We start from the raw sequence: 554,637 nt of genomic DNA, 5'->3' as shown, positions 1-554,637 counted from the left end.
CACCATGTGATGAACTGACCGTAACCCCCATTCCCCGTCCCCCTGTGCCGCTGAAGGGGGGAAGGTTGAAGCCGGGAGTGAAGTTGAGCCCGGGAAGATGGGAGGGGTGGGGGGAAGTGTTTTAAGAGTTGATTTTATTTTCTCATTCCTCTACTCTGTTTTGCCTAGTAATAAATTAGATGAATTCCCTCTCTAAGTTCGGTCTGTTTTGCTCGTGATGATAATTAGTGAGTGATCTCTCCCTGTCCTTATCTCGCCCCACAAGCACTTCGTTATGCCTTTTCTCCCCTGTTTGGTGAATGAGGGGAGTGAGAGAGCGGCTCTGGTGGGCACCTGGCCTCCAGCCAGGGTCAACCCACCACACAGGCTTAAACTCCCTTGAGAATAATCTACAGTTCCACTGGAAACATTTCAGAAATCTACAAATCTAAACCAACAGAAGTCCAGGCTGTCGGGCCAGATGCTTGTGCGTTAAAATAAGAACCCTACAGAATGGATCTTCAATAGGAGTGAAAAAAAAGGAAGCAGACGTAGTGAAGACAGAGGACTGAACAGGGACAGATCAGAAAGGATGGGCTAAGAAATCACATTTAAAGAAGACTAGAGCCCATGACCCTATACTGCAATTCCCTCCAAAACCTAAAAGGGAACAACAAATTCCCAAGTCTCCCCATTCCTCTGCTGTCAACAGCAGTATTGGTTGTATCCTGGTGTTGCACAGGATAGAGTAATTTGCTTCTTCAGGCTGAACTCAAGTGGAGCTAAAAGTTCAACCTGCCAGTGATTTTTCTAACGCTATATGCAAGTTGGTTGGGGTACTTTTGTGTGTGTGACTTGTTTTTTTAAACCTAGGAAACAACATATACCCACAAAAATCACTTAGCTGTACAAAGTTCAGATGCTGAGCAGTTAGCAGCTGCCAGCGTGAAGGTTACTACTCTCAGTAGTAAGGGGCAATACAAGGGCTGTTGTGGCCCGTCCCACTGACATCACATTTTGCACCAGGTGCATGGAGACTCCATGTCCTGGTCATGCTTTCTCCAGAATGCAAATGAAGGAAATATAATCTGAAAACTAAGAATGGTGGGATCTGGAAACAGGTGACACTTGCCAAGAGTCTCTCCAAACACATGTTTCACTTTAGGCACTGCACCCACTGCACAGCAGGTAAAGAATCATGAAGAACCTGATTTTGTGAGGAAACTTCCCTGAAATCATCCGCAAGGAAAAGATGTTCAAACCTTAACGCTGATAAGGAGGTCTCTGAGTGACTAACTTGATTGTGTCAGCTTTTACCTCATTAAAAATAAAGAGAAAATCCAATAACTGTCCATCATAGTTGATCTTCTTCATCAGCTTTATATATTGCAATCTCAGAAAAGGGGGGGGGCGGTATATTCTTAACGGATGAGGATTCATAGGTAAGTAATCATTTGTTCATAGAAGTTATCACTGCCTACGCTGGGAGCTGACTTTAGATGGGATAAGAAACGGAACACTAAAACTTGCTCTACCACGAACCTTTTCAGTGTTTTGCTTTCCCATTGTTGTGGATTGCCAGGGAATCGGTGAGCAAACAGAAGCTCTCACCCGCAGCCCTGCGGGCTCTCCCTGGACTGCACCACTCCGTCAAAGCCACGCGAAGCCTCCCCTCTCACCAGGCAACAAAGTAGTTCCTCGGTAAATATGGCCAAAGAGGTCAAAACCACTCCGTGTGAGGTAGAAATACCTTCGCGCAGAGCACCTCGGCAGCGGGCAGGAGCAAACAAGGAAGCGCAGTACAGGCTGACGGTTGTCTTGTGAAGTGTTTGTGGGGATTCTCCATTTCAGCAGATTTTCTTTAATTTAAAAACCATTATAAAGATGAACGTGTTTTATCCCAGTTAGTTTCCTAATAAATATAAGACAAAACAAATATGTAAAATACCTTGCACTTTCACAGAGCCTTCCACACACGTAATTTTGAAGCACTTGACGTGTTAACTGCATGCATAAAGTCAGTATGCGTATTCATTCATGACCTGATCTTTAAAACCACTAAATCCTCACAGATCCCCCTGAAAACAAGTAGAAATCTAAGTGAAAGCCCTGACAGTTTTAATAAGGCCCCCAAAAATAGCATTAGGGAGGTAACCACTCAGGCCTGCGGACCTCGGCACCAGCCCCACGGTACCCAGGGAATCCCTCTTCCCGTGGCACTGTCCGAAAGGCTTTGGGGAGGACAATTTTCCTAAACCCTAGAGCAGTTCCCCACGGTGTCTCCCGACTGGAGATAGCAATGAGAAGTTGTTATTATATGTAAATTTTCCTTTTGCTTTTTAAAATTGTATTATTAAAAGCAGAGCAACAGACGTAAACTTGATGCATATAGATAAATAGAACAAGGAGACATAAATCAGTGGTGATAATTCTCTTTTAAGCAGCACAGAATTTAAAATATTCAACAAGCATTGAAGTGCTGGACTTAGCCTGCACTCACTGCATTCTCCAAAATCCGACGAATTTTTTATCATTCTACATCTGCACTGCTCTGATACCTAACAATCCCAGGCGCAGATCTTGATCCTTCTCTGCTGGGAATGGTACAACCTCATAACAAAATGACACTTTATTTTATAAACTGCTTATGCAAATAAGTATGCAGCTGCTTCATGGGTTATATTTGGCTTCCGTAAAGATGAACAGACAATATAAAAAACAACAATAACATAAAAAAAGATTAAGTTTGACCATTAATTCCCATTGACTTCTGTATGCTTTGGCACATGCCTAAACTAATGCAATGAAAAATATCATAAATCAACACAAAAATCCATTAATTTTTTTTCTTTTAAAAGTACTGAATAATTTCCATAAATACTTAGCTAGCCAAGGAATTTTATAGGGGAAAACAAAGCCATCAGTAATACCAGAGCAATACCTGACTCTTCACATCTCAAATGATTCAAGAGAAAAGCAAGACTGGTATCAAGCTAAACAAAATGGAGTTTCCAGATAGTTTGCATTGGTATTTAGGATTTAATTATAATCTTCGAGTCTTTTGCTGTGAGACATGTGCTGAGAAGTACATTTAGAAGGTGTATTGGGTAATCATAATTTTTTAAGTTATTAATGTGTTTGTGATATGTCTATATTAGCCTATCTTTCATTATACTTTGAGATTTATTCTTCTTATGCAATATGCAATTGTTTAATGATGTAACAGGAAATCATACATTTATCTAAGGTGAGGAACATAGTTATTTATTTGTATTTAGTTGTTACTTGTTCCACATGACCACGATGGCTGCTGATTTGAAAGCTACTATTTGACGACTGCTAAAACTCATTAGTGTGATCACAGACATCAAAGAGTGGCAAACTATTTCTTATCTATGGCCAGTTCCACACACCTTATCTCAATTTTTGCTACTGGAGCATCGTTCATGCCACCGACGCCAAGGGGAGCAGCGCTGAAGCCCTTCCTGTGCAGTGGAGGGACACTGCTCCTCACCCCGAGCAGCTCAGCTGAACCCCAGCCTGTCGCCTCTGCTGCAGCAATATTTCTCTGCGAGGTCTGTGTGCCTGAGCACTGGCATTTCTAGCATTTTCCCTTCTTTCTCCCAGTGGATGCCAGGTCTCCTCCCACCAAGATGCTGCCAGCTGCCTCGCTAGCAAGCTGGAGTCTTTTAAAGCAGCCAAAAAGTAGAGCATAGACTCATTTTTCTGGTTTTATTTTTTTAAGTCTCTCCTTTTCGCTCAGGTTCTGGCAGCACAGGCAGCTGCCTGCCCCAAGCAGCCTGCGCTGCAGCGTGGAAGCACGTAGCAGTAATGCAACTTCCATACTCAGCTTTTTTGGTACTTGCTCCTATTTCTTTTTTATTTTGTGGGGGGTGGATAAGCAGTTTCAGACCAAGCTCATGACTTCCCCCAGGACCTAGCTGCAACAGCATAAGGGCTTGCTCTTCCTGAATCAGTAACTTGTTAGTGTGATTTGTTTACTAGTTTTGAGTGTACACTACTAGCAACTTAGTAACAGTATCCACAATTCAGTATAATCATCTAGTTGACATGAGTTACTCGCATTTAAGCACAGCTCATTTACTATCTACCATTTAGAATGCTTCGGGGTGCTTGAGTTGCGTGTAATTTATCTTGGCCTCTGTAAAGAAGCCCCAGGAGAGATTTCTGTTACCTTGCATATTGCTCATTCAGCTTTCACTACAGCAGAATTATTGTCACAGTTGAAAACTTCTGAATCAATTTCGGTTTGGAGTTTCTTTTCTTTCTCATTTGTACACCGTGCCATATAGCCAAACACCTCTATTAAATGTAGGATGGTTTAGCCACCTGTTAAAATTAAATACGATCAACGTTCTGAAAATGCAACTCAAAGGCATCTCAATAACTCTTTTCTCCCTCTTTTTTTCTTTAGATGCCCCGGGATATTAAACAGATGGTTGGATTTACACCGCAGCAGCTCTGCGAGGCTGCACATGAAGCAACAGGCTAGAAAGGGCCACCAGTGCCATGTGGCCAGCAGCTCTTCCAGCCACACCAAAGTGGCAACCCCTGCTTCCCTGCTCGCTGCTCCTCCTGGAGCATCTGCGGCAAGAAGAGGGAATGGGAGGTAAATCAGATGAGGAAAGATAGAAGACAGAAGCAGATGGAGCAGAGTACAAGTCACTGAAGAAAGAACACCCATTTAGCGGTTGGGTCCCTTTACTAGATTCCTAGATTCCTAGGTTTCTTCTGCCTACTGCAAGACCAACTCGGGTGGCACTACAGAGATGCAAAATAAGAAACAAATAGCGCTGCAAGCAAATGGAAAGGATGAACAAACTAAAGAGGGGTGGGGGGGGGGAAGCAAAATGTCAGAGAAGAGACCTGTGACTGGCTGGGGAACAGATATTGCTTAGACCCAGTTCTCTCCCTTAAATTAAGAGTTTGGGAGAAAGGGATGAGGTTGCATTTTCTGTTTCATCAACTACAGCTAGAATCCTATATGCAGTAAAATAAATCAACATAGTTCCAGAAAGAACTGTGTTTCCAATATGGAAACTTTAATTTTTAAGCGGCAGTCTTTTTTTCCGAGTTTCTTTCTGTGTACTCCCCTCTTCCTCTACCTCCTCATACCTATCTGCACTTTACTGTTTTTTGCCCTTCCTGTTGATTTGTTCTCAGTCACACTGAAAAAAGCACTTGAAAAAATACACCTATACGCAGCAGAAGCTGAACCAAAGAGAAATCCTATAGATAATATATAAATACATGTATACAAACATACATAAATACACTTCTTGGTTACACAGAGTTTATGAGAGAGCTATCAGAACCATGTACAACTAAATCTGGAGAGAAAGCTCTGCATACAAAGACATTTGCCTCTGCAAGGGACTGCCACAAGGTCAGTGCAATCCGTTTCAATAGTCCTGCTTAATCCCTGGCAATAAAGGGTATGTGGAATTTTCAGGGTGGAACTGGGATCAATTTACCTTTTGGCGAGTGCAGCAAAAACAGTGCCTCCCTAAGAGAAAACAAGCAGGCATGGACAATTCACTATAATTTAACCCCCAAATAGAATAGTAATCAAAAGCAGCTTGAGAATGGATGTCGAACTTCCTCTCCTGTTGTTCATGTCTATAAAGTAATCCCTAGAGAGAAGAGGAATTCACCACACAGCTCCCAGCAAGGGAGCCTGACATTCTGAATGGGGCATGTGATGTTTTGCCCCTTGTATTATCTGTTGTTGTGTCTCAGAAGAAGAGAAGTTTGCAGGCAGAGTAAAAAAGGGCCAGAGTTTTTAACTCTCTGCAGACATTGGTATCTGCCATGAAGCAGAAACAGGTTTCTATTAACTGGAGATTCCCCCCGCCCCCAAGAGAGAAAGTTCAAGTAGCTGATAGCTGTACTGCTATAAACGGGTACGCGTTCGCCATTACACAACGACAAATCGAGCCCACAACCATGAGAAAAGGTTTGCCTTTGGGGGGAAAAAAAGTAAACTGCGTGACTGCAGCGTGCTCTGTAATATGTCTCTGCTCATTCAGGCTGCAAAGAAGCTTTGATTACATCTACAAAGTAATAACATGTATTTAAGGTCTGACATTCCTGTGCATCCTTTGCGAGGTAAAAATGACAAAAATCTAGAGAGTACAGATACTGCGTTACGCTTTCAGACAATTTGTACGTGTTTTAACCACTAGAGGGAAACCTTACACTATGCTGAGTGAGCAAACAAACTAAAGCTGAGCACACAGGTGATTTTTAAAAATGTAACGACCAAAATAATTTTATACCTAAAAGAAACACATGCTCTCTGAAGTAATCTTAAGAGACTCGCTGGATAATATCAGTGCCTCATAACATGTCATGATATAAAATGTGAAATTTCAAAAATTCATAATCCATGAGCAGTGGCATTGTTTTGTACCTTACTGGCTACTAAACTCAGACTGATAAAAAGCCCAAACGGTTTCTAAATACACCCAAGTCTCCACACTCGGGTCAAGAAGATAGTAACAATAATTTTCAGACAGTTTTTAAGTTGGAGCACTGCCATATTTCTGTACTAGTCGATACCACACAATCGGCTCAGTGTGTTTATACCGCAATATCCACTTTTCCAGCTGGAATTATCAGGCCACCTTGAACCAAGGACACAAGAGGAGGACTTTGCCAATGGAGCTACACTGGCTATAACAGACCGTAACAGCAATAATGTGAATGCAGCTTACACCAACAAAACTGACTTTCTGCCAGTTACTAACTAACCCCTATTTCCTTGGCAAGACATTCTTCCACGCGCAGTATTTCGACAGCCGGGCTTTTGGCTCTTCATTGATAAAGGGTGTTTTAAAATCTCACTGTAAGTTCATTTTGTGCACAATTCTTCCAGATGCATCTGATAGTGGCGGTCACAACCTGGGAATCTGGGAGCATAAACCTCTCTGCAACCAGAACCCTGTAAATATGAGTGTGTCTCAGCTGATGTCAGATACCGTAACAGCTGATGCTTCCTTTTAGCATTTCCCTCAGGAGATTTTTCTGATACCTGGTTCTATGGGATATTAAGGTCCATGGGAAGAGTCGTATCGGAACATATGCTAAAAACATTACCCCGTATGTCTGTAGCTGTCAGACCCCATATCCTGCACCGTCATCTGGTAGCTTTGTTTATCCTTTCAGTCCACTCAGATGCTTTGGCTCCTATCCTGAGGCAAGAGGGATATGAACTAGTCCATGTCTAACAAGATTCCTGTATGCTCCAGTTATCTGCTGGACTTCATCAGGCACTCTGGAGTATCCACGTTTGCCCATGTCTTAGGCATGTTAGCTGCCTTTGTAAGAGGAAGCAGATTTTGAGGAATATTCATTTCCGATAACTGCATTCCCAAAAGTTCTTTTGTAGGGTAAAGCCATCAGATAAGCTGGAGTCAAGAACGTTTCCTAAAAACCTGAGTTTATAGCCCTAACAATAAACACAGTTTTTTTCTCAGGTGATCAAAGGCAGTGACACAAAGCTCACAGACCGTTTACAACCACAGTGTCCAGGCAGAACCCTTCAAAGAACCCTCTTGGGTTTGCACTTTGCTGTGAGGGCCTTTACAAAGGTCTAAGAATGTCTGTAACTTGGATTTTGTGCTTCAGTCCAGATTTGGCCCTTCATTTGCCTTTATTTTACTTCTTTCTCCCTTTTTCCTTAAAACTAGTTAATTTAGCTTTTGTTATGAATGCATAAAATTTGCATAAAACTCCTGTGAACATTTCTGCAGTGAAGCAGTATTTGGGAGCAATTTTTTCACAAAATTTTTTATTTTAATTAAAGACCAAACAAAAACCCCGCCACCTTAATTCACTGCATTCACCACCAGATATCCATTACCTTATCAGAGATCACACATTATATAGCAGAGCAGTAAAATGCAGAATGTTTTTATATTCTCTGCCAATAATTTCATTCTACCTGTTCCATATTAAAATTTGGTCTTCACTTAAATCTCTTGAGCATTTTCATTCTTAGTGAATATTACAAATTGCTTTGGCTGCCAGACTCTGAAATGCATAAAATGAAATTGTCCTTCAATATTCTCCTATAATACAATCAACTGGGAAGCCAGAGGGAGAAGTTTCAGACAAGAGAAATGCAGTTCCTGTGGCCCTATACATGCTTATTTTCCCTTCTTGTGGAACTATACTGTATCATTAAATCATACAACTTTGTGAATTGAAAATATACAGATATAGACCAGAAATCAGCATTTACAAACTGAGCAGGGTTTGAATTTAGCGGACAACGCCCCTTTGATTTCAGTAATCTTCTAAGTGAGGTAGCAACAAAGTGCAAACCAGTACCTATGACAATCTGTTGATACAATTTTTCAGAATTGTAACAGTATAAAACTAGTATAATGCAGAGAAGAATTGTCTAAATGCGTAGTTACACACAGTAAAACCAGCAGGCATTCAGATGCTAACACACCACCAGCCATTAGAAATACACACTATCTTCAAAAGGATCTGACTTAGCAAGAGAAATCTGATGCCTGGTTAACATAAAGACGGTTGGTGTTCTCCACGTCACGGTTTTCCAAATAGAAGACAGCTACGCAACCCGCTTATTTCAGTCAGTAGAGTCAAAGAACAGATGGTTAGGTTTGATCGTTGAGACCTCTGGAGATTGTCTAGTCCAGCCCTCTCCTCCAGGAAGGGTAAATGTGTGCCATAATGTATGTTGCATTATCTGTTGAAACATCTAAGTCATACACAGCTTTCATCTCCAAATATATCAAATAGATACCTTTATAATAAATAATACAGTGCTATTTTTCAAAGATCTGTTTGCATGTGCAACTGGGGATTTCTTATTTTATTTCTGTTTTTTCTCTCCTTATTGTGTTAGCTCTAATAAAATAGCATTTTACATGATACCTTACAGAGTCTGAGTACCTTTCTTACTGTGATGATAACAAACCAGCACCTCTTGCTGCAAAGCAATAACGCACTGCTACCACTGAGTTTTGAAAATCCGACAAAAAATCATTCAACTAGTTTTCTACCGAACTTAAAGATGGGGTGCAGAACTGAGAAGAAACTTCAGGATTTATTCCAGTTGTTTACATTCTTCTTTTCCTACATTTTGCACCATTTTCTGGCATTATTTTGGGGCATAGCTTGGTATTTGCTAAGGTTGAAAAAGTTACCTCCCTTTGGGAGGCCACTGGTGCCCCTCAGCTGAGTCACGGTGACTTTCAATAGGTTGAAAGCCCAGGTCATACATGTGGATAAAACACTGCTAAAGGTGTGAGCAGAGCTCATAGTCAGGTACAAAGTCTTACTTGAGAACGTGAGACTTGTAAGAAGACATTCAGGGCAGGAAGTTTCTTACACGGATGTTTTGTCAGGAAATATTTGCCCAGAACTTGATGCCTTTGTAATGGAAAAAACCCCAGAAATGATAAAATGAAATCCCATATTTTTAAAAAATCCGGAAGACTAACATATTGTCGAGTGTTTTGCAAGCAAAACCAGCAAAAATACTTGTTGTTGGAATTGCACAATAAACACACAGCCTAGCCCTTCATAATTATTGAGAGCTCCATGAGGCACACCTGCACCTGATTCCGCACAAGAGCAGCTCTTGCCCCTCCAGGCATCGCAGTCCCTGTCGCCAGTGAACAGTTCGCAGTAAAGTAAAAGCTTCCCATTATCAAACCTGTGAAGATCAGATAAAAGAACACTTAAAAATTGAAAGGAGGAAAACTACACTATTTTCAGAGAAATGTTCAGCCATTTTTTCTTATGGAAAGAGGTGAGTGTTCTCTATTTCCCCTAATCCTCAGTGAATTACAAGCTTATAAATAAATTCCAGTTACTACAGATTAAATATATATCATTACATTAATTTGTATTAACTAAAATAAATGTCTGGGAATGAGAAAACTATACTAAAACTGGAAAAGACCTTTAAAAAGTTTTGATAGAAGAATGTTAAATTCCATTGATTTAACTCTGCTACATATAGATCAAATTGATAATGCAGTAATTCACTATGTATTTCTAATAAAAAGGCAATGAAAACAAATGGAAGATGATGATTTCATCAAAAACATGAGTGGTGCATCAGGATATGCACTTAGGTTACATAATACCATCAATCCAAAGAGAACTGACTATGAATGTCAGCTAGAAAATTGTACAACCAACAGGTTGTTCAGTTTTTAGGGAAAGGGGTCCTGACTTGGCGGATAAGAACTTTCACCATCAAAATAGCTTTTTAATGAATAGGTTTTGGGTTTTTGACTAAAATAAAACCCAGACACTTTTCAACTCAGGTTGGATAATGGAGTTCATTCAACCAAAAAAGGAGAATTCATTTTAAGGAACTTAACTATGCTCAAAGCTGCCCAGAGAACAGCTCTTTGCTTAGTGGTCATGTCATTACCAGGTCATTTGCCCACAGTAGAGAAGATGTCATTTAGTTCCCTCTTCAGCCTGAAGAATCTGCAACTACACCACCCAGAACAGAATTAAGAGCTATCGCTGTAGTACAATGTAAGGGCGAAACATCTTCCTGTTTTTTTGTTTTTGGAGTTTATTTTGCACAGACTGCTTCAAAGAGGGTATGAGCTCCTAACCCATAGGTGGTGGTAGGAGGGAATACCGTGATTGCTCAGCAGCAGCCTAAAAAAACAGATCATGAGCCTCTTTCAGTGGTTTTGTGAAATCATTTCCTTGGCTTTTATTACAGTATGCCTGCGGGTTGGAGCTGCACTTCTACCTGCTCAGCAGCCCCTCGGCAGCCTGTCCTACCCTTCACCCCCGTTTCTCTCAGAGGCAGGATGATCATTCATGGTGATCAAGATTTTGGCTGCACCTCAAGTAGGATTTTTCACAAGACCCTGACATCGGCACAATTCATACCGCAAGCACCATTTTGGTCTCAAACATGCACCACGTTCCCCTTCCCTCTGTGACACTTCTCACCGATGAGAACCATGGCTACACTTTCTGCTTCTCAGTGTCATTTCCAGTGGGCGTTTTTTCCCTCCCACAAGACAGCAGCCGGGAGGCTGTGTTGCCCCCACGTGAGGCAGATGTCCCACCACTGCCGGTTCCAACTCGTCAGGGCCCCTCACGGTTACCAGGGGCTTCACGACGCCTATGCGCATGCGTCTGTCAGCCACCCCCTCCGGCGGGACGGTGACGGTGACAGTGACAGGGTCAGCGACTGCCCCTTGGCTGCCGTCTCACCCCCCAACACCACCCCGGTGGCCATCGGGACAACATTTGGGTTGTTCAGTGGCTGAAGACCAACACAGGCATGGCAGCAGGGCCGGCAGGAGGGTGGGGGGGTGCTTTCGAGCCTCGTGGGGCTCTGCCCAAGAGCCACCGTAGTGCTCGGTGGGCTTCAGTCACGGACATCCCGCCCTAGGGCAGGCTCCCTCATGCAGCCTCTGAGGGAGAGACGCTGCGTTGTTCAGATATGGGAGATTTTGCACTGAATAAGAGAATGTTCTGAGGCAATACATGTAGCAAGAAACTCTTAGATCTAAGGGGATTTTTTCCTTTTCAGTTACATTTTTTATTTGTTGAATTCTCATCCAGAAAATCGTCAGTGCTATATACAGCAAATGCATGCATCTGCATTTACATAATTTTGTATCATATTCTTGCATAAGTTGCTATTCAGTCACGATAAATACATGCCATCTTTATCACACCTGACATTGATATTTAAAAACCTCACACTGCAAAGATGACTGTCTCTTCAGTCATGAACTTAAAAAAAACCCAAAAACAACCAAGGTAAACAGCAAGCCGCAAATTGAATGAATTTACACAGCCATAGGAGTGTAATGTCCCACACAACAGCAAATCCAGACACCATCATGGCTCATGGTCCCATTGCAGCAGAACTGCAGAGGACTGGTAGGTACTTCAGCAGACTGCGAACAGTGGTGCTCCTCTTCTCTCCTCCATCCTGCCCCCGTGCCCTCCAGCTCCTGCTCTTCTCTACCTCGCCATCCCGCTATGACTGCTACAGTGTGGTGAAGCTCGTTCGAGGAGCAGAAGATCCACCTGGGATTTGCTGAAAAGTCATGGCTGGGTGAAATTAATCGCATTATAAATATTCCTATATTCATAGTGAGTCAAATACTGACTCAGTAAAAATTCTGGCTGAGTTAAGCCAGATTCTGGTCTTATTTTTAGATACAGTCCTTAATAATTTCTGAAGCTAATAAAGTAAATTTCATACATACATATTTGTGCTAGTAAATCCATTCCTAAGGAAACTTTGGTAATGGTAGCTAAATACCAAGAAATGCATCATGTTTTGTCACTGATCACGTTCCAACAAATAGTGTTGGAATAACTGCAGTTCTATACAGTTTGTCACCTTCTAAAGAGTGGAGTGTAGATTCCATCCAGAAAGAAAAACTTTGCACAAAGAGACATTCACCAGATGTTCAGCTTTGATGGATTCCAGCACCTGAATCCTGTGCCAAACGAAAAGAAGAATCTTTTAAGCAAAGCTCCGTTCTCTGTTCAGATGATAATCTCAGGAGATGTCAGAAAACCTTTCTGTGGATATTTCAGTGTTCTCATTAATGAATAATTTTCTTTCTTTTTCTTTTTTTTTTTTTTTTTAATATTCTCTTTAGTAGTAGATGTGTCACTGTTGGCTTTGACCAGCCTCAGCCTTGGTGTAAGCAACTCCCGACGACCACGTGGAATGTAGAACCAGGCAAAGATTTATGAGACCTAACACCTAAGCCCAGCTATGTCAGCAGCCTTGAGCCTGTTTATTCATTTCTCTGTTTGCTTTCCTTGCTGTGCTTTGCTCAAAATGCCATCTCCTTTAGGTTAGCATTGTCACAGCGTGACCTGTCTGCAAAAAAAGCACAGTGGAGACCTACACTTAAATAGGATTTCCAGGTAGAAGTAATTAACAGAAACAACATAAATATAAGTGGAATGAGCCTGGACATAACCTGATTCATTTACTTAGTGCTTTTGGGATATTTCAGTGATGTAGGACAGATGAGATGATACATTTTTTTCTGTAGAAAACAAGGAGTGTAAACTTCACTTTCCTGATAATTCTAAGAGAGTGCGTTTTAGAAGAGTGTGAATGTTAAGAGAGGTGAATAAGATTTTCATTTTCCACAAGACGGTGTTATTCTCCTATCTTAATTCTTTTTCCTGAAAGGAGTTGTAGATTGTGGGAGCTCCCTTAAAGGTGCAGGGAAGCCCAAATGACTTGCTGTCACAGACACCGTGACACTGGGTTGGGTTGCTCGGTGGGAAGAGTCCTTCAGTAATAATGTTGTTCAAATTGTATTACAGAGTAAAAGAAGATGCATTGTCAGTCAGAATTTCACTAGTTTGTCTTGAATGATAAATATCAGAATTTGTCTTTGAACTACGTTTATTGTATTTCTTGTATCTCATGCACCACAGGTCCTTCATTATCTTCACAAAATGACTTCTGAACTTCACTCCAATAAATGCATAGAGCACAGGGTTCACACAACAGTGTAAAAATGCTATGGCTTCAGTGGTGTATTTTGCATAGGCCATTATCTTGTCATTGTCACAAGATTTGTCTATCTTGCCCATATTTACAGCTGTTACAAGAAGAACAATGTTATAAGGTACCTGGCAAACTAGGAAAATAGCTACAATTAATATGATCACACGGATTGCTTTGTTTCTTTTGGAATTCTGAGCTTGTTGTAAGGATTTGACAATGAATGCATAGCAAAAAATCATGAATATGAAAGGTATAAAAAATCCAAATCCAACTTGTATACACAGCAGCAGTGATTTCAGCATCGTGCTATCAGAGATTCTGTCAAATCTTTGATCACAAATTTCTTTGGTTTCATTGGTGGAGAAGCTGTAACTTTCACTGTATAGAAAAGAGGAACTAGAGATTAAAATCGATGATACCCACACGACCAAACAAATGACTTTACTATATGCGAGCGTTCTTGCCCTGAGTTTAAATGACTTTGTTGCTTGCACGATAGCAATGTACCGGTCCACGCTGATAAAGGCCAAAAGCAGCATGCCGCAGCTGAAGTTGATTGCATAGATACCTCTGGTCATTTTGCAAATGAAATCACCGAAAATCCATTTGTCAGCAGCATAATTCACTGCCCACAGTGGGAGAGTCAGAACGAACAGTATGTCTGCTATCGCCATGTTGAGGAGGTACACATCCGTCATGGACTTGGTTCTTTCATATAAAGTAAAGGTCATCACTACAAAGATGTTGCCAACTAGGCCGATGATACAAATCAATGAATACGCAACCGGCAGAAATGCTTTTGTGAAGTTCCTGACTTCCAACTTAGAACAAGGTTGCATGATTAGAGAAGCATAGTCTGAATAATATGGATAATCTATGGTACGAGGCTCTGTCTGTAAAAAAGAAGATCACCAGTTAACACATAGGTGTTAATCTCTGATTTCTATATAGTAGAAAGATGATAGATAACAAAAAGTCATACAAATACAAGGTACTTTGGAAATCTTTCAAAAATTAGCATGCAAGTATTATATGGCTTGCTGAGTTGAAATGGAAGTGACATTTCCCTTATGATAACTGTAATACTTCAGTCCTTCCCATGGCTCAGCTTCAAGTCTGTATCAAATTCATCTCAAGATAGTCCACAGCACTGATGTTTCCTCCAACACTACATGTTTTACACCGCTTCCACCCACCACACACCCCAATTACAAATGTATTTAACACTGCAGGGGAGGCTTGTAAGAACTAACTAGAGAATTTCATAAAATCTTAATTAAAATATGAACATGGAGATAGTCTTTTTGAATGGCCCAAAGGTTTCCATCTTTAAATACATTATGCAGAAAGGATTAGTTTGTCATCACAGAAGACTCTACAGTGGATAAATCTGAATTTGAAGAAGGGGTCTAGACTTCCTTTACCGTCAAAGGAGGGGAACAGGCTTTTGTAGCATGTTATACATTTCATGCTGACACAGGCAATCCAGGATGGCTAGTCGGAGACACAGTTACCTGCACCACAGACACCAAACCTATAGTTACATTAGGAGAGTCCAAACCCAATAAACAGTGTGCTTTGACAGTGAACTCTGCTGACAGAAACATCTCTTCAGCTAATCACTCCTGAGATTAGGGCACTTGGACCAGCAGCCCCAAAGATCTGGGACTTCCAGATTCATTGCTTTATTGATGTACTAATACAGCCTATCAATTAGGTACTTACAAAATTCATTTTGGCAGTACACTTCTGAGAAAGAAAAATATGTTGAAAAGATCTTCAAAATGTTTTCCCAAGGACTTCTGAAAAGAAAATAAAGTAGATTTGATTGGGAAAACAGCACAAGAAATGTGAACGAGTAGAAAACACAATTGGAAATAAAACATTTATGCAAAGAAGAATCTCTTCAACTATATTTCCAACAATACACAGCAGCATCTCAACAAATCACACATCTCTGCAGTTGTGGGAAATGGATGGTTTGTACCAGTATCATTAAGAACACAATCTTACATATGGAATGTTTATTCATAGAGCTAATAAATGATATATGAGAATAAGTAACTCACACTTCACATTGACTTTGCACCACAAGAAAGTAGAGTAAATTAAATTTTACTTTTAAAATTCTGTATGACAATGACAATCAGTGTATTGAGGGAAATATGGAACAAATAAACAACACTACCTTAGACTACTCCATAACAGTAATGCGGCACTTTAACTTTTTTTTTTTTTTTTTTAAAATCCGGCGTTTTATCAGTGTGTCTCAGCACTTTTACCATCACATTAGTTGACCTTTTTTACTACACTAGTGAGGTAAATTAAGAGTCCCAGGATAATTGCTTCTTATAGTGCAAAAGATAGTATACAACATATGCACAGATTGAGCACTAGTGTTGTTTTGTCTTTGTTCAGTGCGCAGATCTTTTTGTAATGACTGCACTCTATGAAAATGATTTATTTTCTTTATCACTGTGATACCTAAGTATTTTACAAATGGCAATTAATTAATTTGCACAACACCCTGTGGTGAGGAGGTATTATTATCTTTATTTTACAGGGAAGGAACCTGAGCACTGAGTCATTACAGTAAGTACCACTTGAGATGTTCCGTTTGAGACATCTGTGTGTCCCCCCCCAACATCACTTTTAAGAGTGCTTAGCATTGTGAAGGACTTCAGTTATGTAAATGATTAAATCCATTGACTCTGGTTGCAGTGAGGCTCAGACTTCTGCAAATCAGACCACAGAGTCCAAAGTCACAGATAGATAAAATGGGGAACGTGCCACTGGTGGTCACATGTGCAAAGCTGAGCTTAAATGACTTGTTCAACCTCACACAGGAACCCACGGGCAGGAGATTGAGTTCCTCAGCATTCCCCTGCACAAGTTCCATCCTCCGCTGCTTTCCACCAGCTGCCCTGTGAGAACAGCACATACCAGCAATGCAGCAACTGCAGGGACTGGACAGCACGCGGTTCCATATTTGCTAAGGCTGTGAATGGCAATTTTGTCTAGAGTTTCTCTGCTTTTTGCTAGTTGTGCTGCTAATTAGGAAGTGCTCATGGGTTAACTTTAAGTCTAGATAAACAAATCCTTCCTGTTCGGGAATTACCTGAACTTTGAAAGAGAGAGAGAGAGATAATCTGTAAAAGTGGGGCAGATGCAGTCCAGATATAACTGGGAAGTTGGGGGAGGGAAAGGACTGAAGGCTCTCCAAAAGTCTAATGAGGATGAGACTCGCTATGACTCATGGGGGGAGGCTGGCTCATAACAGAGGGCTGCAGATGCATAGAGACCCGTACTGTATGATGTTGCTTAAGCAACACCATCTCTGGCTTTCCTGCCCTTTAAATCTTTAACCATCTCTCGGCTTCCTCTGCTGGCTTTCAAATATGACTTTTAGAAGCTGCAGAAATATGACAGCCTTACAGTGCTTGAACACCTTGTGAAGCAAGCTTTAAACAATTTGAAGTGTCTCTCAGAAGTCCAAAGATGTAGAAGGCAAGCAGGTGAGTTGTGCAGCTCACCTGGGGCTGTGGTCCCTGGCTCATCTTTGAGCGAGTTTAGTTTCCATCTGTTGCTTTACCTCCTCTGACCCCGTCCAGCCAGACACTCATGCCCTTCCTTGCTGGTTCTGTTACCCTTTGCACTTGGCTGCAGCTACAGTAAATCTTCAGTTAGACAGCACTAAGGGTGTACCCGTCTAGGTTATTATTTTAGAAAATCTTATTTTATTGTTGCAATAAAAATACCTTTCTAGGTATCTGTCATTCATATAACCATATGCGTGGTTAAAATATACAAGGAGAGCCTGACAGCATCTGTTCTCCATAAAACAGTCACTCTTCATTCCACTTAGCCAAAGCCACTCCCAAACATTAGTATAACATGTAGAAGGAAGAAGACAGGGTGATTCCTACAGCCTGCAAGGAGGGCTAAGAAAGGAGATCTCTTCAGATTAGCGCTGAAGAAGGGCTCTCTAGTCCTCAGAAGAGCTCAGCAGAATGCCTGTAGGAAACAGCTACTCATCACGGGAGAGCTGCGTACTCTCCCTGACGCTACAGGAATTCACAAGGGCACCACCAGTCACAGATTTATTCACCAAAGGAATTCCACTGTCCAGCAAAAGCTTCTTGAGGATTGTTGGTACGAGACCAGTAGAGAAGGACTCAAACTGAAACCAGAACTGCAGAGATCAGATTTAGGGTCTGATTTTAATCTCTTGAGCTGATTTCCTTTTCTGAATCTGAAACAGCGTTCACCGAAGTTATTAAGAAGATGCACTGGCTGCAAAGGAAGTTGAATCAGAACTCCTACAAACACAATGGTCTTTTCAATTTAAATCATTCTAACAGTCTTTCGATAGGCACTTTTATAATTTATAATCTGCGTATTTATGGCTTTATTTAGTGTTAATGTATTAGGTAATTATAAAAAATAAATTTCCATATATATAAGGGTGTGGGTGTGTGTTCTAACATTGTTTATATACTACCTATGGGCACTTGTCTATGCCTGTGCACACAAACATACTTATGTTCAATTTTTAGCTTAATATCTTTCCATTTCATCCACATTATCATTTCTTTCCACTATGAAAGCAATATGTGAATACACAAAGGTAAGACTAAATTACAATCTTAAATACGAATACATTATTTGATTTATACAAACAAAAAGTAATAGATAAAGAAAGATTTCAAGGAAAAGACAGGTTTCTATAAGGAAAAACATTCTTGGTACTTGGAGGGAATCCATAAGTATTTTTTAAGCATTGCCCACCATTTTAAGTACATTCTTACTTATGTGTGCAGTTTAATACATTCATCACACATACATATATTATAGATTACTTATTTTATTTTAGTACTTACCAGATTTGAAAATTGTCTGAAGATCAGGTGAAAGGATGTGTGATTCTGTTACATTCTTTTGTGGCTGCCTCAAACACATTTACCATCAGCCTCAACAGGACTACACTTCGATTCACAAAAACAAGAAATAACAGCATTCGTTAAAGGTACAGAGTTAAATTGAAATAATCACCACTTCCTCCTGACAAGCAATAACAATAACCTGCTTCTTCACGTAAAGGGAAATATTTGACTTTATCTGTGCTGGAAACATATAAGCTGGAGGCAAGTCATTTACTACTTAGGCTACCTATGTAATGAAATTATTTTTTAAATAATCAGGGTCTCATTAGAATCACAAAAAGTAGGGTGCTAATTGTCACTGTGCTCAGAACACATCTTGAATGGCAGCTTATTTTTGCAAAGGGTGCACTTAATGTCCTGCAGATGAGCACTTCAATCATTAAACTCAACAAGATCACCTATGGTAGAACTGCAAAACTGAGACAAGTGTTAATTACTGAATTGAACAATAGCTGGTTTATGAAGAAAAAATAATAATCTGGTATATGTCAAGGTGCACATTATCCAAGTGTTTTGCCTGAACTGCTAACACAAAATAGGCAAATGCCCACGTAAAGAAGGAAAATGCAATTGCATTTGCCTGTTTAGCACAAACATTTCTGTTTGTGCGCATGCTGTTCACATCTGTTGTTAAAGTTAGTGGGAACTAGAAATGAAAATATTTCGTTTTAAAAAACCTGAATTTTAAAAGCTATAAATGTTTCTTTTCCAGACCTTGGTTTCTGATGGCAACTTAGATGTTTGCATTAGCAGAAAAAAACCCCCAAAAATAGTAAAAAACCCCTTCAAACATTTATTTTAGACATTGTGTGTGTGAACATTCAGTAGCATTCTGTGATCTCATTCGAGACACCAGATGGCATTAATACAGGCAGCCTTGTAAGATATGACTAAATTAATAGAACACTGGACCTAAAGAAATGCAGGATGATAGAGATGTCACGCTCTTCTTGTTTTGAAAACTGAGCATATCACGATTTTAATGACTCCCTTGCAGCTTAAGTATGGTGCTGCTTTCCGCTAACCACACCAGTGAATGAAACAAAAATGCTGCATAGTGTCAAAATGTGACTTGGTAGATTTAAGGTATCATGTCATAATGGTTCATAATCATTTAAGCTGGCACATTTCATTTTCTTGATGGCTGATTTTCATAGTATTCAAGACCTTGACTTCAGCTATGACAAAATCCCAACATAATTGCGTAGAACAACACAGAGATACTTAAACACCCTCATTTTTTCCTATACGTGTGTGTGTGTGTGTGGACATAGTGCACGTATGGTTTAATTGTTACTGCTGAAAAGCAATCTTAACTGTTTGATGCACACAAAGCAAAAAAAGTGTGAAATCTATCTGGATTGTGACTCAAATAACTTCAGTGTGCTCACTGTAAGATTAGTTTGGCCTCCTTATTGCTGTTTGGACTAAACCATTCCCTGTCATCACAGATCTGGGGAACGTTATGATTAAATCCATAAAGTACTTGAGCATTTGAAATACGGTTTGGTAAAGTCCAGTCACATGGAGGAAAGAAGATGTGTGAGTTTCAGTGCAGAGAAGAGGTAAAGATAGAAGGCGAAGAGAAACAATTGTAGCAGACTAAGATTATCTCCATTTTAAATGTCTATTGATAAATCGAACTAGCAGCTGCAGTCAGAGGATAAGGGTGCAGCAATGGTCAAAAGTCGGATTCCTGAAAGCTGCAAGGATATCAAAAGACAAGTCATGAGGCAGATGTTCTTCTCCCCAGGTGTCTGCATCTGGCCATCTGCAGAAGTAGGCCATGGCACTGAATGGACCTTTGGGCTGTGGGACAGTTCTTGTATTCTTAGCAGCCGCCGTGCTCAGCAATGTATCTTAACGGCCTGATGCAGACCAGGTGGAGTGACTTGCAGCAGTGGCAGAGGGACACCTATGTTTTAATTGGCCTGTGAAGGTGAGCAAGGAGAGCTGAGCTGTTGGTCAATGTGAGAGGTCAGCACAGAGTCAAGGGTGCGCGAGGGAAGGGTGCATGAGCAATGATGCGGTGGAAGGTGCTAAACAACTGCACTGTATTTTGGGTTTCTACATTAGAATGATTGGCAGGGTGCCCAGACCTTGTGAATGTTTTGAGACATCCTTAATCACAATTGTGAAGTACTTTTCACTGTATTATTTATTTCATAATTCATAAGAATTTCCAGTGTTAAAACTTAGTTTTCAGGCCACTCTTTTAACCTTTGCTAAGAGGGGCTTTTACTTTTTTTTAACGACTTTTTTTGTACTGTTTCACTAACTTGTTGTTATTTACATGTCAAAATGTAGTAATGGAAATCATCTAATTAACTTGATTTGGGCCCCAGATGAGGCTTATAAGGTATTTTCTGGAGTTTCTTGGAAAGAAAACACAAGCTTCATTTTTAAATCGCCTGTCTCTCAAGTGCTGCAAGGAATAGTACATTTACTCTTGATAAGCTGAGGTGCATATACTTTTTGTAATAACAGCTATATATGAAAGCCTAGATCCTGTTTACAGAGAACTCGCTTTCTGTCTTAATGATGTCTGAAGCAAATCACTGATTCCTCCTCACAGTGGCTGACATTTTGAAACACAGGCTCAAACCTGTTAAAAACCAGCAAATTCAGAGTAGGAGCACATTCTATGTCAGTAAAGGGATTTACTGATATTTCATTGTGGCCCTTTTAAGTGCTTCTTTCTCATAACTCTGGGATTGAAGATATAGATCTGCATCTTGCAAAGCAAACTTCATTACACAAAGACAAACCTAGCCCATGGCAGTCATGTAAGCAGCAAATAATCAGTAATAGAAGTAGAAATTCCCTCTGTGTTACGAAAATGGATGTGACTTCAAATCACCAACCAAGCCCATGATGACTGTAGTCCATATTCAAACAAGCTCTTCTGCTGCTAGTAACAGCTTCCAGCATCTGTCTCAAACGACCTACTTTTGGAATACTAACAGATTAACCTGTGAAGCAGCGGAATATTATCAACACTATTTCATGGAATGAGAGTCATTAAAAGGTTAATCAGAATACTAATGGTTAACTAAAAGATAAATCAGAATTTTAACTTGTCCATTACAAAAACTATTGCTCATTGTGTTGCATATTAAGGTGTTTTCTAATTTAAATGTATCTTGTGCTTTTAGCCTGCAACATATTCAATATTCAGCATCAATAAAAGTCTTCCAGAAGGTGAAAAATTCACCATGTAGGTGAATGCCAAAATTAATACAAGGTAACTAGTCCGACTTACCTTCTCAGCAGATTTTCTTTTGACCCAGTTACAAAGCCCAGACAGTCTTCCTTGCAGACACTTTGTGCTTCACCTTCACGCTGTGGCAAGTGGAAAGGGTTTTTTTCTTTTTTAAGACGACTATTTGAAAATCGGCATGTTATGCAAATGAAGCCCTCACAAGTAGTTAGTTTTTGTTCATATGTTAGAGCTCTGAAAGGAAACCTACTCTCGTTTAGCTAATATGGTTATTGTGGTTTGCCAAATCTCACCACAAGTTAGTTTTCTGCCACCACTAATTAAGGAAAGAAAATATTGAAAGATAAGGAAAACAAAACCACCATCTGAGTTATTCCAGAATCCACATGTTTCTTCTGGAATGGCTCAGAATGTTGAGGTTTTTTAATTCTAAAAGACAGGCAGCACACCACTCCCCAGCCCCCCACCCCATGCTGTTCCATCCTGCTTTAATGTTCATTCATTCAGTTAAATTTACATCAGTCTAATCTGATTCAAAAATCCAGCCATCAGCTGAGGTTCTGGTGTGTCCATCATTCTTTCAGACTACAAAATGTAAACTATATATTTAAATTCAAGTTGTTTACATTACCTACTTAATTTTTATTTTTTTAACATTACCTTCCTATATTGTCAATATATTTTTCTCATTAATTCTTTCAGACTTTCCTTCTTTTGTTTGCATCTGGCTTTTCATTCCCTGTCAAACATACTTTTTCTGGTTTGTGGTATTTCTGTATTTAGTTTTTTGTTCTCCCTATTTCTTCCTCTTTCTTTGTTCAGCTTTTCTAGATTTTTCTTACTTCCATCTCTTGTTGTCTTCATAATTTCTCTCCAGCACTACATTTTGCAGCACCACTCACTTCCTTCCCCTTTGATCTTTGTTGCTTGCATTTTCAGCCTCACTCCCACCTGATACTGCCTACCCCCTCGTGTCAGACGCAGCCCTCCTCATGCATGATGAGGTGTCAGGGATTCAAATAACATGACCCCAACACTGACATCCATCCCACATTGACTGGCATCCATCAATGTTTTAACTGATCACCTCTGTCAAACCAGTTAGAGAAGACAGAGCCTTCCTAAAGGCCTTCTACAGGATTTTTGCCACGGGAGCAAATAGGGCTCGGGAGATTAAATGTGTAAGGGTTGTAAACAGAGCACTTGGGAAGGAGAGGAACTGTATAATCAGTGTTTAGGTCTTGCCCCTAGCCCAAGACATGATTGCACTTGTAAAACCTCACAATCCACCAGTTTTCTTCCACCAATGCACTTGCTATTTAATTTGAAAATGGAGGGAGTCTAAAAACTGAAACAGTTTGCTGGTCATGTGAAAATGGTAAAGATTCAGAAGTGATTTCTTCTCAGACTGAACATGGAATTTCTGAAGGAGGAGCACAGTCATACTCAGAGCACTCCTCTGCTTCACTGCAGCATCACTTTCTAGAATCAGTCTAGCTCCTAGCTGGCCTGGCTTCCAGAAAGAAGCATAAAGAGCAGTAAGTGTGTCCTCCTATTGATAATCACTGGCTTCAGAAAAGCAGGTTAAAAATATTTTATTTTCCTGGAGAAAATATTGATGAAAACAAAGTTTTAAGGAAAAAAAGTCAGATTTTTGATGGAACTTTGTGTAGCAAAAATTTCAGTTTAGAAAAAGCACCTAGATGCACAGGTGAGTTATTATACGGTTGTTCATGCTTTTATTCGCTTTTGTAGTTTGAGTTTACCAATCAGATTATGTTTCCTATCTTTGGATAGAGAAAGTAGGCAATGAGTACTGTCATTCCGTGGTCTAAGGTCTCATAGAAGCCTAGACAGGAAAAGGATTGGGAACAACAACTCCCCTGAGACATAAGAGCAGCATTTTCCAATCAACATATTTCAATTTTTCATCAACATATTTCTGGGATAGCTAAAGGCATTCTGAAGGAAAAATGGTTTATTGAAATCGTGCTTTTTTCCATTAAGAAACAACTTGAGCAGAGAATTTCTTATCATTTTTACTCCTTTAATTTAAGAACTTTTACCTGAAATATGTTGTGTTGTTCTATTTCCTACTATTGCCCTTCATGTGCTTATTTTAAAGAGGTTTAAGAACCATTTTTGGTGAAAGCATCTCCCAAGGTTACACCAGAGGTAAGGAACCTGTACAGTGATGAACAAAATGATACAATCCTTGTATTGCCAAGGAGCAACTGAATGAAGATGCCAGGCACTTGTAATCTCACTTATCTACCTTCTCTGCCCACAAGAAACTATTCTATGAACCAGAAAATACATGTTTGTTCCTGAAATCCCAAGAAAGAGAGTCCCAGTCCCTTATTCTTCACGGCCTGTGGAATGTTTTGCATACAGCTGTGCATCACCCAGACGTTTTCTCTTCCTCAGTGGGAAGAGACTGCTTTCATTATAAACGTCCTTTCTGAGGTCGTGGAGGGGGAAAGCGGCTTCATTCCTGTGTTGTGTCATCCCGTCCTGTCCCTGTCCCCTGCAAACCCTTCCCCCCTGCCCAGTGCAGATTTACATATGAGAAGTACCTATTACAACATCCTTTGATCCCATCTGAGTCAACAAATCCATGAAACTAAGCCCATGTTACTGTAACACTTACACAATATGTCATTGTGATACCAAGCTTAACATAGCAGCTACTCTGAAAGGCTTAAAACCAGATTATTGCTAAAGTATATCTGATTTTTTTTTTAAATGAAATGTATTGCTATAAAGAAGACAAAATATTGCAAAATGTTTCCATGTAACTGCTGCTTTTTGAAGTAAATTGTGCCCTGCAAGAAAGTTCTGCTGAATTGCCTGCCAATGTATCACCAACTTACATTAGCCTGTAAAGGGCAAGTGAGTTTCCATATCAGAAATGCTGCAAACATGAGGCAAAGAGACAAGCAGAGTTAAATATGCCATCGCTGACATAATTTCTATGTTTTTGGTGCTTTAGTCAGACCATACCCGTTGTGGTAACGTTTTTTTTCTTGCTTGCTCAGTTGCTCACTCTCTGTTTCATGTCTCATTGAAATAACTACCAAAGTAGTTTCTCAAAGCCTGTCATCAGTCTATACTCCCAAGAACTGACATTTCAACCTGAGTATGTTGAATTCATTGACCTGATTTCTTTTTAGAGTTGTACTTTCTTTATATGACTGTTTTTACAAGAGACCCACGCCGTGGAATGCCCCAGTCACCTCTCTTTCCACAGCAGTAGCCTTCACGGCCTGAGTAAGAGCTAAAACAGAGTTTAAAAGGTGCTTATATACCTAATGATGCAATTGGTTGTTTAGTATGGAAATTTTAAGGCATCTGGGAACCTGGCTCCCACCTAAACCCACAAATGCTGAAATGGAAGAACGGAATTTGAAATTGTGCCTGCATGATATGCAGTCCCTGGGTTGGTTGGGTACAACTCAAAGATTTCTTTCAGCCTGTGTGGACCAAGATGCCACATGTGCTTTTCAGCTCAGGGACTGTGATTTTCCCAATCGTAAAGACAAATTGGAGGGGTAGGCTGGCCACTTCAGTGAGACAATGACTCCCTCATTTTACTTCTACACCATAGAGCAGGGTGTAACCACTAACCACACCAATGATCTGAGGCAACACAGAGAAAAACTCCCACAAGACATTGCTCTACAAGGAGGAAAATCTCCTTCCAGGTCTTCTGCACAGCAGGAATTACTGTTCCTAAAGTCACCACTGAGATGCCACTTGTGCAGACTGGTGTAGGAAGGAGGTTGTGTCCTAATCACAAATCCTCCCTATGGTCAGATGTGGATCAGTGAAATAATCAAGCACATATTTAAATCGTTCTGCTTTTAATAAGCTTTAAATGTACTGGGCACTTAACTCCTACTGCAGTCAACAGAAACTGGGTACCCTGGTCCTTTTAGAGACTCGAGCATACCCATGGATTTCCATGTGCATTAGGAGGGAATGTAAATGCACATTGGGGTGCTGTGCCAACCAGATCTCAGGGAGAGCAGCTCCTGATACAGGATCCTCTGCTGTGAACAGCTAACATAGCTCTCTGAATTCATATTGCAGCAGATAGTTCACTTTTCACTTCCCTTCTAAGAGTGGGCAACTGATGTTATCATTTGATCTCTAGGTCTTCATGCATGCAGTCACTTACTAGTGGTTAGTGCTTTGATAAAATTGATTTTTCCACTGTGATTATAGAGGTGGTAAAAAAAAATAAAAAGAAAAGAAACCAAAAAAGTAACAGGAGGCACATTGCTTCCTTGCAGGAGCAGCAAGTTGGCAACTGGTGTTGATTAATTCTGTGCTGCACAAAGAATGCAAGCGTGGTCCTTACATCCCATTCCTGAGAGACGATGTGTTTGTTTCCATAAATATAATCTAGCCTGCAGTAAAACAGACACCTGGTAATGCTATGGGGCAGGTATGTTGGAGAACCATGCAGCATAGTTAAATCTACTGAAATGATACTATAGAGTAACAGGCTGGATAGTGAAGAACAGTAGATGATTAGTCCAGATATCCAGGTACAACCTTTCTGCCAGGTGGCCCCTGTAGCACAAAAGAGCTAGATTCAGTTATGTAGGTATTCTGGCACTAGTTTGAATTTAGAGCTAGTAAACCGGAAAGTTGGTTAGGGCTCTTGGCCTTGGCAAGGCAATTTCTCCATCTGCAGCAAATCCAAGACTTTTTAACAGGTCTCTCAGTATATCTTCCTTACCCAGTGCAAAGCTATGCCAGATAGCTCAGGTGCCAGATGCAGTACAGCCCCCAAAGGATCCATTTCTCTTGCTCCAAGTCAGACTGTTTTTGATACCTGCCCAGGCACCTTACTCATCTCTTCATGGTATTGTGTTGTGCAGCACAGACATGTTCTTTACTGAAGGGAAAAAGCACGGGTGTCTCTGAGGACACACTTGAGAAAGCTAGCAACGGATAGCTGCCCATGCTCCCTCCTCCCCAGGAAGTTTTGCTTGCCTCCACCATTGAGATTTGGGAAAGTGTGCTAATATTAACCACTTCCTGCTTCACTGCAGCTTCCTCCCACTTTGTTGACCAGGGTTGGCAGACATCTAACTTTGCACTCATCCCCAGTGGGCTCTCACTACCCTAAAGCTTTAGCATCTATCCCAGGAATCACCATCTAGACATTAGCATGGATGCCTGTGGTGGTGCAGCCCCCCACCCCCCCACACACCCTTGGGACACTCTGAGGTCTCAGGATAAGCACCATGGTGCTGCTATCTTGGATAGAAGCGCAGTGACTTGGGTGTCAGGCACTCTGGCCACACCTGGGCCATCTTGCTGCCGGAATGGAATGGTACATCAGGACGGGCCCCGTTGTGCTATTATCTTGGTGGCAAGTGGCAACGGTGTGGCCAGGCACCCCCTGGCCACACCTGGGCCATCTGCTTGTTTGAAATGTCTACCAGAATGACTCAGCACCAACTGTGGCCAGAATGGAGAACACTGACCAAAGCCAATCATCTTGAGATCCTATACATAGCCATCCAAAAGTGAAACCCTTTGAGCTCTCTGTGACCGCAGCGGGCTGTGGCCCAGGATCTCCCCTGAGCTGGGACGCTGCTCGGCGTAGATTTCACCAGGATTCAAAGATCGTCCGTCGACAATTTCACAAGGACTCAAAGGCCTGGTTTCGCGAGGTTCACGACTGTCTGTTGATGAATACTGGCACATAAAAGTGAGTAATTCATGAAACTCACAAAAAGGGAAATTTTAATCATAGGTTAACCTCTGTATGTGTGTGTATTCAATTGTTTCAGAACTATTTGCCTGTCTGTCTGTCTGTGTCTGTAATTTGATCCAGGACTATTTGTCTGCCTGTCTGTAGGTGTGATTTGATTTAACCCCCATCTGTGTGTGCAACCCTGCTGTAAGTTTTGGGTGACCCTTGCCTTTTTCAAATCTTTAACTAAGTTGCTATTTTGACTGTAACAAATTCCATTGAATCATTCTGTTAAACTGGCTGATGATTAAGTGCCGTTAATAATTATACAACCTAATATTGTGATCTATCTCAAAATATTAATAAATCCTAAATTGCTGCTAAAGCAAAGCCTTGTTACAAAATCTCATTTCGTGACAATGCCCTTACCAGGATCTGCAGCTGCTCCGCAGGGCTGTTCTCTGTGGCCTCACGCAAAGCAGTCTTGGCTCTGTCTGCTTCCTCTTAGAAAGAGGGACAAGAAGGAACCGATCTTAATGTGCCCTATCAAAGTCACTCTCTTCAGAGATGGACATGTGAAACATACGTTTCTTTCTGTCACCCTCAAAGGATTCTTTCTGTCCACGTTCAACTAGTCTCACCAGTCTGTGTTTGGAGTCAGGATCACGCCTCAGCTGGGAGACCACTCTTGTTTTGTCATTATTTCACAAGCATGATATTCCCTTTCCTATTTCAAAGCTCATTTTCTCCCACAATACCTCTGACCATCACTAGCTGAAATGCTGAAGTGAGACCTGGCCCAGTCAGCCATTTCCTTCTACCTGCTAGCAGCGATGCTGCTCCTCTGCACTTTTTGTCCATTCGTCTCAAACGTATCCGCTCCCTGTTCAGTCCCCAGTGCCAGGACTAAGTGCTGTAACTCTCAAGGCACACATCAAAAGAACCATTTTAATATCAAATATATAAACCCACAATCCAAAACTGTAAGTGGTTTCTCAAAGCAATGTCGGTTACATGAAGTTTGTGTAATCTGTTCCTTGAGTTCTCGACGTTAGTGAAGGCACAGGGTCGACGTGCCCACTGCTCACCACTGCATTTCATTTAACATTGTAGCGCTGGCTCTTCAGCCCCTTCCGAATCAGGGAATGCCTCAGTCTAGCGAGGTGTTTAGACATCGACTTCTTCTAAATATGTGAAGAGTCCCAAAAGTGGTTTTTCAGTCAGGTTACAAGAGATAGTTGAGCCAAAGCATAAGCTACCACAAGCTGTGGTCCCTTACCTTCTCCTGGGGTCTGGCACCTGCTTTTCTCTCTAGACAGCTGGCTAAGTTTGCCAAAACAACAGAAAACTGTTATACCTCTTCCTTTGTTGGCTTGTGTGTTTTGGGTTGTTTTTTTTTTGTTTGGTTTGGGTTTTTTTCCTCAAGTGAGGAATTTCCTCTTTATTTAGCAAACAGAACTGATTCCTTCAGGGGTCAGGCAAAAGCCAGCAGGAAGATCCCAGACCTTGATCCTAAATGAGCTGGGTCTTCCCAACTGGAAGGGTTCTTGGCAGGAATTGTCCTTCCCACCTGCAACCGAGAGGGAAGATCTCACCTACACAGGTGATGTTTGACCACACCAACCCACAGTGATGCATGAAGTCTGGAAAGCATCCCCTAAGCCTCACCCTGGCCTGGTTCTGGAGGAACAATGACATTTTCCTGGCAGGACACAATGTGTTGTGTGTGCCGGTCATGCCTGGGCCGCCGTGCTGCAGCGCGCACACAGAGCCTCCCGTCCTTCAGGAGCTCCCTTCTGCCTGTCCAACACAAAGAGGTTTCTCTTACATTGACATCCACAGCAAATGCAGGCAGCAGGACTTAAGAGGGGTTTGTTCCCCTTCAGATGTTTCCAGACCTGTCCGACCAGCCTGACCTGTACCACCTCTGGCATAGGCTGGCTTGTAACCTTGTCAAAGAATCTTTGCTGTTAACACCTCAGTGGTGCTGAAACAGGCAAGCAGCTTCCACTAAACAGGATTTTTGCTGCAATTTTCCCAGTAATTTTATGTGATAAACACCGTGCCTCAGCTGTGCTGGAGAAAGGGATGGACTCCTACCAGCTGAGCTCAGCCAGAAGGTTCCTGGAAGTCCTGAAGCCACTTCAAAACTTTAATCCAAGCAAATACAACAACAGAGCTTGCACTGTGATGTCTCACTTAATGGTATTACTGAAGAGTAACTATGAAAGGACTTACACCGTAATTACTAGATTTGTGTCTTGTGCTACTGAGATACTACTGCCTGATAACCGTGAGCTACACCTCAGAATTCAGAAGTTCCCCTGGCTCTATAGTAGTGGAACCAATGGCAGAATTAATGACTCAAAAAATACATTCTCGTTACAGTATGGTATTGTAATAGCAATTTATCTCCTTGTGGGTTCCTCATCCTCTGAATCAGCTGCGAGGATTCGATACTTAGGTAAACACTTCTCTGTGAAAGACGGTGGTAGGTAAGGGAAAGGCTGAACTTCAGAAACTACCCCTCTGCTCAGACGTGCCTCCCTGCCTGCGAAGGGTGAGGGGGAGCCCATGCCAATAGCTGGAGAGAAGCCCTCAAGCATGTAATGTAGATCCCACCTGGTTAAGTGTGAGGCCATTTCAGTCTGTGACAAAAGGGGTGTGTGAAAAGCCAGTATTTTTGCAGTTCTCCCTGAAGGTTTTCTTAGGACTTTGAAGTAACTTTTGCTTGCACTAATTTTCCTTTTCCGTCACAGCTGAGTGCAACAAAAACTGTAAGAGGCAAGACTGAAAAGATTAGACTGAAAGATTTTTAGAAGCAACAGGAGATTTGTGGTTAAAAGTTATTTTGAGTTCCTACTGTGGAAGATGCCCCCTCACTGAGGGCAGCACAAGATTTTATTCTTAAAAGCTCTCCTCTGATCATATGTTGAATAAAAAGCTGCTATTTGAATAAAGAAAAAAGAAGGTTTGAGAAGGTTCAATTTGCTATAAGCTGAGTACTAAGGGTGCTTTGTTTTGGAGAGGGCTTCAGATGATTTTTGATGAAGTTGAAATCTCATCATTCTAATAATTGGAAAAGATTAGAATCAAACTTGTTTCTTTTAATAGTCATAAATGCAGAGATTGCTCACTGCCTCCAACTTTATCTTGTAATATCTGAGATGGTAACATCCTATGTTAAATGTCTTTCGTGTTCTCTGTTTCTGCTGTCCTGCAAGGCCCAGAGAGGCTTTCAGTCTGTGTTAGAGTACCTTAGCATCCAACTCATGTCAAGGCTTTGAAGCTCTTGTAGACAGCAGCTTCTTCATGCGATAGTTGCCAGCCTGCTCTCCTAAGGTGGAGGTCTTCTGTCCCTATCCCACTCAAATGCTTTGAACTTCAGACTAGAGTCTGAAGCACTTCCCCTGCACTAGAACTTCTAAGCACGTCTCTGGGGTGCCCAATTCTGCCTAGCAGCCCCTCCTGAAAGTTTTGCCTCTCAGTCTGCCTGGTTTCTGCATCTCCTCCCACCCCACAACAGCTTCAATGTACCACTAAAAGTGCAGGCCTCCACTGTTGAACTCTTCAAGAACTACATAGTGTTCTTAGGAGGAAATCAAATCTGCTTTAGTTGAAGGCAATTTAAGGGCTTTCTTCCAGAACGCTGAGAAGACCAGTAGATAGATTAGTCAGGCCTCTTACCCACATACAGAAGTATGTTGAACTGTCTTTACTCCCATCTACAGCCTGTTGTCTCTCACTTTCTTCTCTCCAAATTGCTCTTAAGGCTGGCTGGGATCATCACCAGGGTGGGGTTTGTTTCCTTCTGAGCAATAATGTTGCTGTCTCCTCAGACCTATGCCAGACTGAAACAGTGAGCAAGCTGCAAACTGTGGCATCTTTCAGCAGAGACTTGTGGAGTTGTAATGACAGGCCATTGTCCCTGGATGGAGAGGAAGAGGGTGACTAGACCAGCATGGGAGGAAATCCATGGGGGCACCAGCGGGTGCTCAGGGATGTAACGAACTTCACGAGCTGACAAACTGCCAGCTTGCAGCAGGTCTATGCAGCCACATTTTACAGTTGAGGACTTGTCACACAGAAACATTAAGCAGCTTAGCCAGAGTCAGCTGTGAAACCTGTGGCAGACCTGTGAGCATAGCTTGGGAGATGCAGGTCAGTGCCATAAGGGCTAGATGGCCCTTCCTCAGACCGTGTTTGGACAAAAGTAATTTACCCCGGTGCTGGGACCAGAGGTGGCTGGTGGGAGCACAGCTGTGTCAGGTTCGTGGTGTCACTCTGCAGAAACCAGCTGCAACTGAGGAGAACATGGGATGAGCAGGGGCAATGCAGGGACAACAGAGGGAGAGGAATCCAGTAGGAGACACAGGGGAATAAAGGCAACAAAGGAGGCAAGGAAAGTCAGAAAGGAAACCAAAGAGGAAACAGGCTATACACAAAGGGAAGGAGCTTGAAACAATCAGTCCAGGGACTTTTTAAGCCACCATCTTGTGGCTACCTATGGTGTGCTTAGCGTGGCTGAGTTCCCAGCCTGGCAGGCCTCAGGACTAATGAATGCAGAGGGCATTTCTGAGAACAGCGGGTTTTACCTTTTTGCAAGCCATCAAACAGGAAGGAAGAATACCCCAACTTCTTGCTAACACCGCTGTACAAATGTGAGAGCGAGGAAGGCTCTGCACCCCATGGCCCAAGCGCGACTCGCCATGCTCCACCAGGACCGCAGCACTGACCCCACACTGCCTCACCACTGACCGTTCAGGCTCCAAATATACAGCAGACGATCCTCCACTCCTCCACTGTCCTTCATCCCTCTTTTCTGTGCCTGAGACTAGATACAAATTTGTGCTTGTGTAGTTTTATCTAAATGTGCAGTTTTCTGCAGATAGAGGTTAACACAAGGCCGTAAGAGACATCAGTGTCCCTGCACTTATTCACTTAGGTTTAAAATCACACTATTAAATTTTCCTCCGCTGGAGCAACCTTGTGCAGCACACAGGCACTGCCCCTTCCCAGCCAGAAGGCACGGTGGGGACGGTCCTCAGCATCTCGTGCTGATGGGCAGTACCTTGACTGGTGAAACTTCTGGTTTCCTCAAAGCCCTGGCAAATTCTTCACCACATGAGATTTTTTCTGCACTGCCACAGCTCTGAGCTGGAGCATTAAATTCTATGAAATATCATATTTGTTAAAATAATGACCACAGTTCAGTAACAATCATTCCAAATAACTGTGTGCCCCAGGCTGGTAGCGAGCAACAGACTACTGCAGTTTTAGGTTAAACCCTCAGGTTAAGAACAAAAGCCGGGGGAGGATAGGGGCAGCCATACTAAAGAAAGCAGCCTATCTTTAGCTATGTGGTCAGCTCCTCACAGCTCACCGTCTGGACTCCTACACTCTTCAAAGCAAAGAGGGAGAAAATAAGCTCTGACTGCTTAGGTTTGCTTGATCTGGACGATCTCTACCATGTTCCTACCTGTTGAAAGTTTGTTTTAATTCACTTCCTCGACCCCTTGAGGCAGCACAGAGAGGATCAAGTAACAGTAAAATATTTCATTAGCAGAATTTGGCTCTACTGTGCAGAAAAAAAGCAGTCAACCTGAGCAAAAGCACAGTAGCAACAACAAAATGTATAGATGCTATTTATTGCAAAAGACCACGCAACTGGACAGTCTTCAATTTGCTTCCCATGACCAATATATCCTTGGTGATCAGTAAGAACATTGTTGTACAACAGCATGAGTCAGGATGCATCCTTTTATTTTTTAAATTCAAAGACCACAAGAACAAACCACACTGGGAGATGAGCAAACAAAAAAGAAAAAGGCTGTTCTGCAAGATTTCCTGTTCCGTGATGCATGGGCAATTGGCCTATATTTGTGACCCTATTTTTCTTTCAGGTTTGTAGCTGTACTGCAGAGGTTCGATCCTTTGGGACAAAGCCTGTGCTGTTGAGGGGGTGGCAATGGTCAATGCTGGGTACAGAGCGCGGACTGAATGAGGCACGTGGCTCTCTGACTTGTATGCTTTCTCACTTCCACACGGCCCTAAGCCTGAACCAAACCTTAAATGCTGTTCTTCAGCAAAGGGGTAAAGGAAGACATAAAAAGAGACAAACAGCCTCCGCTTTTTCAGGCACCTCTTTCTGCATTGCACCCAAACCTGAGCTGCTCAGAAGAGCCAAAGCCCGAGGTGGGGTGGGGCTGGCTGTCGCTGGCTGTGGTGGTGAACTTGCTGCAGTGCACAGCCCCTGCAACACCAGGCCGCAGCCAAAAACAAAGCCCACCTTCTAAATTTTTGCTTACAAATGTGATTCTCACTTTCTGCTTCAGAACCACAGTCCTCCCCACAGTTAATCTCTAACGTGTTGCTGTTATTTATTCAGATTTTTTAATTTTTTAACTCAAATTAATCCCTGCATCTGCTGCTCCCTGCTCTAAATTACCTGAGTCGATATCTGCTTTGCTATCAAGAAGATGGCCACAGAGCCCAGGGAAGGGAGCACAGCTTCAGCCGTCCCTTCGGCAATGCAAAGGGAGTTTCCCGCACCAAGCCACTGCCCTCCTGCTGGCTGGAGGCTCTCTTACTGTTTCAATCAGCTTTACGTAACTTGCTCTCTGCTACCACCCATTGCCTTCCCAGCTTCACTGTTCTTTGGGCTAGTCTCAATTCACGGATATGTGCTTGATTTCTTTTTCTTCGTATAAATTGGATTAACTTGGGTTCTTTCAAAGTGGTAGTCGGCATTCATTTCTGCCCACATTTTTAGTACCTCTCTGGACTCCTTTGCATCTTTCCACAGCTTCGCTTAATTCATTTTGATATTTAATGCAAAATGAGCATGCATGCAAGGAATTGGTGCAGAAGAGCTACTGTGCATTAAAATCACACTGGTTTATTCTACCTTAGCTTCTCAGGTTAGATGCGACCTATGGACTTAGGGCATTCATTTTTTTGACTGGTACTTTCAACTCCTTAAAATTAAGTACCATAAGATTAGCACAAATGTATTAGAAATAGAAACTAGGGGAAGAGAAGGTATTAATGAATTTTAATTTCTCTTTCATGGAAGAAGTTCACAATAATTTGTCTTATTTCTCTCCAGGAACCTCAGATTTCTAATGTCAGCACCTTCCCATATCTGTAATTACACCTCAAAGGGACCTGCAGTGCAAAAACCTGCTCAAAATTCAGACTTTCTCATAGTTTTAAAAGTTTCTGATTCAGGTACCTAATTTAAAATTTCACTTAAGGCTTAATTAATTTAGGCTACTGACTGAGTGTAACTGGGCAACACCAGTTTTGCAGTGCTACACTTTTACAATAGCTGGGGCAGGGGGCAAGGCTTGCTTTTGCTTTGTTATGGCAACATCTCTAACTTAAATCTACAGTTTCTTCCTTAAAGATTTTTTCTAAATTCTTTAATTCCCATTAATGTGTGTTAAATGATGAAGTTTAAGCGTACATAATTCTAATCTCCAGGATTCCTTTAGTATCTGAAAAATAGGACTAACATTTTGTAATCCCCTCTTGGTTTGCTCAGAATTTTTCGATCTACTTATCTTTCAATTTTATCGGTTTCCTTTTAATGATCAGAGCACAGTCCTCCTACTTTGCAGTTGAAAAGAGATAAAGAAAGCATCATTCAACATGTCAGCCACTCATTTGAGCCGCTCCACGCTATAAAGGTGCCTTTTCTCACAAAGGTTGCCAGAATACTTTTGTAAAATCCAGCCTCTAAAATATTTCTTAGGTAGGAAATACCACACTGATTTCAAGGAAATGTATGCTTCAAGGTTTTGCCCAAGTTCATCTCTAATTCATCCACAAACCAGAATTATTTAGACAGTTTTAAGTATCTTTATTCGTGCTTAGAAAGGGTTGGAAACGGTGCTCAGGGAGGAGACAGGGCAGACGGTGCTGGGCAGGGACAGGCACGGCCGGACAAGCTGCTGCCCAGCAGCCTGTTTGCACACAAGCGGCCCCTTTTATCCTCCCTCTGTTTGCCCACACTTGTTCCCCCAAACCACTGTGATCCTTCTCTTTTCCGTTTTTAGGTCCTTGCCCTAAACATCCCAAAACAGGACTTGTGCGCTCCCCAGATGGTCCTCCCCAGCATGGTCAGCCCATGCCTCTGTAGGTCCCTCAGCCTGTGAGGTGACCTGAGGGCTTGCCTGTGGGACCTTGGGCTGGTGCCTCTCCTGGGACAGCCCTGGGAAGAGACAGGGCAGGGGGGCTTCAGGGGCTCCCGATTGGTATTCCCCCCCCCCCCCGCCCCTTGTTCCTCTCTGCTCATAAGACTTGAGCCTTCATCCCATAACCTACCATTTACCTACATCAAAGTTTCACCTCCCGGGCAGGCTGTGCTCCTCGAGCAGACTTGGTGCTGCTGCAGGGTACTTTCTGAGGGGCTTGTCTGTCTGCGTGGCTGCGGCGTGCTGAGCCTCACAGCCCCACGCCTCAGGATGGCAGCTGCAGGGTCATAGTCGTCCCCGGTAGCGGCAGCTGGACCTACAGGAGTTACCTTGTTCCTCTGTCCTCCTTGCCATCTCTGGAAATGAGCTTTTAATCACATAACCTAACAAAACCCACCAGAATTACATACCTAAAACATAACGTGAACATCAGTTTAAAAGCGATTTTGCCACGATCACCTAAGTGAAAAATGTAACTGGGAACACTGCTCTGCCACACACCATCCCTTTTCCAATAGTGGCCCTTGCAGCATGCCCTGAAGGACACCTGTCAGCCAAAACAGACCATGTTGTGAGCACAAGGTAGAAGTTTTTCCATTTCGGAACAAAAAAAGCTGAAGCACCTTTCTTGCTATGAAGATGCATGTGATACTTTTACAGGGGAACTGTGAGAATGACCTGATTTTACCACCTTGTATCTGTTGTGGTTTCCCCACAGCATAGAGCAATTGAAACAAAACAATTAAAGCTGCTAAGAAACTGAAAAACAACTTTTAGAAACTTTATGGCTTCTTTTTAAACATAGATAGATCCAAGCGTAAGGATCAGCTGCAGTTGCTCACACAGTGCACTATCCAATTATGTTCTAAGTTCACAATTTCTGAGAGATTCCTTCAAGGATGTAAGGTTTAAAACCTTATAGTAGAGTTGATGTTAAACTACTATATTTGCAAATGCTGGCCTTTCTCCATAGGACAGTTTTCACGTACATAAACACTTGCATTGATAAACTGTAGTAAAACTGTTTCTACGTCCAAACAAGGTAGTTTGCATGCACAGAGGCAGCCAGATGGAGTCTGTCTATCCCCAAAATAACTCATCATCTATATAATGGTCCATTTTGGTAGAATCACAGAATAATTTAGGTCGAAAGGGCTCTCTGGAGGTCCAGCCTCCTGCTTAAAGCAAACCTAACTTCAAAGCTACCAGGTTACTCTAGGTCTGTCCATTTGAGATTTGGAAATTTCCAGTGATGGAAAATTCACAGCCTCTCTGGGAACCTGCAATAGTCCTGGATCATTCTCATGGTGATTTTTAAAATTTTATTTCATGTATGCAGTTGGAATTTCTCCTGATGCAATTTGACTGTTGTCCTTTCACTGGACACCTCTAGGAAGAGTCCAGGTCTGGTTCCCATACAGCTCTCCATAAGCATGGAAGGCCACAGCTTAACCACCCTTTACCTTCTCCTCTACAGGCAGAGCAGCCCCAGCTCTTCATAGGTTACATGCGCCAGTCCCATCACCATCCTCTGGCTCCCCCACTGGACTTTATTTTCTTGGTATCTCTTGTACCAGCAGAGCCCAAGCAGAACACAATACTCCAGGTATAGTCTCACAAGGAAAGGGATACACAGGAAACAACCGCTTCCCTCAGCCTGCCGGCTACTCAAGCATAGCCAGCAGGCTGGCTCACTCTTCCAGACTTTCACTCTTCACAGCTGCCCCCAGGCCCTTCTCTGCAAAGCTGCCTTTTACCCAGCCCATGTTTGCAATTTGGCTACATAGATGCTTTGGGAGACTGGCCAAAACCAAAGAAAATTACATCCATTATTGCCCTCAGAACCATGATAGAAGGTGATCACATTGGTCAGGCACAATTTGCCCTTCATAGACCCTTGCTTGCTGTTCTCAATCACCTTATTTTCTTTCACATACTTAGAAATGGCTGACACGAGGACTTGCATCAAATTTCCCAGGGACTGAGGTGAGGCTGACTGGTCTGTAGCTTGCTGGATCCCTCTTTCTCACCTTTTTAAAAGGTAGACATAACATTTTCCTTTTTCAAGTCATCAGGAATATCCCTTGATCACCATGACCTTTCAAAGAAGCCTGAGAGCAGACCTTGCCGTAAAGACAGACATGAATAAACAGTACCTCAATCTTTTTTTCTGTACCTTCACCACTAGGTCACCCAGTCCATTCAGCAGCAGGCCCACATTTTTCTTTCATCTTTCTTTTACTGATGTCCCGCTTGCAGAAACCCTTCTTGCTGCCTTCACACCCCTTGCTAGTTTCAGCTCCAGCCAAGCTTTGACATACCTTGTACTGTTCTGTGTGCCTGTGCAGTTCCATAGTCACCCCTCGTAGCCCACCCTCACTCCTGCCTTCCATACAATTTTTTTTCATTTGAGCTCAGCCAGGAGCTTCTCAATCAGCCAGTCTGTCCTGCTGCAATGCCTACGCCTCCTTGTGCATAGTGGAAGGAATCCTCTTGAAAGGTAACCAGCTCTGGCCCCCATACCCCTCAGGGCAGCCTCCCACGGGCTCCTGTCAAACAGAACCCTGAGCAAGAGAGAGTTCACTTCCCTGAAGTCCAAGACTATTACCCTGCTACTTGTCTTCCTCTCTGCTCTCAGGATTTTTAACTCGGCCATCTCATGGTCACGGTAGCCAAGGTTGCCATTGACTATGGCATCCAAGCACTTCTTCCTTATTCCTGGATAGCAGATCTAGAGGATCCCCCTCATCCTGTCCAGCACCCAAGTGAAAGATAGTCCCTGACATACTCTAAGTCTCCTGGCTTTTTTGGGTTCTGCCACGTTGCTCTCCCTGCAAATTGGAGGTAGTTAAAAATCCCCATGAAAACCACAGCATGCAATCAGGAGACTTTTTCAAATTGTTTAAAGGCTCCATTCTCTTCCTTTTCTTGATCGAGTGGTCTGTTGCAGGTGCCTACCACAATAGCCCCTTTGTTGGCCTCCCATTTAACCATGACAACAAACTTAGCAGGCCTGTCATCATGGCTTTTTCTATTCCATTTATGCTCTGCACATTCAGATTACTCCTCTGTGGACCTTCCCCCCTCCATTTTCTTCCCCCACCTGCTTGTTAAAGCTTGTGTCCATCCATTGCAGCACTCCAGTTGCGCAACCTATTTCACCATGCTCCTGTCATCCCAGTGATGTCACAGCATTGTGACTGCACAGACTTCCTCTTTCTCTTCTTTATTCTGTTGCACATTTGTTTGTGGAAGAGAACCTCAGATGATCCCAGTCACCCTGATTTCTTGCAGTGAGGGATACCCCTCCCTCAGACTCTCCTGTGTGCACTCCCTTCAACTCCCACATACCACAGGCTTTGGTCTCCACACCCAATGAACCCAGTTTAAACTCTTCACAAGGTTAGCAATCCTATCAGCAAAGAAAATCATCTTCATCAGGTGCATCCCACCTTTTCCTAGCAAAGGAAAGAGGGTCCCACAGCCATAAAAAACCCCAAAGCCCTATCCATGACACCAGCAACATACTAAAGGTAAGCTCAGGCAACGAGCAAACGGGTCTGATGGGCAGAGAGGCTGCCCTTTACAGAAGGAAGTCACTTTCAGCCTCACTGGCTCCAACAGCACAGCTAGATGCATCGCCCAACAAAAGTCACCCCCTCTCTTATTGTCAGGGCTCTACAGTTCTCGTGGTAAACATCTGCAGCTGGAGAAAGAGCTGTCTTTTTTTTTTTTCCTCCCTGGGAATCCCAGCCCTCCCTGGTGAAACATTGCCTCTGGCCTTGCCCTCCTTCCATGCAACGGGGGTTGGGGGTCTCACTTTGCCCTCCTGTTGGCATTCCCAATGCCATTCAGCCCGCTTCACCTGGCACCTCAGTGACCTGAGCAGAGCACGGCCCCTGCAGATGAGGCACCCCTCACCTCCGAGGAGCTCCAGGTACTAGCTGCAGCCTGCATCTGCACTGCCAAATCCTCCCCAGGTTCCGTGTGGGGTGTGGGTCCAGTATGCCATGGCAGTTGCTCTGGCTAGTGCTAAGGACCCTGGCTTGTCATTAGGGCTTTTTTTCTCTCTTCTCATTTTTATCAGGAGAATTTGGTACTGACACAAAGGAACTGGCACTTTTTGATGTTCATTGCAGTTCTGTCAGAGGTTCAATCTTTGGGTAACTCAAATGACCTTGAATAGCCTAGTGCCTTTTTTTTGGTAGAAATCAAGGCAGTCATGTGCTGCAAGTCAGGTTTTTGCAATACTGCGTTCATTATAGCTAGTCTGTAGAGGATTTAGCCTCAAGATGAGTGAGATCACTTACAAATTTACCAAAACTGCATCTCTTACACTTCAGTTCAACTTCTCCCTTGGCTCTCCCTTACAAGGAAAACATCAAACCGAGAAGACCTACCAAAAAAGATCCATCTGGCGTTTCGTGAAATGAATACGAAGTGCTGCAGTCATCTTGCCGAGATTTAATTTCTGCTGCCTGGACAATGCTAAAACTAGAAGTTTGCTAGTTTTTATCTACAACTAAACTGAAATATCCACAGATACATTCTTTTGTGAAGAGAAGGGCTGGGCTTTGTAGACCATATTTCATCAGTAAAAATTACTACACTGAAAAGCCAAAGAAGTAGTTAACCCCTTTTTTTACCATCATCACACAATCACTCTGTCAGTTACAGAAACATTTAAGTTGTCTCAAGAGCTCGATACATTGTATAAACAAGGACTATATTGTCACAAGAGTCTAAAGCTGAGAGTAGTTTTGTTACAGCTGGGGAAAAACATAACTTACAAGGAAATATTTTCTCACATCAGCTGTGTCATGGTTTCTCACTTTGCTTAAAAAAAAAAAAAAACAAAAAGGGTAGAATACAGGAGCTTCACTACAAAAACCAGTGAGACAGGTATCATTTTTATAATCCATCCTCATTACCACAGCCATATTAATGGTATGAAACTGTCAGTCATAGCTTAGTCTGTAATTTTTTACTTCTGGAAATCACAAGATTTGTTAAATTACAGAGTGTGAGGGTTTAACTAAAAAGCTTGTTTCTAACCTGACCTAGTTGGTAGAGAACTGCACAGACCAGTCATAAGTGTCCCTCTCAGACACTTCTCTCTTCACAGAGATCCCTGTGAAATGGCAGAACCAATACAGAACAACACTTAAGAACTTTCCCACCTTTTATGACAGGGCTCCAGTTAATTCTGACAGATGAGGTTGGGCATTCAACTGCATCAGGTCCTTTAGGGAGAAGTCTATGTAAAATATCAAACAATATGGTTTGAAATGTACAGCAAAACAAGCATTCAAGAGAGCTGACCTTGTCAGTCATGTTTACGGTAAACAAGACTAATACGGTAAACAAGACAAAGTTTTGCCAATCAAGATTGGATTTTTTTTCCTTCGTCTGTTGACTCATAAACCATCTGACAACTCAGACTGATATGCTGTAACCCAATTCAGTCTGGTCTTAACCAGACTTTAGAATTCACCATCAGGAATTGCAAGATCCTTTGGGCTTAGAAGAAACCTGAGCATGCACACATTCTCAAGTACAAACCAGACTAACTCTGAAAAAAAAAATTTCAGGAAAACTCCCCAAAACCCACAGGGCTTCCTGAATTTCCTAAATGTTAAGATTTTTGGTTCAAGAAGACTCAAATATACAATTTAGCCAGCACAATAGCTTTATTTTGCAATTTGAATTATTATACACAATTCAGTAAAAGCCCATGGGAGGAACTTGGAGCATGGAGACTTACCACTTTTTGGCATTTCTTTAAATTAGAGCCAAAGTGCAATGTCTCCAATTAACTCCCAAGGTACCAGAACAACACTTTGTTGTTAACGAAAGTCATGTTAACACTTAAAATATCTAATTAGCTCTTTAAAAGGCAACATCTTCAAATGCAATTAGAAATAGTTTAATGAAATTTTTGTTTCTTTTGGTATGATAAATTGCCACATATTCTACAGCTAAGAAGTAACAGAATGTCATGTTTTCCCAAGACATGTAAAAAAACCCAAACAACACTGCCTCTACATTATTCCATACATCTTAAAAATGAATGCCAGAAATCAATTGTTCCCAGGTGTGAGTGGAATTTTTATTTCCTTCAGATATGCGGTTGCTGCTCTTAAAAAAAAGAAACCAAAAAAGCCCAAAACAAACTTGTCATACATAGTATCTTGAAGGACAGGTTCCCCCATATGTAAAGGATTTTTTTTCCCCCCCACAGGGTATAGCATATGTTGCAACATTGTTGCTATTTGAAGTCTATGGCACATTGATTTTTTTGGGGATGAAAAAATTCGCCTCTGTGTTCAGCTGCTACAGTATGGCACAAGGTTAGAAGTTAACATCATGACTAAATACTCTGATGCTTTTTTGCTGGCTATTTTGGGGTGCACATATATAAAAGGCACACTTTTCGTCTCTCGTCTCAAATCATTTATGTACTGTACAAGCCTAACTTCTCAACACTGCTCCATGCCTGCTGGCCCACTGCAGAAAGAGGTTGAAGTTGGCATCCAATGCTCATAGCAGCTCTATATGCTTAACCAATGGCTTTAGTTTAGCATGCTACTTCCACTGTGATGACCGTTTATGAGAGGCCAGCTGTGTTCCTGAAAAAAAATTACAAAGCCTAAAAAAAATTAAGTTATTTATATTCACTTACATGTATATTTTCCAAATGTGTTCACAATGTTCAGAAAGTGCACATTTTGAAGTCATTTCAGTATTACAAATGTCCATGACCTATATATTATAGCAGCGCCATGTACAACAGTATCGTTAAGGAACTGTCAATGTTTCCATTACTGACCCTGTTTTGCAAAACTATAATGAAAATACAAGAATTTGCTCTTAGCTAGAACTTAGTGTCCATAATGTCTTCGGTAAAATATTTTTAAATATTTGGATTTAATTCTGTACAGTAGTCAGATTCTGAAAAACAGAAGGTTAGCGGTTTCACTTTTTGGCGCTCATTTTTACGTAACAAGGATTTTCAAGAATGAAAGTGAGCTTACAGCACATGAAGATTCCTCAATAATAAAAGCTCCACAAACCATTACCGCACTGTTAAAAACTTAACAAAAAGCAATAAGATTTAGTTAATGATTTGTGGATCTTTACAAAATTACTTCATGATTACAGATAACATCGATGAAATTATCATATATAAAACCAGCTTAGGTCCTAACATCAATGGTCTGACAAATGTATTTAAACAAGAATATTCAGAGTTAAGACTAGTGCTAAATTTAGCTTCTAAATTTAGCTAAATTTAGATTTGAGAGTTTAGATACTCTCAACTTGATATGCCTTTAAAAAAAAAATAAAGTCCAACTTTCAGAAGAGTCTGAAAAACAGCAGTTTCAAGTAAGTCTGGAGCAATTAGGTATTGTGGCTAGAGTTACCATAAATATGTACTACATACTGATTTGACAAAATTGCGTTAAAAGAAGTGTGAGTTGAACCACTACCTCTGAAAGTTCTTGCTTTGGTTATCTTTAAAAAAAAAAAAAAGCAGACTGTTACAATAACAGTGCAAGTTCATTATAAAGCCACATGACTCTCTGTAGATGTTCTCTTATCAATTGGTTTTTATTATGCCCACTGCCAGCAATGGACATTCTGCTTGGAAAATCCACCTCCTGCTGTAAAAGGTTTGGCTAAACCAAACGAAGAAAATAATTCTGATATCAGACTCAAACGGGAACTCACTATTTCATTTAGTTCTTGTTAAGAATATTTAAAAGCCTTCTCCACCTACAGTCTTTTTGAAACACAAGGCACAAATAGGGAGTGGACGTTCCAGCAAAAAGTGATTGTCTGAATTTAACAGTCCACAGCAGTCTTCTAGTCCGGCACAATGAAACATTTTTTGCTGTTCAATTCTATGCCACATCTTCTAGATAATCTGCAACATCGCTTAAGTGAGAAATGGTAAGGTCTTGCGTGATGCCTTCAAGCTAGAAAATAAATGAAATTACACACTCAGCAATCATAGAAACAGTAAGTATTATTTCTTGTAGTCCTTCATATAGCATACCATCCTTTTGGCCTCAAGCTCTTTCAGTGAAATTTCATACTCCTAAAGCAGTTACTCAGATCTTGAGATCTATGAATAAGACATTCCTATGCTGGATGCTAAACCAGTCTCAAATATATCTTACATGCCCAGAAACAGGCAGTGAATTGTGCTACCAAACAATTGTTGTGGGGTTTTTATTTTGGTTTTTAATCAGTATAGTACCTAACTTAGCAGGAAAACTAGGTGTAAAAATACAGAACATAAATAATACAAGCTTAAAACGTATCCTAGGAACCCATGGTAATAGCACATTCCTTCACGGAAGGTTAAAAAGAGACAAGTTTAGAAGAATGTCAGGAAGAGCAATTTCAAAAGAATCATACTTTATCACTGGCATTTGACTCTTCTGTTTCCACAGAAATTTCATCAATTTCTTCACCAATACTGATATCACTTTTTTCTGAGCGATGACTAGTACTAAAAAGAAAAAGAAATCCATAAACATAGAAATAAGACTTTCTTTTCAAACATGCAGATATTACATTCACTTTGATTTTATACCTGACATTTGATTGGGATTTCACCTCCTAGCAAGTTAATTATGAAGTTACTTAAAAATTCTTCAGAACTAAAACCTTTCTACCTAGATGAAGCTATGATAAATACTGATAAATACTTAGGCCTCAATCCTGCAGTTTACAACACCAGTACCTTCACGTCATAAGGATGAAGCTGTTAAATATTTATTACTAACTACTCACGATGCTTTATTTTTAAGTGGAATATTTCAGCATACACCATATTCATTGTCTAATAGCATTAAAGTGTGAAAATATTGTTAAGTGCATGGTTCAGGAAAAAAAAAAAAACCCCAAACATAACCAAACACCTTCCACAAAAAAGCAACAACTTCTCATGATCTTGAAGTTAGCACCAGGTTTTTAAGGAACTCATTATCCCCTAGCCAAAAGGGATCTGTTGTGGGGTGGGTTTTATTGGTGGTTTGTTTTGGGTTTTGTTTTTTTTTTTAAATTTGTAACTATATGTATTAAAATAGCAAACTGAAGTTTAAAGGAGTTCAGAGATACTGACAGACTCCAGCAATAGTGACTAGCTGAATTGTGAAATAACTCAAATATGCCAGTGGATATGCTTATAACGCATAAAATACTATGCTACCACAGTATCATCCTTCTCTTACCTGTTAAAGTCATCAGCATACTCATCATCATCTCCAGTTCCTAAATAATTTTTAAAAGGTATTAATTAAACAAGTTTTCTCTTCAGGAAATGCAAAAGAAGAATCTATTACTGCACCAAAATACATGGTTTGATGGCCACCAAAAGTGGGAGTAGATTAAATTACTTATGCAGATTAGGAAGAGAAACTGAGTTTATGTTTGTCATTAATAACAATCTCATTTATACAAACTGTTTTGAAATTGAACATACATTTTCAGGACATTGACTACATTGCTGAAGACAAAATTTAAATACTTGGCAGCTCTATTTTGAGAGTGCACTGATACTCCTTGTATCACATCATCTTCATATTGCTCCTAAAGCTTACAAAGCAACTTTGAAAGGTGTGGAAGGCAAGTAAATATACCATTGAAAAACAGTGAAAACTTGCCCAGCTACCTTTTTCTACAAATATAAAACCTCTCTTTTCTTAGGAACCTAGACAATAAAATTTATCACTTGATATTAGCAAACGTATGCACAGAATGAATCCACATACAAGACACCAGTTTTCACTTTTCTGTATTCCTTTAGATCAGATCTTGCTCTTAACTCCACTAAGTTTCACAACAGTGTTAGACTGACTGAAGTAAAACCTGAAGATTTTAGTTCAATATGTGTATTTCAGTTTCTCTAATACCTCTAAGAAGCCAGGCCAGAACTTAGAGTTAAAAATATCAGAGCTTCCTCGCGTTTAGCAGTTACTTGCCTAATTCTAGTGATCCCAGTTTTGCATTCACCAACCGCAGGTCTTTCAAAACAGAGTTTCTATTCAAGTCTAACAAAACAAAAGCATTTATATTAGAAATTTGACTTGTAACTGTAAAAAGATCCCACTTAAACATACCCATCAACCATTTATAAGAGGTGTTCTTTTATAATAACCTTATATAATTTTATGGTATAGAATGGTAATTTTATATCCAATTTTCAGGTATTAACCTCTTAACATTCAAAAACACGAGCAGCAAACAGGGACAATTGAGGATCAGGTTTTACAACATGAAAGCAAATATCCCTTAAGAACTTGTGCAAATAATGTAAGAGAACTTACTCCTTTGTATTGTTAACTTCAGTAAAAAACTGAGCAGTAGAGTGTTATACTTCTGAAAAGTGCTTTATACACACACAAAAAAGGAGCGTAGATAAGTATTTCATGCTCCGAAACATAAGATGCCCCAATGGTAGCATAATACATCACAACCAGTATGTGATTGATCACTCAGTGAAAGTATTACTATGAAGCACATTACAACCAGAAGGGGGCCACAGACAGGTTTCTTAATCACACTTGCATCTGAATGTGTAGATCATTCATTACCTTACAGGAAATAATCTCCTATATTCATCAAAACATAAAAACATGTGAAAACTTACTATCAGGCTCCTTTAGCGAAGGTGCACCAGTCAGGGAGCTTAACTCACTTTTTAGAGGCGGTGCATCAGAAAGGGATGCTAGACCTCCTGCTTTATTAGCTTCTGTTTTCCTAAAACAAACCAAATAAAAAAGTAGTCCACAGAGCTGAAAAATGTGCACAGTGACTTTATTATTTACTAAATTATCATAAAACTAGAAGAGCAATTTACAGCAAAAAGAGCAAGGGGAAAGCACTATTCATTCTACAATCTTAAAAAGAGTAGGCTGTTTACTGGCACAAATGTCCAGCAAGACATTTGGTGAGAAAGTGGCTTTCTCACCTATGCAAAGACTTCAGCCTGCCTTCTTTCACAGACAGAACTCCTGCACCTTCATCAACATCAATATTGTTATCAAGGGGCCTTTCATTACCCCCACATGTAAATGCAGCCAGAAGATTCAGATATAAATCAATATTTAAATTAGTCTCACAACTAAAAGAGATTATGTCTGACAAGCTATTAATCCTAAGAGCAGTCCGTTCACAGAATGAAAACCTCTCAAATTATAGCAAGATAGATCTCATCATTGCTTGTTAAAGTTCACTTGGCTATTACCTATTCCATTCATATATTTAAAGTGTTGAGTTCAAATACCGCTTGCAAGTAAAGGATGAAGAAACACTATCAAAAAGACATCAAGATTTTCATATTATTACCAGAACTGTTTGTTACTGTGATTCCATTCCTATTAGTAACAGACATTTGAATCATTCATTACATCTGTATCACCAAAAGATCATGTATACCATGTCATACTAAAACACTTCAAAATTTTGAACAATGGGTCAGAGACCTAGGGACAACGAGAGCTTGGATCATCTCTTACTCTGTCTTTAGTGACCGCTTGCTCCCTTCTTCTGTGATGCAGCCTTCCTACAGGAATGGGCAAACCTCCCACAAGGAATTTATTTTTTTGCAAACCAAGCAATGCTGATGCCTCTCCTACTTACTCATCCCTTGGGACTCAGGCACACCAGCACAACATACCACAAAGGTATTTCACCTGAAGAGTACGTTCTTTTTTCTGCTCTAGGGGAGCTGCCAGGAGGGTAGAAGCAAAAGACTCAGCAGAGACAGCTCAGTTACAATTAGCTGCTAGATCATTTATTATTAACATAGTCAGTAAACCTTATTATGGAACATTACTATTATATCTACATCACAATATTATGACATAAAGTACTACTTGGTGGACGGTGACACTACTACACACACATTATTTGGAAATAATGTTTTCTGTAAGGGGTTTCTCTACTAGGAAAAAGATCCTTATTTTACTGAATAATGAAGAATCTTTCTTGGATGGTCTTTTTAAAGAAATCCAGTTTCAAAGAATCATAGAATGGTTTGGGTTGGGAGGGACCCTAAAGACCATCTAGTTCCAACCCCCCTGCCATGGGCAGGGACACCCTCCACTAGACCACATTGCCCAAAGCCCCATCCAGCCTGGCCTTGAACACTGCCAGGGATGGGGCAGCCACAGCCTCTCTGGGCAACCTGTGCCAGTGCCTCACCACCCTCACATGGAAGAATTTCTTCCTAACATCTAATCTAAATCTACCGCCCTTCAGCTTGAACCCATTACCCCTTATCTTACCACTCCATGCCCTTGTAAACAGTCCCTCTCCAGCTTTCCTGTAGGCCCCTTCAGGTACTGGAAGGCTGCTGTAAGGTCTCCCCAGAGCCTTCTCTCCTCCAGGCTGAACAACCCCAGCTCCCTCAGCCTGTCTTCACAGGAGAGGTGCTCCAGCCCTCTGACCATCTTCGTGGCCTTCCTCTGGACTCGCTCCAACAGCTCCATGTCCTTCTTATGTTTATCTACTTTCAAAATTAACTTCCTTTCTTGTCATATGAAAATGCTTGAACAATAAGAAATTAGTAAGTGTTATTATTTTTCAGAAGTTTTTCAGCCTTTTCTACTTTTCCCAACATCATTTAAACCTATTTTATGGCAACACAACTACCTGCTATGATGGTTAGATTTTGGTTAAATGCTAAAATGAGTTCTTGAGCAAGGAGGAGTAAATGTGCTCAGACACAGTTTTACTCTTGATATTTCCAATACGATAAAAGAAATACCATAGTAGGATTATTTGTATCAATATTTTCCAGGGAAAAAATCATTGCTCTGAGGAAAAAAAATTCTGCTCTTTATATACATCCAACTAAAGCTGTATTATAAATAATCTTTCTCAAAGAGTCCATTAATTTACTAGAAAGAGATCTAGTTTACCTGGCTGACTGCTTTGTGCTGTACCAGAATGATCCCATTCCAAGAGTAAGCATGTACTCCAGTGATAATACAAAAGTTTATACTGTTCTGCCCACTACTGACATAGTTGGGGGCAGCTACTGTCAAACCAACTTGGAAATGCTTTTGCAACCTCTTCTGGTAACCTTAACTAAGCCAGAACAATTCTTTGATTACTCGAGCACAGCAAAAAAACACCATGAAACAGTCTCGCAACATTTCTCAATAGAGATATCTAAACTAAGCTTCAAGATAACGTGACATGGTAATATAAAACTGAAAAAACTCTTTGTAGCAAAGCTGTTGTATAGTTCAGTCACTAGTTCTTGTTTCAAATGGTATTTTTCAGTCAGACTCCATTGATGAACAATACAAAATGCCCTTCAGAAGCATCTGCAAAACTGACATATGCAGAAGTAACAATACTTCACTGAAAACATAGAACTGCACACAAAAGGTGCTGCAATATGAAGAGGAAACCCTCAGCTGTGAGAAAACTTTCCTTATTCTCATAGTTTATGAAGCCAGTTTACACATTCACCAGATACACACTCACTGGATTTTCATACTCCTTACAAAGCCATACAGATATCTAAAGCACTATCCCTGTCATTGTCCACTTCCTTTAGTGCTGATCACTGCAGCTCTGCTGCAAGAAGAAATACTGATGCCTCTGTCTCATACGTGCTCATTCCACCAAAGAAATAGGCTGGGGACACTATATAGTGTAACTGATGCATCTTAAAGTGATATAGGTTTTTCCACTCGTGATGAATCCAAGAGCTCCCAGATGTCACTGTGCAAAGAATAGAATCATACAATCATAGAAATGCACATTTCAGAAACAAAATGCTCTAGAACAGATCTAAACACTCCCAAAAGTGTGTAATCAAACATCAGCTAGCTCTCGAAGGTCTGCAAGCATACCAAGGACGAATGAAACCTGTATAAAGTAGAACATCCATGTTACTTACCAACCATAAGTTCTTTCTGGCTTGGGTATAGGATCATCAAAAAAAGAATCTCCCTCTACATCATCTTCATCCACACCTGGATCACTTTTTTCTTTGGTATTTAAGTCTTTGTTTTCTAGTTGAGGATCTAGTTTTATTTCATTAGGCAGAAAATGAATGCTTCTTTTGCTTGTTTCCCCTGACGAGACACTTGTATCGCTTTGAGTGGTTTCAGCAGTCTTGAAAGACAAAGAAAAAAGCCCTTACTGAAAGGAATAAGTATTTGTCTTATAATACTGTAAGTGGTAATAGAGACACACAATATATAATATACACCTACCACCACTTTTTAAAAAGTTAACTCAAATTTATTAGGACTTCTCGGGAATTTGTTAGTACCATATGGAATCACACAACAGAAAAAAGTTGTTTTATCACTTCAGAAAGGAAGTGTTCTTTATTGTTGCTGCCATTAAAACATTTTGTCCAATCTTCTCTGCTGCATTGCTATCTAAATCACCTCTATCATAAAAGCAACCAATTTTAAAAGGTGTTGGTCATCAAATAAAGAAATCTACGGATAGACTAATTCTTACCTCCTAGCTTTGAACATAGGGGAGTTCATTTGTTTTACGGCCTGAAAGTTACATGATGCTTTATTACCGTTATTTTGCAACCCATCTATAAACAAATGTTGTTAGTTACAGCCATTGTCTTCAAAAGAAATCAATTTAAGCCCACGTAAAGTCCTCTAACTTCCATATTAAATGGTAATCTCTGCAATATATTATGTTTTAAAGCAGCAAGCGTAAGACGACTGCAGTTAATGACACTTTCTCCCTCCAAATACTGAAAACAAAAATGATACAAACAAAATACTTTAGAAGTACAGAACTTTCAGTCTTTGTATCATGCTTGTGGCTCAGTCCTACAGATACTCAAGCTAACTTTAAGATCAAGTAATACAGCTCAAGTCATATCTTTGCAAAAGTTCATGGCCCAAAGAACAACATTCAAATTTACCTTGACAATCAAGCTGTTGTGAAAAAGCTGGATTTTTATTTTTAAACAATAGTATCTCACTACCTAGCAATAAGTACTGTAAATTTTATTTTCCCCTAGACTTATTAAAATTAAGCCAGTGAAAAGACCTATTTATTACACTAACTTCCTTCCTGCACACGAAAAACAGCAACAGTTTTGAAACAAAACAAACAGTATCATTTAATCCAGGTAACCAGTAAGTAGGTTGCACCGTCCCAAGTATGTCTTTATCAGTCATTAACTTTCATTCAGAAGGCTGAAGTAAAATTTTCAAACTGTAGGCCACAGAAATTGAAAAAGTCCTACCAAGGTCATTTTATCTCAGTCACAGAACCACATTCAATTGCTGGCAGCAGCTCAGATCTTGTAGGGTAAGAAAAAGTACTCATACCTGTAAGAGGTAGTAACTACAATATTTTAATTTCCCATCCTAGAGGAACAGAATTGTTATTGAAAATTAAGAGCTTAGTGATACTCTGACTGGAGTAAAAGGGAAGTCAAGCTATTTTTCTGTTCTGGGCCCTGAGGGAGTAAGCTGCTGCTATCTTGTCTGAGAAACTAAAAGTACAACAGTTGGCCTTTGCTTGAATTCATATATCAAAGTTTTGCTAAAGTGAAATAACTACTTTCGAACTGTAGTGATAGGTTAACCATGGCTAAGGGTTCAAAGAGCAACATGCCTACCTTGGGTTTCAGACTAATGGTGTTAATACGATAAGTTGGAGTGCGGTTTCACACTTGCACTTAAACAAATATAATTCTTTGCCGCTGCCAAGAGCTGTGGTCTTGGTCTGTCCTAGCATACTCCCATCTACATTACGTGTATTGGTTGCCAAATCACAGTCAGAACCAGTTCAGCTTATAGGTTTGCTGAAAAACCACCAGAGAATCTCTAGTTTCAATCAGGAAGTCTAGACTGTTCAGGTAACTTCCATCTTGCTCCAGCTGGGACTGGCTAACATTTCCTCCTCCTCAGTTATTTTTACTCCATGTATGTTGCACAGGCAGAATATTTTCCCATCCTGCCTTTGCCAAGGAGAGAGAGAACCAGGAAAAAAAATAAAAAAAATATTTAAGAACTGTAAAGCCATTAAGATATCCACTACTTATTCTTAGAGGACAATGTAGTACAACCAACAGCTGTTGCTGTTTTTTCCTGTGAGGAAACATCCATATAGAAACCAATTTTCTCTCATTTCCAAGATAAATATATTGCTGAATCCTCCATGAAAATACATTATAAGACACATTTCCAGAACATGTTCATCTATCTGTCACTGCAATGGGATTATGATTTCCTTGCCATAGAAGATGGATATAAAGAATATAAAAAGCCTGATCATTCCAACTTGTTGTAAATTATATTCTACTTGCAATCTCATGAGATCAGAAAGAGCATGTAAATGAAAGGGTTCTTATCACCACTTTGGCTGCTGCTGCACGCCATAGGAATTCAACTCTTAACCGTGGTGTTCTGACAATGCACAAAACTCCTTAAAAAAAGGAAACATAGTTCAGTGAATGATCTTTTACCACACCTGAATACTTCTTGCTCAGAATTAAATACCCTTATCTGGTAGTTTCTCTAAAACTTAGATCTGAGAATCAGCGTCTTGTGTCCATACTTTGGGATTAAGTAAACGCACATTAAAAAAATGCCACTATCAACTGGACCAGTCACAATCACTATCATTATGCTGAAGTCAGCCACCAGCAGAAGCTTTTGCATCTACGGACTAGAACATCTAAATAGTAGATAGCAGCCTGAAAAAGAATTCTGACAAGCTCAGAGAAGAATACAAACTGCAATACAGTATCACATCTGGAAAACAGCACTAATCTTTGGAAATCATTCAGATGTGGTTTATATCTATTTTCTACCCAATCTGGACAGCACTATTTGACCTGGGTACAGGAGTTCATTGTGTACAGGCCCAAACAATTTGATAAAAGAACAAAGTTTGTCATTTATTCCTGTTATAATTTTAACCAGGAATGACTGTTGCTACTCCATGATACCTCCTCTAAAAGCAGAGTTTCCAGGCATAACTTAAAACTCATTCTTATCCACCTAGTTTCCTCATGAAAAAAGTCTTAAGATATACTTCTCTGTGCATGTGTCTGTCTTCCCCCAACTAATATATTTTGGACTAGCTCGCTACATTCAACCTCTGCAAAAAGGGTAGAAGTTTCCAAAAAAAACCCCTGCGTAACTGCATTGCAAAAATTTTTGTCAAGAAGAGACATAAAGGAATCGGATTGATACCAGCCAGATTCATACCAGCCAGGATAAGATTCACACCAGAGGTTGGACCAGCCTTGAGACACACGTATGCACATCCAGAAGAAAACCCATATGAAACCTAGTTCAATTTACAACCTACTGAAACTACTTTTTTCCTCCTGTAGACAAGTATTCTTTTCCTGAGGAAAAGCCATATAACAAACACTTAGCTCTTCTTTCTGACCTAAGTATTTCAAATAAAGTGATTTAAACCTGAAGATGAAAGGTGGTATATGCAAGGGAGAACGGAATATTTATGACTTCTAACTCATCATGAGTAGTTCTTCTTAGCTGATCTAGAACCACTCTAAGACAGAAGTAGGGGCTCTGGTATGAAGCAGCAGTATTTGTAAACAGTGATATTTAATCAGCATTCAATCTTTCTAGAGGATTTGTTTTGTTTTAAAAGCTGGTGCCAAGAATTATCTTCTCTTAAAGCAGGTCTGAAATTATTAAAATTTCCATTCAAAGGTCAGTTACAGAAATACTAGCTTTTAAGATACTATCAACAAGCACAGCAATTAATAAAGTAACTTAATCTTGAAATGAATCTTGCTTTTCAAATTGTATAGTTTTCTGGTTTTGCATGGCAAAAAATAAAGAACTGGAATGAAATGAAACAGATCCAAACTGAGCTGTCATTTTATTTTTTTATCCTTAATCACTCCCTCTCCCAAATGAATAAACTAACAATAAAATCCATGCAATGGCATGTTTTTCAGCTTTCATTAGCGAGTTGGAAAGCTTCTAAGTTATTTCCAGTAATCTTGACAAAAGCTGTTAAAACTTTTTATGTGATCAGATTATATCAATAATCTAAACAAACTTTAGTACTTGAATCAAGGTTTATTTGCTTTGTTTGAGGGTGGGGTTTGGGGGTTTTTTTTTGGGTGGTGGTGGTGTGTGTGTTTATCCACCCCTTAATTCTATACCATCTACGTCATGCCCAGATTATTTCACAGATATCATTCCCTTACTCTATGGGCCATCGCTCTAAAGTGTCCGTTGAATTCATTTAGTCCATGGCTTTGGGTTCCATCTGTCATTACAGTCTCTCAGGGCAGGAGCAATGGTGCATGCTGCTGGATTGTTGCACGCTGCATCCGGAGTTTTCATGGCCAGTGTATCTGGTATGGTCCATGCTCGCAGTCTGGATGTCAAAGACGTGATTTTCAATGAAGTTCCTGAGTACCAGTTGAAGTCAGTTCTAGTTCCATCATCACGGCACTTCGCTCAAAGTCCATCCTTCATTAGTTCTGGGTGATTCTTATGGTCATACCATTGATACAGTATATAGCTATTAACATCATACAATTTAATTTACTGGCTATTTTCACCCAAAATCAAATCCTCTTGGGGTGCACACCAGACTTCCACATCCTCTCTCAACACCCACCAACTGCACCCTGGTCCCTGAGCCAAAGCAATCCCGCAGATGGGCTTGCCTTTGCCTGAAGCAGGAATACGCCAAACCGTCTTTCCCAACATATTTTTCATGTGCACTACAGGAACTTTATCTCTTTCTACTGGGCATGGAAATTGTGTTTGGGCAGGGCCAGCTCGATTGGCAGATCCCCTAGTGTTAACTAACCAGGTGGCTTTTGCTAAATGTGCGTCCCAGTGTTTGAGGGTCCCACCACCCATTGCTCTCAGGGTAGTTTTTAGCAGTCCATTGTACCTTTCAATCTTCCCAGAGGCTGGTGCATGGTAGGGGATGTGATACACCCACTCAGTACCATGCTCTTTTGCCCAGGTGTGTATGAGGTTGTTCCAAAAGTGAATCCCGTTGTCTGACTGAATTCTCTCTGGGGTGCCATGTCGCCACAGGACTTGCTTTTCAAGACCCAGAATAGTGTTCCGGGCAGTGGCACGGGGCACAGGATATGTTTCCAGCCATCCAGTGGTTGCTTCCACCATTGTAAGAACACAATGCTTGCCTTGGCGGGTTTGTGGGAGCATGATGTAGTCGATTTGCCATGCTTCCCCATATTTATATTTCAACCATCATCCACCATACCAGAGAGGCTTTACCCACTTGGCTTGCTTGATTGCGGCGCATGTTTCACATTGATGGATGACCTGTGAGATAGCATCCATGCTCAAGTCCACCCCTTGATCACAGGCCCATCTATATGTTGCATCTCTTCCTTGATGGCCTGAGGTGTTATGGGCCCACCGAGCTACAAATAATTCACCCCTTATGCTGCCAATCCAAATCCACCTGAGCCACTTCAATGTTGGCAGCCTGATCCACCTGCTGGTTGTTCTGATGTTCCTCTGTGGCCCCACTCTTGGGTACATGGGCATCTACACGACGTACCTTTACAACTAGCTTCTCTAGCCGGGCAGCAATATATTGCCACAATGGGGCAGCCCAGATGGGTTTGCCTCTGCATTGCCAGTTGCTCTGCTTCCACTGCTGTAACCACCCCCACAGGGCACTGGCCACCATCCACGAGTTGGTACAGAGGTACAGTGTTGGCCACTTTTCTCCTTCAGCAATATCTAAAGCCAGCTGGATGGCTTTCACCTCTGCAAACTGGCTCAATTCACCTTGTCCTTCAGCAGCTTCTGCAACTCGCTGTTTAGGACTCCATACAGCAGCCTTTTACCTCCGATGCTTTCCCACAATGTGACAGGACCCATCAGTGAAAAGGGGGTATGGTTTCTCATCCTCTGTTAGTTTATTATACGGTGGGACTTCTTCAGCACGTGTCACCTCCTCCTCTGGCAATATTCTGAAATCTTTCCCTTCTGGCCAGTCTGTGATCACTTCCAGAATTCCTGGACAATTGGGGCTTCCTATTCGAGCCCACTGTGTAATCAGTGCAACACGCTTACTCCACGTAGCATCAGTTGCATGATGTGTAGAAGAGCCCTCTCTTTGAACATCCAGCCCAGCACTGGCAGTCGGGGTGCCAGGAGGAGCTGTGCTTCAGCACCAATCACCTCTGAAGCAGCTCGAACCCCTTCATATGCCACCAATATCTCCTTTTCCGTTGGAGTGTAGCAGGCCTCGGATTCTCTGTATCCCCAACTCCAAAACCCCAGGGGTCAGCCTCAAGTCTCCCCTGGTGCTTTCTGCCAGAGACTCCAGGTAGGGCCGTTCCCCCCAGCTGCAGTGTACAGCACATTTTTTACATCTGGTCCTGCCCGGACTGGCCCAAGAGCTACGGCATGAACTATTTCTTGTTCAATTTATTCAAAAGCTTGTCGTTGCTCAGGGTCCCATTTGAAATCATTCTTCTTCCAGGTCACATAGTAGAGAGGGCTTACTATCAGACTGTAATTCTGAATGCGCATTCGCTAGAAACCCACAACACCTAAGAAGGCCTGTGTCTCCTTTTTGTTGGTTGGTGGAGACATGGCTGCTATTTTGTTGATAATATCCATTGGGATCTGACGCTGCCCATCATGCCATCTTAATCCTAAAAACTGGATTTCCTGCACAGGCCCCTTTGCCATAAAACAAAGTAAGGTCAAGCCAACCTGCAGCAGGATTTGGATTATTTTCTTCCCTTTCTCAGAAACTTCCTCTGCTGAGCTGCCCCATACAATGATGTCATCAATGTATTGCAGGTGCTCTGGGGCTTCACCCTTTTCCAGTGCAGTCTGGATCAGTCCATGGCAAATGGTGGGGCTGTGTTTCCACCCCTGGGGCAGTCAATTCCAGGTATACTGGACGCCCCTCCAAGTGAAGGCAAACTGTGGCCTGCACTCTGCTGCCAAAGGGATTGAGAAAAATGCATTAGCTATATCAATTGTGGCATACCATTTGGCTGCCTTTGACTCCAGTTCATATTAAAGCTCCAGCATGTCTGGCACAGCAGCACTCATCGGCGGTGTGACTTCATTCAGGCCACGATAGTCTACTGTCAGCCTCCACTCTCCATTGGACTTCCGCACTGGCCATATGGGACTGTTAAAGGGTGAGCGGGTTCTGCTGATCACTCCCTGACCCTCCAGTTGACGAATTAGCTTATGGATGGGAACCAGGGAGTCTCTGTTGGTGCGGTATTGCTGCCAGTGTACAGTTGTGGTAGCAATCGGCACCTGTTGCTCTTCAACCCTCAGCAACCCCACAACAGAAGGGTCCTGAGAGACCAGGCAGACTAGACAACGGTTCAATTTCCTCTACTTCCAAAGCAGCTATTCCAAAAGCCCACCAGTAGCCTTTTGGGTCTTTGAAATACCCTCTCCAGAGGTAGTCTACACCCAGGATGCATGGAGCCTCTGGCCCAGTCACAATGGGGTGCTTTTGCCACTCGTTCCCAGTTAGACTTACTTCAGCCTCCAACAGAGTTAACTGTTGTGATCCCCCCGTCTCACCAGAAATGCAGATGGGTTCCGCCCCTTCATAGCTGGATGGCATTAAAGTACACTGTGCACTGGTGTCCACCAGGGCCTTGTACTCCTGCGGGTCCGATGTGCCAGGCCATTGGATCCACACAGTCCAATGTACCCTATTGTCCCTTTCCTCCACCTGGCTGGAGGCAGGGCCCCTCTAATCCTGCTCATCATAGTCACTACTCACCCCTTGCAAAAAGGACTTAGAAGTCCCTTCAAAGAGGATAAGCGTGATCATAAGTGCCCAGTGGAAACTGGAGCAGCATTCTTCCTGGAAGAGTCCCTTTTTACAACTGTCTTGCCTTGCAGCTCACATACTCATGCCTGTAGGGCTGAGGTAGGCTTCCCATCCCATTTCCTCATGTCTTCTCCATGATCGTGCAGATAAAACCACAGGATACCTCGTGGTGTGTACGCTCTATATCCCCTCTCCAGAGCAGAGGAACACTTACTCCTAACAGCTGAAATACAGGTCTGTGCAGGTGGGGAGTAAGATATATCCTCTTTGAGTTGCCAGACGTCCTGGGACAGTTTCTCCACAGCCAAGACGAGGGAGGAAGAAAGGCTCTCTTCATATTGCCAGAGTCAGCCAGCCACTTCATCCACTGTGGGTGCCTCTTCACTTTTCCAGTCGATTACTGTCAGTGAGTTGGCGTACGATGATGGTGTGCTCCGTACAAATTTTCACCACATGGGTCAGGTACCTTGGACTTCATCGGGGTCTGTGGGCAACTGCATGTTGTCTGGATCATAATAAACCATCTCCTGCACAGCTAATTCCCTCAGATATTGGATACCTCTCTCCATGGTGGTCCACTTGCCTGGCCGACATATGAAATCTTTGCTGAAGGGATACCTTTCCCTTGACAGGAGTCGCCTCCAGAGGCTGAGGGCCTGTGCCTTCTTCCCAATTGCCTTGTCAGTGCCCCCTTCCCTAGCCAGGTATCCCAGCTGCTTGGCCTCCCTGCCCTCCAGTTCCAGGCTACTGGCCCCGTTATCCCAGCAGCAGAGCAGCCAGGTAATAAAGTGCTCCCCTGGAAGGTGGCTGGAATCTTTCTGCATATCTCACAGCTCACTCAGGGACAGGGATCGGGTGATCGGTTCTGGCTCTTCTTCTTGTTCTCATGATGGTCCTGGTTCATCATCATCTTTCACTAAGCGAACCAATTTCCTTGTGTATTTCTTCTTGCGTATAGGGGCAACTGATACTGGTATGGGTTGATCTTTTGGCTCAGCTACAGTGCCTGTTGCAGGGGTTTGGGTAGCTACAGTGCCTGTGGGTCTGTTCTCTCTCTCTCCTCCCTGATGGTGCTGTCTACTATCAAGCAGTGTTTGATAGATTGTGGCCAGGGCCCAGCACAGTGCAGTAAGTTGTGTCTCCTTAGAATACCCACAGCATTTTTCTTTCAAATATTCTACCATTTTATCAGGGTCTTGCAGTTGTTCAGAAGTGAAGCTCCAAACCATTGGGGGTGACAAGGTCTCTAGATACCCGCCCATATTCTCCCACATGCCATGCCAGCCCTGACTATTCAGCCCTGGGGAAGATCCTTGGGTGGTATTCTTAAAACAATTTTTGCTAAGCCTGAACAGGACTTGAAAAAACATTCAAGAGACCTCGCAATAGGAATATACTGGCGTGAACATTCCAAGGGTATTCAAAATTCTCAAAAATTGTTGTAACCAACCAAAAGGGAAAAGGGGAGGTGAAAGAGTGGGAGAAGGTATCCTCCCTGTCTTCCTCATAGATTGGGTGCAATTATTGATCAATTCTGAGAGATGTTGACCAAGGTAGAGGCATAACAGAAATGCTGCATACAAGTACCAGCTCAGACTCATGACCATCGATGATATCTTATAATAAGTCGTCATCACACAATACAACAATATGAGAACATGAGCCTCTCTCCCAGAGGTGATACACAGCACCGCAGGGATTACATAGAGTAAACACGGGTTTACAAACCAGAGACATGTGACCAAACAGAACATCATTATGACCAGCGACTGTTTCAATAACATTATAAATGCTTATAACAACTTTGTTTTAACACAGGTCAGACTTGTTATCACAACCCCTTGAGCCCCACATTGGGTGCCAAAAAGGACCGACATGGTTTAGCCCCAGCCGGCAGCTGAGCACCATGCCACACTCGCTCACCCCTCCCCTGGTGGGATGGGGAGGAGAATGGAAAAACAACGGCAAAGCCTCGTGGGTTGGGATAAGGACACTTTACTGGGACAGCAAGGAAGAGGGAAACAATCAACAACAGTACGGATAACAGATATTCACAATGGGTGATAACAGAAAGCAATTTACCTATCAAACGACCTACCCACCTGATGCTCAGCCCATCCCAGAGCCACAGAGAACCCGCCCCTCCCTGACTGGCCCCCTTTTATGGTGAGCATGACATCACATGGTATGGAATAGCCCCCGGCCAGCTTGGCTCACCAGAACCAGGACAGGTTGGTTTCCCCCCTACAGTGAGTGTAGGGAGTAGCTGGTTTCTTGTGGAAAAAAGGCTCAAGTGATCATGCCCCTTTCCATGCCCTACACTTTCCCCTAATTCACAACCTGTTGATCAGTTCCAGTGAAATGTAAAGGACTATGAGAGGCCTAGAAAATGTTAGTTAATACAGATTTTGTGCTAAGATGAAGCAACAAAGCAAGCTACAGGCCTCAACACAAAGACAGTTGTATCCTAACACCTTATCAATCCCATGCAGCAATCAGCCAGCTGCTCAATAAACAGACAAGTTAGCTCCAACCTGTGTCTCACAGAAACTGTGTATGCACTGTCAGCTACCCAGTTGGAAAGGTACAGGACTTTGCAGATCATTTAAATGAATGCCATCATACCCACAGTTTCATAGGAGTTCTCTCTTTAATTTATGTCATGTATGTTATGCAGCTTTTTCATTATATATAAATAATCTTACCTTATTTGGTATAGGGTGCATACTTGATCTTCCATCAGATGATTTTGATGTAGGGCAGAGGCTATCACTTAGAACTGGAGCCACCTAAAGAGTTTCACATAAACGCTTATTAAAAATATATTGAATTTTGTCATAATACCTTCCAACAGGAAATAAGGCTACCATCCTCACTCACACAGTACACGAACTGTGACACCGTGATGCTATGTTAAGAAGTCTATGACAACTACTTCTGAATTTAAGCTTTCGTTGGGGTACTGAATGCATCTTGGGTGTAGAGAATTTTCTTCTGAGCCACAATCACGACAGACTAATCAAATACTATTAGTTGGATTTCATTCATTTAATGATTTAATTATGCATTCTATTAAAGTATTGCTGGCATTGCCTTCAAGTAGGTCAATACTTTCATATATTTAGTTTTAAATACATAGTTTCAGAACAACTTCAAAGCTTTTAACAAAACCATTTCTAGGCTTTTCAGGTCATATTAAAATTAGAAGTATGCCAAAGAAAATAGGTACAGCTAAAAGTGTTATCAAGCCACACTAGAAATTAGAAAATAAGTAACACAGTGGTTTGTGTCATTTATCTGGGTCGATTCTGTGTTACTATGTTGTAGAAGAATATTAGTAAAGAGTACTAGGGCAGCATTAAAAGTAATACAATATTCACAATCTTTATCTTTTAGCATTGTTTTCTGAGAAGTTATGTTGAAGGCATTATGTAATAAAGACAGTATAATATACAACAATAGCGAAGTGTTCTTAGTTTCAGTTCATTTTTCATCATTGAAATTAAAATTAATAAAGAATTAAGAAGAAATAAATTACATGTTAACACTACTTACTTCTCCACTGCCTGAAGTCTTTTTCTGTTGACATTTTTTAACAACCTCCAACAACAGGGGACCACTCACAGTGCCTTCTGCTTCTATAATTCCCAAATCTCGAGCTAAGTTTTCTCGACCATCAAGGCCATTTAGCTGAGGGGAAAAAACCGCCAACCATTAAAAAAAAATAATCACAGCACAGAAATAACTGTCAGAAGACACAATACGTATTTTGTAACATAACTCCTAAAGCTTTTTGGTCTTATTTAACACAGCAATATTTTGACTAGACAGTGATTATTTAGACTTCCTGTTGCATGTGGACTAAAGTAATGGTAGTCCATTGCATCATTTACTTCTGATCTGTACCTGAACTTATCACAGACCTTCCTAAGTTGTTTTAAATACGCAAGTATTCATCATATGTGTGCTTCAGGATTTAAGGAATTATATGGTCAAGTTACTTTAGCCTATCACATCTGAAAGTGAATCCTAGGCCAACTATCCAGTGGTTCTAGCAGATTCATATATTATAGAGAGTCCCCATTCCTGTGCATATAGAAGTACATCAGCATAGGTCAACACTTACTTTCAGTCTCTGTTTCACTTTAAAAAAAACATGGGTTTGGACAGAAACACAGATGAAAGTAATTCAATATCAGCCAAAAAAGACTGACAGGAAAAAAATAAAGAAATACACTTCTAAAAACTGAACTTCACATTATAGCAGAAGCAGAATGCTGCAGCAAACCCAGGTTGGCTGGCATAACCTCAGAATAGCAATACTGCAAATGGCACCAGTTCATCTTGAAATCTTACGATTATTTAGTGACATTTCCCTTCAAAACACCGGCCAAGCAAATACTGAAGCAAGCCACCACTAGTCAAGCACATAGAAACATGGAGGATAAAGAGACAATACAACAGACCGCTCAGAGGCAGGGGCTAGCAGAGGAAGACTAAAATCTTTCAGCGCTATACACAGCAGTCTTGGCCAACTTGCTTAATTTTGGCCAAATTTCATAAATTCACTGCAATAGGTGAAAAAGAAGCTTTTACTGGAAAAAAAGGAGGCATTTCAGAGAGCATGACATGCCTTTACAATGCGAACGAAGCACTGCTCCCAAGAATGAGTGGTAACGTGACAGGAAGCATGACTGTTTCTGTTTGATAGTATGAACATGAATCTTTGTACAGACGTGTTCTAGTGCAATAAATGTAGCTAAGGATATTTGGCAAAGGACAAGGGTCTATGGGGTTTTTCTTTGATTAAGCCCCTAAAAAGAAACATGAACTTCTGAGAAACAGAAGTCAATTAATTGATTTAACAAAGTTGGATTTTCAATAAATTAACTATTTCAACTGACATTAAGAATAAAAATTATTATTTGAGATGTAAAGATAAATTCTGCAGTTAAATGGAACTGTTTCAAACCTAAATTTATCATCAAAACCTTTATACCATAAAAAGAGAGAAAGGGACAAACATGATGAAAACCCTCTACCTCAATATCAAGAGCCAAAAAGCAATCAGTTGGGCTACATTACCATTGTAGGTCCCTTCCAACTGAACTATTCTATTTAATCACTTTGTCATGTGCATTTGCAGAGTCCTTTGTTTCGCTGAAATTGCTCTCAGACTACTGACATTAATTTTCATGTAACAATACTAACTTACTATCATAACACAGTAAAATTAATGGCAAAAATGTTGCAGGAGTATTCTGTTGAAAATGCTGTTATATGATTTCACAAAAAGTATTAATTGGTTAATTCAAAATTAACACATTATAAAGCATTGGGTTTTTTATAAAGGGAATACTCATTCCTATTAGCACACTTTCCTGCAATATGTGTCTTTATGGTAATAAGTACCTTTTACAGACTAAATATAAAAAAATATTTAGAATAAACACAAGCAAGTGGCTTAAATCTACTATAGCTTCTGTATTCATTGCCACACACTCCAAACAATCAGCATAGCATACAAATAAAATCAGTATATCTTACCGTGCTTGATTCAGGCTGAAAAACAGCCAACGTAAAATCAAGATTGAAAAACCGTAGAAATTCTGCAACAAGACCTGCTACCAAGCGACCTAAAAAGGAAATGAGAAGAGTAAAACTACACCAGACAGAAATAATTCTTACTTCAGAGATTTAACTTTAACATAGCTTCAGTATGAACATCTATATTGATTCAACACTCCTACAAACATCATTTAGACATTCAGCAAACTACCACCACATGGCTAATTTGTATACCAATTCCCTAATTCCTAACTCAGCCATCATATCAAAATTATTTATGTCAGCAATATTGCAGAAGCATAAATAGAGATTGCTTACAAAACTCAGATGTAAGATTAATTTTTAAAACTATCCAGCTGTTTTAAAGATATCATTCTGGCATTTCTCCTATGTGTGCATTCACCACCATACTTCTACAGGCACTTTTCACTGGCTACTATTTCTATTGATCTAGAATGGCTCTGAGTTAACATAATCATAACTCATCATGAAATATTAATTTAAATGCATTAGTCACCTCAGTTAAAGATACAACTTCAATTAATATTAACTTAAAAATTATAGATTGAATTCTACTCTGAATTAATAGTAATTATGACATTTGACAGGAATAAAAGCATACTTTATATCATGAAGATACTGTTAATAAAACACTGTTAATAAAAGATTCAGAGACTTAATCCTTTGTTTCCTATTTTTATTATTTTGGGAAGTATACTAAACAAAGAACTTACCATCTTTTGTACCTAAAAAACTTTTCAAGCTTTCATTTACCAGAGGTGTTTTGTTCTGTCAAAAAGCAAAAACCAAACAGTAATTAACATCATACTCACTGAAAACCATGCAAGTTGGTGTTTTGGTGCATATTCCACAATGATGCCTGGCACATATAATGCACTACTTCAAAATCTACCTTTGTATTAATTCTACTACCTACAAGTAAAAGCTGCAGAGCCATACATTTACTCAGGCAAATTAAAATTGTCTCAGTAGCTACAGAGCTAGAGTAATTTCACCAAAATTCTTAACAGCATACTGAGTCTTATTTACTTAATGATTAAAAAGGTAAGTTAAGCAGTTAACTTCCCAAATTGCTCCTCTAATATAGTGCCAAGTTTAAGGAAATTCAGTCCCGCTTCTTAAAAAAATGGGAATTTACAAGTCATCTAGACAAAGCACGGACCACGCTAATTAGTGGTTCACAAATCAATACTAATCTTCTACTAATTAAGAGACCTTCAAAGATATTTGGAAAGTGTTTTTTCTCCCTTGTTAGATTTGCCCTCTTCAATTTTGATTTTTAAACGGAGATAAATCAGTGTGCTATATTTGGCTTTGTGTCAAAATTGTTCAGGAATTTTTCAAACCAAATTCTAAATGCCATTCCTAACCTATCAAAATATCCTAGGTGAGAAACTAACAAAAGAAAAGGATCTGTTATAGATATTTATCACTATAGTCATAAATGCTAACACACACACGAAAGCCCTACGTGAAACAATAAATATATCAATATTTAGAAATTCAGGGTAGTGATAAGTATTAATACATTTTCAGTGTCTCTACAGTGCAAAATTAAAACATCATGATTCATTTAAGCCTTTTGAAAAAAGAGTGAGCCAAGATCAAGCGTAGCAAATCTCTCTTCAGCCGTATTAGTCTCCAGACTGGGAGGTTGTTCTCTGGGTACTCCATAATATGCTGAAGCTTCCCATAAGAGATGGCACTGGTTTGTTCTATCTCTCTTCAGCAATCTTATGTTAGATTTCTGGAATACGGAATCTCATACCACCAAATAACTACTTCCCCTCCTTACTAATGTCACAGCGATGCCTGTTTCAGTTGTGCAACTTTCCAGAAAGAGCACAACCACCTAACCAATAGAGGAATAGCAGTTTTCTACTCCTCTCTTTTGAAAGAGAGAGCCAGGACATAGAGCACCCTCTCCTCCCCAGTTCTAGAAAATATAAAGACACAGGAAACAAGGCAATGCCAGCAGTAGAAGGGGTGACAAAACTAGCCTCTGCGTACCACAGTAGTACTGTTACTTAATCATGCTAGTATCAAACAAGGTAGCAGTACCTAGTCCATCGCTTAATTCAGAATTCTTACTAAAATATAAGCAAATTATCCTGAAGTAAGCCTACAACATCCTTATGAGAAATGCCAAAAGCATTAACATACTTGGCAAGTTACTGCATAAAATCGCTTTCACGATACACTTGTCAAAAAAACCCACTATAATATTTTAAATTTCAAAAGACATTATTACAACTTGATAAAATCTTAAAAAAATTAATCTAGTTGACTTATCAAGTATTTGATAGAAAAGATATTTGGTTATTCTGGTCAATTGGACAGAAACAATATAAAACCAGTAGAGATAGTTACTTAAAGCCACAGTTTTAAAAGGCTATGTAACAATTCCTACTTCTAAACATAAGGAAACATCCTGGTAGTCCTGTTTTGTGTTCTTTAAGCATTATGCTCTTATGCAGTTAATACATAATTTTCTCTGTTACATTTCACAAATAGAAAGTATTAAAGCTGTTATATTTAATTCTACACAAAGAACTGTCAGGATGCTATTTTTTTTTTTAAAATGTATTTTTTAAGGTTCTCTTACCTCTACTTTCTCTTGTTCTTCCAATGCCAAAAAAACAGCTGCTCGCAACTCTGCCTGCCAAATAAAAAAAAACCCACAAACAAAACCCAGCATTTCTACAAGCACTGTTTTCCCTATGCAAATAGAATGCTAAGCATCAACAAGTAGCTTAACTACTATTTTTTTCTCCTCAAGCAACTTGGCATGATTGTAAACCACATCAGTGCAATTAAAACATTTAAGGTAACAGGCAATGTGACTTGAGGCTGAGAAAGAAGTTTTCAGTATGAGAACAAGGAGGGGGGGGGGATTTGATACAAGACATCCTAAATTATTTCTTCATACACAAAAAGATTCAAAATTACCTACATTATCTCCTATTAGTTTCTTCTGAGAGTTAACAATCCAGCTGTTTCAGGCAGCTTTGAAACACCTACTTTTCATTTAGACTTTGTCCAGGAAACATGAACCTTTGAAGCTTGTGCTAATACATTTTAAAAACTTAAAATATACAGATTCCTATGATTCTTGACAGATCACTCAAATAAATGAAATTTCTCAAAGAAAAGAGTATGATTCCAGTCATTCAAATATTCTTGTAGTGAGGTTTTACCTAACTGATTTTGATTATCTCGATATCAAGGATCAGAATTCTTCTGAGGACTATTTTGAATATCTAAGGTTAAGCCTTGCATACTTTTTAAACTTTTTTTAAACACTGCAGTCTCTCTGCTTCTTTCATTGAGCATATCAAATGCACAACATACATTTGATGAAGTAGTGTGCCACTAATCAACTCTTAAGCTGACATTTTGAAGCAGCCAGTAACACTGCAGTAATAAACTGTAAGACAGCACTACTCTGCATGCCAGTTTTCTCAAGAGCAAAGAAGAAAAACTTTTAAAGAAAGACTGATTTCCATAACTAAGAACAACATGAAGAGTGTCTGGATTTTCTCATGTATATTACAAAAGGTAAATAAACATGGGTTATCCTGTAACTGTTCCCTCCCACAAAAAAAATCCTTTCACAGGAAAAATAAAATAAACACTTCCTTTTTATGCATAACCCTCTTTGGACACCTTTTTAAAGGACAAAAAGTAATGCAAAAAAGTTAAAAAGATTTCCCAGCAAGAGAACTGTAAAATGCTTACCACAACTGTATGCGATGGTCACACTGACACTGCAGTTACATTTTTCAGGTGGTGGGATACAGCATTCAATCAACAAATCCTCTTACAACCCATTAATTTAAGTATTATTCTTAGAAAATCAGTTTACATTTAACTTTCCAACCAAACAGCTAACAACTTATTTAATCTTATGTCACTATGAAAAACTTCAAGTGGTTGCACTGCTGACTTTCTTTTCCACCAATTCCACAGAAACCAAGTGTACTTACATAAAAGGACAATAACAAAGCATTTGTGAAACAGACTGGCTATTACAACTGTTCAAAATAAAAGACACCAGCCATTACACAGGGGTAAGGGTAAACCCCCATAAGGGTCTAGATCATGAGCCTGTAGAACAAAGTTGTCTGAAAGTAGTTGCCATTACATCGGCTGATCCAGAGTCTGACATATTTGAGGTTTTGGAACAATATCACAACTGTCATTCCTTTTCACATAACTGATTGATTACCTACTCCACTCCTCTAGGTCAAACCCAGTGGCTTTTAAATACGGACTGAGGTGCTTTTCTTCCTCTTCTCGTTTATTTAATGACAGAGTGTGAATTTCTGCCTCATGTTGCCATTCCTCATTAACAGCAGGTTCACCTTGATTTCCATTAATGCCCAATTAATACCCTTAAGGTCAGGACCTCATCACTAGAAGATAATGCCACTGGTATTTACTACATCTCCCCTTGTCTCACCTGCATCATCTAGAATACCACCCTACAGCCTTTCCACAGATAAGCAGCCCTCCAATTGGTCCTTCAATCCTGCAAGCATTATGATAAGTTTGATGTTAAGCACTCCTGTGCTATCTCCACAAGGAAGGTTTACACCATTCCAACACACTGACCTTCATCCTTTGAGGTGGGTACTGCTCAGATCATAGCAAGGTATTCTCAAAATACCATCTCAATGAATTTAGACATGGAACCATACACTTGAATCTGTGTGAGGTTAAAGCAGTAATTCTCAAGTTCATGAGGAAGAAATTAAAAAGCAACAATAAAAGCTGAGGCCAAAGGAAAAATCACCTAATACAAGAAGGTGTCCATCCTACTGTGTAGTATGAGTCAATGTCATATAAACTTTTCAGGACCCAAGACAAGTCACACAGACTGAAACCACATTCATGAGGTATGGTCACTGCAGTTTGCTCCCACCAGCAGATAGAGAGGCTTATATAACTGCACAGATGAATCCATTTACATAGTGCTCTCCCCACCTCCTTTTTTTTCCTCCTCAAAGAAGTGTGAGCAGTTTGCACCTGTCTTTGCCCTAGTACCTTTAGGCACCAGCCCAATCTGTGTTCCATACGTTGTTACAATCTGCTCTTGCATCCCTCTATTCCACATTGCCTCATTCTGCTAACAGTTTTCAACATAATCCAAATACATTTTGAAGAATTTTATTCACAGTCTAGTGAATAAAATAGCTTGATATTCAACTTCCCCACCCATATCCTTCCTAAGTCTTCAATAAGACAGGGTTACACCAATAAACCCAGATGTTGACAAGTAATGCGACACAGTGTCTATCACTCTTGCATCCCCCAAACTCACAGGCTTCTTTCTCACCCTATGGAAGGTGCTCATTCCCTTCTATCCCTAAGAAATTTTACCAGGCAAGAGCTCATACCAATGAGACAGCAATTTGATTTCACTGAACTTCATTAAAACTGGCTAACACTGTATATGACGACAGCTGTCCATACTCAGTGGGTAAGCGTATGGGTCAGAATTTTGAAACAAAAGTATATCCTGTTCCAAATACAGAGCTGTTAGCGTACTGTACGGGAAAACGGCTCCCTCAGTCTGCAGTTCTCTGGGAAAGGGGAAAACAGTTCTTACTATCTCAAGAGCTCCCCAAACACGTTTCAGGTGGCATCTCAAAAACACTAATCTGATTTGGGAATATATTCTTACTAGTAAAAAAAAAATCATGATACCTCTTGACTCCAAGAAATTAATTCTTTATGATATGAATTGCTTTAAAAACTCCAAACAAACAAACCCCATGATGCCCAAAAAACAGGAGATTACACTGTAGTGTACAGCATGCTCATCATGACAGTTAATAACTCAAAGACATTTAAAAGCATTGTTCATTATAATACGTGGAATGAAGATGAAAAAGCAAATAGGACAATTTTAACTGACTTATGCACATGCAGTTAACAGTCCATTTTAAAAAATAGTAATTTTATTCTATTTAACAACATATTATTTGCCAGTACCTCAGCTGTCTAGGTTTTGAACCAAATTAGCAAGAAATTAGCAACAGTGTCAGCTGGCCAAAAGCATTACTAGTCATATGATATTGGTGACACTAATCTCCCTCCTATTTGTACTGAGAGCAGGTTCCAGAGAAGATGCAAAATTCAGGTGGCACAAACTTATTTTTTCCAGAAAGAGATGAAAAAATACAAACCAAAACAAAATAAGATAACAAAGAAACACAGTAAGAAGCATAATGGCTCTTCTTGCTCTGATGACAGCTTCTCTAGGAGAAAGATCACATTCTCTTCAAGAAAGAACAAGATCTCTATTTGTACAGCATGCATCACACACTATCAGCACTAAAGTACAAATATCGACAATTATATTCTGTATGTTTACAGAAGTCATTAAGAAGCAGCCTTATCCATCAGATTAATTCCAATGATTAACAAGTATCTATATATACACACACTGCAGCTTAGAGAAGACAGGAAATTCTCAACTGCAAGTGGCAAATATGTTTACACATCTTCCAGTTTTCACAATATGACTTCATTCAATACTCCAGTGCTCAAAGTCTAAGGTAAATAAAAAAAAAAATCATGAACAGATTTTTAAAAGGTCATACAAGTAACTTTTTTCAGCTGAATAACTTACATCAACGCCAATGTGCCAAAGAAATTAACCTCAAAATAACAAACTGCAACTCATTATAAAAATGTTCTATTAGATAACAAAGGCATCACCATAAGTTTCTTTCCAAAAATTATTCAGTCATTATGTTACAAAATATATTAGCCGACAGCCTTTTACATTCTATCCACTGATTCCCCTTGCATTCTAATCCTTCCAGAGCTGTCTTTTATCGATAGTGCTTCATACCAATTCAGCTATATATTGACCATATATATTTTCTCTTTAATATACCTACTTCAGTAGGTCTCAAATATATTATCGTTAGCTTTCTAGCGTCATCCATCTTGAAAAAATGGTCAGTACTCATTCTGAAATATAAACTGTTTTGATAATGTAAATGTTCAGTTTAACACATAATAAAAAAAACTACTGACACAACAGATAGTTGAAAACAACAGTGTTTCTTTATGTTTAATTTACTTTAATGAAAGGATGATGGCAATTTTTTTTAATGCATGGTATAATCTAATTTCAATTAAAAGTTTATGATTTAAGAAGACTTGTTCAACCTTAATTCTTCTGGAAGATAATGGGCTTTTTGTCAGGTACTAGCAGAACAAACTCTGTAAGTCATTAACGCTATCAATGAACAGACAGTCAAACTCATATGCCAATTAAGGTTTACAGCTAAGAAGAAACACCATGATTCCTCAAACGAACAGCCTTAGCCATAAGCATACCAATGATTAAAACAGTAACTCCTAGTATTAGAGAGAGACATCACCTGGTAAGCAGGATGCAGTTTGTATTTTTCTAAGTTATTTGTTAGTTTGCCTTAAGGATACCTCACGCCATATTGGATACTACACAGCATTACAGAATAGTGAAGACTACGATAAATATATTTACACAAAACTCAAACTGGAAACCACAGTACAAAAACACAAAGGCAGGACTTAAGAAACTACAGCTTACATGTTCAGTATGACCTAACTGGCTTGTGATATTTAATTATTATTTTATTACCACCATACTTTTATTGGTTAACACTATAAGAGAGATTAACAAGTGGCCCAAAAGGCCTATTTGACAGCTAGAAAAAGGTCTCCCTACTCAAAACACAGTTACATGAGCTAGAATCTTCATTTACTTACGTAGTTTAAATAAGGATCATCCATTTGAAATGGAAGAACACTACATTTTTAATAACAGCATTTTTTGAAAAGTATGACAACTTGCCCAAAATCTGGTGGACTTCAAAGTACACAAAGATGGTCTCACTTCCATTTAACCACTTCAGTTGTTGAACTGTTCCTGAAATATCAGCAAGGATCATCCACCTCTTGACAGCTTAAAATAGAACACTGTGGATAAATGCCACCACCCTTTCTCTGAAATCCAAACTTCATTTCTCCTTTAGCTTGGAAGGGAATCTAGCAGTTGTGATGCTTCCGTATTTGTATGGCTCTTTGCTATACACAATAATTACCACCGAAAGCTTCTAACATGAACAAGAATCCAATGAACCAATTTTCGTATCCTTTCTGACACAAGCCCAGGGTACACAACAGGCTTAGAAGTAGCGTATGCTCCACTACAACACTATTTTCCAGATATTTTCTTAGCATAGCATTATTTGTTCTCCCTAGACAGGCAGCATCCCCATAGAGTTTCCAGGTTTAGCAAGCCTTCAAGACACAGCTCAAGCAACCCACGCTCAAGAAGAATAATGTTTAAATAGCGACTCTCAAAAACTCGTTTGCAATTTTCAATAGGGGCTTTTTGTATCGAAGCAGAGAGAAACTATCCACCTTGCCCCACACCTCCCGGCGGCTGAACGTTTCCAGCGGGTTTGGCAACAGCAAGAGAGCTCTTGCGGCCGCACGGTACCTACAAGGGAGAAACCTCACAGCCGCACTCCCTGCGGCGGCCGGGAGCTCCCCCCGGTCGCCCCGCCTGGGCGATCTTACCACTCCTGCGGCCGCCGGGCAGACCTCATGCGCCGGTCAGGCCTCGGGCCCTCAGCTCCGCGTCGAGCGCGTACCAGCTCTACCACGCACAGCAGGCGCCGGACCCGGCTCCTCGCCAAGCCCCAGACCCAGCGGCCGGGAGCAGCACGGAGAAATCAGGCGCCACCACCAGGCTGTGAGGCCGAAAGAGAGCCCCAGCCGGGAACACCGGCTGGAAGCGGCAGTGAGGGGGGACGAAGCCCGTGAAGCCTCAGCAACCCCTCCTTCCCTTCCTTTCCCTCCTTCCCCCTCCCCCCCCGCCGCGGAGCTGTTAACGGCCGCCGGCGCCAGCCAGCGCTCCCCCCTCCCCGCTACGCGAGGCGTTGGAGGACGAGAGGCTCTCCTTCCCCCCACCTTAATCTTATTGAGCACCCCGCTGCTCTCCAACGTCTGCACCAGCAGGTCCCGCAGCTCTGTATCCTCCTCCGTCGCTGCGGCCGCCATCTTGTTTCTCCCTGACAACCGCCCAAACTGCGCTAGCAGTAGGACAAGTCCGGCAGATTCGCCTCCGCCGTCGGGGAAGGTACCAACCCAGCGGCGGACCCGAGGAAACGAGGCCCGGCGGGCCAGTGGCTGTACTTAGTGCGGGTCTGAAAGGGAACGCAGAGAGGCCACAGCCACCCAGCGCCTCTACCGTCCGCAGCACCTGGAAACTGCGGCGGCGAATAGACAGGACAGGACAGCCGCGAGTGGCGGGCGGGAAGTTTAAAGGGCGGGGGGGAGCATCAACGGCTGAACTGCGCGGCCGTTCGGCTTTGCCGGCACTGCGACCTGTTCGCCCCCGTAAGCTGCTGCTGCTCCTCTGCCTTCTTCCCTTCCTCCCGCTTGGTGCTTCCCGCCACGCTCGAACCGAACGAATACTGAGCCGACCCATGCTCTCCCACACCCGCAGCTGTTCTGTATTTGTGCTCTCACCCTAAAACGGGAGGGGAGTAACACTGAAATGGGTTTAAGGAGCGAACAGTGGCCTCTCCTGAGCTCGCTCCAGCGGTGAGGGGGAGGTAGCCCCTGGCTTCCGAGGGGCCAGGTAGGCAGCTAGTGGCGGCGGGCCCCAGGCAAGGTCTCTGCTGCTGAGCCCACCTGCTCTGCCGTGCACAAGAGCACCTGGCGTCAAAGAGTATTAAAAGGGCTTCTAGACTCCTTGTTTTATAATAAGCACGTTCATTATGCTAAAAGCATAGGGCGGTGTCGTAGGTGTGTGAGGGTCCAACGTTATTGTGTCTTAAAAAAAAATAAAGCTTTGTAAGTTGTAATGCTTAATTTACAGCACTAAGTGTTGCTTTCAGGCCTTTTATTTTTTTTTTTCCCCAGCTGAACTTCCTATGATTTTTCTTGAAGAAAACTCAAATACATGATACTTTCAGAAGCTACGAATATTCCACGTGAGCACGTATACCTCCCGGGTGGGGTAAGGCGTTGCTGGAAGTTGATTTCCAAAGGCATGCAGCAGGTGGCACTGATTCTTCAGTGATGCCCTGAAGACTCAGTGAAGCCCGGGAGGCAGGTGTCTGTCGTTCATACCGCCCTGCTTCTACTGAACCCGCGGGAGGTACTGCTGGATGCCTCAGCCCGTTTCTACAGCCGCTCAAAAAACTATAGCACTGCATTTTGAAGTCCTGAAGTTTGGAAATATTAGCAGTCTAAATAAACCCAAATACTGCACTTCTTAAGCAAGTCAGTAATTGTTTCCACCTAATTTTTCAAAACCCTATCAGAAACAAATCACAAATGCAGAAACTTAATGTCTGGCATTACAGTTACCATTTTTATTTGTCTACTAAATCTCCAAACTTAAAGACAAAACACACTTGACAAAATACTTGATAAAGATTGCAAAGCAATGGAAAAAAAATCAGTAGACTTAGAAGATAGTTTATAATTTGTAAAATTAATTTCAGCACTTCAGTAACACTGGCTTCCTGCTCTCAAATACATGTAGAATATTTTGAAACCAGCCTACAGATAACCCTTTTTGAGCTCTGCAAAATACCAGAATATTAATTAGCTAAATATTTATCACCTAGAGGGCAGCAAAGCATTCTAATGGTCCGACTTCCTATCAAGCACACAATGTAGCGTCTCAAACTGTCTCATGTTTGAAGTAAATATTGCCATTTTGAATGTATGCAATTCCTGAGTCTACTGTTATGGAAACCATAGAAACTCATTGCGAAAGATAAAATTATTTTTCCTGTTTGTACAGCAATGTAAATGTGACTAACATTACCACAGAAAGAAGAAAAAGTGGTTTTCATGGGAAATCCAGAATAGCTTTAAAAATATTCTGTAAAATTAACACTGCATTATTAAAATGCAGTGGTGGTATTGCTACAGGCTCTGAACACAATTTAAATCAAATTTAAGCTTTCAAAATCATGCATTGACCAAGTCTATTGACTTAAAATTAGGACATGGGAATATACATACATTGCAAAATCTCTGCATCTGCTCAAGAGTATTTTAAATGTCTTATTAACACACAATTAAGAATAAAGTATAGCTAGATTTATTTGTTCTCTTTGTGCAATGGATATAAAGCAAAACAACACATTGTGTTAGGGAGAAAATTGGAAAATCTCTATCTTGACTCTTAAGTCCCAATCTGAATGTAAACTGCTGGAAGCTGGAAAAATTTATTCCTCTGAAGTGTTTTATATAAAATCTTTAAAGAAAATGAATCATGCCAATGTCATTTTGGGTTGGGTTTTTTCAGGCAGTTCAGATTTTTTTGAGGAAAATGTTATTTTCATGAAAATTTTAAAAGAAAATTTTCAAATGTTTTGACATTCCCTTGGTTTTCCACCAATTTATAGTCATAGTATCGTGAGTGTTAATTGGGAGAGATCAGGAGAGAAAAGTCAATATTGAAATAGAAGATCATAGTAATTTTAATGAGAAATTCCCCAAATGAGGTCTATTATTTTTCACTACAATGCTTCTTGGATTTAGGAGACCAACCTGTTCTCAGAATTAATTATATAGAGTATTAAAAATCCAGTTTAACTCAGCTGGTGATTGAGGCTGTAGTTCAGGAAAGCACATCAGTACTTTTTAGTTTTATCCCAACGTAGAAGAGTATTCCAAGCTTGTTGGTATGTGCTCGTGTCCTAGCGTTTTAGAGTGTGTAAATCTGTGGAGCCACATCCCCATAGTGCAGGACAGGAATATGGGTCAGGAGCTGAGTTTCAAATTGGACAGCCAGTCTATTGACTGGGGGAATGGCTGGAGCAGATCACCTATCTGCGTGACGATGTTGCCACACTTCAGGAAAAGTCAAAAGTCCCAACAGCTTCCATGGCCTCTATGCAGATATTCATGAGTACTAATTTCTTATCCTTTCATTGTGACTGAGGTAGTAAATTCTTTCTGCCTTACTCCTAATCAACAGTCTCTTATGCTGTGCGTAATGCCACCAAAGTCAACAGAGGCTGCCAGTGGCATAAAGTACAGCTGAAACTGACTGAAGCCCCTAAATCTTTCTTTCAATATAACCAGTTGCAGAACCTAGGAGAAATACTAAATTCCAGGCAGTAATTACTAAATGGTCTTGGCACCACTTTACATCTTATAAAGCTGAATATTTACATATGCCTGTCAACAATCCCCAATTTTCAGAGTTGTATTGAGATGGCCTATCTGCCAACTATGGATGAATGTATTTTTGTTTCACAAATGATTGTTTGAGAAAGCAGTCTTATTACGATTGTTTTTTTCCTTCAAACAGGTTGCAACAACAGCTGTTCACATTACTGAAGTAATGAACTACTTAAGAGTGGAACATTTCCTAATATTAGTATAAAAGGGTTTGTAAACACTGAAAGTAGAACTTGGCTTTCTTTCTCATTATAGGTGTTGGCATCTCTCTGATAAAATGTTTGATTTTAAATTATTGATTTAATAGCAATTTTCTTGTTTCCAATACATAGATAAATATTAAATGGAATGTCTTAAGGAGATAGGTATCCAAAGTAGCTCTCCATTGTCTACCTTTCTCATGTTCCTCAAAAACATTCTCTTTAATAAGAGCCTCCATTAACATGCACTATTTTGTAATGATATCATGACATAAAAATATGGCTTCCTTGTCCTAATACCTTAAGCGCCTACGTTATTTTAGAGGAGCTTTGGATCTCTCTTTAAAACCATCTTAATGGGAAACTTGTCTTTGGGCTTAGTTTTCACAAAGTGCTAAGCGTTAATTTGCCAGCCTCTGAGCATAAATCCCTGTTGCACCTCAAAACAGGACTAACATTGGAGCACAGGGCCTTGCAAGCTCTACTACATGTGCAGTACAGCCAACTCTTTTCATCCCTAGTCTGCAGACAAAGATAAAATCCAAAGCTGAGGGAATAACTCTATGTCTGTGTTTACTGACTCCTCACGGGCAGTAGCAAAGACTTCAGTGCCAGATGGAGCAGTGATGCCCTCAGCAGTAGGAGGAGGAGGAGCAGTGCTGAATACAAGGATCTGGAGAACTTCACTATTTTTGTCTTCAACAAAATCTCTGAAACTTTTGATACCTCTCAGACACTGTCTGAGACAACAGCAGATGGATCACTCGTTCCATCCAGCACGACATTTTCATGTTTCCACAGAAAGGTGGGCAAAGAGATTAGTTTTGTCTCATCCTCCTTCTTACCATGTAAATCTATAAACATAACTAAAAAAATCTTGCCAGTGAATAATACTGTAACTTTGAACAAAGACCTTATTACACAGACGGTAATTAATCTGTTCAAAACAAATGTTGTTTTGCTTGTGGAAGTAGATCTGCCCACATATTTCTCAAGTGCGTTAAAGGAGGATGGTTGTGACATATCCCCCCGGTTCAAAACTATACAGTAGTAACTAGTAATCACACTTTGTATTTGTGATTCATGCATCAGCAGAGAAAGAGGGGTTGGAATGTTTCAAGGTTTACCATAGCGCTGAGGACACGTGAACCAAGTCCTGCCTGGTATACTTGTGACTCATTCCTTTGGGCTGTTTCTTCCTCAGAAACTTCCTATTGTTTCCAAATATGAGTGTTACCATTTCAAACTTCCCACATTATTTTGGAGAAGTACGCCACAGATGCATGCGTCAGCATTCCTCTGTTCCTCTTACTGGGCTTGCTTTAGTCAATAATCTCCTATTTGCTATTTGAGTAGTTTACTTAAAAAATGAGTGTCCTTATTACACTCCTGAAGACCTCTGTGCTGCACAATCTTTCAGTGGAAAATCCGATTATTTAAAACATAGAATATGCTAAAGAAGAACCAACCAAAACATTAGGATGAGCAAAGCCACGCACATAAATGGTTTCCTCGGCGGCCACACGGTGTTTCTGCCTTGCCGCGCACACGCGGGCCTGCTCCCCGGGGCGCCCGGCTCCAGCGGCGCCTGCCTGCAAGGAAGCCGAGGAGCACCATCCCCCCCCCGCGCCCCTGGGCCAGGGGGTCCGGGGCAGCGGCCACGCACCGAACAGCTGCTGACGGCAGGAAACAGAGCCCGCCCCGTGTGGCCTTACGGAGGGGCCAGGGAGGGCGGGCCTACCCCGGGGGGTGGTGGCTGGGTCACGACTGCTCCCGCCCGCCCGCCGCCTTCTCCGAGGCGGGGGTTGTCTGTGGTCAGCCCTACCGGCAGTGTGTCGGTGCGTGGTGCTGTGCTCGGCCCTCGAGAGAGGCCCGGGCTGTGGGGGAGCTCCTGCGGGACAGGGCCGGAGGTGCGGGCGGAAGGTAAGGCGGGACGGCACGTTCCGGGCAGGGCCAAGCAGCGGCGGGCTGAGGTGAGGTGAAGTGAGGTGGGGGCTGGTTTCGGCTCGGAGGTGGCGGAGGTCGGGTTTGAAGGCCTCTGGTCCGGCGTCCCTGCTGCTCCCTCTTCCCACCTCCTGCCCCGCGTGTGGCCGCGCTGCGGTGGCAGCGGCTGCGTAGGGGGAAGGTAGCGCTCGGCCTGCCCGAGATGTCTCTGTGTAAGCTCTTTTGCCTGCTGCCTCCAGTGAGGTTACTGACTTGCACGGAGTTAGGTGGGATGTGCAGGACTCGTAAGGTCTCAAATCGTATCAGGTTTCGTTTCTTATGCCTTAAATTCCCCGTGAAGCAAATCGAAAGTCAGCCAAAGAAATTGCAGCATTTCCCAGAGTTGGAAAAACTGTCTTTCTAGTTTTCCTTTGTACACTTGTCATCAACTTCGGCATCCTCCTGTCACTTGCAGGCGTCCTGCTTTGAGTTCTCTGCTCTCTTGCATGCTTTACGATTTGTAAAAATACCTTTGTAATAAAACGTGATGATTGTTTATCTGGAGCAAGCGCTTTATGGTGTCAGGAAGTTAAATCTTACAACACTGTGCTAAAAGTAGAGCGGTGTGTTAGTTTGTGCGTGAAGAAAGCAAGGCGCAGCCTTGCACAAGACTTCCTCGGGAACCCAGCGCAGGGAAGGACAGCTCGGGGCACAGCACCGAGCTCCTGCCAGGCTAACTCTAAAACCACAAAGTTCTGCTTTGAATTGTACTTTGTGAGAGAAGTAGTGAGAAAGTTCTGCTAAAAAACCTTGCTGTGGCAGTAGACCGTGAGTATTGCATCTGAAAATCTTTAAGGTGTAGCTGAGACAGCACTCAGGCTTGGGAAGAATGGTTAGCTGGGACTGGGCTGTGGAGGTAAAGGTTGCTGGAGCTAACAGTGTTCTTATAAATTAAATTAATGCTTCCGGCACACAGCTTTGTAACTTGGCTGTCTGACTCGTGGCAGAAGTAGTGTGTACTGCTGCCTCTGAGGTGGCACCAAAACCTTAGGTGTTCATTTTTGTGCTTTTAATTCTCATCTCTGGCTGTTGTTGCCGACACTTAGCCACGTGTGTGCAATGCTGTAAGCTGTGGGAGTCCTCTCACTAATGCTTGAGTGCTCTTCTGCAGCCTCTTCTCTGTTCTCTGAGTCTATATGCTTGAACTAAAGTGTAAACCAGGAAATTCTATATAAGTGTGGGGCTTATTAGTCGAGCTAATTGTTAAAAGAAAAAAAAAAAAGGGGCATATTATATAGGTAACTAGATGCTAGTGTCCAAAAGAAGCATATGCTATGTCAGCAGCCCCCCTCAAGATGGTATATTAGAATTCAAACAATAGTAAATGTTTTAAAGGAAGATTTCATCACTATTTATTACAAAGTCTCTGTAGTCCTTGATAAGCCTGGGCAGGTAGTTTTAATACCAGCATTGAACAATGCTGATATAGCTGAAAGTAACCTTGTCCGGACGTGGTTACTAACACACACACATGTTGTGCATTCGTATCCAGGTGTTGTGAACCAAGAGTCATTCCACAGCTATTGTTATTCTTTGGAATTTTATCTGTAGTGAAAATGAGTTGATAGCCTAGTTTCAAATAATGATTTTATGTATCTTTGAATATTTAATTTTGAAGTTTTAAGTTTTCTTCATTATGAAGTCTTCTGGAACATTATGACATTTTTTTATAACTAATTCTCATGATACGAAATCCTTGTTTATTCTTACTATAATAGAATTGGTGTAAGTTTTGTTAATATCTTCTTTCTTGTATTTGTGGAATTCGTTTTTAATTTGGATGTGTATTCCCTTTAATGTGCACCCATTTGGGTTCTTTTCAGGTGAGATTGATGCACTTTTCACCTCCCACCATCAATGTCACAGACAAATAAGTAAATCAGTCTGTCATGATAGTGTCATGATAGCTGCAATATTGTCTTCTGAGCTAAAACCTTAGTTTATCAGTGGAAAAATAAATAATTTGTTATGTAAAAGTCAGCAGTTGGGGGCTTTCAGATCTGCTGACTGTCTCTGTTATCTCTATGTTCCAGTTTCAGGGGGCAGAGCAACATGCAGAATAAATTGGTACATTCCACTGTTCTGATAGCAGTGTTTTTTTGAAGCACCTCTCTGTTTCTGGTCATTATTTGACCAAATGTAAGGGAGATAAAGCCTTTATGCTTTTTTGCAACTTAGTCAATGGAAAAAAAAGATATTTCTTCATGCGTGCCATCTTATACCAGTTGGCTGAATCAGCAATGTCTTTACTGGTGCCAGAACAGGCTTTATTTGACTGTTACAAGAAAGGATTAATTTAAAAACCTTCACAAAAAAAAGGCTGTTTATAGCATACTTGTATAGTGTGTATACTTGTATAGTGAGCGATCTTAGAAGGGGCACGTAAGTTATACGCAGCGTCTTGTGCTTTTTTTAGGCTTCTCAAAATGAGAAAGTGGGAAAGTAGGTTTGGTGAAGTGTTAATAATCGCATGTAAATACATGCGTGTACATCTATTTCTGGCATCTAGGAGGTAGCATTTGAAATGCTGTGAAATGGCTGGCGGATAGAGGAGGCAGCTGGGGTTTTTTTGACCTGTGCTAAGTGAAGGATGTCCTGTTGGTGAAAGTGAAGTTGATTTGTTTGAGGTTGTGGGGGTTTTTTGTTGTTTGTTTTTATTTTTTGTTTTTCCCTGATTTCTAGGGTTCACGAGGTAGTAGGCAGATAGTGCATAGTTTCCTAGAGGCTGTCTCAGGTTTATAACAAGAGTAGAAACTAATCTGGTTTTAGCAGCATTTTTGTTAACATCGGTTTAGCAGTTGACTGGCATTTAAAGAGAATTTCATCCTTGAACATCATACTTTACTTCCAGTGGGTTTCTAACATCAGCCTTGGTCAATCCAACATGCATCTTCAATGTTAAGTTCAAAGTTTCTTTGGGAGTTCGAGCTGACCACAAGTAGAGTCTAACATTATGTGAAGTATGGTTGCACAGAATATTTAGGTATCTCTGTTTATTGGAAAGTGGCTCTATTGGGACTGTATGCAAGTAAAGAAAAAAAAAAAGGAAACCATGATCTCATCCTTGATGCCATCAGTTTATGAAAATTAGCATAATAAGTTATGGAATCAGGTACAGCCTTGAAAGAGAGCTTTATTTTACCCGTGATTGTACATCTAGTCTAGAGTTGATATTACCTGCTGTTGCTGTGATAGTTTTGCTTTTCTGCGTTTTAACACTTGCAATTTAGTGCATTGGATAAGTAACAGATTTCTTCTTTTAACACGTTTTTACAGCGATTTGATTAACAAAATGAAGCCTGCAAAGCTGCGCTGTTGGATTCTGGGTTGGTTTTCTATGACATTATGTTGTTGGTGTACTTCAGATAAAATCATTCAAAGGTAAGTTATGCTTTAAAAAGGAATCTCTGACAGTTCTTTCTGCAGAATAGTTTAACTTCTAATGAGAGTAAATTTTCTTATTTTATGATGTGCTATTTTTGATGTGTTATTCTTCCCTTAGGTGACTGGTAAAATGAGGCATCTACATTAACTGGAGGAGTGGGGGTCATGCCTAAGAAAAGCTTTACATTTATTAATGTGTCAGCATGAAAAAAGAGGGAAAACCAGATTACATACATTGCACTTAAAAACCTTGCAGTCTTACTTTAAATGAATCATTTAGACTTGTGATGTTGTAATGACAAAAATCAGAAATAATTTTGGAACCTGTAACAAAAAACTGGAATCATCCCTATGGCATGAATTGCACCAACTGTTACGCTGTATACTTTTTAATCTTTTTTTTTCATTGCTATTTTCTCAGTTCCAATAACTTTAAATTCCTTTTCGTACAGCATCCCAACTGGGGCTGTATCAGTGCCGCACAGCCTTTTGGTGCTTGTTGCACTTGGCAAATCCTGAGCTTGAATACCAATGGGCCATGGGGGAACCCATGCCCCGGATCACCCCCTTCTGTGGTAACAGCTCAAATTCCTGTTGCATTATATTAGGAGATAAACTGAAGCTGGATAGGTATTGACAATGACTTTCCTTGGATTCCAGTTCTGACCTTAAGTTTCTAAATCTTGCTCTATTTAATAAACAAATTTTTCTGACCTATCCTTAGCCAAAAAGCATGTTCTAGGAGAACTTGTTTTGGCAGATTTGTCATTGCAGAAGTTCAGCTGCTATTTCAAATACAGATGAAAGATGGTGTTTTTCTAAGCAAGGATTTTTTTAAAGCAAGGAAACTAACTAATAGAATTCTTCTATTCAAGTTTCCACAGCAGCAGTAAAGACCAGTTAGAAGTGTTAATAGTTTTCATTGTGGCTATGCCTGAATTGTTCCAGAGCTATTCTGCTAAATTATTTAAAAACCACAGATACGTGTGAATGCTTAAGAGAAAATGTGGCCATTGCAAAATAGCCAAATTAGAGGAAAAAATTGAGAAGTGATGTAACATGGGAGAATACCTGTTTCCTCAGGTTGCGAATAGTTAGCTTTCTTGCATATTTTTTTTTTTAATATGACCTGTGACAAGCACTAACGAAGGACGTGGCTATTAGCTTCTGGAGAATAGCAGTTTATTTTGACAGTACCGCACATAGTGCTGTCAGTTTGAACAATTTACAGTTCTGTTTTTGTTGATTTTCCCACTTGGTGTTCTATTTAATCACTTAGTGTGGTTGCTTAATAGCTAAATATGTCTGCCGTAGTGTCTGAAGCAACAGGTTTTTTATCTACTTCTAATTTATCCAGAACTGGTCTGCTCCAAACTGTTGGGAAGTGCCTCTGTAGAAGCAGTAAAGACATCATATAGGCTTCCAACACTTTTTGTACGAAATTTTTAAGCTCCCCACCCCCGGCATAGGAGCAAGATAGTATTGGTGCCTCTGTGAGTTACAGATCTCTTTATTCTAAGACGCTTTGAAACACAAGTGCATTTGTAAAATAGGATATTCCCTCTTCAGTTTTTCCTTAGGTAACCTTAAAACTGTGTTACAATTTGATTATTTATTAAATGTTTAAAGATTACTTAATTTATAGTAAGCATTTTTGAAATGTAGTGTTTGAATTAAATGTCTATAAAATGATAAAGTCAGCATTTTTGAGGTTTATGTTTTTTACTTTACTTTTTATTCTGAATTTTTATCTAAAAGGTTGGAGACACTTGTAAGATCAAATTGCATCTCCTGCAGTGTCAACTATATTGCCTGTGTTTGTAGTCTGTCTTCTTTAGAAGAGTAGTTGCAGTTCTAAGAATGTTGTATGCCTTCTTTTCAGCTAATATACTCATCAAGAAGAATTAGAAGATTCTTAACATACTAAACAAAGATCTTTTTTTTTTTTTTTAATTATTGTTGTAAAAACTTGCCAGTAAGCACTCTCCTAAATATAAATCAGAACAGCATGTTTCTTCCATATTTAAGAAATGGCAAGCATATGGAGATAGGATGCCAGGAGTGGAATTTGTTTAACAATGGGGGATATTAGCAGGTTTCTGAATATGTTGTCTCTATATGATTTGTTAGTTTGGTCCTGCTGCGTTTGGAGTTCTCAAATATTGCGGTGGAAGCTGTAAACAACCACCAGCTCTAAAACCAATGCGTTATACTAGTAAGCATTGTGCTGCTGGCTGAAGGTGTTGCTCTTTTTAAAATGCTTGAGGAAAAACAGATTTATCTGTCTTTCTCCAGTGAGAACCACCCTCATACCTGGAAAAAGCTGTATCTTGCTCATCATTGGCCAGTGACTGTATGTAAGGTGAGATTTTTGTGTTTTGTTCTGTTTTATCCTGACAAAGGTAGCCTCGGGCAATAAATCTTTAAAAACAGAATCAATGAAGCCCATCGTGCATTTGATCTTGCTTATGCCCTTGTATCTTTATAACGGTTTTGCTGATCTTGATGCAACTTTTGCTATTTCCCCTGCACTCCAGAGTAGCAGTAAACAAAACAGGATTGTTTCAGATATAGTAGTCAATGTAGGACGTACTATACACTAGGCCTTAATTGCTTGTTGCATATTTTGTGATGTCTTGTTAGTTGTAAACTTAATCCCAGACTTTCACCAGACTGTGTAAGGAGATTTGCCTGCCTTGTCTGACTGAAGACAGCAGATTAGTACTTGAATTGTCTGCTGCACAGCAAGTTTTAGCTTTTTAATGTTGGTTCCAGCGTTTTAATGATGTCATCAAATACGGATTCAGTTGGTAAAAAGAGAACTATAAAGCTGTTATGGCAGGTGTCTCTGAGCATTTCTGTATTTGAGGGGTGGGAACCAAAAATGAACCCAACCTTCCAACATATGTCTGTCAAAAGCACACCTAAGAGGTGTACTACTTATGTCCCTTTTGCTATTAAATACCTACTACCATCTGATAAGTAGAACATTTTTCCTGTGCTGGAAGTACTCGAAGGCTTCTTCTCATACAGCCAAGTTAAAAATATGCTGTACTTCAAAATGGAAGATGTGACCAGATTTACTGACACAAGGATGAAGAACCCTGTGCATATTAGAGAAGTTTCAGCTTCAGTTTGGCTCTGGAGCCAAAAAGGTCACAATTCTGGGAGACTTAGGTTTATTTGTTACAATATTACAGTCTTATTTTTTTTGTGCTTTAGGTACTTTTTTGTTTTCATTCCTCTTTCTGGAAATACATATAAAAGCAGTAGCAGCAAAAGTTACATACTGCCTAAATATCTGAGGAAAAGTAGATGTACTTTACGTTAGTTAAATGTGGAGGGGAAGTACCAATAACAAAACTCCGATGTGCATGACTAGCTGAGAAGTAGCCACTGTTCTGTGGTTTTGTTTGTTTGCCTGTTTCTGAAGGGTAGTAAGGGCAGATTTGATGCAATTTGTGTCTGATTTTCTGTTGAGTAAACACCACTGTTACTGACTTCAAGCAGAGATGTTGGTGTCCTAGGAGTTTGTAGTGCCTGGCACAAGTGGGTGTTCAGAGTCAGTAGCAGTGCAAGCCCTTGCTTACATGAATGAGATGCAAACAATTAAAAATTAAAAAAATCCAATCAAACATAAAACCCCCCACAAACCAACCAAACAAAAAACCCCTGCCAACGTGTTTTCCCACTGTATATTCATGCTGGCTACTACTCTTAATTCCAAGGTAGTACTAAATTGACAAATAACCTTTATAAAATTACAGTGAAATTGTAATGAATAATTGAAGATATTAAGCATCAGAAAATGTAAGCTTTCTTACACTTTGTTGATTTCTTATGATCTTCTGTAGTAAGAGGTGGACAGAAGCATTCCAAAGGAGTGGGGAAAAAAAAAAGGTGAAATTAAAATCATATTAAGTGACTTTTTGCCCAGTTTCACATCACTGAGTCATATGAAGAAGCAGAATCTCAACTGTAGTCCCATAACAGCTTTCTTTTTGTTAGTGTAAGAGGAGTTCCCAAATTCAGCATGCCAGAAATTTGAGAATACCTATCTCCCAGCTCTTCCTGTGCTTTAAACTGTATGTGTTCAGCTGGTGCTTTTTAATACTGTGCTCAGCACAATTAAACTGGAAAGTAAGTGTTTTGTAATCATATCTTCTAAATTAACCTTTTAAAATAAAACAGTGAGCATTGTGGAAGCAATATTAACCCCAGGACTTAACTAGTGACTGCTGCAGTGAAAAGGTGAAGGAGGAAGAGAGATATTCTTCCACATCATGTGATTAGAAATTCCAGTATCATGTAATTGACCTAAAGTGACTATGTCTTCTACAAAGATGTCCAAACTAAACTCAGAAACTTCAAGTGATTATGAATTTAGTGTTCCCTTAATAAATTGTACCTGTGATGCAATTTATTGAACTTCATGTGGCTAATTCATGTCGTATTTAAACTTTCTGGTCACAAATTAATGTGAATCCCGTTAGGTGGAAATAGGAGCAACTCAATGGCAAGAAGACAGACTTTCCCCCTTCCCTTTTATGGAGTTATGAAGATCTTTAATTCAAGAACTTAAAAAGAGAAATATTACTGCAGCTTTTGCATCTTGGAGATTGCAAAAAGAGAAAATCTTTTGTGGGTGTTTCCTTGTGAAATGGGGAAAACCCGATGCAAGTTTGTAGGCTATTCAGTTCCTCCTCTGTTGAGAATGAGAAGGATGATAAAGAAATAGGTACTAAACCCTGCCATGATCTGCCTTTTACTGCACATATGTGCTGATCAAATGAAAGAGTCGAAGAAAGGACAACACAATAGGCTGGTGAACAGAACAGCCTGAATTCAAGTTTGAATGTAGTGTTAAGCAGCAGGTGAAATATTTTTATTTATTTATTTAAATATGAGACAAAAAGGTTTTCCTAATTTCAGGCTTTGGTAATAATTTTATAGCAAAGGCTTAAAGGAAGAATAGAAACACTATTTTTTCAGGTTTTTTTGGTAAAAGTAGAAGTAGTTACATAATATAGAAAGAATTAAAGTGACTAAGGTGAGGGCAGTACACTATTGTGATCTAGCATTAGATCAAAAAGTTTCTTAGATAAAAGGGATACTTTTATTTCTTTGTATGTTAAGCCAAGTGTGTCAAGGTGAGTCCAGCTCTTGACATATGCTGTTTCGGAACAAAAGAAATTTTTTCCTAAACGTCCATGTAACTCATAAAATAACTTTAATCTATGCCTCCAACTTCTCTGTGAGTAAGGTCCAGTTCAGATGTTTATCTTCTGTAAGGATAAACACATGAAAGGTTTTAGCTTACCAGCTCATGCTAGAGAGGTGTTCAACAAGAAGTAAATTTCTTTTATTTCCCTCCTCCCAAATTTTTTCAGCAACCTCATTTATTGATTGGTTTTACCCCAGGGGATGGGTGTAAGGAGGAAGGGGAATAATTACAGCCTGTTTGGGGGAGAGAAATGGAAGAGATGAACTCTCTCCACAGTTTCAAAAGCAAGGATTTTTCACAGCAGTTACGATGTTTCATTACAAAATAGCACTTAAAATTGATCTTAATTAAACCAGTGGCCTTCTTAAACAGGGTGGTTGAAAGGGAGAGCAGGATTAAATATTTCACTTTCCAGAAGCTGACTTTTTATTTAAACTTGGGGTGTCTGTATGTGATCCGGTAGCACTACCCTCTCCTATGTACAAGCTGTTATACCAAGGGATTTGTAACTTGTGCAGCTCTACTGGTAACACTTCTGTGCAAGTTTGATGGTGTTCTGCTTTTCAGCATGTCAGAGGTGAAAGGAGCTCCCATGCTTCTAGCAGCTGCTGTTTGTGCCATGTCTTGCTATTACAAATAGGCTAATCTCTCTGCTGCGGCATTCTCTCTCAGCATGGTGGGTGCTGTAAAGGCTCTCTGGTGCTTTTCTCCATGTTACAGATCATGTATGGTTAATTTGGATTGGTTTGATTATCAGATTGCTTTAAAACAGGAGAAAACAATGTTCTTTTTTCAAATTAATCTAGATACAGAAGGCTTTCTGGGGTCCAATGCCTACTTGAAAATACATGTTTGTTACTCTGTTTCAAGTCAACAATTGCTTGAGGTTGAATTAATCCTTCAGCAATCAATACATGATAAACAGGAAGGTTGACAAGAAGTGTTTTTGCAGAAGCAACAGGGGTAACCAGCTTCTCAGAATAGCGTTTGCTCATTTTATGATATTGATTTAAAATGAACATTGGAAAAATACTATGGCTAGAATTAAAAAGGAGGGTGAATGAAGCTGGCCAAAGTGTGAACTAATGCGTTGTAGGTTACATTGGCCAACAGCATCCTGGCTTGCGTCAGGAATAGTGTGGCCAGCAGGACTAGGGAAGTGATTGTCCCCCTGTACTGAGCTCTGGTGAGGCCGCACCTCAAGTACTGTGTTCAGTTTTGGGCCCCTCGCTACAAGAAAGACATTGAGGTGCTGGAGCGTGTCCAGAGAAGGGCAACAAAGCTGGTGAAGGGTCTGGAGCACAAGTCGTACGAGGAATGACTGAGGCTGAGGGAACTGGGTTTGTTTAGTCTGGAGAAGAGAAGGCTGAGGGGAGACCTTGTTGCTCTCTACAACTACCTGAAAGGAGGGTGTAGCCAGGTGGGTGTTGGTCTCTTCTCCCAAGCAACAAGTGATAGGACAAGAGAAAATGGCCTCAAATTGCTCCAGGGGAGGTTTAGGTTGGATATTAGGAAAAATTTCTTCTCTGAAAGGGTGGTCAGACATTGGAACAGGCTCCCCAGAGAGGTGGTGGAGTCACCGTCCCTGGAGGTGCTCAAAAAGCATGTAGACATGCTTCAGGACATGGTCTAGTAGACATGGTGGTGTTGGGTTGATGGTTGGACTTGATAATCCTAGAGGTCTTTTCCAACCTTAAAGATTCTATGATTGACCTCCCAGTTCTGCCAGCACACAGTGTAGCCCGAGCAGCCTGATGAAATGTGTAGAAGAAACTGCTAATAAGGTTAGTGCCACAATAGGGAAGAACTGATTCAAAATTTAAAATACTCTGAGCTTTCCTTTAGCATGTTTGAGAACTGCAGTTGAAGATTGGATAAGGAGCACAATTGCACTGTTCTCGTTACCACCCTTGGCTGAGCAGCCTAGTTAGCTGTGAGGTTGTTTCCCAGGGAATGATGCATTAGCTGCTGGCTATCAGTTTGCTGTATTTTGTGCTGGATAGCTGAACTCTTTCAGCTCCACAAAGCTTGTGTCATGACAGGAGCAATATTGTTTAGGCATTTGCAGTGTGTGTGTTTGTTGAAAATATTCCTTTCAGGAAAAAAGCTGTTGCTGGGTTTAATTGCTTTTATTATCGGTGGCCAGAGAAGAGAGGAAGGAAATGGGCACAGAACAAGCAAGTCTTACAGAGCTTGCAGTTTTGCTGCCACTGGCCTGTGGCATGTGGAAGGCAATTAGGGAGATTACAGGCCTCGCTCTGCTCTGCTCTTGCTCTGTCATCATATAAAAGGCATTGTGGCATAATTAAGACAAGATGCAGAGCTGAAAAGGAAAGCTATTATTATAGGAAAATAAAATCTGAGGAGGTTGTTATTTAATGGCAAAAAGTGTTTGGTAAAAAGAGCCATAATTACTAAGTAGAATAATCTGGGAAAATACAGTAATTGTATTCTGTGATGTGTGAACATGGATATGTTTTGTTTTGTTCAGGAAGACATACTCTGCTTTAAACAATAATTGATATGTAGGCTGTTTCTCCTGCATTATCAAAAGTTTTGACTGGGGGCTTTTTTTTGGTAGGAATGCATATAGTCTTTCTTCTTCTTTCCATTCCCTTGTCGCTCAAGTCAAAATACTTAAAAATACATTCCGATCATTTTACTTGGAATAAGCAACCTATTTCATCCCTTCTTTGTATCTGTCTTTTAATACAACAACAAAACTACTCCTGGATGCTCAAAGATGGTTGTTTGATTGTCTAATATTATAGTTTATTTTGATGTTTTTTAATAGCTCTGCACTCCTTGAAAAGATCTGATGATGAGAAAAATACAGAGAGCTGCCACCTGGAATATGATAAATGCAGAGTTAGCTCCATTCATTTAACATGGATCAGGCTACTTTCTATTACCTGAGAACCTGTCCTTTGTCTTTTTATGTTGCCTGTTCAGGATGCCCCCTGATTCTCCTTCAAAATTTTAATGTCAGTTGGTTTCTGCTAGGTGGCACATGATCCAGGATGGCTTCAAGTAACTGGAGTTCACCAGTTCCTGACTGGGGCAAGCAAAAGTTTTCTCACTAGAGCCTGAGACCCACCAGTGAATGAGCTTTCATTTTTTGCCTCTGAACCATTATCCCAGAACACATATAACAAATATTCTGTATTTTTGTTTTCCACAGATGAGCGCTAATGATTGTCAAGACCCTCCAGAGTACTGGACAATCCATGGACTGTGGTATGATCATAGAGTGTTTTTATTTCAGCCTGGAAAGGAAAAATCAAGTTTTGTACCAGGATGTTTAGTGGTTTTTTTGAGGGATCAATCTATCTGGTTTTGATTCCTTGAAACAAAAGTGTTCAGTTTGTTGGAAATCAAAACCCTATGGTTTGATATAAAACTGACAGACACTTCTGTATCTCATGACTTACTGAGGTCCTGAAATCCTCTTGCCACATGAGCATTTTATTTATACATCTCCTTATAAGATCAGTAATGTTCTCAAACAGAAAGAAAAATATAGTTTCCCCTCTTTTTTTTTTTCCCCTCCTCTCCTTGAGTACACAGAATTTGTTAATGTCTCATGACTGCTTGTGGCTTTAAGTGTCTTAACTCAGCACAAACATTGCACAAGTACAGGAAAAAGTAATTTGCTTCAGAGGAATCAACTGACTGGAATTGGTGCCAATAGCAGCAATTCAAAGGTTTTCCTGACAAATACAGGGAAAAAATCAGTACGGGAGTTTAAGCTGTGTGTCCTGGAAAGGTGAATAGCATTATGTTTAGATTTCCAATGACTGTCTTCGGGGTACTTGCAGAATCATCACTTGGTGCAGTGGTTAAGGACATCAGTGTCATTAGTGACATCATGTGCAAGACCCTTCCATATCATTTACTCCCACCTGTATATCTTTTACACAGAGTAAGAGGGACTGGAGGGCCTAACAAAGAGCCTCTGCATGGGAAATGTTTTGGCTGTAATTAATGTATTGAATTTTTATTTCTAAAACACTGTAGCTGGTGATGGGTTACTTGCATTTTTAAATAAAATCTCAAGCTATAATCTTGCCTATTTAAAATTTAGGCTAATGATATAGTATAGAATGCTGTTGGTTACCATTAGTGATTTAGGAGACATCTTTTTTCATTTTTATTTTGCTTCCCTAGGCCTGACAAAACTGAAGAGTGTAATAGAACGTGGCATTTCAATGTCACCGAGATTAAGGTATGTATTTAAAACAAAAAAACAGTTGTACCAAGCAGACCTGAGTGCAATTACTTTTGCAAATCCTATATGCAAAATCTGTAGCTTATAATGTATCATTCTTAATGTTTGCTGAGAGGTATGTTCTTTTAAGGACTCCAAGTTCATTAGATGCTTCTACTGCTACTTGAAACTGCAGTGCTTGTGATCATTAGTAGCTGTTTCTACTTGATTTTGTAGACATGTGGTTTGACTCATTCAGCCACATCCTCCTTAAAAAAATCTAGAGAATATAGGTGGTCATCTGCAGTGGCAAAAAGTACCTGTGAAAGAGGTTACAGTCAGTCCGCGTTCTCTCTTCCTTTTTCTACTGCAAAGCCAGAACACAGAAGAGTACATTTTTCTGTGTGTTTTTCTCCCAGGGTGTTGGTCCATTTTTATTCTTTTTTTTTTAATTAAAAAAAAAAATCCATATTTCATTCAAATGTGTTGTAAACGGGGATAGGAGGCTTGAGCTGACAAATGCAACAAGCTGCATGATTGAACAACTTCTGCAGGAACAGTTGAAGGAAAATCTTAACTTTGAGGCAGTATGTTGGTATTGGTACATTCAGGTCTTTACATTCTTGTACCTTCATCAACAGCATCTTTAGAATATTGGGGGAAAGGACCTTTTCTTTTTCTGTGACTGAATGTTTCAATTGGGGATGTTGAAAGTGAGGCTTTTGTTCTAGAAAATGTGTCAATCTATGTAGATTGTGTAAGAAATAGCTTTTCAACACTGTAAGTGCATTTATTAGTTGTTATATTTTTAGGATCTTATGTCAGACATGAGACGCTATTGGCCTGATGTGCTTCATTCATCTCTAAATCGCACCCAGTTTTGGTGAGTACAATAAAAACCCTGAAAAGTATTTTGGATATTATTTTATTAAAAAAAAAATCTGAGTTAGACTTCTTCAGTTGAGGAAATGTGCATGAGAAGCAGGAGGCCACTGAAAGTGTGTATTGTCAGTCATTTACACAATAAATCTGTTTTCTCGTTAGAGCACCTGTAAAATGCAGCTTTTGAAGAGGGCTATGCTGAGGTTTTGGAGAAATGAAACTTAGACAGAGGATGTGTTTCCTCCCTTTTCCCCCGGGGAGGAGAAGCAGCTGCTGTTGACACATTAAATCTGAACAGCAGTAGCACTCCTGGGATGTCACAGTTAGCTGCAAGAGCAGCTTCCAGGCCTCTTTACCTAGCTAGCTTTGCAGTGCTGCTGGCCTTGAGAGACTTTTCGTTTTGGGCTTCCTCACAGAGGAGGAAATGGAAAAATAGGATGCGTTGGATCATCTTAGCCACTTCTCTACAGAATTCTCTCTTTTTACTTACTTTCCTGGCAGCCTAAATTCAGAGCTGAGAATTTATTTAGAGATTGACCTACTTGGCTCACGGGAAGGGAGAAGGAGGTTTTGATCTCCCCTGACACCAGTACTCTTTTCCTCCTTTTCCATGTTTCTCTGCTTCTGAATAATCAGATACTTGGGCCAAAGACTGGTGTGGGTGGTATTTGAGTTTGCACAGGCTTCAGCTAGAGTGCATTATTTAAACCAAAATTGGTGGCCATTCAAGTTATTTGCTGAGCTATGAGCTGCATCAGCCAAAGTATGGATATGCAATTTGTTCTTCTAGACCTACAGTGAAAGCAGTAACATCAGATAAAAAGCAGAGCACATAGCTAGAGGCAGTAGCATTTAAGGCCATCTCAACTATAAGTACCCATAAGTTTTCCTTTGGCTTGGATGACTGTTTCCTCCTTGTGTCACTAGGGAAAAGCTTTGAAGGGACCATACATCTCTCTCAGTCTTGTCCTTGCTCTACAGAAGATACTTGTCCTCAGAATCTTAAACTGGCTCCACAAGTGTCTTACGGCAACCTAAACTTGTAAATTTCAAAAGTGGTGGTCTCATTTTTTTCCTCCCTTCACTCCTCTGTTCTTGCACTGTGCTGGGGAGAGCATGACTACTGCTTTCTGTGGTAGTACGAGTTTATGCCACCTTAAACTATTTGTGGAATTAGAATAAGAAAAATGTGTTGTCAATCTAGCACCTCCCATGCCTTGACCACCTACCTGTTCATAAAAATAGGTGCATACTAGTCCTTATTTTGCTAACAGAGATATTCTGTTAGGCAGCAGGTATGAACAGATACAATCAAAACCTTTTCCCTTCCAGTTCAAGCCTAGCAAATAGCACTTATTTCAATACCTGGAAATAGAATCAGAAATACCATAAAAGCAATACCAAAGTCAGGTTATAACACTGTAACTGATATTTTGATTGACAGAGTAATTCACTCCCTTTCAGGAAGGTGACAAGTGCATTGTAATTGGCAGCTCTAACTGCCGATTTTGTAAATGTTGAGCTTTTAAGCCAACTGAGAGCCAGTAAGATCCTGTTGTACATCTTTCTTCAGTTAAAATACTGTATTTACTTAATTAAAAAAAATTCTCTATAGTTTAAAAATCCCAATAAAGCAGAAATAAGAATCTGAAAGCAAACCTGACTATTCAGTTTTCATTGTTGTAGACTAAAGGCATCTTAATTGGGTAAAGAGCATGAGCAGTGACAAGCAAAATGGATATTCAATATCTGAGCATATCTCATTGGTGTTTTTCCAAGATTGCTATAATTGTGTAGTATGTTTCTTTCTGGCTTTACCTCTAACTGTACCCTTGGCTTAAAAGGGGAAGTAAGGAGTCTTCCTGGTGATTTTAGGATGACTGAGGGTGCTTCTGTAAAGGTAATTGCACATCTCTGTTCACCTTGTTAACTTACGAACTGCAATAGTTGCCACCCAAGAGTTGGAACTGGACAGGACAGAATACCTTAATACAGGACAAAGCGTTATGTGTGCTTTGTATCTCAAAATTTATTAACTGAAACCATCCCTTTTATAGTAGTGGGGGTTTTTTTGTTTGGTTGACCAAGAGAATTCCCTTCAGGATTAATTTATACATACAATACAGAAGAACGAATCAGTGTTTAGCCTATAGGACGCCTGGGTGTCCCTAATCTTCTGCATTTTGTGGGCAGCATTTGCAGATGTGTTTTACAGATTTTCTTTTTTTCTACCTTAATAATGAGCCAGTCTTTGAGTTGGGTGGCTTCTGTAATCCTTGGACCCAGCTGATATGCTCCTGACTTTCTTTCACATCTGTGTGACTTTGTGCTTGGGGGAGCTCTGTCCTTGCTGTACGTATCAGGAAGCAAAATCTCTTTTGAGGTTCCTTTGCACACTGCTGAGTTGTATCAATTTCATTCCTTTGCATTTCTGCAGCCACCTAAGACTTCATTTGTGGGACTTTGCTTTGAGGTATGCAAGTGTAACATTTATCCTTAGCAGTACCATAGAGAAAATGGTAGAGAAGGACAAATTATGTAGTGGAACCCAATCTAGTGCTGTAAGCCCCACTCCTGTGTGCCTGCCAAAGTGCTTGTGTCCTACAAGGAGGAAAAAATGTTCAGCCAAGTTCTTGACAGCTAGTGTATGTGCTGTGCGCTACTGCCTAGCTCATGAGTACGAGAGGTACGGAAGGATAGGTGACCTTCATGAGTACAGGCAGCTATGTTCTGTATCCACATGCTACCCAGCTGCGAGCTGAGGCTCAAGTAGAATTACCTTGTCTTATTGTGGTCTAGGTGAAGGATAATGTGTCTCATTGAATAACATTGAGCCATTAATTCTTTGGATTTCTAAACAGATTATTTTATGTTATTCCCTGGTACCTGCAGCTTCTTTATTTCCTAACTGCTTCAGTTTGTGTTTAAATGGAAGAGGTGAAGGTGAAATTTCACATGCTTCTGCTGAATGGTCAGAATTAGCTGTATCTGCATTAGTTTTTTTTTTTTTCTTTCATATGACTGTGCTGCAAAACAAAGTAAACCCCATCAAGAGTGTCATCTTAAAGTTTCAGTCATTGTTTGTTAGTGAGTCTACAGTAGCTCTCTATTCTGGAAGCTCACAGAACTGATTAAAAAAACTCGAGCTTGGTGTATTCTTGGCTTACTGAATCTGATGATGCATACGCACTGTCTGTGGGTAGCTCTGTGTATCTTTGCTTGGGATCCCCACAGCCGCATTGCCTGGGCCCTGTGATCAGTGCGAACTGGACCAAACCACTCCAGTAGCAGTTCCATGTTAGCAATAGTATGGTTTTTGATCACCATCAGATCTTTGGCCCTTTTTCTGCCTCCTTTCTGGAAACACCAGGACACTTACAAGTACTACTGAAAACCTTCAAAAGACAGGCACAACACTTTACCATTAGTTTTACGCACATGCATGCGTATATTCTCTGAGGAACAATTGTCATCCTACATGCAAAGCCTTGCCTCCAGCTTACTGCTGTTCCAGTAGCCCTTTGGATTTGACTGTTGTCTACTTCTGGTTCAAACTAACTGCTCAATATCGCTTGCTAAATTTACCCCGAAAAGAGCTTCCATTTTCTTTAAAACTGTGGTCTCTTTTTTTATCAGTAATTTTAAATCTCATGCCAGGAAATCTGCTTTTTGGCCCATGTAAAGTAGATTCCTCCAGGCAGTAAACAATTCACTTGACATGCAGTTGAGTTGAGTGTTACAGCCAAGATGAGAACTCTCTACAAGGCTAAATTTGGGAACATATAGTGAAAATCTTCTAGTAACACATTTTCTCCCCTGCCTCAAATCTCTTAATGCCACAGTTGCTTTATTCATTCTCTGTTCAGAAGTAGTGTAAAAGTTTCTCTAGGTACAAACATAACTTCTTTTAAAGTGTTTTCATTCCTTAAGAAAAATCTGAAGGTTTTCATATGAATGGACAATTCAAAGGCAGGCTTTCAAGTGAATAACAGTTGTCCTTGTGCGTCTCTGCTTTTCCGTGAAGTACTTAAGGCATCATAAGGTCAGGGAATGCTGTGGTAGTGGCAGGAATTTATGATTAGATAACTTCTTGTGTACGTCCACTGAATTGATACCTATTTAATAGAAGTGGCTTGTGAAAATTTGAAAAGAAAGAAGAAAAACAAAAAAAAAGACACCCCCCAAATCCACAGGTGATCTTATTAAAGTTTATACTGTTTAGTCTTTCACTAGACTTTAGAATTGATAGAAATATATTTTGAGTTTTGCCTTATTTTGTGTTATATTTGAGTTTGTCTGCCATAAAATTGCAAGAATTACTTTATTTTGCACTCTGTTCCTTGGTATTGGAAGACTTGATGGTGGAATAGAAGCGAGACTTGAAAGTAGGCCTATAAAAATGCTACTGCAGGCCAAAGTAATAGTTGAGGCAACAGTCTTGTCTTAGCAACTTGTGCAGTTTCACTGTTCCACCCAAAGTAACAGTTAGTCCCTTCAGTTTTGAAAAATTTTTAGTGCTTTGAAAGTACGTTTAACATAAGACTCCACTAAAACTTATACAAAGCTTAGAAATATTTGTTTTCTAGGCAAATGCTTATGTTTCTGACCTCCAAACATCTCTTTGTAATACATTGAGAGACCTTTGTATCATAAGAGCATGATACATATTTACTTCATAACTTCCTTCATTTAATTATTTCAAAAACAAGCTGATACAAAGGAGACAGCTAACCCCCCCCCCCCCCCGCAAACACCCAAATAGTTTGGCCTAACAATCTAAAGAACTACCTGAACAGCGCTTTTGGCTTGATAAAGTTTTGTCACACTCTGTGACACAAAAGTTCTCTTAGTCAGCTTTGGAAGGAAGTAATGGTTTATTCCACATTGGTGTCTATCTTATCTCCTCACCTTGCGATGTTCAGTCTTAAAAAGATAGCTGATTGTGGCAGTGGGAGTGGAAAAGAGTGTTATCCCTTTGGTGGGATAATAGGTGATGGGATGAACTATAAATGACTTTTGTACAAATTCATATATATATAATTTATAGGAAAACAATACTGATTCTGAATGTCTCAGGTCTATAATAATATCCAAAACATTAGACCATCCTCTCCTTTATGTTCTACAGCTCTTACATGAATTTCAAAAGTCTCTTTTGCAGCTGCTAATGTTCATGCCAATTAATTCCTATATTTTAACACAACTTATTGTCTGAAAGAATTTTTTCTTAGTCTGATGTTACAAATCATAATGAGGGACTTCTTGAGCTTTTCCCTTACTCTCCTTATAGGTCCAAAATTTCTTGGTAAATGATTCTACTGGAAAAATATATAGATGTTGCTGTAATTGAAATGGCGGGAGTGATCTTTCTTAGTTTTGCTTTTTGCATGTGCAGTATTTTTTGAGTACAGTGTCCTACTTCGCACAGGTGGCCTTTCAGACACTTGATTTAAGTATATTGGGTATCTTGTGCAGCACATCTGCAGAGAATGTCTTCTAAAACCTAAATTTTGCTTTCCTTCTATAGGAAGCATGAGTGGGATAAACACGGCACTTGCGCAGCCACGCTTCAGGTCCTTAATTCTCAGAAGAAATACTTCGGTAAAGCCTTAGAACTCTACCAGCATGTTGATCTTAACAGGTGCGTAAATGAACTTGGTGGTCTGGCTTTTATTTCAAACAGTTTCTAAAAGTTTTAAATCTAGCCTAAAAAAAAAAAAAAAAAAAGAAATCTGATGGCAGAGGAAAAAAGAGCATAAATTATTTTTAGTACTGGTATTCAGAGGAAGGGTTGTCTACTCTGAGAAACATGTCTCTGGTCACTTTAGAGTGGTAAGCCAGCAGCGTTCTTTGCAGCATCATTTTAGACAATATGAGCCAGTAAATTTTGAGAAGCTGTTCAGCTGTATCTCACTACCAAAAGCTATGGTGGTACCTGTAAACTTCTAAATCAACTGACAAAAACCCCCGAACTTCTGAGTCATACGGAGGCCCAAACACTTGTTCATAGAAAAGACAGTGCTCTGCTCAGAGGAAGGGCCAAGCTGCAGGCAAAATCATGCAGAACATCCTGGGAAAGGGCCCAGAGGTAACAGCAAGAGAGGATGTCCGGAAGGGCCATGTTCAGTGCTGCGGACAGCCCTATGCTGTCCTTTTCAGATAACTCCCAACATGACACTCTTGCTTTGTCCTAGGGGTGATTCTTCCTCATGGTCCCAAAGCACTGGCCATTCCAGATAGAAAATCTTGATGGGAATGTTGTGGCTAGTCCAAGCACTGTATGTACTCATTCTGGCTGTAGGTGAATGCCAGAAAACCAGAGTCCTTTCCTGATCAGTGCTTGTTATGGGTGGGAGAATGTTTGACTCAAATTTGTTGACTGTGAATTGTCTCTGTATAAGATGACAGTATCTGAGAGAGGAAATAAGTTCTTTTGTATCTAGAAACAGATCTTGAAAAAAAAATAAAATTAAAAATCCTGTCTGTGTTCTGTCTGTCTTGTCCAAGCAATCTTCTAACAAAGTCTTAATTCGCTTTGCACAAAGGAAATATGTCTTTCTCCCACCCCTCCTCCTATTTTGTAGGTGTCTGAGAAAACTCTGACTAAGTTTTATAGACGCAGTGCTTAAGAGCATGTCATATGTAGTGTTAAAATTAATAATTTCTAATAAGTCAATTACCTAAGTAGCTGTGATGGTGTGACTAAAACATTTTACAGATGGCACAGTGACCAATTATGTGCCTCTGTATCAGCAGGTGTAACATCGAAAAAGAATAGAGAGTGAAACATGTTGAAATTAATTGCTCAGAACATATTCTCCATTGTAAGAATGAACATAATTAAATTAATCTTTACTGAAAAGAATAAAGACTGCTAATGTTCTCATTGTATTTCATTTATACTTGAATGAGAAAAAGTAGTGTTAGTGATTAGAAGATTGTTTCCAAAAAGGAAATTATTATAAAGAGGACATCATGCAGGCTTCTGTAAGAATGGAAGAACGTCATCTGGTTTTGGCTTCCTTATATCCCGCGTCAAATAACTATGACAAACAGCAAGACTTTTAGTCAACTGAGTTAAATCTCCCCTGTGCAGAACCTGACCTTGGAAATGTCAAGCATTATCGGCACTCATGGATTAAATCCCGCGAGATGCAGAATGTTCGCACTCCTTATGGAAGAAACCGGGACTTAGAGACTTGGCACCTATTTGGGTCCTGAGTCTTGTTGTCAGTTTGAAAGTGTGGACTTGCCTCAGAACTGAATCTAAAGGAAGGGGTATATAGGCTAGAAGTTCTTGAGATTTACCTTGTTTCTCTTACATGAACAACCTTTCCTCTTCAAAAACATATTCACTAGGAAACGTTTCTGCCTTGATGTTGATCCAGACCCACACACCACGTCCCTCTCCCAGTGTGCTGTGCGTCTCCCACCCCAGCAAGCCCACCCTGTGTTAGAAAGTGAGGGTGCCTAGAGCAGCCTCACAAGCCAGCCTCCCTCCCCTCCAGGGGTATGGCTCAAGGCAGGGGAAAGGAGGCACTTAAACTGCATGCCCCACCTGGCACTCAGAGGAGCATTCTGAAGATCCAGCAAATAACAGTAAATTTGTCCTTTCCCCTAACTGTGCCTGAAGACCTGACTCTCCCAACGCCTCAGATTAAGGTGGGGGAGGGGGTTCTTCCTGGCCCTGCCAAGTTGGATGGGAAGTGGCCTTTCAGAAAAGGGGAATCTTTCCTGGGCCTGGCAGAGTATGGAAGACAAGTTTCCCTTGCTTCCCGTCATTGTAGTGCTTGCCAAGGTCTCACTAAGATCTGTTTACCTATGATTATGAAGTTATGTTTGCATATGGGAACCATGGAAAAATGTTTTATCTTTCTTTCAGTTGTCTCCTGAAAGCTGGGATAAAGCCAAGCAGCTCATATTACCAGGTAAGAGGCAATCTTTTATAAAACAAAATCATGTGTGTGTACTTTTTTTTTCAGCAGGAGTCAAGTAATTTCTAGAGAATAAATGATCTTTTTTAATTGTATAGTTCTTTAAGGTTGTGCTTTATCTAAAAGTTTTCATGAGCTTAACAAGCGTGGGAGCTGTTGGAAGATGTTCTAGTGACTTATTAATTTATATAAGCTTTTTAATTTTTCAGATGACTGCCATAAAGGAAGCTCTTACAAGATTTTATGGTGTAACGCCAAAGATCCAATGTCTTCCTCCAGAAGAGGTAAAAACCCCAAACACAGACACATGCACACACACGCTCTCCCCAAACCCCTCAAAACAGAAAAACAAACAAAACAACAACAACTTTTTTTTTAAAGAGCACTTTTTATCAAAAAACAAAAGCAAAATTAGAGTGAAAAATCTTCAGCAAGGTGAAACTTAGGTCTGGGCGTTCCTTGTGTATACAGCTCTCTGCAGATTAGATATTGCTCCATTCTTGGAACTGAGTTCATAAAAACACTGCTTACAAACTGGCAGCGCTGAGTTCAGCTTGTGTTACTGTTGCCACAGCCTTTTCCTAATGCAGAAATAGTGTTAGTGGAGGAAGCGTCCATTCTTTACCTAGTAACTTTGCCATTAGCATACTTACCCAGAAAGTGGGAGACTGAGTTTTAAAGGTCTCTCTGTCTTAAAAGAGTTGAACCTGCATCTCCTGCATGAGTGCTGTAACTGCCACACTAGAGGTATTGCTGTAGCTGAGTACTTTCCACTCCTGCTAAAGCTTAAGTGCCATGCAGCAAATTACTAGAACCAACAGGAGTGAGCTGAATGGAGCCAGTGACTGTTGGACTTGACGAGGGTACTGCCTCTCAACAGCAGTCTTCCCCTCACTGGGCATGGCTCATGTATTCTGCATTAAGAAGTTACTCAATAGACAGAATCCTTCAGAAATAAAGCAGTTCAGAAGCTTGTCTCTGAGGTTGTTCTCAAAACCCCCTACCTAAAGCAGTACAAAATTTTGAGCATCACTGTTCAGGATGACTGTAGTCTTTTCTTTTGAGCCAATGGTGTCTAAAATTTCCATTTCTTTCTACTTTTCCTTGCCAATGATTGGTACTGTGAATCATGATGCAGTAGACAATGTGGTACACAGAGACAGTGTGTTATAGCATAAAATACAGGTCATGATGTCTGAACCATAAATACCTTTGAAGGAACAAAATAGTATTCTGAACAATTACATGGGTAGGCTGCATAGTTGTTTCTTTCCTTTTTCAGCTAGCTTGCTTTGCTTTTATTCAAAAAGAAAGCAAAAAAACGAGCCCACAAGATAGCTTTCCCTGTTACAAGTGGTTCGTTACTATCTCAGCTTGATAGAAGTGGTTTACTACAAATCACTTGACAGGAGTTATTGCCCATACACAGATGACAATTTTATGAAAACTTGCCAAGATATAGTTGCTGTTGGAGTTTAATAGCTTGCGTGTTGAAGCTCATTTGCTTTAGTAGTGCTCTGAGGTTTTTATACTCAGATGTTTCTTCACATGAAAAAGAATCCTAGGTTACAATTATTTTTAAAACGTATTTTTATGTTACTTTAAGCGACAGAGGAATAGGAGTTGAATGTGGATTGCACATTCACTCATCTCTTGATGTTGAAGAAATGCAGAGCTAACACAAACCCCAGTTGCCAGCTCTGTTCACTGTAGTTCTGCCATTGCTTTTGGTACAATTGGGATACTGCTCAAATTATGTGAAAGTAATTTACAGCTTGAATCTCCTGTGCTTAATAGCTGAAACTAATGGGTAATAGAAAGGAAAAAGTATACCCCAGTTATTTAAAAATAGCCCTTTTCGGAGTTCCAGCCTTGTCGATGCCTGAAGTACATTATGGGGGTCCTTTGCTCAAAATGTATTACACACTTGCTGTATTATTAGGTTTCTTTAAAAACAAACAAAAACAGCAGCAGCAAACCCCAAAAAATACAAAAAACAAAACCAAAAGACCCAGCACCCACCACAGTTATTTTTGTCTTGTACACATATTTTTGTTCTGCTTAGTGGTTTCAAAACCATTTTTCCACATGCACTTTGTCACACCTGAGCATTTTGGGGGATTTTCTATAATCTTCTTCCTCACATGAAAGGATTCTATGCCTGCCTGCCTTATGGTCAATATTATTCTTCCTAGTCTGTCCTGTAGTCAAAAAATGACATTTCTGCTACTTTTGACAGCTTGTTCCTATATTCTTTTCAGTAAAAGCTATAATAAAGTTCTTTTCTCCTTTTTGGAGAATTTTCTTTGCCCCAGTTCCTGTCCTGCTACAAAAGAGTTGGTGAAATGTGGCTTTCAAGACACACATGCCCTTCAATATACAGAGAGTTCAGTGAGAACTCATCGTTAAGGTGAACAGCTTCTTTGTATTGTGCAGTTGAGATAAATGCGAAGATAATCTGTGTCACAGTATTTCATAATGAGACTAGTTAGGCAGATTTCCCAAATTGTTACTGAATTATGTTGTTGGAATGCATTTCCTTTTCTGCTTGCTCCTTAAAGACAAGTATGTACTATAAGCTGTTCAGAGTGGATGCTTCTGGTACTCATGTCCTTCACATTGTTCAGGTGGCAAATACACAAATAAGCACTACCGTATTCTATAGATAAGGCAATATATCTGAAAAATTTATTTATTCTCCTTATCAAGCTGATCTCATCCCTCATTTTTCTAGGGTGAAAAAGCACAAACAATTGGTCAGATTGAATTCTGTTTCACCAAAGAACTGCAGCTGAGAAACTGCACAGCGCTGAAGGGTGAATCCGACCTGACGCAAGCTGACTGGAAGCTTGGAACTGAGGAGCTGTCTGTCTGCAGTGATACTCTACCAACCTATTATCCTTCACAGGTCCAAGATAACAAATGAAGCCATAAAAGTTTGAAAAACTTTAAACAGCAACAAAACCCAAACCCTTAAGCATTATACTTTGGAAAGCAGTCTTGGCTTAGCAATATTACAAAGCCCTGTCCATATCACAGGTGTGCTGTGAAGATTTCTGCTGGAAAACACACTTTTGCCATTAAAGGAGAATGATCCACATTGTAATATCAGTTGCACACGCTGAAGTATGGAATTGTGGCTCCGATACTGATGGGATCAGAATCTGGTTTACAGCTTTACCTGGACTTTTTGGCTTGCTTGTAGTTTGAATCAATGTTCAAAAGAGAACTGTGACTTCTTAGTTTCACTTGCAGTTAAGTCTGCCACTTTAGCCGGTTTTGGTTTTTGCTAGTGAGTCAGGGAAATTAAGTCATTCTTTGTTTTGAAAGGATGCTTGTCTCTCTGAGATGACAATTTCTTGAGAAGAAAATGTGGTAAACAAAAGAGCTTCGAGACCTGTCTGGAGATCCTTTTCCAGACATAATACCCACTGCCTTTCCTAAACTTGCTCTCCACAAGTGCCACGTCCTCTGAGGCATTAAACCTTTCCTCACTCAGAGATCACGGCAGACCAAAGATGACAACTTTTGTGTAACTTCTTAGTGAATGAAGCAATGTTCACCAGGTTTTGGCACTTCTGCCTAAATGACCCCAGCAAGACTGTATTTTCTAGCCTTACCTATTCTTTGATTTTTCTGCAGTAGCTCCATACAGTCTTGAAGAACAACCAATCTTAAAACTTACTTGCTAGTAAAGGAAAATGTTAGGCCCTAGAAATACGTTGTTACTAATTTTTTGTTGTGTTTGAACATTTAGCATTACCACACAAGTGTCAGTGCCTGCACTTTTATTTAAAAATGAGATTGTCAGATAATCACTTTATTCCAAAAAACAGGTTTTTATAGGTGAAACAGTAAATACTACAGGATTTTCAGTGAAAAGTACTAATGTTAGCAATAGTGCATGTCTATCCCATAATAATTAATAACATGCCACAAAGTTGGATGTTTCCAAAGGGGACCAAATTTGGATGACATCCTCTACACAGTGCTGTGTTGATACATCTCAAATTGTCTTTCTTTGAAAGACAATTGTGGTTCAAGGAACCATCTGTTAGAAGAATATTAGTGTGAAAACATGAAATGTGGTATTAGGAACACATTTGATATGTCTGTTGGGGTTTAGAAACCATTCACACTTACTCTTGTTTTTGACTGTCCCTGTTTCTCTACCACCTTTCATTTAAGGTTCTGTTACATTGCTTTTCCAGAATGCTGTCAGTTTTTTAGTCCTTTCTTCAGAAACTTGGATATTTATTTATTTTAACAGCTAAGAAATTAGTATGATCTTTCAGTAGAGCAAGGGCTTCTCTTTCAAAATTTGTATTCCTTTCTGAGAGGAGGAATATACTAAGGTATGCTAATGCTATATTAGTATACTAATGGTAATCAGATCTAGTGTTTTTATGGTAGCCATGGCATGTTCAGTTCATGTTGAACATGACCAGAAGAATCACAATTCTTCATTCTCCCATTTCTGCCATTTTCTAAGCAAGAAAAAGTAGGGAGACTGAAATAAAATGCTTGAAAAGACTAGAATGTACTTGGTTTTGTGGAATCTTTTTTGAGATCACAAATATTTTTTTTCCTTCTAATTACACAAATTGTCTTAGCCTAAAGAAAACAAACACTTGTTGGGGAAAAATGCATTTCCCTGCAAAGGAGCAGCTCAAGCCTCATGTACTTTTTTTAAACTCTCTAACTCTTTCAAATAGTACTTAGATGGTGCATAGGTTTTAAGTGGACTACATAGAATGCAAGCAACTTAGAATGAACATTAATTAACAATTTCCATCATAAGTTTGTATTTTTTTTTAAAGAAGCAAGACTCACCTTTTCCTCAAAATTGTGCTATTTTTTTAACGGTTTGGACTTTTTTTGTTGTTTGGTGAAGTCCCTTGTTCTCCTTTTCCTTTCAAAGTTCTCCAAGTGCAGTGCCATGTCCTTGCCCGTTAAGCTAGTCAGCAGTGAGGGAAGTGGAAACGGAGGTTGGTAACTACCAGCAGACCATCTCATGAAGAACTTGCTCAGTGCATTTCAGTCACCACTTTGGTTATGAACGCAATCCTTAATTAGAACAACAGGCTTCTCAAATCTCATCATAAATATTGCTACCTTGGATGAGCAGGTGCAGTATAAAAAATTCCATGAAATCTACAGCAACGTGCTGTACTGTCAAATGAGTGATTGTTGGGTTTGCCTGTTTTTCTGCAATTGTTTTAATTCCTTGGTCCTCTTCACAGTTAGAAGAAAAGTTCAAACTTGGAAGCAATGGTAGCATTGGTTCTTGCACAGACATATGCTTAATGGAAGCTCAAATCAATAGTCTGATTAATTTTTTTTAATTGCAGTATAAATTATATTTTCTTTCATAAAGCCAAATAATGCTTAGGGAGACAAAATACACAGTATGAGTTCTCTGCAGTTCAAGTGTAATGCATTAACTTAAAGCAAACAACTGCAACTACGTAGCTTACAAGGCAGTGACACAGACACTAATGACCGTCACAGCGTGAGGCTCAAAGGTAAAGGTGACTCTTGCCAAGTAGAGTCAGTAGGTACAGACAAGTCAGAAATGACCAACCTCTGCAGTAGAGTAGGTCGTGTGGCTTCCATGTGTTTTTCAGCCTCATCTTCAAATGCAAGAAATGTGAGAGAGATAAGTTTAAAAACTTTGAGGCGAAACTAGCATAATCTCAGAGAGAGAGGAAGGGAGGGAGGCAGCAAAGTCAGCAGCATGTAAAACAACAACCTGCAACTGCGTAAAAAATGACTGATGAATGCTAAGTCAAGCTTGGCTAAAAATAACCTCACAGACTCTGAAGTCCTGTTTAAAGGGACGTACCTGAGGTATGGCATTTGCCTTAACCAAAACACACCCTCATTCTTTTTATTGTAACAGCATTATTACACATTAAATATTTTAATTTGCTATGATTAATTTAGTATAGTAGCAATAAAACATTATGTATGACTACCGTTGCTTGGTTTTTGACAATCCCACGTGCCTAACTTCCAGGAGGATACAAATGTCTTTCAAAAGCTACAGACTGATGTTTATGCAGAGAAGTACCAAGACACAATAAAGCCAAGACACTATAAAGTTTTAATTGACACATTTAAGGGATGCTTTAAGGGCTATGACTGGATGTGGGCAACCAGGAGAGCAGATGAATGGTAGCACCAGTTTAGACCAAAGATCATGTCCGGGTCTTTATGTTCTCTCTAGCAACGGCTCGCAGCCAGTTACCAGCCTTGGCAATTGCTTTCCATCAGAACGTATATAATTTCAAGAGTTGGATTAACACAATTTAAATATGAGATGTAAACAAAGGTATGTTGGGAGCCTTAAAAATCGCTTCAGTTCTGAAGTGTCACTCACTCCCTTAAGCAAAATAAAATTGATCAGCCTTGAAGAATCAGTGCAGCCTGGGGAAGATGGGGGCTATATTCTTTCCTGCATCATTACATAAATTAACTAAATCCCAGCAGGGGGGTTGTTTGTGCAGTCTTGGTGCTTTAAAACACTAGTCAACTCCACAAAGAGACTTTGCTTGTTTGTACCCTTTGTCCGTGTGCTCTCACGCGAAATGCATAAGCATCCCTTGGCATGTAGGTTAGAGCACGGGTTGTCTGTCCCCTTCCCAAGGACAGCCCGTCTTCCTAGACCCTGGGCAGGTTCTTGTCTCGCTCTCTTGTTCTCTCGCTCTCTCCTTGGCCTGTGCTGAGCCTTTCTCAGCTGCACAGGAGCCCAGCTTCAGCCAAGTTTACAGCAGAGTGGAAATACAAGATTGGAAAAAGCAGCTTCTGTTCAGTTTGTTTAGGCAGCTACCCATGTGTGTGTACTGCGCTTAAGGCCACGTCTGTCTCTCCCCACCAGCAGCCAGCTGAGCTGCCACTGCCAGCAGGAACAGGAGATGGGAGAAGCAGAGAGGACCTGTCCCCATCGCTCCTGTTCTTGGTGGGGCAGCCACCGGTTGCCGTTGCCCAGCTGATGGGCAAAGCTGCCTCTGCAGGCTGAAGTGGAGGTGGCACAGGCCTCTGTTGTGTCCCCACCCGGCACCCTCAGCGGCTGGCAAGTGCTGGTCTGTGCCACTGGCCCCAGCCGCTGCCCGTCGGAAGGAAAAAAGTGGTGGCGGGCTTGCAGTGCCTGCGCAGGGTGGCAATACAGTGCAAATCAAGTCCCAGAAACGTGGACAGCCTAGGTATCTGCAGCAGCAAAGCAGCAGGTGCTGGCTTCTACATTGGGGAAGGGGGATTTTCACAGGGATGGGTTCTTCAATTTGGGCACCTCAATTCTGTTGTGGTTGTGCTTCAGGCGGCTGTGCTCTGTTTGAATCTGGCTCTGAGCACCATTAAGCCAAGGCCATAGAAGGTTAACAGGACTGCTAACAATATTATTGCTGCCTGATGGTGGTACCGACGATGCAAAGGGAAAACGTCAGGACTTTGCAAGTCACTTTCCCAGGAACAGAGCAATCGATGATGAGGAATGTTGTATTTATTCTAAATTCAGACTGTCTTGCTGTACAGGCAGCTTCCTTCACGGGGCTCACTGCACGCCATCCCTTCCTGTGCGTAAACATGCCCTGCTCCACAAACTGCAGATCACCCAGAGTTGATAAAATTCATTTTAGAAGGGATTTTAATTTCTTGTGCTCTGGAGAATAAGAGCTTTAGTATACAGGTGAGGTGAGACCTGATGTGGGAGATGGGCAGATTCTTTTATGTTTATGTGCTGTGACCTTCATTATGCCTTACCCCAAAGTACACTGGAGCATCACAGCTTGGGCGAGGATTAGATAGACCTCAAGAGCAGCCAAGCCCAACCATGCCCACAGATTGGTGGTATGTATCCTATCAAGATATTCAGCATGAAAATCACAGTGCTGACATTCAGACACGGTACTCAGTTTGAAAAACTGATGTTTCAGTAATCTTTTATAAAAAAGAAGCTAAAATGACCATATTTGATGAGAAAATTCTCAAGCAAGCTGAAGAATACCATGATGCTCTCTGTAAGAAATACTTCTGAGTACAGCCTCACTTACCAAAACAAGGCTGTTCACTTAAGATTTTTCTATAGCTCACACAACTGTTTGCCATAGAGACCCATGCTCTGCCTGTAAATCAGAGAAGATGAGCCAAAACAAAACTAGCAAGAACTAAAAGCACAGCAGTTGCCCTTTAATAATTACAATCTCTATAAACAAGCGTGATGCATCCCAGCAGGTACCTGCCATTAGATCATTTACTTCTGCTCAGTATTGCTGAGTAAAACTTGCTGCTGTCAGCTTTGGAGAGAGGTTTCTGTCTTTCCAGAGTGCTCAGCTGAAGGTGGAGAAGCTGCGCGTACGTCCAGCAGAGGCCGGAAGAGCTGTCGCGTCACCGAGTGCTGTCGGTTTAGCCCATCAGCCTTCCAGAGATCCACCTCCCTTACCAAGATTGCATAGGTTGGGTTATGTTCGCGAAGGCTATACGTGTCCAGCTGACTTGCACATTCAGTTCCCAGTGCCAGCTGTTGAGGGTTGTGTTCAAAAGAATATTGTGCAAGGACTGTCCCTCCTCGTAAACCCTGTTCTGCAGGTATTTGCCAAATGCCTGGGGCATGCGTTTGTCAAGGATTTATTAGCCAGGAGGCTGGCTGGCTGATGGGTGAAGTGGGAACCGCTTTCTTGTCCCCGGTCTCTCAGATGTTTGGGGCTTATGATGCTGGTATCCTACTGAGGTAGTCATTTTATTCACAGCAGCTGGCCCTGCCTTATTTATGCTCCTGCCCCTGGATATCTGAAGAGATTTCAGTTTCCCAGCTTCTGTGGCATTCAGCGAGCAGCTTGTCATTTGTGAAGCCTGCTGCAGGATGATCACTGTAACAAAATAGCTCTGGGACACAAACTACCCTCTCATTTCCAGTCCCTCATGTTTTCTCTTCAATTCCCTTTATTATCCTCAGCGACCTGAGGGATGAACGGACCGTGCGCGTTGATCTCGCTGTTTAACCAAACCGTTCATGAAAGCATGGATATGGTAGCAGAGAAAAATCTCTTAAATCTCAGGGACAAAATACACTCAAAATAAACACCATGTTTTCCCCTTTCTTTCCCCCCCTCTACTATTGTTTTGAGAGATTCTGACTGCAAGGGTCACTGGAGGCCTGGAGGAAGGTAGGCATACCGATAGATAGCTTTTAATCCTTTATTGGTTATCCTTTTGGCACCTGTTTTTTGGCATATCTGACTGATAACAGGCTTGCAGTCACACTCACACCTGACCAAGAACAATGTCTGAAAAACTAATTAAAAAAGATGGCAAAAATGGATATTCAATCAGCCAGTTAACAGCCGGGGGCCTCCATTACGACTGAAGCAGAAATATGGCGCGGATAGCCTGGTCTGTCGGGCAGGTGGGAGAACAGGGAAATCGGAGTGTCTCTGCCACTACCCCCTGCGACTGAAATTCAACTTGAAATCTGATGACAATTTTAAGTCCCACACAAATTAAGTTAAGACTTCCATGCACTTGCTGTCTGCAGAGGGGTATTTCGTCCTCCCTAGCCCAGGACAAGTAATTAAAGTCTAAATGCTTAAAAATATCATGGCTTTTGGAGGCAATTAGAACGTCTGGTCCCTACAGTGGAATTGAAACCCTGGTTTAAGCAGCTGAGCTGGCATGGTGGGACCTACGTGGGATGACTAATGCAATAGTTAGACTGAGTCTTAAATCCAGCTCCTTCCCAGGGTGGCAAGGGGACATGCCCAGCTGCACAGGGGCAGCCCTCACTAAGCCTTTTGGGATAAACCGGATGCGGCATGCCTGGCAGGAGCCCAGATAGCACAGGTTAGTGTAAATACACGTTGCTGGGTCGTGTGGCACAGTCACAGTCCTCCAGTCCTGGCCAGGAGGGAGTGCATTGGGTGCCGAACTCCTCCTCCTCACCCGCATGGGCCATCCTCAGCAGCACATCGCCAAGTGCCTGGGGAACGTCGGAATAAAATGGTGAGAGTGAGGACCTCACAGGAGTAGGTGCCAGGTGAACCAGAGTTTCCCAAGATCAGATTTTGATTTGCATGCCTAAATTCCCCCATATCTCACAAGAAGCACACAGGCTTTTTTTCCTCAGCCTCTTAAAATTTGACAAGCAGTGTTTCTGCGCATTTCACCTTCTCCAGCTGAATACTGCTAGAAGCCACCAGTGGTCAGTGGTGGAAATTTTAATTACTGGAAGTTTATTTTATAAGCCACAGAGAGCCAGGAGGAGCCAATTCCATAATCCTGAAATATAAATAATGTATTATTTAATACAGATTCTGTAGTCCCTTCAGGCTTGCAAATCAGCCAGTTAATAGCTTTTCGTTTTAGACGTACTGAACACTGTAATAACCTGATGTCATTTGGAACATGGTGATTAAGTATTCAGTTTACAAGACAAATTGAGACTCATTACAGTCAATCAGGGAGGAATTACATGAACCTAAATTGCAGGTATTTATCACAGATTCTCAAAAGAATATTATACTAGCTATTTTGAAAGAAAAAGCTGCTGCTTTGTTATTCTGTAAAAGTACTGCCTTCTTTATAAAGAACTTCTAATGAGATCTTTTTTAAATCCTAATGTTTTATGGTAATCCGACTGCACTATGTCATCATAGGTCATTGTGAAATTAGATAGTGAGTGTGACAAATATATCTTATACTGGCAATTTCTTAGCAATCTATTTGAAATTTTTGCCTTTGTGATGACTAGAAAGAGAGAAAGCTTTACTTTAGATAGTTCAATAGGAACTGATTCAGCAGCCAGTGACTTCCAGTACACTGACAAGGAAAAAAGAAAAAAAAAACCAAAAACCAAACCCCAACAGCAAGATAAAGTAATATTTGACATGCTTAGTTTGTCATGTTTGCTTAACTTGGAAAATGTTGGGAATCTTCCAGTAATTTAGAGCTCAGTGACATAAGTAATACAAAGTACATTTAGTTAAATACACACAGATTCAATTTTTTATGATTGTAATTTTTAATTATTTCAATTCCACCCATCTCTGTAAGTTTTGTACTATATTTATCTTTTTTATGAGATTGCCTAAGCTGTAATAAGGCTGCCAAAAGCCAATTACCAATATTGGGGTAATACTAATACATTGTAGCGGAGGAATTGGAATAAAATGATTTCCATTTAGCCAAGGATTTCAGAGTGAAATATTAAGTAGCACCATGACTAGATTTAGAGAAAGAAAACCAGGCTGAGGCTGCTTTTCAGAGACTTGCTTAACATTTTTTTCCCCTGAAATTCTTTACAGCACAGGAGCCCAATGCTCTTGGCTCCAGCTATAGCACTAGGGGTTCCTATCGCTTTAAGATAGTTTTATTATTGAACAAATCACAGTCAGACTCTGCTAATCAATAACATTTGCATCACAAACGACTTACAGTAAAGCTCCTGGTTTAACTCCCTGCTTTCAGTAACAGCATGTTTCTATTCTTTGTGATTTGGCATTATTCATATTTAGACTGAGAGGTTGTGTTTCGTACTCACTCTGTGTGAAGATACAATTTACATGAGCATTCCCTGAAATGTCACGGTCAACTTCATTTTCATTAAGAGACGTTGGTATTCCAAGACAACTGGAATTTGTATTCAAATAACAGAGCAGAAAGGTTTGCAGCGAAAAGCATGTTAGTTAAGTAGTTTTGCCTTAGAAAACAAGGTACATTTCCGTAGGAAGAAAGGAGTAGTTTTGTCTTCATTTTCTTTATTCCACAGAGAGAATTAGACATAAGGGCTCTGAGACAGTGAGCATGCCTTGATGCAGCCTGTCTCTGCCAGACAGTTTATTACCAAATTTTATTCTGGACTTTATATATTTACTGGAATTAACTGCCATGTGACCTGCTCTCGGAAGCATTTCAGGGTAGTTTATAAAATAGAGAAAATTGTACAGTTGGTGTCATTATGTGAGACAATAAGCAGTTCCAGATTCTGCAAGTTGTGATTTTTTTGGAAACAGTTTAGTTTTGAGAAACCTTTTCCAGTCTGTCAGGTGGAAAGTGGGATTTGGTCAGAAGAGGAGACCATCAAAACAGCTGACATGCCAACTGTGTCCAGGTTGGACAAACAGCTGATTTGTTCCAGGACTCCTCCAGAATATTTCTGAATGTTGCTCACACTGTAGTCATTGGCTACATTTTCATTTCTGTCCTGGAAGAACAACTTCCCAAGCCAACAATTTTCTGCAAGTCAGAATTTTATTTCCTAGTGCGCCTTTTCTAGACTTCAGGAACCACCAGAAAGCATTCCTAATGCAGCCAAGATATTTGCAGTTCGAAGAGTATCACGATGCAGAGCTGTGCTTTATTCTGTAGCTGGATCAAAGCATCAGCATTTCAGGCAATTCAGTTCTGAAATTCTGGGACTACTTGTACTTCTGATCTGAACTTCTGCCCCATTTCCAGTACCCTTCTTGTTCCAGTACCCTTCTTATTCCGATTTGTACAGAAGAGGGGAAGAAACAGAAGGACCAAGTGACTTGTTGCAGCTTACACAGAGAAGTAAAACCAGCCACAACCAGAATCTCATTTAGTGCTGTACATATTAGGTAAAATTAGATTTGCAGCATTAGTTGCTCTGGTTTGTTGCATAGTATTATAAGGGATTTGGCAGAAGGTTGGTTTATGTGACAGAGAGCTGAATTATAAATAATAATGTTTTGTTCCTACAGGTGCTGCTTTACAAATTAAATAACTGCAGGAGAAATACAGTCTGAAAATAAAGCGCCACATATCTGAGCTCAAAATGTGTTAATTTATAACATTAAGGCAAGTCAGCATGCATTTTGAAACGCTTCTTAGAAGACTTTCATTTCCCCTAGGCAATGTGCATTGCCCATGTGGAGATGAATTTTTCTGCTGGCCTTGAAAACCTTGTAAACTGGAGCTGATGGAAAGCTGTGCTGTCAGTCACCCCAAAGAGCGTGTTTCTCTGAAGTACCCACCAGCTAAGAACACTGGCCCCTCAGAAAACTTTCCTAAGCTTCACAAAGGGTGCTGCCCTGTGGGAGACACTGCTGCAAATTTCTGTTCTGCTTGATTTGGGTTATTCAGGAGTGAAAAGCTTTCCTTCTTAGCAAGCAGAATAAGCTCTTGTGTGAGGCTCTCCCAAAAACTAAGATGTTACCTAGAGGCTGCAAAGCCTGATGCACGTGGGCCGTTTTCCCCTAGGGCTTTGCAAGAGGTTGGAGGTTTGCTTTGGAATAAATTCTGCACCTTGATTGCTGTTGTGAGAGTGCTTTGCAACTGGGAGGGACTGGTCAGAAAGTGCGGGTCTTCCTGGTGAGTATTTTACTTCTGATTCTAGGTCTTTGAGTGTCAGAAGTTTGACAACAGGTAGCAGATTCATAGGGATTAATCCCGTCAGATCCCAAGAGAAAGAAGTAAATGAACTGAAGACCTTTTTGATAGCTATTTGCTTGTTTTGTGAAATAAGCATGAGGGTGATGACTAGCCTGGGCCAAACCTAAAGTAGTTACTGACCTCCACTGGTGATCTATGGTGGAGTTTGTACCTTGTGTTCAGGAATAGATTTCTCTGGCTGGAAGCAAGCAGAGCAGGACCCAAAGTAGGAAAATTGTCTCTGTTAAAACTGTTGGGAGGGAGCTGTCTGAGAGGTCTAGTAATTAGATATACATCTAAGTCAGGGCCCCTGCTTGCCTGGGTTTTTTTTTCCTGCTACGTGACTTTTGGCTACTTGGTCATGTTGCACTGCAAGATAATACAGTCACGGAAATGGTTTATATTGCATTATGTAAGAAACTTCGAGTCAACCGTGTCACAGTAATGTCTCAAGGCAAATTGCAGCAAAACTTGTACAAGTGTTTTGCAAATGATTTAGGATGTCATAAACAACATTTGTCTGGGTTTAGTGATACTGAGATATCATAATTATTCAGGTAAGCCTTTGCCTCCCCAGTTCTAACAGACAGGTGATTAAGGCACTGTTTGAAAATAATACTATGTCTCATATGCCTTCTTCTCCTATGCTACTCAACAAGGATAATATTTTTTTCTTTCAACAGGCTATGGTGAGGCTTTATTATAGTTTATAATGAGGTTGGTGATATTAGAGTGGAAATTGTACCAGTAATTACTCAAGTCAGAATATCCTGACATGAGAAAATAACATTTTCCAAGCCCCAATTAACTGAATGAAGATTCAGAGATACAGGACTTATTACTGGTGACCTATAGAAATGATAGGTGTGTAATTATCTCTAGAACATTTAAGCCAGTGGTTACTTTAGCCATTTAAGCAGTGCAAGCACATTTAGGAATACTTTTGGTAGAAGCAGTGTTTTAAAGATTTTCTTTTACCATGTCTTAAATGTGAGATAGGAACCTAAGGGTTTGGAAAACAGTGATTTCTAAGATAAATTGTTCATGAATAGGAGTTTTAAAAGCTGAAATTATGAAAATTCACTATTCAAATAGCTACAGCAAATATAACTTCTTCCACATTAGACAATCCAAAGGTCAGCCATCATTACAGTGTTAAAGTCAGAGGATAAATTAGAGATACTTAATAACCACATATCTATCAACTTTATTGAACAAGGTACCTAAGAACATGTATCCAAATATTAAGCATTGCAGAATTGTTGTGGAAACCATTGCAAAATAACATCTGCATATCAACCATAATTAACTGTAGGTCAGTTGTCAAAATAGCAATCATAAAGGAGGAAATGCGAGGAGAGGAGACAGAAAGATAGGAATACCCAGCACAAAGTATGTTCCAGACTTCTGCTGGCTGTGGGTAATACTGAACTCCTTTTAATTCTCATTCTTTGCCTAGTTCCCATCCACCTATATCCCAGACAACGATCCCCAATCAAAGTAAAAAAACAAACCAAACCAAAACATTGAGTAGAATACTTTTTAAGGAGCTCTGGGGAAATGAGAGAAAAAAACAGTTTCTGAAAAACTAGTTATACCCTTAGTTGGAAAAGGAAAAGGGCGGGATTTCACTCTCCATTGTATCTATGCAATTACAGTAGAACAGAATGTGTCCAGTAATTTTATAATTGGGTTTATGTCATCAGCAAAGTAATTCTGGTCCCTCAGATATTGTCTTATCCTATAGGTTTATGGGCTAGAAATTATGTATGTAGCAGATATTAGTTGCTAGCATGAAGTATTTCTCAATGTAATTCCAGATTTGTTTTTATAGAAGTGCATGAACTGCTAAAACATTATTTCTTTGACCAGTCCTGTTCAGCTGCAAAGCTACAATTCTTTGTTCACTATACAAGATGGGTTTACTAAAGAGCTTTGACTTCTCTTTCTCCCCTCTTAAATGTGAGGACTGAAAGTAGCTCAGATGGTCCAAGCTGTACAGGTGACCCCTGAGGTCACTTGTATTCATCATGAGGCCATCATAAGAAGGTTACCCTAAAGGGCTAATCATTATCTTGGTAAAAGTGTCGTGAAGCATCTCAGCAAGGAGACAGGGCTTCCTACTTTTTTAATGGTTGGCACAAAATATCAGGTACAACAGGAAGGAAGGAAAACATGAGTTTCTCATTGCATTTAGTCGCGCTTCTTTTTCAACCCAAAATTTAATTATCAAAAACGATCTTTAAGACAATATGAATCTGTACCTAAATTTATTTCTAGAAGTAATGATTCATACATCAGAACAGTCCCTGCAGCACGTACATGAGTCTTTGTTCCTATTTTAAAAACTTCTAGAATGTAGAAAGACTTTCTAACAAATCTGATTTTTTTTCTGTATTGATACAAAGTATTTATATTAATATATTGCAGCATTTGAGGGTATCTATGCAAGATATGGACTTGCTTACAGAGAAAAAAAATTATAAATAGTTTGCTAATTGCAGTAATGTTAGGGTCTGCATGAAGTCAATCAAGTCATTAAAACAAACTGCGTTTTCCTTGCCGTATTTCTGGCTGACACTGAAAATGCTAAATAATCTGATAAAGAAACTTCTGACCCTCAATTTCAAGTCCTGTTTGTAGAATCCTCAGGCAAGTAATTAAATTTAAAATTTTTTGAGGATCTCTAAGCATCATTTTCCTTTGTTGTATCTTAATGCTACTAGGAAAGGTCTAGGAAAGGTTGTGTGTGTGTAAAACCAGCCCACATCCTAAGAACATTGACACTGATTGTTCAAGTTGAACAAAGATGACTTACATAGCAATTTCACTTGATTGGCATTGAATGGTGGATTTAAGAGTCCTGTTTACCTTCTGTGCAGTTAACCTCATTCTGCAACTTTCTACTTGCAACATGCTCTGATCCCATGATCTTACCTGGTCTTAAAGCTCATTTTCAAGGCCAAGATAGGTAGGATCTAATCCTGCTTTTGCCATAGAGTAATATTATGTGACACTGCTGCCTGAAGACTACCTGGGAAAATTAAACAAAGGCTTCAACTGGCACAAGTTTGGTAGGAAATCTGAGGGTGCGTGAGACAGAGCAACACCTCTGATGCGGAGAGGTGGAAAAATACTTCAGTTAATGCCAAGTGGAAGCATGAGGTCCCAATGACTTTGGAAAGTAAAAAAACCCTTATAAAAATGGATATAAGGAAATGATACATAAAAAAGCAACACATATACCAAGAAATCCCCTACAAGGTGACACTTTGCTTTAGTTAAGGGGCTAAACACTCGCTCGGGATGTAGGGATCCTTCCTTTAGCTCCCTGTTTTGCCCAAGAGGATCCACATTTCTCACCACTCGTGAGAGTCCCTCACCTGGCAGAGCAGCCTGGCTTGGATGGCATCAACTGTGTTGATGTTCCCCTTTGCACAAGATCAACAGTCTTTGCTGACAGGCCTGGGCCTCAGGACTCCTATCCATCTGCTGAACGTCTGAGACACTAAATACAGCCATGAATTGCCTCTTCTCTACTTCTCAGTGAATTTTCGGATGTTTTATGAAAGGTTAGGCAGCTTTTTCAGCAAAACTGAGGTGTTTCTTCCCCCCCAGAGAGTAACAATTAAGGACACTCACCAGGGTGCGGACATTAGGAAGTGCAGGATCTGTCTCCAGGGCAAAGAAGCAGCAGCAGACCCGCAGTGCTGCAAAGGGAAGGCAAATCCTGTCACATACTTCTTTTTGTTTGCTTCTTAGAAGACATTTTCATATAAATGAATGAGGTATGGGGTAAAAAGTGCTGGGACTAAGCACTGCAGATACAGTAAGAGGAACATTTCAACTAATCTAGAGACTCATTATTTCATAATTATTTTTTTATAGGTGAACATTATTTTTCTGTCTTCCTGTGCTTTTTTTTCCCCCTTAAATATTACAAAGGATGTCATTCTGCAATGCAAATAATTTAGAATCCAGTTCCTCTTCACTGAACTTGATAATTGCCCCCAGAAAACTTAAAAATGCTTTATAGTTGGAAGGATAGGAAGAGACTCAACATGTCTTACTGAAAAACATCACAGCAATAGGCTCCATGGCCTTGGGATTGCGTACCTGTTACAGGAGGTATCAGACAGCCCATGCCTGGCAGCCGCCTAGGAAGCATGGAGGCGAGAGCAGGTTCACGTGGTGTCCTTCAAGATGCCAGTTCAATGTGCCTAGCCTGTAGGGGTGGAAAGTAGGAGCTCAGTCTAGTCAAAGGCTGTATGCAAAGGGGATGAAGGCAGCCTGCTGCTGGAGAAGGCCAAGGGGACGTTCCTTGCAGAGAAGAGTTGATTGAATATGATAAGGTGCACAGGACTTCTATCAGCATTATAAAGGCCCTAAAGTCCTTACCAGTGGCATTCGTATGGATGGTCCAGGTGAGCTGAATGTCTGAACACTTAGGGTTAATTCCCAACTTTAGCCTCAAAAAATCAGCTGAAGGCAATCATTCTGTGTAGGAGTTGATTAAACCATGAAGACCCAGAGAGGCGTAATGAAGCTAGAGTAGGGAAATGCTAGATCTTTGAAAGAATGAACATGAGTGTGGATATATTAAATCAAGCTGGAGAATGAGGGAGGAATTATCCCTTCCATTTTGCTTTACTGCTTTTTGAGGATAGATGGAAACGCTGTGAGGGACTTTTACCAAACTGTTCCAGATTTGAACTGACTGAGAGCCTGTGCAATCCGCCTAAACTCGAACCTTTCATTTTTATTCTTTCTCCTATGACATTGGTTTTATACAAGCTTGCTAAAGCTTGAAAAGCAAATTGCAAGTCTAGTGGATAACAGCAGCTCAGAGCCTGCAACATACCCCGTGTGTCTGTCCGAATGGCTCTAATGAGGCCAAGGGAGCTTTGTTTTGAAATCTAGAAGCACGACTACTCTTGCAGAATTCTGCTCTTTGCAAGGAAAATCGTGCCTTATTTGCTCAAAGCTAAGACCTTTGGTTTGTCTCTGGTCACCATCGCCCTGCATCCTCCGTTTGAGTACTGCTATGGAAGTGCTACAACTCTGGTCTAATTTTTGTCTCTTTTTGTTAAGCCTTTGGCCAGCCGATGGTCAGGGTCATTGGGTCACCTGTGCGTAAGGCCTTGAAGTTTTTTTTAAAATGGCCTTAAAATTAATTTATGATAATAAATTCTGCTATTCTTACAGAACAACTGTGTTTCTTTTCTAATACCAGTAAGCTTTTATTGATTAGTACTCATACACTGGTAGGCTTTTGCTTTTCATGCCTTGCTTCACAAATTGTGCTTTGAATTTTTTTTTGGGAAATACAAAAGCATGGTAGTGACATATAATGGTTGTTGAAACAGAATGTGTAGATCATAATTTATAAGGGAACATCAAACATAAGCCAAATATAAAATTCTGCTGCAGGCTTAATTTTATTTACAGTCCAGAAAAACAGATGAATATTGAAATAAATTTATTAACCTATACTTGTTCCAGAGCTTTTCAAACTCTATAGATAGCAAGATAGCAAATGGATGACAAAATAAACCCCAGGAAATCAGTAACTCAGAACACCAGACTGCTTTACTAGCTGGGATTTATTCTATTACACACTCTTTCACTCAATTATTGTTAGCAACAGAACACCGCTAGAAGTTACTATTACTATAATTTAACTCTCATCTGAATCAAAATAGCAGTGAGCTAATGTACATCTGACTGACACCCCCACAGGCCAGATTTGAGACTACACAGGTGCCTGCGCTCTGTTGTCTCTTCCCCTACAAGTGCTCTCTGCCCTTGCTCGGGGGGAGGACGTGCGGCCGACCCGCAGCAAGCGGGACCGCGAGAGGTCGAGCGCCGCTGACGCAGCAGGGAAGCAACTGCCCCAACCTTCCCAGGAAACTTTGTTCCTGGAAGACTCCAGCCCAAAAAGCACTCCCAGTACTAACACCAGCAGTACTTTCCTTTCCCTCTGGAGCCTAGGAGCAGGTGGCCCTCGTCTAGGTGGTCCTCACCCAGGTGGCCCTTGCTACTCTAATGAGGAGCTATAAATTAGAGCAGGGAGGAAGCATCTCTGGCTGTGGTCTTTTCTGTAGCTTGTGCTGCTCCTGTGTGTGGAGGCAGTACTCTGGGGCAGCAATGTTGCCTGTACAGTGGGTAGTGAAGGGCACCATCAGTGTGGGTTCCTGGAGCTGCTGTACTGCTGCGCCTTGGCCTGTGAAGGTGAGGAAGTGGCTTTGGGCAGCCCTGTTTCCTTGCCCCTTCTCAAGTGGGGGAAGAAGGGTGCCTGGAGGTAGGAAGATATGTGCTGCCAGCCTGGCTTATTCATCTTGAAAAAGGGGTAACTGGTGTGGAAAACATATGCCCTGTGTGAGCAGGCTTGCTGCTTCTGTCTGGTTGTTGTGCTGTGGGGATGGGGACTGGCTGTGTGGCATGAGTGGCTCACCTGTGGGCACCCCTGTCCTAGCCATGTGTGTTCCTGTCCTGCTGGTAGGTAGGCATTCTGCTTTGAGTGTGTAACTCTCTCCAGTGATGTTACTGTGGGAAGTGTTTGATTCTCTTTTGGAAAGACTCACTATATTACAGCTGGTGTCTGTTTCTGCTAGTGGGCAGTGCAAATGATAAATGGTTTGGTCCCTTGTGCAGCATGGTTTGAACTTGCCTGTGAAGAAGCTGCTCCTTTTTTGCCTTTTTTTTATTTCCCAAAGGAAATATGAAATGTGAGTTAAGTGGGGGTGGTACACAGCTGTACCATGTAGCCTGGCTTTCTGTTAATGACAGGGTTGTAGGTCTGGTGTGTGTGTGGCTTTCTGTCCCCTGGTCTTGCTTCGGCTAATAGCAACTGTGGTGATGAGGAGGCATCCTTCCCAGAATTGCACCATTGATAGGTGCAGGTTGGGCTGCAATCTAAAAAGCCTTCAGTCATCATCCATAATATACTTCATTTCTTGAGCTCAGATATTGAAGGCTGTACCTCAGTCTCATATAATTTGTAAAAAAACAGCTACTGTGGTGTTCATTTGGAAAAAGTAATTAAAATACAGCATGTGACACACTTAAACCCACAAAAACTGTTGCTTCTGTGTGGTTAAAATTGAAAACACTGAAGAAATTCACTAAAAAAAAAAGGCTGTGCTTAGTAGGGGGGTTTGATTTGTATTTGGTTTTTTCCAGATTTGGATACATAACACCTGCAATGTTAAGTAACTCTATTTTGCTTTCTCATTTTCTAGCTAAGGTAACTTTTAAAAAGACAAAAATACTAACTGGCTGAAGGGGAAGAAATCATACTGCATATTCATTTTTGGGTTAAAAATTCTTGAAATTCTTGATTTCTTACTTTGTGTGTGTGCTTTCTGCAGTCTTTATTGATTTGAATGTCACATGTTCTGTTTGAGAAGTAATAATTCCCTTTAAAACTAAGGACACTTGATGTTGCAAACTTCTGTAACAGAGGTTTTGTGCTGTTTGCTTTGAATAGACTTTATTAGTTTCCTGACTGGAGATTAGATCCCTCCAAGAGGAATTTGCAAAGCTGAAGCATGTCACTATGACTTGGTGCTGCATTTGCTCCTGTTCAGAGTGGGTGAGATCATGATTTACTGAGTGAAAACCAACCAGCATGCACAAGCCTCCAAAGCAAACTGAGAACGAAACCCTCTATGTCCTGGTCCTTCCCCCCACTCAAGGGAGTGGCTTCCTCAACTCTGCCAAAGCCAGAAGGGCTCTGTGTGAATCCTCTGAATGGGTGTGTTTTTGCCTCTCTACTGTTCCTGTAAATATCATTGCAGTTGCTGAAAAGCTTGTGTGTCTGTTAAAGGTTGGAAGAGTTTGTTTTGTCTGAGTAGATGTACTAAAAGGAAAGTGGGCAGTTGGCGAATATAACATGCTCTATTTAAATGTCATTTAGAAAGTCCTTTCTCATGACACTTTGCTACTTCCACTAATGTTGATTGAAAAATGGATCCTTTTTTTCGGAATACTATATTCTGTGGTTATTTTATCTTGATGTGTTTAAGCAGAGTGTATATTTAGCAGCATCCAAGTGTGTCCAACAGTGAACTGGTACCCTTGTCCTCAGTCATCTAAAATGTCTGTGTTGCAGTTATTGGGTAAATTACTGTGTGGATTTCTGACTCAGTGTATAATCTTCTGTCACACCAATGTTATCCTTGTTGATTTATGCTTGAGAAGTATTGCTTGCAGTGTCTTGCTATATCTTTATCTATTTCTAGGCAATCTTACCTTCTCTGCTATCACAATGTTTCCTTGGCTACTTCCTCAATTTTCTTTCTGTAATGGAAGTTTTTAGTTGTCAATTCAATTTCTTTGCCTTTTGAAAGTTTACATGGAAAATTTAGTTCCAGAGCACTGTCACCAGAATAATTTTGTTCTGTATCTGAAATAACTTCATTATGTAATTAAGTTGAAGAAAAGCATCTTGATTTGCTTGTACTTCTAAATGTAGCTGCTGACAGAAACAATGACCTGTGTGAGAGTAGTCTGTTCCATCAGTGAAGGTTAACAAAGACCTAAACTTATTTCTGGGGCTCAATTCCCTCTGTGTGCTGGAGTAGGACAGATGCTCTTACCCTGTTTGAGCACAGCCATATCTGTGCTGGTGAGATAAAGACTTGTTGTCTTAACTTGTTGGTGTTTCTGCCTAAAACTAATCTCCGCTTCCTTTCTGCATGGTCTTACTGAGCTAGCAAAGCTGTTTCTGCCCCTTTTGGTAAGGGAGAGTTCAAGTGGTTGGAGGGGGTAGGTTGCAGCTACCATCTCTTTCCCTTGTGCTGTGTTGGCCTTGCAATGTGCCCCACTGGCATGGAGGGGACAGGGCTGAGGCTTCCCTTGGTCCTTGGTAGGAAGGAGGGTGTTCTGGGGTGGTGGTGTCTCTGGATGCAGCAAGGGTGGAAGGCAGGGTAAGTGAAGAGAGCCCCTGGCTCAAACGTTCTCCCACTACCACCTGAATTGCTCTATTGCCTCTAAATCAGTCTTCCTGACCCAAAATGGAGGGCACTGCAACTGTCCTCCTTTTCCCTTCCCATCCCCTCATTTTGGCTGCAGTGAATGTTCAAGCTGTGCTGCAGCTGCTGGGAAGCCTTCATCCAGCCTGACTTGAGCTCTCCTACCTCTGACAAAAGTGGCTGCGTGTGGCAAGCAAACAGGAGCGCCTTTGCTCAGCCGAGGTGTTGCTGCTGCAATAGTAACTGGGCAGAGATAGGTGTGTGTCCCCGGTGTCGCTGCCCTGCTGCGCAGTTATGCAATGTATACTGAGGAAAACGTAATCTCTCCTGTGCCTGTGAGGTAAAACCACAAAGAAGTCACAAAACTTACTGTAGCAGCCTGGTGCAGCAGGAAGGCTTTCACTATAGCTAATTCTTACTGAACCTGTAACTGGTATTTTTAGTGTAATGGGGAATTACTACTTTAATGGGGAACATCCTAGAAGTTTGCGCAGGGGATTGCTGTGTAAGGTTGCTTCACTGAAGGCTTCTGAAAGGTGGCATCTCTGCCACAAGAGCCCCTTTATTTCAGGAGTCCCTTTATTTCTTATCAGCTGTTGGAGGTAGCAGGTAAGACTAGCCTGTGTTTGGCAGCTCAGCTCTGCAAGTGGTTAAGCCTCTCATGGCAAGGAGGCTAACAAGCTTTGGGTGTTGGGCAAACTGGCAACAAATCAGCTCAAGCTTTCCAGCTGTTCAGGCCCACCAGTTCAAGCATGATGCAGATATCCAAACTGCTTGTAGAGAAACCAGTCACTGCCTGGTTTAGTGTAGGTAGCACTCAAGTGGGGTGTGCAGCTGAGACAGACCCTGGCTGATGCTGTGTGATGCCACTCAGTGCTGCTTTCAGTCTTCTGCGCTGGCTCACGAGCCCCAGGGTGCGCAGACTGAGGCCATGCCCAGCATTGTACCTCAGCTAAACCGATGGCGTGGTGCAGGGATGCAGTGGGGCTCCTGCAGGGCTAACCGGCTAGCACTACTGGGGACATCAGCTAAGGCACGTCAGTGCTGAAGGAGGCTGGTCTACTCCAGGTATCTAACCTAGGTTTTCTGTTCTCCAAGGCAATTCCTCCAGTATCTAACTCTTCAGTAATATTAAGAACTGATTCATGTAGGATGTGTCAAGTACTGCAGCCTTAATGCAGATAATTAATGAGGATTAATGTGAAGTGTTCCTTTTTCTACAGCTCCTAGTAGCCTTCATCCCTGCTCTGCAGGACTGGTTGATAGTACCACTCCGTTGCACCCTTTAAACTGAAGGAGCCTGACTACTGTTGTTGCTCTCTAAGCATTGATTTTAATTTCAGTCTAGACTTTATTGTTAAATACAGATGGGGAAGCCAGAGCATTGCACAAGTTAAGAATTAAGCTGACCTCTCTGGTGCTGAGCATTTTATATTTCAGGACACACAGCGAACATGATTTTAATTTGAAAATGTTAACCTATGAGCTTCACAGGGGACAAATGCATGCAGCTTCGATACTCAATGTTTTTTTATCTGCCACTGTTTCCTTTTGTGTTTCTTGGGGATGAACAGGCATGTACTTCACAACTAAATAGGAAATTTTTTTAGCAGCACTAGGGATGCCTCTTATATTGGAGTAAGCAATATTTCCCCATCTTGTGTGCTTAACAATGCATAGGTGGTGTTTTGTGCTTATCTCCATGTTCTGCACAGGTGATGAACATCCAAGTGCTAAACTTGAAGTAGTTAATGCTGAGGCACTGAACAAAGACAGCTTATGTTGAGGAAATGTAGTCATCTTGTTTTAGTAATGAGCTTAAAGCATTTCAATATCTGCTCTTAGGGAGGAAAAAGTAGCGTGGGGGTTTTTGTTTGTTTGCTTTCAGTCAGGAAGGGTAGCTTTTGATGACTTTGGTATAAAACCAAAAAAGCATAGGCAACTGAGACTTCCCTCCATCAAAGAATGATGCATGGTTCCTCTGCAGTTTAAAACTTGCCCTACTTCTGCTAGTTTGATTCCTGTATTCCATCCACTACAGACTTCATCCATCTAATACAGGCTTGATTGCACAGATTATAGAAAACTAGTCATGCACAGCTTGTTTCTTCCATAGTTGGGATGGGGTAGTGACAGATTTAAGCTAATTGGGACTATGGTCTTGCTTCCCTGCTAGAAAGCTGCATTTTGTAGTAAACTAGAGGCTGTTGATGGATCCACATGTGATAGTGGGCTGTGTGAATCTAACACAATCACTGGGATGTGCTCAGACATCTCCACTTGCTGTTGAGATTCTGCTTGTGTATGCATTGCCTTCTGCCGCTATGTGCTGCCAGCAGCATTGCATTCATCCCAGGGGGTGACCAATCTTTAGCTGCAGGGACTTCATCAGCAGGTCATCTATGATGTTTTTCTCTAGTTTATGCCAACTATTTACTGTCAACTGATGTATTTCAACGTGTGCCTTGGTCTTTCTGTGTTTCTCCCAAATCTGTGCTGGTATGTTGGAGATGACAATACACATGCATATTCCATAGGTACAAATATCTTGCAGAATAAGGAAGCTAAAAGTTGGCTGCTTGCTTGAAATCTGTGTGTGTATGTGCTGCAGGGCACAGTTCTTCCTGCCCCAGGAGGCTTATCCTTTTTGGCTGCAGTATGTAGCAGGGATCATTGGAAAGGACCAAAGAAACTTTTTCATGCCTCAGGAGACTGAAGTAATCTGCAGGAGATGTTGCTAATGACCTGCTCCTATTTTCTTCTTTTCCCAAGCAATCTTTGGGGAAACTTCAGCACACATTTCACTGTGCAGTCTTATATTGCTTTGGAGATTAAGATGGTGATTAGTGGTTGAGCCTCTTGCAGTTGATCATTCAAGGCTTTCCAGGAGCCTGTTGGCAGCCCAAAATAGTCAGAGGATACACTCAAAAGGCAAGATGGTCTCTAGTGCAACATCTGAAAGGGACAGGAGAGCGTTACTACTTTGCCCCTAGCAATTTTTTTCTCCTTCATTCTACAATGTTATTGATACTTCAGAGACCTGACCTTTTCTCAGTGCTGGCACTTGGGGTAATCCATCACTCAAGAAAATGTTCCCTGTAGCTGTTGTATGCCTGGGAGATACTGAACATGAAGTTTAAGTTTTGCTGGCATGGTGCTGCAGCTGAACAGAGAGGTAAGTGTCAGACTTGACCCAAAAAGCGATGTGCACAAAAGGAGGCTTCACTTGAGTGAAGACTTGATTGAAATTTTTAAAAATAAGGAAAAAACCCCATTCAACAAGTTAGGCAGATGATGCTAGTGTGGCCATCCTCACAGTAGGTGATGTTTACGCTGTAAGAAGCAGGAAGAGATATTTATATGCAGAGGGGGACCTTGGGAATGCCCTTGAAGGAGGAAGAGTTTTTTGCTGGCTTCTATGCCAGCAGGACATGTTTTGGCCATGTTCTAGGTACAGATAGGCTGGCAGAAAAGGTTTCCTAGATCAAGCTAGGGGGGTGTGTGTGTGCAGATGAATGTATGAGTTTTGGCACAAGGTGGTTACATGAAACTTAACACTGAAGTCATGAACCTAGAAGTGTGTTGAGCTACTGACAGAAGATAATAATTCTGTGCACCAAATGGGAAATAGTACTTTACTTTTTCACAAAGCAGTGGAGGTGTAACTTATTAGTGTGAAGTGTCTCAATACAATTTGTAGACAATGCTCTTAAGAAATTTTCTTCTGTACGTATGTATCTCCTGACAGTGTAGGAGTTACTATAACACAGCAGAATACTGATGTGGCTAATCCCCCACTCTGCATCTGGCAGCAGCCATTAGCTAGTACTCGGGAGACAGGTAAAAATAGATTAAAAATCACCATGTAAGTAGCCCAGTGCTTTGTTACACAGGAGATAAAAATGCTTTTATACTCTTGAAGCAAGCTGAACTAATCTTCTTGTAATTTTTGGCCTAGTTAGCATATCTACAAATATTACTTCTGCTAAACTGTGAATGTGGTTAACTAATCTTTCCTTGGGGGGGGGGGGGGGAATCCATAACTACGACTTGTTCTGAGCAGATTTCTTGTGTGTCCTCAGACCATTTGCTTTGAACTTCTGTCTGCTCCCTTGCATGTTTTCTGCCTCTGCTGTGTTCCATGTATGCCATCCCTCCATTCCCTTCTGTTTCTTTATCCCACACCTAATGTGGTATTTTTGGAAGTGGGCTATTCAATTTTCTGATTTTTCAGACCCATGTCTTTGTTAGTGGATCATAGGGAGATTTGGGGAGGGAAGCAGGGATTTTTCTGCTACTCTACTCATAAAAGAATGTCAGTCTTGGTTGTTCGTTAAACGTTACTGTAATGAAAATGACTGATCACTTTGTAGTGATACAATTATTTCTAGCACTACATGATTGATTTTTTGTTTCAAAGTTGTAATTGCATCAAATATGCTCATTTATAATATGGGAGAAATTCGTTTGAATACTTAGGAAACTGAAGCTTGTGGACATCTAAAGATGCTTTATTGATGAATAAAGATTCTAGCAGAACACTTAAATCACTAAGAGAAAAACCACAGTATCCTTATTAATGAAGGAGACACTGTTCTTGCAAAACCTCTAGTCAAAAATTTTCAGAGTCCAGTGGGATTACTGTGAGTAAATGCAGCAAAACAAAGGGAAAGAAATTATTGGAAACCACATTATTTGGATTTATTTTTAGCTGAGATTTGTAAAATTCTGTTTTCCTTTATGTAGGGATAAGGTATGGAGTATGAAATGCATGCTTTGGTTAGTCCAATAAACTTGAACACCTAATTTAGGTCCAGTTCATATCTTGGTGCTTAAAGAGCGCAGTGAGTCTCCTGCAGAACACATGCATTATGCTTATAACAAAAGTATATTCACTAAAGCAATAAGAAGAGCTCATAACTTGTTTTTTTTTCTTTGTTTCTATCTTCTGCATGCTTAGACTGACCAAACAGATCTGGAAATATATTGGGGTTTTTGATATCCCAGTTTGGTAGTAGATTAATACTTAAGCATGTAACCACATGTCTAAAGAATTAAATGAAGTTCTTAGATCTAAAAATATTAGATCTGCATGCACATGTGTTTACCTTGACTGCAGATGCAATGATCCCAAATTATTACCTTGACTTGCCTCCCCTAGGATTACCTGGTTATGTCCCACTTCCTCAGTTTCCTGCTGTTACATATATGTCATTCTCGCCCTGTGACATCCAAGCTTTGTGTACCAAAGGCTAAAATATAATCCTGTAAATTGGAGCTAAACAGTTTATAAGGAGGCCTGCAGGAAAGCTGGAGAGGGACTGTTTACAAGGGCATGGAGTGATAGCACAAGGGGTAATGGGTTTAAGCTGAAGGAGGGTAGATTTAGGTTAGATGTTAGAAAGAAATTCTTTACTGTGGGGGTGGTGAGGCACTGGAACAGGTTGCCCAGAGAGGTTGTGGATGCCCCCTCCCTGGCAGTGTCCAAGGCCAGGTTGGATGGGGCTTTGGGCAACCTGGTCTAGTGGAGGGTGTCCCTGCCCAAGGCAGGGGCTTGGAACTAGATGGTCTTTAGGGTCCCTTCCAACCCAAACCATTCTATGAAAATCAAGATGATGCATAAAGATTGTGCATGATTATATCTTCTCTGGAAACATGTGTCTGATTAGTGTCTCTGGGTTTTGTAAAACAGGTGTGGTTTGTGGTCTGAATTTGTTACACTAGACCTTGGCTATGGCCTCACAGCTGTTAGCACCACAAGGCTGTTTGGGAGAGCCTGTATGGCAAGTTAAAGGTAGTAAGTATGTCTGCCTCCGCCATGTGTTGCTGGGCAGAACATGGAGCCAAGGAGTGTGTAGCAGCCAGATAGTGTAGCTTCTGACTTCAGGTACATGTCTGTTATGTGATTGACATCACTCCCACTACACTTTTTTGTGAGCAGTGAGTAAAGCTAGTAATCTAGACATTTAATTACTCAATCTGCAGAGCAGATGAAGCTGCATAATTGATGTTACAAGTTGTTAGTTCAGTGTTGGCACAGATGTAAAGAAAAGTGTTCATATTCTACCACAGAAGTAAAAGACTGAGTTCTTTCAGCAGTATCTGAATGCATGGTTCTATTTGTGGCTTTGGTTGAGGTCTGATTTTTAATTTTTTTTCTTTATTATGGTCAGTGAATTTTACTCTCTCTTAACTCTCCTTGGCATTTAGACTTACAGGACAGCTTATGTTAAGTAGAATTTAAGGGAGCTGAGATAGGACCAGAAGAGGAACACTACTTGAATGTTGCTTTGTAAACTGGGAGAAGAGGGTGTTTTGTTCATTAAAACTTGCTCTGAATTTGTATAAAACTGCTGCTATGGAAATAAACTGTGGCTTTTGAACATGGAATAGAAGAAAAATGCACTTTGCACACTATTTGTTCTGAAATGATTCTTTGAAGACCAGTGACTTATTTAGCAGTAATGCCCTTCAAAACATGATAATCAAGTTGCCTGAACGAGGTAATGTGCTTGTGTTTTACCCTCAGTTTGAGGAGAATACAAATACCTAGCTGCAGAGACCATGATTTATGCAGGTGTCTTTTGGGTGCAATGTGTCAATGCCTGTTATAGTAAGGTTGTAATAGGCTGTGAGAGCTAAAGGAGGAGGAAATGGCATCTGAACAGATAGGCTTTAGCAAGTGATAAGAAATCTCTTTAAGACTGGGATAATATTGGGCTGCACTCCCTATCAAGATACCAAAGCTTTGAATTAAGGAAAAAAATCGCCAGTTTAATTTTTTTTATTTCCTCCTCTGCCCCAGCCGTGCCCCCTCCTCCCTTCCCGGGCACACAGCGGGGTTCCTCGGTTCGGCCGGGCGGGGCGCAGCCGCCCCCTCCCCGGTGGTGCCAGTGCCGGGCGGCGGGAGGGCGCCCCGGCGGGGGGGGGGACGGACCGCGCTGCCGTTGCCATAGCAGCGCCCGCCGCCGCAGCATCCTCGGCATCAACTTTCGCCCCTCGCTTAAAAGCGAGCCGAGGCGGCGGCGGCCGGGAGGGACGGGACGGAGCTGCGGAGCGCCCGCTGTCGCCTTGCCCTGCCTCCGCGCCTGCGGAGCGGCTGTGCCCCGCCTGCGGGATCCCCCGGGGCGCGGCGGCCGCGGACAGGCGGGGAGCCATATTGCGGAGCGGGCGGAGGGTCCCGGGCCGGGCTCCGACCGGGGTCCCAGAGCAGGCTGACACCTTCCCCTTCCTCTCCCGCTTTCCTCGGCGGCCGCCGCGCTTTCCTTCAGCTTGATCCCGGTTTCTGGGTAGCATCGCCCAGCATGCCGATCGCCCACTTACTGGAGCTATGGAAAGGGATAGAGGTGGAGCCCATGGAGACGGAGGTGAGCGGCGGCGAGGGATGCGGGCGGCCGCAGCGGTGTTGCCAGCCCCGCTTTCCTGCCGGGGGAACCACCTCGGTGCTACCCCAAACCTCGCGAAACGGGGTGTGATGAGGATCCTTCGCCTTCTCCGCTGGGTAGTAAGAGCGGGGAGAGAGGCGAGGCTGGGAAACCTGTTGCCCCACACCCCGAGCAGTTTGGAGGGGAGCGGGGGTGTCCGGAGCCCCGCGCCTGTGCCGCAGCGAAGCGGCGGCTGCGGAGCCTGGCTGGGTGCGGCGGCTGGTGCGGGCTGGCCTCCTGCACCCCGTCCTCCGGGATTTGGGGCGGCTGTAAGGGAAGGAATGTGTAAAAACAGACGGAAACCTGCAAAGCAGGCTGAGTAGAACTTAGGCTCACATTTAAACATGAACTACATGATGTCTAATTTGAGGCTAGGATAGGTCCGTGGTCCTTGCTTCTGTTTTGATTTCTGAGCTTCCTTGTGTTTTAGCATCAGCACAAAATTAAAGACCCTCACTCGTTACCTCTAAGCACAAGAATGCACTTTCAGGATCATACTGGAAACACAACGCTGTGGTAACTAGCTGGCTGCTGTGTTAATATGCTCATGATTTGTCTTGTAGAGTTTTCATTACCTGCAATTTAAGATTATCTTGTGGCAAGAAAGGTATCACTCTTTTGTGGAGTAATGGATTCTTGAGTATTTCTGGGGCTCTTGAGTAGTGCAATAAAACCAAAGTATTTCTGGTCAACAGTTTCCAGTGCAGGATACATATTTATAACAGGTGATAAAAACAGATGAGTGAAACCTGGGAGGTGTGAGGGCTTTGTGTTTATTTTGTAACACTTCCCCTGCCCTCTCTGACTCTCTGATCAGAGTACTGAGGGGGTCAGGGGGGAGTGTAACTTAACTAGCCAGGTTACAGGGAACACAAACTACTTCCCTCAAAAGAGGGGTTGCTGAACTGTGGAGAAGGCTTCCCACAGTGTTAGTTTATAGATTTAAACAATATGGCAGAAGTGATACTGCAGTGTATTATACTAGCATAGCTTGTTCTGGAGTCCCTAAGTTAAGAAGGAGTTTGGGGGACTTGCAGAGCTTTGTATCATGTAATTCACTTCTGAGTGCTGCCACTTGCTCCCCTTTGTGTGATGCAAGGAATCTGAGTGCTAACAAACAGGTTATATCTGGGAAACAGAGTACTGTTCCTGATTTTGTTTAAGAAGTCAGCTGACACCTTGTTGAGTCACTTTCCCAATGGGAAGACTTGTATAAGTATACTTATGGTGAACAGTTTTCTGATGAACATCATAGAAATGATGCTTTTCTTCCCCCAAGTGTGCCTTTCTGTTAACCACAGTATTCAAAGAACATGTACATGCTTGTTCTCTATTTTCTTTCTTCCCTTCCTCCTAAAATCAGTTTTTGTGTGTCCAGTATTTTTCTTTCTGCCCAAAAAAACCCCACTTCAGTTATTGCTTAGATGGCTTTTTCTGCCATAAACTTCTGGGAAAAACTTCCCTAGGTCATTGGGCCTTAGTGCAGGAGCTTACCCTATGTCTGTTGCTTGGGACAAGAGCTTTCTACTGTCACCTCTTTTGTTGGTAGAGGACTGTTTGGATCTTTCTTCCAGAAGAAACCATGTAGGTCTCCTTACCAAGTGTAACTGGCCAGTTACAATGCTAGTTAATCAGATGTTGAGTTTTGTGGGGGTTTTGTGGTGTGTTTTTTTTCTTGCATTTCCTGCTTTAAAGAATACCATAGCTATGAGCTACACTGTTCTATCACTCTTGCTGAGATTTTGCTTACAAACGGTTTACTAGAGGGTTAAGGAATTACAGGTATAAACTTCTGCAGTTTAGATGAGAACAACAGATAAAGCACCATTTATTTGCTCTCTTTATTGCTATCTCAAAGCATGTTACAGATATGCTATAGCTTTTAACCCTTTTAAATTGTGCTGTAGATGGAATTCCTTAAGTACTGCTTGCTCAAATCTAGTTAAGATACGTAGAAATTAATTTTATCTCTTGTGGGCTATTGACCATGAAGACCAGTTGTCTTTTCAAACAGCAGTGACATTTACTCTTTAATGAGCTGAATGCAGCTTAAACACTAGTGATTGGACTGATTTGAGGGAGCTGTCATGGGCTCTGAATCTGTGTGGGATAAAATGTTTTCATGATTGTCTGCAAGTTGTTCTTTTTCACAGAAGCTTTTCAGTTAGACAAGGAGTGTGACAGTTATATTCTTTTGTGCATTGGACCTCTTTCTCCTCCCCTTCCTTAATGCCAAAAAACCTTTTAAAATATAGGCATTTATGAGTGCCTGTGCATGACTCAGGTGAATGACTTGCAGATATTAAAGGCAGCATTTATAGTAAATCAATTGCTTGATAAGGAAGAGTGCATTGAGGGCATGTTTTACATTATGTTTGTATAAAGGAAGATTGGAGCAAAATCCTGCTTCTTTAACCTGTTGACTCAGGAGGTCATTAATTGTGTCTGACAAATAAGCAAGAAAATTGGGATATTTGCTGGGTCTAGAATTTCTTTGAGTAGGCAAAGTTATTGATTCCCTCTCAAAATGGATGGATGAGGTAGTAGTGAATTACAGCCTTGGGAATATTTTCCCAAGGAAGAGCTGAGTGATGAAGCTCTATGTAATCTTTCTACCTATTTTTCCAAAGGGTTAATCACTTAGTAGATTTCAGTTGAGTCTCTGTTAAATGACAATATTTAAATGGGAGTGTTTAGAAAACTGGGTCCTATGTATACATATATTCTCTCTTCTCAGCAAGAAACACTGTTCCAATTCTCTAGCTTATTAATGAATAATGTTGCACAGTTCTTCATTCAGTCCTGTGCAATTTCTATGGCAAACTTGGTTTTGACTATGCATCAGCCATTCTCATAATGCCAGTGTGCTCCTGCTTTCTCCTGTACCTCTTAGCATTTTATATATCTTGGAGAAAGCAGGTTCTTGTGGATTCAAAGGTTAACTTACCTGTGTTAAGTGTGAAGAATTGAACGTACCTACTACAGTAGTATAAATTTGGACTTAAGTTTTAGCACAAAATACAGTCAGTTAACTTAGAATTGTCCTAATAATGTATATTTATGAGACTTTTTTCCTGTCTTTTTCCCTCTCTGTTCACTAGCCTGTGGTGGAAGATGCTGCCCTGGATGAGGAACCTGTAAAAGAGGTAAATCTGTTTATTCATGGATCCCACAAATGTTAGGAAATTATAATAGTCATCTACCTTCGGAAACAAAACATCTCTGGTGCTTTTCCACATGCTTTTAGCCCTGAAGATGCAAAACCAACCCATTTTTTTAGTCTCTATTACAAGGTCAAGTGAAAAAAGAATAGACTTGTTCAACTAGAGGTTAGGGAACTTTATTTTACAGATGTTATTCTTGTGCTTTCCAAGAAAGAGCACAAAACTTCTTGAGGTGTATGGATTTCCTGCAGAGAAGACTTTTGTAATGACCTCAAAGAGTAGCTGTCATCATAACGATGCTTGTGAATTGTGCCTGATGAATTAATGCCAAATACTTTAAACTCTGAATACATTCGTCTTTGTCCGCTAGGCTGGCTCCTCATCCAGAACAAGACTGAGCTAACACTTTTCTTAATTTGTTTGTATTATTGTAGTATTGTACTATTGTGCTAACTAAAAAAAAACAAACACCAAAACCCTAAACCTACAGGAAGACACAAGTCTTGCCTCAAAGTGTTTAAATGCCAAATAGGAGAGAGAGAAGGTCATATGAAGACACAATGCAGGTGAGAACAAACCAACACTCACTATTATGAGCTGAAGGCAAAGCTTGACTCTAAAACTGGCTGCTGCTGGTCCCAGGTGTCAGTACAAGTTGCTGCTGGTTTGTGTAGAGAAAACCAAGGTGTGCTCCAAAGATTGCCAGGCATCTCCTGATCTCAAAGTGAAGGAGACTGAATCCCTTCAGGAATAAAGGGAGGCTGCAAAGACTCTTGTCTAAACAACCACCTTCAAACATGCTAAGCTTCCCACTATCTCTTACTCCTTGGAATATCAGACTTGCCTTTGTGATGTTTAGTTTTCAGTGCAAGGGTAAGGTGGTTTTTTGTTACTTTCTGCTATGTTAAAGGAATAGTTTTAACCCTCCTAATAATAGAAAGGAGGAAGAAGTTTTAGTTTTGAGCTCTGTGAAATGGATACCACTTCCAAATGTAACTTTTCCCCTCCTTTACCATTGCTTAAAAAGACAGCACTAAAGTACTCTTCAAAAAGCTTGGGGCTGAAATTAAGTGCAGGTAACTGGGATTATCACGTTATCTTTGAGGATATTGCTGAAGATTAAATTTTTGCTTTGTGGGTTTGGTTTTTAGGATTTTTTTGTTTGTGTGTGAAGATAGCCTTCACTTCCTAAATGAATTTAAGCCTAGTTAATTTTCATTAGGAATGTATCTTAGAATTCTTTAGTTTTAAATTTTGCAGAAAAAAATAGCATGTAATGACTACTTATATAGAAACCTCAGTCCTGTGTTCTCTCACCTTCTGATGTGTTTACTCCTGTAAGTATTACAACTTGCAATTTGGTATCCATAATTGCGTTTAGCTTTCTGTGTGCCTGCTCCTGCCTCAGCAGGGCAACTGCGGTGTCTGTATGTGAAGTAGGAAGATGTACTTATGGCTGAAGAAACCTGCTGCACTTCTGCATTATGAAACACGTACACGATGATCATTGACAGTGAAATATCTCTGTCCAATGTAGAAGTACTCTCACGCTTCACTTAACTTTCTACGTGCGCCTTCGTTATGCGGTAATACAGAAAAATACAGTAAGAAAAACTGATTTTCACCCTTACTCTGCTGCTATCGTGTTATTTCACCCCTTTACTGGCTTAGTCTGTAAGCCTGTTCTGTTTCTATGAAGCTTGCATTTCACTGTAGTGGTATTGTAGGAAAGAACAGTCTACTGTTCTGGTGACTTTTCTTAATGACAGCTGTATTGTGACCAAGCCCAAAGCCATTTTTCAGGAAACATTAAAGTATGACTTAAAGGGTGAATTTAAGTCATATAATGCAATGGATAACATTTGCTTGAAGGCTGTTCTTGTAAATAACCTGCTTTTAGGCTATGTTGGCTGCATGCTGTTTCTCCTGTCTACAGTATGGACAAATGAGATAGCAAAATGCATTATAAAAACTGCACTTCTCTTTTTTCTGAGATTTAATCTTGTTGTTGATGGACAAGTTCTTTAAAAGTCTTGGGGGTTATAAATTAACAGGATTGTTGTATACAGTGAGTGTTTGAGGCATATCTTAGTCCTAGAGCAGTGTGTGTCAGTTCTGCTCTAGAATTGTTTCACCTAGATTACTTGGAGTTGCTATCATCAGGGTGTTCCTCTAGGAGGTCCTCCCAAAGCCATGGACCCTGTTTGTCCTGCCACAAAGGTAAGTGGTTCAGCTGATGAGAATTTCCTTGAGAACTTCAAATGCCTGCAGCACTCCTTGCTTAAATTTGTGGGATGCAGTTTTCTGTAAAGTGATTCTTTTTGTCAAATGGCCTATTTTGATAAGGAATGAGAAGTTTGACATGTGACTATTAGAGGCCCAAGCATACTTAAACAATGGCTATGTGCCTTTGTGGTCTGGTCTAGGTCCAAGCTAAGCATTGACATTCTATCTAAATCCTCCTTGAAGCTGCAGTTGGCAGCAAAATTCTTTGTCACATCTTTCTAAAATAGTGAGCATATGTGCAATACAGCTCACAGCATATTGAAATTACAGCACTCAGAAGCTAGACTGTAACACTGCTTTGTGCTGTTTCACTCTTTCAAGGGAATTCGTATGCTCTAATTGAAAGTTTGCACAGCTCTCTCAGGAAAATAGAGATGTAGTAGAAGTGTTGATATCCAACCAGGAGCAGAACAAGATAAATACTCTTAAGTGTTGCTCTATAAAAATTGCATGGCAAAATTGAAAATGGCAGGACCTAGGCTTACTGTCAACTCCTATGCAAAGTTTCTAAAGACAAATGTAACTTCTGCTGATACTGTGTACTCTTGTGCAAAAGTCAATAATAAAATTGGAGGGAGCAAAGGTGCAGGCTGTCAGGACCCCCAGATCCTTTTTTGCAAAGATGACTTCCAGCTGTTTGGCCCCAAGCCTGTAGCAGTGCATAGGGTTATTCTTCCCTAGGTGCAGGACCTTGCATTTCCCTCTGCTGAACTTAAGGATAATCCTGTCAGCCAATTTCTCCAGTCAGCAAAGGTCCCTCTGCACAGCAGCACATCATCTATGAACTTGCAGAGTGTGTACTCTGTCTAATCATCCAAGTCATTAATGAAGATGTTAAACTTAACACTGGACCCAGTATTGACCCCTGGGGTATGCCACTAGTGACTAGTCTCCAGGTGAACTTTATGCTGATCATAACCCTTTGAGTGTGGCACTTCAGTTTTTGATCCATCTCTCTGTCCACTTATCTAGTTAATACTTCATCAATTTGATGATATGGGACACAATGTCAGAAGCCTTAAGATAATAAAAGTCACTCACTGCTCTGCCTTCATTCACCAAACCAGCCATCTCTTCATGGAAGGCTGCCAGGTTGTTTAAGCGCAGTTTTCCTCTTCAGAAATCTATGCTGACTACTCCAGATCATCTTTGTCAATCATACCTTTGGGAATTCTTTCTAGAAGAATTTGCTTCATCACCTTTCCAAGGATCAAGGTGAGGCTGACTGACTTGCATTCCCTGGATCCTCCTGCTTGAAGGTAGGAGTTAGTTTGCTTTCTTCCAGCTCTCTAGAACCTTACCTAATTGCCATGAGTCTTCAGAGTATTGAGGGGCCTCAAATGACGCTAGCCAGCTCCCTCAGCACTCATGAATATATCTCACTAGGTCCCATAGATTTTTTTTTGTACATCCAGTTTGTTTAAATGTTCCCTTACCTGACCCTCTGCCACCAAGGACAAGTCTTTCTTTCCAACCTGTCTCAGGGGCTTGGGATTCCCCAAGGCCTAGTATTACCAGTAAAGATCAAGGCACAAAAGGCATGGGGTACCTTGGCCTTTTTGTATCCTTTGTCACCATTTCCCCTTCCCTACTCAGCAGCAAGACCAAAGGTATTCCTTTGGCAGCCCTTCTTGTTGCTTTCCATGTTCCTCACTAGCTTCAACTACAGATGGGATTTGGCTTTTCTGACATCATCACTACATGCTTAGATAGTCTCTGTATTCCTTCTGGTCAATTCTCTGTGGTTCCTCCTCTCATACTTTAATATCTGAGTTTTGTCAGAGGCTCCTTATTCACTCATACAGGCCTCCTCATGCCTTTGCATGGATTCCTGTTGGTCAGGGTGGCCAAATCTTGAGCTTGGAGGTGATCCTTGAAAATTAACTCTCCTGGGACCCCTCTTTCTCACAGAGTTATCTTCCATGGGATTTGTCCAAGCAAGTGCCTGAAGAGGACAAAGTCTGTACTGCTGAAGTCTAGGCTTGTGATCCCGCTTTTTGCTTTGTTCTTCTCTCTCAGGACCTTGAGCTCCTCATTCTCATGGTAACTGCAACCAAGATTGCCCTTGAACTTGACATTCCTGACCAATTCTTCCTTGTTTGTAAGGATCAGGTTCAGCAGAACAGTTTTCCTCATCAGGTCCTTGATCACCTGTGTCAGGAAGTGCATTCATCAATGCAGAAGCTTCTTGGATTGCTTGTGCATTTTCAGAAGATACCAGGGTGGATAAAGCAGATCCTTTGAGGATCTGGGCTTGCACATATAAAGCTTCTTCCAGTTGTCTGAAGAAGGCCTCTACTTCTTGGTCAGGTTCACTGTAGTAAGTACCTACTACAGCATCAAGGCACATAGTGCTAGTGTAATGCTGAACTGCCAGTAACAGCCTCTCAAAGGTGCAGGAGTAGTATTCAACTACACAGACAATGTAGAATGTTTCCAGGCTGCTTGTTGTGATCATCACTAGGATTATCTTAAAACAGCTTAACCAGTGTAAAAATGGCTTAACCAGTGTACGCAAGTATTAGAATTGCTGATATATCACTTCATTTCTCTGACCAAAAGAAAAAAAAAGCAGTTAACATAAGCTTGGTCAGAATATTCTGGTTTGCCATTCAAAAAGTTGCCTTTACAAAATTGGAGAGGTGGTGGTTGGGTTATTTTAGTAATATCTGGTGAACTTACTCTCATGTCTCCCACTTCCATTGATCAAAGGTCTCTATACCTTGTATGGACTGCTCAATCCACCATGAAAACTAAATGTAAGTTGTGGATTTTTAATAGTGATCATAATGGCTGCTTAGCAAAGTAAAAAAACAAACAACCCCCCCCAAAAACCCAAACAAACCAAACACATGTTCGAGTGCTTGAGCTTGCAGGTCACAGGTTAATATGCATATTGAGGATCTACAGAACAGAATAATTGTGTAAATTTCTTTGCTGCTTCATGAGTTGTGTGTTTTGGTTGTCAGGAATGATCATAGAATATAAACTTTTCTTGGTTAACTTCCTGCCCCAGGACACTTCAGTCATTCTCTTAATATTTGTATTGGTATATGGTTTTTATATATGCCCTCTTTGAAAGAGAATTTTGTTTCTTCCAATTATTTATAACTTGACTTATTGTTGTCACTGTCCTCAACTGAATCAGGACAGACATAGGGGAGATATCAGGTTTTCTTCTTTTTATACTGACTTTTTTACTTTGATCTTTTTCCTTCCCTCCCTCGTACAATTCATACAGTAAATAGAGACATAAACTTCAATGGTTTTGGGCAAAGTAGTGTGTAGAAAAACTTATCTCAAACTGAAAGAATTGTGACATTTGAATGGGATATCATTAAACTTAATGTTTAAGTTAATGTTAAACTTTGGTTTCTAGCTATTTTTACTGCAGTCTCTGCTACTTTTTTGAATTGCTCTTAGTGCTTTCAGACAGTGTGCTGTTGTGGCTCAGATGCATCAGAAACAGGATAATAGCATTTTAAAAACTTCTAAAAAATTCTGTGAACTTTGTTTAGAGTTTTTCAACCCCTCTGGCTTTCTGCAGCCATTGATAAGATGCTGATGACCTATGGTGAGTGGCAACCTGCATTGAAACTATTCTCTCCATGACCAAAGGGTGACAGATCCTGTTTCTCAAACTCAGGTCTTTAAGAATGACAAATGAACTTGGGTTCAATATCTATTGAGACCCAAGATGAGGATGTGATGGGTTTTCAGCTGGTGAAGGTAGCTGATAATTATAACTGGTGGCAGAGCTTTTTTTACCTGAGCTAACAGCTGATGCTTGCTCCCACTGAAGTGACTTACATGTGTTGGCCATGATTTTGTTGAGTGTTTATTGAATCAGGACTTTGCTGTGGTTGTGTTCTTGTCACTGTTACTGATACTCCAAGAAGTGCTGATGCAGTGGGGTGGTGCAACCCACAGTTCAGCGACAATGCCTGAGGGCAGTGCATGTGTTTTGTTGGGGGGTGTTGGATTTGTAAGTTTGCAATGTTTAGATATAGAACAAGCAGCTAACGAACCAAATTTTTTTCTGAAGTGGACACCAAAATGGCCAACTCTGATTTACTTAGTCAGGCATGCACCTGGATGCATAGCAATACATGTGTTCAGAAGCTTTTAAAATAAACTTTGTGGACTGGACTGTAGCAGTCACTACCGAGCAAATGTCATGCTGAATGGGGAAAAGTAGTTCTGACAAAGTGTATGCAAGATGTAAAATACTTCACAGAATTAGGCTGCTTGATTTTGAACAAGGGTTGTTACTTAAGACAAATGAAAGTTTATCTGTGGAAAACTGCTCTCTTATGAAAATGAACTTGTTCCACAATGGCAGTTGGTGCCCAAGAGAAGGTGCTGGCTATGAGTGATTTGGGTCATCAGGAGAGATGAGTCACTTGGCAAACCCTAGAGTCAAGGATAAATTGTTTCTGTGATGAGTATGTCCCTCCTAGACAGCTGTATTATTTTATAGTGGAAACAAACAGCAATTTACATATAGACGGTTACAATGCTAGGGTGAGAAAATCCTCTTTTTCATCACAATGAGCTAAAAGTCAATTGTTTTCCTTTTTTCCCCTGTAGTTTATTCTAGTTTTCTTGCTCACTCTATGGTTTGTTCTCTCATGAGAACATAGTGTTTTGTGTTGAAATAAGAATTTTTCTTTTGAATCCTCTTTTCTCCTTTCCCACTACTTCCAAGGCTTATAAATAACTTTCTCCAAAGAAAAAGTGATGTGGCAAAGCAAGATAAGTGCTGCTGCTGCCACCTTTGATGGCTTTATTCCAAAGATTTGATGGGAAAAATCAGAAGGTAGCTCTACCAGCTGTGACAAAGAATCTCAAATGGACATGGTTAAACACAGAAGAACTATCATCTTGTCATTGTAGATGTCAAGAATTAAGCCTCTTTTTCTAAGTAGTTATGTGCCTCAGGGTACAATTTATGTTTTCCAAGACCTGACTAGTTTTCCCTGTTGACTAGAAAGGGAGCTTTGGGTAACAAATTAGTCTGGCTGGATTTGTTCAAATGAGTCAAACCCAGAACTGCAAGTTTATAGGACATCTGATCAGTATGTGTGCATGTTTATTACACTCAGGGTTTAACAAAATTATGTTGAAACTTACAATGGTGTGTGAAATATGTAGTGTGTTTTTTCTCTTGCTGCTCTAAATATGTTTTGGAAGTTAAGGGGGAAGGCTAATTACCTCTTCTTAAGCACCTGGATGCTTAAAAACCAGTAGATATTTTGTCTTATTTGGCCAGTTATTTCTGATGTGTGTTCAGGAAATTATGTTGTATAAATATGTCTGTGGAAGACAGAGGGTTGCAACCAACACCAGAGAAGTGTGGGGCTGAATATAAAAAGCTGATGTCTAGGGTTGCAGGTGGGTATTTGTACAGTATTGCCTATGTGAAGCTAACAGCAAGTTCCCAGCTGTTCAAAGCTTTGATCCAGCATCTATATAGAATTTCTTGCATATTTAAGTTGCTTGAAGTGTAGGTATCATGATCAAATGACCTCTTTGTAATTATATGAAGTTAAAACATTGTCTTATAAACATTTTTATTCTGGATGTGAGTGAGGAGCTTAGTAAATGACAAATTCTGACCCTGTTTAGACCATTCTCATCCAAAATGGGCTTGGATTTCCTGATTGCTATTTTTGTCTTTATTTTGTAGCTCTCTTCTCTTTAATTGTATGTTTGTGTGAAGTCAGTAATTAGTGACTACTATTTTCTTTTAGTCTAGTCTAGGTCAGAGCTCCATCCCAGCAGGGCTGGGTGCTAGGTAGTTTTGATTCACTAAGAGGTGTGCTTGGCTGTTCTTTCTCAAGCAGTTGTCCAGGTTCTCCACAGAGAATGATCTCTTGCACACTGTGAGCATCCAAATACTTGGAGAAGATAATGCCAAAGCTGAATACGTTAGCCTGATTTGTATAAAGCTGTTAATTTTTAGGAGAAAACTGAAGGAGTACCCATTTTCTTTAAATTTGGTAGTGTTGCTGTAGACTTGCAGTAGATGCATAGAGCATGTCTGACCCCGTGAATGGAGTCAGAAGATCTGTCAGGACAGGAGAATGTGGTGTGTGTCTAGGTTTATGTCTATATTTAATTACTTTATCCTCTTGAATTTTCTGGTGTCAGTTTTCCTAGCCTGGCATATGGTTTTGTTGCACTAATGGGAGGGGGAAGGTGACTGAAAATCCACAGTATGCCTCTCTTCACAGGGAGAGATTTCATCTTCTGGAGATGATGTATGAGAAGCAATCTTGTTGCAGATATTGACATGTTCCTGTGGGTGACGGTCTTAAGTGCATAGGAGTTGACCATGGATTAGAGATCTGAATAGTGCTTGTCAGTTTGCAGTGTGTAGTTGGCTGTTTACAGAAGCAAACCAAGATAGTGAACAAATCTTTTAAACATCTGAATCCAGTAGCCAACAAATACTTAAGCAGTAAAGCACAATGCCAAATAAATATGACTTGATATCCAGGCCTGATGCATATCTCATGCAAGGTTTTATTGTGGACATAAAGGTGAATGAGAAGGTCTGATAAGGTGACAGCCTCTCTTATTTAATGGTTTGAATCAAGCTTCTTTTAAGGTTGCATGAAAGGTTTTGCTATCTGGTAACTCAATGCCAATAGCTGTGCTGAAGAGTTTGACATTGCTCAGATTTGGGAAGGTCTGAAGGACTACTCTCTTCTACAGAGCAGGTGTGGCTGCAGCTTGACGTTCATTTGTGGGACAGGTCTTGAAAGTAATTTATAGCCTCTGTCACAAATGTCTCTGAATCACATGTTTAATGCTAGTGCTCTTGGACTAGGGATGACAGTAACTGCATCTGCCAGGACATTTCATAATGGCTTTAAATTGTTAAAAGAAGCAGATCAGGATGATGATGATAAATATAGCACTGCAAACACAGGGAATTTATTTCACTGAACTACTTTAGACACTTCAAACTGTGAGAGAGCAAAGGACAATGACTGTACTTCTGTTTCCTTGCAACAAACTAGTGGTGCATATATATGTGTGTTTTAACTTACTAGTGTTCTCAAACTTTCTGGGGCATGATAAGTGGTTTATAGGTTAGCATGTTACAGATGTTCTGTGGATCCTTAAACTAAACATCTGTTGAACATTTTTCTGTGGTCTTGTGGGACCTCAGATGTTAGATGTCTTCTCTGTATTCTTATTTACTTTAGCTGATTGTTGCCAGCAGTGGGAATGGGTGACCCATGAACAACAGTATAATGTACATATTTACATACTATTTTTTATTTTAGCACCAGGACTATGTTGTGCAAGTTTGATTTCTTTTACTGGTTATTTAGCTTAGTATTGCCTCTTAAGATATGTTCTTGTTAAAGAAGCTTGGGATACTGCAGTGTCTTATAGTATGTAAAAGAGAGTCACAAATAACGAGTATGGTAACTGCTAAGTAAATAGTGATGTGCACAATGATGACACAAAACTTTGTGCAAATGACATTACCACTATCTCTTCCTGGTAGTCTTTGGCCTTGATGTGCCATTCCTTCTTGGAGGTAGCTTTGCAGAAGACGCTAAAGGGAGAGCAGTAGACAAGTGTTGCATTGTCAGCTCACAACATTGAGGATTAGAAGAGAGCTTGATGGCAATGCCTCAGCTAGCACTGGTTAGTGCAGCATCTGTGCTTCAAGTTGTGGTGCTTTTCCTTCCTTGCTTCCTATCCACAGGATACTTTCCTATGAAGCAGGATGTTTCCTCCTGGATTCCTGCTGTAGTAAGGAATTGTTCAGCTCCAGGAGTAAGCAGTTAAGTTTTTGCGTTGCTTTGAGTTGCTCCTGTGATCTAGCTACCATGATTCATACTCCTGCTTGCCAACTGGAGTTAGTGTAAGGCTTAATTAAATGTGTAAAACATTTTGAACTTACTGAGTCATTTTCCTGAAATATGGTTTGTCATGCTGTGTGTAGCTGGCAGACTTGCACACCTTTTTGGGTCTCAGAGCTGGCTTTGAATAAATAATTGGCTTTGGGGAAGGGGGTGGATGGGATTTTTGGTGTACATACTGTCAGCATTGAAGTAACTGTGTAAAAGGAATATTTAAATAATTTTAAAATGCCAAAGCCTGCTGGGTGTGTTCTTAGTGTGCAAATTAAAAATGTGTTCTTTTGTTGGCTTTGTGTTTGTTATGGGATTTTCAAATCCCGGAGGCTTTGATGTCTAGGTGGAGCTTATACAAACCTACTGATGAAGCAGCTAGACAGAATCCAGCTCCCATCCTTGGAACAATGCAAATTCCCTAGACTTGAAACAAACTTTAAAAATATCTTCCTTTCAGATAGTTAGTCAGGAGTTCTTGTGCAGATCAGGAGATTAGCTGCGAGTCTCTATATCTAACATCATGACTCCTGGATCCTTACTTTGACCTCTGTAACTCTTTAGTTCTGCAACAAACTTTTTTGTAGCTTTAAGAACCTGAATATTTCTATCTGTGGAAAAGAATAGGAAAATTAGGTAGAATATGGGGGGGGGGGGAATTTTAAGTTCAGCTTCTATATAGAATAACTGCTTATCTCTTAACCAGCTGATGATTCACTGTTGTGACTGATTAGATCAGTAGGAAGCTGCTCTTCTTTATTCTTGTTCTTACAGGCTGTATCAGGTTCTCCTAATCTTTCTTTTAACGGTTTTCTTACAGCTGTCTAATTTTCTACATGATCTTTGAGAGAAAATTTGACCAAGTTTCTTTGAAAAACCTGAAATACACATTTAGTTCCAAATTTTGTGGACTGGCAACATACTGCAGGGATGTGACTGTTTCATCTCTAACTTTTCTGGTAGTATAGGTGCTAATTGAGCAATTGTAGACTGGGGTCTGATTACAGGTGCAGAGTAGGTTGGCATGGCATTGCTTCTCTTGCCCATGAAATGTTTTATCTTTGCACCCACGTTCACTTTTGGGAACATCTAGAGCTATGGAAAGCTTCCTCCATATTTGAAATGGCGGCTTCATTGGTTTGCCAGGTTTGGTGTTGGGACTGTGGTGGTTCTTGCAAGGTGGTGTAAGGGCACAGGATGTCTTCTTGGGAGCCATCTGACCCTTAACTCCCACCTACTGTAACTAGAGTTGAAGATCTGGCTATTACAGAATGAGTTAAAATAGGCAGAAAACCCAGAAATGCCTTCCATATTTCTTCTATGCTATTGGGTTTTTTGTAGTGGCCTAATGTGGTACCTGTTCTCTAAACACTCCTACATAATTGTCTTTGTGTTGCCTTGAAAGCATTGCAACTAATTCATTGTATTTACATTAGTATCTTGGCAGCCTTTAAAAGTGCATTGTAAGCATATTTATGGGCAATAATGAATGTTACTGTCTGACTTAAACAACTGTGTGTATCAGTGAACACTTCTGAGACTTCTTTCCAACTGGCTTTGCTTATGACTCAGTTATGAACATGAGGTAAAGGTGCTTCTGGACTTGCCAAGTTAACTTTTTGACCTTATTTGTGTCAGACTGTCCAGCAAGAAATACATGTGTGCAGACTAAATATTTCCAGTGTGCTTGTGCAGGCTAATTTGAGCAGAGTTCTGATCCTTCCCATTGAACAGAGGTACAGGATCTCAGCTGGGATGAGATCAGTCCCAGGCCCTGGGAGAGAAATGGACCATTAAAATACTGCTTTGCCTAGTTTGCTGCTCTTGCCTCTTTTTTTGTTCTTTAATGTAGATGCACCCTGTGTGAACAGTTGGAAGAGCTTCCTTCTATGAGATGCAGCAGCTCCATGTCCCTGGCTGACAGCTGGGAGAAGCATTTAATGACACCATAAGCACTAGACAAGGCAGATGCTGATTGCAGGAGAAGCAGCGTAGGGCTAGCTATATGAATATAATGGCTTGCACCATTTCGAAGAGGAGATTTTACTTGGATAAGGGTGTTCTTTCACAGTGATAAAAGACCTTCTGCAGTGTGGGGAGCACCTGCAGATCCTGTTCACTTGGTTGCAGCAGAGAATACAGGTGCTGGATACCTCCCCTGTGGCTGCTGCAGGGTGATTAATGTCTGAATTTCAGTCTGCAGCTGACAGAGGGAACTCAGTCTTCATCTTTGTCAGAGTGAAGTGGACAGAAACCTTATAAAATTCTGCTCTACCATTGATTTGCTGCTAGATTATCTGGAGATATCTTGGAAAAATTGTGATAGCTCTTGCTGAACTATTTCTGTTGGCTCCTATTTCTTCTGCAGTTACACTTGGGTATTGTGCAATGTCCAAATGTATTGTTCTTGGTTGCTTGATTTTTAGGGTCACTAACTTGCATTTTTAATAACTGTGTGTCATCTCTGTAAAAGTAAAGGAAAAGTAGTATCATGTAATGAATACCTTGTTTTTTTTCTGCTGGGCTTTTTACAGCCAAACCAAATGTTTTCAGAAGATATAATAAAAACTGGAGTTTCACCTGATTGCATGACTCCAGGAGTTAGAGCTTTAAAGAAGATATGAAACAGTGGAAGACTTGCTTATGGGGGCCAGGAGTACAGCTTTTTTTACAGAAGAGGTCTCCTTACTTATGGTCTTTTCAGCAACTAAACTATTTAGCCTTTCGGTATCTGGCCTAGGGACTGTTTCAGGGCCTTAAATAACTGATTTTCTTATGAAGCTTGTGGCTGAAGCCTGTATGTATGCTGCAGCTTAGTATGGGAGAGAAATTGCTGTCCTCTGTATGAAGAAGAGGCCTGCCTCAAGGGCCTAAGGTTTTGCCTGTAGACTTGAAGAACAATAAGTTTTCTGATCTGGTGGGAATAGGATTGTGCTTATGAGGCTAGGAAAAAGTTGAGTTTGGCACACTGTTTATAGAGAGGCAGATAATTGCTGATCTGGGTGCCCAAATCTATCTGTATGTTGCATATGACAAGTTATTGTAACAAAGAATATCTTCAAGACTGAAATGAATAATTTTATTGTTTCCCCTTATTTCTGAAACATTTTGACTTGTATATGGCAAAATAAATAGTAGACTGAATTTGTTAAAGTAGAAGCAAAATAGTTTACTATGTGACTTCTCCAAGGCTCACAAAGCAGATATGGGAGACTAGGATCAGCTTTCCTCACTGCTTTAAGACATGGAAAGGGCATAACTTGCTCCCCAGGTGAGTGTCTTGCAGGGTGCTGAGTGCTATTTGCTGCTGGGACACAGTTCAGCCTGTGTGAATTAGCAGAAATATTCAGTGACTGAAGATGGTACCAGCTGTATACAAAGGTGTTCTGATGCATCCACTTGGGTTTTTCCCCTCTTATCTTGTGACTAATTTGAAGAATAAGGCCGAGGTATCTTAAATGTAATAGCAGCTGAAAATCCAGAGGTTTGGGTGCTCATGGGAGAAATTTGATTAAAACAATTTTCATCCTGTACTGCTGTGGCACAGCATAGAATTTCACAGGGCTGCCAGACTTAGTGTTGTGATGGGTAGATGGTGACTTATGCATAAGCAAAGCAGAGATTTAATTTAGGTTTTTGAATGTTAGCCTGATGAGATGGATTCAGACATGTTCTTACTCAGACCAATGAGCATTTTAGCATAGCAGGATACCTGGAAACATTCATAGGCAAAAAGGACAACTGGAATAAAGTCTAGGTACCTCCATCTGTGGATGGGAAGTGTTGCCTCTTCTGTTCTGTGTCTGTAGTGGTCACAAACATCTTAAGTGACTAGTGTTTTGGGGGCTCTTCTTTAGGAGGGGGAGGAGGGGCATGACACAAGGTATACCTTGTGTCTTTTAATTAAACACATTACACTCTTGTACAATGCTCACTGAAATAATTTCAGATAACATGATGTACACTTCCTACCAGGCATAGCTCTGTAGCTGCCCGTGGTCTTTCTGCAGCTGTGGGATAGAAGGGTTCAGTGTTGGGAGTAGCTAAGGGATGGCAGCATGAGCTTTAGCTCATGAGTGTGTGCTCAGTGTCTGAAGACCCTAACTCATACTACTTTGTATGTATTATTATATTTTCTTGATCTAGCTAGACTGAAGCTAGCAAATGCAGTATGGACATACCCGTAGTCTGTTGTCATGGGGACAAAAATACATCTCATTTAAAGAATTGTACTGAAAACTCCCATACTCAGACCTGTAAGCAAGCAATTATGCAGCAGTTTGTTGAAGGATGCCAAGGTTTATAGACTCTGAATTTACTCTGTGCTAATTATCATTTGATTAGATGTTTCCCTAGGAACAGGCTAAAAACCATTTGTGATTGCACTGATAGTACATTCCCAACAGTAATTTTTCACTACTATATGACCAGCTTGTCGGACTTGAAAGAGGTGTAGGCACCCGAGACAAACTTTTGAGAATAGTGGAAGTCGTTAGGTGAGCAGAGATGACAGACTCAAAACAGTGCCTGACGAAGGGAGGAAAAAGCAGAACTACACTTGGCTGGTACGTACTACTTAACGCATTAGTATACAGGTTTCCCAGTCTGCTTCTGTCCCTGTCCAAAAAAAGGCAAGCTGAAGAAAGGAGCCTGAGGGATGATAGCCATGCATTGATTGAGAAACAGGCTCTGTTAGTTCTGCTTCTTGCAGAACAGCTTTGACTTACCTTTCTTTCCCAAAAATAGGTGCAGAACTCTGCCAGCTTTTTGTTTCTCTACAGAAACCAGACTGCGCTTTTTGCAGCTATGTGACCTGTTTGTTTTTAACCTTGCTTTGATCTAGTTACAAGACCAGCTCAGCTTTGAGAGAGAATACTTTTTCTTAGACAAAGTATGTTTCTTCTCAGCATTTTACCCGTGAGAAGAAAAAAAAGCAGATTTTATTCGTGTTAATCGAGTGCTATGCAAATGTGCACCTGCTTTGTTTAGAGGGCAGCAGCGTGCAGCGCTTCAGAAATGCGGTTTTTGAGCGTGTGCCTGGGCGGGGGAGCCCCGCTGTGCGGCAGGCAACGCTGACATCTAGTGCGGGTTCCGTAAAACTGAGCAGGCGGCTCTTGAAGCGCTGGCAAAGTTCAGTAAAACTTCCTTTAAATTTAGGATGTCCTAGAGCTCTCGATATTTGACAAGCTGTTAATATCAGACACCAGATAGCTCACTTGTACGTCTCTCACTTGTGTGGTCCCTTGTTACCTGTGGTGACTTCTTTCCCCAGCTAGCTGAGTTTAAGCCACCAAAGACTTATTTCCATGTTATACAAGGCAGACATCCATCCTCCTAATGCTTTCTACAGATGAAACTTCCTTGGTCGTGATACTGTCTACAATGCTTGTGCTAGAATGCAATACTGTGCTTTTAATTAGCAGTCACCCTTGAGTTGCCTTTTCCTCTTGAAGGGAAGAGATCACGGAGAGTTGAAATAAACATCAAAAGCAGGGTGAAACTGAACCACTGAACTAAGTAATTCTGATCTTGAAGTTAAGCTATTGTGTGGATTTTTAGCAGACCTTACAGATAAATTTTGTATGCCTATGTTTTAAACTACTTTGTGGTATGTCTTATATCCTTACACACTGATTAAATTGGATGTGGTGTAAGTCTATTGCAGATAATAACACTGAGGTGCTTCTTGGAAAGTAAGTACGATAAGTCTAATTATTTACTTTATTGTAGCAAGATTTTTATCTTGACTGGGGTATGGTTGTTCAGAGACTCAAGCTTTAAACCAAACTCTCCCCTGCCTCTATCCTGCCCCTTAAAACAAACTGCAAACCATGATCATCCCATTTCTCCTGCACACTAGCCAATCTAGCTTGGGAGTAGCTTCTGCTTTGAGCATGAGGTTGATCTAGATGACATTTAGAAGTCACTTCTAGCTTAAATGATTCTAAGAATCAGGATTTTTAGCCTCTGTTTTCCCCCTGTTCTGGCATAGGAGTGAGGAAAAACACATTTTGTGTTTCCTTTTAAATCATAGTCTGTCACTCAAACAGAAGGGGCAAGAGAAGTGCTGGTAGTTTCTTAACCAAATAACTGCATATCACTTTGCACCATGGTGGGAACGTTGTCATAGATTACAGCAATGTTGCAGACCACAGTAACTTGTGCAGTGTAGGGATCTGACAGGGAGACTGGCACAAGTAACCTGGGTACAGGTGCCAGTCTAACTTTGGCAGGACTGGAATGCTATTTGGAATGCTGTACCTGACTGGGTGCCATGTGTTAGTCCTAGTGTCACAGAGCTCAGTTCAGGTCAATCTAAAGCAGAGCTCCAATGAGGCATTTTGGTATTTTGTGGTATATGCATTTATCTTACTCCGTCCAAATTTCATAAGAGACTTTCAGCTAGTCTATCTTTTAAGCCTGTTGCTCAGCTCTACAGCACCTTATTTTAAACAGCAACAGCAGTGCCACAAAGAGCAGCTCATCATGATGTTCTGAGCATGTTTGGGAAGAAAAGCATTAGCAAGGAGGGGCACCTCACCTCACTCCTTGTGCGTGGCTACCTCTGCCATCAAGTCACCTCAAAGGTATTGTGCTACTATGCTGCGATGAAAGCCTTGAGTTGCAGTGTATAGCTATAACCAATAACTAGAGCAATGAAATTATTCTAGGGTAATGGCTAAGCTTGCAGTAACTTTCTCTAACGGTAGAGGTCTGTCTTGTTTGGAAAAAGGATTTTTATCAGTTAAGAATGAATCATTATGGGAGAACTTTAATAGCTCTTCAGTCACTTTTAGGGTGGGGTTTTCCTTTTGTTTGAATACCAATTTAAACTTTTTTGATTTTTTTAATAAGAGCTGGTCTGAGCATGCTGCATGCAGTTTGGTGAATCACATTTGCTGGTAGTTTGGAAATGCTGCTGGTCATAAAGCTGGTGTGAGAAGCCTGTACCTCCTCCCCAGCCCTAATAGCTGAGGCCAAAGCTAGAAACCACTGCCAGATTTTTAGGAGTGTGGATGAATAATCACTGGGACAAACCACAGCTGGAAGTGGTAGCTGGTCCTTCTCTTGGAGCTTTCAATTCAGAACTGAATTCCTTTCCAGAAAATAAGCTTTAGCCAAATTCCAGCTTTTTGGCTTTAGATAGGCCCAAGTGGATGAAAGTACATGGCTAGTGTTTGACAGGACTTGTTATAGTGGATGGTTGTAGCTGTTTCTTCTAATGTTACAAAATTACAAAACTGCCAGAATTTTTTTCAGCTCAAATCACCCCTAAGTATTCCCCATGTTTTCTGTTATTCAGTTATCTATGGATGGAGGGACTCTACAATTTAGAAATTGTTTCTCAAGCCCCTAAAGCACAGGACTCCAGTGTGAATTTTTTTTGTCACAACTCAAACCTTTTCTAGTTCTGGCTTCGCTATCTGTAGAAGTACATGATCTTCCCTTCTTTAACTCCTTGGTTATACTGTCCTGGTGTAGTGGGTTGACCCTGGCTGGAGGCCAGGTGCCCACCAGAGCTGCTCTCTCACTCCCCTCATTCACCAAACAGGGGAGAAAAGGCATAACGAAATGCTTGTAGGTCGAGATAAGGACAGGGAGAGATCACTCACTAATTATCATCACGAGCAAAACAGACCAAACTTAGAGAGGGAATTCATCTAATTTATTACTAGGCAAAACAGAGTAGAGGAATGAGAAAATAAAATCAACTCTTAAAACACCTCCCCCCACCCCTCCCATCTTCCCGGGCTCAACTTCACTCCCGGCTTCAAACTTCCCTCCCCTCAGCGGCACAGGGGGACGGGGAGTGGGGGTTATGGTCGGTTCATCTCACGGTGTTTCTGCTGCTGCTTCATCCTCGGGGGAAGGACTCCTCTCGTTGTTCCCCTGCTCCAGCATGGAGTCCCTCCCATGGGAGACAGTCCTTCATGAACTTCTCCAATGTGAGTCCTTCCCACAGGCTACAGTCCTTCACGAACTGCTCCAGCATGGGTCTCTCCCATGGGGTGCAGACCTTCAGGAGCAAACTGCTCCAGCGTGGGTCCCCCACGGGGTCACAAGTCCTGCCAGCAAACCTGCCCTGGCATGGGCTCCCCTCTTCACGGGTCCACCGGTCCGGCCTGGAACTTGCTCCAGTGTGGGCTTCCCACGGGCCACAGCCTCCTTCAGGTGCCTCCACCTGCTCCGGCATGGGGTCCTCCACGGGCTGCAGGTGGAATTGCTACACCCCCTCATCCTTCCTCCATGGGCTGCAGGGGGACAGCCTGCTTCACCATGGCCTTCACCATGGCCTTCACCACGGGCTGCAGGGGGATCTCTGCTCTGGTGCCTGGAGCTCCTCCTCCCCCTCCATCTGCACTGACCTTGGTGTCTGCAGAGTTTCTTACATCTTCTCACTCCTCTCTCTGGCTGCAAAAGCTCTCTCTCTCTAAGTGTTTTTCTACTTCTTAAATATGTTATCACAGAGGCGCTGATTGGCTTGGCCTTGGCCAGCGGTGGGTCTGTCTTGGAGCCGGCTGGCATTGGCTCTATCAGACACAGGGGGAGCTTCTAGCAGCTTCTCACAGAAGCCACCCCTGTAACCCCCCTGCCACCAAAACCTTGCCACACAAACCCAACACACCTGGCATGATGATTTCCCTTTAAGGTGTGATGTTGCATTGCACTGAGCTATTGGAAGCTTATTTTTGGTTCTGTTGAAGTTAAGTGACCTCAGCCCAAACACAGAATCTGCCATTTATGAGTCAAAACTATGATAGTTCCTGCTAATCATCTTGCAAGCAAAGCATCCTACAACTTGGCTAACTACACAATGTACAGATGGTTCTCTTGTTCCCTCTATCCAAACTTAATGAATATTTGCTATTAATCAGTATAGATTTCAAAATCTTGTTTCCAAATCCCTTCTTAATTTTGCTGATAAGCATTTAAGAGGCAAAATTTCTTCTGTAATGTCACAGCCCACAGATGAACTGGACTCTCACATTCAGGCCTAAACTTGCTCTGTAATGGTACTTGTTTGGGTACTTGTCTATTCAGAAATTTTGAAAGGTAAACAGTGCAAAATTCTGTTTAATTGGATACCTGAAAATATATCAAACTTAGCTGAAGGCTGCTGTGTTTTTGCTCTTCAGTGCAAATCCTCAATAAAACAGATCTTGCAGTTGCCTAAATAAAACTGTAGCTTATTTTGTTGCTCTCTTCCTGATTTTGGTTTAACTGTATATTGTAAGTATAACTTCAGAATCATGCAGTGTTGACAGTGTTTCTGCTGCCTTGTTGCTCTTAAAATTCCACATGCCCTGCTACTCTGGAAAGATAAATTCACCAGCTTCCCCTAGGTGTTTCTCTAAGTATTAATGAATATTGTTTTCAAGTAATTTTTTGTTTATTTGATAGGGCTTGTTTTACTGTATGTTATGATCCAGTATTGGAATTATAATAGAGTATAATTGCACTACTATACATGAGATAACAAAGGCAATGGGAAGGTTTTTTAATCTATGAGCAAAGAACTTGTGTGTTGTCATTGTACATGGATGTACCAAAAATATGAATGCAGTATATGCTAATGTCACAATAAAAGAATGGCGTCTTTAATCAGGAGATGAAAAAGCACTGAAGGTGAATAGAAAAAGCTTTAAAAATCTGTAGCGTAGCTATCTCGAAGTCTTTCAAAATAACAGTATGCAGGTACAGCCTTGTGCCAACTATTGTGCTGCTGTGTGTAACTGTGGGAAGTGCGAAATACAGGCTTTGGAGCATCAACCCCCTTTCTGCTTGTGAATCGTACTGGAGGTACTGTAGGCAGGAGGAAGCAAATAGGCTGGAATAGCAGAGCTGTGCCGCTGCTAATTTTTTTCTCATTTGGAAGCCTGTGTTCAATTTGAGTCATTTCACCTTTGGAAAAGCATAGTGAAACTTGGTTATTGAAACAAAGTAGTTGGTGGGAAATGATAGAGGAATGGAGAGAAATTTATATGAGGAGGTGGGAAGAATATTAAATGTCTTCAGTTAAAGGTGAAACAAGAGATGGTTCTTTTGGGGGGTGTGGGTTTTTGGTTTGATTTTTTTGTAGAGAAGTGAAGATCAACCACTATGAGGGAATTTCAACTTTTTCTTTCCTGTATGTATATCTAAAATGTGGAAGAATCACAAGTAAAATGAAAATACAGGTAGATTCAAGTGAATGCTAATAAACAAAGAGAGTAGAACTAAATATGCATTTTATCGTAAAGAATATGTAAAAGACACTTTCATTTAGAGGTCCTGTGTTTCCCCTGAAGTCTCTGGCTGAAGCCATGTTTCTATATCCTGCATAGCTATGAGCAAGGCATAAAGGTCAGTCATATAATAAATTGTTGTAAGTTTGAAAATGTATGCTTTCAGATAATCTGTAATCTTAGAATAATTACTGTCCAAAAAAAAAAAAGCCCAGGAGAGACATGCTTGTTAGAGCGCTCCAAATATATGCTGAGATGTAAGTTTGAACCTGAAGCATTCACTTTGGGCAATAGGCTTTCCTGGTTCACTGTGCTAAGGAATTACCCACAGTGTGAATTCATCTTTATAAAGATTATTGGTAACAAGAACAGTATATGGTATAAAAGTTTATTCATTCTCATGCCAACTTAACCACTTGGATTATTCACCTGGATCTACTCTGCCTATTGTAAAGGTCAGGAGAAATTAAGAACCTGTGTTCAAAGTCTGACCTTCTGCAGCTGTTGCAAGTGTTAGTTTGTAGAACAATAATTTACAGACACGAAATATTTCCAGTATATCTAAGTTATGTATCTACCACAAAGACATGAAAAAACAGCCCAAAGCATTGAAACCCTGTGCAATTCCAGGTCACAGCCAGAGCTGAATGATCAGTTGCTGCTCCTTCAGCAGTTTTGCATATTTTTTTTTTTGCAGTGACTTTGTGTTTGGAAAGACACCTTTGTGTGCTTCTTTTTTCACCCTCCCTCCCTCCTCTGCCCATCCCTTCAGGACACCCTAAAATTTATGCCTACAACTTGAATGTGAAAGGAGAAGCATTTGTGCCAAGCACAGTGTCTCCTTAGAGTCCTGCTTTCACTGGATGCCTGTACATGCATCTGCCTCTACGAGATCAGAACCAGCATACTGGTGGGAAGGTGGTGGTTTGACCTTGTACTTCTGAGATCCTTTTTTTTTGCATGTTTAACACAGGTCTCACTTTAGGTTTTGGAATTACTGTCTTTTTATTAAAAAATAAGTAATTTTAAAAAATGAGAGCTGAACCCTATCCCTGAGTGAAAGAAAAGCAAAAGTCAAAACTCCAGTAGAATCTACAAATTAGGTTCTTGTTTTCCAGGCAGTCCTAGCAGTCAGCCGCAATTGCAATGAAAACAGTAGCTCATAAGAAAAGTACATGGTGTTTAAAGCTCAAGTCCAAAAAAAAAAAATCAATTTAAGTAGTCCTTGCTCACAAGTGGTGTTATTGAAAGCTATCTCTGTGATCAGAGCTTAAGCATACGATTTCATGTCTCCTTTGACATTTACCTGTTGGCATGTTTTCCTGTCTATCATAATGGTAGTGGTTGATGTCTGTCTTGCAAAAATACTGGATTTGACTTAGTTTTTATTGCTGGAAAACTAGCTTTTTCTGTAAGATTATGATGTAAATTACTTACTAAGGTTCCTTAAATTATAATGTAATTATATTAAGTTTGTGGATAAAAATAAATGCTTGAAATTGGTGTTGGAGTTGAAGAATTACAACTTTCATTGTCCTTCAAAAAAACCTTAATCTCTCAATGTCTCTCTTTTTAGATAATATCATACTCTGAATACTGATCTTAATATTAAACCAAGAAAAATAAAGGTGAGAGTAACTTCCTAGAAAACCCCACACTCCAAAAAAACCAACCAAACCAAAACCTCTTGTCAAGGGATTGTTGTCTTTTGCATTTTAGTTGACTAACTGGGATCTGACACTTATCCAGTAAACTTGGTGCATCACAGCATTGATGCTAAAACAGTAATTTCAGAACCATGCTGTTGTGGTAACTCAGAGCTGGGTCATCAGGGAGCGAAGCCCATCAAAGATGGATCTGAGGCTCAGATCTGGCAGGTTCCTTTGGTATTTCTGTCTGGATTCTTCAGAGCTCAGCAATCTGCATGCAGCCTTGTCTGGAAAGTCCAGCTGTTTATTTTGGTGCCCCTGTGGCAGCTGAGCCTTTGTTACAGTCCCTTCATTGTGGGTGAGGAGTGAAACTCCTTTCAAGTGTTGGTTGCTTCTATGATGTGCTTTGTGTATGTGGAAAGATTCAGTGTCTTTGGGTCTTATTTCTGTTCAGAGACTGTTATTTAAATTTCAGGGTCCTAGGTGCAAGTATTTGCAAAGTATGTACTTCTCCGAAATTAAACTTTGAAAATTTCAGGCATGTGATCCTGTCCATGAGTGACTTCCCTAAGGGTCCTTCTCGGGAGCACTGTCCCCTGACTTGTGCAGGACCTCTACAAAGAAGCCCTGATTTCAGTTTCAGGATTGAAAGGTCGAGGTACAGTCATGACTGAGCTGTCACTGCATGGCTGGCAATGTCCTGCTGCCTGAATAGCACGGGAGCTTCTCACCTATGTTGTGGTTGTACTTTTTGATAAAACTTCCTTTGGTTTTGGGATACTTGAAAGCATAGAATTTCATTATAGGAACAAATATCAGACTCTGGTTATTCTACAAGAGGATTCTTTAATGAGAGCAACATTTATTTGGGGCACTGAATCAGGTTTCCAAGTGTAAAAAAACTTCCACTCTGGTGTACAGTGTTACAAACCTTATTGAATGAGTAGTTTGATCACTACAGAACATGTAGTGGCATTTGTGAAATAAGCTAATTACAAATCTGACAGTATTCTCAGTATATTCTAATGTAGCAGTTTCCTTTTTGTTTTCACCAATGAATGCAGTAGAAAGTGCAGAGTAAAATGAGATTCAGAATCATCTTGTGATGAGTTTCAAACATGGGTCTGTGGCTTTTGGTGATCAGATAAACTGTGCAGGTGTGTATAGTGGTAAGGACACTTATAGCCTGCAAACTTTTGTTGTTCTGTTGGTCTGTTAACTTCTATTCCTTTCCCCTGCCTCCTGCAAAGAACGTTTCTGGTTGTATATATGTGAAGTTATACAGAGATATGAGAAATGGCCAGAGCTGCATGTGATAAGACAGGGAGAAGTTATGGATGTGGGTATTCCTGCCCCTTGCACTCCTTAGCTTTGTCACGTTGGCATGTATGCAGAGATGCCCCTCTCTGCTGTCTCCCAAACTTAAATATAGACCTTCACTATACTGGAAATAAGCTTGGGTCATCTTGTGTTTTAATAATGTGAGTTTTGCAACAAGTGTAACTGGAGTGAATAAAACTTTAAAATATTAGTTCATCATTGCTAACGCTGGCTTAAGCATGATGTAAAGTCCTAAGTAACCCAAGCTTAGTTAAAAGCAGGCTGAAATTTCAGCAGGAGCTTGAATAGTAATGCATCTGTTGAGGATAATCTAATTCTTGTATTTGGGAGGTGTGTGTATGTGGAAGTATGAGTAGAAATTGTTACAAGTTTGTATGAAATGTCCTGAAAGAGCTGCAGGTGGTTGTTTGAAAGAAGATGCTTAGTTTAGCTATTTGAAAATCTTTCCATATCTGCTGTGTACTGATATTGTTTAAAAGACTTGTAAATAGAAACCAACTCAAAAGTGGCAAAGAAATGGTTTGCATGTATAATACAAATTCAGAGAAACTACATGGAGCTGTTATAACCATCACAAAACTGTGTAAGTAGAGGAAAGAAAAGTCTGCATCAAACCTTGATCATAGTGCCTGAATTCACAACAGAACATGAAGTGAATCCCTTAAAACCTTGACCAGAAGATTCCTTAAGCCCAGGGTTATAAAAAGTTTCAAGAAATAAAACAGGCTTCTCTTTTTCTTAAGGTTGTTTTTACTTCCCTTTACAGTGCTTCACATTTGGAGAACTTCTAGATGTAGATGTAGCCATGTTTCTTTTCCTTTTCTAAATTGCAGCATTATATATTATATTTCTGGTATAAAGGTGATGCAGTCATTTCTTGATTGAGGTGTCTCAAAGGGTAACTCGGGGGTCCTCAGGGCAGCAGGGAAGACAAAGCAAGTTCTGTGAAGAAGCTAACTTACTGCTTTTACTGCAGTAGTCCTTGCTATCAGTCCCCCAGGAAACTGCATTTGTGTTGTATATTTGGGAAGGTATGAGGGGAGGGGGGGGCTATGAGAGTTTTAAAAGTTTGAGCAGGATCTGCCAGGCAGAGATGTTTGTTAATTAGAATGGGAGGGGGAAAAATCACATGCAAATGCTGCTGCCTGTAATTGGCACTTCCAAGCCCAAACTGCTGTGGATTTCAGCATTAGATATTTTGGAAGGGAGGGTGGGGTTCTGCTTTCAAAGGTCAACGCTTTTGATTTGCTACGCTCTGTTTGGTGCTATCCAGACAGTGAGCAGTATCCCCTGAGTTCTGCTTCCTCATTTCTCCCTCAAGGTGGCTCTTGAGGAGCTGGAATTGGTGTATCAGGACAGAACAGGAAAAGATGTCTCATACTTTCAGACTTCTTAAGTGGATTGCATAAACTTTTTTCTCCCAAACTTCCAGATAAAATATACTCTACTTTGCATCTCTTTCTATATGCCTGTTCCAAGAAATAGCCTCAAAACAGATAGTCATTCTGGCATCTTTCTTGCTGTAAGTCATTAATGATCTGTAAGAAAACTTTATCAGTTCCTTTGCTCCATAGCCCCCGTTATCTGGAATAGATTTGTACTAGCCAGTTATCTGGAGTGTAAGAGAAATCCTTTTAGCACTGTAAAGGAAAGGTCATCCATCTGTGCATTGACTTCAAGTACTTGAGGAGGAAAGCTTGATTTAAAAACTTCACTTTTGATTTTTTTGAGTATGCAAATCAATAGCACCATGAGCAAAGACTCTGGACCCCAATGGCAGCATGTGTGTTGGTAGCTGCCGTGCTGCCCTTGCTATAGGTTTGCTGGTAAGGCTGTAAGAAATGGAACTTGAGTCCTAAAGCAGCAATTCTTGTTGCTGCTGTCACAGCTTGGTCCAGTGGCCAGATGTTGGGGAAAATTTCTCTTCTTGCTCATAAGGGTCTCATTGGGAACTGGGCTTTTGCACATTTGATGAGAAGCTTATGACTGACAGCGGAGCTGGTGGCCCTTCTCTGTGTGAACTGGGGCCTGAACATGCGTTCCCATTATAGATGTGTGGTGTTACGGTTACCAGGAGTTGCACGTAAGAAGCTGCAGCTCTTAAAGGTAACAGCATTTAGGATGTCCAGGTTACTGAGAAATTATTTCAGAGTTCCATTCCTAAGCACAAACAAATATTGCTGGAATTGATCCATTATTTATTCATTTGTTGCCTGATTTTTGCAAGGGATCAGCTAACCAGGAAAGAAACTGGTTTGTATTAAGTGATTCTTGTAGCATTTTGTATGTTTGAATTTCTAAGTCAAAACAGGAGGTAAAATGGAGAACTGTTAGCTATAGGGACTGACATGTGGCTAGAATTACTGATAAACTATTTCATTGTTTTTCAATTTGTACCTAATCTTACACTTCCTTTTTACCCACATGAGTTAAAGTACGAAGATGTTTTATCTTTTCAGATTTGAGTTTCTAAGGAAAGTAGAAAGGTAACTTAAACAGGTGTAGAAAAGGATATCTGTAATACCATGTACCTTTGTATACAACTGTGTAATACTGGTTCCAGTGAAAGTAACACTAAAAAAAATCTGAGCTATAGTTCATTTTTTCTATTAAATCCTGTAATAGATGAAATCCCATAATAGATGCTGTCTATGCAATACTAAATACAACCACAGAATACTTTATTCCTTCAGTTTCAAAAAACTGTTGTTACGGCTAGCTTGGCTGCTTTCATAATAATAGAATTATAGAATAATTTTGTTTGGAAAAGACCTTTAAGATCATCAAGTCTGACTGTAAATTTGGCACTGCCAAGTCCACCACTATACCATGTCCCTAAGCACCGCATCTATATGTCTTTGAAATACCTCCAGGGATGGTGACTCAACACCTTCCCTGGGCAGCCTGTTCCAGTGCTTGACAACCCTTTGGGTGAAGAAATCTTTGCTAACATCAATCTAATCCTCCCCTGGCACAACTTGAGGCCATTTCCTCTTGTCCTACTGCTTGTTACCTGGGAAGAGACACCAACACCCACCTGGCTACACCCTCCTTTCAGGTAGTCGTAGAGAGCAATAAGGTCTCCCCTCAGCCTCCTTTTCTCCAGGCTAAACAACCCCAGTTCCCTCAGCCACTCCTCATAAGACTTGTGCTCTAGACCCCTCACTAACCTCATTGTTGCTCTTTGAACATGCTCTGGCACCTCAATGTCTGTCTTGCAGCGAGAGGCCCAAAACTGAACACAGTACTTGAGGTGATGCCTCACCAGTGCTGAGTACAGGGGGACAATCACTTCCCTAGTCCTGCTGGCCACACTATTCCTGATGCAAGCCAGGATGCTGTTGGCCTTCTTGGCCACCTGGGCACACTGCTGGCTCATGTTCAGCCAGCTGTTGACCAACATCCCCAGGTCCTTTTCTGCCAGGCAGCTTTCCAGCCACTCTTCCCCAAGCCTGTAGCACTGCATGGGGTTGTTGTGAGCCCAGTGCAGGACCTGGCACTTGGCCTTGTTGAACCTCATACAGTTGGCCTTGGCCCATTGATCCAGCCTGTTCAGATCCCTCTGTAGAGCCTTCCTAGCCTTAATCAGGTCAACACTCCCACTCAATTTTGTGTCATCTGCAAACTGACTGAGGGTGCACTTGATCCCCTTGTCCACATTAATGTCCAAGCCATGAGCAGCCAGTTTCTCCATGAGAATGCTGTTGGAAACAGTGTCAATGGCTTTACTAAAGGCTAGGTATGCAACATGCACAGCCTTTCCCTCATCCACTAAGTGGGTCACCTTGTCATAGGAGATCAGGTTAGTCAAACAGGACTTCTCTTTCATAAACCCATGCTGACTGAGCCCAATTGCCTTGTCCTGTACATGCTGTGTGATAGCACTCAAGATGATCTGCTCCATAATGTTTCCCGGCACTGAGGTCAGACTGACAGGCCTGTAGTTCCCTGATGCTTGGGAATAGCGTCTTGGGATGCTAATACAATCTTTACCGTAAGAGTTAGAATTAGATGCAAGCAGGTCTCTAAAGAACAGTGTAGTTCATGAAAAAAGTGGGTTTCTTAAATTTTTTTTTTTATTGGTTAAATCAGGAAGATGAGGGAAGTATTCATCAATGAATGAAGAAACTTCTTTCCCTCTCAAGAGAATCTTTCATTTGAACTGCCCAAGCAAAGCCTGTATAGCATAAAACAGCACACAGACTTGAAAGGGCAAGGAACAGTGCCTGGATGTAAAGTTGCACATGGGGTTTGGAGGATGTTTGTTGATTAAATGGTGTATTTAGCTGAAAGGATTGTGAATAAGCAGACTGTATACATTAGCTCTGACTGTCACACTTAAAACCAATTATCTACCATAGTAACGTGACAATTCAGAACATATTCAGACATACACAAATATCTAAAATTAATGCTAAGATATACCTTCGATCATCAACATGTTTTTCTTGATTAAAAAAGCTAGAAATTTGGAATTATAGATGAGAATCTACTTGTTCTGTAATACAGTTGTCTTCCAAAAACTGGTTAGGTATTAGAAGGAGCAAAAGAATGCCTTTATAGTACTTTCAGCTTAAATCTAATTGTTTAGCTTGGGCTAAACGTTAAAGAACTTCGTGATTCTAGAGGCTGGGATGATAAGTTATATCAAAGGAAGGAAGCATTTTGAATTTTTTTTAGTCTCTTCAAAGTATTTTAATTTACCTATATTGAGAAAAACTTTGCATCCTTTATGGATGTGAATGCAGAAATAAAAATGCAGCCAAATAATTACAGTATGAAGAATTGGAATTCTAAGTCAGTAAGGTAGAAGTTGAGACACTAAGAATTGATGCAAACCCTGGAGAGCTGGAATAAGAGTTGTATGAGTTTAATTTAAAAGTGATATGTTTCTTGGTAATAAATACCTGACAATTGCAAGGTGTTTTAACTGTGTTAACTTGAAGGTCTCCAAGGCTCAAAATCAAGCTGTCCCTCTTCTATGAGAAACTAGAGAATAGGACAGCAAGAGGGCAGAGGATCAACTTGTGGTAAGGGAATGATGCAGATGGTAGAAACATAATGCAGGTAGGACATGGACTGTTACAGATTTGAGGGGTTTTTATAAGCTGCAGTTTGTGTGAAATATTTATAGTATAACAAGAGCTAGAGATTTGGGAGTGACTGACACTGTTTTGAAGAAATTCCCCTCATAATACATTTATGTGTATCCTCACACACTCTGATTCTTCAAGCACTATGGTACTGGTCAAGGAGGTAGCTTGATTGTTAAATAATTTTCAACTCATGCAACTAGCTGTTTCAGTGTGTGCTTCATTCTTAAATATAGGTATTATCCCATTGGCATAATTGGGAGTGCACACTGTTTCAGATCAGGTTGTCCTACAGCACCTTGCTGGTTTAGGACATCAGTGGCCCAGGAGATGCAGCACCCCTGTGCTGCTGAGACTTGTCCTTCCAAATCTGGAGCTGAACTTTGCTTGCAGATTCCCAAAGGGAAGGCAGCAATGCCCATGATCTCCGGTTCCTACGGCAGTGAATCAAACTCAGCATTGGTACACTCTATAAATATCTCTGTGTGTATCTGTATATAACATCTTTGTGTGTAATCTCTTTCTTCATACAGATTTTTCTGAAAACTATTGAAAGGAAATAAGTCTCCAAGTGATCTAAAGAAAACATAAATGACAGGCTCTTTCTTGTGCTTGGCTGAGTCACATACAACACGCACAATTAACAGGTGCGCGGTGGCAAACTGCACTCAGCAGGCGATGCTGGGTAGCTTTCAGAGTCCTGAACACTGAATGAGTTTCTTATGTGGCACGAGGTTTGAAAGGATCAGCAAGATACTGAGCATCTCAGTACCTCTTTCATTAGCCTCTAAATGCTTGCTTCTGGATAAGCACCTTTTTTAACTTTGCAGGTTTTCTAGGGAGAGATGCAGACCTCATACCTGTTCTCTTCCTCCTTGTGCTGACAACACAGCTATAGGCTCCAGCTGGAGCATCTGTATATAGCTTCCTTGTTTGAGTCAAAGATGAGATCCAGTCTAGCTCTTGCTTTTTAATCTGTTGCTGGGCTGGGCTGGCATCTGGTGACGTGTTGAGCTAAGCTGGCTGCAGCGAGTTAATAGAGAAGACGAAAGGTGTCAAACCCCTGCAGAATGGCTCAAGTACTTGTGCTGTCTGACCCATATCCTGAATGCTGAAAAAAAGATGATAAAGCTGCCTCACAAGAAATTACAGAAGTTTTTCCTTAAAAAGGTAAAGTGCTTTTTTGCTTGCTGTTTTGCTTGCCTTAATTAGGTTGATGACAAAGTTTAACAATTGCATTGTCTTTGTGCAGTCAGCCTTGTGATTTCTTTGCACTGAGATGCCTCAAACTGTTCTCTCAATGTAATGTTACTCTTGGCTTGTGGTTTGGGACACGATGAAAATCATCAAAACCGTACTTGAGCAGCATGTTATGTGGGTTAGTTTGATTGCAGCTGCAGTTTATGGGTTCTGTCACTCTGTTATGTTGCCTTTTAATCTGGCTCCTTGACTCAGTGGCACAGTATATTGTGACTCTGTCAAACAATTTCAGTGCTTTCTAAGTTTTTTGCGGTGTGCGAGAGACAATGCTATTCATCAACTGGTGCTCATTTTAAAAAAGTTGATATTAAAAGATGATGTGCATATATTTTACATGTAGGCTGTATGCACTCTGTTTTCAAATATACCTACATAACTCAGGAGAGATATGGTGATATCTAATAGAAAATATATTATACTTTCAGGTAGAACTATGTTTAAAACTACCTGGGATTTAATGTAAAACTGCCCCTAGATGATATTTTTCCTTTAAGCACTATACCTAGCTAGGTATTGAGTGCTGTGGTAATTAGTTATCTGAAATAGCATTCTTTAGTGTCTGCATTATCTATGGATCCTGTTTTGGCAACATATAAATGTTTACCCTGTAGGTTATGAAAAAATATATATGCTGGGTTTTTTCCTCCCCCTCCTTCTCATCTTGGCTGCTCATACACACAGTTTCAGTGGTTGATCAGAAGTGCAGTCTGTTTATTCTGTAGAGCATCTCAGTTGTAGTGCAGGGCTCTGCTGTAGTCAATTGGAGTTTGTATTTTCACTATGCAGTATAATTTCACGTGTGTGGAATTTCATACTGAAATCTGTAATATGGTGCTTCAAAATAAAATATTCAAATTAGTTGTATTCTAACTAAAACAATTTTAAAGGGGTACAAGGGAAGACAGTCGTGTTTCAGTGCAAGTTAGAATCTGGCACATAGTTCACTGATTTTTTTTTTTCTGGCACCTTCACAGATGCAGATGGTTGGTTGTACCTCTTAGTAGTAAATTTCCAGCATTTAAACACTGACATCACAGTTATGCTGTTGAACTGTCCTTTTGGAGTTTCTTATGCTGACTGAAAAGAATTTTCTCATTTGCTAGGGTATATATTCCTCACTGTCAGCTATATCTGATCAAATGTTCATAATTCCAATGGGATATAACAACTGTGAATTTTCTGTTATATTCTTGCACATATGACTGAAAGCACCCAATTGATGTGGGTTAAAGGGCAAGAGAAAGATGAATTATGCTAGATTTGTTTTTAATGTACTTGCTGAAAATGTATCTAATTGAGCTACTGGTTTGAAGATGATGATAAAGTGAAGGTGGGTGCAACCAATAAGGTGATGAGCATAATTTAACATGCCAGTAGCAGGAGGGCATTGATAGTCTTGGGAGTCCTATAGCAAACCGCTCTCTCAAAAAGATGTGCTTGTATGGTGCCACACAACAGGGATATCAAATAGGATTTGCCTGCATTGTTGGTTCATGTTGTTTCTCTGGAGATGGATGGAGTATTTTCAACAAACTATGTTTTTATTTGTGGTAATATATGAAACAAGTTGGTGAAAACATCTGCAATTCTAAGTTATATGCAGGGTCGGTTTACAGAGGCCTCTTTCTAAATGCTAGGAAAGGGAGGCATGACAAAACAAGTGGCTAGATGCCGCTCTCCGACGCGTGCATACCTTGGGCTCAAGTGAGTGCGTAAACATATTGGGGCAGAAACTTGACTCAGACTGGTCTTGTGCTTTGATTTAAGTCACAGGAATCAATAGCTTACGTGACCCCTGTGGTGGGTTGACCCTGGCTGGGGCCCAGATGCCCACCAGAGCTGCTCTATCACTCCCCTCATTCACTAGACGGGTTGAGATAAGGACAGGGAGAGATCACTCACTAATTATTGTCATGAGCAAAACAGACTGAACTTAGAGAGGGAATTCATCTAACTTATTACCAAGCAAAACAGAGTAGAGGAATGAGAAATAAAATCAAATGTTAAAATACCTCCCCCCACCCCTCCCATCTTCCCGGGCTCAACTTCACTCCTGGTCTCAACCTCCACCCCCCTCAGCGGCACAGGGGGACGGGGAATGGGGGTTACGGTCAGTTCATCTCACGGTGTTTCTGCTGCTGCTTCATCCTCAGGGGGAGGACTCCTCTCATTGTTCCCCTGCTCCAGCATGGAGTCCCTCCCATGGGAGACAGTCCTTCACAAACTTCTCCAATGTGAGTCCTTCCCACAGGCTACAGTCCTTTACGAACTGCTCCAGCGTGGGTCTCTCCCATGGGGTGCAGACCTTCAGGAGCAAACTGCTCCAGCGTGGGTCCCCCACGGGGTCACAAGTCCTGCCAGCAAACCTGCCCTGGCGTGGGCTCCTCTCTCCACGAGTCCACCAGTCCGGCCAGGAGCTTGCTCCAGTGTGGGCTTCCCACAGGGCCACAGCCTCCTTCAGGTGCCTCCACCTCCTCCAGCATGGGGTCCTCCATGGGCTGCAGGTGGATTCTCTACACCCCCTCATCCTTCCTCCATGGGCTGCAGGGGGACAGCCTGCTTCACCATGGTCTTCACCACGGGCTGCAGGGGGATCTCTGCTCCGGCGCCTGGAGCTCCTCCTCCCCCTCCATCTGCACTGACCTTGGTGTCTGCAGAGTTTCTTACATCTTCTCACTCCTCTCTCCGGCTGCAAAAGCTCTCTCTAAGTGTTTTGTTTTCCTTCTTAAATATGTTATCACAGAGGCGCTGATTGGCTTGGCCTTGGCCAGCGGTGGGTCTGTCTTGGAGCTGGCTGGCATTGGCTCTATCAGACACAGGAGGAGCTTCTAGCAGCTTCTCACAGAAGCCACCCATGTAGCACCGCGCCCCCCCCCCCGACCTGCTACCAAAACCTTGCTGTGCAAACCCAACACACCCTGATTATACCATAGCTAGTTAGTGTTGAGAATTCTGTTTCCTTTCCTCCTTAAGGAAGGAATGAATGAGAGCAGAGAGTGTCGTGCTTGAAAAAAGAAGAGTGGGAAAGTTATCCCCAATAATTGGAGGATGATTTAGGTGAACTATGTCTTTGGGAAGAATTAATGGGCATTTTCTAGGTTTTTTTCTCTGCTAGTCAGACATGGAGTTCAGTTAATGATTTCTTCCTTTACTTGTGGGCACTGTCACAGCAATATCTTCTTGAAGCAAGTTTTGAAAAGAACTCCTAGCTCCCTTCTTTTGTGAAAACAGTTTTACAATGGTCTACCTGATGTTTAGCCTATCTGAATATTGTTCAGATGTTGGTGCAATTAAGTGGCTAAAAGAACATGCTTGTAATTTTGCATATGAAAGAATGGCCCAAATTGACAAGATCCTTAAAATAAGTAGATCAGACCTTAGAATGGTCCTGTATTTTCTGGGAAAAAGCATCTACTGAAGAATGACATTGAATTTTATTATTGCACTGAACATCTCCTTCAGAGCTTATTCTTCAATATTATGTACTGAAGCAGCAGCCAAACATTTTATCAGATGTTTCTCAGCTTGCTGCTGGTGCCTATACAAATAGCTCTTAGACAAGTGAATGATTCTTTTTATGCATGTGGGGGGTGGTTTTGGAGTTAAACCTTTAATGGCTGTGTTGAAAACAGACTTTGCCCTGGAGAGTGACTGAAGACTGGCATGTTGTGTTTCAGGCTCACAATATTACTCAGTGGCTCCTAAAAGAACTTTTTTCAGGACTAGAAAAACTTAGTTGGTAACAGTACATTTAACAACCTTGTTGCCTACTGAACTTCGGAAGAACTGTGTTGTCTTTCCAAAGAAGGGATGGCCGCTTAACGTGTGTGAGTGTCTTTCAATGTAAACTTCTGTGCAACTCAATTTCTTCTGAAAGCTTTGTCTGAAACTATCATGCAAAAGCAGAGAGGTGTTCCTCCTATAGTGTAGTAACATTGAATTAGGATGCTTTTATGAAATCAGTATGCATAGAAAATTCAACATTACATAAGCTGTTTGATTTAAGGAATGGATATGAAAATCATTGCTTGTAGTAAACTATAATTCAGTAATTGAGTCAGCAGGAAAATAAGCTAGTGAAAAACATTTTGATTTGAATGGCATTCTGGCAGAGAAAAATCTATTTTATTAAAAATGGGTAATTCAGAGTTTCACTGCTTAAGATGTAATCTCTGCTAATAGGAGAGAAGCACTTAAGCAAAGCAAATTAAGACTTCAGCTGATGTACTCTTATAGGGATCTGGTGCTGTAAATGCTGATTGCATGATTTATGGAAATGCATATGTTCTTTGTAGCATTAAAAGGGGAGGATCTTTAATTTTTTTCAGTGTTGTGAAAAACACTGTGGTAATGGCTGCAGTATTGGCAGACTATTGCTCTGTTATAGCTTGAGAGAAATGTCTCTGCCTTTTCCCCATCACCACCAATAGACGTTTCTGTCCTTAGGGAACATATGACTGAATCACTGATAGAAAGGAGAGCAGAATGAAAAGATACATAGCACCAAAGGAATCTGACAGTGCAGACCTCTTAGATGTCTTTCTGTACATTCACGCATATGAGAGTCACACATGGGCAAGGTATTTTGTGATCTTTATGATGTTTCTGGTGTTTCTTCATATTTTATATAAAGCAATATATTTCATACACGTTTGTAAGACCAGCTTGCTTTGTCATATGCATGCCTGTTGTCTGTTGTGTTCCGAGGGACCTGGGCAGCTTGTGGAGTTGAAGGACTGCTATATCTCGGTGATGCTGCCTGTCCAGTTTGAGTGTGGGGCTGGAACCCTTCAGAATGGAAAGGTCTTCAAGGCATTTTCCCCCACCTGCACACACCTGTGATATTCAGTGTCACAGTGCCTGTCCTCAGTGAGTCAGTCGTTGAGAGGGTGGGGAATTCTAGTGGTGGTGAATTGACTTGTATACTACTGTGTGACTATTGCAGGGCCTGTGTGTTAAGGTATCGAAATGTGCCTCATCTGACAAATAGTCTGCTTCTGTCATGACTGGGATGCTCCTAGAGAAAAATGGGGATAGTCCTCTCCAAATATCACAAGGTAGAAAAGGCACATGTAGACATGGTGCTGAAGCCAGGTATGGGAAAGGAGTTTTTCTGTTGTTCTGAGCCAATGCTGCCTCAGGCTGTTTACCTGCCCAAAGCTGCTGTTGTCTGGAGCCAGCAAAGCCGCTGACCAGGTATGCAGATGATGGGACTCTAGGTACAAAGACCTGGGCTTGTCAAGCCAGCCATCTTCCCCACTTGGCAAGGGGATGAGAATAGGTTGGAGCTGGGATACCAGGCTGGGGCAGAGCTCTGGAAAGCCTTGTGTTACGGCTGCGGCTGCTGGGGGGCTCAAGGGATGGATGGGGCAGGCTGGAGAGCGCTCTGTCACTTCTACATATGTGGGGCCAGCTGCTGCCCTGTGATCCCTACCCTGCATCTTGCAGCAAGATACATCCACCTCTTTCTAGGGCTGTGGTGTAGGCAAGATTGGGGTGGGAGGGAGGGGAGACTGTTTTGCCACACACATCAGTCTGTTTCTCTAGGTAACCACCTGCTTTGCTTATGCCTGGAGCTGACCCCAATACTAGGTCATCTTCCAGCTGTAAATTGGTGTTAAGGAATAACTGTAGTCTTGTGAACATGCAGCATTAACTGCAAGTCCGTAGATGTCTTTAAAAGGAACCTTGCTGAAAATTGTACTCTAGAAAGTATGTAATTATTTCTAATAATCTAGATCCCTGAAGTGCAGAACAAGTAATGGCTAGGCATGCCCCTTTCAGCAAGTGATTGCATACAGAGAAACCACTGTCAAACTAACTCTTGAAGCAGAGGTTTTCTGAGGAGAGGAAAGCAGAAACAACTGAATATTATTTCTGGCTGAGTTCTCACTCTTGGTCATTCCTGGTCATTTAAAAATGCTTATCTACTGCAGTTTCAGAAGGGAAGTCTTGGACCTGCCTGCATGACCCTGGCAGGGATTAGGGCTCTGAGCTTTTGGCTCCCACGTTGTTACTGCACTGAGTGGCAAAGGATGCAACTGTGTGTTTTGTTGGTAATCTATTTTGAAAGATTGCAGGGGAAGCTCTCTACAGCATGCAAGTTTCCTAAACTTCATGAGACATTAACAAGACAAGCAGACTTTTGAATGTGTGTTTCCTGTAGCTTAAGTACTGTGTTCGTTTCTTGGTAAGTGTCAACATAGACTGCTCACAAAAAGAGGGAACTTTCCTTCAGGTGAAGGCAAAGACTTTTAAAAGGAGAGCAATAAACTGAATTTAGCAATGGTTACAGTTGTATATTATACATATGTATATACAACTAATATAAAGACATATATATATGTATATACTGGCCTTTAATCATGTATAAAACACTAAACACTTTTGCATGTTACAACCAAAAAGTTGTATCCCCATATAAAAGGAGTATTAAGGTTGAATATAAAGCACTCTTGAACTTAAATTGCTTGATGATCACTTTCAAAATTATACAGAGCTAATCGTTAGACTTAAAAGATTATGTTTTGTTCTTTCCCTATGCAATGAAACTTGTAAATATTTCTGCTCTCTGTATTGGTGTCAGGGTTGCAAAGGAGTGTTTTATTTGGGGGAAGTTGGGAAGAGTTTGGTTTTGAGCAAAATATATTTTTTCTTCTCACCTTATTCTTAGAAATAGCTGAACCAGTCAAGCTTGAAGGCTTGCAAAAGACTTGAGCCTGAGGCAGTCTTCTGGCATGGAAAACTTCAGTCTAAATAGACATGATTTGGCAGAAATAGGAGCAACTGAAGCATAATTCTGTGATGGGGATGTGTCAGCAAATTCAACAGAGGTGGTGCAGGACCCACAACAGGGAAAACACAAGTCAGCTGTTGGGGGACTGTCTCCACCCCTTGCTCCCCCCAAAAAACCCCAAACCTGCAAACTTGACTGTCTTGAACAATGCCATGCTCAATTCTTCAAGCACAACTCAAAAATACCTACTTACACAGACCTCTACTATGTCAGTGGGACAGCTACTGCTATCCAGGGGTTGTGTAACTGGATTGCAGGTGTGATGCAAATGAAGATTAAATCCAATATGAGAATGTTATAAGTGGTGAATGTGTGTCAGTGCAGCCTTGGTGGAGTTGTGTTGGCATGTCATTTGCCATGTGTGATATGGCAATCATTTCAAGGTCCAGAAACAATAGGAATGCATATGGACAAGAAACTTCTTATTTCTGCATTTGAAGTAGAGGAAAAAAGGGTTGCTTTTAAACTGTCACAATGCCCCTAATGAGAGATTTTGATGGAATAGTAGTAGTTGTGTAACAGATTCATATGTAATGTGAAAACTCCCTGAATTTCTAATATGAATTAAGGCAGTGAAATAGCAGCCGTATCCTTCTGAGCCCAAATGCTGGATGGGGCTAATCCAGGGCTCTTTACTGGCAGTTGACTGGTGGGCTTCCTTCTTCCCTCTGTTTAAAAAAACAGAGAAAGAAGTTACAAACAAACCAAACCCCCAAACAACCACACATCCAAACCCTGACAGTGATGCAGGAGGACCTGTGGAAGTGGCAGCAAATTCCCACCTCCTAGTTGTACCTGTTGACCTATAAAATTGCTTATGTTGAGCCTAATACTGTCTTAACACTTCAATAAGCTGTTGATCAAGCATGAGACAGACCCTGGTAGTGCTGTGAGAAAAGTTGTATCGTTTTGGCCAAGAAAACACCCTGGGGACTGTAACTGCTATGAGGAGATCTCTGCTTCCAGCCTGTTGCCAGCCCCTCAGTGTTCCTTGCAGCATGGCTCAGGCTGTGCTGGTGGCCCATTGCCTGCCTTGCCCTGCTCCATGAGGCATCTCCTCTCCTGGCCATCACCCACCATCGCCCTCCTGGGAGAGTGGGGGGGATGCTGGGGAGAGCAGGACCTTGCTGTGCAGGAGTGTGGGTAAAGATGGGGGGGGAAAAAGCACTGACAGGGGCTGAAGACAGTGGGTATTTTGACACTAACCTTTGTAAAATTGATGTGAATCTCCTTGCTCTTGCTAGCCTAGCTTGTCTATTAAGTATGTCTGGTAATTTATTATCTTGTTTAAAGAATTGGCAGGTAAAGAGGAAGACTACCTGAAACATCCTTGTAAGATTAAACAAAAGAAAATGAAAAAAATTGTGTGGTGTCACACACTTACATATGCCAACCTTTGTCTTATGTAGATGGGTGTTAGAATGGTATGAAACATTCTCCCCACATCCTTCTTGCACAGTGTGACATCTTCCCTGGAGCGCAGGACAGTAGTAAGATCTTTGAAGACTAGTTGCTATAACAACTACTGCCTGAGGACCTGGTGCTGAGTGTGCAGAAAATGCAAGGCTTCACTCTGCGCGAGGCTTTCTAGTATTGTGCAGATCTTTGTACTGTACAGTGATTTCCTGAAGCATGCAGTCAAACAAAAATTAAAATTCAGAGGAAGAGAGAGGTATGGTATATCACAGCTTTCTCTCCTCCTTTTCTGACACTTCTTTATTAACACATTGCTTGACATTGTGCAGTGTCTCTTAAAGAGATCGTATGACTAATCCCGTTAGTTCATGAAAGTCCTCACCCAAAATATCTTTTTTTTTTTGGCTTGAGGCAACTGCTGGTGCTTAGTTCTCCAGGATTTGCCATTGGCATTTGGGAAATACCTTAGGGCTTCAAATGTGTCCCTGTACTGTGTGTTGGGGCAACTGCTAGAGTTGTAAAGCCTTTAAATAACAAATCTCTTCGGAGTTTTGGCAAGGAGCTCCCTGAGCTGCTGACTCCTGGCCATACTCTACTGCCTGCCACGTGCCCCCAAGGGCAGCAACAAGTTAACCTTTACTAGCAAAGGTGCAGGAAGATGGGTGTGTATTTGCTTTTTAAAGCAAAATCTATGCTGTTTGAGGCAACTGCTATGAATATGCTTTGACTCTCAAATAAGAGAAACATGTAAGAGCTGAGGAATTAAGCAGTCTGAAAGGGGCTAATGTGCTCTGTCTTCTCAACTGCTTGGTCAGAGGAAATTATCCCGGAGTCTGTGGTGGGCATGTAACTGTCTTCTGAAAGGATCTTTTAAATACCCGTGTGTGATATCACATGAAAGTACAGGGCTCAGGAAACTATTGCATAAGTAGTGTGTTTTCTCCCCAGTTTACTCAGTTTTGGTATATTAAAACAATGGGAAAATGTGATTTCTTAGTGCCTGTGACACAGCGTGCTTGTCAAGTGTAACTCGACTGTAGTTGCTGGATGTATCTCTGGAAAACAGCTGACACTGCTTTCATATCAAGTCTACTTTCTCCATGCCTTTCTATAGTTGTTGGAGTTTTCTCGTGAGAGGATATGTGGCTTTCTGTAACGAGAAGCTTTATTGTTTTGTTCCTGTTAACAACTCAACTGTGGTGATCTTCAAGTCCAGTTATTGCAGCTTTTGCACCGCCCTACTAATGTGGTATGTAATGCTGGAGACCTGATTTGTTGCAGAGGATGCTGCACAGAATTCAGCGTAGCAGATATCTTTTGTCTCCAGTGCACTGGGCCTAATTTGCACCTATTGTAGCACTTTTAGAATAGCCCTACGGCATAAAGGGCTATCCCTCTCTGTAGCTTCCATGGATACCAAGGCCAGAGGTAATAGCAACCCATATGCTGTTAGGAATTGCTGTTCCTGCTGCTTGGCTGTGCACACCCTAGCTTTTGATGAACGCTTGCATTCTCGCTGCTGAGCAGTCCCACGCTGTCTGCTCCATAACACTTCCCTGGGAGCTAGTGGGGACTCGTGATGAGGCGGCAGTTAAAGGAGCATGGTGAAGGAGCAGAACTTTGCACTGGAAATGCTCAGGCTTGGTATTCAGGAAATCGAGTCAGACTGAAGTTGTCCCCATATTCTGTGGGGCTTCTGTGCTTGCTGTGGAAACATGCCGTGGGAGTTTGTCTGCAAGGAGTTAGTAGCTCAGCAGCCCTTGTGGGGACAAAGCCAGGGCAAAATAATTCATGTACATACTTCCCACTTATCTTGCACTTAATTTTTTTCTGTAGCCTGTTTTTTGAGCTTAATGTGCATACTACATTTGTACCACCTGTCAAAAAACCTAAAGGTATTACAGCTTGGAAACTCTTAGTAGAAAAGTCATCTTTGAATGATTGGAAATCCGCAGCCTTGGCAGGGGAGTCTGAGGCAGAAAGCAATGTTTGTGTGGAAGATGCCTGAAATATATAATCTTCTCTCTAAAGCTGTAACTTTGAACCCAAAATCTATATTTCCTTAAAAGATAATAATGGGCTTTCTAAGGTTTGTAGCTTTCTGATTCATTGAGTGATTTTTCTTGAGACAGTTTTTTTGCCTAGTTGTGATTATGCCTTCAAGGGAGTGCATATTTCTTCATGAGTTTCGGAAGCACTCTGTCTTCATAGTGTTGGCTTTAGTCAGTTCTTATTTCCTGCACAGGTAGTATTCTAGATCCTTTGTTTTAACTAGATCTTGTGATGATAAATATGAGTTTCTTGTTCTGAAAATCAGAGCTTTGTCCCAAATGACTTGATGCTCAGTGGTTCCAAACAGGTACTTTTCCCTGTATGGAACTCTGTCTGTCAGGGAATGTACCTGTAAGTACTTTGTGAGCTTTTGGAACTCAGATTATCCTTTACTGAACTGCAAAGATCATGATGCATTTTAGAGGGGAGAATGAGTTATCAGCTTCAGAAACAATTTATGAGTATCTTCTGTGAGCAGGTTGATTTCCTTCCAGAACCACCACTTCCTTTGCAAGTACCTTGAACAGCAGTTAGTAATGTGCTGGTTTTTCTTTAATTTATTGCTGTTCCATTTCCTGGCTGACTTTCTGACACACTTCTATAAAAGCTTTGGTCTGTTATACTCCATCTCTTTCTTTGTCCTGATATTATTTAGCAAATAATATTCAGTTTTACAAAGCAATAAACTAATAGCATAGTTCAGTGAATTATGAATTCACATGAAAATACTTATAGGTTTATTAATGCCAGGACAGTATAAATATTCTCACTTGTCTTTAAGCACTTTTACTTGTGTTGTCATCTCTGCTAATTTTCTTTAAAAAAAAAAAAAAGAAAAACAACTTTAGGATTGCAGTCTTTATTCCAATTCAATGGTGGTTGGGTATGATGAGTTTTATGATGTTAAAGCTTCAGACCTGCAATACCTGACTTGTCACTGGCTGTGAGTTAACAGGCCAGATGATTTCCTGATCCTTTTACTGGGAAAGTCCTTCATGAATTTGATGGTACTTGATATAATGTTTGGGAGCATTTAAATACTTTAGCCTCCTAATGTTGCACCGGAGAAGAGTAGACTGTACAAGCCACAGAACTATTCTTAAAGGCTTCAACTTTTTTCTTTGTATCCTTCATATTCATGTATTTCTTTAGCTATCTCTTAGGTTATACCTAGTTCTGTACATCCACCAGAAATGGACCTAAATTTGTATGGTAATCTATACTGATATTCACAGGACTTGTTGGATAAACTGGAGCAGACTGGGGAGGGAAGGAGAGAAGGAACTTCAACTACTGCAATGCATTTACGCATAGTCATCTTGCACATCTGCACTTAAAATTTAAGTATATGAGTTCCTAGATGTAAGCTAAACAAAATTTGCAGAAGAGGAATGTGAACATACAGAAATTCAAAAAATAAACCATGCAGGTTTTTATTATATACAGTATCTTTTGAGTAATGTCCCTAACTGTGGTGCATCAGGACAGCTACTTCGACCAAATTGCAAGTCCAGTGTAACTACTGTAAAATTTTAACAGTAACTGTCTACTCAGAGTAGTTGGCAACATGCCTGAAGGCTCAGAGCCTTAAATACCATTGATGCCCTTGTGCTTACCCAGAAATCTCAGGATGTACAAACAGTAGAGTAGTTGCTGGTCTTGCAGTAAAGCAATGTTAAGTGCATCTATTTTGTATAAGGTTTGTGGAAACCCAAATGAGAGGCAAGAGTTAAGATAGCAGGCTGCAAGCAAGAATATTTGGATGTTGTTGCTAGTTTTGTTGTGTTATTTTGGTTGAACGTTTCTGCATCCTGGGCCACAACATCCCTAACTTTTAGCTTGTGGTGGTTGTACTTTTCTGAAATGAGATTTATGGGTAAAACTGTGAAAGAATAGTAGTTCTTGTTTTAAAGTTTTCCCTTTTCAACTCCCTATTTACTTTGTCTCTTCCTGAGGTGAAATTTGGGAAAACAATGTAAACAGCAACCTCCAAAATGCATTCAAAGTCAGGTCTTCTGAATGTTGTAGGGTTTAGTCTTGCTGTGTGTTGCTGAATAGTTACTCTTTTGGTGTGTGGTGAACAGAGATGTTATAGGGTTCCTGCTTTGACAAAATGTTTGTCAAAGTCGAAACAGCTTTATCTTGCCATCATTCAGTACTAAAGCCTTTCTACAAAAATATGTGAAACTTGACTCTTTAACTAACCTTTTGCTTGTCTTAAGATGTAGACTATTTTGGAAAAATAGGGCTTTGCTTTAGGGAGAAACTTCACTTCCCTGCTGAATCTAAGGCATTTTAACTACCATATTTTTCAGGTGTTTCCCCTCAAGGAAAAGCCAGTGGCTGAGCATGGAGATTTTTCTGTCAAGCCTATTGTGCCTTCTCCTTGCCTTACATCCAAAGGATGCAGTTTTGAAAAATGGAACTCCTTTTTCTTCACCAAAATGACTTTAACCTCTTTCTTTGCTAAATACTCAAGTTGTCTTCTTTCCTCTGGTATTGTCCCTGCACTCCTTGCCTTGTTTTCAAATTATTCCCCATTTGTTTTGTCTGTATCCAAGATTCAGCACCATAGCTAACAGCAAAGCACGCATGCTGTGCACCTTCTGCCGCGGGCACAAATCATTCTTCCTGTTGGTAGTTGCTCCAGTATTCTGAATGTCATTCAGGCCAAGCTAATTTTTCTCCCTCTTCTGCCAATGTGATCTCTGTCTTTGCCTTTTGACTTCAATTCATGTCATCTTTAATTTCCTTAATTTCATCCCCTTGAAATATGGGTATCAAGTATGTCTGTCACAGGTAATCCCACATATATTTCTGTATAGGCAGCTGTATTTTTTTGCTTGCCATACTGAGTCCAGTAGGTATTACCACAGACACACAGGTCATCTTTCTTTGTAGTTTTCCAGGGTGATGCAGCATTTTCTGAAGGTCAGCAGTGACTGCTGGAAGAAATTATTTTTCAAAGGGAGAAAGATGCAAGTATTCAGTTTTAAAACTCGCAGGAAGTAAAAACTGCAAGCTTGGCACAAATCTTCTCTCAATGACTTCTGGTGCTACTATATAAAGGAAGGTCTGAGTCATGCGAAGAAGGCACCTTCCTGTACATTTCCAGATATCATGCAGGCATAACTCTCTTCCTTTGCTTGGGGTTTTACTAATCTGTTTTAAGCTTGATGCAGGCTACCAAACTGGGTGAGTCATGTATATAAGCATATACACCAAGTTTTCCTGAGAATAATAAATCTAATCTCTAGTTGCGTAGGTGTAGAGATACCTTACGTATTTATTAGCAATTGTATTGGCTCAGCACTACCTAATTTAACCTGAAAAAGTAGCTCAGATATATATATTCATTTTCAGCTCCCCGATGGACGTGTCTGTATTTCATTGCTAACTGATTTCTTGTACCAAGCAGAGATGATATTCCATCAAAAACACTAGAAATAGTTACTGATGGTGCATTTGTAACCTAGCATATAAACTAGGATTTAATACTTTCTTGGAAAGTATTGTGTGCTTTATTTCTAAGACTGGATTAGTTTCTAAAAGATACCCTCGGAGGTGAGGAATGGTAAGATGTGGCTGTGAGGTCCACATTAGATCTCAAATGATGCTCTGTGTGGAAGTGATGGGATCGTTCTTTAGCCCAAATGCAAACAGTAAATTCCTTACAAAGACCCATGTCAGACAAACAGTACCCAAAGAGCAAGGCTGGGGTGGAGGATGTAAAAGAAATAAAAGAAATATAAGATTTTTATTGTACTAGCTCTAATCCAGGATGCACCCTTTCTCATCTGAATTCCTGGTGATAGTTAAATGAGATTTGCAGCACAGACCATATATTTTGTTTAATCTGATTCCACACCACCAACCCCCAAACAAATGTTGGTTTTAATTACATTGTTTCAGCCTTTGATGAGAGTGAAGTCAGCCCACCATGACATCCTTAAAAGAAAACCAGTTTTTCTGGCCAATTTGAAACTGAATCCTTTTCCACAGGAGATTATTTCCCTTCAGCTCAGCTCACAGGTTGGTGAGAGTGGTACCTCTCCCAGAGGAAACAGTGAAGCACCTTTCATGTAGGTATCAGTTCATGCTCAACAAGGTCTCCAAAAAGTCTGTGGGCTGGGGTGCATGTTAGGATTAGGTGACAGAAGGTTACAAGTGTCTTTATTTTTTTCATTATTGTATTGAAATCAAGAATGTTTAAGTTTTAAAGATTGCATAAAGGGAAGTAGGCAATGTTGAAGGAAAATCAATATATATTTTTAATGGCAATCTCACAAGGAAGTGAGTTGTAAAATGGATTGCCAGTGCTCTTCTACATTGCAATACTAGAATGCAACTGACGTGGAAACATTAGCAAAGAAATACAATGCATGTCTCTAGCTTGAACTGTAGTTAGCTTTCTCTTTTACCATAAAATTTTACATTGAAGTTTCTTGCTATGCTCACAGTTTTTGGCGTTCAGGTATTCCTCAGGTCTGCTTTCAGACAAGTAAACTGTAGCAGGAATCATATGATTGTATGATATGATTCCCCCCCTCCCCATTTTTCTGACTTGTAGTTAATAATAAAGGAACAATGAGTTAACCTTATTGTGGCTTTTTACTTATCTCTCTCGTTAGAATTTGGACTTGCCTTGGTGTTTTTTTTCTTTGCTAGATTATTTATTCCCCCTCCATTATGCTGTACTACACTTCTTACTTGTGAAACTGCCACACTAAACCTACAGATATCTTAACATATATTTCTAAGTGATCATTTTTCTGCTCTCCTCAATCCATTGCTTGATGTTGTTTGAAATGAATTTCTACAAGCCAAGTGATAGACTTATATTAAAAGTTATTCTTATCCCAAACTGGTTTAAAATTCTGTTGGATATTCTCTACATTATAACTATATAAATATATTGTGAGTCATTCAAGCCACAGAAATAGGATGTGAATCTTGATTTTTTTTTTTTTAAAAAAGCTCTTGTATGAGCTTACTACTTTGGTGTAGTTATTAAACATTAGCTGCATGGTGTTGGTACTGTATTTCTGTGAAGGCTGATGCAGCAAGCAAATCATTGTTTCTTTGACAGGATCTTATTATCTTATTTGCTTTTATACTCCCCTTCCATTCTGCCTTGATATTCATACTATTTTTGTCCTTCCTTAAGGATAAAGTCCTGTTTTTAAAAAAAGTCTTCTCAGCAAGCAACCTGTAAGTCTGGAAGATAAAAGGTGCATTTACAGAGACTGAAATGGCCAAGGCAACTGCTACAGACAGTCTGGCTTTTCCTTAAGCGTTTTAATAAAAAGGAAAATTAATGCTTGCTTAAATGTCATCTCAAGGGGATTATCTCTGGAGGCTTTAACAGAATGCATTGTTCAGCTCTGAAAATCAAGGGTATCTTACAGCCTTGGGATCCTGTTTTGTTGCCTCGTCCCCAAAGAACAGCTAGTTAACATGGGAAGGCATCCACTGCGTCTCATTTCCCGAGTCTGGTGGGAGGTAGGCTAATCTTAGTACAAGGTTAACAACTATTGTAATCAGAAGGAAAACTGACTGGAAATGTCTAAAAATAATTTTTGACACTTGCTGCTTGAGGGAATAGCAGTTGGTTTTGTTTTCTTTCCAATATTCTGTGCTCAGCATACAAAACTTAAAGCTTGTACTCACAATACTAATCAAAATTTTGCATGATCATGAAACGTAGGACATGTCAATCGGATACTAGAGAAATAAAAAGTGAGAAAAGATGTCAAAACTGTTGAATGTTAGTGTTTTCAGAAAATTGTTGTAAACATTCAATTTTTATGCTGTCAACATCTTTTGGCAGGTGAACGTATTGCCACATCCAGTGTAGTAATAAAATCTTAACTTGGGCTATCGTGAAGGGAAAAAAAGAAACCAAATGTATAGTCACTCTCTCATAGAATCTCTACAAAAGCTCCTTATATGACCTGTTAGCAACTTCTTGTGAGTATTTTACCAGCTCTCCCATTAGATTTCACCATGCTGGTGTCTGCTTCTGATCAGGGTAGATGCTGTTCTTGGGTCTGAAGCAGCACACTGTTTCTGGTATGCTGGGGGGAAAAAGTCATCTCTTGTTTACCTCTTAACATCTGACCAAGCTGCTTATTCAATATTAGCAACAATGAATAGTAGTTAGTTAGTATGCTGTGTATGTGAATATAAAAGCTGCTCTGCAGTTCGGTGCCTATTGCTAGGAGAGAGGTTGAAAGAGCATAACAGATGTTCCCCTCAAACAGCTCTGGAGCTAGCAAGGTTGCATTAGCAACCAGCCTCATGGGCAGAAAAGGTGCAAAACGCAAACAGCCTGCTGAATAAAATATGCTCAAGTCCTGGTTTTGGCCATCGTTTCCATGACAGCATGGGGCACCATGGCCTGATGCAGCTGAGCAAACTGGCCTCCTTGAACTTGGCTAATGACTTTCTTGTATGCTTGCCAAGGGAGTGAGAGAGAGAAGCCTCCCCACCCAGGCTCACCGCACAGCACTGCCTCTTACCGAAACAGCTAGAGTTTACAGAAATTAATGCAAAGGCTGTCAGAGAGAAGTAGGAGAAGACAGCGAGAACAGGGCAGAAGAGCCATTGGAGATATGGGTGCCTGACACTAAGTGTCCATTCAAAAAGACACAGGAGTGGGAGGAAAAGGTGGAAAGGAGAGATCTCAGCAATGGGTTTCAGAGGACTGAGCTGGAAAAAGCAAGCAGGGTCACTTGAGAGGAGATGGATGTCTGTATTGGGGAAAGTGAAAAGGCAGGCAGGAGGGAGTATCTGTAAGCTGTTGTAAGGAGCTGGCTCAGGTGGTGGCCAGTCATGAAGCCTTCTGACTGAGCCCTGCTTTCTCAGGGGCAGATGCCCAGACGCCCAGACAGGATGCAAACAGAGAAAGGAGGCTAATGCTCTTGCTTGCTATTGCTTTACAAGCCCTCCCAACCTGCGTCACTCTGGAAGGATCTATATATGTATATTTTTTAATTAAGAAGTTTAGTCTGGAATCCTACAAGCCGATTTGAGAACCAGTATTTACAGATGAGTGACTTTTTAAATTTTCCTCTTATGTTCTCAGTGAAAGGCTTGTGAAGGGAGGAAAAAAAATACCCTGTCTTGTAACTCTAGATACGGTAGTGTTATAAATGTGGGGAAAATGCTTGTGATGAAGTTTATAGTCTTCAAGGTTGAAGACTTAGATTGAAACTAGCATAATTTGAAATGCCACATAATTTTGGCATGAAGTTTACTTTGTGTAAACTGTATTATAGTAACTTAATGTATGGTAAGATAAAATAACTGTGTCTGCCTGTTTAAGAAGACTCTCCAAATGAAGCAGATTTAGACCTTTTATTACTAGTGAAAAACACCTGAATCTTATTCAGTTTGCATTTTAGTTATTTGCAAAGGTGTAAGTGACCCATAGCTGTAGACAGTTAGTTGGAGGTCAGCAATGGGATAACATTTCACATTAACTGAATTGGACGAAGGATAAGTACAAAAACATATAAAATCCGTTAATTCCTTTTAAGCCCTTGTTAATCTATGTGATTGTGGATAATCCTTTGGGATGGCACCAACAATTGGTATGTGGAGTGTAGCCATAAGCATGATGTTCAGCCTTACAGTGCTGCTTGTAGCCCACAGGTGCTTTTCAAAAACTGCATTGCACAAAATTTTCTGCTCTTTGACCAAAATATGAGTGTCTTCAAATTTCAAAGTGCCCTCATCATCCTCTTCCTTCTTGTCCCCTGCCTTAGGTTTCCTCAAGAAACTTACATTGGATGGTAAAAAGACCACAAACCTGTTTTTTCAAATGATCTAAAGACACAGGTTTTAAGTTGTGTTTAGTCAAGAATGGAGACATTGAAAACAGGAAAGTTCCTGACTTGCTGGGAAAAAACAAATTAACACCATGTTCGTCTCTCTCTATAGGTCATGTGCTGAGGCTGTTGGCTTCAGGCTTAATGTTCTTTACCAAAACTACCAGAGATTAAAAATGCTCTGCCTACTCAAAGGATCATTTTAACCTGTCATGGTTTCCTCTCATTCCTTTCCTTTTCCACCCTTGGCACTTAGAAGTATTTCTCAAGACAGACAAGCTGAAAAATCGAAACCCTCAGCTTAGAGTAAGGAACTAAAAGATGTCTCAGTTATAATAGTGAGTTTTCTTTTCAAAAGATGGAGATGTACTTTAATGCAGCCTTGAGTCTGTGACACTAGATAATGAAGGAATGTAGATATGGGGAAGTGTCCTTACAGTTGAAATATTACATGTTTAATTAGGAATACAATTTAATTGAAAATCATTTTTGTTTACAGTTTCGCTTCATGAACTTTTCTTTAGTCTTTGCAGTGTTGGTTTCTGTGCAAATAGCTGCTCCTAAGCTTTAGCAGCATTGCCATCACAACTTGTTCAGACAGACAGATGGTGTGCCTATTAAATCCACCTGAGTGCCTCACCAACAGTGAGAGCAGGCATGAATGGTTTAGCTGGTTTTGGGGGGGAGGGGGAACCCAGCATTAATCCCGAAACAAATCGATGCAGCATTGTTCATGACAGCCCTGACAAGTGGTAATGGGAACTCCTGAAAGCCTTGCCTAGATATTTTTCTTAATTAGATTGTTCTTTTCTTCACTGTTCTTATTGTCTCATTCTGGCCTTTTGATTGTTTGAGCTTTAATATATTGCACTAGATGAAAATAAACCTTGTATGTAAAGATAATTAAAGGTGCTTATTCAATTGGAAGGAACTGCCGAAATATGATATCAATTCTAATAAGATGTCTTACTGAGAAAGTTAAGAGCAATTAAAGAAAAAGCATTGGTCTTGTATGTATGAAAAATTTGCAATGGTTCATGTAGGTTGTTCAATCACTTAACTTGAGGACTTTGTTTCTGGTAACAGCTATCTATGGCTATTCATCACTGCCCTTTCTAGACTTGTCAAGAGAGTTTAAAGGAAACATATAAGTGAAGAAGGCAAAATAACCAGTCCCCCAAAGTATTAGTCTATTTAGTTTTATCAAAAGTGTAAAATTAACTTTGGGTCTTGCTTAGTTAATGATTGTCCTGGTTTAACCCCAGTTGGCAACTAGGCACCATGCAGCTCCTTGCTCACTATCTGCTGGTGGGATGGGGGAGACAATTGGAAGGGTAAAAGTGAGAAAACACATGAGTTGAGATAAAGACGGTTTAACAGGTAAAGCAAAAGCTGCACATGCAAGCAAAGCCAAACGAGGAATTCACTCACCACTTCCCATGGGCACGCAGGTGTTCAGCCATCTTGAGGAAAGCAGGGCTCCATTGCATGGAACCCTTACTTTGGAAGACAAATGCCATTGCTCCAAGTGTCCTCCCACAGCCCCTTATATGCTGAGCATGATGTCATACCCCTTTGGTCGGTTGAGGTCGGCTGTCCTGGCTGTGTCCCCTCCCAACTCCTTGTGCACCCCCAGCCTGCTCACTGGTGGGGTGGTGTGAGAAGCAGAAAAGGCCTTGGCTCTGTGTAGCACTGCTCAGCAGCACCTAAAACATCCCTGAGTTATCAACACTGTTTCCAGCACAAATCCAAAACACAGCCTCATATTAGCTGCTATGAAGAAAATTAACTCCATTCCAGCCAAACCCAGCACAATCAGTTTCTCCTTCTGTGTGTGGTTGTTGGTATTTTCCTGGGAAGCAACCAGCCCTGCTACAGGTTTTGTTAGCAGTGGTGAGGGGTTTTTGTTTGGGTTCTGTTTTGTGTGTTGTACTGGAGTTCAGTAGAATGGGGAGAAATGATTGCACAGTATACACTTTTGACAGAATTTGCTTGTGTTTTTCTGTGGAACTATTGACTTAGGATCTCTTTTTCTGTTAACTGATCACTGATGCCTGCTAAATCAGTGGAAGTACATAGAGCAGTCTTGACCCAAGCCAAACTCAGGACACCAAGTTGTGCAGACTTACAGGATTTAATATCAAATGCAGAGGATCTCTTAAGTCTGTGTTGTTTCATTCTTTCAAAACCTAAGAATGAATGTGCTTCTTGTATCTACATGTGGATCAGGTATTTTGGTCTGTTTGCTCTCAAAACTGCTTTTTTCTTTTATTTATTACAGATGATACATATTTTTTTCTTGTTTGTAGAAGACTTGAGTTTCATGATTCATTTGGAGCCCAGCCATTTTTGGGGACCTATTGATGTATGGCAATGTATGAAAAGGAGAAAAAGATCAAAAGCAAGTGGCATGATATGGGAGAAAGAGACAGTGGAACGTGCTTACCTGAAGCACTTACCTTTTCTTACTTTGTTTTATAAAATGAATAAGCCTCTCACTTTTCATGGAAAAATTCCTACCACTTTTCCCATGATCACTTAATACCTTAAATGGGGAAGTGGGGTGGAAGACTTCGATCATCCAATTTTTAAACAGTGCCATATGAAAAAGTACAGGAGGGCATTACAGACATGATACAGGATATGAGGCCCAAAAGCAGAAAAATTATGACCAGTTATTTCTATGAATTTGGAAATTCATGTTCTAAGTAATAGCTGCAGGTAAAATAAGAGGTTCAGACTATGTCTCCAAACACACATGATTGCAAGCATTTTCAATCCATGCCCAAGATTACTTCTCCACCCAGTTACTTGTACCTCTGGCTCACTTATTTTGTTTTATTATTGAGGTTCACACATATAAAATGGTTTTTTATAGATCTTGGCAAGATATTTCTGATGCACTTAAATGGCTTCTGTGACTCTCCTTTAGTCTGCTTCACCTTTAATTTCATTTATTAGAACTCTAGCTCCCTCCATCACTCTCTATTACTATACTTTTCTCTAAATTGCATGGTTGAGAATGCTGATAATACATGTTATTAACTCCCTGACCCTGGGCTTGTGATGTATAGAGAAGTTAAGGGTTTGAGGTATTAATGATCAGAGCTGATGGCAAGCTTTCCAAGCATGTTGCTGACCTGATGTACAAGGTTAATGTAACTGATCTATTTGATGATGACCAATAACTTTAAATATTTGCTGAGTAAACTTCCAAGAATCTAATTGGCTATTACAAATAGCACATAAAATGAGTGCAAGGAGGCCTAATTCATATTGGTTTAAGAGAATGGCTATGAAAAATGGTCTTGTAGACGTTGCACTACTTAACAGCTCTTACTTTTGGACTTAATGTCAGAGACCATTGTAAGACACTCTGTCCTCCTACCTGATTAATATTTCTAGACACTTTCTCAGATAGTATTAATAATAGATTATTACAGCTAAATCTTTGGAAGAAACTGTAATCAAAATTTTGCAGTGGTGGCTCTTTTGGTTTTATATCCCTTTTTATGCAGTTCAAGACAAGTATCAAAGGAAATCAGTAGTTTGTTTCATCTGTAGGACCAGACACTTGTTCAAATTTTTATGTTCCCCTTTGGGATCGAAATATGTTTTGTATATGGCTGGAGAAGGGATTGCAGTTTAGCTTCTGCTGAAGGAATACAGGATACATACACCAAAATTGCTAGGTGATCCAAACCAATGTGAATTAGTGTGGAGATGGGAGGATTTGCTTCATAATCCCATTACTGCTCTTAAAACAGTACTGCAGGCATATCAATGGGAGCAGATTAATCAGTGTTTTCTAATTTCAGGGAATTAATATTATGTTGTAATTACTACTCCTACCTTTCTTAGCAATAAGATGATAATTTGTTTTCCACAGGCTACCCTGAGCAGGACTGTCCCCTCATAACTTGTATACCTTGGTCTCTTTTTCTTAGCAGCTAATTTGCATTGTGGAAAACTAAGTGTGTAGATGCTTGTTCATGCACATAATGATGTGGATTGACTTGTTTATTCCCTGAATTCTTTTATGGACTCATTTTGATGTACGCTTTTTCAGTGTGCTGATCTGAGTAGTTCAGGAGATGGCTGAACACTGTGCAATTTTCTACTTCAGAAATGGCAGTGCAGCAGCTGGAGTGAAAATGTTCACAAACATTACAATCTTCAGTTTGTGTAAATCAAAAGGGTGATGCTGATGTATGGTGGCTGGGGATCTAGGCCATCAGAGAGATAATGTACAGTGAATAAAATTTGATTGAAGTGTATAAGATTACCTTGTGTAAAATGTTATTTATGGAAAAAATACATAATACTACAACTACACAGAGCTGGAAGTATTGGTAGACTTTTCTAAACAGAGTTAGTAGCTAGCCAGTGGAAAGTGTAAGTTGTGGGGGTTTTGCTTCTAACATAAAAGAAAACATTCTATCTTGAGATGCTTTTTCCAATTCCCATAGCAAAGCCAAGCCCTGCAAGGTGATGAGAGAAGTCCCAGCAAAACAGTTTCTCTTCCTAGTTTTATCGGACTGAGTACTAGCTGAGAACTCTGCATGGTTTTCCCTTTTTTCACCCTAGTTTTCTTCATTTGTGCAGTGAGCTCTTATTTCTGAAGTAGCTGTACTCTTCTCTTGCAAGGAACAAGTGCTTTGGAGCCTGGTGCACTGTTGTTGGGAAAGGACAGCCTCGATGTCTGACTTTCATGTTTGTTTTCCATGCTCTTCTTCCAAGAGTTCATCGATCTCTGTCAGCAGAGAATGTGGTGAGACTTTCACTTTTATGTCCCTACTTAGGATGCACCTAGAATAAAGCTATGGTGCTTTTGTTATTTTGAAAGCACTTTCTTAGGGAACAATGTTCTCAAAGTTTTATGCTATCAGAGTGGTGAGTAAACACTAAGGAATATGATATTTGGCAAACATAGGTATTTCAGCTAAGAGAAAGTGAATTTGAAGTGCCAACAGTAGAGAGATTCTAGGAAAAAAGGTAAATATTTCTTGTTTTTCAGATTTGTGCTACTGGAATAAGCAAGCATGATAATGAACATCTATACATTTATTTTAAATAAACCCAACACCCTATACACAGACTTTTTTCTGCTATGATTTCCTCTTTTATCTTTATTTCAGCCTAATGCTCTGTGCTAACTAAACTTTTCAAATACTATGAAGAGACAAAATATAAATGATGAAATTCTCTTCTACCTTATCCTTTTGAAACATGCTGAATCAGTTCACTCGACTGTTCAGCTGGCAGGAGAAGCAGCTTTTATCCGAGTCAAAAAAGTTCTTTACTAAAAAGTGCAAAGATGTTGTTGATTCATTTATGGATGGGTTGAACTAACTCTCTTATTACCATAGATGCTTAGAATGTAGTAGACTTATTAACCGTTAACACACTTTTCAGAGCTTTTCTTCCACATTTTTTAATCATTTAAAATAGCAAATAAGAATTGCTATTCTATCATCCTAGAATGATTTTTTTTGTGATACAGCTGTTAAAATAGGGACTGTGTGATGTCACAGAACTACTTTATGTTTTTACTTCATTGACAAGCAAAAGAGAGAAAACAGAAAACTGCGGTCGGGTTGTGTTTATGTGCCCTCCTTTCTCCTTTGAAACTTACCTCAATTTGAAAGTCACAGGTTTTTTTGTAAGAGTAACTCTTGGATATCTTTTAAACACTGTTGTGAACTGTATGGATACTCTGCTTTTTTTGATATTTCCTTGACAGAGTGTAATATTTGTTTGAGGATGTGTCCTTTGAGCTTGCATTACAATGCAAAATGTACTGATGTTTCTGAGGTGCCAACAGCATATTTAATACAATTAACAGGTTCTTTGGACCTCAGCATTTCACTGTTTTGTCATCCTTTTTTTCAATTACACTACATCCACTTTAGTGCTTCATAAACAAACTAGGACTTTTTTCTCTTTATACAGCCATTCTGAGGAATTTCATTTTGACTACAGACTTTCTTAATCACAAACCTTCACCTAAATCTTTTTTCTATAAGCCAAACCAATATTTTTTTAGGCAAGTTGCCTGTATCACGTGCTTATAATTAACATACATCTATTGAAGACATCAGCAAATTTGTAAGAGGGGAACTCAATAAGAGGATGGAGTGTTGTAATAACCTGGTAAATGACTTGTGTGGCAATGCTTTTTGAATGATTTCACAGAACACTTTATTCAAGTACTTCAAAATTTTTTGAGGAAAACTTCGTTGAACAAAGCTGTCTTATTATTCCAAGACACTTACACAGTGAGCTGTTAAAATGTTCCTTTTGTGTGCTTCAACTAGTCAAGTAACGGACTTTTTCATAGCTTTATTCTAATGTCTTTTTGTCAGAAAGAAGGTGTATAAAGAGTACAATAATTTGTATGTTGTCAGAGGGATTTTCATTCAATAATATCCACAATCATGAGACTGTTCTGGGAAACCTAGAAAGGACCTATGTGTTCCAGAGGGCATGATCAGATAAAGATCCTTGCTAGCTATGCGGTCCTGCAGAGAGTTTTGAATGCATACTGTGCATAACAACTTGCATTTGTGCATCTGCTTTCATCCAGAGGACAAGATAATTCTTCAAATATAGGAAGCAAAGATGATTACAGGCCAGGTTCTGCTCTGCCTTGTCCCTCTTGGAGCTGACAGCCTCAGTGCAGGTCAGTATTTTCTGACTGGGCTGTAGTTTGAGCCCACTTGGCTGGGGTAAGAGACTCTTCAGACAAAACTGAGGGGCATGTCCCTGTTTCTCTTGTGTAGATCGTCACACATGGGATGAGTAGAGGCTCATCTGATAGCCTCAGTCAGCATTGGGATTTTGCATTACCAAATGTTACAGGCATTCAAGAAAAGACTGTCTTCTCCACAGGCTTGATGACCTGAAACAAATGTCTGACAACTGAATGTGGACTAAAAAAGCCAAAGTGAGTTTCCAAAAAAAAAAAAAAAGGAAGAAATGTATTGCTTTATTTCACCTTCCTCTTCGCTTACCAGGTCAAAGGAGCTGCCCCAGAAATGGAGTGTATTAAAACTTTACAACCTGCATGAAACTAATTGGTTCTCAGCTGTTGCTCCTCCTGCAGATATGGGGTGGAATAATCTTAGACAATCTTTATTTCCTCTGGGCCAAATAAGATTTTTGAATAGAAATTATCAAAATAAAAAGACTGAGGAATTTGAGCGGAATTAATGGGAGGAAGCCTGGTGCTGGGTGGGGTGGGAATGCAGATGGTCTCCTGTAGAACTGAATGCTGGGGAACTGCTACAGTACCCTGGTATAGTTTCACTTACGTAACTTTGGCATGAAAATCCTGAACACTGTATTTTTTTAGTAGGAAAGCAGCACTTTTCAATGTTTTGGATGAACTATATTTTATTTTCGTCATTTATAGTGGTTATGCCAAGAATCAGTGTTATACCAAGAATCAGTAATAGTTTCCCCTCGGTAATACTTTGCTTCATACTCTTAATATATTGGTATGATCTGCTGCTCAACATCATGTGCTTTCACTAAAAGTGGGACTGTCTTATCCAGGAACATTTTATACCATCCAAAAGTTACAGCTTGAAATGTTTTTTAAACAATTTTTATTTTTTTAACCAAACAAGAACAACAAACATAAAACAACCATGAAGTGTGTGTGGGAAAAGTGTTTGCCCTTCCCTCCTGTATTGTGCTCCGTAGGAGGCTTAAATGTAGCTTGTAAATTTGGAAAAAAAAAAGCTTCCTTTCACTATATTTGAACAGTATACAAAGAAAGGTCTTGGCTACAATGGGAACCTAAATCTCTGTTACGGATGTTGCTGTATAGCTTTCAGAGAGATTTGATATAACTTCCAAATCAATTGTCAGCGATCATTTCTTTTCATGCTGTCTTAAAGTACAGAGAAATTTGGATATTATACCGCTGATAGCACTGTGGAAAACCAGAAGTGAAACAGAATAAAACATTATTAATAATGTCCTTGTTTGCAGATAATCTTTGGTTATTTGTTTTTCCAAGTTAAACTTCCTGTTTAAAACCCAGTTTAGCTCAATATTTTTCTTGGTGAGTTTTTTCTCAGACTTCTCAAATCATAACTGTGAGTCAGAACTATCAAAAATTTATGACAAATACTCACTACAATAATTTTGTATTAGCTGATGTACCTGACAAGCTAAAGAGTGTCTATGGTAACTGTTGAGGATGAGGCATCTCTTCTCTTGTTTTTTAAGTTTTGTGGTATGGCTATTTATTTTGGTGTAATAGGTATTTCTCACTTGCTAGTGGTTTTTATTTGAAACTTATGAAATGCAAAGCTGATAGTGTTGAACTTTTAGATCCATCTTCATGCTGGTGGTGATATGTGGTTTTGAACTATGCCTGGCAGTAGTGATACACACCTATCATGATAAACAGTCTTTTATGAATGTGAGGTTCTTAAAGGTAGAGCTGCAGTGACTGCCAAACACATACTAAAGTTCATGACATGGTTGACAGCTCTTGGATGCTGTGGTATCTAGTCTCATTGGTGCTTTTTATATCCTCCCTCTTCGCAAGCCTCTCACTTTTGACATCAGCATGCACACTGGGTGTTGAAAGATTTCAAGTTTCGCTAAATTCTCCACCAGGAGAGCTGCATATACATTTTGTGACATGGGACGTTCTGAAAGGACCTAAAATGAATGTACCCAAGTCTGTCTATAAGAAGGCTTAGCAGTACCCTCAGTACATTAGTGTATGCCAAAGCTGCTGCTGGTTTGGGCAATCAATTAACTGCTTGTTATTAGAAGCTGGGAAGTTCTGCAGAGGCTGGGCAGAGACAGGCAGACAGAAATCTTGACGTACTTGTCCTGCTCGCTGTGCTGCTTCCCCTCAGCACCTCTGAGGCAGATGCTGGCCTAGCTGGTCTGACCCAGGATGTCGTCTTGCTTGTATGCCTCCATCATATTTGATAATCACATGAGGCTCTCCTCACTCACTGGGGTAATTTTAAATACGAGCCTGAGGGAGACATAACTAATGCAGCCTTTCTGAATAGCTTTTCATTAAGGTTGCTGCTGTTGCGGTTTAAGTTCATTGCTGTTAGGTACGGCTTCTGTTCGATGAGTACTGTAGTGATCTGTTGCTTCAGAGCTGACTCTACCCCTGAAGGGCAGAAAAGCTTTCTCCACACCCACTCCCCTCCATTTCTCCTCAGCTTGATGTGGCTTTGTTCTGATTCAAAATGACATGAGACTTCTGCTTCTGTGGCAGAAATGCACCCACACAAGAGGATTACATCCCCTATTTTCAAAAGTAACCATTATGCAGACTCTTTTTACGTTAATATTTTTGCTCTAACAGCTGTATTTGAAACCATAGCTATCTGTATCCCACAGTCCTTGAGGAGGAGTTTTTATTCTATTAGTTGTAAAACCATATTCATTATGAATTTTGGTTTAGTATTATCCACTCTAAGATAATTAGAAATTAATCCCTTCTCACTACTACTGTAATCCTTCCATTTGCTCTGTAATAGCTGCCTTTCAGACTAGTATTGATCCACATATTAAGACTGGCAGCATTTGCAAGTTTGAATCAGAAGTAATTGACATTTATGCCATATGCTGTTTGATACTTTGAGGCAAGCTATTTTATAAAGCATATCTGCCTGAGGATGCCATAGAAAGAAAGAAAAAGGTCAGCTTTCATCACGTGTTCTCTTTGCTTATTGTGAATCTGTGGCATTGGTCAATGGGCTTTCTGTACCAGAAATTTTTCAAATTGTTTTGCATGTTACCATCTGAATTGTTCAGGCAAAGTTAAGCAATCTATCAACACATGCAAGGAGTTTCCTTCAGAAAACAAAATATAAACCTTTCTGCCCTATTACCGCTGCAATTTCATACAACATTTGACAGTAGAAGTCACACTCCTATTTCACTGTTTTGACTTAAAACGTAAGTTCAGGTTCCATGTTCAGCAGCAGAAAGCGCTTGCTCTGAGAAGCTTCTTAGCTGTGTCCTTGCTGCACCCACCAAAGTGCTTGTGGGACCGCTGGCATGTTCCAGAATATCACCTGCAAGCCCCTCAGCCACCCAGGCAGCGTGCCCTCAGCCCATGCTGAGATCACCCCTACATCCACCTGTCCTCGTAGCAGTGCCTTGGTCCTCCTGGGAAGCCTCCTGCCAATGGTCTGTGTCTCTGGGGCGCTGGCTGCCCGAGCGCTGTGGTCCTCCCTGTTCAGTGGTCTGTAGGGAGGTGGGGCTGCCTGTGGCTGGTGTTTTCCCTGATGAATACCTCATCCAGCTCTGAGGGAGGCAGGTGTGACATAAGTGGGGACACTGCTTGAGGCTTTGCAGGTATGGTAATTTAATGTAGCTTTGATATCTGTATGTTTAGGACCTGGGTCAAAGAGCCTTTTTTTTTTTTTTGGAAGCAGTTTATCTTATGTTAAACCTACCTTGCAGGTACCCAAGAACTGTTTATTCTGGATGAAGGTCTTGTGAGGAGTGGGGTCAGATGACCTTAAATTCACGTATCAGTTGTTTACACAATAAGCATCCAAACTTCTACCTGTATGCTGAACTGTAACTGGTGAACGAGCTGTTCAGTCTGTAGCTGTTGTGTAAAAAAAAAAAAAAAAAAAAAAAAACAAACCCCAAACTGGCTTGAGTTTCTTTTTAAATCAGCTCAAGCTTTCCTCCAGCCTTGTTTTTCATACCTTTTGGTACGAGGGGCAATGTGGCAGCCTCATACAGAGCACCTTTGGCTGGAGGAAGGAAAATGGATAACAAAGCTCTATCATTATTTCCCACTATAGTCAATTTGCCTGTCTCATTCTTCTGTCAATCATTAAAACTCTGTAGTGAAGCATGTCAGTAGTTGCCTGATTTGTTTGGGTCCCTGGGAAATCAAATACGTGAGCTGATATTTCCAGACTTCTGCAGGATGACATGCAGCTGACTTGCATTGCGATTCGCGTATTGCCAAGCGTGTGGCTGTGTGCGGCGGGAGCAGGCTCTCTGCAGTGTGAGCAGGTGACAGTACGAGGAGTGGGAAGGGATGGGATGACTGGAAGTTCATAATACATGTGTCTAAACAGGCAGTTAAGCAGCTGGTGTTTATTGAGCATCTCTTAGGTAAACATATGCCAATGTTGACTGCTTGTGAAATGGAGAGAGGTGCAATTTTAAAAACTCCATAGAGCTTTGAAGGGTGATCAGACAAGAATTTTCCATTAAAAAAATAACCCTTGAAACCAATAGTACCATATTACAAATATTTAAATACACTGATTACAACCTCATGTGCTAATTCTACACTTGAAACAATTGAAATGAACAGAGAAGAATGATTTGTAAGTTTTAGGAACAAATGGAAATTAGTGCCTGCCTGTGTACCTGAGGCTATAGAGTTTATCTGAGCAATTCTATGCAAGAACCAAACACTTTTGATTGAACCAGAGCATAGTTCTTTAGAAATGAGGCTTATTCTCAACTTAGTCTTTAAAGATCGGATATTCTTGCACACATGCATTTTTCTACCTTTGGCTTATGTGCAGCTTCATTTTCCAGCTAATATGTGCATCCAGTTTGATGTATTGTTTCTCAGCTTTTAAACTTTCTCCAGCTTTCTTAGGTCCTCTCTGTAATTCAAGAGACACTGACTTCTTCAAAAGTTACCTTTTAATTCATAAACCCACTGTCCTGCACCATCAGATCTGTCACTGTCAGGTTCAAGCTTTGTTCCTGGTACAACTTGGCACTTACTTGAATCTAGCACGGTTCCTCTGCATGTCTCTAGAGCTGGCTACCTAGATCTTTGAGGTTTGGCCCCACTGGCAACCCAATAGTTTTACTTCAGAGGAACTTTTCTGCTCTTGTGCTTACAAATGACCCTTCTGCAAAATCTGTGTGCTTATCTGGCACCCATTTGGTGCCTTTCAAATACTGATTAAAACACTGCTATTATGACTTCGTATTTTTCCACTATTTTTTCAGTGAACTAGAAAAAGAAAGTAAAGTTGGCTTAAGACTTGAAATAAAGGGAAAAAAAGTCCTGTTTCTTACCTACTTCTCTAGCTTTTCCTTTTACTGTAAATCATGTTTTTGCCTGATTACACCACAGCAACAATAAGAGGAAGAAGATAGTCACAGCTGGAGGGAAGTTTCAGTTCCTAACAGGAGACTGAATTTGGCCCATTAAAACTAAAGGGCTTGAGAGATGTGGAGACCATTTCAGGATTGGTCTAATATCTTTCTTGAGTTCATGGAGCTATTGTGTCATTTGCAAGTCAGGCTTTCTTAGGAAGGAGACTGATTACATTTCCCCCCCCACACACAGTCAGTCTGGGTAGCTGCCAGAGAGATGGAGGTTGCCTCATTCCTCACTGCCCTGTCAGAGTGTTCCCATAATCTTTTTAGTGTTGGTATTTTACAAGTTTCGGTACTTGCCAGGCCTCTGGGAGGACTGATTCAGGATGCTAAAACAGAAAAATTTTTTTACAAAAGGAAAATTAACAGTTTTATTCCAGTTTATCTCCCTGAAAGGATTCTGTATGCCTGCACGCACACAAGCAGTCTATATTGAGTAAGACTGTTGTATATGCACACAGGCAAACTTAGAAATGTAGCATATGATCTGCCAGTGCTTATTTTGTATTAACAATCAAAACCCATCTGTTCTTCCTCAGTCTACACACCTGCAGAATTAGATCTCTTCAAGGTACAATAGTCAGGAGAATTGGGTCTTGTTTCATTTGTCTGGTCATCAGTGCTCTCATGGGTTCATTATTTGCAGTCGCCAACACTTTGTCTAATGTACATGCTGAAGCCAGTATGAGTCTAGATAAGGTGCATCTGGGTTTCTGAAATCTCTCAACAGAGTTTAAAACAAAACCAAATCACCTTGTGCCTGTTCTCTATGTGAATTAGTATATTTTCTCCCTACATTGTTTCTTCCCTCTCTAGCCTTTTGCTTGTGGCTTTCGTATTACAAGCTGTCTAGGGACTGAGTTAGTTATCTTTAATGAAGTGGTGTTCCTGTCGGATAAGTGTTTAGCAGTTATGGTGTTTGTAACAGGGCAATTTTAGGTGGAGTGATGCTTGCTTATTAGGGCTAGGAACCATTATTCTGAATCTTACCTTACCCAGGTTTGCCAGGCAGATGTCCAGAGCTCACACTCACTTGTACCGTTCTGCTTCCAAAGATGCTGGAGGAAGAAGATTTACAGTTTTGATTCAGAAACAGAGGCATTTAGCCCTTTATGGTTCATTGTGATGTTTTCTACCATTATCTTTAAAGCCTTAGCTGCTAGAACTGTGCTAATCCATTAGAAATGTGGCTTTAACATAGGGTTTTTTTAAAGCAAAATGTCTGCTTGCCCTTCTAGAAGAAGCCTTGAAAGTGTGAATCAGGTGCAGCGTAGTCTGAAAAGCTGGAAGGCAAATAAAGAGCTTAATAGCAATTGATTACAGAAGACCTCATTGGTTTTAGCGAGCCCCGTGATTTCTGGGAGCCAAGCCTCTGCTTTTTGAACTTTTTGCATCGAGCACCTGAGCAGGCTGAAGTTTATTAGTATTATCCACTCTAAGATACTTAAGACCCAGGGAGGGCCGGGCGGACCTGGACGGGGCTTTCCCGTGTCCCTGCGAGGCGCAGGGGCTTGGCGCAAGCAGCGGGTCAGCCGCCTCCCGCCCTCCAGCGCCGCAAGGGCCTGGCCCGGTGCTCCGGCACCCGGGCATCACGGCTCGCCGCCGGGCGGCATCCGCGCCCCGAGCTGCTGGGCCGGGCGGGGGGAGCAGGGCGGCTCCCGGGAGCGGTCCTGCCCCCCGCCGCGGCAGCAGCCTGCATCCTCCTGCCGCATCCTCTGCGGGAGCCCGGGGAGCCGCAGCCGCGTCCCTGCTGCTCAGCCCCGGCGAGCGGCGGAGAGCAAGGAGGGGGGTCTAACGAAATTCAAAAAGGAATCGTCAATCAATCCTCCCCACACCCCCCGATTTTAAGGGCAATCTGTTGAGAATATAAATCATGGCATACACATAATGAATAACATGATATGAATGTTGCTTTAAAGACACATAACCAAAACTGCTTTACGAACTTAACAGAATCTTAATGCTAGCGTTCCTACAAGCTGTTGAGAAATCCTAAACGGTGGTCAGCTCGTTATGGATGAGTCTGCCCTAAGCCTCTGGTGTTAAATTGCAAGGTGGGAATTTTTGTATGTCTACAAGCTGAATGCTAGGTAGAGGTGGTTTCGGGAGAGACCTCTTTCTCGGATTCATTCGCTAATATGAAGTGGCATTATTGTAAATAAGGTAGCTTTCATAATCATAAAATCTCTGGAACAACAGAATACTTGTCCAGGACTGGGGCTGGCAGCCTATGCTGTTCTAAGGCTATTGATAACAAATTTTTATTTTGCAACATTTGAACAAATGTGTATCTTTATTTGTGGGAGAGATGATATTAGTTCTTCTAAAATGTTTTTGCTAACTTCAGTGTATTGCTAAACAAAATCTCATGTTAAAAACAGAATTTTTTTTTTTAGTCCTTTGTTGTGCTTACACTTCATAGCTTTCACTATGCTGTGTCGGACATTGTTACATTTTTCAGTGTGTTTAAAAAACATTGAGTTGCAGTATAGTATTTGGCCACTGAATGTCTCTGAAAACCATATAAAATTCCGTGAGCAGCAAGTATGTCACGAATAAAGAGTAGAAAAACCACAGAACTGTACTGAATTCCCTGCTTGTCACTGGTGACAGTCACTCAGCAAATTATCCCAAATTATATCTCCTGTGATTTAGCATATTGTGAGAATTGGCCCTTTTCTCCAAGTTATTCTGCTTTTTCCTACTTTATGTATTCACAGAGTGTAAACCCAGAATGAGGTCCTGCACTATGATATTGTGCTGGCCATCTGGTTATCCCTGAGGTTATCCTGCACAGAGCCTGCAATTTGTACTTGCAAGAGGTCATCCAGAATGCAGCCAGGCTTCACTGAAAGACTTCAGGGGACAGATACATTCCTCACATCTCTTAGCAGCTTGTTCCTGTGTCTAGTAACTCTTGCTAGAAAACTCTCTTGCCTTACTGAAGACATGCAAGTGGTAGGCTGTGGCTTCTGCTATTGTTTCTTGATGTATCCTCCTCAGCTCAGGTTAAAGTGCATTGGGGGATCCATTATGTCCTATAGTCATGACACCTCCTTGAAGAGCTCATTCTAGGGAGATTATTAAAAAGGGAAAGAATATGTCTGTTAGTTCTCTAGTTGTTTCATACTCCCTGTGACTTCTCTGACTGTTCTACATTCTCCTAAAGATGTGGACATCAGACCTGAACCAGCCCCATTTGATGAGGTAAAATTGTCACTGCAAAGCAGTAGCAGGAACAAGAATATTAGTTTCCAAATTTCCCGTCTGAATCTTCTGAGTCATGCCACTTCTCTATGCAGTGGTGACTATTTTCATGTAATCTGTTTCCCGTATTACCCTCTATCCACTTGATTTTTGTACCACCCATTCTCTAAATTTCCTCATAAACTTCTCCACAGAAGACCCAGAGCTTCTTGTTTCCTGCCTGAGATGTATTTGTAGCAACTTGAGTCTAGTTTTTATCTAACAGTTATTAAGCACCTTGAAAGTTTTTATTATTAACAATTAATCCTAAACTGATCAGCTCCCAGTTTTTATTTAAATACCTAATCAAAGGTAATCTGCTTGTTTCAAGTCTGAAAGCCCTACATCATGAACAGATGATTTTTCAGCAGGGCACAGTAGGGAAATAGGGGCCAGGACTTTGGTTTGGAGGGTAATATTGATTTTACTTATGGATCTGGGCTCTTTGTTGTCTTAAGGCTTCCGCTTATTTATAAGCACATGCATATCGGCTTCAGAAAGGTATTGAGATATTTTAGACAATGGTTTTATAGGTCTTTGAAATCTTGAGTGACTCCTGTATATGTTTATTTCCAACAATAACAGATTAGAAATAATTCTTTTCCATTATTTGAACTTCAGATGTTATATATAATTCTATGTTGATTATTTTGTTGTTTGAAGAACAACCTATGAAGTAAAGAAGAAACAAAGGAAAAAATCATTCTCAACAAATAAATTCTAAATAAAATTTACATGTTGATAAAAGGCATGACTCACAGTGCTTAAAATATGTTTGACATTTATTATTGAGTTTTAGAATAACAATTTTTAGTGGAGTTGAGTTTGTTAGTAAAGTTCCATCTCCTCGTGCTTGGTGGCAGGGGGCGGGGGGAATATCTCTATTTTGGTTGGTTTCAGTGAAAAATGTTGACTCCTCAGAACCAAACTTTTCACACAAATGTTTTCTGAAGATAAAGCTTTCCTCGGGTCGAGGTAAGGAAGTGGTTCTGAGGGGGGCAGATGACAGCAGGTGCATACGGTGACACCCAGACCAGGGCCCTGGCAGAGAGGGAAGGGCTGTACGCGTGCTTGCAGCCGTCGCCTGTCCCCTTCCGTGAGGGTGAGCCGGGAGGCTGGGGAAGGAGCTGTGGAGAGATTCGGGAGTATTGCAGGGGGCAGGGCCGGCGTGGGGTGAGGGAACTTCCTTGGTTAAAGCTGTGTTGAGTGGGAGCTGCAGGGGAAAGGTTGTAGCAATATAAGATATGCATCGGTAGAATGGACTTCAGTTCCCCGCGCGCACAACAGGCTTCCGAATTGCCCCAATAGCTGGGCAAAGCGTTACATGTGTCATAGTTTTCTGAGCTGTCTAACAAATTTTAGGGGAAAGTTTATGATGCCTAATAATGTGTCATTTCTATGTGAAGACTGTCTTGGGTTGCTGCAGATGGATGTTGCTGAGAAGCAGTGTGTGTAGTACGTACGTTTGCAATGGTTTCCAGACACAGCAGCGTGCCTGACCATATTTCATGGCAAAGTAACTGCAGTTTATATGCTACCCTGTTTTTCCTATATGTGCAGTTCTTTCTGTAAAAGATCTGAATTGTTGGTTTGAAGAATAACAATAAGTGCTAATGCTGCTAGCAAAACATTTATCCTTAAATCAAGTTTTTCTTTTTTAAATAAATCACAACTGAATTTGACCTTAGTCCCTGGGTAGCAGTGGTAAAATTTTCATGGCCGCATAAGTGTAAAATATGTGGAAGTGATCATGTGTGTAAATGCATAGGAGGGTACTTGGGCAGGTTCAACTGCTGGGCAAGATTTTCTGTCACTGCAGTTTAAGGCTTTCATTTTTCTAATCCATCTAGGTTGCAATAATTTAAAAATACAGATTGAGGAGTAACTACCACAACACGATGGTTATTGATATCTGTCCACAGTGCTCGAGGTACAGAATTTGGCCTAGGATGTGTTTGTTTATCATCAAATGAAAAGATAATATTTCTCTAAAAGTTAATTTTTTATATATATTTGCCCTTTACGTTCACAACAAGGCCACAACTTTCTTGCTCCCTGCCTCTGCAACAGAACCTGCAGTAGGTGTTTCCTGGGGAGCAAATGTTATGTTGCAGTAATTAAAATGAAATAAATTAATCTAGCAAAGCATTGTACTGTGGCAATGCCCAAAGGCTTCCATCAGAGCCATGGAGGCATTGTGTTAGGCACCAAAGAAGTGTGGAGAAAGACTACTGTGGGAAGAAGATTCCTGAGGGAGTTAACCAGCAGTCTAGCACCTGCGTTAATTACAGTCAAGGGATTTCTTTGAACAGGCTTAAATCGTGTAAGGAGCTAGGACCTCTGGTGGCCTCCAGCAGACAACAGGTTGGAGACCCGGGCTATGATCCCACAGAGGTAGAACCAAGTGTCCACTTGTAGGGCATGGGCTTTGGAGGATGGTAATTATTTTATACGATACTGGAGGGATTTATGAAGTATGCTTATTACCTACAGACAGATGGGTAATTTACCAGAGAAACTGGAAGGTGGTGTTTACAGTCAAGGATCTGCAGGAATTAGAGATTGAGCGGGAAATAAAACTCTTACCCTGCTCTGGGTTAAGTCTTCCAAACGTATAATCCCCATACACAAGTCCAGTGAGGGAAAAGGATGGAGAGCTATTGCTGACCTAGAGCAGTTTTTTGTTTTGTCTTGATTTCTTCTTTTAAGAAGGAAAAAGAAAAGAAAAAAATAGGAAGAAAAATGTGGCCTAATCTCATTTGTCCCAACACTGGATGAGCATTTGTGAGCTGAAGTACTACATAGCTCTTTTGAAGCTGTCACTGGCAAACACAGCTTGGTGTTTTCTTGATAAATTGTTTCTGTGCACCCACTGTTGGTAAAAAGCATCTGTTTTTGAAAATCTGTCCCTAGAAATAATGTGCTCTCCCACTGCAGGGCATCGCAGTCTTTAGAAAACACTCCCTCGGGTCTGAAAGAGCCAGAGAAAGAAAAGAAAAATTATAAAGAACAGAAGGTGGCATTTGAATTTCTACACTTTTTAAAATGAGCCTTTTTCTTAAAAAAAAAAAAGTAAAAGCTAACAAGCTGCTAAGGTGTGTGTGAATCCCACAAGCATCTTGGAGAACTCGTGAGGGTGTATGTGCAGGGGCCACTTCCCTGCTTGCCCCATTTCAGCAAACCCTAAATGCAGAGAGACTGCCTCTGCTACCTGCTGCTGCTGAGCTGGCAGAAGCATCAGCAGTTAGGTAATTTCTTTCTTTTGGATGATTTATACAACAGCTGGTATTTATCTACCCCACTCATTACGCAGGAGACTTTGGACAGAATATGCTGTTTAGAACCATTGCCAAAGTAAGAATTGTACAGAGTATTTAGTACTCGGTGTTGCATGAGTAATAGCACTGAGCTAGAGATGTGTAGAGTAATGCTCCCTGTAGCTCCTCTGATCCATTACAAATTATTTACAATTCTCTAATAAGACATATTTGCATGCATTTCTAATTTGGTAATTTATGGAGCAAATCATAACTCTGACACAAGTTAAGATTGTAACAAGCCTAACTTTGACACCTTGTCTTTCACAGTCCTTACAATAAGCAGCTCACTGGCAAAAATCACGTACCTCAGTTTGCTAAGAGATACATTTTTGTAGTTTGGAGAAAGGCATTTTAGATGTGAACTTGAGGTAGAAAAAAAGACACTTCATTCACTGTAAAGTTTCTAGCTTTACCTATGATAAGTTTCAAATTTATCAAAAGAATAAAGTAATGAAGGCTTCAGGGAATAGCTTCAGCTAAAATTAAGTATTTTGCCTGTCATGTTGAAATATTTTCCTCTTCCCCTCCAAACATTTCCAAAAATATTTTTATTTAGAAAGTACAGAAAATGACTTCATAAAATGGTTTCTTTATTGGCTGTGATAATCATGGAATTAGGCTACAAACATAATGGGGCTCCCATCCCCCATTATTCAGGCAGTTATACACCCTTTTGGGGTAAGGGTGGGATGTTACCCTAGTTTTCCAGACCAGTGTAAGGCAGAGGCAAATGGTGGTTTGTCAGTGTTGCACAGGGAGTTGGTGGCTGGGAGGGAATTGAATCCAGGTTTCTCAAAGACTGAGCTAAGAGAGAGAGTCCTCAGCAAATTTAATATCTCCTGCCAGGACTAGAGAGACAGAGTTGTTCTATTTATATAAAGTTCAGAGTGGTAGAGAACATCAGGGTTCAGTCCTTCTCTAGTGCTGGGCATTTTATTGTGAAATCTTTCAGAGTCGTGGCTCTTGGTGGCATTTCTGTTGCTGGGCAGAGCTGAGTCTTTTCCAGGCATGTTGGGAAAAGTTGGGTGATATTTCTGTAGCCTCTTTTCCTTTGTTCTTTCCTTAAGAATATTTGAGATAAATCTACTGTTGCAGAACAAAGAGTGAGGATTTGGAAGAGTTTGGAGACTGTTAACATGTAGAATTCCTATTGCTTTTCCTTCAGGCGTGATATTTTTCTAAGCACAAAAAGCTTTGCAGATACTGGTTTTAAACGCATGAAAAAATTCAGAAATTTGGGACTTGGCACAGGTACAGAGATCCCTATTGGTTTAGAAATCTTAATCTTTGTCCTAACAAAAAATTAGATTTTGCTTTCATTCACACTGGTGTAAATTATAAGCCCGCTGAAAGCTGTTGATTTACTCCAGACTTAATGCTTGCATGACTGAGAGCTGAAGTTGTTTCGTTAGTTTTGTCCAAGAGCAAAGGCTAGAGTACCCAGGTAACTGAGTGGTTGTACTTGAAGTGAATTATTTCCTGTATCGTATTCTCCGTCCACCAAAAAAAAATTTGTAAGAGGTTGGGGATTTTTTGTTTTTTGAGATGTGTAAGGATTTGTAGAGAGCCTTGCCCGCCTGTAGCCAGCCTCTCTGCGTGAGCTCTGTGCCATTGCCTGTGGCTTGTGCTGTGGAACTGATGCCCAAGTGGGTGATTCAGATGTCTAGACTTTGGCCCAGCTCCCTTTTTGTTCTGGCTGTCACTTTTTCCCTTTCCTTATGCCAAGATTATCCTCCGCGTTGGATATTGCCTCTCGTGTCTCTAGGAAGGGTCACCCTGAGGCACCTCCTCGCAAGCTGGTACCGCGCGTGGTGCTTGCCAACTACTGGAAGAAGCCACAGAGAGATTTGGGTGCAAGGAACCAAGCAAGCCTGCGGCTGCTCTGCCCCTTCCTACCAGTCTGATCACTTACAAGTTTGTAAGACCAGAGCCTGACTTATTTTGTGCTTTAAGTTTGGATTTATCCTTGTGTATATAAATAAAGGCAGTTATTTACTGAGGGAAGTGAATTCTTGCAATATGTTCCTATTGCCTTTTTATAATAGCTCTTCTTGGCACTTTCCTGGCTCTTGTCACCCAAGAATTTTTGAATGGCTTATGTGTATAAATGTATTTAAGCATCAGTGCACTGCTAGGATACTTGGAGGCCAGACTGAGAAATGCAGTTACACTGCACTACTACCTGTCTGTCTAGGTTTGGAAAATCACGCCGTTCTCACCTTCCAAAAGACAACATAGCTGGAAGAGTGTTGGTAGCTTGACCAATATCATATGCTGTATCACAGGAAAAAAACAGGAAAAGTTTCATTGGCTGCTTTTTTTTTCCTTTTAGTAATGACCGAATGAGTAGGAGCATTCCTTCCCCCGTTTAGGACTGAAATGAGTGGGCTAGGTGCAGGGGGAGGGGGTCAGCATTTTATCGCTAGCTGTGTCACTAAGGTCCTTTTGCTGATCCAGTCCTCAAGAAGAAAATAGTGTCCTCCTTTAGCAGAGAACTCTGCTTGCTGAGAAAAGGAAGTGCTTTGCAGGCTGAAGATACCTGTCTAACTGGTTAGAAATAATTCAGGAGGAAGATACAGAGAATATCTCCCCTTTTCCCTGCTTGTAAGGTACAAAGTTTTTAATATTATAAGGTATTAAATGTGCTTGTCAAAGACTTATCAAAAGATTTCATGATACCGTGGTTAAATTGTGCATATAAAGTGCAACAGGTTTACCATTGGATGAAATTTGGATGTATAGCCAACTGTGCAATGCAGACAGGAACAAATCTAACAATCTCTTTGCAGGAACTATGGGATGTTTCTATTTAGATGGATTTAGTTAGCTTATCAACGTGACTTGAGGGGCTTCTAGAGCATCTGTTACAATAGTATATTGTGCTAATTCCTACTAAAAGTTTGTCTTTAAAGATCAAAACACTTTGAAGAATCACAGGCAAACTATTTGTCCTGGAAAACTTCCAGGGTGATCGGTTCTGTGTTCATGATCACACATACATCTCAGGAACAGATGAGTGTCCTTTCTTCAGACTTACTGTAGATTTATGAGGACTAGAGGGAAATAAAACACCTACACACAAAATCCTTGTCTTCACTGTTTTCCATTTTATGTAATGAAATCTCTGTACCAAGAAAGTAATAAGCTTTTTCTTTCCTTGATTCTTCCTGTTAAATATACTGTAGTCTGAGCGATACTGAAATTAGTAGAAAAATAATCCACTCAGGGGATTATTTCAGTTTTCCTACCTGTTCCCAATATTAGCTGCGGCCTGATGTCTCAACTTATTTATATATTTATTCATGATACATTAACCTTTGAATGCAATAAATGAAATTATTCAATGCTTTATTATTATTAAAAAGTATTGATGCATTAACCATATATGTTTATAGGCATTACTCTAGGCAGTGGTTTCCCTCCTAATTCTAGAACAATCTGATTGTTTTTTTCAAACTTTTATTAGTTCTTACTTAAACTCCCTTAAATTAACCTCCTTAATAACTAATTATAGAGGTAATATTTGCATACCTAAAAAAGTGAGACACTTGTCAGGCTTCTTTCTGGCACCTGTGAAAGATAGGAGGTGCTGCTTAGGTTTTCCAAGGAAGGAAAATGCAAATGAAATTAAGCTAAGAAAATTTGAAAATAAACATTGCCAGTTCTGTAACAGTGGTGCCTGTAAACTTATGCAGTTATCTCCCAAGAAAAGTGCTATAGGTCATGCTATTTGTTTCTTTTCAAAACAAGCAACAGGGAAGACAGATCTTCCTGCTAGGAAACAAACTGCGGTTTAACTGTGTGGTTTCTTCCATTCATTGTTTTCTTTTAAGTCCTGACAGCGTACCTGGTGCTGTGCATGATACAGCACGAATCTGATGGCAGAAAGAGAAGACAGGCTTTAGAAAAACTAGTATTTTTTTCCAACCCCTAAAGGGTTTTTATGTCCTTCAGGGGAATAACTTGTTTCCTTCAGTATACTTCTTATATCTTTGACGCTTCTGTTCCTCTTGCCTTTGATGTACTTTTACAAGTTATAACATATAATGATTGCCGAGTGCCACGGCTAGATGCCGCGGCAGCTGGATGTGGATGGTGGCAAGGAGAGGCAGTCTGCGTGGGCAGCTGCTGTCTTGCTCTTCAGCCTGCTGTGCACAGGCCGTGGAGTGCTAATGGCAAGGAGATCTCTCTGCCTGATAAACCCTTACCCCCAGTTCTGTTGGGATGGAGGGGTTGGTGTCATGTCTCTCACTTTCCACAATAAGAAGCTTATTAAAATTGTAGCTTATGCTAGAAATCACTGAAGGAACCTATTTGGCTGGAGGGGGTATCCTGAACAATTCCTATTTACCAGGACAAGTAGGGGGACTCCTTTTTCAAGTAAAAGAGGGAGTGCTTGTGAAATAATATTTTCATTTCTGAGAGTTCAGGCTCTCTTCCCTCTGTGGGCTCTTCTAAGGGCTGCTAAAGGAGCCCTTACCTGACAAGACTGAGCAAATATATTTACATCACGTTTCTGGTATGCGGGAGAGAAAATGAGGGTAGCTACTGAAAAATCAGTGCTGAGCAGCGTACAAGTCAGTTGTGGCTGCGATGAGTAAGAGCTAGGTAGCTGGCTGAAGTGCTTTTCAGGAAAATGCTGGAAAGAAAATGCTTTTCCCTATAAATAAGAGAAGGAAGATAGCTGTATCTAAAGATGTATTAATCTTACATCTCCTATTGTATCTTGGAGGAATTCAGCCACAGATTATCTTAACATGTAGTTGTCGTATTGAAAAGATATCTATGGGAAAATATTGGGGTTTTTAGTTTTGTACTGTTTTTCTGATTATGGCCATTTACCATTATACTGTACTGTAAGTGAATAATTAAAAAGTATGGAAATAGGTATATCTTGTGGGTTTAAGTGAGGACTTTTGCAACATTCTGATTACGATTTAATCGAAGTGGTTGTACAAGCTGAAGTGTAACTCGGTGCATCTTATATTGAGAAAATATACTGAACTGTTTCACAGCTTGGATAGCTGAAGGAAGTGAAGTTTTTCAAAGTCCTGAATGAACGTCTGTCCTGAGTATGCAAGTATTTGATGAAGCAAAGCTGCATGAGATGCAGATGACAATGCCTCATTAGCTATTGTTTGTTTCGGTTCAGGATTCTCATTGCAGTCTGTTTCAGTTCACAAATTAGCATGCCATTAGCCTTTTACCACATCGATTTCATTTTTTTCAGGGAGCAACAGCTGACTGACTGGGGGGGAGTGTGTGTGTGTCTCATCTGAGATGGCAAGAAACTTGGAGCCTAATTCTGATCTTGCTTACATGAGGAGAAACAAGAAATAGTGGTGCTTACATCAGTGAAATTTAATGTAGAATAAAATTATTTCAGAGGGATCAGAATGAAATCCATGGTGTTTTCCCCACAGTAAGACTTTCAAATGCATTCAGTTTGAATTACATTCAAATTTATTTTAAATTTCTGAGCAATCTCAACCTTTGAATGCTTCAATATTCTGGGCCAAATCTGCCCTCAGTGCAGCTCCATTGAGGTTGGTAGACTTAGACTTGGAAATCAATTGGTTCCTAAATTTTAATTTGTTTTAATTTTTCTAGCACAATGTAAAACAAATTCTCACAGATCTGATAAGTCATATGTATTTGTATTTTCTTTTAAAATGAACCTGAGTTGTAATGTGATCTGGATTTTAAGTGTATTGGTTTTGTCTTCTGGTTTTTGTTCTATTCCTTTGTATAGTGGTATTTGTCCTAATGATGGTTATGCTTTATGTGATTTCTCTGAAGGCACAAAGAGCTTCAGTCATAAACTATGCAGCATCCTTATGAATCAGGCAAGTGTCATCATAAGCTTTTGAGTGACCAATATATCTGGTCAAAGCAAAGATGGATTTTTTTTCTCCCCCTTGGATTTTAAGATCTGGGAGCTTTAATCATTATCTCAAAGTGGTAGATGCTGTTCCAGATATGAATTAAGAGGATCTTCAATTAAAGATATGCAGTAAAAATACTTTCTACGGATTATTTTTGCAACATTTTAGTATATTTTCTTCCTTTTAAGTGTGTAAATTAGTAAGAGGTTAGCCAGTTAATTGTGTTTCCAGCATCTTGAGGTTGATTACCATGAAGTGTACAGTAGCTGTGGTGAGGAAAGCTCACATAATGTCTCAGTGTTGTTTCAGGTGCCTGGCCATAGAGACAGGCAGAATTTGTGTACCCCACCTGAGTTACAGCCAGTGCAGCACATCTGGATAATGTCATTTTTTTGTGAATGCTCAGTAAATCCCGCATGTCAGGGAGAATGTTGTTGTCTGGTTGTTCAGAAGAGTACAGGAAAAAAGGCAGATGAGAGTTTTCATCCTGCTGAGTAGCTTTCCCCCTGAACCCCTCTCTTGAAGAGCTTGAACTTACCCTATAAGGTTTTTTTTTGTTTTAGTAGGTAAGACAACTGTCTGGCAAATAACCTTGCTGTTTGAGTGACTTGGAAGATCACGGATATGTTATGTTGACACCGAGTCAGCAGTCTTGCTGTACATGTCAGAATGACTGAGGCTTCGGCAGGCAGCCAAACGCCATTTGTAGCATATTTCTTTGCAGAACTCTGCCCTAGCGAGGAAGGAGTTGGTAGACTTTGACTGCCAGGCTCCCAGGTTGTGACATAAGTCTTCAGTATCTTTTAATTATGGCCTTTCATAGTAATTTTTGTTCAGCCTCGTCTACAAAATTCAATTATTTGTGATTTAATTAAATGATAAAGGGATAAAGCAACATTGAGAGACTTTGTGAGAACAAGGCTACTGAAGCCTTTTGAGTATGTCTGCCGATGTAATTTGCAGTGCGTAAAGAGAGCTTGTGCGTGCCACAGCCACATCTGTGTTAGGACACCTGGCAGTACTCTGGGAGTGCAGGCAGAGACAGGGTTTTGCAGCAGGTCTCACCAGAAAACAAGTATTTTGCTCATGCATGCAGGCAGGTTTTAACATTTTGTTTTGACCTGTGCTGGAAAGAGGCAGACACATATAGAAATGTTCATCAAAAGCACTTGGATGGAGAAGCCCTTGATGGCAAGCAAGCACAAAGCAAGAACCTGGCTCCTCTCACAGTCCAGGTAAGAGTCGTGGCCTTCGACCTATTCTGGAAGAATTTGCTTTACAAAATAGTAGTAGGGAAAATTGCCCCCAAAATGAAATGGTCCCAGCAAATCGTGCTTAGAAGACTGAAGATATTCTGTCCCTGCTTTCAAACCGTAGAATGAGATTAACTTCAAATTAACTCAGAAATAATACAATTTAATATGTTGTCAAATTCCATTTGAATTACAAAAAGAGACCAGAGGGAAGTCCTTTGGCTTAGAACAATAGAATGACTCAAAAGGTTAGTGTTAAAAAGACAAACCTGTGATTTTTTGAATACTTGTGACTGTGGTCTGATGCTGCATTTAATTACACAGTCACATAAATGCTTTTTTGGAAAGTGCCTCATTCATTGAACAGGATTGAGAGTGTTTAGTTAATGTATGTTGACTTTTCTTTTATCCTTTTTCAACACATAGTTGAAGGATTGAACTTACTACATGTTACCGTTGCTGCTCTGAAGACCATGTTCATTTCCTTCAGGTGCTCTTGTACACTGTCTGCTCTTAGAATCTGGGGTGCTTTAGCAAAAATACTGTTATGAGATAAATGGGACTGTTTTGCAGCTTGAAGATGGAGAAACTATGGCATAGCTATGAAAATGAAAGTATTCTGGAAAAAAAAATCATAAATGAGCTGAAATGTTTTAATTGAAACTTCCCTGCGAAAGTCCAGTAGTGGGAAAGTGACTGTTTGGAGGGAAACTTACCACGGCAGTGTTTGTTAAAGCTAAAAGTGGCTGAAAATATGGTCGCATAAAGGAAGCATCATTCTTAATATTAAACCCTGCTGTAGCCCTGCCTCGTAGCAGCAGCAGGCCTGCTTGTTGGTGCTTTAACATACACCCAGCATTTTCTACTGTAACATTTTTATCTGTGTATTTTGTCTGAGAAACAATTCCTATGTCAGTCTAACTTCTATCTAAGGAAAAAACCCACACCAATGCAGGGGGGTATGGCAGACACGACTCATGAATCATATGTCCACTGACGTAACACACAGCGAAGAGGAGACACTTTCAGGCCCTCTTCAATAGGGTGTCTTTACGGTGTGAGTCTGGTGAGTGAACAGAGTTGTATGCTGTGCTGTACTAAGCTTTTAACGTGAAGATGGGACATAAGCTGATTTCATGGTTATGCTTTGCTGCTTGCAATATCTGTTGTATCTTGTCTCAAATTACATCAGACCTGTTGCCATGATGCTTTTTACGCTGTTTCAGCTTTGAAGACCGGGGATACCAAAAATCTATTGATTTTGTTGGCTGAATTAAACATGTAATATGCACAAAAGCTAAACTAGTCCTAGTAACTACATCAAAACCTTTAACTTTCCTAGTCTTTTATGCTGGTGAGATGAACATGGTAAAGGGTCTAAGAAGATACCACTTGGTCTGTGATCTCACCACTTAAACTCTGATAAATCCTTCCCAAGAAATGCCAGAGGGGTGGTATGGAATGAGGTATCTTAATGTTGTCCCATGTCCCAGAATGCTTTTAGATATTGCTGGAGGTGTTATACTGACAAAGGTGTTTGCACAGCTGAGCTCAAGAATAAATGCTTCAGCTCTCCCCAGAAGAATAGGGGCTGTTTGCAGTGGTGCCACAGCCAAGCCCTCTTTGGGCAAATCTTTGGGACTGCAGATGATTTTCTCCTGATTTACAAAGACTTGCAGTGGTTTGTTTTGTTAGGATCTGTGGGGAGAAGAATGTAAGCTGTTGGAATTAGCCCACATAGGCATGCCCAAGGGACTTCCTGATGGTTTACAAGGGAGCCCATGGCAGAGCAGTGAGTTGAACTTGGGCTTTCTGAGAAATAGGCTAGAGTCCTGTCTATAGAAACAGTCTGGTTTTCCTCAGACTAATCTGTAGAGCTGGAGGAGACTTCCTTCTAGGTATTTATTTTTGATTGCCAGTAGCAAAGAAATGCTAGAAATTAGAGCACACCCCCCAACAGAACCTCTTCAAGCATTCTATGGCTCTATGGCATGTGCTGCTTCTGACTCACCGGCATCATTAGGAAAATGCATTATCAAAAAGTATTCCAGTCTCTTTCCTGAGCAGCTGAATAAACTGTTTTCTTGAGGCAAATATTGTTGTACTGTAGATGGAACTCTTTATCGCCGTTTAGTCTGGGGCTAAAAGATATTTCTTGCCTTCCTTTCCTCTTCCCCTCACCCCATCTGCTCCTATTCAGCCTCCTACTAAAAGGCTTTGCTTCAGTATAACAAAAGACACGAGATAAGTTGTCCTTGGAAGCCACAGCGTGTATGAGAGCAAAGGCAATTTGCTGTCGGTCAGCATGTAGCAGACCACGTCTGCAAATCATTGATGAAAGGACAAGGCATTTCAAACCCCTTGAAAATCTGGTTCCTATCCATAACCTAATTTTCCTCTATTTAAAGAAGGTACTAGTTTATGGTCATTCTTCCTTTTTGGCACAAGTATTGTTTCTTCATGAGCCTTTCTATGGATTTGATGAGAGAGTAGAAAGGAATATGGGAGAGCATCGTTTAGCAGCTGTTAGTACAAGAGGATACAGGATAGCTGGAAATGCTGGGGAAGCATTAAGCAGGAGGATCAACTATCTTTGGCAGCCCTTCACTCCCGGTGTGTTCCGAATACACCATTTAGCCTGGCTCTAGCCAGCTTATCTGTCTCAACCACTTACCCTGACAACCAAAGCCTCCTTCCAGCGCATGTCATGGCTCTGTAGAAGCTGTAGAAGTGGACAAAACAAGCAGCCTACTAGATTTGGTGCTGTCTTTTGCTCGCAGTGAACTTCAGTTTCACCAGTTTTGCTCCCCTGAGGTTGAAGATGGGCCTGGGTCTTCAGAGTTGGAAATGAATATCAACTTGCTTTCCTGGAACAGTTGGAACTTCATTCAATAGTATGTCTCTCATTTCTCCAGAGACCCATATGCCTGAGAGCTCTATCTTCTCAATTAAACCACAGCCCCTCTCTTTTTCAATTTCCTGTGACTGCTGAAAGGTGATTTTTCTTGTACTTGTTACCATTTCTTTAGGGTTTTTTCTTTCTTCCTTTCTTTGTCATTATCTGTATTCCTAGAGGAATTTGTGTTAACTTGTTTGCGCGTATCTGGATAAGGATTTTCCAGGGCTGGAAGGGTGGTTGTTTTTAAATCATTGCAAATTACCTGTGTTCCAGTTCATTCAATGACTGAGATTGCAATGGAGAGGAAAGAAAAGAAAAAAAAAAAAAAGAAGAGAATGCAATAGCACAGAAGGTGGGGAAGATTCCCGCACCTGTTTTCTTAGTTAGCACCAAAGTTACCCCTGTGATCTCCTGGATTTCCTCTACTTGGAAAAGGGAGAGTACAAATTTGTCAGCAAAAGAGGCTCCAGGCCAGGAACTGTGCTTAGCCAAAATCCTTTCTGCAAGGAAGATATTTTTGTCTCCTGTTTTGGTATCACATCTCAGCAATCTTCAATAGTGCAGTGTGGGTTTGTGTTCTTTTCACTGTTCTTGTTAGGCTTTTTCCATTCTACAGAAAATACTGATCTATTGCTCATATTTTGGTTTTGTCTTATCAATTGATCTTTAATTTAGCAAATTTTGACTAGATTAGGTTGCTTTTTTTGAGCATGTCACAATTCTTTAGCCAAAATAATGGACATAGTGTGGATTCTCTGTTCATCACCCACCGCAATCCAAGCTCTTCAAGGTGGGTAGTGTCTGCTCATCTTGTTCAAAAGTCAGTCTTAGAGCCCTCCTCTGAACTCACCCACTTGTCTGCATCTCTGTGCCAGGCAGTAGAAGTTTTAATTGCTAGACTGTATTTGAGGGTTTTCCTTGCAGAGATCTTTACAGCTCCCTCCCCTGAAGAGTCTTTTGCAAAGGTGCTGCTGATGCTCAAGCAAAGCCGTTTGCCTTGTGGTCCTTCACGGGGATGTAGGAGTGAGTGCCGAGGAGCTAAGCAGAACTAGTTTGATTGCAAATGACAGCAAATCTGTGACAACGGAGGAGCAGAGGCAGGAATGGGAATTACCCTGTGACTGCTGAGAGGACTTGGGAGAAAGGAGGAACCTGATAAAAGTCTGAGAACTGCTTACCACAGTTTCAATATTGCAGGAACCCAAATAATATTGGTTGTTTCTTTTACTTGCTCTGGGAGAAATATGGACACCTATGGCTCCAGCTGCAGAATGAGGAGCTACTCGGACAAATAATAAAAAATGCACACCAGATAAAAGCAATTCAAAACAGATACCTTCCCTTCTGAGGAATTCTGTAATGAGACTCTTAACTTGTCCAGGATTACTTGCAGGTAGCACAGGATAGCAAAACTTGATGAATTTGCTTGCTTGGTGTGCTATTAGAAAAGGGAGGGTGGAGAACCAGACACTAAATGGAAGAAGAACATAAAATTCTACAATATATAATTTTTATTTATTCAAATAGCATTTGAAAAACCATTAGAGGAATGGGCAAAGCTTTCAGCTGTTGAAAGGATCAGACAAGTATTTTCTGAATGAGTATTATGGCGATCAGATCCAGAAAAGTCATGACCACATCAGATAATTCATAAAAGTTTGTAGACCAAGTAACGGAAATACTCTTTATTATTATATTTAAAGAGCTTCAGTGAAGATAAGATGTTGATCATCTGTAAATATCAAATCCATGTTATTTGAATCCTGTTAATTTCATGTCTTTAGTTAAGAGCCAGAATACCAGTATTCCTTTTATTGAGAAAGGAGATAAGTGAAAGTGAAAACAGGTTCCAGCCAGGTAGATCAGTTTTGGGGTGGGAACATGCTGTGCTGAATTGCCCACACAGTGCTGCCAACGTATATGAGTCACGATTACCAATGCCACTGCCATTTATAGATTCCTTAGGAACAGAGGCAGCAATACATGCCATTGAATGGCAATTTTTTTTTTAAGAAGGTTTGGGCTGAAAACAGAACTGATTAAATCAACACAAGGTGTCCAGAGTAATTCCCCTTTGACACATTGCTGAAGTGGTTGCCAAATGCAACTCCTGTCCTCTGGGGAAGTTCCAAAGCTTTGATAATTTCTTTTGTCCCCAGAACAGTCAAGCCATCAGAAATGTTCATGTAAGACATTAAAAATGAAATATTATGCTTTAGAAGAATATCAATATTTTTAAGTACAAACTTCGTGAAACAAAATAATTTAATCTTATTTTCCTAAGGTAAAAATCCAAAATATTAAGAGCAAATTGAATCAGATTCACATCCTGAAAATTTCCAGGCTAAAATGTTGCTCAGTTTTATTTCATCTGTAAGGCACACAAACTGGTCATAGATTGAAAGACTAAGGTACCTTGAACTGTCTGTATGTACCATACATGGAGTGAGCCATATAAGCCGTGATTAACATATATTGTAACACATAGTGTAACAGACTTTAACAGGCTGACAACACCATATATAGAGTGCATATACTAATTTATTACCCACATGCATACTTTATACATGTATGTGCATATATATTAGGTAAATTACATCTCCACACACCAAGTATTAATTGAGAAACTAAGATTCTGAAGGAATAGGAGTTCCAGGCTCCTCTTCCAATATCTTATAGAAAGGTCTTCATGGCCTACGTAATTCAAGTTGCAAAATATCCACTGTAGACAAGGCCTTTGTACTTGCAATTATCATCAGGCACTCTACTGGGATATTTGTTTCTATTGTTTCTGTCTAAAAGAATATTTTTCTTACTTTTTATTCCATGCTAAAAAAGAATGTAGGAATGTTACCATTCAGATGTGTATACACACATGTGTGCATATATATGTATATTTTTATAGTTATAGCTACATCTAGGACAGTCTCTCAACATTAAAATTTCTCACTCCTCAACAGAGGAAGTTTCTGGCGTCCAGATGGGAGCACCTACCCGGCAGAGCAGACACATAATGTCACATATTTAAGTCCTGTGAATGTAGTTCAGGTTGAGAGCTTGAAATTGTCACTCGTGTCCTATATGAATGTCTTAACCTTGAGGCAATTTTTGGGGTGTTATGATTTCAGCCTCTCTTGTGGAAACAGTTCTGCCTTATGTAAGTAATTAAAATACTAATTGAATCTGGATCTTTCACAACTTGAGATGAGTCCCATAGCCAGTGGGCCTAGAAAAACAGCCTTGTTAGCCTTGTGAATGTGTAATTAGTTATACAAGATGAGGTTACTCCAGTAGAATAATTGAGAGCAGCTCACCTGAGAGTAGCAGAGAGGCTGGTAATTAGTGCACTCACCTAGGCTGCAGGAGATCCCCTCATTCCTGATATGACTTAGCCTGAGCTGGGATTTGAAATATGGCATCTTGGACCTCCAGTGAGGTTGTGGCTGGTTGGATTGTTTCAGAGAAAGCCTGTCTAGATTTTCTTAGGAATTTTTAGGTGGCTTGAGGTTTCTCTGAATGAACAAGAGGAAAAGAAACCCTTAAATTTTCTTGTAGCAGATTTTTCTCTCACACAGCTCTCTTAAGGAAACTGCACAAGAAATTCAAGAACTTAAAAAAAAAAAGGCTCCTGAGTTCATTAATTTAATATTATGATTTACAATAATACATAATAGAAGTCACTCCTGTTGCTGATAGGAAAAGTAGACAATGGGAAACATCATGTTTGCATTGGTCTGTACTTGTGTCTTGATTTCTCCAAGTGTTTACACATTTTTCTTTCTCTTGACATCAGAGTTATGGAAAAGCCTTAGCACTGTGTTTATAATAGATTCTGCATACTTAACAGCAGTTCCTTTGGGAAAACAAAACTCAAATATCTAGGAAATGTTGCAACCTATCTGCCTTTCATAGGATATGACAAGCTTCCTCCTCGCACAGCACATGGTGTCTGCTTGCACGCCTGCTGGCACTCTCTGCAGACAGGTCCCAGACACTTCTGATACGGGCCGTTCCCTTCCAGATGTTCTCTACCCACCAGGCCGGATCGGTGAAGAATATTGGCGAGACATTGCGGAGCAGCTTGTGCTGCCCAAATTCTTGACTGTATTTGTTCCTTGGAATGAATGGAGAGCTCCTCTCCAAAATAGGCTGGGACTGCGTACAGCACACTCAGTAACAACCTGAGCTCCAAAATATATTAACCCCTTACAGTACTTTGAGCCGAATGCAGCTTCACAGAAAATGTTTTTGCTCTCTCTATAGGCACACTATTTGCATATGACCAAATAATCTGTGCCATGCCTTAGAAAATAAGAGGGGAAGTGCTCCTGCAGTAATTGCTGCCTTTGGCGTTTAGTAGATTATATAACCCTACTCGTGCAAAATTGTGCTTTAGCAGTTCAATACTTACTTTAAATTGCTGAATCTGTTCCGTTACCTGCTTTGGTTGTCTGTGAGTTGTTTTGCTCCGTAATTTGTACAAGGGAACGGGCACACTGAGGACAAGTTAAGTTTCTGTCATAATGTATTGCATAGTGATTCTGCAAATCAAAATTGTTGTTGTCCTTAACTGCAAACTGTCTTGGCTCCGCAGCCTCCGTTTTTTTAATGACAATTCCATTGTGGTGCCTGATGCCAGGGAATCATCCTAAAATGCTTCTCTCACCTAGACAAGCCTGTGATACTGTGCCAGACTTGACTGGAGCAGTGCTCTGACTGCAATTGAGAAATAGTAGATGGCTCCTTCTGCAGCAGCCCCTTTTTATTCTTTTTGACAGTTCTTTTTGGCATTCAGAGGCAGATGTTACTGAAGAAGCCTTGTTCAGCTTAACTGCTCTATCTGATGTTCAGTAATTGGAAGCACTAAAGTGAAGCCTAGATCCACTGCCATGGGTAGATTGATATTCAGTGGTGAGGTAAATTATTCTCTTATTTTTATTCTAACTCTGAGCTGTCTGGTGCCCTGTGTGTCAACATCCTCGTTTGGGATGTTTTGAAGTTTTGGATGGGAGTTGTTTCTACTCCTGCACCTTTGCACCAGTCAGGGGACAAAACGGTTTTTCTAATGTCATGGTCCCATAGTTTTCTCTTCATATCAATTAACTGGAGAGGTACCTCTCATTCAGGGTTACTATTCTAGCTCTCCTTTTTGCTTTCATTCAGTCCTCAGGTTATCACTCGATATTAGTCACATCAGCAGTATTTTTAAAGCATGTGCTAGCATCATCTGTCATTTTCTCCTTCTTAGGCTTTAATATTTTATGTCCACGTGCTCAGCCTACAATACCTGACACTGTATTTCTGTCCAAGAGATTTTGGAGTTCTCCCAAGAGGTTTTTTAAAGGGGCTGATCTCTTTTATCAAATGCTGCTGTGGAGTTCTGTGACTCTGCTCTGGGCAAGGAGAACAGACCTAATAACACAACTGAAAAATTTGTGTTTAGTATCAATTTTGATTCATGCTTCTTTTTTATCCCCCTCCCTGAACTTTTACAAGTTTATAAAAGCAACTTCCTGCCTGGGTTTTCATTGCTTGAATTGTAGGAGATATATTCTCCTACATATATATACAGAATATAGTCACATATTCTACTTCCTAAAAAGGTAAAATGATACAAATTTATTGATATTCCTCTATTTGCTGTGGGGTTGGCTTGGAATAATTAATAGCCATGGGTTTTGTCTTCCCTGTCAATAAAGTGACCAATATGTTTTGCTATGTCTGCTAATAACTGGTCTGTTTCTTCCACTTAGGAAGTGAAATAAAAATCATCCAAATGTATCATTTGTTCATGGAACTTCTCAGTTGCTCACTGCAGCTAATTTTGTTGCCCCCCAGTCATTACCAGTATTAACAATAATGGGAATATTATACATTCTGGTCTTATTCCAGTTATGACCACAAACAGCTGGACTTTCTGACAGCACAATTGCTATCAAAAGCTTTTTGGAACTCTCTAATATTTTTCATGAATGCTGCTTGTCACCTCACATTAGACCTATAAAATGAGAACAGGCACTTGACACTGATGGTTTAAAATCTGCTTGGCATTTTCTGGTGCGGAAACCTACTTGCTTCTTGATAGGTCACAGAAGGAAATTGCTCTTGATTTTTATTGCCTTCCTTCCCCGGTGTTGAAAATAATACAGGTTTTTGCTAGACATTGAGGCTGACAATGCTACCATCATCTGAAATGCCTGTTCTGAGTCTTTCTTTGGTTGCATGGGTGTCTTTTGTACTTCACGTGTTCTTTTGAAGAGCATGAGAGATGGCTAATGGAATATTTGCCACTTGTTTAACAAATGCTTTCTAACCAATTTTGTATTTACTGATTTCTGTTATTTCTGACACTTTGAAACTTTTAAATCAATGTCAGACTGTCAGAAGATCTTTGTCACCAAATCTTGTCCATCTTTTAGGCCTGATCTGTTTAAGACAATGTAGGCACATCTTGAACATTGCTTTTTCTTTGTACTCGTTCTTTACTGAGAATCTTTCTGCTTCTATGTGGGGCAGGAGTGCTGATACTGCTTTGGCTGTTTAGTCTCTTTTGGACTCATTTTGGCTGTTCAATCTGTATATCTCTCTAGACTTTTTGTCACTTGTTTTTTCTCCTGGCTTCTTATCATCCAGTCTTTTGTTTTCTTTTTCTTGCTACTACTAAAGTAACATCAGAAATTCATTCCTTCCTTTTTCATTTAATTCTGTTTGGAAAAGTCTTTCTACTTCTCTAGCTGTACTATGGAATAATTGTAGTTATTACAAGACGCCTAAGTCTTCAAGGTAGTTTTCTACCTTTGTGCACTTTCAGTTATGAACTATTAACTTGAAGCTGTTGTTTGAGATTCTCATCTTTGATTTTCACTTTAGCCATAGAAGTTATCATTGTTTCTTTTATTTTCTTATTTATGTGTGTAAGTATTTGCTGAAGAATTGCAAAAGTTGCTTTATGTATAAAGTTGCACATAAATTATGATATTACTTTCTATTTTCCTGCAAGAAAATAGGGATAGACTTGTGGAAACCACATAGTTTTCTGTGAGAAAAATATTCTTATAATCAAATTAAAGGCAGTCTGAACTTAGAATATCTGTACCACCTCAGAGTTACCAGCTCTGTTGTTATGAGGTAAATAGACTTCACATATTGGTCATGGTTAAATGCATTTCAACTATTTTGTAAAGTGAATTCCTTAAATATTCCACTGATAAGCATTTGGAAACAAAATCTGTTGCTTCAGTGGCGTGCTGGAAAGATTTTGTTCATGTCACGTAACTGAATGTTAGTTTAAACTGTTATGCCAGGGTGTGTGTTCATGCTGCAGTTCTGGTATGTCATTGAAAAATTCAGTTAGTTCTTTGCTTTTCCTGGCAACATTAACAGTGAGTTAAGACGCTTAATATCACATTAAAGCAACTGACTTCTGTGCCTCCCTGATACCCAGTATCCAATTTCTCTGCAAAGGATTTGCAAGGATAGACATTCCCGTTTTGGCGGCACGGCAAGGTCAGAGCATTCTTATGTTCTGGCACCCATTAAAGTCCGTGCAAGGATGCTTACTTGTGTTAGACACCCTTATTTTGGAAATGAATTAACTGCTGTCACCTCAGCTCACCAACCTGCCAATGCTCACCCTAGTTCATGCCTGAGAGAAAAATAGTAGAAACGAACACTGTCTCTCTACTGGAAAATGTAGTAGTTTGTCCCTTTCATACATGCCTCTCCACCACCTCTGAGCCTTGCCTACGTTACCTTTTTTTTTCCATATACAGAAGGTGTACCACTGTCACTAGCAGTTCACCTGCAGTGACGGTGGGATGCTGAACGTGCGCGGCCCTCAAGTTCCTGCACCTACTTGCAGTGATAGATCAGGCGAAGCCAGCTTGGAGCAATTCACTGGTTTTTGAAAACAGCTGCCAGAGCCGACGAGCCTCGACTGCTGCTCCTGGCAGTCTGGATACACATAGTGCCGAGCTGCCGTTAGCTGCAATGAGGATGCCTTCGTATAGATAAGGCTGTATGTGGGTCAGTTTTGAATACTCGAAATCCAATTAAGACGGAGGGCTTTAAATTTGCCCTTCAGCTACTTTGAGGGCAAAATCTCATTTTTGCAAAGAAAACTGTCATTAAAAATGTTTGTCTTGTCATTTTCTGTGAAAGAGATTTTTCAGTACAGAAGCAAACGGTACCTTCCTCTATCCTGCTCACAAGCAAAAATCTATGTCAGTGCAACACTGTGGTGCTTGCATAGTGTTTACAGACAACATGCTTACTTAGTGGCATTTTGAGCAAAAAGAACCCCAACCCAACAAAAACAACCCCAACCAAACAAACCCCAGAAAATTTGATGGTAAACATTTTGATATGGATTTTATCTATTCAAATTGCTTGGGTGGTCACAACACAGATTTAGTACACTTATAGAAGGAAGCCAGTTCAAAAACTTGCATATTCACTGTCTTACTGTATGTTTTATTATTACTAGCCCTAAACACATCACCCTTAGCCCGTTTAACTTTTTTGTATTTTCCCATTACATATGCATCCACAGTGTGGTGAATGCGAATGCTTCGCAAATGGCCACAGTAATACAGTGTACTCCAGCAGTAATGTCCCTTTTGGCCTTTTGAATCCTCCTGATACCATTGGTACTCGTGTTACAGGAATTTCTCCATCAGAGACAAACTGGAGCAGCCAAGTGACACAAAAGCTTTCCCCTTATATGTGGGTGAAGGTTGTTATAATCCAGGAAGGTTAAGATTCAGGTTTTTTTCACATAAAAAAGGCACTTAAGGATTTCTCCAGTTTGCTGCTATTAGAATTGTTCATAACTGGATTTAGAAACCTGATTTATCTAAAAGCTCATTATAGAAGGGAGGAGTTAGATTTCCGTTTCGTCTGTAAAAACTGCCTAATATGTCCTGTGTGCCAGCTACCGTGGCTGATTGAAATGTCCTGGGCTTTAATTCAATAAAAGGTATGACAGTATTCGTATCTGCAGTGTTTCCTACACTTCACGTTAGGTGAATGGCAAATGTTACAGTAACATGTCTGAGTTCTCCAAGCCAAAGCTCTCTGTTTGACTACAAGTGTTTATTTCCAGAGAGGCAGTGTTTCTTAGGTGGCTCGTATCTCTGGTGCCTCTCCCCAAGCGCAATGTCATCTTAAGTTTCTCCAGTCGAGCACGCGTGCTGTTGGTATTGCTCTGATTTCACACGCTCAGGTCCAGGCAGTGTGAAATTTGGGGAGATCTTGGCCTAATTTAGACCAACAAAGCTGGTTCTCTTGTGCTCTACAGCAGACAGCATATAGTAAAATCTTGGTCTGTGGTTAGGACTCCCAGGTCCTAACTGTTTGTATTACAAAGAATATACCAGTTTCAGGCAAGGTTAAATCCCAAGTGTACATATAACAGCTTTCCACTCTGGAAGTTAATGCTAATCCAGTTCAACTGGTGATTAGTTGATGGATAAAAAGAGGAAACATGTCTGTTGAAACAAGATATTGGGAACAACTGAGCAATTATATAGACTGCTGATTCTAAGATACATTTGTTCATTTTTTTTCTGCAGTTACCAGGGTTATTTTTTTCCCCCTCCTTTAATAGAATGAACTTAATATATGAAGATAATGCAATTACCCCTTCAAGGATAAATGATGTGAAAATCTTGGAAGTCACTCTTAGTGCTTCAGATATGATATGAGTAGAGGTTGTCCCTTGGGAGGGTAATGGTTTAAAGTTGTGTGTTTGGAAATTCTGGAGTGGAAGAATCTTATTTGGGTTAGCGTATGGATAAGAGAAGAGCTACGAACAGTTCTTAGGACTTAGGAATTGATTGTTATAGCCTGAAATCTGGGAGACCTGTATGATGTCTGTCAGAGGCTCCTAAGAAAGCTAAATAGCCATAGTAATAAGATCCTCTCATTGAGGAAGAAATGTTTGGAAAATGAGGAAAAGCAGTGAATTAAATGGTAAGCTTTCTCAGTATAGGGAAGTTACTACTGGGACCTGTTCCATTTATAAATAATATGGAAAGAGAGGCAAGGGAAACAATGAGTTTAGTGGTACTGTGTCAGTCAGCATAGGTAAAGAGAAGAGCTGATTATGAAGAAATAGTAGGACCTTGCAACACTGCACGTGAAATAAAAGGACAGATGATATTCAGTACAGATAAATGTAAGCCAATGTATGTGGGTGTCATGGTTTAACCCAGCCAGCAGCTAAAACAACCTCACAGCTGATTGCTCCCTCCCTGTCCCTACCCATCCTCCCCCCAGGGATGGGGGAGATGGGAGAGAATCAAAAAGGACAAAACCCCTAAGACTTGTGAACCGAGATAAAGACAGCTTAATAGGACAGAAAAGGAAGATTAATAATAATAAATACAAAACAAATGATGAGCAGCACAATTTCCTACCACCTGAAGCCAATGCTCAGCTAGTTCTCAACTACCTCCCAGCCAAGCCCTAGTGATGTACAGAGCATGTCGTCATATGGTACGGAATATCCCTTTGGCCAGTTTGGGGCAGCTGTCCTGGCTGTGTCCCCTCCCAGCTTCTTGGGCACCCCCCAGCCTTCTTGTTGTCAGAGCAGTATGAGAAGCTGAAAAGTCCTTGACTGCTTGACAACAACTGAAACTATCCATGTGTTATCAACATTATTCTCATCCTAATTCCAAAACACAGCACTATACCAGCTGCTAGGAAGAAAATTAACTGTCCCAGCTGAAATCAGGACAGTGGGGAAAAAAATAATCCCAGTTTTATATACATAATGATTTTTCCTGGGTTAACTATTGCCATTCGGGGGGAAAAAAATGCTGGGGTTATTACAGTTCCACGAAAATGTCAGCACAGTGCTCAATAGCTATGTAAAACACAAGCGATTACTATAAATTATTAGAGAAAAGCAGAGAACAAAATTACTGTCTTTATACCATTGTAGAATTGTATGTTGCAGCCATGTCTTGAATACTGTGTGCACCTCTGGTCCTCCTGCTTTTCGGAAAAGGATGGTGCAGAAATGAAGACAGTACAAAGAACAACAACTAAGGTAATCAAAGATGTGGAAGAGTTTCTCTCTGCGGAACAACTAAATAAGCAAGTACTCTTAGCTCAAAAAGGAGACAGCTGAGGGAAATGTGGTAGAAACCTACAGAATCATGGCACTTGGAGAAGGTGAGCAGAGGCTGGCCAACTTCTCTCCTAATGCAAGAGCATGGGGCTACCGGATGAAACTAGTGAGGGGCCGCCTTTTAAAGCAGTGAAATGAGCTACTGCTTTATGGTCTGTGTACCTAAGAACTCCTTGCTACCGGATGCTAACAGTGTAAATGGGTTCAAATGGGGCTGGCCGAACTATGGCATAAAAAACTGTAAGTGGCTACTGAGTATGAAGACTACTTTTGGCTCAGAAATTCCCTGACCCGCAGCCCAGTGATGGGAGGATATTTGGGAAATATCAGTATGTTCATGCCATGTTGTTCTCTTCCTTTTTGGGCAACTGCACAGGCTGCTGTTGGAAAGAAAATACTCGTCTCTGTGGGCCTTTGGTCTGAGACAGCGTGCTTTGTTCCAAGGCTGATAAATCCTTGTTTCCACCTTGTGTCCCTTGCTCCAGATGTAGCAGACCTCTCCAAGACTTCTGATTGATTTCTAGACCTATACCTTTACCAGGGACATTTAATACCTGGCATCATAGGACAGATTACCAAGGGCTCCTATTCTGGCTGCAGCAAAAGCTTAGCAAACCTAAGATGTTCCTGAGAAACTATTAGGAGCCAACAAATGGATGTCTTCTGCCAAAACTTCAGTTCATCAGGAAATGTTCAGCCAGCTGTAGTCTCCGGGAATTTGGGTTGCTCAGTAATTTGCGTACTAATAAAGGGCAGGAAAGTAAACTGGGTAGTAACACTGCCACCTGTGCCTGTTGGCTATCCCGGAGCTGAAGCGGAGCAGCCGTGCCATGGAGCTAGTAGTTCTGTTCTCTGCCCTGGTGGGTGAACACCTGCATCGGCGCTTTGTTACGTGAGTGGATGGTATCATATCTGTCCTGGTTCTGGCAAGGACAGAGTTAATTTCACAAGGAGCCAGGACAGGTGAGCCAAGCTGGCCGGGGGCTATTCCATACCCTGTGACGACACGCTCACCATAAAAGGGGGCCAGTCGGGCAGGGGCGGGTTTGGTGTGGCTCTGGGACAGGCTGAGTGTCCGGTCGGTCATCGGATCGGTAAATTGTTCTTTGTTATCACCCATTGTGAATATCTGTTATCCGTACTGTTGTTGATTGTTTCCCTCTCCCTTGCTGTCCCAGTAAACTGTCCTTATCCCAACCCACGAGGCTTTGCCGTTGTTTTTTCCATTCTCCTCCCCAACCTGCCGGGGGAGGGGTGAGTGAGTGGTGCGTGGCACCCAGCTGCCGGCTGGGGCTAAACCATGTCAATATCTTAGGCAGTTTATCTTCGTAACGATGCCCTTTAGTACAGCTGTAGAAAATCCCTGAAGGAGTAAATCTGCCTGTTCTGTACTGTTCAGAGCTACTCTACAGTAAATATTCTATCTACTGTTTCTTTTCACTGTAAAAATCTGAGCATAATACTTGAAGCATAGACTAGGTGGGAAGTTTACTCAAAAGAGAAAAACAGAGTTTACAGGTCAAGGAGGGAAAGAACATTTTTCTAGTTCACTAATTCTGGCCCGTCTAATTTTCCACAGTTCTGCAACATGTAGTCAAGTTATTGGCACATACTGTACCTGCAGCTGAAAGCCCTGACTGGGAGTACATGATCCATTGCACAACCATCCAGGTGGTTCTCTCTAGAGACTGATGGCATATTTCTTGTGACAGGCAATACCTGAAGCAGCTGTCTGCAGCCAGTTAATGTTACTACTAAAAATCCATTGGTATCGATTAAAGCAATGGATTTGGTATTTTGCAGCTCCCCTCTGAAAACAGTGGTTATTTTACAGCGTGTAAGAGCTGTAAAAATGCAATCTGAGGCAGTTAATCATCTTTCTTTAGTGCATTCATGATCATTCTTCTTAGCTGACAATGGACCTTCTTGAGCAAATTTTACAAGGTTGTCTTTGGTGGAGTTACTCCTGATTTGCAAGAAGGAGAATAGAATCATGGCCAAAATATTTACTTTTGTTTATGTAGAAACTTCACAGAGCTTTTCCCTGGAAAACTTTTCCCCATCTTACTCACCTACAACCAGTCTCAAAACTGTAAACACTTTACAACACACCTCTGTGGTGTAATACTGTTCCTTTTTTTTCCCCTTCCTTCCTTTTTGTACCGCTGTCAGTTTTGCTCAGGGTTATTTCTAAGCCTGATCAGGCAGAGTGCAGTTGGGGTAGAAAATGACTTAAAATAATGTGCTGGTCTTTATTCTTTCCCCAATCTATGCTTCACCAATGACCTGCTGCATTGCTGCTGAATCCCCTGGTTTTTGCATGCAAATATATTAACTCAACATCTGACCCATTTGTTTCTGCAAAAGTAAAGCTGTGTTCACTCAATATTTTGGCCAAATTTCAGCCTGGGTAATTACATGCTTGTCTACATAAGTTTCCCTCAGACTTTCAGTTCAATAGAAGACTGTATTCTGCCTGTTGCATTTCAGGTCCTCCTACCTTCTGTTTTATTGTTCAGTTTTCCCGTGTTACCTGAAAGTACCTCTATTTTTAATTGTGTGGCAATCCATTAAAATATTCTCTCTTGACACACAGTGCATATTGAAACCTTCAGGGATGAAATATACTTCTATGTGTCACTGTATTATTAGCTCAATTACTATTATGTAAGAGAAAATATGGGCATATTTTTAAGTTAAAATCAAGGTGAAACAGTGGAGGACAAACACCAAGAACAACAAAATGTTTTAATAAAAAAATACAAGACTATAAGTTAACCACTGAAGTTTAAATCTTTTCAGAATCTTATACACGAAAGAGTAAAAGAATTGCAGTAGCAGCTTATCAGATACAAAATTTAATTTGCATTCATTTTTTTATTTTTTTGACACTATTCTGCTCTCATCCTTGTACTCCTGGCCCTGAGGAGAAGAGTAGGTTCCACAGAGATTTTTGCTAATTGCCAATTAGTTAATTTCCTTTTTTTCATAAAGTCATATATTTGCTTCAGTTTGTACAATTACAAGAATGGGAAAGGGCCCTTACTTCCAAAACCCTTGTTATTGCTCTTCATTAAACTTGTAATTTGTCTGCTTCCAAAGTGGATCCACTTTATACCATGCGATGGTCACCATGGCAAGTGTGCAGTCTGCTATACTCAAGGGCTGATAGGTGGAATTTAATGACACTTACCTCTGACATTTTTACAGCTGCAGCATTTTTAGCAGCTTTTGTTGTTTCCGTAACAAAATGTCTTTCTACATTACCATGTGTATATATAAAAATACATAAGTATAAAGATTAGTAAGTGACAATGTGAAATCAGTTTTTATTTTTACCTATTCTTTAATCACCAGTCTAGGATATCGAACTGTACCTCCACTTTGACTAAAGCTATTGTATTTCTCCACTTTGTTCTCCTCTGCTGTTGACATATATGGCATTTCCCTACTTCTGCAATTTGTTCTGGTCTTATATTGTTTCATTCATGCCACTTAGATGCTGATGGACTGGACCTTTTTCTTTCATGGTGTTTGTAAGGGATAAACTTTTATTCCAAGCAGTAGAAGCTGATAGTGATCTGTTTTTGGGGCAAACTCTGTTTCACTCTTCTGCAAAGACTTTTGAGTTATTTGTCTCCTCACATCTGGAGCTTTTCAGATACAGGCAGTTACTCTTCCACCTCTCAAGAGATGCCCTTTTTAAGTCTAGGTAAGATGGGTCAGCATTCACTTGTGAATATTTCATATTCACTTAAAATACTGTGCAGTGGCAGTAACGAGGTCTTTATTGCTACAAAATATGATACTGAGAAGGAAATGCTGGCATCTGAGTCTTAGTAGTCTGCAGAGGCAGATTTTGTGATTTAGAGCAATGAGCACAGAAGGTGCATGGGGAGCATCCAGTACCTGACAGGGGAAGAGAATAAATGTGATTTCTTTGTGCCATGCAGCATTTGTGATAACCCATGACCCATGTACTTCTCCATTGATGAGCTGCCTTAAACAAGTCACTGTTAACATGACCTTCAAGCTTTAGCACCTTGTGCTGATATGCTTCAGGCTGTTTTCTAGAAGCCCTGAGTGTATCAATGCTGACCCTTAACCTTAGCTTTCTGCCAAATGTAGTAGGGGGAGCACTCAATCTGCCACAAGCCAGTTCGGTTAGCTTTGTATGGTTCCCCTTGGGAACTGTCGACTATATAGAAGAAAAGAGTAAGGCAATCATTAACATTCCTTTTGGCAGGTTAATATATATGAAGTGAACATTGGATGGTACCTTTTGGGCACGTTTTACGTGACTTGCTGGTAAATTACATTCACTGTTTTGAGGCACTCATCATGACCTAGTATAAGCAAAGATGTTTGACTCAAGGAATGTGTTGGCTGCCATCTGTCCTGGCTGGTGCACTCTTTCAGATGTGCCCCCTAAGGCTAAGCAAAAGAATAAATCAACCGGGAAGATTTTGCCCAGTTTTAAAATGCTTTCCTTTTGTTTAGGCATGACTTAATCTTTTAACTATTAATTTATTATGCAAATACAATCAAATATCTGTGCTTAAAGTTTAGGGGAATTCATATGTTGTCTATAAACTTGTTTAAAATAGAACTGCCTTAGCCCTAAGTTACAGTTCTTGGTAACTTTCTGTGCAGAAGAAATTGCCCAATCTAATTCATTTCAAGTTGCATGCGTGTTAGGTGATCTGTATAATTTTGTCACTAGGCTCTTGAAGCAAACCATCTGTTAGCACGCTTTCCATCAGAAAGCAACTTCCCCTCTGAACGGGCCATGCAGCGAGAGAACAACTCCATGACTTCAGTGAGCTTTGGACTGTGTTTCAGCATTTGACAATAGCTCACAGAAAAACTGTATTGTATGTAACTCTGCACCCCTGTTGTTTACCAGAACATTTTTCATAGTTCACAGTGACTTCCACTGCCTTTCTTCCATTTACCCACAACACTATGTACTCAGCCTGTAGAAAATTTGAAGACAAAGAAGAAATGTAGTATATACACTGGATCATGTGTAAGCTGAGCTCCTCAGCCTTCAAGGGAGACAAAGAGTTATGTTATAGTTATTTGTCAGCTTTGAGACTTATGCATCACTGACAGTTACAGTCTGAGGTACCAAATCACTTCTGATTTCCTATAAAAGGGAGCAAGCGTACAAATCTGTATGATACCACTTTGTGAATGCTGACATTTTATGGCAATTACTATCTGCTCTGTAAAACTGATTTAGACTGTTTATTTTCCTTTTCTCTGGGAGTGAAGTATAAATTTCCCTCCATTGTAGTTATTAATCCATAGCTGAGACATTGCCATTTGGTACTAACAAGACCAGTTAAGTGCAAAAACACTTTTGGGTCACTGCACTCACATGGTTTCCTCCCTCATAGACAATTTTCCCCCCTGATTGTGAAGGGAAAAAGGAGCCTGTTTGAGGACGTGTAAAAAGGGACTTCATGAGCCTTAGGTTACTGCAGATCTGATTCTCTCTGTGCCTTGGTCTTCCCATTTCTCCTCGCTAACCACTCTGTACAGTGAATAATCCGTGTTACAGCAGAATTGGGTGTGGTTAAATATGATGTTCATCTTTATATTTAGGACAGTGCTATCTAGGCTTGAAAATTATGTAGACAGTCCATGCTTTCAGGTGCTTAAGTGAAATTCTGAACTGTCTCCAGGGTTGTTGTTAAAATATTCTCTGCTGCTCTTGTTTGAATGGACATCCAGACATCAGTGAGGGCTGCTTCTGTTTCAGTGCTCTTCTTCAGGTGGCTTTTTCTCACTATTGAGTATCTTTTTTTTTATTTTCTTTTCCCCCACATAACAGGCATTTCATCTGCTTCCACGTGTTACGTATGCAGGCTCTAAGGCAGTGCAAGAAAAATGTTTTGCAAGGGAAAAATTTAACTGTTACTTGTTTTGAGCTGTAACAATGTATTCATGACGTTAAGTACTCTATTTCTAGGTTTTACATAAAGTCTTCAACTTACAAACCATTTGTATAAATATGGATGACTTCCCCAACATATTTTTTATTCTGATTTAAGTCTTCCTATTCCTGAATACTGGAGATAGTGGAATGACAGAATTAACTACAGGAAGAGCCATAAACAAATACTGCAGTCCATGAATATTGCATTGACTATGAGATGCAAATTTAGAGCGTCCCTTAAGATATTATTTTAGAAACAGTGTTAGTGTAAAGCAGGTGGTTTAGGAAATGACTACTGTTCCTTAATGGCTTTCCAGCAACATTAAGTGCTGCCCCACCCAGAAGAACAAATGCATAGACACTGGAAATTAAAAATTACTCTTATTTCCATAATTTCTATCTTTGTCAAAGCAGGATTTTCTAAACATTTTCAAGCAGGTATATTTTGATGTAAAATATTTCAAACCCATGTTATTAACATAATTTTAAAAGATTTTGCCAAAGTCTCATTGTTGAAAAGTTTGTTCTGATATGCAGCCTAAACATTCCCTGCTAATTTTATCATATTGCCTCTAGTTCTGATACACACAATCCTCCTTGATATTCCCTTATTACTATGTCAATTAGTTTCTCCTTGCTTTTGTACATTTTAATTAATTCCTCTTTTAGGTATTTCTTAGTTCTCTACCAGTAAATAGAAAAGTAGAATAAAATTGCTTTAATCTCATTTGATTCTGTGCGCTGCCCTTTGCTCTTGGACTAGCAGGTGGGTGAGAGCGGTCCCGGCCTGGAGAGAAGGTGCATGCATCCTCTCACTGCCCTACGCGTTTCCCTGGGGCTTCTTGGCAGCAGCAAGGCTGGGGAGACACCACCTCTGCTGCCTTGAATGCTGCGGCAGCTTTGGTGGGTAACAGCAGTCAGATGATGGTCAGAATTTGGAAAGTTTATAGCATCTCCCCAAGAATTTAACCCGCAGCAGCTCGTGCTTCAGTTAGAGATGCTCTTCTTGTCAGGTGTTGCCTAGTGGCTGCTCAGCTGTGTTTCCACTAACGCGGAGCTGCTCTTGGAGAGGTGATGATCCAGCCCTCCTTAGATTGCACAATCTTATTATGTTGCCACGCATCATAACAACGTTGCAGAAAATACACTGAAATAAATAGTGCTGTTTATTCGGGCCTGGATATTTTTTTAAACAGCTTTGTTAGCATAAGCATAGAATAATAATTGCAGTTGAAAGACAAAAAAGCACTATAGATACTCCATGCTGAGACTATGCCACAGACTTTGCTAGCTATGTCTGGGTCTCCATCCCTGTGTAAAACTTCATTAGTCATTTTGCTTCTGAGGAAGCAATAAGCAGGAGATAGTACGTAAAGAACCAGCTATCTGTGATGCAATTCTAACTGCAGGAACCTCCCTTATTAAAAAAAAAGTATTTAAAAATGCGTATTAGCTAGATAGCTGGTAAGTATGCATATCTGTGTTTAGGTACCTAGCGCTTCTTTTAAAGAAAGCAGCAGCAACAGAATGATTTTTGTCTTGTTAACAGCTGAAATTCCTGCTGCATCTTGTGTGATAGCTGTGACTTTGCACACCAAAAGAAGCAATCTGCTGCTCCTGCTAATCCTTTCAGCCTCTCCCGAGTATTTCTGAGGCTATGTAGCCTGAGTTCATCAATGTTAACAGGGAATCAAATAAATATTTTTCAGAGAGTATTAAAAATGTTGTTTATAATAAAAGTTCTGTAATTCCTATCTTAGCCTGTTTTGAGCGTGCTGGCAGATGGAAGGCTTTCCGCGCAGGCTGCGCTGGGAGAACACCATCTGCTTAGCTGGGCCACCATCTCGGTGCCTCTCTTGCCGGTGTGGTTCTGAAGCATGGCCTGAAACCACTTACCTTTGCTCCCTTTTGTGGGTGCTCTTCAGACTGTTATGTTTGGGTCTTTCCCTCCTGCACCTCTGTGATTCAGCTCCTCCTGCTGCCTCTCTACAGACGGCAGCTCTCTCTGCTCTTGGTGTCTTATGCCCCCAGCAGTGATGGCAGCCTTGACTCCCCAGCAGTTTTCAGGATATTCTTTCCCAGGACACATAGTACTCCTTGGGTAGAGCAATAGAGTTTTGAGGCTTTTCAAGCTAGTGTAGTCTATAGAAAGTTGAAAAATTATTCTGTACCTAGTCAGGCCATTTGCTTTTCTAACCTGAGAAAGCAAAGGAGTTAAAGAGTTGATAGCAGCAAAAGCTGAAGTGTGAATGCAAACAATTTGCTATTTTATTTCTAAAATGTAAAAATATAAACTGAATGGCATGTTGCCCCACCAGTGGCATAACAAAACATCATAATGGATGCTTGCTTAGAAGAATGCTACATTTTAAAGGCACCGTGCCATGTCATAAGAAAATCTTTAGAGATACATTAGGTTTCTGTCTTAATCTACCAAATGGGACTTGAATGTTAGTTTAATTTTCCAAGAAGTCCATTAAACAGCATAAATATTCAAATATATCAGCAAATTAAGTCATCCTGCTACACTCTTAGCATTGCATGTTTTTGCTTCCCTGCTCCAGAGTAAAGCAGGGCAGTGGCACAAGCTGCTGAGTTTCAATTTCTGGCAAATGACCTTGCAGGGATGCATACTCATTAATCTGCCAGGACTGTGACCCAGATCCCTGTTCCTCCTGTGTCGATAGGGTTCACCTAATTACATCAGCTGTCATCTGATTCCTGGTGACATCACAGGTTCTCCTGACCTAAGCCCTGTGCTTGAAGCAGGTGATTAAGACCGTTCTGTTTCTGTCTTCTTTCAGGAACGTAGTTTCAGAATTATGATGGAAGGGAGACTGCTCTGTGCTTTTTGCTTGGGCTTTTTTGCAGACTGGTCATAAAGAAAAGTTGTCTTAACGATTTAAGAAAGCCAACAAGAAAACAATATCCACCTTGTGCTATTCAAATGGTCTTGTACATACATGGGTGTCCACTGCCTCCGCCTCCTTCCCAGGGTGCCTGTCTGGCTTTCCTCAATACCACCAGACGTGGTGTAGGAGATTGGCAGTGGCCTTTGCTTGTAGCTAGATGGTCTAGGTGGCCTCCTGATGGCCTGGAGACTTCCATCATGTGTGTTCTTGTTGCTTTTCCCCAGGTGCAAGGAGAGTTGCATGGGGTCTGCTGGGGGAGGCTGCAGCCTCAGGAAATGAGAAGACCTGTACTTACTTTCTCAGATGTGTGCCAGGGGTTAGATTAGAAAATTATCATATTAGTTATGTGAAAAGGCAGCTTGAACCTTCAGAAGTAGTCAAGGGAGTTTGTAATTTTGACCTCAATTCAAATGTATTGTTCTCTTCTGCACAGCGCAGACAAGCTCCCAGACAAGTTTTTTCCTTTCTGTGAAAAGTATGGAAAATGTTTCAAGCATTCAACGCTGTTTCAGCCAGTCCTGGTCCTTTTTCTGCTCATCTTTGCTGGAGAAGAATAGCAACAGCCACCCTGAGCTGCTCTCTCCCTTGCATTGACCCAGCCTGTGAGAAGCACATGCCAGAGAATAAGGGGGCACCTGGAGAGCTCCGTTTCCTTCTCTGGCAGTTTAAGGGCAGGACAATCCAACAAGTTGGTATTTGCAGTGTATGAATTTCCATTTGCCATTCTTAGAGGCTTCCTTCCTTGCTCAGAAACAAACGACCATTGAACGAAGCATAAACATTCCTATTGGAATAAAGTTTTTAGCCACAAATGTGCATTTACTCAAGCAAAATTCTACCTGAAATAAATGATGGCTTGTCCATAATTTAAAAGCCTTACATTGATCTAGGAAATTGATTGGTTTTCAGTTCCATAACTCTCTAGTTGGCATCTTTTGTACTTAAATGAATAGTAGAAGTTTTAATTATTGCGCTTGCTAGAGTTATCTATTTTAATTATTTTTTTAGTGGAAATATGCATAAATGAATAGCAAATATTCCAGTAGGAAAATACATGTTTTGATGGGGTAGAGAGACTCCAAGTAATCAAAAGTATGCTGGTTTGGGATGGGACTTTTTGTATTATCTTTGTTTCTTTTGAAGAAAAATCTTGTCCCCTGAAAATTGTCGAAATTTCTGCCCCCCTCCCGCCCCTACTAAAATTTGTGAACCTTAGTTAACTGGAGAATGGGAGCTTGACTGTCTTTATAATCTGCCTTTTCTTTATGAATGTCTTAGTCTTTAGTGCTGAAAACTATGACTCTTGTTCTCATGTATCAATTTAGAATATAAATTCTTGAAAATCAGTTTTCCACATAAACTCAGGAAGAACTGTGTAACATATTGTATTTAATCTGCACAATGGATTTATAAACTGATTTTGTGTATGTACATCAGGGTTAGTGGGATGACAGCAAAATGTGTGTATGTTGCAGCCCAGTGTACGTCTAAATTACCAGATATGCGAGACCCATTTTGCACTCTTTAAAATTATAAAGCAACTTTCAGAAAATATTTCATTTAATCTTGATTAGTCTGAAAAAACAATCATTGTTCAGTGGCAAAAATTTTAAAAGCGCTCTTGTCAAAGTCACTTTTTAGCTCTTTTGGACCACATTTTTAAAGGTAAGTCTTAATTCTACTCTGAATGCCAGTACTTCCATAAATAACTCAAATCTAGTAGTGTGTTCACTGTATAAGCGCTTGTCTTTTTACAGTTTCATGAATAAAGTGGTTGGCAGAGGGAGAGATCTGTATTGATAATGCAGGCACCGCTTTTTCTTTTGTATTTAGTATCAAGCTGCAGCACTGTGTATTTACTTCTAAGCTCCATAAATTGTTCTGGGACTCTGCCAGTCGATTGCAATGCGTTGGACCAGTCAGCCCTCGTTACTCTCAGCTGGGTCGGCTGCTTCCATTAGTGCTTGTTCTAATGCACACTGTGCAGTCATCTGCGGGGCGCTATGGATAGGGCGATTGCTGTGAACCGCTGCATGACCCAGATAGAAAATTATTCTTCCCAAGAAGCAAATCCTCGTTTTGACTGCAATGCACAATCTTGTTCACAACCAGAGCCCTCTAGACTGACTTTTTATATTTTTTTAATTTGACTCTGTGTTAGAAGAAGTAAATGCATGGAGAAATCACTGCTTGCCATAATGCACAATGTGGAAGTCGCTTGAAACTCTCCAGGCAGATGATTTTAAAATGCTTTTTCAGTGTGTATTTAATGGGACTTAAGAGTTGTTTCCTTCATTGTTTGATTTCTTTGAAGAAGAGATCAGAGTCCTTGAGGCAATTTTTGGTTTAAGCTATTATTTTCATCATATTAGAAACAATAAGGAGTAGACAGGCCTAATATTGTCAAATTGTAGCTTGTCCTCAAATTTCCTCTTGCTGTGGAGAGGAGCTGGTTTGATTATGCCTCAGAATGAAATGTAAAGATGTCAAATGCTGTCTGCTAACATCATACTTTTTCCATTTTGACCAGCTAAAAAGATTTTATTCTAGGTCCTGGCTGTGTATTACATTTTAGCATAGCACACACTGCATTTTAGTATAGGTTCTGGTTATGTGTTACACTGTCTACTCTTGCTTTGTACTCTTTGGCCCTTGAACTGCTCCATACAGATTGAAAATATTTCTAACAACAGTGTAAGGTTAACTGGCCAGCACTGGGGCTGTTCTGGGTTTGCTGAGCAAGCTGAATCCCATGCAGGATTGACCTAAAATAAGTAATGTCAAAAGCTCTGATTCCCTGAGATGCGTTACACACTGTAGCTAGTCTTATCTCGAGTTGAGGTTGTGGAGTCCCAAGAAACCCAACATCTCTGTCCTGTAAAATATTCCTGGAGCTCTGCCAGGTATGTAATAGGTGCTCTCTGGACTTTGGCTGTCTGAAGATTTCTTGTACAAGCTATTAGGTCTTATCTATTGCCTGACCCAGCCAAGTTCTGGAATAACAGTTTCTTTTCAGTAGAAACTTTTATGTTTTAAAGGTAGGAGGACATTATTCTCTTTAAGTTGCATTGAAGAGAAAAGGCAACAGCAAGCAAACTGAAGCAGTTTCTGCAGCTTCAGGTCCTATTGGTTTTAAACTGAAAGAGCATAGATTTAGGTTAGATGTTAGAAAGAAATTCTTCCCTGTGAGGGTGGTGAGGCACTGGAACAGGTTGCCCAGAGAGGTTGTGGATGCCCCATCCTTGGCAGTGTTCAAGGCCAGGTTGGATGGGGCTTTGGGCAGCCTGGTCTAGTGGAGGGTGTCCCTGCCCGTAGCAGGGGGGTTGGACTAACTGGTCTTTGAGGTCCCTTCCAACCCAAACCATTCTATGATTCTATACCTCCTCATTTGCAGAGAGGGTCACTGCTGTCATTCTCATGAGGTCATGAGTGCTTCCAACCAGTGCTGGCATTTGGGCAAACTTATTTTCACCTCTAAGCATCGTTACTGTATGGTGCAACGTAATCTCCTTCCTCCTCCTCAATCAGTGGCTCTGCACTGCTGCCACTGCCAATTTAATTCACTGCTTCATTTCTTTCTCTGTCAAAATATCCAAACTGCTGTACTTTTCATTAGCTGACTAGTACTAAAAGACCATGACTGAGTTGGGGTACAAATGACAAATTTGAAGTTAGCATATTGTATACTGCATGTTGATGGATGTTAACGAGCTCCCTGTTCTCCCAGCCATGTCACCTCTGATTGAGTCATTAAATGACAAGGCTCCAAATAATAAAATATATCTGGAGTACCAGAAATTTATTTCCTGCCATCAGAGAAGATTAATCTGTATCCATCTTTGGGAGAAAATCAACTCAGATTAAATTTTGCTTTAGCTTTATGTGGTACCAAATTACAGCATGTGGTGGTATTTTCAGGGTAAGGAGGGGCAGATCCTCCTGCCTGGAGCTCACAGCTGGGAACAGAGTTACGTGGGACCTGGTGCTGTGGGGGGGGGCCATGGCCACTGCGGTACTTTCCCCTTGACCTGTGTATTTGCTGCTCCCTGTCCTTGTAGCTCTTCAGAAGGGGGACTAGGCTGTGTGGCATGCTCTTCAATGAGGTTGAGGTGATGCACCTGTGTTGTGGTAATGGCAGAAGTATGGTCCAAGCCTTTTTTCTGTGTTTCATGTACTCTGGGGCTGTCTCTGCTTTGACTCTGGAGTTTAGTGTCACCAAAAACAGGACCTGGAAGTAGAGGCAGGGGGGGTTTGTCAGGAGCCTGGGCAGCTGTGAGCAGGGTTTAAAAACAGAGAAGCAGCTTCTGTGTCTTGGTACCTCTGCTGGGGTCTGGCCTTTACATCTCATCATCTGCAACTCAGCAAGGTAGGCGAGCACGCATAGAGCCAAATGCAGACATCGTTCCACCAAACTTTTCTTCTCCAGTCACTGTTGACCTTGTGCCAAAGGCTTTGGTGAGGCCACAGCTTTCTGTGCTTTGCCTTAGCCCGAAACTCACTGTCTCAGGAAAGTCTGACCTCAGTCTAACTGCCGCACAGCTGGTTAAAGTATTCTTTTTCTCTCTTTGGTTTGGTTTTGCCTGTGAGCCTGTTTGAATACGATGCACATTGTTAACAGCTCATATTAACACCATTTGTAACTAATATATTATGTAAGATGAAGATAAATGATCATGCATTCCCTACACAAATTATAATACAACTGTATTACATTATTTTGTTGTTTTAACAGTTTACTATGAAACAATGATGATGTCATACTACTATGAATAAAACCCAGTAATGCACAAAATAAGTTATACTAATTTTATATCACTTGGATAGATACTGGGCACAATGTAGAGCATAGTCCAAAGTGACAAATCTCATCCAGTGGTGGGAGTTTAATTTCACGTAATTTTTTCAAGGTCACTCTGTCATTTGGGGTTTAAAAAGAAGGGCAAGGGTCAGCTAGTAAAATTATAATGAATTCATATATACAGATTTTTAAGTATATGTTGGATGAATATATAAAGTAATCGTAGCGGTTTAGAGATGCTATTGGTCTTTACCAGTATTCATTATCCGAATAGGGAATATCTCCAAACTGTTATGTTCAAAATCAAAATGCAGCCTTTAGAGTGTGCCTGCTTTAGATTTGTATCTATTGATCCATAGTACCCACACATCTCTTTATTCTTTTAAATGTCTGCAATTAATCAATAACTTGAATTTTGGCTCTGTTGCATTTTTTTATACCTCCCCTTTCTTTGATATGGTGAAACTTTTGAGAAGCACATTATGCAGTCTCTCGCACTCCTCAGAGATGATCCTCCATTACATTTCTGAATAATTAGGGAAGATATTAAAATTAAGAAATTTTTCAAAGAGACAAATTGTCTTTTAAAATTGTAACCCCTTGCTGTTGGTATTAACCAGTTGTTGCATTTCAAAACAGTTTGTGCCCATATGCATACATACAAGAGTATCTGGGATAAAGAGACTGCATGGCATTTTCAGAGGCACAGATGGCAGCTAAGCAGTTCAATCTTTCTTGGCCCAACACAGGACCAAATGTTCTGTCGCAGCTGTGGGAATTAGTAATGTAGCAGGAAAACTGGTCAAATGTTATAAATGGGTCAGTTTTCATTTCCAGGAGTCAAGTAGAAAAGGGAAATGTCTTTATGTAAGTGCTGGGACTACATCTACTTGCATCGTGGCTCTTTTCCTTCCTTCTGGTGATACGGAGGAGGAGGGTACAAGCTGGTGCAAACTTATAGTTTCATCCGCTTTTAGGTCTCTCTCTGCTGACAGGGCAAGTCAAGGGAGGTTGTAGTTAAATGATAATGATTTTATTAATTATAAAGTTCTGCCCTATGTTATTTTAATGAGGAGAGACTTCAGATGGGAGTGTGAATTTGCTCAGCTGTAGGTGATGTCATCTGTTACCCTTCCTTGAAGAATAACCATGGCTAATACTTGTAAAGCAGTTTTGATTAGGGAAGGGGATAAACTTGGGGAGGTGCTAAAAAGCATTCTGTGATGGATGTGGCATGTGAGTTTTATGAAGGCACTTACAGATCAACTTCCCTGAACATCACACAGCTCATTGCCTTTGCATGCAAATTCCTTCTGCGTGAAAATTGAGGTGCAAGGGGAATAAGTGCAATTCAGGATCATTGCCTAAATCTGCAAGCAGGGAAGCAAGTAAATCTGTGCAATCTGATGATAGGGGACTGACTACTAACCCCACTTTGATTCTGAATGTCTCTATAATAGAATGAGCTGTCATTTCAGATGACGTGTGTATAATTCTGCTATGTCATCTGCGTACTGTTTTAGAGAATTAGAAATAAATTACAGCATTACAGGACTCAGTCCTGCAAAGATTTATGTGGAACATTTTGCTCTTTTTCATAAGTGTTACGAGGTTGTCTGTGTCATTCTGTAGGAACAAAATTTACATTTGTTTTCCTTAATAGGAAATTATTGCAGGAACAATAGTAAAGAGTATGATAAGATACTTAGTAACCAGTTCTCAGGTTTTGTTTCAAAAAAAGGACAGGATAAAGTATTATATTCTGACATTCTGTGTAAACCTTTGTATTCATAAATCTTTTTTTAATTTCTGTTTTAGTCTGTTTTTAAAATGAAAATTAAAATCTGCAGTTTCATTCTGGAGCAGAAATCAGTGGCACAAATTTTAATAACCCCGAAGTTACATGCCCATCCGGTTAATTCTTCCTCTCTTTGCAACATTTCCTACTCTCACTGTTCTCCTCTTCCCTCCCTGAGATGCCTGAAGCAAAACAGGAAAATAAAATCAATAATGAAAATAAAAAACTGCAATGCTTTATCAATGGCTAATACAAAATCTGCTATCCTGAATGCTTCTCTAGCAGCAAGTCCAAGTGACTGAACTGCTGAGTAGCTCCTGAAAGCTGTGGCGTTGAGAAGAAATCAGGTTGACCTACTGAGTGGGTGCTAATCCCCGTTGGGATTAGCAATCTAATAAAATGAGACTGATAAATATTTGAGGATGGCTGAATTACTTAGAATTACCCTGTTGAGGAGAAGTATGTAAATCACGGAGGAAAACCTTATGCTATTTGCTTTCTGTGATCTGTTTTGATGATTTCATTTTTTTTCATGGAAACACTTAAAAATGCAAGGAAGCTAGACCCTTTGCACAGAGACTTGCTGGCTGCATTGGCTTCCAGGAGGACTCTCGCTTCTGAGCGCAAGTGTAACTTACCCTGCACCCCAAAGCTCTTCTGTCCCTGCAAGCTTGTGACCTGTTTTCTGAGCTGGGAATATGTTAAAGCCTTCCCTCATGGTCATTTGTCAAGGCTAAGTCCAGTAACTAACATATGTCAAACTTCTCTGGTTCGTAGGGGAGGGGGGGAAAGTGCTCCAAATACAAATTGTCATTCTGGAGGAGGGAATTTTTAGAGGAGACTGCTGTTGGCACAGAATTAGAGCATTGCTTTAACTGAAAGTCTGATTTAATTTGAGAACAATGAAAACCTGAAACAGAAGTCACATTGCTTTAACTCAAATTCTGGATGTGGCAGACCTTTTCAGATTGCAGGGGAAAGAGGTGTATTGTGCATGGCTTTCCACGTAGTGGCAATAACATTAAATTAACATAAATGTGTTGATCGTTCAGAAAGAAAACGAGTAGCATTACTGATCCCCTGCTCCCCTTACCGCTGTGCTGATTCATGCTCGGTGAGCGGCCCTCCGCTGCACTAGCCAAGCTGGATTTCGGGTGGACTGTTCACAAAGTTTATCTACTTAGCATCACTCTGCCTGGCTCGCAGCGTACTCGGAGCCCAGAGTATAGATCTAATTCTGGTTGTGCACGCTTCTGATTTATTCAGCCTCACAGATTTCGGTAGCATTCTGATTTCTTTATAGCGCCAATTAGCGTTAGTGAAAAATGAAAGCAGTAGCACTTAGGAATTTATCTTTGAAAAATTGTTGATATTGTGCCCACACTCTAACAGTATCACCCAAACGGCCAGTGGGGCAGCTGTATGCTGGTCTAATTAAGTTTTCAGACCAGGTATGTAAAAAGAAAACACCAAAAGCACACACATTTTAATGAGTAAATCTTCCTTTAATTATGTGCTTATCAGTCATCTGGTCTGAAATTAAAAAGTAACCTTTCTTTATTTCTGGATTCTGCTTGATTCCCTCCTTGTTTAATTTGGACATGTCTGTTTTACACATTCAGCTGTTGCTGTTGGACCACACGTGGCTGCACATACTCAGCGTTTGCCATTTCTACATCACTGGGCAGAAATTCCTGCTAAAGGAGGAGTCTTTAATGTCATGGATCCTTTACAACAAAACAGAGACTTCTGTGGAGACAATAGCAGTAAGGTTCTTCAGATGATAGAGAACGAAGGTCCCACTGAAATCCAGCTTTCCCTTTAGAAAAGCACAATTAAGCACGGGGAAAGGACGGTGCTGATGGGTTGCAAAAATTTGTGCTTAGAAGCATAGAAAGTAATGAGTTGTTGTAGATGTGTGTCATGTTGTTTTATGATTGCTGTGGGAAGACTCGTTACACAGTACGTGAGCAGCATCCTGCCTAGATCTGGGAAAGATTATGGAACAGATAATATGGATAAAAAGATATGGCTTTCTCAAAAAGGAATTTTAAACAAAATGCTAATCAAAATAAGCTTTAAAATTAAGTGTTACCATTCCATCTCATTCTCCAGACGTGACAGATACTATGTATAACTTACAAAAAGCAAGACAAAAGCCTTTGACATTTTTCAAACTTAAACCTTTCTGAGTGCTCGACCTTTGTGGCCTGGATTGTTAAGAAAGTTCCCTCGGGACTGTCCCAAGCTGTATGCTGGGATGGCATGAGGCTGGCGTGTAAGCTAGAGTGACGCTGCGTCTTCTCAGGTCAAATGGAGGTCAGGTCCATGTATGTGCTATATGAGCAAGTCATTACATGCTAAAAATACAAGCCCAGCAAAAAATAATTCTTTCAGGAATTTATACCGGACTGTCTTCAGTGTGCCCTGACAAACCTGTGTGAGCTGACAGAAGTAACGACATAGGAAATCGAAATCCTAAGTACCATATCAGACAACAGAAGTATTTATGCATAATAAACCTCTTATGGTAGAGTTATTGTTATTCTTTTTTTTTTTGTTACATAAAGAGATTTGTGGAGAAAAAGTAACATTTTGGAACTTCATTTCTACTTTACTCAAGGTTTTTATAGGCTTATAATGTGAGGGGGCTTATTGCTACTTACTTATTTTCTAATGTGCAAGCTTATTGCATCTAAAACAATTTGAGTGCTTTTGGAGGAAGGTTCGTATTGAAGCTGAATTGTCAGTTGCGTTTTAGATGAAAAACTTCTTTGTGGAAGCATCTATTGGAAAAATGCTTTTTAAAGGATGGCGCATAAAGACATAGTGATTTGTGGGGCTTGAGTTTTTTTTTTTTTGGCCACCTGAACTTTTCCCTGAAAAAGGAAAGTCTTCTATTGAAAGTATAATAAAACTTTTCCTTGATAAATGCAAAATACGGTGATGATTTTGCTGGTTTTTGAGCATCAGGTGTGCATAAGGTGTGCTTGAAAATTGAATACAGCTTATATTCAAACCAGCATGCTTTCATTATCCTAGACTTTCCTGAATTATAGGCAGTTAGCTGTAAACTTATGTTAGAGAGAGATTTTCTTTAGTTTGGCATCTGGTAAAACTCAGATCAATGAATAAGACAAAAAAGCATTTGAAAACATAATCAACAGCTATTCTAGTGAGTGGGGAAAAAAAAGATAAGTTCATGCTGTTATATTTAACATCATATTATTAGATATGCAATGAAGCCAGCTATATGAAATGCAAATTATTGGAGCATGTAGTTATTAAATAATCTGTTACTGTTTTCCTATATTCGAAGTAATTAAAGGTTCTGATTTCTTTATCTGTGCATTTCTACATTGTCTCTGATTAGCCATTTCTATATTTTACAAAATGTTTTAGTTCCTCAAATTAAGATACAGTAATTATTGATTTTTGCACTGTTATTTTTGTATTAGTCAAGCACCTAATATGTGCTTAATGCTTATATAGGGAACTTGCGTCTTCGCTGAAGAGCTGACTGTAAAAAAAGGTCTTGATCCTGAGAACACTGAATGATGCAGGTAGCTTTTTGCAGATGAGTAATCCCTTCCTGACCAAAATACTGCTTGCGTATATTACCCTCTATTGAATTAAATGGGAATGTGCTTGAATAGACTTGCTGTGAGTCCTAAATGAGAAGTAAAAAGGCTAAATATTTGCATTTGTCTTATATGTACTCTCTTTTCTTTGTGCTTAATTTAATTGGAGATGTAAATTTGCAAGTGGTTTTTTTTTTTTTTTTTCTTCATACTCTCTCTACTGGATGTGGAGACTGAGAGCGATTTGGTTTGGAGATTTCTTTGTTTGGGTTTTCTATCAATCTATATTACAGTATAACTCTTTTCCTAATAATTCATAATATTGAATCCTGCAAATCTATTTAATGGCAAGAAATCTTAGGGAATTTTATGGTGAACTTCCAGAAGGTATAGTGCCATTGTTGGATGCAGGTTGTCCTCCTTCATCCTCTCGTTTCAAAATGAGGGGAGAAGGTGTTGTGTCATTGCCTGTATCAATTAGTAAATTAATAGCTTCTCATCAAGTGTTTTGAATGCAGTAATTAACGTCACTTCGTGTCATGTTTCAAAGCTTGGCAACCCTGGAGTTCAGAAATGCTTTGAAACTTCCCAGGCTCATGGGTAAAGAGACACGGTGACAGAATGGATAAGAGAGTTTGTTGTTGGTCCTAGTCTGCGTGTGTGTGTGTTCAAGCCTTGCTCTGGACCTCCACCCTGCGTAAGCACAGCGCACCCACAGTGAATTGTCCAAGCAATTTAAGCTCCAGGATGCACACACTGTACGTAGGCGCACGTATGTATTTACCGTGGGCACTCCCAGACAGAAGCGTGGTAGCCCCAGCCTTCCTGCTGTGACTCTGCGCTGGGATCATCAGGGCCACTGACAGCTAACCGCGTTAGCCACGTGGCTCCCCTGCGTGCTGCTGGCTGCGCAAGCTGGCTTGGCTTGCCCATGGAAAACTCGGGATAGACCTTTGACAGCTCTAAAACAAAGTGCTATGTCCTCATCAGTGATCAGAGCAATTATTCTCAATTCAGCTTAAAGAGGGGACCTGGCTGCAGGTAAAATATATGTTAAATAAAAAAAAAAGTGAATGACACAAAGCTAAAGGCAGCTCAAGGTATGGAGACTCAGTGCCAGGAAGGGTCGTGTTTGGCATTGCAGCTAAGCCCACCTCATGGCCAGCTGACCTGGAAGGGTGCAGACCTCCTCCTGTGTGCTCCCATCGTCTCCCTTTGCTCAGCTACTGAAATTCATGCAAGCCCTCAGAGACCAGCCAGTTCAGGAGCTAAACCAGCAGAAAATCTGTGTGTGTGTAGGGTACCTCCTCTGCTCCTTGGATCAATCCACTGCAGGCTACTTAGCAAAAGGCAAGAAAAAGTGTTAAGGGAGAGGAAGATGGAAGGTGACAGAGGATGGGAACCTCTCTCTCTCGGTAGCAATGGGATGTTACAACGTCGAACTACCACTGTAATGATTATGAACTAAAACAGTGGATGCCCATAACATGAAGCAGATGGTGTTATGTAATGAGGTGTGGAGTTGTAAGAGCATCACCCTGTCTTTAAAATGGACCCAGTTCTGTTCTTAACTCTGTCGCAGATGTGCTGAGAGGCCTTGAACAAACAGTTTCCCACCTCGTTGCCTGTTTCTCTATTTAAAGCAGCAATAGTACTGCTTTCTCATCGACAGTTGTTATTCAAGTGCTTAGATGTCCTCTGGTAGGGAATGTTATGAAAGCAAAACCATAAAGTGCTGAACTCTAAATATGGAAAATTAGTAAAAGACATGCTAATTTTCTGTACTTCAGTGCTGCTTGGACCTACAGGCTTAAAAAAAAAAAAAAAAAAGAGGAGTTTCCTTTTAATTAAAGTTAAAGCTTTTTTTACTCCTGAGTAGATAAGAGCTCAATATGAAAATATCATTGCTATTCAGAACTACCAGAATCTATTGCAAGTCATCTGTGAATCATCTCTAATTAACAAGGTGTTCTATTACAGGGCTGTCTGAACAATGACAGGCTATTCTTTGCAACCCTCTAAGCTAAAGTCTATTAGCTTTTCATTATCTCAATTATTTTTAATATTCTGGAAAAGCTGTTTTTGGGTTTTGCCTGCTGAAGAACTCCAAAAAGCAAAGTTGCCGTTGGAAAATAAAGGCATGGTGTTTGCCTCCAAACTCCCCAAGAAGGATATGCAGATTCCCTGAAATGTCTGGAAAGGTCCTGCACATGGATCTGGGCAATCCCAAGCACAACTACAGGCTGGGTGGAGAATGAATTGAGAGCAGCCCTGAGAAGAAGAACTTGAGGGTGTTGATTGATGGGAAGCTTGACATGAGCTGGCAATGTGCGCTTGCAGCCCGGAAAGCCAACCGTGTCCTGGGCTGCATCAAAAGAGGTGTGACCAGCAGGTCGAGGGAGGTGATCCTGCCCCTCTACTCCACTCTCGTGAGACCCCACCTGGAGTACTGCATCCAGCCTTTGGAGCCCCCAACATAAGAAGGACATGGAGCTGTTGGAGCGAGGGCCACGAAGATGGTCAGAGGGCTGGAGCACCTCTCCTATGAGGACAGGCTGAGGGAGTTGGGTTGTTCAGCCTGGAGAAAAGAAGGCTCTGGGGACACCTTATAGCAGCCTTCCAGTACCTGAAGGGGCCTACAGGAAAGCTGGAGAGGGACTGTTTACAAGGGTATGGAGTGATAGGACAAGGGGTAATGGGTTCAAGCTGAAGGAGGGTCGATTTAGGTTAGATGTTAGGAAGAAATTCTTCCCTGTGAGGGTGGTGAGGCACTGGAACAGGTTGCCCAGAGAGGTTGTGGCTGCCCCCTCCCTGGCAGTGTTCAAGGCCAGGTTGGATGGGGCTTTGGGCAACCTGGTCTAGTGGAGGGTGTCCCTGCCTGGGGGGGGGTGGGGGGTGGGGTGGAACTAGATAGTCTTTAGGGTCCCTTCCAACCCAAACTATTCTATGATTCTATAACATGATTCTATGAAATCAGGGCTGACATGGAGTTTCTGTGTAATCTGCTTGTATGAGTTTTAGACCTCTCTTAATTTTCAACCAAGGTACCAGGCTGCTGGGTTTGAGAGGCAAGTAAAAGCAATGGAGAAGGCCGAATCACCTATGTTTAAGTTGAGAACAATGATTTGCAACATGCCGATGATTGGAAGACGTTCAATGTGGCTTCATGGTCTCCCTAAAAGACAAGTTAATGATTCTGGTGATAGATGGAGAAAAGAAAAATAAATATGTATTCTCTACACTTAGAAATTGCAAATAGTAAATTTGAGATACTAATAGCAAGTTGTCTACATTGCCAGCGTGTATTAGCTTCATCACCCAACTATCTCAGAGTGTTTGAAGAATTCAAACCCAGCTGGATATGAATTCAAGAATCAGTATTTAATACGTATGAGAACAATGTATTGTGTGATTTAGAGATAATACAGTGGATACTTATGGAAGCGTTGTTGAGGAATGCCGTTCCCATTAAGCATAAAGGGTCTGACCTGGTTAGGCAACGACCCTTTGGTCACTGAAGGCTTAGGGCAGCTGCATACCCAAGTGTGACCTGTTTGGTGGCTGCCAGCGTCAGGTATGTGTACGTATGTTGCTCTTGTATTTTCCAACCTGTATTTGCTAAATGTCTATGCTGTAGTTCACAAGTGTTTCTTCTTTCTGGGGACACGTGAATTTTTCAGGTACCTTTTCTTTCTTTTCTCTCCTTGTGCCTCTTAAAGGGATTATTGTTTGCTGGTATCTTTCCATGGATACAAAAGAGAAGTCAGGCTGGGAGGACAGTGAAGATGAGGCTGATCTTGTTTTCACTGGAAAGGGTGGGCAGTACGATTAGCAGAAGTTATTAGCATTACTGAAACTTGAGAGACTAAGTGCCAGTACTTTAGAAAATGTGTTTTGGGTTGTGGAAGGTAATTAGAACAACGCTAATGTGGTGCCGTAATTCAAAACAAACAAAAAAGAATGTTTACGAACAATAAAAGTGAAATAAGAGCATTCCATAAATTTCATATTCTCCTATTAATGGTTTGACACGTCATTTTGCTGATGGGAGGCCTGGCATGTGAGAATAGGAACAGAAAAACTGAGTGACACAGTAGCTGTGCCTGCACTGTGCACACCAGTAGTTGAAAAGGTAGGGTGTTTGGGAAGGGGTTGTAGAAGGATGATCACACAGTAGTGCCCCTGCAGTATGAGAAGTGCCTAATATTCCATGCACGTTATCTGAAAACTTAATCACAGAGGAAATAAGAAAAGTCCAGAAAAGTCATGCAAATGTCTAGAGACATGCCCCGATTTAGTTAAGAGATTGGCTTTGCCTAGCTTGGACAATAGCGTCTTCAAAATCACAACACAGAAAACAACTGTCTTACCGTATCATTTGTACAATCACATAACTGTAGGGAAATTCTCATTGAAGGACACTAAATTGAGATCTAATCCAAGGAAACACAGTAAGCTTGCTGTCAGAAGAGGTTGGCAGCAAGTGCCCATTGTGTTGAGAAATTACTGGGGGAAGGGCAATTTATTTCAGAACTTTTCAAGTTGCACAACCAAAACAAAGGTAATCCTGTATTATCCCTCAGGATATGTGTGAATGCACACAAGTTTCAAGAATATATGCCATCATGTCCAGGGGCTGTTATGTAAGTGGCTGGGTGAATCGTGTTTGTCTTTTTCTTTGTTTTTTCTTTTCTAAAATATTAATCATTAGTCAACAAAAGATACTTTTTACTGAGTTGTAGGGAACTTTAATCTCATCAGTATAAGAAATCCCATGTATCCTTGATGACTACTTTAAATAATGCAGGTAGTGCATTAAGGTTAGCAACAACAATTTCTGGTTCAGGAGCAATTGCTTTATGTCTGTTTTGATGCAGCAATTTGCATGGAGAAGGCAATGCTGCTCTTGCTGGTAGTCATAGGTAGTGTATGTTTGAGTTCTGATGCTGAGGTGCTTGGAGATAAGAAAGATTTGGGCTGCTTCACTTCTACAAGAATTAAGCAATCAGGTGAAAAGCGCATATTCAAATGAAAGTAATAGATACAACTAGTTAAATGCCTTTGTAAAATAAATGGGCTTATATACTTTTAAGAGAGAAATCTGAACTTTTTAACTTCAATTTTGATTGACAGTTCTTGAAGAGAAAAAAGTGCAATTATTTCATTTTGAAATTTTGAAATTAAAATTATTTAAACTCTTCAGGTTTGCATATATTAAAGCAATTCTCATTAAAATGTAAATAATGACATTTTATTATTTCATGATACTAGTCACAACACATGCATCCCTGCTACTGACAAGTGTGGTGATTTTTTTTGATTTAAAAAGAACTGTGGGTCACAGTTGCTTCTTACTAATAAAAGTATCTGCCAAGTTGAGCATATTTTAAAATGAAGTTTTAACCATCTCCAAATCCAGAGTGCTCTACTAAGCCACAGGTTTTAAAACTTCAAAGTTTTAAAAGTGATTTAAGAACAGTATATTTATCTAAGAAATATTAGATGGTAATATTTATGCTGTGATTGCTTAGCTTCATACTTTTTCAAATAAAAAAGCCTCAAGAAGTATCCAAACAAAACTCAAATCAAGGTTAGGGTAAAATTCAGATTATGTATTAGTGGTTCTGAGGGGGAAATTTCTCACAAGTGATGTTGAAGTTGTCATCAAAACAAGTATTAATAAATTCGAAGTTAATGGTATGCTTAAAAGAAATGCTTATTTATCAAGGAAAGAAATGAATCGTTAAGGCATATGACCAAGGTTAATTTTGACCACTGTTGATTCCAAGAGGCAGAAAAAAGATGAAAAAGACCATTAAACCCCCCCTCCCCAAATACAAATAACAAACAAAAAACCAAAACCCAAACAACCAAAACATTCCTTAATGCTCCATGGAATTCAAGACCTGATAGAAGAATTCAGTTGTCCTGAAAAGGTCAGAATATTCAGCTGGTGTGGTAATACAGCTAAGTAACGACTTCAGTGCAGGATTATAAAGTGGGTTCCTATCCTGGGGGAGCCATGAAGGAAGAAAAGAGACATTTTATCTGCTGCAGTGCTTGCTTTCTGAATTTGAGTGAGTCTCCCATTTCTGTCTTTTTTTTTTTTTTTTTAAAAATTCATTTCCTCCCTGTCCCTTGAAAACCCCTCCCTTACTAACGCACTCTTCAGAAGATCCGTGGCTAGATAAAATTGGGCTAATGCTCTGTGGTTAGGGCAATTGACTCCACAGCTCCACGGAACAACAACTAGCATTATCAAGCAACCTCATTTTTCTGAATGTGCTTTCCAAATCGGCAGCATAAGAAACTTTTCTTTGCCCTCCACTACCTCTTATCTCCCGTGTGTCTGAGAATGTAGGTTATTATTTGGAACTCTCTCATAAAGGGAATTGGGAGAGAGAAGCATGTGAAAAGTCTATAGACAAAAAGGTTGATGTGTGTCTGACTTATTCTGTCAATCTTTTTTCCAAAAGTTCATCTCATCCTCCTACCTCTTATTTTCTAACTACTGCTTGACATTTTGCCCATTGAATGAGCATTTAAAAAAAAAAGTGTGTTCACACTGTGTACTTAAAGTAGCCTGAGAAATAAATATGCCTTTGTCCCAAGTCAGGTCAGTGTATGAAGTAATTCATAGGAAGAAACGTTGCTTTAGAGTTGTAAAAAGTCTTCATAGGTCCAGTTGAACCACTTCCCAGCCTGCATGAAGTGAAGGAAGGAGACTTATGTCCAATTACAAGTTAGATTTATGCCATTAATGTTGCAAATAATTAATAACACTTTGGTGATAGTGGTATTTCTAGGTCCAAGTGTATTAAAGGTTTTGTCAAAAGCCAAATGTCTTAGGACTGTCTTTTAAAATAATACTATTTTAAAAGTTAGATTTTGGGTGACTTTTAAATACTTTTCAACTGTTATTGAGTATGGCGTGGAATCTTCAGCCTTCCCATTCCCCCCCCCCCAGCTGAAAGAATGTAAATTTTGTGAAATGGGGAAAAAAACATACACTGCACAAAGAAACATCTTCAGAATCAGAAAGACATTGCTGTCAGAGGTCTCAAAGGAGCTATCTTAAGACTTGTTTGGTTTAATATTTTTATAAATAGCATCAAAACCAAAGCTAAGAAAAAGATGAAATTTGCTGATAGCATAAAATTAGGAAGTGCCAACAATACAGAGAACTGCATCATTGTATTGGAAAAGTGGTTGATGCTTGTTTCTGTAGTACTAAATGTAGAATGAAAGTTTGTAAACCACTGGGCCAAATCAGGCACTGATGGAAGGAATTTGTCTCACATCTCGCTGCACTCTAGTTAGGCATCTAATCAAAGATAATTGTCTAGACCCCTTTTGCAGTCAATGTAAAGGCATTCCAGAAGATAAAAAATTCCTCTTACCCTGTGCACCTCAGAGGATCCAAAGAGAGGATCCCGGAGCTTTTTCTGTCTCTCCATTGAGTGCACCACAGGTATAGAAACTTTGGTTAGAGTACACCACTGAGGAAGACTGGCTTTATCTCCTGCTCAGCTACAGGGCAACAGTGAACCAAAATCTGAAATGGTCATGGAAAAACTGAGGAAAACCCTGAAGTACTACTTGTAATGAAGAAGTTCTAATCAATGCTACTACTGAGACTCAGATAAAACCTCTTGTGTTCATGGCATCTACAAGGAAGATGAATATAGACATGAATAAATTTAGGACAAGGATGTCTATTAGGACACAAGCATGGAGAGATCATTGAGTGAGGGGAGGCTAAAAAAGCCCACTCTCATTTAGCACAGACAAATCAAGACCGGGAGGAGATGTGGATTACCCTTTAAAAACCAAAATCTACTTACAGGTAGGGAAAAGAAACACTAAGTTAAAGGTGCTGGCATAGGAGCAAAGGTTTTAAAATTGGCTATGGTACATCTAGGCCAGACACTACAGCAAGTAGGAAAGTGAGTTTCTAGACAGCCTCCCAAGGGGAGTAGCAAGTACTGGAAACTTAACTAACTGTATGATGACTTTGTGATGGCATTAAACCAAGTTTATAAGAGTTTGAGCAATTTGTATGTTGATTGACTGCCTGTGGTTACATCCATGTTGCATTTGATAGTGGTTCTCAAATTCACTGAGCAATGTGCATCAAACACATCCAAACTGTAGAGCTCAGGTTATGCCATTTGCATTCTCACTGATGTCTCAGACCTGTAGCATTTAACCTGTACTCAGGTTCTCCATGTACTAATATAAATGCTAGTTACATACAGAGATTTGTAAGAGGTGGGTGTTTGTGCGTGCAGTTACACGGATGTCACAGAACATGCAATAGACTGACAAGGAAAGTATTAGCAGTCACAGAAGATCAGATCAGACAAATGCCATAAAAATATTGTTCAGAAAACCAATTAGTGTGGAAGCAGTTAACACCTCTGCAACCTGCAGTTTTAGTTGTGCACTACAGTCCCAGTGTTTGAGCTTCTGCACTAATGGGGAGCCTAGTAATTTCCAGTAGGGTTCTTTGCTTTCCCACTAGGTGGACTTGGCACTGCAGCTATAGGTTACTCTCACTCTTTGGGATCTTTTTTCCTTTTAAACAAGCTGAGAGTCATTTATAGATCCAATGTTTTGGAAAGCATATAATGGCAACGCATGATTCCAGTTCTTGTCTGTTTTTAGCCAATTCACTTCTGCTGGTTTTATAAGAGAGAGAAATACTTCAGGACATTTTAAAATGCTTTTTCCATGCCAGAGCTATTCTCTTAACCTTCACTGTGATCTAAAGGATAGTTTGATATGGCTATCTCAGTGTTTCCAGTTCTCCTGGGCCAGGCAGCAGCAGCAGCGTGCCACTTTGGTATCTGGGAAGCAGGCAGTTTATGTTGGCATAACCCAACCCTGCCAGTGAAGGGGGCAGAGCTACCTCGTAAGCACGTGTTCCTGCACGCGTTCCTGCTCCCATCACAGGAAAAAATGCTGAGTTGGCAGAGATATTTGTATAGCCACACAGTGAATCAGATCACGGAAGTGAAGTGGTTTTAAATTAACGTTCTGCGGTGGCTTTGGGCCAAATTTTAACTGGGACTAGTTCTCCAGTTTGGTTCATCCTGTGGCTGTGTGAATACTTGTGCCAACGGACAGGAAGAAGGAAATGGTGGCCTGGAGATGGCAGAGTGAGGCCACAAGTGATGGCTTATGCCAGGACTAATGATATCCCTCTTACAAGCCAAGATCTCTTTGTCTAAGAGACAACAAACCTCCATGCAGCCTCCAAACCTGCTACTAGCCTTGTGAGAAACAGGTGGCTTCACTGCTCCTTCCCACAAAGAACTTGTTTCAGTTCCTGTTTTCCAGCATCTCTTACAGCTGCACCCATCTTGCAGCAGCTTAACTGGGCCAGGGCAACCAATTGTAATTTTTTCTTCAGTGAAATCTGGTGTTTCTTATGTATTGCCATGACTCCAGAAGCCAAGAGTTTTTCAAGTCAGGTGTGCTAGGAGGTGCCAAAGAATACTGCAAAAATCAGTCATGCTGTTAGAAGGATTTCTCTCTGTCTTTGTTACCAGCCTAAGTGTTGCTACATGACAGATATAGTCCCCTGAATGTCCTTTTCTGATTCCTTCTTGCTCATGTTTCTTCTTGTATGTTTTTGGACCTTCTGAATTCTAGAGATGTGCCATAAAATAGTCCCTAAAAAATCAAGTATCAGAAAGCAGTCCTTCCTGCAAGCTCAAGTTTGGATTTTGTCTTTAACTGTTATTTCAGCTTTCTTGAGTTAAGAGGGATGTAGGTAAGAAGTGAGTCACACGTTTGAAGAGAAGAGGAATAGGAAGTGAGAGAGGAGATGAGGAGAGAACTCAGGAGTGAAGGGAGGGAGAAAAGAAGATATTGTAAATGTTAAGAACATAATAAAATCATGGTGATAAATAAAGCAGTTTTCAATCTCCAAGGTGTACAGCAGCAAGGCTCTGCTGTGCTGTTTGAAATGCTCCTTGATGGCCTTGCTTGCATGTGTTTTCTAGGCTAGCCCAACCAGAGCAAGCTGCCCTTGAAAAACTCTTTGGAAGATGTAAAAAATCTCTATTGTCTGTGATAGAGGGAGAAGGAACCTTGTTACAAGTTTGTGTAGTAATTGCATTGTTTGTTCCTCATATCTGAGGTATACATCTATTTTTTCTCATTTAGGAGTTGAAGCAAAAGAACAACGTCAGCCTTTGCCAGTGTCCTAATGGGTAGATGTTCTGTCCCACATCACTTTGATAAGATTGCATATCAGACATCAAAGGATGTATTGGAATACAAAACCAGATCCCAGTAGCGTGTTAGGACAAAGGTGTCATGTTTCAGTGAATGTATAGCATACTGTGTGCTGTATGCTTTATGAATTTGAGAGGGCTACTTTGTGACGTTAACGTAAGTTTACTGTTCCGAGATTTTTCATTGGCTCAAAAAAAAATGTTGGTGTCAAACATCAAATTGCTGGTGAAAGAATGAATTTAAGATTTGTGTTGTGTGTTAAAGCATGGTTCATTTTGTTTGAATAGCAATCACTGTATTTAGGTAGATGGTTTCACGAAAGAGTTTTATAACATCTTGGCCAAAAGTGTGCGTTGTGCCCCATAGCGTACTAAGGAGGACAGCAGAAGTTCTATAGGATTTTAATATATCTAAGTGTATGAATAAGCAATTGACCTTCTATTAAATAGCGTGGCTTACTTTATGATAGAATTATTTGTTCATTTTAATCCCTTGTTGATGAAAAACAGACAAAACAAACTGTCAATTTGGCATTGCACAGGAAATAGATTCTTGTTTCATACGTGTTTGTTATATGTAGTCAGTGTTGCTTATTTCTATCTGTATCTCATGTTGAATTTTAAGGTTATTTCAAGATTTGAAAGGATATGCTAAAAGATGTCAAAGACTTTAATTGACTTAATATGATGAGTTGGCTTTTTTTTGTCCACTAGGTTGTCATTAGATTAATCAAACATTTGGATGTTATATATTCTGCATGTGCTCTTTATAACAAATTTCACACACTTGTTGGATGAGTAGGAAGACATATATAAGATGCTGAAATTTCTTCCAGATATTTGCTGAAGCATCAGTTAGGAAGATTCACCTCCAGCGTGGGCAAGCTCAGTTTTGCAGAAAGAGTATGATGTACTGCTTGCTGCCTGGTGGCTTAGGTGAGAGAAGTGGTTAAGAGAAGGCGACGCTTTATGTAGCTGAATTCAAATAAAGAAAAGGTTATCTAACGTATTGAAAATATCCAAATTATAGTGGACTCCAGCCTCGTAACAGCAATCAGTCCTAAACCAGAGACATTTGTGCGACTTGTCTTTCTTCCCTTTACCTAGGATGCTTTCACTGAACCGCAGTGCCTGTCTCTGGTCCCACGTAGTCCTTGTGGTAAGCGGAGCCCTGTTGTTCATCCCTGTGTCTTTGGACAGCTACTGCGTGGAGGCCGCTTTGCTTTGATCCCAAGCAAGCTGCCTACACGTACACCTCTACAGTCAAGCGCTTCTGTGAGGTTACACATGTGCAGCCCAGGGCCTGTGGATATTTTCAAAGTAGCTCTAAAAACTTATGTTTTATTGCTTCATGATGTCATAAATCTTAGAGTAGATGCTAACATAGTAATTTTGCTAGTACTATTCCCACATCCTTCTCAGTTTCTAGTGTTATGAAATCCTGATGCCAATTTCCTTAGCTTTACTACATAAAGAGGATGGAAGATGAGTTTAATACTGGTTTTAGTTTGTTAGAAGTAAAATGGGACCTTGGGCTATATTGTTCTAGGTGAATTAAGAAATCATCACGTGGGTTTGTAAATATCAGGTGGAATCTAACTAACTTTTTGAAGGTTAAAATGATTTTGCATGATTTTTTTTTCAATTTCACACTTCCTATGTTAGCTGTATTAGAGACAGAAAGAGGGGGTGTATCACAACACTTCAGACCTTTTTTTTTTCCTGCCTGTTTCTTCAGCTTCTATTTCAAAAATAGGCAGGGAAAGCTGTGCCTGTAATCTGGAGTTAAGTATTGCTATTACAGTAATTTAAAGCGGGCCTTCAAAATTTGCCCAAAAAGTCCAACAAGGAGGAAGCCAATGCTAAACATTTCAAGAGTACATACTGGGTTTTTTATTTATTTATGAATCTCATTTTTTGTGGTGTCTAACATAAGATAGGTGTTCATAAAACCTTAAGCTTGATTTTCAGTTGGTGTTAGGTGTGTGATACATTTTAAAAATATCCTATATGTCATTTGCCTGCTAGATATAATGGCTACCAAGGTAAATTTGCATGTCCCATAAGTTTTTTCTTTTTTTTACATTACAGTTAATCTGTTTCTGTAAACAAAACTAGCAAACGTGCCAGGCTTAAACTGAAATGTTGGCTGTGAGCACGTTATAAAGATCATTGTCTTTGGTCTGAAAGGACTCTTGCGTGGTGGTGGAGTGCTCCTGTCTCATTTTATAGAAGCAGATTTGAAACAGACACATGACTAAACTGCAGTGCAGGTGGAAACCTTTAGGGTCCTGAGTTTATACACCCACTTGTCAAAATCAGGAACCTTGCCGGAGCACACTCTGGCTTCTTTTGGGCTAAAAATACTTGGATTTTCTTTGCTGGAGACTTGAGGTACCAGTAGGAAAGAATAAGAGAAAAACAGTGCAATCCGTGCCCCCGTTTTAACAGAGGATCCAGGATGTGGCTGAGTTTTGTACATGCCCTGGAGCTAGACATAGCCAGAGAGTTTAAGGTTCTCCAAGGTCATCCAAAATAGTTTCAGATATAGAAGGGAGGATATTAATTCAGGTCACTCAGCTCAACTAAATATGATGCTTTTTGTCTACCTAGTTTACTTTTGTGCCTTGGCATGTAGTTTTATTAGCTAATTGAAGGGAAAAAAATTATGTAAAATTGATACTTTCCTGAATAAAAGTTTCCAAGCCCCATTCTACACTTGTGTGTGTCTCAGGATTTCAATGGCAAACTGTGGTCTGGCTTTTCTGCTTACTGCAGTGTCAGTTTGGTCTGTCAATGATTACTAAAAGTAAAATCAGGAGTTTCAGTAAATGTTCCATGCACTATTTCTCCTGTTAGGTGTACGATATCTTTCAGAGCCTATCAAGGTAAATTTGCCTATTAGCAGATTTCTAATGAATGCATTCCTTTTCAGTATTGTTCATGGCTAGTCTGAATAAACAGTAAACATATGCTGTGCATAATGAAATTCTTTCATCCCATTTTCTATTGTATAATGTTCACTCAAAGTGGATATTCATAAATATTCACAAGATAAGACTGTTCATACTTCAGTTACCATATAGCAGCTTTCTTTCTAGAAAACTTCTAGCCCATTACAGGAGGACAGTATAATTTTCTGCTTATTATCCAAAGGCAAGAAAGCAGAATTGTATCTTCAGCAATCTCCTTCAACCATGTTGGAGTAGAAGCTTATTTAATACAAAGGAGATTGGGGTTTGGGGTTCTTTATCTTGTACTTCTATCTAAGCCACCAAAACCCAACAAGACCAGTATACAGTATCAGTCAAGAAAGTAAAATTCTCAGTGACATCACTAAAAAGAAAATTGAAGCTGGCACTCTTCCTGGCCTGTTTTCAACCCAGATTGCTAAACAACCTCATCTAGAAGTAGTCTACAGCCAACTGGCACGTATGTGGCCAGTGAGTGATGCTGTTGCACGTTTGTGTGAGTCCGTAAGTAGCAAAGCACGTAAGGGAGCAGTCAATACAGCAGTTGTGATACTAGCCAATCTGATGTTCAAGCATTAACACGAGATGCTTTTGTGAGAGTTAAAATGTCTGTCATCTGCTGAAAACTCAGTCAAATCTTGTTATCTTGTCCTGGAGCGATTATTCCTGCAGTAGTTCCAGTTCTCCTTGCACAAATGAGAGCAAGCCATATGTCCTCACAGTGCTCCCCATTTGATATCTCTGAAAGTAACACTACTCATCGTCATGTGACTAGTGGATGTTTAGGAGGGATGGAGGAAGTAGATTTTTAGGCAACTGCAGGAAGGAGATCTCTTCTGCACCAGCATGACACGTACAGAGATGATTTGCCCTCTCAGTGCCACTAAGTCAATTTTGTTAATCTCATCTGCTGAAGTAGTCTATTAGAGATAAAAGTACAGAAGACTTTCTCTCTAAGCTACTTGCATCCCTGCAAAACAGTGGTTTCAAATCTACCAAGAACTTATTTTGATGACCAGTTTCAAGAATATTTGAAGATTTTGAATGGAATCCACTAATCAGAATATCACCATACTGAGCAAAACTGGTCTTTTCAAAGCAAAGTCATTCTCTCTTGTGATTGCTGCACTTGTATTTATACTAATGTGTTGGATAATGCTTTTAGTAATGAAGGAATTACATATATGTAGGTATAAGAGGTACGCTGCCTCTGCCCAGACTCCCGAGGCCTTGAGACTACAATTGAAGGACTAAACAGGTAGTGTAGGCCTGTTACGTTGCTCTTTGGAGTAGAGGACTGCGACTGAGGAGTCTGCATCCTGCCAGTTCATCGGCCACAGTTAAACAAGATATATGACTTTGCTTTCTTCTTCCTTCTGAGCAGTGATTTTAATTTGTAAAATGGCTGAAGGGACCTGCACCTCCACTGGAAACTTCTTGTAGTTCATGTACGGAAAAGGTTGAAAATTACTGGTTTGTGATACACAGGTAGGAGCAAGAGGATGTGAGAGAAGGGAGGAATTTCTTTCCTCCCTATTCCCTTATATCCCCATCCAGCCAACAATGCTGATCGCTTATCACTGCTGGTGAGAAGAACATCTGAGATGGCCAGTTGCTGCCTGTATTCCACAGTGCTGGCAGGGCAGCATAACTTTTTTTTGAGAGAAAACTCCAGTCAAGTAAGCGGCATGCTAAACTGGACAAGGTATTTAACTAGGTACAGCAGCTGGAAAGGCAGGGATCCACAGTGGTACGCTTGTCTAAGGAGATCAAAGCCCAAGCATTTCTTTGGGCAAAGTCCATCACGTTTTTTTTAAAGAAACATCAATAAGAAAAATAACCACCTCATTTGTTCATAGGGGAAACAAAAGCCATACGGAAGTTTGTCCAGCATTCCAGATCAGGAAGCAGCAATCACTGAGAGTGTCATGTACCGTCTAATCACCTGGGGTAAAGCGTTGTTCCTTATTCTGCTCATAGATGTCTCTTGGAAACATCTTCTCTTGTTCCTGACTTTCTTTAATGAAAGCATAAATGGTACTGTGTAATTCACCCTTCCTCTGTAGCATTGTCTCTCGGGCCTCTGTTGTGGGAGTCTCATTTTCCCTTTGTCTGCATGCCATGTTCTGCTAATCTGTCTATGGTGTCTGTGCCTCTGAGGCTTTCTTGCTTTTCTCTGTTTTTTTGTTTTCTTTTTCTTTCTGGTTTTCTGATGAACTGATTGAGGAAGGATAGGTAATACTGGTTGCATTTGCAAGGAAGATACTATCAACTCCTATGTTTTTACTTTTACAGTGATTGCTAAATTTGCTCAAGTAGCAGAGTCATTCTGGGTTTGCTCATAAATTGTTATTTCACCTAAAAAAATCAGAAGGTCCATTTTTGAAATAGGACCTGATGTGCTGTGTAATTTAGTAACACAAAATTTCTCAGTAATTTTATCATCCAGCCTGTGGTTTGTGGTAGATGTCTTGGACTTGCGTGCTCTTTCATTCAAACAATTAGCTCAAGTTATTTTGTTTCTTTAGAAATTGATGATTCATCTGGCATCCTTCTTGCTTGGGCTCTGTGCAGGCTGCTCTGCTCCCCCATATGAATTTCCTAAGCGTGAGTCCTTCAGTCTGTTACTATTCTTGGTATGGTTGATCTGTACACGTGAGGAAAGGACTTTTGGCTTTCATTGGATGTTAATTGGGAATTCTCCATTTATCTTTTAAAAATTGGAACCTGAGCTGTGTAATATCTAATTTCAAGCGGTTTCTGTTGGAGAGTTTGTCTTGAATCCTGGTTTTAGGTTGGTTTTGTTTTTTAAGCTCTTATCCAGCTGAAGTAAACTTTATTTTGCTATTAAGTTTACTGGGAGGAGGAGCAGCCATGGTCTTGTATTGATTTATTTTGTGTTACAGAAAATATGATTCTAGGTTTAAAATGTATATTTCAGAATACAGAGTATTACTGGTTGATGCCAATGTGTCATACGCCCCCTCTACCAGTTTTGTTTATTCTTGTCATAAACAGAGAGAAGGTGGATTTCTTTTTCCATTGAGTTCCTCAGAAGGTAAAATTGCTCAGAGGGGAGCTGATAAATCATTTGCAGCCATGAATTTCTAATTGCAATGAATTTTTCACATTGTAGGTTGATCTGACAGTTGTATGTTTTTAAATATAATTATGAATATTCCAATTTATTTTTTTGGCTTGCACCTTTTTATTAGAGTCATTGGGAAAAGTGGATATTGTCTGACTAGCTGAAAGTCTGAGTTAATGTTTTTGAAGCCTCTTCTCATTTGTTTTTCTGAAGCAAAGCTAAGTTCCATGTCTTGAAGCATATCACATGAATGGAAGTGTAGTAGAATTTGCTCTTCAGATATCTATCCTTATGCTTTAGTTTTACATGCTTATGTATTTTGTTTTATTTCTGTATTTGTACTGTTTTTTATGTGCATTTTTGCAACTCGGTTGCTTTTGCTTTTGATAGTTGGAAGATACACTCTGCAATATCTCTGCTGCTCTGCTGCCCGATAGGTGAAAAGCAATGTCCTGGCACTGATGGTTGGTTGTCCTTCTGTATTTAATCCCTAATCACCTCGTTAAAAGGGAAGGAAGAAAGCAAGGACATCATGTCTATTTCCATGCCCGGGTCTTGGCGGGGATGTAAGATACCCCCTAGCCTGGGCATGCTGTTCAGGTTACAGTCTAACCTTTAGCATCAAAGGCTAGCTTTTGCTCTCATGTTCACAATGAATCACCAATATGTTGTAATTTTTTTTTTTTTTGTGGTAAAGAACAAAATTCTGGATGTAATAAGTGTACCCGATAGGTATTAAGTCATAGTTTGTGTAATCTTCTTGGAAATTTATTACAGAGCAGGTACGTTTAATGGTGACTGCACGTCCTTGTATGTGAAAGCACTATACGCATAATGGGATGGGAAGGCTGTGATAAATCTACTAGTATAAGTAATAACAGGCACTCATATACTGCTTGTTATTACACAGAGTGGGACGTATACCCGCTGTGTATTCAAGGCTGGGAAATTACCACCTCCTCTGCATTAATAAAGATGTCAGTGTCCAGGTCGGATTTTGTTGTATCTGTGATGGGAAGGGTTCAGGGAGCTACCCTGAAGATGTCAGATTGCTATTTAAAGCTCAAGTGGCTTACGCAGGTAGGAACATGCCAGGCTGCCAACAGCCTTTGCCAGGAGGAAGCCTAGCCTAACTCCTGTCAGGACACCTCTTTGCCAGACGGAGGGCAGGGCACAGGAAAAAGAAGCAGAAGCAAAATCTGTGCGGTGTAGCAGGGCAGGTGAGGGCTGGGAGGGCCAGGTAATCAGGTGAGTGCCCGGGGCCTTTGTGCCACTGAGGATTTTACTGCTGAAAGGTCGTGAGGAGACACAAAAACTTGACCAGATAGGCTGCATCAGCAAATAATTTTGATGTTGACAGTTATACCAGCAGAATTGGTTTTTTACCTGTTGTTGTTTTGTGGGAAGTGTTTTGGTGTACCTATAGATGCCTTAGTTTTTACTGGGATGGTTGCCTCTGCTCCAGGATCTTTAGCCAGGAACCAACACAAGTGCAGTGGCAAAGGGCTCCTAGGCTTGACATGGCTTACACCGGGGCAGCACCTTGAAAGCAACCCCAAAAGATATACTTTTGTTGCAAACCAAGAGAATTAGAAAAGCAATCAGAAGGAGACGCTGAGAAGAGAAAGGGTTAAAGCAGACTGCCACTGTGCTACAGTTATCTTAAGCTGGGGGAGACAGCAGTGGTCCAGGCATAGAAGAGTCAGAGGCTGTAGGAGATTATGGAGCCCAGCACTAATGGTAGCCTTTCCAATCTGATCTCCTTTTTAATGAAACCATAAATGCCAAAATATTCTTTTCTTTTTCTTCTTTTTTTTTTTTTTTGCTTTTTTGTTTTTCCAGGTACATACAGGCTGTGGTGAGCTTTAGACAGAAGAGAGGGACAGAGAACCTGCAAACAAAGCAGGTAGTGACAGGCGTGACCACCCAACATAGCTCATGGCAGAGTCCAGACGTGCAATTAAAGCAAAATTCGTCTCTCTCTTTTAGAACAGATTGACTGGAGTAGTATTGTCATTGAACCTCCAAGAGTCTTCTCAGGCTGTAGCAGTGTCAGCTCTCCCTGGGCTTATTTATTTGAGTCATTAATAAGTCATCAGAGCCATTCACTTTCCATATGAGGTTATGGGAGAAAGGAATGTCTGGGTGCTCCTTGGTAGTCAGAAAGGAAAGGCTGCCAAGGACAAGGAGCCCAAGCTGTGTGAGGCAGGCAGAGAAAGCTCTTCGATCTCTGGATCACACTGAGATTCATTAGTTTTTGAAGAAAAGATAGAAAATGTGATTATGCAGGGGGGGTGGGGGTGCAGCTGGAAGTCTGCCTGCTTGCAGTATAGTGAGCAGCTCAAAATTATAGCCTGTAAATACACGTACATATTTAACCTCTTAGAAGGGCTGTAGCTCCCCGCTGTAGTACAATCAGAATAGTAATACTTACCATCTAGATTGTGCTTTCTATTCTCAGAGCTTTGCCAGTGCTAGGTATTTTAATGTAAAGCGGGTGTGTAATCTGTGAACAGCATTTTAAGATTTTTGATTTCAGGGGGCACACATGATGTTATTTTGCACACTTCACAGAATAAAAGGAGGTTCAGACCCTTCTGCTCCGCCAGCGGGTTCATGGCGTCTTTAAGCCTTCTCCCAGGAGAGACTCTGGTGCAGGAGCTGATTTCTTCTCGGATCTGACCACCGTAGCCCTCAGTAATTATAGCAGCGTTGAAATTCCGAGCTAAAAACAGAAGTGCAGCATGTGCCTGTTCCCCATGTGATTCGGAAACCAGGAAATTGAAAGAGCCTGACTGAGAGGAGAGGGAGTGCAAAGCAATAGACACATCTAATATTTATCTCAAACCTGCTACGCCTGGGACGCAGGAGCTGTCATCTGCCGGAGCTGATTATGCATGCAGCCAAAGCAGAGCCTGATTGGGTGTAGTAGGACCTAAGGCGAGGGGGAGAGGGAGCGGAAAGAGAGTTCGGCTCGCCACACCGAAATGTAAACACTGCAAAGCGAGAGGGAGTATAACGCCTTTACGCTCCCAGCTGCAAGCGGCGGGCTCCTATGGCTCCGGCAGCGTACCTCTTGCGGGTTTAGCTGTGCCCGGCTTGATGAACAGAAGCAGAGACTTCGGAGGATCTCCTGCCTGTGGATATAAATAGGGGGCAATTGGGATGCGCTAGCTTTCTCCGGCGGCGCCGCAGCTCCTTCGTGCTCCGCGCCGCAGCTGGGACGGGGCAATGGACATGAACATGAAGAAGTTCACAGTGCGTCGGTTCTTCTCGGTCTATCTCCGCAAGAAATCTCGGTCAAAGAGCTCGAGCCTAAGTAGATTTGAGGTAAAATTCACCTTAACTTTGTTAAACGTAGCAAATACCGTTAGGTGCTGGTAACGGAAATATAAGAGAATGCCTGTGCTCACTGACGTGATAAATAGTTTAAGGTGATCCTTCCCTGGAGGTGGTGATGTTTGCACCTAATGTTCTTTGTTCCAGTGTAATTTAGTGCTTTTTCTCGGTAGTATTCAATACATTGCATAATATATTTAGTGTGTTGCTAAGGATCCTTTTATCAGCCTGGCAGGGGAGGAGGAGGAAGCTGGTTCAGGACATCGTGAAGTTGTGGGGAAATAATTACGGATCCACTTAAATTAGCACAAATGGCACCATACTTTGCAGTAGCCTCATATTTTAGTCTTCCTCCCCTGCGCACACACCATTCTTTCTCAGTGCCAGATTTCCAAATAATTAATCAATTTGCTAGTGCCTTTTATATATATGTTAGATAGGGGTTTTCTTGCTTGTTTGTAAGGTTCTCATACTTGCACAGATTTTTGCATTTATCTTCTCTCCTATGTATCCTGGTATTTTAATTTTTTTTTGTTGTTGTAAGGAGAAATTGGTCTTCAGGAGCAGGGGGACAATGTCACATTAAACCTACAATGATTTAGCAGTGTGGGGAGATGAAGGCAGTTCAAGTCAGAGGTATTAGCAGATAGGAATGTGTAAATGGGATAGAACCAGGATTTCTGCCTCCCTTCCTCGAACCATTGTTCTTCAGCCCTATATTTGGAGCTGTGAATAGTCGGCAGGATGTGAGATCAATTGAATAGATGTCAGTTATATTTATGTTGTTCACTTTATCATTGCAGATGATCTGCAACCTCTGCATTAAAATAGAGGTAGCTGGGGCCTGATTCCTTTCTGCCTCACATTTGTTTTATGCTGGTGTACTTCAATTGACCTCCGAGGAGTTACTCTGATTTGCACCGGTATTCCCAGGAAGAGGATTAATCTCATGCTGTGTGAATACATTTTAATATGTTATTTCCTTAGTGTCCTATTTAAAGTACCAGGTAATTGTTCAGACATAAAGTTCTTCATGTGTCATTGCTTAAACAGGACATGCAGAAAACCAGAGGGTTTGCCCAGGGTTTTTTGTTGTTTTGTTTTTTTTTCTTAACTTTAAAATCAGTTTTCTTGAAAAAATGATCACGTAAGGTACCTAATTTTATTTCACTCGCCAAATAGTCATGCTATGCGTTTAAAACAAACTAATAAATGAAAGTTGTTAAAGCTCCCTTCCTTGCACCAGCCCTGTCCCTCTAGGACTGAGGGGAGATGGGAGGAACCCTTCTCCTCCCGGTTGTGAATCCAGAATTGCAAAGGCTAATCTGAAAGGGATGTTCCTTGTAACGCACTGTAAATTCACCAGAGCCAACAGAAAGTAGACCTGGAGTCGCTGAGTTCCATGAAGGAGTTCTGAGACAGACGAGTGTCTTCGCAAGCTGCCAGCGTCGGGGTGCGATGGCAGGAGGGGAGGTGATGTTGGGACAGCAGGGCTCCGCCAGACCTCGTAACTTGTCGCGTGACAGTGCCATAGCTGGGGAGAGACTGATTCCACCACACTCATTATTTAACTTACTGGGTAATCTGGTGTGAATGACCAGTACGACTCAGCATTTGTAACAGGCCAGACTCTCGCTTCATTTAGAAAAAATCCAAAAAACAAAACAAAAGGCACAAACCCGCCCACCTTTACAATCCCTTTGATCATCAGTATTATGTTAGATTTACTGGAGTTTTTCCAATATCTATGAAATAGTTTTCCCTTACGTGGGTTGTCTTGTAATGATTTTTATTTTCTGATTTTAAATAATTTGCTTCAAGAAGCAGCCTGATATGTATCCTATCGCACATATACATTCAGAGCATTTTGTCCACTTTGCTCCTCTCTCCCTTGACTCGGCAGTAATGACCAACTTTATGCAAAGTGACTCGGTATTATAATGCAACAGGGAATAGGGGTTGTTCCATCCAGGAAGAAAAAATGATTCATAAAATCTGTTCTGCTATTTAAGTGTGAAAATCATCAGAGATGTTCCTGCTTAGAGGGGAAAAACCAAACATATGAACATCAGGCCCCCTCTGTGATTTCCATCCCCGAGTACTTCTGTGTATAAATTTGTAATTGCAGGCTAATGAGCGCTTGTCAGCCAAACAGAAAGCGCAAGGAAGCCTGTCGGTAGTTGGATTTTTAAAAATCAGGATATTCTTCATCCTAATGGGTAGATATTTTTAAAGAGGCAGTAAAAGCCACAGGTTATTACATCATGGAATGAGTAAAAGTAAAAGAAAAGGGGGGGGGGGGGGGGGGGGGGGGGGGAGAAATTTGGAGAAAACACATGTGGCATTACTCTGCTTAGCGTGCATTAGCTAATGTACCTGGCAGAAGTTACGTGTTGCTAGATGTCATCTGAAATATGAAAGGGGATTGTTGTTCCTAGATTGTGTGGGATTTTTGTTGTGCTCTTTTGGCCCAGGCACGAAAGAGAGTTGAAGGGTTTAAGATAGATACTCCTGGATTCAAGCCTTTGATATCTTTAAAATACCACCATTAGAATAGATTCAAAATAATATTCTATTAGTTATTAACATCATATGATTCATTACTTTTTCTACTGTGGTACTCTTCTACATTTCAAATTCACTTGCAATGAGCTTCATAACTTACAAAGCCAGGGATATAGATGCAGAAAATTACTTAGCAAATCACAGCTTGTAACTTGACCTTTACTTAATCATTTCATATGCCAATATCATTGCTATATCTGAGACAACAAGATCATTGCCTTATGTAGATGGCTAGGTTTCACAATTTGTCCTGCTAAAGGATGCAGAGCACACTCTGTAAATGAGATATTACAGGGGTTTTGTTTCATCTTGCCTAAAATGTGTGCCCTTCTTATTATTCTGGGAAAACCTGGCTGAAATTTGAACTTATTTGACTACACTTTTGATTTTTCAGTTTATATTATTTTTCAGTATGGCCTGCATTGCCCTTCATTTATAAGGTATCTAGTGATGTAATTTTATTAAATGTGCAGAGCCAAGTTTTGCCCTTCTGCATGCACACTGAGTTCTTATTGAAGTCAGCTGAAAATCCAGCAAAGTCAATGGGAACTGCATGTGTGCATCTGAGACAAGGGCTTTGTTTATGGTTCTTGCTGAGTGTTGATGAACATGAATGTGAAACCATCAGGAGCAAGTACACACAGTGTGGATCTGCTAAAGACTTTGAGCCCCAGTGGAATGCATCTTATAGCAGTGAGCAATATCCCTTGATTTATAACTCAAAAGTTAAATATGCCATTCGAATAAGCTAGGAAAGACCTAAGCATGCAAAGAATTTGATTATATTTATTCCTGTGACGCAGAAGCCTGCCTTTTTTTTTTTTTTTTTTTTTGAAAATGACCAATCAAAACATTGCCCTTGATTCTTTTGGGACATATTTCCGACTTTTGCATTCATGATGTATTTTTATTTCATTATTCTTATTCTTTAATTCTTTTAATTCTTGTTTTGTCTTACTGGTAGCAGCGACTCAAAATTCTGTTTGGACTATGTATGGGGCTTAGAGCCCACCACAGTTCTTGCAAATTTATTAAAAATTAATTTGCAGTCTGGTGTGTCTCGGCATAGTTGTGAGAGACAGGACCTCCTTAGGTTCCAGCACTGGCATGTAGGCAATGGAAACAAGCCTATGCCATCTGGTAAGGAATAGTGCAGAAGGACTGGCACTGGCTTTATAATACTTTGTTATGAGAGATTTTCGGTTCTAATCTTCGGCACTGATTTCCTACAGGCTTAAGTTGCAGCAGCTTTAGGAAAGTGGCCAGCAAATGCTGAGCTAGACTGCTCCTTTTGTACAGTGGACTGGGGCAATGTTTCACTTGCAAACACAAGTCCTTTATTCTGTCTTCTCTTTTTATGTTTATAGATAATCATTTTCTAGAAGATTGTATTCTTTATGTCATAGGTTGGATAGAAGGAGGCAAGTTAAAGAATGGAGATGGGGATTAGCAGCCCAAGATCAGCTCTGCAAGGTGCAAGTCCTGAGGCAGCTTTAAGGTTTTTTGGGTTTTTTTGCCTTGGTAATGCACATCTTTGTCATGTATGTTCTTGTTACAGCAGAAGTTACCAACACTACTGTAGTCTGACTTCCCCCAGCTGCAGGCAAGGGAAGGCATTTATGAGGAAATGCTGCAATTCTTGTAGTCTTGCATGGCTTGCTGGGCGGAAGGGAGGTAGGGCAGGCAAGGGAGAGCAGGAGGAGCGTGTAGTCCATCAGATAGGTCACTTGAGGAGCCAGGAAATCCAATTTTCAGGTTCATTTTTATAACCTGCTGTGTCATTACAGATGGTTTAGACCTGTGTGCCCTGCCTTCCCCATTTGTAAAATTAAAATGATGATGATTTTTTTCAAGTTCTTTGACACAATTCTACCTGTTTACATTGGTTTTGCTGTGAAGAGAGCTTACTCACATGTGTACACATTCATAATAAAGAAATTGCTCCCCAGGTCCCCAAATACTTCTGACTTTATCCCAAACAGTCTCTTGTGCCTCAGGCCTGCTATGTGCTCTTTCCCACAAGCCTCAAATTAACTGCTGAGCTACAAAAAGGAAAATTAAGCAGGTAGATGTAGGCATAACTTGTCCACAGAAAAATCATAGAAAAATAAGGCTGGGAGGGGTCTAAAATGCCTTAATCTAGACTCCCCCTCCTCCTCCTCAGGCAGCATCAGCTGTGTCTAAACTATTCTACCAAACACAGATGTTTTTCTAACCTCTTCTTAAAGACCTCCAACAGTAAATGCCTATAACCTCCTTAGGAGGTATATTTTACAACATTATCTTTAGTGTCTGAGAGCTTTTCTAATGTCTAACGCAAGTTTTTCTTACGGCAATTTAAGCCTGTGTCATCTTGTCCTGCCCATTGTAACTGTGAAAACCAGATTGTTTCCTTTTCTTTGCCACAGGATTTTTATGCACTTGAGAGCTTTTCAGGTCCCCATTCTTGGTCTTTGCTATAGGGTGGGAAAAATGGTTCTCATCCTCCCTGAAAGTTAGGGACTCGGGAGCATGACCCTGTGCCAGTCACAGCAACATTGAGAGGGAAGAAGGTCAACCTTTCTTTTGGATGCTTAATGGTCCCTTGCAAAAATCACTTATTTCAAAGGACCTTACCCTGTCAGAGAGCAATCAAAATTGTCATTTTATGCTCCATTTCCACCATCTAAATGCCTGCATAATGTCTTGATCCGATGGTATTTGGCATCCGGTTCACAGCTCACGGACCCTATCCACGGGCTCTGATGTCAGATCAATTCTGACACACATCACACGATTAAACACAGACTCTGGCCACGTATCCAGGGTACATGCGTGTTTGGGCATAGAGCAGGGGCCTGATATCCTCATGTAACAGGAGGGATCTTCATTTGGTTGTGGGATGGGTCCTGTCCGATCAACTGATAGGGCACGCACATGCATACCTTAAGCAACTGGTATGGTGAGCAGGTGTTTGGTCACGATCACGAACAAATGATGAAATGAATGAAACGGAGAGGTGTCTGTGGGCCAAGTAACGGCCTGGTTCCCTGAGCCTGGAGTATCTGTGTGTGGGACAGCTGAACCTGGTGGACTGGTTTGAAACTGTGGGCAGCTGAGCTCCTGCCTAGCAGTAATTTGGAGTAACTTGGTTTTATACAAGTGGAAAATCTGCAATTTTATTCTAGGTTTTAGCTTATAACGTTATGGCCTGTCTGACCCTGTGGCACAAAAAAGTCTGTTCTCAGAGGGCTGAGCTCTCCTGCACCTATTTTTACCAGCAGCATTCAATTCATCCATTTTTCTGCTAGTCTTAGGAGAGGACTCCTTTTGTGTGTGCTTTTTGCACTTCTGTCCTCACAGGTAGCTGGAAATATTTCTAAAGTAAGATAGAAATCAGAACAAAAAAACCTCCCCATGTTTATTTACCAGTTATTCAAGTAGAAATACTTTTCATCTAAATATTTGCTAGTTGGTTTCCTTTTGTTCACTTAAGACTTTCAAGTCCCAGTTCTGCAATGTTTCTGTAAAAGTATTTGCTGTTAAGAAAGACTCAAAGTACTGCAGGGAAGCAGCAGTTAGTTCTGCACTCAGGACACGCTCTCTCTCTCTATGTGTGTGTGTAAGAGTCATCAGCTCTTACAGGGCACAGTTTTTCTTCCTGGAGAACAAAGTCTCAGGAAATGGAAAAGAATGAGTAGATCACTGAATCTGCCTTGAAAATAGCTTCCTGACTGCGGATGTGTAAGGAAGCAAGCAATACATCTATTCAAGGTCCTCACAGCACAGCTACCGCTCGCACAGAAGGAAGTGCCTTCCAGGCAAAGAGTTTGGGATGCAGGTTCCCTCAGTGGGTGCGGGCATGGTCGCAGTGTGGCCACAGCATGGCTTTGAAGACTTTGCAGGGAGCAGCCATCCTTTAGCCGTGCAATCTCTTACTCCTCTGAAATGTGCCACCGGTATCAGTATTTCAGCAGAGCTGCTTTTACTGTGGCATGTGGGGCACCCTCTTCTAGCTGAGCGCCAGTTCAAGGATACTGGAAGTGCAAACCATTGAGACCACAGAAGACAAAACTGTGATGTTTCCAATGAGGAAAACCTTTTTCTCAGATTGAAGTCATAGTGTTAGGCATTGTGTAGAAGTACACGGGAGAGAAGGGGAGATACAGGCTGCTAGCATGCTTTCAGATGATAAGTAATAATAGTAATCTGCTAAATGCCAGATATCTTATCAAACCTAAATAAATGAGCTCGTATAAACTCCAGGTGTAATTAAAGGGTGTCATGCCTCTTTACTGCAGGGCCAGATTTGGACTTATGCACGACTGGCACAAGGCAGTAAATGGTTCTGTTCAAGAGCCATTAGGATTAAAATGAAGGCTTTATAAGGGGAGGAGGAAACTGAGTGCGTGGTTCTGTCTATAAAATTCACCTTTACCTGTTGTCACACAACAGAGGGTACGCACTCCTACTTCTTCTCAGAGGTACCACCCTCCAGACAAGTTTGTGGTACCCTCTTGCGATGTCCAGCAGGACAATGTCAGCTCAGTGCTGCAACATGGGGCTTTTTTAGGGATATCTGAGTGCTGGGTGGTTACAGTGTTGGTTCCTGCTATACGTTATGAATAAAGAGTCGTGGTGAGCTGAGAGTGACGGTAAGCAGGAAAAGAGATTTTTTTCTTTTCTCATTTTGTGTAAACATGTGGAATATGTTTTATGCTCGTGTATATATGTTCAAGGTCTGGAATTTTATGTTGTGCTTTTTTTCTGAAGTTCTGTAGAATTCAACAAGGAGAAAACTGGTATGATTAGACATTTTTTAAAGTTTATATGGAAATTTAGTTTAAAAAGTACAGAATTCAATAAAGGCTTTTTTTACTACAAATAATGAAATAATATGTAAAACATAATAAAAATGACATTTCTGTTTCAGAGAAATATTAGATGTTGGCCTTAAAAACTACAAAGAAAACACTCTGTGCTGAGTTTGAGTCTCTTCTATCATTTTTAACAAGACTGAGCCTTAGACATCTCCATATACAAATTAATGCAAAGATGTATTCCAGACTCAAAGCTTTACCACGTCCCTAGTTTGTTAGGGTTTTTACCTCTCTCTTTCATTTTTGGTGTAACAATAACAAGAATCTGTCTTTCCTTTTGGGAGAGAAGGAATCCAGTAATTATTCCAGCCAGCAATATGGCACAGGCTGCTGTATGCCATAAAGAGTAAATGAACTAGGTGATGGCGAGAACTGTTGAAAAATACTCAAAAATGTTTGAAAAAGCACAAGCCTAACAGTCTCAATGATCTGTGTATTGTAGAATGTGCTTTGGGACTGAGCCTTTTTTTGGGGTGGTAACACTCTGGAGAATTAGGGTGTGTTCTTGGCATTTTTCAAGCCTGACCATCTCACAGGTCTGTGCTTTGGTCCCATGTTTGGACGGAGGACTAACTGTGCTATGTAATTTATATGCGAAGTGGCAAGCACTGATAAATTGTACGAAAGAAAACCTCCATAATATATGCTTATACAGGTAATTGTCCTGACAAATAAGTAAAAGGTTTGGGTGGACATTTGGTTTTTTGGTCAGGGGAGAGTTTTTTCTTTTAGTGAAAATTTCTGTTGTTTTGCTAATGAGTAACAAAGAAAATCCTGCAGCAGTTCAGCTTTGTCTTCTCCACTTCCACGTTGAGGGCAACTAGTGGACAGATCCTGTGATTCTTGCAGATATCTTTAACTTCTGCATCAGCACATCTCCATGCCGGTTTTTCCTGTATGAGACAATCTCCGTCTGTGACTGGAAAATGCCTGGGACAGCAATTAAATGTTGTAATTGCATACGTTTTGAAGTCATCTGTCTAAATAGCTTAAACCCTGCTGGATCTGCTGCTAGTCTGCACAGTATCTTCTTTATTCCTGTATGATTATGCGTTCCAATTATTACTGAACTATAATCTGAAAGCAAAGCTTTATATTAGATTATTTGCATGACACAGCTCAAGACCATTTCATATCACTGAATTTGAATTTTTGATTACTAAATGTGTGCAGATGTTAAGTAGTAGAGACTTCAAAAGTTTTTCAATAACATTTCACTATGTCAAAAAGACCTGAAGCTTTTTCCTGGCAAGTAAAATCGCTACTTTTTCTTCCGAAATGAACTCCTTAACATTTCATTAAATCAGTAGCATCAAGATAGCTAAACCACGACATTTTCAAAACGTGAACAGTTTTCGTGTAATGGCAATACAAAGGAATTGTAAAGCGTTGGCGTTTTATGGCTGACTTCAAACACGTTGCAGAGCCTTAATTTGAAAGAATACATGCCTCTCTGGAGAAGATGGTATATCTGCCCTTGTTTTCCAGATTCTCGTACCCTTGGGAGTTACCTTCTCCTTCGCATGTGGCCAACCAGTGAAACAGGCACAAAAGGAGGAAAGGAAAGTGTGGTAGTTAATCCTAGCTCTTACTTCTACATTCTGTCAACTTCTCTTCAGCTTCTCCTTCCAGCATGTTTAGGCTCACTTGAGAAGTGGGTGGAAGTGTGTGATGTGAATCCACACAGAAAAAGCGCTGTGTGGTGTAAAGGCAGGAAAGCCCCTACTGAAGCAAGCATCAGCTAATCCCTCTCAGTCTCTCCAGCATTGCAAGGTTGTCTGGGTTTATGATGCCTGCCAGTCTGAGGTAATAAAACTGCTTTATTGAAGCTTCCTTTGTTCATGGAGATGTTTCAGCAATTGTAAAGCAGAAAATACATAAAGCTACCAAAGCAGAAGTTGGGCTGAACCAAGCTGAGGGGAGAGTGGGGAGAGACTCTGCTTTCTCCTTTAAAAACTTTTAATGTCCATTAGCCTTAGTTTGGTGGCTAACTCAAGCCTTTATGTCATAAGGATGAGCACTTTTTGGGCTTTAGCTCAGGTCTGAAACAAAGACAGTTGTGTGTACCATGTTAACTGCAAACTGATATGAGAAAAAAAAAAAAAATCACCAGTGTTCCCAGAGCTGGAGGGAACCCACAGTTTCCTATGATCTGTAACTGAAAATTCTTTTTTCCACGTGGTTTCAATTCTTTTTGCATTTGCAGAATTGAAGAATCCTTACTCTAAAAGCATAATTCAAACACACCTGCATTTTGTTTTTTTCCACATTTTTGTGAAAAAGTTACTGTCACTTCACAATATATCGAGCAGCAGTGCTGGTAAGGATGGTGGGCAGCAGAACTTACTATGCCTGCAGAGTAAGCGTGGATAATATTTACTCATCTACTGCCCTCTTGTTCCACCAGTGCAAATATGGCAGCATCCAGATGTTCTCTCTTCCCTTGCTATGGCTGTTAACGCCATCGATGCTATAGCATCCCTTCTTGCACAGCAGAGAAATTCAATCTGTATTTACTTTTCTCTGAAAGGCCGTGTGCTGAAAAAACTTGTCTAATGGCATCTTTTGCCTGATGGTATGAAATGAATTTCTAAAAGCCTTCTCAAGAACAGGGATTTTGTAATCTAGCAAACAAATTTATCTTTTTTCCCAGACAGGAAAACCCATCTGGGACCTTAGAAGGAATACCATTAACATTTCTGAGGACTGTCACTTCCAAAGCATGTATTAACTATACAGATTATCTGCCAAAAGATACCCATTTTATCCCAACTACCTTTTTTGAAAATATTCTCTCCAAACATCGGGATAAAGTTTACATGCCAATTTACTTTTGAAATTTCATGTACCTCTATGAAAGGGTGTAAGTTACCTATAAACATATTGTTTGCTTAGGAAAAGGTAATCATGCGAATGGTGTCAACTGCCTGTTCTTCCTCTGCTTGGTTTAAAAGTGTTTTCTCCTTCTGTAGAAGGCTTATAAAAGAAGCCATAAAATCCATTTGAGTAATGTTTGTATCGAAAGAAGTGGTGTAACAGGCAGACGTTTGTGATGTTATAGGAGGAGTTGTTCTTGGACATCTTTCTCTGTATGGAAGTTTTTCCCTAGAGTTGTAAGGAAAGTCTTTATGTTTTTAATTTAATATTTTCATCTTTCTCATAATGCATGTCAAATGAGTGGATTAAAAATGTAATCTTTTCTAATGCAGACAATCTGGGTCATTTCAAAACCAGAGCTTTTTGAAGAGTCTTATTTATGAAAAATAGATTAGTCCTTTGCTTCCTCTCTTGACCACTTGTTCTTTTATTGATTGGTTAGGTTTTTTCTCTGCCTCTTCTTTTGTGCTCATCTGCTCCTCCTCGTTGTTTTCCACATGCACGGCCGTGGTGATTATAAGCCATCCCTGGGGAAGTGGGGACTTACAAACCATTTAACATACTGCACACACCACAGCCACGAGAAAGTTTGCACTTTCCCCCTTGCTTTTTAAATCCGTTTGCTGGTGTGACATTTATGGGACTGAGACAGAAATAAGGATAGAGCTCTCTCCATGGAGTACGACTACGGTCTGCAAGCACTCATTTATCTTTCCGGTGATCAGAGAGGTGTTGCTGTCCGGGATTTTGTATCATCTCTTCAGGGAGGCACATCAACTCCCCATTTTCCAGGTAATGAGGAGAAGAAATTAAGTTGTTCTGCCCTCCTGGGATATGATTCTTTACTTTTGTCTTCAGGTTTTTCTTCCCTCTCATAAATAAAGATTGAGGATTTGAATGTGCTGTGTGCTGGCATGTAAACTCCCAAGGCTGGACCACAGAAATGCTGAGCTCTGCACACATGGAAACTGTGCCCCTGAGACCAGGCTCTTGGGTCCTGTTGTCTACCAAAACCCTCTCTTTGCTTTCTCAGATGTTTCCCTTGTAAGATAACAGCTCTGCTTTTTCCTTCTCCCTCACCCTTTCATTCATCTGATTCAGCTTTTTTAATTCATGCTTTAGACTCAGACAATGGGAATCACATGTTTCTGCTTTTCTTGTACTGCCTCTGTTTTGGTACTTTCCATCGTCAGCTCACTGAGGTAACTCAAGAGTCATCAGTAAAAACAAAGCTTTGTGTGAGGAAGTGCTGATTCAGAGGAGACACTCTGCTCCAAGACCAGACAGTGGTCAGATAGCTCCAAAGCAAATCCCAAATACAGAGCTTACTATGTATCTCAGAAATGTCACCCTCATATACCGTAGTCCTCACCTATTTCTCCTCAAATGGCTCTGCGTTCTGGCTTTCCATAGTTCAACTGTCTCGTGATTGTTTCTCTTTCAGGGAGAGCAGAAGGAAAAACTCCTAGAGAGTCCCCTTGCATCACAGGCTCCTGAATGTATTGTTGAGATTTTCATACCTATGACTCAACTCTGCTTCTAGCTGAGCACGAACGTCTGTCTGGGATTTTAGCTCTGTATAGTACCATTTTCACAGCACTGTACTCTGTTTTTAAAGCATAGTTACTATGACATCTACAGTATCTTGGAAAATAGTGAAGTAAAGCTACCTGTGTTACCAGTTTGCTTTGCATGACAACTTTTGTTCTTGTTTTGCCTCTGGGTTTTCACCCACCGGGTTTTCTTTTGAACTTCGAACAAAAAAACCTCAAAGTGAAAATAGCTGCCAACTTTGGTCCATTGTCATTTCAGATACATGAAGTCACGCAAAGCCCGATGGCTTTGCACGGCTTCTACTTGGTCATCATCCATTTCAACTTGCTGAAAGAAGTAAATTTGTATAGTTGTTCATCTTGGGATTTTCGTGACAAATTTTAAACTAGCCTGCATTAATTTAGGCATTTATGATAAAAAGCTCTTCTATCCATAGCACCTTATCTTGGTAGTTAAGGGCTGCTTCTCCTTTTAAATTTACAATGCTATAAAGCTGAAACCAGTGCAAACTTACACAATTCAAAGCAAATCAAATTTCTCTTCATCCCCCCCACCCCGGAATTGTAATCAGATCTGAGTCAGAAGAAAACTTGTATTGCTTTTGTTGTGACACGTAACACATTACCAGACTGGCATTGTTGTCGTTGATACAGCAGTATTCCTTCCTCCCTGCCAAAACACGAGATGTAACGGAATGCATTAATAACCTACTCTAGGTAAACCTCCTTGGCTTCTGTCTGTCTCCTGGTTGATGGCCTCAAGTTGCCAACAAGCACTACACCAAACAAATGTTGCCTTCTTTTTAAGTGCATCTTAAATTATTACCAACTTCTGGGCTAGCACAAAACTGGTGTCCTCATAACTGGATGTGTAAAGGAGAGCTATCGTCTGGCCAAGCCTGTGAACCTGTCAGGCTAAATTTGCTCGAGCAGGAGGTTAAAGTGTAGGATGGGAACACATCTGGATCTGAAATCTCAGTATACATTTGGCCTCTAAAATTATATTTAGCTTGTTAAATCTGGATCTCCCTTTTTCTCAGTGTAATTCTAACTGTTGCCTAACTGGATCTTAGCGAATGTTTTGTTCTTTCCTCCTAAATTGAAAATTCTTCAAGGCATAGGAGAGAGAAACAATCAAGTTGTAGGTGGCAGGCACTTTGATATATGTGTGTGCACCAAGAGTGTTGTATTCATGGAAAAATTTTCTCTATCAATCTATTTTCATTAAATAAAACCCAACTAAGCGAATTTTGAGCTGCTGAGTTCCCAACCAGCAGTGGATGGATGAGGTGTTCTGTTACCCCAGCAGAGGCCAAGTACCCTTGTATGCAAACCCAAATGTCAGGGTCTTGCATTGTTTTGCATTTACTTTTCTGAAATGGTGATCTGTCAGTGTGCCGCGTGTCTGTAGCGCAGTCATCTGAAGGGGATTGTGTGTGAACACAGGAAATTACTGAAAAAATGAATTGTTGATTTGGATTCAGTTTTAGCCTAGTTTCCTAAAGAAATAAGGCTTTATGCATCCCCTTACCCCCCGCCCCATTTTTTGGCCATTTGCTTTGAAACCATTGTCAAATTCAACAGAGATAGAAGAATAGCAATATTAAAGACATAATATTCATGTAAAACTCTTGAAAATAGGGGACTAGAGACAGAGACTTTGCTAGTACCCCAAAATGAACAGGGAGAGCAAGAGTGGAAGCATACTCCTTAGCCACTAAAGAAGCCAAGCAGAGGGAGATGGCAAGAGAGGGAGAATTTGATCAGAAACTGGGATTGATCGCTGCACTGTTTGCAGAACAGCTTCTGTACTTCAACACCAGGATGCAAGCTAGGATTTTTTTGTGAGGAGCGTATTTGGATTTGCTGCAGAAACAAGTGGATCGGTCTATTTACCTGTATATTTGGGCTTTGAGATACTATAGTCCCCAATAATGAGATTATTTATCATAATAGTGTGGTCTTTTACTAATATTTTCCCCGTGCTTTGAAATAAGCTAGCTCTTTTGTTTAAGCAATTCCTATTTCTAATCTAATGGGCGAGGCAGAAGAAGTAACTAGTATAGCAGTATTTTGTCAAGGTTACCAAGATGCTTTGGATATAAGGGGAGGCAACATAGCATGATGCTGGCTGTTTTTCTCTTTGGAATCCAGTGATTGTCTTTGTGTTGAAATATATTAAAGACGTTTGTTTGAAACTACTTACAATATGGTGTACTGAGGGGGAAAAAAACAGGCACTGTACTATAATTTATGGAGAAAAAACTCACAGAACTTAACATCAAATGACTGATGTATCAGTAGAATTATTTTAACAATCCTATAGATATTAATAGAAGGTGTAGGCTGCCAAAGTAAGAATTCATCAGAAAAATTATCATAGTGCAATAACTCACAAGGTTTTAGAATGCTCGTTACAGAATTATAATAGAGCATCAGCGTTTGCTTGAAACATCCTGTGCAGCTAGCTGATATTGGCTTTGCTGACATGAATAATTAATTTCTCTGGATAAAAGTGGATATTTAGACTGTCTAGTAAGAATGGCTTTGGAGTGTGCAATAAGGAGTCCTCAGGCAAGAATGTTTGGAGCAAGCAAGTCTGGGAAGAATTTTGGTTTTTACTTGTGCTTTCATTGGAATAATGCATTATAATAATTACTACAAAATTCTATTGGATAGGACTATATTTATATGCTATCAGATTACTTAGTTCGATGTCTTATATTTGCATGCTGAACGGTCAAGTGTGTCAATATACAAAATGTTGACATATTTTGATGATTGTGGGATGTGTAAATAGCAAAGCAAGCTTTCTGCATGGTGACACTGGAGCTGCTAAATTTCTTAGCTAAGCTCTGGCTATGCACCTGTGCCCCACAACCTGGAATTAAAACTGACCTGTGTTGTACAGCCTCCTTATACTTTGCCTCTGAATTACATGAGACGTTAATGCATACAGGAGAGAAGAGGACTTACGTGGGCGCATATGACAAATGTTTTACGCTAACCAGATTATACACGTCTCTTTGTCAGACAGTCTGTTCTGTTGTTTGCAATGAAGGGAACGTAAGCAAATAATGCCTAGTGGTATTTTGCTCCTTTTTAGGACAGTTTCTGAACAGGATTCAGATTATACAACATATAAGGAATATGTTGTAATTACAGCCATATTTTGTGTGTGTGTGTGTATAGCATTTATATGAATAATGCATGTAACAGTGTAAATACATATAGTATGGCAGTTTTAGTATGGAAAAAGCTACTAAGAAGATTAGAGTTTGATCTCATAACACCATACACGCAACCTCTCATTGACTCAGAGTGAAGGTTTATTTAGTTCTGCTGGACACCAAACAGATTAGCAGCTCAGGTTTTTGCTGCTGACATTCCTTTTGGACTGAAAATTACTACAAAGTTCACTCTTTTTATTCATGGAAACGTCTCCCCAAAAATGCTATTGTGTAACTTATTTTAAAAATTGATTCTCCCTTTCAGGATCCTCATTTCTCTTAAAGTGATTTTCAGGGTATGACTGAACAATTTCTGACCTTGTTCCTTCCCTTTTGTTCTCATGATCGAGTCGTTTTTCTAGATCATCTCCTGTCCCCCCAGGTGTAGGCTTTTCCCTTTTGGTCTTTAAGAGGCTCTTCCTGCCCCTGACAAGTGCTGCTAAAGAAATCATCTTTTTCCCAGTTGCTTCAGATGCATCTTCTGTTCCAAAGCTGAAGCCCGTCTTGTAGACTAAGCCACTTCCCTCCCCTTGTTTAAATATCTTACAAACACCCATTGTCGCCACTAACTGAAGCAAACAAGCTCAGCAGAGCGTGTCATGCTGCAAGTGTCCTTTCCTTGAAACTCCTGTCATCCTTCTGTTGCCTTCACTTCCGCTCTGTAGCCTTTCCCTTTGTGCTCCCGTCTGGCGTCGCAGCAAAGGCCGTTGGACCCCTTTGGCCAGGGAATGCCTGCTAGTCATTAAGGGCAGACCCCCGTTCATATTGGAGTCCGAAGTAGTGAGCTGTGCTAACCATTGCGCAGGCATTTTTCTAGTCCATGCTATGCACTATCTACTAGTGATGTACACAGGTTTTCACCCAGCAAAATGAAATGTGAAATCACTAATTGCATACCTTTCTGGAGTTTTCCAACTATCTGTGATGTTTTACGAGGTCCTCCAGCTCTTGCTTTCATAGTTAGTGATATCGGGGAAACAAATGACTTGCACCCAACGCTCCCCCTTAGCTGTCAATGCATTTACTAGCATAATGTTAGGCTGTCAGAGTTATTGATTCTGTGAGATAATCAAAACTGTTTGCATGATTATAATCATAAAACTCCAAAGCAGAATTCCAGACGTTTCTTTTGATCCAAATCACAGATTTCTGGAGTACTGAAGGGCTCCATTTCATGATGATAAATAGTTCCTTCTTACGGAGGATACCTGCGCTATCAAGCTTCCCTGGTATTAGTGCATGTGTGTTGTATTTCACGACCAATCCCTACCTCCATGCCGCCCGTTCACAAGCTACTTGTTATTGTAAGAAACTCGAAGATGGGAAACGCTCTGTTTACTTGCTGTGCAAGTGTCCTTCAGACCAGACGCACTCCCCGTGGCGTGGACACTGGATTGCTGTTCTTTACTGTCTCACCGTGGTGGGCCCATGCATACTCATCTCTCCTGATTTCAGTTGTGCTGCGGCCAACTTCTTGAGACCCAGCTGTCTGCTTACTACTCCTACGCTAAAGACACTTCAAGTGTCTCTGGACCAACCAACACAGAACTCCCAGTAGTCTGTAAGTACGCTTTTCCCAGAGCTTTCATCATGTACGCGCTCTGGATTCACGTTCAGGGGCTCCCGGTAGCTTGAGCAAAGAGACACAGGTATTGTAAGGTTTCGAAACCCAATTTGTTTTATCTTACTTATGGGGAGGGGAAAAAAAAAAAAGGAAGTGTCAAAAAAAAGAAAAAAGTTTGCATATGTTTCATTGCCTTTGTTTCTTCCCCTACTTAGGTGTTCTTTGGCTTTGATCAGGCTGCTCTAAGGGGTTTTATGGATTTATATTCAGATCTCTGTTTCTGATTAATCTTAGGAAAAAGTTTTCTACTGTACCCAATCCTCTACAGCTTCTCATCCCAATTACTCTTCTGAAAGGATTTGTGCTCTAACTGCATTGTTTCTTTTCCTGACTAGTCACATTCAACAATACCCCTCTCTGGAGGGGTGTATAAACAGGAAAACAACTAAATATAGATCACAGACAGAGAAGGAATAGAATGCAACAGTGTGCATAAAGAGGAGGAGTGCTTCGACAGATGGTGTAGGGCCTAGAGGAAATCTGGAGGGAGAGGGAAAGAGGCTTGAGAATGAACAGAAGAGGTGAAAAAAAGAAAAAAAAATAGATTTACCCACGGCGTAACTGGTCTATGGGAGAAAGGAGGTGGACAGAACATCCCTCTGTTCCCTGGAGCAGCCTGCAATGAACTGGGTTAGCATGACTAGAGAACAGGGGCCAAACCAGACTTGAAATCTTGTTTACTTTGCGAGCATCTGCCGCCTTGATCACAAGCTGGTCAGCAGAACAGTCCTGGGTACCGCAGCCGCCACCCCCCGGGCAGTCTGCTTTGGCGGAGCAGAGGGCAGGAGAGGTTAGTCTTTGTATTAAACAGAATATAGGCGTTATTTAATGGAAAGGCAAACCACGAGAAATTTATTGAGGTGCTATTACAGACATCTTCCTGCCTCGGTCTCTTACTGGTTTTAGTTTTATTCTCTTCTGTATTAACACAAGTTGCTGACCTAGAGCAATCTAACAGGCTCCAGTCAGCAGACTGGCTTAGAGGAGAAGAGGGGCCTTACATCTCTCCTCCTCCTCACTGCAGCCCTTACCCAGCTCCTGCCCAAGCCAGGTAGGACGCGACTGTGGTGCGTTACTGCGTGCTTGCACCCACCAAGACCCGGCTGTATTTCAAGCTACCGCTCACTGCAACTCTCAGCAGGCATGCGTTGCTATAAGTGACTCTAAATTGGGAAGATTTACCGCTCCTGCGGTGGGTTATCTGCCTTGCAGCAATGGCAGCAGAAGGGAACGGGTGGCCACGCTTCGGCAGCCTGCAGACGACTGCTTGGTGTGTTAGCTCAAATCACGGATGGAGCAGGGCTGGCACTAACGCACCAGCCTGCGAACTAGGGCAGCAATGGGCTGACGTACGATCTCTTTGCTGCCTCCGACACAGGGGCAGTATTCTCCAAGGGAGATGGAGCAAATGGTGGGGAAGCAAAACCATCTTTGATTGCCATTGCTAAATCTGCTGAACCCTGATGGTCAGAGCCTCAGGTCATCCGTGGAAGGACACCCAGGGATCTGTGCAAATTAGGGCTGGATTCAGAACCTTCTGCTGCTTCTTTCCGGGCTCAAGTGGCTTCTCTACAAGTGCATGCTGTCCTTCTTTTCCTCAGCATCCTTCCAACAGATCTGCACAGACTAAACTCTTAGTTGCTGATGATCTCTTTCTGGAACGGTGATGATTACATGGGGCTTTTTATATTGCCAAGCAATTTTACACTGTTTCGCTTTCTCTTCTATTTTTAAGTCTGCAATTACTCATATTTCTTGTTTAGAAACACATTTGGAAAAAATGTAGTGACAACAAATAGCCATCCTATGTCCCATTTAATGTTTAGAAACACTCTTCATCCTATATTTTATTTTTGAAGTGAGACATGTTCATTTCAGGGAAATTTTTGTTGTTTGAGCAAGCATGAAGAAAAATAAGATCATTATAGAAGAAGCTATAAGAGGCTTAGTTTTCTGGAAATTAGGCAAGTAGCACAGGTGATAGAATTTTATAATGTTCTAAAATGAGGAATAATTCAGTTTAGGTTTTTTTTTAAATTTCACTAACTTGTTTAGAAGAATATTATGTTACAGTTGATTTATTTTTTACAAACCAAATATGTCTGTATGAGTATTGTTGGGTTTAAAGCACCAGAGACCTAAGTCTGATATTCATCTGATTGTGCAAAGGCATGTCATCTTTGATGAGACTATATCTTATATGCACAAGTCTTTGCAGGATTGAAGCAAGGGTCTTTGTACTTTTTCACTGTTTCACCCAAGTACCTCAAGGTTCAGTTTTTTCAGAAAGTGATCATAAGGAACTTATTAATTTTGATATTTTGTGAGTTTTCGGTCTTAGAATATTTTAATATTGCCACAACCCATACAGAAGGACACAGAAGTTGGTAAAAATAAATTCTCTGATAGGAGAAACATTTGTAAAGATCATTTTTAATATAGCCTGAAGTCTAAAACATTCTCTTGCACTTGTAATTACTCAAGCTTTGAAATCAAAGATATGTGTAGTCAGATATTTTGGAATGAGTTTACTTTTTTTGATCTTACTGTGCAAAAATACAACTTACTGTTGAGGAAGAACCAGTAATTGCATTTATATTACAGTAGAAAATTACGGGGAGCAAAGGCAACGTACACCGTTTGTTCAGTAGTCTTCAAAATACCGCAGACTGGCTCCGCTCCATATTGTCCTCAGTGGTAAAATCTATGGCTGTAGCTGGAAGGTTTTGGTTTTATTTCCTGATTTCAGACTGTCAGAGCAGGTACTTTACTGTTTGAAAAGATTAGACTTATCAGAGCACAATAATAAAAGACCACAAATCTTACTACTTCTGTCCCCAGTAACACGAAGGTGCCCCTGGCAGGAGGACCAGTGCAGGGAAGGCTGCAGAGTGCTGTACCCATCCAGGGCCAAATAGAAATACACTACTGGTCCTTTAGAGCCGGGGGCCTACTGCAAACTCCAAGTTATTCCAAGACTTTTTTTTTTTTACCAAGGAGGTTATCTAAGAATTTGGATTATTTTCTAACGTGGTATTAATTGGCATTACTTCTGATGTTGAAAGTCTTTACTGGCAATATTTGTTTACATGTGTCTAATCTGTGTTAGACAAGTAACCATGAATTAACAAGAAAGTAAATGGTCAAGAATCTGGTTTCTATATACTAAATAAAGCTTATAGTCATATATTGGTAATGGAACTCTGCATTTTTGGAGCTCTACATATTAGCTCTTATTCTAAAAGTATATAATATCTTATGCAAATTCAAATGTTAAATATTTATGTGAGATGGTAATTCAAACGGACAATCAGGTAGCGATGAGTTGAAGCCTTCAGTTTCTTTACCCAACACACACACATACAGCACTGCAGATTTTCCATGGGCCCTGCCTGCTTTCCCCAGTTCTGGCTCCTGATGCCATCAGCAGCCTTGCTGCAGTCCCTGGATGCGCACAGGCGCGTGCACACAAATTCATGCACGCGTGCATACACGCGCCTGCCTCTCCAACCTTGTCCGTGCTCCGGACAGCCCACTTCACAGACTTTCGAGCCTGTCCCCACCTGGGCACCTGCAGCCACCACAGCCTGACTCCTTTGGTGCGTGCCCTGAGCCTTGGGCGTGCCTGAGAAGAGGCTGCGATGTGATGGGGGAATGAGGGATTACAAATACTTTGCTTTTTAAGATGTTTTGCCACACCAGAGATGTAAGAGGAGCGGTGAGCTTTCAATTCAGTTGAGGAGCCATTATTATGACTCGGGCTGTTCTGTGTTGGTGCCCAGCAGCTAAGTAAGAACAGGACGTGGCTGTGCTAGGTGCTTTGATTGCGAAGACAGAAAATGCCCTGAGGACTTTGTAAGTAGGGGATGTGATGGGGGGCTGGCAATAAGGGGCTGTAGCAGAGAGAGGAAGTTCAGCAAAACTCAGACTGATGTGAAGATGCAGTGCTTCTGGAAGGGAGGAAGGCTCACCTAAAACTAAATCTAAAATGAGAGGAGAAGGGAGGAGAGAGGAACATGGCAGAGAAGAGGAGAGGAGGCACAGCGAAGTAAAAGGCAGAGAAACAAGGGTGCAGAGAGGGTTGGAGTGAACAAGCAATCAACACAAGGCTGAGAAGCTCTAGTCAAAAGTATACAGAGTGCTGGATGTCTGGAAGAAAAACCTGTTTTGACTGTTTCAGCAGCTGTTCTGCCAGCTGGTTTTGTACTCTGCAAATCTTACCCGTCCGCCCTCCCCAAAGCACACTGTGGTGAATCACAACTGGTAACTCCTCCTGCCATAGATGCAGAGTTTGAGCTGAGGAAAGCTAATATCCTCTGGTGTTTCCAGTTTTTGACTGGAAATCCTGTGAGTGATAGATAATCTACAGGCTCGCACTTTTTCTAGTGTAAGAAAGTCCAGCAAAGAACATGCAGCTTGCACCCGCAGTATTACAGGGGAATGCAATAAAACATCTCCCTGAAAGATGGAAGCAAACCCAACAGAAGGACTGTAGCTGGTCAAAGTTACATCTGTGTACCAGGCAACAGTTCTTTTTCATGTTCACAAATAACAAAGCTAGGCCAGCAAAAGCTTGATGTTGTAGATCAAACCTAAAACACTGGTAACATAAGCCCAGCAAACTTCATTTCCCATTTGCAATAACATCTTTTCCAAGTTAGATTTTGCTGGTTTGTAGCTCATTCAGTAGAGCATTGCTGGCAATCTGCCAATTAAGATTTTGTTTAAGCACTTTACTAAAAGTAGAACCTGCCCTTTGCAATATCCACTGCATGTGCATGGGGCTACAGTCATGATCCAGAAAATATCACTACCCTGATGCTACTAAGTTATTATCCATATGTTTTTTCTAGATCATGTTTTTATTATTCTGTAATACAGAAATGCTAATAATTCTAAAATCTTACTTGCACTTTACTTTTTACATGATTCATGTACTTTGCATTCTCCTAAGCTTGGACAATGAATCTAAGCCAACAGATTTGTGGGGTTTTTGTCTTTACAGTCAGAGTCCACTGTGTTAATTTTATTGGAAAAAAATGGGCCCACAGACCTAAATGCTCATTTGTCAAGGTCATTAGCTATTGAGAATATACGGCCCATGCCAGTTTTTTAAAAAATGCTGTGTTTATTTCTGTAGAGTATATGGGACTAGAGAGAAAAACATTTGTGTGGCTGTATCGCTACAAAGTGTTAGACGTGTGCAAAAAATATATTTTTTTAATATCACTTCACTTGATGATATGTTTAAGCAAGGACTTCAACATAAAATTTAGGTCTTGAATATAAAATTATAACATACGTTTTTGAGCACCTAAGCCAACGTTACTTGCTGAGACAAGGTTCAATTTAACATGGAATATAAGAGTAGTACTTTAGAGTACAATGAAAGCTAAAGCTCAAGGCTTAACTATTATAAATTCACTCTGAGGCCTTGACTGAGGCTTGGACTGATGTGATGGCCTCTTAGATCAAGTTTTCATCCGAAGGGAACTTTTTTCTTGCACTGTGTGTGTAGTACTGCAAACTGTATAAAACAGCAATAGCAACCTACAAATGCATGCTCCCAGCCCTGTGCTTATCGTGAGTGTGCATTTCCAGCTGGATGCAAGTCAATAAGCATCTGATAGTAAATTGGACTGTGATACCGAGTAACATTTCCAACTATAAGTCAGAAGAAAGAGTTATTTTCTATGAGCACAAGGTGCACGCAGACAACCAATTTTCTGTTGGCATTGCACGTTATGGTGCAGTCATTCACTGGGCTGCCTGGGCAAGTGATTCAGGGCTGCCGGCATCTGAGCTCGCTGCCATAAGCAACACGGGCTGGGTTTTTTCTAAACCTTCCTCAGTACTTCTAGTACTTCTTATGATCCTCTTCCTTTGAGGTCTGTCTGTAAGATCATGGGCTCTATAGTGTCATGTGAACTAAGCATTAATGTGGAAAAACAAATCAGTAATACACAGCACGCTTGCATCACCAAGTGAAGGTCCAGCTCTTAGGCTATCTTGGGCACTAGTTTTCCCACCAGTTAATGTAAAAGCCTAACGCATCCTCTTCCTGGAAGTTTTGTCCCCTTACAGGGGACAGGATGTAGTAAAAATAACCTCTAGCCTATAGATATCTAAACAATGAAACTACCGATACAACTTTGGGAGAGGGGTGTTGCCCCTGAGCTATTTATTAACACTGGGCAGCAGCAGGAGGCAAAACTAGTTTCAGTAGATTTAGCTTAGTAAAAACCTCTCCTGAGGGTAGAATATAATTTCTTCCTCATTTTGTTTTCAGCGAATAGTTGAGATAGGGTAGAAATATACTTTCCCTTTGAGGAGCAGAGCAGTTTGTTTTAAATTTCCACGGTAATCTGCACACAGCTCAGACATTTATCTAGCAAACCTGAAGGATAACTGAGCTCCAGCATGCAGAAATTAATGGAATTATGCTTGGGACAAATATTGCTGTTTCCAGTTATGGTGCCTGATTAAAAGGCTCTAAGTCTTAATGGGTATCTTATCTTAGAAATAGGTGAGTTGGTCCTGGTTCATCTAAAATGGAGTGAAGTAGAGATGAATATCTGCGTTGATCTCAAGCCAGAGTGTGAGATTCTGCCACCTTAAATATGTTTCATGTACTGGTCTCTGTTGAAGCAATTCATGCTAATTCCACTTGTATTTTTAGTCCTTACACGGAGCATGGTTGAGGCTCACGACCTCTATGCCAGCGTCTCCAACAAAGGGCTACAACTGAGGTCTTCACCCTTTTCCCACCACCGCAGGTCCCTGGGTGTGTTGTGACAGGCTGTTATTAAGGAGTGTACAAGTGAAACTCTTTGCTCTGGGGGGCACACGGGAGCTGAAGCTCAGTTCCCCCAGTCCCTGCTGGAGGGATTCCAGGAGTCCAGGCAGGGCAGTGAAGGGGTGGAACTGTGGCCAAATGCAACTCATATTGAGCAGTTTATGAGAAAGGCAAAACAGTTTCTTTCTCCATCATATTATGGTATTTGATATAGCCTATGTTGGGATGTATCATCTGAACTGTATTTGTGCGCTTTGGTGGGCGGGTGGGAGATAAAAAATATGTTTTACCATGAAAAGCAACATGTGACCTTGTAGTCCTATTTACGTGCTTATTATCAATGGTATAGCCTATTGCATACCAGGAAAAGAATGCAGATGTTACACCGCTGCATTTATCATACAAATCACAATCACTAGGCAAGTCCAGGCAAAGACTGCTAAAATGCTTATGAATAATACAGCACTATGTGTTTTAGTTGTGACTGGCTCTTTGTAAAATTGTTGACTACTTCAGGAAAGTGAATGAGCTTCCTCTTAAATAACGCTTGCTGGCTCTCAGGAGGAAAAAGATTATTGGTCTGCACATCCTGTGGTGTTTCTCACCACTACCCACTACTTCAGCCTGGTTTATTTGGTTGACCTCAGGCTGTCTTCTCTGCTTTAACTCCTTCCCCCGCTACCTTCTGCATGATCCTCTGTGCATTCACCACTGATGATTTCTCTCTTTCTGTTAGGTCCCCCTTGCATGGAGGCACACAATGTTAAGCCAGGAAGGTTGCCTATGTGACGTGCAAGCTTCTTATCATCCATACTATGACTGCCAGTGAGGTGGGGCAATGGAGGATAAAAGACATTTCAGAAGTTGTTGTAGGGACACAAGCAGATGGCAAGACAACAGCCTCCCCATACCAATTCTACTCCCACAGTCATTTATGTCGTGAGGCTGAAGAGATACAGTGCACCACCTGTCTCTCTGCACCGAAGCTTACCCCTAGACATGACTATGCACAGATTGGTATCATGTCATACAACTAAGGGATGACAGATGACAGGAAATTTCCGGAACTCTCCTTGATCAATGCATCCCAGGTTTCACCAGGCACACAGACTGGCCTTAAACCTCCTGAGATTTCTTTTTGGGCAAGGTAGTAGAAAACTAGAGCTGAAGAGTTTATTTTGGCAATAAAACAGTAATCTGAATGTAAATGAAGTTGAATTTTGGAAGCAGCTAAAAAAAGGAAGATTGACAGCAGGGATTTACATCTTGATGTCAGATTCCAATGTTCTTTCTCTCCTCCTCCTCTAGACGATCCAGGGGTTTCCTGCAGCATGTCAAAAGTGTGCCTCTAAGCACTTGGCTGGTGAACTATGCCTTCGTGATGAATTGTGCCTGGAGCCTTCCACTCTTCTGCTATCCTTATGTAGGGAGGCATTTCTGGGGAGCGGGTACAAATTGTGATGAAAAAACTGCCTTAGAGATGGTCTCATTCCACTTGACCTCATCCCTCTGGCAATGTCTTTTACAGCTCGGGCTTTTCACCCTGGAATACTTTACCTCTGGTTCTCATGTGCTTTATTGTGATCTCTGCATTGACGTGCAACGATAGAGTTCCCATAGGCGATCACGAGGAAGAAATGCAACTCATGGGCTACTTCATGCCTTCCACCCTAAGGAAAAATAGTCAATTCCTAGATCAAGTGGCAAAGATTGCAAGGAAAACAATGACAGTAATTCCTATTGACAGGTTCCTTTACTAGGTAAAATGATTCTCTGCTTACCTTAAAGATGTATGTATTAAAAATCAGATGAACTAATTTTAAAAAATATCTTTGGTAACATCTGAGTTCTGAAATGGTCAGATACTACCTGCAAGCCTCTACTTTCTTCTGTGTCTTACTAGAAACACATCTTTCCTCAGTAATAATTGTCATGAGTAACTGAATACAGGGATTTGCTTGGCAAAGATGTATTTATAGTCTTTTCATCAATAATAAGGCCCATTGTTTTCTGCTGGGTGTTCTTTTTTCTTGTTTCCTCCTGTCCTTTTTTGAAGAGTTGCAAGCAAGAAGAAACATTTTTTATTGAATTTTCTGAGTGACGTGTCACATCTGACTGCCTCCCAGCATGCTGGTTCCCATAGATATATGAGTAGTAGCCCAGTCCAAAACTGCCATGACAGAACAGCATATTTTAATACATCACTTAGTAAACGTGAAAAGGGCAGCAGTCTGTGGAGCAGACAATCAAAGAACTTTGGTTTTCAAAGAAAGAATAACCTTTAGGCAACCATGCCTATTGTTCTTAGAAGGAGTGCGGTGGGAATGTAGCTATTAGAATATGTTGGAAAGCGCAGGAGATTCCTACTCTCACAATTTCCTTTCTGTTCTTCATCCCTTTCTTGGCGTATTCTCTCACTCCCATCTTTGTAATGCCTTTTACAGCTGGAGTTGCCATCTGTTTGTTTAAAAAAAAAAACACAACCCAAAAACAGTGATCTCAGACAAACAGTTGCTGCGTGTGCAGATATTGCACAAAAGCAGCATCTTCGGTGAATCCAAGGTACAGGAGACGTAGTACAAATGTACAAACTGACTTGCATGTGCCCATGTTAGCAGGCTGATTCTTGACTGATAACTGAAAAACCAGCGTCGCCAAGTGAAAAATGGAGAGGAGGCGGCCTGCCTTGCCCACAAGTCAACGGATTACTTGCACAGGAGCTGTTCTAATGCACGGGTGTACATGCAGTTTAGAAAACAAGCTTTTTGTGTTGGAGGCTTTTTCTCTGCCTTGCAAAATGTCTGGCACGCAAAGGGCACTGAAGAACTGTGCCAGCTGCAGCGGTGAGGTGGAACTGCCATTTGAGCTGTCCCAAATTCTGGAAGTGATGGGTGAAGGTCAGGATGGTTTGAATTGACCTGAGTGTCCAGCAGAGGAGGAGGAGGAGGATGTTCCAGCTGCTGCAAGTTGCCTTAGCTCACATCAGCTGTTCCCAGTGGTTTCGCCAAACCTTATCAACAGTGACCATTTCCTTCAATTCTTACAGGAATTTAGTGCAGGGAGGAAAACTGATGGGTTCACAGCTTTGGAAACCAACAAGTCTTTTTGTTTATGAGCAGCAGAATCAAGCATCCCTTTGCTACTTTACCAATTCACTTCAGCTCTAATAGAAATAAGATAAGATAGTAATTCAGTTTTTATACCCAGTTGTACTCCTGCCAAACATATGTTGTGGTTTAACACGCATGTTTATGAGGAATTCATTGCAGAGTATAAAAATCATTTACACAACTTAGTTTGCTTCTGATAACCACAACCTGGCAGTATTTTAGTGAATGACAAAATTAATATCTCACCAGTCAATTTGACCTCTTTGGGTAGCAGTCTTGCTTTTCACCAGAAATGCCACCATTTCTGTATTCAGAAAGGTGGATTTTGTGTTGATCCTCGCAAATAGTCTGCAGCTGCAGCAGAAAACAAAAAAATCTCTTGCAAGCATTAAGACTGTTTCAGAGTTGTTTTCTCAATTTCTCATTTTCTTCTGTTTTTCTTGTATGTTGTTACTCTCCCCGCTCACCATGGTCTGGTGAAAAAACAGCTGCTTATGGTAAGCTGTGTGAAAACTACCAACAGAATGCTTCACACCTTGAGGCAGCTGCCCATAAACATCTGGGGGGTTTCTTTTTTTTTAATTTTTTTTTTTTTAGCCTTCCCAAGAGCTTGAAGGTACTGCAATTTTATTTCAGAGAGTTCAGGATAGATAGCATCTCATTAACAGTCCTCTTCTGAAAGCATGTCATATGCTGATGGTGACCTCTGTCATAACACTTTTGTTCTTTGTGACCGCTGTCTGGGCTTGCAAATGAAATAAAGCCTTCGAAGGTTTATACTGCATTGCTAGCAGTGCATCTAAGGTGGCAGCAATTGCTCACAATCACAGAGCAATGGTAGGCAGAGCGCAAAATCTGGAGTTGTTTTTCATCCTTTGTTAGTGGCTCTTTAATGAAATGGGCAAGAGAGCTTCCAGACAATGAATAAGATTATCTTCAGCATCAGAAGACAAATTATTTAAAAAAAAAAAAAAAGTGGAAATACAGATCTTTCATGTGGGTAAGAGCAGTAAGATGAAACAACAAAAGCCAACTGTGAACCACTGGACAAACATATTCATAAAACTGGAGAGACAAGTGGCTTTGATTTCCTCTTACGTCACTGGAATTTCTTTATCTGCTTCACGGCACTGAAAAATAGTAAAAGGTCATTCAGAAAAAGTATCTCAGCTCTCTGCTGGCCTGTTCCATAGATGAGAGTGATTAATGGGAGGTGCCCCTTCGGAACTGATGACAGAATTTGACTCATTGTATTTATTTAATCTTTTTAAATGTTGGGTTTAGTAGTGATTTTTAGCAGTTTACATAGAGGGACTAGGGATAGTCTTTGTCAGAATTGCTGAGCTGTGCCTCGCCCACTCGGTCCTCATGAGATTTTTGTGTGCTGAACATTTCTGGTTCTCAAATATACAAAATTAAGCAGAATAGCGAAACTGTTTTTCCAGTACGTTTTCTTTCCATTTATCAAATTTGTATTTTAGAATCTTGTTTCAAGACTGTACCTACCATTTCCTTTTATGGGAAAATATACTATCATACTCTTTTCCACCATTTGATTTGCAATTGATTGCTTTCTTCAGTGAGGCTGGAAAATTAACTTGGATATACATGAAAATAACATTTAAAAGATAACATATTTTTGCTTCAGTGGAAGAGAAAAAAGGCTTTTGGTGAAATAGCACAGGGTACCTCTGAACACATCTTTTATTAAATCCAAGGGCTTTGTTTTGTTGCACCAAAGGTGCAAATGTCACAATTTTTTGCTCTCTTGTTAAGGCTGTGGATGAGGAGTTGGGAGTTAGGCATTTTATTGCAAGACTGTGATAAATATTTTCAGGCATGTATCGAAGACAGCACAGTGTGTTGCTATGTTCATATACTAGCTGGAGTCTCAAGAACGCTATAAATCATCAGCACAGGGCTGTGCAATCCTGTATAGAGACAGGATTAATGACTCTGGCAAAGTGTTTGCAGTAACGTGGTTCATGCTTTTCAGGTCCCAAGCTGGAGTCTCTGTTTAGCTCCATGTTACGTGAGGTACTTATGCCCCTAATCATCATATAATTGTTCACAGAGCGACTTGGAAGCGTGGTGTGCTGCGAGTGACTGGAGTTATTTACTTTTGTTCCAAAGTATGGATTGGAAATATGAGTGAATTGAAAGGAAACTGGGACTTAGGCCCATATTCTGCAGACGCTTATGCAGATGTAGCCGATGAGTAGGCATGCTTATATTTAATCATGTGCATAAATGTTTACATGAATAGTGCTTCAGTTTCCATTTTTAAAGGGAGGAGGAACTTTTCAATTATTGCCTTTTGTCAATTCACTTCACATATTACAAAATTTTAATAGTTTTTCTTTATAGCTCCTTGAAAAATCTGCTTGTAGTGCAAAAAGTCTGTTCAGATTTGTTACAGTAGCCAGGGAACTAGAATAGAGCAATGAACATTGGATAGTTCTAAATAAGTAGTGGTGTGGATACCAGAATTATCCAGTGAAATAATTTTGGTCAAATCAAAGTCAGAATTCAGATGCATTTCAAGTAAACAGTACAGAGCATACACTTTCTGACTTTTAAAATGAAAGTCCTCAATACCTGCAAACACTTCAGACACACGAGAAACTTTATGCAGATGAGCTGTCCCCTTGAATTTCAAATGATTGCAAATTGCTTCAAAATGTTCAATTTGGAACATCTCAAATATGTGAAATTGTACAGTACAGGTAGATGTTAGCAGTTTCTTACCAAACTGCTCAGCCAGGGACATATGAGGACTCAGTCTCCCAAAGACCCAATCTCCAGTGTGCAAGTGCTTAGTCAACTGTAATGCAAGACAGAATGACTTTATTGCCCCTTCCCCAGGTAAGTAAATTGCAGCTGTTCCTCCAGAATTCATAGGGTTAACCCCTCTAACTGAAACAAACACCACCTTACCTCAAAAAAGCAAATTTTCATTGAAACACGTTATGATCTCAGGAATGCAGAAATTGCAGTTCATTCTTAGTACGTGAGCAAAATTTGGCAGGTGATTTGGGGCTTTGGCTGAGGGTTTGTGTCAGCCTTCAGTTGGCCTTAACTTTTCAGAGTATCTCAAAATGCAAACTGGAAATGTAGTGGTGCCTGATGCCATGTGGCAGCGGAGCCACACCGTGAAGACTTCAAGTGTATGCTTAGTGAAGGCTTGGGTCAGATCTTGCTGAGACTGGTTTAACACTTAGTATTCATTTAGGGTAAAGGCAAGCGAAGAAGGTCCTTCACAGAGCTCATCGGTAAATCAGTAAGGACCACTAACATAACTACAGGCTACATGGAAAGCAAAGCGGTCTGAGATGGTTTGCCTAAAGTCAGGGGAATGAATAAAGCTTAATGAAACTATGTGTGAGAAGAGGCGAACGGCAAGGAAGCCCACAGAGGAGACGCCTCAGAAGCTGCATTGCACTTTCTGCATGGCCTTGGGGGAATGTCTTGGTAGAGAGTACTTGCTGGCCAGGGTCTTGCGCCTGGGATCAAAGGCACAGTTTCTCCTCTTCTGTGGCTGCCCTTGCTTTGTAGGCAGGATTGCATAAAGTAGCTAATTCTATCAATTCCCTTCTTCCAGTGAAAGTGGTCATAAATATTAGCCATTCCTTGGATGAAAGAGGACAACAGGTATATTATTAAACAAACCTACCAGTTTTTCATCATACTGCATTAAATTGAGGAAATTAATGTAGTTTAAGCTTTTACATCGGAACCGATTATGGGGATTCGCTTACTCTAGTGGTTTGAATCAAATATGTATGTGTAAAATGCTCTCTAAATTTCATCTGTGGGTTGATGGACAGGCAAATATTTGTAAAATATATTTGGTTTTAGTTATTAGGTTTTCAATAGAGGAAGTTGATAGCATGGTTTATTTTCCTACAAAGCATTTTTCAAAGATATGAAAGATAATGGAAACCAGCAGAACTGAAGCAGTAAAAGTATGAGTTACAATAAGTAGACATGTTGCCTGGAATTTACAGAGGACCCAGAGGACTTAGCTAACTCTACTGAAAAGCCTGGCCATTGTATTTATATAAGCTATTGTACTCTATACCTGATTTTTTTTTTTTTCCCCAATGTCTTCTGTGACTCATCTTTCTTAAAATAGTTCATCTGGTAATTCAGCAAAGACAATACATCGCATACACTTTTTCCTACAGGATTGCACGGTAATAATGACAATGTGGGGTTGTGTTGGGGGGAAGGATGCAAAATAAACAGATCTGTCTTCAGAAGAGAGCAGAGCTGAGGCTGGCTGCAGGGAACAGTAGAAGTTATGTCTTCTGGATAAAAACATGTAGGAAAAAAGTCTGGTTTAATATTTCAAAAAATAAAATTGAATTATTTAACCAATGGGAGAGTGGCAGGCAAATGAATCAATATTTACTTCTGGTATTAGTCCATCTAAAGGAAGAATATGAGGCCAGGAAAAAGAAAGAGGACTTGGGCTGGTTTCTGATTTACATTTATCAAAATACTGCTGAAGAACGTGCCCAAATTCTGCTGCACTCTAATGCACTTTGGAAGACAGCAGAAGCAGTAGGAGAGAGAAAGAGGAAGCCAACAAGGGCAGAGAAGTAAGTTACAGGAATGAAAACTATTTCCAGTATCAGTCCAGTATCAACGGGAAAACTATTTCCAGAATCAAATATCCAGGGAATGATTTCTACTCATACAGGGGATAAGGGAAAACAAAAGGATAAAATAACTTTTTTTTTTGGTCCTATTACATGCTAGCAACTTTTAAATATCCTTCACAGTATCATCTTAAAACTAGTATTTACTATTCACCTCCTCTTAGATAGAAATAAATATTTTCAATAATTATCAGAATAGACAATGCAGGATATTTTTTTTCTTTTTTTGGTAGAGTGTTGGTGAGGTCTGTAGCAGAATGCAGGCCAGTAAAATTAGCCTTGTAGCAATGCAGCTAAAATGGTCCAGCTTTCCTGAGGAGGGTTACAACTACAGAGACTGCTTGGTGGGTGTCATCGCCAGGACACCCGTCCTCGTGCTGTTGGAGGGGAGCTCAGCCATGAGGGACACTGAGCATGCAGTGTATTGTGCGGTCAGAAAGAGCCATGAAAAATGGCTGATGCAGTTAATGCTCAGTTGTTCAAATCGGACCGGGGGAAAACTATTGTCCTTCAGCAGGGGAGGCATAGGTAAAAATCACTATAGGCTCTAACTCTATTCAAATCCTGAAGGTTTTAAAGCATGCAATATAACATATATATCAGCATGTTTTATTTTCATGTTCTGACTTTACTTGGAAGTACTTTCAGGAATTTTTTTTAATGAAATCTTTATGGAGAAGGAAAATCCAGATTAGAAATTAGTATCGGCTAAATGAGGGGAGTTAAGCAGATGACCATCTGCTGCATAAAGCTTAGAGAAAACTACCTAGTATGCAAACTTGGAGTTGGGGGCGTGGTCTTTTGTTTGTCTTCAAGTTTAAAAGCTCAAGAGGAGTTTAATTAAAGTTACCTACTGTTACTTAAAATAGTTCTATTCATGCTGTGAAATGACTTTCAAAGGCTATCTTTCCAACATTGAATTAAAATGGCTGCAGTCTTTAAGACCAAAAGTCTTAAAATATATTAAATCCCATAATTGCCATTCTTTCCCCCCTTTCCCTAAGATGTAGAATCTGTCAACAAATCTCTGCTTTGAACTCAAATGCATGTCTATATTTAAAGTATATGCCATAGTTTCCTATGTTTTTTTTTTAAACGGCATTATTTCTGTTGGATTAAAGTATGTAGAGCCTTCTGAAAATCTTCAGTGCAGCAGAAATCTAGGTATTAGTCAGTCACTTTCAACATCACCTCTGACACCACATTTCCAAAATCTTCCCCCTGCCTTTTTTTTTTTTTTTTTTTTTTTTTTTTACTTTTCCAGTTGCAGGTTTCCATCCGGCCACATTTTGAGATACAACAAGTAATTTCAACATAAAAGAAGGCGCATGTTATTTAAAAACAGTTGAAGTGTGGAAGTCATGAAATTCAAGGCTTAAATTGTGTCCTAGTCTACAGTGTCTGTTGAACCTACTGACAAAGACTATGAGAATGTGTTTGTGTGTCATCCGTACTGTGAGGCTTTCATGTGCCTTGCATCTCTCCTGAGAACAACGCTGGTGCAGTGAGCAGATATGTGTTAAGGACCAGTTTATAGTGGTGTGTTGTAATTCGGTGAAATGTGCCTGCTGCTATTTCTTCTGTATGAGCTTAAGTGCTCCTAGAAAGTAATAACAGAGCAAGTCCTATGGACTTCAGCAAGTGTTTGAAACAGACTCTAAATCCCTGATTTAGGCACATGTTTAAAGATAGATTTGACAGTAGCAGCAGTATCTCCATGTAGTTAGTTGTCAAATGTATTTTATATTTGCTTGGCTACAAGTTCTGCATTGCACAACATATTGCTTCGTCTTTCCCCACCTCCCCAAACTCATGAAAAGTGGTGAGCTAAGTTATCTATGAGACTGTGAACTCGTATGACATTTCTGTGAAAAGATTTTGCTCACAGGATGAAGCTTCTACTTCAGAAAATGAAGTCTTTGAGATCTTTATCATCAAAATCATTTTATGGATTGACTTGCCAAATGTGTTTGCGAGTACGCGTACCTCGTTAATAATTCAAATAGCTTGCTGATGTTACCCTACTTGCCTTTGCTTCCTAGTGCATGGAGCAGGAAGTGTATGTATATCCTTGCTGAGGAACTGTTAGGTCTGGATAATGTTGTTGTCTTTGACTCTGTAGAAATGTGTTTGTGGATACTATACGCCTATGTAGTTCATTCACTCTACATTAATGTTATTTTTGCAGCTACAGTGTGTAAATGAAAATTGCCTGACAGCATTGTAGGAGGCACAATTTCCCAGTCCAAGGTGGAGGCCTGGAACCAAGTCAGCGTTGACTGTTGGAGCTCCATATGACCTTCCGATAGAGATGAGGTTTTGTTTGTATACTTTGTGAATGCTTTACAATAGAGGACTCAGGCAGAATTTAACAGATCAGCAGCATGTGTCTTCCATGGAAGCTAAAAGGAGCATGCGTTGGAGACATCCAATGTCTTCAAGATTGTGAGGGGGTTTTTTTTGCTTACTGTGAAATGTAGTGCTTTACTTGGGTGCTAGTTCTTAAATGTCATAGGACTTGTTTGGCTTTCAGATCCAAGTACGATATTAGTGCCTTTTTATACATGCAAAATGGTTTGTGTATTAACTTCTTTATCATCATTTGGCAGTGAAAATAAGACTAATGTTTCATCAACTGATTGTGCTTGCTCTTGGATTACCTTGGAGAAATGTGAAGCGCTGATGTGTAAGTATATTTATCTGCAATTGTGGAGGAGGATCTAGAAGCTAACAGATGCAGTGTGCAATATCAAAAGTTTGGGAGTGTTTTGCGTGTGGCATTTGAATTGCTTAGATGGATTCAAGGAGTACCTAGTGAAGTACCTTGGTTAAGCTGTATGGTCAAAGCGGATAAAAATGCCAAATACAGTCTACCTTTTTTAATATCTTTCAGGTGAAGATCGGCTCATCAGCAAGAACAGTAGAAGGTTAAGGACTATTCTAAGTTTTGCTAAATTTTAGTTTGCAGTGTTTTAGCCTCTGAAAACTACTTTCACCTTTAAAATATAGCTAGAGGATAAAATCCTATTAAAGGGGATGTGGAATGACAGTTTTTCTATTCAGATATTGAAGTTTTGTCCTATTAAATCAAGACCAAAAGCAACACTTGCATCTTGATTTAAGTTTGTATGTGGGATTGGGAGAAAACAAACAACAACATTAAAAAATTATATTTAAGTATTATGAAGTTTGATGAAGGCCATTTGGGTTTTGGACTATGAGATTTTTATTTGGGCAAGCGGATGTGTAGGGTTGCGGGAGGAGGAAGAAATGGTAGTTGACCCAGGAATGACCAAAAATAAGCTTGATGGTGTCAGGTTGACTAAGTATATTAGGAACAGCTGCTTTTCAGGTATACCAAACAGGATCCCTGACTATCAGCTATCAACTTTTCTAACAGGCATCTGGAGTTCCAAACATGATACACAGTGGCCCATTACTATTTTGAACAGGACCTCATGTTTCTTCTTCTTCTGATATAAGAGAAACTGCAATTGTGGTGACCTCTAAGAGACCTGTACGACTTAAGCACCCAGGATCTCATTTCTTCCTTGATAATTGTTTTTCTGCTCCATATCTCCCTTGAAAATTGAAGGTATTAGCCTGTTTCAATCATGTGTGACAGTGGTACTCTCTACGCTCTGCATTAGAAATCAGTGATGTGGAGCCAGCCTGGCCTGTCACACAGGAGGAGGTACTGGAGGATGGAAAGAGGAGGGGTCTTTGCTCTGAGTCCCTCACTGATAATCCCAGTTAGTAATCAGGAACTTGCTGAAATTTGTGTATAAATTAGCGAATTTTTTTGGCATGGAGTATTTATATCAGAGTTATATCAGAAAACAAAACAAAAAAAAAAAAGTAATTTAGAGCAGCCACTTGTATAAATACCTTCCCTGTTCTGTGCCACACTAATGAGAGAAGATGGAGGAGTTGCACCTAACAGGGAAATGCGAGTAGCTTTCCAGCGGTTGTCCCCATGGAGGCATTCAGCAAGCTCCCTTCTTGGGCCCAGACCCTACTCAGAAAAGAAAAGAAAACTTAAGTTGACTTTGGCACAGACATGTGTCTGTAGCTCTGGGAATAACTCTTCCCTTACTGAGTGGCATAGAGGGTTTGCATTCAATTTTTATGAACCCTCATAAGGCCATTGTTCTCCAATTTCTGATTGATTGTCTTTATGTAATGAGGATAACTAATATAGACTTGTCAGAGTGACTGAGGAAGGTCAGCTGTGACTGCTTCAGTTTAACATAAGCTGCTAAGGTTGCAGGATGAATTATGTTTTGTTGCATGCAGTGAAAAGCACATTATTGAAGTGTGGGGTTTAACTGATGCCTGAAGAATGTGTTTTCTCCCTCTAAATCTTATTCTATCGTACAATAGTCCTAATCGCAATTTAGCTCAGGTTGATTGATATCCTCTGGCCACAGTCCCTCTGTCAGTTTTGGAAGGTTGATGTGGAGTAAATGCTTTCAAAAGTCCCTGATTAGGGGTGCTCTTGAGGAGGGGAGTCAATTTTCAGAGCAGGTAATCAGTCACAACTCAGACTGAACAGGACCCGTAAGTATTCAGCATCTCAGAAAGTCAAGCCCAGGTGTTTTGGTGCACGCACCTGGGATTATTTATTACTTGTGCTGCTGTAGAGTAGGAAGGTGAGAGACGCAGACTCTGCAATAAAATCTTCTTAAGGCCTGCAACTTAGCTTTGTACAATCCCCAGCTCAGCTGCGTTGTATTCATTACAGGGTAATGATGTGGGCATGACAGTGGTGTCTGAATCACCTGTCTGGACTTCTGCAATAAAAACATTCCTCACTTCTGCCAGACAGCCTCACTCACAGACCCAAAGCCCTTTGCATCAGCCCTCCACGGAACCGAAACACAAAGAGGACAGTTCTGCAGAGAAATAAAGCAGTCCTGGGTGCACCCTGCCCCCAAGCTGGAATAGCAGAAGGAGGTGCTGGCTGCAGTTAAGCTCGGATGAGATTCCCAAATGTCTTTTCCTGGAGTCCTTTATATCCCTCCCCCCGCTCAGCCCCCATACACAGTTCAGAGGTCCCCAGAACAGCCCCAGAGTTTCCCAACACCTGCATCCATTCTGGAGTTCCCCATTGATCCTAGCACAAGCCTATTAATAGTTCTTACTCTGCCCCAAATACCCTTCCACTTGAGCCACGCACACCACCAACCTCATCCGTTGTGGATCCCTTTCAGGTATTTCTACTTCTTATTTTCTCTCCCAGTCCCAAATCCCTGCCCACCTGCACCATCCTCCCGTTGCCAAGCTTCCTCTTGGCATTCCCCTCCAACCTTATCTCTAGATCCCTAGGGTCCTACACTAATCCTACCCCCCTGTTTCTTTGCTGCTGCTCCTTTCTTTTTGGTGGCCACTGTTGCTTCCCTGTATGTCAGACCTGACCCCACTGTGAAGTCTCGTGAGGCTACCTCCATTCTGCGCTCCCCTTTCAGAAGAAAACTCTTGTATTCTGCTGTGAGTCTGTAAACAGCCCAAGTAACATCTTCACCCACCAAAATCATACAAGACAGAAGACTCAGAGGTTTGCTTCTCTTTCCATTTGCTCTGCTCCCTGTTCATTGTCCACCTCAGAGAAGCTTGTCTGGTGGGCTGTTTGTCACCCTGAAAGAGGTGGTTCAATTCTTGAGGCTGTACAGCCATTCCAGGTTTAGTTTGTCTTTATTTTGCTGCTGGATACTGGGATCCTGCACCTGAGCTGCTGGTCCTCATGGCATGTTTCCTCTTAGTCCACTAGTTATATTGGTTGCTCAACGTTGTCTCACGTAGGGCTCTCCACTTTGTGGGTGTTCTTTATAGCCTGAGCTCCTCTATTTCAGCTGTAGTTTGCCTGTCCACCAGGCAAAACCACCCCTGGGACAGGATAAGAGCCACACAGTCTTCTTGTCTTAAAGGGCAGGGAGTCCTCCTCACCAGAGGGCTTTTTCTTTCCCTTGAGAAAAGGACTCTTGGAGCCAACTTTGCCTAGCAGTTCTTCACACCAGTAGTGAAAACAGCAGTTGTTCAGCACTGGAGCACAGACACAGAAGGGTTTGCCTTTTCTGAGTATTACTATAAATATCATAGTTTTCTGGGCTTTGCCGCTCAGCTGGTTTTTGCAGAAAATGCCCCCAAATGTGGCAAAAAATACCGCTCCACTGCAAGCAGTTCCTGTTCTCCAACAGTGGCCAAATCAATTTGCCTCTGCCAGTGCATAGGAATGGATTGCATTGCTTTCTGCAGTGTCAGGCTGCTAGGCTCACAAAAATCATAATAGCTCTGTCTCTACACACTTATATATATAGTTCTGAGGGTATTTTTGGTGATTTGACTGTCTTTCCAACCCTCGAGGCAGAGAAACTGGAAAACCATTCATGGAAGTCTTGTCAGGGGAAGAGGTTTTCCTAAGTGGATGAAGAGAGAGTTCCTAATGAGAGATGTGTTATCACCTCATTTTTATAGCTGGACAGATTTTAATTCTGTGGTAGTGTGAATTACTATTATAATCTGAGAAGCAGCTACCTTGGCATATTTGCAAGTACATTAGTACTGGTTGTATATTTTTCTACATGCTACGCTATTAAAATCAATGGCCAGAAATGGTATGGTGAGAAATGCTATGAAATTTGATCAAACATTTTCCTGGTTATAAATTCTGATGGCCAAGTAGTGCTGTAAAAGCCTTGCTACCAATCTCCACAAACATGCTGAAAATATTTTCTGTAACTGAGGCTTTTACACCCAGACCGTGGCACTTCAGTGTGGTGAGATTCACTAATTACAGCTCTTTGGTCTGACTTTTGTGTGCTGCGTGGCCGGGGACATGCCCTCAAATGGGGGCAGAGCTTCAGTAAAGGTTCAGGTTTCCCCAACACGCTGTTTGTGGGATAGGTGGGTGATAGGGTGGGTATTTTGTAGAAAGGTGGCACTCAAACTGGCTTTGTCTTTTGGTCTGTTGCCAGATGGATTTAGCTTTATTGCTGTGTTGAACAGTAACTGGTGCCCCAGGGTTTGGTGGAAAAAGATTCTGGGGACCTTTCTGGACTCTGCCTGGACAGCATGATTGCATCTTCTTGTCACACCCCGTGACCACGGCATTTCCATCTGAACTATTTCTCTGTCGTTATAGAAAGTTTTGGTGGCAGACCTTTACATTTAGGTGAAATAAAAATATAAAGTTTAGCTGTATAAAACATGAAATAAGTATTGACTGTGAATTAAACTTCTGTTAAAATAATATCATTGATAAATCCACGGATTGCTGCTTGCGAACACAGCTCTGAAAAAAATCTGCCTGGATTTAAGTACTGTTGCATAATCCACGGGAGTGTTGTGTTAAATTTAGGATGAGAGGTGATGTTTTTATGCTGTGCTCCTATACTCTGTAAATAATGTATGAAATCGTGAAGATAGATTTTAAGAACAAAACACTCTTACCAATAGGTAAGAGATTACTGTAGGGAAATTGGTGTAGTTTAGACGGTGGGTCTTGACTCCTGCATTTGTTGCTGTTACAGTTTGAAGGAACCCATACTGAGAATATATGTAATAAATTCCTGCTACGAGACCTTTTTACATTTCCAGAGTGACGTGAAGGCAACAGTGGAATAGTATTAACTGTGAAATAAAAACATCCTTGTAGACCTTGATTTTCATTTATACTCAGATCCCCAAGAAAAAAAAAACAACCAAAGTACCATCAAAAATAGCATTGAATGTAGTAGAGGAGTTGAGCAGCTGACACTGGGAAAGGGACAGCAGAATTTATGAAAAAATCCCCTTGCCTACAGCACTGCCCTCGACATCATCTCCGTTCCAGTCTGCAACCCTGTCTGGCCTCAGAGCTGGCTTCAGTGGAAACACTATATTTTAAGCAATATTCCACACCAGGCAGCTTTTTCTTTTGTCTTATTTTATGCTGCTTCTGCCTAACAGCAAATTTAGTCATAAATCTGTATAAGAAATTTATTTTTAAGTTGTCTTTAAAAATGAATGTTCCTATTTGGTATCGTTGCATTTCTCCGTTCTGCCATCTGTAGCTTTTCAGTGGTGGCAGAAGAGAGGCTAGCTAGAAAATCTGATTTAGGATTAGGGTCAGTCTCTAGCTACATTTGACCTGGATGGCACCAAACACTTAAGGATTCATTGCTAATGAATAATTTTATCAATCATCTTCACCGTATAGGAATGAACATTGTCCATTATAGGATTAATTTATTTTTTCAGCTAAAGAATCTTGTAATGCAAACTTTGAAACAAAAATTAAAGTGTGTTTATGCATCACATATTTCTACAGAAATTTAAGAATTTTGCTGATGAAAACAACAGTTATATCATTCACAAAGAAAAAAGATTAACTAGTGACAAGTTTGATACGAAGTGTGATTAGGTATGCAAAGCTATAAAAATATCTATAAGGAGATTTTAAAATATTTGACTAATTTAGTAGATTTAGCAAATGAATAAGAACTTTTTTGTTGAAAAAGGTGCCTATAATTCATTTGGGCATTCGGTACGTCGCTGAATTGGTTTCTTAATTTTCAGTGCTACTGTTAAAGGTATATGAATATAATTTTATTCAGTCTTGCATCTAGCTTTCAATAATAGTTACCTTAAATATCTCTATTTCTCTTTCTTTTTAGAAGCCAAATTTGATAGCATCGAATTTGGTTTTCCTGCAGAAGTTTTGCAGGCAGTTTTCTCTGTCTTCTCTTAAAGGTCAGGCATTTTCTTTCTTTCATTTCTGCATTTGAAAGCCAGAAATTCCAGTCCCTGTGAAAGACTTGAGACTCGTTCGCCACAGAGCCGGGTGCATGGGTCTCAGCAGACGGGTGGGATGTGGGAAGTGGCGGTGAGCATTGCGCCTGTGCTCAAGGGCAGCGACGGGTCTGCAGCCTTCCCTGCCACGCCTCTGGGGCTGAAATCCGGTATCTGTAACGCGTGGCTACGCCGGGAGACGCAGTTTGTGGCAAGTGAGTGCCCTGAGCTGCTGCCATACCAGGTGCTCACTGCCAAACAGCAATTACTTGCACCCCGTGTTACAGGTGCATCCTTGGAATGAGGAGATGTTTCACATTCAGCTGTTTAGAAACCCTTTCCAGGCAAGGCACATCAAGTACCCTCTCTAATATTGTCTTGTCTCATCACATAAAATCCATGCATTTCAGACAAGTGCTTTGCCATGTGATGTGACTGTTTTGTGGCAAGAAACACAGTTTCTGCAGCATAGGGTCTCTTCTGCACGCCTGACTGTGTTGTGTTTGTAGCTGCATGTGCTGTTCTCAGTCTTACCTCTAATAGAGTTAAGTGCCTTTGAAGCACAAGAGGAGTTTTTTAATGAGATTTAATCTCATTATATGCTTTTATCTGATCCTATCATTGCTTGTTCCCTACATCGTAGGAAGACAAAAGCTCCCTGAAATCTTGTTCCAAAGTGTGGAATTGGTGTGAAATCTATTTTTCTTTTTAACAGGAGGCTGGCTGGGAGGGAAGGGGGTGGATCACAGATCAAAAGCAGAGTGCACCAATGAAGTGTTTTAGACAACATTTGGCTTTGCTTTGGGGTTTATTTGTTTGCTTTTCCCAAAGATGTATTGTTAGAGGATTTCAATGATTTCTCTCCTTCACTTTGTTATAATTCTCACTAATTATATTGCCAATCACTGCACTGTAAATTAAAGCTCTGGTTCCTTTGAAGTCATGACCCTCTTTTTGATTTATCCATAGTTCTTGTTAAGCATCTAATGGTTTTTGTGTTAGTACTTTCTCTAGTTGTGCTCAAGCCTACAGTGGAACAGAGGTATTACTCAGCAAATGTCTGTGGCAACAGTGGGTTGTAATTGCTAATTAGGCAAATGTATAGTAATTTAGCATGTGAGATATTTTAGCCGTCCTTGATTTAATTATGTGCTGTATGGGTTTGAATAGCACATGAAGAACTAGAGAGGGAAAATGCATCACAAATTGGTCAGATTGCTTCATTAAACAGAGTTTGGATTTTCCTTGGGATACAGCTTTAATAAGCCAGTTTAAGTAGACTGTTTCCTTTAGGAATTCAGGCATAAGTCACTGCCTGAAAAAATGTTATTAATTATTCACAGCAGGTCTCAGCTATTGCTGTGGTTTGGTCCCGGCTTCAGAGGGGAAGGTTACCTCCTGTCCAAGTGTTTATATTGCTAAAATTCATGCAGGTTTTCTATAGGCGTGGAGCACTGCAGATTTGCTGAAATGATATATTATTATTTCCTCCTTACATGCATAATCTGTGAAATACTTAGAATCTGCTCAAGTAGTGGGTGTATTCTTTTCTTCCAATATATATTCATGGTGTGTGGGGGGACAGGAGGAGGAAGGAGCAGAGTGAAGTGGCATGATCCATTTTCAATTTACCAACACTTTTAAATATAGTGGGCTGGATACTCCACTCCAGCAAGTTTCTTTGCTTGATACAACATGGTATGTAATGAATGTGGAAGACAAGTGGAAATCCTCATGGAGAACTCTTCCTTATTGGGGTCATTTCCATCTACGTAGTGGTCTCTTCTACAGAATATCCCCTTCTTTCCCCCTTCTGGAATAGAAGAAATGAGGCAGAGCATGCGGTGGAAGGGGTGGATATTGCTCTGCTGGTGCTGTTCTCATTTCTTCCAAAAATGGTGCTTACAGCTCAGGAAGCCGCAGACAAACCTTTCTGCATCTGAATCTGCTGCTTGCTATGTTGGAGTACAGCTTGGGCAAAGGAGAACTGAGTGCGTTGTTACCCACCAGATATTTTAAAAGGGTTGAGTGTTTTCTAGCTGTAAGGCAGCATGCAGAGATGATGGAGCTGCACCTGCCAACACAGCTGCATTAGGGCTTCCCACATCACAGTGATATCCTCCTACTCTCCCAGCAGTGTAGCGTTGCTACCTCGATCGAGCGTATAAAACAGATGACACTCTTATCTTTGTCACTTCTGTGGGCAAGAAGGAAGTCAAAGCAGAATTGAGATGGAGCCATGCCTCTTTCTCAGCACAATGCCCAACACTTAAGATGTCCTTTAGGAAGGTCCAAAGAGATGGGGTACCCATGGAGTCTGAGCTCCGGGCAGGAAAGAGGGAATTGAGAACAACTTTTTGATCATAAGTTGCCATAAGGTAACGATATGCTGCTAGTTTTATGTTCTATAAAATGTATGTCCTGTAATAATTTGTTATAAATTATTTATTACTGAAACCAGTTTTTCCAGAGTTATATTCCCTTCCCCTTTCAGAGAGTATCCATCCTTCTCTGCCTGACATTTCATCCTTATTCATGAGCAGCAATAATGCAGCAGGTGTATAATGTAATTCTATTTGCACAAGAAATATCTGACTATAGTATCCACAGTTCATTCCAGTGAGAAAGAAGCATTGAGGTAGACTGCTGAAAATGAAACCTGTTCTCTCTGCTTCTGGAAGCTGTAAATATGTTCAAATATTAAACAGAAGAACCTGACTTCTCCAGGTTGTAGCAGTAAATAGTGGCAGCAATCAACCCTAAGAAGCAATTAATTTACACAATAATTAGCAATCAGTTGCCTTTATATGGAAATGAAAGCTTGGCGGCCTTTCTCAAGCACCGAATGATCTGAAACTTGGTTCCAAAGCCAACTGTGTCTTCCATGTCCCAGCTTCAGCCAGGTAAAATTTGCTGTAGTGGGTTTGCTGCCAGACACTGAGGTTAAGCGACAGAGCTTTATTAGCAGCAAGGCTGCAGATCTGCATCTTCTCTTTCACGGTGTTTTCAATCATATTTTTGTTTATGCTTCAACTTTGTGTAGTCTGTTTATTACTGCCTGCCAGCATTTGTTTGCCTTTCTGGCAGATCACAGGTAGATGGTTGGGATGAGTTCAGCGCCTATACCAGGCCACATTAGCGATACAACTTCAGGATTTTGAAAGGCATTTCAGTACTGGGAACTGAACTTTTCCAAATATCAATGCACACATGTGAAATAAGCCACATTAAAATTCTGTTTAATGATTCATAATTGCCAGGAGGCTGTGATATTAATATGTAGACAGTTATATATTGTTTAAATGTGTGCAGTCTGGGATAGGAAAAAAAAAAAGTGAGGTGCCTTGTAACAAGGCTTCATCTAACCTGTTCTGGATAAAGTCAGGTCATATTTATTTTAGATTGACTTCCAGAATGATGTCTCTTGGAGTGTTTCCAAAAGATAATCGATATATATGGTGTGATAAACAGACTATTTTTAAAATGTGCATGACCATTTTCCAGTTTTAGATCGGTCATAACAGGCAGATTATCAGCTCCCAGTGAACTCCTAAGCGAGCTAAATCATTCAGCACAATGATGGGGTCAAATTCCTATGATCAAGGACCTGGCAAAACACCAATGTGTTACCCAGGACATTTGATGGGAATAAACAAGAAGTTCTGCAACCTCCCAGGTTCCTCGTAGGGACCTTCTCCCTTCCCGTTCCCCTCAGCTGCACTCTGATGGGCAGCACTGTGGACTTAGGGCAGGATTTTGCCTAGGGACAGAAAATGAGTATCAACACAAAAGACTAATAGTCACTAGTTACATCAAACGCGAGTGGAATTTTCCAGCCTTGTTATGTGCTTATTGTACGTATCACGGAAATGAACAGCATCTCTGTCTGGAGCTGTGGTCCTCCACTCTGGTGCTCCGCAGGGGACAGAAGATGACCCTGCGCAGGGATCTTGCCAGGCACATGCAAAATGGTGGAAAACAAAACAATGGCAGACAGGGGAGTACAAGGGAACGATGAGATAAAACTGAGCAAACTAAAAAGCAACATGCTCAGCAGCCAGTAATCCTAACGATGGACAGTTTTGTTTTCCTTTCCTTTTTTATTTCCCCATAAAGTAGGTGTTTGATATACTCCTTATTTTTCACTAGTGAAATGTTAATCCCGTCAGTAATTCATCCTCTATGTCAGTTCCTCCTAACTAAATCTTGACCCTTTTCCAGAACACAATGCACATGACACAAAAATGAAAATGGTAGACCGGATGTGGGGAAAACATGCATACTTGACCTTAAGAGAATGAATAAGAAGATGAAAACCTCAGTAAAAAAAGGACATCTGGCATGTTTGGGTAGTTTTCTCAGGAAAGGGTAGATGGTCAAAAATAGGGAAGCGGATGTTTTCATTTGCACCCTCTGCATCCTAACACCGTTCTCATCAGTGGCTTGCTTGAATATTGCTCGACTGTTAAGGCTACGTGTGATGCTATTGGGGGCTGCCACAGTTGCAGAAGAGCTTGAGGACTGTTCTGCTTTGCAAGTGATGTTCTTTCAGTCTTGGCAACTTTTGAAAGTCACCCAGCATTTATGACAGCATGTAAGGAACGTCAGTAGTAAATATTAAGGACAAACTTTGGAGATATTTGAGGAATTTCTTCTGGGAAGGGTAGCTGCCTGCTGTGGAATGTTTTATGCCAACATTTGTGGGTGAAAAATGAGGCCAAGGATTGTAAATGGTTAAGAGGCATTGTGCAGGTCTAAAAAGCAAAGAGTTCCCTTCCTCTTAAATTTATCCACGATAAAAACTATAGGTTCAAATGTTAACATTTTTATTCTTATTCTAATCTAATAGATTTTCTGATTTCTTTAATATATTCCTGGAATGCGCAGTGGAAATTTTCAGCAGTGAATTTCATTTTATGTTAGAAATGATAGTCAGCCATATGAATGATCCCCAACACTATGGATTTTATATGTCAGATTCCATTCTGGAAATTTCAGTTGTAATTAGAAATTCTTATTCAATATATATTTGAGATTGGGTGTAATTTTAAATAAAAACATACTTTACAAAATCTTAAAGGCACTTAGTATTGAACTAATAGATACCGTTGGGAAAATCGTAGCCCTGGTTCTAAAGTCTGAGGGAGCAATCCGAAAAGATTTTTGTCTTCTAAAAATGAGAAAGAAAACTTGCTCATAGCTTTCAGCTTCTAACACTGATGGGTACTCAATGTGTAGGTGTGATTAGCAGCATAATAAAGGTCCATTTTCTCTGTAAGAGGAAAAAGAAAGTTACTTTGCCCTCGATGATAACACTGGTAGACGTGAGTAATCTTTAGGGCTTTATTGAATTTATGAGCAATCATCTGAAGTAACTCAAAGAACATTTAAAACTCAGTAGAAGTTTTTTAATTAGCTTTTTTCTTTTTGTCTTAAATTTGATTCCCTATAGAGAGAGCTAGTGTGAAATTAGCATTTGTGTGTTATTTAAATGTTACCTTATTGAAAAGTTACCAAAATCTTTAATTCTGCTAGGAGTAAAGATGGATCAGTTTGCTAGTGATTGACTACAACTGATAAAACCAAAGTATTACAGCATTGTGAACTTTGTATAACTATACTTGTAGCAAAATGTAGAAAATAATATTCTTCAGATGTGTTATGCATTGCTATCTGCTTGCGTATTATTTTCTGCACATTGTATTACCCATAGGAAAAATAAAAAGCTTAATTAATACTTCAGGGGCTCTACTGCATAGAAACCAGGGTTGGGCCAGATTCCTTTCTACACTAAAGCTGCCTAACTTCTCCCTTTTCTTAGAGGGATCTGAACCACATGTTGACTGTGACTGAGAGTTGAAGACTTGCACTGGGGAATGTACCATAGGTACACTTGGTCCTGACCTTGATGTCAGTTTTGGAAGATGTACTTTTCCCTGGGAAAGCCATTGTGGGTTGTTCTGAAAATGGCAGTATTTCCACTAATGAGCTCTGCTGATTGACAGCTTAGTTATCTGGAACTGGAGCTATTGTGTTTCGAGGGAGAGGGGAAATGAAAACGCTTTGGGAGTAGAAAGCTCTTCTTCATGGCAAACTCTAACAGGACAGGAGGTTTGGTTGCTGATAGGGATGGTACCAAGGCATCAGCACTGGCTAAAGTAGGCTGGACCACAAGCTCCCCTGCTGTGAGGACAGACTGCCATAACAGTAACAGAGGCTGCACATGGCCAGCTGGCTTACTTGAAGGGGAAACCTAAACAAGAATAAGGAAAAAAAAGATTAAAGTAGTATTTTAGGAGTAATTTGCTTCAGTGGGTTTCAAGGCTTGGTGAATTCTGTGAATTACTCTTTGTATTCAACATGGTAAGGGCAGTCGCTGGATTTTGTGGTAGGCATAAATGGCAGAACATCCACTTGCCATCTCCTCCATCTTCAGGATTGTTTGTAAAACACTGGATCTGTGAAACAGAATAGAATAGACTATTTCAGTTGGAAGGGATCTACAATGATCATTTAGTCCAATTGGCTGACCAATGCAGGACTGACCAAAAGGTAAAACATGTTATTAAGGGCATTGTCCAAATGCCTCTGAAACATTGACAGGCTTGGGGCATCAACCACCTCTCTGGGAAGTCTGTTCCAGTGTTTGATCACCCTGTTGGTAAAGAAATGCTTCCTGATGTCCAGTCTAAACCTCCCCTGGCACAGCTTTGAACCTTTCCTATGTGTAATGAATGAATGTGTTCATCTTTGGTTTCTGTAGTCCTTAAGTCAGGGACAGTGCAGGTTTACCTCCAGTTGAGGAACCAGAAGAAGGTGGGTGATGATCAGAGAGACAGAGATTTTAACCCCTGAAAAGAGTGCTACCATGGTCTGACTGAAAATGCATTGAAGTCCTTGATTGACTTCAGGTGGCTTCACTTCAGGCCTCAATTCCCTGGCAGTGCTGGACTTTTCTTACTGTGGTGAGCCTATGCTGTGAGCTGGACCATGAAGGACCTGCCTCCTGAGACCTGGTGAGAGGCCCTAGGAGGTGGGAGGTCCACATGTGTCCCGGGCATGACCTGCACCTCCTGGGGCTCCTGTGGCCGAGGAAGCCCCTGCTCATCTCCCACCCATCCCAGTTCCCCACAACAATGACAAGGAGCTCAGGGGTTTTGCCCAGCAGCACAAGCTTTGTCTGGCTCACGTTGCTGTCAAAATGCAAGTCCTGCTTTTATTTGTCTTGGGCCTAATGCAAGGCATTGCGTAACCTTAGTTTTGTTCTGTTTGCAGTGCTCAGCCAGCAGCACCTCAGGCTAGGAGAAGAGGTGCCCTTAACTGCCTTTATGCAGGGGGTTTATGGCACTGGTTTATATAAGCTACTGAATGTTTTTTTTTCTTAAGTCACTGCATCAAGTTCCTTACATCGTTGCCAGATGGCACCCCTTGTACGTATTTGCCCTTTACGGCTCACTTAGCTTTTCTTGATCAGCGCTCTGCTTCTCTGCTGCGCTAGCAGGGCTTGCCCCTGCCCAAGAGGGACCAAACAGCTCAGAACGGGATGTTCTGCTTGACCGAAGCCAAGCATGGTCCCACCATCCCCGGCAGTTATCCCATGGCTCCGACCAGCTTGTTCAGCTGAGGCCAAGGAGGCTCTGAATCTGCTCCATGCTCTCACGTTCAGTCCTGGGGAGAAAGGAGAGCCCCTGTACTTTCTGCAACAGCTATCGACCCCACATCGGTTCTGTGGGAAAATCCCTGTATACAAGTCTGTGAGTGCGGCGACTTTTGAAAGAAGTGTGTCACGTTGTGGTCAGTGTATTTAATTTATTTTAAATAGGTGCATTGGCACGTCCAGGTTCCTGCCACAAAATTTTCCAAGAATTTGAAATTTGCTGAGGTCTTTAAGATTTCCCATGTTAAAGTCCATTCAAGGTAGCTGTCTCCCTGCCTGTATGACTTTCCTCAGCTGGTAAGTGGCTGCATACAGGGTTGCACACTGAACTCCCTCTTTCCCAGGACAGGCGTTCAGCCACTGGCGCGATCCAGATGACATCATGAGACCTCAGGTGTCTCCAGCAGCATGACCAGTCTGGTCTCTGACAGGGCAAGTGGTTTGGTCCAGGCTTATTTTTCTAATTCGGGAATGAATTGGTCTGTCCTGTGCTGTTCCCCATGTAGAGAGAGGTGCTATGTAATGATGTCATTTGAGGTAAAACAGGCCCGGCAGATTTTGTGTGTATGTGTGCGTGTGTGCCTTCCATCTCAGCCTTACCCATGTCTCCTCCTGTTACTCTGGTGTGTTTACTGCTACAATACCTAATTAAAATTACAGATACCTAACTAACATAATTTTCCATGCAGACATTTGTTATTTAACTAAGGGGTTTTTTTAAAGTCACCAAGTCATAATGCTTATAATAGTTTTCAAAAGTTGCTTTAATTTTATAAACACTTCCCAATAATTTTTGCTTGAAAACTGAATCATACTTTTTGTATATAATTTTTCAATTTTTGTCTTGGGATGTTCTTGAAAAGCAACATCTTAATTTTTTTAAACTTACCTTCAAATTAAGATGAAAATAGAATTTTAAAAAATGAGGCAAAATGAGTTTTTACAGCATCTTTTAAAGATGTATTATAAAACCCCAGCTCAAAAACTGTTTTCAAACATGCTTGATTAAAAAAAAGTCTAATTCTAGGATTATATATATATGGATCTCAAGTGAACTTTGTAACAAAATCCAGGATAGTGAAATAAAATTTCCAACAGGTTCTTAGTTGAGTACAATATTCTTGCCAATAAGTAGATTCTTCAAATTAAAAATTAAACAAGATTAAGTCTATTAGAGGTTAAAAGTGTTCTTATGTTACAGTTGAGCTGAAGTTCTTCAAGAAAGCATGTCTTTATTTTCACATTATCCAAGTACTGGGATAACTGGATGCCTCTGGCTCTGATATCAAACACATGTGTATGCATTTGCACATGCAAGTAGTCCCAGAAGTTCATGAGGAGGTGATTGTAAGTGAGAGCTGAAGCTGTTACTGGCTAAATGTTTTTGGGTTTCTTACCCTCATGCTAAGGAGTCACTTATTCTAGAATTGATCGATCACTGGAAGCGTGACACAATCAACATTTAGTGATGTTGCAGGCACTGTTTTCACTATTTCCTGAAATACTGGAATTGCACATTTTTGGAAATAGAGAAAACTATTTCTGTGTGGGTTCTGCTTATAAGATTAAAATACTCTTTCTATGCAAATACTGCCTACCTCTAGAATTACTCTAATTGATGGCTCCGTCGGCTTTGTAGAGATGGCTATTTTCAGAATGTCTGCAGGTAATGACTGTTCTCTGACTTGTTAATCTCTTCTCCTCTAATTATCCGAGCAGATGTTGCTTAACCCATGAAATGGCTAGGACCAGTAAGATCTGAAAGACCAATAAAGCATGCACGTCAGGGGAAAAATTTTAATAAAAAGGTGGGGAAGGGACAGTTAGCAGGAGAGATGAAGGCACGATGAAGACAGTGAAGCTAAAAATAAATTTTGAAATTGTATTTTGCATGTGCAAAATTTTCTGGAATGGCAGACTTTGGTTTTGAGTGAGTACAGGTGGTAGTTTCTGGACACAAAGGATTGTCCACCTGTATGGTGGTCTGAAACACGTGTGCTTCTCCATGCTGCTTCTGTGACCTGTGCAAATGATGAATTTCCAAAGGTTGGGTACCTGCAGCTCATCTTCACTGTCCACATCGGAGGCTCTCGGGACCTCTGAAATATGAGAATTTGGGGTTCCTCCAGAAAGACATTTTGGGCACAGACTTGTATCAGCAGAAATGGGGAACAGGCAGTTGAATCCTGTAACGGTTCCTCTAACGAGATGCTGTTTGGTCTTTTGGAAACCAGAATATCCTTTGAGTGCCGGGTAGGTTACCCCCCGCCAACACACGTCTGGTACGTATCCCACCTAGTGAGCGTGCGCTGAAGTTCTATAAAATCTAATGGGACTGACCTCTCATTGCGGCGTTTCAAGGGAGCTGTGCCCCCGAGGGCAGGGCAGAGGTTACACCTGCCTTACGTAAAGAGGAGCTGTATGGAAACATCCCGGGCAGCCCTCTGCGAGCTGATCCACGCACCGCATTGCCAGCTCTGATGACATCGGGTAATCACGCCCGGGAGCTGCGCACCTAGCGTTTCCGTACGGTTCTGTAAGCGCTAGCGTGCTCTAAACAGCATGGTGTTTTGAGATGGGCCATTTCATTTCCATTAAACTAAAAACAGCTTTTAGTGTACTGTGTACTTTTGAACCTGAAGTAAAACATTAATACCTGCTGCTACAAGCTCTGGAGATTTAGAAATACAAGTTGTACAGACCGTTAAATTAAAACTTAGCGATTACATCAGTGTTGTCTTGTGATAGGGCTGGGGAATCAGGAAATTTGGGCTTTATTCCTGGTCCTGTCAAATCCACTGTGTGACCATAGGCAAGCAGCTTAACCTCACAGCGTCTGAGATTGATACTTACCCAACTTGCAGGGTTTTCTGAGACTAGATTAATGTGTCTGTTGTTACTTTGACATCCTGCAACAGATGATGTTCACAGTGCCTATGCTGTTGATAATAACAATACAAAAAAAATGAAATATAGATTACTGTCTTTTAATTTGTTATAGATGTGAAAAAACGCACAAGTTACAGCCTGTGCGTTTTAACATTTTCAAGAACGCTACATGCTATTTGATAGAAATAGTTACAGATAAGCAAGCAAGTAAATTTATGTAACAATGATTTTTTTTTTTGTTTGTTTATAGACATGTGATTAATCCTAGGTTTTTGATGACCCAAATTAGGTCAGCATTGCTGTCACTTTAGCAATGCAGGAATACAGAAACTCTTCAATGGAAAATTATAGCAATGGATTCCCTGAGGAAACAAATGTATAAAGCAGCCCTTTCTATGGCAGTCAAAAGGAAACCATCAGTTTTTCATTGCTTTATAGATGCAGCTACAAATTGCAAAACTCATCTTTTTTTCAAAGTAAGTGGTTTAGGGGCCTTTGGCATTAGTGGTCAGCGGAGTAAATCATGTATTTGGATTGTTGAAATGTTTTTTCAATGGCAGTGGAAACTCTGAAGAGAATTTCATTTCCCCCTCACAGAGAAGGAAAGCAAAAATGAAGGGACGATGCAGTACTAATGCAATGCTGGGCTGTACCTCAGGGGGTTATAAGTGAAGGTTGTGTATTCACCTTCTGTAGTCAAGTAGTTTTGTTTGGCAAATAATTTTAACTGGGTTACTAAAGGTTTTGAGTCTTTCGTAAACCAGGTGAACTGTGCAGCTTCTCATTTGGTTTTCAGTTGAATTAGTTTTGAATTACTGGATTTGATAAAGTTTTATGTTATAGAAAGATTTTTGTAGAGACTGCAATGTCTGTTGGCATCCTATGCAAGAAGCTTTCAAATCTGGACGAAAACCTAGATTTTTGTAGCCATTTTCGCTCTATATGGGGTTTTTCTGTTTAATTGATCACATGTTCAGACCTGTATCACTTTAGGAAAAGTTTCCTTAAATACCTAGGCCACTTCCAGGGATTATTTTTAATCCAGTTTGCTTATGGTTGCTCTTTGTGTAGCATTATATTCTGGAACTGAGCTCTTTCACACTGAGGAGTGCTAAAATATAAATGGGTACAGTTCAGGAGCTCTTCTGGCTGGGATGGTGTATCAGGAGCACTGAGAATTCTCCCCTGCAGATGTTCACATCAGGTTTACATGGTCCAGGTGCCACCTTCTGAATACAACAAGAGTCGGTGGCATTTATATTTTTCAGAGAAGACTTGCATTCTGAAGGGAGATAAGCTGGTGGAAATCTCGACTTTCTGTCTACTCCCTTTGACAGCAAGAGGGGAAATAATACAACATTATCTGGTTGTTGTCTAGACTGATGCAGCCAAGCAGCAAGTAAAATAAAGACCTAATTCTTCAAACCTTTATACCTTCATCAATATAGTGTATTCACACTGTTGGAAAGCTACAATCAGGATCTAATAATTTATTCTTTTCTCAAATAACTTTTAAAAGCCCTAGTGATGAATCTGTTCTTCATCCTTTGACTTTCCTTCACGGAGTGATGCTATTTATGTATTTTAATCTTGATCTATGGTCTGTAGAAAGTCCTTTGATGGTCTTTGAATTGAGCCAGTAATTTGTTAACAGGGTGTTTCCATCTTCTTTTACTGCTTCAAACTTACCAAAAACAAATTTAGAAACTCTCCCTTTACAAAGGAAGATGGCAGTGCTAGTTGATTAAAAGGGGCACAATTTGTTGCCCCACTTATCTCATTTTGTTGATTAGCTGCAACAGACGGTGATGCCCAATTCAGTTTTTAAATGAGTAAAATTGGCACATATGCATGACAGTTCCTCCTCTTCTTGTACCGTCATCAGCAGGCTCTATCTAACTGGCATTCTGCCACCGTGGAAAGTGAGAGTTGTTTTCACTCAGTGTGCATCTTGTGTTCACCATCTGTATCCACCGTTTTTAGGGCCTGATCCTGCAAAACTATTACAAGAGCAATTTTTTCTCAAACATCCACTTACATTGCCAGTAGTGGAGCTGAAAGTATAAATCAGAATTATGCCTGTTGGTAAAGTGAGGGGGGGGTTTAGAATATCTGCTATAAATCTTGTAATAGCCACTGTTTCTTGATAGTATTTATTGTTTTTACAGACATGTGCATACACTGTGGGCGAAAAAAGACTGTAATATCAGATAGGATAAAAGAAAAAAGATGCAGTTGAAGGGAGGCAGGATGCAAGGTGGTTACATGTTAAGTGGCATCTGTTCTGGTGTTTCTCTGCCCGTGCCAGGGAAGGATTCTCCTGATATCTAACCCAAATCTTTCATGTTGTGGTTAGGTTTATTGCTCCTGACTTTATTCATAATATAATTTAGGTTTGGTGCATGTCTCCAGTCTCACGTAATCAGCTAATTAGTGTACGCAGACATTATAACAGGCTTGGGTTAGGGACAGCAGTTTCCAGGCAGAGATTAGAAGGTGGGAACGGCCCCAGTTTAGACCAGCAGTGTTACTGGCTTTCCCTAGGTCCCAGAGTGGGCTGGGAGGTGGTTGAGACACCAGGTCTGAGAGTTCCCCTGGTACCTGTCTGCAGCGTTCACACGGGTTGCAAACCTGTTTGTTGCCTTTGCTCAGGATTTCTGTGGTATTTACAATAGCCAGGGGATTACCCTGCAGTGTTGAAGAGCTGTGCGGCTGTGGCAGCTGGGAGATTATGTCAGCTTTGTTTAGCGTGACTCTTCACAACCCAAACCCTTCCATCATCGTTTCAAGGCCCACGCTGCTGGAACGTGCCCCGTGTGTTTTGCCTTACGTCTCTCCCGGTGCTCTGCAATTACAACGCGCCCTGGCTCCTTTCATTAACGCTGCTTCTCCAGGGTGGTACATTATGGGAGCTGCAACCTCACTTTCCTGCAGCTCAGTTTGAAGTTGGGATTTAAGAGACTGGTTACAACTTCCCAAGTGCAGAGCAGCTGGACACCTATTTGAAGTGATGGCTTTCCAGGGCCGGGGAGCTGCTGATGGGCCGAGGGGTGGCTGTTCTGCTCATCTCCCCATCGTGCCCTTCGTGATGCCAGCGTGGCTCCCAGGGACCTGCAGCTGCATCCCACCCAGGCTCCCACCCAGCCCAGACCTGATACTCGCTCTCGACACTCTCCCAGACTCAGTTTAACACCCAAATTTTGCAGATGGGATGACTGGAAGGAAGGCAGAAGGTTTTCATGTAGGGTGGGGGGGAACCTGGTTTGCTTGTTTGTTGGTGAAGAAAATACTGCAGGGGATTATGTGCCTTTCATTGGTAACTACTGAGGGAGAGGTGTTCGGTAGCTAACTTGGCTGAGGTACTGTTTAGTATGTGATGGACTCCTTAGGTCTTTAGATGAACTTTTATAAAAAATAAAAATAATTTTCTTCTGATTTTGTTCCAGATAAAACCCAGTATATAAATGTATACATACATCATATATTTTTTCTTGTTAATAATTGGAAATAATGTTATGCGTTTTGTATAATACTTATTGTGTTTCGTATACGTCGCCCCAGATCAACTTGCAGCCTGTGTACAAAAGGCTGGCTGTATTTTCAGTACCCTTAACTGTGAGAAAAATAGCTTAGATTGCTCTTCTGCTCTTTGCAGTTCCAGGAATCTTAGTTGTAAATGCACCTCATCAACCTGCAGTGTCCTTAAAACAGACAGTTACAGCTTGTTGTCATAAAAGCAGTTACAGAAATGAGAAGCTGATGTGAATTTTTACTTCTCTTTACTCTTACCTCCAAATAAAGACTATTTACACAACAGTGTTACATGTCACCCAGCTTTAGATACTACTTCATATAACTGAAAATTTAGGTATTGCAACTGTGCAGGGCTGTGATTCTTATGTTACTTTGCTTTTCAGATGGATCCAGTAACATACCTTAATGCAAACTCACTGATGATATCCATGTGTATCTTCACAAGCATAAGGAGTTTTATGAGGACTAAAGATTTTGATATTGCCTTGTACAAAAAGTTTCAGTTATAAGGTCTGGATAAGGTTCAAGAATAGCAGATGTCAATTTACTCAGCCTTTGTGGGTAAAGAAGCATTTCAAACATTGAAAACCAATCAGAAAAAATACAGTCCAAAAATAATGTTTTTGAGAAACAAAGCAAACTGGAACTCTGCTTTGGCACAGTGGGACCCTGCTGTGTAGTCAGCAATGAAAAACAACAGTTTTCAATGTAAATAACTTTAAGAATACAAACAATGCAAAATTTGTGGCAAATTGGTACTCAGCTTTTCACCATGTTTTACGTTAAAGATTTTTTCCTTACAGTATTGGCTTATATTACAGAAACTTTACCTCCTATGTCTTCTTGGAAAAGCTGTGATATTGCTCATTGTTTGTAACACAGCAAATGGGGAAAAGAAATGAGCACTGGACTTGCGTGTTTGATTAAACACTTTGAAGTAAAACTTTTGTGTGGTTTCGGCTTTCCTCTTTGGTTTTCACTGGCCATCTTCTGATTGTATTTTCTAGTTTTCCTTTGTCCATAATATTGATTTAAGCTTCCTGTTGTTACAGACTGATTGAATTACTTCACTTACCATTCAGTTGTCTTTATGCTATTATTTATAAAACATTAATATAGTAACAAGTGGTGCAGATATGGTTAGTTGTCTAGAGTTATAAAATAAGACTCAGTATAAAGGCTATAATCTACTGCAGACATAATTGCCTAGGATTCACTGAGGAGCACAATAAACGCTTTATCTGTAAAGGAATGGGAGTAGCTGTTGCTTGGTGTCCTGTGTTTCAAACAGGTTTCCTGAGTTCAAGTGAGCTTCTGATTTTTCATGTGGCAAAAAAAAGCTCCATGATTATACTGTTGCATCGGTTTCTTCTTCAGAATTTTGTTTCCCAGCTGCATTAAGGACCGCAGCCTTTAACTCCTCCAGCTCGTTGGGGATGCACTTACGGGAGAGGTCATGAAGTCGCACTATGCACCTTTCTGTTGATGGCTCAAAGATAATACAGATCTTTATCTGTGCTCTGGTCTTTTTGTGGGTGTAGTTCTGTAATCACTTATGAGCAAATCTGTCTGTTTGGTAGGACAGTAGATATGGATTGGTCTTCTGTCTCCACCTTGTCCATTTACAGTGTGCAGCAAAGGGGACCACAGAGTCCAGTTATCCTTTGGGATTGGATTGCTTTAGTGGGCCAGAAGGACACTGTCCCACGTATCTGATGAGGCTGGCCGACCTGAACAGGTCAGGGCTCTGGGTTTGCTGCTTACAACATGGAACCATTGAGTTTCACAATAAATCTCTTTGTGTCATGATTTCACCCTGAAGATGTGCCATGAGGAAAATGTGTATGAGTCTAGGCCAGTCATAATTTTCAGTAAAGCCATTTGAGTCATCTTTTATTGTTTAAAAAAACCCCTCTACCTGTTAAGAGGCCATGTGGATTTGTTATACCAGTTTTCAGCCAGAACAGGAAAATGTTGAAATAGCCACAGGTCAATGAAAAATACCTGGCAGGAACATAGTAATCTCAGTTTGACCTTCTGCATGTTTGCGTATATGTTAAAAAAAAATACTTGTAGAATGGAGGCTAGAGCAGCGAATTTGCTCTAGAGTAGTGAATTTTCTCTAAAACTGATGTCCTCAATACTTTAAAACCCTGGAGGCTTCTGCACAGAAATGGATTGAACAACAAGACATCCTTTCCACTGCCTGCCTTCGTCATCACGTACCTTTGCTTTCGATAAGGCTTTTGTGAATAAAGTGGATGAAGATGAGAACCAAAAGCACTTGATGTAAACGTCCCTTTACATGGCTGTGACAAAGTGAAAAAGCTGCAGGGCAGCTGAAAGGCACGTCTTGCAGTCTGCAGGCATTTGGTGGTCAGCACTACGATTGGGCTCAGTTTTAAGTTGTCTTGGCAGTCTTCTAATTGATGTCAGGGGATCTAATGGGCCAAATACTTCAAGGATTGTACTAAAGAGTAAAATGCATTTTGAATTAAGAGACTGAAGAAACTGGTGTTTTCTTATATTTGTTGAAGCTTCCTCCAGCATGAAAGTTTGGCTTGATGTCTGACGTAGCATTGTGGTTTTGCTTCCAGTTTCATGTCCAAGAAGAGCCTTCATTTCTCTGATTCATGGTGGTAGGTCATGGCAGTAGCCAGGCAGGGTAAGAATGTCCCTGCAGAAGGATGTTGCAATAATTGGTGCAAGTATACATCAGGCCAGAAAGATGAAACAATGGGAGCATCTCATATTGTCTTTTGGAGACTGTAGAAAATCCATAGTGTTAAAGGTGGGTTGATCAAAGGCTGGCCTGGAAATATCCAGTATAATGCAGCATGCATCTTTTGAAAAGCACACGTGCCTCATCTGATGCTAAAGAAGTCATTGAGGAACGTGAGGAGGGAAAATTAATCTGTATCTAAATTCATCAGCGTAGCCTTCCTTTACAGGCAGCAGAGAGAAAGGGGCGTATTTACCAAGTCCTGTTTTAGAGGCTTGCTTTTGTCTGATACAAATCAAAGCCTAAAAGCACCCATTTCTCTGTCAGCTGTGCAGAAGTTTAGAGAGCTACCTCAGACAGAGACATATGTCTGGATGAATCCTACTCTGGAAATCCTTCCAGACTTTGGTAGAATGTGGATCAGCTTTGGCTGAACTGTTGTCGATTCATTTCTGGTTTTGAGCATACTCATTTAATGGCTCTTTTCCATACTTTTATATATATATATAGTTGTTTTATAAATAATAATTAACATTTAAAAAATTAGTCTGGTGGTATTTAGGAATTTGGCATTACAATGTCATAGGCAAAGCTTTTGATTTTTGCAGCTGTTAAGCTGTAATGATAAGCTCATCAAGATCCCAATCAGCTGAGAACCATCAAACTTACCACACACACACTTTTGTTATATGGAAACAAATTATATGTTGGAAATCGCTGCAAAAGGGCAAGACTGGTGCAGCCGTTTGACCTCTTTGAAATGAGGGAGTCTTCCCAACAAGGATGTTCCTTCGCATCTAGAGGGATTTTCTACATTTTGTTTATTCTCGTTCCTAAAACACACATCTATTCAGTGTGGTGTATATACATAATATATGCTTCTGTTTAGTACTGTGGAACATTGTAATTGTAAACAATTTTTGCCTTCACAGAAAAGAGGATGTGCGATAATCAATTAGCAGCTCGTTCCTTGGAGATCCACTGTGTGAATCTTGGAGGGACATGAACTAAACTAGAGGCTTCTTAGCAGTTCACAAAATCTAATGGGTCTTTTCCTGGGCCAGATTTCCAGTAGACTGCTGAAAATCTGTTTAGACAGGTACTTATGTGTGGTAACAATCCTTCGGCACTGAAATACGTACTTCTGCAAATAATGACCTGGGTCTCAGCCATGGACGTAATAAAAGTACACAGCTGAAGAGATAAATATGCAGTTCTAGTATCCCTTGTTAAATATTTGTCCGTGAAACTGGAGCCCAGCATGAGATGATGTATTGTCAGGTATTTTGTGTAATTTTTTTTTTAATTTTAGTTGTGCAGTTTTTGTATAAATTAAAGAATTAAAGCTGGATTCTACATAAGTAAGCAGAGCCTGGATCCACAGCATTTGTTAGTCTTTTGGTGGCCCAGCTGAGTCACTGGGTAAGGCTGGATCCTCAGGGCCCTTAGCTAGCTATGCAGCAAAGCATGGGCCCCATCGTACTCTCACCCCTTCTTTTGGGAGCAGTTCTGAGCGTATCAGGGCTGCTTACCAGATTCCCCATCAGATCGCGCCACTACGTACGTGCATGCCTGCGCTCTCTCTCCTCAGCCCAGCTGGGCGGCTAGGTATTTAAATGGGATTATGCTGCTGCATAAAAGGGAAAAAAGTTGCATTTCAAGTTGTTTAATATTACAGTTACGATAGTTTGCAAAGTCAAAACAATTTTCTCCCAGTCTTCTCTCAGTTTACTTCTCTGTTGGCAAAGGCGCAAAGCACAGTTGCCCTTGTCCTCTAAGTCCGATGTCCTTTTTGATACCCTCTTTTCTCTCTGCTCTCCGCATCTTATTTCTCTGTCCACGTTGTTGCTAAATCTTGTCATATTTTCTCTGTAGAATTTCCCTTTTGGCATCTTGTCTCTGCCTGATTCAGGTCCATCACCCTCTCTCCTTCGGCACCTTCGCTGATGCTCCAAGCTGTGAACGGTAGCATTAAAACTAATTTGTATTCACATTCATTCCATAATGACCTCACATTAGTCCATTTCCCTATTAATACTCTGCCTGTAAAATGCCACTGAGATAACAAACCTCATTACAACATGTTTTTTCCTAACATAATAGCAACAGTAGTCCAGTTTGTGAAATACAAGCTGGTTGAACTCTTAGCTGATGCTTAATTTAATTAATGGGAGGAGACAAAATGTGCTAGCAGGCTAGTATTCCTCTCAGAGAGAAAATGATAATTACCAAACCTTCCAAGTGATTTTTAAACAACAGACTGGTATTTTTCCTAAACTGACTAATCCAACACTTTAGTAATGTGATTAGCTCTTATTACAGCCTTTTGTCCACACCGCCTCACAGTTCAAGATGAAATCTGGTATTTTTCCTTTAATATGCATATTAAAGATGATTCAGTTCTTTAAGATCACCATGCAAATGCATGTAGAGCTTTGTTACAGTATTTTCTACTTACTGTGCTGTGGTGCCATTTACACTGCTATGGTGAGCAGTGTTTTATTTGGATCACTTGAGAAACAGTGAGGAAATAGTTGCAAATGTGTTTTGTTTAAGCAGTTTATCTTCCTAGTGCAGCTGGAGTTTTTATTTCACACTCAAATGCACTAGTAAAACATCAGGCACTTTTTATTTTTTCTAGTCTGTGAAGCAGCTGAGTACAGCAATAAGGGAACTGGAGCCGTTTAGTAAGCATTTATAGTTCTTGAATAGTATCCCGAGCAGATAGACCTTTTTGTCTGCCTTTTTTCTTATCTGAGCCTAATATCAGAGTATCTGAGCATTTTGTAGGCTTGCCAGTGCCCTTATCCTCCAGTAACCCCATGAAAAAGGAAGATGGCCTTACCCATAGTTTGCAGATGGAAAGCCGGGACACAGGGATGTGGGGGCTACCTGTACCCTGTCGTGGAAGCGCGTGAACGATGGGCTGCCATCACACTAGGACTGTCACCTTAGGGCTTTCCCCCGAGGGCTGGCGCGCTGCAGCAGCAGCCAGGCAGCTCTGGTGGGTGGGCTGCCGTGGTGGGAGGCGGTGGCACCCTGGGAGGGTCTCTGGTGGGAGCCACCCGAGCCACGCGCAGAGACCTCGCCAGCGGTTCAGACCAGAGCACGTGGGGCGCGTTCCTGACCTGGGGGCAGGACGTGAGCTATAGTGGAGGGTAAAATACGAAAGCCTTCTGTATAAAGTGAATGTTGGGGGTTTTTTAAATATGGTGATGTATACTGTCTCCTACTATTGCAAGTAGTCTTCATAACCCTGTTTAGTGGTGACGTAGCATCATCCTAAGGAAATAAAAATATTTATCCTTCTAGGAGTAATAACAATTTGTTCTAGGCACTGGACCCAGACACTTGCAGTTAGTTCGTTGGTGAGTGAGCAGCAAGTGTTCCTCTTTTGCCTGTTCACCAGCAGGAACAATCAGTAGTGGACCTTATAGCTCTTCTGAGCTGTGTAAAGGCCAAAGGCACACCTGTAAACCATGCCAAGGAGGATGTTGATGAAAACGTTCCTGCTCTTATTTATTGTAGCTTAGAGCAATATAGCTGAGTTCATTGTCCTTTAATGGTGTGACTCATTTTGAGACTGTTTCTGTTAAAGTTCACAAATGTATTTGAATATTTGTAGAGTGCTGCTGTATGAGTAAGGCTGGCCAACTGTTTGTATTTTTTTGTGGCCAGATGGTTCTGCTTTTGTTCTGCTTTTTTTAACCCCTTGCTTCAAAAGTTTTTTTATGAGTTCTTTCTAATCACCACTCTACATAAACTATTGCAGTTTGCACCAGAATTAACATAAAAATTAGGGTTACCTTGGCTAATGATTTGAGTCTAGAGTTGAAAGTTAGATCAAGAATTGCCATCTCCCTTTACTTCATGTATATCTGCACTTTGAATAGGAAGATGGTTCTCCTCGTGCATCTTCACAGGCATTGTGTTGTATATATTTGTCCTAGTCAGGAACTGAGTCTGTAAAGACACTATAGTCATCAGATAAAGAGCACCAGTCTTCAAAACCAAGGGTTCTCAGTCTGAGCTAAAGGAGAATCCAGTTGTAGGCCACCTGTTATCACTTATTACTGGATACATTTCAGATGCTTTGTCTATCCATTACTGCAGTATGAGATAATTTCACTTCTTTTTTCCTGTGTTAATTCTCACAGTATTCCCACGAGATAGCAAAAAGCAACTATGCTTATTTTTCAAGTTGGGGAGGAAGAAGAAATAATGCCTAATTTACCAGAGCTGCAAAATACCGATAACTGAATTAGTCCCAACACCTCAGAGTATTTTTTAAGAGCCTTAATGTTTCAAGTATCTAAGTTCTTTTGAAAAATACTTAATTTCAATAGAAGGTCTGTTAAAATTTCCATGGCGTCTATCTGTGAAGATCACTCTTGCAATGCCATTAAAAGTCTGGCCACAATACTACTCTATTTAAGTGTTTTTCAAAATTTTACAGTAAACATGACTTCATCTCATGCAACTGCAGAAGCCCCCATTTCAGCGAGTTATCTTAAGCTTTCTTCATACTCAGCAGAGAGAAATACGCACTTTTAGGATGGGACTTTGTCTGATCTCTTTTAATCATGAAGTGCCTGCTTCTCTCTATTGACTGCAAAGTAAGGCTAGACAATTAGTTCAAAACATTGTCTCCTGCACTATAAATACTTGCATTTATTTAACTGAATCCAACCCTAAGTGATTCATCAAAGATACACAGGAAGCCTGGTAGGACAAAAGATTGAACTCAAAACTCCCAAATACTTAAACCTCCAACTCACAGACTTCACCAGTCTATCCAGCAGATTGTATTCACTGCCTTTGCTCTCTGTGATTCTTCACATTTAGTTTCTTTGACTTCAGCTGAACCTCACCTGTAGAGACACTCATTGGGGAGAAGAAAGAAAGAAAAAATTTAGGAGAAAACGTTAGAGCTGGACAAAGTGCTGAAGAGAGTGTAGTAGATATTCTCTTTGGAAAAAAGGTCTGCAGAATTTAACTGGGACTGATAATGTTGCACTCCACAGAAACTGCTCTAAGGTTTTTGTTTTCCACTAAGTTTTGACCTGCTTGGTGGAATTCTGTATGCAAGATAACGCTTTCTGTTCACGGTTGTGAAAGATCTGGGAAAGAAATCCCAACCTTTCTAAAAATTATTGTGTATTATTTAACTCTATATGACCTTTTGAGAAGGCAGGTGACCTTATGCTTGAAAGCCAAATACAGACCTGGCACAATGTCCAGTGAATTCACTGTGAGTTCCACATGCTTCTCTAAGGGCTCAATAAGTCCAATTCATTGTTGCTAAAGCAAATGTTAATTTGACAGTAGAGGACAAAACAACAGACCCATTTACGGTATTATTGCTTGGTTTACATCTTTCCGGACCACAACAGAAGTCAGAACTTGGATTGCAAACCATTTAAAACTGAAGATTTCTTTTTCAAATTTTCCTCCAGCTGCTGGAGACTGGCTTGGGAAGAGGCTAATGAAAATGCTCCTATATATTTTTTTTAATGTGAATACTTGTCCTCAAAGAACTGAACACAGGCCAGCAATTCATTTCCTGCACTAGGCAGCATTTGAATAGCCTATTATGTCTTGACAAAAATTACTCTCCTATGGGTTGAGCCAGATTAGAACCTGTGAAACAGAGATGGAAACCTGGCCTCATCTTTATCGGACATATCCTGTCCTAACTATTCCCATATCAGAGTTTTAAACATGCTTTCCTAATGAAACATATTATTTTGGAATGCTGTGTTGCCTGTGATACTTGGAAGTTAAGTGTTTGGGTTTATATTAGGCAGTAACTTGCCAGACTGGTAACAAAGTAAAGTCTGTATCTTGAGCGTATTCTATAGACGATTAATGATTCTCTCAAACAAAAATAAATTCTCTTTATAGTTACCATTATTTCTTATTTCCTCTTGCCACATTTTCATTCATTTCTTCATTGACCTCAGGCCCTAAAGCATGCAAGCCCAACAGATCTGAAGACTGCAGAACTTGCACATCAAAACTGTACATATTTTTATCGGAAAATGAAGCTTACTCTTTATGGCCATACCTGCGTGGCAGTCTTGATCCTGTGCAACTGGGGAGATGGCCAGGCAAGGAATCAAAATCAGAATCCTGTCTTACTGATTTTGCAAAACAATAATCATCTTACATTAGTACCATAACTCTTTTCCTATGTGATGTGGCTACATAAAATTGTCCGTAGCTAAAAGTAGCTGGTTCTGGAATGATACTCACTCCAGATATTTCAGACCATTTCAGGAAGTCTTGGTGAAGAAAGTTTTTGCATGGGAGGAGCCAGGCAAGACTCCAAAAGGGGTTAAACCTTTCAGTTTTCAAGGAGGTATTCTTTCCATAATGTTCGCTGAAAAGATGTGGAGTAGGCAAGACAAGAGGCTGTACAGCTGAAGAGAAAAGAGCTACTTTCCAGGAAGGCCTGCCCTTTTGCATGATTTTTTGTACCCCATTCCCAGGTCTATACCCTTACGCTTCCCAGTCCTACTCAGGCGTGTGACAGTGAGTCGGGAAGTATTGCTGCGGTTGGAAGAGTTTTCTGTGGTTTCTTTCCAGCAGCCACCGAGCATTAGTGCCTCTCTTTCTCCAAGATCTGCATGCGGAAATCTTGGAAGTGAGCTGAGATCAGTGCTACAGGGAGCAGCTGCCTCCAGGAAGCACCAAAACAGATACGTCTGTGCCATCCACAGTCACAGGGCAAGAATAGAGGCTCTCTTCTCCTATGTCCTGAAGAAAAGGAGATCAAAATGGCCTTTCCATTCAAATACTGTGTTACTTGTGTGTCCAGAACTTCTGCTGGCTTGGAGGGAAGCCTCTAAGTGAATAACACAATATAGAATCAGGCCCTGAATAGGTCTGTCTTGTGTTAGCACAGAGAAGCGCTCTCCGTTCCTTTTTCATCATGTATTCCAGTTTATTGCCCTCCCTCCCCTAGTCTGTGCTGCTTGACCATGTGCTTTCTTCAAGCTGCCAAGAACATCCATCTCACTTTTGTCACAGGATGATGTTTTTTGTGCAAACATAAATATTTAGAGAAGTTTACAAAAGATTAAGCTTCATCAAGTCAAGCATTCCTGCTAATGCAGTGTCGGGACAAGTCAGCAGGGAGCAAGAGCCTGGGCTGCTGTGCACAGCTGTTGCAAGACCAAACTGTGGAACATTCATTTCTGATTCCACCAACTTCACTGATCAAAACCATTTTGGAATTTGGCTCATGGCTTTTTCCAGAGTGAAATCCTCTCCATCGAAAAAGCTTCTTCAATGTGCAGACTTTGTCTGTATTGTCAATCTCTTGCCTCAGTTTTATTGTTGTTATGCAAATTCCTAATGGACATACGTTGCACTTGCTGGACCAGTGAAAAAAATCCATGTTAGAGAAGTCTCTAAGATGCGACTCAGAGCAAAGATAGTTGGGAGATCTGCCCACAATGCTTGTGCTTTGATAGTTTGGGTTTCACTCTGATCATCAGTGCCCAAGAAAAATTATGCCACATTCCATATTAGTTTAATACAGGGAGACATCAAAAGATATAAACAACAGGAGAAAATGCCAAATAAGTAAGAATATTAAAAGGGAACTGTAAAGCTGTTGGGTTTATTTGTTGTTGGTTTTTTTTTCCTAGTAAGGTAAAGCAAACAAATGGAAGTCATTCCAGAATTCATGCAGCAAAATAAGTAATAAGAATATAGAAATATATGCAAGGCAAATGGATGCATGTGTGCAAACACATCAGCATATATTTCCTTTAAGGGGCTGTGTCCATCTTTAGTCTCAAGTACTGACAGTTTGGCTTTTTGCTCCAGTTGGAAGTGGGTTTGTCATACCAGCTAAAATACTATCGACCTCTTGGACAGCTCGCAAGTAAGGCCACTCACAAGTGACAGCTGGTGAAAGAAGAGCTGCCTGGCATGCTTTCCTTCCGTGCTGCTTTGCTGCCCCTTTCTAGCGAGGAGACCACAGGAAATCCACAGGAAATCCTGCCTTCCTAGAAAAATATCCTGCTTCCTCCTAAGGACCCATGGAGCAGGCGGCTTGAGGTGTCTGTGGGCATTTCTGAGCTGGGCAAATAGAAGGAGAATAGTCTTTCACAGGGAGTGGCTCAAGCCTTGTTGTTTGAGACACTGAGAACCACAGTGGACAAAAACCAGCTGCTCTGACTGAGTGTTTGTGACCTTTTGGGCAGGAGTGTTGGACTAGATGACCCCCCCAGAAGCCCCTTCTAACCAACGTTTTTATATTTCTATGAAGTCACATAATCTAACAGGTTTTTTTCCATCTTTAAAATCTGTGCTTCTCTGATAAACACTGCTAGGCCTTTTCTTTGGTCCCATTCTTTTTAAATAATCTTTTTCTGATATTTTAATTAAAGATGCATGTAATTAAAGTGTTGTTTTTATTGCAAGTTATGAATTAATTATGCTGTTCTCTGGGAATGCTAGAATTTTTAAGCATTCTTCCAGCAAGCTGAATTATCATCACTTTAATACTTTCAATATATTCCTGTAACTGAACACATTTTATGAACCTAAAGAGGCTATATAAAATTTAATAATACGCTGAGAAATATGCTTAAGATTGTAGGCTTGTGACTTTGATAACTAATATGAATGGATGAATTGAAACTCACTCATCAATTAAACTTTCAAATGTAGCTGAAGTGACTCTGTGGTTCAGGCCGAAATACAATCTAACTGAATTAAAAAGGGTTTTTCTGTTTGTGGTAGACCTCATCCACAGTTTTTGAGATCAAGGTGTCAGCTTAAAGGAGAAGTAAATCTGAGGAAGATATCTGGTGCACGTAACATTGGGGTTAGTTTCTTATTTTGCAGAGCTTTGTCTCCTGAATACATTTCAAAATTTGGATCCACATCCTGCTTTGCTTGGTTGCAGCGGATGGTCCTTGCCGTGCTTTGGTGCAAAACAAGAGATGGGCAAAATCATGAACCGGTGACTAGGTGCCCTCGAGCCGCACTGACGTAAGAAAACGTCATGCAGTTTTTTCATCATACGGTAGTTGTCAGGGGGGTGTCCACACACGGAGACTGGCCTGCAGAAGCCAGTGCCCCCAAACTCTGCCTGTGCTCAGCGGAGAGCAAACCCCCAAGCGTACGAGGTCTGGTGCAGAGATGATTCAGGAGCCCGACTCTGTGGGGAGTAATTTTCAGCCTTTGTGAGTAACTGCTGAACGAGACGGGTGGTGAGCCCTGCAGTCCAGTTGCTTTACGTAAGCTGCGGTGCGGCGGGGTGGACGAAACTCGAGATAATGTTCTTACCAGCGTGCAAGTCTCTCGACTGCGGGCAGTTTACCTAAAGATGCATGTCTCTCAATATGAAAGTGCATCACTTCAGAACTTGGTGGAGCCTTTGATAACAGCATGTAGGTAATTCCTGGTTTCCTTAGGAAAGCTAATGCAGCCTATCGAATTTGTATCAGTTTACTATTGTTTCTTTCACCTAGAAAAAGTTGAAAAAATGAATATTTTTAATATCAGATACCCTGTCTCCCACAGCAGTTAAAGCCAGAAAAACGAGAGGAGAGATCCTGGCAGTTATGTACTTAGAAAACCTTTAAATCTCTCTGTGAAAACTGGTCATTGGTTTCAAGCATTTCCTTTAAGGCAAACTTTAAACTAGAGCAATTAGGATCAGAAAAACGAGTTTCTGTCAGATGATGACTATTTTCCATGATTCTGATAGCATGCACAAAGTAGAGGAAGCTTTCCAAACCAAGAGGATATAGTCCTTGTTCCAAAGCATGTGAGCGTAAAGAGGCAGAGTAGGGAAGAGGAGGGATGAAGCTACAGTATGGAAAGCAATCCAGGTAATGCTAACCATGTGTCAGATGAACTATGGCTGGTAGAAAGTGATAGCAATTTTTCTGGAGCAGAAGGGAATCAAATTTATTCTTTTTTAGTAAATGAATATGTTTTGGCAAAATGTTTTTGTGAATGCATTTTAATTTTAGGCTGTTATGTCTATTTTCTCCACATTAATTTTTAAGAATGGGAAATAAATGTTATATTTCCAGGTTTTATCAAGATATTTTCTTGGGGGAAAAGGACAATTGCAGGAAAGTTCCATGGAAAAATAATGTTTATGAGATTCCAATTATTTCTGCTGGGTGCAGTAATTTTCAAACCTGTTCCTAAATGAGTAATCTCCTTTGACCTGGGAGATGAAGCAAAAAGGTTTTGTACTCAAAGTCCACCTTCTAGTTGTAGAGAAGTGAGAACAAGTGGTTTGACTAGGAAAAAACCTCAAATGTAGGTGTACAAAACACTACAGAAATGAAAAGGTATGTAAATATTATCTTTCTCACCACTGTGTCCTTAAAGAGCAGGTTCTTTCTTTCAGGTTTCTTTTCAGCTCAGTGACTTTCTGGGTTGCTGCAAACTCTGTGTAGTCCCTCTGGGTCTCGCATGACCCAGTTGCTCTCTTTTTTAGAGGAACATGCATAAACAAAACATAAACATAATAAATATAAATAAAAATAACATAAAACAAACAACTAAAACAAATGCCATATGTCATAGCTTGCGAGATAAAAGTCCTAGTTCAACTGGTGTCTTTGAGGAATGTGTACCTATTGACAGCGGAAATATTTTAACAAAAGAACCTGGAAAATCCAAAGCATTTAAAGCTAATTCCTGCAAGTAGGAAAGTGTGTGTCATTCTTCCTCCCACCACCACCACCCCACTTTCACATCTAAATCATTAATTTATTTTCTATTTAGAAGGTTACCGGTAGCAACTTTCCGTTCTTTGAGGTAAATAGGGACAGACGCTTTTAGCAATGCCTTTCTTTATTGCCTACTCATAAGAAGAATTGCTGCTTAAGACTAAGGGAGCTTTTTAAGATGGATTTAAATGATGCTTTGGGGGAGAATGAGAAAGTACGTGGAGAGAAGAGTGCTGGAGCCTCTGTAGCAGGAATTTGAGTACGTGCCACTCTGGTAGCAAGGTCTGTGATGGGCACATCAAGCTCTGCAATGTATTTTTGTGTTTCAGCTTGCATATTCTATCTTTACCTAGTCATATGGACCTGAATGTCCTGACGTTACGCTCTCCAGCCAGTAACAAGCACGTGGAATATTTGGACAAACATTTGTTTCTGTTTTCAAAATTTTGTACGTGATTGTCACATCACAGAAGATGAGAATTTAATAAACAGTATGTTTCCTTAGGATAACAGCTCTGATTTGGGGATTTTCGTTTTTCTGCTGTTTCATTTGCAGGAAGAAGGTATCGTGAAGGAAATAGACATCAGTCATCATGTGAAGGAAGGTTTTGAAAAAGCAGACCCTTCTCAGTTTGAGCTGCTGAAAGTATTAGGACAAGGTTCATATGGAAAGGTAATTTTAATGCAATCTAATCACCTAGAGCTACATTGAAAATGTCATGTCCTTTCTCCGAGTTTATTTACACTGGTAACTTTGTCCATATATAAATGATATTGTAAAGGTAGATAAGCAAGCCCAAACCCCTTCTATCTTCATTTTAATAACACTTTTGTCTTTTAGCTGGATTCCTGTATATAAAACAGTTTAGGAAATAGCGCTTATGGCTGTGGACCTGGATGAGTGAGCACAAGTGAACATTAGTGAGCATCACTGTTTGTAAAATTAGACCTCACCTCCCTCTTTGTGACCGGGGGAGGTGAGTGTGCCACTGCTGCTTAGTTGCAGGATGTAAATAGGAACATTCAAAGGCTTAAAGAAGTTAGCTGCCCAATTCCCACTGAGGGCAAATGAGATCTCAAGTACATTCCAAAGTCCCAGGCTGCTTTTTAGCTCACACTTAGAGGCCCGTACGCTTTGCTGAGATCCTGGAGTCAAACCTCAGTGCGGTGAGAGCATGGGGGGAAAAATCCTACCTGTATGACCACAAGCTAATTGGTGGAGAAACATCATTTTTGTCTTAAGTCCGAGGCTTTTCTTAATCCCAAAGACAATTCTTCTTCAGCAGGATGTGTCAGCTGGAAAGAGAATAGGAACGAAAGATGGAGAGAAAGACGGAGGAGTCAATTCAGTCTTAAACTCTTTTCATAGTTTAAATAAATAAGACTTTGAAACCTGCAGAACAGTAAGCCTAATTTAAACCAGGCATGGAAGTCTTTATAATTTTAAGTATAATATTTAGTGGAATTTTAAAAAAAAATATTTCCCAGCCTTCAGTTCAATGGTGGATCATTCTGGCTAACTTCAAGAACTGACTTATACCTAGAAGTTGCTGAGGTACACAGCACAGTGCTGAGCACCATGACAATTAATCAGGGCCTTTAGTTTTATTCCTAAAAGAAGCTATATTGAGAGTATTTATCAACTTCCTGACTATTCTATAATTATGTTGATAAGCATGACTGTTAGAAACTCCCTAAGATGACAGATATCAGGAAAGTTAGCATTCACTACCAAATTTTTATCTAGAGAATTTCTTGAGAGCACAGCAATGATATTTGAGTTTTAAGTAATAAAGAAATGCAAAAAATCAAACAACTCAAAATTAGATTTACTGTATAACTCATATGCAAGAAGCAGAAGAACAAGAGAAGAAAATCTCTTTTGCAAAAGTAATAGAGGCAGAATGGCTAGTTTTCAGATTCGGGCAGTAAAGAGTTTAGAAATGGTTCACTGGAGATTGTAATGGCGTATTTCATTATTAACTGTCCAAGCTGGCCGCCTAGCTTTAGGCATTTTATAAGGAAAATGACTAGTCTCTGCCACCGCTTCCCAAAAGGAGATCTGATTTCTGGGCTGTGCTCCACCCAATTCACTGGGGGATCAGAGTGTGGACGTCACACCTGTTTGGAGCTGTGTGTGATTACAAATCACTTTCCATATCTTATGTGAAACAGGTCAGTAAACTCTCCAGAGCAGCAAAAACACAGGGGAGGGAAGTCTGCTCTGTGTTTGTTATGCAGTCTGCAGTCCCCAACCAGGTAAATTTTCATCACCTTGGTATGTGAGCTAATGGTTCAAATCCATAAGTTTTTGGGGATGCAAACCAGTTGGTTTTCAAGTTGTTCACCTGAGGCCTAGATAATTTCTTGCAGGATTAGAGAAAGATGCCTTTGGTGCCAGAGGGAGTGCTCTCAATACTCTTGAAAGTCAAAGCACTTGCTTAGGGATTTGGGTGATACACCCATTGCTCCAGTAAGGGAGTTTTGCTAGTTCAGGTATTAATAACCTGAGGTGTTTGCATGCATATCAAACTAGAAAATTGAAAGTCATGCTCAGCCACATGCCTGTGCTATTCTGGCAAACTAGTATAGTATAGCTAATATAACCAGTCAAGTAAGCACTCCAGGACCACTTGGTGGTTTCAAGAACAATGTAAATTTACTTTTAAGAATAATCAGAAGACACATCATTTTGCAGTACAATGGATTTTCATTTGTTCTGTTTCCTTTTTGGTTTGATGATTATTTTGATGTCCTCTGAAACAGCACACAGTGTTCTTGACTCATCTGTTTTGGAGGGAATGCAGACAAGTGCCCTATCCCATGCTACAGAGAACAGCTGACTAGTGACTAGTAAAGTAAATCGAGAATTTTGCTTATTACAGCATTATGGGTATTGCAAGCTTTGCAGATAAGATATTTCTAGAACCACAGGCTAATATTTCTGCAGATGCAGCATGCTGTGCTTTTCTGTGTACAGTACAGCTTAAAACCATTATCTTAAGGGTTTGGGGGTTTGGTTTTTTGGATAAAAATTCCATAATCATTTTTACAGAATAATAATACAGCTGAAAATACAGTGTTTGGGCAAGCTTGCTTTTGACTTTCTCCTCCATTTCAATGTAATGCAAAAAAAGAAATCTTTTTCTTGGTCTGGATAGAAAAATATCCCAACATTTCTCTGTCCAGCCAAACTTCTAAATGAATTGACTTCCTGTTAATGCTGGAGCAGCTGAGCTTAATTTATCATGAATGTTAATGAAAAACACTTCAGAAAGTCTTATGTGTTCCTGTTGCATCCAGATTTCGTCATTTTTTCCTGCAGTTGTGAGCACTGGGCATATTTGTATGTTCATCGAACTAGGAAACAGGAGATGGGAACAAGCAACATGTGCCCAAGCTCAGCTAGTTAGGGCAGCTCAGCTGAGGAACGGCGCGTATCTCATATGCACAGGAAACATCTTGAGAAGGAAAGTCTCACCAAAAACATATCAGATCGTATTGTAGAAGTGGTGTAGCTGTGGTGTAGCTGTGGTGCTGCCAGATGTTCATAGCCCTGGTTAAGGTGTTCAGAGAGAATTTAAGAATTTACCTTCCCCCCCGCCCCCGCCCAGCTTCTGTACCTAGTTGTTAAAAGTTTTCTCCTTCCCTACAAATCTTTCCTCAAAGGGTGTTCGAGAAAATCATAATCTGTTTACAGATTTTTTTTTTTTCAGGAGGAAGAGTTTTTCAACTTGCAAATAATGTGCTAGAAACAGACTTCCTCTTTTCTTTTTTTGGCTTTTTATATTTTGGGTGGAGACAGTTAACAAAGCTGCGTGGTTCCTGAACAGGCAATGAATAAAATAATTGCCACAGATTTTTGTAATCTGACGAGACATTCATTAGTTACGTATTTTCACCTAGCCTTTGTTAATTTATATATTTATAAGTATATGCTATGTGTGGGGGTTTATATTTATTTCTGCATTTTGCTTTACTTCTGCTTCTGTCCAGTAACACAAGTGCTGAAATTAAAAAAAAAAAAAAAAAAAAAAAGACGCTATTGTCTGGTATTTCTGACCTCAGCAGACAGAGTGAGTCCTGGGAATGAGCTAAAAGATGTGTTTATTTTCAATTATTAAAACACAGGTATTTCTAGTGAGGAAGATAAAAGGATCTGATGCTGGTCAGCTTTATGCCATGAAGGTACTTAAGAAGGCAACTCTGAAAGGTAAGGATTGGGACAGTGCCTGCAGTCTCTATTTCTATGCTACTTTTTTATTTACTTTTCTTGCCTTTTTTTTTTGCATTACTACTGTCCTATGATATATAAGAGTGCACAAAAATGTCTCTGCCACCCTGCAAAATTCTGCCTTGCTATAGTGAATGTTCTAAAAAAACATAAACAAAAATGTTGCCTATACAGTGTGGTAGGAGGAAAACAGGGCTTCGGAGTTTTCCAGCTGCATGCTTTATTCATTTTCTTGATGTAATCTATAGGACTTCTATTGAACGTATATTAATTTGTATCGCCGTGGCAGTATCTTTCTGTTGCTGAAGTAAACTGAAGTATTTTTAAATAAGGATATTCCTGAAGTAAAACATGGCTCCTACTGGGCAGAAAGGCCTTCCAGCTGGTGCCTCTCTCTGCATGCCTGAAAATTCATGAGAGTATATTTTCAAGTGCAAGGAGTCATTCTGAGGTTGTTGAGATCACACTGTTTCCTAGCTCGTGACCAGTCAGCACACAGTCTGTAGCAGGCTGGGGCCAAATGACTGATGTTTAAAGCTGGTCATCCTCTTCTGGGGCCGCTGGCTGCTACAGCCTCACTCAGACCAAAAAGAATTTTCTAGTAAAGCACAGGACCGAAAAGCAAACAGAGTAAGTTTGGTCTCAGCTGAAGTCCTTACTGTTTGTTCCTCCATAGAGTTAGGAATATCCAGTTGTTGTCTTGTTTCCCTGACCTAGCACTATACTCTGTTTTTTCCCCTCAACAGCCTGACACTTTTTGCAGATAAGGTGGACAGCATTCATTTTGCCCAGAGCAGCTCTTTCCCCCTTTCTTGAACAATGTGGGTTTGCACAATGCAGTATAGTGCCTAAATTTCTATCCTAATGTGAAGAGAGATCATTTTGAGATAGTTCCGATGACTTTAGCATGCCTCAATTTGGGGAACCAAAAGAAGAATGAAGCTACTGGTAACTGCAAGATAGAGTTACAGCAGGTGGTAGCAAGCAGACGCAGCACCTCTTCAGAGTACTAGTCAAAATGGGGAACTGGCAAACCAGATATTTACACAGTCCCGTCCCCTAAGAAAGCCTATCCAAAGAAACATTAGTTTGAAGCAGTGCTGGTGTGCTGATCTTTTTGTTTGGAATGTAGATGGGAAAATTTGTTCTGGCAGGACAGGATGGTGTAAATAACCACTTAAATAGTACTGGGCGTAATCATAAAAAGAAAAAGGTCAGGCCTGTGTACACAATACATACAATAGAGTGATTCTCTGACTTCTCAACCAAAAGCAGGGCCATGAAGTACCCAAACTGAGCTGAACTCAACTCTTCGAGCCTTCCCCACCAGGGAAAGCCATCTCCTGCCGGGCACGGTGTCTGAGGATGGACTATATGGCCCCTCTGATATCAACACTTACCAGAGACTTATTTCTGTTTCTTTTGAAAACCCAGAACTTTTCACCTAAGGTGAAAATTGGGTATCCCCTCTTTTTCTGTATAACTCTGAGGTGTGTTGAGCAGAAGGAGCTTTGGAGAAGGGGAGGGTTTCTTCTGCATCCCCAAACATGATTGTTACTTAATATTTGATAGCTAAATCTGTAATGTTAGATTCTAGTGGGGAAAAAAACCCTGTATTATGGCAGTATTTTAGGAATTCTCAAAATTTAGATGGTGATTTTAAACTACCCGAAGTGTTCCATCAAATTTCTGTTCTCTCAAGAAGAGGCGCCTCTGTGTTTGCGGTTCCTTGGTTTGTTATAGCACAGAACCACTGCTTCTCTCCTCCCTCAGCTGTTACAGCAGGCTATTTATTGTTTTCTCAAGCGTGGGTCACAAGAGCCAGAAGTTGAGGCTGCTTTGTGATTTTGCTGGATTGCATTTCTCTCCCATTCAGACTACTTACCCCTCTGACTGCTAGCTCTGGATTTCCCATTAATCTCAAGCTAACCAGCTCATTGGTAGGAACTAATTTGTCCACACTATTTTCTACGAATAAGTTAAACTTGACAGCTATTTAACTCGTGAAACCTCATTGGCACAGGGCAAGTGAGAAAAGCAACAATGAGGACTGCTGTCAGTGAGCTTCTATGTAACTTTTGGTACAGAGATAATATTTCTGACAGCTTAATTTCATCTTTTAAGTGACAGTGCTGAATTGTTGCTGCCTACCTACACTCAAAAAGTCTGGAAGTCACTCCAATGTGAAGTATTTATTACCATGTCAAGTAACAGGAGCAAAGCCGTAAGTACTTGTTAGCACCGCATTCAGTATTTACTGACAAAAGGCATGCTATGAGACAAATTTCTGAATGGTTTTGTTTCCTAACCTGTACTGCACAGTACAGCATGGAGCAGGAAAGTCAAAGCTCTTGGTGCCAGTGCCATTGGCATGGCCGCACAGCCCTAAGTATCATAGCAGTTATTTTCTTTAGCGACACAGATTTGCAAAACTCATAAAATGGAGAAATGAGAAAGAAAAGAGGAGGGGGTAGGAAAACCGTTTTTTCTTTTTTGGACTAGTCTGAAGAATTAAAACCCAGAAAATTAAGGATGTGAGGAAGCTGAATGCCTTCAGGAGTGATGGGTTAAAACTAGCTTTGTACCTCGCTCTGAAGAACAACCATAGTGGGTCCTGCTGAAGGTTTTCCTATCCCAGGAGCCTGACTCTGGCCGTGGCTGGCTGGTGATGTTTAGGAAGAAGCAGAAGTACAAAACGGTGCTCCCTCCAGTGAGTCTGCTGGCTCCTGCCTCTTTCCAGGGTAGTTGTCCCTTGCTAGCATGACCCCAACTTCACCAACAGCGAAAGGTAGTATAAGAAGGGTATAGCAATCAGCAGCAGCACTCTTCAAGTATATATAGCTCAAAAACATTGTTTGGTACAGAAGGGGCTTTGTAGATCAATTGTATTTGTAGATTTAAGCTTGAAAAAGATCTCCTAAACAGCAGAACCACTCCTGCTGTGAAGGGAGAATTAGACTCCAAAGTATTGTGGTGTAGATTGTAAAAATTTGCAGAGGCACATGCTGTACACACAAACATTTGTGAAAATGAAATTAATCTTTACCTCGTGAAGGTTTATATTAAATGGAGAGTATATCTGGATAAGGACCTGTAGCAGCAGCATGGATCCTTGAAAGTGAGAAAGCCACTGCTCCTCTTGGTTGTAGATGAGAGCATCACACGCAAGTTTCTTTCCTTCATGCCTCATTTCCTTTTGCAGGAGCTTGTGGCTATCAGGTTTTTAAAGCAGAGAACTTCCTGAAGAAACTAGATAGGCATTTCATTCTAATTATTAATTTTAGGAAAATCTTGTCCAAAATGTCTGAGAATATTATGTCTGTTAGGTGCCAGATGGCAAATACATGAGATTCAAGGCTGCATGTATGTATAACTCTAAATCATATTACTTTGAAATTCTGTTTATTAAATTACAATACTGTAATACCTACCTTTTCAAATATTTTTTTTTTTGGGGGGGGGGATGTCTCAGTGCTCAGAGACTTTTAGACACTTAACTACCTTCCAAAAGTGAGACTTTTGCCTTTTAGAATATCATCAGGTAATACTATTAAATACCGTCTTAAAATGTTGCTTTTGTGTCTCCATTACACTCTGTTTTTCTCCTTGAAAATCAGATTTTTAGATAAAAAATTGAAAGAGAATAAAGTTGTTCTATATGTTTGAAAACCTAAAGATATATATCAGTGAGTCTTGACTGCCTGGCCTGAATACACCATGAAACTGAGGAAACAGAAAGAAAACAAGGACTCTTTATTCTGTGTATATGTCTATCTGGTATTCACTAGCAAAGCTGGGACAGAGGGAAAGGGCAGGATGATTATTTTGATTCATTCAGTATTTCTCTCAAGATGTCTCAGGCTCCATCAGCTTTACTGGATGTGCTTCAGGATTCCATGAACAAGAGCGGTTTAGATCGCTTACAGTGTAAGCCTCATTAAACACCTGTGAAGTGCCCATAAATCCCCAACAGGTTGCTGTGCTGGAATGCAAGGACTACCTCTGGAGCTTGAAAATCAAAGACCCATCCCTCCAGGAGACATGCAATCTTACAGAAAGTGGCAGGAAGCCATAATTAACCGATATAATGCTTATGAACTTTGTAAATATTACAGTGATGATCTAGCGAAGGTTATGTGATGGGTCACGAGGAAGTAGTTTGCATCTGCCCATCTTGTTGGTAATGGGCTGTGTAAATCTTGGCACTAGAAGCTGTTTGACCCTGAGAACTGAGAGAGTCTACCTGTTTCTGCTTATGGAGTTTAGAAATTATAATCTATTTTGTCAAAAACCCTGAAGTGCTTTGCAGTGTACAATCTCCTCAGTCTAAGCCAGCAGGCTTATGGGTTTACAGTTGTGCTGAGCGTGTGATGGTTATAAACGCAGTAAGTGGTGAGAGCAACTTTGCTGACTTACAGAGAGCTGGCGATGTTCTCAGGGATGTTAGCTTGGTTATATTCATTATAATTAATCATAATTAATTAAACCGAACAACTAACTTAGATGTCACCAGCTGGACTGTGATTTCCATCTAAACCATTGATAAAATTGTAGTAGTGGCTTCCTGGTTTGAACACCAACTGAAGTGGCCTCTTCAGTTTTCCCCTGCATGTGACTCAGTTTCCCTGTGATGACTGTGGTACTGAGATCTAAGACATTGAACTCCAGTGGATTCCCTCCAGTCTGAAGGGAACAGAAATCCAACAACACAAAAATATAAGGACAATTTAACCTTACAAGCAGGACTTAGAAAGAGCCTTCACCGCAGATAAACAGCTCTTTGGTGCCCAGGTTTTCAAGATGTCTTGTCCTATTCCTTTCAGCCCCTGTGTTTGGTGAGAGGCCCTGTTATTCACCCAGGTTCAGTCCTTAGGTTTTGGGTTGTTATCTTTTCTTAAAGTGTTCTTCAATCTTGTTTAATATCCTCCTGGGCTTCTTATTACCCTCTTCTAAACAATTCACAGAGAAGTCCTGACCACACATACAGTTTCCTCTGAGTTCAGACCCCGCAGCAGAAGTCCCCCTGCCCTGCTGCTCAAAATAAAGGCTATATGCTCTGCACCCTTGGGAACTGCTGCCTTCATATGGCTTCTTTACTGAGAGTTGTACCTATCCAAATGTCAGGGCTCTGAGCTCAAAAAAAACCATTACTGGACCTGGAAATGCCCTTAAAGATCCAGCTGAGACATAGACTCATCCCTCTTCACCAATAGCCATACACTAAATTTTCAGTGGGGAGTGGAAAATCTGGGAAGGAAGTAGCAACTTCTGTGTGCACAAACGCAATAACATTTGATTCCTCTGTATATGTCACAAGTGGCTTTAAAAAGTAAAGATCAGCAAAGTCAGTATGTGCTCAGCCACACAAGCTATGCCGTTTGGTCACCATCTGGAACTTGGCCATTCACAAGCTCTATGGCCAGGAGTCAAGGAGAAGATCTCCAGCTCTGTGCTGAGCGGCAGAATGTGCCAACCTTGCCCATCAGAATTTAGGAGCAAGCTGGAATTAGCAGCCGTCATCTGAGGAAGCAGAGCTTTTTTTCCTCGCATGGCAGGTTTGAAGATGAAACCTGGAATATCTTCAACTCAGTGCTTAGAGGTCACCATTGGGCTGTGGCTTTACAGTGGCTTTGCAAGGCTTCTTGCATCAGACAACCTCTTTCTTCCTCCTCTAAAAAGTCAGCTTATCCAGAGCATGTTTTGTGAAGGAGGAAGGAGTACGTTTGAGAGATCTCACTTAAGTTGTTTCTAATGGGCTGTGGAGAATATATGTGTTCGTATATTATAAGGAAAATGAACAGTAGTTAGGCAACTAGTGCATTTTGTGTGTCAGCAAATATTATAGAGTATCCCAGCCTGAATATATAGCAGACTGGACAGGTGAAAAATGGCAAAGAGCATTGCCAGGAATTTATTTTCATAGGGTTTGCTAAAGAGCATTGACTTGTGTTCATCAAGATTGTAGCTTCTGGGTTAGATACTTAAAATTCTTTAGTGATTAGGAGAAGTAAGGAGGGGGATCAGCAGAAGTAATTGGATTTCTGGAGGGCAGACTTTGGCCTGTTTTGGAGACTCTTTGGCAGAATCCCTTGGCAGGCGGTCCTGAAAGGCAAAGGAGTCCAGGAAGGCTAGACACTCTTCAAGAAGAAAATCTTACAGGTGTAGGAGCAGGCCATCCCCATGTGCTGAAAGATGAGCTGGCAGGGAAGAAGACTGGCCTGGCTGAACAGAGAGCTTTGGCCGGAACTCAGGAAAAAAAAAGAGTTTATGGCTTTTGGAAGAAGGGTCAGGCAACTCGGGGAGACTGCAAAGATGTCATTAGGCTGTGCAGGGAGAAAATTAGAAGGGCCAAAGCTCAGCTAGAACTTAATCTGGCTACTGCAGTTAAAGACAATAAAAAATATTTCTATAAATACATTAACGACAAAAGGAGGACTAAGGAGAACCTCCATCCTTTATTGGATACAGGGGGAAACATAGTGACAAAGGATGATAAAAAGGCTGAGGTACTTAATGCCTTCTTTGCCTCAGTCTTTAATAGTAAGACCAGTTGTTTTCCAGGTACCCAGCCCTCTGAGCTGGAAGACAGGGACGGGGAGCAGAATGAAGCCCCCATAATGCAAGGGGAAATGGTTAGTGACCTGCTATGCTACACCACTTAGACACACACAAGTCTATGGAGCTGGATGGGATCCACCCAAGGGTACTCAGAGGGCTGACAGAAGTACTCACCAAGCCACTTTCCATTATTTATCAGCAGTCCTGGGTAACCAGGGAGGTCCCAGTTGACTGGAGGTTAGCAAATGTGATGCTCATCTACAAGAAGGGCTGGAAGGGGGATCTGGGGAGCTACAGGTCTGTCAGTCTGACCTTGGTACTGGGAAAGGTTATGGAGCAGATCATTTTGAGTGCTGTCATGTGGCACATACAGGACAACCAGGTGATCAGGCCCAGTCAGCACAGGTTTATGAAAGAAAGGCAGGTCCTGCTTGACTAACCTGATCTCCTTCTACGACAAGGTGACCTGCTTAGTGGATGAGAGAAAGACTGTGGATGTTGTCTACCTGGACTGCAGTAAAGCCTTTGACACTGTTTCCCACAGCATTCTCCTGGAGAAACTGGCTGCTCATGGCTTGGATGGGCATACCTCAAGGACTGTGTTCAGTTTTGGGCCCCTCACTACAAGAAAGACATTAAGGTGCTGGAGTGTGTCCAAAGAAGGCAACAAAGCTGGTGAAGGGTCTAGAGCACAAGTCTTATGAGGAGTGGCTGAGGCAACTGGGGTTGTTTAGCTTGGAGAAAAGGAGGCTGAGGGGAGACCTTATTGCTCTGTACAACTACCTGAAAGGAGGGTGTAGCCAGGTGGGTGTTGGTGTCTTCTCCCAAGTAAGAAGCAATAGGACAAGAGGAAATGGCCTCAAGTTGTACCCAGGGAGGTTCAGATTGATGTTAGGAAAAATTTTTTCACCAAAATGTTTGTCATGCACTGGAACAGGCTGTCCAGGGAAGTGGTTGAGTCACCATCCCTGGAGGTATTTAAAAGACATATAGATGCGGTGCTTAGGGACATGGTGTAGTGGTGGACTTGGCAGTGCTAGGTTAATGGTTGGACTTGATGATCTTGAGGTCTTTTCCAACCAAAACAATTCTGTGATTCTGTACAATGTTTGGATTCAGGTTTGGATGCGAAGGGAAAACTTTTACCTATAAATATAAAGTGAGCATGCATCACTTAAACATTTTCTTATCTGTTTCTATTCAAGCCATGTGGGACTTCTCATTGTATGAAGTCCTCATTAAATAAATTATAGCCTCTTCACAACGCCAAGTGTATTGTGGAGATCCTGTTATCAGGTAAAAATTCCCACTGTTAAGATATTCAAGAAATGAACTCTCGATATTAAAAATGCTTTTTGCTTTGTAGCAAGGGAGCATTTTGGCTTGTTTGTTTTTACACAAAAACCTGTTGTTCCTCATGGACCTTTTCCTAAGTAAATTCAGCTTTCTCTTCATTAAAATTTTGGCTGTTGAGTTCTATAAAGGGTCCCCTTGTTAAAAGTGTTGCTCGGGTTACTAGATAACAAGTTTTTCCTCTTTTCCTAAGAACAACAGAATTACTAAGTCTTCGACTAAATACTGGTAAAAATTATAGTCAGTCTTCCTATCTTTCTCCCTGTCATTCAGCCAGACTGATTTGCATAGGAGTACACACTTCTGCACTTGTCATACACACCGTAAGCAAATGCAGCAATATTGCCCAGCCTTTTCCTGTTCATACATTTGTTCCAGTACAACTCTGCTATTACAGTAATATCAAAATACAGCTCACTGCACGGTGGTGTGTTCATTTGGAACACAGCTTCAGCAGCTTAGTATGTTGCTGCCTGAAATAGCTTTGTTTTATTCTCCCCAAAGAGAGCACAGGGCAGGACTCACAAGCAAACTCCAGCTTTCTCCATGAGTTCAGTGGTGCAGCAGGAACTGTGATGGGACTCCTAGCATCCAACAGCATTGGTGCTTTGGGTCGGACTGGGTGTTTGAAGCAATTCTTCCAGTCATCCCCATTTGCTGTGCACGGCACACAATCTAGGTTCCCTCCTGATGAAACTAAACCAGGAGCACAACCAGTGCCCTCCAGCCTCTCATGGGCATTCAGGCCATGGGACCAAAGTGCGACATCAAGCGTGGGGCAACCTCAGGTCCCCAGCACCCACTGTTACTTTCTATAGATTGCTGGATGCACCTCACTGCTTGCTAGTGCAGTCATAGGTTTAAGCCAAGTTTCAGACTTTGCTGTGAAGACATTGAGAGCACCTGTGTTTGTGTTTTTCACTAGGTATTGCATAAAGCTGTCTTAAATTTTTCAATTTTTTTGCTAAATTAGCGTGCCCACGCCCTTAGCTTCTAATCCTTGAGTGGATCCATGAGTGCCATTAGCAGCAGCTGAAAGTGTTGTGTTGTATGATGATTCCCTAGAGAGCACAAGGGAGATTCAAATCCAAAGTCAATGGAAGAGAGCACTGAAAAGTCTGCTGATTTCTTTGGCAGAAAGGATATGTTCTTCACCTGTGATCAAATTATACAAGTTTCTTCTACATGTTTGTTGAGTCACACTCTTCTGTCAATGAAAGGTGGAAAGAATGACTTCTTTAAAGTTTCTAAAAAAGCAGCAGCTCATGCAGGTTGCATTTGAATGTGTCCTCCGGCTATTCCAGCCAGTCAAGGAATGGTGGCTGTTATTTTTCAGGAATGAGTAGTCCATCATACTAATTTCTTTTTTTGATAATAAAAAGCAATTTTCCAAATCACCTTGTAATTTTCAGTCAATTTGCCATCTACCTCTTTACAGTTTCAATTGATCCTGCTGTGCTTGACACAGTGAATAAGTAGCAATGGAGACACTTGAAACTGCAGCTACTGTAGGTGCGATCAGTAAAAAGCTTTCAGACCCAACGTCCCTGTAGTATACTTGATCAAGGGCTTTCACTACTGCTTGATTTCCCTTGGATTATTCTTTTTGTCGTATTCATTGCACTGTATCTCTAATGACAGCTATTTGCAGTTATTCCCAAATTGGTTGTCATTTTACAGAAAAGATCACATTTGATATTTTTTATTGTCAAGTAGCAGATTGCTGTTAGTTGCTTTTGGTGTAGTTTCAGGAATGGAGAGACTGCATGGACAGTTGTCCTGAAGCCACGAATTAAATGTTTATCTTGTTTGACAAATGTGGTGCAATTCCATTTTATCTGTAGAAAACCCACTTTTACCAGGAAAGGAGTGGGAGGTGCAATGGCCTTTGTCAGCCCTCCCCCCCCTCACCAGCAATAGCTGGAAAGCACAGAGGGAGGAGAGAAAAGCACAGCTTAGTTTAATTGGAACAAGTCTATGAAGAATGACTGAAGCTCCAGCTGAATAACGAGTCCAGAGTGAGACGGGCACCGCCGGCTGCCTGCAGTGCTCTGCCTGGGCCGACTACCTGGGAGCGAGGACTCGCTGATCCCCGGGACAACCACAGAGGCTCAGTGGTTTTGCTTTGGGAGCCTAACTTGAGTCCCTGCCTGGGTCTGCACCAGGTAAACCCACCGGTGTGGGACCCTCAGAGGGCACCCTGTGCCTTGCACTGCTACTAAAGCACTGGCTGGAAGGCACCTGGAGAAGTCCCGCAGCCCACCTCTGACCTAGAGTGCCACAGCTACGCTTTTGTGTCATTCCTGACAGATGTTTGCCTGACTTGTTCCTAGACTGTCTCTATCCCTACTGTTACAAAATGCTTCCTAACATCTGTCCTGTATCTGCTTTGCCACAGCTGAAGCCTTTAGTCCACATCCTCTGTGCTGAGAACAGTTTCCTCTCTGCAGTTTTCTTCTACATCTTGAAGATTGTTATCATGTTTAGCTTCCATCTCCTGTAGGCTGAGAATCTTTCATCTTCCTTTCCTTCCTCAGGGTTCATTTTTTTCTAGATGTCTGGGTTAGAAGAAGATTTAGTTATACACTAGGTAAGTCAGAGGTGACTGTTGAATGACATGTGATCTGCCCTGGCTGCATGTTCCAGATCTCCGGTCCTCTATGAATGCTTTGTTATGACAGAAGGAGTAGCAGTACCCCTGCTCTACCAAGCAGATTGTTGAGAGTTCAGGTTTTTTAGTTGAACAGATAAAAATGTCCTGCTGCAAAGATGGCAGAGAGGTCATATTGTTGACATGTTTAAAGTTTCTTCCTTTGGGGAGTCCCATTCAGAGAAAGTTCCTAGGAAAAGCCAGCCCTTGGGTAGAAGGATTTGTAATATGGCTCTTCTTTGCATTGCTGCTTGGGACAGCAGCATTTCTGGAGGGTGGTTTTAGTTCCTTGTGGTTGCTTGCAGCTGTCAACCTCAGTTCCCCTTCTCTCATGTGTTTAGCTTCAGAATTAAGCAGAACATCAGTGGGCAGGACATACCCAGGCCAGTCTGGCTTTACCAGTGATAACGTAACACTGGTGGTCACTCTTTTATCTTGCCTGCTGCCCTTTTCCTTCTGCCTTTCTGTCTGGTGTCCCGTAGGCCAAATGGGAATCTTCACGTGAAGGTCTGCTTTTCTGGTTTTCTTTTGGCTTGGTCTTGGGGCTTGAAATTTTTTGTGTCTTGTTTATCTTGTGCTGTCTTTAAGGAGCTTTGTAAGATTTCTGTTTGCTTGTAATGCTTCTAATTTTAAGAAACCCACTGCTGAAAAAGAGAAGCTATTGCTGGCTACCCATCAAGTCAGCTGTGCAGCACGTGAATGAACCGCTGGGAGCCTTTTAATCCTGCTCAACATCCAAGAGCTTGCTGTTGGTACCACAAGGCCGCATGAATTACAGGAAGAGAAAAATTGCTCTTTTGGCAAATACGGACTGAAATGCTTTTAGTCTTCATCTCCTTTGAATCTATGTCATGTAGCCTGTTTTTTCATGGCAGGCCATATCTGGTATAGGAGCTGGTACCTCGGTTTAGGAGTTACAAGACTGGCTCTGCTCACAGCTCTGCTGCCAGCCTGCTGCATGAACAAAACCAGCTACTATTACTGCTGCTTCTCTTCTCAGTCTCCATATCTGTAACATTAACCTAATTATGCCAGCTTCCTCTTCACGGTGCTCAATGTCCTTATGTAAAGTAATAGTCGGATATTAATGGAGATGTTATTAACACTCCTCCCCACTTAAGTGCAATCTGCTGCATTACGGAATTTAATGGCTCAAGAATCCAAAACAAGAAATTGTTAGGAAATGTCTTTTCTGTATAATGCATTGACAATTTGAAATAATCAGAGCTATGAATCAACTGTACTTTTGAATAAATTTGTAGCTGTAATGGAAAGATAAACTGGAAATACAATAGCTAAATATCCCTGGGTTTTTTAACCGCCCTGATGGACTCTGCAAGGCTTTGGCTGTGGTACAAATCCATTATCTATATGAAAAGCATTTGTTTGTTCTGTTCACTGAATAAGTTGCACCAGTTGGAGCATCCAACATAATTGCCATTTAACCAATTTCAGCTGCTTGCAACTGCAGTGCATTTATAGTTGGTTGGAAACCAAATTTGTAAGCATCCTCTGGAAGCTGCATCCCACTGCTTTTACTGGTTCCCATAATACAACAGAAAAAAATTATTTTCTTTCAAGCACGAGGACAAATTAACAGAGAGGTCAACACTGCCACTTGATGCCATTTTAAGTCAGAGTGACAGCAGAGGGTAGGGGGTCAGTTGCACTGGCAATGGTTTGCCTCACAGCATTGCAGTTGGATCACTCGTAAACCTTCACCAAACAGCTGGCCAGGCGTTCTGTTCACAACTGCTGCTGGAGGTGTGCTAGCACTCAGCTGGCTCTCCATAAAAGTTAGATGGCACAGTGTGGGAGACTACCATCTGGGATTTGTTTCAATGGAAACAAAATTATTCTCTGTATTTTTTATACTCTTCATGTGGGTTACACATGTCAGTTACGGCTTCCTCATGGCTGTGGCATTTGTTCCAAGTTGGAGGTTTTGATGATGTTCAAAGAGAGACCAGCAATGAGCGTGAACAACAGCCTCTCTTTTCTATTTTGTCCACAGTGTTTTCTATCTGAGTGCGACTGTAATTGACACACTCGAGAGGTTTCCATGGTGCAGTAATTTAACTTTTCTCAGCAGCGGCAGATTATTTTTGTAAATTTGGGCAAAGCCTGAATTGCTCAGCTAATTGCACTGTGTCCCTGGTCATCTTTCAGACTTCGTTTGTGCTATGACATAGTTGCCATTTACTGGGCAATTGTTGTCAACACTGTTAACTCAGAGCTGCCTTTCATGCTCAGGAGGAGTTTCAGGTTTATGGGATTGTACAGCTATATAGCTTTTGTCAATGCTGATCAATTCAATTTTGTTTATGTTATGGATACAATAAGCTGTACAATGTGAGATATTAATGTCATACCTCTAGGTAGGATGTAAATAGATGCAGGTACTAACTTGACCCTTGCACGTTATCATAAGTGTATCGGGTTTGCATGGCAAGGTTTGGGTAGCAGGGAGGAGCTACAGGGGTGGCTTCTGTGAGAAGCTGCTGGAAGCTTCCCCCATGCCCGAAAAAGCCAATGCCAGCCAGCTCCAAGAAGGACCTGCCGCTGGCCAAGGCTGAACCTATCAGCAACGGTGGTAGCACCTCTGGGGTGACATAGTTAAGAAGGGTTAAAAAAAACCAACACCAAGAGCAATTGCAGCCAGAGAGAGGAGTGAAAATATGTGAGAGGAACAACTCTGCAGACACCAAGGTCAGTGCAGAAGGAGGGGAGGAGGTGCTCCAGGCGCTGGAGTAGAAATTCCCCTACAGCTTGTGGAGAAAACCATGGTGAGGCAGGCTGTCCCCCTGCAGCCCACGGAGGACGATGGGGAGCAGATATCCCCCTGCAGCCCATGGAGGACCCCATGCTAGAGCAGGTGGGAGGCTGTGGCCCCATGGGAAGCCGGCGCTGGAGCAGGCTCCTGGCAGGACCTGTGGCCCCGTGTGGGACCCATGCTGGAGCAGTCTGTTCCTGAAGGGCTGCACCTCGTGGAAGGGACCCACGCTGGAGCAGGGGCAGAGTGAGAGTTGTCCTGCCCTGAAGAGGAAGGAGTGGCAGAGACGTGTGATGAATTGACCACAACCCCCATTTCCCGTCCCCCTGTGCCACTGCGGGGAGGAGGGAGAGAATTCAGGAGTGAAGTTAAGCCCAGGAAGAAGGGGAGGGGTGGGGGGAGGCGTTTTTAAGAGTTGTTTTTATTTGTCATTATCCTACTCTGGTTTGATTGGCAATAAATTATACTAATTTTTCCCCTAGTCAAGCCTGTTTTGCCCGTGATGGTAATTGGTGAGTGATCTCTCCCTGTCCTTATCTCGACCCACGAGCCTTTAGTTGTATTTTCTGTCCCCTGTCCAGCTGAGGAGGGGCAGGGGCAGAGCAGCTTTAGTGGGCACCTGGCCTTCAGCCAGGGCAGGCTGGTTGCTTACTAAATCTTTATTTAACTTTTTCTGTTCAGTTTTGTTTTAAGATGTGTCAAGTGATGAAGCTCCAATCCCAACCCTTCACGCTGCTCCATAGGGGTTCATCCTGTTACGGTTTGCCCGACACAGCCTACATTTCCTCTTTTTCTGTTTCACTTACCTCCTCCTATTTATATTCCTTTCTTTCCTTTTATTTTGATAAATAATTCTTCTCTGTCCTTCATGTTTACGTCCTTTAAATATTTATCTGCTCTCCTCCTGTCTCCCTTCGGTCATTGCTTAGTACGGTTTATGTTTAGCTCTTGGCAGTTACCCAGTGACATAGGAAAAAGGAAGATTTCCTCTTCAGTTAGGTATTCTTTCAGAGTTCAAGCAGCTACGTATATTTTCAGAACTGTATACAGGGACTGAGATGTAGATGGTGAGATCCTATTAATGTCAACAGCGGTTTTACTACTGACTGTTTTAGGGCCATGATTTCACCCGCAGACTCTCTGAACTTAGTCATATCTTCCACGAGGCTCCCTATATGGTAGTGGAGTCTGGGCTGAAAATTAATTTGTGATTGTTTGAGCACTGTGTTTCTCTCCTCGCAGGAGAAAACACTGGATCAGCCTTTTTTTCTTGTTTGCGTAGCCAAGGCTTGCTGGTTGCAAAGCTTTACTTAGTACGTTGGTAACAGCACAAGACCAGGCTTTTCCTTATGCTCTAATTTAGGAAATGACCTTGCCTTGACTTCACACCCTACTTGCTGATGGGACTGGAGGCTTCTTCAGTGACAGACAGCCGTCTCGCAGATGCTCATTTATTTTTATGAGGCAAACATATCAGCGGAGCTATATTAAGCGTGTCTGCGTAGCATGTCAGGGCCTGGGCAAAGCAAAGGCTTGGTTTGCCTGAATGTTGACATTAAATGCCACATTTTTCCTGAAATATTTGAGTTGTAATTTCCCGTCTATTTTGTGTGCAAGTAGCTGTGAGGACTGGATTGCAAGCAACCTGATGAACCTCATCCTGCGTAGTTTACAAATAGAAGCTTTCTCAGTGCTTCATATCTCCTAAATCAACCGAGTGTCCTCATCTTTGGATGATAAACCACTATCCCAGTTTCCTCAGCGATGCCTTATATATACTGGTTACTCATTTCACAAACCAAAATATTTGGAATTTAGTAACTAAAATGCTCGTCCAAAACATTTTGTTAGAGCAAGTCAGATTGGATTGGCTCTGTGTTTACCACATCCAGGCAGCCTAATGGAAGAAGTGTTTAGAGTGAGAAGTCAGCCTAGTGCAGTCGTGGCCAGGGCTGCTGCGTAGCGCGGGGTGAATGTTAACATTTGCCTCACGCTCCGTGACCGACCCATCCAAACCCTCCCTTCTGAGAAATGCAGCTCTCGCTGTCCAGCCGCAGCCTGGCGTTACCCGTACGAGAACTAAGCTGTCAAACTGCTCTCCAGTTAGGACAATCACAAAAAATATTACTTCACACTTTTGTATGATTACCCTGGCATTTGGAAGACATGGGGTTGGGGTTTTTTTGTTTGTTTTAAAATTCCTGATGGGCTCAGTGAACACATTTTTCCTGAAGCACCCATAAATCTTTTTTATTATTCCATCTTCTTCTGAATGTGCATTGTGATTGATAAAGAAAAGATTCAGTGTGCCTTTTCTGGTAGAGTGTCTATCCAAAGAAATAGGACTGTCGATTGAAATTTCACTTGAGAAAACATTGATAGTAAGCATTTCAGCAGAATACTTTAGTTTGATTGTATATATTTTTAAAAATTATTTTATAGTTGTACGTTATAATTAGTGTTTAAGAAATAATAGATCAAAAATAAATTTAAACCCTTAACAAAGTACTTTGATGCACACAAAACAATTTTTTGCAATTTGATTTTGGCAAAACTCGCTGAATTTAAGCTCTTTATTCCAATTCAGAACAAAAGCCACAAGAAAAACCTCTTTGAAAATGTCCAAAATTGCAAGTTTCAAGCAGCTCTACAGAAAATATTTACCAGGATTAATTCAGCCTATGAGCAAAATTGCCCTGGTGGCAAATGACAGCATCCCAATACATATATTCTCTGCAGAGGGATAATAATACCACATTTCTGCTCCTTCCAGGAATTCTCACTTAACATTATATAAAAGATTGTTGGTATTGTCCATAAACATCCCAGCCGGACCAGGCAGAAGGTTCCATACCGTGCCATTAACCAAAATAGTAGGGACTCATTTCCCAAAACAGAAGGGGCTCGGCTGGGCTTTAAATTAACTCTTGCATGGGGCACTTTGTCCTGAGTTAGTGTCCCGAGGAGGTCCCGGGGGAGCTCCAGCACCACCCTCACCCCCTTTCCAGCTCTGCCAGGCTTTGCCAGTGAATAAACAGTTGCTCAAAAATCCTGAAGGAGAAGAAACTTCCCTTTCAGTACAACTGGCTTTTTAGGCCGGGAGAGATTAAATAAAGGGAGCAATAATTTTTCTGTAGAAGACTGGCATAAGAGGGGATGTCTTTGCATTTTCATCACTGAGCCAGTGGTCGCTCCCAGTACTTTCGAATCATTGAAGCTGTGTTTTTGCCTTTGATGATATACTGCAGAACAGATTTGTGGTGAATACCAAAGCACAGACAGTTTTCACACTTCCAGAGTAAAGCAATCTGCAAACTGTACTCAGCCCTGCCTGTAAAACCCACGAAGCAGGTGTGTTTTAAGAGCAAAGAGCAGCAACACTTGATTAAACCACGCTGGGTTTCAGGCTTAAAAGGCAAGCGGTGAAACTCGTTACCCTGAGAGACCCAGCAGTTCCTGGACGTCTGGATCATCTCCATCTCAAGAAGGACAAGAGAAAAACAATTTCTTCATTGCGCCTGTTAACTTAGCAACATTGCAATAGCAAACACAAGGCAAAGGCTCGTTTAATACCGACATGCCCCACGGGTAGGAAACATCAGGCTTGGTGCTGCCTCTCCTCTGCAGCTGCAGGCAAGTTAGCCAGCGCTGCAGCAGGGCGGCAGCTACGCGGGAATTAGAGCCTGACGGGAGGTACCACAGAAGTTTGGTGGAGAAAATTCAGCCCTCTTTGGACTGTGTTTAAGAGTAGAATTGAGGTCGATATGTACCTGTATATGTTTTCTCTGTTGGATTCTTGTAGGTTGGAACTAAATTTTAAATATGTATTTTGTGAGGGGGGGAAAAAAGGCCAACTGTCTCATAACTGTTTTAAGCAACTTTTCTTCATTGCAAAACTATATGAAACAGCCACCAGTTTCTCCAGGTCACCATAATTTCCAGGGCTACTGATGAATGGTGTTTACTGGGACCTCTGAATTCTAAGGCCAGCCCTCTTATTCATTTGTCATTTTGAAATTACGCTTATTCCTAGAGCATAGGTAATTATTCTGTCAGTAAGAGTTTATATTGAAATTGTTGCTATTGCCTGCAATAATAATAACAACAACAGTAATAATACATCTGTTCAACTGAAGCAAATATAATAAAAAAAATGATTATGTTACAGTAGAATTCACGAAACAAATATATCACTTCATGGATCATTTGACAGGATATCGCACCATTAAGGTAAATAAATTTAAATAAAACATCTGCTTTACATAAAAAAAAAAAAAAATGACCCAATGACCCAGGTGCAGCTATGCAGAGGTGTCAAAGGCTTTCAGTTTTGCACAAGTCATGGACAGATGTATTTCCAGCTGCAGATTTTGGCTTTTTGGAGGAAGTTCCATGATAGCAAATGGCAGCTTTCTCTGCTCTTCATCAAGCCGTTTATTCAGTTTGTTTTTAACGATGTTAGTTAGAACTGTATATCCAGTTGGTCCAGTTCTGTTTAAAAATACGCAAAAATTGGAGTTTCACCTCTGCATCAGGACATGAGTTTTATATGATCATCTCACTGCTCTGTCGGTCAGTACTTCTCTAATGACGGGGTTTAACCCACTGGCTAATTTCAGCCAAAAATCCAAAACGCACTTAAGCTCCTGCAGCGTCTGTGGGATTTTTTGGCTGGGGGAGAGATCCAAGTTGGTGTCCCAGCAGGGGAAAAAGCGGGAGGCTGCAGCTGCCAGAGGCTCCACCGGGCAGGCGGGAGCCCACCCAGCAGCACCCGCAGAGCTCAGACCCGCTGCAGCCTCTGCAGGCTGCTCCTCGCCGGGCAAGGGCGTCGGAGCTCAGGTCACCGCTCTGAGGATTTGTTTTTGGCAGAGTTAGTACGTCCTAGAAACCTGTGTGTGCTCCCGACAACTCACATATGTTTTTTTTTTTTTTTTTTTTTTTTGGTAGCATTAGACTTCATCAATCTGTCCGTTCATTCTCCTTGCTGGAAAACTGAGCAGAGGTACTTCAGAGGGATATTGTGAGACTTAATTAACTTTTCCAAACATTTAGAGAGAATAATGAATAGGTGATAAATAATATAAATGGAAGCTCAATATTAAAAGTGTAGGATTAATTTAGAGACATCTGTCATGCCAAATCTGAACATTGAAGCATCCAAGCTACTTAAAAAAAAAACAAACCAACAAAACCCCACCAAACCAAAGGAAAGTCTTTGATTTCTTTAAAGAAATCTTTGATTTCATGTAAAAGGGGGAAAAAAAGGAGGGGAGGGGGAGATAAAATGACCTCTTCCAGACCCTGGACTCCTAAAAACCAGTCAGCGTTTGTATTGATTTTTCAGAGTGCCCTTCTACAAAGGAGTGTCTCCTGCTCTGTAAATCTGTTTTTTTCCTTTGCCGCGGCAGTGCTAGGACTGAGTGGTAAAGCTTTGTTTCTAATGGCTCTTTCCCCATCTCTAAAAGGTTCCATATTTGGGGGCACAGAGGGTCTTTCAGAAAAAGAACCTTCATGAAATTATATGCATTTCAGAACAAATGCATATAAAGTCCCTACATGACATTATTGGTATACTTGTACATTCAGGTGCCAACAGGACACTTCTGTTTTTCTTTGTGTTGTAATGATGCTCCACTGAGTAGGTACAGCATGAAAGGCTGCTCTGTGGAAGATTTGAATATAATACTGTGTGGAGCTGAAACACAGTAATGCAAATAGTATTTCCAAGTAGAGCCACTGAAGCTAGATTATGATCTTTTTTGGAAAGCTTGTATTTCTCCATATCTCGGGTAATTAGTCACCACACAACTACTTTGTCTTCCAGACATACACAGCGTGGATTTGAAACTAGAATCTAGCTCTCTGCTTTTGTCTACATTAGCCAGCATTAAAAACAGATTAAAATAACAGAAACAGAATTGAAAAAGATGTTGCGCATAGTTTTTTGTATATATTCCATTTTCTATATCGCTCGTATGTTCCAGTGCTATGTGAAGAATTTGAAACTGAGTTGTGCGTTCTTGAGTCTGAGTTATATTTTGGTTTTGTCCCACTGGAGGCCTGGTGCTGAGTTTTAGAGAAGTGAGGAGGGTAATAGATGAAATTTAAATCCATCCTTTTATTCACTGATTTATTTCTCTTGCTACCAGTATTTTTTGATGGTGACTTAGTTAAGTTAACATAGTTTCTAACTCCCTCTGTTCTTGCTTTGTTAATTAATTAGTGCTCCGCTCCTGACTGAGCAGGGACATTTCTTACCAAAAGGTCATTTTGAAAGGTAGGGACAGGCAAATCATTTGTAATCAATAATGCTTTTTGCCAAACATCTCTGAGCAGATTGTGAAACCTTTGGCATTGTTTGTGTATTTTCTTTGTGTATCTTCTTGCAGGAACAGCTTTCTGTAAGGGGTGGTTGCTGGTGTCAGACACGCAGCGGGGTTTCTCTCTCTGGTGTTGCAGGTCCAGGGGATTAAGCAGCACCTTGGGTAAAATTGTCAAAAAGGACAAAAGGCCATAAGGACAAGCCACTGAGGCACCAAACCCATCATCTGACAACCTATTCCTAATTCCCCCCAAAATTAAGCTTTTAAATGCCAGTTTCAGCCTGGTGACACCGAGACAATTGCCTCCAAAATCATCAGAGAGAGACTGGCCCACTCAGAGAGGCAACCAGGGCACCGGGTCCTGCCCCGATCCACCTCCAGGGCACTCTGGGGAGGGACCAGGCTTCTGTGCCTCAAGGCAGCCAGCAGGTATTCACACTGGGACTGCAGTTATAGAAGGATCTACGCACCCAACATCAACTCATGAAAAATAAGAGTTACCACTTTAGTGCACTTGAAGAGTGGTAGAACTGTCTTTAGCTTTAGATGCCTTGCAGAGCTCTCCATCCTCTTTTTAAAAGAAGATTTAGACTAGAAGTCATTTAACTATTTCTGGAAGTGTGATGGAGCATCCAAGTGCTTTGCTTGCATTTGTGAGGCTGCATCAGTAAGTCAGAGACATCCACAGCGCATGAACAGGCAAACGACTGTGGTCATGAGCAAGGCAGAATTGTGCTGGATCTCAGCTAACGTGTACTCAAAATATTTCACCCATGAGACTCTGGCTGCTCACGCTGTTCACCAACAGAGGCGAGAGCAACACCCAAGTTTGGCACCCTTGGAGGAAGTTAGAATATATCGTATATGTTTCCACGCCATCTGCGGGGGCAGCCGCAGCCTGGCTCCCTGCGCCGATGCTGATCCCAGAACAGGCAGGATGGAGGCAGATGCGCTCCCTTGCTCTGCACTGGTCTTCCTCGTAGACATACGTCTCGGCTCGTGTCTCAGCCCTGGTGCACCACGCCGTGGTTCCTCCCGTGGGTGAGCCCGAGATGGGTTTCACCGCATTGAGGATTTTGCTGTTTATCAAGTCTGATTTGCAGCTCAGCGCCCTTAGCTAAGGCAGTCCATTAAGATGTCTGTAATACATGCTCCCTTGCTGGATCTTTATCTACAAAACCATTTTAAAGAGGAAAGCCGTAAGTGGAAAATGGTATCAGTCATGAGAGCACTAACTTAAAGTGTCCGTGCCCGGACAGGATCCAGCTGGCACCAAGAGAAGCGTGCTGTGGGACACATGGGGGGCACCAGGGGGATTTCAACTCAGGAAGGAGAGCAGAAGAAAAAGCTATTTCATTTTTATGTGACACCTGAAAATTGAATTAATACCAATTTAAACGTGATGCATGTTTTAGCTTGTACGAGGCTGTAGGTAAAGCCCTCGTGCCTTCTAACACCAAATCTAGATGCAAAAATCAAAACTGTACTGCAAGTTAAACTTAAAATTACTTCTGTTGAAGTAGAAGGATCAACTTTTACTCCAGGTAAGTCTGAAGACAGAGAAAAGACCAGCAAAGTATTTCACACAAATTTAGAAGATAGCTTCAGGATAATTTTCTTCTGGTAGGACTAAGAATTCCTTTGGGCAGCAGTGAGAAAGGTATTATTAAATAAAAATGTTTGGAAGTTATTCTTTGGCCAAAGAGACCCCCCGAAGCAATACTCTGGCTCCACTGAAAGCAGTGGCTGAACAGTGTTTAACTTCACGGAGCTGTGACTTCAGCTCAGCTACCCAGTCACTAGATGTATGACACGTTACTCTCCCCTTATGGTGAATTAGCTATAAATTTTAATAAGTATTACAGTGAATAAATTAGTGTCTCTTCTAGAAACTCCCCCTTTACAGCTCCTGTAGGCCACAGTTTCACTAATTAAAGTTCTCATTGTGTTGGCTCGACATCCTGCTGAACTGATACAGTATCATTGCACGTACGTCAAGGGATGTCCCTAGAAGATGTTACTTGACAGTGTACATAGCTAGTGATGCACTCACTCTTAGTTTTTTAGTGACACATATAAACAAGAAGTTCATTGGCTGAAATTTAATTTCTATTTCCATATTTAAATCTCAACCAAAGTTGATATCATGAGAGCTTCAGAGAGGGAAGCAGGATTATGGGTTTATTTTCTTATTCAGAAAATATACTGCTCGTCTGTTATTGAGAAGGACATTTTTTTCTCTCCTTGGAAATGCTCTGAATATATTTTTCCCTTTTCCCCTTTCCCTTCTGTACTTCATGGTTATTAAAATTAAAACAGCCCAAGAAGTAAAAATTCATACCTTAAATAAAACCCTCTCCTTAAACATTCAGTGTTAAAGTAAGCAGTAACATCCTCCTCTTTGATGATCAGACCTAGACAGAAGTGGATAAGCTCTATTTATCTGCATGTATACTCAGCTGCCTCCACTTTTCTTTCATACCATGTTAATACCTGGAAATGGGAGCTGGTTTTATTTCAGGGTGCTTCCTCCTCTGTTACAGGCTCCACCAGTCTGATCTCTTCTGTCTCATGACACCAGGGATTATTTCAGGGATAGCTAATTTGTCCAAGATCATGCAAACGATCTTTGTGACTTTGTGCTCATCGCTCCAGCTTATGTTCTCTGCCTCTGCCTGATGTATAATTTAAAGATAAGTAGCAAACCTCACCTTTCACACCCAATTCAATACTGGGTAGAAGGGGCGAGGGTTTAGCAGATGACCTCTATTTCCAGTGAGCATTCTACTCATATAGGTAAACATCTGGTGTAGGCATTACCTGCCCAAGCCGCCTGCGTGCTGCACTGAGGCCCCTGCAAGCGGTCAAAATGAGGGTGGGTGAGCTGAGCTATTTGCGCTTTCCTCTGCACCTTTGGTGTACGTCCCCTGTCGCTGCCAAGGGGTGAGCAGAAGAAGAGGCTGTTCCACAGCACCAGGCTGGTACCTGTGTGGGGAGAGCCCAGCCCTGTGCTGAGCCGTGCTGAACTGAGCCGCTCAGTCGTCTTCCCTGAGGCTACTGAGCTCCGGTGTTGCTGTTGCAGCTCTTCGATAAGACCATCAGAGAAAGGGGATTCATTCAGAAAGGAGTGCATAGGAACAGGTCCTTGTCAGAGATCCAGCCATTTTGGAAATGAATGGAGAAATTCATGGTAATACATGTTCACTGATCCCCAAACGAGACTAAGCTTGCTCACCCACGTAGAAGTGAATATCTTTAATGTTCAGGCTTCACCATCCCTGGCACTGCAGCAGCTATTCAGACCCTGTCCATCTTTTGCCATGCTGCTGGAGGATTTCCTCCATAGCCAGGATCTAGCAGGCTGAATAAGCAGCCAGAACTAATCCAGACCGTGCTTGAGCAAATTAATTATCTGACTGTCAGGATGTAAGAACTAGACAGGAGACTCCCTCAGCAGAGCAGACTGGGGCCACTGAATACTAGAAAAAAAATTGTGAAGTGCAGAAGAGAGGCACTTTACCACTCACTGTACCTGGAAGATGACAGAGGAGTCAGATGGAGCCAGAGCCTCATGCTGTTGAAAAGTTATATCAAAGTGCCATCTGTTCTTAAAACCTTTCCTGATGTATATCAGACCCACATTGCCCCAATCCCAAATACTCCCCCAATAGGGAATTCCTATTTCCAGGTGTATCTGGAATATGGTAAAATAAATCTTCCCTCCTGCTATGACAGAATTAATAATAAACCACAAAGGAGAAGGGATTTAACCTTGCTTTTTTATTAAATATCGTGACAGTGGATGTGCAGCATATGGTACAATAACTAACTCTGACAGTGCCCTGTGGTATGTAAGCTGGTGCAAGCAGGTAGATATCTCTGGGGACGCTACATTGGAGGTTAAAATCAGGCATGGCCCAGGCATATGGAAGTAATAGGGTAAGAAAAATAAAGTGGGAGAAAGTAAGTGGTTTTGCCTTTCTAGAGAATATGATTAATAGGTTCGTTGGTGGTAGGACTGCATAAAAATCTGCACCTATATAGCTTCGGCCCTCAGAGCATTTAAGTCAGGTAGTATTTGATGCTGGAAGATGGGGAGGGCAGGTCATCAACTCACATTACAGGTTCCAGCTATCTTTTTTAGCAGCCACTGTGAAGGTGGTGATTAGACCAGCTTTGGAGGAGACTAGGTTCAGAGAGGTTACGGAACGATGACTCTGGAAAATGAGGTTGTCTTCTGTGGTGACATAGCCTTTTCTTCAATATTGCTGTGGCTGCTGTGTACATGTGGGGAGGAGGGTGACATGGGAGTGAACAGGGAACAGGGCAGGGGGCTTCAGCAAAGTGCCTGGCTGCACAGCTGTGCCTTTACCTGTTCAGAGGTTGAAATCATGGAATCATAGAATAATAAAATGGTTTGGGTTGGAAGGGACCCTAAAGACCATCTAGTTCCACACACCCCCCCTGCCATGGGCAGGGACACCCTCCACTAGACCACGTTGCCCAAAGCCCCATCCAACCTGGCCTTGAACACTGCCAGGGAGGGGGCAGCCACAACCTCTCTGGGCAACCTGTTCCAGTACCTCACCACCCTCACAGGGAAGATTTTCTTCCTTATATCTAATCTAAATCGACCCTCCTTCAGCTTAAACCCATTACCCCTTGTCCTGTCACCACACTCCCTGATAAACAGTCCCTCACCAGCTTTCCTGTAGGCCCCTTCAGGTACTGGAAGGCTGCTGTAAGGTCTCCCCAGAGCCTTCTCTTTTCCAGGCTGAACAACCCCAGCTCCCTCAGCCTGTCTTCATAGGTGAGGTGCTCCAGCCCTCTGATCAGCTTCGTGGCCCTCGCTCCAACAGCTCCATGTCTGTCTTGTACTGGGGCCCCCAGAGCTGGACGCAGTACTCCAGGGGGGGGTCTCACAAGAGTGGAGTAGAGGGGCAGGATCACCTCGCTCGACCTGCTGGTCACACTTCTGATGGGGACAGGAGGGTGCACTGCCTTTCTGCCAGCCCATTCACACATCTCTGCAGTGCAAGCACAGAGAGGCACTTTGTTAGGCTATCTAACCAAGTTTAATGGGAAACGTCTTCACATAAGAGTGCTCAGCAATGCCCACCTGTCCAAGAAGAATTCCTGCTTGGGAGCATCACTGATCTACAGCATGAGAAATACTCTGCCTTCACATAGGTTAAGCATTTTGTGAGTGGATGATATGTGATTTTTACTCATGAGATAAGATTCTGAGATTCCCTTTGTTTTGATTTTTAGCCACAAGGTAGCTTAGGTTGAGTGAGCCAGGAAAGCTTACATTTACCTATTGACCTAGGTAAAGCATCAAAATAGCAAGAAATCCAAGTGTCCCTCCACCCCTATTTAAGATTTTCAGATCAGCTGTTTTGGACCTAGTTCTGCACATTAGTTTTTGAAGTACAGCAACAGAATACGTGGTTCCTTATGCATGTTCATTACTCAGGTGCTGAGAGTACTCAGCTTCTCAGCAGATCCACAACACACGCAGGCAATGACAGAATCTCAGTGAGATCTCGGGCTTTACCACCTAAAATAGTCTCATAACATTCCCTGTAGATGCATTCAGCTGAAAAGCATATTGGCATTGTATAATGCGGAGAAAGAAGAAGAAAATTTCAATGTTTTCATTATGGAATTAGTAAAATTGTGATTGACTGAAACAAGAATCTGTAAGATCGAGAGCTGATAATGTGGGGACTTGAATCTCCTCAATGTCTGAACAATCTGCTAAATGTGTTTGCTATGAAATCTTTAGCATTGGTTTTGATTAGTTTGAACCCAGCTCACCTCCGTAACTACTTTTTCTCTTAAACTCTATTCATCTCAACCATAGAAAGTATTTTTCTCACTGCTATCACACAATAATTTCTCTCTACAAATAAAAATAGTTCTTTACTATTTTTAATCAGCCTTTTTTCTTTTTTACTGGTTGTTTGGGTAGTTTATTGGAAGCTTAAAATATTTTCTATAAATCACTTCCAGGGAGTGCTATTCAGTTTTATCTCATAAACGCTGTTAGCCTCAGCATAGTACAAAAAGTTAATTTGCACAAGGTTAACCTGACGAGCTCTGGGACTGGTACAATCTGTTTAATCTTAAATGAGATAGAGTTATTAATTTTATATAGTTTTAATTTTCACATTAACATTCTCTTCTGTAAAGCATAATCACCTCCCTGTTGTTTGTAATATTGTAGTGCTTTTAGTGAGGGCAGTTCTCTACAGAGGAAGACATAGCGCCTTCCTGAAGAGCCTACTTTTTGCATAGACAAGACAGACAGAAAAAGGGGGTGCTAGTGAGTGGCACGATTTGCCGCAGGTCACGCCACAAGCCATCAGCAGAGTGAGAATTTGAATCCAAATTGCCTAAACCTCATTCCAGTACTGTATCCCATGACCATGCTTCCTCTTAATATGTCGCTGTTCTTATTGTTCTTTCTTTATAGTTCGGGATCGGGTACGATCAAAAATGGAGAGAGATATTTTGGCAGAAGTGAATCATCCTTTCATAGTCAAGCTTCATTATGGTAACTATCATAAAATGTAATTCATGTTTGTTCTTAAATTGGTTGGGGAATTGTAACTAGATGTGTTATAATTTCATACAGATACCCCCTGCCTTCTTCTGACTCTGTCTATAACAAAATCATAGAGGTTACCTGTGTGAAATTCTTCATTTATGCTAAAGGAGAATTTCAGTATAAGTAGGTTTTAGCCATTTCTCCATCAAAATACATTTTTCATAAAATCTAACGTGATAGGTTGTGCAGGTGGGGGTAGCTGGTGAGTATGCATACATCTGCCCACCCCCTCACCTGCTGTCAGGTATCATTTAGAAAACAATATAATCTAAATAAAAACTATTTTTAATAATCAGCACCAGTCCAAATTTGTATATGTGTGTATATGAATGTGGTATCTTGGAGTTGCCTTCCTACACCTCAGTAGCTCCCTGAGGACCCCCGTTATTACTGTAAAAGGTCTTCTGAGGACATTTTGGATAGTGCGCGCTCTCCTCTCACACAAACTTGGGAGCTTCTCGCTATGCCTAGCCCTCAGTGACTCCTGGTACCTTGCTTAGTGGAAAGCAATATTAATTCATACGTGCTTGGTATGGAAAAGAATATATTAGTAATGCATTGCTGTCTATCAATTGATACCATTTTTTCCCATAGTCTAAGTTCGGTTGCTTAGTTCTGTACAGAAATTAAATTTTTCTGTCCTCAAAGTGCTGAAATGAAAGGAACGTAACGGCATGAATGATACACTGCTAGTCAACAAAATTAATTCTTTGAAGACTTCATCTTCATTCAAACTTCCAACATCTTCATCCTTTTCTTATGCAGCATTTCAAACAGAGGGAAAGTTGTATCTAATACTAGATTTCCTGCGGGGAGGGGACCTTTTCACAAGACTCTCCAAAGAGGTAAGCTGAAAGATTTTAACTTTAGAAATTAAAGACTATCCTGGGTTTCCAGAACTCAGATGAAGTTGATGGGAATGAAAAATGGCCTTAGGAATAGTTCTGCTATGTGTATGTAATAGACCGGCATCACCCTGCATCTGTAAGTGTGCTCTTAATAATTGTATTTGAATTATGTTATAGGTAACACAGCAGATAGCATGTAGGTATAGCAGTTGTAGAAAACTGCACCACTACTAAACCATTCCCATAGCAAAATAGCCCCAGACTCATTGGTCACAAAATATATCTTGGATGTGATGAGAAAGAGTCAGAGAAATCAATCCCCAATACATTTTGCCCTGGCCACGGGCACAGAACCACTGGAAAAACACACCCGCTGCCAGCAGAAAGAAGAGATGGCCGTAGGTCAGGGGCCGACCCCTGCAGCAAGCGTGCAGACAGCGGGGAAGAGCCGTCTCCTGCAGCAGCTGCTGGGAGCAGATCAGAGGCCACGCTCCACGCCAGGGTTTGGAGGTTGGCTGTCACATCCCTCACCGGCTTGCCTCCTGCCTGCCTGGGGACAGCGGCTGCTTCCATCACCTCCCTGGGCTCCTATCCCTTCCCTGTCCTCCGCAGCTCCTGCCCTGGGGAGATGCTGCTGCTGGAGAAGGCGGCAGCCAGGAAATGGTCCAAACTTGAGACTCGCTGATGCCCGTAGAAAGCGGCAGCAGCAGCAGGTTTTTTAGGTTCATTTAGCACTTGCTTGCATCTCCAGATGCTTCCTTCAAGGCAGCTGTCTGCGTTGCGTGAAGCAGCGCATCCTCCTGCATTTAGCCTCTGAGGGGGCCCTGCCAGCAGCACGGGAGGCTCGGGCAAGGCAGCCCTGCCGCCCTTGGAGGCTTCTCTGCACCCAGGCGTTCTCTGTCACCAACATGACATCCCCAGCCCATGGTCTTCTTCCAGGCTGTGGGGACAGGGGTGCAGGCAACCACCTAGCACACAAGCTTTAAAGATAAAACACGGATGTTTCAAATGCCATCTTGAAGGGAAGCTCTGTTTGCTCTTCTTGTTTTGGGGAGTTACTGATGGACTAAAATAGCTGTGAAAACAGTACTTTTACTCAAATGTTCCCTAGGTTGTTTTTTTCCCCGTCTGATTCCTGGTTTGGTGACGTGCTGCAGGCTGCTGTGCTTGCCACAGCTTGGGAGCTCAAGTATTTGCTTTCAAGGCTTGTTTGCGAGAAGACATTACAACAGGTTAATTACACCGCTGAGTAATGATACTCATATAAGTACTTAGTACGTGGTAGCAGTTATTTTTAGTATGAGGATAAAGATTAAAGAAAATTAAAATATCCTTTTGCTGTTTGTCCTGAAATCAGGCTTTCCTAGGACACAGCGTGCTGTCTTAGCAAGGGCCTCTCCGGTTTCCTGGGAGAAGAGAGGAAAAGTGATTCTTGCCTACAGAGGGCAGTTACCCGTTCTACGCAGCTAGGGAACTCAAAAGTGAAAAACAGCTCAGATTTTGTACTCATTTAAAACTTCACGTTTTCCCCAAAGCTTTTCCAATGCAAGGCAGAGCCTTCTCTGCCTTATACTCTCAAGAATGAGCCCTCTTCAACTTGACAGTCCTTTTTACTTTTCAGCGTTTGCAGCTCATCTTGCCTTCCTACACTTTGCAGCTGTTTAGTGGCAACACATCACAAGGGAAGCCGTTATGGGAAAACTCGTACTGCTTACAGTTTGTTAATTACAGACTTGGTCCAGCGGTATCGATTTCAGTGGACTTTCAGTCAGATCCCTTCTACCACAGCATGCGTGCATGCAAAGCTTGCCTCTCTCCCTGTGTCTTCCTGAGACGTCTGACTTAGCTGGGTGTACCTGTATAGATTAGATTTTGCCTGATTCAATCGATTAAATCTCTTCTCTACATTATTTATTTTAAACCTTATAAATAATTTAAACTTATTTTGATAATTAATGCAATTTTTATATTCAGACCAATTACATTTTTGTCAGAGTTTTTGCTTGCATATCTTTTTTCTTGCTAGCCTTTGCAGTGATATTCTTAATTAAATTATGTGACATCTGTTCTCCGAATCCTCTCTTTTTGCTCTCAGCCTTCTGTAGCTTCTCAAAGCACACAAGTATTGAGGTTGCCCCTTTCCAAGAGCAGAGGCTTAATTTTAAAAATAAACTCAGCAGCTTCTACTGTAGATATTTTCATTTACATTTGACATGTAAATTTCTATTGAGCTGGCTCATTTTACTTCTGTCTCACATAGTATTCACGCTTGTGTATCCAATATATCAGCTTCTCTTTCTGCATTCTTATCACTGTACATTTGAAATTTAATTAAAGAGAACTTATTAACATCTGGGATGTAATGAAAGTTGAACCAAACGGGTTTCTTGCCATCTCAGTTTTTCTGAGCTTAGTGTTTTTTTGATTACAGAAGTTTCTTCCCACCTAAACCCGAGCTTTCAGTGTTAGCAGTATCCGTATCAGCTATCAAAAGGAAGCAACTGCCCTCAGTTTAGACCTCATCAGGCCCTGGATGTTAGACAATGCACCACATCAGGCCCTGGGTGTTAGGCAGCACATCACCGCTTAGGGCATCTGCACTGAGATTCCTTGAACCCTCGATGCATGGGGTTTTAAATCCATCTCTGAGTCTCTTCACACTGTGTGTTCTGCTCAGATTTGGAAGCATTTCACTTCCCCAAAGAGGTTACCCCGTGTTATTTTGTGCGAATTTGGTAACCAAATGCTAAGATTTTAGCAAATTAAGAGATATGAAAGCAATAAGTGCTGCACTGAACATATTGAATTCTGCCATTCATTTCCAAAGGCTAAGGAGTTAGAAACTTATTCATATTATTGTGACATGATGCCATCTAAACAGATCAAACAGACAAATGAGAGCAGCATGTTTTAAGGAACAGAAGTACTCAACAGATCAAGTTTTGCTTTATAAGGAGAATCTGGTAAGAATTGTTAATGTGAGCTCAGACAAATTATGGAAAATTGAACCTGATATGATGGTCCGTCCAGCGTTCCCGAGTTAGACAATTCCTTCCCCGTGTCTGTTTAATACAAGCCAGCCTACCACTGTCCGGTAAATAGATGTGTTCTTCTCTTCCTTCTCTCTAGGTGATGTTTACAGAAGAGGATGTCAAGTTCTACTTAGCTGAGCTGGCCTTGGCGTTAGACCACCTCCATGGTCTTGGAATTATTTACAGGGATCTAAAACCAGAAAAGTAAGTTAATGAGAAAGAGTGAACTGAAGCATAAATACATGAGCTTTTAGGTTGTTTCTGCTCCTTGTCACGCTAGTGAATCCAAAGGTGCCAGAGGCTCTGCCTTCCTTCTTGTATGTGAGACTCTACACGTGAGACTGTCACCGTCAGCAGTAGCGTCTTCCTGTCATACCATTCTAGGATGAGGCCAAATATTTTCACTGCGCTCCAGTATGATGGGGCCTCTGTGTGCCTGGCCTTCAGTTTAGTGAATGATCTCAGCGTGGGATTCAGATCTCTGTGCCTTTGACTTCAGTAGCACCGTTTTTCAGTTCTCCATTTGCAGCATTTACTCTGGCCTTCCCCTTGATCTGGTGCAAACCACTCAAAGCAACGCCACTTCCAGCTCACACAAAATATGCCGTGGCACAGTTCAGTTTTATTGTAGCCACTGCTTAGAGTAAATGAGCGTCTCTGACAAATAGTGTGCATATTAGTTCACAGGAGACATGATAATCAGGACTTTAAAAACACTGTTATTAACGATCCAAAATATTTTCCTAAGAATTATTATCACTTACATTTGCAGCTATTTTCTATCCCTAATGTGGTGTTATGAAGCATTTTTCTTTCTCTTTTTAATTTGCAGTACATCACTAGATTAAATGACACCCTCAGTGCTATCACTGGGAGTGATGTGATATTGTCTTTATTCCGTGCCACTTGCCTGGTGCTTTGCCTGCATCTTCTGTGCCAGCTCCAATAAAATAGGCTGCAACATTTCAAAGTTACCAGCCTTTTTAATGTAATGGTTGCCATCATTTTAAAAAGATAATCACTGAGGGCAGTCTGTTTGGCTCTTGCTTACGCTTCTTCCAACATATAACAGCAGAGCAGCCTTTTCTTTATGTGACATGAAATTAAAGAATGTGCAGGTCCTTCTTTAAAATGGAGTGCTCTTGCTTTCACACTCATGGACACAGTAAGAGACCAAAAGTGATGGAAGGTGGACTTTGTAGGTGACACGTTGAAGGGGAGGAGAGGATTTATCTACAGTACAGTACTATGTGATTTAAACTTTAAATTCAATTTTATGTTTTGGTTACAAAAACAGTAGCAGTAGTACTGTATGAATTCATAAAGAGGTACGTAACGAGACCTCTCAGTCCTTTGGGCTAGAGACCCCTTCACAGCTGACTGAATTTTCCAGTCTTGCCCGTTTATGCAACCAAAACTGAAAACCAGAGTCTTTGGCAAATACAGGAAGTCATCCTCCAAATTAAACAACTGGAAGGAGAAAGGCACCAGTTTGTTACTAACACAAAATGCAGATAGGCGGCAGTCACGCCATTGCTGCCACTGCCACGTGCTGTTGCATCGTCTGCCGGCAGCTTTTCGGCTTCAACTTTGTTCTGAATTGCTATTTTGTTCATTCAGCATCAGCAAGCATGTACCTAATAGAATAACTCGAATTATAGGGTTTCAGTTTAAAACTTTGTTTCTAGTGAGTGTTAGTATGAATCGCACGCTACTTTTCTTTCTTTCTGGTGTTATGTGAAGCTGTTTTTCAAGCTGACACATGATATATGAAGCTGCTATTAGAAGATATCCAAACACGAGCCTGTATATTCAAATATAAGTCACGGCGCTGTTACACTTGTAGGCACGTGCCGTAATTTTTTGCTTTAGAAGTTAGAAACTAAGGAGAAAATTAAGTGCATGTCAAAACTATTCACTGTATTTGAGATACTGAGAACCTGATTTTTCAGACTTCTCAGCATTATGTCACTTTGTGTTTCAAAACACATCTCTCACAGTTGCAAGTGAGAACACTTAAAATTTCTGCAGACCAAACTGCAGTGTCTCAAATCAGGGATCAGTGAATTGAGAAATTAGAGCTCACCTAAGAAAGGAAGGTGTCGCTGATTAGCCATTGGCACAGAGAAACACGTTGAAAAGGTGAAGATTGAACCCAGTTCCCTGTGCATTTTCATCTCACCTGAGACCAGCCATCCATCCCCTTCCCCATACCGCTCTGCTAAAATCCCCGAGTATTATCTTTTCTGCCAACTGGGGCAAGAGTTCTCTGGAAGAAAACAAAAAGTATCATCATGTGACTAAAGACCTTTATACAGTGAGATCACTGTGTAAAGTTAAGGTGGCAGCCCTCATTCTGGTATTTCCTAACTTTTGAATTTATGGTTTATGGTCTTTGATGTATAGTTAAATAGATATAAGTGATACAGTTGAATCTGGATACAACTACTATACATAAATATAACTATTGTTGTATACGAAGGGGAATGACCTAGACTGGTATAACTGAAGTTCATACCTGGGGATAAATCAAGTTATCAGTTTGATTAAAAAGCATATCCTTCAAAAATAGCCGTATAAGTGCAAAGCCTATGTGTAGCCATGCCCAGGACAGCAGAGCATGACAGCCTATGATTTCACTGGAACTTTAGGTTTAGGGTAAAAAAGCAGATACAGCAGAAAAAAAAAAATAATTCATTCTGAAGGGAAAAAGTGCTATATTTTTAAGTTACATCTGGAAAAGGATAGCTCTTTAAATAAGATTATTAAAGAAAAATAGGACCATCCCAGGATGTTCCCATCCTCCCCTTGCCTCTGGACAGGGTGAAATACATCAAGGCCATTACAGGTGTGTTGCTAACCTAGTCTTAAAATAGCTGGTGGAGACTCCATGGTCTCCATAGGAGGCCTCTTGGCAGTGCTGGCAGTTGCACATCTAGAAAGTGGCTCCTAGCAGCTAATTTGAAATTTCTTTGCTGCAGGTGCAGGCCTCTGCTCCTCGGCCTGTCCTCCTAGACCCCCCAACCTGCTCGTTTTGCTCTCAGCAGCAGCCGAGGGGGATTGCGAGAATGTCCATGGACTTGGACCCTCTTCTGTGCCCTAAACAATCCAGCTACCAAACTCTTCCTCACCAGTCAGTTTTTCTAGGTGTTCCATCATTCTTATTCCTCCTCTTTAGTTTCTGTTGATCCGTATCTTCTTTGAAGTGCAATGTGCAGAATGACACCCACGTCCTCTGGAGAAGCGTTACCAGTCTGACTAGAGCACAGGGTTTACTCTATCAGATCTGCAGAACTGGAGATAAATTAATTAGCTTGTAACTTCCCAATTTTGTCTCTCTCTCTCTCCCCCCGACCTTTGCATTTGACCTTTCATTGTTCAGTGCTTTTGCTGTCCTCCAGAAGCTCCCAAAAGTAATTGCTAATAGGTTTGAGATTGCTTCAGTCAGCGGTGTAAGTATCCCAAAATGAAGTTCATGAGAATTGTTTATGTCAAAGACGACTAGTTAGAAAATAGCACTGTTCAGACCACTTGAAAGAACCCTCAGTACATTAAAATTTAAGGTTCAACAGTTTTTTAAGATTCCCTGAGCAAAAATCTATATTAACAATTCAAAGCTATGAATTAATTTTAAGTGCAATCAGAATATATACTCTGTGAGTTGTTACAAAGTTAGCTGTACGAGGGACAGCTCATATAACTGCTCATGTAACAACTCCTGAGTTGTTGAAATATATTTAAAAAACCCAAACCACCGCCGCTTAATGCAGCATGTTGTAAACCGTGGCAATTCCTTCATGAACATAACTACCCTGCGTAGAGAGAGAAGATTGGAGAATCAGCAAAGGACAAAGATGGTGGAAAAGCACCATCATCTTTCATCGAAGTAAGCAGTCAGTGAAGCTACAGCAGAGATGAGTTTGGTGTAAGAGTGTTCAGCATGGTGAGATAGTATGGGGTCATGCAAACACTGAAATGTCACAAAAAAGTGGACAGTTTGTGAGAATCTTCATCTCTTTGGGAGATATTTGAATACTTCACTCTGTCTGGTACTTTCATAAGAAAGCCTGCAATCAAATTAAACACTTTTTATGAAGTTTCAGGTTTTCTTTCCAACCTGAAATTTTGGCTGCAATTTCTGAAAAAACATAAAGTGTGGGTTGAATTTTCTGCAAAACTGAGCTGACTTGGAAAGAAGCTTAAATCATCAAAAAAAGCCTGAGTTCCAGCTTTAACAGATTTGGCAGAACTTCACAATGATTTGGGTATATTGGAGTTCAAAGTGAAGCCTAAAAGACATGACTCAAAACTAAAAATAGAGGGAGAGAGAGAAGCGGGAGAGAACTGCTATGGCCTTGATTTAAGAGTCACTATAAAATAACATCGACAACTAATAACAAAGGCTTTTTATCCCTGTGCTAAAGTTGCAGCATAAAAAACCCACTCGATTTGCAGCCCAAGCTCTACTATGAGTTTCTGTAAGTTGGAGTATGTCATTCCCCTGCTACTAGCTTAGTTTCCCAGCCTCTAATGTGGAGATTTTCAGCCTTTATTTTCTCAAGGCAAACTTTTAAACTGAGAACAATGAAAGCAGTTTGAATGTTTCTGGGATGATCCTGAGGCTAAAATGTTGTTATTGTTTTGAAATAAAGAACAGGTTGACAATGATAGTATCCTGTAAACACACTTAAACCTTAAGCTGAACAAATGAAATGGAAAAATCTTGTAGTGAAAGGTTATCACTCAATGGGATTATAGCCTAGTTTAACATTTAAAAGTAGTCTGCTTCTCATGGGTTTTATAATTTCAAAACATTGATTTAGAGGAAATGTTTTTCTAAAGCCTGAATCACATTAACAACTTCTGGTTCTTTTTTCCCTTCTGCAAAATAATACTAGCTTACTTCAGATTAGCTGATCCTCCAAACCATAGCTAAAGTAATTGTGATTGTCACAATGAATTTTCTACTACTGACAGTGTGGGATAAAAAGGAACTGTAAAGTGATAAAGATAAAAAGAGAAGACAGAAAGTATGATCAGAGAATAAATTTGCTTCCACAGTGAAAGGAAAACCATTTGTCTGTTGTTGTAATCCGGATGCTTAGAAGCAGGTGCATTGTTCTTTGCTTCTTAATGTCACTCAAAGATAATTCAGTGCAACAGTTATCTTTTTCTCACTGTTAGCATATTATTTTCTGTTTACATTGAAAGTAATTTTCAGCTCATAACCGTAGCATTACATGTGTTGGCAGATGGCAAATGTGGAGACACCCAGCTGTCCAAAGGGTGCTGCCAGGGGCCATGGGGGAAGCTGCAGGCAGCTGAGGGCACCCTGTGAGGGTGATTAGGGAACACGAGACAGAGGAGGGAACTGTAGGTCAAGTTTTAGGGGATATAGGATGCACATCCACAGGAAATCAGGATCTGTTCATTTTTCTGCTCATACAAACATTCAGTGTGAGAAAGCCCGCTGTATGCTTCAGGCTCACTTAACCTAAGACAGTATTATTAGTCTGATAGCTGTGTTGGTATTATTACCTCCATCCCTTTAATGAGGGTAAGGTATGAGCCCTCTAATGAGGGCAAAGGTATGAAACTGCATTTGGTCTGGCTGAGGTGGAGTTCATTTTCCCCACAGCAGCCCTCACAGCGCTGCGCTGTGTATCGGTAGCCAGCGAGGTGTTGATAACACACCAGTGTTGTGGCTGCTGCTGAGCAGATCTGGCACAGCACCAGGGCTGTCTCTCTCCAACATTCCCCCCACTCACACACCAGTATGCGGGCAAGACCTTGGGAGGGGACACAGCCAGGAGAGCTGACCCCAACTGACCAAAGGGATATTCCATACCATATGACATCTGCTTAGCAATAAGAAGCTGAGAGATAGGGGGAGGAACTGGGGGCATTCGTTTTTACAACGTTTGTCTTCTGGAGCAACCGCTACGTGTACTGAAGCCCTGCTTCCTGGGAAGTGGCTGGACATCACCTGCTGATGGGAAGTAGAGAATAATCTTTTGGTTTTGCTTTGCTTCTGTGCGCAGCCTTTTGCTTTTGCTGTATTAAACTGCCTTTATCTTGACCCATGACTTTGGGGTTGTTTTTTCCATCTTATTTTTCTCCCCTCCTTGCCTTGCTGAGGAGGGGAGTGATAGAGTGGCTGGGTGGGCACTTGGTGTCCAGCCAAGGTTAAGCCACCACAGAAACCCATATATTATGTACATACAAAAGCAGCATGAATTGTCCTTATGAAATCAATGAAATATAAGATCAATGTTTCTGGGTAAAATCCCACACCCTTTGAATGGCATTGTTATTCACAGGGGCTTCCTGGGTGTGGGGCAAAATTTTGGGTGATTCCTGTAAGCTGTGCTCGCCGTTGCCATTTTTCCAGAGCCAGGTCTGTGGAGTTCATACGTTCTCACTCACTTCCACACTGGCAGGTGTTTTATTCTGTTCTCTTCTGAAATACAAGCCTCTCCTTCAGCGATTGTAGTCACAAAAATACATTTAAATATGCCTGTTATAGGTTAGTACTTAAAAAATATGCCTCTTGAAGAAATCTGGGGAGAAAGAATAGAGGTAAGAAGCTTTTATCAAGAAGAAAAAAGCTTTAATTATTGAACACATAGTAGTGACTCAGCTGCTGGCCTTTATTTGATGAATTACACAATAACAGTCTGTTCTAAACACACAAATGAATGACAGAAGATCATCTCTTTTCAATTATGTTTCAGTACAGAGACAACCTTTCACAAAAGTATACCCTAATGTGTTAGTTTCACTTGTCGTATTTTCTTCCTGAATAACTTGATTAAAGTGACTCTCTGAGAGAAGGGGAATATAAAAATAGCTGATGCCTCACTAGACCATTTTGAAAAGAGAAATTCACTACATCTAACTAGGACTGAAGAAACACCACTCTCATTACTGTGTCAGCATTTATAGGCAGAGAAGTTACCAAAATCATTATTTTTCAGTTTCGGTGTTCCTTCTTGTTTCCACAAAAACTAGCAATGCTTTTTGCGAACTACAGTCATTTTTTTCTCACAGAAATGTTGGAGTGCCTTTGTGAGAATAAAATATGTTGGCAGGTGGCAAACGTGAGAACACTTGAACCTGGCTTCCAGGCTGAATTTTCATTTATGCTTCCAGACAGAATAAATTAGGAGGGGCTGAGATCCATGAAGTTAGGCTGTGACTACTCATTGTGCTCTCCACGATCACTTTTATTACTTCAGCACGAACATATCTACCTTTGGAGTTAATTTTAGGTCCAGTGAGTCCAAACTCTGATTATTTGTTTGCCTTTATTATTATGAGAAGAGCAGAAAGCCTGTAGCTCCTTCTCCTGCTGGAAGCAGATACTCTGCAGTTGTTGGCTTTGAACACTCTGTTGTTCCTGAGCTCAGTTTGCATGCCCACCCTGAGCATGCCGCGGAGTAAGGAGGAGGCTCCCCGTGCAAGTGCCGCAGGCCGTGCATGCTTCAGGCATGAGATTAGACAGACCTTTCAGGATCGTTTTTCTTTCTGGAGACGTATAATCCACTGAGGCTTTGTTTACATATGTATTTGTCTTGTGCATCTCCTTACCTGCCTTAAACATGTTTTATTCATATTTGTTAACTGCAGTCTATGCCTGTCTGATGAATATTTGCTTTTTGCTTTACAGCATTCTTCTTGATGAAGAGGGCCACATTAAGATAACAGGTATGCGTGGAATGGAAAACTTAATGTCTAGAAACTGGGGGGTTTTTCTGCACTATGGTCCATGCACCTTGGTCTTTGCTTGGAAAGAGCTTGCTTACAAAAACTCACAAGCCAGAAAAGTTTGAATATTTGGGTTCTCTTCTCTGGCAATTCGTCAAGCCCCCGTGCTGCACAGCACATGGAGAACATAGTGTTTTCTTGGTAAAGCTGTACTCCTGACTGACATGAAGTGTGCAGGCTTGGCTGTCTACCACTGGGGATGGAAGGACGCTTCCAGTATGACTGCTTACTCCAGATTAAGTTCTCCGAATTATAACTGTGCAGAGGACACCTGGAAAGACATCCCTTTGCCACCCTGGAGGTGCTGCCTGGCCGTCCTTTTCACTGGTGTCCATCTGGGATTATTATTCCTAATGCTGTGGTTATCTGAGCAAGAATCCTTTCCAGCACTGCTTCACCAAACCTGAACTGTGTATTTCTGCTTATTTAAACTCTCTCTTCTGCTGTGGGCCAGAATCTCGTTCTGAACAGAGAAAACGATACATCTGCCTTCAGGAGGTATGAACAAGTGCCAGCCAGGCACTCCACGTAGGCAGGGCTGCAGCGCACGCGAGCCTGTGGCCTTTCTGCAGGGTGCTCCATCGGCTGGTCGCTGTGTTTTGTTTGAACAGTTTAAGTGACTGAAAATGTAAATAAGACCTGACAAGTCTCTTTTGTTTCAATTTATTTAGATTTTGGTCTGAGTAAGGAAGCCATCGACCATGACAAGAGAGCGTATTCATTCTGTGGGACAATAGAGTATATGGCCCCAGAGGTGGTCAACCGGCGAGGACACACGCAGAGTGCCGACTGGTGGTCTTTCGGCGTACTCATGGTAATGGAAAAGTTGTGTGTGTCTGTTGGAGGGGTGGCTGTAGGAGTGATCAGGTGCCTCAGATAAAAAGTACCGCTTTCAGCAGTTAAGGGTTGATCGAAAAGTAGTGATACTTGCTTGATTGTTTTCATTGCGTCAGTGATAGGCACCCAGCTGCTCCTGGCAGTATGTGAGGTAACATTTGGCCCCAGATTCTCTTTCTTCCTTCTCACAGTTCTTTGCTGTTTCAGTTGGTTACCATGAATCATGAATATTTCTGCTGCACAGAAACAGGGCAGGGCAAGCTCAGAAGAGCACAAGCATTTCAGAAGAAACCTCTGCCTAGTTATTAGCATAGTTCCTATTAGGAAATAATTCCCCAAGAAGCAATCTTCAGACATTAGGGACATCCTCTTAGTAAAAGTCAGAAATTTACTCTTTTTTTTCTGCAAACTATAGATTTAAAAGGATATATTGTAGAGGGCACTTTGAATGTTTCACAGGACCTCAGTGGTTCTTTTGCCATTCATCTGATTTCTGCACATCAGCACCTCTGACTCTTGTTCCACTAATGCGATTCAGGTAGTTTTTGGATTGGCGGTGGATTTCCTGTAGTCTTCTTAGCTGGTAGGAGACTGTCACTCAAAAACTTCTCTTTTCTCCTGGTGGGAAAAGAAAACAAATACATACAGGCACCATGTCATCCTCCTTTCTTCTTCTGTACCATTTTGCTGTGCCTCGGTTATGACTAGTTTGGGATGTTTGCTTTGTCCTGAGTGCATGCTGAAGCTGGTTTTAAATTTATGTATGTGAAACAGTTTTAAAATGACCGCTTTTCACAGAGAGGAAATCACCAAAACCAGACACAAATGTATCAATTGGAACAGAGGAATAGTTAGGAATTCCTCGTTTTCTTACATGTCTTTGCATTGAATTAACTATATAAAAGTTGTGATTTTTCTCTACTGTTGCTTAACTTTTAAGAGTCCTGCAAGCTATTCTGGAGGTAGTTTAAATAGAATCAATATGAGAAACTGTGCTAATTCATTTTTTATGCATGAAAATCTATGAAAAGGTAGTTAAAGTGCAACATGAATTTACCAAAAATCAGTCGTGCTACATGAATCTGATATTTTACTTGATGAGATAGCCATCTTTTTCTAAACAAAGTAAATGAAGTGGATCTCATGTGCCTCCACTATAATAAAGTATTTGATACAGTGTTGCAGGGGAAATTCATTAACTGAAGATGCTTATTAGTCTAATAAAGTCCAAAGATGATATAGTACTTATACCATATATGAATACATCACAGGGAAAAACACCACAGAGAGAAAGGAGCTATTTTAGCTAAAGAGTACTGATGCCCCAAGAACAGGTAGGAATAAACTCATCGTGAAATGTAGTTAGCCTGGAAAGTAGAAGAAAGCTCCCAACTGCATAAGAAGCGAGGCCCTGGAAAACGTTTCCCAGGAAGAGCTCTGCGAGGTGTCTGACTACAGTGCGGCTGCTTGGCTTGTGAGAAGGACCCAATAACGCCCTCCTGAGTGCTGCAGTATAATACTGGGATACAGTGTCAGGAAAGTTTTTCAGAGAGGTATTGAACCCTCCTCACACCAGCCATCTAAAATTAGGTGTTCGAGTGCTGACCTGCTCCCTCCTGCACCCATCCAGCTTCTACAGTCTGTGGTGCCGTTGCTGCTGAGGAGGACGAAGGGAAGATCAAGGAGAAGTTGTTTTGCGACACTGTGATTTTTTAAAAGCTGTATGAATGCTGTAGGGTTTTTTGAAGCAGTTATTCCCAGCGTTGTTTTATCAAGCATAGTGCTGCCCCTTGAGCCCAGACACCAAGCATTTATTACTTTCGCAGGGATATCTTCAGATAACAAAGGCGATGCTGCTCTCTCCTGAAGAGTGGAGGCTGCAGGTCTACCCGAGTGCTCAGTGCACAGCCACCAACAGGCAACGCAGCGCAGCACTGCAGCTGTGGCTCACGTTGCACCTCGCCATGGCTAGCGTGGCTCACCTGCAGAACCAGGGCAGAAGCATAAATTAACATAGCAATGTGCTCTTCTAATACAGCTCCTTTTCCTGCGGTATGGAAGCTGGTTTGGGTAGCTATATATTACACTGCATACCACAATCCAGAGTATGTTTAAATTTTGTTTACCCTAAGTAGGCAACTGGTGCCACCAAAGGAAGTAAGGATAGGAAGCAATGTGAAAAACAGTGATAATTTGGAGTGGGGAGAGCCTACATCACTGATCTAGCTGGCTGACAGCAGTTAATCTAAGTAAATATTGTAATTTATTACCTGAATTTAAAAGGAGTGGAACATCCTTATCTCCTATGGCCACAAATCTGACTGTGGATGCTCAGCATTTCTGAACCACGTAAGTTTATTCAGGAAAATCCACAGATTATGTCTCATATAATAAATATATCCCAACTTTTTAATTTTTTTTATTATATATTTAGTTTTGGAGGATGGCTGTGCCTTCTCACTATCTGTCTCCAGTTAAATGATGGTGCATTTGGTGTATAGATTGTTTTTCTTTCACCTGCTAATGAACTTGGCTCCTTTCCCCCTGGTTTTGGCTAGGCTTTCTTTTTTTCCCCCCTCCATCTCTCTTTTCATCCCCTCCCCCCAGGGATTCAATGTATTAGAATTAGAAAAGATAAGAATCCATACAAAAGGAAATCAGCTAAAGAGAGTAAAATCTTTTTAACTGTAAGCTAAATGCTTTAAGCCTTTGACTGCTACCAGACATCTTAAAGAAAAGTAGCTCTAATCAGTTCAATCTTTTTTCCTTTTTAACAATTAACTGGTTGGGGCAGAAAAAAAGATATTTCCATACACTAAAAGTGCAGGATGATTTTCTGATGCTGTCTTTTACTCTGCTCATTTCTCCTTGTTTTCCTTGGTCTGTCACTTGTATGTTCTATTAGGGAAGCTGTTTTTCTGCCAGTCTAAAACTGAAGAGAATTAAATGGCATCCAAATGATTTATTAGCATTTATCTCTAAGTAATTTGCAGTATGATGTGAAATATACAAAGAAAATATACCCATTGGTGGAATACGTGTATACTGAAAGGAACTTAGTGTGATACTATGATTTTCATACCTAAAATTTTGATCAAAAGAAGGAACGTATTAGGCAGATAGTGATGGAATGGCCTGTAACCTAGCCATCAGAAGAACAGCCAATCAATCTCTTGTCTGTTCTGTTCTGTGAAGAGGGATTAATGCTACAGTATGAAGAGTCGGGTTGTGCTGGCAGCTCCTTGCCAACCTGCATTGACCAGGGCAGAGGCTAGAATCAAACTGAATGATCCTTGGAGGCAACCTTAAATGTGGCATGTTGTGATTATTAATATCAAAACAAACTTATCTGAAAAAGACTAAATTCCGGTCTTGACTTATTAAGGAATTATGGTATTAATTATTTTATTAATTATTATTCAGTGGGAGTTTTACTATCAACAACAGTAAAACTTCATTTACTGCTAGCTAAGTCTTTGACATGGGCCACAGAACTAAAACTGTTCTGCTCAGTTTGTTTGAATTGTTTTATGGTAGCTCAGTATGTGTCAATGGGTACAGCTACAGAAACCTTGAAATTTACCCTTCCCGAGCATTCCAGAGGACAGTACCTGCCTCTCATTTAGTACGTGATGATGACTGCTGGGACCCAGTTAAAATCTTGTGCTGGTGAATTTATGCGATTTATCATGACTGGACAGATTTCGTTTTCTGCCTTCCTGCATCTTACCCATTACATTGTTCATGTAGGACATATTCTGGAAAAGCTTTGCATCGAGAGATCTGCGTGAACACGCGATTGACTTAGATTTTTAAAAAGTTGTGTATATGACTAATACCTCTTCAGCTACACAGCAAGAGCCTTGATGCCCACACTGCCGTCTCTGAAGCCCAGACAAACTGGTCTGCATGACATAACATGCACAAGTCTCTTGGGAGGCCTCTCAAACAGCGGTTTCGTAGTTTATCGTACCCACTGATTTACAAGGCCACAGATCTCATGGAAGTTTTATCTGTTTCAGTTTAGGAAAAAAAACATTGTACACCTTTGGGAGTCATGTGAGCAGAGTGGAATATAATTAGAGAAAGAAGGGGTGTGATGACTCAGTAGGCAGTCCCAAATAAACGCGTTTGTATTTGTTAGCAATGTAGTGAATGTGCAAGTAGCAAAGTCTTCACAAGAAAAGAAAATGTCCTCTTGATATCCAGACAAAGTAGTCACCTCTGTAGTAATTTTGTAGTAACGGTACAGTGGCATTGGAAAAATCAGCACAAGACATCAAAGCAATATGATCTTCTTTTATAAAATCCCATCATAACACTCGTTTTATTCCCAGTGCAAGAGATAGTCTTCATGAACAGTATTTTGAATGTTTATGCTAGCTGCTATGTGAAGGTATTCAAACCCTTTGCAAACACTAATTCATTATACTTCACACCTGGCTAATAATGAAAAATACTTGATGCATTTTACAAATGGTAAAGCTGAGTGGCTGACCAGCTTCCAGCTACCTGGCAAATGACTGGAGGTGTTGAGAGGGGAACCCGGCTGTTGTGCTAAGAGGGTCTCTCTCTGCTCTCCAAAACTGAGATGTATCAAGTTTCTTTGTAACCCTGAATTTTATCCTAGGCTCGCAATACTTTAGCAGACTTGGGCTGAAATAATTTGCACAATCTGCTCTCCTTCCATCTGCTAGGAAGATTCTTCTGGCAATTACCCCAGGCTCTGGATTTTTTCTCATTCATTATCTTCCTCGATGACCTAGCAGGGTTGCTTCTTGAATCAGGAATGTGACCCTCTTTCCCAAGGTCTTCCCACATGTATATCTTCTGGGGTCTCCAGTGCTGGTGTTTTGCCTACTGAAATTGGAGATCGCCCTCAAAACTAGAGAAAGGAAGCACTGCAGAGTACGTCCAGACCCAAGCAGGGGCTGGATTAGGTGACTCCAGAGGCCTCTTCCCATCAAGCTTTAATTCTGTGGTTCTCTTAGTGGGCAGCTGAACTGGAAGAGGGAATATTTGCCTTTCTTGCTGAATATTGGTACAGGAAGGAAGTCAAGGCTGGAGGGAGGCACACCCTTCTGAAGTACTAACAGAAGGTGGCCCTCCAGAATACCCAGGAAGCAAATCACTGGGAGGCAAGGAGCAAACAGATGGTTCATACAGATGGGGAAGTGGGGCGAGTGAAAACTGAGTCTCCCAGCAAAACTGAGGGTCTACTTTAATAGCCAAAAATACTACAGTTTCTTCACACCTAAGCTCAGCTCCTTGCCAACCTGCTGTGATCCATACAACTCTGTATTTATGTGTAAGGGCATTAGCAGCAAGTGCTCACTTCTGTTTGCATGTTTAGGTCTAGCAAGATTTTTGATTTTTTGAAAAAATAAGCAGGAAAACAGGTTGTTGTGCAGTAAAGCCGGTAGCTTTAACTGATGAGAGGAACTATTTCAATTTATATTTTTTTCTTCGGTCTTGTTATTTCATTTTTAACCTTCAACAGATTTAATCAGGACTGTAATTGAGAAACCAGTGCTTTCTTCCAGCTGCTGCTTAGTAGAGTTCATTGAAGTAAAATGCTCTGGTACATTTAACTCACGTAGCTGCCTTTCACTTTAAATATTGATGTTAAATGCATTTCTTCTGAATCTGAATTAATCTCAACATTAGACCTGCGTAATTGGAGGCATGTGATAACAAAGTGCTAGCCATTAGAGCAGCACAGTAAATATTCCCTGCAGCCTCCAGGACAGTCATTTCCCCTGCTCCCTGCTCCAACTTAAATTTCTTATTTCCTTCCTGCCTGCCTTCCTGCCTTCCTGCAGGACGCTGCATGTGAATCTCTTGCCTTCGGGTTTCTTGGCCCCTTGCAGCCATGGCGCATTTGCAGATCTTGCTGTGATATCGTGGTGGGTGGGAACTACAGTCATCTTCTTCCCACGTAGTCACTGACCAAGCAGTTGCTTACATCTGTATCATCTGCATCAGCAGTGTCAAACCCATTTCTGCCAAAATAAATGAGCTGTAGCAGTCATTGTTAATGCTGTTAAATTAGATTTATTATAACAACAAAGTAACATGAGCAAGTGTAAGTGAACATTAGGTACTTACCCTGAACGTAAACTCTTTAGAAATCATGAGGAGGGTTTGCTACAGTATGTGTCACTTGTGCTGCTGCCCTGGGAAGCAGTGTTCTCTGCCCCTCATGCCCAACATATCTGAATACTTTTATCAGGACTAAGGCTCTAATAGGTCAGAATTACTTTGAAAATAATGCTTGAGATCCAGAGTCATTTAGGCAGTTTTAAAAATTCTCCCCCATCATGTTTCTCTCTAGAAGATGAGCTGCTTTCCTCCAGTTCTACCAGGCAGCTCTTGACTCTCGTAGACCAAGCAGGAGTTAACACATTTGTGTTTTCCAAATCTTGTTTGTATTTGTCATCCATACACACTTTTAAAAAGTGTTTTTTCCTTGCTTCTACAACGTGTTTTATTGCCTTGAGGTAATTTGTTACTAATGCAGATTAATCCTTCAGTTAATTATAGTCATTTAGTTATCTAGCGCTTCTAAACCTCTCCTCTGCTCTCCTCCCAAAACTAGCATAACAGTTTCAGGGTTACCGTTTTCTTTAATTTTCCTTATGGTAGGGCTATATTTAATCTGGGAAAAGGGAAGAGGCAGGCTGTGGGGCAGTCTGACACAGGTTTTAGCAATGAAAGGATCCTTTTTTGCACAAATGTGCTTCCTGAGAGCAGTGAAGATACTTGTGTGATAAGGAAAAAACTACACAGGGGTTGCAGAGTCCGTCCTGCCTTAACAGGTATTTAATTATAGCAATGAATATTAATTAGTAGGTACCTATTATAGTAGAAGAGATCCAACACCTGAGTCACAGACATAAGCAAGTAACAGTTCTCCTTACCATCAGCGGACATTGTCCTCCTTTGTGCCCAGGCTGAATTATGTACTTGGTGTCTCTGTGTTTGGTGATGCAAAACCTTCATCATTCCTTAGTCAGAGGAACCAGCTGCCCCTCATACCCCCGTGAAACACTGTGGCAAGAGCTGCGTGAAAGACCTGGTATCAAATCCGTATTAGGGAAGCTGCTTTGGCTGGGTGCGTGGGTTATTTTTGTTACAAATGCGAAATTCCTGTCAAATTTACTGAAAACACTGATCTGTTTCAAAGGAACCATAACTGATTGATGTTTTCATGTGTGAGTCAGGCAAATAATTGATGATGATTGCTGAGTTTTGCTTTGAGATTTGGGTTCAGTTAAATATGACACTTGTAAAATTCATCGCTGAATACAGCCAGGGGAGCCAAAGCAGGAGAGAAAACAGCATGCTCAAATGCCTTGAGCATGGGGGTTTGTGCATGTTTCTCCTGCAAAGTATAGCAGTGGCATCTCAAAGTGGTGCAAACATACAATTGAAAAGGTGGTTCAACTCAAGCTAAAAAGATGGGGAGCGGCATGTTGAACCCATTTTCCTTGCACCACAGTCCATACCAAACACCTAAGAACAACCATACCCATTCAGTCTGGAGGAAACAGCATATGTGACACTTCATCTCAAACATACCAAAACTTGACCCCAAGTATCAGTGCAAACAGGTTGTACCAAGACTCTTGAATGAAACAGTCATGTTGGTCTTTCTTGTTCTGCATAATCCAGACTTGCTGTGTCATTCTTTTCTGAAGTACAGCTTGTTGGACCATCTTCTTTCCTCAAGTTTTCAGTTGTGTTGGAAATAGAAGATGGGAGTGGTGTCTATCAGCTATGCAGACCGTCTCAATGCTCATTTGATTTACCATTTTGTTGTTACTCCACAGTTTGAGATGCTGACAGGTTCGTTACCCTTCCAGGGAAAAGACAGAAAGGAGACAATGGCGCTCATTCTCAAGTGAGTACCGAAACTGCCTTCATTCTTCTAACCATGAGTTAACTGCACCCTCTAGGCAGCCTATAGGTCCTAAGTATATGAAGAGTGGAGAATAATACTGTGCATAGTGCGTTTTTCAAAGCTATGTAAGGCATGAATTTGGTAAGGCACACACAGCTGATGCCTGCATGTGGCTCTAGAATTGCCTTCAGAATAAATAGTGGGAAGTGAATTTCTGAGAGGGCCTTGCAAAAGAAATGTGTCTTACTTCTGTAATAAAGAATGTCATTATCCACACAAAAGTAGGAACAGTCAAATATCTGCAGGACAGCTTATGTTTTGTTGTTGCCAAGTTTCAAATCTTTTCCCTTGCAAATTTCCCATTCATTTAATGTGAAGTGCAGACCTAAGTATTTGAAGCTTATCTTTGCTCAATATTACATTTTTTCACTGTAGCAGTGAATCGCCAGGGGAAAAGTTTTATTCTCTTTAATCAATATGTGGTTTACTATAATTGTTTTCATGAAGGTTTGTTTGTTTGTTTAAATTCCTCTTGATTCCCAAATTTATTCCAACAAGCTAAAAGAGTGAAAAAATTTCTGTAAGAAAATGACTTATTTAGGTTGCAAAAGGTGTAATGAGATTCGTTAGATCTACTGTACCTCCAGTGAAACCAGTGGTAAAACCTTCTTTAACTTCAACAGGAGCAGATCAGGTCCTTACTCTGTATTGCATTATGCTTAGGTAGCCTTTGGTCACCAAATTCATGTGCCTGCCCGTCCTGACTACTGCAATTCCATTTTTTAAACCACAGTGGGATGGAGAAAATTTTGGAAAAATCTATTTTCTTTTCAAGTGTTGTGTTCTTTCAGAGCCAAGCTGGGAATGCCGCAGTTCTTGAGCATAGAAGCCCAGAGCCTGCTGCGAGCCCTCTTCAAAAGGAACCCCTCCAACAGATTAGGTACCTGCACGCATTTGATCGCGGCATTTGTTATGTGTGCTCTGCCTTGTCAGGTGGTGATCGTTTCTCTCAGTGCATCCTCCCTGATAGTTATCCTCTTCATTATGCGGCATGTTGCATTCCTTCCCGGAGCATAGTGAACCTTGAGCGTTACCAGAGAAATTTGCAAAGAGCACAGGCAAACCATTGGAATCTTAAACATGATATTAGCTTGTATTTTATTTTTTTCAGTGAAGAGGGAGAGTAAACTGCCAGCATTTGCGAAGGTTTTAAGACAACTGCTGCATATGATAATATAGGGAACTGAGAAACAGAGATCTTTTTAATTCTGTATAATTTAGCTGCAAATCTGAGGTGGGGAGCAAAAGGGAGTAGAATTTTTCTCTCTCTTTCTCAAATGCATTTCAATGCTGTCTCGTTCGGTTTGCTGGGAACATTTTAACAGCAGACTTTCTTCTTTATTACCCTAAATGTATTCTCTCCTTTCTTACTAGTGTGTTTTTATCCTTTGTTAATAATCCTATTTAAATTGTGATAAACTAGAAGGATGCATGGGATCATGTATCATGCCATCTGTACCTTTCTTTGGGAGTTTTATTAAGAAATTCATTGCATTTGGTGAGGTCATGGACAATGTCTGGTGCATGATTTTCATTGCAAATTTGGTCTTCAGTTTTTATGTGGAAAAATAAGAACAGTCATATCAAGTGAATGATATGAAGATAATAGCACTGTATTGTTTTTCATTTAAAATTGTATCTAGTTCTGTGAAAAAATTTAGTGGTTTCTTTTTTCCCCACAGCTCTTATATTCTGCATTTTGGGTGAACAAGGGAAGAATTTGCTTCTAAAGGAAAGGGATAAAACTTTCTTTTGTACCTTTGTTGGGTTATTTGTGACCTCAGGAGCAGGAATTTAGTCCTTCATTTCTGTAAACTGTATCACAAGAAGAGAGCTGATGGGTCATATTTAAATATGTGGTTGACTATCATTGCCATCCATGGGAGTTTTGATAGCTAATAAATAACTTCTCTTTTAGAGAATGGCGTAGACTGGTTAAATATTGAGACTTGTGCAAAGCAATGTTCTGTTCTCTCTTGCAACTATTTACGTTTGTAAGATTATTTCAGATTGAAGATGTAAAGTTAGAAGCAAAAAAGCTAAATTACAAAATAGCTTGTTCTGAGATGTGGAAAGAGCAAGAGGTGCAAGAGAGGTTTCTTCCCTTCTTGCAGTACCCACACTTCACAAAAGCTGGCGGTGGTGCTGCTGCAGGTCTGCTGCACAGTGCTTTTGGTCCTCTGCGTGGCAGTCACAGCATTAGTGCCCAGACAGGCAGCAGAGCACGAAACGCTTGACAGCCCATTTCCATCACCGTCTGCCTGAGCGATGGCTCCTGCAGCTTCTAATAGGCACATGTGGGTGTGCACGCACGTGTGTGGAAGATGGACGCTCTGCTCTGTGCCCTTGAGCTTCTGCTTGACCTTTTCATGCTCCGGTAGCTCTGTCCCTTGCCTCCGGTGGGTCAGTGTGTGGGCTACTCCAGCCCTCTGCTTTATACTGAGCACCATCGGACCGTCGTGTTTTAGGTGAATGGATGTTTCCCGCCCGGCTGCACCAACTCAGCCGGAGCCCGCTCCGCACGCAGAGGTCAGACACGGTGGCTCAGCTGTTTTCCGAGAGAGCCTGGCTCCTGTGGACAAGAACAATATGGAGCAGGATTCCTCTCGCTGTGATGGCTGGGGAGAGCAGGAGTGGAGAGCCCTTGCTCCACACAGGGACCAGGGGACAACCCGACCTCCCGCAGGGCTGGGTGGGAATGGGGAGCCAGTCCCTCAACACGCTGCTGAGACCCCTCTTCTCCTGGGAGGACACCCACACAGTCCGTGCAGGGAAAGTCCTCCCATAGGTTTTACCTCTTGACCTAGATGGTAGTTCCTGTAGTCTGATATGCTGTAGAGATGATAGTGGAAAAACACATTTTCTCAGCAGGTTTCAACTGCTCTCAAGCAATTTGCTTGACATTAGAGAAAATTAGAGTCTTGGGATTTCTAGGTTTGATCTACATTCAGAAAAATAAGATGCTGCAGTAACTATAAACTTTTCCTCACTCCACCCCTCCGTTCCTTTCTGCTGTTTCCTCCCTGTCTCCATCTCTGGGTTTTGTCCCGCTCTGCTTGTTTTGTGGCTTCCCGCAAGCTGCTATCCATCCAAAACGGGGCTCCAGTGAAGTCAGCAGGAGTTTCTGGATACTGATCCTTAAATAAAAAGCTACTCATAAAATAAGCAAAGTTACTTAATTTTAGCCATGACAGTTCTAGCCCCCATATCGTCTCCCTTTTAATAATGGGAAATTGCTAAGGGTCAAGGTTTTAAACCTGAGGTTTATTGAAATACTGGGAAGCCTGGGAGAAAGAAAGAGACTATTTATAACACAAATATCCAAGGAAATAAAATCTAAAAAGCTAACAGCAAAATAGATCTTAACATTTCAAGGAGAGTGGTGGAAAGCTTCTGAAGGCTCTCTGTGTTTTAACTGATTGAGAATCAGCACGAAGGACGATGAAACCAGACTTGTTGGTAATGAAAGAAGGAATACTTAAATGGTTGGCCTAAATACTGAACAGAAGTCAGTAGATAAAAGGACTGCTTCAACTTTGTGGAGTTCAGCTTTTTCTGGGAAAGGAATAATAGTCTGAAGTTAAAAGAAAAGTAGGCTTAGACATCCTGTTTTGAAAAATCTTTGGAAAATTAATGAAGCTTGCTAAAATAAATGAACCATCTTATGGATCAAACACTTGTTTTCAGCCATTGTTTCAGAAGTTTGCAAATCTGGAAAGTGTTTGTATTTAGTTCCGAAGTGTTTTTAACATTGGCAAGATGAAAGATGCTGAGCTTCGAAAATTATTTTTTTCTGACTAACATCTTGCTTTTTGCTATTGGATTTTGATATCTTAACAAATAGAAGTAAAGATTGATGAATTATTCTAAAATTTTGCTTTGAAACTTTGTTTTGAAGCTTTGGATCATTAATGGGAAAAAAATATTAGAGTTGAAGGGAGATACAGAGACAAGGCAGAAAAGGAAGTTAGTAATCCAGTTTACCTGATTCTGTTTTTAAGTCTGGTGCCCATATTAATGCTTTAGGACAAATTTTTAAGGAATAGAAAGTCTTCCTTCCTTTGTCATCCCTTGTTATGGGTGCTGTCTGTTCTTTTCTGAGACAGTACAAATAGTCTGCCTAGCACTGCTTTGGTAGTATTGCTCTGATTACGTACAACAAATTTCAGATTATGGATGAGCATAATTTTAAATTCTTAAAAGAAACTAACTGGAATATCCAGGCAAAAAAGGAGTAAGCATCTTGGAAAGGAAATTGTACAATGAAGGTGTTAGTTCATGATTTTGCCAGGTACTTAGGCAAGGGACTAATTCTTACTTGCCCTAAGGCCTGGATCTGCTCAGGTAGATACATGAATATAAAGTGAACTTTACATTTCAGGAACTCCCTACACTGCTGAGCAGTCCTTATAATTGAGAAGCTTGAAAATATAGAGTAAAAGCATGCGCCAGTAGATTCAGAGTAAAAGCCAAAGAAATAGATACGATTTCCTTAATCTCATGTTCTCGGAGAAGATACATTCTGCTTTGGCACATAGAAGACTTTCTTTTTTCAATTTTATAAGATGATGAGTTTTAAAAAACAAGTTTCACCTTTGTCAGAGTGACTGTACATCTTTCTTGTAAACCTCAGGAAGGCATCTGAAAAAGTCTAACCCACTAAAAAGATTCTGAAGCTGTGGACTCACTAAAATTATATTACCTGAAACTAGAAATCTGAAAACTCTTTCTGCTCATTTTGTATATCCAAATAATCAACTTTCAAATTTCATAGGTCTCCCCTTTTCCCCTTAATATATTTCAAGGCTCACATTGTCCATAATGATTCAACAATCAAAACCAATTACAAATAAAACATTCTGCTGTTACTGCTTGCAGACACTTTTATTACAGGCATAAAACAATCTTAGATAATCAAGTTCTCACTTATTAACATGAAGCTGCTTTTATATAAATCCTTGCACTCTATAATGTGTTTAAACTGGCAATTTGATCTGAAAGCATTATTTATCTTCTTGGACCCTCATGGGACTGGATGGCATGTAGGAATATTTGCAGGCCGTAGGTTTGATTGTGCTGATTATTCTTTACAGATAGGTTTGATTACTAAATTGAAGTTAAAGCGAAGTTAGAAAAACAACCAGCAACCTAGAGGAAGGTGAAAGGTTTGCAGTCATGTGGTGTTGCCATCGTGTGCTGCACTTCAGCAGTCTGCTAAATACCCACCTCTGCGCCAGGAAATGCCCATCCCCATGAAACAGGACTTTCCAGTTACTCCTGTACTTCTCTCTTCTCCATGAAGGCACATCTCTTTCCAGTACCACTGTAGATTTGCAGATGGAGGATGAATGGCTGAAACATGCTGAGCAAATCCAGAGAGACTCCACTGTAGGCACCAGTGCCCAACCTCTCCCGTGGCCTTCGGCAGCGGGGTCAGCGTTGCCCCTCTGGGCTCCCAGAGCTGTCCCCAGTTGAGGAGAGGACCAGGCCACGTGCCGCTGCCTGCAGCCACAGCACACAGCCTGAGAAAGAGCCGTGGGCTACAGCAGCAGGTCTTGTGGCAGGGAAGATGAGGGAATAAAACCTGCAGGAAGCGCTGAACCTTTTCCATGGTGTAAAATCAACTGCCGGGAACTGGAAGTCCTTCACTCTCTGCAAAATTGGGCTATTACTGTCCTAAATCTCTTTAATACATTAAAGTAACCAGAGATGGAGTCAAGCCCTGGCACTCCTAACAACGCATTTTCTCTGTGCCAGAGCTCTGAGGTGGCCCCAAGTGGGAAATGCTAATTTTTCAAATGCGTGTGTCAACTGCATGCTGCATTCCTTACTGCACACTGCAGTCCTCCACTGATAGAGGTAGCTATGGGTGGGCTTTTTCCTTAGTTCTGGTTTCTATTGAGTGCATCAGCAGTTATCCTCAGTCTAGGGAATGCTACCAGTAGCTTACAGTGCCTGTAGCATTTATCCCAGTCCTTCAAAATCAGTTTGACACTTGGGTTTCATCCTTATGTAGTAAAGAGCAACTACTGCACATTACAAAGTTTCCAGTCACCACCACTGAACGCAAGGCATTTTTCACAGATATTTCTTCTCTGAAGAGTTGCTTAATGTAATTCTCGTCAGAGTAACTGTGTCAGTTTCTTGTTTCTGCTGGCATTGCTAAAATCAGAATGAATCTGCTAAGGGTATCTAGCGCAGACTTTAGACTGTGCATTGAAAAAACATGCTGAGGAGGACATAGAACAAGTCTTGTTGCTATCTAAGTCTTAGTATTTTCTTGTTCGGTACCCAGGGGCCATAAACAACTGCCTAGGGAAGAGTAAAAATAGGGTAAGCATACGTGATACTTCACCCTAGTTGTCCCCCAGTCTTCACTTGCTTTAAGCTTAAGCAAGGGGTTTTCTGAACTTCTTGTTGTTTGTCAAGGAAGTACTCTTCAACAGATTTAATTTCAATATACTTTTCTGGTCTCCCCCTGAACTCATATAAATATTTTGCACCCACATCATCTTTTCCAACGAGTTCCATGTCACACAACTATCTCTTGCCTGAGGAAACATCTCCAGATTCTTCTGAACCTGATTCCTGCTAGCATTATTTAATGACCTATATTCTTGTACTGGAAAAGACGTGGAAGATTTAATCCCTATCCCATCATTCCAAATAATAATGAATTTTTAGATCTCTACCGTATGCCCTCTCAGTCATCTGTTTCCAGGTTGAAAAGTCAGTCATTTCATACCATTCTTTGTTGCCCTTCTTTGATTTTTCCTACCTTTAATAAATATATCCATTTATAGGTGAGGCTGTCAACTACATTCCATACTCAAGTTGTAGGTGTACAACAGACGTATACAGTGACAATGTAATGATGTTCTCCCTTTTGTCCTCTTTTCTTTTTCTAAGGTTTGATTTCATGTTGTGTTTCCCTAGAACTGTTCATCACAACCTAAAGACCTTGCTCCTGCGGGGGGATGTGCACCTCCAAGCACATAATTTTGTATGGTGGGCTAGGATTGTTTATCCTCCTGTGCGTCACTTACATTTGTCTATACTGTAAGATTACCGGGATGGGGATGTAATCAGAAGAACATTCCGCTTGTGGTGTTATCCAGCAGGTCTGACAGACAATCCTGCATGTTATGTTCACAAAGTGTTTGCTTTTCGTATCCATTCATCAGTGAATGTTAAGCAGGCTGTAGGAAGCTGTTCCCGATCAGCGCATTTTGACAAATATTGGTAATGTCTTGTACACAAGAAGAGCAGATGTCACATTTTACAAAAGCTTGAGTTGACAAGACCTTTCTAAAGCTGCTTGTAATGTTGATCTTCAGAAAGTACAACGACTGCATATGAAAAGCTGAGTCCTCTGAGGTGCTGAGTGCCTTTTGCAAGGTGCTTATGAATCCTAAGTCCTTTTGGGAATCAAGGATGTTCAGCATCCTTGTAAAGTGCTGGGTACCTTTCAGGAACTGATTCCAAAATTGCAATGCAATGCCTTTGCTTCCAGATGTTATTTCTCTTACTGGAAAATGAGAGGTGCTATTAATAAAGTCAAATCAACCCAAAACATGGCATGCTAAATCATCTCTGACAGTTGTTTAATTATTACTGAGCACCTGTTGGGTTTTGCAATGGCACTGAAGCAAATAAATTCAACTAAAGGAATAAAAAAGGCAATCTTCAGTGAAGGTGTAAGGCAAAAGTAATGAAAGAATTAGATTCATTACCAGATCTCAGAAGAGTTTCCCAGTAGCTTTGCCATAGTATCAGGACATCTTGGGGCCTCTCCTGGCCTCACTGGTGCATGCACTCTGCTCCGGTTGAAATCCCACGTCTCGTCTGAAGCCTGAAGAGAGCAGCTATTCAGCCTTGGCACCACCCTCCATTAGAGAACAGTAAAAAAGCCCTCAGCCATCAGATGTTGGGTTAATTTGTGCCCTTGTCTGTATTTATGGTAGTTTATACTGTTATTGCAGTTGCACTGTTCAGGGTTTCTTTCGAGTAGAAGAAATGTTTAGATGGTGACTCCGACTTTGTCAGAAGAAAAGAGGGGACGGGGAGGAAGGCTGAAGAAGAGATGTCATGCAGCACTCTTCTAAGCATGACTTCATTTTGATTCTTTCATTCTCTTGTCAGGTGCTGGATTTGATGGAGTGGAAGAAATTAAACGTCACCCTTTCTTTATTACTATAGACTGGAACGTAAGTGCAGCAGCATTTTATTTATTTATTTTTATTATTTTTCTTAGCTGAATTTTTTAAGAAAAACTGCCATGCTTAGAAAAAAAGATGACGTGAACTCTTACATAGAGAACCTAGAAGCTAGAGCCTTTAAAGTGGGTGCCTGTGTCTCTTGCATATATATTTGGCAGTGTGAGGTTTACAGTTGGATTCAATGATCATAAAGATCTTTTCCAGCCTAAATGATTCTGTGATTCCATGATTCTATATATACATTTGTTCACATACCCACAAGTGAAAGAAATAGCTGCTTTCAGCATTGCCAGTTTTTTCTAACTGCTTGTCTCTGTTTTGTCTGATGGTCTGGCTTATCATGGTACTGCCTGAGGCTATTCGCAGTGTTCTGCAGGATAATTTCCACATTCAGCTCTAATAAACATGATGCATTGATTGTGGGAGCTGGACTGGAGTGAAAATGAGCAGCTTTAAATGAAAGAATTCCTGTAATATTTGAATTGCAAAAGAAAACAGAGCCAAAGGACTGGGCTTGAAAGAGCTACTCCAGAGGGAAGGGGTCTGATGCTGTAGGTCCCTCCATCTTTCTGCTTTTATGTTCCATATTGAAACACTTGTCCCTTCTCACTGGGTTGGGCAAGCTGGACTAAATGCTAGTTTTATTCTTTCCAATATCAGGGACCTCCACGAATCCTTTCCTCTCTCGGAATTATTTAGAGCAGCCCCAGGTCTTCCCTTACACGTCTGCCAACAGTAGCTCCAAGGAGCTCCAAGACGTCCAGGTGCACGCTTTTCCCAAACACAGCGTGGTGCTACCGGGACTGGCTGCCTATCTGCTGAGCTGGTACAGCAGGCTGTACAGCAGGTTGTGCTACTTTATGCTGGGGGAATAATAAATCTTACAACAGGATAGGTCTGTTGACCCCTTCTTGTCACTTTTGGCCTTAGTAACCATAGGACAGGATCTGGCCCTTCCACTATATTGCGAAGGGGGCTAAAGAAAAGCACGACATAGATGGATTTTCAGAAGCGTGATTTTACATCACTGAGCATACAAACCAGCCAGAACGGGAAATGGCAACTCCTCTTACAAGTGGTTGATGTTTTATTGAGGTGAGTCATTAATTTAACATCAGCACTCAAAACTGGAACAGCAAACATTTGATCAAATGTAACATGGTTCAAATAAGCCATGTCGGACATCATTCACAGGCTGGTAAACAAGGATTTATTTTATTGCTATCAGCTACAGCTCATAAAGCTGGCAGTAGAGATTAGCTAAGTATTCGATTTAGACTTGCAACAGGTTAAACCTTCTCACATTTTCAGCATCATATTTGCTCAAAGTGACCTATTTTTAGACAAACCTGGAGGCAAACACTTTTCATTCCCGATCTGGACATCTGCCAGTGCATCAGAGCTCCTGTTTGCCACATCCTCCAGAATTTTCTCTTTTAATTTTATCTGACCGGTGTTATGATATTGTTATGTCTCTCTAATATTTGATCTGAATTCACTGACAAATGCTAGTGTAACAGGTCACATTGATGCAGTTCTCACTATTAATTCTGGTTAAACAGCATGAACATAGGTGACAGAGCCAGGGCTTTACAGTAAAGCTAATTCCTCTGTGAAAACACATTTTTTGGTGCCCAGGTGGCCTTTGAAAGCCCCAAAGAATCATTTATTTTGGAAAAACTAATGAATCTAAATTGAATTGCATGTTGAAGAGTTGGCAGGACTCATAAGCATATTAAGAGATGATCAATGAAAGTGGAGTTTGAGATTTTCCTTTATGGCCCAGCTGACTTTTAGTCCCATTACATATGTTCGGGAGTCTAGATTCTCTTTCCTCTTGTGCTTCTTACTAATCATGAGATTCTGTATAAAGACTTTACATTTATGAAAACACTAAGTGAAAAGAAAAAATAGAGAATCCTGAAGAGTTAGGTTCTTCATTATTATTATTATTATTATTATTATTATTATTCTCTGTATTCCTCTGGTATCTCCACAGTCCTTAGCTTTGCAATCAAAATACAGGTCAGGTGCATATGTCTTAACTTAATAAGGAGCACTGGAGCAGTGAGAGGGTTTCTCCTTCTTCAGTGTTTGCTAGTGGAGCAGCTCAGTAACTCATCACAAAGAAATGAGGCTCTGCATCTTGGAAAGGTTTTCAGCAAAGTCAGTTCTGGACTGTGAGACTCCTCAAGACCACCTTCTCTCATGATGATTGGTGATTGTTTCAAGCTCAGTTCTTTAGGGAACAATTCCATGCCTGTCCGAAGGAAATTGTACACTACTCCATCATTTGAAAAAGTTTTTATGTATAGGTTAGGAAAATATCTACTAGGAAGAGGTTAGGTATGCTTGAACATGACTTGGAGGTAGAGAGGAAGGTGGATTTAGTTGCCCTTTGATGTCTTATCTAGCCCTCTAACTTTACTGTAAAATGTAGCTGTAAAGACCCATTTTAATCTGAGATAATTAGTGCTTATCGCACTCTCTTGGAGACAGACAGATCATTATTACACAGATCAGCTATCATCTTTGTAATATATTTGCTATTTTAATCCTAATTTTACTATCACTCATGGAGATCTTGGGAGGCTTATCTAGCTACAGCAGGAGCAGTGTATGCATTTCAGAGGGGTGTGAGCCAGCCTGGCCCTGAGCTGAAGCCAGGACTTTGCCTTACGATGATCATCCAACCGTTAACGTGTTCTCCATGGAGAGAAATAGAGCAGGGTCAGAGAACAGAAATGGATCAGGCACAGATGTTTAGTGCTGATCTCTGTACTGTTGCAGGAAAAAGAGTCCCTGAAGCCCTCATTTTGTTCTTCCACCACATATACAGAGTCTCTTGCATCAATTTGCAGGCAGTCAGCAAACAACATTATAGAGGCAGGACATGAATGTTGATTTATTGTATATCTTGGTGATATAAAGACCTCAGAGAGCAAGAGGCAAGCTCTCTTGGAGAGCTTCTGCATTACCTTGGCAGCTATGATAGACAGGACTACTGCAACTGACAGCATAGAAACTTTCAGCATTGTAGGAAAACGATCCTCTATGAACAACTCCCTTGTCACAAAGGGTCAGAATGGGTTAGTGTCTTCTAGAAACCCAGTGCAAAACAGGTCTTTATTTAAGCAAGATTTGCCCTACAAGAGTGATGTGATAAACAAGAACAAACCACCAAGTTGCTTCATCTCAGTTTAAAAGAGATTCAAAGCAGAAATGAGAGTTAGCTGCTTCCTTCCAAGTTGTGCGTCAAGCCTAGGTAGTGCAGTGATGAAGTCATTATAATCGCAGACAGAAATGTATACATCGGATCTTCACGTCAGAGCACTATCAGAGCTGTTCCCTTGGGGTTTGGATTGGGGCTTGGTTATTGTCTTTAACACTGAAGTGTTTACCTGTTGGAGCAGTCATTTCCCACTTGTTTCTCATCTTTCGCTGTCTTCAGACAGACACTACCAGACAGCGTCTGGTTCGGATGAAGGCAGCGAACACAGCGGAAACAACGTACGCAGTGTGAAAAAGCCCCGTTACGATGCTGCAGGTGCTCATGCCAAGCACAGCAGCGCTGATAGCGTGTCACCACTGCAATAGGTGCAGTCCTGGAAAACATGAGCGTGGCCAGAGAACAACTGTCCTCCTCCTGTCCTTTCCTACAGCTGCTTTACATCATCCCCATGTTCCAGGGTGCTGTTCTTCAGTACAAATCTCCAGCCACCCTAAGTTTAACTTTTGGTGTGTAAGTAGCACTAAATGAACTGTGGACAATCCGACACAGAGGTTTTTATGCCCTAACTTAAATTATGGCATGAGCTAATCTCTGTACGAGTCTCGTTTTTACAGCTATTGTCACCCAGTAACAAAACCCTAAATTCCCACTTCTGAGGGTGAAAAAATAGATGAAGGTTTCTGCAAATATCAGTCTTACTGTTCTAAGGCATTTAGTAGGCGCTGTGACACAAATTCAATAGATCCTTTGTTAAATGAATGGACTGTCTTTCATGATCAAGGCTGGGATTCACAGGAAGGAGATTAGATGTCAAGCTCCTTCCGAGTTTTCCCTGCTTACTACCCTTGCACCTCCTTTTCTCCCTAAGACAAGCAGACCTAAAATGAGTTGACCTCAGATAGTTTCAGTCATTGGCTCTGAGAAAGCAGAGTCTGGTTCCTAATTTTTTTATTACTGTGTCTTCTTTCCGGGTCATGCTTAAAGAATTTCTGGCTTTTCACTGAAAATGAAAAATGAAATCCCTTTTTGCAGACTGCAGTCGGAGGAGTGGGCTATAAACAGTAGTTTTTGTTTAGATGGCAGGCTAAATTGGAACTAGAACACATGACACGCTAGGAAATGAACTGTCAAATACAGCTGAGGGAAGGAGTGGGAAGAAAGTGGACTCAAGTTCTATTTCCTTCAATATCAATCAGAGATCAAACTAAACTGAAAACGTGAATTATATAATTGCAGATTTTACAAACAGTAGAAATTGATCCCAAGGTCTGAATTCTGCTAGCTTTTCTACCATTTGCAAGCAATAACACTGAGCCGTTAATCTGAGAGAGGACAAGCATTTTAGAACGTAGTTCATCCTTTTCTCTGCTTATTGGATTTTCCATGACAGGTATATGCACCAAGGGAGTTTATTCTCACACTACAAGTGCGTCACTGTGGAGGGTAGCATCTTTCTATTTCTAGAAGGTGTCTAAGGAATAATTCAATTCTTCATCAAAGAAACTCGGTCGAGGAAATGACTGAATAGTTTTTAATTAAATTAAACAATTTTCTTTTTCTTGATATTTGCCAGGCACAAGTACAGGGCATTTACATCTCTGGGTTTTTTTAGGAGTGCATTTTGTTAAAGATGATGAAAAATCAATTGCTTATACATAGCAAGAAACAGATGCATGTCACAGCATTTTGTTACTAGTCTCCCTTGTGTATTACTTGAGTTCCAGCTGAGGAGGTGTTCAGATGAAGCTTATACCAGGGATCTGGCAACATACATTAAGGAAAGGTCATTGGGACCTGAGGGAAAATTAGTTATTTCAAAACAAGGAGGTTGTCCCAAATCAGAGAGGAAGTTAATAGAAGCTTATAGTTTCTCAGACTGCTTGAGAACTGTGTTGTAGTTAATTCGTAGGTACTTATTAATCTGAAGGTACTGATTATCAAAGTCTCAGAAGGATGTAAAGGGTTGATAAGTAGAGAGAAGCATGGATATGTATCCAGGTATGAATATCTAAATCAGTACTTTCACACCTTGGAGTTCATCCCCCTCATTCTGTGGATTATGCACTCCCTCCGCACAGCCTCTGGATCCGACAGCCATGCGTGATGCACAGTGATTCCTGATACCTGTCAGTCACATTTTTCTGTGCTAAGACAATGCTGTGGCCAGTTTAAAAAAATGGGGGTGGGATGTGAGGGGTTATTCTTTACTGGGAAAGAGAGAGAAATTACATTCTCAATAAAACATTAAGGACTAAAGAATACATTTCTGCTTTATGGATGTGAAAACAATATGGAAGAAAAAAATATCTTCAGCTTCTTATACCCATGCAAAATAACACATATACAATGATCTTAAGCACCCAACCTAAATTTAAATGCTCCAGTTAGCACTAACATATCCAAAGTCTCTTTTGAATGCCTAAAAAGATGCCCCAAAATAATAATTTGGATATGAAAACTGGGATTTAAACTGGGACAGCTGGGACCCTGTTACCATTAAAATAAGTAGTGGAACTCCCAGTGACTTCTGCATACAGACCCAAGATTACCATGACCTGGGTTGTAGATAACTCTTTAAACTTTACCAGAAGTTACATGACAGCCCGACAGAAATGGTCAATGAGACGATTTGAAACTTAATTTGCTATGCCATTTGCCACTCTGGTCTCTGTTGGAAGAGATCCAGGTGATCCATCAGCCCCAAATAATTTTGGGAGCATGGTAAGAGATAATAGGTTAATATATTTCACTTAAAATTAGAAAAATATTCTTGGAAAATCCAGACAGATCCCAAATCCTCCAAGAGATTTGTTCTCTGTGTGTATAGGAAACAACGGCTATGATTCTTACTGTTTTCTTAGATCAGCTTGTGTCCTGTTGTGTTTTGCAGTCTACAGGATGCGGGTTTTTAGAGGAAGAAGTGTTCTGCCTGCAGCAAGCCTTCGTATTTAACTCTGTCGGCCTGCCCTGTGGTTTAGTTTGCTTCAGTGAATTGGCTTTGGTTGTAGTGGCTTACCCAGAGAACTACAGCCAGCGTGGGATGGGAAAGCCCACGGATTACACTGCTCTGCTTGTTCTTGTTCCTCAAAGATTTCATTTAGTTATCTGATTCCAGAGCTTGGGGGTGGGGGTGGGGAATATTTTAGGCAGTTTACCTTTTGCTGTTCTTAGTTGTCTAGTCAGAAACACCAGAAATAATTTTTATCACAAGTGGAGAAGGAAATGGAAAAGGTAGTCATCCGTGTTGTGCTCAGAGGAGGTGCCTTTCACTCGCACAAGCAACTTCTTTGTTTCCATCCCCTCCCAGCAAGCGGATTTGTGATTACACATCTTTAGGCGACGTGTGACTCATGATGAATCTTAAATCCCTCCCTAGTAGTGGAGGATGTGGGTTAGGGATCCAAAATACAAATGTAGCTCCAACAGCACTTAGGAAACTACAGACGGGGGGAGGAATGAAGAGGCCAGAGAGAATATGGTTACGATAATCAAAAGAGAGTGCAGTTCCCGAATGATGTTCAACCCTAAAACATTTTCCAATTTGTGGACCTCACAGGATGAGGGGTGCAATTAAATCAAGGAGGAGGCATGTACATGTGACCATATTGCTCTCTGCAGTAGAAGGACTGCAGTTGTGAATTAAGACAAAGAGGGGGAAGCTGGAAGCAAATAGGTTTCTTAAGGTGAAATCCTAGCAACAGAAAAACCTTCAGTAGGTGCTGAGTTCTCTTTGAAAGTTCTGTGCAGACAGAAAAAGATATATGTTTATTATTAGGTTGATACTTTTCAGTTGATGAGTGACACTTCCTGCTTAAGATGCAATTGGCTTTTAATTATTTGGAAGACTGGCTTTCCATTGTGGCTCGCAGCAGTTATTCATCTCTTTTTCTCTCAGAAGATATGGAGCAGTTTTACGCAAGCAGGAACTTTTTATGGTGAAATGGCCATTAATTATTGCAGAGTCATTTCCAACCTCACCATTCCACTTTTCCAAGGAATCATAATTCAACCACAAACATATGCTTTATGCTAATGCTAATACTATGCTACAGAATGTCCTGCCTCAAGAACCTTTATTTATCTATGCAAGATCAAGTTCAAATCATGTTGATGTGTATATATCTGAGGTTTGACCACATGCTTTATATTACAGAAGTTAATTCACCACAAACCCCACACTTAAAAAGCATATTCCTGCATACAAAGAGCTGGACAAGCATGTATTAATCTCCATTAAATATTTTGAAAAATAAGCTCATTATGAAGTTGTTCTAAGACCTAACCTGAAAATGCATATTACAAACAGTCATAAAATTGAACTCTCCAGCTCTTATCATGACTTGAAAGTTTGGATGAAATGTTATATTTATGCTCAGACATGTTAATTATTGGCGCTGCCTGTGGCAATTAATTCAGCCCTTTGAAACCTGAGAACAAAAGCATTGCTAGAAAGGGAATGCAGTCTAGGGACTGAAACGTGGGGCAGGGAGTCAAACTGGAGGTCTGTTCCCCGTGCTGCCATCAGCACGATGTTCGGTTTTGGCCATTTCAAGCAGAGATGATGAAAAGATCTCTGAAATCAGTAGGAGTCTCTCCATTAACCTCTGTAGGCTTTGGACCAGATCCAGACATGCTGCACCTCGGTGTGTTCATCTCCCAGAGCGCGTGTGCATGTGTCTGAATGCTTGCAAAGGAGCAGAGTGTAGCGATTTCTTAAAGATCGCTAAGCATCAGTAGAGAGGCCACAAAGTACCTGGTAATAAAGGCAGATGCTGAAGGTGTACAGATTGTCGTTGATTGTGATCTGTTCTTCTCCTTGTAGAAACTATACAGGAAAGAAATCAAGCCGCCTTTCAAGCCTGCAGTGGGACGGCCAGAAGACACCTTTCATTTTGATCCAGAATTCACATCTCGGACCCCCACAGGTTAGTAAAGTGGCACATGGGCAATGCATCTTTTTAGTCAGTAAATTCATTCTTCCTTCCCCTCTCCATTCCAGTGAGATCCAAAAGTCTGATCACCTGTGGGATTACTGGGGTTTGCAATATCCAGCAGGAAGCAAAAACTCTTTTGCATTTACAAGAAAAACTCATAAGCGTTTCACCAACCTCACATTAATTTGTCTTCAGGAAGGATAGATTTCACATTTTTAATAGGAAAAATAACTATTGATTTGCTATTTTATTACTCTTATTGTTGCTTACATTAGTTGAATTTAACTATTTTAAATTACCTCGGCATCAAAGAACTTTGCATCTCTGCAAGTTGGTATTTAACTATATATTCCATAGATGTTTTCTTTAATTATGAAATCCCATAGACTATGGACAGTTGGAAGTTAATACATGGTTAACAGTAATGGAGAATCATCTAGTTCTTAGATCAGTAGAGTTATGCCAACAGGAAATTTGGCTCACAATATTTAGAAAATCCTTGCAGTAAGAATGTTGTTCCTATAACTTCTATTTCCTAACAGGAATATCACACTTTGTGCAGTATATATATGCAGGTGATCATTGCACAAAACACCATCTTTCCACTCCTTTAGTGGAAAGCAATACCAGTAACCTCAGAGTGGTAATCCCAGTTACAATGTTGCCTCTTGCTAGACATGGATAAGCTACGTTACATTTCTGCCTTGATATTCCTGTGTAAAGAAGTACCTATTTATGCATTCTAAAATGTAAAAAATCAAATAGCCGTTGTTATGAATGAGTCCTCCTGCCTGGAAACAGGTTTATGTCAAAGTTTTGGATCCGGTAACTTGCCAATCCAGTAATTTGCTGTATCTCAGAAAGTTTCTATAGCCTGGAGGTTGAAACAGCTTTGTGTGGATTCCTAACCTCAGCTCTGAGTGTGCCAAAGATGTGGTTTCTGACACTGACAGTTCCTCTCTATGGGTGTAGTTTCACACCACCTTTTCTCAGGGATCTGTCTGAGTTAGAGTTGCTTTTTCTGGCCACTTGTTTCCTAAGTCCACCACTGTGAACCCACATCTCATTTGTGTTGACTCAGCTCCTCACAGGGAGCAGGAAACTGAAGCAATCCGGGTTATAAATGGTGACTTCAACAAGGATCAAACCAAGATCATTCTGGTGATCCAACTTAGATTTCAGACCACAAATGGTTGTACTGTTGTAAGTGATGGGGCAGCATGCTGTAACCAGCAGGGATGTCTGAGGCGGGCTTTATTGCTGAGAAAAAATACATAAAATTGCACCTGAAGTATCGAAATTCACTCCTCTGCAAATAAGATAATAATGTTCGCTAACCCCAGTGAAGCGTACTGAAGTAAATTACTTAAGATTTATGAAGCCTTTGAAAATCCTGTAAAGTTAGATGGTTCTAGTGGGACAAAGCGTTACGACTTTCACGGGGAAGAAGATAACCATTATACGAGATCGGCGTTTGCAAGTGGGCCTAATTCAGACATATGAAATTATTCTGGATTTATCAAAACTAGGAAAATTATTTAGGTTTCATAGCTATCAGTTAATTAACATGATTTAAACATAATTTTGCACTTAACACAGGTGTTTTAACATTTAATTCATATGACGGGCATATCAGTTGGTGGTGAGCAATATTTACTATTGAACACCAAATAATCAGTAGTTCTTCTACAGTGTTTGATGAAGAGATTGGCAGTGAATTATGAAGAAACAGTTATTTTTAAATAGAGATGACCTAGCACTTACATTTTAGAGCCGGATCACAGCTTCTCTGAAGTTCAGGAGATTTGAATTATTGTCATTCCTTTTTTAAAACAAACATTCTTTCATCTTAATTAATCCCTTTTGGAAAATCACTGTTGTATATATACCATTGTAAGAAGTAGCTAGTGATGCAAGAGGTCTGGTGTGATTCATCCCTGTATTTGCAAGGACAGTGCCCATCAATACACGGAGATAAACAAATAGCCCACATCATTTTACCAAAAACCAACCTGCTTCGTGTACTTTGCAGTGAGGTCTGACTTGCTGTGCTTATTTCTGACTCCTGTCAAGGCTGAGGCGGCTTTGTAATGAGATGTAGAATTAGCTGCAGTCTCAGTTTTGTTTATTTCCAAGCAGATAATTTGTTTTTACCATATTCTGGCTTCAAATCCTCGGATCATTTGACCAGTAGATTTATACAGGGAAGTCCACACAAGGAAATGCTTACATTCTCACATATGTTCAGGAGCTCAAGAGATATTCAGTCATCCGCGCCATTGCCCTACACACTAATGGGTGGTGCTGATGGTGTAGGCAGGTGAGTCAGATATAAGGTCCAGTGGGGATGTATTTTCTTTACTGTAGTTAAACTGGGTATTTACAGACTCCTGCGAGGAGCTAGTTTTCTAAAGTTCAGCTTTGTAACTTGCCATGGTAAGTCACATGTGGCAGGAAATGAGAAGGGGAGGGGGAAAAAAAAAACAAACACAAAAAAAGAATAAATAAAAGGTGAGCACATTTTAGTACTATAGGTTTTATAATACCCAGCCAGCTAGCCAGCTACCAAGGAATGGTTTGCAATGCGACTCATTCTTGCTTCTGAAAATATCAGGGACAAAACATACATTGGGGAGAAAGATCTCTTTAAAGCTTTTCAGAGTTTTAAGTGAAGTGCAACTCTTCTCGATTTGGCAGGATGTTTCTCTCACTGAGCAGGCGTGTAGGTACCAGGAACTGCTCTCTAGTTATTTCATTCCAAAGGTAGAATAATTCAGGGCGCTCTGATATCCAGCCATTCCTCCCCTGGATTTGCTGTGTCAGGGGAAGGAGTGGGGAGAAAAAGTCCATAAACGTTAGTTAGAACACTCCTAGTCATTTTGTTCACCTGAGGACAAGTCAACCAACATCTTCCCTGGAGTAAGTCCCAGCTCCTAAAGCTGCTCCAGAAAGATCCTTATGACGCTACAAATCACCACTACTGGAGCATCGCACTTTTACACTTGCTTCAGGTCCTGTCTTCTCTACATTCTCCTGACCCACACAACATACCACATTACCCAGATAGCACTTTAGCCTTTGTAATTTCTGTAGTCAAGGTGTGCTGCCAAGGAAAGATTTAGCAGCTTGCAGCTTTTTTCCACTCCCTGGAGAACCTGTGCTAAGCCAAAGGGCTGCCCTGCCTTGAGCCACCTGTCTTTCTCCTAGCCTTGCCATCCTGCGCCTGCTCTCTCTGTGCGGACTCCTGGCACAGGCAGTGCTTTGCCTAAGAGTGAACATGCACATGTGAAAAAAGCCTCTGTACCCAAGAGGAGAGATCCTTGCAAACAATACCCCTGCACTGTTCTGATCCAGAAGAACAGGATGGAGAAGGCACACCAAAGCCCTGATGTGGAGGTGGATTGTATTCACATTTGTCTGCCAGTTTAGCGGGATCTGCTGTTGACTGGCAGGGGTGACTTTGTTGCAGGTGCTGTGCTATTACTTTCTGATCTTTTGTGCAGCTCATGAAGCCATTTCTTCTTTCTCCTACAGATTCCCCAGGTGTTCCTCCAAGTGCCAATGCTCATCATCTTTTCAGAGGGTTCAGCTTTGTTGCCTCTAACTTGGTGCAGGAGCCTGCACAGCAAGATGTGCACAAAATCACCGTCCATCCAATTGTGCAGGTATTGATGCTGATGTTACACTTCACATTTGATGGGCAGATACATAGGTGCATAGTGTATATAAACTGCCTCAGCGTTCTCACTGGTATTTCACAGCTACCCAGCGTAAGTAGGAGGTGTTTACATGCAGCATGTAGGAGGTGGAAAATGAGAATTTTTTCCCAAAGGCTTTTATCTTTAAGTTCATGTTCTCCACAGCCTTTACAAAGGAAACAGAAAATGCACCTTATCACAACTGAAATGAAAAGTACTTCTGAACACCTGAAACACAATTCCAGTTGTGCATACAGGGCAGCTAACAATGTGTTGTTTTTTCAGTGAGCGCATGTCATTCTCAACAGTTTTGTCTCGAATTATATGATACGGTCTGTGCTGGCAAAGGGGCTTAATGAACTACTGCTGTAGGCTCCCACAGACACAGAGCCCAAGCTCCTGGGTGTAAGAGGCCACCATGTTCCTGTTGCAATTGCACAAGAGCCTGGCTGTACTCACGTAACCCAGAGGGGCTTGACAGCGGAAGGACACTTGCCAGACACTGGGTTCTTTGCTGCCATTCCCCTACAACATTTTCTCCAGTTACCGTAATTTAAACCAGAAATAAATTGCTACAAATGGCTCAATACATCAGAGGGACAGTGAATCAGGAGAGAGAACTGGGATGCTCAAAAATGCAACAAATTTTCCCACGAGGAAAAAGTTCCTCTCTTACTCACAGCAAGAGGTATACATGCCTCAAGGGGGAGAGCCCCTGTCTGCGGTTTTCATAGGCTTTCATCCCTATTTTAATATTTTACAGTGGAACGTGTCATATTCTTAAATATTCTCTTAGGCAACAGTAAGTGAAATGTCACCCAAGCAATTACAACCCAGAAATTATATATATATATATTCCTGTGGTTTGCTTTGTAAAAATGTATTGAACGTAACAGGTGCAGGTCTTATCATTTAGAAGGTTCTGTGTGGGCTTTGCTAGCAAGGTTACATTTTCTAGACAGAGGATCCTAGTGGATTTTGAGAGCTGTTGGTCATGTCTTGAGTCCTGGGATGCAATTTGCAGCAAGACCTCAGATTTGGGTTTCACCACCTATCCAATCTGCCTGCCCAAATGTTTTCCAAAGGGCATATGAACTAATGGTGCCACAGTTAATTTTGTACCCTTCAATAAATAGCATTAGCAATTTAAAATTATTTTCCTGCTATTTTCACTAGTAATATATTTTCTTAAGTTAGATTGGACTAAAAGAGTAACTTTTCTCTCACACAGAAATCATAGTTAAACGCATCCGGGACAAGACCTCCAGTGGTCTGGAGGCACAGCCTATATGTGGGGTATCCATTTTGAAGCCTGTGAAGCTATTAGTGGTTTATAAGTTATCTGGCCCCTCAGTAATTAAAAATAAGTTTATGTATTGTCAAGTTATGTGGGTTTGTCAAAGGATTTGTGCCCACAGTTTGTTGTGAATCTCTAATAGGAGGGGATTGTCTGCATTCCCTAAATCACTGCTTTTTTCCCATTAGTTCTGCATGACCAACTCTGTCCTGCAGACTGGAAAAAAAAAAGGTAAAAAGGGAGGGGACACACTTGTTTAAGTACAGAGCTTCAGATTTTTTTTAACTGAACTTCGAAAACCCACTAAGGACAAGAGAGCTCTGTGAAGGAGATGGGATCAAGCACTTCCTTTATTAAGACGAGGCTAGTCCTTGGTTTTCCATACCCACGTCCTGATGACCTTGTTTCTTTTGTCTTTTCCTGTAGCAGTTACATGGGAACAACATTCACTTTACAGATGGATACGAGATCAAGGAGGACATAGGAATTGGCTCCTATTCAGTGTGCAAGAGATGTGTTCATAAAGCCACAGATACAGAGTTTGCAGTGAAGGTAAGAAAACCTCCTAGTAGGTGCCAGAAATGTGGTTGAGACTGCTCTGCCAGCCTGGGCAGCAGCGCGGCCCGTGGCTATTTCATTGGCTTATTTCTTGTTGGCGGGTGTTGCTAGTTCTTTTCTTTCTTGCAGAAGATGGCAGGTTTCATAACAAGCCTTATATTATTTCTCACACCTTAATCTCATGAAGTAAAATTCCAGAATGGCAAAAACTTTACAGTCTTGCATGGAAATCCTGCTAATCATTTCAGCCATGCTCCTTGCAAACTAGATAAGATTTTTAACAGAGCGTACATTGAATCATCATAAACAAACAAAATAATGTATAAAATGATTGCAAAGTTGAAATAGCATTTTACTTTTCTTTCTCAAGTTATTTAGTTCTGACATTCTTTATTGTAATTAGACAGATTTGTCAGTGAAAACCATAATCACCTTCAAAAACTCAGATTTCCTTTTGTCTCCTTGATATTCAACACCAACATGCTACACAAAGGAGCAAAAGGCAGTCTTCAGCAGAGATTTAAAATATTAATTCAGTGGAATTTAGTTGGCTATTAAAGAGAAGTCAGTGAACTTCAGACTTGGTCAAGCAGCACTCTGTAAAACAGAGGTACTGCAGACGCAGAGGCCAGGAAGCTGCTAGGATGTAGGTATGAGGGAACCTTTTCTGTTAAGGAAGAACTTCGGTAGAACTGCTTTGAAACATCATGCTTGGAGGACTAAGTCACAATCTCTGTTAAATGCTATTGAACGAACACTACGCAGCTGTTACAGGGGGCAGAACAGACCAGTGTATGTGGCAAGTGGTTGTGAGGTTACAGCTCCGAGGAAGAGTCCCAAACATTCTGTTTTATTTAAGAACAAGGTGTAGCAATTAAAACATACATATGTTAGAAAAGGATTTCATGGTTTTGTTCTTGTACCAAAAAGAGACGAGACTGGATTAAATGAGGAATCAGTATAATGGATTTGAAAAGACACAGACAGTTAAGTCAGATCTTTTCATTCTGTATGATGTCATGGGAACAGATTAAGTGAGCATAAAGTCAAGAAGTAGGTCCCGGAAATCAGTACATACAGAAATGTATTTACCAAACTTGCAGTAAATGATGGATTCTAGCCAATTACTGCTCTACTTTTCTTATTTTAAAATTTTAGAGAAGATATGCAAACTTAGCTTATAAACGAGATTGTGTCTTTGCTATTAAATGAGATGATGAGAACTTAAAGAAGTGATCCAAACTGCAGTCCATGAGATAAATGAGCTGCAAGTAGTCAATAAAATAATATTACACCTTCTATTCCATCTTATTTTTCATTACAAGACTGATGATAACGCAGAATCCATGAAAGTCCATGAAAGTTTTGGTGTCTGCCCATTGTGGTGACAAAAATCTGTAAACCACTAATAACTGACAATCTGTTGATGCCACTATTCAAATAAAGGTTGATTTTTCTAGACTACACCATAATTAGGAGCATGGTCCTACCAGCAGGTCCGTGGGCTTGCGCATGGACATGCTAGGATTTTCATTTCTAATGAATGGAAAAATTAGATTTTTTTCCAGTGTCCAGGTCATTTGTCAACAGATGGCATTATGTTATAGTAGGTATGGGTTCTGTGTAATTAAATTACATATGTGATGAACAAAATGCATGTTAAAGTAATAACTTTAATATTTTATTTGTTTCAAGTATTGCTGACAGTTTTATCAGTGTAATACAGCCAGCGTGAAACCAAAATAGAAAATCTGAGTGCCTGAACCCAGGAGGGTCCAGCACCCACTCAGCAGCTGGGGATTTGGGGTACCTCAGAAGATCCAGAGCAAACTCAACACGTGGAGACACTCAAACCTCCAGAAGAGTTTAACACTTTGATTGCTAGATTTATGCTCTTTCCCATTTTTATTAATCTTTCCTCTCTTTCTTCCTTTCTTCCTCCACTTCTTCCGACTCTTGTCATGCCGATATGTCTTGATTTTGACTACCAGTTCAGGCGACACACTCAGCATCTCAGTTTCTGACACAGTGTGACCCAAATGTGTAGCACAGATTTGGGGTTGGAGATGGTTGGTGGGTTTCTGTTCGTACCATCTTTCCAGCATATTGAGTGCTGCCTCTTTTATTATTATTCCTACCAATATATTCATTTTACTTTCCTTTCAATTTTATTTTTATCTCATATTAAGATCATATCATTTTGTTATCAAAGTGGCTTGCTTTCATAAAGATTGCACAATGCCACCCATTTCAAGTAATTAGATAGCACAGGAGTTGCAACTGATATTATGATAATTATATATCGGTCCCTTTTGACATGCATCCTTTAACTCTCTCTACAAAAATCACTGTAATTACACTCTTTTGATTTCTTTCAGTAAGTATAATTTTCCCAGTGCTCACTAATACATAACATTCACAGGAAAAAATATCTGCAGTGATAGTTTGTATGATAGGCAGCAGCCCCATTTGCCTGGCGCCGCCTCATTAAAAGCTCCCTCTTTAAGACGAACTGCCAACACGTCAGAGAGCATCATCCCATCTCCCCAGGGGGAGCTGGTGATAGCGAAGGAGGTAAGGAAATGACGTGGTGGCATCACCGCGGGAAGACACATGTCATGTCATTGGGTAAATAATCCCTCCGTGGAGACTGCCACTCACCAGGCCTTATTTACCATCGCTGTGTAGTGCCGTACTGGGACAGCACAGTACTGAGCCGGAGTAACTTGAGTCAGAGCTACAGCCGGTAAATTCGCTCAGAAAAACAAAACCTTTCCTAGCCCAGAAGCAGAATATATTTGTTAAAATGCAAAACGTTTCATCCCTTTTCTTGTTGCTGGCCATCTGTGACTAATTGGGGCCATCTTATCCAGATAATTAGATGTCTAGCAGTGCAAAGAAGTTCTTTGCTGGTGTTGTAAAAGCACTTGAACAGATCTGGGATTTAACTTGTTTCGGAGGTTAGTGAGACCAGGCACGTCACTCACTGAGGTGCATTTACAATTCCCCCCTAGACACCTCCCTGCACCTTTAGGCACCTAACTGCTTTTCTAAAGCCCATCACTGAACCTGCAGAAGAAGAGAATTTCCTTGCAACCTCTTCCCTCTTCTTCCATGTCATCTGTAAAAATGAAATGCTAGTAATAAACTCTAAATCTATTTTAGACGTGCCCTCAGGCTCCCAAATGCAATATTTAAGAATTCAGGCTTACATCTCCACTTCTGAGAGCGGTTCAATACCATGCAACATAAAACCTTTGTAGACAGCCAGATTTCCCACAAATTGAGTCTACCCTGAAACTAGTAGCCACCTACTTGGATCAGTGCAGGTAGATGTTTGTTTAGCAAATCTTTGTATCATAATCTACTGCATGTACATACTCTGAGGTACTTTTCAAATTTTACTCTTCATTTTTTTTTCCATCTCATTCCCAAGTGAAAAAAAGTATAAAGTCATGAAATACAAATAAGTATATTGTTCATTCTTCTGAATGCTTTATAAGACTCTGGTATAAAGAAGGGGTCTAGGAAAAAAAGTTTTTCTCCTCTGACAGACCTCTAAGGTGTTTCAGATTCTTCTGCTAGAATATCGATCATCCTGACTACAGCATAATGATTTTTAATAGCAAAGGGATGTGGCATTGTTAATCACAGTTACAAGCTTCACGTGGGTACAAATGTAACAGTGAGGTCAGAAGCAAAGGAAAATCAGATCAAACTATTTCGGTCACATCAGTATGTAGAGAAAATAAGTCAAGTAAAATAACGATGCTAGAGCATATGGGAGGGATTTCTGTGGATGGAAGAAATGGGAGCCTAAACAGATTAAGAGCTCTCTTTTGGAAAACAAAAGAAATGCTACAGTTCAGAGTTCTTGGTGAATAAGATTTTTCAAAACCTGCCAGAGATTTGATGCATTTAGCATATTCCAAAAGTTTTTCTTTACTTAAAACCATTGCACTGGTTTCAAGCTTGGATCCCTACTTGTAGTGAAGCTTTCAAGCTGGATTTTCAGATGTGCTTCTTACTGATGCCAGATTAAGTAAGTTTGCAAAGGACCTGATTGCATCCCCCTTTTTTAAAGATGTCTCTATTTAGATTGACTCCTTTCCCCCAGGAGAGATCACTGGTGATAATAGCCAAGTAGAAGCTGCTGCTGCTGCTGCTATGGCCTGTTCTGCCCCCAGTACGATAACTGCCCCAAATATTGCGGAGACAGGTGGCGTAGGGACCAGCTTCAACAGCTTGATGCCTGCTGTTTTCTTCTACAGGTCAAAAGAATATCTAACTGGTTAAGTCTTACGGATTTTTAGTTCTTCCATGCTGTTAGAGCCAGGGCGAACAACTGGGTAAAAGGACAGGGTATACATTTCACTCTCCCTTGAAGAAGAAAAACATACAGTGGAGATATAGTCCCAAATGACAAGTACAATTTTGCAGATGCCAATATTACAGTGGAATTTGGATCTCGAAACACATGTGAATTTCATGACTTTTTCCTATCTCTGTAATGTACTAACCAACTATTTGGCTCCAAATGTTCCACAGCTGTGAGCAAAGCCAAATTTTGCAGCCTATGTCTGCCTCTGGGATACAGGTTAGTTTATGCTAGAGTCCTAGTAAATCCTACAGTTCATATATAATTCTGGTAATTACAAAGCACTGAAAGTACATCTCTCTTGGCATGTTTTAGTATGTGCAGACTGGGAAGAAGGTGCATTTTAATTAGCTGTAAAAATGCAATACCAGCAGAGAAGTGATGTCAACATGCTATCAATAAATAGAAGTCAGTAAGCCATGAGAGCTGGTTTTAGCAGGCCTGTGTAATCAGATTTGCTATATACTTCTATTTATTTGCTAATAACAGTGAGTGACATAGTCACCAAAAGTTGTATGAACTCCAGTGTTGTTTCATAATTTCTTTAAACTTCATTTCCTCTTCCATTGATGTTTATGGTCTTGGTTTGGTTGTTTTTAGGTGGTTGGTGTAAGTAGATACAACATTACACTAATCTGAAAGCAGGAGGTTACACAGTGGTATTTAGTTAGCTCTACAGCATTTTCTCCATAACCTATATTATGGTTCTGTCAGGAGTTGAGTGCTGAATGCAGAAAGCATGAATAAAAAATTTAAAAAAGGTAGTCTTCTAAGACTGACTGCAGCATAGTGCACTATTCTGCAATTCTTTGAAAGAAATTAGGAATCCTGAACACATGTAGCTTTATTTATTGAAACAAGTAAAGGAAAAACAAAAAGAAGAAAAAAAAATCAGTCCAAAGGTCATCAAATCTCCTTGACAGTCAAGGTGTCTGTAGATCTAGGGACATTTGCTTGAGTTGTTTCTTCTTAACCATAGAAAGTCACTAAAGTGACTTTCGTCTAAAGTGAAACAGACTGAAATTTTAAGGGGAGGGTTTGTGTCTATTTTTGTCTGCCTGGGAGGTACTTAGTGTCTGGTGGAGCACGGATAAATATGTCAGTATTTTAATAGGTAAGTCAATGGAAAGTTTGCTGGATAACCTCAGATTTCTTGGCCCTGAGCCTGCCAGGTTGTCAGCACCAGCAGTCCCCATCCACTGCTCGTCCGACCTTTCTTCCCTCTGCCTGCACCAGAACGTGGCACAGGGGTCAGGCCCCAGGACATGTGCAGAGATCTCCAGGTCAGAGCCATGGTACAGGCATCCCCTTTAAATTTAGCTTTGAAATTTAGCAGAAGTTACCTGCTGCTGGAGGTAACAGGACTCTGCAAGGGAGAGGATGGGCTGAATGGGGATGGATCAGATGCTGAGGTCCTGTCTCAGTTCTCATTCGATCCCTCATCATGCAGACTCCTCTTGACATTGCTGTAAGTGAGTTTTGCCTGTAGTACCTGGGTAGGACTACTAAACCCTGTGGGACCATGTGCTATTTTGGTATCCATGGTTTAAAATACAATATAAACAAATTAAAGAAAATCTGTAGCAGAAAATATGCAAGAATTACAAGGCAAGCTCTATCGAGAGAGCTACAAATATATATGATGTAAGACAGACAAGAGTCCAGTGGGATGCGATCAAAATCTATAAATATCTCTAAGGTGATATAAATGATGGATGACAACCATTTGGCTGCTAAAGACAGCAAGACAAGACAGAATGTCTTGAAGCTAAAAAAAGGAGTTTCAGGAAAAAAAGTCTCATGGAGAGAGCAGTTGGTAAAACAGACTTTTCAAGGAGATGACTGAGACGTCCTCCCCTCGCCTGCAAAGAAGTTGTATCTGTCATATTAGTGGAAATGTGGCCTTACAAAATGCAGGGTCAGAGGTGTAAGACCCCTTCTCACCTTGATAAACTACAGAACTTACCATGTTCTCCCATGAAATTTGCTTTATAAAGCTGGGATTCAGGAAATCCCAGGACACTTCAGTAAAAGATGTTTTGCGCTGTCTGAAGGATACTTAAGCTGGTGGTGTGGCACCGGATTCAGTAGGCTGTAAGGCACCATGTAGGAGATACAGGCTTCAGAGCATATTTAGGCAAAACCTCTGTGCTGCTTTGGATTTGCAGAGGGAGGGCTGTTTTCCAGAGCACTCTGCAAAGAAACCAGCATGAAGAGCCCTAGACGGCAACTGGGATCCATGGTGGATATGATAGGAGTGATTACAAACAGCATGGACAGGTGTCCTCTAGATATGATGGAAAGAGAAAAATATTTGCAGTAAAATGGATGAAGTAGCAAAGACAGAAAGTGGAGAAAGTTGTCTGTGAGGATCTTATGTCTGATCTGTGAGAGTATTTTTGAAGGCTTTCTTAGTTTTCCCATCCCGAACAACTTTATCAAAGGGCCTGACTTTCACGCTGGACCAGAGCCGCTGCGTACAATGTCACTCACCACAGCAGGAGGCAGGGTGGCATATTTTATATGCTCTCCTCATTTTTTAAGATTTGGGTTTAGTCAAATACCTGCAAAACTTCAATGCGTCTCACTTTTCTATTGCTTTGATATGAGTGTGTTCAGATTTCTGCCACTCTCCCCATAGAACTAAGCGAGTTCTCCACGGAGGTGCTGCTCGAGCAGGCAGGACCCTGCAGCTACAGCTACAGAAAGCAGCGAGAGCCATTGCTGGATGGTGACTTTTTGGCTAAATGGGATCAAGGTGTTGCTTAAGACTTAACAGATAAGCAGAGGAGGCAGAGAGAAATACAGAAGGGTGCGCAGACCACCTCTTAAACTCAGCTTCAGAGCGTATGTTAGATGTGCGGTGGTTGTGCGTCCCCTCTGGCCTAAGGATTCCTGGAGGCTCCTTCCCACGTGGTCACGAGCTCACAGTGCCTCTCTCCCCGGCATGGCTGAGCTTCCGAACAATGTGAGATGACGGTATTTCTCACTGCTAACTAGATCTTTTCTGAGACTTAGGATCGGGCAGAAGTTTTCCTACAGCTTAGTAGTATCATGTTTCTCTTCTCTAGCTCGCTTGCCAAGTACCTAAGTATTTTGGACAGAATTTGGTCCTTTGTGTCTCTGTTTCTCTTTTGGGGCCATTTAAATTGTGTTTCTTGTATTTGTCTTTCATATTGATGTAATAATTTTCCCCTTTTATAAGACCTGAATGTGATATACTGGTTTCCATCCCTGAAGCTTTTTGTAAAAGAAGGTGGGAGTAGCACTGCAGTCCTTTCACGGACTGAAAACTCATCAGTCTGATCCAAGGATGCGTGCTAGGGCTGAGCAGGGCAGCCTAAAACACACTGCAGAGCCTTTCCCACCAAGCTATTCTGCCTCCAAAACTGCAGACTTCTCTCTAACATGAGCTTTTCTGTTTCACAGGTGCTATTGGAGCGAATTTGTTCATGTTTCTGCGTTGCTTAGAAAATGTGTTCTACTGTATAAATGCTAATTAATAAGTACTACAGTTCCGGTTGACAGCTTAGGAATGCTAAGTCGGCAAACAGTGGCAGTGAGTGGGCATGCTCTGCGTGCAGAAAGTGTAATGTCTCACCCACACAGCTTGATCTGATGGCCAGTGCTTACTTCAGAAAAGTATTGCTAATTGGGCCTGTTTCTTTTAATATTCATTTTACTATTTTTTCTGAAAGATTTAAGCATGGATGGGGGGAATGAATCTCTGGATCTAATCGAAACTAATAGCACAGCAAATAGTCCCTCAGAAACTATTAGGCTTGGAATAGTTCTCCTTGGAGACATCTTAAATGTAAAATTATACCATGTCCTTTTAAATAATGTTAGCCTTTCTGCAGTGATTTTCATCCAGCTTGAGTAATTTGACATCAAAAAAGGAACCAAATTAAACAGATGCTTGGCATGAATAGGGCTTATTTTTAGAAGGAAATATTACTGAAATGGAAACCTGTACATTTTCCAGCAGCACAGAACTGCAGAACTCTCTCTCTCTGACACTTTTGTTGGAATTAATATTGTAGATGAAACTGTCAGGTTAAAATCTCTGCATGCTGTTCCACCTCCTTTCTTCAGAAGGGATGCAAATCCCACCTATAGTCGGCTCCACCAGTGGTGCCCTGAATTTTCAAATACATCATAGATACGGTGTAGACATAACGTGCAAAGAGACACAAAATTAATTCTCCCTTTGCTCATCCCTCCCCTCCCAGAAAAGGAAAGGATTTCTACAGGGAGTATCGCATCACACCGTGTTATATGGATCTCTTCTTAAATGTGATTAACCCACGCTTACGCTCCAAACAGGCTTTAGAAAAAACTTCCAAGTATGTAATAGAAAATAAAACAGCTTTAGAAAGTGCATAAAGCTCTCTTTCTCCTCTGTGTTTTTCCCACAAAGCCATCACAAGTTCCCTGGTGCTGGTCAAAAGGAGCTTTAGGCAGTCCCGCTGGCTAAGCACACCGTCAGCCTCAGCCGTGGCAGTGCCCAGGTGTCTCTCCTGACCTTCTGCTGGACTTCCAGTTGCTGTAGCCAGAGCAGCAGATTAGGACTGTACCAGTGGCTCAGCTGCCTCGCTTCACACCCTTGTACCTCAGTTTCAGCTGCCAGGAAAGGTCACTTGGGGCAGCTGAAGAAGAGGCAGACACTGGTCCCATTTGGGACTGGGGGCAAACAGGACAGCCGAGGAGAGCTATGCCTTATGCCCCTGCAGCACAACCCACCAAAGCTCCTCAGTCAAAGCCCCACGACCTACTTTTTATCCATGCCCGTGCTGCAGGGTGTACTTTTAATGCTTCCCAATATTTGTGGTTGATGTTGTGGAATAAATCCACTAAAATAAAATGGAGAATTCTTGATGCAGTCCATGGTAGCGGCGTACACCACAGTGCCAGTATCAGGCACGTTTAGCTTTCCCAAGAAGGGAGATGGCTACCGTTGCCCATTCTGATTGACATGATTAGACAGAGCTCTCGCGTCCTGTTTTACTTAAGGGGAAAAATCAAGTTGGACTCAAGCAAATGTTTTAATGCAGTCTCCTTTGTTCATTAAAGATGTGCAAAGTCCTTTCTCCGCAGCACAGGAAGACCAAGCAGCAGAGAGCAGTTTCCCAGTTCCTAGAGCCCCATCCTTTCTCCTCAGGCCCATACCACTGCTCTTCCCATCAGCGCATCTCATGTTTCTTTTCTGTCTTCTTTCTCACTCTGTTGCTTTTCTCTCACCCTTTCTTTTAGGCTGTTCATTTTCCAGACAGCAAAGGCAGTTAAATTGTCACCTCCCACCTCTTGCCTTTTTCCAATCTCACAACTGTAGTGATGGAGAAATCCATGTGAGAAACACAGCCGTCCTCCTCACGCAAGGTCACCCAGGTTAATTTCAGCTGTTTGAAAAGACAATTTGCATTAATGGGGCTAATTCTGCCCAAAGCAGATTAGGGAGTGCTCACACATACCGTTTCTTTGGCAGGGCTGTAAAGGCTGTAAGTCCCAGCTGGTGGGTGGTATCAAACCTCTGAGGACTGTAACATCTGCTAATGGCATAACTAGATCCAGAAGAAGAAACTTATCTGCACAGTTGGAGGCACACAAATACCTTCACAAAAGTGCAACAAGCAAATATAAATAATACTGTCTATATAGGTGTTGTACCAATTTCAGCAAGGCTTTACCCACGCAGAACTGTATTGATACTCTCTTTTATACTCATCAGCCCACTTTGGCAAGGCTGAAGACATTGAAAACCCATTAGTAAGGGAGAATCGGCTGATTTTTTTCCATGCAAAAGACTTTTAGCAGGACTTGTAAAAACTGGCCAGACGTGTTAATTAGGATTTTGAAAATGTTCTCTCCCAATCCTTTCTTCCTTGATAAAGAGTTCAGTATTGTCCTTTGATTGAGCTTGACTCATTTTAAAATATCACGAGGTTCTTACCCTATATTCCACTGAAGAAAATGCACCTTTTCTTTCAGCTACTACTGAGTGAAATACACAAAGGATGTGATAGCCAAAGAACAAGTCCCCTGTTAGAACAAAGGACACTACGGCACGTGCTGAGCCCATTTTACTCTGGAATTGTTTCACCCACTGTTCAATACAGATGAGTTTCTAAGCAACCCCTGGGTGTCCAATACATAGAGAAAAGTCTATTTGTTGTATGGCTCAGTTTCTTATTTTTCTGAAGGATAATAGAAAGCCCCTGTGCTTCATAGCTCTTCTCTGCCAAAGTACAATAGAGCTCTTGCTACATTTTCAGTTAAGTTATTTATACATCATGATGGCTTTCTGAGTTGGTGTTCTTCACCACACATCTACAGAGAAGAACAGGAAAGTAGTATCATTACATCGTTACATATTACTCAAAATCTCAGGCTAGTAACAGAGAAAATCTTCCCTTAATTCTGTAACAGAGGGTGTTTATGTATAAATTTTAGTTGAGTTCATATCAGAATGAATTTCCTAAAGAAAAGACATAATTCCTTGCACAGGAAGAGCTGCCGGAGGTTCATGGGCTGCCACAGAGAGGAGTCTGTCTTCATGCAAAACAGAGTGTCTCAGAGGAAACAGAGTGACCAAGGTGGCAAATGCTCTTTGTTGGCACAAGAAATATTTAGAAGTTACATAGCTTTGCTCAGCTTTTAAATGGGGTTTAAGAGTGTCATTGACTATTTAAACTTCAGACAGATATATTTAGCTTCCCAGCATCCAACAGCAGAGCTTGAAAGCTGCTAGATAGCAGAAAAAGTAGCTGATTAATAATAATGTTAATTCTGAACAAGAGCAAACACTGTCACATGCTGTGGCCACATGTGGTGTCACGTAGGAAGTCTGATGAGAATACAGCAGGTCCTGTACCCATATCTGTAACATTAAATGTTTTTGGGTTTTTTTTCTTTCTAGCATTGTAGCTTCCAGTATATAGGTAGGAAACAATCTAGAGCCTTTGAGCCATTAGAGCAGGGTAGCTAACAATGGGCTATCCTCGTGGGGTCTCTCTGGGCAGCCTGAAAGAACAAATCTGAAAGAAGTTACATTAAAATTAGTTTGAGGACCATACCTAACTGCTACATTGGTTGGGTATCAAGTGCCACATACACTGTGGTCTGGTCTACACAATCTGCACTGGTTGAATTCAGTGGACAAAGCTAAAACCTCTCCATACGCAGAGGTGGACTGACAATAAAACTGATCTTTTAAAAAAAAGCGATAATTAAACGGCAAAGCAGGAGCAAGAGGAAGAAACGGTAACACAGAAATGGAAAGCCAAGTGCCTGGTATGGATGTCTGCTCTTGTAGTGGCTCACCACTGATCCAAGCCCAATGGAAAGAACATCCGTGTCCCCACCCTGGGAAAGCCCAAGGGGGCACCAGAGCTCAGCACAGTGGGAGCACAGCCCCAAGGAGCCAGCAGATGCTCGCCAGGTCCCCCCCTGGAAAGGACCAGCAAAAAGAGCGCCTTGGTTTGTTTCCAGGAGGCAGAGTACAACCACGGTTTGACTTTGTCATGTCTCCCTCACCTTCTCTGGCAATCGCCAAGTCTGACTTCATGAACACTTTTCAAATTACAGTCAAGGCTGCTTCATATAACTTGGCATTGACCCACTCCAGGAAGGAGGATGTGTGTGCAGATAAGCATGTAGGATTGTGGATGAGGTGTTCACGGTGATTTTGGACTCTCTGCCTGGCAGGCCTGGGTGTTGCTGTCTGGAGAAGAAGGTTACTGCACAGATACAGCAGAAGCCATGTGCTTTTGCCGGGAAGCCAAGCAGCCCGGTGGCCAGCTGGCAAGCATGGGCAAAGCGTGCAGAGGGGACCGTGCCGGGGCTGCCTCCATCCTGCCTCTCTCCTGCTGCATCTGCACAAGGTGCTCAAGCATGCTTTTCGTCCATGCAGCAACACTCACACTGAAAATCAGAAAGTACAGCTGTACAAAATGCGCTTATTTAACACCCATCTAGTGAAAACACTGCCTTTTCACTTACATAATTTAATTAATTTAATCTGATGCTTTTTGAGAATCTCAGAACTACCTATGAATATCACTGGAAGCCCACAATGCATCTTCCTTAGCCCCTGTGTTCAATAAGGAGCACTGGGCCTGCATTTTACTGCAGCTCGTTTTGGCAATAAGCTGGGGCAAGATTTGCAGATGTTCTGGGGACGCAGCACCTCACGTTGTGATGCAGACACCTCTGGGTGCAAAAGGAGGCAGCAACCACTGGCCAAACCACCCTGACATGGCAGCATCCCTCTTTGGAAATTCTGGTGTGGGTTTAACATCACACCGAAACACTTTCTGAAGAGGAAGACCAGGAGAATCAGGTATTGCAGTGGGACTCTGGGGCGTATTTAAGGAGCTGCTGTGGCCATTGCAGCATGTGAATAAAGAAACTGTGCGTCCTGCACCCAGTCTGAACTGAAGAGAGATTTCTGCTAAAGTTGCAGCAACCACCTCCCTTGCTGCTTTGTCAGTCGTGGGCCAAGTGAAAGTCACGAGCACGCCGAAGAGAGGCACCATCAGGGTGACAATCTCTCGTGGAGGAAAAAATTTGTTCTGGTCTGTCCAACCGGACTGGCCAGGGACTGAGAGGAATTGGGCAGGTCCCTTCACAGCTCTGACAATTACTTCTTGTGTGGTTTGGGGCAGCTTGTCCGTTTACTCACTGTATTGCAGCTTGTGCACGCATTAAAGCAAAAAGCATGCATATTTAGCAGGACTGTCTTGCAATTTATGTTTATATAGCATATTGTGAATTAGAAGCATTACATATCATCTGCTGCTGTCACTACTAAGTCAGTAGCAGATTGCTTCAGGTTATGTTGAGTTTTGTGTCAATAGCCGAGACTATTTTTGGTTCGGATTTTTTTAGGCCATATATATACTTTTACAGTCCTGCATTATTAAGAGTTGCTTAAAATTTTCCTCAGCTCTGGATATTTCCTGTCACAGGAAAATACAACAGAAAAGGAATCTGGAATCTATTGCTTGCTACAGTACCATAGTGATAGTAATGCTTCACACAGTGGTAGTAAGACTTGCTGCAGTAAATTCTGCGGGTTTGTACACGGCAGGCAGATCCTAACAGGTGCACGTGTGCAACTCCATTAACTTGACAAGAGCTATATTAGTTTAGCCAGGAAAGTGCCCCTGAGGATCTTTTTATATGTTAGAGTTATTGGTTGAGTGGGACACATTCAGTCATTGTGGTTGTATTTACGAGGAGTCATTCAATCAGGGTTTCATTGGCTTTTTGAGACTGTCTCAACTAAACTGGGAGAGCAACATTATTCTAAGGAGAAATTGCTAGTAGAATTTTTTCCACTCACCTGTTTTTGAGGGCTTTCCTTCATTTATTCAAATGTGGACAACAGCCATCTACCTGCATCAGCTCCCTGTAGCACTTTCACTTTTCACACTAATTCAGAATCAAATCACTGATACGGCTTCAAACGCATACCTCAACTATGGGCAACTACCGACCATCATTATCACTGCAATTGCATGCCAGTCATGATGACTACAAAACCTCTGATATATATTCAAGTATGCACTATTATAACTGATGCATAAAATTCTAGGCATGTACTTAAATGTGTATCACCATAATTAAACCATTAAAAATGCATGCAAAAGCAGCCAGGCATTTATCCTCATTAACAAAAGAGATCCTTAAAAAGTTGTTTCCCTTTGTTTTAAATCTGTGCTCTGTGCCTAGTTCTTAGAGAGAAATAACCGCATTTAAGTTTGGAAGCCTTGAAATCCAAGCCAATAATGGAATTACGATTTTCTGAAAATGCCACCCATTCCTCTTTGGTAAACTTGTTATTCAAAAGTACTGCTGCTGTTTTCTAGCAAAAAGAAATTGTGCCAAAATACTGTACTCCTAATGAGTTTCTAGTAGAATGAGTCTTTTTACCATTCCCTGTGCAGTTGCACTTGAGATTCCAAAATACAGACATCTCCCTTGGATTATTTTATAGCTATTTTTTGTTTCATATTTATCATTTAAATCTGCGAAGTGAGAAACATTAATCAGTGCTCTTGACTGGGGAAATGAACGAAGCTCTTTGATTGACATTCCAAATATAGGTCATAGGAGCACTGATGAGAAGTCGGTGCCATCCTAGCAGCAGGCTTTCCATGCAGCGATGCTCTCTAAGCAGCAGGTGTCATGTTTTTCTGGGACCTGCTGCTATAAAACTAAGAAGTTTTCATGTCTCACTGTACTCTCTGATAAGGCAAAAGATGCTGAATACAGAAAAGTGACATATAGAGCAGATTTCTTTCTAGCTTAGGAATGGGCAGAGTTTGGTTACACGGCCAAATGCAATCTCTGGCCACTCTCTTGTTCATTACAACAGCATGGCCCAAAGAGCCAAGTGAACTCCCCTGACAGTAAATGTCTATACATTTTCATTTCTGACAAACCCACCTGATAAGTAATTTCTATTAATTTATCAGCAGATATGCAAGCATGTGCCAGTATGATGAACGTATCCATTTTTTATGTCAAAGAGGTCATTTTTAGCACTATTATTATTTTGAAACTCTCCAGGTTGTTTGATTTGTAAATGACATTTCTTGTAACTGTTATTATTTACAGGCAAACAAAACTATAGGCATCAAAAAGAGGGCCTACGCCTTCAGAATCCAAACTAATTATTGTTCCATCTGGCTTTGGCATATAGTCAGCATGGCTCTCATTTGCACAGAGTTTGAGCCGTTCCTTCCTAGAATAATGATTAATAGAAGAATTTTAAATATTAATTTGTTTAAACTATAGAAATTGCTTGGTTTGTGCTTAGTGCTGCTAGCTGGTATCTTACTACACTGTACTTCATTTATTCCAGATAATTGATAAGAGCAAGAGAGACCCCTCTGAAGAAATTGAGATCCTCTTGCGATATGGACAGCATCCAAACATCATTACTCTTAAAGATGTGAGTAGTCTCTGAGCCCTTCAGCATTAAATGATTTTCACCTTATGGTCAGGCTCACCTACTAGTCCATGTCTGGAAAATTCTTCAGTTGAAGGTCAGAGCTAAAACCAGACCCATTGAAATCAAGGAAAAAAAGGTGACTTAAATTCCTGGATAGCAGTTGGAAAGCCTGGTCAGATCATATGTTCTCCAATTACTGTCTAACCAACTGTAAATAAAACCAAAGGGGCACAGTGCTGGAGAACAATAAACTGTGTTTGGTTTTGTAGCACTTTTCAGAAGTGAGATCTCCCTAGCTGGGTGTTTTGGAGCAAGTTGCTGAGCACACACGGTGCTGCGAGGCAGGGGATGCTCTTTCATGAGCTGCAGCCGATCCCATGCAGCCTGTGGTATCGGCTTTGTTGGGAAGAGGAGAGCTCACAGTCGCTAGGGTTTCCCCCCATAGTGTTTTAATGCCAGGGAGTATTCACCTTCTACTCAAGCAGCCTGAGAAGACATGAAGGTATCTTTCTTCAGCTTTTCACATGAAGAATAACCTTCACTATGCTTACATGCAGTAATGACCTTGAGTCAAAGCACGGCCCGTGCAAACTGCATGAAGTTCAGCAAGGCCAAGTGCAAGGTCCTGCACGTGGGTCTGGGCAATCCAAAGCATGACTATTGGCTGGACGAGGAATGGATTGAGAGCAGCCCCGAGGAGAAGGACTTGGGGGTATTGATTGATGAGAAGCTCAACATGAGCTGGCAGTGTGCACTTGCAGCCCAGAAAGTCAACCGTGTCCTGGGCCGCATCAAAAGAAGCATGACCAGCAGGTCGAGGGAGGTGATCCTGCCCCTCTACTCCACTCTCGTGAGACCCCACCTGGAGTACTGCGTCCAGCTCTGGGGTCCTCAGCACAGGAGAGACATGGAGCTGTTGGAGCGAGTCCAGAGGTGGGCCACAAAGATGCCTTTCAGAGGGCTGGAGCACCTCTCCTATGAGGACAGGCTGAGAGAGTTGCGGTTGTTCAGCCTGGAGAAGAGAAGGCTCTGGGGAGACCTTACAGCAGCCTTCCAGTACCTGAAGGGGCCTACAGGAAAGCTGGAGAGGGACTGTTTACAAGGGCATGGAGTGATAGCACAAGGGGTAATGGGTTTAAGCTGAAGGAGGGTCGATTTAGATTAGATGTTAGGAAGAAATTCTTCCCTGTGAGGGTGGTGAGGCACTGGAACAGGTTGCCCAGAGAGGCTGTGGATGTCCCATCCCTGGCAGCGTTCAAGGCCAGGTTGGATGGGGCTTTGGGCAACCTGGTCTAGTGGAGGGTGTCCCTGCCCATGGCAGGGGGGCTGGAACTAGATGGTCTTTGAGGTCCCTTCCAACCCAAACCATTCTATGATTCGATGATTTTATGATTCTATGTTTTACTTACACTGTGTGCAGTCTCACCTAGGATTGTCCATACCATGTCAGACTGAGTTTACAAAACAAAATCCTGCTGGTGAGAGTGGCCAGTACATTATGGTTTGGACCTTAGAGAACTATATAAAAAATTTCTAATCACATGCCCTCAGGAAAGTCTCCCCTAATTCCTAAGTGTTAAAGAGTATCTTAAAATCTGTGCAAAAAAGGTTTTATATTCTTTTCCAAAAACATTTAGCATTGATGACTATAACACCACCTATTATTGCAGTCCAGATAAAGGATTATGACATGAAAACGGCTGTCTTCCAATTTAGACAAAAAATTTCTTTTACCCCTTGCAATTGATATTGAAGGTAAATACATCTTGAGGCTGATGTCAACAATGTATTCACCAGAATTGCAAATATAAACTATATAATATCATTGGAAGCAGATCTTGGCCAACAGTATAATACAGTTCTTGTAGCTGATCATGAGTCAAAGGGAAATATTGATATTTGAAATGAGAAATGTTACCCTGTAGAAGTGGAAAGAGAGAACACTACTGAGAAGGAGGCTTGGGTGAGAGCCAGCAGACATTTCAGGCTGTGTGAAGAGGTGCTGCTTGTAGCAGCTTGGTCTACTCTGCTGACATGATAGCAGATCAGGAAAGCTATGTTCCTGTGTGGACAAATCAGCAGCTTGCTACAGACACAAGAAAAAAGTGATGATTAAGTCATTTTATACAGTTGCTTTTTCTGTTGTTAAGCATAATAAGCACATTCCCCACACATTAGTTGACATTTTCTTGCAACATCTCACACAAGGAAGCCAAGACTGTGATTAAAGTACCAACCTTTACCAAGTTAATGGGTCCAAAACATATATTTATTCTATTACTCTTCCAGGTCTATGATGATGGGAAATATGTGTATCTGGTGATGGAGCTGATGCGGGGAGGTGAGCTCCTGGACCGCATTCTTCGGCAGAAGTGCTTCTCAGAGCGGGAGGCCAGCGCTGTGCTGTGCACCATCACCAGGACTGTGGACTACCTGCACTCTCAGGGTGTAAGCTTTGCTTTTTCGGCTATCCTCATCAACCTTCTTAAACCCCAATTTTTAGAAAAAGCAAATGGCTGTGATTTTGCTTCTCTGAAATGTAAATATGTTGGGGTTTGGGGGGTTTTATTTAAAAAAAAATCTTTATATTTATAATCACATTTGCTTTGTGAAATAGGGTCATGGGCTTTTTAGCCAACTGAACTGTAGTATGGTGAAATGGTATTTTTATTCTACACTGAAAGCTACACTGATTTTCAAGTTCATATACCTTGTTGACATATTACTTGTTTACTTTTTATCACAGTCATTATAGCAGTACCTGATCTTTTAACAGAATTTCAAATAGGGTAGCTGAATCAGCAGATAGGTAGAAAATCAAATGCTCAGCTTTCCAAATGAAGTGGCAGTTTGAGCAGCTGATGGGAACGGCTTCTGACATGCTGTTAAAGAGCTGGCTTTTGAAAATCTAAGCTCTCTATATACGGCAGTTTGAAAATCTCCCCTTTTCCGCCTTTCAGGGACAAGCAGTTTGGATGACTAGTCAAATACTTGCTGCTTTTTCTGTTTCATGGTTAAAACAAGTGCATTTTGTACTCGGGCTTTTATGTTTGCACGATAGTTTTTCATCTTGCTGTAACAAATAAAGGCTGTTTTCCCACCACTGAAATGCAGCATGTCTGGTAAAACACACAGCCACTTGAAGTTGCGTGCCTACAGAAATGATTTTTGTGAATACATTTTGGAATGAGGAAAAAAAAAATCCCTCTCTTCAGGTGTGAGCCACTCGTGTGGACAGTAGCAAGAAACCCTTACACACTTTCTTCCTATGACGGGATTTCTTCTTTGCCTTTCAGCTGATTATTTAGGGCCATCAGGTTCCAGGAGACTCTGACACCATGGTGTTTATACAGCAACCCCCTCTGCCCTCAGGAAAGGTGCCCCCCCCCCCCTCCCCGAGAGCAGCAGCCTCCATCTTAATGCACCAGCAGATGCTGTCAAACATGTTCTTTTCTGATTTTAACAGACTTGAATCTTTTTTTTTTCCTTTGTTTGCTCAAGGCTTTTAAGCAACTTTTCTCCAAAATTTAAATATTTTCTGCATGAGCTCTTGACCTACCTCAACCAGCAGACCAGAAGTGGCAGCCAAGCCTGGATGCTCCCTGACCTCCTCTCCTCACTTGTTACTCATTGCTTTCTTCTTAAGGTGGTGCACCGAGATCTCAAGCCAAGTAATATCCTCTACATGGATGAGTCAGGAAACCCAGACTCCATCAGGATCTGTGACTTTGGGTTTGCCAAGCAACTGAGAGCAGAGAACGGGCTGCTCATGACTCCCTGCTACACAGCCAACTTTGTGGCCCCTGAGGTAGGATCACATTTCAAAGCCGTGAGTAAAGAGCATGTCCTAGGAGGCTGTCCTTCCTCCCTCTCCCCCTTGTCCTCGCTGCCTTTACAAGAGGAGCAAGGCAGAAACCAGGCTCCCGGCACTGGCACTCACACAGCCTCTATTACCATAACTGTCCTATTCCTGGTCTTGTCAGGGCAGTTGTTTATCTCCTGACAGAAGCTGGTGTCTGTGTTGGGCTGACATACACAATGCTTTGGCTCATTACAAGGATAAATACCGGTTTTTTCTCTAGATGCTTCTGCTCAGACTGCTTCCCCCCTAGTGCACTGCGTCGGAATGGGATAAGGTTTAAGAGGGAAATCTTGATGTCAGGAATAAGACTCAAAAGAAAAATCCATGCATGAAATCCTTACCATGCTGAAGTCAGTGGGAGCCTCATTGTTGACTTCATTGAGCTGAAGAAACATCTCTCCCCTTGGGCTTTCCTAGTACCAATTCCCTCTGTTATGGGGGATGTAGGAAAGGGCTGCTTTCCCATTTTTACAGATGGGGAAATGGAAGCAGACCAAACAGCTCGCCCCAACCACAGGGAGAGGTGGCTCTGCATCTCTGGCAAGTGCTGTTCCTTTCATGCAGCCCCACGGGAGTGGGTTTGGGTCCCACAGCTGTTTGAATGGCTTGGGCTGTTTGCTGTATTTGACCCTTGAGATGTTCGTAGCTGCTTCCTTCTGATGAAGGAGCAAGAGGTTAATTTCCTGTGTAATTGTCCATTTCTTGGAGTGATGCTTATCAGCAATTTTAGTATTTGCAGTACATAGCTTCAAATGCGTGTCTTCCTCTGGTTGTTACGGTCCTTATAAGAAAAATAACAATCCATTGCCTTGCAATACTTCATCTGTCTTCTACTGTCAGGTATCACTGTCTCTAAGTTGGCATCATTCAGCAATCTTTTCTTCCTCATAACTCTCCTCCATCTAATGGTCATCTGCATGGTATGTAACTGGGAAGAGAAAAATGGGGTGATCTTCCTGTACAAGGTCCTTTTGTGATACCAAAAGTTACAGGAATCACGGCCTTCCAGCATCCAAAGGAGAATTTGTTAAATTGAGACCATTGCTGGGGCAGTATAAATTCAAAGCAGATTTTTTCAGCAAAAAATCTTCCATTGCCAAGACAGATTGGTTTGTTATTTTATTGCTGTTTGGTTGGATTTTCATTTTAGAAACTGGAATGAGTTGCTTAAAATTTATCAAAATACGTTTAAAAAAAAGTTCTGTGGCACCACAGCAGTTCAATTTCTAAACAAAACAAACAAAAAAAAAATCATGTTTGCAAGATTTAAAGCACTCGGATTGTCTCCAAGATACAATGCGCTTAAAATAGGTGTAGCTATTTTGCATGATGGGCTATTTCGTATAGCGTCTGTAATCACAAACGTTGCCAGCCCAATGCGGTTTCTGATCAGACTCCTCTGATTTGAACTGAAAGCAGAAATCACGCTCCCAGACGTTTGTGATGAGTAAGACAGGTCCTGCTAATGCAGGAAACGTTGGAGATTAATTGAAACGTTACCAGGACTGGCAGGGAGCTTACATAAAGCCTTAAGTGCTTTTACATTTTACCTGTGAGATAATGCTGCCCTCCAGCCTAGACTTGACTTTCACGTTCCCTGTCTGAGCCCCTGCCATACGCCCATGAAACTAAACGAGAAGGCAGAAAGTCAGCTGAGCTGATGGCACAGGAGGACGGTGGCACTGGAGGGAGGACATGTTTGCCCACTTGGATCTCCCTTTATTTTGGAAACGTTCAATTTGGGGTTTAGATGAGAACATGAGCAAAGATGAGCGAGAAAGACACACGCTGCCACCTAGTGCGAGTCACGCTGCGCGCAGGGAGTGACGAGCCAGGCTGGGTCAGGAGGGAAAACGCAGCCGCTGTTTCCCTAATGATGCAGTTGGGTCCTTTTGGATAAAGTAAAAATCCTTTGTTGTGCAGTTTTCCTCCAAAATCCGTGAAGAACTACTGGTTTGGCATTTGGAATGATGAGATTGGTTATTAGTTTTCATACCCATATGCATCCCTGCCTGTGTCACAACTGAGAAAAGCCCATATTTGTAACATTGTTAATGCAATAATTCAAAGCCTATAGAAATAAAAGGGGGTTGGATAAACATCTGAGCTATTATCAGAACTGGATGAACCCAGAGGAAGTTTATCACCACAACACTCCGCTCTGTGTGGATCTAAGAACCAGCTCATGGCTGTATTTCAGATCCCGCCAAATTCACAAGGTGACCTAAACCCCTTCACGGGTGGTAAATTCTTCAGCATCCATTAGAGCAGGACACCACTGCATCCTTTGCAAAGCTCTTTCCCTGACTGATTTATTTCTAAGACAGATGCCTGTTCCTGTTTGATAATATCTGCCCCCTAGATCAAACACTAATCTTTTTGGCCAAGGTTCCCCATGCTTGCTCCTGACAGCTTGGTGTTCTCGCTTTAACCACAGTTGCACAAATCTGCTGGAGACATTTTCAAGTAGCAGCAACACTGATAACTCTCACTAGATTGTACTGTTATCCACGGGGTGAAGTTGCTGTCGATAAAAAGTAATTCCCAGCAAAGCTTTCCCTAGACACTGGCACAGAGTGAACACTCCTGTTACCTAGCAGTGTTCTTGCAAACTGAATGATAGCATGCAGCGACACCTGCCCATCATTTTGGGGTTGTGCAACCACTTGCTTAATACCCTGCTCCACTAAACATCATCACTGCCCCATTTTTCTGTCATTTGCCTTGGAATTGATTGTCCTTGGTTATTGGAGGAAGAAAGTGACAGCAATGAAAATGTAACTGTTCAAGAAGCAAAGAGGATGGCCACACCAAAGGTAAATGTTGGGTATTCAGTCTCACGGGTGAAGCAGGAAGCAAGTGAGTTAGTCAAATAGCAAAGAAATTTTTCCCATAGAACTAACATAACATAACGAGAATTAATGCAGGAACTAAAGAAATAGAAACAATTAAAACAGCCAGAGAGAGATGTGATATGCAGGAGAGAGAGAGGCAGAAGCAGGATTTTACCAGCTTGGTCAACAGGAGGAAATGCAGCTTTTTCTCCATTTTTTTTTCCAGGTGTGTGGTGAGATGACCCTGGCTGGAGGCCAGGTGCCCACCAAAGCTGCTCTATCACTCCCCTCCTCAGCTGGACAGGGGGGAGAAAATATAATGAAAGGCTCATGGGTCGAGAAAGGACAGGGAGAGATCACTCAGCAATAACCATCATGGGCAAAGCAGACTCAACTTGGGGAAAAATTAGTTTAATTTATTACCAATCAAACCAGAGTAGGATAATGAGATATAAAACCAAATATTAAAAACACCTTGCCACGCAAACCCAAGGCAAGGTAGCAAATGTTCACTCAGCAGCATACCTGGCAGATGGTTGTTTTACCACTCATCATTTGTAAAATCTGTCAAGGCAACATTTTCTGAAACTGTTTTTTCCTAGCAGTGCTTGGTCTTTTCTGTGATAAACTTCAGATAGCTGAAGTCACTCTAGGGTAATAAGGCTGCAGGTCAGAGAAAGACTTGCTGAATTTGTACATTCCTTTTTCATGTGCTTTGCAAAAAATTAATGGATCTACTGATCCATCAGAAGGGAACAAAACTCTCTTTGTATATCAGAACTGAATAAACAGAAGGGTAGTTTGCTTTTACGAGCGAGTTGAAGATCTGGAGGTGGTCCCTGAGCTTTTCTGAGCCAAACAGAAACAAAGTTCTTCCCCTAATCTCAGCAATGCTGCCTCAGTTGGTGATTTCACTTTCACTTGGACCTGCATTGATTCAAATAGGCATTTCTTCTAGTATGCATTAGCATAAATGAAATCCAGATGTTATCCTTACTGCTATAACTCACCATCCTGTACCAACACTGAACCCATTGGTCAGACCTCTGCTGAATACCATGGGTCTTCTTTTCCCCATAGGGAAAAGGGACCAAGTTTTCGCCTATTATCTGTTAAGTCCAGTCTAAATGTGGCCATTTTTCTTAATACAAAAGATAAGAATCAGCTTTTTAGATTTCTTTGCAGTTGTCATGCTTCTTTACTAGTCTGACATTAGATATGCGTTAGTGTGCATCCATTTGTTGTATCAAATCCAAGTTGAGCTTATCACTGTCACTCAGCCCTACACTTGTTGCATCCACAGTGTTCTTGGTAACCTTCATGTTTCAAAGTATTAATTAGCTTTTTTAAAGAAGTATTTTAAAACACTGAAATAAGCAGAGTGGGTTGTTCTGCATTGCTGCGTGTTAGATGGTCAGAGAGGCTCCCAGAGCCTCCAGCAAACTGCACTCATCTCTGTCACTGTGGAGGTGGCACCTGTGCTGGGCTTGAACACTAACCAGCTCGCTCCAGCCGGGGCTTCACCTTGCTCCACACCACTATTGAACATTTTGCACCTGAGGCAGCCAGATACGAGGGCAAGCCCTGGAAATGTCAGCAGATACAACCACTAATCGGTGCTTTTTGAAGACCGGAAGCTAAAAATTCAGGAATGCAAATTAACCTATTTTTGTCTCGCTCTTTCCTTCACATAGGTCCTTAAACGCCAAGGTTACGACGCAGCCTGTGACATCTGGAGCTTGGGGATCCTACTGTATACCATGTTGGCAGGGTGAGTGAAGAGTTTTTCCTAGAGCAGCAGTCTCCAGTGGGCTCAGTACTTCAGCACTGAATAAGCCAGAAAGGAGTCAAGGGAGAGACAGCAAACTGTCTGGCCTCCTTTGAGAAATGTGCTCGGTTGTATGAGGCAAGAAAATAGATGCCAAGACCTAGAATTAGAATAAGTTTTCCCAGAATGCATAAATGTCTTTGACACTTTACAACTTGTTTAGGTTTTTGACAGCCTGTGCCCATAAGCGTGGACTCTTAAAAGGCTACTCACCGTTTACACAGCGTGAAAGTTTTACACTAGGAGAGGAGTGTAGGAGTATGAAGAGGCAGATCATGTTCACCTTATCTGTAAGAGGATGTTCATTCATTTCTATCAATACATGTATCCTCTTCAGCTTCATTCTTCTATTGTTGTTGTTATCAAGGTATCTGAGCACCTTTAAAGGCTAAAAAACCCACCCTAAACATAGTTTCCAGATGCTGTTTGAAAAATATGCTGCAGAAAGGACAGAAAGTAAATGAACGGACCAGCAAGAACAGCAACAGGCAGCAGTAACTTTTGGGGAGTAATTGGCAAGGAACCCGCTATCGATGTGTTGGCTAAAGTTAAATATTGACACAAGAAGACCCAGAGAAAGAGACAGATTGAAATAAGCAGTGAAGGACGGGAATAAGATGTGCTGAGGTGAATGGGAAACACAGTGAGCAAACCCAGTCTGGAGTTATCAGGCCCCAAAATTTCCTTTCTCAAAGTATGGTATGTGTACATTTATCATACCTAAGTGCAGCTTGAAACTTTTCAATGACCTCTCACAGGTCTTTAATCTGCTTCATGATCATTCAGCTGTGGCAAGAAGCTTGGATTCATTCCTAGATTTATACAAAAAACAAAGAGTTGGACCCTACCTTTCTGTTATTTGTGCCTCTTGCCTCACGGGTTATAGAAAAGGTGCCAGGAACAAATTAGATGGGATAGAAACTCCGGAGTACAAATGTGTTCACCATTAGCTGAAATAAATTGTGACTTTCTGGGTAGTCTCTCAGTCTGCTGGCACCTCCAAAAACCTGTTTCTATTTGGCTAATGCCATAGATTTGCAGCCATACACAATCAGAATCAGTAAAATAAAATCAACACATTCCCCAGTCACACTTTTTTAGCTGACTGTATTCAAAATGTTTCTTTTTTAAATGTGAAAAAAAAATCCCAATATATTTGAATCTGAAATACCAATTGCACAACTTAGTGGATATTAAATTTGCCGACAGGTGCTATTAATTTGTATCTCACTTTTTTCTGCACTTACAAGAGAAAATAAGAGTAATGCAAACAGTTGAGAAGTGCTGACTTCTTAGGTGCCACCACTGCATTTAGAGATGGTCCTGTTCTTCCTCACCAGGGGAGAGTTAGTAGGAACTGACTATTTGCAACCAGGATTTTCTTCTCCTCCCATCATCCCTGTGAGCAGAGAGGGCTCAGACAGCCAGGACTAGAGCAGGTAATGCAGGCCTAGATCCTGTTAATGCAGGTAGTGACAGACTTTGGAGCTTTAGCCAGTCCTTAACTCTTAGTGCATCCCTCCTGGTAGTTACAGATTGCAGTAATATTACGTGTCTATTGGGGCTGAACTTCTGTGAAATCTGACATGGGTTTGAAAATTAGAAAATACAGTGTGAGGAATTGAATGTGCAGTTAGAAACCGGGTGGGACAGGAAGCTGTGGCCAAACCAACTGTTTAACGACACAAAAACAAACTGGCAAGCTTTCAGAAGATAAAAGACAGATGGAAGAAAAAGTATAAAAATCCCAATACCCCCTTCTTCTAAACCTAGAAAGCTGTTCAAGATTGCAGAGTAAAATTGGGCCCGGTAGATATTAGTCAGCTGCAAAAATTCTTATCAGACAAGAAGTGTGCCCTCTGCATGTGACACACATTTTGTAAAGCCGGGTGCGTGTTACTAGTCGCTTCTTACTGGCTAGATCATGAAGTAACCTATTGCAGATCATTTATTTTACCCAACAGACTTGCACATTATGGGTAACAAAGCACTGCAAAATAGATTATAAAGGATTCTTTTTCCTTTTCCTCTTTTCTGTTTCAGATCCCATTTTTTGTTTTATTATTTTTATCCTTTCTTGTCATTATCGAGGTACTTTTATTGGCAATAAAGCAGAGTTAAAACAATTAAAGGGGTAAAAACCTGTCTGTTTTTTCAAAGGAATATTTCATTCCTAAAAAATGAAAACAGAACAAAATTTAAAAAAAACCAGTTAAGGAATCAGTCTTTTCCTCTGCAGAACAACTTAATATGAGGAACCACCGGACTGTATAGTTTGAGTGAAAATGAAGCAGTGATGTCTGTGGTCCATTCTGGAACAAAATTGCTATTGTATTTGGTGGCAGTTAGCACTAGATCCTAGAACTCATGTACTTGCAAATTACACTGTATTTTTTTCCTCTTTTTTTAAAATAGGTTCACTCCTTTTGCAAATGGACCAGACGACACCCCAGAGGAGATTCTGGCCAGGATTGGCAGCGGCAAATATGCACTTACAGGAGGAAACTGGGATTCAGTATCAGACACTGCAAAGGTCAGTGAACACTTTCTCAGACTTGTTTCTTGTTCTCTGAAATGGGCTTGCAATCTACAATTGTAACAAACTTAAGAGAGAGATAGCCAGAAGGGTTATTTCTCAGTGCCTCATGAAATAAAAGCTTGCTTCTTTATGCTTCTACCACTCCGCATGAAATAATGTGTCAGGAATTTAGGTAGTTTATTTCATTAAACTAAAGCATAATATACCACCATCAATTGCGAATGCTTTTGAGATTTAAATAGCACAGAACCCTCTTTTGGTGCAATTAAACTTTTAAAAGAAGTGTAGGATAGTCAATGCCACAAATTCATGGTCTATATGTGAATCACCTTTTTGCTCCTCACAGTTAACCAGGAGCAGGCAGTTTACAAACTAGCGTTTTTAAGTCCCGTACAGTTCACAGTTTAGGCTGCGCACCTATCACAAAGCATGGAAACCCCAGGAGATAAAATTTACCTGGTGCTGAGACTTTTGGGCATGAAGCTGTGCACTGGTCTATGAGGCAGGCAGATGGGCAGGAAAGCTGGCAAGCTTCCAGTTGCCTGGCATTACTCAGAAACTTTGACAGGATTTAGAGATACCTGTGAGAGATTTCACTTTTAGCAACCGGTAGTATACAATGGTAGTATACAAAACTGTAACATATTCATCTTGCTACCAATACTTATAAGCCTCACAATTAATTTTTTATCAGATGTCCAATTTTGAAATGAAAATGCTCAGACATGGTAGAACCGATCTCATTGAAATTTAGCTGCCTGAATGTCAAATTTCTCTTCTAAGCTTGTCTTGTAAGCATGCTTTGGAGTCAGTGAGGACATGCCTCCAGATGGCATCCTAGAGATTCATTCCTAGACAAGGTGGAGTTTATCACCCCTATGAAGTCACCAGTAATTAACACTCAATAAGGTGAATACCCTCCACATTATCTTTTGAGAACATTACACTTGAAATTTTTGAAGATCAGACTTTACACTTAAAAACTGTAAAGCATATCTAAAGAGCATCACTCTCTCCATTGGACATGCTGGTGATGACACTGCCACCAGGAAGATCTTAGTAAAGCCTGCACTGCTATTACTTACTTTTTCCCTTTTACTGTTTTCTTCCTCTAAACCCAGGACATTGTGTCAAAGATGCTTCATGTAGACCCTCATCAGCGCCTCACAGCAGTCCAAGTCCTCAGACACCCATGGATAGTGAACAGGGAGTATCTGTCTCAAAACCAACTCAGCAGACAGGATGTTCACCTGGTGAAGGTACATCCTACCCCCCTGCCTCTTCCCTCCTTCCAGAATGAGCTCTCATTTCTGTAAATATTCTGGAAAATGATAGAGAAATTGAGATTATTTGCCACAGAGGCCAAATTGAATGTGGTACCATATTAACAGTAAAGATTTTTGACCTGTCACCTGCTCGATATTTTTACTTCAAGCTGCATTGTAATGAGCCGGTGGGACTCTGTGCACGTACTGCTCCCCACCGCTTTGAATCAGACACACCTCAGCTGTCTGCCAGCCTAAATGTTGTTATCATTTCATAGAAATTGTCAATGCACATCCATATTTTTTTTTCAGGAAACTGAATAGGGAGAGGGAGGGGAAAAGCATCAAATAACTGAATTTCAGCCCAGCATTTTCTCTTTCTCTGTTTTACAGGGTGCAATGGCAGCCACTTACTTTGCTTTAAACCGAGCACCTCAGGCACCAAGGCTGGAGCCTGTACTGTCCTCCAGTCTGGCTCAGCGGCGGGGCATGAAGAGACTTACCTCCACCAGGTTGTAGCAGTACCCCCAAAAGGCCTCTTTGAAAACCCACAGTTTATGATTTGAGAGATTCATCTTTACTTGGCTAGCAGAACTTTTTTGGACAACCTGCACATGAAATCGCCAGAACTAGCAGAAGCCCAGCGTAAGGCAAAATTCTCCTTTGCTCCGTCATTTCTTTTACATTCCAGCCAGGGTCCCGAGTTTAACAACTTCACAAAGATGTGCCAATTTTGCCAGTAGCTCTGTTTCCTTACTGAGATAAAGCTAAATAAAGTAGGTGTGCTCCATCCTTCCTACCCTAGGGAATACTATTTTTGAGTCCTTAAGATGTTCCATGGGAACACTGTTTTCATTTTGTTTCTCAAGAAAAGCACTTTTTGCTATGAAGTTGGGTTTGAATGTTTTCAGCTGTTCCAGCATACATCATGAAGTGGCTCGGCTGCTCACCAGGAGACATCTACTGATCTCCACTCACCCCAAGAAGAGTGAAGGCTGCAGAGACACATGAATAATACCTTACTTGAAATAAGTGCTATACAACAGGAAGGAGAGCGAGCTGTCAGTGGTGGAAATTCCTTCTGATTTCAAGAAATCTTTTGCACTTTGCCCCTGCCCTCTCTGGAACAAAGTCAGCACCGGTCGAGGAGCGGATGCCACCAGCCCTGACTTACTCAGAGGTCTCCGGGAGCAGAAAACCTTTGAAAAACTCAGTCCTCTGAGGAGATTATTGGGTCTTACGAGACTGTGGGAAAGCATTCACGTAAAACAGTGTGAGTAGTAGCCTATGGATCAGGGGACAAAAAGGTGTCTGGTCTCAGCCAGCGAGCAGGAGGTCTGGGAGGACTAGGTGAGGGGGCTGGGGAACCGAGCAGAGGCAGGGAACGGGGCAGGTGACTTTGAGGACAGCAGCAGGCAAAGAGCCCCATGGCAGCGTGGTGGGCACTGCTGCCAAAGGGAACTAGCGTGCACGTGCTTAGGGGGCAAACTGGGACTCCCTTTAAAAGCGAGGCACAGTCTCTCTTCAGTGGCTGGTAGAGAGGAGGGTGGGTGGGCAACTGAGCTGCTGAGGGGCTGAGTGCGTCGGTACAGCCGTCCTCCCACAATCGTCACTGCGTCTGCTCACGGAGAAGGGCTCTGGCAGGCCGGAGTGCCACCCCAGAGCAAGCCGGAGGCCATTTCCAGTCATTGCTCCGTACCCTTCCCTGGCTGCTCACCCGAATCCGCCTCCATCACCCAGCGTTTCATGTCCCTGCCTGGCTGTTCTGCTCCAGCAGAGCTAAACTCCCTGTGCCACGTCTGTGCCGAGAGTACCCACTTCTGAAGAGTCCAGCCAGCTCTGTTACAAGCTTTAATAATAATAATAAATTATGAGGAGAAACGGGAGGATGCTCTGCTTTTATATTATATAAATATGTACATGTGTATTTATATACATATAAAACAAAAGTTCTGTACCCTAGTACCTGGATTTTCCAGGTTCAGGGGAAGAAAACTTTATTGAAATGGTCTCAGCAAAATGGACCTTTTTTCTCATTCCCTGATTTCAAAGAAAGTGAGCGAGGTTTGTGGTGCCGGATGTGAACTATTTTTTTATTCTTTTTCTTACCCATCTTGGCTTATGGTGGTCACAAGCTGACCAGGATTCTTCTTTGTACTGCTTTTGTTAATTTTTATTTTCCAAGTAAATTTTGTCACCTCGGATGCTTCGTGGGAAAAGCTAATGTGCTATGTTGGCTTTTTTTCTGTTGTGATGGGAAAAAAAAAAGAAAAATGTGAACATGAAGCTTCATATGCTAGAGGTGGTAACTCTGCCTAGCTGGGTAGTATGTGCATCTCGGTGCTGAACTGGAATTACCAGCTCATTGCCTCAGAGTGTCCAAAGGAACAAGGCGTTGCATTTGCTATAGCAATATGCTTCCTAAAACTAGCTCTGTTCCACTGTTGACTGAACTTTATTTGTTTGCATTAGTCTATTTTTAAATTTAAATTTATTCTTAATAATTTAAACCGATATTTAATGTTCAGGTTTATGTGCTGTGCACAGAGGACTGCTGCAAAGCAGCTCTCCTCGAAGCCCTTCTCTTTTCTAGAATAAACAATGCTGTGAAACTTCACACAGTGGCTGAATCGGCTTGGACTGATGTGTGCAAACACGCGCAGGTGTGTGTCTGTGGTTATATACGCAGCAGCCCTCATTCTCTCCTCCGGCAAAGCTGTGCTCAGTATCACCTTTTTGCTGCCCCTTTACACTTTTCCTCTTTTTAGAAGTTAAGTCTCATGTATTTCTGCTAGCAGCACACTGTGAGGTGAGTCCACAGGCAGGGGATGTCCTGGCTGATGCAGAAATGCTCTGCCCAGGCCTTTTTTCCATGGAATTGACTTCTATCCTGGAAGAAACCAAGGTGGGCACAAGGATGCTACGGGTAACCTGGAGGGAGGGACAGATTTTCTCGGGTCCCAGCTGATTTGTGCTGTTTCAACAAAATGTGTTTTTAATGGTCAGTGTAATTGTATTGTCTATGGGCAGAAAGACTGTTGTAAATATTATGTACAGTTTTTGTCTTCCCCTGAGATTTTCTGGTCATCTTTCATTGCTTCAGTTTGCTTTCTCTTCACAGACATTGGAAACAGCCTAATCCCCTCTTGATATACTCAGTCTTAATTTTTTAAGCATTTTTTTCATCTGAATATTATTGTAGGCCAAGCTTACAGGATGCTGCTGTTCATGAAGTTTTATGGTTTGAATCTGTTCCTGATTTAGCCCTTTCTAACCCACCAGCTATCACCCCATTAACCATACAAGGTTTGGGCCACGTACAGAATGATACATGTTGATGCTCATTAATTACTTTATAAGCCTATAAATTACATATAATGGGTTTTGCTTATTAAGATTTTGTTGCCAGTGCATCCAGATGTATGCACATGTGTGTGTATCTGTAAATACATACACAAGAAATGCTCTATCCCAGCTTGTCCAAGTGAGGATAGAAGTGTGGTCCGTGCTTGAGGTGATGCTCAGAAGAGTTTTGTCTGCAGCATTCTTAAAAATCTGTCATTGAAAATGGTAGTGGTTACTCTGTGCCCACCCATGGAAGAAGCTGTCCGGTCCAGCCTCCTCTCCCTCCCAGCTGTGCATCCCCATGCAGGCCCACGGCAGATCAGCCCCCTCTCCCTAGGTTTGCCACGGGAGGTGCTCTTCTGAGGGTTTTCTGACCTGTTTCAGACAAGATGAACCCAATTAAACCATTTCCAGTGTCAGTCTTGCTGATCCAGCTCACCTGGACTGAAATACAAGAGCCTCCATCAGCAAATCCAAGGGGATTCCTCCTGGCAGAGGGGGAGGAATACCCCATTGGCACTCATTATTTCAGACTGATAGCTCCCGCCGCATCCCCCAACCCAGTTGGATCCAGGTGAAGTTACATGGTCATGGCCTAATTACTGCTACGGCTGCTTTAATACCAGCATCTCCTTTCCAGACTCCTTGCTACAGTATAGCTCAGCAATAAGCATTTATTCTTTCTAGGAGAAAACTGAAAAAGGCTTAGCCTGTCTCTATATATAGCTATTTTAAATCTTAAGGGACTTCTACTAAATGTTATGTTTAACTTGTGAAAGTCTAAAAATCACTTTGAATTAGAAAATACCATCTTGCAGGTTATTAGTTCACAAAGTGACCCAGTGCCTTAGGCTATTACAAATAGTATAGTTAAATTGCTGAACCATCAAGGTGCGCAAAGCAATGACCGTCCAAGGCATACTGAAGTGTCTGTCACAGACATAGCCAGCTTATCTGGAGAGCCACTTCAAAAGCTGTCATTCCGCTCAGTAGAGAGGAGTCTGCCCAGCAGGGAGGAGGCATCTCCCCACACTTTGCAGAGCTGGGCCCCACCTCTGCAGCTCCAGGACTTTGAAGAAGCCAAATGGCCCTGATGAAGAAGATCATGGGAAGAGTTACTCCAGTTCCTACGCAGCACCGCAGCTTGTGTGTATGGCAAAGGTCTGGGAGATGCTGCCCAGAAGGAGAATCCTGCCCCCAGTCCCCCATGAATTTCTACTTGGTTAAAGTCTGTTCAATTTTTCTGAGCAAGTTTTAGCAGCAGATAGCTTTTATAAAGCATGACTTTTTCATCAAACCACAAGTGACCCTCACAGACACTTGGTAATCAATTCCTACATCTGAAAAAAGCAGCCACCTGACAATAGATTTTTGTTTGCTTCTCCAGAAAATCAGCTTGAGCAGCTCCTTGAGATGGCCCCAGGTACTAGGGATAACCCAGGCACAGAGAGGCACGTCTTGTGTGACGTGAAGTTGTGACATGACGTTGCTCACAAAGCACAGATTATGTGTCCCTGTGCTTCACTTAACCCTGGATGTAATACTGGGACTCTTCTTAGCCAGACATATGGCTGAACATATGCTTTGGACTGAGTTTGAAAGGAAAAATGAATCTGTTGGCTTACAGGGTAGATCAGACTCTATTAGAAATCAGGATGCAAATCTTTAAGGGACAGGCCAACGTGGTTTTGCCTGCCGAGTGCAGTGCTCACTCTAACAACCTGTACCCAGCTTTGGTACATCTGAATACATCCAGACCTCAGTTGAGTATGGCAATTGCTGTGTCTCTATGACGTGAATTATGCCAGGGCTTGGATCATCTCTTAGGTCAGGAGTGCCACAAGGTTTTCTTATGCCACCGGTCCACAGAGCTTATGCCGGCATATTGCCAGTGCTGATGCTAAAAAAGGCAGGCAGTCACTTTCTCTTGACCTCAGCTGTCCTTTCACACCTCCTCTATCTGGTCATCACGGGGCAAAGCAAATGTTTGCGCGTCAGAACAAGTGGTTGGGGACAGCAGCAAAGCAACAGCGTCTCTTTTGCCAGCAGCGCCGCCAACACATTGGTGTAGCCACAACTTTCGGTGTCGCCTCTGTCCCTCTGTTTCTGTGTTACGCCGAGCTGAGCCCAGGTGTGGCTTAGAGTCAGGGCGATAAACGATGGGATGTTTGGACAGCAGCGGGTTACCAGTGCCAAGCTGTGCGCACAGAGGGGGAGGACAAGTCCAGGCTTCTGAAAATTTGCCACAAGTTCATATAAACTCCCTGTAACCAGAAGGTGTAGGGCCACAGATGACATGCCACGGGGAAATAATGTTGATTGTGTGTATTTTTGCTCCTATTGACTTCATAAAGAGGATAGAAAAAGTCCTGGGGTTTGTTTTTAAATCACCCATTTTTACAGAGGAAATTCCTGATTTTATGGAGTGCTACAGCTTTCTAGATCCCTAGTAGGAGTAAGACAGACAAAAAAAGGAAGATAAAGCAGATAACTATAGCAGAAAATGAAATCGCTTTGCCTGGAAAATTATTTTCATTCAGGTGTTTTGAAGCTCTGTCTTAAGATATGTGTAAAAACGCCAAAGCAAATATTTAGAAGCAAAGTTCTCTTGTTGAAGATCTGCAGATGGCGCCTTTAAACAAGTCACGTGTGCTCCAGGGTCACGTATCTGAATCCTAAAAGATAGGCAAGCAGCACAACTGGGACAACCACCTCTGATATTTCTTATATTAAAATAAAAAGGCCTAAAATAATGTTAAGAAGATGCTTTAATATAGTTCATTAAAAATAGGAACATGTGCAAGCCCATTTTCTTTTTCTGTTTCAAAGTATACATCATAATCCTTTAGAAGTGTGTATTCTTACCTCCTAGCTGACCCTGCTGCTAAAACCCTGCATTGGCCCGAGACATTGCAGCTAAGCTGCTTCTCGTACCTCAGTTCCTGCGTGAACACAGTCCCACAGCCCTCCCTCCCTGTCTGCCCACAACGGGCACAAGCAGCAATCGCGCTTCCTCTCGTATTCTGAAAGGTAGCAAAAATCTGAGTGTTTAAACTTAGAAGAGAAAGTGAAATTAAAAGTAAGGTTCTCACTGTGTATAGAACTAAAATTCTCAGTATTTAGGTGAGGGTGGGTAGAAGCCTGTGCAGAACAAGAATGTTACAGAGCAAATAAAGTCACAGTAGTTCTTACAGCCAAATTTTAGCTAAAATCTATTTGTAAGTTTTGTGAGCCTGGACCTTGCATTTCCATGTGCAACTAGGTTACAACACATGCATGTCAGCCAGCTAACCAGGCATCTGGTCATGCGTGTAAGTACAGGCTTGCACATGGAAATGCTTTGCAGCCCAAAGTTTAGAGTCTAAAATTAAGAATTTGGCCCTTTGCATCAGTCTGTGTTGTATAAACCGTGATGTTGCGTGTTGAACTGTACAACCACTACTTCTTGCTTAGGTATATGTAGTTACAAATTCAATTTGTGCTGCATTATGTCTCCTAAATGGATATGATGATGGTCATGGTTTTCAGAGATGCTGTAGCCTGAAAGGCAAATGAGGAAAATGCATGTCCTCTTTGATAAAGGAGAATTTTGAAAGGAGAGGCTGGAAATAAGCATTTTGTAGTGCAGACGATGAAAAACAGTTGCTAAAAGATTGTTTCTGATTTGCAACTCAGAGCCAAATCTTACCTCCCTCACACTTGTTGTATTAGTCCTTTAACCCATACGCACCTTCAGTGAAAGGAGGGGGACAGCTCAGCGCAGGGTCCTCTTTCGGGGCGCAGTGGTGGAGTCTGGCCATTAGGTGATGATGTGTGCAAGGGGTTTACTTGGGCACTATTAAACGAGTTTGACAAAATATAAACCATGATCTAGCACTTTGTTTACAGGCTCCATATTCATGTTTACAAATGATGATTTCTGAGGCTCACGCTTTTTATGTTTCCTGTATGAAAAGGGCAGCCGGTGTACAGATATTTATTATGTTTACCAGCGTTTCTGAATAGATTTTTTTTATAGTACATGGTTTTATGAAGTGTAATATTTTTATAGCAGAATGATGATCTTTGGACTTTCTATATTGTTACATACAACTGTTTGCAAATAAGCTCTTTGCTCCCTTTTTTCTGTGCACTGTATCCAGTGTTGCTGCTGCTACTGTTGCTGGCCTCAGCTGCTGCTGCCCCTCTGTGACGTGGGCTGACGGTATTGTGAAACTGTGCAAACTAACTTCAAAGAGCTGTGATTGTGCTGAAGGGCTGGCTGCATGCTGGGTTCCTCCTGGCAGGAGGGACAGGGAGCTCTGCCCTACCAGGGCCAGAGTTTACTGTGGATGGCCCCCGAGAAGTCTCAGTGCTCACCTTTGTCTGTACTCTGCCGTTTTGGCTTGGCATGCCCATCCTTTCCTTTCTTTATAAAGAAATAAAAAAGAAAAGGAAAAGAAAAAAAAAGGATCCTGCTCATTTTTGTATAATTCCTTTCCAGTCCCCAAACACTGGCCATGTTTGAATGCCATGTGTTGGTCATGGTAAAAGCACACAGTTACCTTTTCAAATTATACCTGGAGCTTTTACCTCTGTGCAGCCTGAATATTCAAACCTCCACTTTGAAAAGCAACAAGTAAGCCTTTAACCCTCATCGGTCAGACAGTTCATGCACCAGACAAATTTGGGATTTCACTGCCAGACAAATGAGCATTTTCACACAAGCTGGCATGGATTTCCCTTGTCCCTTAGAGATCTTCTGAGGTATGGTTCTTCTGGAAACTGCTGGTCGCTGGCAAGCAGCCTGCAGAGCCTTTTCTGCTTGCTGAACTTACTAGTGACCACAAAAGCAAAAGCAGCCTCTCCTACTTTGAGGGATTGGTTCTGCTTCCCTGGCATTACCACGTCTGAGCCTGTGCACCACTACACTGGCATTCATGTCTCTGGATTTCCATCAGCCCCAGCAGCATCACAGAGGTGGCGAGTCCAGCTCAGGCTCCCTGCAGGAACAGCACGTGGAACCAGATACGGGGAAACTGCATGTGATTCAGTTCCAAGCAAGTATAACTAAACAAACTTGGACTTCAAACATGTTACTCATAGGATTTCTGCTCCGACCATAGGCAGTGTCATGCCTCTGTTCTCCTGCCAGCTGCCTCCGTCCTCCTCCCACTTCTGTCCTTCCTTGCTTTTCTCTGTCCCTAAAAGAAACAGCCATTCCTGCTCCTTTAGTCCTCATGGTCCTTCATCACTAGGAGGCATGTATGTCCTTCCCCATCCTCTTTCTCTGCATCCCAGTGCCTACCACGAATTATTCCTCCTTTCCCTTACCAGCTCTGCTCCCACAGGTCCATCTTGTGGCTTTTATAGCCTCCCCTGGCAGGCAAACCAGTGACTCCTGTACACCTGTCTTTATAGGCCCAGTAGTTAAAAAAAGGCAGCTTTTCTGGAGAATCTTAATCATATAAAAGAACATCCAAATGAGAAAACTGAGAGAGGGGGAAAAAAAAAAGGCTTTCTCTTCCTTCTATTCCTCCTTTAACATGACCATGATCAGGAATGAGACAAGTTCAGCTAGTGCTTGACTAACATAACTTCGCAGAGGACACAGCTAGGAAACCCTGTGGCACACCAGGCCCTGGGCTGGCAGATGCGAGTCTTTCCCTCCAACTCCAGAAAACAAATAAATGAGATGCCTGGAGGCTTTACCTCTTCTGTGGTGTAGCACTCGCTGGCACTGACGCTACTTCCAAAAGAGGAGGGCTTTCCAGAATATGGTCAAGTGCCTGATAGAAGACATGGGCCTTTCAGGAAATCTGCATCAGCAACCAACTTAAATCTCTGCAGTCACTGTTAAGTAACTTCTTTTTTTTTTACCCCTGGATGGAAATGAATGCATTTGTTTAAAAAAAAAAAAACCAACAAAAATCAACAACAATCCTCCCCCCCCTTGTAATCTGGCTCTTCAGTCAACATTCATTTCCTTATGTCTTTCTCCTGCTCTATCCCATCCCAGTTCACCTTTGGCTGCTTCCCCCGCTTTCCATCTCCCACTTGATGTGTACCATGAGAATTGTCCTGAGGCTCAGAAAGTCTTGTATGTCTAAATAGCATCTTGTTCAAGGGCAGCATAACTGCTGGCTGAGGGCCCTGGGCACTACAGCAAGACAAATAATAGGTAGTAACAATAATGGCTAATGTCTGAAGATCACAAGCAGCAGAGATTTTGCATTAAAAGCTATGAAGAAGAGCTGAAGACAAGGATTTTGGGGTATGCCCAGCTGTTCAGGTTAACCACAGATAACTAGCTGCTAAAGATGTTGTACCCCCACTGTTTGGATGTAAGATGGAATAAGGGGATCTCTGTCCATTCACCCAGATGGACTGGAGAGCTATTCGTGATGCCCTCACTGTTTTCTAAACAACCAAAGCTGGCCTGAGCTCAATTCCATTCTTTGTTGAGGAAATTAGTTTATAAAAAGGCTGGTGAGTCACGGTCTGTGGTGAGGCCGTGCGTTGTTTTGGCTGGGCAGACTCCTGACTAATTGATTCTTCCTGTCCTTCAAGTTCTGCCATCACTGGTAAAAATAGCCACAGTCACAAAGCCTCGCACTTTCCCTACTGTAGAAAGCAGGTTTCAATTTTAATGATAGTCTCCTTGGTAAGACATGCATATGAAGAGTCAGTGACGTCCAGTGTATTTATCCAGGCTTTCCAATTGCCCCGTTATTGTCTGGGCTCTTTATTGTAAACTCCGTTATAACCAGTGATTTGCTTTACTTATCCATTCAGTATAGCTGCTTCTCCAATGGGACAGTCAGCGTGAAGCACGAAGGTGTGTTTTTCCTTAGCATTTCACTTGGACAAGTGGGTGGATTTCAGATATGCGTCTCTGCCGACTGTTATTATCTGCAGTGACCTCAGCTGAGTCAGGCTCAGTGGGGAGGTCATCCCCTAATGTCAGTAACCCTCTGCCCTGGAAGTCAGAACCAGCGTACCAAGAAAAGAATGTTATTGAATTTAAGCATGAGACTTTTCCTAGAGACCTGAATTTATTTCACCTGTTGGTACTTAAATGGTTTAGCCTTAGAAACAGTGGCTGTTACAATGGACCCTCAAACACAGAGAACAGAAACAACCGGCATTTCACTTCAGAGAAGTGACAAGAGTGACCTGTCAGCTTTTAAACACTCCTGACAGTGCTGATTTTTTTGCTATTTGGACCTCTGGTCTCATTTCAACCACCAGCCTGCTGCAGTGCACTCTGAGTGCAGCTGCACGTCAAGTACAGGGCTGCAGTCTTTGTATTGGGTCTGTGGACTAATAAGCGTGAGTAAAAACCCTGCCCAGGGATGAACAACATGCTCCTTGATGAGTGCGTAGATGGACGGGAATAAAGTGGAACACACAGCTGAGATGTATGCATGCTTTTGGCCCAGCCAAAAAAAAATGCATTATCAGCTGAGCAAAGGTGAGGATTACTTATTCTGCAATTCAGGTGCAAATTCGTTATTACTCTCCCAAGCCCAGGAATGACAGGAACCTTCTGTGAAACTCATGTCAGATATCCAACACACACATTCACACAACTTGCACAGTCCTCAGTTCCTGGAAGTCTCCAAGTGGCCCCATGTTCTTCTACCACTGGACAGTCTGTGAGGAAAAATACAGCACTGGCATTTGAGCCAGGGTGAGCTATATATTAGTATGTCCACCAACACATGCAGAAATTGTTGGTCTTACCCTAACATGACCTTGAAACTTGGTATGTTTTTATACCATTTATAGCAATTCAAGTCAGGAATACATCCACTGTCATGCAGTCAACAGCTAAAAACAGGCTGAAACAGGCTGGGTGGCCCCCTCAGTCACAGAAGCTTTCTTCCAGATTATGCTTCATTTCAAGTAGGATGCCTAACTGGGGAAGAGCCATTGCCATTGGCCACATCCTATGCTTAAACACCAGTGCTTCGATCTCAACACTTTCAGTCAATATCATCATCAAGTACTTGACACTCTTAAAAATCGATCTGTGAAGGATTACCAGAAAAAGCTCGCCAATTTAACTGGAAGCTTCATCCCTGTCTTCTAAAGGAAACTGGAATAAGAGATTAGGCAGTATATGGTAAAGGTAAGAAAATGTTGCACAAAAACCATCATTCAGGCCTCAAGTGTCATTTTTAAAATGCACCAATATCACTCAATATATTTAAAGGGTTCATAGTTTGGATGCAGGGAAAAATGCAAAATGCCTGCCATGGAGATGATTAAAGACCCTGATCTGTTCAGCTCCACCTGGAGATGGCTGAGAGGCAATTTGATTATTGCCTACAAGAATCTTCACAGGGAGAAAAATCCCATGTCTGGAATCCAAATCTGGAAGCACAGAGAATCAGATTGGAGCACAAAATCAGGCAAATGTCTGGGTGCAAAATCCACACTGCTGCAGAATGGAAATAAGGTAGCCATGGTTTTAAAAGTGAGGCTGGTTATTCATTGGAATGAAAGCATCAGAAGAGAAAAGGGGTTTGCCGTGCCTCTCAGTGGCTTTCAGTAGATAGACCTTAGCAGACAAAAGGTTAGTATGGAAGCAAGTGGATGACTTCAACAGTCTGCAGTAATCCGGAAATCAATTTAAATGTTATGATGGTCTTTTTTGGCCTCAAATATGATATGCATTCATATTGTCCTACCACAAGCAGTCAGCACTGAGTGAACAGATCAGGTTTCCCCAGGATTGATGGGTGAACGCCAAAGACTAATTTGAAGACTGTTAGGCCACAAACAACTGGAATAATCAACTTTGTTTAAATCTGTATCTTTACCATGATACATGAGGAGAATCTTTGCTGTCTTTGACAATATGGAATATCCCTCTGAAATTTTGTGATGTTTACGACTATCTATAACATTAATATAGAACACCGTTTCACACCATTGGCACAATATGGTTAAAACCTGTAGCAAGACTGGGTAAATGGAGTTCCCCCAAAAAAGTTAAAACCCCACTGCATTAAAACAAAAATAAGTTACAATAGCATTAGTAGTGCACTTATCCTGTGAACCACAGGATTATTAAACAGATGTTAAACATGAGTGAGACATTCCAGTACAAAGAGATAAAGAAGGCTTTAATCTTGAGTAAGCTCTCCAATTAGAATTAAGGTGTTCAAAAGAGAGTGAAAATTAGACCACAAAACTTTGAATTCTAAATTTCCAAGGCCTGGACCTGAGTGATAACTTGTGAAATGACTGAATTCATGCAGATTTTGCACATCCATAAGATATCCCCCAAGGTAGACAGATAGAGAGGCTGCAAGATCCTAATCACAGTATCCTGGGTATTTAAAAAAAAGGGAGGGAAGAAGGGAGGCAGATAATCAATAACTAATGCAGCTGTTCATATTAATGCATAGTGACAGTGAAAGAATGAGCTTCTCCAGGGAAAACAACACCCCACCACACCTACACACCAAGCTTCAAGACTGTAAATGTTAGCACTATTTTTGGTAAATCCTAAAAAATCCTAACCAGTCCTAAATACTAAAGATGACATCTAGTGAGAGTTGTTCCACCTCCTGTGACAAACATTGCTGGAGCAGTCTCCCTGCAGTGTGACATGGCAGAGATTTGTGCAGAGCAGCCACTCAGCGTGGAGTGCTGCACAGACACCTCCACTGGGGTGCCCCACTATGGGGTGACAGTCCCTCTTTGTACCCCAAAGAGCCTACACAGTCGGAAGCTTGTGTCACGCTCCCAGGACATGGGACATGTGGGTTTGACCAACACCAGCCTCAGGAAGGAGCTGGTGTTCCCTGAACTGATCTGCAGCACACTTGGCAAGTACTGGAACCACAGGGTTTTCACATGACATGAGATGATGTTCACAGTGCCTCCTCCTGAGCTTTCCACAAAAAAAGAACGATCTGCTGTCAGCAGGTTGCAAAAACCTACTGCTGTGTAGCCTTCAGGAGGCACACGCTGAGCAGAAAGAAGCACCCAAGTCACAGAGTGGTGTCATGATAAGGGTATTCCTCTGCTCCAAATTTCCTCTTGGTTAGGTTTTGTTGAGCTTCCTGCTCAGTGTGAAAGGTTTGGCTTCCACTCTAGCAGGGCCAGCCCTCCCCTCCTGGCCCATATGGCAAAGCTGGGCATGCAGGGCAGATGCTGCAGTCCACTCCTGGTGCCAAGGATCAGCAGCTAGGTGTTGCATGGCTTTTGGATGTAGGCTCTCATATTTAATGTATAAGGCTCTCAGTGAAAAAACCCAGGATATTTCTTTATAGTCCTTGTGATCTGAAGCTGTAGCATCACCACCTAATGTTAATGTTTATAGGAAAGATCAATACCCATACAAAAGATGGCCTCAGATGTCTGTGGGGCACAAGATTTAAAATCTTTCTGATAAGGACCCGCGCTAGAGAGTTTGGAGGTTGTCTACAACCACCCATCTCACTTTTGCACATGCATATGTGGGTATATATGTCTATTTTTTTAAAAGTACACACTCTTGAATCAGTACTTTTTTTCTGTTAGACCTTGTATAAACCTAAATGACTCCCTGCTGAGTCCTGAATGGCCTTGCAGAAGTCCACCAGAACCTATTGTTTATTTCACTTTGATCCCAGTAGTTTTGGAAAGGACTTTGGCATGTTTACCTTCAAGTTACTCATCTTGTATGCCCACAGTTTGTTTATCCACTGTAGTCTACTGAAATTTCCCCCCTTTTTTTAGCCTGTTAAAGAAATAGGCCAAAGGTGATTTCACAGTCCCTATCTGGATATGCATCACCAATTTGATCAAAGACAACCTTTGGCTTCCTCTAGTAGGCCAGCAGCATCCGAGATACCATCTTGCTCTCACAGTTCACCAGGCAGTGGGAGAAATCTCAGTCCATCAAGCAAAAAATTGACCTTAACTTAAGCAGATTTAACACCACTGTGGATACTGTAATTAGACTAAAGTGAGACCTGGTGTAATCATGCCTTTCTGGCTCAAGCATGCTAATCTGCTGTTTTCCCTAAATCAAGCCTACCAATATTTATGTTCAAGGTCTTCCAGTGGCAGTAGTTGGGATACTTGTTCTTTAATAGGGGAAGGGCTGGAAGAGGAGAGAAGCACAAAACTGTACTTTTCTAACAGGATCGATCCCCCACTCCTGGCCATCCTCCAGCTTCACGTGGATTATTTAGGCTGGGGAGAGCCAAGGTACCGGGAAACAGCATATTTAAATATAGTAAGTGAATTTATTAATAGTGAAATATGCTGGGAGCCTATATTTTTATCATGTTCTACTAAATTTATATTTATTCAGATCAGTAAAGACCCAGGAGTCCACATGTCCTGAGGAAAGGATTACATAGCTTAAATGACTGTCATTAATTAACAGTGTGCCTCAACTTTGACCCCTTCACTTTCTGCCATCAAACCCCTGATTTTAGGCTCCTCCTTAGAACCTGTGGCACATTTTCATTGGATAAAACACTTAGGAAGGACACAGAAAGCTTGGGAGAAAACCCGTGACTAGTTGTCCTCATGGAATACAAGTATTTCAGCAGACACTTTCCAAGGCAGTAATGGAGGAAGGAAATCTCCTCACAACCTTACTTGAGATGCTCATGCCACATCATTGATTCCCCTTCCTCAGAAAAATGAAGTAGTTTTTAAAAACAGAATAGAAAACTATTTCCACTTTTTTTTTTTTTAATCCTGTTGGATTCACCACCAACACAGGTTTTCCATAATGAGGAAACCAACTCTGCTTTGAGCCCAGTTTGACACCTGCTAGGAGGTGCAGCCTGACAAGTGAGCACCACCAGCCCTCCTGCTCTGCTCCTCTGGACATGATACTTACAGTGATGAAGTGATTATATGTCGTTTAACTGTAAAAGAAGATTTCCCTAACTGAGTGAAGGAAGAGAATTTTGCAAGGCGGTGTTACAAGAAGAGGTTCCCTTACCCCAGCTGACCCGATTGAGCAATATAAAGTACAGAGTGCAGCTGACTGAACAAGCAGCCCTCATCCCTTCCTTCCCAAACACAAGATAATCATCAACACTTGCTTCAAGGGTACCAGCAATGCAGTGGTGCAGTACTAGAAACAGCAATTCGGGGATTCTCACATGGATGTGGGGGCATGATTTTTAAGGCAGGGAAAAGCAGTCATAATTGCAACAATTGCCTGGAATGCTTGTCTTCTATGCTGACAAAACACTGGTTTTACTTTGTTATAGGTAGCACCTCTTGCTTCAGTTCCTGCTGCCCAGCTGTTGCTTGGCTTGCCAACAATGATTGTTAATCACTGTAGCTGCTAATTTGTCAATATTTATGTCTCAGCAATGCAAATTTTTTTCCAGATCCATTTTGCATCTATTTCACTTTTCACTTCTTGACTTTGTCCACTATAATTCCTACATCATAGTGTTACTTTGCCAATTAATAGAGGAGGGTCTGTCTTTTTCTTGTGGTTTTATAAATATTACACCATTGTCTTACTTGCAGGTCCTCAGCTGGAAGTAAATGTTTTTATTCTGATGCTTGATCCTACTCCAGATCCGACTAAGACTGCGGATGATGAAATGCCTCTAGCTCCATAATGTAACAATTTATCCTAATTGATCAGGTTTTACATAGAAACTATTAATCTCACAAATGACGTATGCTGATCTTGTGCAACAGCGTGCCAGCTCCACAGTCGGTGTAAGAGCAGTTACCTGCTAGCTGCTATCTTTTTCAGCACTGAGAAAATTATTTCTGCATTTCGGAAAATGTTTTCTAAAATGAGGTATAGCTCCTTCTGGAGTGATTTAGTTGTTCTGCATTTATTTCAGTTTTCTTTAGACTAATACCAAATCCATATTTCTACTAGGATGTCTCTGCAAAGGTGTCAGGGCTGACCATGCATTTTACAGAGATTATTAATAATTTATATGAGGCTGCCTCCCGAGTTAACATTCACAGGTGTTCAATCTACTTAGTTACTGCTGTATCCACCACATGGAACAAAACTCCTCAAGCATCATACCAGCGCGTAGGGATAATGTACCTGTAATCAAAGATGCAAAGATAAATGCAAGTGTCATATCAAGCTGTGCTCTTGCTTGGCTCCACTTGATCTTGTAGGCTGATTAAATGTCATAGTCAATGGCTCTAGTCAATCTTCTCCTCTACCTACCAGATGATTTGTGTCCACTTTCATGAACAGGAATTTCATTACAAGGTCTAAGCAATACATCTTTTCTTCATATTTTTTCTGCAACTTTGGAGCTACCACAGTAGGGAAGTAATAACTACTTCAGTCCTGAAGTCAGTGTTTCTTGAACAGCTTGTTTAATTGTTGTTCCCTTGTCTGTCATGCAACACTCCACATAATGTTTTCCTGCAATTCTTTTCACAGCTGGGAAAAGGCATCACCATTTTCCCCTGCAGATGTTTGTTAACAGCTATATCAGATACATCCTTTTGGACTGACTTCATGTCTTATGCCAGAAGCATAACTACTGCATAGCACTAGTAGATTGTTCTGCAATGTCCATAGTGCATTTTTCTTCACTGATTTTGTTGCCAGACAAATAGTACGTTCCTCTCTCCCTGACAGAGACATGCCACCATGCATGTGCCTGCAAAGGCATGTCAAGAGGAAGAAAGAGATGCCCTAAAAGGAGAAAAATTGCAGGCATCTGTTGAGATCAAGAAGTGCTGGTTCCTGAGATGCAGTTCTGGGATGAGGAGAACAGGAAGGGCCATACATCCCCCGCAGCTAGGAGGTTTGCCCCTGCCACTCCCAGCACACAGAAATGGGGAATGTGGGATATGGAGACTCTCTTTTGAGGAAGACACAGTATTCGTTTGCTAAACAGACCCATCATCCAACAGCTCACCTCCTCGCAGAGGCAAAATCCAAGATACTGCAAAAAATTACTAAGGCTCGCCCAGCCCTGGCTACATTATGTATGTGTCCTTGTGGGCAAAACCGGCAGCACTAGGTGTGCTGGCGCTGAAGATTTGTGAAATCAGCAATGAAGGAGCCAGGGATGCTCTCCTCCACCCCCCCAGCTGCAGGCAGCAGTTTAGGAGAGCGCAAACATGTGCTGGCAGCAAGGGATGATGAGCTGCAAATATGTATCTACAGAGAGCCTCCATTATTAGAGAGCGTCCCATGTAGAGTAACTGCTGGACAACCCTAGAGTCTACCTGCTGTAAACAAGGAAGGGAATTCAAGTGCACCAGCTTGCCAATCTAGTGAGGAAGAGTTTAAAGTAAAGATGGACAGTAACACAAATCAGTAAGTGAGGTAAAAAAATAGTCACCTGGCCAAAGGCTGAGGGAAAACAAGGAGAATAACTGGTCAGCCTAATAAACTTGGAGAGGCATCTCCTTGCAGAGGTCAGAAGTACAAGGCTGACAAGAAACAAATGAAAGCAACAGGAATTCCAGGAAATGGCAGTCAGGGTTTTTGTAAAGACAATCTAAGGGATAAAAGATTGCAGGGGATTTCTCTGTTTGAAAACCAAACCAGCTACAATTACCTGTTCTCGTTGGAAGAAACATAGGAGCCATCCTCAGACATATGTGGCTCAGCTTGTTCACAAGCACCTAATGACCTAAAAATCAAATGAGAACATACTGTAAATAGACAAAAGGACATATGAATAGATGAAAATAAAGAAACAGTGTCAGCCTGCAGATAACAGAATCAGAAAGGTTAAGGCATGAAATCAATTTCAACTATCATGGGACATAAAAGACAACTAAAGAAGTTTGATAAAAGCATTACAAATTAAAATAAGACAAAGGTAATTGCAATCATTAAATAATGCAGAAAGAGCCCATAACAGGTAAAGGCAGAAGTATGATAACTCAAAATAGGTCTAAATTCAGTGTGAAAAATGGATGGAAGCATAGTTCAGACCAGAAAAACAACAGGTGAAATAAATTTTAGAAAAAAATGTGTGGCAGGACCTAATGAAACTTGCTCTGAGGTCTGCCAAGCCTTAGCAGAAGCAATTTGAGATCATGAGTGATTATCCTCCAGCTCCTGGAGAGGCTGGGACAGTCCAGCACTGGAGAAGAGCACATGTCTGAAGAGAAGGGGATAACAACCCAGCACATTTTAAGTCCATTGGTCTAATTCTGATATAAAAAAAAATTGCTAGAATAATTTATTAAACAGTCAGTTAATGTTCATTCAGGGAACAACACGCTTAAAAGCACGCCTAACGTGGACTTGTCAAGAGCAACTCGTGTCAAATCCCATCTAATTTCCCTATTGAACAGGCTAAGGAGGTAAAAGGGAAGCTGTGAACCGGATATATTAAGGGGGTCTTTTGATGACTTTTGATATCCTTATAAGAAATCTAAAAAATGGTATGCAAATAAAACCACTATAAATACATACAGAACTGCAGCAAAAGCAAGTTTCGAATCATTGCTAGCTGCTTTTGTTGTGTAACTGGTAGGGCCTGTCATGTGGGACTGGTTTCTTCTGGGCACATTTCTAGTTAATAATTTTGCCATTAACTACTTTGAAAACAAAGTGGGATACTCCCAAAATTAGAGAAAGGCACTGCACTGCTTTGACTAAGACATGATGACCCTTGTTAGGGCTATGCCTTAAGAAAGCTGTAAACAAACATGGAGTAAGCAAAGAGTTAAAAGATTTAAAAGGCACAGCCTGTGAGAAAAGGCTGGAAGAACTTGTTTACTCCAGGAAGAAAGACTAAAGAACGACGCCTTCCAATGCAGACAGATTTTTTTTTCTCCATACATAGAGTTACAAAAAAAATGATTAATTTTCAGTAAAAGGGAATAAGGCAACATTTTTAGGTAAAACTGTAGCTGTAATATTAATGACTGAGCCCGGCCATATACGATATGTGGAATCCACCTACGTGAGATTTTGTTTGAACATACAGAACTCATTTCAATAGACCTTTCTTCTGTCAGTGCAAGTTGAATCAACTAGAAAAAATTATTCTTTCAGATCTCGTTCAAATTCATATTGCTGCTTTTAAATGAGGAGTCTAAGAAGTCCACAGAAGTATGTAGAACTACATTTTGGCTTTTCATAACGCAGTATTCCAAGGGGATTAAAACTCCTTCTCCCACACAGCAAAGCCAGAGGTGGTTGTGGGGTGTTGTGTATACGATGTGTATACACGATGCTTTTCCTCAAACCTGCTGCTCTCCAAGCAATCGGGGAGAAGGGTGAAGAGTTCTTTTTTTTTTTCCTCCCGAGATCCTGCAAGGAAGAGGAGGGAAGCAGAAGGAAATGAAACAGCCATGGCCTCCAGGGCTTCTTGCAGAGTGTAGGTATGCCCCAGGCTGCACTTTCAGCCCAGTTCTAGACTGTAAAAACTGAGGCTGCAAGTCTTTGGAAAGCAGAGGTGATAAACATCCATTTTCACTATCTCTAGAGCACTGAGCAAAGATAAAAGAAGTAATTCACATATAGGTATTTGTTTGTATGGCCCAAATTTTATGGAGATGGTATTAGCAGGGTTAGAGTTTATCTTCCCTTCTAAATAAGTAACCTCTGCCTAGGTAGGAAATAGAAAGTGCTGGTGAGAGATGGGATCTTAGACCATTCCAGGTACAGAAGAAACTGTTGCAGTACTCCTAGCTCTAAAAATTCAAAGTCCATAACCTGGGCTCTTGAAAGACCCCTAGGATTACCTTTCTTAAAAAATCACTGAAGCAAGCATGGGCCTTCTTACTTCTAGCCTGCTTTACGTGCCATTGCGATACGTTAGTTTTGTGGCTCCAGTCATCTCAGCCACCGTGGCGACGGGGCAAACATCTCTTGCTGGAGAGGAAGCAGAGACTCGCCCCCTCACCTCCCGGGGGCCGCGGGTAAAGGCAGACACCAGTCCAGCCCCGGCGAGCCCGCCGCCGGAGTGACAGCAGCTGGCAGGGGCGCTCGCCCCTCCGCCGGACCGCCCCTCGCCTTGCCCTCACGGATGCAACTGCCGGGCACCGTCCCTGAGGGGGCGCTGGCCCCGCACCGGGCCGGCCCGACCCAGGCCAGGGGTAACCGGCGCCCGAGCGGACGCACGCTGGCACCGCACGTCAGGGGGCTGCGGGCGCACACCCCTACACCCTCCCCGCACACCCCTACACCCCCCCCGCACCCCGCCCAGCCCCGCCCGCAGGCCGGCGGCAGCCGTTACCCGCCCAGCCCCACCGGCACGCCGACACGCGCCACGGAGGGGGGCGGAGCGAGACACTGCGGGAGGCGGGAGGCGTCCCTCGGCGGCCAGTGGGAAGCCACCAGCCGCCGCCCTTGCAGCCAATAGCGGCTCGGAGAGCCGTCGCGCGGTTCTCCCCTGCGGGGCTGCAGAGGAATGCCGGCAGCTCAGCCGACAGAGACCGTCCTCGTCGCGCTTTGCGACAATTTCCCCCTCCTCCCGCCGCCTTGCTTTACGGCACCCTGCCTCTCCCCCTCCCCATGACCACCTCTCCTGTTTCGGAGCCCGGGAGGAGGGAGGCGGGGCCGCCGCGGCCAATAGGCGCCGAGAGCGCCATGGTGACGGAGGGGGCGGTGGCGCGGGCGCTGCCGTAAAGCGGGCGCCGGGCGGCGGCAGCGCGGGGTAGTTGTCACCGGCGCAGGTGGTGGCAGTGCGCGAGGCGGGCGGGCTGAGCGCTCCCTGCCGCCGAGGGCCGCCATGGCGGGAGCGCTGGGCCGCAAGGCCCTGGACTATGTGCGCAGCAAGGACTTCAGAGACTACCTGATGAGGTGAGCGTGGGCTGGGGGTCGTCGCCGGCCGCCGCGCCCTCAGCCGCCTCTGCCTCGGGCGGCCGCTCCTGCCGCGCCGCCTGTGGAGGCGGCAGGGACCGGCGTCCCTTCCCTGACCGCCCGTCCTCCTCAGCCTCGGGGCGCCCGGGAAGGCGGCGGCCGGGCGGCTTCGTTTGACCTCTGGCGGGCTCGCCCTCGCCGGCGGTTGGGCGCGGGGCGGAGTGCTTGGGGAGGGAGCCCGGGGAGGGAGCCCTGGGAGGGAGCGGGCGCCCGTCGGGCGAGGCTGAGGCCGGCCCGGAGGTGCCAAGGGGGTGGGCGCGGGGGGGGGGGGGTCGCGGCGAGGGCGCGGGGTCCGCTTTGCCGTCACGACGCCGATGCGCCCCTATCGTCACCTCGGCTTGCGGAGGCTGTTAGGGCTGTCAGTCTCCCGCCCGCCCCACCCCGGGGAGAGCGAGCTTGACCTTGAAGCGAAGCGACGCGGTTTGAAACTGCCGCGGCAGCTGCGCTTCTCTGTGACCTTTCTTCTCCCGGCCGCGAAACCCGGCGGCTTGTCCCGGCGCGGAGCGCTGCCCCGCGGCAAGCGGGTGGGCGCCGAGGGGGCGGCAGGCAGAGGAGCCGGCGGCACGGACACGAGGGCCGCTGCCAGCAACGCGTGCAGAAGGAGCTTTGCTCACTGGTGGGCAGAAGCGGGCTTGGTAACAGATGTAGTTTCAAGAGCACTTATTTACATGTTCTCAGAGATTTAAACAGGTGCTTTTTTTCAGAGGCTTGTGAAGGCCTCACTTTCATGGGAATGTGGTTTAAGTCACCTCCCAGACGGCTCAATTCTTCTGTCAAACTTCAGTTTGTGTGCTGTGCTGAGGGGTATAGCACCTTGAACTGAAATCGCAAGAATGCCTTAAAGATACAAATGTGGCATGCTTGCTTCACTCTTCTTGAACTGATGTATAGGAACTGGCTCAAGTAGGCAGGCTGAAGTTTTCTTGGCTGACAAGCAGTTTGATAAAACAAATAAAAATGGGCTCTTCTAATAAAGGTGGTTGGGCAACTTTTCACTATAGCTGTTGCTTGCTGTTCTACATCTCTTGCAACTGATTTTTGATGTTGAGCAAGCATGTAGGAGGACATCTGTTTATCTGAGAAACTTAGTCTTGGTTAAAGTAGCAGGAGATGGTGTAAGCCTGCATGGAAGAGGGATTGTAATATAAAGGCTCAGTAAGCAGGAGTGTTTGTTTGGCATTTGCAAAATTGAGTTCCACAGAAATGGTGGGGCAAGAAGATGAGTGAAATATGTGAAGGAATGGAACATCCTTGAAGCAAAATCAAGAAAGGTCAGAGCAGGCTTTTATGTGGATTCTTTTTGAAAGTCTTAAAGATACAGTGTAAGCTTGATAGATGTATTTTGATGTTAACAGTTAATTGTACCAGAATTTGTGTGAAGCATGTAAATGGCCAGTAGAATAGCAGTCTGCTGCTTAATTAGAAAAACCAAGAAAAATCTGGAAGAGATAACAGCTGCTTCATAACCCCACCACAGTTGCTGGAAGTATCTCTTTCCTTACCAAAGACTGAAAAGCTAGCTGTGAAATAAGCCTTGTCAGCTGTATTTCATCCTAATTCTAGTCTTGAAATAAACTATCTATAAAGACCATTCCACAGGCTTGTACCTTTGTGGGATGGGTTCTGCTGCCTTATGTACAAAGACATCTACTTGTTTATACTTCTGTTACTGGGTGTGTCATGAAGGCCTGAAGTCAGTTGCTCCATCTGGTATGGCCTTTCAGCATTGTTTCTTGCTTAATAGGAGATGAGTGTCTAAGTTATTGGCTTTATGTTGAGTTTAAAATTTAGATTAACAGTCAACAAAAGATGGTAGTCTGCCTTCTCTTAGGAGAAATGGAGTGTGTATACTTTAGAGCTGTATCTCTTTACATTCCTTCCTGAAGGCACTTGCTTCCCCAGACTGCAGGACTCAATGCTGAAGAAGATTCCCTTCTTGCCTTGCTCATAGAGTAGGAGTTTCCTCAAAGCTCTGAGACTATGGTATCTGTTCTAGAAATTGACATCTAATTGCTGCTGTGAAGCAAGGCTTTATAAATGTGAAACTTATTTGTGGGAAATGATGACCTGAGATACTGTTTGTGAGACTAGTGTTGTGTTTTGCATTGCTTGACCCTAAATAGAATAACTGAAGTTACCCAAAGCAGTGGAATTGAGTGTTCCATTATTATGGCTTGGGGCAATCAAAACTTCCAGATGTCTGTCAGAATAAGTAGCTTCAGTTTCACCTTCATTACTTGAAAACATGAAAGCAAGTATAATGAATGCATGCTGCTTTTCTCGGATGTGTCTGGCATTAGAATTGCATTACATCATGGCTTAGCTTTGGATCTTGCACGAAGAAACAAGATAAATTACTTTTAAAACTGTCATTAATAATTAAATGTTCTGCCAGTTTCACATCTGGCTTCTCTCAAGTGGTGATTAATAGGGATCTCAATAACTGTAAATCATGTAGGTATAGATTTACCCTAGTCATATCTCAATGTTTTAAAGTAAGCATAGTAAGAATGTAAGCTGTAGGGAGACTTTTCCTGCTTCTTGGAAAATGCTGCAGTGATGTTAATTTAAAACTAGGTGATTAGCATTTGAAAGCTTGGTAGCTCTATATGTTATGAACTTGAAGTTGCATTTTTTCTGTAGATCTTAAAAATGTCAGCTATCATTAAAGTTTTATTATCTAAGCCACTAATAGTAGGGAACTGAGTCCTCTTACTTCCTATCCTAAAGGTTTAAAACAGTATCTTCTGAAAAACATTCAGTAAAACAGCTTTCTTCCTCTTTTGAAGGAGAAGACCTGTAGGCTACTCCAGACAAGCTCTGGTATCTTCTTGTGGTAGAAGCCTAAATTACTTTAGTCACATAAGGAATCCCAAGGAGTCCCAAAATCTTCTGGTAATAGAAAAATAAGCATGGAGACTGCCATCTTTTGGGGCACTTCTGAGTTACCAGGAAAGGACACTTCAGCAGTAATGCAAATGTACTGACTGTGTTAATGTAGATGGCTTTGAAATAGACAGTTCATTTCTTGTAAAGCTTGAGCATTTATGTTGATGTAAGCTGACTAGGACCTTTCTTTTAACTGAAGTGAACTTTAAAAGAGGTAGCATCAGTACTAAAACTAGAATTAGCTGATCTTCAGTTCTCTTCATTAGTAAATCTTTAAACACAGGGATATAAGAGCTTTAAAAAAATAAATCTGCCAGTCTGTGCTAGCAGTTGAAGGACACAATGCCTGCTGTCATTGTTTTGTATGCTTTGAGAACTGAACAGTCTAGCTCTTGCAGAAGGGTAATACCCTTTCCACTTAGGAAATGGCAGTGTGGGGGAAATGGTGACAGTTCATCTATATTTGCAGAATCATCTCTGGCCTCTTTATGTCCTCGTTGTCAGTATGAGAAAAATACATGTGAAAACTGTGGAAATTTTTCCTACTATTCCCCAATAGAGCCTTTCTGGAATGGATTGTAGTAGCAATATAAGGTATTGATCAGCTGTTGGTTCCTCTCGTGATGTCTAGACATTTATACAGAAAGCAGACACAGAAGCTGAGTGAGTAAATTCAATAACTGTTGTCTGCAGTTCTGGGAACTTTAGGATACAGTGTTCCCTTTGTCAAGGGATTGAATGTAGTTCCTGGAAACTACTAATTTGGAATGGTGTCACTTCAGAAAGACACATGTGCTTGTTGCTGTTAGGTAGGGTGCATTTGTTGCAGCTGTATTTGCTGCAGTGCTTTGGGACTGGATGCCTGCTTCTGGAAAAGTCTATATGACCTTGATCTACCCTCTTCTAGGAGCATAATAACTGTTCCAGTCTCACGTGGATGTGAGGGCAACCTTGCAAGACCTTATCCAGAGCTGTCTAATCTGTTAAAATAGCAGCAGTTTGATTCTATTTTAGGCTTTCACTTGCATGAAAACAACTTCCACTTGGAGGTTAACTTCTGTTGGCACAAAAACATTGTGTCAAGAGACATATTTGAACTTGTTTAGTTAAGGCTTTATGAAAAAAGCAAAGTGTGCACTTGTTCCATGAACTCAATTATTGCTGCAGTTCAGTTAATAAGAAAACAAAAAAGTGGTTAGACTAGTCAAGGACACCCTAACAAAGCATCTTCCAGCTCTGGAGTCCTTTGTACAGGAAAGACATGGACCTGTTGGAGTGAGTCCAGAGGAAGATGGTCAGAGGGCTGTGGAGTACCTCTCCTGTGAAGACAGGCTGAGGGAGCTGGGGTTGTTCAGCCTGGAGAAGAGAAGGCTCCAGGGAGACCTTACAGCAGCCTTCCAGTACCTGAAGGGGGCCTACAGGAGAGCTGGAGAGGGACTGTTTACAAGGGCATGGAGTGATAGCACAAGGGGTAATGGCTTTAAACAGAAAGAGGGTAGATTTAGGTTAGACATAGGGAAGAAATTCTTCCCTGTGAGGGTGGTGAGGCACTGGAACAGGTTGCCCAGAGAGGTTGTGGATGCCCCATCCCTGGCAGTGTTTAAGGTCAGGCTGGATGGAGCTCTGAGCAACCTGATCTAGTTGAAGATGTCTCTGCTTGTTGCAGGGGAGGTGGACTAGATGATCTTTAAAGGTCCCTTCCAACACAAACTATTCTGTGATCTTGAACAGCCTGCAGCTTGTAACAAAGACTCACTGAAATGCATATCCAGTGGGATGTCCTAAGTAGACCTGACTGTTCCCTTAACATAGCTATTTGTAAAACAGTGCTCTAAGACAGAAGTCAGCATGATAGAATAGACTGTTAGGAAGTGTTCTGCAGCTTGGGGCAGCAGTAGGTGAGCAGCAACTGGTCAGCAGTAGGCTTTTGATTAGTAGCTGGCTTCTTGTAAGTCATAGTTCAGAATTGAGCCCTATTACATTGTTACATTAATCAAGGTTAATTCCATGAAAGTTTGCTATCTTCTGTTTGTGGTACACTTCTTTCTATGTTCATTGTGAAAGAAACTAACGTTTTTTCTTTTTCTTCCATGCATTTTTTGAATGGAAAACAATGATGGCCCACTCGAACAGTACGGTAAGAAAAGGGCGGGGACTTCTGGTTTCACTTTCTCCCTAACTTCAGTAACTTGCAGTCTTTTTGCCTCAGCACTGTTAGAACCTTGCCTACATCTGAAAAGCATACTGTGAACCTCCAGGAGTGATGCACTAGTAATATTTATTCACAAGTCTGAGGTTAACGTGACCAAACATTAGCTCCTGCAGAATATCTCTTAAAGTAATCACTACAAAATTAAAGGGGCTTCATTTTTTCCATACTCTTTGCTAAGGAGATCAGATCTGGAGCCACTCTTCTGCATAGCAACAATACTGGTACAGAACTGAACTGCCTGGCTTATTTTTAACTGGCTTTACTTCAGACAATAAATGGTATGATATAACTCTCACTGCATACTTCTTTCCTTTTGCCTTTCAGTTTGCTCCTGAAACTGGGAGTGGGTATTTTATGCCTGTTGTAAGGTGAATCATAATGTTACGGAAGACTTGCCTTACTGCGTAGACCAAAGACAAACTGTATAGGTGTAGTTTAATCTTTGTGCGTGAAAACTTCAAAGGGCTGCCTGCCTGGAGGCACTTAAAACTGGATACCCATCTCAAGTGAGAAGGTTCCAAATCTACCTCCCTGGTCAGCAGAGGAAAGTTACTGCTGCAGCGCTGCTGGGATGTGAACTGATGATTCTTCAGTTTGTGCACTCTGAGTTTGAAGTGGTCAATAGTCTATAGTGTATTATTTGTTTATGTTCTAATGGCAGTTGAATTAACTAAAAATGCCAAGTTGACTTCACTTACTCTTCAACACAGAAGTCATCACTGATATTGTCAAAGCTGTAATTGTTTCATAGATTCAAATAGTCAAGGTTAGAGCCTTGAAGACTTATTTTTCTGAAACTACAGTTGTTTAAGTGAGACTCCTGAAATGACTGTAAGAACCTCACCAAATACACGTACTGTCTCACCAGTTACCTCTTGCAGTCTGCTTTAGTGTGGTCATGCTAACACAAATTGTCTTGCTGTCTTACTCTGCAAATAATCAAGGTTATTTGACTAGATGTCTGTTTCTGATCCTCTTATTGTCCCTTAAAGCTATTTAAATAGCTACATTAAAGCCTCTAAAATGACATCTTGTATGCTGCTGACTGGTTTATGTGAATGTTCTTGTTCTGTTGGAAAATATCTTGTGTGTAAGTGGTACATTTCTTTACACTAGCTAATCATAGCTGTTCAGTGTAAATAGCATGTAGCTATACAACTCAGTTATGCCATGTTATCTCTGATGTGCTTGAGAGGCTTTAACCATTACAAATGTCAATTTTCCTATCAGTAGGAATATAGTAAACAAATGCATTTAGTGCAGTCTTGAAAATACTCCTATAATAAATCTGAATTTAGACCAATGCATGTACTGTAGATACTTGCAGAAATACTACATTGTTTTGCATATTGCACTAGGGTTAAACTATAAAACTGTGTACAACTTAAACTCACTTTTTCCTATACTTTTTTAGTTAAGTCTTGTATTGGAACCCAAATCTCCAGGAACCAAATGCAGCTTTTAATCTTACTGTAGTGTTACAAGCTATTATCTAGACTGGCAAAAGAGTATCTTGGAATTAAAATTGCAAGAAATGTAAATATCCCCTGATAGTTCCACATCATTGGAATATCTGCAGTGTTAACATTAAGGAAAGTGTCAAAAAATGGGTGTATTTGGTATCTGCAAAGCTTTTTCTTGCAAGGTACATAGCTCTTGCTGTATCTGGCCAAGTTACTTTTGAGCATCCTTAGTTTCCCATTAGAAGCTGAGGCAAGTTACTGCATGCTGCTTCTGTGGAAAGAATTCTACAGAAATCTTGCTACTTGTAAAAGTAGCGGAAATTGGACTTATGACATTATTTTTCTCAGTTTAGAGCCTTTTAGACAATAGCCCTCAAACTGAGCTCTCATCAGTTTTTCTGACTTGATTCTTTCCACTTCTCGTCTCTCTTTTCTGTCTACACACTGGTAGCAAACTGTTCTACTCTTACATCTGTCTAATCACTGAGCTCTAGGTAATAACTAAGCAGTTCCAGCAATTGCAGATGAAGCTCTAGGTAACAAAATTTGACTTGGTTGCATGGCCCTGCCCTTTCAGAGAGATGGTGTAAGTATTTGGAAATAGATGCTTGCTGAGCATTTCTTGATCCTCAGCATAACATGAAAACAGTTCTTTACTTTAGCAATTCCCTGTGCTGTCATTACATTTTTGAGGAGCCTTATTTGAAAGAGATGAATGCTAATTCTCTGCACAGAAGTGAGCTGTAAATCTGAGGTTATTATGACTACACCAATCAGATTGCTTAATGATGACTGAGCTGTTATTACACAAAACTGCATTTCAGTGGCCTACAGTAGTTCTCTGGTCTGTGAGAAGATTCAGAGTGGGTTCTTCCTCCTTCCCTCCTGAAACTAGATCTTGCTTAAAAGACGTGTTTAGTTTATCTCCTCACATCAAGAGTCATCTGTCTTAACTTGGAATTTTACACTTAACCCTCTGCTCTGAAGCTTTGTGTGGCTAAGGAAAACTATAAGAATACTGCAGGAAGTCTGTTCTGTGTAATTTTATTTTCCTTTTCATTTTTGACAGCACTTTTGGGGGCCAGTTGCCAACTGGGGACTTCCTGTTGCTGCTATTAATGACATGAAGAAATCGCCAGAAATCATTAGTGGCCGAATGACGTTTGGTAAGACCTGAGACAAAATTCTTGTTGGTAAACTGACTACAGAGCACAGATTCTGTCTTTCAAGCAGCGGTATATTATTAGTTGCCTACAAACTCATGATCAAAGCAGATATAGATATCAAATATCTTGTTATATAACTTCAGAGGCCACTTAAAAATTGAGGTAATGAAAGGTTGCAGAGCTCTTTCAGAGAGCTTTTCAGTAACTGGAGGATTGGGAGTGGGAAGGCAGGTTTTGAGTCTTCATGGTTTTGATCACCAGACTCACTCCTAAAGTATAATTCTTTTGGTATAGAATTATAGAACCACAGAATGGTTTGGGTTGGAAGAGACCTCAAAGATGGTCTAGTTACACATGCACACACCCACCCCCCCACACACCTGCCATGTGCAGGGACACCCTCCACTAGACCAGGTTGCCCAAAGCCCCATCCAACCTGGCCTTGAACACTGCCAGGGATGGGGCAGCCACAGCCTCTCTGGGCAACCTGTGCCAGTGCCTCACCACCCTCACAGGGAAGAATTTCTTCCTTATATTTAACCTAAATCTACCCTTCTTCAGCTTAAAGCCATTACCCCTTGTCCTATCACTATGTGCCCTTGTAAACAGTCCCTCTGCTATCTTGTACTACTGTACACTAGTTCAGAATGTGTCTCTACCCAACTTTATTCTTTGTATAAAGAACAATGATGCTTTGTGGTTAGTGTGAGACTTAATACTGACAAAGTAAAGAAATAGTAATACTTGGTCTGCAGGGTGCTAAAAGCAGCTGAGGGGTAATTACTCCTTGGAAAGCAGTTGCATGTGAGAAGCTAGTGTGGATCTTAAAGGAATAGTGTGATAACTTCTTTTTAAATGCATAAGCAATATTTTTCCCACTTTTTTGAACATGTATAGCTTTTGCCTAGATATCTGTCTCTTTTAATGTTCAAATTCTTCTCTAGGATCACAAATCTGGTAGCTTTAATTTATTAGCTTAATTTTGTTATTATGTTTCTTCCTTACTCAGAATTAAGTTAACTGAGTTAATCCTTCTTCCTCCAAGCAAAATACCTTTGGGTTAAGGAAATTTATAGCCTCATGTTCACTACATTCTGGTTAGAGTAATTCAGTCTCTTAATCAGCTTGTTTGAGATGGAAGACTGGTTTGAATAGTCTCCTGTAAGTGAAACTGTTTTTCAAATAGCATTTTAGTGGCAGCTACCCAGCTCAGCAAAGTTGAGACACTTAATTTTTACAAGCATGTATAGGGTGGTATGTGTACAAATACTTTTTTCCATCTTCTAGGTTTTGTATGTAAAGGCTGTCTTCCTTAAACAATTAACTTCCTGATTATTTTTTTCTTTAAGCCTATCAAACTTTGCAAAACTAGTAATTTCTTGGGTTGTAATTTCCTGTATTTTAATGCAATTATGATAGGAGAGTAGATTAAAATTGTTTCTCTGCTTCCTGGAAAGCAGGTAACAAAGCTTTAAGAGAAGGTTTCCATCCCCAGGAAACCATGAACATTCAGAAGCATAAAGTCCATTTTAAATTGTTCCCAGCAAGAACTGTATTTAAGTAATTAGTATTTTTAAAAATACTCTGTCCTAGAAATTGTCAGAATAATTGTATAGGACAGGCCATGTTTCACTGGGATTAAGTCTTATTCTCTGGCTGAGATAGCTTAGGTAATAAACTGAAAAGACTTCAGTTTCCTCATACGCTTTCCTGTGATGTAAGTGAGGTTTTTGTGGAAAGCTGCAGTCCTGTAGATTTTCTTGTGTAGCAAAAAATGAGCACTGTTGTGTGTGTTTTCTGCATTTGATCCTCAAAGTGGACACATTTGTAAGACTATAGAAAACTCAAAAGCAGTGAGAAGTGTTCTACTTGTCATTACATTCCACTAGTATGAAAATAGTGCCTCAACAAAATGCAGATATTAAATCTACTAATGATATATATCATGTTTTGCAGCACTGTGTTGTTACTCCTTGACTTTCATGAGATTTGCCTACAAAGTGCAGCCAAGGAACTGGCTTCTTTTTGCATGCCACTTCACTAATGAAGTTGCACAACTTATTCAAGGAGGACGACTGATCAAATACAGGCAAGTCACACTTCAAAAAGGGGAAGCCATAAACTGATGGCTCTTGGAATACTCTTAGTGGCTTTTAACTGTGGTGCAAACCCCTGCATGGTTTCTGAATTTGTTTAGCTTCATTATCTATTGCAAACCTATTAACAAGCTTGTTGTCAGCAGGCGGGACTATGACTTGCCTTGCACCTCCTTGGAAGCTTCTTGAGAGGTGCACACAGAAAAGGCTGAAAACACTTATGGTCATGGATGTAGACAGGGTTTTCAGCAGCTGCTGGCTATTTTGGGGTTTGTTTCATTAATTATGTTGATTAGTCTGCATGTGTCCATCTCAGTAACCAATTCTAGATATGGAAACATCCATAAAACTGTGAAGGGGTTGTATGCCTGAAAGGGAAATCAAGCACAACCTCTAAGCTGACTGTTCTGTATATGGGGTAGATACAACCGAGTGTGACTAGGGAACAGATTGCAAGTAGTCTCACACCCTTGTTGTGTATCAAGTAGTGCGGACAATGCCCTAAGCAATCCTGATGAGTCAGGGTTATGGCTTTCTCTCTTCTGCTCCAAGAAACCGATGTGGAGCAATGGGAGGTTGAAGCCTCCTGAACTATAATGTAAAAAATGAGGCTGAGCAAAACTGCAAGTGAACCTGCCTTTGCGTAAATAAGTGGCCAGGTGTCCTTCATTCCTAAAGTTCTACTGTAAGTCCAGATTTTTTGTAGCAATTGCAGTTCAATATTCACTCTTACAAAAGCTGTTCTTCTCTTGGCAGGATGGAGAAAAAGAACTAAATATCTACCTTGAAATAAGCCAGGGAATGTGTTCATCCCGAATTACAACCAAGGAAGACTTGCCATCTACAGTTGCTGTGACAGTTACAGTGGGGATAAAACAGAAACACCTATTATGAATATGACCCCACCAAGTATCCTTCTACTAATTTTTTTTATCTTGCCTTTTAAAAATTACTATTCAGCAATGTAAACCATTGCATTTAAAGTTTTGCTGCCTTACAGGTCCTTAATAACTACCTTTTTAATAAAGAGTTAGTCATCCAAATAACAAGCAATATTTGAAAACCATTTTTTAATCTAACAGTCTACAAATGTGGCCCGTGACAGCTTGACAAAACTTGTTTTCAAATCAGCATGAACAGAGGGCAGTAAACAGAACTGTAGGTGGTATCATTGTTCTACCTATTAACATATTCTTAAAAGCCATTTAACTTGGGTGCATTCATTCCTATTCTGTTTCATTTTTTTAACTTAAGCAGTGGCTTGCTAATCTACAAGAACAAATGTGTAGATAGGCAGCCTGGAAGTGACCAGCTATCCCTCTTCCCTTACTGCATGCCTTGTCTCAGTAAAGAGACTTCATTAACATTTTTAAGTCGCACATTATTTAAAGAAGACTCAGAAAAGCAAAAGCATAGCACTGAATGAAGGAAGGCAACAAAGTCTGACACTGCTCTTTAAGAAGTTCTAAATGGATTTTATTTTTTTCCTACTGTTTGAGTTGTTCTTGATATATGTAATTCTTATACAGGCAAAACCTTAACTTGTTTGGAGTTGGTAAGATGTGAAGGACGCAAGGTGCTTTTCAGTAGTTTTTGACTTCAGGGGGTGAATGGTTTGCCTGCATGACCTGCCTGAAAGTTACATTGCTGTAAAGATACAGATGACAAAGAATGTATGTGATGGATTTTATTTCAGTGCAGTGTTTTTGAACAATAAACATGTTCCAAATGGCAATAAATACCTTCATTTTGAAAAGTTTTGTTTATCGTATTGTGATACCAGATCCTGAAGTGAAATTTCACTGTGGATTGTCATAACAGCATGAAGCAAAACCAGGCTGGAAAAGTCAATGGTGGTATCCTTTGTATGTACTGAGTTTAGGCAAGTGTCCTCTGGATCCTAATAGCTAGCACTTCCCCCCCAAGGAAAAGGGAGTGTGGATACTTGACTCAGAATGAATATTCCTGCTGTGAATTCAGAGCTCTCACTGTGCAGCTGAGTAAATCTTTCGTAGTGTCTTCTAGCAATTATAAGATGATTAATTAAAAACTTGCTTTAATACTAGGCTGCTATTGTGTTCCCAGTTGCATGATGGCTCAATTTTGTAACAGGCATACAAGAGGCTTATAGGGCATGCCTTGCTGGATGGCTAGAACTTGTACTGACTGCTACTTTTTGCTTTAGAAAAGTTAGTGCATAAACTGCCTGTTCAGTACTGCTGTCTTGTCACAAAAGTACTCATCTTCTCTCCTCCCTATCTCCTGGAATAGAAGAAGCATTAGACTTGTATAAATGAATAGTGAGATATGGGCAGGTAAGGATAACTGATTATCTTAGCACCTTACAGTTTGTTATCTTATTTCTGGAGAGAAAAAAACTTACAGGTGAGTTTGAACTTCATAGGTATGAAATGTAGTCTTTTGGGCTGCTCTTGGGTAAAGCTTTCAACACATGGAATGCTCTAGCTTCACCTGGTGCTTTCATCACTGTTCATTAGCTGCTGATTGTCTGAAGGCCCTTACCTAGGGAATACCATTTACAAGAGTTTACCATCCCTCATTTTCCTGGTTGCTAATGGCATTATATTTTCTCATGTATTTCCTTCTACCTTTATCTTTCCTTTCTTCCCCTGCATCCACTCACTGTGACAAGGCTCAAGTTCTTTCATGTTGGAGTAGTGCAAGAGTGAATTGCAGGTGGAAAGTGGGCTCTAACTTGCTTTGATTAGGTTTTAAACCAGTGATGCTGCCTGCAGTCCATACAGGTGTCTACAAGAAGGGGAAGGGGTGCAGCAAAGCATCTTTCATGGGATTTGTAGGGACAGGGCCCAGTCTGGGATGGGGAACTGGAGGCTGGGGTGGATGTTCCACACCCTGTCAATCTGCCTAGTGACAAAGAAGTCTGTATGGGCAGAGGGTGACCAAGTGGCTTGTGTGACCTGTATCCCTCAGAGCATTATTTATCAAGCCATTTACATACCATTTCTTTGTTTAAATAATGGTGCTTGGGAGGGAAAAAAAACCAAACCAAAGAAAAACAACAAAACCCAAACCTTCAGGAGAAGTGAGGAATTACTGCAATAAATAATTGTATAGCAAATCTGCACATGGTTTCTCTAGCACAAAATACTGAGACACATTGTCATGTGGCCACTTGGGGATTGTGCTGTTTGAGGTAGCCCAAAATAGAACTTTTTAAAAGAGACTCTGGAGCTTTTTATGTTCTTGAGTCTGAATACCTTAATGGAGTTAAAATTTGGGGGTTTAGACTTGAGTAGCATTGATAAAAGAATGCGGCTATGCCAATTTTACTGACTTATAGTAATCCAAAGTTAGAGGTCATTATTTGCATTTGAGGTATAGGATTATAGGGCTTGTCTCTACATGCTATTAGTCTGTAATAGCTGTTTGGTTTTAATTTCACAGCTTGCTTTAATCCTAATAACTTTCCAACTGTAGGGTATGCCCTGCCACTAGAAACCTGTGCTGCTGTGATCCCAGGCACTGTTTTGTGCATACTGCTCCTGTTCTACCGCAGTAAGACTGGAAACCACCTGGTCTTTCCAGTCTTGCTGCAGTGGCTGCTGCTGCAGCATCAGCTGCTGCCTTCTTTCATCTTTTCAGACAAAAGAATTTCTCACCTTTCTGAGCAAGTGCTGCTAGACTGCTGGTAAGGAATGTGACACCTTTGGGAATTCAAGTGGGAGACCGTACCAGCTAAGCTCTCGGTCTATCTGTCAGTCGCCATCTTCCCCCAGTTTGAACTTGAGATCTCTTGACCCACTTCAAGGGGAGGTTGAGACTACAACTTACTGTGCCATTAAAATAGCTCACGGTCTCTTCTGCTGTTACAAAATTAGGTGTCCTTGATCTGGAAGCTTGCTGATTTATGATTCAAATGTGGAGGTCATTTGGTAGCACAGTAATAGCAAAAAAGCAATAACCATAATGATGGTGTCAGAACAGAAGAAACTACTTGCAAAGCTTCTTTAATGAGGGTAATAACAGCTACCTCTACTGAATCTTGTTCAACCTCCCATAACGGTCTCATGCTGCTCTATATGGGGGTTTTTTCCAGTTTGCTTCTATGACTTCTATATGAAGAAGTGAGTTCCCCCTACTCTAAAACCAGCAGAAAACTCTCTTTAGCCAGGGGACTGCAAATACAGCCTGCCAGCTCTCAGCGAAAACACATTCTTAGCAAAATGTAGTTCTCCATAGCATTGTAAGTTATCTTTTGTTCTATGTACAAAGCACAATGGTGCCATCTGAGCAAGGACAGCACTGGAGAGCACTTGGGGGGTGGGGGAGAGGGGAAAAAAAGTTTGATTAAGGTTACAGACTGAGAAGGCAGCAAGAAAGGGGAGAGTTCATTCCTTGGGGCCAAGATAGGTTTTGTCACAGAAGTGTTTAGAAAATCCAATCACGGATTAGGACAGCGGTCTTCCAGCTACTCCAGTGCCTCCCCTCAGCTTTCTCCCCGTGAATACAGACACTAACTGTTATGACTTAACAGGTACAGCATTTACATGTATTTACTTCAACTGTGTATGTTTCCAGTGTACATGAACCTATATTATACTAGCACAGGTGCAGATACATTATTGCTTTGCTTGCCAGTTATAAGAAAGGGAAGGAAGTAAAGAGCAGTGATAGAGAATAATGATTTTTAAAAATGTACTTTTGTGATATATTCATTTGTGCTAAGCCCAAAAGCCCTTCATGAATAAGGCCTGTTTCTCCATGTTAATGTGACAGACTGCCAACGACACAAAATGGTGATATATGAAAGATTTACAAGCACAGCTACTAGCTCTCTTAGGGTTTCAGCCTGTGTCTCACAGGATACTTTGATCCTGTCTGCATTTGGGGAAGAACAGTGCTAACTACCTAATGTAATATGTCTGCACTTCTGCTTCTATAAAGCTAGAGTATTTCTGCTGTCATCCTGTGCAGAAGCTAAAAAGTTTATTCTGATTGAATAAGACATTGCTGCAAGTTTCACTAACTTTGTAAAGTGGAAAAGCAAGCACTCTGGTATTCTAAACTGAGGCAATTTCTTTATTAAATAAATCATGGAGAAGTCTTTTTCTCCCCACCTGCTCCTTTCTGCTTTTACTGATCTAATAGCTGCCAATGATTGTGTTTAGTCACTGTGGTAACCACTTATAAATAACCAATGTCCATAGAATCAACCCAATAGCAACCAGAAGGCAGAAATACTGGCTTCCTGAATAACCTACTGAGTGTCAGCACTGAGGTCCTGCTCCTTCAAGATCACCATCTCTCTCTAGTACATGACCCAACCCTGACAATGATTTTGCTGTCATCTTTTCCTACTTTTTCTTCTCCCTATCTTCCTTCTCACCTTTTTTAACAGTAGGTTTCAAGTAACTATGGCAACAAGCCTGGGAATTTTCAGCTTATTTAGTCTGAAATCTGGGTCATGTCTTTCTCATTAAGTGAAACTGTTGTATGTGGATAACTGGCCCAAACTCAGCCCTTGATACAAGAGAAAGCAGCGCCAATTACAGCAGCACTTGCCAGTACTTATGTGATGGCTCTATCTGGTCCACTATGTAGAAATACGTAAAGGTACAAAGCAAGCCACTTAAAATTTTGAAAGTGTTTAATAATTTTGAAAGCATTTAAGCTATAACTTACCCAGGGGAGAACCATACTGTAACTTGCTTTAATTGGCATTGACTTATAGGATGGGTGGAATAGTCTCATGTCATGCTTGTTGTCCTAGGGTATATATTAACTAAAGGGATGCCTTCTCAGAATGGTACTGAGTGATGTAAATGAGACTGGTAGCCTCTCATTCTTTGAAGAGGACATGTGGTGGTGTGAAATCTTAAAGCTGTCTCCTGGCAGGACAAGATACTCATCTCCTCTAACCTGTCACTCTGCAGTCTGCCTAGATCTGAGATCATGGCTTACACACAGAAAGATCTCCAGATTTTAACTTGTAGCAACGCCATGGGAATAGCAAGACTGTCTCAAATGTTCGTCTCTTACACATTCAGATAGTCTCCTTGCCCCTGGGATCACTTAAAATCCTAAGACAATTACTGTATTTGTTCATGGGGAAACCATGTGAAGCAACAATTACAAGGTACTTTTGTACACACTTGATGTTATGGGTCACCTGGGAGCAAAGCACAAAGCCAGCAGTGTAATCCGCAACCTCTCTAATACTTTGTGTTTCTTACACTGTAAATGGGTAAGCATCAGCTCTCAGCCAGATTATTGTTAGGAACAGAAAAGGGTTCAAAGATTTGGCCAGGTACCCAATAGCATATCAGTTAACCAAACCTCTGTGATACCTGCTCAGAGCAACAGAAAGAGATGAGATCACAAGGCTGTTTGTTACTTCCTTGCATTTGTTGTGCAAGCCACGATGAGCCAATAAAGGCTCTTACCTTTCCCTCCAAAGCTTTGCAGTAGCTCGCGGTGTTAGTGTGAACCCCAAACATGCCTAGCTCCTAGGTGCCTGCCAAGCACTCCAGGAAACAGCGCTCATGTCTGCAGTTGGGTTTGTATGCCTCGGCTCCCCACGTGAGACCTGTGAGTGAGATCAGTTTCTGACACTAAAGTAGCGATGACTGCATCTAGAAAGGTTTGAGTCACAGCAGAAACTATGACCGTGAAGCTGTATGAAGCCACTATGTGCGTGCTGTGCTGGATGGGCCTGTGACTCTGCGTGATGGGCAGGAAGTGTCAGACAAATTAGAAGCAATGGGTTTCCTGAACTGAGGCATAAGAAAAGGGATGCATTTTTCTAGTTTTTGCTTCCTTGCTCCATTTTGGATCACCACTACCTGTCCCTGTCAGCAATGCAGGCTTGTTGGAGGAGGTTCATAATTGTATTTTCAGGAGCATGGGGTCTTTTCAAAAGACACCAGGGCATTCATCCCCACTGGTAAGCTCCCTTCCTTTCAGTGGGCTTCAGAAGTTCCTACTTGCTTTGATGTGAGATGTTTGCACCAAACAGCAGGACTGAGGTGGGTTTTATCAAATAGAATGGGCAAGTCCCCAAAGCAGCTCTACGTTTCCTGTTTTCTACCATCTCCCAGAGGGTCTCTATAAGAGATCCTTTACTCAGTTTTACTCAGCACTCCTTGGCTTTCACCTTTCAGCAATATTCATTCAAACATCCCATTTCCAAAGGTGAAGAATGCAAAGGTGAGGAGAGATATGGGACATTAGAGCCCTAAAGTGTGACCAGAGCCATCATGAAAGTCTTATTTTTACCAAATAAGGGTTTACAGGTTATAAAGCTATGAGACCGAAGGGTACAGATGCTGCTCTATGTTTGTTGACACTATGCTACCAACTGCATCAATTCAGCAAGTTGGCTAAATTCATGCATTTTTCAGGAAGACAGCATTACTTGGTAGATTTTCTATCTAGCTTCAAATTTAGATATGGAAACATGCAAACTAGTGAGGTCAAGAATCAATGAAATTTGTAAGCAGACAACACTGTATCTTAGGAATACAGAAATAAACTGGGCCTTGCAAATCTGTTAACGCCCTCATAATGAAACCAGAAATTAGCTCCAAATGCGCAGAGAATTAAGCATTTCTGTTGAGCAGAGGAAACTAAGGGGGGAAAAATGGGGTGTCTATGCTAACCTTCTGCTCAAGAAAATAGCAGGGAAGCAAACAAACCCCTTTGCCTCATTCAGGAGTGAAACAGCTGTGGGTGCTGGCTGGGCAGTGTAGCCTAGGCAGCAGCCAGCTGGAAGGAGGGGGCAGTGGCAGGATGTACACCAGCCCCCCCGCGCTGCTTAGGGCTCAGGCAGTCCAGGTTTGCAATGTTCTCCGCTTCACAGCGGCGAGACCACGCGCTTGTTCACACAGAAACGAAACCACAGCTTCAGCTTGTCCTCTGCCAGGTGCTTCCATGCCTGTATTCCCTGTATGACCAGAAATCCATCCAAGGCAGAGCCAAACACTCCTACATAAAGTCATGCAGACCAGAAGGATAGACCCACATTTAAATTGTCTCCATCTATCTATAAATTGGGAGGGGGGAAAAAAAACAGAGAGAACTTTTTTTTTCCCCTTGTTTTTATATTTTGCTCCCAGATATGCTTTGGAATTAAGATGCGTTTGTATCAAATCATTGGCAATACTTCAATGCCATCAATTTTGGGGGCTACTTCTGGGCTTTTTGGACCTAATCTCTTATCTTTGCATTGTTTAAAGTAGCAGTCCTGTCATGCATTTGTAAAAGCAAATAGAAATTATATATAAAGGCTGGCCCTGCCTATATTTAAATTAAAAGAGGTAATAGTGAGGTTCATCACCCTAATTCATCAGACTGAAACTTAGGCGTCTCATCTGACCTAGTCATCCATGCTTCCTCTACAGTCACTGGAGAGCAGAAGGCAATCTCTCTCTTACTAAAGTAACTGCCTTAGATGAGAAGAACTGCCCTCTGAAAGCACTACTCTCTCTCTCTCTGTGGACTGTAGCAATCCAGAAAATTGCTCTAAATTTTAGGCTTGATTTTTTGGCTGCATCTAGTTAAATTTAATAAAATAAGTGAAAATTAAAACTTTGAAGAAGGTGGCTGTGATTTTGAAAACCCAACGGCTGCTCGTTGGAGGTGGCGCAGGAGATGTGCTCCTGTTACAAAGGTCTTGAGCAGATCATCAAGTGGGATCTAATGCCTGCTTGGACATCTCTGAGTCCTGGGGTTGCCATGAGGGTGAGTCCAGAGGAGAACATGCTCTCTGGCATCATGGCAGGTCCCTATGCCTGGACCTTGCAGAAGGGTTTTGTGAAGGCACAACCAGCAGCACCTCTCTGGCCTACTCCCCACCACAGCCTACCTCAGTAATTCCTGGTATTAGCACTTTAGCATCCAACTTAAACAAAAAGGTACTGCCTTTCTATAGATGCATGGAGGGGGCAAGCTGGGGAAGAGGAGATGCGTGAGGCTTGTTGCATTGGTCTCAGAGCTATAGAGAGGTGACATACATCACTGGCACTACCCCAAAGACTGTTAGGTCTTTAAAAAAATGTTCCCTGGGGAACCATGGTAAGTAGCAGCTGGCGAAGGCAGACAGCACATACTCAGAGCCTGCCCCATGTGAGGGACTAGGGTCCCAGCACTTGGTTAACTGCAAATCTTATGCACAGCCTCCCATGGCCTCTGCATGGAGCTTCTGCTGCACCGTCCTTTCTCCTCCCCAAACACAGTGGGTTAGGGATAATGATCATAGAATCACAGACTTGTTTAGGTTGGAAAAGACCTTTAAGATCATCAAGTCCATCACTAAACCGTGTCCCTAAGCACCACATCTACACATCTTTTAAATACCTCCAGGGATGGTAAGTCAACCACTTCCCTGGACAGCCTGTTCCCACGATTCACAACCTTTACAGTGAAGGATTTTTTCCTAATATCCAGTCTAAATTTCCCCTAGCACAACTTGAGGCCGTTTCCTCTCGTCCTATCACTTGTTACTTTGGAGAAGAGACTGACACCCATTTCACTACAACCTCCTTTCAAGTAGTTGTAGAGAGTGATAAGGTCTCTCCTCAGCCTCCTTTTCTCTAGGCTAAACAACCCAAATTCCCTCAGCTGTTCCTCATAAGACTTGTGCTCTAGACCCTTCACCAACCTCATTGCTCTTCTTTGGACACGCTCCAGCACTTCAATGTCTTTCTTGTAGTGAGGGGCCCAAAACTGAACACTCAAGGTGCAGCCTCACCAGTGCCGAGTACAGGGAGACAATCATTTCCCTAGTCCTGCTGGCCACGCTATTCCTGATACAAGCCAGGATGCCAATAAGGCCACCTGGGCACACTGCTGGCTCATATTCAGCTGGCTGTCAACCAGCACCCACAGGTCCTTTTCTGCCAGGCAGCTTTCCAGCCATGATGCAGCAATGATATTGCACATACAAATACCCTAGAAGCCATTGGCAGATCATGCAGGCATGTTGGAAACTGAAGGCAGTTAGCAGCCGATGCAGTGGTCATACAGGATAACCCACTTTCCTGCTCCCTGTCTCCCCTGCACGTGCATGAAAAGGTGCATGGTGATAGCTCTCTCTCAGCTGGTTCCATGAGTGGGAGGGGAAGGGGTCCTGCTCCTGCGGCTTCCCCTGGCCATGCACTTGCATGTACATTCCCCTTCATGCCTTGAAGATCAATCATAGCATCTTGAGCAGTCAACTGAATGGTGACTTGGGTTGGGGCTTTGTGGGAAGGCTATGGAGATACAGAACGGCTTGCATAGTTTCGGGTTTAGTGGGAGGCCCAAAGATTTCAGCTGCGGGTTGAGTGTTGCTTGGGAGAAGGCAGGGAAGAGACTGCCATGCTCTGACACGTTTGTTGTCATGCCACCACTTCCAGTGGAAGCATTAGCCCACAACATTTCTGTGGAACAGAGGAACTAGTAAAAATAAACTGTGGGTAATTTTTGCCATCCCTCTGCCCAAGCAAAGAGCAGTGAAGCAAACAAAGCAGTGAAGCAGCCATGATGCATGATGCAAAGTGCACTGCATGCTGTACTTAAAAGGTCTCATTGACCACCTCCAGAGGTGCCTGAAGCATCAGAAAGTTCTCCCTCCTTCTCCATTCAGTGCAAAACCAACAAAGCTACTTTCTGCTCCCACCAGCTAATGCTAGCTCTGCTCCCTGCCCCCCATATCCACATGCCTTGTGCTTCTAGCTGTTCTGCTACTGCAGAAGTCAACAGGCCATAGGGCAGAGACCTTCCTGGGGTTTGAGCTGTATGGATGTAGCCTGCCAGGCCCTGGTGGGCCAAATTCTTCAAAGTTTCATTTCCCCTGTTCCTCACAGGCAGAAGTCAAGGCAGGGAGTGGTCTATCCTAGTACTCCCACCACCCTGCAGAAAACAGCGTCCTCAGGAAGCTGGGGGCTGTGGGCGGGCAGCTCTGAGCCACAGGCTGCCTTGGCTTCTCCCTCTGGGACAGGCAGACATGCTTTCCTCTCTTTCACAGATTCCTCTGATGAAGAAGGGAGGCCCCGGGGAGGCAGGAGGAGAGAGGAGGGGCTCTCAATGTAGTCACTGGAAGAATCCCCCAGGAAGCAGTTCTTGGTCTGGGGTAGTGAGGAGGGGCATGGAAACAGCAGCTCCTGCTGGCAACCAGTTCCCTTTGGAACCGCCACCAAATAAGACTCCCATGTTGACACTTTTGAGCCAGCTGCAGAGGAGGAGAAGAAGGTCACCAAGGTCCTCCGCTCACCACCTCCTGCCCCTGTCAATTGCAAAAGACACCCAAGCCAAGCAGCTGGCAGCCAGCTCTGGACAGGATGCCATGACCAGCCGAGCCTCTTCCTTTCTCCTATGAGCATGGGGCCACTGGGCACACCAGGTACCAGGAGGATGAGTTTTGTCCCTCTCACCCCTTTTCTCATTTCTTCTCCCCTGTTCAGAGGGGTCACAGTCATGTTGTTCCCTTACACACACTCTCTCTCCTCCCTGCTCAGGTCCTTGCAAGGTACAGGCCCTGCTGGCCGGCTCAGGGGGTGATATTTTGCTGTTGTCTGACTGTTTTCACATAACTATGTCTGCAGGTATTTCACCCACTCAGAATTTTGGTCTTGATCTAAAGCTTCCTGAGATGCTGATGGCCTGTCATCAGGCTGGAAAGATACGGTTTGTGTCCCAGTGTTTCACCCAAAAGCCCGTGAACAAAGCACATGGGAGACTCTCCCTAAGAGAAGTGTGTGTGGGGAGGGGAACAGGAAGGGAGCTCTCCTCTCACAGAGGGGAGAAAGGGAGGGGAAGGCTTCTGTCCTGAAGGGCCTCATTGGGGGCCTTCATCTTCCTCTCCTGCCCCACTCCACACCACTGCTGGCTGTCACTGCAGCCCAGCAGCAGGCAGGGTGCACCTGCGGCTCCTTCTTCCCCCACCTCCAGCCTTGCTCCCCCGCAAACCACCCAGCCAGAGCTGCGGTGCTCCTCTGGGGGCTGGTCACACAGCGGAGCCACGTGCCAAGATGCCCCAGAGGGCATACGGGGGGGTCAGTGCTGAACAGAGCAGGGCAGGGAAGACTCACGTGGAACGACCGTGCTTGAGCAGAGGGGATGGTGGTTGGAGTGCTGCTGGGAACGAGCAGGCGAAGCAGCCAAGACACGAGGGCAGTGCGATGGCCTCCACCATACCCTTTCTCCCAGGGGCAGAGGTTGACAGGCAACATAGAGCCATACTGGAACCCTCTGCATTAATACGTGCGTTACATTTACTCATGGAGGAAGGCCTTTATGGGTAACCTCATTTCTCTCTGCTCCACTCATTCGTAGCTGGAAAAGCACCTGGCTTACTCGCAGGTGGTGTGCAGGATGCAACAGACACCGCCTAATTCAAGGAGCGCCGAGGCTGTTTGCATTGGTGTTTGCAGCACACCCACTGTCCGACAGCTGGATGACCATGCGCTCAGCCCACCTGCACCGTTTCCGTGCCACGACCAAGCTAAAAGCCGGCACAGGCCCTGCCGCCCAAGAGGACACTTGCGGTCTGGGGGTGAGGCAGCCTCTCCCAGGACAGGCAAGCCTGCCAGTGCCCCTGGCTCCTTCCCTCTGCAGCGCGGTTCTAGCAGAGCCCCGTATAATCATGGCGTTACCACCCCGTATCTACACAAAAGGCTTTATTTAACGGCGAATTCGGACTATTGAGCTCATGCAAATCGCGTTTCCGTGCATATCGAAATAAGCCAAATCCGCAGCGAGCGATGAAGCCGGGGCCCACGAAGACGCCTGCCCTCCTCCTCAGCGCCGCCGCCGAGGCCTGCACAAACCCCCCGGCAATGCGTCACGCGCAGCAGCGGCAGCACCCCGCAGCACTGCCCGCAGCACCGGCCGGGAACCGCCCCGCGCAGGCCACGCCCGCGCCCCCGCCCGCCCGTACCCCAGTGCGCAGGCGCGGGATCTCGCCGCGGCTTAGCGTTCAACCGCAGCTCTGCCCACCGTCAGGGGGCGAAGTCTGTGGGTGTGTGTGACTTCCGGGTGGGCCCGCGGCCCGGTAGGGGAGTGCGGTTTCGTCCCGTCAGGTGCGGCTCGGCCCGCCTCGGTCCTGCCCGAGCGACGGCATGGAGAAGCTGCGGCGGGTGCTGACCGGGCAGGACGACGAGGAGCAGGGACTGACGGCGCAGGTACCGCCCGGCGGGGACCCGTTCTTCTTCCCTCTCCCCGCGCCGGCGGCCTAGTGGCCACTGCTAACGGCCGCCGAGCTGCGGCTCGCGGGCCGGCGCCCCTTCTCCACGGGAGGCTGAGCGTCGCCGGCGCCGTGACCGGGGGTCGCTGAAGCCTCCCAGCCCTAAGGCCCCACTGTTGTCCGCGGTCTTGGGCGCCGCGGTGTTCCCAGCACTTCCCTCTCCCTGGCCTGTGCCCGCACACCCCTCGCCCCCTCGGTGTCTGCCTGCATGCCCGTCCGTGTCGGTAAGCGGGAGAGGCGGGGGGCAAAGGAGAAACGCAAGCTTGCTGCGTGCGCCGAAGGACGAGGTTTGTGGGCACCAGGCCCTGCCCTGGAGTAAGAATTGGGGAATTTTCGGTATCTGGGGAAGCTCTTTGTTGTCTTGGTGATTTGGGATCCTTTGGTTTTATTTTCTGTGTCCTGCTTCGAGATAACAGGGTCTCCTTGTCTTGTGTGTATTGTTCCTGTTACATGGCCTTGGTACTTAATGATCAGTTAAACAAGAGGTTTTCTTTCTAAGTTGTTTCTCTGTTTTCTTATGCCCCTGAATTTGCAAAAGCTGTCAAAGACCTTCTCTAGACAGAGATAGCTTTGTGTATATTGTGCTGATGTTCCTTTTTTTGCCCCATGCTCCTCATGTTCAATTTAATTTTTTATTTCCTCCCCACTATCTTCCTCATCGTCTCATCTGAGACTTCACTTCTAGGTTGAAGCAAAGCTGACCATACTTAAAAAGAACCATTTATACCATCAGCTCCCTTTTAATTGGTGTGACTGCAGGTCGAAGTGCCCCACATCACAGAGTATCTCGTTACTGTGTGCTACAGGATGCTGGAGTACAGTGGAGGAAGCTGGAACGTAGAGCAGCCTGGATCTGAGCTGCAGCTAATAAACCTTGGTGAACCAGCACAGCCTCAGTATAGTTGGTGTCTATGGCATGATACTAGTTCCAGCAGCTTGCTGCTGACATGCTTTGCTTGTCTTTGCACTGAGTTGCTGCTGGTCTTCAAGGTTGATGAACTTGGTCTCTGCCACAGCAAAGCAGCTAAATTGTACCTACACCTGATGAATTCTGGAAGCAGTGTAGCATCTGTGCCATGTCACACCAGAGCTTGCTGCCAGCATTTGGGAGGGATGCTTCACCTTCTGATCTTATCACAGGATTATCAAAGAAATACTTAAATTTCTGTTAATCTTAGTTCAAGTCTAAGATAATTAGTTAATTTGCCATCCTAATGCACATTTAACGAGGCACATGCTAGTGACATAGAGTTCTCCCTTACTTGATGCTGTGATGTTCATTTTAAGGCAACAATCAATAGATAAATGCTAAAGTATTTAGTAATTTTATAGTTGAGGTATATATCCTAAGGAGAACTGAGCTGAGAATGTGTCATTTCTTAAATGTCAGTAATGAAGCTATATATGATATGATTATTGCATGTAGTGATGTTGTTATAGCTGGAGAAGACTTTAAATAAGAAAAATCTGCGTATATTTAAAGGCTATGCAGTTCATGATAGAAGAAAACATATAAATACACCTTTGGCATGGTGCTTCATGCTGAGAAGGTGAACCAGAAATATCTTCTTTAAAGTAAATAAATACCCACTGAAGAAAAACTCAAGTGTTGTAAGTTAGACGATGTCTCTGTCGGTTTCTCTCAAAGTAGGAATGTATTTGTAGAACACTGGAAATCAAGCTTATTTTTAGTGAGGAAATTCATATATGACATTCACTAAAGCTATAGCTTTACAGCTGAATGGTGTTGACTATTTTTAAAGTGTGTGTAATAGAGCAAAAAGTTTGTGCACCCATGCAGTGAAGGACACATTTTAAGAGGTAAGGCTGTGAAAAAAATATAAGGTTATGTATTTTGTGCGTAAAATCTTCCAACTGTTTTAGATAACCTTTCTGGAACTGAGTCATGTGTTTGGTTAAAAACAATGGCACTCTCTTTGGAATAGCTGATAGTTGTGTAAGAGCCATCATATGGTTTATGTTCATAGATGTGTCTGTATTCTGCTCCTTCTTGATTTTTGCAGAACCATTACCATGAAGTCAGCAGTAATTCCTGTTAAGTAAAGTAGAAGAAAAGGCTATGTAAGTGTTCAAGGCCAGGCTGGATGGGGCTTTGGGCAACGTGGTCTAGTGGAGGGTGTCCCTGCCCATGGCAGGGGGGTTGCAACTAGATGGTCTTTGAGGTCCCTTCCAACCCAAACCATTCTATTATTCTGTGATGATTCTATATAGTGAGACAATTGTGTGATGATTCAATGAAGTCTTTCTGTACTTTCTAAACTCTTCAGATGACCAACTGTTGCTTCTTTCTACAATTAGATCAGTTATTCTAAATATATGTAAAAAAAGGAATTAAAGGAATTGATTACAAAAAAAATCAGTAATAAGTTGTAAATATACCAGTGTAATGATGTTGTCAGGGCAGTATTATGCTGTTTAGTTTTGTCAACACCAAACCTAATATAAAATCAGCCCCTTTGACACATTGGCTTGTTTTCTGGCTGTAGTTTCATGATGGTTGTAGATTGACAATTGCTTAAAGCATTCAACAATATTTTAGCAAGGAGGAATAGACCAGATATTTAAATTTCTTATATTTTACTCTAAAGTGTTGATAGAAATACATATAAGGAAACCTGTTAGGGAAAGATGAAAATAAATCTCTACAAATATTTTTTGAAATATTGCTTATCAACTCAATTCTGCAAATGTACTCAACATTTCTTTGAAATTGAGTTTTCTCCATTACCTGTATATTCTTACATTTACTATCAAGAAAAGATGTAATTGTTAACTCCTAGAATCTTAAAACCGGTAAAAGAAAGTGCTTCTATTTTTTTGTTTGCCCACATAGAAAACTTCTGTAAGATAATTAATGTATGGAGGGAGCCTAGGTAGATCTTCAAAACCACAAGAAATGGTTTGGAACAAAGGCAGCCTTGCAGATTATCATTCATATGGTTTATTGGGTGTCTGTAGCAAGCTGTTCAGTAAAGACACTGTTATCTGTTGCTTGCAACTTGCGTGTTAGACTGTTGGGAGACTGTTCCTTATGTTTCAGGAAGTCTGCTTCCGGATTCCAGTTTGTGCTTAGGGTTTCCTCTTGATTTCTGGATGTTTTCGTCATTTCTTCGATGTAATATTTTCTTGGAATATCCTGGGAAGAAAAATCTTTGCTTCTTGCCCAGGAGTTTGGCATTAAAGCTTAGCTATAGAAAACTAAGGGTTTCTGTTTGTTGATTTCTGTTTCTTTTTTTCTTTTTATTGCTTAGAAACAAGCTGATAAGCAGTACAGGCAGAAGGGTATGTTTTACACAAACTCCCTTGCCGCTGCCACGGCACAGTTCTCCATATGAATCTTTCCCCAAAGATTTGGAATTGGCCTCAATCTTCTAAGTAGAGTGTAATGCCAACTCTTTTTATCTGAAATCTAGGATTAGCTGTATGGCTAATGTCAGACAATTAAAAAAAGTTCCAGTCACCCTTACATTGTTTCCTGCTTTTGTTGCATAGGCAGCTTAGACTTAAAAACTTTTTCTTAGAGTTCTGGTTCATGGTCTCCGAGTGTAGGTGTAAGAAACTAAACTGTTACTTTGGGGTGTCTCACAGCCCCTCTTACAGAAATTACTGCTCCTACAGCACATACAGCAGAACAGGCAGGTACCGTGTCAGGTCCTCAACTTTTACAAATTGTGCTAAAACGCCAGGCTACAAGCTGGAGTCTCTGGTTTAAGTAGTTGACCTGTGTACCTGTTACTCAACCTCTGCAGCAAGGTGCTTTGCTACAGGGGTGAAACAGACATCTTGGAAAAGTAACCTGTTCCATTGCGTCCATGAAACCTATAAAGTATTGGGTGTCAGGGACTAAGGAAAATACATTACCAGATCTCCAGTTTCAGGATTTCAAACATCGCATTAACTAGGTTCAAATTGATTACATAAATGGTGGTGCCATCAGGAGTCGTTGGAGGATCATCCTTCATTTTAATGCCCATTAATTTATTTAGTTTTATTATTACAGCGAATACTATGTTGTTGTGCTCTGGCAGTCCTCATGCCACAGTTTATCTTCCTGTAGTTCATGTGCATGTATTGTCAATCTAATTTTTTAAGAATTAAATCCATAAAATATATTAAACTAGTTTTAAATTCATATTTTAAATCTTGTGGCATTTTTTGTTCCAAGCCTTTGTGTGGTTCACTTATTTATGGTGGTGTTATTTTTTCTACCTAATAATTATTAGGGATTTAAATGAAGGTAAAGATATTTTCAGATTCATAAGAAAAATGAAATTTCCTGGTCGTTGTTTCAGGAACACTGTCAGATATCAAGACTAGAAATAGAATATTAGTAAGTGGCAGCAATATGCCTGATACACTTGAAGAAACAATTTAACTTCATCTTTTCCCTGTTTTCTAGGCAATCTGAAATGCATACGTTGGGTGTACCAGTAGTCTTGGCCCATCCATGCTTCATTTCTGAGCAGGGATGGAAAAGATTTTTACTCTTTTCTATTTTTTTTTTCCCTGTGTACATGTGATTAGTTGCATGAATAGGTGTGACTAAAAGCATGATTCAAATGGGTATCTTCAGTTATGTTTTACCAGCTCTTCCTGCACTTCTTACATACATAGGCATTCAGGAATATGACTATCAAACATGACTTCAAATACTAAGCCATCTTTCAGTTACTGTTTTTGTCTTTCTTTAATGCATACGTAAGGATAAAGAGTTGGACCTGACAAGGTAAGCTGGATCTTCTGACCTTTGGGAAGTTCTGTCTTAACTGCTGAACACAGAGAACGGGAAAGAAAATTCAGAACAATATTCTATCCCAACTCTGCATCTGCTCAGACAGTATGCAAATATAAAAGATTATTTTTACTATTCTCATCCCCCTTCTGAAGTAAATATGCAAAGTACTTAATTTGATTAAATAAGGTTAGTAATTTTTTTATAAGTAGAAAGTAGTCCAAGCTATTCCTTGTTGACATATGTTCAGATGCTGCACAGATCACAGCACATGCTGTTCAGATTGCAGCACATAAATGTGTACTTGTATGTGGCCCTTTTCTATTAAACTAGGTATGGATTCTTCATTTGTACAGATGTGAAATTATTATAAGCAGTAACTAAATTTCATTCATTCACTTATCACTACCTGAAAGAGAAAGTTCTCAGAAAAGTAGCAGAAACATCAAACTCATTGGTTGGGGAAGCCCTAACTTATATATTTGGTTAATAATACTTGATTGAAAATATCTGTAGACTAGATGACACAAGCAAACTTGTCCTCTTGTTATCTGAACAAATAGGAAAGTTAGCTTTTTATAATAAAGTCATTTTACATAAGCTGAAACCACACTTCACTTAATAGACCAGTATTTAATTGGTGACCTGGAGTAAGCTGAAATACATTGTTTTTACAGCATGGGTGGAGAACATGAGCTGAGCATATCTAGCAAGTCACTTGTGCTGAAAGGGGCTGTTCTCCTGTCAGCTATGTGGATCTGCCTCTCCCTATATCAGCCCTGCCGCTTTTCCAACATCTTGCTGAGCTGGTTTGGCTCATTATTCAGTCTAGCATAGGACTAAGTCATCAGAACAGAAGGAACGCTAGTTCTTTTCCTGCTTCGTGAATTGTGTCACCTAGCTGAGCTCATTAAAGGGTCTTGCAGGTTCTGGAGTCACACTGGAGAAGCAGGAACTAAAATTACTGCTTTCAGCAAGTTAGCTGTCTGATGAGACAAGCTGTGTTAATCTGTCTACACCTTCACCTGTAAGGAGCAGTAATTGAAGGGGAATCATAATGCTTGCAGTGGATACTTGTACTAACATGTACAATGTGCCCTTGTGGCCAGGAAGGCCAATGGTATCCTGGGGTGCATTAAGAAGAGTGTGGCCAGCAGGTCAAGGGAGGTTATCCTCCCCCTCTGCTCTGCCCTGGTGAGGCCACGTCTGCAGTACTGTGTCCAGTTCTGGACACCCCAGTTTGAGAAAGATCGGGAACTACTGGAGAGAGTCCAGCAGAGGCTACAAGGATAATGAAGAAACTGGAGCATCCCTTGTGTGAGGAAGGGCTGAGAGAGCTGGGTCTGTTTAGCCTGGAGAAGGCTGAGAGGGGATCTCATCAACCCTTATAAATATCTAAAGGACGAGTGTCCAGAGGATGGGGCCAGACACTCTTCAGTGGTACCCAGTGACAGGGCAGGGGGCAATGGGCACAAACTGGAACAGAGGAAGTTCCATGTGTATATCAGAAAAAACTTCTTTACAGTGAGGGTGACAGAGCACTGAAACAGGCTGCCCAGAGAGGCTGTGGTGTCTCCTTCTCTGGAGATATTCAAAACCTGCCTGGATGCCATCCTGTGCGATCTGTTCTAGGTGATCCTGCTTTAGCAGGGGGCTTGGAATAGATGATCTCCTGATGTCCCTTCCAACCCTAACATTCTGTGATTCTGTAATGGGTTCTGTCTAGTAACAGGAAAAGGTAGTAATGTCTATAGGAACATACAGTGCTGCACAAATAGATATATTTGTCTGCAAATTGCTAGAAGGTTCCTTCATTCTTCTGCTTTGGTACAATTGTGAGAATTTTCAATTATAATTGTGTGGTGAAAGAAAGTCTGTTTGAAAGTGGAGCAGTATTGCTTGAGTGCCAGGATATACCTTCACAGGTTTTGTCTTTTTTATTTTAGAAATACATTTCCAAATTGCTAATATAATTTCCTAAATTGAAATAATTAATATGCAAGCAACTGTTAAGCAAGGTAAAATAACTGTTTCTGGCTAAAAAATTTTGTTTGAAATTAAGAACTTCAGTAGTAAAGAAAAAATGTCCTTTAAATTGTTCAAAACTGGTTTTGTAATACCCTCTTTTTTTTTTTTCCCCCTCCTATTAAGGTCCTCGATGCCTCAACACTCAGCTATGGTACTCGACTCAGATGGTTTGCCATATGTTTTGTTGCTGGCATTGTGTGTTCTATTCTTGTAAGTAGGTTTTTTTCTCCTGTATTTTATTAAATGTTCTACAGTAGAACCTCATTTATACTTATGCTTTGTATGTGATTCTGTGTTTGCTTTATCCTGTATCCTAAATGTTGTATCCATAAATTTAACTGGACATTAAATGTATAATTGACATGTAGGGGTGGCTGTTTTGTAAGTTATGATTTTGACCATCCTTCTGCCACTTACAGCAGAGAGCATTTTTATTGTAGCATAATAACATTTCTCACTAAAAGGTCTGAACGCTGACAAAATATGCTATATTTTTAATTTAGATTTGTGAGTAGTGTAATACGAAAGAGCTTTTGCTGCTGTTCAGTGTATACCTATCTTGTTTTTATTCTTTCCAATAAAAGGGGACAAGGAGAGGGAAGCTTGAAAGGTTTTTAAGGCTGAAGAAACCACAAGTGTAACCTGTTACACTCACAGATCAATAGGTGATGACTGTGGTAGCATGTTGACACTTGAAACACCTGCTATGTTTCTACTGATCTTACAGTCAGCAAGTCATTTGTTCATTCTTGAACTTGTGTTGGCAGGAGGCTCAAGCCTGCACTTAAAAATTGAAAACTATAAATTGATTGGGTCTGACACAGGTAACTTGCAGTACAAAGCAGTTCTTCCATCTGCATGGAAAGTCTCAGAAGCAGGTGAAATAACATTGAGGAAGTATCCAGACTGCTGGTTTTGTGGTTTTTCTTTCTGGTTTTTTTTTCATGATGAAGTAGGATGTTGGTTCTTCACAGAGCATGACTTTTGATGTAAGCTAGTCAGCAGCCTTTGGCTAATGTGCGTGGATGACATTTGCAGTTTTTGTGGAGACTCTCAGGCAGATTGCCTTGACTCATAATGCATTATGGTAGTAGGATGGAGGAACTTGTTCTGTGTGCATTAGTTTCTGTTTTGCCATTATTTAAATGACTGCTGCTGCTCTGTCATTTAGTGTGAAAAGTGTTTAAACCAAGGAGACTTATGTAATGGCAGGAAGAAGCAGCTGTGGAGGAGCAGCCTGGTGATCGTTTGAGGAACTTAGTTAGAGATAGCCACTCACTGGATTCTCCTGCAGGTGGAAGCTTCTGATTCTTTATCAAAACTTGTGGTTTAAGACTCCCTGAGACCCAGAGGTAAACCAGAACAATTGCTGGTATTACCTATGAGAGGGGATTGTAACAAAACTGAAAGTGTCATAAATAGAGTATAAACAGTACAAATAAATGTTATAAACAATATAAACAAACATTGCTTAGTTGTAAAAATATTGTGAAATATAGTAAATCAATACATTATTTTGCCAGTAGGTGGCGATAGAAGTATGCAGAATATTGAATATTACACATCTGAGAACAGTATACTCTGCTGATATGTTAGAATGACACTCTTCATAGTCTGAAAATATATTTATAGACTATAAAATAGTAATAAATTGAATTAACTAATTACAAACATACAAAAACCCTATCTTTTATAGGGAACAGCATTGCTATGGCTCCCAAAGGGGATCAAACTTTTTGCAGTGTTTTACACCCTGGGAAATATTGCCGCGTTAGCCAGGTACGATTTCTTAATTATTATTATTAAAGTACCCTCTTTTTCATCTACATTTCCATTTGCTTTTACTCTAAAACAATGTCTATGTTGTGTATAAACAGCACTGGTTTTGTATTGAAATGCTAATAACATAAAATCTTGTTTGTCTTGCAGTTTTAAGATTATCATAATTAGTGATTATCAGTTATTCACTTGTTATTGCCCCATTGTGATGTCTTACGTGTAGACGCATCACAACTGCTATCTGAAGTATGAATAACAAATTGCTGGCTGTTTTGTACTTTTTACAGTTAAGTCCTTCTGTCAGGTACAGAGGTGCTTCCATTTCAGAGGCAGACTGGTAGTCTGCCCAATGTGTGCGTACTTTGTTACTGGAAGGAGCCTTTTGCTTTTAACAGAGAGATCATCCTGTTTCCCTTTCTCTCCTTACTTTAGTCTTTATTGTTTGTTGTTGGTGTTTTGTTTTGTTGTGTTGGATTTTTTAACCTAGTTTTTTGGGTGTGTTTTCATTGTTTAAAATTACATTAGCATTTTAGAAACGTAGTACTAGTCAAGTCTAATTGTCAATGAACTCATAGGAAAGCTTTTACAGACTGGTATTTCTTTTAGGAGAATCCTGAAAAACTTTAGTCTGGACTCCAACCAAAATTAGAAGTAAAAGGAGAAGCCCTTCCCCATCAGTAGTCCTTTTAGATACAAACAATAGGCAACGGTGTTCCACAAACAGTAGGAAATAATAAAGTCCTAAATTGGGAAGGAGATTTGAAGTTTTTCAGGTTTGTTCGTGAGTCTGTATTTAAAACAAATGTAGTTACCACTCTTACTAAATAGTCTTGTCTAGCCTGTTTCTACTATAATTTCCTAGCGATAAACATGAAAACAATACTTATTTGGTTATTCTCTGTGGTGATGAACATATCTCCTACAGAATGCATTCTATATAAGAAATATCCTCTGTAAGTAGAAGACCTCTAGAATTTTTTCCAGCCTTTCTGCTCCCTATGGATTCTCTCTTGTATCTCTAGAGAATCTTTTCTAGAGAATCTCTTGTGATGTCTGTCCTTCAATGCTAATCAGGCTAGCATCAATGCATTTTGCTTTCTTTATTTTTTTCTGCCTATTTTCTGTGGCCTGAATCTCCCTCATTTTTACCATCAAGTTTTCATCATCCCTATCCTTCCACTAGCTAAAATTTTTTTATTCTAGTTCAGATCTTTTTTTGTCTTAATTTAATTTTATGGCCTAGCAGCCAAGATTAAAAATTACTGAGAATAAGTTAGTTTGGATTGCAGTGAATTTAAAACCTTTTTTCCTATTGAATTGAGAAAACTTGGTTTTCCATTTCATATGGACTTCTGAGGTCTCTCTATTCAATGTATTGAAGAAAAAATAATGAAGAGAAGGGGATATATGCACAAAGTTGCTGGTAGGGGAACATCTGGGTATGGGAGATCATGGGTTTGGTTACTGCTTGGTGTGTGGACTCCCATATTTCTTCTGTCTTAGAAGATGCATGCTTCACCAGGCCTATGACTGGTTTCAGGAGGGAGCTCTACCAAGCTCTTCCCTGCTACTGACTGTTGCATTTCATGTAAATAAATATTAATTAGAAAAGGAGTTAAATTAGGTTTCCTGCTCTGTAGTAAAGCATTCAGACCACCACAAGGTTACAGGCATTCTCACTAAATATTTTCTACAAAGCTGAATGGCTTCAGTTGACAGGGAAGGAAGAGACTCATCTCAGAATACTTGAAGCCAGATAATTACTCCTACGATTGTGAATTCTTGGTTCGTATCACATTTCTTTGCATAGGTACAGCATAGTATTGCTGATTGTAGTTAATTTGAAGGGAGAATGAAAACTGAGTAGAATAAAGCAGGAGAATTTAATACAAACTACGGAACTTTTTCCTTCTCTTTTTGCTTACTGAGTTTGGGCAAAGAGAGCTTCCCTGTAATCTTGATTGTAGCTACTGGCATGTTGCCTGGGTAAGAAGTTTATTGTTAAACAGAAAATTTCTACAGAAGTTTGGTCTTTGTATTCTTTCATTCTTTTAGCAAGTCCTTAGAACGCTCTCAACATGAAATTCACTAGACTTCAACTTGACAACTGTCTGCTACAAGTGGTAATGTTTTGGAAAGAATTTCATGACCAAGGGTGGCTCAATACGTAAGCTGTTTCCAGGACTAAATTTGTGGAGTATTTCACCTTTCATTCTAGCAGGTCTCTGTTGCAAAACACAGAATAGGTTTTTTTTTAAAGCCTTTGTACTCATTTAACTGTTGAAAAACTGGTTAATTACCTACTATCTTTTGCAACGATTTGTTTGAAAGTGATTTACCATTTGTTTTGTTTTTCTCTCCTATTAGTACCTGTTTCCTGATGGGGCCACTGAAGCAATTGAAAGCAATGTTTGAGCCAAAAAGATTAATAGCCACAGTTGTGATGTTGGTAAATACACTATCTTTACTTCCTCTTGCTAAAAAGTTTTTCTTTAGCCTCAAAGTTAAACCTGAGGCTTTACTAAAGAGAGGTTATTTCTCAGTCTACCTCTTCTTTGTACTGAGTAATAGTAGTCAAGCTGATTAGCTCTGTATATCATAAAGATTATCTAACTCCTTTCTATAAGCCTGTGTTTTTATTGATTATAATTTTTATTAAATCAATGATTTGGAGTAAAATGTTATTTCCTAAATATTTCTTATTAAATGCTATATTAGGTTGATTATTTCTAATTTGTTTTCTAGAACAATTTCTTCAAGAACAAGGCTAGAGAGAGACTTTTCAGCTGCCATGAAAAGTCAGCAGTCACCAAGTCTAGCCTGACAGTTTTGTTGGCTGCAGCTCTGTTTGTATAGCTTAGTGGTCCAGTGTTTTCAAAGCAATAGAGAAAATCAATTTCTCTCCCTAAAGTCTGGGAAGCCACGTGTTCAGCTTCATGCTTCTCCACTGTGAGGTTCTTGGCTCCTTTACTTTCGTGATCATCACTTCTTCCAGGAAGATGGAAAAACCAGCCCTGTCCCCAGTCACAGAATTCCTATCCCAAAACTCTATATTAGGTAGTTAAAAACATGTTTCTACCCTTGCTGTTTCTCTGTTCTGTACTTATTTTCTCTTGTTTCTTCTGATTTGTTTCCACTTTTATTTTTGAAATGTAGTTGGCTGTCCTATTCTTCCTATCATATAATTTTCTTTTCTAGTTGATTACTGCTGACGTGGATAAGAAACCCTTCATGAATTCTTTCTGGGTGGCTGTCATATGGGTTGTATATTCTCACTTTCACACAACCACATGAAAAAAGAGTTATTTCATTTAAGAAGCTCATGTTTGTCCACATCTTTTGGAGAAGTGACTTGATCCTTGCTTGGACTCCAGGCTTTGTTGAAGAGGTGACTTTTTACCATCTCTTCCAAATCATACCAAGTTACAAGTCCTAGGGAAGTTATGTTTCATAGGTCTGCAGTAAAATGTCCAGGAATATCTCCAATTCTCTAGAGTCTATGTTTGCTGAGCAAGAATTCTCCAGTGCTTTACAGCTGTGGGCTTTTTCTGGTCAAGCTGATGGCCTAGGCTATCATGCTAAAACAGCCAGCACAAAAATTATTTGCTCTGTTATCCTGTCATCTGCTGAGCTCAGACATGAGACAAAGAAAATAACTTGCTTTGAAGGCTACAGAAACAAGACATGTCAGGGAAATGGAAGGAAAACAGAGAGTAGAAAAAATATCAGACCTACCTACCTGTGCAGAGAATCTACCAACAAGGTTAGGAAAAGACAGAATGAAAAGGTTTCATCTAATAGGGAACAGGAACATTGGATGAGAGCTAAGGCTGTTAGGATAGAAAATTTCAGTAATATAGGGAACAACTGGAAAACTTTAGAATACTTTTTTCTGTATTTGACTGTTTTCTTCCCCATCCTAACACAAAGCTAGAATTATGGGCAACTCAAGAGTCACAAATATGCTTGGAAAATTTCAAGAGAGTCTGCCAATGACATCAAGCTGTGTGGTGCATTTGAGATGCTGGAGGGAAGGGATGCCATCCATAGGGACCTTGACAGGCTGGAGAGGTGGGCCCATGCGAACTGCATGAAGTTCAACAAAGCCAAGTGTGAGGTCGGGGCAATCTCAAGCACAAATACAGGGTAGACGGAGAATGAATTGAGAGCAGAGCTGAGAAGGACTTGAGGGTGTTGATCGATGAAAAGCTCAACATGACCCGGCAATGTGCGCTTGCAGCCCAGAAAGCCAACCGTGTCTTGGGCTGCATCAAAAGAGGTGTGACCAGCAGGTCGAGGGAGGTGATCCTGCCCCTCTACTCCGCTCTTGTGAGATCCCACTTAGAGTACTGCTCCAGCTCTAGGGTCTGCAGTACAAGAGAGACATCAAGCTGTTGGAGCGGATCCAGAGGAGGGCCACAAAGATGGTCAGAGGGCTGGAGCACCTCTCCTGTGAAGACAGGCTGAGGGAGCTGGGGTTGTTCAGCCTGGAGAAGAGAAGGCTCTGAGGAGACCTTACAGCAGCCTTCCAGTACCTGAAGGGGGCCTGCAAGAAATCTGGAGAGGGACTGTTTACAAGGGCATGTAGTGATAAGGGGTAATGGGTTTAAGCTGAAAGAGGGTAGGTTTAGATTAGATGTTAGAAAGAAATTCTTCCCTGTGAGGGTGGTGAGGCACTGGAACAGGTTGCCCAGAGAGGCTGTGGCTGCCCCATCCCTGGCAGTGTTCAAGGCCAGGTTGGATGGGGCTTTGGGCAACCTGGTCTAGTGGAGGGTGTCCCTGCCCATGGCAGGGGGGTTGGAACTAGATGGTCTTTAAGATCCCTTCCAACCCAAACCATTCTATGATTCTATGTTTTTATTTCTTTCAGTGAAATGTCAACAATTTTTGGGGGGAAAAATTTAGAGTTGTGTTCTGTTTTCGACAGTGTGTAATGACAAACGGAGGGAGCCAGGTGAGATTTAATGGGAAAGTTCAAAGTGATGGATGCAAAAATGGTGTGATTAATTTGGCATAGTAAACCATTTCATTGTAATGTTCCATCAAAGGTGTATAAGTAGCTTGAATAAAGCTTCACATGAGCTTTTTCACTGCATATGAGGCAGCTGCTCCCTAGTGGGCTCTTTATTACTGTCAGAAGATGAAAAAACACTGGCAGAAGCAGCAGAGCTTGTTTGCCAAATACTGTAATTGTGAACGTGTGTTTTTAATAACGGGTTGTTCATAGTGATGCACATACTTTCTTGTCAGCTGTTGATGTTATGAATACTAGATCCAAAATTACACTATGTACTGAAACAATAGAATAGTGGTTCCCAGACTACTTGGTTGCTTTCAAGCAAGCTTTATCACCTAAGCCCACCTCTTTAAGAGACCTACCACATGAGGCTACACAGACCTAATTATACTCCTCTTGGTTCCTGAAGTCAATTCCTGCCACCTCTTTCTTCTAAGACTTGTCCCTGCCCTTCTGGCCGTGGAGCACATCATACTGTGCTTTAGAAAATGCCATTTTACATGGAGTTCAGCATACAGTCACTGTGTGACAGTCTGTGGCTCTGCTTGCTTCATGAGTCAATTCTGAAAATACTGATTACCCATTGAAAACATGAAAACAGTTACTGTATTTGCTTTGTTGTGTATTTGAATATTCATTCTCTCCTTTCATCTCCCCCCAGCTTTTCCTAGTATTGACTCTGTGTGCTGTATTCTGGGTAAGTGAGAATACTTTGTTCCTCTAAAAAGCAGTCTAGGTTGGTTAGTTTATTAATTGTATTACAGCTTTAACATACAGATTGGTTGTAGAGGAAAGATGAGCTTGCGTGTGTGGTATTTGCATTTTTAACTGCAATTGAGTTTAGGTGGAGTGATGAGTCTGTTGGCTACAAAGCAAATGTAGCCTTCCACCTGCATGTGATGTAGATGAGAATACAAAATCTAGAGCATCAGGTTCAGTCTGCAGACCTCTGGTCTGAGAACTAAGAAAAGCAAGTTAAAATATACTGTTGTCTTAGTGATGTGTACTTATGTCAGAGAATATCAGAGAATATATAGTGGTCTTCAGAAACCATGGGCACAGAACATTAAACTCATTAAGACAAAGGAAGAGAGACAGAGCAAGTACCTTCAGGCATCTTGATTGAAAAACTGGCTGTAGTTATGTTCCATAAAAGTAAATATGTAGCTGGAGTGAACTTCCATATTTAGAGAAGTACAGTATCGTGAACAAAAGTGAAAGTGTTAGTATTGATGCTGTTACATGTTTTCAAAGCTAGAGAAGGTTTTCATAGTATGATGCTAACAGAGTGGTGGATAAAACGAATGGAAACTTGTCAGAGTGGGAAGGAGTAGCAAATTAAGTTAAGACAAGGAAATTCAGGCATCGTCAGTTAACTAAATTTTTGGCTGAACAGGGTGTTGCAATTGTTTACAGTATAGCCTGGTGCAAAATGAACTAACTTGCAATATTTGCTTTATTTTTACTTAGTGGAACAAAAAGGGTTTGGCGGTGTTATTCTGCATATTGCAGTTCTTGGCAATGACCTGGTAAGATTCTTAAAATTAACTTTAATTTCTTCTCCCTGTCCCTACACCCGCATGATTATAAACCTAAATATATACGCTTTGCATAACACATGTGCCCAAATGCTAGCCTCAATCTGTTTTTCTAAGCTAGGTTGTATAACTTCAGCAAAATCTATATGCAGTCATCTTGCAAAGATGGTAATTTTAAGTATATTCTGCAATGTGTGAACTTAATTGAGGCATTATGAAAGGAATTATATGCAAAAAATTCTCACACCTTTTCTCTGTTGTGAAAGTAACTGTATGCCCTGCTTTTGATTATCTCCCTCTTTTTTGAGTTCTAACTAAATTTTCATTGTTGAAATGGAAGAAACTAAATAACACTTTCATAGGGTGTGTCCTTCCCCAAGAATATTGTGCAGCACTGGGGAAAGAGCAGGTGGATGCGAGAGGCTAAATTTAGTGCAGCAGGTACTAGGGTGACCATCCAGATGTGCTCAAAGGCCAGGCTTGGCAATATGTGAGCACAGTTAGGTGAATGCTTGCAAGCCTGGCAGAAATCTTGGAAGTGACTGCTGTCTCCATGGAGATACAACTGAACTGAACATACTTGGTCTCCTTGTCCCAGGTGAATTACTACTAACTCTTAGCTGATCCAAGGTGACCACAGTTCTTGTTTGAACTTGCCCTGAACACACAGTGTCTGTACTAAACTTGGAGCTGAGGACAAACACCCATTTGTTCAGGATAGGGACTGTTGGGCATCGTGCCGGGCCCAGGTAAATGCTTGATGCTAGACAGAGGGAAGACCGCTAACTCAAACTATGTTCTACGTGTTTACAGCAGACAGCTTTGCATTTGCTAAGTGTCCTAGAGCTTGATCATTCTGGGCATGAGAATAAAACATAGCCTGGAGGCTTGTGTGAAGCAAGTTTCAGAGGATAATAGAATTATCAGCTGTTGGGGCATCACAGGTGTTGCATGTTATTCATACTACAGCATATATCTGTGTTTAGGGTTACATAAATAATGTGGTGAGATGGATATTTGTATAGTAATGTATATTGTCTTTTAAACTGGAAAAAGTTCTCTGTCATCTTGAAGAATACAGTTTTCTCAGAAATCTCCATTCCTTTTGACTCTGATGTTAGTAAATCTGCTTTGTTTAAGTTTATGTGCAACAGAAATTATGAACTATATTAAAAAACAAAAAAAAAACAGAACCAAAAAAAAGGAAAAAGGAAACCAGGAAAATCTTGGCAGAACTTTTAGTTCTTGTCTAAGCATGTCTTCTTTTCTCAGGTAAACATTAAATTAAGTACATAATATTATTCAAAGTTTTGTTACAACAGGTTGCTTTTATTAACTATGGACTGAAGTGAAATAATTGGGTTCTAGGAGAGACATGAACACTCGCAAATATACTTTTTTCCTCTCCTTTTCAGGTATAGTCTGTCATATATTCCTTTTGCAAGGTGAGTCGGCATAATTACTTCCATCTTAACAAAAGTCAGTTATCTTTATGCTAGGCGGGGGGGGAAGTCCTTAAATTCAGTATGTGAAAAAACAATCTTCTCCCTTTCCTTTTAATTTTTAGAAAATGACATAGCTGAAGTAATACCTAATAAAAGCTTTAAATATAAGTAAAGTGCATAGTAATTCCCTTTGTTAAATTTCATTCTAGTTTTCATCACTGAAAATAAATCGACTTTGTTTAAATTCTCCAATGCTTTAAAAATGCATTGATGCAACAGTGACTTTTCCAGTACTAAAATTAAAGAAAGTTATAGATCTGAGGTTTCAGTTAAAAGCAAACAAATAAAAGCACAGTTTCAGCTGCTAAGTCTATTTGTGAATTCCTCCAGCTTTTAGGAAAGGCAAAGGCAATGCTTCATGTAATTTTCATTTTTGCAAGCTTCTCTTGTCACTCTTGTGTGTATAAAAATTGAAGGAAAGCTAGCCAAACACAGTGAAACCACAAACTGAAGAATCTATTTTTTTCTATAATGTTTCATGTAAAATGCAGTTTTGTTTTTCACTAGTGTGTATTTAAAAAAAATAAAGTGCTTCCATGTCTCTATATTACTTAAGGAGGTTCTCTGTTAGTGAAGGTGGTGGTGGGGGAAGAATACAAAGTATTGTCTATCCCTTTCCTCTGATATCTTCCTGTAGTGTTTCTGTAACTTTGCCAAAAAATTTGTACCACGGATTTGTTTTTAAAGCTTCAGATTTGATCTAGGGATGATTAAGTAATTTTTTTTAAGATAGTAGTTCATAATTACAATTAATTAAATGCTTTAAATGAACTCAGGCTTCAAATTGTCATGTTACTATTTCAGACATTTCAAGCTAACCCAATCAAAAGTAGTATTCTGAATTCTTACAGTTCCTGTGGCCACGTGACAGTCTCAGCAGGGTCATTCTTTTTTGCTCTGCACAGAAAGCAAGTTGAGTTGCTGGTCACTAGTATTTTCTTCCCTACCAACAGTACTTTGAGTTCTGGTCAGAAAAACATTAACTTATATGCATCACTTAATTTCTTTGGGTTTATTTGTCTATTAGATTTTATGAGTCAGAGAACTGGATTTTACACAGGCTGCTTTTTAGTAGTATGGTGATTTCTTTAGGGATTATTGAGTTATTTGCTCATGTGGAATGCTGTCATAAATTTCTTGTATAGGCTGCCTTTCTTACAGAAATAGTGATCTAAACCATCTTAAGTGCCAGTGGACACTTATGTAATTTGTTTAAAGTATGCATTTATCTTGATTTCAACAAAACTGTCATTACTTGATTTATCTCTGTTAATGTTTTACTCTTAACAACAATTTACTTGTTCACGGTTGGTTCTTCTTCTTTTCAATTAATGATGGCTCTCCTGCTGGCATGGCAGAGAAAAACCCAACACTCTAAACAAAAAAACAAACCTCAGAACAACAACAAAAAAATACATACAGTGACTTTAAAGGGGTCATAGTATTTTTCTTCATTTTTCAAATTGACTAACTAGAGAATACAAATTCCACTCCTTGTTACATTTTTGAGAGAATAAAAAATAAAGGGGACTATAGTGAGTGATGTAAGTATAGAATAGTCAGAAAACAGTTTGTTTATTGTCAGTTAAAGAAATAGACCCCTTCAGCCCTTTCAAACCTTAAGGCTGAGCCAGCTCTTTATCCTGCACTGTTTGTACATGCACTTTAAACCCTTCAGCCTGGGTTTTTATTTCCTGCAATGTAATGTTGCCACTCACATGTGGCTTGGCCTCAAAACACCTGAGCCTTGCTGATTGTCTGGCCCTGGCATGCTCCTCAGCCCTGCCCTTGCTGGCCAGCCTTTGTGAAATAAGGCTTTGACCTTTGCTAAGCCACCAAGTGTGCTGTGGAACAATTTTTAACACTGTCTGCGTTTTAGCATCTGCTTGAGTGTCAACAGTGTGGAAGAGCTGAGCTTCAGAGAGGGCTGAAGACTTTGCTTTAGCTGGCGCTGTAGATGTACTCAATGTAACGATGGCTGCATTTGATAAAATACTGATTTTTGTCTTTATGTAACATTTTTAATTTTAAGTATGTAATGGTTGATATGTATATAAAGAAAATAACAAATAACTGATTTTTTTTTTTTAAAGGGATGCTGTGATTAAATGCTTCTCATCCTGTCTAGGGTAAATTAAACACAGGAACCACTGTATGCTTTAAAAGCCAACTTTTATTCCTCTGTGAAGTTTGCTTGGAAGACTATACTTTTCCACTCATGAAATACCCAGTAACAACTTAGTATTTTCCTTGCCTTTTGCATTTGGGGGATTAAATAATTTTTACTAGAAGCAGTTTTAAAAATAAATTGGGCGAACTGTTTGTGTTCACCCTGGAACTTTTAGGCTTTTTTTTTTTAAACAAAAAAGTGCATTTAAGTACTTTGTGCAGAGTAGTCTTAAAACTACCTTGCATCCAGCAACAGTTTATTCCCCAGTGGAGGCAAGCCACTAAGATCTGGGTAGTATGCATAAAGATTTCATTTACAGTTCTTTCTAAAATTTGCAATGTGCCATTTATGTTTGTGTATTATTCACTGTATGCTTTTCCAAAGAAAGAGTTTTATAAACGTTGTAAAGATTTGATAAGTTATAATTAACTTCTCCTTTGAAATGTCTATACTTGTGCCTTATGGAAAAAGCTTAATAAGAATATGTGAAAGGTCTGTTGAAAGCTTGTTGGGTTTTATTAAAAAGATGTATTTTAAATGATAATTTTTTTACTTTCATACTTAAATACTTTTTACTAAAAGAACTTATGGCTAATGTATAAATCAGATTGTGAAATAAATTAGTTTTAAAAGTGCCTAAACTATTTTTTATTTAGGAATCTGCTAGAGGGTTGAAAATTTCAGCATTACACTTGAATAAATAGAAAATATATTCAAAAATGGGATATGTATATGACTATATGGAAACTTGGTTTTTAGATCTGCAGAAGTGACTTTAAAGCTTCTTTGTACTAGTATTTAGAGAAACTGTTCATTCTGACTTAAACTGATAATGGATAGAAGTGAAATACTCTAATTTGCCTAGCTTCAACAAGATGTTCTCATTTCTAGTTTTTTTGCAACTAAGAGCTATTTGTTATTCAGAAGCAAAGTTAAATCCATAGTGTTTGATGGCTGATACTATATTACAGGAGGTTCTTTTTAGCACAGGAGGGATGTGCTTGATTTACCTGCATTCTAAACCCTAGTTGTTTTGGATTATTTTTTTTGTTCTGCTAATCCACAGATAGAAGAAGGAATGGATTTGAAAAGATGTAAGCTGCAGTGTCAGGAAGGGGGAAAACCCTGCCTTCTAGTATTCAGGGTTCAAGGCTAAAGAGAGGAATTGCAGTACGTTCCTGTTAAATCTTAGCGTATGTTGCACAAAATAGCAACATCTTTTGGGGAAGCTGTATAAAGGAAGATTGCATGATTTTGCAGCTAAACTACCAACCAAGCCACACCTTTTTAACTGATTAGTAACAATAACTTGCCAGTGAGGCACCCTTCCTGGTGATGATAGGACACAGGGTAGTCCTGACTGTGCAGCAGGCTCCTGGGCTCGTTACACCACACATGCTGCTTGGCGTAGTGACAGCCTCGCCAGCTCTGCCCATCACAGCCCCTGGGTGCTGGCAGACCCTTGAGTGAATTGGCAGTTCCTTTTAGTTTTAAGTTTGCATTGAAGAGGAACTAGTATGTGCGTAGGTAGTGATGGATGTTATCCTGGAAGTGACTGTCACTGCCCTGTCCCAGTTGCTGCTACTGACCATAACCAGCACTGGGGAGATCCCATCCCACCAGTTGGTGCTTCAGGACCGGGCAGTGGTTTGCTCCAGAGTTGGTTTTGCCCGTCAGCCACAAGTTCTGGTACATAATCAGCTTTGCTGTCATCTTTAATTAGAATGGTATTAGTCATTCAGATTTTTTTTTTAATTTACGCACTGTGGTAAATAATGAAGTTAACACTTGGCAGTTAACACTTAGTATTAGATGACCAGAACAGAATGGGTTCAAGAACTGAAGTCCAAAAATTCCACAGTGGGTATACTTTTATATGCTCTTAGGTCTGTGATACCATGTTTTTTCTTATTTATTTTTTTCTCTCTTGAACATTTAAGGATTTACTTTCTTCATCTGCATACAGAGCACACATACTGTGTTCTTTTGTTGGGATCTTTGTTTGCTGTGTAGGAATATCCCAAAAGCTCACAATTGGTGCATCCTCATGGTATGATACCCTTTCATAACAGTCTGAAGCCATAGATGTTGAGGTCTCTATCCCTGTGGATTGCATACATCGTACCCATCTTTGGATAAAATTCTGGTACCCTAATTAAAATAGTACTTTGAAGAAAATCTATAGAAAGTATATGCCATGACTTTTGAGACAAAATTTTTGAGTTGTATTAATCTTGGGTTCATGGGAAAGATATGCTTAGTTATTACTACCACCAACCTCTGTTACTGTTTAGAGTACTTAAAAAGTTAGGAAATGCCTGCCTTCTGCCTCCTCAAAAAAAACCCAACCCCATCTCTAAGTGTTGAGCACTCTGCTTTGCCTCAATCACAGAAGGAATTGAGGCTAGGAAGAAGGAGCTCTGGACTAGGCTCTTCCTTAACAAGCGAGGCTGCTCTAGTCCTCGAAGGTGCTTGTGTATTTTGGAATTTCTAGGTCTTAGTGTGGCTGACAGCACTTTTGTCCAGCCTGCCTGCATTTATTCACGGTAAGTCAAGTAGTCAGGAAGCTCAGAATATCATTAATGTTTTGAAGATGGTGTGAGGGTGCTAGTTTAACGTGACATTAAAAGCCTCTCCTTTCACGCTTGGGCACTTGAGGACTTTGAGAGGAAGCGGGAGCCTGCCTGCCCTCGGGGGAATGAGCCCCGCCGTACCTTTCCTTCGGCTCTGCTGTGGGACGGGTGGGAGCCGCCGCCGGCGGGCCCGACCGGGGCGGCTTGCCCTGGCAGGACGACTAGCGCCGGGAGGACCCCCATCCTCGCCCGCACGCCCACCCCGCGCCGGGGAAAGGGTGTTCCCGGGGCGGGCGAAGGGCGGGAAGGGGGGCGGGTTGTCGAGGGGGAAAAGCAGCGTCTGTCGGCGCAGACGGAGCCCACACCCCGCGCTGCCGCCGCCGGCTGGGGCTCCTCGTCCGCCTCTCGCCATGGGGCTGCAGCCCCGGCGCGTAGCGGGACCCTGTCCGCCCGCGGGGAGATGCGCCGCCCTGCCCGGAGCGCGCACCGCCGCTGCCTGGGCCCGCAGCGAGGAGCCGGAGGGAGCTCCCGGCCGCACCGCGTCCCTGCCGCCCATCCTGCCGGCGGCCGCCGCCGCATCTCCCGTCGTCGCCCGGGCGCAGCCCAAGAAGCCGGCGGCGGCCGGGGCCCCTAAGAAGGCAGCGCCTCGGCCCGCGGAGGAGAAGGCGGCGAGGAAGGCGCGGGGAGCGCCCCCGGAGCGGGCGGGCCCCCTCTCCAGCTCCTGGCCCTGCTCCACCCTGCAGCGGCAGCCGCCGCGGAGGCCACCGCCCGAGCGAGGGACGCGGCCCCAGCCCGCTCCGCCGCAGCCGCGGGGCCGCCCGGGGGCGCCGGGGGCCGGCAGCCGCTCTTGCGAGAGCCTCGGTGGGGCGCCGGGGGAGACGGCGCTGCGCTTCTCGCTGAGCCTGCCCCCGGAGGCCATCCGGGTGCTGCAGCGCCGCAGCCTGGAGCGGCAGCGGGGGCAAGCTGCCCCCTCCCCCGGCGGCAGAGCGGCCCCGGCGCGGCGCGGCGCCCGGGCGGGCGGCGGCGACTTGCGCGCCCTGCTGAAGATTTCGCTGCTCAACGACAGGCACCGCTACGACGACGAGGAGTATGAGGAGGAGGAGGCGGCGGCGGCGGGGGCCGCGGTGGACGAGGGACTGGTGCGGAAATGCACCGAGTGGCTGCGCGGCGTCGAGAGCGCCGCCGGCCGCGACCGCCCCGACAGGCTGGAGACGCTGCCGCACCTGGGCACCCTCTGAGCCCCGCCGGGGGACCGGGGCTCGGGGAGGCGGGGGGGGGGATGCCGCTGTCCGTAGCTGTTGTGTCCTTTGTGGTGTCGTCCGCGCCGGGGGAGAGCCGGCGGGTGACGGTAAGGGCTGGCGGGGCCCACGGCCCAGAGCCGGTCCCCGGGGCGGTGTCGCCGCCGTCGGGGCGAGGGACAAAGGAGCGGCACCGGCCTCCGCCCGCCAGTGCCCGGGTGCTGGGAGCGAGAGGAGCCCGGCTGTGGGCGTCCTCCCTCGCCCCTCGTTGTTCCCCCCCCCCCCCGTTTTTTTTTAAGACTTCTGACTACTTTATAAAATGTGCGTAATGATTTTGTATATTTGTACATAAAAGTTCATTTTTATTTATTTGAATAAATGACTCAACTTTCGTGTTGCAGTAGCCTTAGCGCCTTAGTAGCTTCATGCCGGGCTGTTCCTAATCTGGCTGTGACTGCCAGACTCTGTATTTGCTGTCTAGGTGTCCTCAAGGTAAGGATGGCGGGCTGATAACCGCACGGGGAGCGTGTGCAGTTCAAATATTTGCGTGTTTAGGATGGCTGGTGATACAGTCACCGACAACTCGGCTCCAAACAAAACGCTGAGCCGTTGGATGCGTCTCTTGAGCAAGCGCAGCGGCGGGAATTCAGCGAGAGGAACGAGCCAGTGCGGCGGAGGAAGGCAGGACATCGAGCGGACGGGAGCGAGCCCCTCCCTGCCGGGCACCGCCGCGCCGTGTTGGCTCGGTGGCGGGGAGCAGCCCTCCCGGGGAGACCCCCAGACAATAGGAGGATGGGGGCGGGCGCGGGCAGAGGCTGCTCCGCTCCCCTGCGCCCGGGGACGCGTCTGCGCCGGTAAACGAGAGTGGAAAGGCTGGGTCTGTGCGTGGACTGCGTGGTTTCATCCCCCTCCCAGGCCGTAATTCAGACACATCCGACCTTTCGAGCTGCTGTCATCGTATGAGGTGGAGGAGGGAGGGAGGGAGGATGGATGGATGGATGGGGGGAAGCAGCGCAGCGGCAGCATCCTTTGTCAGCCTCCCCTGGCGTGGCCCCGGCTTCCCACCCCCGGGACCCGCTGCAGCCCCCCGGCCTCCCCCCGCTCCAGGCTGTGGCCGTACCTGCTGCTCGTCAGAGCTGTGTGTGTTGGGAGAGGCGAGGAGGGGGCGGGAGAGGCTAAGGGTACAAATTTACTGGTGGAAAGGAAAAGGTAAATCTTAACAGGGTTACAGCTGTTGGCTCGGCCTCTTATGGCCGCTCTCGTATTGTTACCCAACTTCGCAGAACAAAAGTAAGACCTAAATATTTACTATAGTATGGTAAATATTTTGCAAAGGAATGTTTGAGTATGTAGGAACATTTACCCCGCACAGTAAAACAAATTGGGAATTATACGTTTCATGTAGATGTCAGTTGTTTACACCAAATGATGTCTGTGTTGACTGTACCATTAAATCATGTGAGATAAACTATAGATTAATTGCACAACGTAGTGATGTGCTATGTTTTGTATAGTATTCCCTTATGCTCCAGATTTGTTCAAACACTTTTTTTTCCCCCTGAAACTTCAGGAATGAGAGGGGAGATGCTTTGAGAAAATATTTATTAAATGCATCGATACAGTCATTGAAAACAATAATATTTTACATCTGTGACAACAGATGTAAAATAGCAATGCTGAAAGGCCAGAGAGAAAAACATGGAGCTTGAGAATGTACGGACAAGTCATTCTATTTCATTTAAGGAAATGTAGAGAGTCATTTGTAGTGCTAGCTATGAAACACATGTATCATCATATCATTTGAACTGAGTTTGCATGTTCTGCCATATTCATCAATTTTCAGTAACATCTTCAAGCAAATCTGCCTTAACAACTGCAAATTTCCTACCAAATTTAATTTATGCTGGATTGATCTCGGACCCACTTTGGGGTTCCCCACACCCCCTTCTAACAATGAGGAAAACAGTAGTAGGTTAGCTGTAGCTCTTGGATCCTCTTGGATCTCTTTTAGCAATGTGAGTTTATAAAGGGGTGTCCTGGACTCTCACAGATCTTGTTCTTTAGAACTGCTCTGTGCTTTCATATTGACTATAATCAGTATCTCCAATTGCAGTGAAAATGCATTCACTCATTAAGGGCTGATGCATCATAAAGCTTACTTGTGAGGCTGAAAGCTGCTTTGTTCAGAGTCTGAAGTGCAGCAGAAAATTCAATAAATTTGAATGCACAACAGCATGAAATAGAGCATGGTGGGAGGGGAAGAAGGGGACTGCCAAGTTTAACAAAGAAGGAACCTGCCCAAAGTACACTAGAAAGAAGAATTTGAGAACTTGAGAAGTGCCTGGACAGATTTTTTTCTAAAGAATTACTTTGAACAAAGCTACCCAGAGATCATGCAGCTAACATCTTTTGTGTTACATAAGTCATCATACGTGGCAATTGGAAGTGGGCCTGAGATGGGCTCATCCTGAGATGAGGATACGTAATCCTGATTTTGGGCTGGATGTTGAGAGCCACTGGGCTCTCTGGACTCACGTAACTAATGTCTGCTTGGAGCGGTACCTCCTTCACTAAACGCTAACATCAAGATTTATTGTTTTCGGTATTCACTATCCTTTCTGCTGTCTTTTAATGATAAATGATGCCCCTAGTGTTCTGAATACTTTCATGTGAAATGCCCATAAATCTTACAAGCGATATTAGAAAAGACAGAGGAAGTTACTTCCTATGTACTAACATTAACTTCTGCTAATTTTGCATGTAGCTTATCTTTCTATAGAAAGAAAACTGATGGATTCTAGTATCCAAAAAATATAGATAAATTAAACATAATAAAATTGCTTATTTACTTCATTAATATGTGGTATAATTGATGTCTGAGCCCAGTGGCAGGCTTCAAGAGACAAAAATGCCTGTGGAGATTCAGGCAGCAGTGAAAACCCTCAAATAAGTCGTTGCGTTTTTGTGCAATAGCACTACTGCTATCTAAGATCCATTATGTAATTATATATCAATAGGCATCATATCACAAACTAATCACCGTTCCTTTTCTTGCCAAAAGAGTGAGAGCCCTCTGAAGTGCCATGAACTGAAACTTCCCACCACAGCACCCCTGTCCCACCGCTCCCTGGTCAGCCTGAGCCTTTCCCCACCTGTCTCACTCAAGTCATGGGTTCAGGACCAGGTGCTATTAGCACAACTGGAAAATGCAAGTGGAATGCTGTGAAACAACATCTCTCCTGTCCCTTGCTGCGCCAGTGCTCATGCAAGGTGAGGGGAGCTTCCCCGAGGTGGGTAAGGCCGCTGCTGGCTCCCCGCTGATTCTCAGCCTGTGGAGCTGCCAGCACTCCTCAGTGACATAAGTAAAAACCATTCTCTACTGATGAACAGATTAGACAGGAATACTTTTCAGGTGGCGTAGATCTGCTTTTGCCATAAGAACCAACCAGCAGCCTGGCAGTTGCTACATTTGCTTTTTGCAATATAATATATAAGCCATCCTCAAGCAGCCTCAGCCTAGGTCTCCCACTCATAACCCTTTTAGCTGCTGAAAGAGAGGTATGAGCAGCTGGTGCCATGGATGCTTAAAATAATCAATACTTGCTTCAGGATAGAGTTTCCCTTCCCCTTCCAAACACATCAGTATGATTTACAGTAGAAAAAGAAAAAAAAAAACCCAAAACCACAACGACAGTTATTCTGGGTGTCTCTTTTTTCCCTTTCTTTTTTTTTTTCTTTAAGGTAGGTAATAAATGGTTTTGGCCTTATTGCTGTTTCTGAGCAAGGCTGGAGAAGCTCATGACACAGCTGAAGCTCGTGTTTCTTTAAGTGAACAGCCTCAGCCCTGTGTATCGCTGGGTTTACTCTGGGGTTCCAGCCCAAATCTCAACTTCCCCACCCCACTGACGCAATTAGCGTGCACCTTCTCCTCAAGGTTGAGGAGAGAGCATGTTGATGCCCAGCTGTTAGGTTCTTTTGTGCTCTTCCTCACCGAGAATGCTTGTAAAGCCTAGAGAAGGGCTATTCCCTGTGAGCTGTTGTCAAGCAGCTCCACCTGCCCTTCTCGGCTGCCTAACGGAGCCTGCACAGCTGGAGGGGAGCACCAGCCTCTGTTGGCCGCTCTCCTAAGAGCAGTGGCTGGGTAGTGTCTGTCTTGAGCAGGAACTTGCCTTCCAGTTGAGGGGTGGTTTTTTTTGGTTTTGTGGGTTGTTACTGTGAGGTACTTAAAGGCACATTCTGTTTTCTCTCTTAAGAAAAGCCTCTTCTAAGTGGTGGCTTTGTAAAGAGAGGAAGAGCTTTTGAGAAAGTTTGGCTTTGATACTTCCTGAAAGAGAAATCACCGGTTTGCAAGGACCGGTGACAGCAATGTGCGAGCTCCCAGCTGGTGTCCGTGTAAGGGGGCGAGCCTGAAGCCATGCTGATTACCTACCATTTCTGCTCAGCTCAGGCAGCATCAAAGTGACTGCAGCTCAGTACCTGGCCTTCGAGAAAGACATAGATGTTTATTTTCCCTTCCCAGGGACGAATACCTGAAGCAATAGTCTCTTGAAATAGTGCTGGTAGTTTGTTATTCATCGAAGCTCTTGTACTTCTGAGAACATGGGGAAAACATTGTGGCACTAATTGAATGAATGCCTGCAGCAGGGCTGCTCAGCTGATGGGCCCCAGCCTGGATCTCCACCCAGCTTCAGGAGCAAGCCAGCAAATGGATGTGGTGTGAGTGGGGAGTGGTAACAGTAAGGTGAGCGCATAGATGATGAAATAAGTGCTTTTAGACCCTTTTAATTTCACTGAAAGAGTTATTGAAGGTTTTTTGGAAGGATGTTATTTTAAGTCAATTTTTCTCCCTTTTTCCCAGTATATGATGAAGGTGTGAGGACTCTGGAATGGCTTAAAGTTTTCTTAGTTGTTTTGTTTTTATAAAATTGAAGATATCAATAACATCAGTCTGTGTTTTGCAGTAAGGTGCCTTGAGATAAGGACCTTAGGTCATTCTTACTGTGAGGGCTCACATCTTGGGTGGAAGTGGTAGGTGTAATAAAATCTTTAAGAATGATTTCCACTCCCCAAATTAGTTTCACATTGTGGTTAAATGACCTGTTGAGTGAAGGTCAACTGATGTTCAGCTTTCAGCATTCTAACTAAAGGAATGTAATAGTTTCATCATCTTTCCTGTCATCATTGCACTTCTGAGTGCTGGTAAAAGCTGAGCTTGGAATGAAAAGGAAAAAACCGTTCCGAATTAAGCATAAAAATAAATTAGCACGGAAGCTATTAGCTCCTTAGCAGTTAGCACAGAAGAGAGCAAATTGTAGTAATTTGTGGTATTCCAATGGGGTTTTTTTAACGTTCACTTGGCTGCCTGAGTTTCACCTGTCAGTGGAGTACCAACAGCCGATCAGGTAAGTCACGTAGTGAAGGGATGGGAAAAGATTTGCGGCGTTTTCTTTGCCAGGACGTTTTCTGAACAGCAAAACGCGAGTGGGAACAAGGCTAAGCGACAAAACTCTCAGTGCTTTAAATGAAAACCTAGCAGAGGCTGCTGACGATTGGAACAGAAGTAGGAGCAGATAAAAGCGAGATTCTCAAGAGAAGGCGCTGGGTGCGTGCAGCACCTCATAGCAATTAGCAGGAAAAAAGCTGTTAGGCGTTCACCACCGGCTGGATCGGGGGGACTCGGCGGCGGGCGGAGCGCCCAGCACCGGGCGCCGTGCCGCTCCCCCGGGAGGGACAAACCCCCGTCCCCACGGGAGCGGCGCCCGGGGCCGCCGGCTGGGAAGGAGCGGTGGCCTGTCCCGGCGCGGGCCGTGGGGCCGTACCGCTCCCGCTCGCCCTGCGGCGGCCCGGCGAGGCGCAGGGGTGATGGCGGCGGGGGGCGGGGGGCAGGGGGCAGGGGCGGCGGGGGGCGGGGGGCAGGGCCGGCCGGCGGCGGGGAGGGAGCGAGGGAGCCCCGTGCAAGTGCAGCGCCGCGGGAGTGCGGGGTCATGAAAAGCTTTCGAAGCGTGTCTGAGGTCGGATCATTTTTATCTACTTATTGCCTGCTATCCGAAGGTCTTAACAGAGATCCAGCCGTTTTAATAGATGCTCGTATGACACAGTCCCCCCTCCCTTTCTTTGTCTGTGGCAGCCACTGCTGTAACTTCCCCCACGGTTCCTGACGGTGAGCTAAACCCATCTCCCCTTTCTCCCCTCAACCCCTGCAGTACAAAGTCTCAAAGCAACGAGAAAAAGAGTAAAGAGTTGAATAAATGTTTCTGGGAGGCTCTTGCGTGGGACTGTATGTCTTTAGGACTTACCATTTTCCCACCGTGTGAAGCGCTGAACAGATCTCGAGAGCGAATTTCGTGGCTCTACCCAAGTGGGCTGCCTGGCACGTGGACGTGCCTTCTCCACGCCAGTTTGCGATGACTCCTCAGCACAGGCACAAACAGCATTAACAAGGAACACTATGATGCCCTGGTTAAGTACTTGTTATGCAGGTATTTTGTACTGGTCGCTGTATTCAACCGTTTGTTCTATGGAGAATGTATTTTTTCAATTCATAGGTAGTCACTGAGCTGCTTTTAACGTTGAGGAGAATGTTTTGTGCAGACTTTACATAAGTCATCTTAAGGTAGAAATAATTTGGCTTGGCAGATGTATCTGGAGGTTAATACACAAGATGCCATTAGTAAGTGATCCCTTTAAATTACAAATAGAGGAAAAATATTAATCCACCACTTTCAATCTCATGCTTCCTATTTTTTCCCACTGAGTTTACAATAAGCTTCTGTCAAAATGGGAAATAGTCTCACCCAGATACTGTTAGTGATCACCATCTTTAATTAAAATTGGTGATATTGCAGGGGAAATTACTATGAAATAGCAAATACGGAATTCCTGTTAATGCTTACAATACCTTCTGGACTGGGTTTCAGTTCCTGGCATATTTGGGAAAGCTTATTGTGCAAGGTATGACATTCACATCCCTATTGCTAACCTTGTTATGGGTCATACTGATAGTTTACTGTTGGGGGTGTCTTTTTTGTTTTCTTTTTCTGGTGTTCTTATGAAATATATGTCTCTACAGTGCTTCTCTCTGCTGCCCAGGGGAAATGCCTTGCTGCAAAGTTAAGATTAACCACCTTCTGGGTTTTTTTTTTTTCTGCATTTACTTACAGCAATATGGCAAAATAAACTCTGGTTAGTATACCAGCAGGAATTAAAAATCCTGCAATTTGTGGATTACCTGGAATCTGCAGGTTATTTCTAAGGGTTTAATGACATTTCTGAAAGAAGAGTAAGCCAATGGCATATAGGCTTAACCTAGTAATCGGGAATGTCTACCTCCACTGGCAAGTTATTTAAAAAATGCTGAAAGCTACAAAAATATACACTAAGAATGCATAGCTGTCAAAACTACAGACCTCGTGGGCAAAGAAGAAAGAAAAATGGGTTGTCTAGGGCAGCACTCAAGTGGACGTAGAATCATGGACTACAAAAAGTCATCTGCCAAATGGCTCTCTTGTCTGCAAGTGAAGAAATGTTGTGTTAGTACTCTTTTGTAGTATATCAAGTTAGAAATTCTAAAACGTATGTTTCTTGAGTCTGAAGAGTTTATTTTTTTTGTTTGGGGGGGGGGTGTGGGGAGTGTGCAATCCTGTTCTTTTTCTTTTCTTTCCAAATTTCAGAATGATGAATCTGCAAAGAAATTTGCAGGCAATAACTGTATCGCTAACCTCTGGCAGACGAATACAGAATGTAAGCAGAACAGGAGGAGCACAGCGCAGCCGGTCTGCAGACAGCTGTGCCACTGCTGGCTGATCCCCAGCTGTGCAAATCTCCCCCCTCGGCTCAGCTGGCTGAGCTGCTTAACGCGCCTGCTCCCGGTGAGCTCGGCTGGCCTGCGCTGGGCTGGGGACCTTCGCTCAGCCGGTTTGCTTTGGCTGATACAGCCAGGGACAGCTTCTGCAAGTGGCTGAGGCAATAGATGGAAACGAGATGGTTTTGCTATAAATGTCTTGATTGCACCCAGCAGGACTGAATATTTTACTCATATTGCGTTGACCACCTGAAGAGTTTACTCTGCGTTCCGTGTTTTTGGGAGCCTTAAACCATTGGTTGTCAGAAGCAAATGAATACAGAGGAGGTGCTGTCAACAGTCACCCAACAGCCTATTTCCATTGCCTCTTGGTCGAGGTCACGTAAAAAGTGGGATTCCATCCCACCTAATGCGGATGAACATGCCTACGCTGACTGTTGCAGTTGTTTCCAGGGGAAACAGCGAGTTGTGTGAGTGATCCCTGCTCTGACCGTTGCCTGGGTACTGCCAAACAGCAAAGGGGTTCAGTTTTGCTTGAGAAGCAAGCAGAGTGGGTCACTGGTGCTTTTTTAATTTTTTTTTTTTCCTGATGAAAAAGAAAGAAAACACTGTTTGAGAGATCGTGTCTTAAGGTCTTTGGTGTTTGTATCTCATTCATAGCCCCGCAATTTACCCTCAGTTAATATAACAACAAAGTTAATAAAATAACCTTTGTTTTGATTCTCTGAATGATTCACCATCCCCCTTTGTGGCTGTTTTTGTTCAAAAATAAAGGGGGGGAAGAGAGTATATTCTAAGTACAAAGGGAGAAGATAAAAGCGTCAGTCTGTTTCTATACCTCCTACGTAATATTGCCATAGTAACGAGGAGCTGAATGCGGCTGTTCATCACTGGATGCCGAGGTAAAGCAGACCCTCTTCTTATTCAAAGGAATATTAGTAAAATACAGATTTTTAAGGTGTCAATAAGGAATTAGGAAAAAATGATCTGCCTCACATTGCACACACTGCAAGCTAATAATAAAGTGCTGCTTTGAAAGAAGAGAGGGCAATTAAGGCATTTAGCAAACATTTATAATGCTGTAAATCAGAGCTTTTTATCTTCCACACAAAGCCATGCTGAGTTGTGAAGTGCAGGCACAGATAATATATTCTGACATTAAATTTACATGAGACGAACAGCTTGCTCTTTTTTTTTTTTTTTTTTCCCTGCCTAATATATTTCTGGCATGGCAATTGGCTGTGGCTATTGGCAAATATTTGTACTTCAGCGTTGCCTGGCTATGCTCTAATCCCGATTAAAGTATAAGTGGGTGAAGTATTTTGTGTATTTAGGACTGCGTGATGTCTCCCAGATCCTGGTGCTATTTTTTTTAAACATTAAACAAACTCCAGAGGGGATGAAATTCTGTTCCAGGTGTGTGCATCAAGTAAAAAAAAAAAAAATTTTTTTTTTTTTAAATTTCAGTGAAAAAAGAAATAGTTTGATTACTCTCAAGAGTAAAGTTTGGGAAGGATAAAAAAAGTGCAGCCATTTCAGTACACTATTACTAGTGTAACTTACTACTGTAACTTCTCTGTGCTTTGCAGCAAGAATTTGACATTTAACTTGTTGCATTTCTGCATCCAATAACAGCTTTTTTTTTTTTTTTTTGAAAAGTCTTCTGTATTTGATTAAATGATGGATTAAAAAGGAAATCTGTTACTCTGCATACACTCCCAAAGGCCTTATCAATTTGTAAGTTGTTGGTGGTTTTGGTTTTGGCTTTTTTTTCCCCCCCAAAGGCTTTTTTTTTAGCCTGAAGTGTGTTTAAAATGACGGCTTGAAGCATGGAGCAGAACTTTGCTAGCAGCCACGGCTGCCACCTGGGACAAGGAGGCAGGAAGTGGCCGCAGGAACAGCTTTTCCTACGCCACCAGCGCGCTCTGCCAGCCTCTCGTGCCTCTGGTTGGGGTTAAAACACAACAAGGAGAAGAGCTGGAGGCAACAGATCTGGGAAAGCGATCTGTCCTCAGGTGCCTGGGAAAATGATACAGGCTCAGGCCAGCGCCAGGCTGCAGGGATGGAAAGACCATCTCCAGGAGGAGCGATAGTTGGAGGCTGGCACTGTTGGAGCTCGCAGAAGCAGGGACTGAGTTGAGAGCGCTGGCGAACCCTTGTGAAACCCCAAAGTAAATGGTCTGTCCCAGCTCCTCCCGCGGTTGACTCAGGTAGTGGGTGACAAACCAGCTCCGCAGATGGAGCCGCTTCCTTCGCTCAGCTCTGCGCTGGCACCCCGACGGTCCCACCAGTGCTGGCAGCCGGTGGGGCAGGCGAGGCGACGCACGTGGTGCCGCTGCTTGGAGGAAGGTAGGAGGAAGGTCGGCGCTCAGCTTTTCCTCTTTGAAAAGAGCGCCCTAGGAGGTCACACACGTGCACACCATGCTTGTGGGGTCAAGCACGCTAAAGTTAGGTCTGGAGTAATTCATGCATCCCCCTTTATTTATGTGTGCATACAGGCTTTTTATCCATGATCTCAACAGTACGTACTGCTTAGGATTTGCTCTTCCTCATGCAGCCCAGCCGTGTCTCTAGGAGTTGGTTATGCCTTGCCGTGATGGGTTTTACACTGCACAGGTGACTGGAAAATGCCAGAATCCACCTGATTATGCAGCCTGTTGGGCTGCACCTTGACATGTTGTGGTTGATGTTGACCATGTGCCTGGTAAAAGGCTGGCAAACCCAAGCTTTCACCTCCTGAGCGTACTCATGGGGTCTTTCTTGCCTTTTGTGTGCTGGGGAGTCTGTGTGTCGGAAGGGAACAAATAAAGATTGTGTAACTTGGTCTCTTTTCACAGTTTGAAGAGTTGCCTGAAGGGTATTTTTATTGCTTGCCTATGAGTGGTAAATGCCTTTTTTTTTTTTGCCTTTTTTTTTTTTCTTTTCTGTGAAACTGTGGCCTATCTCACTTGTGGAGCTCCAGTTTCAAAAACAGCTCTTAGGTTTTTAGGGGCAGTTTTGTGTGCAGGGGTATCCTGGTTTCAGCTGGGATAGAATTACTTTTCTTTCTAGCAGCTGGTGCAGTGCTGTGTTTTGCATTTAGGGTGAGAATAATGTTGATGATAACACACTGATGGTTTTAGTTGTTGCCAAGCAGTCAAGGACTTTTCAGCTTCTCATGCTGGCCTGCCAATGAGAAGGCTGGGGGGTGCCCAAGAAGCTGGGAGGGGACACAGCCAGTACAGCTGACCCAAACTGGCCACAGGGATATTCCGTACCATATGATGTCATGCTCAGCATGTAAGTGTGGGGTGGGCTGGGAGGTGGTTTGGCTTGAGAACTAGCTGAGCATTGGTTTCAGGTGGTGAGCAGCTGTGCTGTACATCACTTGTTTTGTATATTCTATTACTATTGTTTATTATTATTATCATCTTCCTTTTCTGTTTTATTAAACTATCATTATCTCAATCCATGAGTTTTACCTTTTTTTTTTGGTTTGTTTTTCTTCTCAATTCTCTCCCCCATCCCACTGTGGTTGCTTTAGCTGCCTGCCAGGTGAAACCACAACGGGGGAAACTATGTGTCCGTGTGAAGGTAGGAGTTTAGGATTCGTAGAAGGAAAATTTGTTTGTGGATTACTGTTTCTTGTCAGATTACTGTAATTAAAATGGAAAGCACGTAGTTTTGAAAGCAAATGAAGAGCAGGATTCCTCTCTACCTGGTTCATGTCTTTGTCTTAAGGAAGAGTTATAGCCGCATGTGCATCCTTTTTTCCTTCTCTAGGAGGCTTAGAGGAGAAGTAAAATATCCTCGCTCAGTGTAGTCAACAGCCTGGTTGTTATGTTGCTCTCCTGGAAGGTGAGGGGATGTGGTGGCGAACTCCTTTGTGCAGAGGAGGTGAGCGCAGCAGCTGCTACTAGCCTGTGACTCAAAGTCTGCCATGTCATAGGGCTGTTTTCACCATCAGAGAGATGACAGCGAAATGCTTCTGCTGATGAGGGAATCCAGGCTCCTATAGATGGCTAAATCAATAGTTAATCAACTACGATAACTTGTAGTGAAACATTTAAGTGTAGATTTGAGAAACATTCTTCTTGGGTACTTCTTTGTTACTTTTGGATTATTTTTTTTTCTTTTCCTCTGCAGCCAGGGCATGAAAAATATTGGTGTGCCTGTGAGAGGGCAAATCTTCAGCACATAAGCCCCAGGCTCTGTCTGGCACTATTGGTGTGGGTTTTGGTGTCTGCCTTGAACCGGCGAATACCAGTCTGTGAGCCGAATGCCTAAAAACTAGATGGGGCAGTGCCAAGTGTTGCCTCACTGCAAATGTATGCCTCTTTTGACTGCCATGGATTCAGGCGCTTGCCTTATTTTATGTGCGTTGTGATTCAGGTGGTTTTGCACAACAAAAATCTCTTTGTGTGAAAATGATAAAGTACTGAGGTTAGGACTACAATGTGCACTTTATATGGGGCTTTGTTTAAATTCTTTAGAAAAGTTAGACAGTGCATCACCTAACAGAAGAAGGAAGCAATGTTGACCTAAGGCAGTGTAGGTTTGTGTGGGTTCAACGTAGTATCTTATGTACAGCTGGCAATTCATCCAACACACGATGAACCAGTTAAGAACGTTAGCGCACACACCGGCAGATTCACCCTTGGATTTAACAGTACATTTACAGCGACTTCTCGGCAGTGGTGTTTACTTGGGGCAAAATTTGGATCACGTAAAGGAAGGACAGGTACACCAACGTATGTATTTGATTGTTTATCTGCTGAATACTTTTTCTGCTTTTCCTGGTGTGCATGCCAAGGTGCTGCACGGCGTAACTCACCTTTGTGTGATGCCAGCCTTGTATTGCTTATGGTACTTCCTCTTCTTCCAGCAATCACCCATTGAGTTGTTCCTCGCCTGCCTGGAGGCTGACTTACCCTCGGCGGGTGCTGCAGAAGGTGTAGAAATTTGCAGTAAAAAGGGGTACAAAATCTTAAGCATTGCAGGTGGTGAGTTGCACGAGTTTAAAAGGAGTCTTAGACTGTCTTGTTCCAGAAAGTTTTCTTGTGGTGGTTTAGTTGCTGCTTTGTTTAGCTGTCTGCACTTTTGCTGCGCTATTTCCAAGCCCTTTTGATGTTGGATCAGAAATAAACTTCAGAAGTGTGTTGGTAGGGAATAGGTGGATAGCCACAGACTCACAACAGACCCTCTTCATCTAAGCTAACCCGTATGTCTGCTCTATATGTCAGTGCCCACTGCAGACTAAAGATGTGAGCTCAGCTCCAGGAAGCTTGCTGAATTGTCTCCGACTGGTGCTGCTGGGAACCTCTGTGTGGGAAGAGGCAAATGGGATGTCACCAGGGAGCTGCTGCAAGATGGGGGTGGGGGGAACAGAAAAATAGGGTTGATGTGCGGAAGAGTAGGCAGGACCTTGGGGACATGGCACAACAACAAAATACCTCAGTCCGTGGCACGGTTTCATTTCTCTCTCGTAAATCTTGTACTGTCCACATGATTCTCAGTGGTATCATCTTGCCTCTGGAGAACACGAGCGCCTGCACCATCTGTCCGCCTCGTCCTCTCTGAGGCAGGAGATCCCTGTGGTGATCGGCGTTAACTCAGCGTGGGAGTACTTTCATCTGAATCCACGGTGTAACTGGCGCTTATTCCCCTCGCTGCTTTTGGCAGGACTGTAAAGGTTTACTTTGCTTTGCTGCTCAGGATTCTTCAAAGGTGGAATTTAAAAATGAGATGAGAACAGGGATGGGTGGAATTATTGCTGCTGATTTTAAGTTTGTCTCTAGCCCTCTCACTCACAAAACGCTGTCAGTGCCATAAGGTATCACTGGTGTGTTTCTTCACTCCCGGCACTGCTGCTGCCTCGTCCTTGGAAGGTGAGGGCGGCGAGGTGGGTGCCAAGGCTGCCTTCCACTCTTCTCAACACCGTGGGTGCCCGCAGGCCTTTCTGCAGGGTGGGAGCCGCCAGGATTATGCATGTTTGCTCGTGTCCTTGGTAGCAAAGGATTACTTACAATGCAAGCGGGCTTCTTTCCACTGCGAGCAGTGTGCCTATTGAGCAGTGCTTTGCTGTGTGGCCAGCAGGACGGATTTCGCACAGAAGCGGGAGGAGGAAGTAGTGGTGCTTTTTGCTTGTGGGGGTTTTGGGGGGTTTTTTGTGTGCATTTGTTTGGTGTGTTGTTGGTTTTTTTTTTTTTAAACAAAACAAGGTTTCTTTTTCTATGTCAGTCATTTTTATTTTACAGTCTTTTTGCTTGTTGTCACATCTGTCTCATTTTGCTGCTTATTAGATACACATTAGATATTCACCAACTTTCAAAATCAATCACTGGCATTCTTGAGATTTCATGGCAGCAAGTTGTACTAGTGAGAGAGAAACAAAGTTGCGCAGGAATATTTTCAGTAATGCCGAGTATTTCTGTGAGATGGTAACTATTTTCTTTGCAGATGTCAGTCTCCTGCAAACAAGAAAGATGTGTTCAGACTTCATCTCAAATAGCATTTGCTAGGGGCAAGTGAATGTACGTGTTCTTAACTGGGTTGTGCTGCCTCTTGGCCGCTGGTGTGGGAGCTTGTACCACCTCAGAAGAGTTGCCACAAAAGCTACGGCGTGTATGATTTGGGACGAGAGGATGCTTTCTGAAGGGTCTGTTTCTTGGAATGACACTTAGAAACTTGGCGAACCCTGGAAAGTATCAGGCTTAGCCAGAGCTGGATGCTGAGCAGTTGACCATTTACAATAAACCAAGAAAAAACATGTTGCAGATAGAATTCACTAAATAACATCCGATTTTTCTGTATCCTCAAGCCAGAGGTGAGATCACAGGTCAGTGCAGGACAAAGAGCTGACTGGTTTAGCGCTTCTGCCATTAAACAACCCATTGCAACCCAGACCTCAAAAATGAGAGCAGTCGGGGGCTGAACCTGAACCTGCACTTTGTGCTTGCCTGAAACATGTGCCATTTTCTACAGCTTAGAGAAGGTCTGACAGATACCTGACAGGTAGTGCAGCTCCTCCAGAGCAGTCTAGTTTTAGAGAGACATTAATGAAACACTTTTAAAAGCTCGTATTTTTGATTCCTTGATATCCCATTAAAATCTTGTTTTTCAAAATGTGCAACAGACACTCAACCAACTTACAGAGTTTACTTCTTGTTTGTATCAAAACTTTGGGCAGGCTTTCCCTACCTGTGAGCCACCAGACCTGTTGTACCGCCACAGGCTATCCCTCCAGACCTCCGGCCGTTGCCTGCATCCTGAAGGTCCCGAGTCATACCTGCCTACCGGGTATGAATGCCCCTGATACACTAATTGCATCACACATGGCGCAAGAAGCCTTGCATTTCAGCAGGATTTATAGGCTGTGTAGGAAGACATCTTCATGGATTGCTGGTGCAGCCTGCAGGATTTTGGCTGTTCAGTTCTGTTCTGGACAGCAGAAGAGTGTGTCTGCTGAGTGTGTTAACTTGTCAACAAGTGCGCACAACTTCCACTCCGGTTCACTGGAGATGTCGGAGAACAAAAAGCAGAAAGCAGGCTCTTGTTTTTTGAAGTATTTGTACTGTGGAAAAGTGTGTTACGGCCAGCTATATTCTAGCTTCATTCTGGTTATTGGCTGAAGTTAGCCCGGAGTAGCAACCCAGGCATGCATGTTAGATCAGTTACTCAAAGCCTTAGAAACACAATGCTTACACTAGTTCTTTATATTTTTGAGTAGTTCATTAGCCTGTGTTATTGCTTGATAGTAGCATAATGAAAAGTATTTATGAATTAAAACTTACATGCTCAAACAGATGCATGAAATACATGTGTTTTAGCACGGTCTGAATTATATACTGGTAAAGACAAGCTTCCCAGCAGGTATCCATTGCCACAATTGCACAGCCCCTCTTTTTTTTTGACACAGCTTGATCTTTGTACAGAATAACCACAAGCAGAAGGGAACTATCAAAGGTGGGAAAGAGAAGAGGAGAAACAACAAATCAGCATTTAGTGAGGAAGATGAGGAAGGTATGATGGAAACAAGCCCTGATGGATCAGGTAATGCCATTATAGCAGGTTATCTGATGTCAGACACTACAGGATTTCTGATCAAGTAGCAATGAAACGGCTCAGTTGCCCAGGGGCTGGAACTCCCTGTTTAGTACCCTGGTGCCAAGAGATTTGCTGCATTGGTGGAGCACTGAGTTAATTCCTTGGTTTAGCTGGTAAGAGAATGGATTCTGAGATCAGTTGTGGTTATTCTACCTGTATCTTTAATTCATTTGTTTATTTTTATTCTTTGTTTATGTCTGTGTGGGACTATATAGCCTCCAACAGAGTGCAGTGGGAAGTCAGCAGCTGACTTCTTTGTGTCTCAACTCGTGCCTCGCTAATAACTAACAGATTTGCCTTTACTTCAAGTATCGTCGTGTCATTTGCACGACAGTGACATGAGTAGTATGACAGCTATAATTTTGTAGAGCCGGAGCTTGTAATTGTACACTGTTGTAAGGACGCCTTTTATTCTGTTGAAAGTTTGAATGTACTTTTGTTTCTGGAAGCTAAGTCCTACGGCTTTTCTTTTCCTCCTTTTACTGTATCTCTGAGTATACGTTGCTATTTACAGTATTAGGTAGCTGAAATCACTTCTCCGTACAGTAAGGCAGCCGTTAATCCAAACTCAGGGAGACTCGGGCAGCATATAGAAACAAGGTGTAAACGTTACTCAAAAGACAGAGGGCTGGAGTGCAAGCGGGCTCCGAGGCGTGCGGGTCCCCGAAGCGCCCGGGGGGCGGGTGGCCGCGGGTGGCCGCGGGTGTCACTAAATCACGGCCGGATCAATGTTGCCATCTAGCGGGGAACGGCGGGAGCCGCCAGCTGCCTGCAGCTGGGAAACACCTTATTTCTGATACTGCTTGCGGTCTGGGCTTTCAATAGCGTGTACAAGCTAGCACCTAAAAGAGAAAAGCCTCCCGACCGGGTTCTTTCTAGTTAAGTATAAAGAAAAGAGGCTTCCAGAAACTGGGGAAGGAAAAGAGTTCATGGACTAAACCTGCTGGTGCCTTCCTCTTTCCCCAGGGAAAAAAAGTCACCACGACTATGGACATTCCCTTCAAGCAGTTACTACTGGTCTGTAACTCTTCTGTGCGCTGCTGTGTGCAGGGGGCTTGGACTAGATGGTCTCCAGAGGTCTCTTCCAACCCCTACCGTTCTGTGATTCTTTTAAAGTATTCTGTATGCGGTGGGTTTTGCTCATATTCACTTGCTCTGTGCCCAGAACATCTCAATTTCCAATGTAGTCGATCAGTACTTGTATCAAATGGAGTGTTAGTATGCTTCTGCTCCTAAGAGCCCCATAACACTTTGAGGAAAGGAAAGTTATGCCTTATCTTCTTTGTTGCATTAACTAGTTTCTTTTAACAGTATAACGCAGATAACTTTTGTAGGTATGTATCAAAGACCATTCTGTCTCTTCCCTTTTAAAGACACAATAAAACAAGTAAGCAAAATGACTTTTCAAAGGGCTTTTATAGTTTGAACAGTTTCAACTTGCCAAACAACTCAAGCTCCTTCAGCTTTTCCTTTTATTTTCCATCTAACCAGGATATACATATGTTGATAAAAGATGAAAAATACATGTATTTAACACACTAAGCCAAGCATAAATTAGAGACTTTTTCTTTTTTTTTTTTTTTTTTCCCCTCCAGTGCCACCTTAAAATGTATAGGGATCTCTGCAGGCGGAGAAATACAATGTATGCGTGCTACTGGGACTTGCTGAACCGGGAAGTTCAAAAGCAGAGAATTCAGGTCCCAATGTCTGATTTTAGGGTCAAACAAAATCTTGAACAGCAAAAAGAGGGAAAAGGTGTGAAGCTGAGGGGCATGAGGATGTTGGGCAGAGGGGTAACATAGCAGGAAGGGTGTAGGCAATATTTACTACTTTTATTAGGATTGGTGTGTTCATGGGAGGATCCACGTGTTTTCTATTACTGGAAATTAGTATTTTTTTTCCATGTAGGGAACTCTGTTTGTTGCAAGAAACAAAATAGCCAAGAAAACTGAGAAATCCTATTAGGAGCGACAGTTTGAAAGCAGATGTCAAAGACTTGCCTTTGTAGAGTCGTTATTAGTTAAGCAGAGCCGGTGTGGTCAAACAGGGTGCTCCCTTCGACAGAAGGGAGCAGTGATGCTTGTACTTAAGACAGTCTAAGTCTGACTCGTACGGCTGGACATTGCCTTGCAGAAGGATTGCCTAGCAGGGGGGTGGTGGAGCTGTATCACTTAACAGCTCCAGAAGGAAAAAAAAAAAGAAAGCAGATTTTTTTCCCCTGTCTTCTAATGCCTACATGTTAAGCCTTAAAATTATTTGTTATTTCTCAAGATTTCTATCTGTTCTTACAATATGACTTTGTGCTGAATGAAGAGAAAGGGCAAACCTCTTCCCTACCTCTACTGCAACAAAATTCTTTGAATTATGAAAAGAAATTTGTTTTCAGAAAGACTTTACTTATGTTTTCCTCTGAAAGCTTTTTTGGTGCAGGAAAGGATTTTCTATCTCCAGTTCAGCTAAAATTGACAAGTGGGCACTGAGGGCCTGGATTATTAAGGTGCAACTTCAGCATAGATGCATACATGTTTCAGCAATTTATGCATAATAATAAAGACTAAGCAGATTTAAAAGCAGAAAAAAAAAATGACCGTACACTAAGCGCAGTAAAAGAAAAATAAATCGGGCAAAGTGGAAGGAAGGCAGTCTGTAACAGTAACCACAATAGTAAGAAACTATTTTTTCCAATGATAGATGCAAAGATACAAGAGAGATTAAACCCACTTTTATAGTTATGCAGTCACTGAAAATGTAACCTCACTAAGAGTAAGAAGTGTGATTTGTTCCCTTTTCTTGCTTTAATTCAGTATGCAAAGAAATTTTGAAATAAATCTATTAAATAAATGAAGATCTTTTAGTAACGGACAGAATTAAACTGCTGTGCCTAGAAACTGCAGACAACCCAGCGATCTCCAAACAGTTTTTATAGCTTGCAATTCACCAAATGCCAATTGTGGAAATCTCCTTCCTGTCTGTCACTCGGGTTGCTAACACTGGCATCCTTTTATGGACTCTTACTCCTTCGCAGTTGCTACTTTTTTCCTCAGAAGAGGAGAAAGCCCTCCAAAATTTTCACGGGTGAAGCATGCCATGTTTTCAGGAAGCACTGGGGAACAATCCTGCCTCGAGTGAAATAACACATTTATTTTGGGGGTTTGCCCGTCTCTGAAATCCCAGTGGAGACAAATATCTAAATGTTAGGGGGTTTGTATAGGTTTTGTAGGTTTGGGCTCTCAGCTTGGCTGTACTACAGCTTTGTTAGCCGGTAAGAATTCCGCCCCCATATGCATCAAGGTTTTTGCTCCTGATGGTGTTATTTAGTTTAGCTATGCATTTCCACACGCTGTTTTGGACTGTTATTGCCCAGCTTGTGATTCTGTTGTTACAAAATCTTGTTAAGCTGGCTCACTGACAGGAATATAGTCAGAGCAGTGAGCTGAGTAATATTTTGTTCGTTTAGTACTAGCCTGCAGGCAGACACGGCTCTCGTCCTCTCCTCTCTCTCACGCGCTGCTGCTTCTGTCGGCTCACGGATTTTGCGGTGAGGCTGTTTCCCCTCAGCAAAGCTTTCTCTGGGGTATCCCCATTTCTTCACACTAGTTATTCCTCCGGCAGGCTCTGTGAAGACATGAACGCGTTGGTCTCTGGAATAGATGCCACAAATCAGTCTAGCACTTCTTTCTAATTTTAATGGAGATGAGCTACTAGTTGTAATTTCTTGAATCTCTCAGTTAGGATGTAGGGAGACCATAAATCTTAAAGCAACAAACATCCTCAAATCCTATGCTTTGAAGTGAATAGGAGCTCCTGGGTCATCAGCACTTTTGGGAAACAGGCCGCTTAACTAGGTGTCTGAAGCCATTACACCCATTTTTGTTTTTTAAACTTTGGTCACAGCGTTTAAAGAAAGCTGTAATAAAAAGTTTTACCAGTGTGAGCAGCGGCTTTGCCGAACAGCCTCACACAAAGCCTGTGGATGCTATAGCATCCGAACTCGGCACTCCTGTGCCAAGCCAAGCATTTGGTTTTGAGGTTTATTGTAGTTGTTATTGTTGGTGGATTTGATTTGGTGGAAGGGATGTTGGGGTTTTGGGTTTCTTTCAACTTCATTATGAAAGAAAAAAAAAACCCACCAAGAAAACCTAAACCAAATGTCAGGTTTATTTTTTAAGCTGGTTCTATCAGGGCTTTTGTTTCCATATCTTACATCTTCCCCTTTCAAAATGTACTCTCACTTGGGTATGGGATATGATATTCTAAGCAATTGCTATAAATGTTTGCTAGGACATGTTTCTTTACAGAGTATTATATAACTAAAAGTATGCAGTATATTATTATGTTCTTATTCTACCCCATTTTCATCTTAAACTGAAAATTCAGTTTGTTTCCGTAGATGAATAGTGAGTTAATCAATCATGCTGTGTGCTGTTACTTGGAGAGGTTTGTTTTTTTGGGGCCATGTTTGTTTCTGTTTTTTTTTTTTCAAGAGAACTAGTACCGTTTTCCCAGTACATAAACTATGTAAGCAATATACTCAAACATCGATGAAAAAATAGACCAGTTCCTGACCAATCCTTGCAAGTCAATTAGGGAGGGAGGGGAAGAAAGATGAAGGTAGTACCATAGCTTATCATCTATTAATGGATCATTTTGTGGTGTTTTACCTCAGGGTAAACTCTGCAGCCTTTGTTGGGTGGTTCTTGAAGGGTGGCTCGTCCCGCAGGCAGCCTTCAGCAGCCTGGCTTGTTGGAGTAATGGCCCGCCCAGCGTGGTGTGTTGTGATGGCACAGCTGCGCTTCATCCACAGCACCGAAATCTGATTGTGGGGAGGTGCTCGTATTTTGTATGAATATTCTGTCTGAATAATCTTGCACTGAACCTTTGGGGGGTTCACAGGCACCTGAGCACTGCAAAGAAGTACATAAGAGCTGAACAGCCCTAGAAGAGAAGGCAAGGGGCATTCCCTGCGCTGGGAAGTTTGATGCTTCACTATTGCTTGTAAATCTGCAGCATTATTTGTCTGTCGGGTCCTTGGCAGGTTGCAACGGAAAGATCAGCAATCTGAGTTCCCCCCTTGTAACCACACGATCTGGACCTTCACTGGGTAGCAATGGGTTTTTGTGTTTTGTGGTGGTGGGTCCCGCAGGGTGGTGGCTGTACTTGTGTCCTAGGAAAGGACGCTGGGCTGGCTTGGCTGGCAAAGGCTCTGCCCACCTGACTCCCAGTAGAGCACAGCCTTCGCGCGGTTGCGAGCTGGCAGGCGCAGCAGCTGTACCTGCAGCAGGGCATTGGCGCATCTCCAAGGCGCCGTTCCACCCATACAAAGCCTGCGTGGTTTCTGATGCTGCTTTTACACCTTAGTCAAAGCAGGGCTGTATGAGATGCATGTATATCCTGAACTCCACCCCCATATTCCATTCCTACTGCAGACACCGGACCACCAGCGTGCGATAAATATCTTCCTTGTTCCTTTTTCACCTGCCGCTTACTTTGCAGGACTTTGTCACTTACTGTCCTCCTACCCGTGCCCACGTGGTTTTGTGCAGGTGGCTCATCCGTCCGCTGCTCACAGCTTCCATGGGCTGCTCTTTGATTAACGCTTTAGCAAAGCCATCCTGCCTCTCCATTCGTGCTCCGGCAAAGCCCGCCCGTGGTACCTGGAGTATTTTTCTGGCGCTACCAGTCTAGTCAAGCCCCGCATCAAAGAATTTGGAGGCTTGCTTCCAAAAACTAAAGCAGAGTGTAAGTGGGTATTTCTCTCAATGTTTCGGGCCACTTGGGAACGTCTCATGCTTATTCTGAAGGCAGTTTGGGTGGAGCCTGCGGGCTTCAGGATTAATTGAGTTTTTTTTCAGTCCTTTTCTTTGACATCCTAACAGTTCTTTGCAGCACTGTATGCAACACGCAACATGGTGGGAAAGATGTGAACCTGCTAGTCTTTCATGCTATGTTTCATTGATTAGGAGTGTTTTAAACATGTGATTACACGGTTGCCACAAGATTGAGAGTAATACATTTCCCCCCCTCCCCAGTCCTTTGTTTCTTTGAGCATAATTACAAATGGTAGAACATGATTTAAGATGCTTTCTGGAAGGAAATAAATACAAACGTTTTAAATTCCAAAATCTTTTAGACATAAATTCTTAATTCTGTAATATTCTTGCAACAGTTTATTAGGAAAATAAAACTTAAGTTCAAATTAGCTACCTTGATTATTATGGCAAATAAAAAAGGAAAACTATTAACTCAGTAAATTACATTAATTTGGAGTATAGGTTCTTCCAAACATTTATAATCTTCTCATAGGCATCAACTGAACTTTATTTTTAAGCCTGCAGGCATTGTACATACATTTTTCAAAAATAAGCATTTCTTTTCTTTTGATTTTTTGGGTGAATTTTTGTAACATCAAATATAATTGATCAACCTGAGGAATCTGAAGGAAAAAAAAAAAAGTAAATCAAAACAAATATGTGATGCTTACTCTTTAAAATAACAGAGGGGTCAACAGAGTGTTTGCTGCCAGAAGTGGAAGTATTCGTGCATCCGTTCTAGAACTGAGCCATCGTTCTGGCCTCAGCTCAGGGAGGGGCAGTACCCCTGCTCAGGGCAGTCTTTGGTACCTCCAGAAGCCAAGTTCAGCATGTATTTCAAATGCTGCATATTTTATGGCTATTTATGTGCCACATTCCTAACTCAGACTCTGCTAATTACTTTTCCTGTTATTTTTGGTCTTGCCACATGCTTAATGATGCGATCAGTCTATATTTCTGATATAAAATAGGTAAAATCAGAAATACAAACTTAGAAGCTGAGGTTATTTGTACTGAAGCTGGGAACTTCTATTTTCAGTGTCCTGTTCTAATAATTTCTTGTCTTTCGTTTCAAGACTACGAAGACCAGCAGCTTCTCTCATCTTTCATATGCTTTGGCCTTCCCTCCCGGTTCGCAAGGTGTCTGTTGCAGTTCGTATCTTCAGACAAGCCTAGTTCTGATGGGGGGGGAAACTGAAAAGTCAGGGGAGTGACAGTCAATGCAGGGCAAGACAGACGAAGTGCATCAGCTCTCACAGGCAAACCTTACAGTGGTCCATGAAGCGTGGTTACATCTATGGGATGCTGTAAGGCAAATGAATAGTTTGAAAAGTTGAGATTTGGTTTTCTGTTTGAATGTTAGATTGAAATTTCTTTGAAAAATAAAACTGAAGAAAAATCAGAGAAAGAAGGTGGTCTGCAAACAGAAGGGGCTTTAATTTGTAAATAATGAAGAATGCTTCCTCTTCTACTCTCCAGGTTTTAAAATCTAGAAATTGTATAAAATACCTTTTTATATCCTGACGATATCTAGCTTTTAAAATATGGACTGTTATCACAGAAAAAAATTACATTTGTGGTTTTCACTTATCCACTAGTCTGATGAGAAAAAAAAGGCACTTTCATGATGCAAGTGAAAGGAAGCTTATTATTGTAAACCTAAAAAGCCCCAGATCAAATAAGCTAAGCTGTTGTAACTTGGGGTTCCTTTTTTTCTTCTTTCTTTCTTTCTTTCTTTACTTTTGTCCTAGGAAGAACAATACAGTTGTCACTACTGCTTCCAGACCCTTTAAGGTTCTTCTTGTGGGTGGCTAAGTTTTGCCTTCACTTGGTGAAAAAGGCGTTTTTGTGTCAGGGCAGTTAAGCAAACTTTGAGTTGTCCTGAGGTGCTGTGGGGTGAATTTGTCAAGGTTAGCTCAGAGTCCCACCTTCCCAAAGGCAATGCTTTGTTACCACCTCGGGGTGGGCTCTGTGTGTTGTTGACACCGAGAGAGATCGCTGCGAGCGGGCTGATGGAGGAAGGTGATCATCTTAGGTGTCAGGTCTGGTCAGAGGCAGCAGGCAGGACCCAGGTTGGGGCTAGTGATGGTAAGATATATCACTGTGGTCCAGATAAGCTTTTACAAATTTTCCTAATGGTGGAATTGCTGCAGCTGCTCTGTTATTGGAGTCCATGACAGCAGAGATCAAAATTAGCTTGTGTTTACCCAGAAATGCTATAATTTCAGCTTTGATTGCGGCACTGGCATCTCCTACAGATAATGTGTATTTCCTAATAGTTCAAATGTCTAGGGCCCTTCTTCACAAGACATTCAGCCACTGCTTAGGTGGACTCAGTTAAGTCAGGCTAAATGAACAAAACGTTGTCTCTGCCACGTGCTCTTTGTCAGCTGCCACATGTCCGAATGTGAACTGAGCCCATCAAGGTGGCACAAATGGTTGGCAAGCCATTGGGAGAAACCTGGCTCGACTTCGCACGTGCGGGCATCGTGGTGTTAGGGATGCTATTAGGCAGAGAGTGATAAAGACTGTACCGGTTTCAAAAGATAGTGCTTGAACCAGGAAGGCAAGATGGTTTGGGAGCATTGTCTGAATGACATCCACAGTGGTGGAAGACTCCTGCCCAAGTGCTGCAGGCACATGTGCTCTTCACATCTCACTGCTGGCAGTACAGAATGCAACCACTAGTGCGTTTGTATGTATTTTGTATGTTACACCAGCACGTGTATGTGTGTATATATATCTCTCTCTACATGCAACCTGTATTTTTTGATTGATCTCTGGTTTATGGCTTGCCTGTTTTCTGAAGATTTAAATGTTCCTCCCTTAAGCCTGCACCCTGGCTTTTTAGGTCATACAACTAGGAAATCAAAGTAGATTTGCAGGAGGTACCAGTAGTTACTTGACTTGTTGCTATTCTTTGGATGCAACTATAACCAGTCACACAAGCATCGCAGCACTTGAGATACTGTGGCTGTCCCCTAGGGTTGTCCTCCTCCCTCTGCAAGAAAACCTGATGCCTGAAGCTCAGGACCTTCAGACGTGTCTTCTCAAAGCTGGACTTCCAGTGAGGGGAGGGTGAGAGACTTCTCTGCAGCAGGGTGGTCATGTCAGCAGGCGAGATTTAAAAAAGAACAACTTTGCATAGGCCGTTGTGCCGTGATGGCTGCAGTCACGTACGTGAGGAACAGCACCTTCGGAGTAGTGCTGGGTGTCTCCTTTCAGAATATGCTTGATTACTTTTATGAGAGTCGTTTGAAGTCAATTGCACGGATGCAAGGGCGTTTTGAATCGTCTGCAGAGCAGTCATGAGATGTCTTCGGGTCGCACGTTGATTCTTCGCTTTTCATGCTCTTGAGCCGGCAGGCTTGAGTGAACAGATGAAACTCACCGTGTAGAAATGGTGGGGCAGCGGAGAGGAATCCTGTATTAGCCAACATTCAAATTTATAAACTGCTTTGTAATTTCAGAACTGTACTCATTTATTGGCTTTTGCATTAAAAATAGAAAGGCTGCCAGACTGTCTTCAAGCTGACAAATAAGAGTAAGTAATGGTTTACAATTGTCCAGATTTTTTTTGGCTGCTGCAATCAAACAGATCAAATATTGTCAGTACAACCTTGAGCTGAAGGAAATAAGTTTAAAGCTGAGAGCCTTCCCAGGATAAGAGAAGGTATCTGACACAGTTTTACTAGTGTCTGGCCACAAACGTGCTGGCCAATTGACCAGGCTGGAAATATGAATATATATTGAAAAAGAAAAAAAAAAAAAGTTGTAAAATGCTTAAGTCATATAGAGTGGTTTTTTTAAACAACTACAAAAATCTGTGTTATGATTATTATTTTTTTTAGTTGCATTAAAAGAACAGTTTTATACAAGGGAAAAGTTTCTGCATCAACAAGTTAAGAAAAATCTTAGTATTTTCCTGGATTTTTATTTTAAATTGAAATGGAAATCACTTGTTTTGGTTTTTTTCTTTTTTCTATTTTTTGTGTGAATTTTAAGCAAAAGAACATTTCTAGTGGCTGATGATGTAAGCAAATCTGTTCTAATCTGTTCGTATTGTTCAAGAAATATGAAAAAAATTGAAATGGTGAAAAACAAAGTTGTTTTGGGGGAGAACATGTACAGAAGACTTGTTTGAATATGTGATTAAATTAATTGTTAAGATATGACTGGATGTAAGTTCCAGATTGTTTTTATTTGAAGGGTAACCATAAACTAGGATATACACATGGTTGAGATTATTCTTACCTACTAATTTTTATTTCTTTGCATCTCCTTTATAAATTTTGCAGGTGTTATTTAAAAAACCTAAAAGATTTAACTTTGAGATATCTCTGAAGTTTAAAACTAAATAGGATCTCTCTCAAAGTTTTCTATGAGATGTAGCAAGCTATTTAAATACAGGCTGCCGGTTTCTGTGCTCCATGATTTTGATAGCCGGATTGTTTTCATGACCCAGTAATTTAAGCAGGCTTGCAACTGACTGGTCTTACTTTGCATATAAGATTACCAGTGAAGAGTAAAAGCTGCTCCTAGTTACTCTAAAAGGCTTGGCTTTTATCTTGGTCTTTTGAAGGTTACTTTAACTGCATAGTCTAACTTTGCACGATGTTTTTGTCCGAACCTGTGATTAAAAATACTTAGTCTGATTCTCGCCCTGCGTGAGAGGGAAATAAATCTTCTGCTTAAGACGGCTAGTATAGCTGGTGCCACATATCGGGTTGTCTCTACAGGTCCCTGTTAAAGTAGAGTTGTAGGCTTATTAGCATCCTATTAATATGTGCATAAAATGTAGTCTGTGTCTGAGCCCAAATACACAAGCTGGGAAATCAAAGCGAAATCCTTCACACCTTTTGCTGGCTTCATCCTGAACTTTTATTTATCTTAAAACAACCTCCTCAAGAGAATTTCCTCTTCTAAAGGAAACACTTTTCTCCATACTTAATGGGGGAATACTGCATCGAATTATTTTTGGAGCGACATAGTCACCGTTGAGAGACAATTTCTTTAATCGTGAGATACGACTCTTAATTTTGACTTGTGTAAAATATTAATAACTTTAAAAAGTATTGAACCATCTGGGACTTTTTCACTTTATAGGTAAAGATTAGGGAAGTGTTGATAGAGAGTACGTTCACTTGCGTTTTATCAAATGTTTAGAAAGAAAGGACTGCAAAGGCTGCACTGTGTTACAAGTTTTGTTGTATTTATGTGAATGATGGTAGCATACTCGTTTCCGAGTACTTCAGTGCTTTATATGTACTGCAAAATTATCTCTAAAAGTCAGATTGGTTTAATACCGACTTAGATAATGCAGTGCAAAACCCTTGTATTTAATGCTCATTGCAATTTAAAGCTACTTCTGTTTAACTTCCGTTAGTAAGCAGTTGATTGTCCTGCTTTCGACTGAATTAATCCAAGTCGCTATTAAACTGACATAAGGGGTTTGTACAAGTTTAAAATTCAGTGTTTAACTTAAGTGTTTTCTAAACCAGTGCAGCTTGGTGCTCAGACAGAGACTGTTGTAGTTGTAAAGTCAGGTAGACCCCAGTCTGATGCTAGTTAAGCGCTGTCCTTTTCCCAGGCAGATAGAGAAACACCCTGTTAATTTTGTCAGGCAGAAAAGAAAAAAAAAAAATGCTTCCCGAGTACAGTACTGACTCTTTCATAGTCACAGTGCGTTTTGGAAACGTGGTAAGTAGGCACACATCTCAGAATATTTCTCCCTGCACTAGTGGTCAGAGTACCACTTGACTGGTACTGGGTTTTAACCTGCGACGTTATGGGAGTCCGGTGGCAGCTGGCTGTGGAAAAGCACATTTAACTGGTTTTGGTCCAAGCCTGAGAGCCCGGCCTGGGCTCCGGAATCATTTGGATGAGTTGTCAGGGTTTGTGGCACTCTGTGCACCGGGGAAGGATGCAGAGCGTGAGGTGGAACTGTTGCCAGAATGGGAATTGTTTCCAGGGTGGCATTTGTGTAGAGCAAGCTGAGAGTTGCAGTTGGGAGGGGATAGGATAGATCCCTGCATGCGCTTTTTTTTGTCTAGCAGAGTCTCAAGTCTGCCTCATGCACTGTTAGGAACTGTTTAAAAACCTTAAGGAATTCTGTTAAAGCTTGAGGGTTGAGAAAAACTTCATTTGGCAATGGAAGCTGAAGTGTGTGCTTTTCAAGTCAGACCAACTATTTATGTCCTTTAAATAATCTAATTTAACATTTCAAAACCAGTTTCCAATACCTTTATGTTGTTCAAACCGCCAAAAATCCATTTTTGTATGCTGTTCTTCAAGATTTTTTTATTTTTTTTTTTTTAAGCAACATTTTCCCCCTTCATTCTCCTGACTTGTAGCCACCAGTGACAGTGTCCTCTGAACTGCCCGCAGCCTGGTGCCGGCGGGCAGCGCTCCGCGGCAGAGCCAGCGTGAGCAGCCTCCGGGCAAGCTCTTCCCACACTCATGTGCCAATGGGTCTGGAAGCCTGTGTGGAAAAGTCACTGTATCCAATTACTAAGTTGTCATTCAGATTTGTAAAAGTATGCTAATGCTTCTTTTTACAGGAGTTACTCACACATTATTGCTCAGGGCATCCACATCGCTCTTTCCCACTGTATGTTAATGTCGAATAAATACAGAGATGACCGGAAAATAGAGGCTGCTTCTGCCTGGGCCTGCACACGCTAAATGGCTGAACTTTTGTAGCCTTGTCAACTGTGCCACGGGGGCCTCGAAGTCTCAAAAGAAACACCAGCTCAAGTTTTTTCCTCTTCCAGTATCTTAAGCTTGTTTAAAGGGAATAATTTCCCCAGGGAGTTGTATACATGGATATAAAGCCAATCAGATTAATATGGAGATGAAATTTAAAAAAAACCCACAATTTTTTTTTCCTGCCCAAGATCTCCCTGTGGAGCAGACCACGTTTGTTGAAAAGAATAGGTCAGCCAGGCTCTTTTGTTGTAAAGGCCTGTACGTGTCTAATTGCACTCATGTTCATTGGCAGGCATGTCTGCATGGACAGGGGGGGCCCCAGAAGGTTTTGGGTACAGAGCAGGAAAACAGCAATGGTGATGAAAGTAAGCTTATTTAAATAAGTGACCACAGTTGCTGACAAACTTTAAATCCTCTTTATCTCTACCAGTTTTAACTGGAAATAGTTGAGATACATTAAAACACTTATATTTCTGTATCGACCGTATTTAGATCTCATTAGTTCAGACCTGCAACGTACTTTGAAGCGAGCCTCCAGTTGTCCTCCCTTGGCACTCGGCGGCTCGCGTCATGGAGCAGGGTTGAGGACAGACAGATGGATGGAGGATGTGCTTTGCCTCGTGCGTGCCAGCTGCTAGCGGGTGCTTCAGTCCATAGATTCAGATTTGAGGTGGTCCAAAGAAAAAAAATCCCAAAGTGGATGTTGGGTGCTCAGCACTAACTTTCCTTCTGCAGGTTCAGCTTCTGCTGTGCTGGTTGCTAATGTAGATGTGGCCGGAGATGTGCACGCAGCATCTGCTCGTTTCATTGCTTTTTGAGTGTCTGCAGTGCGTCTTAGGGGGTGGGAAAGTCTTGATCCCATCGAGTCATTTGTACTGATGGAGTCTGTAAAACTGTATTAGGACTTAAAATCTTTGACTCAGGTATGTAATGCATTGATATGTGAGCAAATAATAACTTATTTTTAATCCTGTCAGATATTTATTTTTAGCAAATAAAATAATGTACAGACTGCAGGCCTGGTTGTGCCAGGCTGTCTTAAAAAAACCCAAACAAGCAAGTAGTCAGTTGGAGCAACGAACAGGGTAATTTGGGATTTTTTTTCCTCAGATGCTTTCCTCAGAAGACTAAATTCTGGAGCATGTTGAGGAGGAAGGGGAAAAAACTGCCTGCAGGGGAACTGAGAGCTGGGGTCTGCTCTGGCAGAGGACCTGCCAATGTCTGTTCCTCTGTCGGATGCAGCGGGTATCACAAGAAAACCCCCATGTCTGTGGTAAAGCAAGGCATTTAAACTTGTGCTTTAATGCTTCAAGTTCACTGCTTTTCTGAACCCAAATCTTGCAGTTGCTCCGCGTAGGAATGCGTATATCCAATAGGTTATAGAGAGTGGGAGCGAGTGGGTGTATACAGCGTAGAGGCTGCTTTGCTCCGCTCGCTGCCTAAAGATGCCCAGGCTTTGACTGCCTGGGAGCTACCGTCGTTGGACACCGGGGCTGTAAAAATGTAGCGTGTGACCTGTTGATCTCCGTAGCGTCTCCTGGCGTTTCTGTTTTACGGTCCTTTTACATCTCTCTAGAATTCTCAGTGCTTGAATTACTGGAATGCAACACCAAGCTCCGGGATAAGGCAGGTGAAGTGGTTGTAAACCGACGAGGAAATTAAAGCATTTTGCTGCTCCCCTCAACAATTTTGAATTCCAGTAAGATTATTAGCATGATGGGGTTACAGCTGTGTTTAAAGGAACACGAAATACGAAATACTGTGTGTAGGCTGGTGTTTCAGCTGTCACCGTGACAGTTACTTATTAACACCTAAATATCAACATAATGCTGGTAGGTATCTGTGAACCTTTTCAACCGGCCACAGCAATGCAGTGAAAGGCAAACCTCATGTCTACATTTTACCTGCTTTGGGAGACTGGGCTCTGACTTCCAGAAGCTACAGCCACTTTCAACCAGGTGCTTGCTTAATCACATTTTTATGCTTTCTCCCCATTTTGCAAATAATTGGCATGAGAAGGGAAAATCCGAAAGGGGAAGACAGTAGGAAATGAACAGAGGAAAACAGTAAATGCACTGTCTGCCCCTTTCTCAACCTATTTTTGAGTTTAGTTTATTCAGGGCTTGTAAAGTAGCGCATTGCCTTTCCCACGCAGGGAGAAACCGGGCACCCAGTGACTGAAGATTATGTATGTTACTGGCACAAACCTGAATTTTTCAATGCCTTTGACAGCTAGCCTTGTAGGAATGCCAGGTATGAATCTCATCAAAGTATTAAATATTGTTCTCTATTTAAAGTAAATATTAGTGGTTTAAAGCAACTTGTAAACTGTGTCCAGTTGGTCTGAGCAGTTTTGTGTTCTGAGGTTTTTGTCTGTGTGAACTTACCTACATTTATATGTAGTAAATGCCAGCATCTATGTAGCTAGCATGGAGAAAACAAAACAGCGCTATCTGTTTTAATGGTGCAAGAGGTACCATTGAGAGTTACTGCTAACAAAGGCTGTTCTTACTGTTTGCATGAATATTATGCTAAATCTAACCAGAAACTTTGCACTGCTGAAGAACAACCGATGTGAAAAACTATCGTCTCTGATTGACACTGTGGTGTCGGCTGAATGGGGGCAGTGAGCTAAACAAGGTCCTCCGCTGGGTTTGTGCCTCAAGACAGCTCTTGTGGCTTCATCCCTGGTCTCTGGAGCGATGCCATGTTCCCACCTTTCCCCTTTGGCCAGCACTGACAGATCTGTCCTTTACTTGGGAACGTGCTCCCACAAAATATGTAAGATTTTTTTTATATATCTCTGTCATATTTAAATGAAATTATCTAACAGGTTTGCAACAAATAATTTCTCAACACCCAGAATGTGAACCTCATTTGCTTGGGAAAGCAGAAGTGTCAACCATATTTCTCTAGGAAAACATGCAAAAAACCCCAAACCCTCTAACTATAATAGAGTCATCTACAACTTCAATGATGGAGATAGTATGATGATTTCTTTTTTCATGGGGAATTTAAAGTTTGACTTTGCGAGCCCAAATACAATATGAATTTTTCCACAAGTGTGTGACTCTATATAATCCTCCCTAATCTTGTAGCATGGGCTTCCTTTTAACATTAGCTGCTAGAAGTTAAGTATCTCTCCTAAGGCAGTCCTCCAAGACGCACCCTCCCCCGCACGGCCGATAGCAATGCCAGGGTGATTCATCTCACCTGTTTTACTCACCTATCCTAGAATGGGATAAATTGCAATCTGGAGGCACTTATCTCTCTTGCTTGACTACAGAAGGAGCCTGGATGACTGGCTTCGACGAGCCACCTGATTTGTAGGTGGCTATAGACCAGGGAGACTGCATCTTTTGATCTCAGTGCAGAAGTTGTAGTTTTCAAAGACGTTTTCTTAGTGTAGAAAGGATTGGTTTTATATATATATGCACATAGTTGTACAAATAATACTGCCTTTCTTATTAGTTGGTGTTTCGTGTTTGGATTTGTGTACGCTTACGTGATCAGTAGTTAAGTGTATCATTTTGTGTCTCAAATTTCTTTTTGAGAAGTAGCAAGAGAAACCTGAAATGTTTGTATGCAGGCACCGTAGCTCCCTTCCCACAGAGGAACAGGGCAGCTCTCACTGTAATGAGTGAAACTTCCACCAGTTTGGTACCTGGGAAAAGGCCAGTGTATACTAATCTCAAATGGAACAAATAATCCTCATTATGAAGATTCGGTAAGTGTCCACCATAGCTGTATACTTTTAGCTATGGAGGAGGAGGTCTGAGCTCGCATCTGCTCATGGAGTGGCACATCAGCAGAGCCCAGCTCACTTAAATTCTGTGATGAGTTTAGATTTGTGGCAATGGGCAAGCTGGTGGTACCCGTGTTTCCCTATGCGAAGCGTGTTTCTGTATCGCTGAGGAACCTCAGTGCCTGGATGGTTTCAGTACACTAACCCCCGGTTAGGCAGCGCTCCTGTCCTCCCGTGTGCCAGGTAACGGTGATGCAGACCCTTCAGCGCTCGCTGAGCTGAGAGGAACAGGCCAGGTACTGAATTTCTGTACCTTGGTGGCCATGTGGTGTCCTTGAAAGTGCTGGGCTGGAAAATAGCAGCGGAGAGGACTGACGTCGCAGTGCTGTGATTGCTAGCCACTTCCCGTGACACGAACGTTGGCCAGGTGACTTGTGGACGCACACAGGGGCTGCGGGGTCTTTCTGAATTCCGTTCCACAAGGACACCTCTACGGCAGCACCGAGATGCATGTCGCGAGGCTTCAGGCGTACAGCTGGCTGGTCTTTGAAATTCGTCAGGCAGGCGGCCTGGGAGCTCTTGTTGCAGAGTTTCTCCCGCCATCTCTGACGATTGTTAGTGCGGGCTGCGGGGGCTGTTGCATGCGGAGGCTGCATGTGAAGGGCCCCGGCAGGCTGTCGCAGGAGTGGGGAGCTTCGGTAGGAACTCTTGGAAGAGGCGGCGCAGGGAGCTAGGGGACAGCTGGCCGGGCACGCCTCCGCCACCAGCCAGCAGGGATTTAACGTCAAGCGCTACTGGAAGCTAACTCACTAGTCTGCTGACGTTCGCTTTGATTTTTTTTGAAATGGCGGTGATGGGGGGGGAGAAGAAATTATTAAAAATGAAGGAAAATTAAAGAGAGAAAAGACTGTCTTGAAGGCAGGGAGTCTGACCTGACATGGAGAGCTCTGAACTGGCACAGCTACATCTGCTTTCCTTATTTTCTTGTAATGCCAAAAGCATCAAGAAATGATCAAACATCAACCGATGATGTTTTGGTTAACTTTCATTGAGCAGTGATGATGGAAGCAGAAGTGGCACGTGAGAGCACCTCGGCCGTGGGCAGTTAAAAAGGTGAGGTTCATTTAGCTGAGCCGAGTGGATTGTTCCACCCGTATCACCTTATATCGTGACACACTGGAAAGAGCTGGGCTGGAGTCTGTCTTGCCTCTGATTTCGGCAGTGATGTAATGCTGCGAATGTACTTCCTCATTGCGGCAAAACAGCGTCAAAGTGGCAAAATCTTGGTCTGGGAGATTCCAACCTGATTTTTTTTTTTTTAAAAATTATTTTACAATCTTAAGATGCAAAAGTAAGAATCTAGCTTGTGTCACGTTGTAAAAAAACTCTGTACTTTTACCCTAATATGTGAGACACAATCTGTGATAGACTTTAAAAGACTTGATTAATTTATTGAGGTTCTTTGGATAGCAGATACGAAATGTCTTATAGTTGATACAAGGATCTCAAAATTGCATGTATTTTGTGGAATGTTTTGGCTGAAGTAGAATATATTTTTATGTGGTTCTTTATTAATTATTTAAGGCCTTGTTTTAATTTTAACAACAATATGATTTTCATTCTGTTCTACCAAAAAGGTTGTACTTTAAAAAAAAAAAAAAATTGTCCTTGTTGCAAAATCTGAGAATTCACAGACATTTTCTCCGTGAGCCCATTTTCCTGACCTCAGCCATTGTGTTGTGCATTCTCCTCCAAAAGAGAAGTTGAAAAGGAGGAGAGACAAAGAGGAAAGGGATCACAGTATCTCAATTTTATTTTCTTTCCTGAAAAGTATTCTCTTTGGACAGACAGTAATTGTAGTTTCTAATGACACAAACTTGAAGGGAAACAGAAGACGACTACAAACAGGTTTATGGGCCTATCAGCAGGAATATGTGGCTACAAATTGCTGAGTAAATGAAACAGCCTGTTGTTTCCTAAGCCTGACTTTGGGAGTGTTATGCCAAAGTATCTGAGGAGGAGCCAGAGCACCAGGCGGTGTAAAGGATACCTGCTGGGTCCTAATTGGTGCCCACTGTTGTTAATGGCTTCCTGTGGCTGAATGTTTACTTGTCATTTGTTTTGTGCTTTGTTTCCCAGCTACTGGAAGTTAAAAAAAAATACTGACCAAAACTTTATTTTGCTTTTAAGTGGACATCCCTGGACATCAAGTGCCGCGCTGCAAATTGTCTCACGACGCTAAGTACCTCAAGTCTATTCCTCGGTCCTGTAATTATCTGGTGTGCTTCAAAAGTTACATTAGCTTCGGATGTTGTTTTGGAAATTGGAAAATTATCTCATTTATTACAATATATATTAATTATGCGACTGAGAAAATTATGCAATATAAATGCCAGGGGCTTTGTCTACTGCAAGACTTTGCATGGTTAGACATTGAAAAAATACCTCAGATAATACCGGTCTATTTTTAAGCATCTGTTTTCCTAAAATGTCCATTTCTCACATAAATCTCAATTTTTGTGGGATACCCGTGAGTGGTCTGTGAAAGATGAGGAAGAATGAAACCTCACATGCTCAGGATTTCCCTGCAAATGAGTCTGGTTTAGTGAGGGGGTTTTTCTGTTCTAAGCTAAAGGGACTGAAAAATAAATATCCAGATCAGTGTTTCAGACCTTCTGCTTGCTCTGTCCTTGGTTTCCCTAACAAGACAGCCTGTTAGTGCCAGCTATGGTGTGAACACCTCCCTGCTGGGAAAAAGGAGTGAAACTGCTATTTTTAACTAGGCCACCGAATAGTTTGCAGCGAATAATCCTGTACACACATTACTGATCAAGAAAGAATGAGAACTAGTAAAAACATCCTAATCCCATAATCTTAAATCACCTGCTTCTCCTACACTGGGTTGTGGGGTTGGGGTTATTTTGAGTGGTGTCAAGGGAGATTTAGTTTCAGTAATTCTGGAGAGCAACGCAGAATTCTGAGGGGAAAAAAACCCTCTATCTCAATTTAGCAACTGATTCTTTCTCTGCATACCTCTGTTTGAAGAGCTTTTGGATATTTGCTTTCTGTTCACAGGGTTATACAGCTTGATATACGGCAACATAATATAATTGCAAAGAATGAGTTTGTTAGTGATAAGGCTAGGTTTGGGAGCCATTTCTATAACAGTAATACGTTACATTTCAGTTGGTCTTTGAGATGCCCTCAGAGGCAAACCAGACAAGGTGGGAGAAGGTTGCAGTGAAGTACTGAGCATTTTGTCTGGGGACATAAATCTAATGCCTTGCTTACCATTACAGTCAGCTCTGTTTCACGTACGTCTCTCTTCCATACGCGTTTGTCTTGTACACCTTGCAGATGCACTATCTGCAGAGTATTATCTCCTGCTATTTTGTGTTACCACTCCATATAACACCATCTGGGGCTCTCCTTTATCGGGCACCAAGTTTAGAAGCTACCACGAGCTGAAGGAAACTTCATCTAGTGTAGAAGACTGGGATTTAGATATTGAGTTCCGAATGTTTAATCTGTGCTTACCTAGGTACTGGAGAGAAGGAAGGAAGATGGGTCTAAAATTGCTCTTGGCAGGCAGGTTTCCACTTTGCAGGCTGACCTCAGGAAAAGCACCTCTAACTAATGAGGGAGCCCTTTTCTGTAATTCCTGAAGGATCATGAGCTGTTAGAAAAAAGACGCATCTACGCTGCTCTCCCCTGAGCAGGAAGATGGTGATCAAAAAACAACGGTGGGAAGAGTAAACAGATTTGCCCTATCTTCAAGGGGAAGCTTAGTATTTTTTAGGGTATTCTCATTCCTAAGTATGTCTCTAACATATCTTCTGGCATTTAGCAAAGTTTTTGATGTCTTTTTGTTTTCTTGTTGTTATTGATTTGGATGCTGATTCCACAGAGCTGTCGTAGTTCACAGCTCAAAGAAAAACCTGAGGATATAAAATAAAAAAGTTGACTTTCTTACACACTTTGTCGTATCTGAATATCTAAGCAGTTTAGTGGAGGGGGAAAAAAAAAGAAGCCCCAAACCAAAACCGATTGCAAAAAATGGCAGCAACAAGAAAAGAAAAGATGACAGACCTTTAAGTGCTGTAGGAGTGTGTACCTCATTAAAATCAACGAAGCTGTGCTCATTTGTGTTACCTGAGAATCAAGCCCAGCAAAATGGTGTTACACCTTTAGAGTAGCTCTTCTGTTCATCACATTTTTTCTGCTTGTTAAACAAAAAACATCCCAGGCTCTAGAAAAAGTACATTTCAAAGACCAATATGAAACACCAAAATCCAAAGTAATCTTATTTCAATTATTTTAATAAAAAAGATGCCTATGTGCCGGAGTATGTTAGAAAGTCCGATTAGTTTGCTCAACATATTTTGAACAAGTAGTTTTCATGACTGACTATACTACAGCATTAAACGGCATTGTTCAAGTACACTAATCTTTGGGTTAGGATGAGAAATACCTTGACTTTTGGTTGTGATAATTTATGTATCACTTGCTCATTTTGATCATCTTAAAAGTCATTGAAATATGCAGATCGTGTTCTCAGTCTTTGTAACTTTGCTCCTCTCTTAACCTTTCCCTATTTATTTTACACCCTTACGTTGTTTTGTACCCTGTTTTTACCACAATCCTGCAAATATGTACTTGGTTCACTGCTGCTATTCCATTAACCTAAACCTGCCTGTTGAATCAAGGCTGCCAGATCTAAGAATTAAGGGAAAAGAGTATTGGTTGATTAAAACTGATCCCTTGATTTCTACAGAGGTGTCTCAGTCTCCATCAGTAGATCTGGAGCATAGATTACTCTGCACTTACACCCTGCTTATGGTATAAAATATGTTGTCTTATACAAATCTATGAGTACTATGATATTAAGAAATTAAAAAAAAAATAATAGAGATAAATGCGTCTGGAAACTGGGTACCTGAGTGTTGGAAAGCTGTTAGAATTGAACCATTTTTATTTGTGAAACAAGCCAGCAGTATAATTTTGATTATGGTTTTGCTTTGACTTTACAGTGATTGCTTCCAGAAGTTTGCCTTCTGGTGCCTTTGTAAGAACCAGTACAGAGCAGCCAGCCGTGGTTTCTCTAAACCAAAGATGTGGGCAGCTGAAAAAAGTAAGCAACTTATATTATAGTTAAACAAAACACTTGTGCTTTCAAGCAGCTCTGCTCAGACTGGAATTGTGTCATCCAAAGTAATTTCCCCCTGCGTCTAAGCTGTGCTTGGTATGGGAGCACAGTGGAGGCAGCTCCGGTGAGCAGGTCTGCTCTGGCAGGAGACCCACCGCCTCAGTCCTCGTCAAGGACCTGCCTCCGTGCTTCAAATGATTATCCAGGCAAAAGAATTCTTTTGCTGGTAGATGTTCCCTGAAAAGAATAAGTTTTGCCAGTAGAACAGCCTTTTTGCCTGTCAAGCTGTGATTTCACTGTGGTTTTGCTAGAGTGGTTGTGCTCCACAGCAGTGTAATTGCTCCCTGCCTGCCTTCCCTGCAGTATTCTTACGGCATACGGCTGCCTGGAGAGGTTTAACATGTGGACCTAGCTTTAGGAACGTGCTCGTCGGGCTTCTCAGTTTTTTGTAACTCCCCAGGTGTGAAGAATGAGAATTAACACCCTTGTCTTTTCCTTGGAGGGCTTGGGATGATCCTTTCATTTTACTGCAAATGTGAGAGTAAACTCCTGTCCGCTTGCGTACCACTGTGCCCTGTAGTGGGAAGGGACTGTAGGAAGTTAGAGGAGAGAAATATTAATTATTCAGGCAGTGTTTTTGGACTAGGTGAGTCAGATTCAGGGGCCTGCTGCTGCTGTTAGGTGGGAAACAAGAGCTAAAGACGAGAGCCTTGGCGAAGGCGTCCAAGTTTTCGGTGCTCCACAGGAAAAGCTAAGCGGCATGGAGGCAGGAAGAGTGAGGGTGTGGAAGAGGAAGAGGAGTGACACAGAGATAAGGATGGTGCAAATGCTTTGAAGAAGCTTTACTGGTGTTTGCCCCTATCTTCTTGGTAGAACACCTTCCCTTCCAGCTCGTTCGTGCCACGTGTCCTGTATGAAGGTGCTGTAAACTGAAAATGGAAAAAGACCATGTTTAAAGGATGGTGATGAAGAACACCTGAAGAGACTCAGTAGCACTCCCAGTTCCAATTATATTAATCAGAGAGATTGATTCTGCTGTCTGAAAACTGTTTCGGTAAGAAAAACAGTTTTCAAATAAGCCGGCAACGAAAACTGCTTGGCTGAAACAGCAGCAGGGTATGGAGGGGAAAGCAAAAATATTTCCCATTTTTACTTCAGGCCCCTTCTCACCTCCTCCCCTCGAACCCGCTTGTTTCCCCTCTTTGTGTACAGTTCACCAGCTGTGCCCTGCGAGATGAGCTGGGGCGGGCCGCGTTCCTCACACCTCCGTGCAATGCACACATCGCTCTCCCAATCTGCCAGACTTAGCAGTATTTCTTGGGCCAGACTGTCAGGTTGCTGAGGATAACTGAGGGTTTAATTTGCAGTTTGCATTCTTTTCCTAAGTACTGCATGCTCTGGAGAGGAGTCAGAAGAAGTCGTATGATTATGAACTCAATGGTTCCATCCATCTACCCTTTAATTTAATAAAGTCAGTTCTGTCCAGAAGGTATTTCACATGTTGGGCACACTAAACTCATCTGTGTTGCAAGGGACAAAAATAACATTCCATTTCTACAGGAATGAAAAATGTGGTGAGCCTCTGTCTCCTCCTGCCAAATGAAATATTCTAATCTTAAATCTAGATTTATTTTTTTTTTTTTTAATTGCACATAGATATACCTGTGGTCATTTTGTGCCTGAATGTACCTGTTTGGGGCATAAAATTTGCTGTATAAATTGCTGTGTTTGCTATATAAATTAGGTACACAGTTCCATACTAGAATTTTTTATTTAACGTGTTTTACAAATTTAGAGCTTATTTACCAAACGATAACCTAGACAATGAAACAGCTTGAAATCAAGAGAAGTTGTATGCTTTTGGTTTGGGAATTATAGAACAAAAAAATTTGGACTTTATCCTCTATATTTGATGATATGGCTTAAAGATTTATTTGTAAATACAAAAAGTGTATTACATGACTTCTAACCTTTGAACAACTTTGAGGCGAATTCTAGCAATGTTACTACAAGCTAAAGAAGTAGTTGTGTAAATGAGGAAACTGAGGGGTGGTTTATCTGATCTACTAAAGCCACTTTGCAGTAAGAGAAGATGAGATTTTGATCTTATTTCTTTCTTTTTATTTCCTTCCACCCCCCCCTTTTTTTTTCCTGATTCCAATGATGGAACAGGAAACAGAAGTGAATTTTCTTACAAATAAGGTTATTTGGCTTGAAAGAGAAAAAAAAAAGGAGGAAAAAAAAAGGCTAGGGAATGTTTTGAGATGGAACTTGAAACACCTTTTGGTTTAATTTTAATATAATTTTCTGGGTCTCCTTAACATGAGGCAGATGTTCTTAATGGATACTCCATTTGATGTTCCGATGCAATACAGCTTTTTTTCTCAGAACAGTTGAAACCAAGCACTGTAGTAACTGACCATCAGAACAACTTCTTCCCTTTCTCCAGACTTCTAGTGTATCCATCACTGTTATCTAGGTGATGGTTACAACATCAGCAATTATAATAGTGTTTTTATAGAGGACTTTTCTCCTCCCTACCATTCACCCATACGGTGTTGATTGCTTTCTGTTTGGACTGAAGAGAGAAGCTACAAAGTTATGTTCCCAGTTCCAGAGCGGTGGCAAGAGCTGCGGTGCCCTGATACTGCTCCGACGTCCTCGTCTCCAGCGGTGAGGAACGGGCCTGCCAATGCCCAGCTACTTGCCTGCACAGCTTCCGCTGGGTCTCTGGCAGCTGCTGTCATTGTCAAGGCAGCGCGTCCTTCCTGTGGCAAGGATGCAGGTGACAAGCTAGATTTTTGTTAAGGGATTTAAACAATAAGGCCTTGAAGGTGGCCTCTAATATGAGTGGAAGAGCTGACTCATTTGTTATGATGAACGTTTTTCTTTTGATCAAAAGAGGGCTTCAGCCTCTTGTCCAGCTTAAGACCCAGCCTCTCTCCTCCCAGTCAGGCTAGAGAAAAATGTGCTGTGAAGTCCCAAGAGCCCTGAAGTTGTGCAGGTCTCCTCTGTTAAACTGAAGACGGAAGAAGGTATCGTTGTCAGGTGTGGGTTTACCTGGGTCCAGAGAGAAAGAACAGGAGACTTGGGTTGTCCTGTTAGTTCACACTTGCCAACTGCTGTTTCTCAGCTGACAGCTCACCTCTATACTACCACAAGTATGGTGCCACGGCTCTCCTTTACCACCTCCAGGACTGGAAAGAAATGCCAACACTGCGCAACAGCTGTGTGCTGCTTACACCCACTCCCAGCTGTAGTCCCCTGTGGTGGCATCTCCTCTACAGCATCACCTGGTGTGGAGGATCCCCCAGCCGTCCCACTGCCGCCCTGTCCACCTGCACCACCCCCACCACAGCGATAATGGGGCACCTCAGAGTGAAGCACTGCTTCAGTTGTTGGAGAGTGGATGTCTGCAGGTGAGGGAAAGGGCAATGACCCAGTTGCCTCTTCAGACTGTCCATCCTCTCCCCTAGTATCATCTCTTTGTTTCCTGGGTAGCACTGTAACTCACTACAAGATGGGAAAACAGCTGGTTATCTCAGGCATTGCCCCATGTGGGCAACAATGTGACCTGGATGATAATAAATGAACGGTTACGTGAGCTCTGGGTAGGATTTAGTACTGGAGCACAGGGCTTGTGAGAGCTTTGCTTTGACTCAAACGTGGACTTCGTGCCTTTGGCCCACTGTAGGCTGGAAGATACCAAATGGTATCTTTTAGCTGTAGGCTGGAAAAGGGCTTGGGTAAGCAAATTTCACTCTGTTTTGTCTTTTTTTCATCTGACAGCTATACTCTTCAAGCTGAACCCAGGAGCAGTTTGTGCTCTGATGAGCGCACATCCTGTGCAGAACAGCGGGGATAGGGCAGGCTTCATGGTTTTGTCTCGGCTGGCAGGAAGGCTTACTTGGACAGCCGTGTATGACTAAACCCAATCTATTCCATTGCCATTAAAAGTAGCTTTGAGGCCATGTTAGTTTCCTTCTTTACCGTCTGGATAGATGTTCCCGTTATAAACTGCAGTTTTGTCTATTCATAAAATTACTTTTCAATAGGATTTAGCCACCAGCTGAAGCCTTTAGATGGTTTTAGATTAATCTGTATGCAGTATATGGATCTGGCACAAAGCAGCATGAAGAAGGGTGGAGAAAGGTGGCTTTTACCCCTATAAACAGAGCAAAAGTGAAAACACAAAACTATCACTTGTATCCTTCTTTATTGAAGGAAAAAAGCCACGCACGATCCGCTGTCTAGTCTGGATTAGCCGTGAGGAAGCCAACTTGCGCACCCGGAGCAAGTCCAAAATGATTTCCCTATGTGGCAGCACCCTGGGCTCCTACCAGCGCAAGTGACAGCAGAGAAACGGGGTGGTTAAGTGCTGGAGGTGAAAAAAGCACCCTCTCTTAGCTTTTGGAAAGAGGTTTATTTGTAGATGCTTTCAGGTGGCTTTCTGTAATTGTTCCCATACGAAGGGAGGATTAGCTCAGATGTCACCAAACCGTGAGGAGGCCTGGTTGTCCTTTCATCCTGCCCCAGGCTAAAGGAGGGCCACACGGGCCCTATTTGCCTGACCCAAGGCAAATATGTCTTGGCTCAGGGCTTGTTTCTATATGCTCGACTGAGGCAGAAGTGATTGTTCACAAATACGTGAGAGAAAAATAGAGCAGAGAAGTGAAGGGGCAGCCTTGTATCCACGAAAAGGGGAAAAGGACACTGGAAAATGATTTGAAACACTCCAAACTTTTCAGGCTGTTGTACTGGCAGAATGATAAGAAGAGAAAATGAAGGGCAGTGAAGGTATTTTCAGAAGAATTATACTCTGTGGAAAACAGCAAGCTGAGGGGCTGGTTGAACTGAGTTGGCTCGTTGTGGCGTGCCGGGCTCGGGGCAGCTGAGGGGTGCTCCCAAGGGCGGGGAGGGGAAAGAAAAGCAAGCGGGGAGAGCGGCACCTATGCAGATTGGCTTCTGGAAGCTTGCTTTCTTTCCCCCTAGTATTTTGCATTATAGGAATATATTTCTAGTCACACAGGGAGTTGCAAGTAGTTGTCACACTGGGCAATTCTGTAGTGATAACAGTATAATTGTGCAATCAAGTACATGGGTAGCCACCTGGGTGCAAGTCTGTGGAGAATCACGCCCAGAAATCAGGGCCCCCTTTTTTTTTTTTTCCTTCTCCATGAAATGTAAATGGCTTTCAATCAAAGGCCTTGCCTGCTCACAAACTGGCACTAATTTAAATTTATCTGTGTTTTTTAACTGATACAGGTGATTGGTGTAGGATTTTCCATTGACATTGCCTAGAGCATTTTCTGGTTTTGTATTCCCACCCACCAGGGTTGGAGATATATATTCAACACTTGTATTAAGATTTGTTTGTATTCTTAGGTGCTTATGTCCACACTGCAAGCATTTATAAATCTTCGTGCCATTTCCCTTCCCTTAAATTCCCTGCATCGTACAAACACACACAAATCTTCTTTCAATTGTCATTTGATTGAACTGTGTGCTTCAGTTATAGGTTACATGAAAATCCTCAACCTTGTTAAGTTAAAAAAAAAAAAATCTTTAAAATAATTTTCCTCTGAAGTTCTTGTTCTCCAGCTCTGACTTTTGTTTACAGCAAGGCCAACTTCTTCTTACTCTGAGAAAGGAGCATTTTTATTGTCTTGCTGCAGGGAAAAACCCTAGAATAAAGGAGGACCAGATCCAGAGTATGTAATATACCGTATCGTTTATTTTCAAAATTTAGTTATAACATTGTACTTATATCATTGTAACAATGTTATAGTTACAGTAATTGTTACAATAATGTAACCAGTAACATTAGTGGCACATTGTAATAGTGTTATAGTGATTGTAATATTGTAACTACTTCTAAGTGGTAAATAGAAGAGGAGGTAGAATAGTGCAGTTGGAAGAGTCCTGCAATGGTCATCTAGTCCAACTGCTTATCAGTATGCAAGAAAAAAAAAGTATGCAAAATATTCTGCAAATAAACTGTCATTCTTTCAAATTTGTCCCAAATTGTAGCTATTAAAACAATTAAAATGTAGGCAAGGAGTTTTGTTTTTTTCTTGGATGATGCCACTCCTCATAATAAACTCTGGGAGTGAATGGCATTTAGCTGAATGGCAAGAAAATAGATTCCATTTCCAGATGTTAGTTATTCTTAGAACATTGTTTGTGTCTAAGCAGAACTGCATGCATTTAACAGCTGAAAGCTGGAGTTTTACCAAAATCCACCTTGGGCATAGAGCTGCAGTCTGTAACCTTTGTTTAGATAAAGGCACCTGCATTAATCTGTACCCTCCCGGAGGCTGGCGCGCGCTGTTGCACTGGCTGTAAGGTTGGCGCACGCTGGCCGGTGCCAGGCAGTCCTGCTGCGGGGAGTGGCGGTTGCGGCGCTCCAGGGACGGAGCACCGGGATGATGCCGATCGGCAGCTTTGCACGCAGCCGTCTTGGTTTGAAGGCTAAGAGAGTTTCCTAGCACGAGTACCAGCTGCTTCACGCCGCTTAGCTTCTGTGCTAGAAAGCTTCCCTCGGCACGCTTCATTTACTAGTGCTGGCAGAGCATCGGCAGCCACTAAAAATAGTTTGTAGTCTGGTGCGTGAAGGAAGCAGTGAAAACGCTGAGAGCAAACAGATGTGCATCGGCTTTCCAAAACAGCGGGGTCTCCTGAATCAGTAGCCTGCATTTCATTCCTCCCTTTGTTTCATGCCTCTAGAAAGGTAGTTAGATCTGAAATATAGAGATGACTGGTTAAAGGTAATAATTGTTGCCTCTTTCACTGGAATTATTTTAACTGGAAATAAACCAAAGGAACTCAATGTGTAAGTAAATTATGTAAATGTGTAAGTAAACAATGTCTTCACTCTCACTCTTATTCTAAGGAAATGAGGTTTGTTTGTAATTCTGCCGTCTGTCTGTCCCTCTTTCTGCCCCACTTTTGAGCGTGCCGGCCAGTTTCATCTTAAGGGTCTGAAAAGTTTTGTGAAAAATCAGTATCTAGGAACAGAAGTGCCAGTCAGGCACAAATTTGAAGAGGAAATTTCAGTGCAAGTTCAAGTTGCCTTGCCTTTTTTTTTTTTTTAATGTCACTTTGAGGATGTGTTCAGCATGGGCACTGCGAGGAACCAGTAAGTGAGAACTTTTACACAGCTCTTGGTGTAGAATTTATGGATAACATGCAGGAAATGGATATTCAACAGTAAGGAGAAGGAAGTCGTGGATGATATGGAACAAGTATCTTTGTTATTGGTGCTGCATTTTATTTTTAATGTAATTAAAGTTGCTGCGGACTGATTACCTTGCTATGTTTAAGTACACTGGGTCCTGGGAGTATGATGCATATTCATCATTCAGTTCATTCCAGGTCCAGAAAGACAGGAGCAGAGAAGAACTGAAGATGGAAATATTTACAGTAGATCAGGATGATCAAGATGTGGACAAGCATGTTGTCTGGATTTATTTGTTTTATTGTGGAAGAGAATCTGAAAGGCAGGAAATATTCCAGCACTGGTAGGCAGGCATAGTAAAAATTGAAGTTTTAGAAATGGGAAGGATGTTGCTGCTAACAGCAATGGAGAAAGGGAAATAACATGAAAGGAAAAATACAAGCTGTTTGGTAATAACTGTGAGGTTTAGCATTAGACAAATAGCCATCCTTCCAGGGGAGCAGATCAGAAGTGTTATTAGATGTGTAGGGAGAAACCGAGGGAGATCGGTTTGGTATTGACATGTAGATTTGCGAGCCATTTACCTAAAGGTAATAGTTATATCAGTGTGAAGAGAGGAGGCTCCCTGAGGATAAGATACAGAAGATGAGACCCAGAATAGAGCTTTGAAGAGCTCTCACAGCCAGGGGACAAGAGCCAGAGGAGAATGAGGAGCCGTTAGAGCGTGATGAGAAATCCCTGTATGTGCTGGGCTGCAGCGTAACACAGAGAGCCTTTGTTGGAACTGAGGGGCGTCCGAAGTGCCCATGGCTTGCTCCTTGCAGCCTAGATCACACTTATGGGTGTTTGAGCCTGCCTGTTAAAAATAAATCAGATATCTCTCCCTTACAGTATAGACATAACTTCAAAACTAGGGGCCAAAGCCAAGGTAGTTTTAAAGGAGAAAAAGGGTGACAAGGAAGGGTGGGAGCCAGGAAGGAGAAAAATAGTGGAGGCTGTCACAGGGCTGAGGAGGGACAAAAGTGAGAGATGCATGTGGTGTTCAGCCCAGAGGTGAAGAGCAATAAGCCAAGATGGGTCAAGGAAGAGGCGTTGATTTTGAGTAGGGGTATTAGACTTCAGAGGGATGAGGCAGAAGTTTTAAATACCAAGGAAGTCCTGGGACGTGGGGCTTTGTGTGTGTGTGTCTGGTGGCTACTATCATGTAGTGTCAAGTATCACTTGAATGCGGATGAAGACTACAGCTCCTCTGTCTTCCCTCCCACATCTGTTTCTATTCACAACAAAATAAACCCCCAAACTTCATGCTTCAGGCAGCTTTCCTTCCCTGGAGCAGTACCACTTTACATGTGTGCAGTGCTTCTTGTTCTGAGAATCCCCTGGCTTTCCTCCTCTCAGGCATCACTGAAACGTGCCCGCCCGAGGAGGAGGGGGCAGCCTGTGGACTGTGGGGTCTGGCCCCTCGGTGCGAGGGCAGGAGGAGACGCTGCCGTTCTTGGTGTGGAAAACCTTTCAAAGAACTGCATTTTCTGAGGACCGGCTTTACCACCCCCACCCAAACACTCTTTCACTTTTTGGCATAGAAATTTCAGAAAAGCAGCCGCTGACAGCCAAGAAATTGTCATCGGTTGTATAAACAAACTTCCTTCCTTTTCCAGTCCGCCTTCCACTCGCACCCATAACTCCCAAACCAGAGCCCCCTGAACACCAGCTGCTCCTGTTTTAACTCTAGATGCAGCAGTTGAGATCAGTGTGGAATTTTGTTGTCCGGAGTTGTATGTATTGATACTTACTTCGGTCTAAAGTTAATCTTAGTAGCAAAAGGAGTTAGAGGTGGAGCAGCAGATGCCAGAGAATCTGGATAAGAATCAGGTATCGTGCATAATTTCTGGGAAACAGAAGCATGTGTATAGGATAGATCTATAAAAATGGAGTTTGGGGATTTACAATGAAAAATCATTGTTTGTTTAGAACGTTTAAGGCAGTTCATCCTAAAGTGGAATGGTGTTTCAGCAAAGACTTCCCCCCCACACCCTGTATCAGAGGCAGGGCATGGGCTGGGCCTTGCTTTGAAATTAATTTCTGTTCTTCACTAAGAACTTAGTGTGCTCTTGGTAAAGGCAGTCAGGGGAGGCCCCACTGTATTAGCTGGCTGGTTATGAAGCAGATAGATTATGGATGAAAAACAATCCATGTGCAAATCGGTGCAAAGTAGCCGGTATCTTGTGAATACACAGGTGGCTCTGCTGACAGTGGGCTTCCTTTTACATGCTTGGCAATGTTAAGGAATAAGCTGCTTTATGCAGGGCTAATACAGGGAGATAATCTGAATAGCTATTCTATAAAACAGGGCCTTAGGAAGTTATTTCAACTTAAGTATTTTCCAGTTATCTCTGGAGTGAAACTTGATAATCAGGAAAAAAGCCGAAAGTTGTTAACTGGCAATGTTTCCGTGAGCGGAGTATCTCAGATATGATATTGATGGTCTCTTGACATCCCAGCAGGGGTGACTGATGTGGAGAATGGGAGACCTGCACCAGTTCATTTTTAGCAGCGTAGCTAAGGAAGGCTGGAGAGCACCCCAGGTCTTCATGCTTTTCAGCAACCTCACAGTGAAAAAGCAAACCAGCGTCACTTCTTTCTTAGAAAATCTGGGGTTATTCAGCCATGTAGTTTACGAATAGTAACAGCTGAGGTCACGTGCCAGTGTGGTCAGGGAGTTTCATATTTAATCTCGTAGTTGTCTGTGGTGTGTTCTTGAAACTGTGTCACTGGGACAGGTGCTTGCCTGTGGGAATTGGGAGTGCTCTCCAGGAACTGTGATGCCTTGTGCTGCCAAGTCCTGGATCAGTGTGAACTTTCCCCATTTTCATCATCAAGGTGGCTGCTGGGGGAGCAGGTCCTGCTTCAGCTGTGCCAGAGAACAAATCCTGATTTATTTTAAAGTGTGCTTAGAATGTAACATGTGAAAAAGGGTGTTTTACTGTTTTTGTATATATTGGTCATTAACAAATCTTGTAAGTCCAGTGTATAAAAAGTGTCATTTATGTTGTATGTAGTTCCCTATAGCTTATTAGTATTATTGTCACATAGAGAGTTAGACATAGAGCAATATATAGTTTGCTTTGTGAAAGGGTTGCAGGTATGTTTGGCTGAGGGTCTACATTGCAGACCTGTTTTCTATCACCTTGCTCTTGTGTTGTCATTTATATCAGTGCAAGTAGGTGTAAACTGCTGCTAATTCAGGGAGGTGGCAATGACTGCCCAAGGTGCACAGAGGAGAGAATCAGACTTCATATCTGTAATACCTGGTATTGCACTGCAAAATAAGTTCCCTGATAATTTCTCTTTCAGAGCACTTTTCAAACAAGTAGCTACCTCTTGTGGTAGGTGTTTTTTGTTGTTGTTGTTTGGGGTTTTGTTTGTTTGGTTTATTTTTTGTTTTGTTTTTACCTTTTTTTTTTACAAAAGAGCATACAGAGTTGCTTTATCAAAACTGGTTTTTGAGAATCTCAGTAATAGTGCTGAAATCAAATGCAAAAGGAGCACTTAAAGGAACAGTTATTAAAACTTATTTGTTGTTAAGTTTTTCTTAATTCCACCTTAAAAGGATCCTCACTTTTGTCTGACATATGGACCTAAGACCCACACATTCCGTTGTGAAAGTATCCCTAATGATGTGCTAGTTCTCAAGGATGTATCAGAGTGCTGCAGCTAACACCCGATAACACTGCTCACTCCAGTGCTGGCACACTTTGCCTGCTGAGTGCAAAATCTCTCCTGAAACAGATCTGAAGCAAGAACCGGGCATCTGCATTGATTTACAGGATGATGCAGCAAGCAGCATAAAAACAAGTCTCCCTCATAGTCCTCTTTTTCAGGAGACTAGACAGAATGCCTGATTCTTTCCCTCTTTTGGATGTCTTCTTTTTCCCTTGTTTCCTGCATGCAGAAAATGCAAGTGTTAATTGTCTTACAAGCACTTAGCAATTTTCTTTCTTTAGAGCATAATAGTTATGCATTATGGCAAGATTTTGTATTTTATTTTTTCACAGGACTGAAATTAAAGCAGATCTCCTACGTTTAATACATTAACAAAGACTAGGGGAGTTTTAATGAACATCTTTGCTCTAAGCCCGACCCTTCCTTAACTTTTGTTTTGTCAAAACAAACGCGCGCAGTGAAAGCAATGAATGTCTCGGAGTTAAGGCCAAGTGTGCATCTGACAAAGGACTATGGGACGCACGCACTTGTAGAGGCTGCTTGAAAGAACTCCCCTTCCTTGCTGTAACTCTTGTTTGCAGGCTGCGTGGGGTTTCTGCAGGAAGAGAGCTCCAAGGACTTTGTTGTTTACAAAGTGCAATATATAGCTAACCTCTGGCACCGGGTCCGGGAGGCTGGTCCGCTGCCTCCTCTCTTTGCTCAGCTGGCCTCCTGCCCCGTCCGCCTGCTGTAACTGGGATGTTTGCCGTTACTTTCCCTCTCAGTAACAGCTTGCGTTGTACTGCACGGTCAGGAAGGCACAGACAAGATTGTTTGTAGGCTTCTTTAATTAGAGCAGCTGGAAAAAGGAGATGACCTCTGAGGCACGCAAACTCTTCTCCAGGCTAAGACCAACAATCTTGTAGTTTGAAAAACGCTGACCAAACTTCAAAGAGTGTTTTCTCCCTGACAGCTCTTCATCTAACCCTGTCTTTATTCATTACATTTTAAGGTCAGGAGGGCCTAACTGATTATTGACCCTGTCTCCTGTTCAAGGATCCATTGTATTTCACCCAGCTGTCACATAGACGGGCCAGTGACTTGTGTTTGGCCGAAGCAGGTAGTCCAGAGAGGCATTCAGTTTTGGTAATGACTTCAGCTATTCCTCTTTAAGTGCTTTTGGTAAAGTACTCACCTGACGCAGGGTGCTTCTGTTAAAGTGAGTGGATCAAATCTATAGCTATGAGCACTTAAAAATATTGCAAAGATGTTGGTTGCAAGGGACTCTGGAAGTTTCTCATTTAACTTCTGCTCCAACTTCAAGTCTAGATCAGGTTGCTCAGGATCTTTTCTAGGTGAACTTGGCCTGTCTAGACGTACCCATTCTGAATCTGCCTGCTGCCAAGTATGGAATTTCCATTTCAATCAGAATTTCCCAGGGAAGTTTTAAATCAGATCCTTTACAAAATCAAAGTATATTGCATTCACACTCTTCTCATTGCCAACCTAGCTTGTCAAATAATGAAAAACTTCTGACTGCATTCATTATGTTTTTATTCAGTAAATCATTGTAATAAACTCTTTAAGGGTTTGTAAATTGTTTGAGGCATTGACATGAATTTTTGCATGAAATTTGCCATCAACTCATCTAACCAAACCTATGTTGTGGCTGAGGTTTCCTTTGCTGCATCAGTTGTGAACCTTTGCACCTCTGGCTCATGCCTGGGAAGGAAAATGCGCAAGTACCTTCCTCTTATGCTCCTTCCAGCAGAGCCAGAGCCAGATGTTTCCGGAACACCAGCACAGTGCTGTTCACGGCTGCTCCTGAGAGCTGCAGGTAGCAGCCACTTCATCAGCAGTGATTTGAGGCAGACGGCGGAAGCTATGGGAACAAACAGTGAACCAATGCAATTGCACTGCTGTAGGCCTCATGGAAGCGTAATAACCACTTGGAGCAAAATCACTGTGTTTAAGGTTTCATGAGAACGGCCTTTACGCAAAGATTAATAGGGTCCTCTCCATCCTCCTCTTTTTCTATTGAAAGAGGAGTAAGGTGGCCTGAACAAGGCTTTAAATCTCTGTTTCCAAGCCCTATAGTTTCAATTCTTGGCCTTTGAGCCAGATATTGTATCTTCATGTAGATCTGTCTTTTATGAAAGATCTTGGAAAGAACCACTGTAATTTCTTAGCCAGTAAGGAAAAAAAAATCTCAAGAATTTTGAGGTTTTTGCCGTAACAATCAGCTTACCACAGATGCTTAAGTGATGGGTTGGTGCTACAGTTAAGCTGATATAATAGCCATTGCTGCCAAGTCCTGCTCCCTCCCCTTCCTGTCCTTGGTCTTCCACTAGTGCTTGTCTAACACCAAAATAACCTGGTTCACAGACCTAAAACAAACAAACAAAAGTTTTCCTTTGAGTGTTTCTTTGTTTTTTCTCCTGTTTTGCCTCCCTTGATTGCAAACTAGGCCAGGTCTGTAGTTTCACGGTAGTTTTGGATTGATGTGAGTCTGTGCTGCTTGCAGCGAAGGTGTTGCCCCCAGCTCGCCCATGCTTGTGCTGCCGCTGGAACTCACGGTGCCTGCGTCGGGAGGCAGATCTTGGTGCTGACCCGGAGGAAATCATCTCCACGTTCCACTCCCTAATTTTTCTTCAGGTTAGTTTTGAGCTAGCTTCCTGATATGGCTCACTACATAGCTGTACAAACACTAGAATGGAGGAGACAGGACCTCCTTTAGCCGGTGACTTCCACTTGTTTTGGCTGAGCTACTTCAACTATGCCCATGTAAAACTGGACCCGTTTCACTGGCACTGGAGCATTTACTCTCTACTTCCATTGAAGGTAAGTGAGAGCAGAATACAGCCCAGCAGAAAGAAAATATGTTGGATAAAAACCAGAATGAAGTATGAAAAAACAGAATGTGGTCCTGTTCAGAAGTTTGTTTTTTTTTCTTTCAAAGAAATGGTGTTTGGCGTGAATAAGGAAAATATAATCTCTAAAACAGTCCTACTTGTTATGTTAGTTACCCTTTTCCAGGTGAGGGTGCACTTTAGGATGGCACGTCAAGGGGCAAATACACCATCATTAATTGAATATCCCATTTAGAAAATGCATCCCTCTGACTTTTTCTTTCTTTTGCTCATAGTGCCCAGCCAGAGTGCAGGGATCGGCGGGCTGCCAACGTCTGCCTCGTCGTTGTAAACACACAAAGCCCCAAAAAGAAACTGAGCAAATATTTCCTAAGGTAAGTGTGAAAATCCCAGCCGTCGCTGGGTCCTTTCAGCTGCATTTCGCTCTAAAATGACTAAGCCGAGTGTATGAAATAAAGGCCATGTTTGTCAGCAGTTTTTTCCAGTGGCCTTACTGAAGTTGCACTTGGTAGCCATTTCTACAGAGTTACTCATAAGTCAGTGGGTGGTTTGGTTATGCTTGGCTTCAAAGCACTTCAGAGCTGATTTCATTGCTGTAAAAAGTTATCTGAACTAAAAAGGAAAATATTTGTAACTTGTCAATCCCCACCTGTTGAAAAGGCAGTTATCTTATAACCATCCTTTTTTTTAATTCTAATTTTAATACCTCTCTGATATGTCTTTTAAAAATAATAATAATAAAAAATCTTACCAAGTAATTCAAGACATATTTTTGGGCTTTAATCATACTTTATTCATATGTCCATAAGGTGCAAGGGGAGTAGTCCAGCCTTGCACAACACGAGGCTAATGTATCATTTGAGTTGTGAAGGTCTTGCCTCCACTTTGCACATAGGGAGGGATTTCAAGCAGTGACTGTACTGTTCCCCCTCCTCCAGCCTTTCCAATGAAATTCACCATTCTAATGCTCTCAATAAAAAAAGACATATATCACTAGTTCTAAATATTATGCATATATTGATTTTAAATAAGCATGGCTGTCCTCTTTCTTCCTTGCTGCTGAGGATGAAACAATATATTTTTAAATTGTTTTTTTCCCCTCCAGTTAGTAGATAATGTGAGAACTTTGTCTGAATGTCGTCTCTGTTGCACTGGACCATTGTTCACGCCTACATCTAGTCCCACTTTGATAATACAATGATGTTTAGCCCTCCCCCTCCTCCAGGCCAGATACTTCCATTCTTCAGAGCACAAGAGCTAAAATAATTTCTTGGCCTATTGCTTGAGTTGTCCCACTCCCGTGGGAGGATCTTTCACTGGATCCCCGTCTTTTCTTACCTACATACCTTCTTACAGCTTTTCTTCTCCGTTACAGTACCTCGTATTGCCTTGCTTTCCTAATACCCTCAGCTATTTTCTGCTCCACTGCTGCCTGTATGTTGCTGCCTAAGCATTGCACAGGTTCTCTGAGCTCATCCGGAGTGCTCGGACCACGGTCATCCTAATAGCCCACCCCGCCGCCCTGATTGGAGTGGGCCTCGGAAGCTCTGTGTTAGTTCTTTCTTTCCCTTCACTGATTTTTTTCTTTACCTCCATCTCTTGAGAGGTATAGCTCCTTCGTGAACATTAAAAACAACTATTACTACATAGAAATTACTATAAACAAATCATAGATGCTACTCATAGAAACAGGTGGCTAACTTTAGTCAGGAGCAGAAAAGAAAATAGAATCTTAAGACAGTATTTTGAATTTCAGCTCTAGCTGGAAGTGATGAAGTCTTCCAAAATGCCTAATTCCTTACTAAGAAAACACTGCTTCCCCCCTTCCCCACCATGATCTTATTCTATCACCTGAAATATTGTACGTGCTCAGAAATTTTGTCTCTGCTCCATTCCGCACCAGAAAAAAATTGTATGAATGAGGGCTATGGGACAGCACTGAGGTGTGCCAGCTTGAAAAAATAGCATCAGGACTGCAGAACTAAGGAGCAGACTGTTCTGCTGGTTTTGGTTTTTTGGGGGTTTTGTGTGTGTGTGGGTGGTTGGTTGGTTTTTAATTTACATGTTTTCCCATCCATCGCGTTGATGCCTGTCTATACCATACCTGAAGGATCTTTATGTTCCAAATTACAGTAGAAAATGCCTCAAAAACCCCTTACTATCGCAACAGAGAAAACTTAATTTCTTATCTACGAGAAAAATGAACTTCATTAATTATTGCTTTAAAACACAATGATATTCTGAGTCTGAAAGTTGTTTGCTTGATATATAGAGACTGTTGTTGTCGACAACAGCAATAAAAAGAAAAACTCAGCTGGTTAATTTGTTTCTTACTAACATGGTGCTGTATTATTTGCCTTTAAAAATTCTTAGATGAAACATATGTCAAACATCAGCTCATTAAGCCTTTGGACATTCAGTTGGGTGGATTGTCCCTGAAATGTGGTCAGATCTGATGTTGCACATCCACCCAGGGCATAGTGAAATGCCCTGTAGAGCTTGGGATGTTATTTGAGATAACAAGGTGAATGTAAGGAAGTCGATGAAATTGTCTGAATTGGGCTAATGTAACAGCTAAAAAGCAACTCTTCTGAACAGCGTTGGGGGAACTGCAGCATAAAGAGGACCCTGTTTTTTACAAATTTTCTTCATTCATCTCTCCAGGACAGTAACGCTTCTTCTCACTGTGCCTGGGAGTCCTTGTTCCCTTTGATCACCATCTCACAGTCTTGCAGTTTCACTTCTCACTCCAGCCGTTCCCTTGGAATTCCTCCCAGCTTCCTCTCGCTTGCCAGATCAGACAAGGTTTAGCCCTTGTCATATTATCATGGATTTATCGAGTTTTAATGTTCTTTAGCATTTCTTTGATTAGAATTGACTGAAAAAGGGAGAAATGAAGAAATGGGAAATATTTATGTTTGAACGCCACTGTTTTTCACAACATGTTCTATTTGGTTTAAATTTCACACGCTTTCAGCATTTTGATAGTTTTGAAATTGTTACAATTTGAAAACCATGTTTCAGTTTAAAAGTAAAAACACATAGACTTGGCTACGGCTTATACCTGTTTCTGTTGTTATAAGCTAGTCAATCAGAATTAAAGAAAAATTGCAAACCTCAAATATTTTTAATTGAAAAATTTTGCAAACAAGTTCAGGAAAATCAAGGTGTGCTAGAAACTTTTTATTCTCTGAGTAAGCTAGCAGGGTAATACGAAGCAGGACAGCCCCGCTAGCCTGGTGCTCCACCTAGGTCCAAATGGGAGATTTAACCTTGCATTGCATTGTGCTGTGCCTCATTCAGCCTTAGGGTTAAAGCCTTTGATTTCAAGCTAAGAAGGACCGTGTCATAATAACATAACTGATTAAATGTACGACAAGTAAGCTGGTAGAAATCAGAATTTAATATCACAAAGGTGCTTGTTTAAATCAAAATATATACCACAAGTACACCAATACAGAGCAGAGATGGCAATAGTGGTCTGCAAAAATTAGTTTGCCAGTGTGTAACGTTGATAACCATTCCATGTTTTAAGCAGTCTATAGGATTTAGTAAAGCAGGGGATGCCCTGCTGTGGTACGTGTCACTTGCTGCATGCCAGTGATCTCAGTGTAGCATGTGGCTGGGAGCTGCAGTTGCCACTGCCCCGGCTGTGCTGGGGAGGGCAGAGCTGAGGCTGGCAGAGAAAACCCCGTAGCTCAGTCCCAGTAGGATGCTCAGCAGCTGAACCCAGACAGAGTCCTTCGTTGCCGGTGGAGAACAGGCGAGCACGCCTGGAGGTGAGATGCTTACTCCTCGGGGCTTATAGCTGGTTTTACCAAACCGTATCTGAGGCATTTCAAAAGGGACTGCTGTAATGCAGCACAAATCAGGATGCCGCTTGTGGTGCTTGCTGTTGCTGGCAGTATCCATAAGAAAGAAGGTTGGGAATGGGAGAATAAAGAATCCTACAGATGCCAGAGAAAGGCAGAACCTAAAAAATCAGTCTGAGATAAATCTATTGCCTCAATGATTTTGATATTTGGTTATCTCAGAACCCTTAAGATTGTTTGTTTGCTTGTTTCATTGCAACCCCTCGTTGTGAGATGAGGGTTGTGCTGCCATCACCACCAGAGAAAGGAGTTGTGGTGCAAAAAGACGTATGTCATGAATGTGGCCATCGAAGAGTCCCATGGCAGAGCCAACAATTTACCACAGTGTTCTGCAACACCCACCCACCATGCCCAGTCTCCCTCAGCTTTTCAGTTTCTAACATGCTTTTTTAAAAATTTACTTTCTTGTGGGAGCCCAGAAGACTGGCTCATCACCCTCCAGAGCTGTAAGGTTAGAGATTCTTGAAAAATCTGATGGCAGAGTAGTTTTTCATGAACTATGTAACATACCATTGGGAAGACATTTTTGGGCATCACAAACATAATGAGACAGGCCAGTTCATGTAATTTAGGTGGCTTGTGGGTGTAGCACGAAGGCTATTGAGATTTGTTGATTTTAAAAGAAGACTTTTTTCTTGCACTTTGCTGTTAAAATGTATCTGCTGACACAGGTGGGGAGGTTATTACAGCCTGCTGCAGGATGGATAGCTAAAGATTAGTCTGGCAGTCAAGGGCACCAGCAAAAGCAATTATTCATGAGCTCACCTTACTCTTCCTTTTGGTAGCTGGGAAACAAGTTTCTAGCAAAAATATAGAGTTGTTACCTTCTCTATATCTCTTTCTCTATTTCCCTGCTGTATGTGGATACTCTGACAGTTCTGTTCCTGAGTTAGGTTTTTGAGCTTTGGTTGCTTTTTTTGGATACATACCAACTTTGTGGAGTCCTGGGATGAGCAGTTTGTGTTATATTTCCATGCTGAAGGTGCTGGCACAGTTTCCACAGCAGTTACTGGAAGAGAGGAGAGACGTGTACTGAGTTCCCTGGAAGTTCTGTTGTCAGAACTGGACTTAGGAGCAGCATGACACACACACACATCATTCCCTAACATCATTAGAAAGGGCACCTGGTCCATTTGTTTGACAGCAAAGCCATGCCATGCCAGTTCTGAGCTAGGTGTAACAACGAGCACGGAGGAAACCACACTGCATTCTTCACTGTTGCAGACAATGAAGTCCATTCTGGTTCCCACTGGCCTTGCTTAAAGAGATGTCCTGCTATCTCACACTTCAGATGCTGCTCAGTAGCACAACCAAATGCTGAAGCGGTAGCAGAGGTGTAATGCTTCTGGTTCCAGCCCATTTACAGTTGGCACTGCTTTTCTTCAGCTTTGTGATTGTTCCCAGTCCTGCCTTGAGTTTCTAGGAACTGCTACATCAGAAATGGTTGTTTAAGGAAATATAGTATTAAGAAAACAATATATGAGCAGGTCAGGAGCCTGAAATTCATCTACCACTGCTTGCCAGAGGGGGCGTATCCATCATGCAGGTCTAGACGGATTAGCAGTTCCACAACTGAACTTGCATCTTTGAGCTTTGGGCAGTGCCCAGCGGTGCTGTATCTTTAGCATTAGGAGCAATAGAAATTGTAACTCTCTTACAGAATTATGTGTAGACAGTACTAAACTTTTGATATAAGCAAATTATGTATGGATAGATGGCAGAGATGACAGCGCAGCTGGCACTTTTCTGCCTCAGTAGCTTCTCTTAAACCTCCCATCCCCTCACGATTTGTTTCTCATTAGCTTCTTCTTTCAGTCCTTATCTGCTCACCCCTTGTTAGCACAAAAAATACAGCCCAGCTCTAAAACACTGATGCAAAGGGCCAGGGTTGTTAAAATATAGATACCTAAAGATTGAGGTGCTAGGGGATCTAGGACCTAGAGGTTGCACAAGTGCTAGCATTCCACTACTAGCCAGGGGCTTGGGGACAGAGTTTAAAGCCCAAATGCAACTTTCCAGGCTCTATCTCCTACTGGAGACTGGGACACTAAATACTTTGTGAAATCTGGGCTGTGCCTCGGTGCTTGGATGATCTGCAAATTTAAGTCTCATTGATTCTGAGTGGCGGAGAATGCCCCTTGTGTATCCTGGAAAATGGTTCCTGTAGGCTATTAGTTTCAGGCACTCATTTCTAAAAATCTTGAGCTGGAGTTGTTTAAAGTTGTTCTTTCGGCACAGTTCAGACCACAGCTTGAGCAATGTTTAAAATAAAGCAGACTTTGAATTGATTTTTTTTATAAGCTAAGAGTTTTAGATATGAGTTATTACATTGTTCAGTTTTTTCAAGAACAGCAAATTGCTGTGTTTTTCCTGTTGTTTTGTGGGGGTTTTTTCAGCAGTTGGTCCCTTCTGCCTCCGTTGCCTTCATTGTCCAAATGTAAATGGATGCAGAAATTCCCAGATTAAAGCTTATGACATAAATGAACCCCTGATGATTTGATTTTTGTTTTCCTCTGTTAAGTCCACATAATGGGAGCTGGCTGCTTATCATTGAGTAAGATCATTGAATGATTTAATGGGGGGTTAAATGAAAAGTAAGAGTTTTCATACTGGTGTGATGCAAATCTTGTGTCCAATTAAAGCCTCAAAGCATTTTTTAAAAGCTGTATAAAAGGTGAATCATTTCTGTAAACAGCCCTTAAAGTGAAAACCCAACACCTTTGCTGTGGGAGAAGTAATACGATCTCAAATACCTTTGCAAACAAAGAGTCACTTGCCTTCTGCGAGCTGCTCTCTTTTTTCAGCAGCTCAGCATGGGGTGCCAGAAAAATCATTAACGGGCCCATCTTGCACTTCTGGCTTTTCCACACCTGCGTATCACGATCCCTGCTGTAACTTTATGGACCGTGAGGAGGCAGGTTTGACGCCATGAAACACAGGCTCAGCTAACAGCTGCAGGATGGGCAGAAAGCCAGACAGTAAAATGTAAAGAGGAGGAAGGAGAGGGATCACCTTTGAAGTTTACAAAAAAAGCATGACTTTGACCACTTCCTTTTTTAATTAGCTGTCTCAGGTACAGTGAGCCACCAGTTTGAATGGAAACTGGGGGGGGTTTGTTGGAAATGCTGAAGGTTATACTGTAAGGGTTTCATCTGCGTGTGACTATTATTTTTTTAACCTTTTGTTGCTGTTGTTGTTTTGGGGTTTTTTTTTGTTTGGTTTGGGTTTTTTGTTAAGTTTAACATCCTAGCACAATGTCGGGGAAAAGAGCTTATTCCATTTGGGAACGCCTGAACTACCGCTAAAATCTGTATCTTGCAAGTGTGAAAAAGGACATTAATGCAGTGTTGAAAGGTAGGATTTTGATCACACTCTAGCCAGGAAATTCATGATTACCATTCCCGTAGCAACCAGAACGCACCTCTGGGGTACCCGGGTAGAATTTTTTTAGAAATGTGTATCATGTTAACTTTTGGTCAATATGCATTCTAGTACCAGGAGGTTGCTTTTAATTTGCTTTACTGTAGCAGAAAGCCAAATTTGAAGGATCCTGTAAAGGAGTTGCAGTCGCTGCAGGAACCAAACTTTCCTGTGCCCTCAAGAGACCAAAAGTTCATTTTGGACTAGTATGTTCCTTATACTCTCTACGCACATTAAAATATGTTCAGGGAAACGGATAAGGAGAAAATACAAACTGTAATTGTCATCCATGTAGGACTACATGCATTTAATTTACAAGACTGTAAATCAAAAGTCCATTGATATTAAAAGTCTACATTAGGATCAGATCCTTATACACGGGAGTGTTTTTTCCAAGATGTCCTTTTTCTCTGAAAAGCTTTACACTTAGACATGCTTTCAGGATAAGGAAATCTATTTGCGCTCATATAGGGTTCTATAATTTTTGATATTAAACCAAGTATTTCTTGTAGGGAGGATTAAAATTATTTGCATATTCTTGCCTATGCAATGATAGTGATACTTCACAGGAGATGTTAAGAGATCTAAACACTCAAAACATGTTCCCTTTCTCCTGCTGCAAATTCGGCAAAGGCATTCTCCAAATGGAAGACTGCAACTGGAAAGAAAAAAGGAAACCAAACTTATTTTGAAGTGCTACAGACCCTCTAAGAAAGCAGATGCAAACCATGCCCTAACTTATAATTTTAATAATAAATATAACACTGTAATAATTCAGAACTGAGTGAGCAATCTACCAGGCTGAGAATTTCTATAAGGCAATTAAAGGATAATACATTTAAATCCTGACTATGTTCAGTGGATATTGCTCAAACCTGGGAATATTCATTTGGGAATTTATTGGAGATGCAAAAAAACCTCTTTCAGACTGTAGGGGAAAAGAAAAATCAACAAAACGATCTACTGTCCTGCTGGACAGTGCAGAGTGATCTCACAGTAAAGTCCAAGGGTGCAATATCAGTGACGTAAAACTTCACTGTGATTTGAAACTGTAATAGGCTTGAGTCTGTTCTCTGCTTGAAAAAAAAAAAAAAAAAGGAAAGAAATAAAAAGTACCATTGGATATTGGTATAAATCCACAGAATCTAGGTAGAAATGCTTCAGCTTTATACAGGAGTTGAGCCTGGTCCAGCGTGCCAGTGTGTTTTAAAAGCTTCAAAAAAGAGCAAAAGGGGGCACCGAACTGTGTATCATGTTATACACAGCTGGTTCATATAATTTTAAAAATATTTGGGAGTCACTCTTTTCTTGTGATGTTTTTTCATAGATTGTTTTTAAACAGAAAATTAAAAAGAATGTTTTAACTCATGTTTATAAACTGTAGTTGAAATACATATTTTTATACATCATAGGTAAAGAAAAACATTCATGTAAATTAGTTTAAGCTTTTATGTTATTTTTACAGACCCTATTTTTAATACTCTAGTGTAATAAATCTGCCTGTCATTTCTAGGTGTTTGTTTTTCTGTCTCTGGACATGAATCAACAGAAGAGCATACACGAGAGCACACAGATGGTTCCCTCTAGATGATACATCTCGCAACATAGGAGTGTTGATTTGATTTTTTAAGATCAGGTACTGTAGATGGAGTGCATGGTGTTTTCAGAAGTCATTTCTGTAGACTAATGGCCTTAAAAAAGCCTATCTAGTGTTTATGAATTGTTTCACTCTTAGGCATATTACGGTAAAATATTGTGAGACTTAACCTTCTTCCTGCAACTTAAGCCCATCCCTTTTTGCATTTTTCCCCATAGAATAACTAACTAAATACAAAAACCCCTATAATTTTCTATCTACAGTTTGCAGACCATAGTGTCTTCAGTCTTTTCTTTTTAAGCTAACACCATTTTAATTGATTGCATTTTCTAGACCTCTATTCATCTTCGTTGTTCTCTTCAACCGTTCTGCATTCCTCTTGAAGCACGTCACGCACAAACGGACGCAGTACTCCCCTTGAAGCTGCAATGCAGCGTATAACAGCATGACTGTGTTTTGTGATGTCCAGGCTGGCCTTACACTTACAGTTCCTCTTGCAGCGTTTGGGTTTGCTAAGCTTGCAATCCTCTCTAGCCCCTCAGCTTTCAGCTCTGTAGAGCTCACTCTCTAACCAGCTGGTTTGCAGCCTGTCTTCATGTAGTGGATTATCCTTGCCTGGGTGCACTGTCTTGCATTTGGCTGTGCTGGGTAGCCTACCACTTCTTCAGACCACACTTCCAACTTGTCAAAATCACTTTATATTCTAAGCCCAGCTTCCTGGTATTCTCTTCCCACTTGGCGTCAGCCACGGGTTTAATAAACTCATCCAGTACTCTGTCATCCAGGTCACTGCATGATGTATTATGGACTCTAAGATTAATGCAGGAGGAATAAAAATATATTTTGTCAAAAGGATTAAAGCTATGTCTAAGTGTTTCTAACAGCGGTCCTCAGAATACTAAATCAGGAGCTGCAATGGTGAAGTGTATGTATGTACAAGGACTTATTGCCTAGAAAAAAGGGAATTGGGAAGTAATAGGATAAAAAGCAACGAGATCTATCTTCCTGTAGAAATAACAGCCCCATGTCCTAATAACGTAGTAGCACGTTTAGTGACAGAACCAGATGTTGAATTGGAGATAAGAGAAATAATTCCTCTGTTGAGGATAGGCTCACTTTTCTCATGTGTCTTTGTTCCAGGTGGTTTATGAATGTCACCAGAGTAAAAGTCTAACCCCTGCCATAGGTCTCCTTTTCACACTGCATTAGAGACTGGACGATGGCTGTGTTGCCCTCACCAGCTGACTGCCTTTTTTTTGTATTGACACAAAGGAGAACCTCTGCAAGCTGCTCCCAGGTGAACCATAACTGAAGTTGTGACTCATTTTCTGCTCTCAGGAAACTAGAACTGAGATTACTTTTCATAAGAGGGCCCAGAAATACATTTTTTATTCTTTTGGTACCTTGCAGGCCTAGCAACATGGGGGTCCCACAAGTTAAGGAGAAGCAGGTGGTATTGGGTTTGAGGACTGTCCAG

General features: G+C 41.4%; 7 protein-coding genes and 2 long non-coding RNA genes across 17 annotated transcripts; 6 read left to right on the top strand and 3 right to left on the bottom strand.

The window, feature by feature from the left end:
* Positions 1–10,159: 10,159 nt before the first annotated feature.
* Positions 10,160–21,790, bottom strand: CCR6 (C-C motif chemokine receptor 6). The gene is made up of 4 exons (XM_054820233.1): positions 21,722–21,790; positions 18,397–18,501; positions 15,242–15,318; positions 10,160–14,409 (listed from the first exon to the last, which is right to left on the bottom strand). Exons 3-4 carry the CDS (start codon positions 15,248–15,250, stop codon positions 13,324–13,326), a joined length of 1,095 nt encoding a protein of 364 aa, XP_054676208.1. The 5' UTR covers positions 15,251–15,318; positions 18,397–18,501; positions 21,722–21,790; the 3' UTR covers positions 10,160–13,323.
* A 19,471-nt stretch (positions 21,791–41,261) lies between these two features.
* Positions 41,262–72,335, bottom strand: CEP43 (centrosomal protein 43). 6 transcript variants are annotated; one of them, XR_008576344.1, is made up of 13 exons: positions 71,978–72,136; positions 65,604–65,657; positions 63,712–63,766; positions 62,957–63,045; positions 60,965–61,099; positions 60,115–60,198; positions 49,518–49,735; positions 46,251–46,360; positions 45,583–45,651; positions 44,833–44,872; positions 44,015–44,108; positions 43,371–43,569; positions 41,262–42,219 (listed from the first exon to the last, which is right to left on the bottom strand). XR_008576344.1 is itself a non-coding variant. In XM_054820228.1 (12 exons), exons 1-12 carry the CDS (start codon positions 72,065–72,067, stop codon positions 43,495–43,497), a joined length of 1,065 nt encoding a protein of 354 aa, XP_054676203.1. In that variant the 5' UTR covers positions 72,068–72,335; the 3' UTR covers positions 41,262–43,494. The 6 variants fall into 6 exon arrangements, 5 of the variants coding, with proteins under 5 accessions (XP_054676203.1, XP_054676202.1, XP_054676207.1 ...); XM_054820228.1 differs by having other exon boundaries at positions 41,262–43,569; positions 46,299–46,360; positions 71,978–72,335; XM_054820227.1 differs by having other exon boundaries at positions 41,262–43,569.
* Positions 72,336–77,092: 4,757 nt separating this feature from the next.
* Positions 77,093–105,006, top strand: RNASET2 (ribonuclease T2). 3 transcript variants are annotated; one of them, XM_054820234.1, is made up of 10 exons: positions 77,093–77,340; positions 80,677–80,781; positions 83,080–83,146; positions 89,190–89,245; positions 90,176–90,233; positions 91,028–91,098; positions 96,625–96,738; positions 98,980–99,025; positions 99,241–99,315; positions 101,766–105,006. In XM_054820234.1, exons 2-10 carry the CDS (start codon positions 80,693–80,695, stop codon positions 101,955–101,957), a joined length of 768 nt encoding a protein of 255 aa, XP_054676209.1. In that variant the 5' UTR covers positions 77,093–77,340; positions 80,677–80,692; the 3' UTR covers positions 101,958–105,006. The 3 variants fall into 3 exon arrangements, with proteins under 3 accessions (XP_054676209.1, XP_054676210.1, XP_054676211.1); XM_054820235.1 differs by lacking the exon at positions 77,093–77,340 and adding an exon at positions 78,022–78,168; XM_054820236.1 differs by lacking the exon at positions 77,093–77,340 and adding an exon at positions 78,211–78,256.
* A 152,835-nt stretch (positions 105,007–257,841) lies between these two features.
* Positions 257,842–434,208, top strand: RPS6KA2 (ribosomal protein S6 kinase A2). The gene is made up of 21 exons (XM_054820218.1): positions 257,842–258,353; positions 326,480–326,596; positions 330,055–330,136; positions 356,293–356,373; positions 357,193–357,272; positions 360,405–360,511; positions 367,977–368,014; positions 368,746–368,888; positions 376,744–376,814; positions 377,666–377,754; positions 385,017–385,081; positions 393,148–393,250; positions 396,794–396,924; positions 398,681–398,806; positions 414,058–414,147; positions 416,437–416,595; positions 417,794–417,955; positions 422,538–422,614; positions 425,087–425,204; positions 426,332–426,469; positions 426,869–434,208. Exons 1-21 carry the CDS (start codon positions 258,255–258,257, stop codon positions 426,992–426,994), a joined length of 2,202 nt encoding a protein of 733 aa, XP_054676193.1. The 5' UTR covers positions 257,842–258,254; the 3' UTR covers positions 426,995–434,208.
* Positions 434,209–442,384: 8,176 nt separating this feature from the next.
* Positions 442,385–444,875, bottom strand: LOC129204367 (uncharacterized). The gene is made up of 3 exons (XR_008576345.1): positions 444,764–444,875; positions 444,331–444,405; positions 442,385–442,847 (listed from the first exon to the last, which is right to left on the bottom strand). It is a non-coding gene; the product is annotated as an uncharacterized LOC129204367 (long non-coding RNA).
* Positions 444,876–447,345: 2,470 nt separating this feature from the next.
* On the top strand, positions 447,346–459,178 carry MPC1 (mitochondrial pyruvate carrier 1). Its single transcript, XM_054820237.1, has 5 exons — positions 447,346–447,536; positions 452,619–452,622; positions 455,230–455,326; positions 457,283–457,415; positions 458,179–459,178. Exons 1-5 carry the CDS (start codon positions 447,466–447,468, stop codon positions 458,195–458,197), a joined length of 324 nt encoding a protein of 107 aa, XP_054676212.1. The 5' UTR covers positions 447,346–447,465; the 3' UTR covers positions 458,198–459,178.
* Positions 459,179–470,334: 11,156 nt separating this feature from the next.
* Positions 470,335–490,141, top strand: SFT2D1 (SFT2 domain containing 1). Of its 2 annotated transcripts, none has more exons than XM_054820537.1 (8): positions 470,335–470,564; positions 477,531–477,617; positions 479,104–479,186; positions 481,554–481,635; positions 484,865–484,900; positions 485,674–485,732; positions 487,157–487,186; positions 489,340–490,141. In XM_054820537.1, the coding sequence occupies exons 1-8, from the start codon at positions 470,502–470,504 to the stop codon at positions 489,377–489,379; spliced, it is 480 nt and encodes a 159-aa protein (XP_054676512.1). In that variant the 5' UTR covers positions 470,335–470,501; the 3' UTR covers positions 489,380–490,141. The 2 variants fall into 2 exon arrangements, 1 of the variants encoding a protein (XP_054676512.1); XR_008576400.1 differs by lacking the exon at positions 489,340–490,141 and adding an exon at positions 481,932–482,243 and having other exon boundaries at positions 470,341–470,564; positions 487,157–487,187.
* Positions 490,142–490,284: 143 nt separating this feature from the next.
* On the top strand, positions 490,285–493,937 carry PRR18 (proline rich 18). The gene has a single exon (XM_054820536.1). It carries the CDS (start codon positions 492,115–492,117, stop codon positions 493,225–493,227), a length of 1,113 nt encoding a protein of 370 aa, XP_054676511.1. The 5' UTR covers positions 490,285–492,114; the 3' UTR covers positions 493,228–493,937.
* Positions 493,938–497,678: 3,741 nt separating this feature from the next.
* LOC129205123 (uncharacterized) lies at positions 497,679–554,435 on the top strand. The gene is made up of 4 exons (XR_008576613.1): positions 497,679–497,968; positions 544,547–544,645; positions 553,077–553,199; positions 554,301–554,435. It is a non-coding gene; the product is annotated as an uncharacterized LOC129205123 (long non-coding RNA).
* The last annotated feature ends 202 nt before the right edge of the window (positions 554,436–554,637 follow it).

This window comes from Grus americana, chromosome 3, assembly GCF_028858705.1.
Source record: "Grus americana isolate bGruAme1 chromosome 3, bGruAme1.mat, whole genome shotgun sequence".
NCBI classification, from domain to species: Eukaryota; Metazoa; Chordata; class Aves; order Gruiformes; family Gruidae; genus Grus; species Grus americana.
This window is presented reverse-complemented; position numbering and strand designations above follow the sequence as displayed.

What these genes read in the sequence shown, in the direction of transcription:
- CEP43 (XM_054820227.1), bottom strand. Translation starts at nt 72,067, where the DNA reads ATGGCGGCCGCAGCGACGGAGGAGGATACAGAGCTGCGGGACCTGCTG. An exon ending in TTTTTTAGGTACAAAAGATG is followed by an intron (nt 63,046 to 63,711) that starts GTAAGTTCTTTG and finishes TTTCCTTTTTAG; the next exon opens with GTCGCTTGGTAGCAGGTCTT. An exon ending in AGTCAAATGCCAGTGATAAA is followed by an intron (nt 43,570 to 44,014) that starts GTATGATTCTTT and finishes TTTATTTTCTAG; the next exon opens with CTTGAAGGCATCACGCAAGA.
- RPS6KA2 (XM_054820218.1), top strand. Translation starts at nt 258,255, where the DNA reads ATGGACATGAACATGAAGAAGTTCACAGTGCGTCGGTTCTTCTCGGTC. An exon ending in TCACAAGACTCTCCAAAGAG is followed by an intron (nt 357,273 to 360,404) that starts GTAAGCTGAAAG and finishes CCTTCTCTCTAG; the next exon opens with GTGATGTTTACAGAAGAGGA. An exon ending in CCGTCCATCCAATTGTGCAG is followed by an intron (nt 396,925 to 398,680) that starts GTATTGATGCTG and finishes CTTTTCCTGTAG; the next exon opens with CAGTTACATGGGAACAACAT.
- SFT2D1 (XM_054820537.1), top strand. Translation starts at nt 470,502, where the DNA reads ATGGAGAAGCTGCGGCGGGTGCTGACCGGGCAGGACGACGAGGAGCAG. An exon ending in AATATTGCCGCGTTAGCCAG is followed by an intron (nt 479,187 to 481,553) that starts GTACGATTTCTT and finishes CTCTCCTATTAG; the next exon opens with TACCTGTTTCCTGATGGGGC. An exon ending in TCATATATTCCTTTTGCAAG is followed by an intron (nt 487,187 to 489,339) that starts GTGAGTCGGCAT and finishes TTTTTTTTAAAG; the next exon opens with GGATGCTGTGATTAAATGCT.
- RNASET2 (XM_054820234.1), top strand. Translation starts at nt 80,693, where the DNA reads ATGAAGCCTGCAAAGCTGCGCTGTTGGATTCTGGGTTGGTTTTCTATG. An exon ending in TGGACAATCCATGGACTGTG is followed by an intron (nt 89,246 to 90,175) that starts GTATGATCATAG and finishes TTGCTTCCCTAG; the next exon opens with GCCTGACAAAACTGAAGAGT. An exon ending in CAGCATGTTGATCTTAACAG is followed by an intron (nt 96,739 to 98,979) that starts GTGCGTAAATGA and finishes TCTTTCTTTCAG; the next exon opens with TTGTCTCCTGAAAGCTGGGA.
- PRR18 (XM_054820536.1), top strand. Translation starts at nt 492,115, where the DNA reads ATGAGCCCCGCCGTACCTTTCCTTCGGCTCTGCTGTGGGACGGGTGGG.
- MPC1 (XM_054820237.1), top strand. Translation starts at nt 447,466, where the DNA reads ATGGCGGGAGCGCTGGGCCGCAAGGCCCTGGACTATGTGCGCAGCAAG. An exon ending in TAGTGGCCGAATGACGTTTG is followed by an intron (nt 455,327 to 457,282) that starts GTAAGACCTGAG and finishes CATGTTTTGCAG; the next exon opens with CACTGTGTTGTTACTCCTTG.